This window comes from Haematobia irritans, chromosome 1 (assembly GCF_050003625.1).
Source record: "Haematobia irritans isolate KBUSLIRL chromosome 1, ASM5000362v1, whole genome shotgun sequence".
In the NCBI taxonomy this organism is placed as follows: Eukaryota; Metazoa; Arthropoda; class Insecta; order Diptera; family Muscidae; genus Haematobia; species Haematobia irritans.
In genome coordinates, this window is record NC_134397.1 from 208,750,385 (window position 1) to 209,303,541 (window position 553,157).

Below are 553,157 nucleotides of genomic sequence, written 5' to 3' on the forward strand. Positions count from 1 at the left end.
AGCAATGTAACCAAAGCACTGGTAAGTTGTGGTTAACAGAAAGACCCCTATCGAACCCAGCTACAGTCACTTTTGGCGATAAAGACCGAAGAAATGCGCGAGGTTTTTAAACCGAAGGATTTGGGAATATTGGGAGTCAAGTATTTGACCAGACTCCTCAATCCTTGTCCTATGAATCACTCATACCTGATGTCTGGAAACTTGGTTGGGAGTTTCCATTACTGAAACCAGTCAGAGACTCGAACAGGGCTGAATTGTAAAAAACGATCTCCTTTCTGTGGGTAGGAGACAATTGAGACACTACTCGTATCTAGCCTTGCGAAAAATTTCCAGCTGCCAACCATCAACATCGATTCTGTAAAGTTCACAAGAGAATGATAACTTTGCAGGTCATTACAGCGTACAAAATATGGGATTCCACCTGTCCAAGCCGTGTCACGGAACGGCCCTTCTGGGCTTTAACTTATCGGAGGCATTTAATAGGTCAAAAACCGGACTTGCCCGCAGAGGTATTTTAGAACCCAATGTTTGGTTCCTGCCGGGAAATGTTTTCGTGGAATTTAGAGATAAAACGTCAGTGTCTGGTAGATTTAAACATGTAGTTCTCCAAGTTGGGGTGGCATCTTCGGCACTGTAATTATCTTCTATTTCACTCCTTCCTGATGGCGTTGAGATTGTATCATATACGACGAATTATGACATCCGGACCCATAGTTGATGATATCTGCTATCGATTAAACATCTTTTTTACTGATATTATAGTGAAGATATTCGCCACCTAATCCTCAATGTGGCTGCGGATTCAGTTCATGGACAGCCGAAGCACGCAAGGCAGCTGTATGTATGGATGCCTCAGACAAGTGAAAGCCAGTGCCCATAGAATCCTGCATCATCTTTATGTGAATCCTGCATCATCTTTATGTGAAGGTAAAGATCCTCCCTGTGCATTGCAATCGCAGTAACCCTTTAAATGATCCAACTAAAATCAGACACCCTCAATTTCTACCTAGCAGTGAATGATTGCAGCGTAGGTCTCCTCTGTAATGAAGGTCCACATCACACGCGTACGTGTTTGCTTGTTCAGTCAAATCTACCCAACTCACCTCTTGATTACTCTGGGGGCATTCCATCGTAGTTGCAGTGTTCCTCGATCTGGACACAGAATATTTTGCAAAATCTACCAAAACAACAATAATTCTACCAATCTACAAAACAGTAGAAAATCTACCATTTTTGTTAGAATTCGAATTTGTGGCAACGTGCAACCAAGCCGTGGAGTAGGAATGCTTATCCAGGAAGGGTAAAAAATTGCGTAACAATGATATCAGTTTTTTTTAATACGAAGGCTGAAAATAAGTGAAATTCTACATTTCTAATTCACATAATAATAAGTAGTATTTATGGCACTTTATTGTTTTTAATTTCGTAAATCTTATTTGGACAAATCAATCACAATAAATAGCTATTGTGAATAAAAAAAACACATCTTCATTCAGTTGCATTTAATGTTTGTAATGGTGTCAAGTATATTGAACAGTCCTCTGCCCCAATATGGCTACACAAAAATATTTTAAATTCGATTTTTAATAAACAAATTTTTTTCAATGTACAAAGAATCCACTGTAATTTTTTTTTATTTATTTATAGTTGCCAATATAGACAAGAAAAACTAATGGCTAAAAATATATCTGTACTATTACTATGGGTCTCGGATCTTAATATTCCAAAGACAATTGCCGAGTGTAAGCTCTAAATAATATTTAAGAGATATAGTCAACACACAACTAAAAGAACTACGTCCTATATTTATCTGGAAATTATAGCAGAAACCTAAATATAGGACATATTCATGGTGGATATCTTATGGGGATATCTAAAACTAAATGCAGATCTACAATTTTGTGTAATCACCTAAATGCAATATTACACATTCTAAGACACTTTCAGCAAACAACTATAGAGTTGTGGTTGACGCATTCTCATGACTAGATATTATAGTCTTAATAGAATATAAATATATTGTAAGTATTAAGTTTGCATTTTGTATAGATATAAAAATATTTCTAAAAAAGAATTTAAGAAAATATAAGCTGACTTAAGAAAGATCTAAGAATGTTGTTGTGATTGTTATTGGGTGTAAATGTATAAAGATTATATACGGAATTACTATAGGCAACTTATTTCTAAAAAAAAAAATACTACACACACTTCCGATTTTCTCGTATTTACTCTCTTCAACAAAGTTGTCAGAATGTGTATAAATTTTCCTTTTGTATCTTTCGAAAATTTTATAGTATCTCACTATTGCTGTTGATATCTATTGCAATGGGTTTGTAACTATAAAATTATCCTATACGATACGATATACCTTTGAAGAATTAGAAGAATCTTATATAATAAAATTTGTATATAGTACTTCAAGTACATAACATACATATATATTTTCGTTATATGTTGACCAGGTTATATATAATTTTTTTGAGTGTATGTGTATATAATATTATTTGTTTTGTTTTTCCGACTATATGTAGACATTTTTGTATATATGTGTTTTTTTTCTTTGAATACATAAATACATATATATATATATAGTATATAATTAGTATATTAGAATATTCTAACGACTTATTTATGTCATTGATTTTTTGGGGGGTTGGAGTACATCTAACCATTGGTATTTGAAACACCACACTTTGAGCGTAAAATGGCTGCTAATCTTTGTGTTAGAGGTTCTGTTGGTGATTCAGAATCACTGCAGGATGTTGAGGGAATCTTGTTACCTATAAAAAAAAAAAAAACAAATTGATAAGTAATTATTTATAAGTCTGGAAAGTAAATGAATTAGTAGTTGCCTTAATCGAGATGAATAAGGCATCTCGATTAAGAGTTCAGAGTCAAGAGTTGGCGGGGAACAAAGGCACTGAGATTATGACGAACGATAAAAGACCGGAAGAGAAATATTGAAAGCCAAGTAATAATTATTCTGAATTAAGCCACATCAAGATCATCCATATGAAACTACACGGGGACGAACACATAAAATTTTAAATAAAAACAAGTATATACGGCCGTAAGTTCGGCTAGGCCGATTCTTATGTACCCTCCAACACGTAGAAACTTCTACTAAGACGGTCATCCACAATAAAATTACTTCGGTTGCGGCCGATGCCAAGGCATCTTAAAACTTTTTAACATCATCTTCTAAATTGTAAGTTAGTCCATGCGGGATATCGTATATAGTAGACAAAAGAAAGGTCGATTAAACACGTATATATTCAGTTCTTGACCGGTATAAATAGGGAAGAAATAATTACGAACCGATATGAATTTTTGTGCTGTAATTATAGAGCCAGAATTGAAGTCGCTTTATATGGGGGCTATATACAATTATGAACACGTGTCTAACAAAAATGGCAGATTTTTTACTGTTTGGTAGATTGGTAGAATTCTTGATGTTTTGGAAGATTTTGCAAAATAACAGGTTGGCTGATAAGTCCCCCGTCTGACACATAGATGGTGTCGCTAGTATTAAATGCATATTATTTTTATATAAAGGGTGATACAGTCAAAATTTGGTCAAGGGAAAACGCGTGTAAATCGGTGAAATCGTTTATTTAAAAAATCAAATTAAATTTCTTTTTCAAGTTCAATTAGTATAAAATTCAGGAAAAATATTCAGTTAGGCTTTCGCTTTTCCAAATCCGAATTGCCGGGCCTCACGCTTGACACCTGCCATCAGATTTTGTACAGCCACCTTGTCCACCTTCTTCGCCGCAGAAAGCCAGTTTGCCTTGAACTGCTGCTCGTCCTTAGCAGTTTTTTTGGTCTTCTTTAGGTTCCGCTTGACAATAGCCCAGTATTTCTCAATTGGACGGAGCTCTGGCGTGTTGGGAGGGTTCTTGTCCTTGGGAACCACCTGCACGTTGTTGGCGGCGTACCACTCCATGGCCTTTTTACCGTAATGGCAAGATGCCAAATCCGGCCAAAACAGTACGGAACAACCGTGTTTCTTCAGGAAAGGCAGCAGATGTTTATTCAAACACTCTTTCACGTAAATTTCTTGGTTGACAGTCCCGGAAGCTACGAAAATGCTGCTTTTCAAGCCACAGGTACAGATGGCTTGCCAAACCAGATATTTCTTTGCGAACTTTGACAGTTTTATGTGCTTGAAAATATCTGCTACCTTTCCCCTTCCTTTTGCCGTATAAAACTCCTGTCCCGGAAGCTGCTTGTAGTCGGCTTTGACGTAGGTTTCGTCGTCCATTACCACGCAGTCAAACTTCGTCAGCATCGTCGTGTACAGCCTCCGGGATCGCGCTTTGGCCGTCGTATTTTGTTTATCATCGCGATTTGAAGTCACTACCTCCTTGTAAGTCGATAGTCCGGCTCGTTTTTTGGCTCGATGCACGGTTGTAGACGATACACCCAGCTTATTTGCGGCATCTCGGAGAGAGAGGTTAGGGTTTCGCTTGAAACTACCGGCAACTCTCTTTGTCGTCTCAGCGGCTTCCGGTTTTCGATTTCCCCCCGATCCAGACTTCCTGGCTGTCGACAAACGTTCCCCAAACACTTTAATTACATTTGTAACGGTTGATTTGGTAACTTTTAGCGATTTTGCCAGCTTTGTGTGCGAGTAGCTCGGATTTTCGCGATGCGCAAGCAAAATTTTGATACGCTGCTGTTTTTGCTTGGACGGCATTTTGACAACTGAAGAGTGAATTCCAAAATCAAAATAGGAGCAACATTCTACACACACACACACCTTCAAAATGAGGGGTGTTCAGGTTTTTTAAATGCAAAATTGAAAGAAATACGTCAAGTTTATATTGACCAAATTTTGACCGTATCACCCTTTATCTTTCGCCCGATATGCACTAATATGGACCCAGCAGCCAGAGTTTTATACCGATTTGCTTGAAATTTTGTACAAACATAACACTTAGTCGTATAGTCAAGTGTGCAAAATGTGATTGAAATCGGTTCAGATTTAGATATAGCTCCCATATATATCTTTCGCCCGATATGGACTTATATGGCCCCAGGAAGCCCGATTTTTGGGCAATTTGGTTGAAATTTTGCACTAGGAGTACAATTGGTAGTATAGTCATGTGTGCCAAATTTGATTGAAATCGGTTCAGATTTAGATATAGCTTCCATATATATTTTTCGCCCGATGTGGACTTATATGGCCCCAGAAGCCAGAGTTTTGGCCCAATTTGGTTGAAATTTTGCACTAGGAATACAATTAGTAATATAGTCATATGTGCCAAATTTGATTGAAATCGGTTCAAATTTAGATATAGCTCCCATATATATGTTTTTCTGATTTCGACAAAAATGGTCAAAATACCAACATTTTCCTTGTTAAATCGCCACTGCTTAGTCGAAAAGTTGTAAAAACTACTCTAATTTTCCTAAACTTCTAATACATATATATCGAGCGATAAATCATAAATAAACTTTTGCGAAGTTTCCTTAAATTTGCTTCAGATTTAAATGTTTCCCATATTTTCTTACTAAAAATGTGTTCCACCCTAGTGCATTTTTTGATTTTGTAAAAGTCTATGAAATTCTGTCCAAATCGAGTGATATTTAAATGTATGTATTTGGGACAATATTTTATATGTAGCCCCCAACTCATTTGACGGATGTGATATTGTATCGAAAATTTAGATCTACAAAGTGGTGCAGGGTATAGTATAGTCGGCCCCGCCCGACTTTAGACTTTCCTTACTTGTTTTTTAATAAATTACAAGGTTAGGTTAGGTGGCAGACCGATGTATCTGGCTCACATCGACTATTCAGTCCATTGTGATACCACAGTGGTGAACTTCTCTCTTATCACTGAGTGCTGCCCGATCCCATGTTAAGCTCAATGATAAGGGACCTCCTTTTTATAGCCGAGTCCGAATGGCGTTCCACATTGCAGTGAAACCACTTAGAGAAGCTTTGAAACCCTCAGAAATGTCACCAGCATTACTGAGGTGGGATAATCCACCGCTGAAAAACTTTTTGGTGTTCGGTCGAAGCAGGAATCAAACCCACGACCTTGTGTATGCAAGGCGGCATGCTAACCATGCACCACGGTGGCTCCCTCAGAATAAATAAATTACAAACATTTTGCTACAAGCATACACATGTTTAGAAACTGGAATTAACAAATTGGTGAAACATAACATGTTTGCACAGTGCAAACATTTTTTTTTGTTTGAACAAATTCTGCACAGAAAATAATATTATAATTTTTGAGCTAACAATAAATTGTTGTTACAGAAAATTTTAAGTTCAACATTTTTTTTTTTTTGATATAATAAAATGTTTGTTGATATAACAAAATTGGTTGCCAAAGTGACTAAAATCGTAATTGAGACCAAATTTGGTTTCCTCAAATGAAAAGCCATTCCAGATTGTTACATCCCACACATATTCACCGAACATGGGGTCAAAATAAATGGCGAATATTAACGTAAAATTGGCGTAAAGACACCACTGAAGGCCTGTGAAGACAAACACTTTGGTCGCAAGCCACAGGACTCAGCACCATAGCATTCAACACACGTTTATCAAAAATGACTTAAAATTGATATTCCTGGCTTACTTTCTACCCCACTATGGTCTACAAAAATCTCCGAATATGCACACTTCCCTAAGGCCATAATTCGTGCCAAAGATAGCTAAGTCGAACAAATCTAAATTGATTCAAAAAAGTTTGTTCGCACCGAATCTTAAATATCCACCACCATCCTTAAATCACATATAACATTTTCCTCTGAAATCCTCTTGCATAGGGTGTTTCTTGAAAATACATAGAATTTCAAATGGACTATGATCATACTAACCCAAAAATATCGGTGTATGACCACTTCGCCTTCTATACCCTCAAGAAGTTAAATCGAACCGATAAAAACCTAAATTAGACACAAGTCTTTTTGGACCTAAAACACCTATAGATTTCCAAATTCAGGAAAATCGGATAAAAATTGCGGTTTATAGAAGCTCAAGAAGGCAAATCGTGAGATCGGTGTATATGAAGGCTATACCAAACCATGGACCGGTACACACCATTTTATGCACACTTCTTTGTGGTCCTAAAATACTTCTAGATCAATTTTCAGGTGAATCGGGTAAAAATTACGGTTTCCAGAAGCCTAAAAAGACAAAATCAATCCATACTTTGATAAACCCTATTTCGGGTTTACTTATTGACCATATAGAAGCAGCAACTTTTTCCGATTAGCATAATAATGTGGTTTTACTGAGAAATGGCCAAACAAACGATACACAATTTTACACAGAAAAAAAAGTGTCTTGTAAATTTAAGGACCATTTTGACTTCCACATAGTTCAACAAATTTACTGTAATATAGTTCATTTTTCGTAACCACAACGAAAATTAACTTAGCTAAAGCAAATCTTATAAAAATTCAGTAAATGTTTTTTAGTTCACTAACTACGATATGGGAAGGATTTTTCCTTAAATAAATTTCCAACACAGTAGTTAATGCATCGTTGATTCTATTATAAAAATACATGGGCAATATAAAAATCTTACTACGAAATGTGGACTAAATTTACTAAGAAAAAATTTTGTATGGAAAAAAATTTTTGTAGTAAAAATTAACTTAACGACATTACCGATTCGTACGATGGCTACCTACAGATTATTTCCCTTTTTATTATATGTTGAAGTGTTTTTACTCACATTGAAAATTTTAGATAAAGTAGAATAAAAAGTAGTTAATATAAACCTAGACGGGTGTATATAATTTTTTATAGATTCCTCATAGATTTGGTATATATTTTACCTTAACTTATAGATAGAATTCCAACTAATCAATAAACGCGCTACTGGAAAATGTGAGTGCATCATGCGAGGGAGTTTTTAGAGACATTTTGTGTATATCTCGTATGATTGTTTGTGTTTGTTATTGCGTCATTTATGCTGTTGTTGGTTGTTTTGATTCTAGAGACAATGGAATGTTCCTTGTGTGTTGTTGGTATCTTTTGTGGTGAGAGTTGTTTTTTTGCAATAGCAAGATCAGAAAGGGATCGTGTGTGTGTGTGGAGTTGTTTTTCTTTACGGCAGGTATGTATCCCTTATGACTATTTGTGTCTTTGAGTTTTATTGTTGCATTCAGTTATGTTGATGCATTTATGAAGTGCACACGTGGATTTAATTTTGCAAAATTGTACGTGCGGTATTGGTGTTTATTAGAGGTCTGCATCGAATAACTTTTCACTACATGTATGCAATTCGTTGTCGAATATAGTATATACACTGTCTTTCTCTCAGAGCGCAAGTAGTGAAGTGAAGAGAACACTTGCTTGTCAAATACCACCAAGTACTTATCCGAAACAATATGTGTTCCGAAAAAAAGGAACAATAAAAATGTAAGTACTTGAGAAAAAGTACAAGATGGATTCTCTTTACTTCACGTGGTACCACAAGTATTTCTCAGTGATGTGCGAAGCAAAACTTTCCATTATTATTAATCATAGATATGTATGTATATCACATATTTCATATATTTATGTATGTCACACACTTACCTTAACGTTTGCCGTTCTTTATAATAAACCAAAACATATATTATGGAGATTAACTGTTTTTTTTGTATTTCTGAAACTGCACTTGGTACATGGAGTACTCTATGAAGTTTTGTTCTCGCAACATACTCGAGGTGATCACTCTGAGTACACTTCAATAAGAGAGAAAGAGGAATATGTGTTTGTTGGTAGTGAAGACATCAGAGTAGCAACAAGAAGTTACTCGTGGCTTTTGGTGTTCATCAAAATGTGTACCAATAGTTTTGCGACTCTTTCAAATAGATGTACTCATGTAGCAAGTACACGTGTACTCTGCATTTACAACTGGAATTGTGCAGACCTCTAGTGTTTATTAATGAAAATACATTTATTTCGAAACATTTTAGAAACTGAGAAGTGAATCATGTGATGTTAGAGGAATCAAAAACGCTTTTTATTGATAAAAAACAAATAACAGATTAAGGAACTGTATATTTCTGTTAATATGTTAGTTTAAAATTAGTGCGGATTTTAAATTGATTTACATAAAAAATATACAACATGAGTGGTAATAGGATGATTTATATTTATTCTACATCTGGATCACAGGTTGAGAAGCAACCATTTTTTTGAATCTATATTTTTTATGTTACAGCAATTCCTACAGGTGAGTACTAAGTTCGAGTTTAGCCGCTAAAATTAAAAATAAATCACTAAGCAAAGTATAAAATTATACGTCTTCGATACAAATTTAAATATAACTTGATGGAGAATAGCCCAAATCAAGTTTTTTATAAAGATTATTTTTTATAATGGATTATTAAAGAAAACTTATCATGGAAATTGCAATTTTAGCCGCTAAACTCGAACTTAATATCCATCTTAAATACTAAATGCTATACTGACAAGTGGAAATTATGTCTAATTTTATAATATTTTTATTTCAAATATATTCTGAGAATAATTTCAATAACATCCCATTTGTCCATGGATATGATTCCAATAGTGTACCTACTGGATGGATTTTTCAATGTGGTAAGTTATTCTATAAACGGTATTTTGTCCGTTTTTAATAAAACCAAAATTTCAATTTATTAAAAATTATTTTTTTTCACTTGCAGGTAGACAGGTCTCGTAATGGTAATTTTTTGAATATTCTTACTGTTTAATACTAATTAAGCTGATATCCTTATTGGCTCTAGGAAATACTCTTGAAAACCGTAAGTTAAAGATCAATATGAACGATAGAATTAATTAATTAATAATATTTTTCTTATATTTTGTATAAATTTGCAATTTCAGATGCTTATAAGCCAGATCCGCCCAACAAAAGTTAGCCAAAATCGATGAAATTGGACAATTCAATTGAATATAGCAACTTATGCCACATATATCTTTCATATGGATAGAAAACATGGAAATTTAAATTAATTAGTTTAGTCCTAATAACATAGAATGTTACTCTTTTGAAGAAGCAATTACTAACTACCGACAAGTAAATGCGTCAAACGTACTAATAAAAATATTTCCTTTATTGTATATCATAAGCCATAGTTTTGTGTAATATAATAATAATTTTTTGAAATAAAATACTGGTGGTTATAGAAAATTGACTTGTTTTGTACGAAAAATTTCTTAGTTGTATACAGGCTTGTTGTACCTTTGATTCCTCAATTTCTCTACTTTTTTGAAAATTATACCGACAAACAGTTTATTTCAAACCAATTTCTTAATACAGGTTTCCCAAAAAATTGTTAATTTTTCCGGATAGCAGAAATATTTTGAATGAGTTTAACTATATTCTTCCCACAGCATAGTAATAATGAACTAAAATACGATGTAATACATGAACTAATTTATAAGAAAATCATGAACTTATCTAGATGAAAAAAATCTTTGGCGCCAAATCATGGTCATTCTTACTATGGGTTAGTTCATTTTTCATAAAAAATAGTAAACTTTTTTTTCGGTGTACATCCCATTATCGGGTTCGTGTGTAGTCCACAAGTACTAACTCATATTCATAGTTTAGTCTCAACTTACCATTGCTCACATCCAAATCAGTGGTATTGAAATCTTTGGGAAAATGTAGACTTGCAGGCACTATATCATCCTCCTCCTCCAGCAATAGACTCGAATACGAATGCGTTGTATTGTCACTGCGACTGCTGATTTTGCCACCACTCGAAGAGTTACGCGAAGAATTTGAACCATTTCGAATGGCACCATCACCACTGCCACCACAAGCATTACCTGAGGAATTATCTAAGTCTAAAACATCTCCCACTATAATTTGGTGTTCATCAACAGGCAAATCGTCGCCACTGCTGCTCATAATATCATCATCGTCATCATCATCATCTCTTTCATCGTCGTCAACATCATCTTCGCAATCTCCATCATCAGCATCCACAGAATCACTTAGACTTACACCCACAGAACCACTGCTAAAAACGCCACAAGCCGCTTCATCTTCCTCCTCTTCGTCGTCAACATCGACATCATCCTCTTCAATGCTATTGCTGTGACTGCTAATATTTGAATTGGGATCAGCTGACTCCTCGACAGCATCACCATCCAGGTGATAAACAGCATCTAAATCTCCCAAATGCGGTCTTCTCGCATGTTGACGTTGTCGATGTTGTTCATCACATGCTAAAGCCTCAAGTTCATCACTTTCTCCTGCCGATGGATCAGATGAAGGAGCTTCCAGTACTAATTCCGGCGAGGACGATGATTTATTATAGTTTTCATCACTGTCACTGGAGGCGGCATCTTTTGTGGCAAATGCAAGGAAGGAAGAGAAAGAAAATAAACAAAACCTCAAAATTATTTCGTGGCTTCCATTCAGTGTATTGTTATGAGGATGCCTAAATGCGGGTACGTTTGGCATCTTTGCCATTTAAAGGGTTATCATATTGATGGTAAACATCATCATCTCATTCTTAACCCTTTCACAGCCGAAATAAACCTAATGTTAAAAACTTTTATTTTTCTTATGTTTTTACTTGTACTAACAGCATGTAGAACAAAAATTGTCATTTTGAAAACCTACCTCAATTACTTGAAGAGCTTGTTCTGAAAACTTGATTCTTGAATTGTGACCAAATGGCCTTACGAAAATAAGCGCTATTTGGCCTATAATATCTTTCAAAGTGTGAGAGAAAATACAAAAAAGAACCCGAAAAAGTATCAGCTATAGTTTTTGTATAAATGTCCATGTATTAGAAACATACAGTAGAAAAATTTTCTCAAATTTTCGTATTTTTCGTTTATTGTTAAAGAAGTTAATAAAAATGTATTTTAGACCTCACCAATATGGACAATATTTATAGTTTATTTAGATTAAAGCCTCTGCTTTAAAATTATATCGAGAAATATATTGAAACTAGGTGGGAAAATATAATTTGGTGTCTTTTTTGAATGTCCTTCTAAGTGAACATCGATTGTGAAAGGGTTAATAGGTAAATATTTATTGAGCTGTTTAGCTAGAGGAATTTGCTGCTATCTATGGTAGTTTTCGAGTTGGAAGACAATGGGTCCAAAGTTCAAATGGAGACACATTTAAGGATATTTGAGCAAATGCACATTTAAGGATATTTGAGCAAAGCATTTTCAATATTTTAAAGATTTTCATTGAATTTTGGATTTTTCGGGATTGATATCGAATTAACATCTTTTTCGCTCTAGGACGCATATTAGAGAAGATATTAGCAAATTAAGCATTTCATATAAAATTTTCGATTTTATGAGGATGTTCTTCTAATTTTGGATTTTTTGAACATGATCATGAATTATTTTCCTTTTCACTCCAGGAATACAATATATGAACAAAATAAGTTGATCATATATTTTGTTAATTTTTTAAGGACTTTCTTTGAATTGGTTTTGACATTGATTCCGAGCCAAAGATGCGGCTTCATTACAATAACGACATACTGATCTCATTTATCGAATTTTCAGATTAAAAAAAAAATACTTTAAAGTAAAAAGTGTTTTCTTAATTTAAATTAAATTAAATAAAACAAGTATATACGGCCGTAAGTTAGGCCCTCCACCATGAATTGCGTAGAAACTTCTACGAAAGACTGTCATCCACAAATTTCAACTCACATGGTTGTTAAATATCATATACTACCACCACGTACTAAATTTCAACCAAATCGGATGAATTTTGCTTCTCCAAAAGGCACCGGAGGTCAAATCTGGGGATCGGTTTATATGGCAGCTATATATTATTATGGACTGATAGGAATCAATTCCTGCATGGTTGTTGGATACCCTATACTAACATCACGTACCAAATTTCAACCGAATGGGAAGAATTTTGCTCTTCCAAGGTGCTCCGGAGGTCAAATCTGGGGATCGGTTTATATGGGGCTATATATAATTATGGACCGATATCGACCAATTTTTGCATGGGTGTTTGAGGCCATATATTAACATCAAAATTTCAAATTTCAACTGAATCAGATGAATTTTGGTCTTCCAAGAGGCTCCGGAGGTCAAATCTGGTGATCGGTTTATATGGTGGCTACATATAATTATGGACCGATATGGACCAATTTTTGCATGGTTGTTAGAGACCATATAATAACACCATGTACCAAATTTCAGCCGGATCGGATGAAATTTGCTTCTCTTAGAGCAATCGCAAGCCATATTTGGTGATCCGTTTATACGGGGGCTATACGTAAAAGTGGACCGATATGGACCAATTTTTGCATGGTTGTTAGAGACCATATACTAACACCATGTACCAAATTTCAGTCGGATCGGATGAAATTTGCTTCTCTTAGAGGCCTCGCAAGCCAAATTTTGGGGTCCGTTTATATGGGGGCTATACGTAAAAGTGGACCGATATGGCCCATGTGCAATACCATCCGACCTACATCAATAACAACTACTTGTGCCAAGTTTCAAGTCCATATCTTGTTTCGTTCGGAAGTTAGCGTGATTTCAACAGACGGACGGACGGACGGGCGGACGGACATGCTCAGATCGACTCAGAATTTCACCACGACCCAGAATATATATACTTTATGGGGTCTTAGAGCAATATTTCGATGTGTTACAAACGGAATGGCAAAGTTAATATACCCCCCATCCTATGGTGGAGGGTATAAAAATGTTAAATCAAAGATGCTAAAGCATCAAAATAGACTTAGCCTATTATTTGTCTTTAATGGCCAATGTAATATTTAAGTTTTTAATTATTTGTGATGGGCTATTTTTGGTCAATTTTTTGAAGATGCAAATAAAACAAAATTCATTTCATCATTTCCTAGACGTTTCGTCTGCTTTTTTCTATATTTGAAGCGTTTTTATCGTAAATCTTCTGATTCAATATTTCAGTTAATATAAGGATGATGTCTTTAAATCAAAAATGTGTTTATTTACTTTAAGGAATATTTGCCTTAGTTCAAAGAATTGCTCATTTAACGGAGGGATGCAAATTTCCAAAATATATGTCCTAAATTTAATTTAAAAAAATTGAAGCAAAGATTATAACCTTTATTTTAATTAAAATTTCATTATTTAAAAAAATTGTCCTTAATATTTTAAATTTTAGGATGGGCAATTTATCCTAAAATTTAGGTTGCGTAATCTTTAATATAACGTAAATATTTTTCTCAGTGTATAAAAGAAGTTTTTCATATGAAATTCCAGATTCTTTCGCTCAAAGACGTCTATTTAAGAAGATATGAGTTTTTCTTAACAAAATGTTTGACTCTAAATTTTAGGACACACAATATTAAGGAAAATTTTTTTAACTAATTTCTAATGAAAAGAAAGCTCAAAATCGTTGCTTTAAAAATTGTTTTCTTTAAATTTAAAAATTGTTTTCTTTGATGGAAGGAAATTTGTCCTCTTTATCTTTTTGCCTTTTAAAACTGAAATTACTCTTACTTCGGCCACTACAATATAGCCCCAAAGTTACTCTGTATTCCAAGAGTATTTTGTTGCGCATCTTTTGGAAAAAAAAATCAAGCCGATCGGATCATTACTTTAGGATTTATTGAGGTTTGAGAATAGTACGCGGACGTGTGAATAGGTCCATATGGACCTTGTACTGAATTTCACTAATAAATGCATGTTTTTGGGCATCATTATAATTTTTACTTGTTCTGAACACAAAGACCTAAACTCAAAGACATTAGGTATGATGATAAAAACAAAAAATTCTAAAAACAAAAATACACATTCGAATTTCGAAGAACAAAAATACACACATATTTATTTTAGCCGTCATTGAGAGAGTAACAAACGTACATGTGCACCGAATGTATGTGTTTGTTGTTTTTTTTATGATTATTTATTCTCACACATACATTCTCAACTTTATTTCTGCGCATCAGTGAAGTAATCCCTAAATTGCTTTGAGTTCAGGTAGACGTATGAAAGAGTATAAAAGAAGTTGTAGTTTCGTAAACCAAATCAGTCAAAGTTTAGACAGCGAAGAGTAAAATCGTGTGTGATACAAACAAAAATAAAGGGTGATTTGTTAAGAGCTTGATAACTTTTTTAAAAAAAAAAAAACGCATAAAATTTGCAAAATCTCATCGGTTCTTTATTTGAAACGTTAGATTGGTCCATGACATTTACTTTTTGAAGATAATTTCATTTAAATGTTGACCGCGGCTGCGTTTTAGGTGGTCCATTCGGAAAGTCCAATTTTGGGCAACTTTTTCGAGCATTTCGGCCGGAATAGCCCGAATTTCTTCGGAAATGTTGTCTTCCAAAGCTGGAATAGTTGCTGGCTTATTTCTGTAGACTTTAGACTTGACGTAGCCCCACAAAAAATAGTCTAAAGGCGTCAAATCGCATGATCTTGGTGGCCAACTTACCGGTCCATTTCTTGAGATGAATTGTTCTCCGAAGTTTTCCCTCAAAATGGCCATAGAATCGCGAGCTGTGTGGCATGTAGCGCCATCTTGTTGAAACCACATGTCAACCAAGTTCAGTTCTTCCATTTTTGGCAACAAAAAGTTTGTTAGCATCGAACGATAGCGATCGCCATTCACCGTAACGTTGCGTCCAACAGCATCTTTGAAAAAATACGGTCCAATGATTCCACCAGCGTACAAACCACACCAAACAGTGCATTTTTCGGGATGCATGGGCAGTTCTTGAACGGCTTCTGGTTGCTCTTCACTCCAAATGCGGCAATTTTGCTTATTTACGTAGCCATTCAACCAGAAATGAGCCTCATCGCTGAACAAAATTTGTCGATAAACACATTTCGAACCGAACACTGATTTTGGTAATAAAATTCAATGATTTGCAAGCGTTGCTCGTTAGTAAGTCTATTCATGATGAAATGTCAAAGCATACTGAGCATCTTTCTCTTTGACACCATGTCTGAAATCCCACGTGATCTGTCAAATACTAATGCATGAAAATCCTAACCTCAAAAGAATCACCCCTTATATATAGCAAGTAATTTGGACGTTGCTGAAATTGTTGTACGCCGTAGCACACGTTACCAGCAAATGACTGCGGATGAAAGGCGTGCAGCTGATAGTAGATTTGCTGATTTTATGGATGAAGAAATTGATATTGCTGCAATTGATAATTATGAAGTTGAGGATGATGAAGATCGCACATACCAACATGCTGAAGAGTCAGATGCCGAAACTGAAGGATACGTCGAGCTAAATGAAGATACTGATGACGACGATGATCAAGAGGAAGAAAATAATGGACAGGAAACGAATGAAAGTTACTATATTGGTAAAGATGGCACCCAATGGAGTAAAAAAGCACCACCAACATCACGCACTCGTTATCATAACGTGGTCGACTTCAGAAGAAAGAAACCAGGACCAACAGGAAATATACACGACCCCTATACAATAATGCGTTCAATCATGACAGAGGAAATAATACACTTAGTGCTACGTGAAACAAATCGTAAAGGCAGGGAGGTTACAGCTGCATGGAATTTGGCGAATCCCACTAAGAAAAAGGAGTGGAAGCCAGTGACAGTGAAAGAGTTTGACGCCTTTGTAGCTATTATTTTGTATGCTGGACTAACAAGATCAAACCAAGAACCAGCTATGGAATTATGGGACCCGACGCGTTGCCCAATATACAAAGCTGCGTTGTCGTACGATCGCTTCATGTGTATAAAGCAATTTATTCGATTCGACAATGGAAACACTCGACAACAGTGACTCATCAACAGCAAAACTGCGGCTATTGACGACATTTGGGAAATGTTGCAACATAACTTGGCAGCAGCTTACACTCCTCATGAAGCACTAACAGTTGATGAGCAGTTGTTCCCTTACAGAGGCCGCACCCGCTTCACACAATATATTCCGCCAAAGCCAGCTAAATATGGTTTGAAAGTATGGTGGTTATGCGACTCACAGAGTTATTATCCTGTGAAGGGAATGATATATTCTGGAAAACTGCCAAACCCACAACGGGAGATAAACCAAAGGCAGAATGTAGTGCTGGATCTTGTGGAAAAATATTTAGATGCTGGCCGTACTATATACGCGGATAATTTCTTTATCACTCTTGACTTGGCGCGTATTTTGTTGAGGAGGAAGACCTCATATGTTGGTACAGTGCGCTACAACAAAACATTCATTCCACAGGAGTTCAAGAAGAACCCGAAGCGCACCATCAATAGTACATTATTTGGGTTCAACGAGGGGGATATATCGTTCTTGTTACTGCTAACGAAACAATTGGCCACACCAAATATCGAAGAACGTGTCCTGAACAACCATATAACCTCATATCCAAGGATACGCCAAGCGATGGAAGCATTCGATGTCAGGGTAAGAAAAACATCTTCAAATTCAAGAATAGAATATATATTTATTTGTTTTTTATTTTTCTTTTCACTTCAGGTATTACCAAGACCGATGGAAGACAATGTACCGTCGTTTGCGGCTAGGTCATGTAGACCGTCATGTAGGCTTTGCCGTTCTGACTACGGCCGGCAGCGGAAAACGCGGGCATACTGCTTCGGCTGCGGCAACGCTGTTTGCGGAGAGCATAGCACACTTTTACATCGCTGCAACACCATCGCACAGGGCAGGGGACAAGAAGTAAACGCTCAACAACAATAATTTTTAAATTTTTTTCTAATAGTCTAGAAAATTCAAGAAAAAAATTTTTAAAAAATATTTTTTTATGTAGAATTTAGTTATAAACAATAATAAAAAGAAAACAAAAAATCCAAAAAAATGTATATGAAAAAAAACAAGATTAAAAAAAGGTCCGTATGGCCTTTTCACATGGCCGTGAAGTGAAGTTCAGAACTGTCACTCATCGGTGGGTTAAATTAGATATTGAATCTTATAAAAGATATTGAATCTTTGGATTAAAGGTAAAAAAGTTTCAAATATAGGCTAATATTCATTTTGAGGATTTTGTAAATCTGTTTTAAAGCTAGTTTAACATTAAGAAACCATATTTTTTTTACATATCCCAATTTAAAGTGGCATTTATTTCTACATAAATAATTTTGTTAATATATCGCTAGAATGAAAATTTGGTAAATGAGACCTGTATCCTAATTTTAACTTTATAGAGCCTAGATTTATAGAGCTTTCTAAAAAATGCCTTTACTTTAAAGAAGATACATCTTTGGCTCGGAATCATAACCAAATTCTTTAAGGGGAGATAAACCTATTTTGAGTTCAAATAAACTTTCTTTGAGTGTATTTATGAGTAAAAAAATCATATGAAATTTTAGATTTTATTGAAAATTGTTATGAAATTTTGGATTTTCGAATTAACCTCATTTTCATGCCCGGTCGATAATTTACTAATAGAAATCCCGGTTTCTTATCCTACTAATAAGTATGCACTAATTTAATTTATTAGGACATTTTTTATCAATTCAATTCAGTGAATTGAAAACACAACATGGAAATATTGATTTCCATGTTGTGTTGATATCACAATATCTTTAATTATATAAAATTTTATGATTTTAATATAATTCTTTTGTTTATACTTACACGCAAAAAATAATTCTTTCCTCCCAAACGAAATTTTAGACAAAAAAAGTTCGTTTCTCATTTGCTTTTCGCTGTAAGGAAGTGTATTTGGAAGGAATGTATATACTTTTTGTGATAAACGTTTATTCCTTTCCAGGATGTAAAAACAATTTCATAAAGACAAACTCCAAAAAAAACATTGTTTTCTTGCTAATTGCATTTTCCCTCATATCCACCAGGTTTTTTTAGTTCTTAACATATTTTCCTGTAATACCAACAATGTAGAAGAAATTATACGATTTTATAAATTTTTAAAATTTGTTACCTTTCGCCTGGATGGAGAATCGAACCGCGGACCATGCACTTTGTAAGCCAACACACTAACCACTGACCTATGTACCTGTTATGGTCATCAATAGATAAATATCCAAATATCCATATCCACGAACCGAATAAACAAAGTTTATTTAACAGAAATAAACATTTAGTTTGGCACCGTGGAGCAGTGGTTGCTACGTCCGACTTGCATGCCAAGGGTCGTGGGTTCGATCCCTGCTTCGACCAAAGTTTTTTTTACATATATTCCAGATATGTTCGGAAGATTCCGAAAAAATGTTCAACATCACATTGTAGTATAGTAAATTTTGAACTGTAAAATGTGTCTTATTGAAGACCTAAAGTCAGAAAAGTTATTCAAAAATAACTTTTTTTATTGAAAAAATAAAAATTTTGTAACAAACGAATTTTTTTTGCGATAAAAGTTTAAAATTTTCGAAGCAATTCAAAAAACTCTAACAAAAGAAAAACGTTTTCGGTACACGTTTTCCAAACGTTTTTTTTTTCTTTGCGTGTAATTTTAATACTTTGGTACGATTTTGAAGCATGTATTACCCTAGAGTGTGACCTGGGAATTTTTTCCATTGGTTTCATGACTATGTTTTAAAAATATGGGATTATAGATATCCAAATAATATATAGACCTGGTTTTTATTTTTAATAATTTGGTCACAATAAATACCCATATCTGAAGTTCTATTTTAATAGCCCTCTCAATCGTACTTACCCCGTAGTTTGTCCAATATCAATGGGTAGAATTCTTTTGCTGTCGAATTATGTGGTTCATATTGCAAGACTTTTGCCATGACAGGAAAGAAGAGTATATAATTTTTTTTTTTTGCAAACATCATTAAGAAAGGAAAAAGGAAAAACGAAAGTAAAATATGATTTAATTAGAAATGTTGTTAATTTTGCCATCCCAAGTTCATATAATGGATTTGTTTTCCGTCCTTGTTTTGACATTTTTCACATTGAATAAGTGACACTTACTTAGTTTGCAATATTTTAAAGCTTTTTTGTAATCCTTGAGCATAACAGATGATAGAAACTATAAGCAGAAAAAGGAAGAGAAAAATAAATACTCTATGAGATTTAATATAAGTATCAGTTATAAAATAAACAAAGTCTTCCTTCATAGATTGTTAAATGCTGCAAGGAAAATCTTTAATACTTGGACCCAATATTGTAAAATTGAGTACAAGGGTCAAATGTCATTTTTTTTTTTGACTAGTAAACCTTTTGTAGAAAACGTTGACAGATTTTTGCATCTAATCGAATAATAGACTTTTGATGCCAAAAAATGGATATCGTGTAAGTATTGGACATTCATCACAGATCCATGAAACAATAAAAAAAAATTAAAATGGTGAAGTTGAATGTAATAATTGATCGCCTTATGTTAATTAAAACATTACAGGAAGGCTGGTACGTAATGCAATCACGGTTGCCACTCGGGCCAAAAATAATATACCACAGTTTGGAGAAAATTTTATTTCAATAGAAAATTTTGCCAAAATTTTATTTAAATAAAAAAATTTTTTAATTTTTTTCTATAGAAAATTTTCGAAAAATTTTATTTCAGTTGAAAATTTTGTCAAAATTTTGTCAAAATTTTTTTCTATAGAATATTTCCATAGAAAAATTTGTTAAAATTTTATTTCCATAAAAAATTTTGTCAAAATTGTATTTCAAGAGAAAATTTTATCAATATTTTATTTATATAGAAAATTTTGTCAAAATGTAATATTTCTTTAGAAAATTTTGTCAAAATTGTATTTCAAGAGAAAATTTTATCAAAATTTTATTTCTATAGACAATTTTGTCAACATTTTATTTCAACAGAAAACTTTCTCAGAGTTATAGTTTTACAGAGAATTTTATCAAAATTTTATTTCTATAGAAAATTTTGTCAAAATTTTATTTCTGTAGAAAATTTTGTTAAAATTTTATTTCTGTAGAAAATTTTGTTAAAATTTTATTTCTATAGAAAATGTTGTAAAAATTTTATTTCTATAGTAAAATTTTGTTTCTATAGGAGGTTCTGCCAAAATGTTATTTCTATAGAACATTTTGTCACTATTGTATATCTATAGAAAGTTTTATCAAAATTTTATTTCTTATAAAATGTTATTTTAAATAAAATTGTCAAATTTTTTTCTATAGAAAATGTTGTCAAAATTTTACTTCTATGGACAATTTTGTCAACATTTTATTGCAATAGAAAATTTTCTCAAAATTTTAATTCTATAGAAAATTTTCTCAAAATTTTAGTTCTATAGAAAATTTTCTCAAAATTTTAGTTCTTTTAAAAATTTTCTCAAAATTTTAGTTCTATAGAAAATTTTCTCAAAATTTTAGTTCTATAGAAAATTTTCTCAAAATTTTATTTGATTAAAAAAATTTGTCAATTTTTTTTTCTATAGAAAATTTTGTCAAAATTGTATTTTATAGAAAATTTTGTCAAAATTTTATTTCTATAGAAAATTTTGTTAAAATTTTATTTCTGTAGACAAATTTTGTTTTTATAGAAAATTTTATTTCTATTGAACATTTTGTCAAAGTTGTATTTCTATTGAAAATTTTGGCAAAATTTTATTTCCATTGAAAATTTTGGCAAAATTTTATTTCTAAAGAAAATTTGTCAAAAATTTATTTCTATAGGAAATTTTGTCAAAATTTTATTTCTATAGGAATTTTCGTCAAAATTTTATTTCTGTAGACAAGTTTGTCAATTTTTTTTTCTATAGAAAATTTTGTCAAAATTTTGTTTTTATAGAACATTTTATTTCTATTGAAAATTTTGTCAAAATTTTATTTCTATAGAAAATTTGTCAAAATTTTATTTCTATAGGAAATTTTGTCAAAATTTTACTTCTATAGGAAATTTTGTCAAAATTTTATTTCTATAGAAAATTTTGTCAAAATTTTATTTCTATACAAAATTTTGTCAAAATTTTATTTCTTTAGACAAGTTTGTCAAAATTTTATTTCTATAGGAATTTTTGTCAAAATTTTATTTCTATAGGGAATTTTGTTAAAATTTTTTTTCTATAGAAAATTTTGTCAAAATTGTGTTTTATAAAAAATTTTGTCAAAATTTTATTTCTATAGAAAATTTTGTCAAAATTTTATTTCTGTAGACAAGTTTGTCCAATTTTTTTTCTATAGAAAATTTTGTTTTTTATAGAAAATTTTATTTCTATTGAAAATTTTGTCAAAGTTGTATTTCTATTGATAATTTTGGCAAAATTTTATTTCTATAGAAAATTTTGTCAAAAATTTATTTTTATAGGAAATTTTGTCAAAATTTTATTTCTATAGGAAATTTTGTCAAAATTTTATTTCTGTAGACAAGTTCGTCAATTTTTTTCTATAGAAAATTTTGTCAACATTTTGTTTTTATAGAACATTTTATTTCTATTGAAAATTTTGTCAAAATTTTATTTCTATAGAAAATTTTGTCAAAATTTTATTTCTATAGAACATTTTGTTAAAATTTAATTTCTATAGGAAATTTTGTCAAAATTTTATTTCTATAGGAAATTTTGTCAAAATTTTATTTCTGTAGACAAGTTCGCCACTCGGGTCAAAAATAATATACCACAGTTTGGAGAAAATTTTATTTCAATAGAAAATTTTGCCAAAATTTTATTTAAATAAAAAAATTTTTTAATTTTTTTCTATAGAAAAATTTCGAAAAATTTTATTTCTATAGAATATTTCCGTAGAAAAATTTGGCAAAATTTTATTTCCATTGAAAATTTTGTCAAAAATTTATTTTTATAGGAAATTTTGACAAAATTTTATTTCTAAAGAAAATTTTGTTAAAATTTAATTTCGATAGGGAATTTTTGTCAAAATTTTATTTCTATAGGAAATTTTGTCAAAATTTGTCAAAATTTTATTTCTATAGAATATTTCCATAGAAAAATTTGTTAAAATTTTATTTCCATAAAAATTTTTGTCAAAATTGTATTTCAAGAGAAAATTTTATCAAAATTTTATTTATATAGAAAATTTTGTCAAAATTTAATATTTCTTTAGAAAATTTTGTCAAAATTTTATTTCAATAAAAATTTTTATCAATATTTTATTTCTATAGACAATTTTGTCAACATTTTATTTCAACAGAAAACTTTCTCAGAGTTATAGTTCTATAGAGAATTTTATCAAAATTTTATTTCTATAGAAAATTTTGTCAAAATTTTATTTCTGTAGAAAATTTTTTTAAAATTTTATTTCTGTAGAAAATTTTGTTAAAATTTTATTTCTATAGAAAATGTTGTAAAAATTTTATTTCTATAGTAAAAATTTGTTTCTATAGGAGGTTCGGCCAAAATGTTATTTCTATAGAACATTTTGTCACTATTGTATATCTATAGAAAGTTTTATCAAAATTTTATTTCTTATAAAATTTTATTTTAAATAAAATTGTCAAATTTTTTTCTATAGAAAATGTTGTCAAAATTTTACTCCTATGGACAATTTTGTCAACATTTTATTGTAATAGAAAATTTTCTCAAAATTTTAGTTCTATAGAAAATTTTCTCAAAAGTTTAGTTGTATAAAAAATTTTCTCAAAATTTTAGTTCTATAGAAAATTTTCTCAAAATTTTAGTTCTATAGAAAATTTTCTCAAAATTTTATTTGATTAAAAAAATTTGTCAAATTTTTTTTCTATGGAAAATTTTGTCAAAATTGTATTTTATAGAAAATTTTGTCAAAATTGTATTTTATAGAAAATTTTGTCAAAATTTTATTTCTATAGAAAATTTTGTTAAAATTTTATTTCTGTAGACAAGTTTGTTTTTTTTTCTATAGAAAATTTTGTCAAAATTTTGTTTTTATAGAAAATTTTATTTCTATTGAACATTTTGTCAAAGTTGTATTTCTATTGAAAATTTTGGCAAAATTTTATTTCTAAAGAAAATTTGTCAAAAATTTATTTCTATAGGAAATTTTGTCAAAATTTTTTTCTATAGGAATTTTTGTCAAAATTTTATTTCTGTAGACAAGTTTGTCAATTTTTTTTCTATAGAAAATTTTGTCAAAATTTTGTTTTTATAGAACATTTTATTTCTATTGAAATAAATTTTGTCACAATTTTATTTCTATAGAAAATTTTGTCAAAATTTTATTTCTATAGGAAATTTTGTCAAAATTTTATTTCTATAGAAAATTTTGTCAAAATTTTATTTCTATTCAAAATTTTGTCAAAATTTTATTTCTTTAGACAAATTTGTCAAAATTTTATTTCTATAGGAATTTTTGTCAAAATTTTATTTCTATAGGGAATTTTGTCAAATTTTTTTTTCTATAGAAAATTTTGTCAAAATTGTGTTTTATAGAAAATTTCGTCAAAATTTTATTTCTATAGAAAATTTTGTCAAAATTTTATTTCTGTAGACAAGTTTGTCCAATTTTTTTTCTATAGAAAATTTTGTTTTTTACAGAAAATTTTATTTCTATTGAAAATTTTGTCAAAGTTGTATTTCTATTGATAATTTTGGCAAAATTGTATTTCTAGAGAAAATTTTGTCAAAATTTTATTTCTAAAGAAAATTTTGTTAAAATTTAATTTCTATAGGAAATTTTGTCAAAATTTTATTTCTGTAGACAAGTTCGTCAGTTTTTTTTTTCTATAGAAAATTTAGTCAAAATTTTGTTTTTATAGAACATTTTATTTCTATTGAAAATTTTGTCAAAATTTTATTTCTATAGAAAATTTTCTCAAAATTTTATTTGTTGTTGTTTTTTATTTCAGCTTAAAACCATACATTGACTAAACTACAAGAGTAGCTTAACCAACAGAGGAAAATAATGTTTGTCAAATTTATTTGGGCAAAGCCCTATAGACTGCAAGATGGTTGGATGGACGCACGTTTCGGAATTACCACATTCCTCATCAGCATCCTCTACTTGCAGCAAAACTATCAACCAATTATCAGAATAAATTCAGGCAGTTTATTAAACCCAACAAAAACCACACTTGAACCCTCCGAAAAAAGGTTTTACATTGATAGCCGGCTTATGCCGAAATAAATTCGAAACAAACATATCTCTTTTCCTATGCCACTGTCAAATCATCGATTTGAATTCACATGGCTGGGTTTATTTTGAGCGTGCCTCCTCTTCTTTTTCCATTTGTTTTGTTTTGTTATTGTTGGTTTTGTTCTTTAAGCATTGTTGTTGTTTTTTATTTCAGCTTAAAACCATACATTGACTAAAATTTTATTTCTATAGAAAATTTTGTCAAAATTTTATTTCTATAGAAAATTTTGTCAAAATTTTATTTCTTTAGGAAATTTTGTCAAAATTTTATTTCTATAGAAAATTTTGTCAACATTTTATTTCTATACAAAATTTTGTCAAAATTTTATTTCTATAGACAAGTTTGTCAAATTTTTTTCTATAGAAAATTTTGTCAAAATTTTATTTCTTTAGAAAATTTTGTCAAAATTTTATTTCTTTAGGAAATTTTGTCAAAATTTTAGTTCTATAGAAAATCTGGTAAAATTAATTATGAAAGCCACAACGGTGAACAACTATCATTCAGATAAGGATATGATTATGTTTGGACGTACGATATTTTTGGACGTAGAACATGGAATATTTTTATGGCAAAACTGTTGTTTTCTCGCTAAACGTATACAGGGTTGCCGACTTCATATACATTATGGTAGCGATAAACATTTGACATGTCCTCCCGCCAATAATAAGACTTTGCTCTTGAAACATGTTTGAAGTGCACATATTACTTCTTTGGTTGAAATAATCACTATTTGCGCCCTATTGCAGACATTTCCTTAGAAGAGGTTTGTCAACATTTTGCTTCCCATCAGATCCATGATGGAGAGTATATTATTATAACCATAACCTTTTATCTCTCAAATATATATTGTATATATGCTTACCTCTGCTAAAAACTCTGTTGGGGCTGATATGCTTTCATCTGCATCTGTATATTCGGAGAGACTTTGACTTAGATCCTCATTTGACAAGGACTGTGGTAATCCGCTGGCACCACAAGCAGCTGTACCAGCTGCATTAGATGCTGCTGCCATTAAATTGTGGATATTTGTAGAGCTATTGGTGATATTGTTGTTGTTGTTATTATTGTTATTGAAATTATTAGTATTGTTGTTGTTATTTGAAGGTAAATTATTATTAATATTGGTATTATTTATTAAAATTGTTGTTGCAGTTGCCGCTGCTGCTACTTGCGTTGCATACACTCCATTGCCATTCGACTCATCCATAAAAAGTAACTTAAGTTGATTTGTTGAAAACAAGAACACAAGGAGAAGGATGTCGAAAAAAGAAATACAAAAAAATAATTAAAAATATTTTTTAATTAATTTTCCGGAAATAAAAATCCAATTATCTTCAGACAATATTCACTCAATATATTTTGTACTTACATTCGACATGTTTCCTATGATCTATTATATGCTGGACTCTTCTTGGGTTCTTCTCGTTATATTCGCCTTACAGTATGTGTGCGTTTGGGATGGTTAAATGTCCTGACGTTGAACACTTCAACGCTTGCCTTAAATTGATTATTTTATTTTTCCCAAAACCTTGATTGTTTTTTTCCCAAATAGCCGACAATACCTGCAATTGTGTAAAGATTTATTGGAAATTTAAATGTTGGGCTTTTGGCCTATTTAATATACTTTTTCATTGCCTTTCGGGTATTTACATTTCCACCTGAGAGATGTTTGGTGTATGGTGTTTAAAGCAGATACTTTTTTTGGTTTTTGGTATAATTTTGGGGCTTGTGTCCTATTTGTTTTCAAAGTCCTTCGTTTTGTTCTGCTGTGAGAATTTTGAAAATAATTTCAGTGCTTACGTCTGGACAGAAATAGGTTTTAGTAGATTGTCTGTAAAGAAAAAAAAAAAAGAATAAGATAATGTAAAGTTGGTTCAATTTCTAGACCACATAATCGAAAAAGATCGAATATTTCACTCAAAGAACAGTGAACCCACCAGGAAGGAAAATTAAGGATTTCACAAAAATAAGTAAAAACAGAAGAAAAACATGTATATACGGCCGTAAGTTCGGCCAGGCCGAATCTTATGTACCCTCCACCATGGATTGCGTAGAAACTTCTGCGAAAGACTGTTACCCACAATCGAATTACTTGCGTTGTGGTAATACTTACCGATGGCAAGGTATCTTAACACTTCTTAACATCGCTTTCTAAACTGTGAGTTAGTCCATACGTGGTATATATTAGACAAAAAAGTTATGAATAGGTAAGTCTACAAATAATTACGAATCGATATGGACTTTTGAGCGGTACGTGGGGAGCCAGAATTGAAATATGGGGGTCGCTTAAACTGATCCCCTGAATTGACCTCCGGAGCTCTTGGAGGAGCAAAATTCATCCGATCCGGTTGAAATTAGGTATGTGGTGAAATTTGGTACATTGCGCTAGTATATGGCCGCTAACAACCATGCCAAAATTGGTCCATATCGGTCTATAGAAAATTTTGTCTAAATTTTATTACTATAAACAATTTTGTCAAAATGTAATTATTATAGACAATTTTTTCAAGATTTTATTTTTATAGAAAATTTGGTCAAAATATTACTACTATACAAAATTTTGTCAATAGTTTATTTCTATAGAACATTTTGTCAAAATTTTATTTCTATAGAAAATTTTGTCAAGCTGAGTATATGCGTATCTAATCGGCCTTTTTATACCGTCCACCATAGGATGGGGGTCATTCCGTTTGTAACAAATCGAAATATTGCTCTAAGACCCCATAAAGTATATATATTCTGGGTCGTGGTGAAATGCTGAGTCGATCTGAACATGTCCGTCCGTCCCTCCGTCTGTTGAAATCACGCTAACTTCCGAACGAAACAAGCTACCGACATGAAACTTGGCACAAGTAGTTGTTATTGATGTAGGTCGGATGGTATTGCAAATGGGTCCATTTTTACGTATAGCCCCATATAAACGCACTTCCAAATTTGGCAATTGATCTGCAAGATCCTCTAAGAGAAGCAAATTTCATCCGATCCGGCTGAAATTTGGTACATGGTGTTAGTATAGGGTCTCTAATAACCACGGAAAAATTGGTCCACATCGGTCTATAATTATATATAGCCCCCATATAAACCGATCCCCCGATTTGGCGTGCGGAGCCTCTAAGAGAAGCAAATTTCATCTGATCCGGCTGAAATTTGGTACATGGTGTTAGTATATGGTCTCTAATAACCACGGAAAAATTGGTCCACATCGGTCTATAATTATATATAGCCCCCATATAAACCGATCACCAGATTTGACCTCCTGAGCCTCTTGGAAGACCAAAACTCATCTGATTCAGTTGAAATTTGGTACGTGGTGTTAATATATGGCCTCAAACACCCGTGCACAAATTGGTTGAAATCGGTCCATAATTATATATAGCCCCTATATAAACCGATTCCCAGATTTCACCTCCGGAGCCCCTTGGAAGAGCAAAATTCATCCGATTCGGTTGAAATTTGGTACCTGATGTCGGATAAAATTTGCTTCTCTTAGAGGGTCTGCAAGCTAAATTTGGGGGTCCATTTATATGGGGGCTATACGTAAAAGTGGACCGATATGGCCCATTTGCATCACCATCCGACCTACATCAATAACAACTACTTGTGCCAAGTTTCAATTCGATAGCTTGTTTCGTTCGGAAGTTAGCGTGATTTCAACTGACGGACGGACGGACGGACATGCTCAGATCGACTCAGAATTTCACCACGACCCAGAATATATATACTTTATGGGGTCTTAGTGAAATATTTCGATGTGTTAATAACGGAATGACAAAGTTAATATGCCCCCATCCTATGTTGGAGGGTGTAATAAAAGTTTTTATCATTAGGTTTATTTCGTAAGCGAAAGGGTTAATTTTTTTCAATTGATAAACAAAATTTTATGGTTTGAAGGAAAAAATTGGAGTTAAAAAATGCAAGAATGTCTTTAGTGACATACGAAGTTCATGATGGACGCATTTTTGTTAAAATTTACAAACTTAAAGATATTATGAACTATTTTATGAGAAATACGAACATAGTAAATCTTTTTGCTTAATTTGTGTATAATTTTTTCCCCGTTTTTTTTAGTTCATTTAAATAACGTACGCAAAAAATTATTAGAGTAGAGGAAACTTTCTCCAAACATAATAATTCCATGAACTAAAATAAAGTTAAATTGGCTTTAGTGAAATAGAGAGTTCACTTTTTTGTGAGTGTAGTTATTATAGTTTTAAAAATAGATCTCAGATTTAGATTCAGATCTCATTTATTGAATTTTCGATAATTTTTTTGCGAGGTATTCATGTAGAAATAAATGTCAGTTTAAAAAATCTTAAATTCAAAAAAACTGTTGTCGTTTTTTTATTTCAGCTTAAAACCATACATTGACTAAACTACAAGAGTAGCTTAACCAACAGAGGAAAAGAATGTTTGTCAAATTTATTTGGGCAAAGCCCTATAGACTGCAAGATGGTTGGATGGACGCACGTTTCGGAATTACCACATTCCTCATCAGCATCCTCTACTTGCAGCAAAACTATCAACCAATTATCAGAATAAATTCAGGCAGTTTATTAAACCCAACAAAAACAAAAACCACACTTGAACCCTCCGAAAAAAGGTTTTACATTGATAGCCGGCTTATGCCAAATGAATTCGAAACAAACATATCTCTTTTCCTATGCCACTGTCAAATCATCGATTTGAATTCACATGGCTGGGTTTATTTTGAGCGTGCCTCCTCTTCTTTTTCCATTTGTTTTGTTTTGTTATTGTTGGTTTTGTTCTTTAAGCATTGTTGTCGTTTTTTTATTTCAGCTTAAAACCATACATTGACTAAACTACAAGAGTAGCTTAACCAACAGAGGAAAAGAATGTTTGTCAAATTTATTTGGGCAAAGCCCTATAGACTGCAAGATGGTTGGATGGACGCACGTTTCGGAATTACCACATTCCTCATCAGCATCCTCTACTTGCAGCAAAACTATCAACCAATTATCAGAATAAATTCAGGCAGTTTATTAAACCCAACAAAAACAAAAACCACACTTGAACCCTCCGAAAAAAGGTTTTACATTGATAGCCGGCTTATGCCAAATGAATTCGAAACAAACATATCTCTTTTCCTATGCCACTGTCAAATCATCGATTTGAATTCACATGGCTGGGTTTATTTTGAGCGTGCCTCCTCTTCTTTTTCCATTTGTTTTGTTTTGTTATTGTTGGTTTTGTTCTTTAAGCATTGTTGTCGTTTTTTTATTTCAGCTTAAAACCATACATTGACTAAACTACAAGAGTAGCTTAACCAACAGAGGAAAAGAATGTTTGTCAAATTTATTTGGGCAAAGCCCTATAGACTGCAAGATGGTTGGATGGACGCACGTTTCGGAATTACCACATTCCTCATCAGCATCCTCTACTTGCAGCAAAACTATCAACCAATTATCAGAATAAATTCAGGCAGTTTATTAAACCCAACAAAAACAAAAACCACACTTGAACCCTCCGAAAAAAGGTTTTACATTGATAGCCGGCTTATGCCAAATGAATTCGAAACAAACATATCTCTTTTCCTATGCCACTGTCAAATCATCGATTTGAATTCACATGGCTGGGTTTATTTTGAGCGTGCCTCCTCTTCTTTTTCCATTTGTTTTGTTTTGTTATTGTTGGTTTTGTTCTTTAAGCATTGTTGTCGTTTTTTTATTTCAGCTTAAAACCATACATTGACTAAACTACAAGAGTAGCTTAACCAACAGAGGAAAAGAATGTTTGTCAAATTTATTTGGGCAAAGCCCTATAGACTGCAAGATGGTTGGATGGACGCACGTTTCGGAATTACCACATTCCTCATCAGCATCCTCTACTTGCAGCAAAACTATCAACCAATTATCAGAATAAATTCAGGCAGTTTATTAAACCCAACAAAAACAAAAACCACACTTGAACCCTCCGAAAAAAGGTTTTACATTGATAGCCGGCTTATGCCAAATGAATTCGAAACAAACATATCTCTTTTCCTATGCCACTGTCAAATCATCGATTTGAATTCACATGGCTGGGTTTATTTTGAGCGTGCCTCCTCTTCTTTTTCCATTTGTTTTGTTTTGTTATTGTTGGTTTTGTTCTTTAAGCATTGTTGTCGTTTTTTTATTTCAGCTTAAAACCATACATTGACTAAACTACAAGAGTAGCTTAACCAACAGAGGAAAAGAATGTTTGTCAAATTTATTTGGGCAAAGCCCTATAGACTGCAAGATGGTTGGATGGACGCACGTTTCTTTAAATTAACAATGCACAAGCCTCAAACTAACTATTAGCTTATTATACCCTCCATCATAGGATGGGGGTATATTAACTTTGTCATTCCGTTTGTAACACATCGAAATATTGCTCTAAGACCCCATAAAGTATATATATTCTGGGTCGTGGTGAAATTCTGAGTCGATCTAAGCATGTCCGTCCGTCCGTCTGTTGAAATCACGCTAACTTCCGAACGAAACAAGCTATCGACTTGAAACTTGGCACAAGTAGTTGTTATCGATGTAGGTCGGATGGTATTGAAAATGGACCATATCGGTCCTCTTTTACGTATAGCCCCCATATAAAGGGACCCTCAGATTTGGCTTGTGGAGCCACTAACAGAAGCATATTTCATCCGATCCGGCTGAATATTGGTACATGGTGTTGGCATATGGTCTCTAACAACCATGCAAAAATTGGCCCATATCGGTCCATAAGTATATATAGCCCCCATATAAACCGATCCCCAGATTTGGCTTGCGGAGCCTCAAAGAAAAGAAAATTTCATCCGATCCGGCTGAAATTTGGTACATGGTGTTGGTATATGGTCTCTAACAACCATGCAAAAATTGGTCCACATCGGTCCATAATTATATATAGCCCCCATATAAACCGATCCCCAGATTTGGCTTGCGGAGCCTAAAAGAGAAGCAAATTTCATCCGATCCGGCTGAAATTTGGTACATGGTGTTGGTATATGGTCTCTAACAATCATACAAAAATTGGTCCACATCGGTCCATAATTATATATAACCCCCATATAAACCGATCCCCAGATTTGGCTTGCGGAGCCTCAAAGAGAAGCAAATTTCATCCGATCCGGCTGAAATTTGATACATGATGTTGGTATATGGTCTCTAACAACCATGCAAAAATTGGTCCATATCGGTCCTTAATTATATATAGCCCCGATATAAACCGATCCCCAGATTTGGCTTCTGGAGCCTCTAAGAGAAGCATATTTCATCCGATCCGGCTGAAATTTGGTACATGGTGTTGGTATATGGTCTCTAACAATCATACAAAAATTGGTCCACATCGGTTCATAATTATATATAGCCCCCATATAAACCGATCCCCAGATTTGGCTTGCGAAGTCTCCAAGAGAAGCAAATTTCATCCAAGCCGGTTGTAATTTGGAACATGGTGTTAGTATATGATCTTTAACAACCGTGCCAGAATTGGTCCATATCGGTCCATAATTATATATAGCCCCCATATAAAACGTTCTCCAGATTTGACCTCCGGAGCCTCTTGGAAGAGCAAAATTCATCCGATCCGGTTCAAATTAGGAACGTGGTGTTAGTATATGGTCGCTAACAACCATACCAAAATTGGTCCAATCACACAAAAATTGGTCCATATCGGTTCATAATCATGGTTGCCACTAGAGCCAAAAATAATCTACCAAAATTTTATTTCTATAGAAAATTTTGTCAAAATTTTATTTCTATAGAAAACTTTGTCAAATGTTATTTCTAGAGGAAATTTTGTTAAAATTTTATTCGGTTCATAATCATGGTTGCCACTCGAGCCACAAATAATCTACCAAGATTTTATTTCTATAGAAAATTTTGTCAAAAGTTTATTTCTATAGAAAATTTTGTTAAAATTTTATTTCTGTAGAAATTTTTGTCAAAATTTTCTTTCTATAGAATATTTTGTCAAAATTTTTATTTCTATAGAAAATTTTGTGAAAATTTTATTTCTATAGAAAATTTTGTTAAAATTTTATTTCTGTAGAAAATTTTGTCAAAATTTTATGTCTACTTTGTCAAACTGAATTATATACGTATTGGATCGATCTTTTTTGATTTAATATATACCACGTATGGACTTACATACAATTTAGAAGATGGTGTTAGGAGGTTTTAAGATACCTTGCCATCGGCAAGCGTTACCGCAACTTAAGTAATTCGATTGTGGATGGCAGTGTTTAGAATAAGTTTCTACGCAATCCATGATGGAGGGTACATAAGCTTCGGCCTGGCCGAACTTACGGCCGTATATACTTGTTTTCTATTATATTTGTAAGCTTTATGTATAGATCAAAAATGTTTTTCGTTACTTTAAGGAAAATTTGTCTTACTTCAAAGACATACGACTTTCACAGAGGGACGCTAATTTCATAGATTCGTGTTCTAAATTTAAAGAAAAAATCTTAAAGCAAAGATTGTGAACCCTAAAGAAAAAATACGTTCCATAATTACGATTTCATGAACGGCTTGTTTTCCTTGGCCATGAAAAGTCTTCAAATATTCGTTAGACGTTCTTATGACAACTGCGTCAGTGGTGCTATGTGCTAAGGCATTTGTTAACGCGTATGGAGCAGACAATCCTGGTTGGAGTCATAGTAGCGTATTTTGTATTTATACCCTTCACCACTACTGTGGTACAGGGTATAATAAGTTTGTGCATCTGTATGTAACGCCAAGAAGGAAAAGTCTGAGACCCATCGTTTAGTATACCGATCGTCTTAGAATTAAATTCTGAGTCGATTTAGCGATGTCCGTCTGTCTGTCTGTCTGTTGATGTATTTGTGTGTGCAAAGTACAGCTCGCAGTTTTAGTCCGATTGTCCTAAAATTTGGTATAGGGTCCTGTTTCGGCTCAAAGACGATCCCTATTGATTTTGGAAAAAATCGGTTCAGATTTAGATATAGCTGCCATATATATTTTTCACCGATCTGGTCATAATTGGCGTGTATATCAACCGATCTTCCTCAAATTCCGTACATCCGAATATTTTATGAGTCTCGAAAAACTTGCAAAATATCAGCCAAATCGGTTCAGATTTAGATATAGCTCCCATATATAGCTTTCGCCCGATTTACACTCATTTGCCCACAGAGGCCAATTTTTTGCTCCGATTTAGTTGAAATTTTGCACAGGGAGTAGAATTAGCATTATAGCTATGCGTGTCAAACGGTTCAGATTTAGATATAGCTCCCATATATAGCTTTCGCCCGATTTACACTCAAATTACCACAGAGGCCAATTTTTTGCTCCGATTTAGTTGAAATTTTGCACAGGGAGTATAATTAGCATTGTAGCTATGCGTGCCAAATTTGGTTGAAATCGGTTCAGATTTAGATATAGCTCCCATATATATGTTTTTCTGATTTCGACAAAAATGGTCAAAATACCAACATTTTCCTTGTAAAATCGCCACTGCTTACTCGAAAAGTTGTAAAAATGACTCTAATTTTCCTAAACTTCTAATGCATATATATCGAGCAATAAATCATAAATAAACTTTTGCGAAGTTTTCTTAAAATTGCTCCAGATTTAAATGTTTCCCATATTTTTTTACTAACATTGTGTTCCACCCTAGTGCATTAGCCGACTTAAATTTTGAGTCTATAGATTTTGTAGAAGTCTATCAAATTCTGTCCAGGGGCCAAATAACCGCATTCGTCATCGAGTTCTGTTTCGTATAGAGAAACATTTCGATCGCATTAAATTTTTGGATCACCGCATTCGATCGTAATTTATTTTGTCTACTACTTTTTTTTACATTGCTGTAAACATATGGTAATAAGAAATTGAAAGAGAGTAGAATTTCAAAATAATGTTTTGTTATCAAATTATGTTATTTCTGAGATATTTATATTGTTTTTGTGTGTTAAAATATATGTGTAAAAATATATTATGAATCCAAGTGTTTTTTTCTCGTTTTCGGATTCAGACGATGAGTACAAAGTGGCAATTATAAGGAAAAATATTCGTGACAAAAGCAGTCCTTTAGCATTGCCTGAAGTAGAGTAAGAGTAAATTGTGTTTTTAACATCTATAGATTTAAAAGACGTTTTCATATGTCAAAAGATGCTTTTAAATATGTTCTTGAAAAAATAAGTTTTTTTGAAGCGGCTACTGAGCATTCATTTCTTTGATCCGATTCCTTAAATGCAAGTAATATTATATTTTCTTAAATGTATTTTTCCAAAATGGAATAATAATTACATTTTCACCAACTTTTTTCTTTTTGTTTACCTTTTTTCTGCTCAAAAATCACTACATACTTCGTTTTCGACAGCATGCTACCTATCGTGCTCAACTTCGAGTAGAAACAATTCGATAACGACTGCGATGATCCGCGTAAACTACATTACGAAGACGAAGTACTCGATTTCGACTGCGGTGATTTGGGCCCAGATCGAGTGATATTTAAATGTATGTATTTGGGACAAACCTTTATATATAGCCCCAACACATTTGACGGATGTGATATGGTATCGAAAATTTAGATCTACAAAGTGGTGCAGGGTATAATATAGTCGGTCCCGCCCGACTTTAGACTTTCCTTGAGCCTCCCTCCCTCTTCTGCGCATACGACAAAAAAAAACGCAGCCATGTATTGCCAGGCTCCCAGAATCCTTATTCGGCAATACCCAAATTCACCTAGCATGTCCGTTTGTCTAAATGTTAACACACAACTTCATCCTTAACAACCTGGACGCAAGTATCTAGCACCCCCAATACGATCTACATTTTAGCTAAACATTTTTCAGAATCCTCCAAAAGAAAAATCATCACAAAGTGTAAATTTCATAGATTACAAACATTCTTCATATATTTATTATTTTTCTCGTTGATCATAAATATGAATAAAAAAAAAAACTTAAATATAAAAGGAAAATAATATAAAATATTTGTAGTATTTGATATATATTCAAAAAAACTAGAAATCCAATGGTGATCACCCTTTTGGTAAATACAATACACCTCTATGTGCAACTTCTACATTATTATATTTTTGTTTTAACATTCATAGGTACATTTCTATAAGCAAAAGTAACTTTTCTCTTAAATTATCAACAATAAGAGTGAACATACATGCCACAAGTGATAATGAATTAAGAGAATTTGCTGCTCTTAACTAATTGTACTCACCCAATCACACAGTACTGGGCTATACTGTAAGACAAGAAAGATAAAAGAGTATTTGAAGGAATTGTCTCACCCTCTTTTTTTTGGCACTTGTCTGTGACATTTATGTTTCCTCTTCTAAATTACTTTTTGGTTACTTAAGCTTTGTTGTGTTTTTTTTTTTTCTTTCTATACAGCTTGTTATTTATTTTATTATTTTTTTTTAATTTATTGTTTTCTTTTGATTCCTTTTGTTTTATTCTTTAATTCTATACTTTTCTTTGAAATTACTTACATATATACATGAAATTAATAATTACGGAGTATAAATTGTGAAAAAATAAATATAAGATGAAAAGTATATATATTACAATTAGTTTTGTTTATCATGCAATTATAACAGCAATTCAATTCGGCAAAAAGTTAACCACTTGCAAAAGGAATAATAGCATCGGCATTAGATTAACAGCAGATCCACTGCCTACTTTCAAATTGAAGGTTTTGTTGTTGGGTACTTTAAATTGACATTTCATAAATGTAAAGGTTTGGGCTTATTTTCTGTTTTGGCAGTTTTTTTCCTCTATACATTTTTAATTTTCGATCTCACTTTGGTGATTTGGTAAAGAAATTATTTAGGCTCATAGCAATATCAAAGTTATATTTTACGAACAAAAAAAAAAAACAAATGAGGGATTATCATTTTGTTATTGCAAAAGTTTGACTTTTAGTTCGTACGTTTTTACAAAACAAATATTTTCTTTTCGCTCAGTTTAGTTATGATCTTTCGGCTTTTGTGTTTTTTTTTGTCACCACAATTTGGTTTTTAATATTCAAAAGAAAAAGATAGTTTTAGACTTCACAAGTTTTTTTGTAATCATTCACATTCAATTTATGATCTTTAAGTTTCTCAATTTGATAGAAATTGTTCCCATTTTTTTTCTTTAATTTCATTATTATTTCATTTAATTATTGAGTCCATTTAACAAACTTTATTTTATATATTTGGGCATTGAACTGAGTTTTTATTTTTCACTCTCGAGGTTAGGTTTTCTTTTCTTCTCAAAAAAAAATCAACCAAATCATCCCAAACCACCCAAAAAAACGTGTCTCCAAAAAAGTCTTCTTCTTCCCTTTTTTTTTTTCTTATCGAACTGTCTCTCCTGTAAAAATTTTTAGTACCAGCGTTGATCCCGTATCTTACAATTAGTGGTAGTAGATTATATGATTATGAAACCTAGGTATTCGTAAGTCCCAATTAGTCATACGATACGCAACAGGCTCGCACCCGTCGATACCGATATAAGGCATGGAACGAGTGCGTAAAACCATGGTCATCCTTAACGTGTGGCCTCGACCCATGAAAAGCCGGGCTTAATTTCGGATCACACAGCGAATAAATCCTTCCCGTGATAGACACCCATTAGTTTTCCGTCCATTCCTGCAACTTTATATAGTGAATTCCCAAGAGTTTCTAAAATCATGCACTTAATTCTAGTGGGGGCTAATTTGCTATTAAAATTATCAACTTTCTTACTGAGGGAAAAGTTTTTACGATACACAATTTGGCCTTTTCGGAATCTGATATCCTTAGAACGTAGGTTATAATTCCTTCTGCCCCGTTCATGGGTTAATTCCAAATTCGCAAAAATCTTGTTCCTTATAAGTTGTAGTCTGTCAGGAGTGTTATCAATGGTAAAATCAGCGTTCCTAAGTGATGTAATATTCCTTACTATGTCATAGGTCGAACCATGCTGTATCATTTGCAGGCCAAAAAGAGCATAATAGGGTGCAAGACCAATAGCGCTATGTTGAGTGCTTCTTAATGCGAACGCTACATCGCTTAAGTGCTGGTCCCAGGTTCGCTGGTCGTGACTTATGTAAGACCGAATCATTTGAAGTACTGATCGGTTTACCCTTTCAGCGGCATTAGCCTGAGGGGAATAAAGTCCGGTTCGAATATGCTTTACACCATATCTGGACAGTAATTCCAGAAACATCTCGGAAGTAAACTGTCTTCCATTGTCCGAATGGATATACTCAGGAACTCCAAATGTGTGGAAGATACGTTTCTCTAAAAAGGCAACAACGTTTGCAGTTGTAGCGGCCCTCATGGGTTCGAGATGAACAAATTTGCTGAAATGATCAAGACACACGAATATAAAAGAATTTCCGTCCTTACTTCGGGGATAAGGACCCATGAAGTCTATATACAGACGTTGATATGGACGCTCAGTTAAAAATTGTTGACCCATCAACGGTCTCTTAAGGGCATTTGTTGATTTGCAGGAATTACAAATATCACATCCCTTCACCATTTCTTGCACATCCTTTACCATATTTGGCCAATAATAGCGATCTCTAAGACGTGACAACGTCTTAGATATCCCTCCATGCCCCGAAGATGGTGAGTAATGCGCGGCGTCAGCTAAATCCCCTCTTACTTCTTCAGGAACCCACAACTTCCACGCCCTTTCCTCGTCAATGGCATCACCGGTCGCAAACTTGGTCCTCTTATATATGTAGCCATCAGATACGCATAAATCCGGCAAATTCCCTTTTTCCTCCAAGATCTGGGTCTTGAGTGTCTGATATGCTTCTGATTGAAAGTGTGGGCTACTCAAATCAATATCCAAACTGCGTCGTATCTGAATTTCAGCGACATCCATACGAGAGAGGCTATCCGCGACTACATTTAGTGATCCCTTTCGATGCTGGATATCGAACTCAAATGCTTGGAGCTTTAAGCTCCATCTGGCCAATCGTCCGGTTAACTCCGTCTGACCCATTAGCCATTTGAGGCTGGCATGATCAGTTACGATGGTGAATGGCAGTCCTTCAATATAGGGTCGAAATTTCTTCACACTGAGAACTGCAGCATAGCATTCCAGCTCAGTTACACTGTAATTGCGCTGAGCCTTGTTTAACTTTGCGGACATATATGCTATGGGATGCTCATGTCCATCATCGTCCATTTGGCATAATACACCGCCTACGCCCAAGGATGAAGCATCACATTGCACGAAAAATCGGCGCTTAAAATCAGGGTTGACAAGAACGGGAGCCGAAGTAAGGCTCACCTTGAGGGCCTCAAAGGAATCTATTGCTTCCTTTGTTAGTCCAAATGTCTTTACACGGACCTTAGTCAAGCACTCATGGAGAGGCGCAGCGATCGAAGCGTAGTTCCTTATGAAGCGGCGATACCATCCGCACATTCCCAAAAACCTTCGAAGTTGTTTAGCAGTTTTGGGAATAGGAAATGACCTAACTGCCTCAACCTTTGCCTCATCCGTTCGGATACAGCCCTCACCAACTACAAACCCTAAATAGCGTACTTCCCTATTGCAAAACTTACTTTTTTCTAGATTTATTGTAAGGCCGGCATCACTCAACCGACGTGCTACTTCTGCGAGCAACCCCATGTGAGATTCAAAATCGGCAGAAACCACTAGGAGATCGTCGAGGTATACGAACACATTCTCGCGCATTGCTGCGGGAATGACTTTGTCCATCAGCCTACACATTCGCTGGGCGGCGTTACATAGCCCAAAGGGCATAACCGTGAATTGATATAATGGCCGCCCAGGTACTGTGAAGGCTGTTTTCTCCCTCGACCTTCTCTCTAATGGAATCTGCCAGAACGCGTCTTTTAAATCTATCGCCGATATGAATCTAGTCTCTTGAAGCCTACTCAAAATTCCCTCTATGTGGGGTAGAGGATACGCATCTTTTACGGTCCTTGCGTTGACTTTACGGGCATCAAGACACAGGCGATTTTTGGACTCCTTTCTCACCAATGTGACTGGCGAGCTCCAGCTGCTGTTGCTCGGTTCAATGACACCAAGCGCCAGCATACGGTCTAACTCGTCATAGAGAAGTTTTTGTATCACAGGGGAAACAGGGTAATGCCTCTGTTTTATGGGAATATCGTCATTAGTCACTTCTATGGTATGTTGCTCCAGGGAAGTTCGACCTAGCCCAAGAACTGCAAAGGAAGGAAACTTCAGCTTAACACTGGAAAGTTTAGCCTCTTGGTCCTCCGACAAAACATGCCTCTTCGATTCCTCAATGCAATCTTTACCCTCTAGAATCTCTGATATGCCTATTGACTGAACAACGGGCTCTCCAACAACCGAAAGCCCAAATGCACGCCAAAAATTGATCCCAAAATATATTTCCTGCTCTAAATCGGGTACAATCAAAAAATCTATATTTTTCGATTCATCCTTCCATATGACCGGAAGAGTTACCATCCCTTTTACAGCCACAGCCCCTCCATTTGCTGTCCGTACGTTCTGATTATATAACCTAACCACACATTCTTCCATACCGTCCAGAAATTTCTCAGCATCTCTACCAATACAACTCGCTGCCGCCCCAGAGTCCAATAAAGCCATCACCATTTTTCCCCCAACTAAGGTATTCGCAAAGAATCGATTGTCACTACCTACGTTCACTATGGTCTCAATAGCCAGTCGTTTTGCCTTCCTAAATTTCGCACTTTTTTCCCTAAGTTTTGCAATTTTCTTATATTGCCTGCTCTGCATCCGTATCTCCTCATTAAAAATTCGTGCCCTTGCAATCTCATACTCTATTTTCCGTTGATGAAGTGACTTATGCTCCCGATTCACTATTTTTGCCCCCCTTTCATAATTCAATTCAGTTCTTGGTAATATTTTTACATCAGTGTATCCGGGCTTCCCACATTCTGGCAAGAGGACCCGGTCAGCTCCGCCACGACTCGGTTTTTTAGAACAAATTCGCAATATGATTCATCTTTACCGCAAGAAAAACATTTCATGTCATGGAATGTAGATTTACAAATATTGTCCTGTTTGATTTCCTGAATGTTCTTGCGATAAAAATCACCGGGCATTCCACAGGAAAAACATAAATTCATATGAAATGGAGAAGGACAAAACGATTCTCTAGAAGTTGAACAGATGTTCCTCATGGACTGTGTAGAATTTTCAACCACAGGTGGCTTATTCGAAATATTTCTCCCTGAATACCCACTTGATGGTTTGGTTGTATTCGCAGTGCGCACAGGCCCAGAGACCGCATCAATATGCAAACTATTCTCATCATATTCAGCAAAATTAGATACTGATATCTCACTTATCGGCTTAGTCCTTTGACTTTTAGTTCGTACGTTTTTACAAAACAAATATTTTCTTTTCGCTCAGTTTAGTTATGATCTTTCGGCTTTTGTGTTTTTTTTTTGTCACCACAATTTGGTTTTTAATATTCAAAAGAAAAAGATAGTTTTAGACTTCACAAGTTTTTTTGTAATCATTCACATTCAATTTATGATCTTTAAGTTTCTCAATTTGATAGAAATTGTTCCCATTTTTTTTCTTTAATTTCATTATTATTTCATTTAATTATTGAGTCCATTTAACAAACTTTATTTTATATATTTGGGCATTGAACTGAGTTTTTATTTTTCACTCTCGAGATTAGGTTTTCTTTTCTTCTCAAAAAAAAATCAACCAAATCATCCCAAACCACCCAAAAAAACGTGTCTCCAAAAAAGTCTTCTTCTTCCCTTTTTTTTTGTTTTTCTTATCGAACTGTCTCTCCTGTAAAAATTTTTAGTACCAGCGTTGATCCCGTATCTAACAATTAGTGGTAGTAGATTATATGATTATGAAACCTAGGTATTCGTAAGTCCCAATTAGTCATACGATACGCAACAAACACAATGTTAGTAAAAAAATATGGGAAACATTTAAATCTGAAGCAATTTTAATGAAACTTCGCAAAAGTTTATTTATGATTTATCGCTCGATATATATGTATTAGAAGTTTAGGAAAATTAGAGTCATTTTTACAACTTTTCGACTAAGCAGTGGCGATTTTACAATGAAAATGTTGGTATTTTGACCATTTTTGTCGAAATCAGAAAAACATATATATGGGAGCTATATCTAAATCTGAACCGATTTCAACCAAATTTGGCACGCATAGCAACAATGCTAATTGTACTCCCTGTGCAAAATTTCAACTAAATCGGAGTGAAAAATTGGCCTCTGTGGTCATATGGGTGTAAATCGGGCGAAAGCTATATATGGGAGCTATATCTAAATCTGAACCGATTTCAACCAAATTTGGGACGCATAGCTACAATGCTAATTCTACTCGCTGTGCAAAATTTCAACTAAATCGGAGTTAAAAATTGGCCTCTGTGGTCATATGAGTGTAAATCGGGCGAAAGCTATATATGGGAGCTATATCTAAATCTGAACCGATTTCAACCAAATTTGACACGCATAGCTACAATGCTAATTCTACTCCCTGTGCAAAATTTCAACTAAATCGGAGCAAAAAATTGGCCTCTGTGGGCAAATGAGTGTAAATCGGGCGAAAGCTATATATATGGGAGCTATATCTAAATCTGAACCGATTTGGCTGATATTTTGCAAGTTTTTCGAGACACATAAAATTTTCAGATGTACGGAATTTGAGGAAGATCGGTTGATAAACACGCCAATTATGACCAGATCGGTGAAAAATATATATGACAGCTATATCTAAATCTGAACCGATTTCAACCAAATTTGGCACGCATAGCAACAATGCTTATTCTACTCCCTGTGCAGAATTTCAACTAAATCGGATTTAAAAATTGGCGTCTGTGGTCATATGAGTGTAAATCGGGCGAAAGCTATATATGGGAGCTATATATAAATCTGAACCGATTTCAACCAAATTTGGCACGCATAGCAACAATCCTAATTCTACTTCCTGTGCAAAATTTCAACTAAATCGGAGCAAAAAATTAGCCTCTGTGGTCATATGAGTGTAAATCGGGCGAAAGCTATATATGGGAGCTATATCTAAATCTGAACCGATTTCAACCAAATTTGGCTCGCATAGCTATAATGCTAATTCTACTCCATGTGCAAAATTTCAACCAAATTGGGGTAAAACTCTGGCTTTTGGGACCGTATTAGTCCATATCGGGCGAAAGATATATATGGGCGCTATATCTAAATCTGAACCGATTTCAATAAAATTTGGCACACTTGACTATAGTACTAATTGTTCTTCTTGTGCAAAATTTTAAGCAAAGTAGGGTAAAACTCTGGCTTCTGGGGCCATATAAGTCCATATCGGGCGAAATATATATATGGGAGCTATATCTAAATCTGAACCGATTTCTTCCAAAATCAATAGGGATCTATTCTGAGCCAAAACACATACTTGTGCCAAATTTGAAGTCGTTTGGACTAAAACTGCGAACTAGACTTTGATTACAGAAATGTGTTCATGGACAGACGGACATACGGACATCGCTATATCGACTCACGAGCCCACCCTGAGCATTTTTGCCAAAGACACCATGTGTCTATCTCGTCTCCTTCTGGGTGTTGCAAACATATGCACTAACTTATAATACCCTGTTCCACAGTGTGGAGCAGGGTATAAAAAGGCCGATTAAATACGTATATAATTAAGTTTGAAAAAATATTCTAAAGATATAAAATTTCGACAAAATAAAATTTTGACAACATTTTCTATAGAAGTAAAATTTGGACAAAATTTTCTATAGAAATAAAATTTTGACAAAATTTTCTATAGAAATAAAATTTTGACAAAATTATCTATAGAAATAAAATTTTGACAAAATTTTCTATAGAAATAAAATTTTGACAAAATTTTCTAGAGAAATAAAATTTTGACAAAATTTTCTAGAGAAATAAAATTTTGACAAAATTTTCTATAGAAATACAATTTTGACAAAATTTTCAATAGAATAAAAATTTTGACAAAATTTTCAATAGAATAAAAATTTTGACAACATTCTCTATAGAATCAAAATTTTGACAATATTCTCTATAGAATTAAATTTTTGAAAATTTTCTATCGGAATAAAATTTTGGTAGCTCGAGTGGCAACCATGATTATGAACCGATATGGACCAATTTTTGTGTGATTGGGGATCGGCTATAAATAACTATAGACCGATATGGACCAATTTTGGTTATTAGCGGCCATATACTAATACTACGTTCCATATTTCAGCCTGATCGGATGAATTTTGCTCCTCCAAGAGGCTGCGGAGATCAAATCTGGGCAACGGTTTATATGGGGGCTATGTATAATTATGGACCAATTTTTGCATAGTTGTTAGAGACCATATACTAACACCACGTACCAAATTTCAACCGAATCGGATGAATTTTGCTCCTCCAAGAGGTTCCGGAGGTCAAATCTGGGGATCGGTTTATATGGGGGCTACATCTAATTATGTACCGATGTGGACCAATTTTTGCATAGTTGTTAGAGACCATATACCAACACCATGTACCAAATTTCAGCCGGATCGAATGAAATTTGCTTCTCTTAGAGGCTCCGCAAGCCAAATCGGAGGATCGGTTTATATGGGGGCTATATATAATTAAGGACCGATGTGGACCAATTTTTGCATGGTTGTTAGATACCATATACCAACACCATGTACCAAATTTCAGCCGGATCGGATGAACCAGATGACCCAGAAAATATAAATGCTTTATGGGGTCTTAGAGCAATATTTCGATGTGTTACAAACGGAATGATGGAGGGTATAAAAATGTATTAATTAAAAATTTACTAATTTCATATTTCCCACAAAATAGTTCAGAATTCCGTAAACTTTGTAAATTTTCTTACAAAATCGCCCATACTTAACTCCGTATAGCAAAATGTAACTTAAATTTTTCTTCAAAATACGAAATTTTTGAGTGTAATATTAATTGTACTCATACTTATAATATAGAGCCTAGATACTTATATTGTAGAGTCTATGGCACAGCTTTCTAACTAAATTAGCTTTAAGTGTAAAATTCTTAAAAGTGTTTGCATTGTCTTATTTGATACAGCTTTTGTATACCCAAATATTCGGATTCTACTTCTTAAGCATAGAAACAGCAATTTTTATTTATTTAACTTTTTTATTTATTTAAAGTCATTGTTATAATAAAAAAATATAAAAAAATTATTAAACAAAAATTGCATAAATAACTTTTATCCGAACTTGCAAAAGAAGAAGTCTGTCAATTGAAATCATGCAATGCAATAAGAGATAGCTACACCGAAAGAAGAGTTTTCTTTTCTGAGGAAATTTTACACAAATGAAGTTTTCTTTTAATGTTAAAAAATGTATTTCAAATATATCCCAGCCAAAAAATTGGAGGTTGTTCTACAAATATTTATTTTTAAGAGCATCCCGCGGTCCTCTATTAATGGTTTTCACTTCCGGTGAAGTTATTGGTGGAACGAATTGTTTTTTAGTTAAATTAAAATTAAATTAAATTTCTTAATTCAAATGAACTTCCAAGACATAACTTCTAACGCCAAAGGATCCAAAAGAAAAGTACTCCCGTCCTATGACAAGTCCATGTAAAATTCATTGGAGATGATCCAAATCTCCATTATTTCCGGACGACAAGTTGAGGATCCAAACAACTTTTTTGGAACTTCTTTTTTGCTGGGTAATTATTAAAATATAACAAACTAAAAAGTTATAAAATAAAATAAAAATTAGAAACAATCGTTGCATCGTTTATTTGTGTTTGTCTCAAATTTCGTTCTGGAGAACTTGGGTTTGACATCAATCAAGAAACAAGTAAGAACAAGTATATAGGGCCGTAAGTTCGGCCAGGCCGAAGCTTATGTACCCTCCACCATGGATTGCGTAGAAACTTCTACTGAAGCCGATGGCAAGGTATCTTAAAACTTCCTAATACCGTAATATATACAACATAGTCCATACGTGGTATATATTAAACTAGAAAAGGCCGATTAAATACGTATGTAATTAAGTTTAAAGTTTCTATAGAAATAAAATTTTGACAAAATAAAATTTTGACAACATTTTCTATAGAAGTAAAATTTGGAAAAAAATTCTATAGAAATAAATTTTCTATAGAAATAAAACTTTGATAAAATTTTCTATAGAAATAAAATTTTGGCAAAATTTTCTATAGAAATAAAATTTTGACAAAATTTTCTATACAAAAAAAAAATTTGACAACATTTTCTATAGAAGTAAAATTTTGACAAAATTTTCTATAGAAATAAAATTTGGAAAAATTTTCTATAGAAATAAAATTTTGACAAAATTTTCTATAGAAATAAAATTTTGACAAAATTTTCTATAGAAATAACCTTTTGACATTGTTTTCTAAAAAAATAAAATTTTGGTAGATTATTTTTGACTCGAGTGGCAACCATGATTATGAACCGATATGGACCAATTTTTGTGAGATTGGGGATCGGCTATATATAACTATAGACCGATATGGACCAATTTTGGCATGGTTATTAGCGGCCTTATACTAACACCACGTTGCAAATTTCAACCGGATCGGATGAATTTTGCTCCTCCAAGAGGCTCCGGAGATCAAATCTGGGGAACGGTTTATATGGGGGCTATATATAATTATGGACCGATATCGACCAATTCTTGCGTGTTTGTTAGAGACCACATTCTAACACCATGTTCCAAATTTCAGCCGGATCGGATGAATTTTGCTCCTCCAAGAGGCTCCGGAGGACAAATCTGGGGATCGATTTATATGGGGGCTATATATAATTATGGACCAATATGGACCAATTCTTGCATGGTTGTTAAAGACCATATACTAACACCACGTACCAAATTTCAACCGGATGGGATGAATTTTGCTCCTCTAAGAGGCTCCGGAGGTCAAATCTGGGGATCGGCTTATATGGGGGCTATATATATTTATGGGTCGATGTGGACCAATTTTTGCATGGTCATTTGAGAACATATACCAACACCATGTACCAAATTTCAGCCGGATCGGATGAAATTTGCTTCTCTTAAAGGCTCCGCAAGCCAAATCGGGGGATCGGTTTATATGGGGGCTATATATAATTATGGACCGATGTGAACCAATTTTTGCATGGTTGTTAGAAACCACATACTAACACCATGTACCAAATTTCAGCCGGATCGGATGCAATTTGCTTCTCTTAGAGCAATCGCAAGCCAAATTTGGGGGTCCGTTTATATGGGGGCTATACGTTAAAGTGGACCGATATGGACCAATTTTTGCATGATTGTTAGAGACCATATACTAACACCATGTGCCAAATTTTAGCCGGATTGGATGAAATTTGCTTCTCTTAGAGCAATCGCAAGCCAAATTTGGGGGTCCGTTTATATGGGGGCTATACGTAAAAGTTGACCGATATGGCCCGTTGCAATACCATCCGACCTACATCAATAACAACTACTTGTGCCAAGTTTCAAGTCGATAGCTTGTTTCGTTCGGAAGTTAGCGTGATTTCAACAGACGGACGGACGGACGGACGGACATGCTCAGATCGACTCAGAATTTCACCACGACCCAGAATATATATACTTTATGGGGTCTTAGAGCAATATTTCGATGTGTTACAAACGGAATGACAAAGTTAATATACCCCCATTCTATGGTGGAGGGTATAAAAATAAAATTACAATAATTTCCTAAATAGTTTGTATTTTATTCAAAATCAACATCGGCCCTTGTAATTTAACCACCCTTTACCAACACATTGAGAAACCAGCCCTTAGAAGAATATCACAACCACTGCGACACACACATCTGTACACCGATATTAGAGTTCGTACATTTGAAAACGAAAGATTGATAATTTTGGCAAAACACTGAGGCCAATATTGTTGTCCGTACAAAGATTACAACTACTTGCAAATGCTATTTCTTATACAGATTTTCTACTTGACCAAAAGTTGAAGGCGTTTGTTCTAAGAGTTAGGCGGTTCAACTTTAAAATGAGTATCTTTACATAAAATAACATTCTATTGAACTGAGGACAACTGTATAGGTAAGTTTTTTTTGCAGTGTATAGTTAAATGAAATAATCGATTTGCATGCCAACCAAATGTGTTAACACAGCTGTTGTATGTAAACATAACTGAGCATATTTATTTTCTAATCGAAATTATGATAATCGTAAAATCTCATTCAATAGAAAATGAAAATATAAAAGCTCATATGCTCTGAAGAAGAAGTAGTTCTATTAAACGCCTCAAATCAGCTTCAACATGAAAATTGTATCTATCGCTTCTTTGATTGCAATTTTGGTATCATCCACCACAGCTCAAGTGTCCCGTGGTGTCTTTTCTGATCCAGGTAATAGAAAACTATTTAAGGGATGAACTATTGGAGTGAATCCCAATCATGTCTTGTTTAATCATATGATAAAATTCGTTTTAAATTATTTCAAGCTCATCCTGGCAAATGTGTTATCGATAATCTGATTTTATCGCCTGGCCAAGAAGGCTCTGTTAGGGGACAATGTGAACTTATTATGTGCAATAACGAAAATGGATTGGCCACAATGCATGGGTTCGTATACGATTCTTGGTTATTTTTTACTTAGTACGTGTAAAATGTTCATTTTATAATGATTCCAAATTGTCAATGTTTTTCTCTTATAGATGTGGTGCAATGCATATACAAGGATGTGAATTGGGTGACTCTCTTTATCCAAATGAGCTCTATCCCAAGTGTTGTGAAAGACAAGTCATTTGCCCTGAAGGTTTATACTAAATTTTTATAAATGCAAATATATATTATCGGTGATGTTATTTTAATTCAGAAGAAATGGCCAAACTCAAACGGCGTTTATTATGAAAGCAAAGCAAAATTCATCTACTCCTTTTATTGAACAAATAATAAATATTAATGGGAATTTTGTATGCTAAACGTTAAAAATAGTTGTTAATTAATTTCATAAATAAATTCTTACACATAACAGGTTGGCTGATAAGTCATAATCAGAAAAAAGTCATAATCTGTAATATCAACTCAAAAGAATTTTCTTACACTTCTAATATATGTTACAATAGGTAGTTATGGGAGAAAGTCCATCCATCTTAACAAAAAACATCGTAGCCAAAAATGCAATGAAAATGATTCCTTTGGATACGGAAATAAATTTTTCCACGGGCTTATTATAGGGTGGAAGTCATATTTTTAAGCAACCGCTGTATTGATTTCGTATTAGTTCTTCAGATATGATTCTGTTTCAGTATTTTGGATTTCATTTAAATAATATAAGAAATTTTTTCTTAATTTGTTCCCTCTATATAAAGATGTTTTGTACACTGAAAAAATATTGTCGTGAGGTCAAAGATTTCATGTCTTTAAAATACATATGCAAATTTTTCTTAGCATAGAGGTCGATAAACTTTCCAATGAAGTCGTATTGTCCTTATAATTAAGTGATTTCACTTAAAAATGGGTATCATAACATGAAAGGAAAAATGTTTGGGCTTAGGTAAACATGACTTTAATAATTCAGAAAAATTCTTTAAATTTAATGAAATTGTCTTTAAATTTGTTGTCTTTTTGCATATTGACTATAAAGAAAAAAATCGTTCATATATAGGACATATTTTTCAACACTTTATTTTAACCCTTTAATGCCCAATAAGGATACTCACCATTTTTGGCACACCTCTTTATTGTTCTAAAATACCTCTAGATTTCCAATTTAAAGCAAATTGGATAAAAACTTCGGATTCTATAAGCCCAAGAAGTAAAATCGGGAAATCGGTCTATATGGGGGCTATACCTAAGCATCAACCGATAGTCACCATTTTTTGTACAGCTCTTTATGGTGCTAAAATACCTCTAGATTTCCAATTTCAGGCGAATTGGATAGAAACTATCGATTCTAGAAGTCCTAGAAATATAATCGGGAGATCGGTCTAAATTGGGGCTATACCAAAACATGGACCGATACTCACCATTTTTTGCTCACCTCTTTGTGGTCATAAAATACCTCTAGATTTCCAATTTCAGGCAAATTTACAGAGGACTGGGGAGAGGTTACGATATTAATAGTTGATACCTGATTTTGTGATTTTTGGACGGAAGAGAGGCCGCCCCTTTAGGCTTATAATTTGCTTGACATTTTCTGGGACGTTTACAAAAGATACGCTACATCACTTTTCGATATTTGGTCGGGGAGTAGGTCCTCCTCTAAAACTTCAAAAAAAAAAAAAAAAACAAAAATTCTTAAGTTTTCTTGAAATTTACAAAGGCAGTGGAGGAAGGTTATGTACGAAGAAAAGTTTCAAGAATTTTCAGGAAGGTTAGGGGTGCTATTCACTACGGTGTTTGTCGATATTGTATCGGGGAAAGTGACGTCCCTTTAAAACAATAAGCAAAATTTAAGCATCTCCGATCTACTTGAAATTTACAGGGAACATGGGAGGAGGTGATTAAATTTATACATGATTTTTAAATTAGTATATGATTTTTCGATATCTGGTTGGAGAAGGGGAAAATTGAAATAAACTTTGTCGATTTACTTCGATTGAATTTATAGGGACCATTGAGTAGTTATGAAATTATGTTAATATATTGTACGTGATAGTCCGATATCAGGTCAGAGTGGAGCGAAGGTGGGGAGAGGGTTCCCTTTTGTCCGTTTTTTTTTTTTTATATTGAAAGTAGAGGGTTGTCCGTAAATGGGAATTTTATGATTTTTGCACAGGCTTCTGCCAGACTTCTTTTTAGTAAAAAACTTAAATTTACATGAAATTTGCATCATTTTCCAAGATTTTAGCAAATGTTAATGTGGTAAAATTGTTTACTACTTTTGGTTTTTCCGATTTATTAGATGGGAAACAGTAATTCTTTGTATGTTATAATAATATAGTGCTTAATTTTCAGATATGTTGAGGAGAAGGATACCTTTCATTGACAAACCACACTTAAAATTCACAAGAAATGTAGAAGTTTGTCCAACTACTTGAATACAGAACATTTTTTAAGACGAACCATTTTACATATGCATATCCGCCGTATTTGTACCTATAAACGAAAGAGCAAGTAGTCCGATTTGTTTGAAAGAATTCAAATCTTTTCGAATTTGTTTTCAGCACGAAGAATATGGTTGACTAAGTTAACGCAAAATGTTCCTACAAATACGCTTCGGAAGGCGCAGCGAAGCGGGCCGGGTTACGCTAGTATATATATAAAAAAAAATGAAAAAGCGAAAAATTAAAATTTGCTTTCTAGAAGCAAGTACACAAGTATTACCACAACCCAAGTAATTCGATTGTGGATGACAGTCTTTAGTAGAAGTTTCTATACAATCCAAGTTGGAGGGTACATAGGATTCGGCCTGGCCGAACTTACATCAATATGTGGGTGAATCATTTTCATAATTTCTATATTTGAGGTTGCATCATAAAATACGGCACCATTTTGCATGTCGTGGAATAAATAGGAGCAAAGTTTGGTTAGGTTAGGTATAGTGGCAGCTCGATGCTTCTGGCTCTCTTAGACTATTCAGCCCATTGTGCTCGCACAGGGGTGAACTTCTTTCTTATCACTGAGTGCTGGCCGATTCTTTGTTAAGCTCAGTGACAAGAGACCTCCTTTTTATAGCTGAGTCCGAACAGCCTTTAACATTGCTGTGAAACCACTTAGAGAAGCTTTGACTTTTTGGTGTTTGGTCGAAACTGTGTTTACAAGGAATGCAGCACTTTATTTGTTTAATGTGTTTTTCTCAATTTTATTATTATATTTATATCTCGGAAAATTAAATGTGATGAAAATCATGTACTTTAATTATAACCCCTTGTCTTGTTGTGCAGGTAAACATTAAATAAATAAAACAAGCATACCCACCACCATAAATCAAATATAATATTTTCCCCTGTAAGCCCCTTTTTTAAGAAGCCTACTACCTCAAAAAGATAGGTTCAAATGATACGCTACCCGAAACTAAATTTAAAGTTTCTGCGTGTATAGTCGCCACTCGGGGATATTCAGATTCTGGATTTATAACAACTATTTTTGTTAGAGTTTTAGGGGAATCTTAAAATGATGCAGGAAAATGGGGAAATAACGCCTTGATTTGAAACCTAAAATCTGTATATTTTTACCTCCATTATTCGAATGAATATGAGAAGTAAAATCTCGGATTTTTTTCGAGCTATTTGAATGAAAACTTCTCCTTCTATCCCCTCAAGAAGAGTAATCGGGAGATCGTATTATATGGACGCCTTTCCAAAAAAATGGTCGAATAAAAACAAAATTAGATACAAGTCTTTGTGGACCAAAATTCCTCTAGATTTCTAGAATTTCAGGCAAATCGGACGAAAACTACACACAGAGAAGAGGTTGGTTGGAAATCGGTTGAAGTAATGAAAATTTTACATTTATAATTAAATATCAATTACCCCAATCTATGTACTATATTAGCAATCATACGTTGGTCTTTACTATAATGTTTCCACTATTTCAATGGATTTACGTTTGTGTTAGACGACAGACAGTTGTAGGAACTGAATATCTCTACTTTGAAAACTTATGCTTGAATTCGGATGACACGACCTGCCGTAATTAATTGTCGTAACTGTCACTTAGTTATCACCACTTACGGATGGTTTTCACAACCGAATGTCATTTGAATTATTTTACAAATGCCATTTCTATTAAAATATTAATTTCATATCTAAAGAAGACATATTTTTCGGACTTCAAATTAAAACGACAGCATTTTCAGCTGCAGTAATTTTTTAATTATCTAAATATGCACCAAATTATCTGGAGAATTCGGTATGTAACAGATAGGATGAGAAATACACTTTTTCAATGGTCAGTGAGTCAAATATGCAGGGAAACCAGGTTATATTATATGTCAGAATAACATCACAAATTGAAACAGCAGCTATGTAATGTATCTCCATGATTCTACAAAAACAACCTTAAAAGTTGGACACACCAGGTAGATCCAGATTACATTATGTGCTCCAGACCGGATTGGAAAACAACCCAATTTCTTATACTATATGTTTAATTTCTAAATTCCTTTGCATGATAAAACGGATGCGTTGCTACATTTCAACAGGTATTTATCCCTAGGATCGCCCAGTCCATGATTTGACCATTGAATCAAAATCGGTTTCTTTTAATTTATTATCATCATTTATTTGCATCATTTGATATCAAATACATTGTATTTAGATTTATATGCACCATTATACATTTTTTTAAATAAAATAAAATATTATATTTATTTGGGAAGGATTTGGTTTTTAATTTGGTCATGAGTATTATTAAGGTTGGGCAGCACAACCAAATAAAGAAGGTAGCCACAACCGGTGTCGTTGGCAGACCCAACCATTACCATATGAGGTATTAGTTGTGTCGACCGAATCAGTCGGGTGACACAACTGCCAACTAATAGTTGCTACAACTGCCAATAGGAGGTTGGCAATAAATTCGATTGTCACAACCAATCTGTATTCTCTGTGTACGATTTCTAGAAGCCCAGGAAGTAAAATTGTGACATCGGTCTATATGGTCGATACATACACATTATGCTGTATACCTATTTTCGGATCTAAAATACCCCTAGATATTCAGAATAAGGTAAATCAAATAGAAATAGCGTGTTTCTAGAAGCCCTAGAATTTGGGGGCTATACCAAAACATTGACCTATATTCGGCATCCCTATTTATGGTATTTCAATATCTCTAGATTTTAAATTTCTGTCAAATCACTTAAAAACTACGGTTTATTGAAACACTAATCTGGGGTTACGTTTATACACTAAAAAAAATACTTGGATGCAAAGATTTTGAACTTCCCTTAAGGATTTTGATATTGATTCCGAGCCAAAGATGCGGCTTCTTTAAAATAAAAAAAAATTGCGATCTTTCTGGCTTTAAATCTAGGACCAATAAAATGCAAATTAGGATATAGATCTCATTTATCAAATTTTCATTCTCTTTTCGCGGTTTATTAATAAAAGTACTCACGCACAAACAAATGCCAGTTTAAAAATCCAAATCCAAACGGATACTTCAAATAAAAAATGTTTTCTTAATTCCAAAATAATTTTAAACGCTAAATCCTCAAAATAATTCTTAGTCTAGGTTAGGTTAGGTGGTAGCCCGATTATCAGGCTCACTTACACTATTCAGTCCATTGTGATAACACATTGGTTAACTTCTCTCTTATCACTGAGAGCTGCCCGATTCCATGTTAAGCTTTGTCATTGAGCGTAAACCTCCTTTTTATAGCCGAGTACGAGCGGCGTTCCACATTGCAGTGAAACCACTTAGAGAAGCTTTGAAACTCTCAGAAATGTCACCAGCATTACTGAGGTGGGATAATCCACCGCTGAAAAACGTTTTGGTGTTCGGTCGAAGCAGGAATCGAACCCACGACCTTGTGTATGCAAGGCGGGCATGCTAACCATTGCACCACGGTGGTTAGCCTATATTTGAAGCGTTTATATCGTAAATCTAAAGTTTCATTATTTCAGTTAATTTAAGGACAATTTCTTTACATTAAAAATATGTTTATTTGCTTTAAGGAAAATTAGCCCTAGTTCAAAGACATGCTACTTTAACGGAGGCACGCAAATTTACAAAATGTGTGTCCTAAATATAATGAAAAAAATTTTTTGAAGCAAAGATTATAAACTTTATTTTAATTAAAATTTCATTATTTTAAAGAAATTTGTCCTTAATATTTTGTAAATTTCGCATCCTAAAATTTAGGTTGCCTAAACTTTAATATCACGTAAATATTTTTTTCAGTGTGTGGGGGTAGATGTAGCTCATCTTTGAACTTAACCTGCATGCAAATAAAAAATGAAACTGTGCCAAATTTCATGACGATAGATTCATTATTGAAGAATGAAGTGTTTAAACCCGGTGGATCGTTTTATCTTCTTACAATGATTGTCAATTTTCGTAAAATTCCCATTTTCGGTGAATCGGTAGGTCTTTTCAAACCTCAAATTTTTTTGTGAGCATAAAATCATATTTTATTGCATTCAAAATACGTCTATTTATGAAAAACCGGTTGAACCGATTATGGAAAAATTCTGGGATTTTAAAATCGACTTGTCCGACAGAGCATAATTCAAGAACTCAATCTCAATATTAACTAAAGGGTGATTTGTTAAGAGCTTGATAACTTTTTTTTAAAAAAAACGCATAAAATTTGCAAAATCTCATCGGTTCTTTATTTGAAACGTTAGATTGGTCCATGACATTTACTTTTTGAAGATAATTTCATTTAAATGTTGACCGCGGCTGCGTCTTAGGTGGTCCATTCGGAAAGTCCAATTTTGGGCAACTTTTTCGAGCATTTCGGCCGGAATAGCCCGAATTTCTTCGGAAATGTTGTCTTCCAAAGCTGGAATAGTTGCTGGCTTATTTCTGTAGACTTTAGACTTGACGTAGCCCCACAAAAAATAGTCTAAAGGCGTCAAATCGCATGATCTTGGTGGCCAACTTACCGGTCCATTTCTTGAGATGAATTGTTCTCCGAAGTTTTCCCTCAAAATGGCCATAGAATCGCGAGCTGTGTGGCATGTAGCGCCATCTTGTTGAAACCACATGTCAACCAAGTTCAGTTCTTCCATTTTTGGCAACAAAAAGTTTGTTAGCATCGAACGATAGCGATCGCCATTCACCGTAACGTTGCGTCCAACAGCATCTTTGAAAAAATACGGTCCAATGATTCCACCAGCGTACAAACCACACCAAACAGTGCATTTTTCGGGATACATGGGCAGTTCTTGAACGGCTTCTGGTTGCTCTTCACTCCAAATGCGGCAATTTTGCTTATTTACGTAGCCATTCAACCAGAAATGAGCCTCATCGCTGAACAAAATTTGTCGATAAAAAAGCGGATTTTCTGCCAACTTTTCTAGGGCCCATTCACTGAAAATTCGACGTTGTGGCAGATCGTAAGTCTATTCATGATGAAATGTCAAAGCATACTGAGCATCTTTCTCTTTGACACCATGTCTGAAATCCCACGTGATCTGTCAAATACTAATGCATGAAAATCCTAACCTCAAAAGAATCACCCTTTATTATAATAAATCACATTACGTATTTCCCTTCCACACATCAGCAAAATGGAATTTCGATTTCCTATACTTGGCTACGAAAGCTGTATGATTTAGAAACTAAAATAACCGCTTCGTATAGATCCAACCAGCTGAGTTAACAAAATTGTTATGCGCAAATATTGAAGCTATCATATTTCCTTGTTGTTTATGTTTTAACGTGAAAGTATATCTACAACACCATTCAATAGAAAGTGAAAGTATAAAAGTGAAAATGGTCTCAAGAGAAAGTAGTTCACTTAGACACTTCAAAACAGCTTCAACATGCACATTTTGCCGATTGTTTCCTTTGTTGTAGCCTTAGTATCATCCGTTGCAGGACAAGAGTCAGTAGGAATATTTTCTGATCCAGGTAATAAGAAAATATTCAAATATAGACAGACATTACTCCTCCAATAAATCTTTACAATTACAAATTCCTATTTAAATTGTACCCAATTCATTTAAGCTCATCCTGGCAAGTGTGTTCTCGGCGATGTGATTTTATCCCCTGGCCAAGAAGCTACTCTTAAAGGCCAATGCGAAATTTTCATGTGCGGCAACGCTGAAGGATGGGCCACAATTCAAGGGTTCGTATTTATACTTCTTTTTGTCTTTTTGTCTTTTTCTCATATTGACTTCTTTAAATGGTTATTTTGGTTATAGGTGTGGAGTGATGTCAGTGCAAGGATGTACAATGGGTGACTCGCTTTATCCTGAAGAGTCATATCCCAAATGTTGTGAGAAAGAAGTTATTTGCCCAGAAGGCTTATATTAAGCTGGCTTGCAAATTTCAATTGAAATGTAATACAATCTGCGATATTAAGTAATAAATTTAAAAAAAAATTATATCCTGATTAAATTTATAAAACTAACAAAAAATAAATGTTTAAAAATAATAACAAACCAAAAATTCTTGTTTCTATTTGAAATCACAAAAATACAACAAAACAATTCTTACCAGCGGACCATTTTCCAAGTTAATTTAATATTATTTACGGCCATTTTCATGTATCTCCGTTAGAGTTTTACTCCCAGTTAACAGAATGTAATTGCAAATATCTTATCTTCTGTTAGTTTTAACTGAACAATTTTCTGCAGGTAAGGTCCGAACGGACATATGGAATGTATAGGCAAGATGATAGATATTTTCATAGTGCGGTGTAAAAGTTCGTTAACTAACGTAGCACTAACGGAGCTTCATGAAAATGGGGGTTAAAAGTTAAAATTTATCCAAAATTTTACTTCCATAGAAAATTTTGTCAAAATTTTAATTCCAAAAGAAAATTTTGTAAAAAAATTTTTTCTTTAGAAAATTTTATCAAAATCTTATTTCTATAGAAAATTTTGTTAAATTTTTATTTTTATAAAAAATTTTGTCAAAATTTTATTTCTATAGAAAATTTTGTCAAAATTTTATTTTTATAGAAAATTTTGTCAAAATTTTATTTTTATAGACAATTTTGTCAAAATTTTTTATTTACATTGAACTCTGAGCGAGATTGTCGACGTCCGTCTTCGCATTCATTCGTTGTTTTGCTTGTGTGTTTTGTATGTATAGCATTTCTAGCATCAATCGTTTGTTGTGATCTCGCTCAGAGTTACAAGCAAAAACAATGGAAGATGAAGATGGGAAAATGGCAGCAGAGGGTATCAAACCATTGACGGCGTTCGATGCAAACGTGTCGTTTATGATTTTCTGTTCCACAAATTAAACTAAGAATAAAAAGAAATTTATATCAGGGAATGACGTAGAACAATCGGTCAAGAGTTTCTCATTATTTTTTACACAAAATTTAACATCATTTGTGAGTTTTTAACAAAAAATATTGCAAATTAAAAATGAACGAACGTGTATGTATCGAACACCGTAAATGCAACTTTTGGTATGACGTCGCCCATTTTCCCGTCTTCATCTTCCATTGTTTTTGGTTACAAGCTTATAATTGGAAGACAAACCAAACAAACAAGCCAGTAAAAGCAGTGTTGCCAATTTGGTGCTTTTAGCACCAAATGTAATGCTTTTTGATTTCTAAAAAGCACCAAATTGCCTTTTTGGTGCCTTTTCAAAAAAAGCACCAACTTGGTGCTTTCTGGCATTTTCATTTAGTGCTTTTGTTGCTTTTTTTTATTTTGAACAGTATTAAGTTTAATTGATACAAAAATTTTGATTAGACTTTCAAGAGCCGAAGAAACTCAAATTTATTGCCAAATATAGAATTTGATTGTTATGAAGTTGGTATTGATTATTTTTTAATTAATATTGTTATTTAGGGTATTCTGTAGGAAAGTCGAGCGATGAGCGTCGAATTTTTAAATTTGGTAAAGATGTCATTAAAAACGTTTGTATTAAATTCACAAAAGCACGCAAAACTGAAATAAGCAATAGATTCCTTTCATACATAAATATTTTGAAAGTTGAAAAACATCACTGATCAAAATGAATTGGACGAAAGCATTAAAAGTGATCAAAGTGTATACTTGAATAAAGGTTCATAATGGTGAGTACTAAGTTCGAGTTTTGCCGCTAAAGTGAAAACTATATCAGTAAAAAAGTCTTAAAATTATGCATATTTGCTGCAAATTTTATTATAACTTGATGGGGAATAGCCAAAAACAAATTTTCACAAAGTTTATATTCCTTAAAATGAATTATTAAAGAAATTGTAATTGTGAAAAAATGACTATTTTAGCAGCAATTCACAAAAATTCTATAAAACATCTTCGAAAGTTTTTTTTTTTTTTTTTTTTAGTAGAGCATTTAATTTTAGTAAATTTAGTAGAGCATTTAATTTTGTGGTGGAAGGTTGTATGTTAGAATTTATAATATGTTTTTGGTGCTTTTTGGCCTTGGGGAGTTGGCAACACTGAGTAAAAGAGGAAGATGGGAGATTGGCTACTGAGCACATCAAACCATTTACCACACTAGTTTAATACTCGAACCAAACGCGTATACGACAGGTATTGACATAGCAGTAAAATGCACATAAAAAGAAACTAAGAGCACGAAATAAATTTCCATAAAGGGGAAAATGTAATTTTTTTTGTTGTTGCCTAAAATTTATCATTGTTTCATTAAGAAAATTAAATTTTTCATTAAAAAAATAAAAACTAAAAACAACTAAAAGGTTACAAACATGTATTAAACTATTCTGGTAAATGCAACATTTGGTATGACGCAAGCCAATCTCCATGCCATCTTCCTCTTTTATTATCTTTGGTAACAGCAACAGAAATGAGAGGACAACACCAGAGATATAGGTTTTAATTTTATGTATTTCATTTGTAAGTCTGTAATGTTAAACGAAATCTTGTGTCATTATTACATATTTGATTTTAATACAATATAGATTCCCGTCGATGATTTCCGAAGGAGATCGAAATATCGAAGTATAAAAATAAAACAGAAAATAAAACTCTGACCTCGAGCTTGAATTTACAAAAAGAAAACAGAAGGTAATAAACAAAAAGGTCAAAAAAAAAAACAAAAACAACAAACGTTTATAAAATTGAATTTCTATAGAAAATTTTGTCAAAATTTTAAAAGTTACAGTTTTTCCAACATTTTAGTTCCAAAGAAAATTTTGTCAGAATTTTATTTCTGTAGAAAATTTTGTCAAAATTTTATTTCTAAAGAAAAATTTATGCAAATTATATTTCTATGGAAAATTTTGTCAAGATTTTATTTCTATAGAAAATTTTATTTTTTTTGGGGAATTTTGTCAAAGTTTTATTCTGTAGAAAAATTTGTGGAAATGCTATTTCTATAGAAAATTTTTTGAAAATGTTATTTCCATAGATTTTGTTTTTAAATTCTATTTCTATAGAAAATTTTGTTAAAATTTTATTTCTATAGAAAAATTTTTTCAATATTTTATTTACATAGAAAATTTTGTCAAAATTTTATTTCCATAGAAAATTTTTTCAATTTTTTTTCCATAGAAAATTTTTTCAAATTTTTTTTTCCATTAAAAATGTTGTCAGTCTATATCTACCAAAGTTTTATTTCTACAGAAAATGTTTGTCAAAATTTTATTACTATAGAAAATTTTGTCAAAATGTTATTTCTATAGACAATTTTGTAAAAATTTTATTTCTACAGAAAAATTTGTGCAAATTCTATTTCTATACAAATTTTATTTCTATAGAAAATTTTGTCAAAATTTTATTTCGTGTTTTGTTTTTTAATGGTGGTTATTATTCTGATAATTGGTTGATAGTTTTGCTGCAAGTAGAGGATGCTGATGAGGAATGTGGTAATTCCGAAACGTGCGTCCATCCAACCCTCTTGCAGTCTATAGGGTTATGCCCAAATAAATTTGACAATTATTTTTTTCCTCTGTTGGTTAAGCTACTCTTGTAGTTTAGTCAATACAATGGTTTTAAAGTTGAGATCAAAACAACAAATATAATTAAAATTTTATTTCTATAGAAAATGTTGTCAACATTTTTTTTTACAGAAAATTTTGTGAAAATTTTATTTCTATAGAAAATTTTGTCAAAATTTTATTTCTATAGATATTTTTTTCAAGATTTTATTTCTATTGAAAAATTCGTGAAAATTCTATTGCTATAGAAAATGTTATTTCTATAGAAAATTTTGTCAAATTTTTTTTCTATAGAAAATTTTGTAAAAATGCTATTTCTATAGAAAATTTTGTCAAAATTTTATTTCTATAGAAAATTTTGTCAAAATTTTATTTCTACAGAAAATTTTGTGAAAATTGTATTTCTATAGAAAATTTTGTGAAAATTTTATTTCTATTGCAAATCTTGGCAAAATTTTATTGCTATAGAAAAATTTGTCAAAATTTTATTTCTATAGAAAATTTTGTGAAAATTTTATTTCTATAGAAAATTTTGTCAACATTTTATTTCTATAGAAAATTTTTTCAAAATTCTATTTCTTTAGAAAATTTTATCAAAATTTTATTTCTATAGAAAATTTTATCAAAATCTTATTAATATAGAAAATTTTATCAAAATTTTATTTCTATAGAATATTTTATCAAAATCTTATTAATATAGAAAATTTCATCAAAATTTTATTTCTATAGAATATTTTGTCAAAATTCTATTTCTATAGAAAATTTTGTAAAAATTTTGAAAGTTACAGTTATTCCAACATTTTAGTTCCAAAGAAAATTTTATAGCTGTAGAAAATTTTGTTATTATATCATATCTAAAGAAAAATGTGTGCAAATTATATTTCTATGGAAAATTTTGTCATAATTTAATTTTTTGAGGAATTTTGTAAAAGTTTTATTTCTGTAGAAAATTTTGTCAATTTTAGTTTTTGTGATTTTATTTCTATAGAAAATTTTTTCATAATTTAATTTTTTGAGGAATTTTGTAAAAGTTTTATTTTTGTAGAAAATTTTGTGAAATTTTATAAAGGGTGATACGGTCAAAATTTGGTCAATATAAACTTGACGCATTTCTTTCAATTTTGCATTTAAAAACCTGAACACCCCTCATTTTGAAGGTGTGTGTGTGTGTAGAATGTTGCTCCTATTTTGATTTTGGAATTCACTCTTCAGTTGTCAAAATGCCGTCCAAGCAAGAAGAGCAGCGTATCAAAATTTTGCTCGCGCATCGCGAAAATCCGAGCTACTCGCAAGCAAAGCTGGCAAAATCGCTAAAAGTTGCCAAATCAACCGTTACAAATGTAATTAAAGTGTTTGGGGAACGTTTGTCGACAGCCAGGAAGTCTGGATCGGGGGGAAATCGAAAACCGGAAGCCGCTGAGACGACAAAGAGAGTTGCCGGTAGTTTCAAGCGAAATTCTAACCTCTCTCTCCGAGATGCCGCAAATAAGCTGGGTGTATCGTCTACAACCGTGCATCGAGCCAAAAAACGAGCCGGACTATCGACTTACAAGAAGGTAGTGACTCCAAAATCGCGATGATAAACAAAATACGACGGCCAAAGCGCGATCCCGGAGGCTGTACACGACGATGCTGACGAAGTTGGACTGCGTGGTAATGGACGACGAAACCTATGTCAAAGCCGACTACAAGCAGCTTCCGGGACAGGAGTTTTATACGGCAAAAGGAAGGGGAAAGGTAGCAGATATTTTCAAGCACATAAAACTGTCAAAGTTCGCAAAGAAATATCTGGTTTGGCAAGCCATCTGTACCTGTGGCTTGAAAAGCAGCATTTTCATAGCTTCCGGGACTGTCAACCAAGAAATTTACGTGAAAGAGTGTTTGAATAAACGTCTGGTGCCTTTCCTGAAGAAACACGGTTGTTCCGTACTGTTTTGGCCGGATTTGGCATCTTGCCATTACGGTAAAAAGGCCATGGAGTGGTACGCCGCCAACAACGTGCAGGTGGTTCCCAAGGACAAGAACCCTACCAACACGCCAGAGCTCCGCCCAATTGAGAAATACTGGGCTATTGTCAAGCGGAACCTAAAGAAGACCAAAAAAACTGCTAAGGACGAGCAGCAGTTCAAGGCAAACTGGCTTTCTACGGCGAAGAAGGTGGACAAGGTGGCTGTACAAAATCTGATGGCAAGTGTCAAGCGTGAGACCCGGCAATTCGGATTTGGAAAAGCGAAAGCCTAACTGAATATTTTTCCTGAATTTTATACTAATTGAACTTGAAAAAGAACTTTAATTTGATTTTTTAAATAAACGATTTCACCGATTTACACGCGTTTTCCCTTGACTAAATTTTGACCGTATCACCCTTTATCTATAGAAAATTTAGTCAAAATTCTATTTCTATAGAAAATTTTGTCAAAATTTTATAAGTTACAGTTTTTCCAACATTTTAGTTCCAAAGAAAATTTTATTTCTGTAGAAAATTTTGTTATAATTTTATATCTAAAGAAAAATGTGTGCAAATTATATTCCTATGGAAAATTTTGTCAAGATTTTATTTCTATGGAAAATTTTGTGATAATTTAATTTTTTTGAGGAATTTTGTAAAAGTTTTATTTCTGTAGAAAATTTTGTGAAAATTTTATACCTATAGAAAATTTGGTCAAAATTCTATTTCTATACAAAATTTTGTCAAGATATTATTTCTATAGATTTTTTTTTAAATATCATTTCTATAGAACATTTTGTGAAAATTTTATTTCTATAGAAAATTTTGGTCCGACCATCGAACCAAATTTGAAAAATTAATAATTCTTTGGCCTACACGCAAAGAAAAAAACGTTTGGAAAACGTGTACCGAAAACGTTTTTCTTTTGTTAGAGTTTTTTGAATTGCTTCGAAAAGTATACACTTTTATCACCAAAAAATTCGCTTGTTACAAAATTTTTATTTTTTCAATAAAAAAGTTATTTTTAAACCAACAACACAGTCCATTTCGTTTATATCAAACACTGCTCTTTTCTGACTTTAGGTCTTTAATAAGACACATTTTACAGTTCATAGTAAAAATTTAATATAGTAGAATGTAATGTTGAACATGTTTTCGGAATCTTCCGACCATATCTGGAATATATGTAAAAAAAAAAAACTTTGGTCGAAGCAGGGATCGAACCCACAACCCTTGGCATGCAAGTCGGACATAGCAACCATTGCTCCACGGTGCCCAACTAAATGTATTTTTCTGTTAAACAAACTTTGTTTAATCGGCTCGTGGGCGCCGCAAGCTATGCTATATAAATATAACTTATATGGGTAATTATCTATTGATGACAATAACGGCTACATAGCTCAGTGGATAGTGTGTTGGCTTACAAATTGTATGGTCCGCGGTTCGATTCTCCGTCCAGGCGAAAGGTAAAAAAAAATTTAAAATGTATAAAATCGTATAATTTCTTCTACATTGTTTGTATTACAGAAAAAGGTGCTAAGAACTAAAAACCTTCGTGGAAGTGAGAAAGATGTGAGGGAAAATGCAATTAACCAGAAAATTTTTTTTTGGAGTTTGTCTTTATGAAATTGTTTTTACATCCTGGAAAAGAATAAACGTTTATCACAAAAAGTATACACTTTTCTTCCAAATACACTTCCTTTCAACGAAAAGCAAATGAGAAACGAACTTTTTTTGTCTAAAATAATTTGTAATTTTGGTCCGATTGGACCAAAATGGCAACTCTGAAAGTGGAAAAATCGCATAGAGCCCTGTATGTCTTAAAATGAAAGGTTTGTGGAACATTTCTCTTTTTTGTGATATTATAAAATAAAATCCCAAAATGTATAATGAATTAAAAGTCCGCCAAAATTTTTAGTATATAAAAATCTTCTGCCAGTCGATATGAATTGCAAGCGTCCGGTCACCAAACCAAAAATTTTATTGGTTCTACTTCCTGTTTTGCAGTCTATCGTTGTAGTCAAACTACCAATGACTTGGTTATAACTAACCATCCTAGCGCTGTTCTCCGTTCCACACTTTAATACGTGCAACAAGCAATTTAATAAAAATTTTAATGAGGGCAATTACTGTTAATAACAGGAACTAACTATTAGTTAGCTCCTATGTGGCATGTGGGTAGGAATTAGTGCTACCGGCAAGGTTAGAAAATGCATTAGCAGAAGTTAACATATGGGTGATTTTACTCGTATGTTAAAATACTTGGATCCAAAGATTTTAAACTTCTATTAACGATTTTGCTATGGACATCGAGCCAAAGATGCAACTTCTCTAAACCAAAGGATGTTATCCACTCGTAGTTATCGGTCCCTAGGGTCTTATGTAGCTTGAAATTTTGGCTCTATAAAATCAAAACTAGGATACTAATCTCATTCGTCGAATTTTCATTCTCGGTTTGCGATATATTAATAAAAAAATAAGTGAAACACTGAAAGAGTTTGCCTTTACACTAATGATTTTGGTCTTTATTCTGGGCCAAAGAAGCGGAGAATTGAAATAAGGATAAATTTAAGACACAAGTCTTTTTTAAATTTGAGTTTTGCGTACTTGATCTTAAGAAACATATTTTAATTACTGGAAAGTTAATTTTATATCAGAGAAATGCGTCTTCTATACTAAGCAAAATTCGCATTCCTACTTGAAATCTTTGGACTCACGACAATAGTTTTTTTTTTCAGTGCAGACAGACGAACGGACTTGTATTCCCAATAATGCTAGTAAATCTTTTCTGTTCAAAACATGTCATAATATTATTCTGGATTGATCACCACATTTTCAAAGCGATAATTTTCGGCAAATAAAATAATGCAGAATAAAAATTTAATAATTGTTGGCTAAAATATTACAGAGGAAGAATTTTACTTGGATGTAAAGATTTTTACCTTTCTTCTTAAGGATTTTCGTATTGACTCCGAGCCAAAGTGTTACGGCTTCATAAAATGAAGGCACAACCTCAAAAAATCGCGTCTGTAACATATTCCCCAAACACATTCTGCTTCAAGCATATATATTTTCAGGATTGGTCCAAATAAAATATTGTTTGTATTGTTCAAACATTTTGTGTTTCACTTTAGGCATAAAGGGTGATACGGTCAAAATTTGGTCAAGGGAAAACGCGTGTAAATCGGTGAAATCGTTTATTTTAAAAAATCAAATTAAATTTCTTTTTCAAGTTCAATTAGTATAAAATTCAGGAAAAATATTCAGTTAGGCTTTCGCTTTTCCAAATCCGAATTGCCGGGTCTCACGCTTGACACTTGCCATCAGATTTTGTACAGCCACCTTGTCCACCTTGTCCACCTTCTTCGCCGTAGAAAGCCAGTTTGCCTTGAACTGCTGCTCGTCCTTAGCAGTTTTTTTGGTCTTCTTTAGGTTCCGCTTGACAATAACCCAGTATTTCTCAATTGGACAGAGCTCTGGCGTGTTGGTAGGGTTCTTGTCCTTGGGAACCACCTGCACGTTGTTGGCGGCATACCACTCCATGGCCTTTTTACCGTAATGGCAAGATGCCAAATCCGGCCAAAACAGTACGGAACAACCGTGTTTCTTCAGGAAAGGCAGCAGACGTTTATTCAAACACTCTTTCACGTAAATTTCTTGGTTGACAGTCCCGGAAGCTATGAAAATGCTGCTTTTCAAGCCACAGGTACAGATGGCTTGCCAAACCAGATATTTCTTTGCGAACTTTGACAGTTTTATGTGCTTGAAAATATCTGCTACCTTTCCCCTTCCTTTTGCCGTATAAAACTCCTGTCCCCGAAGCTTCTTGTAGTCGGCTTTGACGTAGGTTTCGTCGTCCATTACCACGCAGTCAAACTTCGTCAGCATCGCGCTTTGGCCATCGTATTTTGTTTATCATCGCGATTTGGAGTCACCACCTTCTTGTAAGTCGATAGTCCGGCTCGTTTTTTGGCTCGATGCACGGTTGTAGACGATACACCCAGCTTATTTGCGGCATCTCGGAGAGAGAGGTTAGGGTTTCGCTTGAAACTACCGGCAACTCTCTTTGTCGTCTCAGCGGCTTCCGGTTTTCGATTTCCCCCCGATCCAGACTTCCTGGCTGTCGACAAACGTTCCCCAAACACTTTAATTACATTTGTAACGGTTGATTTGGCAACTTGTAGCGAGTTTGCCAGTTTGCGTGCGAGTAGCTCGGATTTTCGCGATGCGCGAGCAAAATTTTGATACGCTGATCTTCTTGCTTGGACGGCATTTTGACAACTGAAGAGTGAATTCCAAAATCAAAATAGGAGCAACATTCTACACACACACACACCTTCAAAATGAGGGGTGTTCAGGTTTTTAAATGCAAGATTGAAAGAAATACGTCAAGTTTATATTGACCAAATTTTGACCGTATCACCCTTTACACTGGTAGAAGAAAAATTAATGAAATTTTCTTTGTGTATATAAGTTTTTAAGTCGCCAATTGGTTACTTCTGCATCTCTAGGTCTCTCTTTCTAAACACATATATGTCTATACGCTATTTCGAAATTAATATATATTTGCATCCAAGCATATTATATTTACAAAAATGTTATGTATCAAACATAATATGTTCTAACATATTAACATATATGTCGCAAACATGTTATCCTAGTTTATGAATATTATATGCTTGCACTTAAAAATATTTTGTTAAAAAAATTTGAATCGCAAACATATAATATTTACACACAAACATACGAAAACCAGTCAATCATGAGAAAGCCAACTTCTTAATTCCCACATGAAATTATTCATGCATTTCTAATAAAATATCCCATATGAATATGTCCTTGTAAGTATGCATGTACTACCATATCACTTAGAATGCAGGATAACAATTTCATAGTTTCAAGTTCGTGTAAAAAAAGAAACAAAATAAACTTTCTGCAATCAATAAACTGCAAAGTCCTACCAAAATCCAACCATGAATTGAGATGGATGGTAAATACAAACTCACACTTAACACTCTTATACTCTCGCTTGAAAGTGAGGTGGTATATTAAGCAAAAAACGATAGTAGACACCACTGAAGACGGCAAACTATTTCTTCTTAAGGGCTTACCAAATTGATTTAGACATGCAAGTCTTCCAGCATATCACGTCGACACTTTAAAACTCAATTGCATGCTAGATCGAAAAATATATTTAATTTGAGTAGATGGATTTTGCTACTTCAGAGTGTGATAGACGTCCTGAAAATGAAATTTTTTGTATTTACAGAAAGTAAATTTGCGTATGAAGTAGTGACTTTAGTTTCAGCAAGAATTCCATGACTCACATATGAGTCACATTAAAACTTAATCAAGTGAGTGTACATGATGGTGATTAAGAACACAGTAACGTGAGTAAGTTTTTAATTTTAATTTATTAAAGTTAATCTATTATTGAGCGATACACTCTAAAAAAAGTTTACTTGGATTCAAAGATTTTGACCTGTAGTATTTATTCCACGGATTATTTTAACCAAAGATATAACATATGGAGAAAAGATCCCATCATTTAAGTAAAATCATACAAATGTCTTTCAGGGATTTATTAAAAAAGCTACCAAATTGAAACAGATTCTTCAAAGTATACTAATGAACCGATATGGTCCAATTTTTCATGATTATAAGTGTGCTAATATTTCAAACGAATCGGATGCAATTTGCTCCTCCAAAAAGATTCTAAAGTCAAATCTGTGGATTGGCTTGTATGGGAGCTATATAAAATTATCGACCGATATCGACCATTTTCATGGGTGTTTGGAATCATATAGTGACATCACATGCCAAATTTCAACGGAATCGAATGAAATTTTCTCCTCCACGAGGCTCTCAAACTCATATCTCGGGATATAAATATGGACTGAGATGGAGGAGTTTTTGTATGGATAAAACTTTAAAGCTAAATTTTTTTCATCGTGGGTTCATCTAGTATCATAATGGGAGTTTCTTCTGCATGAAAAGCAGGCAAACTAACCACTGCATCCAAGTGCAGCATAATACACTGAAAAATATTGGATTAATATGAAAGATTATGCAACGAAAATTTTAGAACAAATTTATTTAAAACAAGTAGGGAAAGTCTAAAGTCGGGCGGGGCCGACTATATTATACTCTGCACTACTTTGTACATCTAAATTTTCGATACCATATCACATCCGTCCAATGTGTTGGGGGGCTATATATAGAAGTTTGTCCCAAATGCATACATGTAAATATCACTCGATTTGGACGGAATTTGATAGACTTCTACAAAACCTATAGACTCAAAATTTAAGTCGGCTAATGAACTAGGGTGGAACACAATGTTAGTAAACAAATATGGGAAACATTTAAATCTGAAGCAATTTTAAGGAAACTTCGCAAAAGTTTATTTATGATTTATCGCTCGATAAATATGTATTAGAAGTTTAGGAAAATTAGAGTCATTTTTACAACTTTTCGACTAAGCAGTGGCGATTTTACAAGGAAAATATTGGTATTTTGACCATTTTTGTCGAAATCAGAAAAACATATATATGGGAAAGCTATATCTAAATCTGAACCGATTTCAAACAAATTTGGCCCGCATAGCTAAAATGCTAATTCTACTCTCAGTGCAAAATTTCAACTAAATCGGAGCAAAAAAATTGGCCTCTGTGGTCATATGAGTGTAAATCGGGCGAATGGTATATATGGGAGATATATCTAAATCTGAACCGATTTCAACCAAATTTGGCACGCATAGCTACAATGCTAATTCTACTCCCTGTACAAAATTTCAATTAAATCGGAGTGAAAAATTGGCCACTGTGGTCATATGAGTGTAAATCGGGCGAACGATATATATGGGAGCTATATCTAAATCTGAAACGATTTCAATAAAATTTAGCACACTTGACTATAGTACTAATTGTTCTTCTTGTGCAAAATTTTAAGCAAATTAGGGAAAACTCTGGCTTCTGGGGCCATATAAGTCCATATCGGGCGAAATATATATATGGGAGCTATATCTAAATCTGAACCGAAATCAATAGGGATCTATTCTGGCCCAAAACACATACTTGTACCAAATTTGAAGTCGATTGGACTAAAACTGCGACCTAGACTTTGATTACAAAAATGTGTTCACGGACAGACGGACATGGCTATATCGACTCAGGAGCCCACCCTGAGCAGTTTTGCCAAAGACACCATTTGTCCATCTCGTCTCCTTCTGGGTGTTGCAAACATATGCACTAACTTATACCAAATGGACCGATAAAAACTAAATCCGATACAATTACAATTTTACAATTTCAGGCAAATTGGATAAAAACTACGGTTTCTATAAGCCCAAAAAGTAAAATCGGGAGATCGGTCTATACCAAAACATGGACCCATATTCATAATTTTTGGCACACTTCTTTGTGGTCCAAATATACCCCTAGATTTCCAATTTCAGGCAAATTGGATAAAAACTACGATTTCTATAATCCCAAGAAGTAAAATCGGTATATCGGTCTATATGGGGGCTATACCAAAACATGGACCCTAACTCATAATTTTTGGCACACCTTTTGTGGCCTTTGGAAATTGGAAATCTAGATACCTCTAGATAAAACTACAAATTAGATAAAAACTACGATTTCTATAAGCCCAAGGGTAAAATCGTGAGATCGGTTTATATGGGGGCTATAGCAAAACATGGACGGATACTCAAAATTTTGACACACCTCTTTATGGTTTTAAAATACCTCTAGATTTCAAATTTCAGGCAAATTAGATAAAAACTACGTATTCTAGAAGCCCAAGAGTAAAATCGGGAGATCAGTCTATATGGGGGCTATACCAAAACATGGACCGATACTCACCATTTTTGGTCGTAAAGTACCTGTAAATTTCCAATTTCAAACAAATTGGATAAAAACTACGGTTTCTATTAGCCCAAGAAGTAAAATCGGGAGATCGGTCTATATGGGGGCTATACCAAGACACTCCTCTTGATGGTCTTGAGATACCTCTCGATTTCCAATTTCAGGCGAATTGGATAAAAACTACGGTATCTATAAGTCCAAGACCCCAAATCGGGAAGTCGGTTTATATGGGGACTATATCAAAACCTGGACCGATATAGCCCACCTTCGAACGACCTGCCTGCATACAAAAGACGAGTTCGTATATCAGCTTGATTGCTTCATTATTGAAGACTGTAGCGTGATTACAACAGACAGACGGATATGGATATATCGTCTTAGAATTTCTCCCTGGTCAAGAATATATATATATATATATATATATATATAATATATATATATATATATATATATATATATATATATATATATATATATATATATATATATATATATATATATATATATATATATATATATATATATATATATATATATATATATATATATATATTTATAATATATATATATATATATATATATATATATATATATATATATATATATATATATATATATATATATATATATATATATATATATATATATATATATAGTATGACTTTGAAATTTCAGGACAAATTGATTTAAAATAATGAAATTTTAAGTAGGAGAAAGTTTATAATCTTTGTTTTAATTTTTATTTAATGAGGCACGAATCTTAGAAATACATATATTTTAAATCTTTCAATTAAAGATAGAAAACTCTTCAAATATAGGCTAAGACCTATTTTGGAGATTTATCTTCTTTGCGTTAAAGGCTGTTGTTGTAGAAAGTAGATTTAACATGGATTAGTACCTGTCTTTTCCCTTTAATTAAGAAATCATTATTTTATTTTGCTTTTATAATTTGAATTCTAAAATGCACTGAAAAAAATATTTACATGATATTAAAGATTACGCAACCTAAATTTTAGTATGCATATTTTTCAAAATATTAAGGACAAATTTCTTTAAAATAATGAAATGTTAATTAAGAGAAAATTTATAATCTTTGTTTCAAAAAAAAAAAAAAAAAACAACATAAGTTTTGGAATTTTGCAATCCTCCGTTAAAGCCGTATGTCTTAGAACTAAGGAAAATTTTCTTTAAAGTAAAGAACACATTTTTGATTTAAAGAAATCGCCCTTAAATTAACTGCAATGTAAGATAAAATGTTGGATAAAAACGCTTCAAAAATAGGCTATGACTTATTTTGAGGATTTAGGAACTTTGGTTTAAAGTTTTGGTTTTTGTTTTTTTTTTCTAATTAAGAAAACATTTGTTGCTTTGAAGTAGCCGTTATAATGTGGATTTTTAAATTGGCCTTTGTTTGTACATGAATATCTTCATTAATATACCGCAAAAAGAGAATGAAAATTCGATACATTGATACTACACTCAAAAAACTGTGGCCATACCGAAAGGAACATTTTGGTTAATTATTAGTTAATTATTAATTAGTTTAATTTTAGAAAATTTTAACTAAACTGTATTACATATATCAGATGTCACGTCGATATCACAAAAATAAGTAAACATTTTTCGACAAATTCCAGGAAATTTTTTAGACATATTTATTATTTTTTCACTTGTAAATGAAAATTTCATAGTGTGAATGAAAAAAGTGGATTTCGAATTTGCAAAAATGTCTTTAGTGCAATACGAAGTTCAAGATGGGCGCATTATTGGTAAAGTGTACGAATTTTAAGAAATTTTGAACTATTCTGTGGGAGACACGAATTTAGGAAATCTTTATACTTCATTTACGTATAATTTTTTCTTCCAGATTTTGTTAATTTAACTAACGTATGCAAAAAATGATTAAAGCCAAGGAAACATTCTCAAAACATAATAATTCCATGAACTAAAATAGAGTTAAATTGGATTCAGTGAAATATAGGGTTCACATCTTTTTGAATGTAGAAAATGCGATAAATGGTTTTAATTTCTTACAACATAGATTTAAAGCTTGATAGCTTCCACAAAAATTATTGTAAAAAACCTCATCTTGGATTGAAAACAATACCAAAATCCTTAAGGGGAGCTCAAAATCCATGGATCCAAAAAAAAAAACTTTTTCCATTCAAAACTGTATGACCAATTTTAATATTATTTTTAATATGTTAGTCCACTGTGCAACGTTTATAAATCCATGTTCTATGTTCTTTTGAATATGGAATTGATTGATATATACACAAACACACACGTAAATAAACACACCTACAATGTAAACACAACTTTATTATATGTCATGGGATTCCAAACTACACGTAACATTTGCGGTCATGTGGTAATGCCCAAGGTTAGCTACGTAACAAAATATACCCATTTATGTTGTTTCGTTTATGCACCACAAAAGCAAAAAATAAAACATCCCATTGTAATTTATGTTGAGTCATTTTATGGTCCAATTTATTAGAAATTTTTTAAACCGAAAAATGTGTAGATGTGCTTTGGTGTACCTAACTCATTTTCCTGAAGCACAATTTTCCGAAATGGATTGCTACTGCTACTGTTGTAAAAATGGATTCTCTTTGAAGGTTGCCACAAAACGGAAACAAAATGTATTTTTCATTTCATTTGTGCCAGAAAACATATTTGTAACACTTTTTCAATTTTCGATTAAGCAATATTTTATCGAAAAAAATGTTTGACAATCAGATAAATAAATTGTGAAAATGTAAAGTTGTTCAAAATTAACGCAGAAGCATTTCAACAACCGTTGCACTGATTTTACACCACTTAGTAATTTGTGAAACGAATACAATATTTTAGATGAAAATTTTGTGATATTTTATCAAATAAATAATTTTTGTGTAGAACGTTTGAGCTATAATATTTTCATAACATTTTAATTTTGCTAAAAGGGATTTAGCACGTTTTTCAACAACATATTAATAGTTTTTACCATATATCTAGATTTGGGGTAAACAATTTACAAAACAATATTGTACTTAAAATTTAATCAATTAAAAATTGGCATAATATTGCACAAAGGTGGCAGAGACAAGTACAAGGTTTATCTTTAGGTCTCATAAACCATTCGATCTGTTATGTACATAACTCATTAAGAATTCGGATAGGTTACGTTACAGTAGTGGGGCCAATTTTTATACCCTCCACCATAGGATGGGGGTATATTAAATTTGTCATTCCGTTTGTAACACATCGAAATATTGCTCTAAGACCCCATAAAGTATATATATTCTGAGTCGTGGTGTAATTCTGAGTCGATCTGATCACGCTAACTTCCGAACGAAACAAGCTATCGACTTGAAACTTGGTACAAGTAGTTGTTATTGATGTAGGTCGGATGGTATTGCAAATGGGCCATATCGGTCCACTTTTACGTATAGTCCCCACATAAACGGACCCCCAAAATTTGGCTTGCATGCACTCTAAGAGAAGCAAATTTCATCCGATCCGGCTGAAATTTGGTACATGGTGTTAGTATATGTTCTTTAACAACCATGCAAAAATTGATGTTAGTATATGGTATCCAATAGCTATGCAGAAATTGATTCATATCAGTCCATAATTATATATAACCCCCATATAAACCGATCCCCAGATTTGACCTCCGGAGCCCCTTGGAAGAGGAAAGTTCATCCGATTCGGTTGAAATTTGGTACGTGATGTTAGTATATGGTATCCAATAGCTATGCAGAAATTGATTCATATCAGTCCATAATTATATATAACCCCCATATAAACCGATCCCCAGATTTGACCTTCGGTGCCTTTTGGTTAAGCAAAATTCATCCGATCTGGTTGAAATTTGGTACGTGGTGGTAGTATATGATATATAACAACCATGCCAAAAGTGGTCCATATCAGTCCATAGTCATATATAGCCCCCATATAAAGCGATCCCGAGATTTGGTTTGGGAGCCTCTTGGTACATTGTGCTAGTATATGGCCGTTAACAACCATACCTAACTAGGTCCATATCGGTCTATAGTTATATATAGCCCTCAGATAAATCGATCCCCAATCGCACAAAAATTGGTCCATATCAAGTTCATAATTGTATACAGCCCTCATATAAGCGACTCCCATATTTCAATTCTGGCTCCCTACGTACCGTGCAAAAGTCCATATCGATTTGTAATTATTTGTAGACTTACCTACACATACCTATTTTGTCTAATATATACCACGTATGGACTAACTCACAATTTAGAAAACGATTTAAGATACGACAACCCAATTAATTCGATTCTGGATGACAGTCTTTCGTAGAAGTTTCTATGCTATCCATGGTGGAGGGTACATAAGATTCGGCCTGACCGAACTTACGGCCATATATACTTGTTTCATTTGGGTGAGGCATCGGTTCATAGTGAAGGCAGGAGGTATGAACCAGTATATTATGATGGCTGTAAGACCCCTGGTGGATTAGTTTTATCCAGGTTGATGATGCGAATTAGACCTCGCAGCAAAAAAAAAAAATGGAAGTTGTTCCACAAACATTTCTTTTAAAGCGCATCCCGGAATTCCCCATCTATTTTTTCCAGTTGCGATGCAGTCCTTTTGGACAAATGCACAAAAAATTTCTTTTGAAGTACATCCCGAAATCCCCCACTTCCGACGCAGTTCTTTTGGACAAGTGTTAGAAAAAGTACGCAATTAGCTTATTTTAAGAGAAAACAAGTAAGGAAAGTCTAAAGTCGGGCGGGGCCGACTATATTATACCCTGCACCACTTTGTAAAAAATCTAAATTTTCGATACCATCCGTCAAATGTGTTGGGGGCTATATATGTTATAAAGGCTTGTCCCAAATATATACATTTAAATATCACTCGATCTGGACAGAATTTTATAGACTTCTACAAAATCTATAGACTCAAAATTTAAGTCGGCTAATGCACTAGGGTGGAACACAATGTTAGTAAAAAACCAGTAAGGAAAGTCTAAAGTCGGGCGGGGCCGACTATATTATACCCTGCACCACTTTGTAGATCTAAATTTTCGATACCATATTACATCCGTCAAATGTGTTGGGGGCTATATATAAAGGTTTGTCCCAAATACATACATTTAAATATCACTCGATCTGGAAGAATTTGATAGACTTCTACAAAATCTATAGACTCAAAATTTAAGTCGGCTAATGCACTAGTGTGGAACACAATGTTAGTAAAAAAATATGGGAAACATTTAAATCTGGAGCAATTTTAAGAAAACTTCGCAAAAGTTTATTTATGATTTATCGCTCGATACATATGCATTAGATGTTTAGGAAAATTAGAGTCATTTTTACAACTTTTCGACTAAGCAGTGGCGATTTTACAAGGAAAATGTTGGTATTTTGACCATTTTTGTCGAAATCAGAAAAACATATATATGGGAGCTATATCTAAATCTGAACCGATTTCAACCAAATTTGGCACGCATAGCTACAATGCTAATTCTACTCCCTGTGTAAAATTTCAACTAAATCGGAGTTAAAAATTGGCCTCTACGGTCATATGAGTGTAAATCGGGCGAGAGCTATATATGGGAGATATATCTAAATCTGAACCGATTTCAACCAAATTTGGCACGCATAGCTACAATGCTAATTCTACTCCCTGTGCAAAATTTCAACTAAATCGGAGCAAAAAAATTGGCCTCTGTGGTCATATGAGTGTAAATCGGGCGAAAGCTATATATGGGAGCTATCACAATGGACTGAATAGTCTAAGTGAGCCTGAATCTTAATCGGGCTGCCACTTTAACCTTTAACTTTATATATGGGAGCTATATCTAAATCTGAACCGATTTCAACCAAATTTGGCACGCATAGCTACAATGCTAATTATACTCCCTGTGCAAAATTTCAACTAAATCGGAGCAAAAAATTGGCCTCTGTGGTCATTTGAGTGTAAATCGGGCGAAAGCTATATATGGGAGCTATATCTAAATCTGAACCGATTTGGCTGATATTTTGCAAGTTTTTCGAGGCTCATAAAATATTCGGATGTACGGAATTTGAGGAAGATCGGTTGATATACACGCCAATTATGACCAGATCGGTGAAAAATATATATGGCAGCTATATCTAAATCTGAACCGATTTTTTCCAAAATCAATAGGGATCGTCTTTGAGCCGAAACAGGACCCTGTACCAAATTTTAGGACAATCGGACTAAAACTGCGAGCTGTACTTTGCACACAAAAATACATCAACAGACAGACAGACGGACAGACAGACAGACAGACAGACAGACAGACAGACAGACAGACATCGCTAAATCGACTCAGAATTTAATTCTAAGACGATCGGTATACTAAACGATGGGTCTCAGACTTTTCCTTCTTGGCGTTACATACAAATGCACAAACTTATTATACCCTGTACCACAGTAGTGGTGAAGGGTATAAATATGGGAAACATTTAAATCTGAAGCAATTTTAAGGAAACTTTGCAAAAGTTTATTTATGATTTATCGCTCTATATATATGTATTAGAAGTTTAGGAAAATTAGAGTCATTTTAACAACTTTTCGAGTAAGCAGTGGCGATTTAACAAGGAATATGTTGGTATTTTGACCATTTTTGTCGAAATCGGAAAAACATATATATGGGAGCTATATCTAAATCTCAACCGATTTCAACCAAATTTGGCTCGCATAGCTTCAATGCTAATTCTACTCTCTGTGCAAAATTTCAACTAAATCGGAGCAAAAAATTTGCCTCTGTGGTCATATGAGTGTAAATCGGGCGAAAGCTATATATGGGAGCTAAATGTAAACCTGAACCGATTTCAACCAAATTTGGGACGCATAGCTACAATGCTAATTCTACTCCCTGTGCAAAATTTCAAATAAATCGGAGCAAAAAATTGGCCTCTGTGGCCATATGAATGTAAATCGGGCGAACGATATATATGGGAGCTATATCTAAATCTGAACCGATTTCAATAAAATTTGCACACTTGACTACACTACTAATAGTACTCCTAGTGCAAAATTTAAACAAAATTGGGGTAAAACTCTGGCTTCTGGGACCGTATTAGTCCATATCGGGCGAAAGATATATATGGGAGCTATATCTAAATCTGAACCGATTTCAATAAAATTTGGCACACTTGACTATAGTACTAATTGTTCTTCTTGTGCAAAATTTTAAGCAAATTAGGGTAAAACTCTGACTTCTGGGGCCATATAAGCCCAAATCGGGCGAAATATATATATGGGAGCTATATCTAAATCTGAACCGATTTCTTCCAAAATCAATAGGTATCTATCCTGAGCCAAAACACATACTTGTGCCAAATTTGAAGTCGATTGGACTAAAACTGCGACCTAGACTTTGATTACAAAAATGTGTTCACGGACAGACGGACAGACGAACATGGCTATATCGACTCAGTAGCCCACCCTGAGCATTTTTGCCAAAGACACCATGTGTCTATCTCGTCTCCTTTTGGGTGTTGCAAACATATGCACTAACTCATAATACCCTGTTCCACAGTGTGGAGCAGGGTATAAATATGGGAAACATTTAAATCTGAAGCAATTTTAAGGAAACTTCGCAAAAGTTTATTTATGATTTATCGCTCGATATATATGTATTAGAAGTTTAGGAAAATTAGAGTCATTTTAACAACTTTTCGAGTAAGCAGTGGCGATTTAACAAGGAAAATGTTGGTATTTTGACCATTTTTGTCGAAATCGGAAAAACATATATATGGGAGCTATATCTAAATCTCAACCGATTTCAACCAAATTTGGCTCGCATAGCTACAATGCTAATTCTACTCTCTGTGCAAAATTTCAACTAAATCGGAGCAAAAAATTTGCCTCTGTGGTCATATGAGTGTAAATCGGGCGAAAGCTATATATGGGAGCTAAATGTAAACCTGAACCGATTTCAACCAAATTTGGGACGCATAGCTACAATGCTAATTCTACTCCCTGTGCAAAATTTCAAATAAATCGGAGCAAAAAATTGGCCTCTGTGGCCATATGAATGTAAATCGGGCGAACGATATATATGGGAGCTATATCTAAATCTGAACCGATTTCAATAAAATTTGCACACTTGACTACACTACTAATAGTACTCCTAGTGCAAAATTTAAACAAAATTGGGGTAAAACTCTGGCTTCTGGGACCGTATTAGTCCATATCGGGCGAAAGATATATATGGGAGCTATATCTAAATCTGAACCGATTTCTTCCAAAATCAATAGGTATCTATTCTGAGCCAAAACACATACTTGTGCCAAATTTGAAGTCGATTGGACTAAAACTGCGACCTAGACTTTGATTACAAAAATGTGTTCACGGACAGACGGACAGACGGACATGGCTATATCGACTCAGGAGCCCACCCTGAGCATTTTTGCCAAAGACACCATGTGTCTATCTCGTCTCCTTCTGGGTGTTGCAAACATATGCACTAACTTTTAATACCCTGTTCTACAGTGTGGCGCAGGGTATAATTAGGACAAATGCGCAAAAAAGAATAGAAAATCAAAAAAAGTAAAATAATAATAAAATTAAAAATTTCATTTCAAAAATTTCATAATAAAATTAAAAATTTCATCCCCGCTGACATTTGAACCTTTGCCGTTTGACTTTTTCACTTCCATGCAAGTTTGTTTGAGAAGGTTTTGCAAATTATGATAATTTTTATTTTTTTTTTGTGGATTTTTAATGGAAAAAATATATTTTTAAAAAATTAAATGCCGAAAATAATAAAATAAATGTTTAAAATAAAAAATATTTTTTTAGAAAAATATTTAATACAAAAAATTACCGCTGGTGAGATTTGAACTAGCGTTATTTATTTTTTCATTCATAATAATAAGGAACATTTCAGGAAGTAGTTAGAATGACGTGCCCTGGTGTCATATCGCAAACATTTGAAAAGACATTTTGATACATCGTGTTCAATGGCGTTTGTGGCTGAGTGTGCTAAGGCGTTCTGTTAAGGTTCAACCCCCGGTGGAAGCGAAGAAGTTTTTCGAGTTGTTATAATTAGATAATAATAAAATAAAAGTGTAACAAAAAGTGCTGAAAAAATAAAAAGTAGAAAAAAATATTGTCTTTTTTAATTTCTTTATCCAAATGAACTTCCAAGGCACAGCTTCTAATGCAATGCAAACTATCTAAAAATGGAGTACTTCCGTCTTATGACACGCCCATGTAAAATTCATTGGATATGATCCAAGTTTGCACTATTTTCGGATCACAAATTGGGCATCGAAACTATTTTTTGGAATCTCTTTTTTTGCTGGGTATAAAATTGAAACAAAGTTGTATTCGTTATATCTCATTGCAGCCTGAAATTGTAATATTTTAAAATTATTCTGTATAGAATTCAATTACATTGGGATGAAATTTTATGTAAATTCATTTATGAACTCAAACTTCATAACTTTCTTGTCCCACTGTAGGCTCTGTTAGTTGCATAAATAAATTATAGCATGCTTTTAGGCACTTTTGATGGTTGTTCGTTTTTCGCCAATTGCTAGTCCGGCTTGATGTTTAAATTGCTTCTCATTTCGGTATGCCGGGGTTTTTGGGGTCATTCAATTTGGTTGCTGGCAATGGAACTTATCTTTGGGCGGCATCTAGCTGCATGTCTGCAATTGGTGTTATGATGGAAATTCTACAATTACTAAAGGAGACAAAAACTTTTAGATTTGTGTATGCTAAAACTGCATACACATGTATGTGATGTTTCCTTTTTACAAATTGAAATGCAAATATAATCTAATTCTAATGATTTTTCTATTTTATACAAATATTCCTTTAAAAAAAATCAATTTTATTACTTTCTACTTGGCCTTAGCATAGTTTTAATCTGTTTGTTTGTTTTATTACTGTTCGCCATGATATCCATTTAATCTAATAGTGTTGATGGCACATTGTGTAAAGGTCAGGGGGAATCCAATTAATGATAAACAATCTTGTTCGTTTCACCTTGGAGTCGATTTAACTTTTGCTGTCATGTTGACTTTGTCTTTCATCGCATTGGCAGTAGTACAGTATCATCTTTGGAAATGAAAACTGAGCTGAAGAATTTTAGAGCAAATTCTAATAATAGCAATAAATAGTAACAAGTATATACGGCCGTTAGTTCGGCTAGGCCGTAGCTTATGTACCCTCCGCCATGAATTGCGTAGAAACTTCTTCTAAACACTGCCATCCACAATCGAATTACTTGGGTAGAGGTAACGCTTGCCGATGGCAAGGTATCTTAAAACCTCCTAACACCGTCTTCTAAATTGTAAGTAAGTCCATACGTGGTATATTATTATAATTATAATTAAGTTTGACAAAATCTTTTATAGAACTAAAATTTTTACAAAATTTTCTATAGAAATAAAATTTTGATAAAATTTTCTATAGAAATAAAATTTTGACAAAATTTTCTATAGAAATAAAATTTTGAAAAAAAATTTAATAGAACTAAAATTTTTACAAAATTTTCCATAGAAATAAAATGTTGACAAAATTTTCTATAGAAATAAAATTTTAACAAAATTTTCTATAGAATAAAATTTTAACAAAATTTTCTATAGAAATAAAATTTTGACAAAATTTTCTATAGAAATAAATTTTGGTAGATTATTTTTGGCTCAAGTGGCAACCATGATTATTAACCGATATGGACCAATTTTTGTGTGATTGGGGATCGGCTATATATAACAATGGACTGAATAGTGTGAGTCTGAAACTTAATCTGGCTGCCACTTTAACCTAACCTATTTTGGTATGGTTGGTATGGTTGTTAGCGGCCATATACTAACACCACGTTCCAAATTTCAACCGGATCGGATGAAATTTGCTTCTCTTTGAGGCTCCGCAAGCCAAATCTGAATAGACGTTTTGATGCATCGTGTTCAATGGTGTTTGTGACTGAGTATGCTAAAGCATTCCGTTTTGGTATTAACAGACCCAGTTTAAACCCCCCGGTGGAAGCGAAAAGGAAAAAAAAAATAGATAATAAGAAAATAAAAGTCTTACAAAAAATACTGATAAAAATAAGAAGTGAAATTGGTGAATATATTTTTTTTTAAATTTCTTCATCCAAATGAACTTCTAAAGTAATGCAAACGATCCAAAAATGGAGTACTGTCGTTCTATAACAAGCCCATTTAAAATTTACTGGAGATGATCCAAGTTTGTTTTATTTCCAGATCACAAATTGGAGATGCAAACTACTGTTTTCACCACTACTGTGGTACAGGGTATAATAAGTTTGTGCATTTGTATGTAACGCCAAGAAATAGTGGTCATAGACCCATCTTTTAGTATGCTTAGAATTAAATTCTGAGTCGATTTAGCGATGTCCGTCTGTCTGTCTGTCCGTCCGTCTGTCTGTATATGTAATTTTGTGCACAAAGTACAGCTCGCAATTTAAGACCGATCGTCCTCAAATTTGGCATAGGGCCGTTTCTTGGGACAGAGACAATCGCTATTGTTTTTGGAAAAAATCGGTTCAGATTTAGATATAGCTGCCATATATATTTATCCCCGATTTGGTCATAGTTAGCATGTTTCACAACCAATTTTCTTGAAATACCGTACATCCAAATATTTTATGAATCTCGAAAATCTTGCAAAATATCAGCCAAATCGGTTCAGATTTAGATATAGCTCCCATATATATCTTTCGTCCGATTTAGACTCATATGACCACAGAGGCCAAAGTTTACTACCGATCTTCGTGAAATTTTGCACAAAGGGTAGAATTGACATTCTACCAATGCTTGGTAAATTTGATTGAAATCGGCTCAAATTTAGATATAGCTCCCATATATATCTTTCGTCCGATTTGAACTTATATGGCCACAAAAGCCAGCGTTTTGTCGTGATTTGCTTCAAATTTTGCACAAGGGGTACGTTTAATTGTATCGTTAAGTGTGTCAAATTTTGTTCAAATCGGTTCAGATTTAGATATAGCTCACATATATATCTTTCGCCCGATTTGGACTTATATGGTCTCAAAAGCCAGAGTTTTGCCCTGACTTACTTCAAATTTTGCACAAGCGGTACTTTTAACGATACTATTGTATGTGCCAAATATGGTCAAAATCGATTCAGATTTAGATATAGCTCCCATATATGTCTTTCGTCCGATTTGAACTTATATGGCCTCAAAATGCAGGGTTTTGCCGTGATTTGCTTCAAATTTCGCACAAGGAGTACGTTTAGTAGAATCGGTAAGTGTGCCAAATTTGGTTGAAATCGGTTCAGATTTAGATATGGCTCCCATATATATCTTCCGTCCGATTTGCACTCATATGACCAGGGGGGCCAAAGTTATACTCCAATTTACGTGAAATTTCGCATAGATAGCAGAATTATTATTCTAACTATACATGTCAAATTTTAGTCAAAATCGGTTCAGATTATATATAGCTCACATATATACGTACACCAGAGTTGGGGAAATATGGTAGACTTTACACATTTTAGACCCATTTTCAATGGAAGTTACCTCCAATTAACTGGATAGCGTTAGCCGATTTAAATTTTAATTCTAGAGATTTTGTAGAAGTAAAAAAACTGTCTCCTATAGCTATATAAATAGCTTCCAGCAAATGTGAAGTAGTTGAGATCGTAACACAAATTTTGGCCTACATAGGGGTGAAGGGTATAATATAGTCGGCCCCGCCCGTCTTTAGACTTTACTTACTTGTTTTTTGCTGGGTTAATATAAGAAATATTGAAAATAATAATAATAGTTCGAATTTTTTAACCAACAATGTTCCTTGCATTTTCACTCTTCGTGTCAACGTAAGGAAAAATGGTAATCCGGTTAAAAATGGATTGAAGGTTCTATATCTGTTTTTTTCCAGTGTGCAAATCAATGGTTTAGAATAGTATACCCTATGCCAGCAAAACCAAAGCTTTGTCAAAAAGTAGTGAAATTGTTCTTTTTGGATCTGGAAGTGGTGCTAATTTGGCGCAGAAGCGATGAATTTAACATGGGATTGTCATAAGACGGATGATCACCGTTTCAACAGCCGTTGCACTTAATTTGCATCACTTCTTAAGGTGTGATCCCAATTCAGTATTTTGGATGTGAATTTAAATATTTTATGATATTTTATTAAATAAATATTTTTTTGTATGATGTGCACTGAAAAAACAGTGAACCCACCAGGAAGAAAAATTTCGGTTAATTTTAGAAAATTTTGAATATTTTTAGAAAATTTTAAGTAAACAGTATAACAAACGCTGGCATCATGCCGATGTCATAAAAATAAGTAAATATTTTTCGACAAATTCAAAAAAATTTATTAGACATAATTAATTTTTTTCATTTGTTAAAGAAAATTTTGTAGTTTGAAGGAAAAAATTGGAGTTCAAAATTGCAAGAATGTCTTTAGTGACATACGAAGTTCATGATGAACGCATTTGTAGTAAAATTTACAAATTTAAAGAAATATTGAACTATTTTGTGGAAGACAGGAATTTAGTTAATCTTTATCCTTCATTTGTGTATATTTTTTCCTCGGTTTTAGTTAATTTAACTTACGTACACAACAAATTATTAGAGTAGAGGAAACTTTCTCCAAACATAATAATTCCATGAACTAAAATAAAGTTAAATTGGCTTTAGTGAAATAGAGAGTTCACTTTTTTTTTTGAGTGTGTAATGCATTTGCAAAAATTCGCAATTTTTCTAAATAGATTCAGCATTTCTTCGACAAAATTTGAATAAATTGTACCAATGCACATTGGGCCAAATGACCGAACTCTCACGCATAAAATCAATTTTTGAACTTGTGAAAATTAAATATTTGGTGGTACGAAAAAGTTGACAACACATTACGAAAAACAAATCCAAAATGGTAAAACAATATGGCAACCCGTTTGGCCGTCTCAGGCCGACGAAGTGGCAACTCTTTGCCATTGATTTTTTTCTTGAATTCATAGTTTAGCAAGGTGCTTTAGAGATTTTGCTGGTAAAAAAAGTGTTTAAAGTTATAAACTTAATTTAAAATGTAAAATTTAAGTCAAAGTATGTACTTTTAGTAAAAATTAACAGCGATGGTAAATATTGTTTGGTTGTTTAAGAAAAATGTGTGACAAAAAGCATATTTTTTCTTTGCTAAATATAATGTATGTCCCATGTTTTCTGGAGTAGAACTTACTATATTGGAACGTATTGGTTGAGTTTTATACTGCGTTAGAAAGGTTGAGATGTTGTCTTTCTTGCAAATATAAATTTGTCTGCTTATAAGTGCTAATAAAGCTACCCTGTTATAATTATGGTGTTACAATCAAAAGGCAGAAATTGTTAAATATTGGATAGAAAACAACTCCCAGTGCTGTAATAATAATGCAAAAACATTAAAAAGTGATAAGTCTACCATCAAGAAAAAAGTAAAATAATTGTGCAGGGAAATAGAACACTGAAAAAAATATTGTCGTGAGGTCAAAGATTTCATGTCTTTAAAATACGAATACAAATTTTGCTTAGCATAGAAGAAGCATTTCTCTAAAATAAATTTATTTTCCTTGTCCAAAAGTCGATAAACTTTTCAATGAAGTCGTATTGTCCTTATAATTATGTGATTTGACTAAATATGGGTATCTTAACAGGAAAGAAAAAATTTATAGGCTAAGGTCAACTTGACTTTAATAATTCAGAAAAATTCTTTAAATTTAATGAAATTGTCTTTAAATTTGTTGTCTTTTTACATCTTGACTACAAAGCAAAAAAATCGTTCAAATATAGGACATGTTTCTCAAAACTTTATTTTAAAGAAGTTTTTTACTTCAAACATAGCATAATTTCTACTGGAAGTCGAGTCCTAATTTGGAAAATAAAGTTGCCGTTAACTCGTTTTTAAAGAACTTTGATAGCATATGAAGAAAAAAAGCTGAGAAAGCGAAAAATTAAAATTTGCTTCCTAGCAGCAAGTACACAAAACCTAAATTTAAAAGAGAATTGTGTCTTAAAAGCATCCTTACTTGTATTCTCCGCTTCTTTGGCTCGGAATCAATACCAAATTTTTTAAAGTAAAGACAAAATCTTTGGAGCCGAGTATGTTTTTTTTTCAGTGAATGAAGTAGCGTTACTTTGTTTAGTAGAAACATCTGGACAAAACAATGGTAACGAATGAGAAATTTAGGTAAATCATTAATAATAGGTATATAAAATAAAATGTCGTCCTGGGTGTCTTACTGTAACTGATTCGTCGACACAAGTTCAGTTACAAAATATGCTTAATCATAAAGCTAATATTTACATATAGACTTACATATAGCAGAGTGTAAAGGTAGTGACACGTACAGAAGTAATATGATCACTTCAAACATGTTTCAAGAACAAAATGTTATTTTTGGACTGGGAACGCAAAAACGGTATCTGAACATTTTTTAACGAATATGTTCCCATTTCAACATAGTGTTGCAGAAATAATGGTATTTGAAATTTTTAGCTAAAATGAGCGATTGAATTAAACTAAAATTGCTGAAATCATATACACTTTAAGGCAGTGATCAAGATGGAGTAACAGTGAGCATCAGTTCTAATCTAGATTTTCAGTTTCCAATGTTACTACATATTGAAATATTTGATTTGGTGTATGATAAATGTGGTTGAGATACATCCTCCATTAGAAAGTGGGCGTGGCAGTGGCCGGATCGGTCTGAAATGTTGATCATACTTTATTCTCATCCCCAGTGGTACATGTACAAAAATTTAGAGCTCTAAGCGCTTCCTTTGGGTTGAAATACGCCCTTCATTTTAAAGTGGGCGTGGCAATGGACGGATCGGTCCAAATTTTTTATCATAATTTATTCTCATCCCCAGTGGTACATGTACAAAATTTCAGAGCTCTAGGCGCTTCCTTTGGGTTGAAATAGGCCTTCATTTTAAAGTGGGCGTGGCAGTGGGCGGATCGGTCCAAAATTTTAATCGTACTTTATTCTCATCCCCAGTGGTATATGTACAAAATTTCAGAGCTCTGGGTGCTTTCGTTGATTTAATGCGTCAAAAACCTGTCATTTGGCCCACTGTGCAATGAAAAAACAATCGAAACAAAAAAGTTTAAATTACCCATTAAAATATGAAAAAATCGAGTTATTAAAAATTGTATTAGAAGAATTCCCTTGTAGTTTAAATAACGAACATCTTTGGAAGGACATTTTTGGAAGTGCTTTTAAAGTGTAGCGTTTAGAAGAATATCCCAATTTTTTGCTGGGACGTTACCACTTCTCCGTCCATCGTGTATTTTATTCCGTGAACATGGGTGACGTTTTCTTTATTAGCTGCATATATATATTCACCAATCATATATAATATAATCTCATCTATTTCATGGGAGATTATTCCTTCTTATCTCCCTTCACTAAACAAAATTTCTTAATAAAAGAAATAATAGACAAAAAATAATCCAATATTATTTTTGGCTGCTTGAAATAATGTCACATTCACAGCAATGCTATTGTTGCAGGCTTTTATAATTGTTATTGTTTTTTTATGCTTTTGTATGGTCTCCATTTAAATCAATACTGGCCGACTGGTTGCTGTTATCATTCTACAGCAGTCTGCCAACAGATACGATAAATTTTGGCAAAAGTCTCTATGCATGGTCGTTGCGAATTTTTCTCCGATATCAATGACAATTTCATAATATAGGTTTATACAGAAATACAATGTACTCACACATACACTCACATCAACATATACTCGTATGAAGAGATATCAACATGCATACGATTACAAGTGGAAGCGTGAGTACAATGATACCAACAACTGCAGTATTTGTTAGGGCCTTTGTGTGTGGATTTCCGATTGTTCTCTTGTCCGTCTATATCCATCCGATTGTCCTCGAATGGGCTATGAATGCACCAGAACAAAAAAAAAATTAACACCATTACAAGCGCATAGTATTTGTGGTAAAGTCCATGTCTGTCGCAAAAAATAAACTAAAGCCACACGCATTAGAATGGACAATAAAGAAGAACAGCTCTGTCCAGACGGACTAGTGGTTTTACAAAAATGACTGCACTTAGTAGCCAACACTCTATATTATTTTGTATCTCAATGCACCATTTCACAAAATAATTTAATGTAATTTTCAATTGGCTTTTAATAGACTTTGGCAAATGAAATTTAAACAAGTTTGCTTATTGTAGTGATTTAACATAATTTTAGATATTTCCCCCATATGCAAAAAAGCTAAAGAAAACTTCAAGCCTACTTTTACCATATAAATTTATTCGATAAACTGTCAATAAATTGTTTTGCATATAAGAATTTTTATCTGCAAACTATTAAGAGTCTTATTTTTTGATATTTAATTAAACACAAATGTCTATTTGAGATGCGTAAATTATGGAATTTTACAAGTATTTGACTTGGCTGAGAGGAGAGATATTGCTATAAAATATCTCTCCTGAAAAAATTTTCTCGAGATGTTTAGAGATAATATACAGAGAGCACTCTGAAGGAGGAAACTATTTTATTTTTGTTTGGTGTAATTATAGTGTGCAAGAAACGTAAGACAGCCTTGTAGACCATAATTTGTGTTACCATCTCAACTCCTTGAAATTTGTTGCGAGTTATCATGAAGGCTTATATTCCCACCTATAAAAATGGATTTGGAGAGAATTTTTTGTACTTCTAAAAAATCTCTAGAATTAAAATTTAAATCGGCTAACGCCCTGTGATTAAACACAATGTTACTAAAAATAATATGTGAAATATTTTTAATGCTATTGTATATTTTTAATGCTATTGTATTTAAAACTCCACCGTTCTATGGAAAGTCTGACATTACATTAGTTTGTGTAAAATGTAGCTATTTTCTCCATATTTGTATAAACCGGAAGAACAAATATATGGAGCATGTTAAATATATTCTCTGTGGAAACTAATGAGCCAATTGGAGGAAACTCCCATTAAAAATGGGGCATAAATATAAAACATTCTACCCTATTTCCTCAACTTTGGAGTACATATATATGGGAGCTATATCTAAATCTGAACTGATTTCGACCGAATTTGACATGCATAGTTAGAATAATTCTGCTATCTCTGCAAAATATCACTTAATTAGAGAATAACTTTGGCCTCCGTGGTCATATGAGTGTAAATCGGGCGAGAGATATATATGGGCGCTACATCTAAATCTGAACCGATTTGGCTGATGTTTTGCATATTTTACGAAAGCCCCAAAACATGTGGCTGCCCGAAGTTTTAAGAACATACGAGTACGTTGATAAGTATGTCAATTATGATCAGATCGGTTATACAGTCGAATCTCAATAATTTGACATTCGTTAATTTGAATCTCTTTATTATTTGAACCCTTTTACCGGTCGCTTGAAAAAACTCGATAAATTGAAAAAAAACCAGTACGAGTTTGACACTTTGATAATTTGAAGCCGTAGGAATGGCATCTTTCTCGCCAACATTCTATAATTTGAATTTGTGTTATTTTACTCTTTCTCTCTCTATTTTGAAGTCGGTGATTCCTCAGTTGACGATGACATGAAAAAGGAAAAATGCAAAATCCTTAGATCACGTGAAATTGATATTTTTTCCACCCAGCACGAGATCAAAATTACAGCCATTAGACCCATAACTTTAAAACTCTCTACCAGAGAGAAATTGTTTCTCTTGTGCTGGATAGCACTAAAAGAGTGAAAAGGTGAATATAACTCTTTTAACTGCTGTAACGATGCTCGATAAGCCCTGGAAAATGAAGATGTCAACCCTACACTGTAAAAACAGTGAACCCACCAGGAAGAAAACTTTCGAATAATTTAAGAAAATTTTGAATATTTGTAGAAAATTTTAACTAAACAATATTACAAACGTTGGCATCACGCCGATGTCATAAAAATAAGTAAATATTTTTTGACAAATTCAAGAAAATTTATTAAACATAACTAAGTTTTTTCACTTGTTAAAGAAAATTTTGTAGTGTGAAGGAAAAACTTGGAGTTCAAAATTGCAAGAATGTCTTTAGTGACATACGAAGTTCATGATGGACATATTTTTGGTAAAATTTACAAATTTTAAGAAATTCTGAACTATTTGGTGGAAGACACGATTTTAGTTAAGCTTTATGTTTCATTTGAGTATATTTTTTTCCTCGGTTTTAGTTAATTTAATTAACGTACACAAAAAATTATTAGAGTAAAGGAAACTTTCTCTAAACATAATAATTCCATGAACTAAAATAAAGATAAATTGGCTTTAGTGAAATAGAGAGTTCACTTTTTTTGAGTGTAAGTCTCTTAAAAACTGTTTCACAAGATGCGGGTTTAAACAAACAGACAATGAGCCATAGTTATCAGAACTGTCAATATTTTCAAGTACGGACCCTGGGTGGGGACTTCTACCTAACTGTGGACATTTAACTTTTGAGGATTTTGTTCAAGTTGATACTGAGATCTGTGTTTATGGAGTTCTTACTGATGCTGAACTTTTAGATTTGGACAAAAGCAAAGAGGAAAATAAGTAAGTAAACTAGAAAGTCGGACGGACCGACTATATCATACCCTAAACCACCCTTACTGAATTAGTAATCATAAGCATTTTTGGGGTAACATTGATATACGTGTGGGAGATAAAGCGCGTTTGACTATTTAAGAAAATTAAGGGGCTTTGTCTCAATCTGACTATAGCCCATAGTCAGTGTTGCCAGAGAAAATGTTCGATTTACCCTACAAGGACAAAAAAGTTCCCTACTTTCCCATACATTCCAAAACAATTTCTCTACAATATTTTTCGTTAAATTTAAACAAATTTTACAAAACAAAACGGTTCTAAGTACTTTAATATCTTCAAACATGAAAATGCAACGTATATAACCTAGAAAATAAATTTGTATTTGTATTACCACCACGGTTGACACAGTTGGTAGAATTCTACCAAAATTGTATTTTTTTTGTTAAATCTCTATAGAAATAAAATTTTGGAAAAAGTTTCTATAAACAAATTTTTTTGAGAAATTTTTCTATAGAAATAAAATTTTAATAATAAATTCTTTAGAAATATTAGAAATTTTGAGAAAAAATTCCATAGAAATAACATTTTGAAAATGTTTTTATAGAAATATTTTGAAAAAAAAATCTATAGAAATACAATTTTGACAAAATTTTCTATCGAAATAAAATGTTGACAAAATTTTCTGAAGGAATAAAGTTTTGACAAAAATGTTTATAGAAATTTCTATAGATTTGTAGTAATTTGTGGTAATCTTAAAATTTTGTTAGATTGTTTTTTTGTGGCACGAGTGGTAACTGTTGTTACCACTAATTTCCTCCTCTAGAGCCACCAAAATGTAAAAATTATTACAAATTGTGTTGAGTGAAAATGTCCCTACATTGTGGCCCTTGCAGACTTAAAAGGTGATGCAGAAGATTATTTTGTGCTAAATTTGACGACGATCGGTTAAAAAAGTGCAATGTGACCCTATTTGTCGAAACCGGGCGATACATATATATATGGGAGCTATATCTTCAATAGAGTTCGTCCTTGTGCCCATAAAACTCCCTGTACCAAATTTCATCAAAATCGGTTAAAAATTGCGACCGGAATCTTGTGAACAACAAATACATGGACAGACGGGCGGACATCAAGCGCTAGATCGACTCAGGAGGTGATTCTGAGTCGATCGGTATATATTTTATGGGGGTCAAAAATCAATATTTCTGGTAGGCACATTTTTTGGCAGATCAAACTTATTATACCCTGACCACTATGTGGTTTAGGGTGTAATGAAGAAGACCAACCGCTGAATCCAGTCACATTGCGAGAGACAAGGAAATCTATTAACGCTCTAATGCTTCATTTAATAAGGAAGCTTTTAGTAAAACACACCTTAAGACAACAAAAATGGGCAAAATAAAAAGAAAACTTATTTGAAACTATTCAAGAGGCTTTGCAGTATATGCTGAATTTTACCGTATAAAATTTTCTTGCTTAGTTCTCTTGCGTTTGTGTCATTAACATTGAAAATTTAATCAGCTGGGAAAAAAAATTGGGGCATTAGAGGGTTAATAAACTACGCACCTACGCCCTTAGAACTGACACAAATGACGAATTCTTTTCAGCTCTCATCACAATAGAAAATTCATTAGATAATGATAGATTGAAGTCGCTAACTTATAAGAAAATAACACATATAACAAATTTCCTGATTTATTAATACTCTTGTTTATTTATACTTTTTCTCTGTTCTCTCTCGATAATTTGAACTCTTATTATTTTGAAACACTTGGTAATTTGAACTTTTTCTCTTGTCCCTTGAGTTTCAAATTATCGAGAGTCCACTGTAAATATATATGACAGTTATATCTAAATCTGAGCCGATTTTTTTTTCAAAATCAATAGCCATTGTCTATGAGCCAAAGTAAATCTCTTTGCCAAATTTGAGGACGATCGAACTTAAACTGCGAGTTTTACTTTGCACACAAAATTACATCGACTCAGAATTTAATTCTAAGACGATCGGTATACTAAACGATTGGTCTCGATTCCTTCTTGGCGTTACATACAAATGCACAAAATTATTATACCCTGTACCCGAGTAGTGGTGAAGGGTATAAATAAAATAGAAAATATTCGTTAATAGTACGAAACGTTACGTTAATTAACAGAAAATTCTTTATAATAACGAACAATTTCGTCGTCTTAACGAATTTGTTTCGTTGGCTGGCTTTTAATGAAACATTTCGTTAATATAACGAAACTTTTTCCATTAGTATGCTCAATATTAAAATTAATCTTTCATAGATACGTCATGGTCAGTCGAAATTCTTTGGCCTGTTGAAAACTCCTTACCCAAACCCCTTTGAACAGATATTCGTTGGATGAGTCCTTTTATAAGCATAACGACTGTCTTATCCTCACTATATTTTGAAATGAAATGGTGTAAATTCATCAGTCAAACAAACAGGATTTTAACATAAAAGCCACTGATGGATTTTATTTACACAACTGAATTATTTTTTTGTTTTTGCTTCGAAAGTTTTAGTTGGTGGATAATAGCTCGGACCGTTCGACCAGTTGAACACTACAAAAGACTGTTGGCAAAATCACATTAAAATGTAAAAAGGATATCGCATACGAAGAATGACAAAGGATAATGAAAACATTGTTTATAGCTTACCATTATCAATGTCCAAGGATTGACTATAACCCAAGGTTCATAGTGGTTCCAGTAAAAAAAAAATTAAATAACTATAATTAAATAAAGAATAAAAATAACCCAAATCATAATGTATGCTTATTATTCTTATTTTTTTGTGGAAACCCAAAAATTTAACGTATTAATAGTGTTGAGTTTTTGGGTTCGTCATTTTGAGATCGTTATTGTAGATCATTTCAAAGGGAGAAATATAGTACCCACACACACACATGTTAATCACAGCGTCGATTCTTTAGAGACTTCAGCAGGCATCCAAGCGTTTAAGTGGAAACATTTTTCGAGACCAAAGAACAACGTTGATACCAAAAATCCAAGAAGAGGCCAGAGATAAATGGCAGTAACTATGGGGGAACGATTTATACCCTATATACAATTATGGCGAGAGAAAGGGCATGGGGAAATGCTCTCTTATTGAACGCCGTTCGTATTTGGCTATAAGAAGAAGATCCCTTGCCATTGAGCTGAACATAGAATCGGACAGCACTCAGTGATAGAAGAGAAATTCACCACTGAAATATTGGACTGTCATTATACCTAATCTAACGGTTACTTTTGAAAATATATGGCAGGTATGGGAAAGTACAGCTCAGGTAACTGCATTTACGACGAGGAAGAGGTCCCCGACGATGCCGACCATACGTTCTTTAGATGTAGCCGGTAGGCAGGATTGCGGAGAGAACTTGAAGATGAAATTGGCCATGTCTCCCCTAGAAATATAATCCACATGACGGTACAAAGTAATCGGAGCTGGGAGGTTGCAAAGCAAAAAAAGGTTGACACGGATGCGACGACATGAGAAAATGAAGCTTTAGTGTGGATGCAGACTAAATGAAGACGGTCGCACGGACCATGTGAGTGTTCACCTCAAACTAAAGCGAATGCGGTACCGAAGTGAAAATCATGGGTCGATTGCGATGAAGTTAGGCACACGGGTGGATACATAGTACCCGTACCCACAAATTAAAAATGGTACACACCGGAGACCATGGACCACTAGAGACAGGGGACTGCTCCTAGATTGCCGCGTGAAGAAGAAAAATTGAAATCTTCACACACTCTCGATGTGAAAATGTTTAATTCCACACTCATGTAGGAACAGCTTTAAACGTATAATTCAGACACTAGTAATTAGTCTAATAATGTCTGACTAAAATTGAAAGCCATGAGTAGGACTAAGAGTATGGTCATACTGGGCAAATATTTGACCAAAAAGGGTGGTAAACTTTTTCCAGGGTCCTTTTCGAAATGTCATGATACCTCTTTTGGAAAACACTTCTACCATGATGTACCAAATACTAGAGGTGTGCGCGTGACACGAAATTGTAATGACACGCGTGATTCACACGTGAATCACGTGAGTCGTGAATAAAATCTGAAGCAACTCTCGTGAATGTGCGTGAATGGGACTAAACAAATATGTGGTGCGTGAACGTGCGTGAGTAATAAAAACGGTTCGTGAATGTGCGTGAATAAAATTTCTGAAAAATCGCGCTCACGAAAAAAAAATCAAAATTTAATTCTTACTCGTATGTTAACTGAAATTAATTTAGCTGTCAAACTACATTCTATTCATGAATTTTGTTACCTTTGCTCATTCCTGGTTGGAAAATGTCGTGTGTCTCGTGAATTTGTCGTGAGTCACGTGAATTGCCGTGAATCGTGCGTTAAAAGTAGTTCGAGCGTGAGTACTGGTTTTAATTTCGTGAATGTGCGTGAGTGGGACCGTCTACCACACATATCGTGCTTGAATAAATATTTGACTTCATGAATGTGCGTGAGTGTGAGTGAAATTTCACTCGCGCGTACACCTCTAGCAAATACTTCTAACAATATGAGCTAAAAATGTCAGCTAGTTGATTTCTGTCATATATTTCCCCAGTGCGACAACACCATAATCGTCATAAAACACGTTTTCCAAAAATTTCAGTAATCTACATTCACGAATTTTTGTTTTTTGTGTCTTTCACGCTTGAAATCTCTCAGTTGATAACACTAAAACTCTGTTATTGAAACAGATGGACTGAGATGACATGCTTGATTCGATGATCCTAAAGTAAACTAACGATTGAAATTAAAATAAACAAGTATGTACGGCCAGGCCGAATCTTATGTACCCCCCACCATGGATTGCGTAGAAACTTCTACGAAAGACTGTCATCCACAATCGAATTACTTTGGTTGTGGTATCTTAAAACTTCTTAACATCGTTTTCTAAATTGTGAGTTAGTCCATACGTGGTATATATCAGACAAAAAAGTTATGTATAGGTAAGTCTACAAATAATTACGAATCGATATGGACTTTTTGCACGATACGTAGAGAGCCAGAATTGAAATATGGGGTCTATATAAAATTATGAACTTGATATGGACCAATTTTTTGTGATTGGGGATCGATTTATCTGAGTGCTATATATAACTATAGACCGATATGGACCTAGTTAGTCATGGTTGTTAACGGCCATATACTAGCACAATGTACCAAATTTCAACTGACTCGGATGAAATTTGCTCCTCCAAGAGGCTCCAAAACCAAATCTCGGGATCTGTTTATATGGGGGCTATATATGATTATGGAATGATATGGACCACTGGCTGTTAAATATCATATACTACCACCACGTACCAAATTTCAACCAGATCGGATGAATTTTGCTTCTCCAAAAGGCACCAAAGGTCAAATCTGGGGATCGGTTTATATGGGGGCTATATATAATTATGAACTGATATGAAGCAATTCCTGCATGGTTATTGGATACCATATACTAAAATCACGTACCAAATTTCAACCGAATCGTATGAATTTTGCTCTTCCAAGGGGCTCCGGCGGTCAAATCTGGGGATCGGTTTATATGGTGCCTATATATAAGTATTGTCAGATTTCGACCAATTTTTGCATGGGTGTTTGAGGCCATATATTAACACCACGTACCAAATTTCAACTGAATCAGATGAATTTTGGTCTTCCAAGAGGCTCCGCAGGTCAAATCTGGTGATCGATTTATATGGGGGCTATATATAATTATGGACCGATGTGGACCAATTTTTCCATGGTTGTTAGAGATCATATGCTGACATCATGTACCAAATTTCAGCCGGATCGGATGAAATTTTGCTTCTCTTAGAAGCTCCGCAAGTCAAATCGGGGGATCTGTTTATATGGGGTCTATATATAATTATGGACCGATGTGGACCAATATTTACATGGTTGTTAGAGACCATATACTAAAGGGTGATACGGTCAAAATTTGGTCAATATAAACTTGACGTATTTCTTTCAATTTTGCATTTAAAAAAACCTGAACACCCCTCCTTTTGAAGGTGTGTGTGTGTAGAATGTTGCTCCTATTTTGATTTTGGAATTCACTCTTCAGTTGTCAAAATGCCGTCCAAGCAAGAAGATCAGCGTATCAAAATTTTGCTCGCGCATCGCGAAAATCCGAGCTACTCGCACGCAATGCTGGCAAAATCGCTAAAAGTTGCCAAATCAACCGTTACAAATGCAATTAAAGAGTTTGGGGAACGTTTGTCGACAGCCAGGAAGTCTGGGTCGGAGGGAAATCGAAAACCGGAAGCCGCTGAGACGACAAAGACAGTTGCCGGTAGTTTCAAGCGAAACCCTAACCTCTCTCTCCGAGATGCCGCAAATAAGCTGGGTGTATCGTCTACAACCGTGCACCGAGCCAAAAAACGAGCCGGACTATCGACTTACAAGAAGGTAGTGACTCCAAATCGCGATGATAAACAAAATACGACGGCCAAAGCGCGATTCCGGAGGCTGTACACGACGATGCTGACGAAGTTTGACTGCGTGGTAATGGACGACGAAACCTACGTCAAAGCCGACTACAAGCAGCTTCCGGGACAGGAGTTTTATACGGCAAAAGGAAGGGGAAAGGTAGCAGATATTTTCAAGCACATAAAACTGTCAAAGTTCGCAAAGAAATATCTGGTTTGGCAAGCCATCTGTACCTGTGGCTAGAAAAGCAGCATTTTCATAGCTACCGGGACTGTCAACCAAGAAATTTACGTGAAAGAGTGTTTGAATAAACGTCTGCTGCCTTTCCTGAAGAAACAAGGTTGTTCCGTACTGTTTTAGCCGGATTTGGCATCTTGCCATTACGGTAAAAAGGCCATGGAGTGGTACGGCGCCAACAACGTGCAGGTGGTTCCCAAGGACAAGAACCCTCCCAACATGCCAGAGCTCCGCCCAATTGAGAAATACTGGGCTATTGTCAAGCGGAACCTAAAGAAGACCAAAAAAATTGCTAAGGACGAACAGCAGTTCAAGGCAAACTGGCTTTCTGCTGCGAAGAAGGTGGACATGGTGGCTGTACAAAATCTGATGGCTGGTGTCAAGCGTGAGGCCCGGCAATACGGATTTGGAAAAGCGAAAGCCTAACTGAATATTTTTCCTGAATTTTATACTAATTGAACTTGAAAAAGAAATTTAATTTGACTTTTTAAATAAACCAAATTTTGACCGTATCACCCTTTAGCACCATGTACCAAATTTCAAACGGATCGGATGAAATTTGCTTCTCTTAGAGGCTCCGCAAGCCAAATGGGGGATCGGTTTATATGGGGGCTATATGTAATTATGGACCGATGTGGACCAATTTTTGCATGGTTATTAGAGACCGTGGTGCAATGGTTAGCATGCCCGCCTTGCATACACAAGGTCGTGGGTTCGATTCCTGCTTCGACCGAACACCAAAAAGTTTTTCAGCGGTGGATTATCCCACCTCAGTAATGCTGGTGACATTTCTGAGGGTTTCAAAACTTCTCTAAGGGGTTTCACCGCAATGTGAAACGCCGTTCGGACTCGCCTATAAAAAGGAGGTCCCTTGTCATTGAGCTTAACATGGAATCGGGCAGCACTCAGTGATAAGAGAGAAGTTCACCAACGTGGTATCACAATGGTCTGAATAGTCTAAGTGAGCCTGATACATCGGGCTACCACCTAACCTAACACCATGTACAAAATTTCAGCCGGATCGGATGAAATTTGCTTCTTTTAGAGCAATCACAAGCCAAATTTGAGGGTCCGTTTATATGGGGGCTATACGTAAAAGTGGACCGATATGGCCCATTTGCAATACCATCCGACCTACATCAATAGCAACTACTTGTGCCAAGTTTCAAGTCGATAGCTTGTTTCGTTCGGAAGTTAGCGTGATTTCAACAGACGGACGGACGGACGGACATTCTCAGATCGACTCAGAATTTCCCTACGACCCAGAATATATACTTTATGGGGTCTTAGAGCAATATTTCGATGTGTTACAAACGGAATGACAAAGTTAATATACCCCCATCCTATGGTGGAGGGTATAAAAAGTGAACTTTTAATCAACACACATGTGTTGTCAAACTGAGAACGGACGGCGTCAATCTGACAACGTAATGGCTACGAATTTATAAACAAAATAAAAAAAGATTTCCGCTACCGTGACTCGAACTTGTGTTGTCTGCACCATACCATTTAACAGTCGCCTTAGCACATTGGACCACCGGCGGAGTTGTCATAACAAAGTCTAGCGTTTATTTTAAGGCTTTTCAAGAATGCCGTTCATGAAATCGTGAACGCCCGTGGACGAAAACGTGAACATTGCGTTTTGATTTTTGTAAACGTTTCCGTTTCATTTTGTCACCGTTCGTTCACGATTGTGGAATGTAATTTTTTCTATTAATGTGGTCGTTATGGAAAGTGGTTTATTCGATTTTGAGCAATATCAAAGTTCGATTATTTGGTTGACTCTATTTTCAAAAAAAAAAATTTACCGAATCTAAAAATTAAAAAAGTCGACCTAATTTCTTTTTTCGAAGTTGAACGGCAGCCATATTTTTCCGGGATTAAAATGTAAGTTCATTCTTCGATAACATTCGCAACGAATACCAGCCCCCTCAGCAAGAAATATCTAGCAGATTGAATGACGTTGGGTATCCTATAACCAAGCTCACCAAACATTAACCTCCTATCTGACGATTGAAATCTAGTTTTTTTGATTCATTTTCGAGATATCCAAAGGTAAGAATTTGCCATAATAATTGAAATGCGCATTTAAATGGTGAAAGTCTGGGAGAACAAAATGAAATTTCGCCTTTAAAACACTGTCTGACATACGTGCTTGTGGCTAGTAATGCGAGGGCTCCAATGCGAACAGTGCATGAATGAGTGATACGTGGCATGGTTTTTGGTCGTTCTGTTTTGGTGTTTTTCACTCTGCATGCACCTCACTGATGTCTGTATTTGTTTTCAGCAGTTTTTTGTGACTTCCCTCTTTTCATGGTTTTTGGCATGGTACGCGGTCGGCATTGTGGCAGGTTTTTGTCTGGGTATCCTGTTTTTTTTCTTCCTTCACTTCTTGTATACCGGAAAGTGTGAGGATTTTCATTATTGGGTCTTTGTGTGTGTGTGTGTGCGGCAAAGACTAAATGTCTGTCAGACTGCATTTGAGGTTGGGTATTTGATTCATTGCCACCACTTGTGGGAAAATGGAATGCAGAAATCGAGCAAATCAAACAACCAACGAACCGAACTAAAGAAAGGAACCAAGTTTGCCATCATCATCATTCATTTATCTGTTTTTAAATGACATTACGTGTGCTGGTCCTGTCATGTCCAAGTTTCAGACATATGAACTTGTCCTTGCTAGCTCATGTTAGTATGTGGGTGTGTGTTTGTCGGCATATGAATATTTATGTTTGCATGTATTTTCACATCCGGCTTAGGGTCTGCTTGCATTTGAATGAATTGCCAAAAGAATTTCTTCGAATTTGTTTTCTAACTCACTTTCATAGACATATGCATATGTCTGAATTTAATAAATTTTATGGGGATTTAAACGAAGTGTTTTAATGCAATCCAATTGAAAATTTTATCTTACATTTCTAATGAAAATCATAATTGAAATCTTAATATGCATACCTTTCACATAAATATATCTTGCTTTCAGATCATATGAGGTATTTTATTATGTTCTGTTCTAAGAAAATTAATATTAGTCAGTTTAGATTGCCGGTGGGACTATCAGTCCTTCCAAACTTTCCATGATAATTTTCATGTTGATAACAAACCAATTTGATAAGATTAGAAAACGTTATTTACATATGAAACTGTAACAAATTAAACCATATCGGCATATTATTGATATATCTTCCTAAATGAGAATCGAAAAATATCAAAATCTAAACCGATATGGCCTAGGTTGTGGTCATTTTTTACAAATTTTTCTTTTACAAATTCTCTACAACCCCTGGGACGAAATACAATGTTAGTAAAAAATATGGAAATGATTAAACCTAAAGCCATTTTTTTTTTTTGCAATTTGGCAAAATTTCATTTATAATTTATCAAGCGATATATATGTATTAGAGGTATAGAACAATTTGAGGTATTTTTAAAATTTTTCCCACTTAGCAGTGGCGATTTTATAAGGATATTGGTTAAATTTCGCCAAGATAGGTAGTCAATTATGGGTTATGAGTAGAGGTGTGCGCGTGAGGGAGTTTTCACGCACGCTCACGCACGCTCACAAATTCAAAATGTCATTCACGCACGATCACGCACGCCTGTTTTAGAATTGCTCACACTCACGCACGCTCACGAATGAATTCGTAACATTCACGCACGATCACGCACGCCCGTTTTTGAATTGCTCACACTCACGCACGCTCACGAATGAATTCGTAACATTCACGCACGATCACGCACGCCCGTTTTGGAATTGCTCACACTCACGCACGCTCACGAATGAATTCGTAACATTCACGCACGAAGGTTTTTATTGATTCACGCTCACTCACGTTCACGAACCAAAATCCTGCAAAGATAAACACTCACGATTGCAGAATAGTGACTACCGCACGCTCACGACGGGATATATCAACTCACGCACGTTCACGAACAACAAACTTATTCACGCACACTCACGATTCGAAAAAAAACTACTCACGCACGTTCACGAACAATGAAACGTACTTCCACACACTCACGATTCATAAAAAAACTATTCACGCACGCTCACGATGTAAAATGCAACTCACGCACGTTCACGACTATTATACTTACAAAACAAACGAAAAAATGTAATTCACGAATGAGTACGAACTTAAAAACTTACTCACTCTCGCTCGTGATACAAATGAGCCACCCACACAAATTCGCCAAAATATTTCTAATTAAAAATCTGAAGTTGAAAACGTACTCAATTAAAAAGTTAACAGATACAATTAACATTTTAATCAAATCAAAATATAAATTCAATTAAAATTTGGATTGATTTTGGCCGAAAAACTTAATTAATTTTTAATTGAGGCAATCAATGATTTATAGTGTTATTGTTTACTTATTTTATTTTTTATTATATTATAATTACATATATTATAATTATACTATATAGAATTATTTTTTTTACATCTAAGCCAAAATTTAATGAACCAATGAAACCAATTATTTCCGAATATTATTAATTTTTTATTTGGAAGTATGTTTTCAATTTAAAAATGTAAAAATGTTCAATCATTATTATACCCTTCACCACTACTGTGGTACAGGGTATAATAAGTTTGTGTATTTGTATGTAACGCCAAGAAGGAAAAGTCTGAGACCCATCGTTTAGTATACCGATCGTCTTAGAATTAAATTCTGAGTCGATTTAGCGATGTCTGTCTGTCTGTCTGTCTGTTGGTGTATTTTTGTGTGCAAAGTACAGCTCGCAGTTTTAGTCCGATTGTCCTAAAATTTGGTATAGGGTTCTGTTTCGGCTCAAAGACGATCCCTATTGATTTTGGAAAAAATCGGTTCAGATTTAGATATAGCTGCCATATATATTTTTCACCCATCTGGTCATAATTGGCTTGTATATCAACCGATCTTCCTCAAATTCCGTACATCCGAATATTTTATGAGTCTCGAAAAACTTGCCAAATATCAGCCAAATCGGTTCAGATTTAGATATAGCTCCCATATATAGCTTTCGCCCGATTTACACTTATTTTCCCACAGAGGCCAATTTTTTGCTCCGATTTAGTTGAAATTTTGCATAGGGAGTAGAATTAGCATTGTAACTATGCGTGCCAAATTTGGTTGAAATCGGTTCAGATTTAGATATAGCTCCCATATATAGCTTTCGCCCGATATGAACTTATATGGCCCCAGAAGCCAGAGTTTTACCCCACTTTGCTTAACATTTTGCACAAGAAGAACGTGAATTTCATCGTGAGCGTGAATTTTTCGTGAATGTGAGTTTCTTCGTGAGCGTGAATTTTCTCGTGAGCGTGAATTTTTCGTGAACGTGAATTTTTTCGTGAACGTGAATGTGAGTGTGAAGTTTTCGTGAATGTGAATTTCTTCGTGAACGTGAATTTCTTCGTGAGCGTGAATTTTGTCGTGAGCGTGAATTGTTCGTGAATGTGAATTTTTTCCTGAACGTGAATTTTGTCGTGAGCGTGATTTTGAAAAAAATTTACTCACGCACATTCACGAACAGAATTTGATGTTCACGCACGATCACGCACGACACATTTTTGTTCAGTCCCATTCACGCACATTCACGTGATTTGGTCAAAATTTCATTCACGAATCACGTGACTCACGCGTGAATCACGCGTGTCACGAAAATTTCGTGTCACGCGCACACCTCTAGTTATGAGATATTATTTGGGCAAATCGGGCGACATTTACATTTTCCAAATATCAACCGTTCTTTAGAAAGTGTGTGGGATTTGACTACAATATGGGGAAATCAGCACAGAATTTTGTGTAAAATGTACCCACATTTTTGCCATATTTGCTTAAAACTGAAGGATAAATATATGGAGACTTTATCTAAACCTTAACCGAATTGGATATAATTCGATACACTTTTTTTATGTTGTACCCATTTTCCACACTTATGGATATTTCCCATAGCAAATTTTTATACCCTCCACCATAGGATGCGGGATATATTAACTTTGTCATACCGTTTGCAACACATCGAAATATTGCTCTAAGACCCCATAAAGTATATATATTCTGGATCGTGGTGAAATTCTGAGTCGATCTAAGCATGTCCGTCCGCCCGTCTCTCCGTCTGTTGAAATCACGCTAACTTCCGAATGAAACAAGCTATCGTATTGAAACTTGGCACAAGTAGTTGTTATTGATGTAGGTCGGATGGTATTGAAAATGGGCTATATCGGACCACTTTTACGTATAGCCCCCATATAAACCGACGCCCAGATTTGGCTTGCGGAGCCTCTTGGAGGAGCAAAATTCATCCGATCCGGTTGAAATTTGGTACATGATGTTAGTATATGGTCTCTCACAACCGTGCAGAAATTGGTCCAAATCGGTCCATAATTATATAGCCCCCATATAAACCGATCCCCAGATTTGGCTTGCGGAGCCTCTAAGAGAAGCAAATTTTATACGATCCGGCTGAAATTTGGTACATGGTGTTAGTATATGGTCTCCAATAACCATGCAAAAATTAGTTGACATCGGTCCATAATTATATATAGCCCCCATATAAACCGATTCCCAGATTTGACCTCCGGAGCCCCTTGGAAAAGCAAAATTCACCCGATCCGGTTGAAATTTGGTACGTGGTGTTAGTATATGGTCTCTCACAACCGTGGTCCAAATCGGTCCATAATTATATATAACCCCCATATAAACCGATCCCCAGATTTGGTTTGCGGAGCCTCTAAGAGAAGCAAATTTTATACAATCCGGCTGAAATTTGGTACATGGTGTAAGTATATGGTCTCTTACAACCATGCAAAAATTGTTTCACATCGGTCCATAATTATATATAGCCCCCATATAAACTGATCCCCAGATTTGACCTACGGAGCCCCTTGGAAAAGCAAAATTCACCCGATCCGGTTGAAATTTGGTACGTGGTGTTAGTATATGGTCTCTAACAACCATGCATAAATTGGTCCACACCGGTCTTAATTATATATAACCCCCATTTAAACCGATCCCCAGATTTGACCTCCGGAGCTATTGGAGGAGCAAAATTCGTCCGACCCGGTTGAAATTTGGTAGGTGGTGAAATTTGGTATATTGCGCTAGTATATGACCGCTAACACCCATGCCAAAATTGGTCCATATCGGTCTATAGTTATATATAGCCGATCCCCAAAAATAATCTACCAAAATCTTCCCGTGTAAAAATTGGGGTATCTTATTAGATATGATTAGATCTCAAAATTGGCCCCTTTAGATCTAAGCAGATTTACCCAGATATGATGAGACAAAATAAGATATAATTATATATAATTCCATATATGACGAGATTTTACATCAGATCCAACTATATGCAGGCATAGATATAATTATATCTAAGACATTAGATCTAGGCCAATATTGAGATCTGATCAGATCTAATTCCATAGTAATTAGATATGATTAGATCTTACCATTTTTCGGATCTAGTCATATCTAATCGTATCAAATTAGATCTCTCGATTTTTACTCGGGTTATTTCTATAGAAAATTTTGTCAAATTTTTTTTTTACTATATATATTTTATTATTATAGAAAATTTTGTCTACATACATTTTATTACTATACCCAACAAAACTTATGATTACTGGTGGTACCTTCAATTTTTGTGGAAGTGGAAAATCTTATTCATACTTCACATCATTGTTGTTGTTGCCATCAATCCCTGTAGTAGCTTTTTTCGCCGTTTAGTGGGTTGTTGAAACTTCGTTTGGCTTAATTTAAAATTGCTGCATTGTTGTTGTTGGGTGTAATTGGAATTCGGTTGTTGCTATTCTTTTTGGTACAAAAAGTAATAATTTATTTAACTGGGAAGAATTTCCAAGTATTTCATTGGATTTTATTTCTATAGAAAATTTTGTCAAAATTTTATTGCTAAAGAAAATTTTGTCAAAATTTTATTTCTATAGAAAAATTTGTCAAACTGAATTATTTACGTATTTAATCGGCCTTTTTTTGTTTAATATATACCCCGTATGGACTAACTTACAATTGAGAAGACTGTGTTTTAAGATACCTTGTTTTAAGATACCTTGCCATCGGCAAGTGTTAACGCAACCCAAGCAATTCGATTGTGGATGACAGTCTTTAGTACAAGTTTCTATGCAATCTATGGTGGAGGGTACGTAAGATTCGGCCTGGCCGAACTTACGGTCGTATATACTTGTTTATTGTGCAACATTTAACATTTTTGCCATTTGCTTTTGACTCAAAGTGCCATCTCCATCCAATTTGGCGTCTTCAAACTTTTTTTGGTGGTCTTCCACGTTCTTTATTTCTTATATCATCAAATCATTATTTCTGAACCGTTGAAACCATCTTTTGCATGTTGTTTCTGATAGAGCATGATCACTATATGCCTCGACAAGCATTCGATGCGACTCTGTAGCACTTTTTTTCAAATGAAAATAAAAAATCAATACTTGCCGCAATCAGTGCTGCGTACGAAACACTAAGGGAACTCTAACTTCTCTCTAATGCTTTTTTCTGGGCATTTAGAGTTAATCATACTCTAAAGATTCACAGGAAAAAGAGACCTATTTGTTATTAAACATTGCTTATATGTAATGTTATGCGATAATATATTTAATTTATGAAATAGGCAAGAGAACATATTGTATTTTGTAAATATATGCCTTTTATTGCAATTTTGGATGAGTATTTATTATAAAATAATATTGTCATTCTAATTGTTTTAATTATTTGTGTTTGCTCTAAAATATTTAGAGAAATTGTTCTCTAATTCGGATTGAGGAACTCCTTTACAATCGGAATGTTCTCTAAATGAGCTAAATCAAATAAATAAATATTTGGTTTCAGAATAAATACATTTCGTCGATCCAATGAAAATTACCGATATAAAAACGAAACGCTCCATTGCTTCAACCATACCATTTTACTACCATATTTCGATAATACTAACTACCAAACCGTTTTCTAGCAGCAATATTACTCTGGAGACTTTAAACAACAATTACAAAATTTCTATTTCAATTTTACATTTGAACTATGAAATAAATTCACTCTTATGAATAACAAGCAACTAGCATGAATAATAACGAAAATTTTAGAAACCACAATTTGAAAATACAAAAACGAAAAGCAATTAAAAATCATTTAATTTTAGTTTATGCTAATGCTCCAGAAACTTTGTAATTACTTATTCTCTGTCTTTGTTTCAACGAAGTTTTTGCATTTTGTCCTTGAACATATCCTTTTAACCCTCTCAGTGTGTCTCCACTTCTGATTTATGTATCATTTGTATGCAATTTCCACATTGCAATTTTGCATTTCAATTTTTCTGAAAATTGCGTGCAATTTCTACTCAGACATTCTTCGTATGTTAAAGAATGGGGCGGATGTGAGAGAAAGGATGCTGGCGAAAACCACAGGCTCTTGTCGGTAATGACAAAAATCGCAAAGAGGATTCTCTTTGAGACATTTAACATATTTGTTGAATTGTTGCTTTTGCTTTCTTCCCTCCCCCCGTTGTTGTAAAATGATCTGCTTAAAGCGGATTTAATTTCCTTTCATTTTCATTTTGCGAGTATGATGTTTAGCTAATGGCCACAAAGCTAATTGAAGAATTTAAATAGATTTCTTCGATTGCCTATGAGATATCTTAATGGGCTATTAAGGTTTATTCTCCAAATAATACAATTTTTCGCTATTATGCTACTTTCAAAAAGTGGTATAAAGTGAGTTCTTCATTAATCGATTTAGTTCATAGTTGAGAATGCGTATGTTCGTCCTTAGAATTATGATAAGCACATCTGCACGCAGAGAAGGAATATGATCACCTCAAACATGTTTCAAGAGCAAAATGTTATTTTTGTATGGTGACCATGTAACATGTTTGTCACTAAAATGTTATTTTCTCGTCAAATATAACCTGCTTGCCGAAATCAGATACATGATTTCCGAGAAAATAACATAGTTGCGAAAACCATGTTTTATGGTCACCTCCCAAAAATAGCATTTTGCTCTTAAAACATGTTTGAGGTGATCATATTCCTTCTCTGGGTGTGTGAAGTAAAAGAATTGTAAGAAACAAACTGTAAATCTCACAATCATAAAGTAGTTACAAGTAGTATTTAACATGTAGTATATGATATCATCCAGTGATGATTCAAATAATTTTTGCTTTATTTTTGACTTCGATAAGTGGTAAATGTCGAAAATCTCATATACCTGATTTTGACTTCAAACACGCAGAGAAGGAATATGATCACCTCAAACATGTTTCAAGAGCAAAATAATATTTTTGTGTGGTGACCATGTAACATGTTTGTCACTAAAATGTTATTTTTTCGTTAAATATAACCTGCTTGCCGAAATCAGATACATGATTTCCGAGAAAATAACATGGTTGCGAAAACCATGTTACATGGTCACCATCCAAAAATAACATTTTGCTCTTAAAACATGTTTGAGGTGATCATATTCCTTCTCTGGGTGAATGCTATTTTTATTTCATAAGATACAATTTTAACAATTTTGGTCAATTTTAGTATAGCTTTAACCTGGGATTAAAATGTAAATTAAAACTTGCGAACACAATCACATAATTTGAATCTTTTTCCAAATCGTTTTGCAAGGATGTAGCCACACATAAGGATTTATCATGACAGTATGAAATGTGTTCTTTACACGTTTGACAAAATTTTCTGTAGAAATAAAATTTTGACAAAAATTTTTATATAAATAAAATTAAAAAAAAATGTCCACAGAAATATAATTTTGACAAACTTCTCTAAAGAAATAGCATTTTGACAAAATTTTCTATAGAAATAAAATTCGGACAATGTTTTATATATAAATAAAATTTTGACAAAACTTACTATAGAAATAAAATTTTGACAACATTTTCTTAGAAATAAAATTACGACAAAATTTTCTATAGAAATAAAATTTCGAAAAAAATCCTATAGAAATAAAATTTTGACAAAATTATCTATAGAAATAAAATTTTGACAAAATTTTCTATAGAAATAAAATTTTGACAAAATATTCTATAGAAATAAAATTTTGGAAAAATTTTCTATAGAGAAAAATTTCGAAAAAAATTTCTATAGAAATAAAATTTTTAAAAAATTTTCAATAGAAATTAAATTTTGACAAATTTTTCTATAGAAATAAAATTCTGACAAAATTTTCTATAGAAATAAAATTTTGACAAAATTTTCTATAAAAATAAAATGTTGACTAAATAAAGTTTTACAAAATTTTCTATTGAAATAAAATTTTGGAAAAATTTTCTTTAGAAAAAAATTTCGAAAAAAAAATTTCTATAGAAATAAAATTTTTACAAAATTTTCAATAGAAATTAAATTTTGACAAATTTTTCTATAGAAATAAAATTCTGACAGAATTTTCTATAGAAATTAAAATTTTGACAAAATTTTCTATAAAAATAAAATTTTGACAAAATTTTCTATAGAAATAAAGTTTGGACAAAATGTTCTATAGAAATAAAATTTCGAAAATATCCTAAAGAAATAAAATTTTGACAAATTTTCTATACAAATTAAATTTGACAAAATATTCTATAGAAAAAAAAATTTCGGAAAAATTTTCTAAAAAAATAAAATTTTAACAAAAATTTGTATATAAAATTTTTTTTACAAAATTTTCTATAGAAATAAAATTTTGACAAAATTTTCTATAGAAATAAAATTTCGCAAAAATTTTCTATTGAAATAAAATTTCAAAAAAATGCCATAGACATAAAGTTTGGACAAAATATTCTATAGAAATAAAATTTTCTATAGAATTAAAATTTTGACAAAATATCCTATAGAAATAAAATTTCGAAAAATTTTCTATAGAAGTAAAATTTTGACAAAATTTTCTATAGAAATAAAATTTGGACAAAATATTCTATAGAAATAAAATTTTGCAAAAATTTTCTATAGAGATAAAATTTCGAAAAAAATTCTATAGAAATAAAATTTGGACAAAATTAACTATGGAAATAAAATTTCGAAAAAAAAATCTATAGAAATAAAATTTTGACAAATTTTTCTATACAAACAATAAAATTTTGACAAAATTTTCTATATAAGTAAAATTTTGACAAAATTTTCCATAGAAATAAAATTTCGACAAAATTTTCTATAGAAATAAAATTTCGACAAAATGTTCTATAGACAAAAATGCTGAAAACATTTTCTACAGAAAGAAAAGTTTGACAAAATGTTCTATAGAAATAAAATTTTGACTTGCTTCTCTTTAGAAATCAAACGAAACGACCTGCAGAAACCGTTCTATTGGTACTTGTTGTTGTTTTTTTATACCCTCCATCATACGATGGGGGTATATTAACTTTGTCATTCCTTTTGTAACACATCGAAATATTGCTCTAAGACCCCATAAAGTATATATATTCTGGGTCGTGGTGAAATTCTGAGTCGATCTAAGCATGTCCGTCCGTCCGTCCGTCTGTTGAAATCACGCTAACCTCCGAACGAAACAAGCTATCGACTTGAAACTTGGCACAAGTAGTTGCTATTGATGTAGGTCGGATGGTATTGAAAATGGGCCATATCGGTCCACTTTTACGTATAGCCCCCATATAAAGGGACCCTCAGAATTGGCTTGTGGAGCCTCTACCAGAAGCATATTTCATCCGATCCGGCTGAAATTTGGTATATGGTGTTTGCATATGGTCTCTAACAACCATGGAAAAATTGGTCCACATCGGTCCATAATTATATATAGCCCCCATATAAACCGATCCCCAGATTTGGCTTGCGGAGCCTAAAAGAGAAGCAAGTTTCATCCGATCAGGCTGAAATTTGGTACATGATGTTGGTATATGGTCTCTAATAACCATGCAAAAATTGGTCCACATCGGTCCATAATTATATATAGACCCCATATAAACCGTTCTCCAGATTTGGCTTGCGAAGCCTCAAAGAGAAGCAAATTGCATCCGATCCGGCTGAAATTTGGTACATGGTATTGGTATATGGTCTCTAACAATCGTGCAAAAATTGGTCCACATCGGTCCATTATTATATATAGCCCCCATATAAACCGATCCCCAGATTTGGCTTGCGGAGCTTCAAAGAGAAGCAAATTTCATCCGAACCGGCTGAAATTTGGTACATGATATTGGTATATGGTCTCTGACAACCATGCAAAAATTGGTCCACATCGGTCCATAATTATATATAGATCCCATATAAACCGATCCCCAGATTTGGGTTGCGAAGTCCCCAAGAGAAGCAAATTTCATCCAATCCGGTTGTAATTTGGAACATGGAACATGGAACATTATATATAGCCGCCATATAAAACGTTCTCCAGATTTGACCTCCGGAGCCTCTTGGAGGTGCAAAATTCATCCGATCCGGTTCAAATTAGGAACGTGGTGTTAGTATATGGTCGCTAACAACCATACCAAAATTGGTCCAATCACTCAAAAATTGGTCCATATCTGTTCATAATCATGGTAGCCACTAGAGCCAAAAATAATCTACAAAATTTTATTTCTATAGGAAATTTTGTCAAAATTTTATTTCTATAGAAAATTTTGTCAAAATTTTATTTCTAGAGAAAATTTTGTTAAAATTTTCTTTCTATAGAAAATTTTGTCAAAATTTTTATTTCTATAGAAAATTTTGTGAAAATTTTATTTCTATAGAAAATTTTGTTAAAATTTTATTTCTGTAGAAAATTTTGTCAAAATTTTATGTCTACTTTGTCAAACTGAATTATATACGTATTGGATCGATCTTTTTTGATTTAATATATACCACGTATGGACTTACATACAATTTAGAAGACGGTGTGAGGAGGTTTTAAGATACCTTGCCATCGGCAAACGTTACCGCAACTTAAGTAATTCGATTGTGGATGGCAGTGTTTAGAAGAAGTTTCTACGCAATCCATGATGGAGGGTACATAAGCTTCGGCCTGGCCGAACTTACGGCCGTATATACTTGTTTTTTTTTTTTTTGTTTTTAAGTGAGGATCTGTATATTTATTTGATGGACTTGAGCCATGAAAAATACCCTAAGTATCTACAATTCTCACTGACCGGATATTAACAGAATTTGCACAATTGTTTATTCGCAACGAAAGTCGTCATATTATATCCATTATGAGATGTTTTCAAAGAAAATTTTTGAATACGTTACATGGTGGCGGGTATTTAAAATTCGGTCTCGCCGAACTTTTGGCCATATATTGTTTTATTTTATTTTTTTAAGCGAAATAAATTCATAAATGATAACAAATTGTAGAATAAAAACGGAATCTAATAAAAATCTAAATTACATACCTCCAAGATCTATTTCCAAACTATCAGTTTTCGAAATCTGAAATAAATGAAATAAAAAAAAAAATAAAAAAAATATTTTTAGTATTTACACTATATAAGTAGTATACATTTTTGGATTTTAATATTATTGATATATTAGTATTAATTCCCAGCAAATTGGTGAAGCAATGATTTTTTATTGGAGATGATCTAAGTTTGCACTACTTCCTGATTACAAGTTAGGGATCTAAAATACTTTTTTGGAATCTCTCTTTTGTTGGGTTACTATTGTTGGAAAATGATATAAACCCCTTATACACAAGTTCTTTCATATACATTTTTGTAATCTTCAATGTTAATTGTCAATTTTCACCTCAATTACCTTGAAAACAAAAGGTCTCTTTAATGTTACCTCTCTTTAGAATTTTTTACATCTTTGCTGTACCTATTCGATCGCTTTGCTTAATGGGCCATTAATCTGTTGACTAACATCCAATAAAAGAGCGATATGCATTAAAAGCAAAAACAATGATACAATTTCTACACTCTAATGAGCAGGGTATACATTTAAATCTACATGCAAAGAAAAGTTTTAAAGGATTCAGTTCTTTTTAATTTAAATTAGCTTTGGGCAGTACCTGAAAACACTCGAAAAAATCACTATTAAAAAAAGTGTTATTTTCGATTTTCGAATAGGAAGCACGGTTGCGACAGTTGGCAGAATTCACCAAAACTCTTAGATTTTTTTTTATTGTTTGGTAGAATCCTTGACGTTTTGATAGATTTTAAAAAATAGTCGTTTCCAACTAAAAGTTATTTGACATAGAAATAAAATTTTGTCAAAATGTTCTATATTTCTATATATATTTTATAGTTTTTATATATTTTGACAAAATTTTCTATGGAAATAAAATGTTGCCAAAATTTTCTATAGAAATAAAATTATGACAAAATTTTCTATAGAAATAAAATGTTGGCAAAATTTTCTATAGAAATAAAATTATGACAAAATTTTCTACAGAAATAAAATTATGACACAATTTTCTACAGAAATAAAATTTTGGCAGAATTTTCTATAGAAATAAAATTATGACAAAATTTTCTATAGAAATAAAATTGTGACAAAATTTTCTATAGAAATACAATTTTCACAAAATTTTCTATACAAATAACATTTTGACAACATTTCCTATAGCAATAAAATTTTGACAAAATTTTCTACAGTAATAAAATTTTGACAAAATTTTCGAAAGAAATAAAATGATGGCAAAATTTTCAGTAGAAATACAATTTTGACAAAATTTTCTATAGAAATAAAATTTTGCCAAAACTTTTTATAGAAATAAAATTTTGACAAAATTTTCTATAGAAATACAATTTTGACAAGATGTTCTATAGAAATAAAGTTTTGAAAAAATTTTCTATATTAATTAAATTTTTAATAATTTTTTATAGAAAGAACATTTTGACAAAATTTTCTATAGCAATACAATTTTGACAAAATATTCTAAAGAACAAAATTTTTACAAAATGTTCTACAGAAAAAAAGTTTCGACAATATTTTCTATAGCAATAAAATTTTGACAAAATTTTCTATTGTAATAAAATTTTGACAAGATGTTCTATAGAAATAAAGTTTTGACTAAATTTTCTATAGAAATAAATTTTTGAAAAAAATGTATAGAAAGAAAATTTTGACTAAATCTGCTATAGAAATAAATTAAAAACAAGTATATACAGCAGTAAGTTCGGCCGGGCCGAATATTAAATACCCACCACCATGAACCAAATATTAGGGTTTCCTCTGAAATTTCAGGAGGGCTTGAGGACTTGAGGACACTTCCCGAAGATAAATTTAAAAATTTCACCTATGAGGACTATATCAGATTCTGGATTTATAAGAACCATTTTTGTTTGAGTTTTAGAGGAATCATTAACATCTCTTGTAAGTGTGCAAGAAAATTATAAAATAACGTCTTGATTTGAAATCGTAAATCTGTAGATTTTCACCCGAGAAGTAAAATCTGGAAATTTTACATTGAGTTTCAAGCAATTTTCATGATCAGTGCGCCTTCTATACCCTCAAGAAGTGCAGTCGGTCTATATGGAGGCGTTACCAAAAGGACTGATAAAAACTTAATCCGATACACGTTTTTGTGAGCCTAAAATACCAGAATATTTACAATTTCAAGAAAATCGGATAAAAAAATACGGTTTCTAGAAACCCAAGGAGTTAATTCGGGAGATCGTTCTTATGGGGGCTATACTAAAATATGGACCGATATTCACCGTTTTCCTCCTCTCTTTTTTCTTTCCTTTCCGCCTCTTTATGGCCCGAAAATACCCCTAGATTTCCAATTTCAGGCAAATTGGATAAAAACTCCGGATTCTAGAAGCCCAAGAAGTAAAATCGGGAGATCGGTCTATATGGGGGCTATACCAAAACATGAACCGATACACACCATTTTTGCACACCTCTTTATGGTCATAAAATACCTCTAGATTTAAAATTTCAGGCATATTGAAAAAAAAACTACGATTCCTATAAGCCCAAGACCCCAAATCGGGAGGTCGGTTTATATGGGGACTATATCAAAACCTGGACCGATATAGCCCATCTTCGAACTTGACCTGTCTGCAGACAAAAGACGAGTTTGTGCAAAATTTCAGCACGATTGCTTCATTATTGAAGACTGTAGCGTGATTACAACAGACAGACGGACAGACGGACATCGTTATATCGTCTTAGAATTTCTCCCTGATCAAGAATATATACACTTTATATAGTCGGAAATCGATATTTCGATGTGTTACAAACGGAATGACAAACTTATTATACCCCGTCACCATTCTATGGTGGTGGGTATAAAAATGGCAAAATTTTCCATACAAATTAAATTTTTACAAAATTTCCTATAGCAATAAAATTTTGACAAAATTTTCTATAGAAATGAAATTTTTACAAAATTTTCTATTGAAATAAAATTTTGACAAAATTTTCTATGGAAATAAAACTTTGCACAACAAGATTTTTTGTTTAGAAGTTTTTGGTAAAATTTTCTATAAAAAGAACATTATGACAAAATTTTCTATAGCAATAAAATTTTAACAAAATTTTCTATAGCAATAAAATTTTGACAAAATTTTCTATAGCAATAAAATTTTGACAAAATGGTCTAAAGAAATAAAGTTTTGACAAAATTTGCTATAGAAATAAATTTAAAAAAAAAATTATGACAACATTTTTTATAGAAAGAACATTTTTACAAACTTTTCTATAGAAATAAAATTTTGACAAAATTTTCTATAGAAATAAAATCTTGACAAATTTTCTATAGAAATAAAATTTTGGCAAAATTTTCTATAGAAATAAACTTTTGACAAAATTTCCTATAGCAATAGAATTTTGACAAGATTTTCTACAGAAATAAAAAAAGAAATGAAATTTTTCCAAAATTTTGTATAGAATACAATATTTTGACAAAATTTTCTATAGAAATAAAATTTTGATAAAATCTTCTATGGAAATAAAATGTTGCAAAAATTTTCTATAGAAATAAAGTTTTAACAAAATTTTCTATGGAAATTAACTTTTGCAAAATAAGATTTTTTGGTAGTTTTTAGTAAAATTTTCTAAAAATTTTGGTAAATTATTTTTGGCTCGAGTGCCAACCGTGATAGGGATTGCAATGAGAATTAGAAAATCGAAATTTTTCAAAATTTGGGAGAGGCCAAATATTTAAAGATGCCAAAAGATATTTCATATGAAGGTGGTTCAATAATGGATTCAAGAATAGATTTTTTTACAAAAAATTAAAGTCGATTTTATCTAACTTTCAAAATCTACCTTCGTTTTGCTAGTAGAGTCAAATCGATATATCGAATTTTGGTGTTGGTCATTATCGACAAATCGACTTTTGATTGTGACCAAAATTTACTAAACGAACTTTAAACAAATAATCGAAAACTCAAATTTCTATATTATCCAATATTATTGAACCTTCTTTTGAACTTACATTAAAATATTAAACAATATGGTAAGATTAAGAAAAAATTTGGGAAAATCATATAACTTATGCGTGCTTATATTCTTCCTTTATCGTTTTCTTTGTTGACCTGTGAAAACTTCTACGTAGATCTCCAATTCCATTTTGCATTTTATTTGTACAGTGTAGAAAATCTGGAATGCAATTGCTAGGATAGAAAAAGAAGAACGAGAGGTTTAACCAAAAGCTAAAGAATGAAAAAAAAAAAAAACAACAACAAAGATATTTGGAATGAGGAAATGAAGAGAATAATTTATGGTAAACAATTGCCATGTTTTTACCGCTATAGAAATTGGCACAGGATCCTTGTTATACTTTTTGTTTACCGTGTGTCTTACACAATACCCTATACTCAGATGTGTACGAATCTGATGAGAATGAGTTGGATGTACAAGTGTGTGCAACTAAACAAGTGGTACAATTGCCATTTGCAGGTTGTTTGGTGCAAGAGGCCGAGAGAGAGAGAGAGAAAGAGAGAGCGAGAGGAAGAGAGAACAAGATATAGACTGGGTTGCCTTTAATGTTTCTCTATGAAAATAAACCAATAGTTTCCCATACTCATAGCCTCTTTTGCATTCGACCCTCGTTATATGCGGCATATATCAAAGAATTCAACGAAGCATGATGAAACGATGGCGGTGGTGCAAGTTTCATAGGAAATCAAGAATGACTATAAACTACAGAGAATGAGGGTAAATTGACGAAGAAAAACTTTATGGGTGTTTTTGTTCACTTGCCTTAAGCTAAAAAATTGCTCCTATTCCACAATTTTCAACGCAGTCTTTAATATACATAATTCCTTTTGCCAACATTGGGGTAGGTTATTTACTACTATTATTTTATGATGTAATGTGTTGATAGGTATACTGCTAGTCACAGTGGAAGATGAAATATTGAATTGTAAAATAAACCCTCCTTAAAATATGAACTTTATTTTTATGATAGTGCCCAAAATCGAATAATTGAATTTAAAGGAAAAATGAAAAATGGTCGACTTTGTATTGAAAGAGATGTGCGTACACAGAGAAGATACATGATTGTCTCAATCATATTCGAAGAGGAAAATAATATGATAGAAGCTATTTTTACGGCGACCCTATAACATTTTTACCTGCAACCATGTTGGCTCAGTGAACACGGTTCTAAGAAAAATAAAATTGTCCTCATCTAAAATGTTATTATATTGATAAAAAAAGAATTTTGTTTCCATTAAAAGACAATGGTCACGATCTAAAATGTTATGGTAATCGTCAAAAATGTTTTTTCGTCGTCGAAAAAAGGACGCCACTTGAGAAAAGAAAACACAAATTTAACTTCATTTATTTGTTTTTATTTATTTATAAACTAATTCATTGTTTATTTGTATTTACTATGTCGTGCAAGCAAACATCACATATTTTTACACATTCTATTTTGGTTCAATTTCAATAATAACCCAGCAAAAAAAGAGCTTCCAAAAAAGTAGTTTGGATCCCCAATCTGTGATCCGGAAGTAGTGCAAACTTGGATAATCTCCAATGAATTTTACATGGGCTTGTCATAGGATGGAAGTACTCCCATTTTGGATCCTTTGCATTGCTTTAGAAGTTGTGCCCTGGAAGTTAATTTGAATGAAGGAATTTAAAAAGCGAAAAAAATTTTTTTTTCAACCAATTTCACTTTTTTTCATCCATATGTTTTATTAAACTATTATTTTCCTATTATCTAATTTTTACAATTTGAAAAACTTTTTCGCTCCGACCAGGGATTGAACCTGGGTTTACTGGCACCATAACAGAACGCCTTAGCACACTCAGCCACAAACGCCATTGAACATAATGCGTCGAAAGGTCAATTCCAATGTTTGTGATATGATCGTAATACGACACCATGGAATAACATTCTAATTGCTTCTCGAGATGTTCTTTATTAGTATGAACAAAAAAATAAGAAACGTAGGTTCAAATCTCACCAGCAGCAATTTGTTTATCAAATATTTTTCTAAAAAAATATTTTTTTATGTTATGTATCGTTTTTATTTTTTATCTTCGGCATATACTTTCGTATAAATATATTTTTTCCTATTAAAATCAATAAAAAAAATTAAAACTTCTCGTAATTTGCAAACCCTTCTCAAAAGAACTTCCATGGAAGCGAAAAAGTCAAACGGCACAGGTTCAAATCCCAGCGGGGATGAAATTAATTTTTTTATTATTATTTTTTTACTTTTTTATGGATTTTCTATTTTTTTTTAATTTTTTTATTAGTTTTCTATTATTTTGTCCAAAATTTGCACTTAAAATAGCCTGATTGCGTTCTTTCTAATACTTGTCCACAAGGACTGCACCGGAAGTAGAAAAAGATCATTGGGGGATCCCAAGATGCGCTTTAGAAGAAATGTTTGTGTACATGTCCAAAAGGACTGCATCGGAAGTGGAAAAAAATCATTGGGGGATCCCGCGTTGCTCTTTAGAAGAAATGTTTGTGGACTTGTCCAAAAGGACTGCATCGGAAGTTGGAAAAACTCGATGGGGGATTCTAGGATGGGCTTCAAAAGAAATGTTTGTGGAACAACTTCCACTTTTTTTGCTGGGAAGTAATCATTCCATATTTACTTCGTGCCCATCAAATGTACCAACGCAGACATCATGTGGACCGATATGGCCCATTTACTTTGTCATTCCGTTTGTAACACATCGAAATATTGCTCTAAGACCCCATAAAGTATATATATTCTGGGTCGTGGTGAAATTCTGAGTCGATCTGAGCATGTCCGTCCGTCTGTTGAAATCACGCTAACTTCCAAACGAAACAAGCTATCGACTTGAAACTTGGCACAAGTAGTTGTTATTGATGTAGGTATTGCAAATGGGCCATATCGGTCCACTTTTACGTATAGCCCCCATATAAACGGACCCCCAAATTTGGCTAGTGGAGCCTCTAACAGAAGCATATTTCATCCAATCCGGCTGAAATTTGGTACATGGTGTTGGTATATGGTCTCTAATAAACACGCAAAAATTGATCCACATCGGTCCATAATTATATATAGCCCCCATATAAACCGATCCCCAGATTTGGCTTGCGGATCTTCAAAGAAAAGCAAATTTTATCCGATCTTGCTGAAATTTGGTACATGGTGTTGGTATATGGTCTCTAATAACCATGCAAAAATTGGTCCACATCGGTCCATAATTATATATAGCCCCCATATTAACCGATCCCCAGATTTGGCTTGCGGAGCCTCAAAGAGCAGCAAATTTCATCAGATCCGGCTGAAATTTGGTACATGATAATGGTATATGGTATCTAACAACCATGCAGAAATTGGTCCACATCGGTCCATAATTATATATAGCCCCCATATAAAACGTTCTCCAGATGTGACCTCCGGAGCCTCCTGAAGCCCCCTATAGTTATATATAGACGATCTCCAATCACACAAAAATTGTTCCATATCGGTTCATAATCATGATCGCCACTCGAGCCAAAAATAATTTACCAAAATTTCGATTTCAAAAATTTTCAATCATTGACTTAATTAACTTAATGCTTCCTATCTTGATTAAAAAGTACTGTATCAATTAATTTATTAATTGAAAAAAATGTCAACTCCAATCAACTTTTTAATTGGAAATATTTTGGTGATATTTTTTTCTGTGTGCACACAAAAAAATTTTTTTTTTGATTCAATCACGAAATTAATTGATCCAATTAATTTTTTAACTGAAAAGTCTTCAATCACAGAAATGATAGTATCAATTAAAAAATTAATTGATCCAATTAAAAAATTAATGAATACTATTAATTTATGTGATTGGTTTTTATTTCAATTAAAACATTTTTTGATTCAATTAAATTTTTAATTGTATTTTTTTTAAACTCAATTAAGATTTTAATTGAAAAATTGTTCGTGAAATTTTTTAACCTCTCATTAACCTCTCATCACTAGACACTTCCCAAATGTGAACAAAATTTAGGCGACCGAGGGTGTCAACCTTTCAGAGGTTTCGCAGCATTTATAAACTAAGTGGGGATATAGGCGGTACTCAAAGGGTTAATAGAAACCAATTTGTAGAACTACTTCCAATTATATGAGCATTACATTTAAAACACCTTTATTATACATAACAGGCTTATTGCATTCCAAAGGGTTATGAAATGATAAAATGACATCTGTATTTCTTACCAGCAAACCATCTAACAACCAATTGGCACTTTGTCAAAACCAAATAATAATTCGATGACTATGAACCAAAAAAAAAAAAAAATGAAGCGAAAAAATCGAACAGCTTCCAAACTGATACCAACGAAAAATGAATGAATGAATGATTTTTGGCGGTAGATTCGAGGTAACTGAAATGCTTCCAAATTGGATCATTGATCAACAAAAACAAATTCGTAGCCAAGTGTGATGGTAATCATTTCATGGAATGGGATACCATGAAATGAAAATTCAGTTCTATATAATACCATAAAGACTAATGCACTCACAATGAACCGCCCAGTGGTAGGCTCCACATCATAAATTTGATGTTGCCGCATAAAAGCCCTGTGGTGCACAGCTGGAATATTTTCAAAATTCTTGAAATTTGTTCTTTCAATAGCAATGAATAGTGTCCAAATGAATCTTTAGAAAGTGCTGCAGTGAGTTAATATTTTTGGTATATTTTCAAAGCTATTGTGTTTTGTTAGATGATGATTTGATTTGAAACTTGCCAAGTTTTATATGTGCTGGGACATAATTGGAACCTAATATCTTTAGATACACTGAGGTATACTCATGAATAGAAAGTAAGTAAGCTTACAATAACAGAACAAAAAAAAGAGAAGATAGAAAAAATAGTTTCGGGCAAAACTTATTCATAAGGGCGAAGATAAAAAAATAGAATTTGAAAATTACAAAAAATGGACTTTTTCATTTTTTTCATTTATTTTTATAAAAACTATATAGTCGATAAAAGGATTTTCGATTTTTGTATTTTTTGGTTATTTTTTACGGTATAGGACAAAATATTTGATTGATTGAAATTTAAGAGGTATCTTACTTGGTATCTTATTAGCTTAGAATTATCAATTTCTGAATTTTGTTCAAATCGAATAAAATAAGTAATGTCGAGAGGACCTCAATTCCATGATCAGCTTATCAGAAAATGGGCACACATTTCAAGTTTTATGTGACTGCAAAAGAGACATTGAAGTTTCAGCATAAGAGTTGTCTGAGCTCATATTCTTTATAAATGGGTTTCCAATAAGAGGACTCGTAGTGCACGGAAAAAAATATTTTTTGTATCCAATACCGAAATTAATTAATCCAATTAATTTTTAATTGAAATGTCTTCAATCACAGAAATTATAGTACCATCTGCCAACGTCAATTAAAACAATTAATTGATACAATTAATGTTGTGTGTTTGATTTTTGTTTCAATTAAAATTAAATGTTTAATTGGATATTTTCTAAAATTAAATTTTAATAGTAAAAGTTTTGTGATATTATTTTTTTGTGCGGTATTCAAATAAAAATGATCCGATGTGCATTTCATAAAACTATCAGCCAAATGGCAACGACGACCATGTTTACAGGACCACATCTCTTCCATGATGTTTTGCATTTCAAAATCGCAAAGTGGCTGACAGAATTCTTTGGTAAAAAAAAAAAAAAAATATTGCCAAAATATTTTCAATTAAAAAATTGGTTGAAGTTTAAAACGTAATCAAGTAAAAAACCAACTGATACAGTTAAATTTTGAATAAAATTAAAAACAAGTAAGGAAAGTCTAAAGTCGGGCGGGACCGACTATATTATACCCTGCACCACTTTGTAGATCTAAATTTTCGATACCATATCACATCCGTCAAATATGTTGGGGGCTACATATAAAGGTTTGTCCCAAATACATATATTTAAATATCACTCAATCTTGACAGAATTTGATAGACTTCTGCAAAATCTATAGACTCAAAATTTAAGTTGGCTAAAGCCTTAGAGTGGAACACAATTTTAGTAAAAAATATGGGAAACATTTCAATATTAAGCAATTTTAAGGAACTTCGCAAAAGTTTATTTATGATTTATCGCTCGATATATATGTATTAGAAGTTTAGGAAAATTAGAGTCATTTTTACAACTTTTCGACTAAGCAGTGGCGATTTTATAAGGAAAATGTTGGTATTTTGACCATTTTTGTCGAAATCAGAAAAACATATATATATGGGAGTTATATCTAAATCTGAACCGATGTCAACCAAATTTGGCACGTATAGCTACAATGCTAATTCTACTCCCTGTGCAAAATTTCAACTTAATGGGAGTTAAAAATTGGCCTCTGTGGTCATATGAGTGCAAATCGAGCGAAAGCTATATATGGGAGATATATCCAAATCTGAACCGATTTCAACCAAATTTGGCACGCATTGTTATAATGCTAATTCTACTCCCTATGCAAAATTTCAACTAAATCGGAGCAAAAAATTGGCCTCTGTGGGCAATTGAGTGTAAATCGGGCGAAAGCTATAACTAAATCTGAACCGATTTGGCTGATATTTTGCAAGTTTTTCGAGACTCATAACATATTCGGATGTACGGAATTTGAGGAAGATCGGTTTATATACACGCCAATTATGACCAGATCGGTGAAAAATATATATGACAGCTATATCTAAATCTGAACCGATTTTTTCCAAAATCAATAGGGATCGTCTTTGAGCCGAAACAGAACCCTATACCAAATTGTAGGACAATCGGACTAAAACTGCGAGCTTTGCACACAACAATACACCAACAGACAGACAGATGGACAGACAGACAGACGGACATCGCTAAATCGACTCAGAATTTAATTCTAAGACTATCGGTATACTAAACGATGTGTCTCAGACTTTTCCTTCTTGGCGTTACATACAAATGCACAAACTTATTGTACCCTGTACCACAGTAGTGGTGAAGGGTATAACAAGTATATAAAGAGTGATACGGTCAAAATTTGGTCAAGGGAAAACGCGTGTAAATCGGTGAAATCGTTTATTTAAAAAATCAAATTAAATTTCTTTTTCAAGTTCAATTAGTATAAAATTCAGGAAAAATATTCAGTTAGGTTTTCGCTTTTCCAAATCCGAATTGCCGGGCCTCACGCTTGATACCTGCCATCAGATTTTGTACAGCCACCTTATCCACCTTCTTCGCCGCAGAAAGCCAGTTTGCCTTGAACTGCTCCTCGTCCTTAGCAGTTTTTTTGGTCTTCTTTAGGTTCCGCTTGACAATAGCCCAGTATTTCTCAATTGGGCGGAGCTCTTGCGTGTTGGGAGGGTTCTTGTCCTTGGGAACCAACTGCACGTTGTTGGTGGCGTACCACTCCATGGCCTTTTTACCGTAATGGCAAGATGCCAAATCCGGCCAAAACAGTACGGAACAACCGTGTTTCTTCAGGAAAGGCAGCAGACGTTTATTCAAACACTCTTTCACGTAAATTTCTTGGTTGACAGTCCCGGAAGCTATGAAATTCTGCTTTTCAAGCCACAGGTACATATGGCTTGCCAAACCAGATATTTCTTTGCGAACTTTGACAGTTTTATGTGCTTGAAAATATCTGCTACTTTTCAGCTTCCTTTTGCCGTATAAAACTCCTGTCCCGGAAGCTGCTTGTAGTCGGCTTTGACGTAGGTTTCGTCGTCCATTACCACGCAGTCAAACTTCGTCAGCATCGTCGTGTACAGCCTCCGGGATCGCGCTTTGGCCGTCGGAGCACAATTCATCAACCGAATCGGATGAATTGTGCTCCTCCAAGAAGTGCCGGAGGTCAAATCTGGGGTTCGGTTTATATGGGGGCTATATATAATTATGGACCAATATGGACCAATTTTTGCATGGTTGTTAGAGACCATATACTAACACCACGTACCAAATTTCAACCGAATCGGATGAATTTTGCTCCTCCAAGAGGTTCCGGAGGTCAACTCTGGAGATCGATTTATATGGGGGATATATATAATTATGGACCCATATGGACTAATTCTTGCATGTTTGTTAGAGATCACATACTAGCACCACGTTCCAAATTTCAACCGAATCGGATGAATTGTGCTCCTCCAAGAAGTGCCGGAGGTCAAATCTGGGGTTCGGTTTATATGGGGGCTATATATAATTATGGACCAATATGGACCAATTTTTGCATGGTTGTTAGAGACCATATACTAACACCACGTACCAAATTTCAACCGGATCGGATGAATTTTGCTTCTCTAAGAGGCTCCGGAGGTCAAATCTGGGGATCGGTTTATATGGGGGCTATATATAATTATGGACCTATATGGACCTATTTTTGCATGGTTGTTCGAGACCATATACTAACACCAAGTACCAAATTTCAACCGGATCGCATGAAATATGCTACTCTTAGAGACTCCAGAAGCCAAATCTGGTGGTCCGTTTATATGGGAGCTATACGTAAAAGTTGACCGATATGGCCCATTTGCAATAGCATCCGACCTACATCATTAACAACTACTTGTGCCAAGTTTGAAGTCGCTAGTTTGTTTCGTTCGGAAGTTAGCGTGATTTCAACAGACGGACGGACATGCTTAGATCCACTCAGAATTTTACCACGACCCAGAATATATACTTTATGGGGTCTTAGAGCAATATTTCGATGTGTTACAAACGGAATGACAAAGTTAATATACCCCCCATCCTATGGTGGAGGGTATAATTAATTGAAAGTGTCGAAAAAATTCACTAAACTTTTTTAAACAAATATATTTTATATATATAATATATATTCTTATTAGTTATGCGATTGCTACTGTAATTTTCGTGATTTAACAATTAATTAGACATTTTTCTTTAATTATTTAGGCCAGAAATAATTAGTCATTAAAATTTTACCGAAATGCAAATAATTGTCCGACTATAATTATAACCGTAGCATTTATGGTATAAAAAATTACATTAAAATTAAAATGCAATAAATAAGAGATTAATAAAAATAAAAATACTAATTAATTTTTGTGATAAAAATTAATTAAATTTTTAATTAAATAAATCAAAAAATTAATTGAAACTATCGAAAAAATCAATTAAGTTTATTAACCAAGTGTATATTTTATTTCTGTGATTAACACCTTAATTTTCGTGATTGAAGCAAATTCAATTAAATAGTCAGTTGGAAAAATTTATTTTGGGATTTAATTTAAACTATTTTTCTGTGCGTTTATTAATTAATCTGCTTTTTATACAAAAATATTTTGCAAAAAAAATTGTACAATGACCTTGGAATATTCATTTGCTGAATTAAGGTCAATTGTCGTTATTTTCAAAGGCAAAGCTTCTTCCAAAAATTTCAAGCAAAAGGAGCGATTTAAACTTATTCACTTCATATCACCCAGAAAGTGCATATAAAAGAACGTTCAACTTTTTCCAGTTGACGAAACTTTGAATCACTCTCTACACTTTAACATTTTCCGGCTCGATGTTTCTATCCTAGAAGTGTAATAGTTTATAAGCTTCATTCTGAATTTTATATCCCAACGGTTTTTTGCTGAATTTAAGCATTTTTCATTTATTTTTCCATTTATACTCGCCCATGCTATCGCGTCTTTTTTTCCTATTTTTCACTGGGTAATAAAGTGTTTTTCTAACGCGTTTCAAAGTGCATGGAAGCGAGCGAAACAAAACGAATGGTATACATGGATAAGGTATTGTACAATAGGGTATGCAAATCTAACATTGGATGCGTTAAATATGGCGGCGGGGGAGGCCGGTGAGGGGACACTTTTTCAGATTTGTTTAACCACAGTTCAGTGATTTTGAATGCTAATGACAGAAACGAGTTTTAAACACATCAATGCTCGTTTTCGCTTTCCTTTCTGTTTTCCTAATACCCCATTCCCCCCAACCATTGCAATGCATTCACCCCTCATCTTCTGTGTGAGATAACTATTTATTCTGCATTTGGAATTGTTGCAGTGTTTGAGATGTAAAATTTAAGTTCACTCAACAGTTCAGTGCTTAAGGATTCAAAGGTGGAGAATAACAATGGATATGCCATAAATTGTCCTTGATTTTTTTGTTATTGTCCATGTTATTCTCGGAGGCCTGGTTAAATAATTCCGTAGAGGTTTATTAAACAATCCGAATTATTCATATTGACCTTTAAAGGTTTTTGTTAGATAGTAGTGAGTGCGGTAGATTATTCTTGTTGCACTTTGATGTGAGAAAATTTTTCGAAACGATTTGTATTTGAACTTGGTTTGATAAGCAAAGTTCTGATGAAACCTTTAAAGGTTTTTTTTTAGATAATAGTGAGTGCGGTAGATTATTCTTGTTGCACTTTGATGTGAGAAAATTTTTCGAAATGATTTGTATTTGAACTTGTTTTGATATATATAGTAATGAACAAATTTATAATTCCCTACACAGAAAAAATTATTTGCCTGTTTCAATCACAAAATTAATTCATCCAATTAATTTCTTGATTGAAATTTTTTCAATCATGACAATGATAGTATCAATCACAAAATTAATTAGAAATAAAAATATAGATAAATTGACTTTTTCGGGCACTTTCAATTAATTTTGAATCAATAAAAAATTTTATGGATTTTGGTCGTAAGGTTTTGCTTGAGTCAATTCTTATTTTATAACGTACATCCCAGCATAAAAACCGATGCCAAAAAAAGTAGTGAAAATATTCTTTTTGTATCCGGAAGTGGTGCAATATTGGCGCAGAAGCGATGAATTTAACATGGACTTGTCTGTCATAGGACAGATGTACACCATTTCAATAGCCGGTAAAATGAATTTGCACCACTTCTTAAGGTGTGATCCAAATTCAGTGTTTTGGATGAGAATTAAGAAATTTTGTGCTATTTTGACAAATAAATAATTTTTAAAATTTTTTATGATTTTTAATGTTATAATGTGCCTTGAATGTTTAAAATCAAGTAATGTATTTAGGATTTTTTCGGTAAATGTTCAATACTTGGTACCATTTTATTAATTCTTAATCTGTTTTTAACGCATTTGAAACAAAAATAAAATTAAATTTCCTATTAACAATATGAAAAAACTGACTCAATTGAACTTCCTCTATACACACAAAAAAAAAATTTTGATTTCAATCACGAAAATCGCGGATTCAATCATTTTTTTAATTGAAATGTCTTCAATCACGAAAATGATAGTATCAATCACCCATTTTGATTGAAAACCAACACGATTTTCAATTAAAAATTTAATTGACTTTTGTCACGGAATCAATTAACTGTGTGATTGAATCAATTAAAAACGTGATTGATTTTTAACATAAAATTCAATCACAGTTTCAATTGAATCAATTAAAATTTTAATTAATTTCGCGACAAAAATCAATCAACTATTTGATTCATTCAATTAAATAATTAATTGAAATTGGCTATAAATTTCAATCAAAAAATTTATATATTGCGACCCCAAAATCGTATTTAATTTTATTTGAAATAAAAGAAAATATGTGTTTCTTATAAAACATATTTAATATTTTATTATTTTTTGAATTATGCAATAGACAAATAAATTTGGTTCCTGTCATTTGTGGTTTGTTCTAACATAACTTACAAATACAATTACATAAATTATATAAATCATTATCTTCCTTATAATAATAACCATGTTAGCATGGTCCTTCTAATATGTAGATGCGCCTAGATTTCCAATAAATCAGCAGCCTGTAAGCTAAATTAGTTTTTCTGAAAGTAAACAGAATAATTCGAATTTAATTTTGTTCAACTAAAAGTTAATTTTGTTAAACATTACCTGTATAGAATATCAAGTTCAATTCTTAGTTCCAGGTTGCAGATTTTTAATCTTCTTTTGCAGTTGTAGTCTTTTAGCATAAAAAGGTGTATTAAGGAGCTCGGTAATTTAATTTTAGTAACAATTCCTTTCCAAAATTTCCGCACATTGAAATCGTCCAATCATAGACAAAAATAATGGGAAACCAATATAATATTTGGTATTATATTGATGATACTTTGCAAATTCTAAAAATAGAAAAAATATACATACATATTTTTATTATTTTCGGATATTTTTCATATTTTTAAATCCAAAAGAAATAACTTTTTTACCATTACATAATTCAGCTCATTAGTTTATATATCAGATACACTGCTGTCTACTTGGGTTCAAACTGAAAAAGGCAGGTAAAACAAAAATACAATTTAATGCCAACGCCACTTCGCAACTTCAAGGCGAATCTTCCAACAAACCCATACCGCTCTTGGTTTTAAAAAACTAGGAGTGAAAAACAATTATAATTTTAAAAGATCAATACGGTACCCACTTTTTTGTTGCAAACATATTCTTACATATTTGATAAAATGATGGAGTTGATGGGATTGATTGGTCAATTTCACGAAATAAAATTGGTTACTAAAAGAAATGAATAAAAAATATATTATTTTAGTCCGTTTAATGTAAACAGGCTTCAATGGAAAACGGTATTCACATTTCACAATTTCTTACCTTCAATAAACGTAGATTGTTTTCTATTTTTACAATACCACAAAACACCAACACAGGTAATTTTAAATGCGTTCTCTCATATATTTTTTCAAACCTTTACCACGTGGCCATTTGTTGTTGCACACTTTATTTATTTCAACCCTTTGCTATGATTTGTTGTTGCGTTCAAAATATTTATGTACACATTTTCAATGCAGCAGACAGAATGTCGCCAATTATGTTTTTCAATTTACGCGAAAAACAAAAACCCAACCGTTCGTTACAAGTTACTTCTACAGATTGATCTCTCCATCATACATTGTTGAATAAATACCCATTCTCTTGTTCTCTTTTCGCTCTTTCCATTGCTCAAAATTATTCAATTTCAATCACAAAGGTGATTGGATCAATCACATGTGTAATTGGAAACGGAAAAAATTTCAATCACGTTTGTAATTGAAAATTATTTCCGAATTGATTAACACATTGATTGAATCAATTAATATTTTAATTGCAAACGTAACAAATGTCAATCATTTTTTTAATTGGGTTTTATTCGGATTTGATTAAATAATTAATTGAATCAATTAACATATTAATTGAATCCGTTTCCAAATTCAATTAAGTATTTAATTGGAAAAACGTTGGTGATAATTTTTTGTGTGTAGTTAAAATAAAGAACGTCTTTGGGAGGACATTTGTGGAAGTGCTTTTAAAGTTGTGCCTTTATCAGAACTTCCAATTTTTTTTGCTGGGATTTTTATTGTATTGTGTATAATATTTATAATGAAAAAAATTTATACAAAGCAAGTAAGTAAGGTCTAAAGTTGGGCGCGGTCGACTATATTATATCCTTCACCACTACCCAGCAAAAAAAGTAATGAAAATGTTCTTTTTGGATCTGGAAGTGGTGCAAAATTCACGCAAAAGCGATGAATTTAACATGGGCTTGTCATAGGATGGATGTTCTCCTTTTCAACAGCCGTTGCACTGAATTTGCATCACTTCTTTAGGTGTGATCCGAATTCAATGTTTTGGATGTAAATAAACAAATTCTGTTATATTTTGTCAAATAAATAATTTTTATAATTTTTTTTTTATACTTTTTAACGGATATTAACGCTTGTCTGAAACGTTTGACCTCAAATATTTTTAAAAATTCAAAATTTTTTCAGATTGGATATAGAATTTTTTTTCAACAAAATTTAAATGATTTGTACCATTTTATGAATTCTTACTCTGTTTTTAACCTACTTGAAACAAAAAAAGTTAAAATTAACCATTAAAAGTATGAAAAAAAACAAGTTATAAAAAATTGAATTAAACGAACTTCCTGGGTACTTAAAATAAAGAACATCATTGGGAGTGCATCTTCTGGAAGTGCTTTTAAAGTTGTGCCTTTGGAAGAACTTCCAAATTTTTTTGCTGGGTATGTATACCAAAATTTTTGGTACCATCTTAACTCCTTCAAATTTTTTGGGTGGTTAAATGTTTAAACTCCCAAAATCTCTAGACTCAAAATTTAAATCTGTTAATGACCGCAAAGGAGCACAATGTTAGTAAGAAATATTGGAAATATTTAAATATAAAACCATTGCATAAAATTTTGCAAATCTGCATTTATGATTTATCGGATAATACATACGAATTAGAGTTTAGATTTTACAAGGTAAATGTGGGTATTTTGGCCATACTTGCCCAAATCGGAAGAACATATATGCGGGGGCTTTGTCTATTTTTGACTAAATTTAGTACACATTGTTAAAATTTCAAAATTTTGGCCTACGTGTCATATGAATCTAAATCGGGCAAAAGATATATATGGAAGTTATATCTAAATCTGAACCGATTTTAACCAAATTTGGCATTCATAGCAAGAATGTTAATTTGACTATCTGTGCAAAATTTCAAGTAAATCAGAATGAAATTTTGACCTACGGTGGTTATGTGAATGTAAATCGGACGAAAAATATATACGGGAGCTAAATCTAAATCTGAACCGATTTCAATCAAATTCGGCATGGGTATTTATAATGTTAATTCTACTTAACTCGACGTAAAATTTTGGCATCTGAGGCCATAGGAGAGTAAATCGGGCGAAAGATATATACGAGAGCTATATCTTAATCTGAACCGATTTCAATCAAATTCGCTATTCGTATTTATAATGTTAATTCTACTCCCTGTGAAAAATTTCAACTAACTCTGAGTACAATTTTGGCGTTATATGAATGTAAATCGGGCGTAAGCTATATATGGGAGCTATATCTAAATCTGAACCGATTTCAATCAAACTTAGCATATATAGTAAGAATGCTAATTCTACTCTGTGCGCAAAATTTCACGTAAATCGAAGTAAAACTATGGCCTCTGTGGCCATATAAGTGCATATCGGACGAAATACACATATGGGAGCTATATCTAAATCTGAACCGATTTGACTGATATTTCGCAAGATTTACGAGATTTACCAAATATTTAAATATACGAAATTTTAAGAAGATTGGTTGATAAACACTCCAATTATCAGCAGATCGGTGAAAACTATATGTGTTAACTATATCTAAATCTGAGCCGATTTTTTCCAAAATCAATAGCGATTGTCTTTGAGCCAAAATAATAATAAACTATATCTAAATCTGAGCCGATTTTTTCCAAAATCAATAGCGATTGTCTTTGAGCCAAAATAATACCCTATGCTAAATTTGGGGATGATCGGACTAAAACTGTACTTTGCACACAAAAATACATGAACAGACAGACAGACAGACGGACATCGCTAAATCGACTCGACTCCTTCTAGGCGTTACATACAAATGCACAAACTTATTATACCTTGTACCACAGTTGTGGAGAAGGGTATAAACATTACTTGGGTATATTTTTATGTTAGTCTGATATCAATACATGCAGGTTCTTCATCCAAATTAATTACTTTACATATTATTATGAAGCTATTGAAAAAAGCCAGATACCAATTTAACAAGTCTAATTAGACATATGTTTTTATGCTGGCTAATGTAAGATTTCATAGTCTTTAGTGTAGATCTGGCGGGGTGAGATGATTCAATTTGGGTCTTTTATGGCGATTTCCTAAGGAAAGTACATTCCTCCCAATTAAGTGGAATAATTGATATTTTAATTAAATTATTGATCAATTAAAAAAGTTAATTTTTTAACTGAAATTAAGTTTTAATAAAAAAATAAACTGCCTGAATTTATTCTGATAATTGGTTGATAGTTTTGCTGCAAGTAGAGGATGCTGATGAGGAATGTGGTAATTCCGAAACGTGCGTCCATCCAACCATCTTGCAGTCTATAGGGCTTTGCCCAAATAAATTTGACAAACATTCTTTTCCTCTGTTGGTTAAGCTACTCTTGTAGTTTAGTCAATGTATGGTTTTAAGCTGAAATAAAAAAATAACAACAAAAATTAATTTTTTAATGGATTACGTTATCAACTTCAATCAACTTTTTAATTGGAAATATTTTGTTAATATTTTTCCTGTGTATAGGTGTTGTTTTGCATCCATAGTTAGTTTTAAAACAAACATATTTTGGGGTTTTGGTAAACCACTAACATTTTGGAATGCTGCAATGTACAAAAATTTAATTATCCTGTAGAAACCCCATAGAATATCCATTGATTCTCTCTCTCTATGTTTTTTTTAATTTTAGCATAAACATTTTTATTTTATGTTTTCAGCTAAAATATATTTTAATATCCAATAGAAAAATTAGCATATTTAGTGAATTTTATATGATATAATTAGGGCAAAACATGCACTTAAAATAAGAAAATATGCCAAAAAAAACAGGAAATATGCAAATAAAAATATTTTACAAATACTTTATTTTAAAAATAAATATTGCAAGTTATTTAACAAAAAGGCTATCAGCCTTTTTTCATTTAACATAAAAAAACAATTCATTTAATATACATAGTTTAATATGTTTACTAATACAAAAGGTACATAAAAAGAAAAACAATAAATTAAAAAAATGTGTAAATAAAACTAAAGCAATTAAGCCCATAATTGCTGTGCACAAAAATCAATTGAGATTTGAGAGATGGCAATTGTAGTAGTTCTTTTCGCGCTTAATCGATATTGAGTCGGAATCGTCAAGCTACTGTACTACTTCGGCAAATTTTTCGTGCTGGCTGTAATAATTGACAGCATTTAGCCACGTTCCCCATCTTGTTATAATTGGCTCTGGAGGGAGCGGAATGCCAGGAAATGTTTCATTAAAAATTTGTACACGCGAAGGTGTTTTTATAAATATTTTTTTCCATGTGATATAAGAGAATTCAGCTCACTAAAATAACTTCGAATTTCTTCAGCTATTCGATGGGCAGCATGAGCGATACAAGTAACATGCAATAGCTTCGGATAAAATATTTGCAACCCCTTTGCCGCTTTTACCATGTATGGCGCAGCATCGGTTATAAAGAGAAGAACTTTATTTTTGTCAAAATCGTCACCGAGCAAGGCAATGGAGTCATTGAAAGCACGAGCTATTGTCGCGTGATTAGTTTTATCCATTTCCACGACATTGAGTAAAAATTTTGTGTCGCACACATCTTAATTTTCATGTAAAATTCCCACAATAACATTTGCAACATACCTCCCTTGGATATCGGTGGTTTCATGTATGGAAATTCATAGGAAATGGCCAGTTAAAGCATTTTTGATTTTGTTTAATGAGAGAACATACATTTCGTCGATATACGTTTTGCGCACTGATGTTTCATGTGGAATAGCTCGTTGGTATATGTTTTCAAAAATTTTCTTAGTTTTGGGTTGTTGAGCTTATACAATGGGATATCTGCTGATATGAAAGCTTCGCATAAGTCCATGGAGAATTTGCTTAGCCCCGCTGCTACAGTGCTAGTTATCAAAGGCTATATTTTTTCGGAGCGTCGATCATGCAGTTCCTTATTTTTCATGCTTTTCAATTGCTGGTCGACTTGAAATTTTCTTTCACAGGCCACTGCCTTATTGCAAATTTTACAAAAAAGGACGACTCCATCCGTTTGAAATACACTTGGATGTTCAGACACGTATTTATTATGTTTTGACGATAAAGTTGCTTTGATTTTCGGCATTGAACTCTGAAAGTATTATCAAATGTCAACTTCAACAATTTTGGAGTAAATAATATTAAAACCGACTTACATTTCAATTCAATCTTGTTTTCTTGCCTAAAGTTGCAATCTTTCAACGAACTCAGTAAGAATGTTGTATGAATACATATGAAAATTGACCGATCAATTTGTAACGATCTTTTTCCAACTCTAACCAAAGATGTCGCACTAAATATTAGTGGGTTTTGCTTTTTCAAATAGATAATGCACAAAAAACCAAAATATGCAAAAAACATGCATTTATTGTAAAATGTGTTAAAATATGCGCAAAAATATGCAAAAACGGATATTTTTAACAAAATATGCAAAATATGCAAAAACAAATGAATGTCATTTAATAGCAAATTCCACGATTCGCAAAGATAACTTAACCGTGTCTGTTTTAAGATGACCAGTAAAAACATGCATTTGCATGAGATTCCTTGGCCTAGATATAATATTTCAACATTGGACACTGTTGCGTATGAATATTGTATATTTTGCATAATCCCACATACGCACACTAGGCCAGGAACATAAGTGTACGCTTGATACTTTGGAAATGTACATATTTTTAATCAATAGAGATTCGATGTTCTGTATAATTTCATATCAGGCAACTGGAAAACGGTATTAACACATCACTATTGAATTAAAATAGGATAATGAAACTAAACACGTCATAAAATCACAGGAATTTGGCGTTAAATTACAAAACAAAAAAATGGATCTAATTTAGATATACCCAGCAAAAAAAGCGTCGCCAAAAAAGTAGTGAAAAGTGGTGCAAAATTGGCGCAGAAGCGATGATTTTAACATGGGCTTGTCATAGGACGGATGTCCACCATTTCAACAGCCGTTGCACTGAATTTGTATCACTTCTTAAGGTGTGATGCGAATCCAATGATTTGGATGTGAATAAAGAAATTTTTTGATATTTTGACGAATAAATAATTTTTAAATTTTTTTATAATTTTTAATGCATTATAACGCTTGTCTGGAACGTTTGACATCAAATATTTTTAAAAATTCGCAATTTTTTTAGAAAGAATTTAGCATTGTTTTCGGCAAAATTTAAATAATTTGCACTATTTTATTAATTTTAAATCTGTTTTTAACCCATTTGAAACAATAAAATTTTAAATTTCTCATTAAAAATATGAAAAAAGCGAGTTATAAAAAAATGAACTTCCTGTGGAGTTAAAATAAAGAACATCTTTGGGAGGACATTTTTGGAAGTGCTTTTAAAGTTGTGCCTTAAGAAGAACTTCCAAATTTTTTTGCTGGGTAGCTATGTACTCTGGTAGAGTAAGTAAATATAGGTTGTAACTAAATACCTAGGCATTACATCCATGCTTACACAGTGTTTAATGAAGTGTTGCATGCGTTGCAAACTTTGTCCACCCGATAGCTGGACTTCTATTATGCTAGTATTTCATATTGATTTATTGAATTACTATCAATATTTGTACGCAAGAAGGAAGATTCAACGATGCAATTTTAATATTCTACGCTACAAATAAAATTAGGAACCACTTCAATTTTAAGAAGATAATATCGACAAAAAATTATACAAAATCCTATAAAGTGTTAGATCTTTAAAAAGAATTTTCTTAGTTTTATGATCTTAAAGTCAAGTACTTCAATTTCATCTACCCATATATACATATCACTTTCAAGATGTTGCCACAACTACATTTACATACTATAAGCAATTCGGTTATGGCATACAAACATGTTTTTGTTGGTTTAAACACCAAGAGAGAAACTTGTACTTTATTAAAAAAAGTATAGAACGCGTTACCCTTCAACCTAAATACATTCTTTCAAGATGCTAAGTGCGTTCACTACAATATGAAACATACACCAATACATACACCTTAAACAACGATGATATGTAGTCCTAAAGCTATTATGTGTATACAAAGTGTTGTTGTCGCTATCTTGTTATCTTGCATGAATATAAGAGTTTCACGAATTGTGCATGCTTAGCTTATACTTTTTAATTACCTCTTCAGCCACAACAACTCTATGTTGTAGAGAGAAGAGAGTGTGTTAGTACATTTGGTAGATACTTGGCTTTGTCTTTTACACTCAACAAATAATGTGGGTTTGAGTACTGGTATTCTACAGTGGGATAAGATGAAGAAATAACCAGTACACTATGTGTTATTTGTGAAAGGGTAAAGATAACTCATTTAAATTTTGAATTGTTAAAGCGTAGCAGAAGATGCCCATCATCCACCACCGTACTTAGAGCACCACAGATATGAATAATCGAAATAGCAAAGTAGTTTCTTTAACCATTCGCAATCTATTGAAATCCTCTTGGAAGAGCACATTTCATTCGATCCGGTTGAAATTTAGTATGCGAAGTAAGTTATGACCTCTAACAACTATGCGATATAGACATAGCCACTATATAAATCTAATCTCAGATTTACTCATTATAAACTAGATGATTAAGACAATAAGGATATCTGTTAATGAACGTGATATATCATGTTAAGAAAACGTTCAATTGCCACTACTTATCTATATTGAAAACCTATATTTTCAAATACCCTGAATCAAATTTAAATTTTCCACACATGTTAATATGATTTTCTTTCCAAAAGATTCATATTAAATCAATATATCAGAGTGCTATATATAAAAAATGAATAACAAGAACTGTGAAAATTTTCAAATTCAAATAAAATGGATTTTCTATAGTCATTTTCCGAATTAATTTATTTTCCCTATTAAACTACACAAATCTTCTGGGTGTATAGTATATAGCATCTCGTATCTTATCTTAATTATTTAACGGAGGTGGTGTTTCTCGAATGTGTAAACTAATTTCTTATTGCACAAACTGATGAAGCGTAGGCGATTGCAGCACGGTTTAATGATTTCTAAGATACTTTGTATTGAGAAGACTTCAGCAAATGGCTCAAGAGGAAAAAAGTTATAAAATACGCAGATGACGTGATGTATTTTAATCGATATTGAGATTTTCAATTTATATGCTATATTTTATTTTCATATAAATTTTGTCAAAATTTTATTTTTACAGACAATTTTATTTCCAAAAAAATTTCAAAATTTTATTTCTATAGAATTTTTTTTATGTTATTTCTATAGAAAATTTTGTCAAAATTTTATTTCTATAGATTTTTTTTAAATTTTATTTTGAAATTTTTTTGAAATTTTATTTTGAAATTTTTTTGAAATTTTATTTTGAAATTTTTTTGAAATTTTAAAATTTTGGCAAAATATTCTATAGAAAAAAATTTGTCAAAATTTTATTTCTATTCAAAGTTTTGTCAAAGTTTTATTTCTATTGGTAATTTTGTCAACATATTATTTCCATAGAAAATGTGGTCAAAATTTTATTTCTGTAAAAATTTTTGTCAAAATTTTGTTTCTATTGAAAATTTTGTAAACATATTATTTCTGTAGAAAATTTCGTCAAATTTTTATTTCTGTAGAAACTTTTGTCAAAATTTTGTTTCTATAGAAACTTTTGTCAAAATTTCTACGGAAAATGTTGTCAAATTTTTATTTCTATAAAATTTTTTTTTAAAATTTTATTTCTACAGAAAACTTTGTCAAAGTTTTATTTCCGTAGAAAATTCTGTCAACGTTTTATATCTAGAAACTTTCGTCAAATGTTTATTTCTATAGAAAATTTAGTCAAAATTTTATTCCAATAGAAACTTTTGTCTTAATTTTATTTCTATAGAAAATTTTGTCAAAATTTTATTTCTATAGAAAATTTCGTCAAAACTTTATTTCTACAGAAAATTTCGTCAAAATTTTATTTTTACAGAAAATTTCGTCAAATTGTTATTTCTATAGAAAATTTTGCAATTTTTCTATTTCAATAGAAAATTTTTCTATTTCTATAAACAATTTTGTTTCTATAGAATTTTTTATACCCACCACCATAGAATGGTGACGGGGGTATAATAAGTTTGTCATTCCGTTTGTAACACATCGAAATATCGATTTCCGACTATATAAAGTATATATATTCTTGATCAGGGAGAAATTCTAAGACCATGTTCGTCTGTCTGTCTGGCTGTCTGGCTGTCTGTTGTAATCACGCTACAGTCTTCAATAATGAAGCAATCGTGCTCAAATTTTGCACAAACTCGTCTTTTGTCAGCACGTAGGTCAAGTTCGAAGATGGGCTATATCGGTCCAGGTTTTGATATAGTCCCCATATAAACCGACCTCCCGATTTGGGGTCTTGGCCTTATAGAAACCGTAGTTTTTATCCACTTTGCCTGAAATTTGAAATCTAGAGGTATTTTATGACCATAAAGAGGTGTGCCAAAAATGGTGAGTATCGGTCCATGTTTTGGTATAGCCCCCATATAGACCGATCTCCCGATTTTACTTCTTGGGCTTATAGAAACCGTAGTTTTTATCCAATTTGCCTGAAATTGGAAATCTAGAGGTATTTTCGGATCATAGAGAGGTGTGCCGAAAACGATGAGTATCGGTCCGTATTTTAGTATAGTTCCCATAATAACGATTTCCCGATTTAACTCCTTAGGCTTCTAGAAACCGTAGTTTTTAACCGATTTGCCTGAAATTGTAAATATTCTGGTATTTAAGGCTCACAAAAACGTGTATCGGATTAAGTTTTTATCGGTCCATTTAGTAATGCCTCCATATAAACCGATTTCACTTCTTGAGAGTATAGAAGGCGCACTGATCATGAAAATTGCTTGAAACTCAATGTAAAATTTCCAGAATTTATTTCTCGGGTGAAAATCTACAGATTTAAGATTTCAAATCAAGACGTTATTTTATAATTTTCACAGTTCCAAGAGATGTTAATAATTCCTCTAAAACTCCAACAAAAATGGTTCTTATAAATCTAGAATCTGATATAGTCTTCATAGGTAAAATCTTTAAATTTAAAGTGTACTGTTTGAACTGCTCTGCTTGATCTGCCCTCAAACCCTCTGAAATTTCAAAGGAAACACTAATATTTGATACATGGTGGTCGGTGTTTAAGATTCGGCCCGGCCGAACTTACTATTGTATATACTTGTTTAAAAATTTCGTTTGTGTAGAAAATTTTGTCAAAATTTTATTTCTATAGAAAATTATGTCAACATTTTATTTCTATAGAAACTTTTGTCAAAATTTTATCGCTATAGAAAATTTCGTCAAAATTTTATTTCTGTAGAAATTTTTCAAAATTTTATTTCTGTAGAAAATTTTGTTAAAATTTTATTTCTGTAGAAACTTTAGGCAAAATTTTATTTTTATAGAAACTTTTGTCAAAATTTTATTACCATAAAAAATTTCGTCAAAATTTTATTTCTGGAGAAATTTTTATCAAAATGTTATTTCTGTAGAAAATTTTGTCAACATTTTATTTCTGTAGAAAATTTCGTCAAATTTTTATTTCTATAGAAACTTTTGTCAACATTTAATTTCTATTTAAATTTCGTCAAAATTTTATTTCTATGGAAAATTTTTTGAAAATTTTATTTCTATAGAAACTTTTGTCAAAATTTTATTTCTGTAGGAAATTTCGTCAAATTTTTATTTCTATAGAAACAAAATTTTGTTTCTATAGATTTTTTTTTCAAAATTGCGTTTGTGTAGAAAATTTTGTCAAAATTTTATTTCTATAGAAAATTATGTAAAAATTTTATTTCTATAGAAACTTTTGTCAAAATTTTATTACTATGGAAAATTTCGTCAAACTTTTATTTCTGGAAAAATTTTTATCAAAATTTTATTTCTACAGAAAATTTCGTCAAATATTTATTTCTATAGAATATTTAGTCAAAATTTTATTTCTGTAGAAAATTTTGTCAAAATTTATTTCAATAGAAACTTTTGTCTAAATTTTATTTCTATGGAAATTTTTGTTTCTGTAGAAAATTCTGTCAACATTTTATTTCTAGAAACTTTCGTCAAATTTTTATTTCTATAGAAACTTTTTGTCAAAATTTATTTCTATAGGAAATTTGCAATTTTTCTATTTCTATAGAAAATTTTGCAATTTTTCTATTTCTATAGGAAATTTTGCAATTTTTCTATTTCTATAGAAAATTTTGCAATTTTTCTATGTGTAAAAAAAATTTATTTCTGTAGACATTTTTATCAAAATTTTATTTCTGTAGAAAATTTTGTCAAAATTTTATTTCCATAGAAACGTTTGCCAAAAATTTTTTTATAGAAACTTTTGTCAAAATTGTATTACTATAGAAAATTTCGTCAAAGTTTTATTTCTGGAGAAGTGTTTATCAAAATTTTTATTTTTGTAGAATTTTTTTTCCAAATATTATTTCTGTAGAAAATTTTGTCAAAATTTTATTTCTATAGAAACGTTTGTCTACATTTTATTTCTATGGAAAATTTTGTCAAAATTTTATTTCTTGAGAAGTTTTGATCAAAATTTTATTGCTGTAGAAACTTTTGTCAAATTTTTTAGTTTTGTAGAAATTATTTTCAAAATTTTATTTCTGTAGAAAATTTTGTCAAAATTTTATTTCTATAGAAACGTTTGTCTCCATTTTATTTCTATCTAAAATTTAATCAAAATTTTATTTCTGTAGAAAATTCTGTCAACATTTTATTTCTAGAAAATCGTCAAATTTTTTTTTCTATAGAAAATTTTGTCAAAATTTATTTCTATAGAAAATTTTGTCAAAATTTTATTTCTATAGAAAATTTTGGCAAAATTTTATTTCTGCCAATCTATCGAACATTAAAAAATCTACAGTTTTTGGTAGAATTCTGCCAACTTACATTCTGTTGAAAACGTGGACGAAAAAACTGTAATAAAACCAGAATGATCCGAAAAGTGAAAACCAGAGTTGATCGAAACCATGCCTCAGTGGTAGAAAATTTGCTCTTAATCTGAAGATATCGCGGATTCAACGCATCTTGAAATATGAGCTTGGGCTAAAGCCATTCAAAAAAGTTAATCTGGAAAGGGCCAAGGAGCTGCTATGCTGGCACGAGAGTGACCAGTTGATTTTATCCTTTGAGAAACCTCTGTAATTTGAGCACTTTGTTCACAAACAAAATGAGATTAGCTGAAATTTTGCACCTTCGTATGGCCATCAGAATTCCAGCGTCTCCGATGGTAATAAGGTGGGTCTCGACAAGTTAAACTGTCAACTAGGAATACTATTTTAGTCTCATGCGCATCACTACAATAATGCGCAGTCGAATACTGCATTGGTTCTTCTTGAGGTTTATGCCTAAAATTCAAGCAATGTCATACCATAATCACCGTATTCGCCAGATTTGAATACGAATGACTTCTGGTTGTTTTTAGTCAAGTGCGGGTATTAAACGTTAGCTGCTATGCGAATTAAAGGATTTTCCTTAAATTGATTTCCACAACTTTTTTGGTTTTACGAAAAGGATTGCCCAGAATAAATAAAAAATCTAAAATTATGTCTAAAGTCTTATTATATTTTGTATATAGCTGTAACGCAGTTTTGAAATAAAGGTGCTTCAAAAGCTTGCTGCACTAAGGATGCATACTTTAGACCATCTACATCTCTTTTCAAAATAGTTGTCAAGCATTCTAAAAATATTTTGTCCTTTACAATTTCGTTTATGAATGCTAAGCTCTTGATGGTTTTTTGTACGACTACTTAGCTTTTTTTATTGTAGTGTGAATGTGCTCAAGTAGGTTTTGTTTTCTTGTCTTATTGTGTGTTTTTTGTTTGTTATGTAAACAATTGTTTTATTATTAAAACATTTTCATAAAAGCCTAGCATTTCCTAGAATTAGGCTGGTGTCCAAAATCGTATATTTTTAATGGTTGGCTTTGTGGATATTCCGTGGCGGTGTTAAATGGTAAACGCCACAAATCTTAGTAGTGGGTATAGTGGCTCTTCATGTTAAAAATAATAATAATAAAAAAATAATAATAAAATGACCAAATGGGCAAATAAAACTGAAATGAGCTATTATTGGAATACTAGCCGATATAAGGAAAAATTGTTTATCATAACGACAATATCTGTTATGGATATTTAGTTCATATCGTTTCCTTTGCCACCGAAGGAAAAAGTTTCGTCATTTGGGAGAAAAACGATATCGAACCTAAAAACAAATAGAGACAACGTGGCACAGAGCATCGAGAACGGCAACTGCAAGTCTTCAAAATTAGGACAAAAAAACAAAATTTCAAAAATTTGAAGTATTTAAAAAATAGATTAAAGTTAATTTTTCGTGGTTAGCAACGTTTTATATTTTTCCTTATTGAAAGTAAGAAACAAATCTATATCTATAAAATCCGGTAATCGTGTAATCTCGGAAACGGCAGAAGCGTTTCACTTGAAATTTTCAGAGAACGTAGAGGGTGGTCATGTGGTGAAAATAGGTTACAAAATTCTCACATTTGTTTGAAATTTTTAGGGGTGGCATCTAGACAAAAGATCCGGTGCTTTATTTTTCCATATTCCACTTCCTTATTTTTCAATATTTGATGGGAGAAGGAGCATCCCTCTTTATAAAAAATAGAGCTACAACTAAACATCTTGATGTACTTGAAGTTTACAGGGAACGTGAAGACGGTGATTAAATTAATACATGGTACATGATTTTTCGATATCTGGTCGGGGAAGGGGAATAGTGAAAAGTTTAGAGAAAATTTTAACAAAAATCTACCAAACAAAAAAATCTTATTTTGCAAAATTTATTTCAAATGAAGATTTCGTCAAAATTTTTTCTATAGAAAATTTCTATAGAAAATTTTGTCAAAATTTTATTTCTATAGAAAATTTTGTCAAAATTTTATTTCTATAGAAAATTTTGTCAAAATTTTATTTCAATAGAAAATTTTGTCAAAATTTTATTTCTATAGAAAATTTTGTCAACATTTTATTTCTCTAGAAATGTTTGTCAAAATTTTATTTCTATAGAAAATTTTGTCAACATTTTATTTCTCTAGAAATTTTTGTCAACATTTTATTTCTGTAGAGAATTTGGTCAAAATTTTATTTCTATAGAAAATTTTGTCAAAATTTTATTTACATAGAAAATTTTTTCTAAATATTATTCGTAAGAAAATTTTGTCAAAATTTTATTTCTGTAGAGAATTTGGTCAAAATTTTATTTCTCTAGAAATTTTTGTCAAAATTTTATTTCTGTAGAGAATTTTGTCAAAATTTTATTTCTATAGAAAATTTTGTCAAAATTTTATTTCCATAGAAAATTTTTTCAAAATATTATTTCTAAGAAAATTTTGTCAAAATTTTATTTCTATAGAAAATTTTGTCAAAATTTTATTTCTCTAGAAATTTTTGTCAAAATTTTATTTCTGTAGAGAATTTTGTCAAAATTTTATTTCTATAGAAAATTTTGTCAAAATTTTATTTCCATAGAAAATTTTTTCAAAATATTATTTCTAAGAAAATTTTGTCAAAATTTTATTTCTATAGAAAATTTAGTCAAAATTTTATTTCCATAGAAATTTTTGTTAACATTTTATTTCTATGAAAATTTTGTCAAAATTTATATTTCTATAGAAAATTTTGTCAAAAATTTTATTTCTCTAGAAACTTTTGTCAAAATTTTATTTCTATAGAAAATTTTGTCAAAATTTATATTTCTATAGAAAATTTTGTCAAAAATTTTATTTCTCTAGAAACTTTTGTCAAAATTTTATTTCGGTATAGAATTTTGTCAAAATTTTATTTATATAGAAAATTTTGTCAAAACTTTAAAAAAAGAGATATGTTTGTTGTGAATTTATTTCGGCTATCATACAAAACCTTTTTTTCGGGAGGTTCAAGTGTGGTTCATTGTTGGGTTTAATGAACTGCCTGAATTTATTCTGATAATTGGTTGATAGTTTTGCTGCAAGTAGAGGATGCTGATGAGGAATGTGGTAATTCCGAAACGTGCGTCCATCCAACCATCTTGCAGTCTATAGGGCTTTGCCCAAATAAATTTGACAAACATTCTTTTCCTCTGTTGGTTAAGCTACAATTGTAGTTTAGTCAATGTATGGTTTTAAGCTGCAATAAAAACAACAACAATGCTTAAAGAACAAAACCAACAATAACAAAACAAAAAGAATGGAAAATTTATTTTAATTTATTTTAATAATTTATTTTAATTTATATAATTTTGTCAACATTTTATTCCTATAGAAAATTTTGTCAAAATTTTATTTCAATAGAGTTTTTTTTTAATTTTATTTCCATAGAACATGTTTTGTTTAATTTTATTTCCGTAGAACATCTGAACTTCTTCGTGATTTGTCAATATCTGGTCGGGGAGGGGCGAAGGAAAAACGAAGGTTCTCCGATTTTTTGAAAATTGAAAGTTCCATTTTCTCGAAATTCGCAGGGAAGGTAGACACATAATTTTATACATAATATATAATTTTAATTTTATGACATTCCCACAGTCTTCTTGCCAGACTTTTTAATTAAAAAAAAATACAAAATTCAATTAAAAAGGTGGAGGGTGCAACGCTTTGAATTCAGTACATAATTTAAAAATAAGTACATAACTTTCAAACATTTAAAAACTTTACATCTTTATTAATTTTTGAAAAAAAAATATAATGTGTTTGTTTTTTAATTAGTAGAATTAATTTTTTACAGTAATTGAATGTAAGCAAATTTTCCAGAAACCCAAAAATTTAAAAACTTGAAATTTTATATTGATTAATTTTTAATTTTTTTTTTTTTGACCGATCTCCCGATTTTACTTCTTGGGCTTCTAGAATCCGTACTTTTAATCCAATTTGCCTGAAGTCTGAAATCTAGAGGTATTCTAGGAAAATAAAAGATGTGCCGAAAATGGTGATTATCGGACCATGTTTTCATATAGCCCCCATATAAACCGATCTCCCGATTTTACTTCTTGGGCTCCTAGAAACCGTAGTTGTTATCTAATTTGCTTGAAATTGGAAATGTAGAGGTATTCTAGGAAAATAAAGAGATGTGCCAAATATATATATATATATCGGTCAGCGTTGCCACTACGCAATTTTATTTTGGACCAAAATTTTTTCAAAATCGGACCAAAATTCCCTCCAGCGGACCAAATTTCCAACTTCGAAGAAAAATGCTTTAACAAGTTGTTTTATTGTTGTACATAGTGATTTTATTAAAAAAGTGAAGTAAATCAGAAGTACTGATATAATTTAGCGGTTGACATCAAAACGTCAACTTTTCAATTGAAATATTCGAAATATTCGATTTTCTGTGATTGAAATGGTATCTAATCCCACACTGGAAAAAAGCAAAGATTTTGTCTTTACACTAATGATTGTGGTATTGATTCCGATCCAAAGAAGCAGAGACTAGAAGTGAGGACAAATTTACGTCACAATTCTCTTTTAAATTTGAGTTTTGCGTAGTTGATTGTAGGAAACAAATTCTAATGTATTAATTTGTTTTTCTTCATGTGCTATCAAAGTCCATTGGAAACGTCTGAACGACTACTTAAATTTCCAAATTCAGACTCGACTACAACTGAAAATTATTATATGTTTGAAGTAAACACCGACTTTAAAATAAAGTGTTAAAAAATATCACCTATTTTTAAACGCTTTTTAGTTTCATAGTCGAGATCGAGCAAAAAGTGAACAATATTAAGGACGATTTCATTAATTTTGAAAAAATTTTCAGAAGTATTAAGGCCATTTTGACTTTAGAAAAACGAAATTTTCTTTCATGTTAGGATACCCAATTAAGTCCAGTTACTTAACTATAAGGACAAACCGACTTCATTGAAAAGTTTATAGTCGTTTGGACAAGGGAAAAACTTTATTTTAGAGAAATACGTCTTTTATGCTAAGCAAAATTCGCATTCGTATTTTAAGCACATGAAATCTTTGGCCTCACGTCAATATTTTTTTCACTGCACATATACTATTCTGATAGAAATTTTAAATTCTAGGAAAAATTATAAATTTTACCAAATTTATGAAAATGGACCAAAATGGGCCAAATTCCGTTTGGTCCGACCATCGGACAAATTTAAAAATTAGAAATCTTTTGGACCAAATTTGGTCCGATCGGACCAAAACGGCAACGCTGGTATCGGTACAGTTTTTGATATAGCCTCCCAGCAAAAAAATTTGGAAGTACTTCAAAAGGCACTAATTTAAAAGCACTTCCAAAAATGTCCATACAGAGATGTTCTTTATTTTAACTACTCAGGAAGTTCTTTTAATTCAATTTTTTATAACTCGCTTTTTTCATACTTTTAAAGGGCAATTTTAAAATTTTTTGTTTTAAATATGTTAAAAACATGGTAAGAATTAATAAAATGGTATAAATTATTTAAATTTTGTCCAAAAAATTTCTAAATTCATTCTAGAAAAATTGCGAAATTTTGAAAATATTTGAGGTCAGGGTTTCAGACAACTGTTAGATTGCATTAAAAATCATATATAATTATAAAAATTAATTATTTGTCAAAATACCAGAAAAATTTTTTATTCACATCCAAAACACTGAATTCGGATCACATTTAAAGAAGTGGTGCATATTCAGTGCAACGGCTGCTGATATGGTGCACATCCGTCCTATCACAAGCCCATGTTAAATTCATCGCTTCTGCGCCAATTTTGCATCACTTCCAGATCCAAAAAGAACATTTTCACTACTTTTTTGGCGACGCTTTTTTTGCTCGGCTTTTATAAACCGGCCCTCCGATTTGGGGTCTAGATTCTAGAACTACAATTAAATGTGCTGAATACTGTGTGTATCTTTCCATGTTTTGGTATAGCTCCCATTACACCGAACTCCCGATGTAACTCCTAGGGTTTCTAGGGTTTCACAAATTAGGCGTTATTTCATCATTTTCTTGCACACTTACAAGAGATGTTTATGATTCATCTCAAACTCAAACAGAAAATAGTTCTTATAAATTCAGAATCTGATCTAGTCTTCATAGGTAAAATCTTTACATTTATCTGTGGGAAGCGTACTGGTTGAACTGATCTGCTTGGGAAAATATCTGCCATCAAACCCCCCTGAAATTTTCAAAGGAAACTATTATATTTGATTCATGGTGGTGGGTATTTAAGATTCGGCCCGGCCGGACTTACTACTGTATATACTTGTTTTTTTTTTTTTTATCGGTTAGTAGCGATTTCCAAAACCAGTATGCAGATATTTCGAAATAGTTGGTGGAAAAAATGTGAAACTCATTGTGGCCAAACATGTCCCTAGTGTATGTGAATTTCCGTATTAGACGAACAAGATGATTTAGGTTAGAAAGGAATAATATATCTAATACCAATGAAAGGAATTTATATCTACATGACTAAAATTTCGAAGGTTACCTCTTATTTGAACCGGGTTTTTCCACTTGATTTACCTTTATTGGATTTGTGTGTGGGTGACAATTACATATATTTCCAATTAAATTTATTTCAATTTTTTTATATGTACTCAACAAATTGTATTTAGTCATCCCACATTGGACAATTTTCCCATGAAATGTATTCAATTCATCTATATCAATTTTGCGACCAAAAAATGTTTTGTTTGTACAATAATGTCACATCAATTATTTCGAAAACTTGACTATACATATTTATAAGCCCCTTGAAATAGCTTTAGTATTTCAGTAGGAAACCAATTTCGAGCATATATTGATACAGATTTCATTTTTATTTTTCAATTGCATTCAATTTTTATTCAGTGTTAAAAAAGATGAATATTTCTATTGACATTTAAGTAAAAAGTGAACTAATATTTTATATGAGGTTTGCTTCTGTATAGTGGCAGTCCGTTTTTATACCCACCACCATAGAATGGTGTTGGGGGTATAGTAAAATTGTCGTTTCGTTTGTAACACATCGAAATTTCGATTTCCAACTATATAACGTATATATATTTTTGATCAGGGAGAAATTCTAAGACGATATATGCATGTCCGTTTGTCTGTTGTAATCACGCTACAGCCTTCAATAATGGCGATATCGTCCTGAGATTTGGCACAGATTCGTTTTTTGTTTGCAGGCAGGTCAAGTTCGAAGATGGGCTATATCGGTCCAAGCTTTGATATAGTCCCCATATAAACCGACCTCCCGATTTGGTGTCTTGAGCTTATGAACAAGTATATACGGCCGTAAGTTCGGCCAGGCCGAAGCTTATGTACCCTCCATCATGGATTGCGTAGAAACTTCTTCTAAACACTGCCATCCAGAATCGAATTACTTAAGTTGCGATAACGCTTGCCGATGGCAAGGTATCTTAAAACCTCCTAACACCATCTTCTAAATTGTATGTAAGTCCATACGTGGTATATATCAAATCAAAAAAAAAAAAACAAGTATATACGGCCGTAAGTTCGGCCAGGCCGAAGCTTATGTACCCTCCATCATGGATTGCGTAGAAACTTCTTCTAAACACTGCCATCCAGAATCGAATTACTTAAGTATATATCAAATCAAAAAAAAAAACATCGATCCAATACGTATATAATTCAGTTTGACAAAGTAGACATAAAATTTTGACAAAATTTTCTATAGAAATAAAATTTTCACAAAATTTTCTATAGAAATAAAAATTTTGACAAAATTTTCTATAGAAAGAAAATTTTGACAAAAATTTCTACAGAAATAAAATTTTAACAAAATTTTCTATAGAAATAAACTTTTGACAAAATTTTCTATAGAAATAAAATCTTGGTAGATTATTTTTGGCTCGAGTGGCAACCATGATTATGAACCGAATAAAATTTGAACAAAATCTTCTATAGAAATACAATTTTGCAAAATTTTCTATAGAAATAAAATTTTGACAATGATGAAAATTTTATTATGAACCGAATAAAATTTTAACAAAATTTTCTCTAGAAATAAAATTTTGACAAAATTTTCTATAGAAATAAAATTTTGGTAGATTATTTTTGGCTCTAGTGGCAACCATGATTATGAACCGATATGGACCAATTTTTGTGTGATAGGACCAATTTTGGTATGGTTGTTAGCGACCATATACTAACACCACGTTCCTAATTTGAACCGGATCGGATGAATTTTGCTCCTCCAAGAGGCTCCGGAGGTCAAATCTGGAGAACGTTTTATATGGGGGCTATATATAATTATGGACCGATATGGACCAATTCTGCCACGGTTGTTAAATATCATATACTAACACCATGTTCCAAATTACAACCGGATTGGATGAAATTTGCTTCTCTTGGAGACTTCGCAATCCAAATCTGGGGATCGGTTTATATGGGGGCTATATATAATTATGAACCGATGTGGACCAATTTTTGCATGGTTGTTAGAGACCATATACCAATATCATGTACCAAATTTCAGGCGGATCGGATGAAATTTGCTTCTCTTTGAGGCTCCGCAACCCAAATCTTGGGAATGGTTTATATGGGCGCTATATATAATTATGGACCGATGTGGACCAATTTTTGTACGGTTGTTAGAGACCATATACCAATACCATGTACCAAATTTCAGCCGGATCGGATGAAATTTGCTTCTCTTTGAGGCTTCGCAAGCCAAATCTGGAGATCGGTTTATATGGGGTCTATATATAATTCTATATATAATGTGGACCAATTTTTGCATGGTTGTTAGAGACCATATACCAACATCATGTACCAAATTTCAGCCGGATCGGATGAAATTTGCTTCTCTTTGAGGCTCCGCAAGCCAAATGTGGGGATCGGTTTATATGGGGGCTATATATAATTATGAACCGATATGGACCAATTTTTGCATGATTGTTAGAGACCATATACCAACACCATGTACCAAATTTCAGCTGGATCGGATGAAATATGCTTCTCTTAGAGGCTCCACAAGCCAAATCTGGGGATCGGTTTATATGGGGGCTATATATAATTATGAACCGATGTGGACCAATTTTTGCACGGTTGTTAGAGACCATATACCAACACCATATACCAAATTTCAGCCGGATCGGATGAAATATGCTTCTGTTAGAGGCTCCACAAGCCAAATCTGAGGGTCCCTTTATATGGGGGCTATACGTAAAAGTGGACCGATATGGCCCATTTTCAATACCATCCGACCTACATCGATAACAACTACTTGTGCCAAGTTTCAAGTCGATAGCTTGTTTCGTTCGGAAGTTAGCGTGATTTCAACAGACGGACGGACGGACATGCTTAGATCGACTCAGAATTTCACCACGACCCAGAATATATATACTTTATGGGGTCTCAGAGCAATATTTCGATGTGTTACAAACGGAATGACAAAGTTAATATACCCCCATCCTATGATGGAGGCTATAAAAACCGTAGTTTTTATCCAATTTGCCTGAAATTGGAAATCTAGAGGTATTTTAGGACCACAAAGAGGTGTGCCAAAAATGGTGAGTATCGGTCCATGCTTTGGTATAGGCCCCATATAGACCGATCTCCCGATTTAACTTCTTGGCCTTCTACAATTTGTAGTTTTTACCCAATTTGTCTGAAATTGGAAATCTACAGGCATTTGAGGACCATTAAAAGCAGTGTTGCCAGAAGTGGGGGAATCCCCTACAAGTAGGTTTTTTCTATTATTTAGCGTCTTGTAGGGACGTAAGAGCACAATGTAGAGACTTTTTCACTCAACACAATTTTTAATAATTTTTACATTTTGGTGGGAGGAAATTAAAAGCCGGCAAGGCTTGATTTTTAACAATGTGTGGTAACCACGGTTGCCACTTACCAGAAATCTACCAAACAAATATTTCTATAGAAAATTTTGTAAAAATTTTATTTCTGTAGAAAAATTTGTCAAATAACATTTCTATAGAAAATTTTGTCAAAATTTATTTCTATAGAAAATTTTGTCAAAATTTTATTTCTATAGAAATTTTTGTCAAAATTTTATTTCGATCGAAAATTTTGTCAAAATTTTATTTCTATATAAAATGTTGTCAAAATTTTATTTCTATAGAACATTTTGTCAAAATTTCATTTCTATAGAAAATTTTGTCAAAATTTTATTTCTATAGAAATTTTTGTCAAAATGATATTTCTATAAAAAAATGTTGTCAAAATTTTTAATTTCTATAGAAAATTTTGTCAAAATTTTATTTCTATAGAAAATTTTGTCAAAATTTCATTTCTATAGAAAATTTTGTCAAAATTTTATGTCTGTAGAAAATTTTGTCAAAATGATATTTCTATAAAAAAAATGTTGTCAAAATTTGTAATTTCTATAGAAAATTTTGTCAAAATTTTATTTCTATAGAAAATTTTGTCAAAATTTTATTTCTGTAGAAAATTTTGTCAAAATTTTATTTCTGTAGAAAATTTTGTCAAAATGATATTTCTATAAAAAAATGTTGTCAAAATTTTTAATTTTTATAGAAAATTTTGTCAAAATTTTATTTCTATAGAAAATTTTGTCAAAATTTTATTTCTGTAGAAAATTTTGTCAAAATTTTATTTCTGTAGAAAATTTTGTTAAAATTTTAAAATGTTGTCAAACTGAATTATATACGTATTTAATCGGCCTTTTTTTCAGTTTAATATATACCACGTATCGACTAACTTACAATTTTGAAGGCGGTTTTGGGAAGTTTTAAGATACCTTGCCATCGGCTAGTGTTACCGCAACCCAAGTAATTCGATTGTGGATGACAGTCTTTAATAGAAGTTACTACGCAATCCATGATGGAGGGTACGTGAGATTCGGTCTGGCCGAACTTACGGCCGTATATACTTGTTTTCTCTTTGAAACTGCCTTATTTTCTCTAACATAGACTCCATACGGACTAGTTTTCCAGTTAGAAGACAAAAATGTTTTAAGATATATTGTCATCAGCAAGTATTACCACAACCCAAGTAATTCGATTGTGGATGACAGTCTTTAGTAGAACTACCATAAGATTCAGCCTTGCCAAAATTACGGTCGCATATAATTTGTTTTTTTTTTTTTTGTAAATATAGCAAAACCTAATCCCTCATTAATTTTCCAATTTAGACAAGAGATTGAAACCATCATAAAACTTAAACTTAAACGATGTCCCCATATAAAATCTTATTCCTATTAATGTTGCAGCAACCTTTGTGTCAGCAAGTTTTCAGAAAACTGTTGGATAAATTAGATTTTATTCTTGTCCTTTTTGGTTTTAACAATATCTAAGAAAATGGTGACATTGCACTCAATTGAAATTGAAAAACTACATAAAATGGTATGGAAAGCATTTAATATGTTATGATGGATATTGATCTGGGTAAAATGGATATCGAAAGTGCAAAGTGTGCAGATCAATGTCTAGTCAGGAGATTTGGCATAAATGTCCAGTTAAATAATATGGAAGTTGTATTAAAAAAATTACAAACCCGTGAACAAATTAGGGGATCTAGTTACACTGAAGAAAAGTCCGTACTACTAACGATAAATTTAACTTATTTACGTTATTGCAAAAAAAATATTTGTTTGTAGTTAATTTCCTTTATTTTTTTCCGAAATTTTTCACCACCCAATGAAATTTTCCTCTTTTGAAGCGTGCCCACATTTGAGGCATACTTAGCAAAAGGAAAATTTCATTTCAACCTTACCCCCTCTAAGGCATGAAATGGGGACATGCAAATTTGTTTCTATTTCAAGTGTCCAATTGTGATTTGTATTTAACAATGTGGTCAGCATGTTTTCTTAGAAGACTAAAATAGCAAAAAAGGTGAAACAAATAGTGATATGCTGGACAAGGCGATATGTTAATTGGATTTTTTGCTTTGCTTTTTGAAATGAATGAATGAATGAAATGAAAGAATCATAAAATATCCTAAAAGATTTATTAGTTCACAATTTTCAAATATTAAAAACATGAGATTGGTTTAAAGGGGACAGTATATAATTATGAGCGTAATTTCCACGTGCGGACGGATATAGCACTACTCAATGTGATAATCAATTTTATGAGATATCAGACGACTACTTCACTGTCTTACAAACTGTATGACGAAATTCGTTAACCTCATTCTATGTGAACGGTTATTAAAAAGGCAAAAAAAAAGACGATATCTACACTGAAAAAAGTTTGTCCTTTTGCAAAGGTTTTGTCTTTACCCCAAAGATTTCGGTATTGATTCCGAGCCAATGAAGCGGATAATTGAAGTAGGGATACCTTTTTGACACAATTATATTTTAAATGTGAGGTTTTCGTACTAGGAATTTATTCTTTTATTCTAATTTTTTCTTCATTTACTGTCAATGTCCTTTAAAAACTTGTTAATGACAACGTAAATTTCCAAGTTCAGACTCGACTTTAAGTAGAAATTATGCTAGGGTTTGAATAAAAACGTCTTTTAATAAATATCTCCATTTTTTTAATAAGAAACAAAAAATCAATAAATTTTAAAACGATATCATTAATTTTGAAAATTACTCCAAAGACACCAAATTCTATTTTCCCACTTAGTTTCGATTTATTTCTCAATGTTATTTTAAAGTGGAGGCTTTAATCTAAATAAGCTATACATATTTTCCATATTGGTGAGCACTAAAATACATTTTTATAAACTTCTTTAACAATAAACGAAAAATACGAAAATTTTAGGCAATTTTTCTACTGTATGTTTTTAGTAAATGGACATTTATACAAAAACTATAGCTGATACTCTTTCGGGTTCTTTTTTGTATTTTTTCTCACATTTTGCAAGATATTGTAGGCTAAAAAGCGCTCATTTTCGTAAGACCATTTGGTCGCAATTCTAGAATCAAGTTTTGAGAACAAGGTCATATAGCTTTTGAAGTAGTTGAGGTAGGTTCTCAAAATGACAATTTTTGTTCTACATGCTGGTAGTACAAGTAAAAACAGAAGAAAAATTAAAGCTTTTAACATAGGGTTTATTTCGGTAGTGAAAGGGTTAACAACTTTTGAAGTCAAGTTGACCTTACCCTAACAAAATGTTCTTTCATGTAAAGGTATCCATTTACTTAATAGAAAGACAAAACAACTTCATTGACAAGTTTACCGACTTTTGGACAAGGAAAACATTTTAGTGTAAGAGAAATGCGTCTTCTGTGCTAAGTAAAATTCGCCATCATATTTTAAGGACAAGAAATCTTTGGCCACTCGATGTTTTTCATTGTATTTAAACCTATTAGAACCAAATTCCCATAGGGCGAATTGTCACTAACGGACCGATCACGGGACTGGTATTGAAATTTTTTATATAATTTATTGATATCTTACAACTATCACTAAATCTCTACACACAAAAATGTTTTTCTGATTCTATCACGAAATTAATTGATTCAATTAATTTTTTAATTGAAATGTCTTCAATCACGAAACTGAGAGTATCAATCACAGTTTTAATTGCTATTTTGAAATTTTTTCCAACATTTTAGACTTTATGACAAAAAAAAAATTAACAAAATTTGTATCTTTGCTATAAAAAAAAACACATTTTTTTGTTCTAAAATCACAGTCCATTTTGTTTATATCAAGCACTGTTCTTTTATGACTTTAAGCCTTTAATCAGACACATTTTCAAGTTTCATAGCAAAACATTAATAAGCTAGTATGTAATGCCGAACATATTTTAAAAATCTTGAGAAAATTTGTGGAATATATGTACAATTAAATTATATCCGTTTCCAAAAGCTGTATTTTTAGGAAAGTGGCCAAATAGAGCTATGTTTCTCTTAAATAAATGTCCTTTACATCGGCTCGTTAGAGCCGAAAACTATGCTTTGTAAATATAACTGCTTAAATATATTGATTGCTATAGCGATAATTGTCTGTTGATGGTAATAACAGATACGTAGCTCAGTATTGGCTTACAAAGTGTATGGTCCGTGGTTCGATTTTCCGTCCAGGCGAAAGGAAAAATTTAAAAATTTATAAAAACGAATAATTTCTTCTACATTGTTTGTTTTACAGAAAATAAAAAAACAGATGTATTTACGACCATAAGTTCGGCCAGCCCGAATCTTATGTACCCTCCACCATGGATTGCGTAGTAACTTATACTAAAGACTATCATCCACAATCGAATTACTTGGGTTGCGGTAACACTTGCCGATGGCAAGGTATCTTAAAACTTCGTAAAACCGTCTTCCAAATTGTAAATTAGTCCATACATGGTATATATTAAACTAAAAAAGGCCGATTAAATATGAATATAATTCAGTTTGACAAAATTTTATATAGAAATAAAATTTATACAAAATTTTCTATAGAAGTAAAATTTTGACAAAATTTTCTATAGAAATAAAAGTATGACAAAATTTCCTATAGAAATAAAATTATGACAAAATTTCTTATAGAAATAAAAATTTGACAAAGTTTTCTATAGAAATAAAATATTGACAAAATTTTCTATAGAAATTGAATTTTGACAACATTTTCGGTAGAAATAAAATTTTGACAAAATTTTCTATAGAATTAAATTTTGACAAAATTTTCTATAGTAATAAAATTTTGACAAAAATTTCTCGAGTGGCAACAATGATTATGAACCGATATGGACCAATTTTTGAGTGATTGCGGATCGTCTATATATAACTATAGCCCGATATGGATCAATATTGGCATGGTTGTTAGCGGCCATATATTAGCGCAATGTACCAAATTTCAACCGAATCGGATGAATTTTGCTCCTCCAAGAGGTTCCATAAGTCAAATTTGGGGATCGGTTTATATGGGGGCTATATATAATTATGGACCAACTTTTGCATATTTAACACCACGTACCAAATTTCAACCGGATCGGATAAATATTGCTCCTCCAAGGGAATCCAGAGGTAAAATCTGGGGATGGGTTTATATGGGGGCTATATATAATTATGGTCCGATATGGACCAATTTTTGCATGGTTGTTAGAGATCATATACCTACACCATGTACCAAATTTCAGCCAGATTGGATGAAATATGCTTCTCTTAGAGGCTCCGCAAGCCAAATCTGGGTATCGGTTTATATGAGGGCTATATATAATTATGGACCGATGGGGACCAATTTTTGCATGGTTGTTAGAGACCATATACCAGATCTGAGGGTCCGTTTATATGGGGGCTATACGTAGAAGTAAACCGATATGGCCCATTTGCAATACCACCCGACCTACATCAATAAAAACTAATTGTGCCAAGTTTCAAGTCGATAGCTTGTTTCGTTCGGAAGATAGGGTGACCAATATTTCGATGTGTTACAAACGGAATGACAAAGTTAATATACCCCCTTCCTATGGTGGAGGGTATTAAAAACAATAGAGTTAATCTTTTTCATCAACGTTTATCACTTTTATTCCAAACTTTCTTACAGCGTGAATCAAATGGGAATCGATATTTATTTGTCTAAAATTTCGTTTGGGAGGAAAGAATTTTTTTCGTGTACTAAGTTGCCCCAGAACATGCCCTTTCGATTGAGTCGTGACCGTTCCCTTCCATACCTCTCTTCCATACATTTGGAACAGAACTGGGACTAGTCCATACATACCAGAGACTAGTCCTGTACCGGTCCTGGAGTTGATCCATTTCCCGTAGGGAACATACATAGAGGGTCACCTGCCATACAATCACATCATAAGTTTGAAATATTACTCCAATTACCAATTGCACTTTCGTATTTATTCTATGTATATGAAATTGGTGATTATAAATCAATTTTGTATATTCATCTACATAAAATCTTTCACTAATATCACATTTCTTTTATAACATTGACCCTAGATGATGAATGACATATGGGAATGGATAGATGAAACTAAATTGCAGATTCTTTTTGTTCCATAATTTTTTTTTTTTTAAATAACGAAAACTTTGATTGCCCCCTTTGGATAAAGTTGTTCTCCATCGTTGCAACAATGTCGGTGGTGGTAATAATAATTGGCGACTCTTTCAGAGTGGTTTGTTGTTTGAGTGGCATTGGTCATCAAATGTTGAATGTTTTGGCTGTGGGGGAAAAAAAAGTTTGCAAATATAATCATCTTCATCATCGTCGTAGGAAAATAAACAGCTTGCAGAAGGTCATTCAAATAGACCCACACATACTAAATGGACGAAAGAATTTCTCTTCTTTTATATTTCGCATCTTCGGTTGTATTTGCTTCTGTGGGGTTTCGAAACAACTACAAAGATTTTATTTCACCAAAGACGTTATAACAATTTACGATGACAAGAAAAAAATTTGTTATAAATGTCACATGAGGGAACAGTGGTTGAAACATGACAATCTATTTAAGACCAACACGCAAGCAAAAAAAATACTTTCCTACGAAACGAAATTTCTGGTTTTCTGTGTTTAATTCGTTCCTCATAAAAGAAAACTCTCTTTTAACCCTATTGCAAATTGGTGCAAATTACCACAGACGGACCTTTGATACGACTGCTACTGTTATTCCAGTTTCTCGGAATCTTTAAATTTTTATAAAATTTTATTGATTTCCATACTCTTTTGATATTAAAATTTTATTAAATCTGCACATGAGATTCGGTCCTTTGGAATGAGTCCAAAGAATGAGTCCTAAAGTGTAAATTTACCCCGTCAATAATAAACACATGTTAGTCCGTCCCTTCCATACGTTTTGACAAGAACTGTGTCTGCTCCATATAAACCAGGGATTAGTCCTGTGTCGGTCCTGGGTTTGAACTATTTCCCGTAGGGAGCGTATGTATAAAATACACCAGAATTCTTTTGTAACTACCTCCAAGGAACCAAGCAATTTCGATGTTGCACACGAATATCACTATGTACAGCATACCATCCAAGGCGCTGGACCTCGACATAATTTCTATGCTAATATTTAAGAACCTGAGAATGCTGGGAGTTTAGTATTCGACCAGCACCGTGGTGCAATGGTTAGCATTCCCGCCTTGCATACACAAGGTCGTGGGTTCGATTCCTGCTTCGACCGAACACCAAAAAAGTTTTTCAACGGTGGATTATCCCACCTCAGTAGTGCTGGTGACATTTCTGAGGGTTTTCAAAGCTTCTCTAAGTGGTTTCACTGCAATGTGGAAGCCGTTCGGACTCGGCTATAACAAAGAGGTCCTTGTCATTGAGCTTAGCATGGAATTGGGCAGCACTCAGTGATAAGAGACAAGTTCACCAATGTGGTATCACAATGGACTGAATAGTCTAAGTGAGCCTGATACATCGGGCTGCCATCTAACCTAACCTAACCTAGTATTCGACCAGACTTCTAAGTTTGTACTTGAAATCGCACATTATACCTGATTTTTAGAACAAAGCGTAGGGTGATTCCACTACAGAAGCCAGGCAAAGGCTGGAACAAGAGTGAATCGTACAGACTGATCTCACTTCTCTAGCCAATAGCCATGTGACACTAATCCTGATCAGCCTTATGGAAAATTTTACAGCTGCAAACAATTAGCATGGGTTCCGTAAAGTTCATAGCACAACAATAGTTTTACATTACACAACTTCGAAAACACTTCCAAAAATGTTCTCCCAACGATGTTCTTTATTTTAACTGCACAGGAAATTAATTTGAGTCAATGTTTTATAACTCGCCTTTTTCATATTTTTATTAAAAATGTAAAATTTTTTTGTTTCAAATAGGTTAAAAATAATCAAGAATTAATAAAATTGGTCAAATTATTTTAATTTTGCCGAAAAAAATGCTAAATCCTTTCTAGAAAAATAGCGAATTTTTGAAAATATTACGTGTCAAACGTTCCAGAGAAGCGTTTTAATGCATTAAAAATCATAAAAAAATTTAAAAACCATTTGTCAAAATATCACAAAATTTCTTAATTCCTATCCAAAACACTGAATTCGGACCACATATTAAGAAGTGATGCAAATTCAGTGCAACTGCTGTTGAAATGGTGGACATTCGTCCTATGTCAAGCCCACGTTAAATTCATCGCATCTGCGCCAATTTTGCACCACTTCCGGATCCCAAAAAAACAAACATTTTCAACACTTTTTGGGCGAAGCTTCTTTTGCTGGGATAATATCTCCGTCACTATTCAAGCTATTCATATGCGGACGACTGTACAAACATCCCTTGTTAATGACGTTTGAGATCGGTTTAACATCTACCTTGCTACCAGTTATTTCATTGCTAGAAATTTGAGCATATCCACTACCAAATCCTCAGAAACACTATTCGCTATAAGCACAGCAAAAGTAAGCAGGCTGTTGAATGTTAGAGTCGATGACGTAAAAATTCCCACAACAAACTCCCCCAAGATTCTCGAGATAACATTCGACAGCCTTTTTAAGTCGTTTGCCCCAGCCACAGCAATTTGTGATATGCTCCGCTATAGAAGCAAGTTAACTTTCCGGCAACACTTGAATTGCGGACCGGGAACCCTTGAACCTATAAAGCAATTGGCCTTATAGGTAGTCAAACTCAGACAAGTGTTACACAGTGGAATAGTATACAGACATGTCAGAATGCCGCCATTAAAACTGCAAAAAGGTGCCTCCGCAGTACCTCCCTGGATCATATTTATGTGGAGACCAGTGTTGCCAGTATTGGGGATTTTCTCCCAAATTTTTTCGAAAATGGGCACGAAATTTCTAAGTTGCGGACTTGGGGATTTAGTGGGGAATTTCCATAAATTTGGGGATTTTTTCGAGAAATCTGTTTAATCATTTTTAACAAAATTTTATTTCTATAGGAAATTTTGTCAAAATTATATTTCTATATACAATTTTGTCCAAATTATATTTCTATATACAATTTTGTCAAAATTTTATTTCTATAGAAATGTTTGTCAAAATTCTGTTGCTATAGAAAATTATGTCAAAATTCTTTTTCTATAGAAAATTTTGTCAACATTTTATTTCTATAGAAAATTTTGTCAAAATTTTATTTCTATAGAAAATTATGTCAAAATTTTATTTCTATAAAAAAATTTTGTCAACATTTTATTTCTATAGAAAATTTTGTCAAAATTTTATTTCTATATAGAAAATTTTGTTAAAATTTTCTTTCTATAGAAAATTATTTAATTTTTTTTTGTGTAAAATTATGCCAAATTTTATTTCTATAGAAAATGTTGTCAACATTTTATTTCTATAGAAAATTTTGTCAACATTTTATTACTATAGAAAATTTTGTCAAAATTCTATTTCTATAGAAAATTTTGTCAGAATTTTATTTCTCTAGAAAATTTTGTTACAATTTTATTTCTACGTAGTAAATTTTGTCAAAATTGTATTTCTATAGAAAATGTTTTCAAAATTTTATTTCTATAGAAAATATTGTCAAAATTTTATTTCTATAGAAAATTTTGTCAAAATTTTATTTCTATAGAAATTTTTGTAAAAGTTTTATTCTATAGAAAATTTTGTCAAAATTTTATTTCTATAGAAAATTTTGTCGAAATTTCATTTCTATAGAAAATTTTTGCGAAATTTTATTTCTATAGATTTTTTTCGAAATTTTATATTTTGTCAAATTTTTTTCTATTGAAAATTTTGTACAAATTTTTATTTCTATAGAAAATTTTGTCAAAATTTCATTTCTATAGAAAATTTTGTCAATATTTTATTTCTATAGAAAATTTTGTAAAAATTTTATTTCTGTAGAAAATTATGTCAAAATTTTATTTCTTTAGAAAATTTGCAAAAAATCTATAGCAATTTTTAATTTTTATGTGGAGACCAGTGTTGCCAGTATTGGGGATTTTCTCCCAAATTTTTTCGTGAATGGGCACGAAATTTCTAAGTTGGGGACTTAGGGATTTAGAGGGGAATTTCCATAAATTTGGGGATTTTTCGAGAAATCGGTTTAATCTTTTTTAACAAAATTTTATTTCTATAGAAAATTTTGTCAAAATTTTATTTCTATAGAAAATTTAGTTCAAATTTTATTTCTATAGAAAATTTTGTTAAAATTTTATTTCTATAGAAAATTTTGTCAAAATTTTATTTCTATAGAAAATTTTGTCAAAATTATATTTCTATAGACAATTTTGTCAAAATTTTATTTCTATAGAAAGTTTTGTCAAAATTCTATTTCTATAGAAAATTTTGTCAAAATTTTATTTCTATAGAAATTTTTGTCAAAATTGTATTTCTATAGAAAATTTTGTCAAAATTATATTTCTATATACAATTTTGTTAAAATTTTATTTCTATAGAAAATTTTGTCAAAATTTTATTTCTATAGAAATTTTTGTCAAAATTTTATTTCTATAGAAAATTTTGTCAACATTATATTTCTATATACAATTTTGTTAAAATTTTATTTCTATAGAAAATTTTGTCAAAATTCTATTTCTATAGAAAATTTTTTCAGAATTTTATTTCTATAGAAGGTTATTTATAGGAGGTTATTTCCATAGAAAATTTTGTCAAAATTATGGAGCCAAAGTTGTTCAGTGGTGGATTATCCCACCTCAGTAATGCTGGTGACATTTCCGAGGGTCTCAAAACTTCTCTAAGTGGTTTCACTGCAATGTGGAACGCCGTTCGGACTCGGCCATAAAAAGGAGGTCCCTTGTCATTGAGCTTAACATGGAATCGGGCAGCACTCAGTGATAAAAGAGAAGTTCACCAATGTGGTATCACAATGGACTGAATAGTCTAAGTGAGCCTGATACATCGGGCTGCCACCTAACCTAACCTAGTTGTTGTTGTTAAGTGCAATAGCACTCAGTGTATGTATGCGACCATACTCATTTTGTGTTAACCGAGCATTGCTTCGATGCCGATTGGTTTAATACTACTAAGCACCAATAACGAATATTAGTATATACTAGTGGTGTTTTTGTTCTTGCATTTGTGCTAATGTAAAACATCGCATATATCGCAATATAGTCAAACCTGCCAATTGCATTTCTTTCCAATATTTGTTTTGTATAAAACTGTCCATAACCTTGTTTAAAATTTATTTATGTTAATTTTAAAACACTGTCCTAACGCAGTGAAAAAAAAACACCAACGCATTAGTTTGCCTTTTCTTCAGCTGACACTGCTACTTCCACCAGCAGCAAAACTACTGAAGGAGAATGCTTCAAGCATTTTTCGTTGAATTTTCTTTTTGCCTCCTCCATTACATTTCCATTCACATTATTTATGAGAAATAAGCCTTAGGTTTCTAAAGGATCATTATGATGTCCTTTCAAAAGGATATCAAGAGAAGCGAATCATACAGCTCTGTAGCTACGCAATGCAAACGAAAAAAAGAAAGTTCATTTAGTATAGTACTTTGTATATACCATACCGACTTCTATTTCTAACATTTTAATAATTTACAACACGGCGGAAAGTTTTCATCTTTTCTACTCAGGGGTTTAAACTTTCGTGGCTCTTGACTTCGGCGTTAATGACAAAATACTGGTGTTAGCTGGTATTTTATATGGATGCTGATACTGCATTATAGTGCCTGATTGTTGTGTTGGGGGCAAACGGCCTACCAGGCTATCCTCCGTCCCTCAAGGGCCTAGAACTTCCCCACTATCTTAGTGCTCTATTCTGATGAATTTAAATTACGCACCATATATATGACCTTGGATACAAGATACATTAGGGACTGATGGTGGTCTTGTTATGCTTTTAGATTTTCTTTTTTTATGTTTTAGAGCTCTTATGTTTCCAGTATTCATACACAAGCATTTTTGTCATTACGGACAAATGTGCGAATTTTGAGTTTGTTTTTTGCATGCTGAACTTGTTAAACGAAAAAACGAGAAAAAAGCGACACATTTTTAATTAATATTTCACTAAATGGAAGTCCCCAACAAATTGTATACTCATGTTTTCATCAGAGATTCTGTGTGTAATAAGGATGCGTGAACAACCGTGAGTGGTTGATGGCAAGAGAATACCACCTACGGTGATTTTGTAATATAACGCACAGATTTTTTTTGCAATTAGTTCTCCATCGTTTGCACTATCAAAGTTCGTATGCAATGCAAAAAAAGTGAATGATAAGGGAATAAATGTGAGTGCTTTTGCTTGGAGTACTGGTGGTAGAGAATATATCCTAAAGATATGATACTCTCTTATGTTCGTAGGTTTCCTTTACATGTGTCTTCTACTCAAAGGATTTTGGGATAACATTTGGTTTACAAGATTGAAAATTCCAAGGGGCAAAACATTTCTCTATTCTAGTAGCCAATGCGAATTGGATAAAGTGGTAATAACTTGTGTCGCACATTTTGTAACAAGTACAGGTACAGAGTGGATGATATGTATTGCAACAAACGTCAGATTGCTATCATCTCTAAACCACTCGTCTGACAGACGACAGATTTTTTGCAGTGACATATAATTTTATTATCTGTCCCATGATTGTAAGTATAAAAATCTCAATAGATGGAATTCATTGCAGTAGTATGCTTCTTACATACCATGGTCAAATACATTCGACTTTGTTATTCTCTTTTACTTTTCGATGGCAAAATTCAATTTAAAATCATCTTCTACATTGTCTTGAAGTTAAAACGATTGCCTTGTCAACACTTCGTACAATTGAGTTAAGTGAAATTCTGACGACATTATCTTAGATTATGAGAAAGAAATGATACTGTCACGAAAAATATCCAATATGGTAATTTATTATTTTATATCTTGTCTTTCCATGTGAATGTCAACGCATTTACACTTCTTCTCACTGCAAGGCTCCTTAAGTATTACTCCTGCTGGTTAGATGGACAATATACCCTCATCATTAATCATGAGAAAAATTATAAAATATAAATTTTCACTTGATTTTATTTCATATGATTCGATTATTAATCCATTAATTATTAAGAATTTGTATCCTCTTCAAATTTCATCTCATTTTAAGGTCTTAGAAAAATTGACATCAATACACTTTCTCACACCCCGAAGGTATGATCATAAAATACAATAATGTTATAGTGGAAAAAAATAAACAATATGTGATGTCTTGATTGGAAATCCATTTTCTATTGAAAATTTTGTCAAAATTTTATTTCTATAGAAAATTTTGTCAACATTGTATTTCTATAGAAAATTTTGTCAAAACTTTATTCCTATAGAAAATTTTGTCAAAATTTTATTTCTATAGAAAATTTTGTCAAAAATTTTATTTCTATAGAAAATTTTGTCAAAATTTTATTCCTATAGAAAATTTTGTCAAAATTTTATTTAATAGAAAATTTTGTCAAAATTTTATTTAATAGAAAATTTTGTCAAAATTTTATTTGATAGAAAATTTTGTCAAAATTTTATTTCTAAAGAAAATTTTGTCAAAATTTTCTATATATAGAAAATTTTGTCAAAATTTTATTTCTATAGAAAATTTTGTCAAAATGTTATTTCTATAGAAAATTTTGTCAAAACTTTATTCCCATAGAGAATATTGTCAAAAAATTTTTTCTATAGAATATTTTGTCAAAATTTTATTTCTATAGAAAATGTTGTCAAAACTTTACTCCTATAGAGAATTTTGTCAAAATTTTATTTCTATAGAAAATTTTTTTAATTTTTGTTTCTATAGAATTTTTGTCAAAATTTTATTTCTATAGAAAATTTTTTCAAAAATTTATTTCTATAGAAAATTTTGTCAAAATTTTATTTCTATAGAAAATTTTGTCAAAATTTTATTTCTATAGAAAATTTTGTCAAAATTTTATTTCTATAGAAAATTTTCTCAAAATTTTATTTCTATAGAAAATTTTGTCAAAATTTTATTTCTATAGAAAATTTTGCCAAAATTTTATTTCTTTAGAAAATTTTGTCAACATTTTATTCTTATAGAAAATTTTGTCAAAACTTTATTTCTATAGAAAATTTTGTCAAAATTTTATTTCTATAGAAAATTTTGTCAAATTTTTATTTCCATAGAATATTTTGTCAAATATTTATTTCTATAGAAAATTTTGTCAAAATGTTATTTCTATAGAAAATTTTGTCAAAATTTTATTTCCGTAGAAAATTTTGTCAAAATTTTATTTCCATAGAAAATGTTGTCACAATTTTATTTCCATAGACTATTTTGTAAAAACTTTATTTCTATACAAAATTTAATCAACATTTTATTTCTATACAAAATTTAGTCACAATTTTATTTCTATATAAAATTTTGTAAAAATTTTATTTCTATAGAAAATTTTGCCAAAATTTTATTTCTATAGAAAATATGTCAAAATTTAATTTCTATAGAAAATTTTTCAAAATTTATTTCTATAGAAAATTTTGTCAAAATTTTATTCTTATAGAAAATTTTTTAAGTACCTCTTAGTTGAAGAGGAATGCCAAACAGTAAAAAAAACTTCAATTTTTGGTATAATTCTGCGAGTTTTCGCATAACAAAATGTTTTATATATCAAAATGAACAAATCTTAAATAAAATAAATTTTATTCCTATAGAAAATTTTGCCAAATTGTATTTTGTCAAAATTTTATTTCTATAGAAGATTTTGTCAGAATTTATTTCTATAGAAAATTTTGTCAACATTTTATTTCTATAGAAAATTTTGTCAACATTTTATTTCTATAGAAAATTTTGCCAAAATGTTATTTCTTAGAAAATTTTGTCAAAATTTTATTTCCGTAGACAATTTTGTCACAACTTTATTTCTATAGACAATTTTGTGAAAACTTTATTTCTATACAAAATGTAATAAACATTTTATTTCTATACAAAATTTAATCACAATATTATTTCTATACAAAATTTTGTCAAAATTTTATTTCTATAGAAAATTTTGTCAAAACTTTATTTCTATAGAGAATATTGTCAAAATTTTTTTTCTATAGAATATTTTGTAAATTTTTTTTTCTATAGAATATTTTTTATATAGTAAACGTTTAGTCTCAGACTGATTCCTCTAGGCGTCGGACAACCTTCACGAAATTTCTCTTAGAGTGAATTATGGACTCGTTTGAATTCATCATATCATCGATAAACATTGGCCCTAGACGGTGCTTCATCGCCAAAAATTTCATTAAGTTCATCGATGCACCGTTGTTGAGTTAAAACATGTCGAAAGTTGTTTATCACAATGGACTGAATAGTCTAAGTGAGCCTGAAATTTAATCGGGCTGCCACTTTTAACCCTCGTATCATCGAGAAAGTGTCCTAATGTCTATGCAGACAGATATTTAGGCCGCAGGCCATAGGCATTCCAATAGTACTTCGCATTATCGCACTCAGCACGCGTCTACCAAGAATCCATTCTAAGTTAGGTTAGGTATAGTGGCAGCCCGATATCCATTGCACTACCCCATGTGGTGAACTACAATCGGAAAGCATTAAATGACAATGACAAGGAATTTTCTCTCTATATCCGAGCCCGAACGGCGTTTCACATTACGGTGAAACCACTTAGGGACGCATTGATACACCCACAAATGTCACCAGCATTACTATTATTGCACATCAAGTTCACCACAGTGATATCACAATGGACTGAATAGTCTAAGTGAGCCTGATACATCGGGCTGCCACATAACCTAACCTAACCATTGCACCGCGATGGCTTGCAGAAGCTATTCTACATTAAACTGATTGTGAAAGGGGTTACTGAAAATTTACACCATCGATTCGCCACCAGAACTCAAGCGCCGCCGATGGTGATTATTGTTCGCTCCTCGTTCGTATTCATCGACCGTGGGGTCCACGAATAAGAACCCTGTCTTTAGGACATGGGCTGATAAACATTTCGGCCACAGTCCATAGGCATTCCGATAATATTTCACACGATCGCACTCAGCACGCGTCAACCAAGGAGGACTCAATGGCCAAAAAAAATCTGTGGATACGTTGGACTTTTGCACCTGGAGCATTTAGAAGATTAAGGTTGACACAAATCGAAAAACTTCAAACTGATTCTAAAATTTCATCAGATTTAAGATGTATTTTTGCTTTCAAACAATAAAATTACTAAAGATAAAATTAAATAAATTCACTGAAAAAACATTGAATGTACCAGGAAAGAAAATTTTACCTAATTTTAGAAAACAAAAATAATTTTAGAAAATTTTAACTAAACTGTATTAGAAACCCAGATGTCACGCCGATTACACAAAAATAAGTAAATAATTTTCGACAAATTCAAGAAAATGTTGTTAGACATTAGTATTATTTTTCACTCATTAAAGAAAATTTCGTAGGTTTAAGAAAAAATTGGGTTCAAAATTGCAAAAATGTCTTTAGTGCCATATGAAGTTCAAGATGGGCGCATTATTGGTAAAATGTACAATTTTTTAAGAATTTCTGAACTATTTTGTGGGAGACACGAATTTAGTTAATCTTTATGCCTCATTTGTGTATCATTTTATCCTTTGTTTTAGTTAATTTAACTTACGCACGCAAAAAATTATTAAAGTCATGGAAACTTTCTTGTAACGTAATAATTCCATGAACTACCCAGCAAAAACACCTATTACCAGATATGAGTACAAGTATGCCTGCGCCAAATTGGTAACAACTTCCTCGTACATATATCAGTAGTAATACTTTTACACGGGCATGACATTGGAGGAATGTACTTCCGTGCAAGCATACCAGCAGTCGAAAAATAAGTACTTCTTCGCAAGCATACCAGCTCTCCAAACATACCATAAATATACCTAAAAAGTGCAAACTCACCCCTGTTGCTTTGTAATCCAAAATACTATACAACGCTCCACGACATGGATCTATTCGATGATGTGATTTTGTAATATAAATTATGTACTATACCACTTTAGAAAACAAAAGTATATTTTATTGGCAATTTTTGATTAGTTGATTACCGGTATTACTGAATGAATCACTAGTGCTTACCCACGTGCTGGGTAAAATAGAATTAAATTGGATTTAGTGAAATATAGGGTTCACCTTTTTTGAGTGTGTAAAGCTTTAATTTGTTGGATTACATATCACCAATCTTATATACGGACGAAAAAGACTGGTTTTCATATGTTTGGGTGTAAAAATTATATGTTTGGAACTTACATTTTTTAATACAACATTTTTAAATGCAAGCATATATTGTTCATAAACTAGCATAACAGGTTTGGGACATATATGTTAATATGTTAGAAGATATTATGTTTGGGATATAAAATTTTTGAAAATATAATATATTTGGATTCAAACATATATTAATTTAGAAATACATATATAAACATATATGTATTTATAAAGGAAGTAACCAATTGGCGCCTTAAAATATATATACACAAATAAAAGTTCATTAAAGTTTTTTTTTACAAGTGTATGCCTAATGTGAAACATAATATATTTGAACAATACAAACAATATTTTGTTTGGACCAAATCTGAAAATATATATGCTTGAAGCAGAATGTGCTTCGGGTATATGTTACAGAAGCGACTTTTTTTAAATTGCAAAAATTTAATTTGTCACAACCAAACTGTTTTCTCTGTGTGTGTGTGTGCCGTCAGTTATTTCAATTATTATATTTCGCAACCGTAGAAGAGGGCACCCGAAATTAGCGCCATTTATTGTCTTTGCTATTAAATTCTATTTTATATTTATTTTTAATATTTTTATGCTCGTATAAAGAAGATAATGGTCTCGCTATGACGATAATAAAGATAAGGTCTTAAATGATCGCAAAGAAATTACCCTGCAGTATAGAAGCCTAACCATGGTAATTTATTATTCCATACTATTTTTGGTCATTCGGTCATTGGATGCTAAAGATAAATTAAAATTAAGATAAATCTCAAATAAAATTATAAAACACAATTTTCTACATGACTCGTGATCCCTTTGACACTATTAATAATTAATTAATTAATTAGGGCCTTTTCCTCTTCAAAATGTCATCTCATTTTGGATTTGTAGTAAAACGTATGTCAACATCCTTTATGCAAAGGCAAAGTCATAAAATACAAGGATATTGCGATGTGGCGAAAAGGTTAGGAGTTAGTGTTTCCTTCATGCATATGGCAATGTGTGCATGGAGTTGTGAGCATATCCTTGTGAGACCAAATACCTGATTTACTCCTCCAACTCATACGCATACATGAACAACGACAACTACGCCGAATTTGTGCAAGGATGCTGATTTTCGTTATGGCCTCCGTTATGATGCAAACGACACAGAAAACTTTTACTTTTAGAAGAAACAAAAGAAAGCCAAAAATTTTAAGATAGAGTCCCAAAGGACACTCACATACCCATGAGATATAAGTTGGGTTACTCGAAGAATTTTATTCACTATTTATTAGTTGGTAGTTTTATTCATGTCTTGGTATTGAGAGTCCTTATTGCGTATTGCCTTTCATTCCGTTTACTTTTGTTTTTCAAATGGTATACGAGTTTCTTTTTTTTTGTTCTACTATTTTCGTTTTACATTTTATTTGGAACTAAGGCTCCATTGAGATGTTGTTGCATTGGGTTTTGTCTGTATTCTCGGAGTGGCGCTGCCACTGTCACTGCTGCTCCTCCGGTTGCATTTGTAAGTTTGTATGTATTCGTTTTTTTCCCAGCCACACGGCTTTGCACTGAAATTACAAACATTTTTTTTAAAGGGGTAACAATTCAATGCACTTTTCAATGAATTTTATAAACACTTATTTTGTTATCTCCCACTTTGATGGTTTTATCATGTATATCTTTGAGGTTATGCCTAGAAAAAAACACTTCGCGTATTATATTTTTTTCTCGATATTTATTTGTGCGTTTTTTATTTCATTTTATGGTCAATTTTAATTAAGAAAAAAAACTTTATTCGGCTCGGTTCACTTCGGATTTTAATGCCCGTGGTCCGTTTCCGTTTTGTTGGTTGTTCTTCCTTTCATTTTATGTGCAAGACTAAAAATTGTTGTCCTGTCTACACACTTGTTCGCTTCGTTTTCTTCGGCATTGAAAGCTTTTCGGCTCTGCAATAACAAATCGCCACGAAAAGCTTATTTCATTGACTACAGTATAGAGAGGGTTTTGTTATTGTTCAACATGTTTGTTTTTGTTTTGATTCGTGTACAAGGGTTAGTGGTTCGGGGAGCAAATGGAGATATTAAGTCTACTTGTACGTTGCACTATAGATATAAATTTGTATTTTCCGAGTAACGAGTTGCCATATTTGCTTTGATGCATTACAAAAATGTAACTATGAAACAGGGTGATTAAGAGCAGAACAAATTTCTTTTATAAATACAGAAATGCCCCTATAAAATTTCAGAAGTTTTTAAGAAAATGCCATTTCGAGTAAATGTCTTATATTTATTTACTAATAATTTACTAAGTGGCTAATGCTAGATTTTACTCTATTATTCTTATATTTACTATAAGTTTAATAAATAAATAAATAAATAAATAAATAATCTACTACAATTGAAAAAAGTTCTTTACTAAAATCCAACAAATGATATTGACATATAATTATGTATAAAAATTTTAATTCCAATGAAATATTCTCTCAAAGTTCCAATTTAATCTTATTAGTTTTCTTTATATCATTTCATTATCCAAACCAATTTAATGACATTTTCTAAAAAATCAATTTAAAACAAGTATATACGGCCGTAAGTTCGGCCAGGCCGAAGCTTATGTACCCTCCACCATCGATTGCGTAGAAACTTAAAACTTCCTAACACCGTAATATATACCACATAGTCCATACGTGGTATATATTAAACTAAAAAAGGACGATTAAATACGTATATAATTAAGTTTAAAGTTTCTATAGAAATAAAATTTGGACAAAATAAATTTTGACAACATTTTCTATAGAAGAAAAATTTTGACAAAATTTTCTATAGAAATAAAATTTTGACAAAATTATCTATAGAAATAAAATTTTGTCAAAATTTTCTATAGAAATAAAATTTTGTCAAAAATTTCTATAGAAATAAAATTTTGACAAAATTTTCTATAGAAATAACATTTTGACAAAATTTTCTATAAAAATAACATTTTGGCAATGTTTTCTATAAAAAATAAAATTTTGGTAGATTATTTTTGGCTCGAGTGGCAACCATGATTATGAACCGATATGGACCAATTTTTGTGTGATTGGGGTTCGGCTATATATAACTATAGACCGATATGGACCAATTTTGGCATGGTTATTAGCGGACTTATACTAACACCACGTTGCAAATTTCAATCGGATCGGATGAATTTTGCTCCTCCAAGAGGCTCCGGAGATCAAATCTGGAGAACGGTTTATATGGGGGCTATATATAATTATGGACCGATATGGACAAATTCTTGCGTGTTCGTTAGAGACCACATTCTAACACCATGTTCCAAATTTCAGCCGGATCGGATGAAATTTTCTTCTCTTAGAAGCTCCGCATGCCAAATCGGGCGATCGGTTTATGTGGGGGCTATATATAATTATGGACCTATGTGGACCAATTTTTGCATGGTCATTAGAAAACATATACCAACACCATGTACCAAATTTCAGCCGGATCGGATGAAATTTGCTTCTCTTAGAGCAATCGCAGGCCAAATTTGGGGGTCCGTTTATATGGGGGCTATACGTAAAAGTGGACCGATATGGACCAATTTTTTCATGGTTGTTAGAGATCATGTACACACAAAAAAAATTTTTTCTGGTTCAATCACGAAATTAATTGATCCAATTAATTTTTTAATTGAAATGTCTTCAATCACAGAAATGATAGTATCAATTAAAAAATTAATTGAAGGTCAATTAAAAAATTAATTGATCCAATTAAAAAATTAATTGATACTATTAATTTTTGTGATTGATTTTTGTTTCAATTAAAAAATTTGTTGAATCAATTAAATTTTTAATTGAATATTATTTCAAACTCAATTAAAATTTTAATTGGAAAAATTTTCGTGAAATTTTTTTCTGTGTACTAACACCATGTACCAAATTTCAGCCGGATCGGATGCAATTTGCTTCTCTTAGAGCAATCGCAAGCCAAATTTGGGGGTCCGTTTATATGGGGGCCAAGGCCGTATTCAGGGGGGGATGAGGGGGATCAAACCCCCCCGAAATGAATGAATATTTTTATATAAATAAATATATATTTTTAGCTGCATAGAAAAATCTTTTCGAAGATGTTGAAGAAAAGCTGGATGTTTTATTTTGAAAAACGCTTACCTATAAAACTTGCACAAATCATAGAATACTAGTTGATAGCCGGCTTATGCCGAAATAAACTCGAAACAAACATATCTCTTTTCCTAGTTTTGCTGCAAGTAGAGGATGCTGATGAGGAATGTGGTAATTCCGAAACGTGCGTCCATCCAACCATCTTGCAGTCTATAGGGCTTTGCCCAAATAAATTTGACAAACATTCTTTTTCTCTGTTGGTTAAGCTACTCTTGTAGTTTAGTCAATGTATGGTTTTAAGCTGAAATACTTAAAGAACAAAACCAAAACCAAACCAACAATGCTTAAAGAACAAAACCAATAATAACAAAACAAAACAAATGGAAATAAAATTTTGCAAAAATTTTCTAAAGAAATAAAATTTTGAAAAAAAAATTCTATAGAAAAAAAATTTTTGCAAAATTTTTTCTATGGAAATAAAATTTTGCAAAAATTTCCTATAGAAATAAATCTTTTACAAAATTTTCAATTGAAATAAAATTTTGACAAAATTTTCTATAAAAATAAAATTTTGCAAAAATTCTATATAGAAATAAAATTTTGACAACATTTTCTACCGAAATAAAAAATCGATAATGTAGAATCGCATTCGTTTTTCGACTAAAACATTTTTGAAGTTCAATAAAATCCTGTTTTTGACTATGTCTTTTACGAAATAGATTTTTTCCCACATGGTCTGTTTTGCCATATTTGTAATTTGTAATTTCTCAAAATATTAAAATATTTTGTCAAAGCTATTGTACCATAAATCTGATATCGACTCAAAAATGTCTACACAAAAGGTACTAAATCATTCGCGGGGGTACTATGGTACTGACCGGGGTGAAAAAGGTTTGAAAAAAGTACTATAGAACTGCATTTTCCATCCCTGCAGTTACTACGTGATCATCCGAACGTTCATTTTCAACAATGAAGAGATTAAAGACGTATCTTAGAAATTCGACTAGCGAGAGTAGACTCAAAGGATTGGCATTAATGTCGGTTCATCGCCGAATAAATGTGCCGACTGAAGAAGTCATTCATTTATTTGCTGCCCAAAAAGCCCGTCGGCTCAATTTAATATTATAACAAGTATATACAGCAGTAAGTTCTGCCGGGCCGAATCTTAAATACCCACCACCATGAACCAAATATTAGGGTTTCCTTTGAAATTTCAGGAGGGCCTGAGGACTTGAGGACACTTCCCGAAGATAAATTTAAAGATTTCACCTATGAGGACTATACCAGATTCTGGATTTATAAGAACCATTTTTGTTTGAGTTTTAGAGGAATCATTAACATCTCTTGTAAGTGTGCAAGAAAATTATAAAATAACGTCTTGATTTGAAATCTTAAATCTGTAGAAGTAAAATCTGGAAATTTTACATTGAGTTTCAACCAATTTTCATGATCAGTGCGCCTTCTACACCCTGAAGAAGTGAATTCTGTTTATATGGAGGCATTACCAAATGGACCGATAAAAACTTAATCCGATACACGTTTTTGTGAGCCTAAAATACCATAATATTTACAATTTCAGGCAAATCAGATAAAAACTACGGTTTCTAGAAACCCAAGGAGTTAAATCGGGAGATCGTTCTTATGGGGGCTATACTTAAATATGGACCGATATTCACCGTTTTCGGCACACCTCTTTATGACCCGAAAATACCTCTAGATTTCCAATTTCAGACAAATTAGATAAAAACTACGGTTTCTATAAGCCCAAGACCCCAAATCGGGAGGTCGTTTAATATGGGGAACATACCAAAACATGGACCGATACTCACAATTTTTGGCACACGTATTTGTGGTCTTACAATACCTCTAGATTTCCAATTTCCGGTAAATTTAATAAAAACTGCGGTTTCTATAAGCCCAAGAAGTAAAATCGGGAGATCGGTCTATATGGGGGCTATACCAAAATATGGACCTATACTCACAATTTTTGGCACAAGTATTTGTGGTCCTACAATACCTCTAGATTTCCAATTTCAGGTAAATTGAATAAAAACTGCGGTTTCTATAAGCCCAAGAAGTAAAATCGGGAGATCGGTCTATATGGGGGCTATACCAAAACATGGACCTATACTCACCATATTTGGCACACCTCTTTATGGTCCTAAAATACCTCTAGATTTCCCATTTCAGACAAATTGGATAAAAACTACGGTTTCTATAAGCCCAAGACCCCAAATCGGGAGGTCGTTTTATATGGGGACCATACCAAAACATGGACCGATACTCACAATTTTTGGCACACGTATTTTTGGTCCTACAATACCTCTAGATTTCCAATTTCAGGTAAATTGAATAAAACTGCGGTTTCTATAAGCCCAAGAAGTAAAATCGGAAGATCGGTTGGCTATACCAAAACATGGACCGACTCACCATTTTTGGCAAACCTCTTTATGGTCATAAAATACCTCTAGATTTCAAATTTCAGGCAAATTGGATAAAAACTACGATTTCTATAAGCCCAAGACCCCAAATCGGGAGGTCGGTTTATATGGGGACTATATCAAAACCTGGACCGATATAGCCCATCTTCGAACTTGACCTGCCTGCAGACAAAAGACGAGTTTGTGCTAAATTTCAGCACGATTGCTTCATTAGTGAATACTGTAGCGTGATTACAACAGACAGACGGACATCGTTATATCGTCTTAGAAATTCTCCCTGATCAATAATATATATACTTTATATAGTCGGAAATCGATATTTCGATGTGTTAGAAACGGAATGACAAACTTATTATACCCCCGTCACCATTCTATGGTGGTGGGTATAAAAATATTGTATGCATACCTATGCATAAATAAAATTTTCTACACATGAGATTATATGAATATTTTTTTTTTAAGTTGAACCCCCCCCCCCCCCCCCAATTAAAATCCTGGCTACGGCCTTGATGGGGGCCATACGTAAAAGTGAACCGATATGGTCCATTTGCAATACCATCCGACCTACATCAATAACAACTACTTGTGCCAAGTTTCAAGTCAATAGCTTGTTTCGTTCGGAAGTTAGCGTGATTTCAACAGACGGACGGACGGACATGCTCAGATCGACTCAGAATTTCACCACGACCCAGAATATATATATACTTTATGGGGTCTTAGAGCAATATTTCGATGTGTTACAAACGGAATGACAAAGTTAATATACACCCATCCTATGGTGGAGGGTATAAAAATATAGAGTTTTTTTTCCATTTCTATTACATTTTTTACAAATTATATTTCAATAACAATTTTCTATAAAAAATCAACTTTAATGAAATTTTGTATAAAAATTTCATTCCAATTTTTCCATTTCAATCGAAATTTTCTATCATTTTAGCCAAGTTTTCTAAAAGGACTTGATTGCATTAAAATTTTGGATAAAAACCCATTTCAAATATTTTTTTTTTAAATGCCATTTTAATGAAATGTTCTATAAAATTACCAAATTGCAATTGATTTTTTTAAAATTCCTTTTCAATGAAATGTTCTATAAATTTTCATTTTAATGAAATTATTAATAATAATTTCTTTTAATTAATTTTGTTTTAATTTATATTCTATTTTATTTCTATAAAAAGTTTCTGTAAAATTCTATTTGCAAAAAAACTCTATTTCAATTTGGAAAACAATCACTTAAGAAAAAAAAATAGATATTAAAAATCAATTTTAATTAAATTTAATTCTTTAAAATTCAGTCTTTGATATCCTGTCAAAGTTACAATTTAATCTTATTAGTTTTCTTTTTATCATTTCATTATACACCCAGCAAAAAAAATGGAAGTTCTTCCAAAGGCACAACTTTAAAAGCACTTCCAGAAGATGCACTCCCAATGATGTTCTTTATATTAACTACTCAGGAAGTTCTATTCAAATTTTTATAACTTCGTTTTTTCATATTTTTAATGGGTAATTTTAACTTTTTTTGTTTCAAATAGGTTATAAACAGAGCACGAATTTATAAAATGGTACAAATCATTTAAATTTTGTCGAGAAAAATTCTAAATCCAATCTGAAAAATTGTGAATTTTTGAAAATATTTGAGGTCAAACGTTTCCGACAAGCGTTAGAATGCATTAAAAATTATAAAAAATTATAAAAATTATTTATTTGACAAAATATCACAGAATTTGTTAATTTACATCCAAAACATTGAATTCGGATCACACCTAAAGAAGTGATGTAAATTCAGTGCAACGGCTGTTGAAATGGAGGACTTCCGTCCTATGACAAGCCCATGTTGAATTCATCACTTCTGCGTCAATTTTGCACCACTTCCAGATCCAAAAAGATCATTTTCATTACTTTTATGGCGACGCTTTTTTTGCTGGGATGTTCCAATTGAATGATATTTTCTTTAAAAAAAAACCCTTTCAATAAAATTAAGGAATTTTTCCCATTTCAATTAATTTTTTTTATAAATTATATTTCATTACAATTTTCTATAAAAAAAATTCACTTTAGTGAAATTTTCTATAAAAATTTCATTCCAAGTAAAATTTTCTATAAAATTTCCATTTCAATCGAAATTTTCTATTAAAAATCATTGCAGCTAAATTTCCTATAAATACTTGATTGTATTAAAATTTTGGATGAACATTTTAAAATAATTTTTTTTATAAAAATTAAATTTTAATGAAATTTTCTATAAAATTTCCATTTGAATGAAATTTTTTATAACATTTCCGTTTGAATGAAGATTTCTATAACATTTCCGAACTTACGGCCGTATATACTTGTTTTGTTTCAAATAGGTTAAAAACAGAGCACGAATTCATAAAATGGCACAAATCATTTAAATTTTGTCGAGAAAAATTCTAAATCCAATCTGAAAATATTGTGAATTTTTGAAAATATTTGAGGTCAAACGTTTCCGACAAGCGTTAGAATCCATTAAAAATTATAAAAAAATTATAAAAATTATTTATTTGACAAAATATCACAGAATTTGTTAATTGACATCCAAAACATTGAATTCGGATCACACCTAAAGAAGTGATGCAAATTCAGTGCAACGGCTTTTTTTGCTGGGATGTTCCAATTGAATAATATTTTCTTTAAAAAAAAAACCCTTTCAATAAAATTATGGAATTTTTCCCATTTCAATTAAATTTTTTTATAAATTATATTTTATTACAATTTTCTATAAAAAATTCCACTTCAGTGAAATTTTCTATAAAAATTTCTTTCCAAGTAAAATTTTCTATAAAATTTCCATTTCAATCGAAATTTTCTATTAAAAATCATTGCAGCTAAATTTCCTATAAAAACTTGATTGCATTAAAATTTTGGATAAAAATTTCAAATAATTTTTTTTTTTTTATAAAAATTAAATTTTAATGAAATTTTCTATAGAATTTCCATTTGAATGAAATTTTCTATAAAATTTCCATTTGATTGAAGATTTATATAAAATTTCCGTTTTTTAAAGAAATTTTCTCTAAAATTACCACTCAATTAAAATTATTAATTCATTTTTCTAAAAATTCCTTTTCAATAAAATGTTCTATAAAAATTTCATTTCAATGAAAATTAAAAAAAAAAAATATTATTTTTTTAATTCTATTATATTCTATTTAAATAAAAAAGTTTCTATTTCAATTATGATTTCAAATTCGAAACAATCGCTTGTTACAAAATAGATATTAAAAGTCCGTTTCAATTATTTTTTCTTTTAATGCACTTCAATAACATTTTCTATAAAATTCCATACCAATGAAATTTTCTATTAAAAAAATCCATTTCAGTTACAAATTAATTTTACTTAATATTTTCTAAAGAAATCATTTCAATTAAATTGTTTGGTTAAAAATGTAATTTCAATTAAAATTGTCTATGAAAATTCCATTCCAATTAAAATTTTATACAAAAATTCCAGTTCACTCAAATTTTCTATAAAAATGCTAAAAATGTAATAAATATTAAACCACTAATATAGACATTAAGCAATAAATATAGTAACCATTAAAACAATAGTTAATAGCCTCGGTACTATTGACTCATAATTATCTATAAATATTTCCATCTCAATGAAATATTCTATCGCGTTCCATTTGAAAGCAATTTTCTAAAAATTTCCATTTCAATATAATTCTAAAAAAACTTTTATTTCAATTAGAATTTTCCATTTAAATTTTTCTTCAAACTATTTATTTCATTTTATTAAACTTTTAGATAAAAAAAAAAAACATTTCAATTAATTTTTTTATGAAAATTCCATTATAAAATAAAATAAATATTTCTATAATATTTCCATTCTATTAAATTTTGTTTTTAAAATTCTAATTCTATTGAATTTTTCAAAAAAATCCATTTCAGTTAAAATCCTATATAAATTTTAATTTTCTGTAAAGATTCCATTTCAAACAATTTTTTTATAAAAAATCCATTTCATTTTAAGTGTTCTGCAAAATTTTATTTCAAAGAAATTTTCTATAAAATTTCCATTTTTCATTTCAGTGAAAACTTTGATAAAAATTCCTTTTAATTTAAAATATTCATTCAAATATAAAGTTTCTGTACAATTCCCTTTTAATTATAATTTTCTATAAAAATTCTATTTTAATTATAATTTTCTAAAAAAATTACCTGATTTAAAATTTTTATTAAATTCCATTTCCCTTAAAATTTTTTATACAAATCCATTTCAATAAAATTTTCTATAAATATTCTACATCAGGCACAATCTTTTACAAATATTCCATTTCAATTAAATTTGTGAAAAAAATCGGTTTTTATTAAAATTTTCTATAATAGGTCCATTTCGACTTTTTTTATTTCAAATTTAATTTAACAAAAATTCAGTTTCTTTACAAAATTTTCTATAATAGTTCCATTTCAATTTTTTTTATTAAAATGTAATGTTCAGTTTGTTTTAAAATTGTCTATAAAAATAAATTTCCAATTAAAATTTTCTCTAAAAATTTAATTACAACTAAAATTTTCTATAAAAATTCCATTTCATTTAATTTTTATTTTCATAAAAATCCATTTCAATTAAACCAAAAAAAATTTATAATATGCAATCAAGTTTTTAGGTTAAAAATTCCATTTTTATTAAAATTTTCCATTAAAATTCCATTTCAATTAAATTGTTGAAAAATAATTCGATTTTAGTAAAATTTTCTATAAAACTTCCATTTCAAATTTGTTTATAAAATTCTAATTTCCATCAAATTTTCTATAAAAATTCAGTTTCTTGTACATTTTTTATAATAATGAAATTTAAAGTAAAATATATAATAAAAAATCTGTTTCAATAATGCTTTTAAATTAAAATTTTCTATAAAAATTACATTTCAAATAAAGTTTCTATAAAACTTTTTACAATTAAATTTTTATGAAAAATTAAATTATAATAAAATGTAAGAAAATTAAATTGTAATTTCTATAGCAATTCCCTTTCAATTATTATTATTTTTTTCATAAAAGTCCATTTCAATTCGCTTTAAAACAAAATAGTTTCAATTAAAATTTTCTACAAAATTCAATTAATAACTTTTGTTTAAAATTGTTTTTCAATAAAATGTTCTATGTTTAATTATTTGCTTTGTCAATACTTTCGGTTCCTTTTATGTTTTATTTAGTTAATTGGACCTAAATTCATTGATATAAAAATTCTACTTACAACGAATTTTCTATCAAACTATTTTTTAATTAAATTTTTCTAAAAAAATATCATATGTATGAAATTTTATATGATATTCGACCTATATCAATATATGATTTGTTTTTGTTTGTGATACCCTGTTATTTAATTATTTAATGTCTTCTCTCCCTAAATGACATTCCTTACCTCTCTTAATTTTCATGCGCACTGCACCCAAAGTAGAAAAAGTAAACAAAAAATTAAACACATGCCTCTTATACATAAATATATAGATGAGAATAAATCGTGAGTGGATACAATCACAAAAAAAAAACCATATCAGCTGTAATGCAACCGGAAACCAAATATGAGAGCAACGGTGTCCTTCCGCTATTTCGGGAGAATTTATCAAGAGCAATGCAGATGGTATTAAAAAATGAGTAGAAGATGTAAGCCCCGTAGGTGTCTGTCTGAAACGAACAAAAAAAAAACACCAAAATCCCCTTCAAGCGTTGGTGTTCACTCGTAAAACACGTTCATTAAAGAAATTTGCACAATAAACGAAAGGAAAAGCTTCTTAAACACTTAACATACATTACTCTCACTGCAAGTGAGCGTGTGGCTGTGTGTATGTGAGTTATATACGTATGAGGGGTAATTTGATATTTTTGTACGTGGTTTTTGGAAATGAGAGTAATCGTAAACATCTCCTTAAAGCCGGCTGTAATATTTGTATGTGTTTTTATGACTGGTCTTAGAGAAGTGTATGCACATTGACTTGAGTGTTAAAAAAGTAAATGCCGGTCACACCTTGTTTACGACTGTTCCAACACTGTACGATTGTATAGTACAAAGGTCTTATAAATAATAATACTAGGATTTAATAGTTCACCTAAACAAATGTGTGACAATAAAAAGTTTAGCATTTCCTTAGAGATTTTTTTTATACCCTCCACCATAGGATGGGGGTATATTAACTTTGTCATTCCGTTTGTAACACATCGAAATATTGCTCTAAGACCCCATAAAGTATATATATTCTGGGTCGTGGTGAAATTCTGAGTCGATCTAAGCATGTCCGTCCGTCCGTCTGTCCGGCTGTCCGTCCGTCTGTGGAAATCACGCTAACTTCCGAACGAAACAAGCTATCGACTTGAAACTTGGCACAAGTAGTTGTTACTGATGTAGGTCGGATGGTATTGAAAATCGGCCATATCGGACCACGTTTACGTATAGCCCCCATATAAACCGATCCCCAAATTTGGCTTGGGGAGCCTCCCGGAGCAGCAAAATTCATCCGATCCGGTTGAAATTTGGTACCTGATGTTAGTATACGGCCTCTAACAATAATGCAAAAATTGGTCCATATCGGTCCATAATTATATATAGCTCCCATATAAACCGATCCCCAGATTTGACCTCCGGAGCCTCTTGGAGGAGCAAAATTCATCCGATCCGGTTGAAATTTAGTACGTGGTCTTAGTATACGGTCTCTAACACCCATGCAAAAAATGGTCCATGTCGGTCCATAATTATATATAGCCCCCGTATAAACCGATCCCCAGATTTGACCTCCGGAGCCTCTTGGAGGGGAAAAATTCATCCGATCCGGTTGAAATGTGGTACCTGATGTTAGTATACGGTCTCTAACAACCATGCAAAAATTGGTCCATATCGGTCCATAATTATATATAGCCCCCATATAAACTGATCCCCAGATTTGACCTCCGGAGCCTCTTGGAGGGGCAAAATTCATCCGATCCTATTGAAATTTGGTACCTGATGTTAGTATACGGCCTCTAACAACCATGCAAAAATTGGTCCATATCGGTCCATAGTTATATATAGCCCCCATATAAACCGATCCCCAGATTTGAACTCCGGAGCCTCTTGGGGGAGCAAAATTCATCCGATCCAATTGAAATTTGGTACATGGTGTTAGTATATGGTATCTAACAACCATTCAAAAATTGGTCCATATAGGTCCATAATTATATATAGCAAAAGTCATCCGATGCGGTTGAAATTTGGTACATTTTGTCAATATATGCACGCAGAGAAGGAATATGATCACCTCAAACATGTTTCAAGAGCAAAATGTTATTTTTGTATGGTGACCATGTAACATGTGTGTCACTAAAATGTTATTTTCTCGTCAAATATAACCTGCTTGCCGAAATCAGATACATGATTTCCGAGAAAATAATATGGTTGCGAAAACCATTTTACATGGTCACCACCCAAAAAAAACATTTTGCTCTTAAAACATGTTTGAGGTGATCATATTCCTTCACTGGGTGTGGCCTCTAACAGCCATGTAAAAATTGGTCAATATCGGTCTTTAGTTATATATAACCGATGACTTATTACACAAAAATTGGTCCATATCGCCAAAAATAATCTACCAAAACTTTATTTCCATAGAAAGTTTTGTCAAAATTTTATTTTTATAGAACATTTTGTAAAAAATTTATTTCTGAAGAAAATGTTGTCAACATTTTATTTCTATACAAAATTTTGTCAACATTTTACTTAAATAGAAAATTTTGTCAAGTTTTTATTTCTATAGAAAATTTTGTCAAGTTTTCATTTCTATAGAAAATTTTGTCAAACTATATTATATACGTATTTAATCGGCCTTTTTTTGTTTAATATATACCCCGTATGGGCTAACTTACAATTTAGAAGACAGTGTTAAAAAGTTTTACGATACCTTGCCATCGGCAAGTGTTATCGCAACCCAAGTAATTCGATTGTGGATGACAGCCTTTAGTAGAAGTTCCTACGCAATCCATGGTGGAGGGTACATAAGATTCGGCCTGGCCGAACTTACGGCCGTATATACTTGTTATATAATAGCATGGTTTATTGTAGAAATTTGTCTTGTAGCATTGCAGAGTGTTGTTTTGATACATAATCAGGGAGTGTCAATGTTATCCTTTTTCGAAATTACCATAAAAGTTTCAAGTTCAAAACTAGCAGATAGGTTATATACATATTTATAAAATATTTTATACATTTTATAAAGTAGAGATCTGTAAACGCTTAAAATGATTTTGAAGCCGAGTAAAAGAGTTTAAAATAAGATAGGATTGACTGATTAGACAAATCTTCTTCCATAAAATTTCCGGAAAATTATAAAAAATACCCCAAATAAATTGTAGCCCAAAAAATATGAAAAATTCTACAAAAATCAAAATGAAAAATTCCTAAAATAACACAGTGGAACAAAATTGAACTTTTTTGTGTTGATTTGAAATTTATAGCAAATCTTTAATAATTCGAAGTCGTTGAATCAAAATCTGCACTTGGTTTTTTTCTATCAGCTCGACTTTTCGAGATATACCGTTATGTTCAAAATTAATGCACTTCCGCTACATATATTGGAATAAATTGAAAACGGTTCAACATATTAAATTAAAAAATATCAGAAAATCTCCAAAAATATTCTCTTTAAGCCGTCTTTACATTGTTTTTCAATTTCCAAGTAGTTTTAGAGATATCGTTCAAATTTGAAAAAAATTAAATTTTTAAATGTTTAATTTATGTACACCGAAAAAAAGGAAACTGTTTTATAGGAAGAATAAACTAACTCGTACGAAAATTTAACTAAATTTTGATACACATTTTGACATTTCCCCAAAGCGTTGTTAAAAACAGGAAAATTTAATGCCCTGCTGTACTTTTTAACTACATTTCACGAAATTACACCCTCTAATAGAAGAAAATATTAACTAAAAGTTAAGAAGAAAATCATTGGCGCCAAATCATGACCATTTTAACCTTACAGTAGTTCATTCTTACTATTTTTGGGAATCGTACGAAAATTTTCATTTGCTTTAGTTCATATTGAACTTATGTGTACGGTCATCGAACTTTATACCAACATTTAGTTCATAAAATATTTGAGACATACTTAAAAAAACGAACATTTCATTGGGCTGTGGAAAATTTCGCAAAAAGTAATAAAATTTAACTACTAACAAATAATTGTTTTACAATAAAAATAAGTTTAATTTAGCGTAACGGAAATTTATTTCTGTGTACACTGAAAAAACAGTGAACCCACCAGGAAGAAAACTTTCGGCTAATTTTAGAAAATTTTGAATATTTGTAGAAAATTTTAACTAAACAGTATTACAAACGTTGGCATCATGCCGATGTCATAAAAATAAGTAAATATTTTTCGACAAATACAAGAAAATTTATTAGACACAACTAAGTTTTTTCACTTGTTAAAGAAAATTTTGTAGTTTGAAGAAAAAACTTGGAGTTCAAAATTGCAAGAATGTCTTTAGTGACATACGAAGTTCACGATGGACGCATTTTTGGTAAAATTTACAAATTTAAAGAAATTCTGAACTATTTTGTGGAAGACACGAATTTAGTTAATCTTTATGCTTCATTTGAGTATATTTTTTTCCTCGGGTTTAGTTAATTTAACTAACGTACACAAAAAAGTATTAGAGTAAAGAAAACTTTCTCCAAACATAATATTTCTATGAACTAAAATAAAGTTAAATTGGCTTTAGTGAAATAGAGAGTTCACTTTTTTTTTGAGTGTAATAAGTTAGTTTTTTTATGGTTCTCTTAATTAAGAACTGAATATTGTTTTTAAGGTTATTTGGGACGCTGAATCCAAATCTGCACTTGTTTTTACACCCTTCACCGCTACTGTGGTACAGGGTATAAAAAGTTTGTGCATTTGTATGTAACGCCGATCGTCTTAGAATTAAATTCTGAGTCGATTTAGCGATGTCCGTCTGTCTGTCCGTCCGTCTGTCTGTATATGTAATTTTGTGTGCAAAGTACAACTCGCAGTTTAAGTCCGATCGTGCTCAAATTTGGCACAGAGTTCTACATTGGCCAAAAGACAATCGCTATTGATTTGAAAAAATCGGTTCAGATTTAGATATAGCTGCCATATATATTTATCACCGATCTGGTCATAATTGTATTGTATGACGTATTTATAAACGTATTTTCTCAAAATTTCGGGCAGCCAAATATTTTGGGGCTTTCGTAAGATATGCAAAATATCAGCCAAATCGGTTCAGATTTAGATATAGCTCCCATATATATATCTTTCATCCGATTTGAACTTATATGGCCAAAATAAGCCAGAGTTTTGTCCTGATTTGCTTAAAATTTTGCACAAGGAGCACGTTTAATAGTATTGTTAATTGTGCTAAATTTGGTTGAAATCGGTTCAGATTTAGATATAACTCACATATATATCTTTCGCCCGATTTAGACTCATATGGCCTCAAAAGCCAGAGGTTTGCCCTGGTTTGCTTCAAATTTTGCACAAGGAGTACGTTTAATAGTATCGTTAAGCGTGTCAAATATCTTCCGTCCGATTTGCACTTATATGGCTTCAAAATCTAGAGTTTTGCCCTTAGTTGCTTAAAATTCTGCATAAGGAGTACGTGTAATAGTATCGTTAAGTGTGCCAAATTTGGTTGAAATCGGTTCAGATTTAGATATAGCTCCCATATATATATATTTCGCCCGATTTACACCACGGAGGCCAAAATTATTCTCCCATTTACGTCTTTTGTTGATATAGCAGGATTATTATTCTAACTATGCATGTCAAATTTGTTCAAAATCGGTTCATACTAAGATATAGCTCCCATATATATATATATATATATATATATATATATATATATATATATATATATATATATATATATATATATATATATATATATATATATATATATATATATATATATATATATATATATATATATATATATATATATATATATATATATATATATATATATATATATATATATATATATATATATATATATATATATATATATATATATATATATTTATATATATATATATATATATATATATATATATATATATATATATATATATATATATATATATATATATATACACAAGAGTAGGGGAAATATGGTAGAATGTTTCATATTTTAGACCCATTTTCAATGGGAGTTTAATCCAATTGACTCGATAGTTTCCACAGAAAATACATTTAATATGCTATTTAAGTGTGTCATTTTGATCTAATATTGCCAAAATACCCACATTTTACACAAAATTCAGTGATGATTTCCCCATATCGTAGTCATATTCTACACACTGTAATGAAAAACTTTCCAAAGAATGGTAGAATTTTAAATAAAGCTCCGACTTGTGAAAATATCGCCCGAATTGGCCAAATAATACATCACAACCCACAATTGACCACATATCTTGGCGAGATTTAACCAATATCCTTGTAAAATCGCCACTGCTGAGTAGTAAAAATTGTATATTTATTTCTCAAATTGTCCCATATCTTGAATACATATGTATCGCCCGATAAATCATAAATGCTCTGTTGTACAATTGCATCAAAATTGCTCTAGCTTTATATTTCCCATATTTTTTTTACTAACATTGTGTTTCATCCCAGGGTGTTAGCCGATTTAATTTTTAATTCTAGCGATTTTGTAGAAGTACAAAAGATTTTCTCCAAATCGTTTCAGATATAAATATTTGTATATGGGAATATAAACCTTGATAATAACTCCCAACAAATTTGAAGGAGTTGAGATGGTAACACAAATTTTGGTCTACATAATGGTGAAGGGTATAAAATAGTCGGCCCCGCCCGACTTTAGACTTTACTTACTTGTTTTTTCTATCAGCTCGACTTTTCGAGACATACCGTTATCTTCAAAATTAACGAGCTTCCGCTACATATATTGGAGTAACTTGAAAACGGTTCACCATATTAAATTGAAAAAAAAAAAACAAATGAGACAGTTTTGGTTTAGGGACCAAAACTGTGACTTTTGTTCCATGTTGATTTTTTTTAGGAATTTTTAAAGAACAAAAAAAATTTTTTTTTTTTGTTAAAAAATTAAATTTTTTTTCAAAACTTGAACTATATCTGTAAAACTATTTGGAAAATTTAAAAACAATGTAAAGACGGCTTAAAGAGAATGTTGTTAGAGATTTTCTGATATTTTTTTAATTTAATATGTTGAACCGTTTTCAAATTATTCCAACATATGCAACGGAAGTGCCTTAATTTTGAACATAACGGTATATCTCGAAAAGTCGAGCTGATAGAAAAGAACCAAGTGCAGATTTGGATTCAGCGTCCCAAATAACCTTAAAAACGATGTTCATTTCTTAATCAACAGAACCACTGTTCAACTGTGTAATTTATGAAAAACCCCCCATGGAAAATTCCCAAAAAATATAATGCAAAATTGCCCAAAGAGAATATGTAATTGATAAATTAAAAAAAAAGTGAATATATGAAAAATACCCCAAATAAATAGTAGCCCAAAAAAATATAAAAAATTCTCCAAAAATAAAAATGAAAACTTTCCAAAATAATTTATAACAAAATCCCCAAGGAAATAATCCCCAAATATAATGCAAAATCGCTCAAAATTGTTAAATTTAAAAAAAAAGTAATTTTTTCGAACTAAAAGATGAGTTTTCTTTATTTTGGTCATTAAAACAAAAGTGAAAGAAAAACCTGACAAATAGTGAGTTATAAATTATATATATTACAATCAAAATTGGGAAGAGAAATCGCTCAGGAATTTGAGGACAAACTGAATGTGATGATATTGCAAAAACTATTTATTAGGGAATTTTTATTTTTTTGAAAACTGGGGAACCTCTCATATGAGAAAATGTTAACAGGTTGGCTGATATGTCCCCGGTCTAACAAAGAAAAACACATCTTTTGTCAAAATTCGTTTTTATTATTCAACATAGCTCCCTTCAAGAGCGATACAACGATTATAACGACCTTCCAATTTTTTGATACCATTTTGGTAGTACTCCTTCGGTTTTGCTTCAAAATAGGCCTCAGTTTCGTGCGATCACCTCTTCATTGCAGCCAAATTTTTTCCCTGCGTGCATCCTTTTGAGGTCTGAGAACAAGAAAAAGTCGCTGGGGGCCAGATCTGGAGAATACGGTGGGTGGGGAAGCAATTCGAAGCTCAATTCATGAATTTTTGCCATCGTTCTCAATGACTTGTGGCACGGTGCGTTGTCTTGGTGGAACAACACTTCTTTCTTCATCATATGGGGCCGTTTTGCCGCGATTTCGACCTTCAAACGCCCCAATAACGCCATATAATAGTCACAATTGATGGTTTTTCCCTTCTCAAGATAATCGATAAAAATTATTCCATGCGTATCCCAAAAAACAGAGGCCATTACTTTGTCAGCGGACTTTTGAATCTTTCCACGCTCTGGAGACGGTTCACCGGTCGCTGTCCACTCAGCCGACTGTCGATTGGACTCTGGAGTATAGTGATGGAGCCATGTTTCATCCATTGTCACCTATCGGCGGAAAAACTCGGGTGTATTACGAGTTAACAGCTGCAAACACCGCTCAGAATCATCAACACGTTGTTGTTTTTGGTCAAATGTGAGATCGCGCGGCACCCATTTTGCACAGACAAATACGTTCATTTTATATCTTTAAGGCCTCTGCTATCTCGATTTTACGGTCATTCAAAATCATTTTGTGGATTTTTTTGATGTTTTCGTCGGTAACCACCTCTTTCGGGCGTCCACTGCGTTCACCGTCCTCCGTGCTTCACCACGGTTGGATTTTTGCATACCAATCAATTATTGTTGATTTCCCTGGGAACTCATTATCAAGCCAAGTTTTTGCTTCCACCGTATTTTTTCCCTTCAGAAAACAGTATTTTATCAAAACACGAAATTCTTTTTTTTCATTTTTTTTTTTTCACAATAACAAAAGTTGCTTTACAAAAGACGCTCTATCTCACAAACTAATTTTGACACGAATCATTTGAAGGTTGGTACTATATAAAAATAATATGCATTTAACACTAGCGACGCCATCTATGTGTCAGACCGGGGACTTATCAGCCAACCTGTTATAGCCCCCAAAATTGTTGTTTTATAGTTCATAATGAAAACTCCCCCTATTTTGTATGATTTTTCAATGTTTTATTTTTTTGGGGCATTCTTCATTTTGGACATTTTTTTCAGGGAGCCCCTATTAGCTTAGCGATGACCTAACTTAACCTTTCTAATAATAGACGTTTGAAAAATTGAAAATATTAAATTGTAGATTTACGACGTTTTGGAAGATCGAATTTACCAACTTTATTTTATAGAAGCCACATTTTTGGCTCGGAATCAATGCCAAAATCCTTAAGGGAAGGTAAAAATCTTTGGATCTAAGTAATTTTTCTTTTGTGAGTGTACATATCATGGAGATAACCTTCATAAGGTTATAGTTTCACCTATGTTTTCAATATTCTTGATTGTCTGATTCAAAAATCATAAATAAAACACAGCATGATTGGAGGGGTTTTAAACATTATTTGTGTATGATTTATTTTAAAAAATCAATGATAAAATATGAGTATAATAATGAATTAATATTAAAAAGTAGATTTTTTTGTATGTTTGTTTTTGTTTTTTTGTTGGTTATCCTTTTAATGATACCATATATAATTTTTAATGTAATGTAATTATTTATTACAATTTTAGAATAGCTTGCCTATTGCTATAATACAAAAAAAATTTAATTGATATTATTCAATTAATACGATTTTGTTTTTCATTTAGATCGTTGGTTTGTTCGTTTGCCATGGATGAGAAAAATAAACATTTTTTCTTATGTTAAAATTAAATTTATAATTATTTGATATTACAATTTATTATAATAATCGTTTAAAATCTTTCTTATAACATTCAAATATTTATATATGTGTCTATACTAAACTTAATAATATAATAATGTTTGGTTCTTTGCCGTTTAACAAATGAAGATTTTTTTCTTGGAACAAAATATACATGCATTGTGCCGTAGAGCTTAAATGTTTTGTGAAGGCGTTATAACATTTTCACAGTCTTAAAACCAAATTATATGTTTTTATTTTTATTTTAGCAAAAATATGTGTATACATTACAAAAAATATATTTTAACTAGTTTATACTCATTGCTTGTTGTCACTTTTCTATAACTACTTATAAACAAAAATAATACAAAAAATTTTAAGAAAATAAAAACAAATAATAAAACAACAATAAAAGATCATTTTTGAATTTGTTTGGGAAAAAAGTTCTTTTAGAGCTTTTCTTAAATTGCAGCATTTTATATTATATATTTTTTATGTGTTGAAAGCTTTGAAGCATACCATAATGCTCTTATGTTACAAATTAAAATTAACGTTAAAAAAAATATTAAAAAAATTAAATTTTTTTTGAAAATATCATCGACAAATGCATTCAATCATCTGACCTTTGAAAAACATTTGAATTCTTATCGTTTTCTAATATAATTCATAGAACATTTTTGACAATTTTTTTTTTTTAAGAATTTAAATTTATGGATTGTATTTATCTGTACATAGCTTTTGTCTCCTTTGTTTTACCCTACGCTTAATTGTTTATTTTGATTGCTTGAATTTGATTAATTACTTTGTTTTGAAAGCTCATGGACTGATTATATTGCCTTTGTACTTATATCTGAATAGTATAAAAATTAATTATTACACTTTATTTCAATGTTCAATTATTTACGTATATTTAGACACTTGTATAGCCTTTTTGTCAAAATATAGCTGTTAAATACTTTATACTGAATATTTTTATATGGCAATTTACCCAACAAGGCTCTATTATTCAGTTGCTTGATTAAACTACCGAAAACACCCAAAAATTCACCCATTAAGATTTTTTTAAAACTAAATAGAAAGTGTTGAGATAGGACCTACTGTAACCCTACTAAATCAAAAGATTTTTAGTTAGTGCCTAATTTAAAAAAAAAAAAAAAATATATATATATATATATATATATATATATATATATATATATATATATATATATATATATATATATATATATATATATATATATATATATATATATATATATATATATATATATATATATATATATATATATATATATATATATATATATATATATATATATATATATATATATATATATATGGCCAGCTTCGTTTATCTAAAAGAACGAGAAGTAGTTGAGATAGACAGAACCTACGAAATCAAGAGATTTTTAGCTAATGCTAAATTAAAAAAATTATATATATGGACAGAATTATATTCATTTCTAAAACGACTCAGGAGGGTATGAACATTTTGGGTATTGATTTTCGACACACAGAAAAAAATTTCACAAAAATTTTTCCAATTAAAATCTTCATTGAATTTTAAAAAATATTCAATTAAAAATTTAATTGATTCAACAATTTTTTTTTAATTGAAACAAAAATCAATCACACAAATTAATAGTATCAATTATTTTTTTTATGTGGATCAATTAATTTTTTAATTGGCTGTTAATTAATTTTTTAATTGATACTATCATTTCTGTGATTGAAGACATTTCAATTAAAAAACAAATTGGATAAATTAATTTCGTGATTGAATCAGATGTTTTTGTGTGCAGTTGCAATATAGATATTTTTAAAATCCAATCTAAAAACCAGATAAGAATAGAAATCTGAACCAAAAAACAAATGGACAGACATATAACTACGGAAAATGTAGCTTTTTCATTCTTACAACACTAAAAGGCTTTTAAAGTAGTCTTTGGATCAAGTTTGAGAAGCAGCAAATGTCGATTAATAGACATCAAGAGTCCACTAATCGATAACCAACTCTTGTATCCGTAAGTCAGAGTCATTTTTATTGTGCACTTACTGATGTAAGATAACAAAACAAAAATAGTCTTCATAATTTACTATTCATCATTTTATGATTCATATTTCAAATCAAATATTAATACACGCAAAGAAAAAAAACGTTTGGAAAACGTGTGCCGAAAACGTTTTTCTTTTGTTAGAGTTTTTTGAATTGCTTCGAAAATTTTAAACTTTTATCACCAAAAAAATTCGTTTGTTACCAAATTTTTATTTTTTCAATAAAAAAAGTTATTTTTGAAATAACAACACAGTCCATTTCGTTTATATCAAACACTGTTCTTTTCTGACTTTAGGTCTTTAATAAGACACATTTTACAGTTCAAAATTTAATATACTACAATGTAATGTTGAACATTTTTTCGGAATCTTCCGAATATATCTGGAATATATGTAAAAAAACAAAAGCAAAAAAAAAAAAAACTTTGGCCGAAGCAGGGATCGAACCCACGACCCTTGGCATGAGAGTCGGACGTAGCTACCACTGCTCCACGGTGCCAAACTAAATGTTTGTTTCTGTTAAATAAACTTTGTTTATTCGGTTCGTGGGCGCCGCAAGCTATGCTATATAAATATAACTTATATGGATATTTATCTATTGATGACCATAATAGGTACATAGCTCAGTGGTTAGTGTGTTGGCTTACAATATGCATGGTCCGTGGTTCGATTCTCCGTCCAGGCGAAAGGTAAAAAAATTTTAAAAATTTATAAAAACAAGTAGAGCTTGGCATGAACAACAAAACAAGTTGGTTTGAGAACCTCACAAATAAAACCATACCAACTAATGTTAAATGGCTGCTTTCTCTAGGACCCAAGTTTTCTCTTCCGACAACAACAACTTCCTTTCCGTTGTTCAATGTTATAGCTGAAGGCGATGAGTGCATACAAACATTAGACAATAAAGAAGAACAAGAGAACGCGAGAGTACGTTTAGCTTCTCTTATAGATGACCACATACAAAAGACTAAACCAAATAAGAAAGAGAAATTTATACTTGACACAGTGGGGGAGACACGGAAATATCTAAAGGAAAACAAAGATTTACTTATTCTAACTGCTGATAAAGGGGGAAAAACCGTAGCGATGTATAAAGACGATTATGAAATAAAGATGAAAAATATTTTAAGAGATATTTGTACATATAGACGCTTAAAAAGAGATCCGACATCAACACTACAAACCAAAAATAACAAACTGGTGGAAAAATTATTCAGAATGAACATCATTGACACCAACGAAAAATTAAAATTGATATGTAAAACTGCTAACGCCCCTCGAATTTATGGACTTCCGAAGATACATAAGGAAGGAGTCCCTGTAAGACCGATATGTTCTTCAATAAATTCCCCCTCTTATGAACTATCAAAATATATTGTAAATATTTTGAAAAATTTGACGAAAGATTCTAAATATAATGTAAAGGACGCAATTGAATTTAAGAATAAAACCAGTAATATTAAGATTGAGGACAATGAAACAATGATCTCGTTTGACGTAGTATCTCTTTTTCCAAGCATTCCAGTAAATTTGGCGATTAAGATTATAAAAGAAAAATGGGACGAAATAAAGGACTATACGAAGATACCGATGGATATTTTTATAGAAATGTTAACTTTTTGTATAAAGGACTCAAGATATTTTGTATATGATGACAAGGTGTATGAGCAACGTAAAGGAATGCCAATGGGATCACCAGCTTCACCTATTATCGCCGATATTGTAATGGAAGTACTCTTGGACTCAGTATTGGAAAAATTGACTATTAAACCAAAAATAATGACAAAATATGTAGATGATCTGTTCTGTATTTTGAATAAAAATGACGTTCAGGCCACTTTATCAGCTTTAAACGCCTTCGATAGACAAATTCAATTTACGATGGAAACAGAAGAGGACAACAAGTTACCATACTTAGATACCATAATTCTAAGGCACAGAAATGGAATAAAAATTAACTGGTATCAAAAGCCAACAGCCACAGGACGATTGATAAATTTCAACTCCAAACATCCTAGACGAGTTATAATGAATACGGCTACAAATTTTATAAGAAGAGTACACGATATCAGCGACAAAATATTTCATAAGGACAACGAAGATAAGATAAGGACCATATTGCGATTAAATGATTTCCCGAATAAGACGATTGACGACCTAATACAACATGTAAAAGAACAACAACATATCAAACATGACGAAATTGAACCCAAAATTTATAAACCCTTGACATATGTCCCCCAATTCTCGGAAAGATTCAAATCATCTAACATGCTAAATAAGGACAAATTTCAAATTGCACAAAGGACTCATAATACAGTAAATCAATTCTTCAGCAAGACAAAATCCAAAATTAAGAAAGAAGACAAGTCAAACGTAGTATATAAGATCAAATGCAATGGAAATGACTCTGATACTTGCCAAAAAGTATATATTGGTACAACGAAAACCAAATTAAAAACTAGACTCTCAGGGCATAAATCTGATCAGAAAGCCACTGATAAGCCCTTGGAGCAAAAGACGGCACTTGCAGCACATTGCACTTTAACAGGACACAAACCAAACTTTAAGGACGTAGATATTTTGACGCAAGAAACCAATTATAAAAGGAGATTTACTCTGGAGATGCTACATATTATAAATGTACCTGCAGAAAGACGAATGAATTTTAAGACTGATACGGACCATTGTGCACATATTTATAGAAATATTGTACAAAAATATAGAAAGACAGATTAGCTTTTAGTTGTAAATATACTCCCTTGTAAAGAAGTTCACTGTTCTTTAAATTTAAATGTAATTATCTGTGTTTTTCATGTAATGATATATTTTTTTGTTAATGTGTTAAATGTTTTTTTCTTTTTGTTTAAAGTAATTTCCCTGAAGACGAGCATCGGAGATGTCTCGAAATATTGGAAAATTTTAAATATAAAAATACAACTCAAAAAACAACAACATCTGTTTTTATTCACATGACCTCAAGCCGAACTAAGAAAATATAATTAATTTATAAAATCGTATAATTTCTTCTGCATTGTTGGTATTACAGGAAAAGGTGTTAAGAACTAAAAATCCTCGTGGATGTGAGAAAGATGTGAGGGACAATGCAATTAGCAAGAAAATAATGTTTTTTTTTTGAGCTAGTCTTTATGAAATTGTTTTTACATCCTGGAAAAGAATAAACGTTTATCACAAAAAGTATATACTTTTCTTCCAAATACACTTCCTTACAGCGAAAAGCAAATGAGAAACGAACTTTGTTTGTCTAAGATTTCGTTTGGGAGGAAAGAATTATTTTTTTGCGTGTACGGATCGAAATAGACTAAAAAAATATGCATAGAACGACTGTGCAATGATCTCAAAAAGTTCACGTTTATCTTCTTCATGTCCTTCCACAAATCTGTCCGTCCGTATGCCCCTCTAACGAAAGCTGCTGTTTGGGAAGATAGCTTCCCAAAAAAATCCAATACAACTGTCTCTTGTCTCACCATTCTCTCGTTCTCCAAATATTTCTTTGAATTTAATTCTCAAACATATGTAAACTTAAATTTCCATACGATTTGCTTACAACTTTTTTGTAGATATCTTCCCTAATAACCCCATACAACTGTAATCGTCTCTTGTCTCAATACTCTGTCGTTCTACAAATCTGTCTTTGAATTTAAATTTCAAAAATGTGTTAACTTGCAGTTTTTATTTGGAGCTATCTTCCCTAAAAATCCAACACTCTTTTTTCAATATTCTCTCGTTCTCTAAATCTCTCTTGGAATCTCTCTTAACGTATATATTCTCGGCAGTTATTTTGGGTATCTATATAATCTACTCTCGCAAATACTGAAGATTTTACCACACATAAGGAATATAAATCTTTAAATTTTCTCTTGTTTCAACATTATCTCGTTCTTCAAATCTCTTTGGAAATTTCTCTTAGCATTGGTATTCTCGGCAGTTATTAAAGACTGAATATAGATTCTTCTCTCACAAATACTGAAGATTTTACCACATAAGCAATATAAATCATTGCAAAAACCTTTTCTCTCTTTCTCTCTCTCTCCCTTTTAACAATTCATATAATTATGATCATCTCCCGTTGCCCCAGCAGCATCTACCACATCTTCACTCTTTATCTGATTTTCTGATTCTTTCACCTGCTCTAAATTTGTTCCGACATTTTGATAGACCTCTGCTTGTATCTCTACACTGCCGACTTGAGGTATGGCCACTTGTTTCGGTTTAAACGACGAACAATTGGCATTAGTTTTGGTCAATTTGCCATAGATGATATTCGATCTCTCATTTAATTTAATCGGTTGTAAGGTAACACCATTCTGATAATTATGTTCTTGCTCTTGTTTAGCCTCCATTATGGTATTCAAATAATTATTACCCGATGATGATGAGGATAAATTTTGACTTGTATACACAGGTATATTTGAGGGAAACATTTGATAATGGTCAGAGCTGGTGGGACTAGTTGGAGTATTGAGTTTTGAGCAAGACGACATTGGAGAGGGAAAGACAATATGATGTCTTTCATCACCGGGTGTAGAGGTGGGGGTATACACCGGCCTGGGAGTGGGTGGTACTAGATAATTATCCATGGGCACTACTGGTGATGCCAAACGGCATCCAAATCTTCGATCATCATGATCGGAGTGTGTACCCGAATCACCCAAGGAAGTGCCACTACAATTACTTCCGGTACTCAAACGACCCGATGATGAGGACGAAGAGACCGATTGTAAACTCAATGAGCTAATGGGTCTGGCCGACGACTTAAAACTGGAAGAGGTGGTAATCGAAGATTTTGTCTCATCCAAGACACTATCAACACACAAGGACTTATCCTGATGCAAATTCGAGGTGGACTTATGACGTGAAAATAGTTTTTTGATTTTCTCAAAAGGTGTTTCGCGTTTTAAATGTGACCGTACTTGATCTTGAATACGTTCGTATTCTTTGCGTAACTGATCGATTTGATCCTGTTTCTCGCGGAAGCTTTGTTGCACATCATTACGATGTTTCCATTTCTCTACCAAGACCTCAACTTCACGTATTGAAAGGACATTATTCTTGAAATCATGCATAATCTCTGCCAATTCATCATCAACATTGGTTCTGGCCGAAGAGGAAGCATCCGATACAGATCGCTTTAGCGTACCATAGGTGGGTTGATGGGCCAAACGGCTGGAGCTGCCCATACGATTTAGACTTTGTCGCGATTGATGCAAGAATTCTTCTTCAACAGGCCTATTGGAGGGTTGGAATAGATAGTTACCATCATCCGTATTAGTGGGCGACGTAGGCTGTTGGCTGGGAACGGGAACATTGGAAGGCTGTAGCACATAGTCATTGTTGGCTGTTGTGGCAGAACAATTTTCCAAAAGCTGAGAACATTCTTGACTAAATTTATCCGTTTGATAGATGGGAGCATCTATAACATCTTTGGACACTTTATTCTGTTCCTTTGAAGCATAATAGGGTGGTTCACTAATATTCAATTCATTCGATGTAATCTCTGGTGTGGTCACAACTTTATTCGTATCGAAATTCTTGCATACATCTGCTGAAGATCCTTGGAGATTTTCCTCCTCAGTTTCCACACTGATATAATTCAAATTGGATATGGCCATAGTTTCACATTTTGGTTTAGTTTCAGGGGAATTCTCCCGGTCCGAACCACTTGACATTTCCATATACTCAGCTTGCTGGTCAGCGGGTAAATCTCTTACCTTAGGCGATTTGGGTGATTTTGGTTGTTTGGTCTTTGGCGAAGGCGGATGTGATTTGACAGCCTCAATTACTACTTTGGTGGCGGCACTACTCTTCACATTGGCAGCATTGCTATTAGCATTTTTGTTATCATTACTGATACCCTTGAAGTAGTGATACATAGTTGTGAGTTCATGGAATTCCGAAAAACTCATTATATTTCTTGCCAATTTGTGATGACCCTCCATATCGGCCAATTCAGCTGGTGTTTTGCCAGCACAATTTCTTATGCCACAGGCCGTATCGCCTCCGGGGCATTCCATCAATTGCATACACAAACGATTGAGACCCCATCGTGCAGCAAAATGTAATAGAGTGGGATATTCTTCTGGACTAGTTTCACGAATGGTAAGGAAATGATGTTGTTTCTCATAGGGTCCATTGAGTAAATGGAAATTTGGTGGCATATTTTTCTGGAAACTTTGTAGCAAATGAAGATCCAAATCATCCTTCTCGGTGGGCCCAATACCCAAAGCATGGCACATAAATTCAATGGGAGAATCTTCGGTTCGCAATAATTGTTCAAGTTCGCGTAAACGTGATTCGCATTTAATGGGACGTGCGCCAAGGCTTTTGTGATTTTTTTCGATGCGTATCTCAACCATGGTGGATATTTCCATACAGGATTCTGAAAAAAAAAACAAAACAAATGATACAAATTAAATCAAAAAAATTATACTTTTAGAATAATAAAAAAAAATTTTGGAATTTGAATACTATCATGAAGATTTGAAAATATTTCCTTTCCAATGAATATTTGTTTTAAAAATTTTATAAAAAAATAACTAAACTTTAACTACATAGAAATAATTTAACTACACTGAAAAAACAGTGAACCCACCAGGAAGAAAACTTTAGGTTAATTTGAGAACATTTTAAATATTTGTAGAAAATTTTAACTAAACAGTATTACAAACGTTGGCATCACGCCGATATCATAAAAATAAGTACATATTTATCGGTAAATTCAAGAAAATTTATTAGACATAACTAAGTTTTTTCACTAGTTAAAGAAATTTTGTAGTTTGAAGGAAAAACTTGGAGTTCAAAACTGCAAGAATGTCTTTAGTGACATACGAAGTTCATGATGGACGCATTTTTGGTAAAATTTACAAATTTAAAGAAATTCTGAACTATTTTGTGGAAGACACGAATTTAGTTCATCTTTATGCTTCATTGGAGTATATTTTTTCCTCGGGTTTAGTTAGTTTAACTAACGTACACAAAAAATTATTAAATTAAAGAAAACTTTCTCTAAACATAACAATTCCATGAACTAGAATAAAGTTAAATTGGCTTTAGTGAAATAGAGAGTTCACTTTTTTTTTTTGAGTGTACATAGATTTTTTTGTTCTGATACAATAATTCTTTATTGTAATTGTTTCATTGCATTATAGTATCAGTCACTGACAAACATTAAAAAATTAATTGATAAAATCAAGTTTTTCAATTTATTTCACCGAATTTTATTTTGATTAAAAAAATAATATGTTAATTAACAATTTTTCATCTTCAACTAAAATTTTACATTTAAAAAGACGAAATTTTACGCAATTAATACTATGGATATTTTCCATCTATAATTTGTTAAAAATTTAAATAACACCATAGGTATTTTTACACACTCAAATTTAGAATTTCACACTAAACTCTAAATTTAATTTGCTACTCTTTATTATGTGCTCCTCTAAAATTATATTCGGAAGCTGAGATTATTAACCTTATTATAATATATATATATAACCAACCATATATATTATATATATAATCAACTATTTTTTTCATCTACACTTAATTCAATATTATTGAAATTATTCCTTTGAATCAGTCTACGAGTATAGTTAAATTAACATTACCGCCTAGAAGTATGCAAGCCATTTTCAAAGCATTTCCCAGGTGAATTTTAATTATACGATCGAATAAATTATGATACCGCCTAAAGCTATGCCACATATTTGTAGAGAATAACCTATAAAGGTGGTGAATTCCAATATGAAGGCTATGTTGATTGGTGTATAGATGGCGCTTATTACCATATTTCATTGTAGAATAGTTCAATGACAACAAATTGTCGCAACTCGCTAAATATTTTTATCAGGTTCACAAATTAAATTATTAGATATAGATTTCAAATGATTTCTTGAGAGTGAGAACAAGCCATTATCGATGTTAAATACTAAGTTGATCTACAAATAGCCGTCTATTGAAATCACTTTAAATCCAGCAAAAATTTCATACATTTTATTGAAATTACAGTAAATCGGAAACGAGTCTACTGACCCACTATTAGGTCACGAGAAAACTTATCGAATCATTCTATGGATATCTACCCTGAAAGAAGAGTTTTTTTTTCTGAGGAAAGGAATTTTAGACGAACTAATTTTTTTTATTGATGGTAATGCGCTTTACAGACTATCAGTTATTCCGAACGACAGTGCTCGTATCGAACATATCCCATATATTGTGCACATCATAAGTTAAGTCCGATGGTATAATCGATACTGCTGCATGTTTATGGGATCGATAACACATTTACCGATTATTTAGTCATCGCCGACAAGTCGTATCGATCCGACACACTGTATGATTCTTTACAAACACCGACATTCCGTCCGGAATAACTGATAGTCTGTAAAGCTCATAACAAATTTGCTTTAAAAGCAAATAAACTAAATGAGAGAAAATTGTTGCAAAACCTGTTATAAAGTCGGGTTTATTCATTCCAAATGAGAATACGTTTATATACGTTAGTTAATCATGAGCTTTTTTAGGAGGAAGTCTACAGATTTGTAGAATATAATATATGGCCGAAAATGTTGTTGTGTCGAAGGTGTATCGAAATATCCGACGAAAAACAATTTTTCAAGAATTAAAGAATTCTTTTTCATTAGTTTATCCCAAAATTTAAAATACTTTATAAGAAAGTCGATTTTCGTTTGTCTACAATTTCGTTTCGGAGATAAGTATTTTTCCTTTGGATGTCTATGTCTATTACTTATTCACCAGATAACCACTGGCATATTGGTACCAGCTTTCATCAAACGCAATACAGAGGAATTGGCTTTTTCTCAAGGATGAATGATTACAATTACAATTGTTCGATTTTCAAAAATATGTTATTCATTATCATCCATTATACTACCTCACCCATACGTGTGTAGTTCTATAGTCTACCATCAATGGCATTAATTTTATAAATAAAATAATTCCGTAAACAAAATCTTCATTTTAAGTTAATTTCCGTAGATCCTGAAACTATGCAATGGTTTATAGAAAATATAAAATGAAACAGAGGTGAATTCAAATGGAGACGTTTGGTAGTGTGGGTGTACAGATTGTATATTGAGCTGGTTCCGGTTCCATTTCCGCAATTTAAATTCACTTTTGATAAAAAATCTATCTTTTAACAATTTTACAACGATTTTTTCTTTAAAATTTAAATTTATCCATTTTGTAGAATTGAATCGCACTGTTTCATTTCGTTTTTATCCTTTTCTTACACTCAAGACAAAGTGAACCCTAATGTCAATTTAATTCTAGTTTAGTTCATGGAATTATTTTGTTTTGAGAAAGTTTCCTTGACTTTAATACGTTAGCTAAATGAACTAAAGAATTTCAAAATTTTGAAAAACCCTTGTTTTTTTTGATAACACAGTGAGGTTAATTAATTTAGCAGAAAAAAAATTAATAACTATATACTCTTATAACTTACCAGGTATGGCAAACTGCACTGTGTAAGGATTACGACATTTGAAATTACGAATTTCAATTAATTCTCCAGATTTTTCCACAATTATCTTTAACATATCATCCTTTTCCAGACCCTCATTGAGCATGGCTACGACTTTATTTTGACCTATTTTCACTTTTTTGGGTAAAATGGTAAAACCATCGGAACAAGAAGATATACTGCGTGATATACTTGAGCCGGAATCATGACAAACTGGACGTTGGCACAATGCACGACCTAGAATATCAGTGGCAATACCCAGAATATTACTAATCTGAGCTTGATCATTATCGCGTATAACACAACGACGCCATCTTAGATAATTGGGGAGGGCTAAAAAGAAAACAATACAAAACAAAAAAGGGATTAGTAAAGTGTTATTCTGTGTTTTGGTTGGTTTATGATGCAAAAAAATCTGTAGGTTAATAAAATGAAAGAAAAGACTTCATTGTGTTTAGGATTCAAAACAAAAAATGAGCAATTTATTTTTTTATCACAGTGAGTCAGCTCTATTAGTTATAATGATTTTTTCAATTGCATTATGAAAATTTGAGCTTTATTGTTGGCTGGCTTCATAGCATTAATAAAAATGCCCTCGGAGCAAACATTTCCGAAAAGTAGCAAATTATATTTCAAAATGGATCCTTGCTAACTTGATATACGATTTTACTTAAGTCATTCAGGCCATTGCGATACCATAGTTATGAACTTCTCTCTAGTCACTGAGTTCTGCCCAATTCCGTGTTTAGCTAAATGACAAAGGAACTCCGTTTTATAGCCGAGTCCGAGCGCCCTTTCACCTTGTGTTAAAACCTCTTAGTGAAGCTTTCAAACACCCAGAAATGTCTTCAGCATTACTGAGAATATTTAATCGTGGATTTTTGTCACTTTATCCAAAGTGATAGAAGCTTTCGGGGCACTTGTATGCATTAAAAACCCGACGTGTGGAAATTCGAGTTTTCGATGGTAGCCATATGAAAAAGCAAAGTCACCGCCCAGACCATTCAAAAGCCCATTGATTTGCCTTTAAATCATATCCCAAAACATTACTCGAATCCCCAAACGGCGTAAATATTTGTCCATGCTACTCTTAAATTCACACACAGTGAAAACAAACTTTGAGTACGATCAGATTGAAATTTCGATACAAACGTTAACGAGAATGTATTACACCAAAGTAACTTGCTCTCGAGAATCTCATTATATATTCCATGAGTTTAGCTCTTCTAGCTCACTTGCTTGCGTTGATCACTGTTTTTTCTTTAATTTTCTCTTAGTTTACTATCTTGCTCTAAACTTACCAGCTTTATGAATTTCTTTAACTTTCTCCTCAGTAACATCCAAGAGAATACCCAAAACTTTCTCAACTCTCACTATACTCAAAAGCTGAGACATTAACAATGAATGGGAGAGGGCCAAAAGAGCAGGACACAAGATGATAATTTGTAAGGCAGTGTTTTGATATTTATAAGCAATTTCCTCACTGAAAGGTCCATCTTCGATTTTAATGTGCAAAAAACTAAAAATAAAAATAAAATAAACAAAATAAATAAATAACTAAAATAAAAAACATATATAATATTCTCTACTTACTTAAAAGGTTTGCGTCCACGCTGTTTGGTTATTTTATCGAAATGGTTTTTCAAAAAATTTGCTCGCAATATTGCCCGCTCACTATGTTTGGCTGTAACAATGAGTATATCGTCCATGTTGTATGAACCCGAAGAGCTGCTGCTCATGCTGCTGTTCATAGTTCCACAGTTGTCTGTAAAATAAGAAAATATCATATGTATGAGTAACCATAGACCCCAAAGAAAATGACTGCTGGGTGACAAAGACATTCTCAAAAAATATGTATGCAGAGAGTATATATGCAGAGGTAAATTTAGAAAAGAAAAACTAAAGAGCAACATAGTTGCCTTTAACCACAGACCACTAAGGATGAAAGACCGAAGGAACAAACGAATTGATTGGTGAAATCAAACTGATAACAACTTTATTTATTCCTGCCAGCCCTATTACATGTGGTTTCATAGCGTTTTCCATTTTTTGTATAATTTAGTTTAGTGTTGTTTTTTTTTGTTACCGGCAACTTGCTGGTGTATGATTGCATAGATACACTGTGAAAAAAATATATGTTTGATATATTTATTTAACTGAAATTTAATAGTATTAGTGTTTGTTTATATATTCTTAAGGTAGTGTGGATAATTTTAAATTTTCGAGCAACAAAAAAATAGTCAACATAGTGTAACTTTAACATGGAGAAAGTGTGCATTAAGAATTTAAGAATTTTTAAAAATTTTTTTGTTTTTCATTTTTTTAGATCAAAATAACCTTTTTGTATATAAAAAAATTAAAAAAATATATATTTTTAAAAAATTTTAAATACATTTTTTAAAACGGTAAAATAATATTTTTGGGACGTAGTAGATATGAAGGTTCACAGTAGAGATGTGCAAGTGACACGAAATTGTCGTGACTCACGCGTGAGTCGTGAGTCACGCTCATGTCAACGTCGTGAGTGTTCGTGAGCGTGGTTAAGAAAATAAAATGTCGTGAGTCACGAAAACAATATCATCGTGAGTGTGCGTGAGTAACGAATTAACACTTAAAAGTTAAACTCATGTGCAATTTTAGTGACACCTAGGACGTTAAGAGTATAATAACGCTCTCGATTTAATCGTGCTCATGATTTCAGACACATCCCTCAGGTAAAATACTTATAAAATTATTCGTGAGTCACGACATATTTCGGGAGTCACGGTATATTTCGTGAGTCACGGTATGTTTCGTGAGTCACGACATTTTCGTGAGTGAGTAAAAATTTTCTTTTCGTGAATGTGCGTGAGACCTATTAAAACAATATCGTGCGTGAGTGTGCGTGAGTAAGACATTTCCGTCGTGAGTGTGCGTGAGCGTGATTAAAATATTAATCACGTGCACACCTCTAGTACACAGAAGAAAATATCCCCAAAATATTTGCATATAATATTTTCAATTAAATTAATTGATACGATTAACTTTGTATTCAACTTGAAAATGTCAATTAGTTTATTGATTAAAAAATTTAAAATGTTTAATAATAAAAAATTATTGATACAATTAATTTTTTAATCAAACTTGATACAATCCATTTTTTAATCAAAATAAAAACCCAAAGTTATTTAATAAAATTAGTTAACCTTTTTCGCGGTTTTTATAAAACAATTAATTGTTTCAATTAACAATTTAATTAAAAAGTTTAAACGATGTCGATTGCAAAAGGCAATTAATTGTTTTAATTAAATGTCCTCAATATTTGACGAATTTCCGACAAATAGTTCCGAATTTCCTAAAATTTACCCAAAATATCTCCATGTTGAATTTCGTATCACATTTAAGATATCTTTGCATTTCCAATTACAATTTTTTTTAATTTTTAATTAAAAAATTAATTGATGCAATAGACTTTTTAATCAAATTTGGAAAACAAAGCCTTAAAAAAAAAATAAAATAATCAAACTAAGAACACAAAGTTAATTAAAAAATGAGTGAAAATTTTCTCGGGTTTTATTAAACAATTAATTGTTCTAGTTAACAATTTAATTTAACAATTTTTGTCAAATTGAGGAAAATTTATTAAAAATAATAATTTTTCCGTTACTTAGGAAAATTTCATATTAAAAAAAAACTGGAGTTAAAAATTGTTAAAATGTCTTTAGTTCTATATGAAGTTCAAGACGGAGACAATTTGAGATAAATTTACTCATAAGAGAAACTTATGAACTCAGTTCGAGTAAACTTAAACCCATTTTAGAAAAATATTAACTATTTTAAATTGTATTAAAATGAAGTACTTGATTTGTATAAAAGTTTTTTCTCATCTTTTCCATGCCCCATTAAAGTACGAAAAAAATAATTAAAATACGACATAAATTAACACACATTTAACAAAAATTAACAAAAATCAACAAAAATTTTTTGAACTAAAATAAAGATAAACCAGATATAAAAAATTTCGTTGGGTTTTATCTGATGGTGGTTTTACTTAATTATTTATATATTTACATTCATAATTAATTATGAAAATAAACAGGAAATATAGGTGCTAACAACATAGGTTTTTGACCGGAGTCTGGTGGTGGAATAGAGTATTAAAAACTTGTGTAATTTGATATTATATATTCTTTTTCTTCATTTGTATATTTGATAAATCGAGCTTGAAAAAACATGACTATAATAATTTTTTTTCTCCTAAATTAATATCTCATTATTTCTCTCTGTGTAAAAATGCAATGGTTGAACTACGTCTACCAATGATATGTATATTTATTTGTGTATTTACCTAGGAGGATTTCATTTATGGCCCTTGCTGCTGAATGGGAAAAATGTAGAAGCGATTATAGGCAAACATTTGTGTCACCATTTATATTAGGGGAAAAAAAGTCTCGAAAAAAAACAACGAAAAACAGCCACCTAACTAATCGACACTTTGTATTTGTTTTGATGATTTGTAAGCACATTCAATATCTCGCCCAAGATGTTGAAAGATATGTGTAAAAAACAATGATCCTCTGAGTGTCATTTATAGGGTTTTATTTTCAGAGATAAGTAAGACGGGAAATGAAGAGGGTGTTCCTTTTGCGATAAGAAATAGAAGGTGGGAAAAATGAATTAAGTAAAAAAGCAAATAGGTAAGATGGATAAGGTTTTTGCAGATTTTTTTTTATCAAAATTATATCAAGGTTATATTTCTCTTTAATGGAAAAATAAAATGGAGAAATATAACCAAGATAAAATTATGATTAAATTTTATGGTGTTTTATGTTCCATAAAAAATTATATGCCTTCATTTAGTCTGCACAGAGATTGCTGCCACCATCCTGACCAAATGCTATCATTTTAGTGGGCAGAAAAAAAATCAGGGAGACCATAACATGAATACAAGAATAAAAAGAATAATAATAAAATGTAAACATCATTTTTGTGGGTTCTTTTTTCTGTGTAATTATTTCATTGGTATTAAAGAGGGAAAAAGTTTTAAATTATATAAATTTTTAAAATTATATAAATTTTCATTAATTCATCGCAATACTCTCGTTTGGAGGCACTGCTGAAAATGTCCTCAATTTTCTATTGAGCGTGGCTTAATTTTCACAACTGAAACCTTTTCGAAATGCTGTAATTTTTTACAAAAGATTCTAAAAAGGTCTTCTTCCGGGCAAAAAAAAAAAACAAAAAATGTACATATTTGACAAGGAAAGAATATACCTTTAGATATCGGTAGATTTCTCTTAAATAAATTTTATCTCAACTAAATTTTTTTATCTTCAAATATACTTCTCTCTTTTATACACGGACGAAAGAGACTGTTTTTCATATGTTTGGGTGTAAAAATTATATGTTTGGAACTCAATTTTTTTAACACAATATTTTTAAGTGCAAGCATTTAATGTTGATAAACTAGCATACAGTGGATAACGGATATAAGAAACTCAGTAAAATACACAATTTTTGTTTCTTATATGCGTTTTTTTCTTATAGGCAATTATTTTTCAAAAGAAAAAGAGGGAATGGTGTTTTTAATGACTTTCTTATATGCATAATTTTCTTATAAGAGATGTGCTTATATCCGTTACCTAGTGTAACATGTTTGGGACATATATGTTAATATGTTAGAACATATTATGTTTGGGACATAAAATGTTTGTAAATATATTATGCTTGCATGCAAACATATATTAATTTAGAAATAGCCTATAAACATATATGTGTTTAGAAAGAGAGACCTAGAGAGTATGCTGCAAGTAAACTAATGGAAGTAACCAATTGAGGCCTTAAAAATATATATATATACATAAAGAAAATTTCATTAAAATTGTTTTCTACCAGTGTATGTCTGAGGTGAAACTTAATATGTTTTAACAGTACAAACAATATTTTTTTTGGACAAATCCTGAAAATATATATGCTTGAAGCAAAATGTGTTTGGGGCATATGTTATAGAAGCGATTTTTTTAGGGTGTAATATTTTATATAAAATAAAATTTCCTTTTTTATTTCTTTTTGTGTAGAAAAAGTAAAAGATAATCATCCTAGCTCTTTATCGTATTTTCTATTTATTTTAAAATAAATTTTTAATATGTAGAAAATTCCTTGGCTAAAACTAATTTCTAAGTCAATTTCTTTCCATTCAAATTTAATTTCATGGCTTATAAACATTAACTCAACTAGTTTTTTTTTCATCTGATAAAAAAAAAGTAATGTCTGCAATGTATGTTTTGCTATTTCTGGAATGTTTTTTTGCCTGCATCCCTCTTTGGCAATTTTTCGCAATTTGTCTACCCCAATTTTATGAAAAAAAACTAAAGATAAAAATCCATCAAAAAATATTATTTTGTCTGTCATATGTCTGGCATAGTAATCCTTCTGTGGTAGATATACAACATGTGTAAATATAAAGAATTCAGACAGTATATATACATGGAGTCTATAAAAATAGTCCCAACGCATAAAAAAAAAAAAACAGAAAAAGAAAAACAACAAACTCTAAAATGCATTTTTGCAACATACCATGCGACACAATTCCATCAAACATAAAACTCTACACCCTAACCATCATTAATGGTATTCAGAAGGCAAGTAAAAAAAAAGAATTCTTGATATCTCTTTGTTGTTATTATGAAAAACTTGTCAAAAACCGACCATAATAACATTAGCCAGAGTAGTCTGCTTCCAAACCCAACATACGGGTCTGAATTGTATGGTCTTGTAGGCAGACATGTCTCTTGATTATAAAAATAATCAGCAAAAAAAAATATTTTCACCAAACACATTTATAAAGGAGCGTGGTATAGAATGGAGGAGGAGGATAGAAGTTTAGAAACTTAAAAAAAATAGGAAAATAAAAATAAGCATAATGCACTAATATCGCAGTGAAAAAATGTAAGTAAATTGCTTTCCATCTCTTCTAGAAATCGACTTAATTTCCACTTCTCGAAAAGTTCTTGTGAGATGATGTATAAAACTCCTTTGTTTCAGGCAGTTTTACCAATAAATTCAATTTTCAGTATTTTACCAAGCATAAATAAATTAATAGAAATTTCAAAAAAAAAAATTTTTTAAAAGTGTAGCGATCCATTTCTCTGCAAACATACGTAAAATATTACGTAGAGATAAAAGTCGAGGTTTTGTAAGTTATTCGCTAATTTTTCCAATGAAATCACATATGAAATAATCCGAAATAAATAAATCTCTATTTCGCTATAGCCAATTTAACTTTGGTTTATTTCATGGAATTATTATATATGGAGAAAGTTTCGTTTACTCTAATAATTTTTTGCGTACGTTAGTTAAATAAACTAAAAAAGGGGGAAAAATATACACAAATGAAGTTTTACTAAATTCGTACTTCTCACCAAATGGTTCATTATTTCTTTAAATCTGTAAATTTTACTACAAATTCCATCATGAACTTCGTATGTCACTAAAGACATTCTTGCAATTTTGCACTCCAATTTTTTTTTTGAAACTACAAAATTTTCTTTAACAAGTGGAAAAAATAATTATGTCAAATAAATTTTTTTTTGTTATATCGGCGTGATGTCAGCGTTTGTAATACTGTTTAGTTAAAAATTTCTAAAAATATTAAAAATTTTCTAAAATAAACTAAATGTTTTCTTCCTGGTGGGTTCACTGTTTTTTCGGTGTGATCAAAAAGATTAAAAAGAATTCCACCCATTGACAAGCCCATAAAAAATTCATTGATTCTAACCCAATTTTGAACCACTTCCAAAAGGAACATTTTCATTAACCCTTTCACTACCGATGTTCACTTAGAAGGACATTCGGTAGTGAATGGGTTAAGACAACGTTTTTTGCTGGGAACCCGAGTAGGTTAGGTTAGGTTATGTGGCAGCCCGATGTATCAGGCTCACTTAGACTATTCAGTTCATTGTGATACCACAGTGGTGAACTTCTTTCTTATCACTGAGTGCTGCCCGATTCCATGTTAAGCTCAATGACAAGGGACCTCCTTTTTATAGCCGAGTCCGAACGGCGTTCCACATTCCAGTGAAACCATTTAGAGAAGCTTTGAAACCCTCAGAAATGTCACCAGCATTACTGAGGTGGGATAATCCACCGCTGAAAATCTTTTTGGTGTTCGGTTGTAGCAGGAATCGAACCCACGACGTTGTGTATGTAAGGCGGGCATGCTAACCATTACACCACGATGGCCAATATCATATCATATCATATCATATCATATCATATCATATCATATCATATCATATCATATCATATCATATCATATCATATCATATCATATCATATCATATCATATCATATCATATCATATCATATCATATCATATCATATCATATCATATCATATCATATCATATCATATCATATCATATCATATCATATCATATCATATCATATCATATCATATCATATCATATCATATCATATCATATCATATCATATCATATCATATCATATCATATCATATCATATCATATCATATCATATCATATCATATCATATCATATCATATCATATCATATCATATCATATCATATCATATCATATCATATCATATCATATCATATCATATCATATCATATCATATCATATCATATCATATCATATCATATCATATCATATCATATCATATCATATCATATCATATCATATCATATCATATCATATATCATATCATATCATATCATATCATATCATATCATCAAACAGCAAAAACATTTCAATTTAATTTAAATTTAAATTTTATTTTGACTACGATTTTTGAGCCCCACGTTGGGCGCCATCTACATATATTGAAATTTTATTCTTCTAGTTTAAATACATTAATTTAAATAAAAAAAAATGTTTTTCCATTTGCTTTACCATAATTCTCATAAACACAAATATTTCGTTTTATTTTTGCAGATGTCTCTTTGGCCATCACTTGCCGTAAATCATTCTTCAAAATTTTGGAATTATTTCACCTACTCGACTATAAATTATCCATGAAAATCCACTAAAGGTGGTCACACAATACATATATTGCAAGAATTTTTTTTTATGGTCACAGACGATTTGAATACGAAAGAAAATAAAACGTAAAAATAACAACAATAAATTACCATAGATTAGGAGACTGAAACAACAAAAGCAAATAATTTTTCACCCGGGTCCAAGGGGGCCAATCTTATAAAATCCAGCCACCAGTAGACCAATAATATTTACGATTCATCGTTGAACATTTTAGGCTAGAGCTTTTGTGTAAAGCTCTCAACTAAATCCTTTTTAGTACCGCATATTTATATGAAAACGTTTATAAAACACTTAATGCCGGCGAAAATAGTTTAAATAAATAACATCAATTCAGTCACGTTCGCAATGAATAGAAGCAAAAACACAATGTACAACACCAATGGATTTGGCTTTTCAAATAAACTTTTTGTTATGGTTTCTTTTGTTGTTATTCACATCACTATGAGAGAAGGAAAATATACAGCAACTGAATGTAACTGTTGTCACTGATTAAGGCAACATCATTTATTTGAGTAAATCAATGCATTTTATATTTTTTTTTAGTTTTATTGTAGGAGGAAGCGATTTTTTTGTGTTGGCTTTTTGCTTTTATTTAACTTTCGTTGAAGAAAATTTTTACAGTTGCTATTTGTCGTTCTTTCAGTTTGCTTGTGATGTTATCGGCAAGCGTGGCACCCAAATACTGCTGCACTCGTCTGCGTTAGTCTTCTACTAAAAAGAAGCATATATTGAACTTTGTGACACCCACCATAAGTTGCAAGACATGGATGACAGCACAGGCAACAGAAGCAGTTGAAATAAGAAAACGAAAGGATGGCAGCAACAGACATGAGGGAAAAAACATTTGGCAAAGCGCTGATCTTATTTGCATAGTGGCCCAAGAAAATGAAAACATTCGATGGATGATTTATAGAAAAATTTAAAGAATTTTGATTTTACGTTGGGCGCCTTTTATGTTATAGTATTAATTTTATATAGTTAAGCTATATATTTTTTTTTTTTAAATTAACATTTCTAAATATCTTTTTTTTATGAAAGAGAAAAGCCCTATTCAGTTAATTGCTAATTACAAAATTGCTGACATTGGGCTCCAGTGACATGAGGAAAAACAATAGACATGAGACTTTGATCTTATTTGCAAACTAGCCAAAGAAAATGAAGCATTTGATTGATGGTCTATTAAAAAAATCAAAGCAATTTTGATTCTACGTTGGGCGCCATTTACGTTCCAAATATATTCTTTATGAAAGAGAAAACCCTTATTCATTTAACTGCTAATTAAAAAATTGTTTACATTGGGCGCCAGTGAGACTTATAAATTCAAGTATTGTTAAATTTTGTGGTCCGAAAAACAAAATTAATGCTTGGAAGGAACGTGACAATCATAATCCTATAATATATGGTCTGCATATACCGTATTCAATCAATGCTAAAGAAATGGTCTACGTTGGGTGCCAGAGGGAATTTTATTGTTCCTGAATAATGGGAATAAATATTCCAGAAAGCTTCTCGAATAAGCATATCACAAATTGCTACCATGGAAGTCTTCTACATCTGAAGTAATCAGAAATATGACTAGCATAATATCCATTGTATGCATGGCGGGCATTGTAACCCCTGTGCTACAGCAGTGAACAAATTTAAAATGAGAAATATATTTTATTGTAAATATATGTTTATTGTATTGTTATCGCGAAAGTAATGTATCGCCATTAAAAATATTTTATCACAAAATTTCCGTTTGTGAACACTGTATTTCTTCCAATTTCTTATGATGACACTTTTTATTTGCATTTCCACGCTTATGCCATTTTGACTTGTATGCGAGACCAATGTGCTACTGTTTTAGAACAGTTCCATTGGGGAACTGTTGCATGTGCATATCTCGTAAGAGATTCTGAAGTCTTTTTTGTTTTTTTTTATTATTATTTTCCTTCCTGTTTATATACTGCTTCTGCATTTAAAATACCCTATTTCTTTGTGACAAGTAAAGACGTTCCCCCCAAAAGAATATTTAAAGTAATAATAAATTATTTTAAAGGATTTTTCTATATGATTGAGGCTCATACCATCAAATTAGAAAATGCTAAGGAAAATTCAGGTAAGGAATAAAAGGAAAATAACATACTTCGAGACTCCATTACTCGATTACTTATTTAAAATAAAATGTTCTATTCAAAGAATATTCGACAGATATTAAATAAATATATAATTCCTACGAATGGTTTATGCATCAAAACTCCCCAATCATGCCCTCACAGTTTTTGCCGAGTCATCAACGCACAGAAAAAAAATTTACGAAAATTTTTCCAATTAAAGTCTTTATTGAATTTTAAAAAATATTCAATTCAAAAATTTTATTGAGTCAATAGTTTTTTTAATTGAAACAAAAATCAATCACAAAAATTTATAGTATAAATTAATTTTTTTTATTGGATCAATTAATTATTTAATTAATACTATCATTGAAGACATTTCAATGAAAAAATTATTGGAGCAATTAATTTCAGAAAATCACAAAACATTTTTTTTTGTGTGCGGTGGGTATGGTCTAACGTTGGCCTAAGAGAAGACAATACGTTTCAGAAATAGTTTGATTTCATTTGCTTTCAGCAAAGATCCAGAGATGTTAATTTGTTTCATCAAGTTTTCATAGATACAAACATGTGGTATACTAACACCGAGTGTTTAGTTTCTTAGGCAAGTCAATGCTTCTTATGTGACCCTGGTTAATATTTTTATAATTCCATCCCCTTTTCAACGATAAATCGACCACAGTGAAATGCATCTAGAAATTTGCAGAACATCTTAGGAAAACTTTATATTGGGGACTTTCTTTTTTTTATACACAATTTTCAAATTGTAGCTCATTTCACAATTTGATTGGCACTACTGGAGATGGACGACTCCAACGACATTTATTGATAACGTACGAAAACCCATTTGCAATTACCCAATATTTACTTTTCTTGAAAGTGAAATTTAGGAGCCACCTTGTGTATTTGAAAATTTCTCTATTGTACCAAGACACAAATTGATATAGGAACCATTTTTAAACTGAATTATATTCGTCATACCAATATTGCTAAACATATCTAGTGTTACTATGTGTGCAAAGTTTTCTTTGCAGAAATGTGCCTTCAAGTTATTATACGCCTTTTCAAGGGATTCCAAAAGAAGTTACATTATTTCGAAATTCTGTACATAAGTCGCAATTGATTTCGAAAAACTGATTTTGTAGTATTCTTTTACATATGTCAGTTTACCTAAATATATCAAAAACTAGAATGGGTGCATTATTTTAAAGAAGAATACGCTAAAAGTAAAAATATATCTAGAATCAATAGGTGATCAAAAAAAATTGCAAATTTGTCTTTAAAGATTTTTCTATTGTAACACGAAACAAATTGATATTGCAACAATTTGTAAAAGACTTTATATTCGGCTTACCAATATAGCTCAATGTATTAAGTGTTACTATGTGTGCGAAATTTGGCCTACAAGTTATTATACACTTTTTCAATGGCTTCCAAATGAAGTTACATTATTTCAAAATTCTGTACCTAAGTCGCAATTGATTTCGAAACACTGATTTTGTAGTATTCTTTTACGTATGCCAATTTATCTAAATATATGAAAAACTAGTATGTGTGCATTACTTTAAACAAGATTAGACTAAAAGTAAAAATATATATACAATGAATATTTGATAAAAAAAACATTCCAATTTGTCTTAGGCTACAAGTGGATTTCGATACGTTAATAATGCAGTGGAAGTTAAACCTCCTTCTTTGTGTTAAGAATATATAGTTTATTTGTGTTAGTTTATCTTTGATTCATTGAATAGTTTTCTAGAAATAAAAATTGATATAATTAAATTTACAAAGAAAATTATTTCTGTAATCTCAGTACTTATATTATTACGTGTGCAAATTTTTCCATACACAAATGATTCTTTCAATTATTATAGTCTTTTATCAAGGTCTTCAAGAATTGATGTTAAAAATCTGATTTTACCATGTCGTCTCAACTACACTATAAGGTTCTAAAAATATGTGTGCATTACTTTAAGCAAGATCAGGCTATGATTAAAAAACTGCTTACTATGAATGTGTTATACTTGTAGATCATTAAAGGGAAGTTTTGCACTGAATGATCCATTTATCTTGTCTTGAAAAGAGAAATATTGCTTCCATACAAAAGTTTGATAAGATGTTGATGTTGAAAAATTGTCCTCACAAATGTACTACTTTATACTATTCACTAATAGTGAATTAATGTTGCAAAATTTTGCGGAGAAGTTGTTCAAAAGAGTTTTCCCATTTTTGTCTTCTGTATATTCATTGGAATTTATATTGAAAAACTAATATCACTGATAACTTTCAAATGTATCATTGTTTCTCGAAATATCAATAACATCTATATGTGCATTAATTTTTGGCAAGATCATCCGATGATTAAAAGACCACCTACTATGAAAATGTGTTCGATAAAATGTCAATTTGTCTTAAGCCTAAATATGTATGCATATTTTTTCAAACTTTAATCTCAACGAAAAATAAAATTCAATATCTACATGGCTTCATCATTGTTCCTCAACTCTTAAGATATTTTTTAAGTACATGACTTCCCAATTAACGTTGGCGTTTTTGGTTATTCAAATTAAAATGACATATTTCATTTACAATTTACAGACAATACAACTGACTACGGGCAGACAATGGAGACTTTATGAAAACCACAAAAAAAAAAAAAAAAACAACATAAGAATAATCAAAACAAAAGAAGAAATCAACTGGTAAAGGAAGAATAACTTAATAAGAATTGAAATTTAATTTCTATACAAAAATAAAAAACCATGAGATCTGCAAAAAACTGAAGCCTGCCGACATTCTTGGCGAAAACAACATCTGTTAAGTGTTACATGGCGTTTTCATTGTCTAGAGTTTAATGCAAAACAGAAAGTCGTCCTCCAAAAAGGGAAAGAGTTTTTTGTATGCTTTTCGTGATAGGGTATTTTTTTATCAAGACTCTATTTTTTTGTTTTAATTCAAATCATCAGTTTTGTTTTCTCATCACATCTCATGATTGAGTTGAAGGCTATTTGTCATTGGGCCAATTGAAATTGTTACCATCGATTTCCAAGTGTCAAAATTAAACAATTTCGATTTGCCAGCAAGAAAGTAAAAAAGCTTGATATTTTTCTTCTTCAAATGTTCACTTGATTTTAAATTCTGATGTTTTTCTATAATCTCACCACTTGGCAACATATCAATATATTGACCCTCGTTTTGATCACCATCAGTATCGAAATCATCCTCGTTCACTGTTCGATTGAAAACTCTACAATGTCGCAATAAACGAAATTTCGGTTTTCGAAAAGACATATTTTTTGTATATGTTTTTTTTTTTTAATTTTTCTCTTTTAAGTAAATATTAAAACAAAAAAAGATTCCATATATAATTCGTTTTATTTTCGTTTGCGCTTTTTCGATTAACAAATTCTTCGTTTAATTGTCCACTTTAAGTGCTAAATTATTACTGAAAATCTAAAATCTTTTCCCTTATATCTAGGCCTGTTAATTGTGTTTGTCGATTGTGGAATGACTTCCAGTTTCTATGCTTTACTCTGGATCACTGGCTGTCTTTAATTAGAGTTATTCTCTGTGTCATTGACAATGCGAATGATTCGGCTTAGCCTGCTGCCCATAACACAATGTTATTTTTTAAACAAGTGTTAGCTTCTCTTTGAGTTTTACAATTTTCCTTGTTTTTTTTATATAATTTATACTTAATTAGCAAATTTATTAATCTACTGGTTAAAGCTAGAAATACTAGATTGCAATTGCCTTAAGCATAGAAGATCATAAATTTATATGATTATTATGAATCTTTCAAAGGCTGGTTGCTAGACTATACTGGACCAATAACCTTTTCTAAATTTGAAAAATTTGTCAAAATTTTATTTTTATAAAAAATTTTGTCAAAATTTTATTTCTATCGAAAATTTTGTCAAAATTTTATTTCTATTAAAAAATTTAAAAAATTCTATTTCTATCGAAAATTTTGTCAAAATTTCCGCATAAGCCGGCTATCATGCAAAACCTTTTTTCGGAAAATTCAAGTGTGGTTCATTGTTGGGTTTAATGAACTGCCTGAATTTATCCTGATAATTGGTTGATAGTTTTGCTGCAAGTAGAGGATGCTGATGAGGAATGTGGTAATTCCGAAACGTGCGTCCATCCAACCATCTTGCAGTCTATAGGGCTTTACCCAAATAAATTTGACAAACATTCTTTTCCTCTGTTAGTTAAGCTACACTTGTAGTTTAGTCAATGCATAGTTTTAAGCTGCAATCAAAAAACAACAACAATGCTTAAAGAACAAAATCAGCAATAACAAAACAAAACGAATAGAAAAATTTTATTTCTACAGAAAATTTTTTCAAAATTTTAATTCTATAGAAAATATTGTCCAAATTTTATTTCTATATAAAATTTTATATCAATAGGATTTTTTTCATAATTTTATTTCTGTAGAAAGTTTTGTCAAAATTTTTGTGCTATAGAAAATTTTGTCAATATTTTGTTTCTATGGAAAATTTTGTCAACATTTTATTTCTATAGGAAATTTTGTCAAAATTCTATTTCAATAGAAAATTTTATTTCTGTAGAAAAATTTATTCTATGGAAAATTTTGCCAAAATTTTATTTCTATGAAAAATTTTGTAAAAATTTTATTTCTATCGAAAATTTTGTAAAAAATTTATTTCTATAGAAAATTCTGTCAAAATTTTATTTCTTTATAGAACTTTGTCAAAATTTTACTTCTATATAAAATTTTGTCAAAAATTTAGTTCTACAGAACATTTTTTCAAAATTTTATTTTTATAGAAAATTTTGTCAACATTTTATTTCTATAGAAAATTCTATCAAAATTTTATTTCTATAGAAAATTTTGTCAAAATTTTATTTCTATAAAAAAATTCTGTCAAAATTTTATTTCTATATAAAATTTTTTCAAAATTTTATTTTTATAAAAAATTTTGTCAAAATTTTATTTCTGTAGAAAATCTTGTCAAATTTTTATTTCTATAGAAAATATGTCAAAACTCTATTTCAATAGACAATTTTTTCAAAATTTTATTTCTGTAGAAAATCTTGTCAGTTTTTTTTTTTTTTGTTGATATAGAACATTTTTTCAAAGTTTTGTTTCTATATAAAATTTTGTAAAAATTTTATTTTTATAGAAATTTTGTAAAAATTTTGTTCACATTGAAAATTTTGTCAACATTTTATTTCTATAGAAAAATTTGTCACAATTTTATTTCTATAGAAAATTTTGTCAAAGTTTTGTTTTTGTAGAAAATTTTGTCAAAATTTTATTTCTATCGAAAATTTTGTCACAATTTTATTTTTCTAGAAGATTTTGTCAAAATTTTATTCCGTTAGAAAATTTTGTCAAAATTTTATTTCTTAGGAAATTATGTCAAAATTTTATTTATATAGAAATTTTGTCAACATTTAATTTCAAACGAAAATTTTGTAAAAATTTTATTTCTATAGAAAATTTCGTTAAAATTTTAATTTCTATAGAAAAACTTGTCAAAGTTTTATTTCTATATATAATTTTGAAAAATTTTATTTCCATAGAAAATTTTGTCAAAATTTTATTTCTATAGAAAATTTTGTCAAAATTTTATTTCTATAGAAAATTTTGTCAAAGTTTTATTTCTAAAGACAATTTTGCAAAAATTTTATTTCCAGCGAAATTTTTGTCAAAATTTTATTTCCATAGAAAGTTTTGTCAAAATTTTATTTCTAAAGACTTTTTTTTAATTTTTTTCTATAGAAAATTTTGTCAACATTTTATTTCTATAGAAAATTTTGTCAAAGTTTTATTTCTATAGACAATTTTACAAAAATTTTATATCTTGAAAATTTTGTCAAAATTTTATTTCTAAAGATTTTTTTTAACTTTATTTCTATAGAAAATTTTGTCAAAACTTTATTTCTGTAGAAAATTTGTCGAAATTTTTATTTCTGTAGAAAATTTTGTCAAAATTTTATTTCTATAGGAAATTTTGTCAAAATTCTATTTCAATAGACAATTTTTTTGAAAATTTTATTTAAGTAGAAAATTTTGTAATTTTTTTTTGTTATAGAAAATTTTGTAAAATTTTTTTTTTGATATAGAAAATTTTGTCAATATTTTGTGTCTATGGAAAATTTTGTCAAAATTCTATTTCTATTGAAGATTTTGTCAAAATTTTATTCCGTTAGAAAATTTTTTCAAAATTTAATTTCTATAGGAAATTTTGTCAAAATTTTATTTCTATAGACAATTTGGAAAAAATTTTATTTCCATAGAAAATTTTGTCAAAATTTTGTCAAAGTTTTATTTCTGTAGACAATTTTACAAAAATTTTATTTCCATAGAAAATTTTTTTCAAAATTGTAGTTTTAAAGATTTTTTTTTTCATTTTTATTTCTATAGAAAATTTTGTCAACATTTTATTTCTATACAAAATGTTTTCAAAACTTTATTTCTGTAGAAAATTTGTCAAAATGTTTATTTCTGTAGAAAATTTTGTCAAAATTTTATTTCTATAGGAAATTTTGTCAAAATTCTATTTCAATAGACAATTTTTTCAAAATTATATTTCTGTAGAAAATTTTGTAATTTTTGTTTTTTGTTATAGAAAATTTTGTCAATATTTTGTTTCTATGGAAAATTTTGTCAAAATTTTATTTCTATAGAAGATTTTGTCAAAAATTTATTTCTGTAGAAAATGTTGTCAAAATTTTATTCCGTTAGAAAATTTTGTCAAAATTTTATTTCTATAGGAAATTTTGACAAAACTCTATTTCAATAGACAATTTTTTCAAAATTTTATTTCTGTAGAAAATTTTGTCAATATTTTGTTTCTATGGAAAATTGTCAACATTCTACTTCTATAGAAGATTTGGTCAAAATTTTATTTTTATTCTTATTATTATTTTATTCTTTTATTTTATTTCTGTGGAAAATGTTGTCAGAATTTTATTTATTCTACATAAATAAAATTTTGACAACATTTTCTATAGAAATAAAAGTTTGAGAATGTTGTCAAAATTTTGTTTTATGGAAAATTTTGTCAAAATTTTATTTCAATAAAAAATGTTGTCAAAATTGTATTTCAATAGAAAATTTTGTCAAAATTGTATTTCAATAGAAAATTTTGTCAAAATTTTATTTCTATGCAAAATTTTGTCAAAATATTATTTCATGATTTTTATCTCATAATCTCGGCTGTAGGTCTATAAATTAAACTCGAAATGGTTGGTTTCTAGTTTTTTTGGAAAATAAAAAAACTAGAAACCACCAATTTCGAGTTTAATTTATAGACCTACAGCCGAGATTATGAGATAAAAATCATAAAAATTAAAATAAAAGGTCAACAATATCAACAAAAAACATAAAATATTATTTCAATAAAAAATTCTGTCAAAATTGTATTTCAATAGAAAATTTTGTAAAAATTTTATTTCTATAGATAATTTTGTCAAAAGTTTATTTCTATCAAAAATTTTGTCAAAACTTTATTTCTATAAAAAATTTTGTCAAAAGTTTATTTCTATAGAAAATTTTGTCAAAATTGTAATCGAGGATATTGTATTGGAATTGTTTTTTATAGCCGTTGTGTTTAGTTTATTGACCTATTGCTTGAATAAAGAAATAAAAGGAAATAATCAATAATCTTCTTCAATGCATTCCCGACTTCAATTAAGGTCGATTTTTTTTTATTTCTTTCCAAAAATGCGGGATAGAGATTTTACTTATACCGCAGACATAGGCATTTTTTCTTTGAAATTAAAAAAGCCGAAAATCAAAAAGAACTCAATGAACCCCCACATCCAAGGAATAAGATGTAGAAAATATTTCATTCTCTCATCTCTAGTTAAAAAAAAATCAACAATGATCAATGACAAATCAAGATGAGAACAAAATTCGTCAGTTACTATGTCGAATTTATATGACTTAATTAAAACCCCTTGAGAAGACGTTGACAATAAAAAAACCGAGAAAACTAACCAGATTTTTTTTCTCTGTATACTCCGAAACAAATAAAATTTATTTCAAGATTTTTATCTCATAACGACTTTGATGATTTTTTGTGATTTTTTTTTTTTTTTTTTTGATGTTTGTTAAACGTTTGATATAAATTTTCAAATTGCTACTATAAGTAACGATTTAAACAGAATCTATTCTAATTCTAGTGATGACCTCAAAAAGCCACGGGATATGCTTACATGCAAACACAACATAAAAACAATAGTGAAAAATTTGTTTAAGAACATTTATTTTATTTTATTTAAATTTATGATCATACAGCAAGCATATCATATTCACACTTTTGCTACATGTTTTTTTTTTGTAATATTTTTTTTTTAGTCTATGCTCTCGACACCAGTGTCACTCAGCAATCACTTAACATTATTAAGTTCTCAGGGTTATATAGAGATTTAAACTGATGTGCTCTCAATTGTTTGAAATAATTTAATAATGTAATGAAGCCATAATAGCTTGTGGCAAATAAGGGAAAATTCGTATGATTGGACTATGATTGTTGATAGATGAAGATTGAATTGGATTTGAAAAAAAAAATGTGAATCTTATGATTTCACACATGTTAATGAGTGTTCAATAAATGTATTCTTTTGTGGCAATATATTGGCCATATTTAAAAAAAATCAAATTAATGAAGAGGGTTCGACTTAGTCTCAAGAGTTTTGTTTTTCTCAAATAATACACAAAGATCAAGTAAGTCCTTAAGTCCTTTTTTCGAACATCCTTGACCCCATGCAGTGATAGATTGAAACTAAACAACAACAAAAAGAAACGATCTATAAGTTATTTAAAATAAAATAGGCCAGAGCCATAACAACATCATAAAAGTAGGTAGTTCTAAGAGAATATTCCATAAAAAACCCACATTCAAATGTTTAGCATATGTTGGGGTTTTTTCCGATAGAAATATTTTCAAAGTATATATACCAAACAAACATACCATCAACCACTCATAAAACACACAAAATATTCCTTATTCTCTCCCTGTCATCTTAAAAATCTCTCATAAATTTAAAAAAATTGTAAGAATACAAAAAAACGATCTCATAATTTTTATTAACCCCAATTTTTGTGTGTGGAATTTTTATATATGAAACTTCTAAACGAAGAGTAAATTAACGCTCGTCCATTTGCAGGAAATGGCAATTACTCATCTATGCATCAACGATTTACCAGAAGCTATCAAGTGATGCATTCAGAATATCGCGTACCCTAGAAATGGAAATATGCTCACGTTCTCAGGGAAATCACGAGATATGAGTGAATGACAAAAATCACAAAAAGACAAAAAAAAAAAACGAAAAACGACACGAAACTACTGAACAACATTTTTAGTTTTTAATAATAGAGGGTGGAGGTAAGAAAGGGAATTCCATAAAAGGGGAGAAAGATCTGATTCCTATAGAAAATACATATATAGAGGCTGCCACTAATAACCACCAGTGAAAGTGACAAAATATTTTCCGCTTCAAATGTAAGATTAATTTATAACCCAAAAAAAAATATTTTCTGGGTGTTTTTTTGGGTTTTCACTCACGACAACATTTCATCCGTCCATCAAATCTTCATGTCTTGTGAGTGGTGTCTCGGATGGAAAAGGAAATATTTTACATTTCCCTGAAAGTTCTATTTTTGATCTTAGCTCCATGGCAGGAAACAAGGGAAAGTTACGAATATAATCGTGTCTCATTTCATCTCAAATCAGGTGATAAAATCTATGCTTTGGGTGAGTTTTATATCTCATTAGTTTCCCCCTGCTCTTTCGTATACACTTAACAAAAACATAGAGAATTTTCTTATATTTTCTATGAACAGAGATCAAAATATCACCGAAATATTTCCAATAAAAGGTTGATTGAAGCTGAAAACTTTTTTAAATAACAAAAGTAATTAATGCAATTAACTTTTTAATCAAGCTAGAAACAGTAAATCAATCAAGTCAATAATTGACATTTTGTTTTTAATTTTAAGTACAAAATTTTCACATTTAACGTTTTAATCAAATTCGGAAGATAAACCTTTTTGATTTTTTTTTGTAATTTTTGTAATTTTTAATTAAAATTTTATTTGAAACAATCACTTATTTAATCAAACTAAAAACGCTTAGCCAGTTGTTACGTTTTTACGTTTTTATTAAAAAATTAATTTAATCTTACAATCAAAATCAACTAAATTTTTAATTGAATCAATTAAAAAATTAATTGAAATTTTTTGATCAAATATTTTTTGATGCTCAATCAAAACTGTGATTGATACCGTCATTTTCGTGATTGAAGACTTTTCAATTAAACAACTAATTGCATCAATTAATTTCGTGATTGAATCAGAAAATTTATTTGTGTGCGAATAGTCAATTTCATGGAATTTTTGCAAAAGACACTTTTTTAAGACACTTAAAAAAAATAAAAAATATTTTTTTTTTCACACACTTTAAAAAAAATAAAAATATATTTTTTTCGGTTTTCGCCAGCAAGTGTATAAATATTTTCTGTAATTTTTTTTTGTATTTCGTTAAAATTCACTACTTAAATTATTCAAATAAAAATTGTAATCGAAGTATATTCAAGCCAGTGTCATCAATATCACTTTAGTGGCATTTTTTTTCAATTTTATTGTAAAATAGTAACACGCAAAAGTGATCCCTTTTTTGCGAAGGAAAAATATTTTTTATATTTTTAAAATAGTTTTTCAATAGAAATAAATTACCCAAATAATATTTTCAGCATTTCATAAAAATCCAGGCATAAAAAATTTCAATTTTATTGTAAAATAGTGACATGCACAATTGATCCCTTTTTTGCGAAGGAAACATACTTTTTATATTTTTAAAATAGTTCTTCAATAGAAATAAATAATATTTAATAATAATATAATAATAATATTTTCAATATCATTATTTTCAATAATAATAATAATATTTTCAGCATTTCATAAAAATTCAGCCCTGAAGTTATGTCACTTTTTTTAGCCACCTTGTCCAGCTAAATCCTATATTTCGTCGCTAAATCCTATATTTCGTAAAATTTTGTGCCACTTTTTCCATGTTGTGCCACCATCTGTCGATTCCTTAATATATGCTCCAAATAAAGACAATGTGAAGAGGACATATATGCCGCACAGGAAAAAATTTCCACGAACATTTTTCCAATTAAAATCCTAATTGAGTTTTAAAAAATATTCAATTAAAAATTTAATTGATTCAACAAATTTTTTAATTGAAGCAAAAATCAATAACACAAATTAATGGTATCAATTAATTTTTTAATTGGATCAATTAATATTTTAATTGACGGTCAATTAATTTTTTAATTGATACTATCATTTCTTTGATTGACGACATTTCAATTAAACAATTAATTAGTTCAATTAATTTCGTGATTGAATCAGAAAAAAAAATTTTTTGTGTGCGCCTGAAAGTATGCATAAAATATTATTCTATTTTCTATGAATGGTAAATTTTAAGGGAATTTTGCGAATGACAACGTTTCCTCATATTTTTTTAATGAAACCCCGAATAAAAAGCGATTCATTTTTTACTAATATATAATATTCTGGTGATTCCCGCCTTTAAATAGGTTTACCTTACGTGTCCTGTAATTAATTTGCGAACATTTTGTATTGAGATATTTTCAGGTTTTTACTGAGTACGCCTAAAAATATGCAAATATTTAAAACTATTTTTTATTCATTACTCAGAATTACTCCCTTGAACTGACAATTTCAAGGAGTTGCCATTGACGAGCTACTTGGGAAATTAATGTTAGCTTCGCTTAAAACTAATTTATAAGAAAACTTATGTAAATTTTGCCAAAAAAACAGAAGACCTCCATTATTTTTCTTATAACGAAAAATTAATTTATTTTAGAGCTATTTGCCATTCCGAAAATATAGGATCATGGGAGAATAGTAATGAAGAAAGTGTGCCTCTTTTTATACCATTTTTTTTTAATGTCCCAAGATTTAGATCGAATCACATTTCCTGTGCTTCTTTGCCTAATCAGGAACGTTGATTATATTCTACTACAAATTTCTATATATCTAATTTTCCCAGTGTAATATGGTGATAACAAATTGCATCTCATTTTGTTTTTTTTTTTTTTTATAATGGTCTTCTCCATTTCATGTTTTGAATTTCCTTGAAACAAGCCAATTTTCTTTTTCCAGAATTTATGAAGTCCACAGCAAATTTGTTTGCGATACTTAAAACTCTAATGTTTTGTTTGTAATGCCTTCGAAATGCATTCTGAAAATGCGTTTAGTTGTCTAATAAATGTCTTCATAAATTTACACATTGTCAGCCGATGTTGTTCACATACCCATGATGGTCATATTTGTTTGTTGGAGATATGTGCGTGGTGGCTTTTATGTTTCACTTTTGTATTCTTTAAAAATATCATAAATTTTCTGGAAGGAATAAGAAGGAGCATAGTAAATATTTTTGTGTGCCAAATCAAGTTTTCCATAAATTCGTCTTGTTTGTTGTTGTTTTTTTTTCGGTTTGTGTTTCTTGTTATGGAAAATTTATGCAGTACATTTAAAGTAATATTTATGTTTACATTAGTTCTTTGTATTATAATACAATCGGTGGCTTTTGAAAATTTGTTCGAGGGTATATTTTCTTACAATGAAAGTGCCGGGAAAATGAATCTTAGTTATATGCAAAGATGGCGGGGGATATAATAGCAATTCCCTGCATGGAATTTTGAGATGCTTTAAGAACAACTCGAGGCTCTTTAAGCGGACCTTGATCGTGAAGATCAAGGTCTAGTCCAAATTTACTCTCAAGAAGGCTTCACATGTTTTTTTTAACTTTAATTAATGAGGTGAAATATATGAAGCGGTAGAGTTATGTTAAACTTTACTCCTTTAATTTTTGAAAATTTTTTATTTATTCGCTTTTACTTTAGCCATTTTTTTTAAATGACAAAATTAAGAAATCAAAACTATCAGACTTGTTAAACAAAACAAGTAACTCAGTAATTAAAAAACCAATAAGAGAGGGTAAAATTGACCACTACCACAGGACATAAAGGTTAATTAAATCATATCATTTAATTCCCTTGAATATAGAGAATAATAGTTCCCCATTTACATTTTATTGTTTAAGAAAATTAAATATTTAATCACAATCAGGCAAGCAACACAAAACATTACAATACCATTTACCTTTAACCAACAAAGATATCGTTTATGTCGTTTCCCCACACACGCATACGCATATTTCGAACAATAGCCCATATGTGTTGGTATTGCTTGCAACACGTTCCTTTGTGGTTCTTATTGAATCTCTGCTACTGCACCACTTTTGAATATAGATTATCAATTAAAAGTACTCAGAGCATACTCTATACAATGGGTGAGAATGTTTAATGGCAAGAAGGTGTGGGTAGGTATAGAACAGGCAATGTGCAACATACACTCAACTTATGTGGTGGAACTTGCGGTTTGTGTGTGATGTGGTTCTTATGTGCATTGTATTTTGATATCAATTAAATCGATTGCATTCATACTTGACATTCAATACTCGTTGTAAAGTGTAACAACATATTTATGTGGGTAGGTGGTATTTGAATGCATAATCTTTTACCTCTTTTTTCAAATAAATTTTCACAAAGAAAAAATGGGAACGAAAAAAAATAGGAATTTTGGTTTAATAGCAAAATTGTTTTAGTTGATAGTAAAAACGAATTTGTTTAAAATAAAAATATAAGTATTACATAAATAAATAATTAATTTTTGTTTCTTCGATAGAATAGAAATAGTAGTTCCAGCTTCAAATTGATTTTGTTAGATTTTTTTTATCTAGTGTCCAATCATAAAATGTTAATTATAACAAATATCACATGTTAATTATGTCAAAAAATTAACAAAATCTAATACAAAATAAAAGAAAAAAAAATATTTTCAAGCTGAAACAAAAATTTCTAGTACAACAAAAAGTAATAATAAAATATGTACTTTCAAGAAATAATAAAATATAAATAAATTTTATTAAATAAAAAGACAATTTTATGAAGTTACGGCATGGGATTTAGTATTTTATCCTGTTTTTTTTTATTCCTTAAAAAATAACCTCTCTAAGTTGATATCATTAATAACCATTGCAATAACAATTAATAATAAAACAAAACATTATTATATATTATTACAATTTCCACACGAACTTATTAGACATGAAGATTAAGGAATTGGTATTACTAAGTTATTGAAAATAAAATTCATATACGAATTTCCATAGGATTCATTATAGATCTGGTGGGAGGATAATTCAATTTGGGCCCTATATGCTATCTTCTAATGGGAAGTAAATATTCAAAATTATTTCAAGTTTCGAAAAAAAATTTTATATTTTTCTAAAGTACATTCTTCAATATTACGATATGATATTTAGTGTTTAGATTTTTTTTCTAGATTCTCAAAATTCTGCTTAACGAAGTTACAGTCATTCAAAAGTAATCTTATGATTTTAGATAGTAGAGTAAATGCTGAACAACATTAAAATTTGTGTGATATGAAATGATTTTTTTCATCTTGAGGTTGTTTTTTTATTTTTTGGAGATTTTATTTAGTCTAGTATTCAATCGTGAAAATGTTAATTATAACAATATTAGTACACCAAAGCTTATAGGATATAAAAACCTGTTACCAAGATGAAACAAATATTTCTAGTACCAAAAAAAAGTAAAAAAAAAATTAAATTAAAAAAAAATATATATTTAATAAAGTTAGACCATGATAATTAGTATTTTATTTTTTTTTTAATTTATTAAAATATTGCATCTCGAAGTTTATATCATTGAAAAGTATTCTTTTGACATAATATTAATAATTAATTTTTTTCGCAATGGTTATCGATAGACAAGTAAATGATGAGCAACATTAAAATTCACATTTACAACTTTTTATTATTTTTCGGTATAGTTTTGAAAGTCAATTAAGTATGTGTCAATGTCGAAACTTATACCATAACAGAGCAAGAAACGTGATTTATTTCCACCAGTTCAACATTATGATCACGAATATTATACCCCATTTTATTTGAGCAAAAGTCGTGTATATTCACTACTACAATGGTAAACATCTTGCCGTCGAATAAGTTTAAGTTCGATTAATTAGGTTAGTTATAAAAGCAGCCCGTTATTTTAGGTTCACTGAGAAAAATAATATCACCATAATTTTTCCAATTAAAATTTTAATTAAGTTTTAAAAATATTCAATTAAAAAATTAATTGGTTCAACAAGTTTTTAAATGAAACAAAAGTCAACCACAAAAATTAATTCTATCAATAATTTTTTAAATTTCTTTACTTTGACTTTGGTTATTGACTTTGATGTTTGATACTATCATATCTGTGATTTCAATTAAAAATTAATTGGATCAATTAATTTCGTTATTGAAGAGAAACAAATATAGTTTTCTGTGTGTGGTGAACTTCTCTGACCGATTTTATGTTTATGATTTCATCAATGACACTGGACCTCTTTTTTATAGCCGAGTCCAAATGGCGTTTCACATTACGATGAAGCCACATAGCGAAACCTTGAAACACTGATAATCCGGAAACCTCAATCAAAGTAAGCGAACAATCATCTTACGCAGGCCCACTTCTGTGACTATGTCAACAAGCGAAATTGTCCTATCGAGGGCTCAAAAACCCCAAAAGCTATTCTAGAGAGTAATCTCCATGCTCAAAGTATGACGGTTGGGTGTGGTTTATGGTCCGGCGGAGTCATTGAACCAAAGTTTTTGGAAAAAGGGATTGGATGAAGAGCTACCGTGATTGGATAGCGCTATATAGAGTAGATTAACTATTTTTTATTGTCGGAGTCATTTGATATTGATCTGGTCAACATTTATTTTCAGAAAGAGGGTACCACACCAGCAATCAACAAAGGAAAAAGTTTCCGGACCACATTATCTCTCGAAGAAGTGACCACAATTGGACGTGAAAGACAAATTCTACGCCAACAGTCCAGCTAGAAAGAAGCTAGAATTCTCGAAAACATATAGCATCCACTTTGCAACGTGGTTATGCAAAATTTCATGGAAAGGATACATTCCGGGCGTGATAGAAGTTTGGTTGCAATTACACTGGAAAATTAGTTTTCTTTTCTGAAGAACGCAATATTGGACAAAATTTTCTTTTGGCCCTGATAATTAGTTTTTTAAAACAAATAAAATATGGTCGAATTTATTTTCTCTTAATGAAAATACTTTACAACAAATGTGTATTTGGTCTGTCTAAAATGTTCTTCCGAAAGAAAGTATATTTCATTTTTCTTAACGGTACAGAAAAAAATCAGACCACGTTATCTCTCCAGGCGGTAATCAATTTGGCTGCCAAGATCAAGCGATTTAACTCGTTTAGATTTTTTTCTTTGACACCGTGTTAAAGATAATGAGCTCATAGATAAAAATCGTTAGACTATCGATGACATAGGACAACCTCTATGTGATTGGACTATGTTATAAATATAGTCGAGTAAGGGTGGTTTTGGCGATCCTTTGGTTGATTTTGTTATTTTCCTCTTTATTATGAAATCAGCAACCGATCTTTTTACAAAAAAAAAATTAAGTATTCTTTACATACCAAAATTTGCACCTCTTATTGAGAAACCCTTTAAATAAGCCTAATATTATATGTACATAAGATACGTTTCTCGTGTCTACATAGTCTTTGAGCTAATCATACATAAATGAAGCTTTGAAGACTATGTTTATAAATGAAGCTTTGAAGATTATTAGTTGCACTTCAAGATTTTACTTCAACTTTCCCACTTTGATTTGAGAAAAGGTCGATCTTTTGCTTTGGTATCCCTTACTCTATAACGGAGAGGGATAAACTTTTATTTATTTAATATTTAAATTCGAATATTATTCAACACAAATATTTGCCTTTGACATTCTCATAGATTTTCATACCTGCAGATTAACTCCTCATCATATTTTTATGCTTAAATATACAACCATGTTTATCTCTCATCTCTGTGTAAAGTCCCATTTTAAATGCCACAGGAAATAACTTATTTACAAATATAACAATTTTTCTCTGCTCTCTGCTCTTGTAATAAAAACAAAAACCTACACTCACACAGGCACACACACACACATATGCCTGTCTATCAACATTTTATGGAGGAATAATTTCATTTGTAGCAGAATTATAAGCAGTAACCACAACAGAATCAACAATATCAGCTGCAACAACATAATGGTCACATTACAATCATTATTATGATGCAGAATTGAATGTTTGATGATGCCATTAAAGTAGCAAAAGGAACATTCAACATTCCAACAGTATAAAAGTTTCTTTTTTATGGACTATATTTCTAGATTCCTAGAGAGAGATCTGGGCGGGAACGGGGGGCCATGGACAACTGACTACGAGTGTCAGCTACTGAATATTTTATGAAGTGAAGCTATCTATCTGTGTCTTCTACATAGAATCAGTGTGAGTGATTGTGGGATAAACTGTGTGTAGGCATTTTTATAAACTTTCAAAGGCAAAGAAGCATAAAAATGTAATGTAGCAATTATAATAAATCTAATATTAATGGTGGCTAAAAAAAAAACTACACAAGAATGATATATACAAATATCAACATCTGTAGATGATCCAAATGCATATTCTCGACATTATCGATGATGGATGCTGATTTTATGATCATTGTAATCATCATTGCAATTGACATTATCAATAATGTCTTACAAAACTGTTGATCGTATTTCTATGGAAAAAAAAGAAAAGTTTTTTTCATAAGATTTGTAGATGATACACCTACACATTTACTGAAACCATTTATTGGAAATTTTTTTACATTGTTCGTGCTAAAGAAATTGCTTCAAAAGCTTTTGATGATTGCTCTTCCTGACCACAACTACAATTTTATTGCTTCTAAACAACTCCTTTTATTATCTCTTATGGTGTTGTGTTTTTTCTTTTTCAGTCTTTGAGCATATTTTTCATTTGAATTTCTCAAGAATTTATAAATCTTTTGCAAGCAACCATAGATAAAGCATTTGAAAAGGAATTGCATTTTTATTGGCCCTCCGTTGCTGACAGCCAATTGTTTCTTAGGTTATGCTTGATCTAAGAGCTTCCCAGAATTCCGTTCCGTTTATTAAGATGTTTGGTCATTAAATGAAGTGTAAATTTTTAGTGAAACATAGAGTAAATAACAATAACAATATGAGTAGGATATCTTAGAGAGGCGCTTTTTCGACACAGGATGAATTCTATTGAATTTGGAAAAATGTATATGTATAATGTCCGTCCGTATAATGTTCGCCAACTTTTAATAATGCTCGATAACATCCCAAATGATTTATTGAGTAATATGTCTATTTTTATAAATGCATTTACAAAGCAAAAAATTTTCCAAAATGAGAATGCAGTAATACAGCATAAAATATTTCCAAATAGGAATGCAGTAAGGAAATTACAAACTATAAGCAATGTTAATTTATTCAAAAAGAAATATTTACTTAAAGAAAATAATATATATTGTTTTTAATTACAATTTTTATTTTTCACTATTTGCACTATGTTTTTTTTGTCATACGTTATTTATTATTTTAATATCTTCAAAATACAACTTATACTACGTTTATATTTTGTTACATATCGATGTCTACATTCCAAAGTACGCTATGATTAAAAACTGCATTTTATGGGAAATAAGTTGAGTTTTTTTCTTAATTTCTCAAAAACCGTATAAGATATAAATTAACTTTTTTCGGTCTTAAAATCATGTGTAAATTTTACAGGAAAGAAGTTCAAAGTTTTTTTTTTGGAATTTCTCAAAAACCATATAAGATATAAATTCACTTTTTTCGGTCTTAAAATCATGTGTAAATTTTACAGGAAACAAGTTCAAAGTTTTTTTTTCTTTTTTGGAATTTCTCAAAAACCGTATAAAATATAAATTCACTTTTTTCGGTCTTAAAATCATGTGTATTGTAGATTTTTTTAGTATGTACAAATTCAAAATAGTGATAATAGAACATGGCTAAAAATTACTTAGACCACGGTAAACAAAAAAAGCCTTTTGCCCTTTTTTGGATTGGAAATGTTTAAAACTGTAGTCGCAGGCTACGTACAATATTAAACATAACTTTTGATAGAAGTGTCCAATAAATTCGAATTTTTGACACGATGCAATTCACATCAATTCGAATAAAAAACAATGAACTCCATCACAAAATACTAAGTCGACTTAGCGTACTCTGGAATGAGGACTTCAATATAACATTTGGAATATAATAAGTTGGTACTTTAAATTATAAGATTTAAGATCTTGTTGTATTACCTTTACGAAATCAAAAAAAAAATAAATGAATAAAATAGAAAAATAAATTTATTATACCCTCCACCATAGGATGGGGGGTATATTAGCTTTGTCATTCCGTTTGTAACACGTCGAAATATTGATCTAAGACCCCATAAAGTATATATATTCTGGGTCGTGGTGAAATTCTGAGTCGATCTGAGCATGTCCGTCCGTCCGTCCGTCTGTTGAAATCACGCTAACTTCCGAACGAAACAAGCTATCGACTTGAAACTTGGAACAAGTAGTTGTTATTGATGTAGGTCGGATGGTATTGCAAATGGGCCATATCGGTCCACTTTTACGTATAGCCCCCATATAAACGGACCCCCAAATTTGGCTTGCGAGGCCTCTAAGAGAAGCAAATTTCATCCGATCCGGCTGAAATTTGGTACATGGTATTAGTATATGGTCTCTAACAACCAAGCACAACTTGGTCCACATCGGTCCATAATTATATATAGCGCCCATATAAACCGATCCCCCTATTTGGCTTGCGGAGCCTCTAAGAGAAGCAAATTTCATCCGATCCGGCTGAAATTTGGTACATGGTGTTAGTATATGGTCTCTAACAACCATGCAAAAATTGGTCCACATCGGTCCATAATTATATATAGCCCCCATATAAACCGATCCCCCGATTTGGCTTGCGGAGCCTCTAAGAGAAGCAAATTTCATTCGATATGGCTGACATTTGGTACATGGTGTTAGTATATGGTCTCTAAGAACCATGCAAAAATTGGTCCATATCGGTCCATAATTATATATAGCCCCCATATAAACCGATCACCAGATTTGACCTCCGGAGCCTCTTGGAAGACCAAAATTCATCTGATTCAGTTGAAATTTGGTACGTGATGTTAATACATGGCCTCAAACACCCATGCAAAAATTGGTCGATATCGGTTCATAATTATATATAGGCCCTATATAAACCGATCCCCAGATTTGACCTCCGGAGCATCTTGGAAGAGCAAAATTCTTCCCATTCGGTTGAAATTTGGTACGTGATGTTAGTATATGGTATCCAACAACCATGCAGGAATTGGTTCCTATCAGTCCAAAATTATATATAGCTCCCATATAAACCGATCGCCAGATTTGTCCTCCGGTGCCTTTTGGAGAAGCAAAATTCATCCGATCTGGTTGAAATTTGGTACGTGGTGGTAGTATATGATATTTAACAACCATGCCAAAAGTGGTCCATATCAGTCCATAATCATTTATAGACCCCATATAAACCGATCCCGAGATTTGGTTTTGGAGCCTCTTGGAGGAGCAAATTTCATCCCAGTGAGTTGAAATTTGTGGATGACAGTCTTTCGTAGAAGTTTCTACGCAATCCATGGTGGAGGGTACATAAGATTCGGCCTGGCCGAACTTACGGCCGTATATACTTGTTAAATATTGAAGTGCTGCTTCCGAATTCGGCTTCACCAATCGATTCTTTTCAAAAACTAAGTTCTCAATTTATAATTGAAAATAATCCAATCCAAAATGGATCACAATCTGATTTTTTATACCCCCCCACCATAGGATGGGGGTGTTCCGTTAGTAACACATCGAAATATTGCTCTAAGACCCCATAATGTATATATATTCTGGGTCGTGGTGAAATTCTGAGTCGATCTAAGCATGTCCGTCCGTCCGTCTGTTGAAATCATGCTAACTTCGGAACGAAACAAGCTATCGACTGCAAACTTGGCACAAGTAGTTGTTATTGATGTAGGTCAGATGGTATTGCAAATGGGCCATATGGGTCCACTTTTACGTATAGCCCCCATATAAACGGACCCCCAAATTTGGCTTGCGAGGCCTCTAAGAGAAGCAAATTTCATCCGATCCGGCTGAAATTTGGTACATGGTGTTAGTATATGGTCTCTAACAACCATGCAAAAATTGGTCCACATCGGTCCATAATTATATATAGCCCCCATATACACCGATCCCCCGATTTGGCTTGCGAGGCCTCTAAGAGAAGCAAATTTCATCCGATCCGGCTGAAATTTGGTACATGGTCTCTAACAACCATGCAAAAATTGGTCCACATCGGTCCATAACTATATATAGCCTCCATATAAACCGATCCCCCGATTTGGCTTGCGGAGCCTCTAAGAGAAGCAAATTTCATTCGATCTGGCTGACATTTGGTACATGGTGCTAGTATATGGTCTCTAACAACCATGCAAAAATTGGTCCATATCGGTCCATAATTATATATAGCCCCCATATAAATTGATCCCCAGATTTCGTCCATATCGGTTCATAATCATGGTTGCCACTCGAGCCAAAAATAATCTACCAACATTTTATTAAAATGTTGTCAACATTTTAATTCTATAGAGAATGTTGTCAAAAATTTAATTCTATCGAAAATTTTGTCAACATTTTATTTCTACAGAAAATTTTTTCAAAATGTTATTTCTATAGAAAATTTTGTCAAAATTTTATTTCTGTAGAAAGTTTTGTTAAAATTTTATTTCTATAGAGAATTTTGTCAAAATTTTATTTCTATAGAAAATGTTGTCGAAATTTTATTTCTATAGAACATGTTGTCAAAATTTTATTTCTATAGAGAATTTTGTCAACATTTTATTTCTATAGAAAATGTTGTCAAAATATTATTTCTATAGAACATTTTGTCAAAATATTATTTCTATAGAAAATTTTGTTAAAATTTTATTTTTGTAGAAAATTTTGTTCAAATTTTACTTCTATAGAAAATGTTGTCAAAATTTTATTTTGCCAAAATATTATTTCTATAGAAAATTTTGTCAAACTTAATTATTTACGTATGTAATCGACCTTTTTTAGTTTAATATATACCTCGTAAAGTTATAAGATACCTTGCCATCGGCAAGTGTTACGGCAACCCAAGTAATTCGACTATGGATGACAGTCTTCAGTAGAAGTTTCTACGCAATCCATGGTGGAGGGTACATAAGCTTCGACCTGACCGAACTTACGGCCGTATATACTTGTTGTTTTTGTCTTTGACAAACGAAAATATTAAAATTAGTTAAATTGCATACTACATTCTGAATAATTATTCCAAGCATAAAATCCAACTCCAAAGAAATTTGCTTTTTATATTTCGAGAAAAAAGAACAAAAATAAATATTGATAATCGTAATCGTTTAATTTTTTTTTTTTGTCAATATATTCCCTATTAAGATTTAAACACATTTGCATGCATTTGAACCAATTTTCCAAGCATTTCTGCCAATCTGATTGAGGTATCTTCAAAAGTTGCATTCTGAAAGCATTATCCGCTTCATCTAGGTGTCGAACTTTGGACTATTGTTTACTTTCGGGCTCATATACGTAAAACCCATTATTCATCACTTGTCACTTCCTCAAATGAGTAAATTTTACCTGTGTCTGTGTACGCCTAGAACTTTTTTTTTAGTTCCGATTTTTTTCTTTCAAAATATGAAATTATTTTTAAACAACAGAAAAACAAGATTTATTACTTTTAATAAATTTTCTTCAATTTTACAAAATTTTTTTAAATAATTTGGATCATGTTGCAATTACTAAAATATTTTTGTTAAAATTTTCTAGTACATTTTTTCCATGGTGGGTTAACTTTTTTCTGTGTGTAGAGAAGAATCAACTAAGCTCAGAAGTATTATCAGCATTACATAGGCAGAGCAAAACATTTGTAGTTTTATTTTGTTTTTTATCTTAATTTATATCAACTGAATTTTTTGATACAAATTAATTTTGTTTCATTTAAATCCATTTAATTTAACATATTTGAATTAACTATAAATGTTACTACTACAAATTCCCCAAACAATAAAAACCCCTAATAAAATAATAGTCTTTAAAACAACATGTACTATTTTTTATTATTAAGCATTAGTTTGTACGGAACATTTTCCTAGGCGAAATAAATAAATAATATTGCAATACTAAAAAAACTTTTTTAAATATTATCCGCTTCACAATACATTTATTTCCTATCATAAATTCATATTATTACATTAAATACATAGTGTTTCCATTATTGATTACTGATTAATCTTACAAAATCACAAAGTCATGTAAATGTATTCTATGCAAAGAAAAAGGATCAAAATATTTAATATTATTTTTCTTTTGAATTGAAAATTGCATATCCCTCGTCTAGACATTAAGCTACGCTTGAGAGTTTCTAATTACACATGGCCCAGTGGGGTTGATACATTGGAAACACCAAAGGTTTACTTGTTTGTGTGCATTCACAACTTATCTTCTTGAATATGTAGTTTCATTAATTTCCATTTTTTTTTTTGTTTGCTTTCCAACAGGACAACAAATAAATCGTTCAAAAGGGGAGCAAGCTAGCAGCCTTTATATTGACATGCATTAACAAAAGCCTATAAAATATCTGGGAGCTCTATATATTTAAAGGGGGGAAATCTACATACATCGCGTGCATTTATTCAAATGCAGTAGCACTAGCAAGAAATCCCTGCAACAGATGTTCAATTTTTTGTTTTCATTCTTTAGTTAGTGGATATGTTTGCTTGAGCAAACGTTTTGTGTGCGTGTGCTTCTTTCCAAGTTGTAAAAGGTGTATCAAAAATAGAAAAAGAACTCATGAAAAAATAGATAGCTCGTGATATTAGTTTTTGTTTTTTTTCTTCATCTTATTTGTATTCATTTTTTGTTTTGGCTTTGTGGTAGCTCATTTGTGTGTGCATTCTATGAAAATAGTTTTAAAAACAATTTCCTATAGGACGTGAATTTTCCTTAGTGATGTGTGTGGTATGATATGTTCGAAAGAAGGGAATATCTCACTAGAAAAAGAAAGAATAATGAAGATGTAGATGGTTTCAGACAGAAACGAGTCAATTTAGAAGAAAAAAATTCAGTCAATTTAGAAGAAAAAAAAATCTCAAAAATAGAAAAATTCAAAGGGTCAAGTTAACAAATTGACTACTACATTATTCGATTTATTTTTATTTATGACAATTTGATATTATTTACTTTTAATTTAGTTGTGTTTAATTAAATATAAATAAATTAAATTTATTTTTATTTTTTAATTGAAATTAGTTACATTTTGCAGTTAAATTATATTTGTATCTATAGGCTAAATATAATTTAAATCTATGGATTACAATCCTTACAGACGGGCAGAATTATAAGTACAAAAAATATATATTTTAGAATTAAAATTATGACGCAAACAAATGCAATCCAAAGCACTCTACAATACACTCAAAAAAAATGAACCCTATATGGCACTAAAGCCAATTTAATTCTATTTGAGTTCATGGAATTATTATGTTTTGTGAATGTTTCCTTGACTTTTATTTCTGTTTAACTAGGAAAAAAGTGAACCTGCCAGGAAGGAAAATATTGATTAATTTTAGAAAAATTTTACTAAACTGTATTGCAAACACAGATGTCACACTGATTTCACAAAACTAGGTAAATATTTTTCAACAAACTCAAGAACATTTTTTAGACATAATTATTTTTTTTTCACTTGTTAAAGAATATTTCGTAGATTGAAGGAAAAAATGGAGTTAAATGATAAGTAAACATTTTTGAACAAATCCAAGAAAATGTTATTAGTGATAATAAATTTTTGTTAAAGAAAATCTCGTAGTTTGATGGACAAAATTTTAATTAAAAATTAAAAAAAAAATCTTTAACGCCATACAAAGTTTACCATGGGCGCATTTGTGGTAAAATTTTAAGAAATACACGCAAAGAAAAAAACGTTTGGAAAACGTGTACCGAAAACGTTTTTCTTTTGTTAGAGTTTTTTGAATTGCTTCGAAAAGTATACACTTTTATCACCAAAAAAAATTCGTTTGTTACAAAAAGTTAATTTTTTTAATAAAAAATGTTATTTTTGAACCAACAACACAGTCCATTTCGTTTATATCAAACACAGTTCTTTTCTGACTTTAGGTTTTTAATAAGACACATTTTACAGTTCATAGTAAAAATTTAATGTAGTAGAATGTAAAGTTGAACATTTTTTCGGAATCTTCCGACCATATTTGGAATATATGTAAAAAAAACAACTTTTGTCGAAGCAGGGATCGAACCCACGACCCTTGGCATGCAACGGACGTAGCAACCACTGCTCCACGGTGCCAAACTAAATGTTTATTTCTGTTAAATAAACTTTTTTTTTCGGTTCGTGGGCGCCGCAAGCTATGCTATATAAATATAACTTATGTGGGTATTTGTCTATTGATGACAATAACGGCTACATAGCTCAGTGGATAGTGTGTTGGCTTAAAAATTGCATGGTCCGCGGTTCCATTCTCCGTCCGGGCGAAAGGTAAAAAAAATTTAAAAATTTATAAAATCGTATAATTTCTTCTTCATTGTTTGTATTACAGAAAAAGGTGCCAAGAACTAAAAAACTTCGTGGAAGTGAGAAAGATGTGAGGGAAAATGCAATTAGGCAGAAAAAATTTTTTTTTTGAGTTAGTCTTTATGAAATTGTTTTTACATCCTGGAAAAGAATAAACGTTTATCACAAAAAGTATATACTTTTCTTCCAAATACACTTCCTTTCAACGAAAAGCAAATGAGAAACGAACTTTGTTTGTCTAAAATTTCGTTTGGGAGGAAAGAATTATTTTTTTGCGTGTACTGAACTATTGGTTGAAAATATGAATTTAGCAAATCTTTACATTTCATTTGAGTATAATTTGTTTTTTTTTTTTTTTTTTAAATTCGTTTAGCTAAGGAAAACACAAAAATTATAAATGCCAAGGAAACTTTCTCATATTACAGAAATATTATATAATAGAATGTCATGGACTAAACTGGACTTCATTTGTATTTTTTTTTTTTTATTATTCAGGCTTTATGGACTAAAAAGATAAAAGAACTTGATCAATAGAAAAGAAAACGCCAGATACAAATCTAAACATGCTTGGATATATATGTTTCCGTTCTGATTAAGTCCCCTGGAGGGTTCACTTTTGTTGAGTGTACACAATTGAGAAAATGATTATGGAATCTTACGTTCTTAATTAAAATATTAATTATCGCAATTTACAATTTAATTTAAAAAAAATATATCTCCAAACCAAAAATACAATTAAAAATATTGCTTGAATAAATTTTTGTACAAATATATCGTTTTGAGTGCATTTGGCTAGGTTTATTTTGAGAGGGCTTCCTCTTTCTTCATTTATTTTTTTTTATTGTAGGTTTCTTTTTCACTCATTATCATGTTAATCCATATCCTACCCATAATTCAATAAAAAAAAATTATTTAAAAAGAAGGTGAAATTCGACTAAATAATTGATTGTTTCAATTGATAAATTGATGTTTTTTGAAATCAAAATCAATTAAATTTTGAATTGAATTGGATTAAAAAGCTAATTAAAAGTGCATAAGAAATTAATTTATAATTTTTTAACAGCTATATTTTTAATTCTCTAATTAATAACATCATTTTCGTGATTGTAACAAATTCAATTAAAAATTTCTTGGATCAATTAATTTAGCGATTGTATCGCTAAATTATCTGTGCACACAAATTATTTTAACAAAATACTAAAAATTACTATTACAATTTTAATACGAGTTTATTAGACATTAAATTCAAGGAATTAATTGATTGATTTAAAATATTCCCTATCATTTTTTTAACATTTTCCATTGTTTTCCCAACCTCATCATACCATCCTCTATTTTATGTTATTGTTTTTATTCCCTATTCGGTTTTACTTCATCAAATACCAAACAAAAAACAGTGTTTTTGATTTTAGTATGTGTGCTTGAGGTACTACATGTATGAGAAATGTTTTTAAAATTCACACATCTGTGTCTGTATCGATGTTCTACAGTGCAGTTTAAACTGCCCTCTCTCGCTCTGTCTGATGTTGGCGTTGTTATTGTAAATATACAAGGGGGTATAAAGATGAAAAAAAAAAAAACAAACGCACCGGAAATCGTTCATATACAACACGAACTAACTTAGTGAGTGAGTACTAAACGAGCACTAAGCATACGCAATTTATTCAAATTTATGTTGCGAGTAAGTGATGGATATTCATGGATGTTCGTTGTATTTCACCCACTCAAACACACACACATACACACAACGAGTGGGATTAAGCATAGCCTTTAAAATAAAGAGATATTTTAAAGCCACTACATTTATAAACCAATACATCAGTTATTTTAAAATAAAGTAACTGCTTTCAATGATTCGCTTGTTACATTGTTATGTGTATGAGTATGAGTAGTTTAATAAGCCTTGCATGTGTGTTTGAATTCTTAGTATACAAAAACATTAAATTTTGTATATACGTTTATGAAGTCCAACCATAAAAAATATGTAAATTTTGTATATTTTACGAGGAAATTACTACATGACTATATAACCTAAAAATCACACCCACATACAAACATGTCGATTTATATTGAAAGCCATGCTTTTACTAAAGGAAACGTTTCCTAAGCATTTTTGTTAATTCATTCTTTTTTTCACTTTTGTATGTCCTCCTCTTGGGCGGTCCTATTTTTGATGCTTGCTTTCAATCATTCATTTTCATGATTGTCTTCCATCTCAACTTTACTTAATGGGTTACTTGGGGTGAATTTCCTGATGCATGTGTGGCTTTTTCCGTTGCAGGCTGTCATATTTATTGTTGATGTTTTTCTGTTAGTTTTGACATTAATGCTTTGTAATGGTAAATGTTAAACAAATGTTTTTGTTTACAAATATAGACTGGAATATATTGTAAATATGGGATGAATGTAAATGTGCAGTGGGTTATATAGATCATGAATTAATTCCATTAAAATTTTTGTTTACATTTATTTTTGTTTTTTTGTAAAATTCACCAATAAACTTTATCACTATAGCTAAGCCTATTTCGACGATTTTTTTTATCTTCTAAATTGAGAATTGTATGTGCCAGATTTAGAGCTATTGTTTTTATTTTTACACCCTCAAAACAATCGCTTCTGTAACATATACTCCAAACACACTTTGCTTCAAGCATATATATTTTCAGGATTGGTTCAAACAAAATATTGTTTGTATTATTCGAACATATTATGTTTCACCTTAGGGCGTGCACTGGTAGAAAAAAATTTTAATGAAATTTCCTTTGTGTGGATATATTTTTAAGGCGCCAATTGGTTATTTCCATTATTTTACTTGCAGCATACTCTCTAGGTCTCTCTTTCTAAACACATATATGTTTATAGGCTATTTTTAAATTAATATATGTTTGATGTATCAGGCTCACTTAGACTATTCAGTCCATTGTGATATCACATTGGTGAACTTCTCTCTTATCACTGAGTGCTGCCCGATTCCATGATAAGCTCAATGACAAGGGACCTCCTTTTTATAGCCGAGTCCGAACGGCGTTCCACATTGCAGTGAAACCACCTAGAGAAGCTTTTTAAAACCCTCAGAAATGTCACCAGCATTACTTTGGTGGGATAATCCACCGCTGAAAAATTTTTGGTGTTCGGTCGAAGCAGGAATCGAACCCACGACCTTATGTATGCAAGGCGAGCATGCTAACCATTGCACCACGGTGGCTCCCTAAGCATATTATATTTACAAACATTTTATGTGCCAAACATAATATGTTCTAACATATGAACATATATGTTCCAAACATGTTATGCTAGTTTATGAACATTATATGTTATGCTTGCACTTAAAAATATTGTGTTAAAAAATTTGAGTTCCAAACATAGTCGTTTTTTTCAGTGTGTGGTAAGGTCGATACCATGGAGATACGAACACATCGATCATAATCAGTTCCATACTAACATACGCCTAATTTTAAGTACATACTCGTAGTTTTATAACATTTCCAAACATACCCCAGCAAAAAAATACTTCAGCAGTAAGAGTTTAATTGCGCTTTTTGGTATACAATAAAGTAGGCAGTGCATCCACACTGCATGAATCGGTGGCAATAACGTAAACGAGTAATCAAACAAGTTTATGATCATTCGTTTATGTTATGGCAACCCAGGGATGGAAAATACAATTTTTAAAAAAGTACAAAAAAGGTACTTTTTTGAGCGAAAAAGTATTTTTCACTAAATTTTAACAAAAATTCCATTGGAAGATTATTGTCAGGAGCTCCCTTAAATAGAATTTTAAAGAAAAGAAAATTTTGTTTGCCAACTCCTAAATTTTAAATATTTTCTTTCTTTAGTCTTATATTCGCTTACAAAGACTACCGTAGCATTGTAATCGCGGCTGCCACAGCTCTACTTTATGGTACTACATAAATTTTCTCTGGATAAATAAAAATAAAATTTTGACAAAATTTTCTATAGAAATAAAATTTTGACAAAATTTTCTATAAAAATAAAATTTTGACAAAATTGTCTATGGAAATAAAATTTTGACAAAAGTTTTCTATAGAAATAAAATTTTAATAAATTTTTTTATAAAAATAATATTTTAACAAAATTTTCTATAAAAATAAAATTTTGACAAAATTTTCTATAAAAAAAAATTTTGACAAAATTTTCTATAAAAATAAAATTTTGACAAAATTTTCTATAACAATAAAATTTTAACAAAATTTTCTATAAAATAAAATTTTAACAAAATTTTCTATAGAAATAAAATTTTGACAAAATTTTCTATAAAAATAAAATTTTGACAAAATTTTCTATAGAAATAAAATTTTGACAAAATTTTCTATAAAAATAAAATTTTGACAAAATTGTCTATGGAAATAAAATTTTGACAAAAATTTTCTATAGAAATAAAATTTTAATAAAATTTTTTATAAAAATAATATTTTAACAAAATTTTCTATAAAAATAAAATTTTGACAAAATTTTCTATAAAAAAATTTTTTGACAAAATTTTCTATAAAAATAAAATTTTGACAAAATTTTCTATAACAATAAAATTTTAACAAAATTTTCTATAAAATAAAATTTTAACAAAATTTTCTATAGAAATAAAATTTTGACAAAATTTTCTATAAAAATAAAATTTTGACAAAATTTTCTATAGAAATAAAATTTTGACAAAATTTTCTATAAAAATAAAATTTTGACAAAATTGTCTATGGAAATAAAATTTTGACAAAAATTTTCTATAGAAATAAAATTTTAATAAAATTTTTTATAAAAATAATATTTTAACAAAATTGTCTATAGAAATAAAATTTTGACAAAATTTTCTATAAAAATAAAATTTTGACAAAATTGTCTATAGAAATAAAATTTTGACAAAAATTTTCTATAGAAATAAAATTTTAATAAAATTTTTTAAAAAAATAAAATTTTAACAAAATTTTCTATAAAAATAAAATTTTAACAAAATTTTCTATAGAAATAAAATTTTTACAAAATTTTCTATAAAAATAAAACTTTGACAAAATTTTCTATAAAAATAAAATTTTGACAAAATTTCCTATAGAAATACAATTTTGACAAAATTTTCTATAAAAATAAAATTTTGACAAAATTGTCTATGGAAATAAAATTTTGACAAAAATTTTCTATAGAAATAAAATTTTAATAAAATTTTTTATAAAAATAATATTTTAACAAAATTTTCTATAAAAATAAAATTTTGACAAAATTTTCTATAGAAATAAAATTTTGACAAAATTTTCTATAAAAATAAAATTTTGACAAAATTGTCTATAGAAATAAAATTTTGACAAAAATTTTCCATAGAAATAAAATTTTAATAAAATTTTTTAAAAAAATAAAATTTTAACAAAATTTTCTATAAAAATAAAATTTTGACAAAATTTTCTATAGAAATAAAATTTTTACAAAATTTTCTATAGAAATAAAATTTTAATAAAATTTTTTAAAAAAATAAAATTTTAACAAAATTTTCTATAAAAATAAAATTTTGACAAAATTTTCTATAGAAATAAAATTTTTACAAAATTTTCTATAAAAATAAAACTTTGACAAAATTTTCTATAAAAATAAAATTTTGACAAAATTTCCTATAGAAATACAATTTTGATATAATTTCCTATAGAAATACAATTTTGACAATATTTTCTTATCTAGATAGTGTTCGTGTGGAAGCGTAATATAGAATCACGTGCTTTTTCGACTAAAACACTATTGAAATTCAAGCAAATCGTATTTGTGACTATGACTTTTACAATATCGAGATTTTCTTCCCGCATGAACTTGTCTGTTTTGCCAAATTTGTAAAATATTTTGTCAAAACTGTTGTACCATATATCTGATATCGGCTCAAAAATGACTACACAAAAGGTACCTAATCATTCGCGGGGGTACTACGGTATTGACCAGTGTGAAAAAGTATTCAAAAAAGTACTACAGTACTGCAATTTCCATCCCTGCTGGCAACCACTTCATGCAGTATAGATGCATGAAAGGTAGTGCTGTTTTCCTTCAAGCCAACAATGCTTTACTCAAGATTATATATCACTTCTGAGCAATATTGTTATTAAAATGGGCAATTATATCAGCGCTATATAGAAGCTGCTTTAAATCGGGACATCGCCCACAAAAATCAGCGTTGATTCGGTTGTTTTGGAAGCAGTTGCTACACGGATGAAAAAGACTGTTTTTCATATGTGTGGCTATAAACATTATATGTTTGGAACACAAATTTTTAAACACAATATTTGTGAGTGCAAGCATATAATGTTCATAAACTAGCATAACATGTTTGGGACAAATATGTTAATATGTTAGAACATATTATGTTTGGGACATAAAATATTTGTAAATATAATATGCTTGGATGCAAACATATATTAATTTAGAAATAGCCTATAAACATATATGTGTTTAGTAGCTTAAAGCGCTATTTAACAGGGAGCGATATTGAATTAAGTTGGTGGTTGTTGCTTGTTATTACAAAATTAACATTTTATTTTTCCTTGGGCAATTGATCAGCTACTTCTTTGATCCTTACAAACTGTGTGGTCCGCTGTTCGAATCCCCGTCCGGCAAAAGGTAAAATTAAGATAAAAAAATCATAAAATTGAATAATTTCTTCTACAATGTTTGTATTACAGAAAAAGGTGCTAAGAACTAAAAAATCTCGTGGAAGTGAGAAAGATGTCGGGGAATATACAATTAGGCAGAAACAAAATTTTGAGCATTCAGGTCGAAAACCTATGTTGTTAGCACCTATATTACCTGTTTATTTTCATAATTCATTATGATTGTAAATATATAAATAAATAAATAAAATTTTGAGCACAATATTGTTTGGGAGAATTTTTTTTAAGCATATAATATTTTTGGGTGCAAAATGCTTCCAAAAATATTATATGTTCACATAATAACATATTGTTTTTTGGAAGACAACATTATTGAATTTGGATGCAAAAATACAAAATGTTTGGAACTTAGACTACCCAAACATATATTGTTTAGACCAATATGCTTTCAAACATATTATATATTGGAAGAGATCAAACATATAAATGTTTGGGCAATACCCAAAAATGTATATGCATGAAGCAAAATATGTTTGGGAGTATATGTTACAGAAGCGATTTTTTGTGAGGGTGTACTCTCCCTTACAATCCTGCTGAAATAGTGCTCCATTTTTTGCTGGGTAGCAGTGTCCATCTTTGTGTCTAATTCAAGAAATATTTCAATCAGTGGTAACTTATGTATTGCGAGGAAAACAAAAATGGACGGACGGTCAACCTAGTCCTAATACGGCGATTCTATCAGACTTCCAACTATTCTAAATCTTTTAAATTTGTTATTTTTATTTTTTTTCACGTTTATTATATTAAATATTAATAGAAAATGGATATTAATAATGGAAAATAAAAATAAAATGTTTTTAATCATATTGGAAAATAGTTTTTTTTTTATAAAAATATAGGTTTTGACTTTACATGTTTCAGACTTTATAGTCCAAAGTACAATAAAATTTTTGATTTACATTTAACGTATTTATCATCCTGCCACTATTGAGTTTTTATGGTCCAGTTAAAATATACATACAAAGATTTTTAAATTGACATTTTAAAATTGCCTATATTTTTAACTTAACCATTTTCTAATATTAAAATAATAATAAACATATACAAAACAAATAATTATTTGCACATCGCATATCCATACTAAAAACTTACCACAACAAAATGTATCCATTTCAATTTCATCCATTTTCAAAACCATATTTAATCGCTAACTATTAGATAAGGCTTGAAGTAACGAAATAATAAACCACTACATAAAACAGTCAAAAACAAATAACGTTCACAAATCTTTTCACATATCTAGGTCACAGCATTTAAAAAGAGTCATTAGTGGATGTAGTAACACTACATTTTCCAATAACATAATATTGCATTATTCTTTTTTTCACACTAATGTATTCGTTATATTAATTTTCTTATTATTATTTTTCTTGCAAATTAAATTTTGTATGTCATAACTACTTTTCCGCGCAGGCGTAAACTTTGCGAGACCTTCAACTTTAACAAAACGCATACACATAACTACTGCTGCCATTCAATTAACAATCCTGCCTGGGTTCTGTGGTAGAAAAGCTCTAGAGTAAAAAAAAAACTTCTAACCAACAACGAATGAAGTGGCGAACCATCAATCGATTGAACGAAGTACAATAAACGATCAAGAAAAATACGAATACGGCTTAAAGTGTGTAATTGTATGTGATAGCTAGAAGAGAGAGATTGTTTTGTTATTGACAAATGGCTTAAGGAAAATTGAGTATAAATATCTAAGTACTCTCAACGAGCGGGAGAGAGAGAGTGAGAGTTAGGAAAAACGTTAAATTGAAATAAAGAGATAGAAATTAATAAAAACTTCAACAAAATGTGCATTGCCTATGTTAGCAGTTATAAACACAAACACACTCTATTACATTACTACAACAATATAAATGATTGCAGTAGGCAATACATCGCAAAGGCAAAAAATTGTTTTTGTTTTTTTTTCTCTCTAAAGAAATATACTAATTTCCATTTTGTTTGTCGCCCTATGTTCATTGAGGTACGTGCTTAGCTCGTAAAATAATCCACATCAGTTTGGATGGGAAGGGCGGGTAATGTAAGCCTCAATCGTACGTCGAAGAGCAAAGAAGCTTGCAAGTACCTAAATCCATATATAGACTTGAATGTCCAAGCTTTGCTTGAAAATCACATTAAAGTCTGCCTGCCTTGGTATTGACGCCATTTGTCATATAAATTTGGCGCATTAACTCTTTACAACTTAGCCAGTCTACTCGGGGCATAATTAATACCAAAATAAAATAATATTTAAAGAAAAATTATGGTAAAATAATTATTGGTATTGTGGCAGTTGTGTCCATTATATCTTTGTCTTAGTTGTTGCATTTCGTTTTGGACTAATTTATGCAAATTTTGTTTTTATTAAAGTTTGAAATAGCGGCAATTAATTTCTGAACATGGCTACACAATACCTTTAGGGGACTTTATTGTAAAAACTCTAACACAATCTGGGTTATTAGAAATGTCAATATTTTTTAGATAGATGATAGCCATGAAAGCAATTAATCGAAGAAGTTGGTCATACGACAATATTTTGTTTCTTAGAAATAGAAATATTTTTCATTTTATGTTAATGAAATTCTCGACATATAAAAGTTTTCTTTAAAAGCAAAAAAAATGATAATCACTAATATGCTCTTTGGTAAACACAAGAAAATGTTGTTAGTTTAAATATTATTTTAAAAAGAGAGATTTTAAACCCTTTATATCGGTATATATAAAATATACCTGTCTTAATAACATATTTCTTAAAATAATTTCACTATAACTAATATATAATACATATTTTAAACAGTTTTGTCCGTCTTGGGATCTATAATGAGCCATGTCAAAAATAGCATTTTTGGATGAACATTAGAAGAAATCACTTCCGTTTTTTTTTTTTTGTTTTGCTGGGAATTTAAATTTCTCTACCATAGTCGAAACTAGATTCGTGACCACTCTCCAAAGAAAAAACTAAAAATTCAATGGAAAACATAAATTAATGATATATTTTGCTCATATCTCCTTAAATGTGTGTCTAGAAACCAAAAGGACCTACAACTTTAGCTCATCCTCAAAAATGTCTAAAATTCAGAAAGACTCTTAAAAGATCAAAATTTAACAAAAAAAAAAATTCTCTGGTCTCCTTAAATATACGTCCTAAAGCCCAAAAAATCAAAAATTCTATTAAAAAAAAAACTAAAAATGGAAATTGTCCATAACAAACTTATTTGGTTCATATTTTCATAAACCTATGGCTACACGCAAAGAAAAAAAACGTTTGCAAAATGTGTACCGAAAACGTTTTTCTTTTATTTGAGTTTTTTGAATTGCTTCGAAAATTTTAAACTTTTATCACCAAAAAATTCGCTTGTTACAAAATTTTTATTTTTTCAATAAAAAAAAAGTTACTTTTGAAACAACAACACAGTCCATTTCGTTTATATCAAACACTGTTCTTTTCTGACTTTAATAAGACACATTTTACAGTTCAAAATTTAATATACTACAATGTAATTTTGAACATTTTTTCGGAATCTTCCGAACATATCTGGAATATATGTAAAAAAAAAAACTTTGGTCGAAGTAGGGATCGAACCCACGATCCTTGGCATGCAAGTCGGACGTAGCAGCCACAGCTCCACGGTGCCAAACTAAAATTTTGTTTGTTTCTGTTAAATAAACTTTGTTTATTCGGTTCGTGGGCGCCGCAAGCTATGCTATATAAATATAACTCATATGGATATTTATCTATTGATGACCATAACAGGTACATAGCTCAGTGATTAGTGTGTTGGCTTACAAAGTGCATGGTCCGCGGTTCGATTCTCCATCCAGGCGAAGGTAAACAAATTTTAAAAATTTATAAAATTGTATAATTTCTTCTACATTGTTGGTATTACGAACATTGTTGGTATTACGAACCTCGTGGATGTCAGAAAGATGTAAAGGAAAATGCAATTAGCAAGAAAACAATGTTTTTTTTTTTTTTTGAGTTTGTCTTTATGAAATTGTTTTTACATCCTGGAAAAGAATAAACGTTTATCACAAAAAGTATATACTTTTCTTCCAAATACACTTCCTTACAGCGAAAAGCAAATGAGAAACGAACTTTGGCTATATACAAATCTGTTATAAAATACAAAACTGTTAGAATTTCGGCATAAAACTAATAAGGATTTTCATCGAAATAACTTCAGGACATTTTCAATATGAGCAATCGTAAGTATATACGTATTCATGAATTCCTGGCAAACTGCCTCTCATGGTGCTTCCAAAAGTATTCGGTAAGCACTCCAGACTTGGAGATAAGAAACAAGTCCTTCATTATTGAGATAAAACTGAAATCGAGCTACACTTCTCGATATCACAAAAGACTTCCTAATAATATTTTCTAGTTTGAATTAATTTTTGCCCTTATCTAATGTGATGTGCTCCACACATATTAGAGACTTCAACCACAGCTAACGAAATCTAGTGGGCCTTGTTATATTTTGAAAAATGTCTAAACGCGATAGTTGCAATACACATTAAGAACATCTACATCTGTATAGGTCATTGCAACTTATGCGCATTACTCTATATGTTATAGTTTTTTATTGTAAAACTGCAAAATCATAATGTTTTACAATATTTGACATTAACCCATTTCGCTCCCACTCGAGGCATACATAATCTACCAACTTTTGGAGAAAAATGTTACCAAAATCTACCAAACAATAATTTTTTTTTGCAAAATTTTATTTCTATAGAAAATTTTGTTAAAATTTTATTTCTATAGAAAATTTTGTCAAAATTTTATTTCTATAGAAAATTTTGTTAAAATTTTATTTCTATAGGAAATTTTGTCAACATTTTATTTCTATAGAAAATTTTGTCAAAATTTTTTTCCATAGAAAATTTTGTCAAAATTTTATTTCTATAGAAAATTTTGTCAAAATTTATTTCTATAGAAAATTTTATCAAAATTGTATTCTTATAGAAAATTTTGTCAACTTTTTATTTCCGAAGAAAATTTTGTCAAATTTTTATTTCTGTAGAGGCATACATAATCTACGAACTTTTGGAGAACAATTTTTCCAAAATCTACCAAACAATAAAATTTTCTTTTGCAAAATTTTATTTCTATAGAAAATTTTGTCAAAATGTTATTTCTATAGAAAATTTCGTCAAAATTTTATTTCTGTAGAAAATTTTGTTAAAATTTATTTCTATAGAAAATTTTGTCAATATGCTATATCTATAGAAAACTTTGTCAAAATTTTATTTCCGTAGAAAATTTTGTCACAATTTTATTTCTATAGACAATTTTGTGAAAACTTTATTTCTATACAAAATGTAATCAACATTTTATTTCTATACAAAATTTAATCACAATTTTATTTCTATACAAAATTTTGTCAAAATTTTATTTCTATAAAAAATTTTGTCAAAATTTCTATAGAAAATTTTGCCAAAATTTTATTTCTATAGAAAATTTTGTCAAAATTTTATTTCTATAGAAAATTTTGTCAAAATTTTATTCTTATAGAAAATTTTGTCAAAACTTTATTTCTATAGAAAATTTTGTCAACATTTTATTTCTATAGAAAATTTTGTCAACATTTTATTTCTATAGAAAATTTTGTCAAAATTTTATTTCCATAGAAAATTTTGTCAAATATTTATTTCTATAGAAATTTTGTCAAAATGTTATTTCTATAGAAAATTTTGTCAAAATTTTATTTCTATAGAAAATTTTATTTCCGTAGAAAATTTTGTCAAAATTTTATTTCCATAGAAAATTTTGTCACAATTTTATTTCCATAGACTATTTTGTGAAAACTTTATTTCTATACAAAATTTAATCAACATTTTATTTCTATACAAAATTTAGTCACAATTTTATTTCTATATAAAATTTTGTCAACATTTTATTTCTATAGAAAATTTTGCCAAAATTTTATTTCTATAGAAAATGTGTCAAAATTTAATTTCTATAGAAAATTTGTCAAAATTTTATTTCCGTAGCAAATTTTGTCAAAATTTTATTCTTATAGAAAATTTGTGAAGTACCTCTTAGTTGAAGAGGAATACCAAACAGTAAAAAAAACTTCAATTTTTGGTAGAATTCTGCGAGTTTTCGCATAAAAAAATGTTTTATATATCAAAATGAACAAATCTTAAATAAAATAAATTTTATTCCTATAGAAAATTTTGCCAAATTGTATTTTGTCAAAATTTTATTTTTATTGAAAATTTTGTCAGAATTTATTTCTATAGAAAATTTTGTCAACCATTTATTTCTATAGAAAATTTTGTCAACATTTTATTTGCTATAGAAAATTTTGCCAAAATGTTATTTCTAAGAAAATTTTGTCAAAATTTTATTTCTTAAAAAATGTTGTCAAAATTTTATTTCTATAGAAAATTTTGTCAAAATTTTATTTCTATAGAAAATTTTGTCAAAATTTTATTCTTATAGAAAATTTTGTCAAAATTTTATTTCTATAGAAAATTTTGCCAAAATTTTATTTCTATAGAAAATTTTGTCAAAATTTTATTTCGATAGAAAAATTTGCCAAAATTTTATTTCTATAGAAAAATTTGCCAAAATTTTATTTCTATAGAAAATATATGGACTACCTTTTAGTTGGAGAGGAATATTCTGCAAAATCTACGAAAGCATCAATAATTCTACCACTCTACCAAACAGTAAAAAAATCTACAATTTTTGGTAGAATTCCACCAATTGTGGCAACCGTTTCCGCTGCTCGATTTTTCGCATCACTTTTTTCAAAAAAAAATATTTTTATAAACAAAATGGAAAAATTTTAAATAAATTTTTTATAGGTATTAAGTCAGTAAAAAAATCTTCTTTAATTCGGTATGTGCAATACCATCGAATGTGAGGGACTGAGGGTTTTTAAAGGAAATTTAAACCATATTTTTTTAAACTTTTTAATTTAATTTAAAAAAATGAAATTAAAACAGAAAATATTAACCAATTATATGTAACCGTTCCATAACAAACAAAAAATACAATTTATATGTACATGTGTGACTTTACTTGTGTGAAACTTGACTGTTCGAAATTTCGAGCATGAAAAATCTGAATATGGTTTGAGTCAAGATTTTTCAAAAAACGTATTTTTTATCAAAATGGTAAAATTTTAAATAAACTTTGTTATAGGTATTAAGTCTCTTTCAGCAAAAAACAAAACTCCTCTCTAATCCCATAAGCCCCTACAATCGAGTGTGAGGGAGTGAAGGTTTTTAAAGGAAATTTCTTAAACCATATTTTTTGAAACTTTTTAAATTAATTTAAAAAAATAAAACTAAAACAAAAACTATCACCCAATTATATGTATCCGTGCCTTAACAGAAAAAATACGTGACTTTAATTATGTGAAACTTGACTTTTCGAAATTTCGGACAAGAAAAAGCGGAAAATTGGTTTGGGTCAAGATTTCTAACATCAATGAGCCCTAATTACATTAAAAAACGTATTTTTTCTTAAAAAAAAAAGATCTCGGAGCGAAATGGGTTAAATCATCTCTTTGGTAAAGAGTATTAATTTTTTTTTACTTCCTGGAATAATTAAACAAAAATGCCAACTCAAGAATTTGCGTGAGACTATCTCCGATGAACTTGAATTCAAACAAACCTGACTGTATATTTTTATCCAACAATCAATTATAGATTCTAAGAATAGTAATAACAATAATAATAGCCATACATTTTTTGCTATGAGAAAATAATTCCCAGGAATTATAAAAACTATGGTTGACAATATCATGACATTTCGGCATTTTTTCTCATCAACAATATTCAAAGATAGAAAAAAGGAATTCTCTATATAAACACATATAAAGCCAAACAACAATGTTTGAGGATCGTAGTTTACCAAGATGAAGAATATTCCCCAATCCCCCTCTCAAAAAAAATACAGAAGCCATACCACAACAAAATCCAAAATGAATTCTGACACACGTAGAAATTTCTATGTTAATCCTTAAATCATTAAATCGTGACCAACATAACCAATATTTCCAGAAGCCACTCAAACAAATTAACATAACTAAATAATAAAAAAAAACGAAACAAAACACCATAGAAAAAAGCAAATGGGCAAAATATAAAATAAAAGAAAATATCAATAATCCTTAAAAGGTACTCGTATAGCTGTTACGCGCGCATGCGCATAAACATTTCAACACCTGATATGTGAGACAATACGTTAGAGAGCGCTGGCTTGTCACAGGTATATTTGTTGTTTGAATAAAACGGTGTCTTCTATTCGTATACAAGGAAGACGAAAATCTTGGTTAATTGAAAATTTAAATTTTTATTTGCCAAAGCCATATTAACAACATGACAATAAAACCAATGAAACATGCAAAAGGTACATGTGTTTTATGTTTTCCTGTAGTTTTTTCTTTTTTTTTTTTTTGTTATTTATACGAATTAGCTACTTTGCCCTAAGCCATATAAAACTTTAATCACGTTTTTGGCCTGTCGAAAAAAATGGTAATAAGCAAAAAGGTTCCTTGGCATTCGGTTGTGGAATATATATATATTTTTTTTAATTTTTGAATTATTGTGGGCATTTTGTCAATATTTTAGTAGTTTTGATGGTCATTATTATTTGGCGTCTTTATGGACATTAAACTTTGATATGAAATGCATTTATAAAATATAGTGAATTACTGGCAAACTCCATTCAACACATGGAAGTTGGAAAAAATATATACAAGAGGATGGTTCCAAAAGTACTTAGCATACAATAAAAAGGAAAAAATACTTTCTTCACACTGAAAAAAAAAAGCATACTCGGTTACAAAGATTTTGTCTTTACTTTAAAAAATTTGGTATTGATTCCGAGCCAAAGAAGCGGAGAATACAAGTAAGGATACTTTTAAGACACAATTCTCTTTTAAATTTAGGTTTTGTGTACTTGCTTCTAGGAAGCAAATTTTAATTTTTCGCTTTCTCAGCTTTTTTCTTCATATGCTATAAAAGTCCTTTAAAAACGAGTTAACGGCAACTTCATTTTCCAAATTAGGACTCGACTTCCAGTAGAAATTATGCTATGTTTGAAGTAAAAAACTTCTTTAAAATAAAGTTTTGAAAAACATGTCCTATATTTGAACGATTTTTTGCATTATAGACAATTTCATTAAATTTAAAGAATTTTTCTGAATTATTAAAGTCAAGTTGACCTTAGCCTATAAATTTTTTCTTTCATGTCAAATCACTTAATTATAAGGACAATACGACTTCATTGAAAAGTTTATCAACTTTTGGACAAGGAAAATAACTTTATATTAGAGAAATGCGTCTTCTATGCTAAGCAAAATTTGTATTCGTATTTTAAAGACATGAAATCTTTGACCTCACGACAATATTTTTTTCAGTGCAGGAACGAAAATTTAGACAAACGAAATTCTCCTTTCTTATAGAGTATTTTCTTTTAGTCCAAACAAACCTAAATTTATGATATGCGATTCAACGATTGTCTCCAATTCTTCTTATTTGCCTTTAAAGAAAATTCTTTAACGTGAAAAGAAAACTTTACTTGTCTAAAACTTCGTTCTTAAGAAAAGAAAACTCTTTTTTCATTGTATTTAATTGAATATTTTTTAAATTCAAATACGATTTTAACTACAAAATTGCCATATTTTCTGAGTATATTCTCTTTTCGATACACAGTTGGCAAAATTCTACCAAAAATTTTAGATTTTGTACCCTTTGGTAGATTGGTAGAATTCTTGATGTTTTGGTAGATTTTGCAAAATATTCCTTTACAACTAAAAGGTATTTCAATTTCCTATAGAAATAAAATTTGGACAAAATTTTCTGTAGAAATAAAATTTTTACAAGATATTCTAATATGAATAAAATATTCTTTGAAAATATAAATTTGATAAAAAATTGTATGAATATAAAATCTCGACAAAATTTTCTACAGACATAAAATTTTGACAAAATATTCTATAGAAATAAAATGTTGACAAAATTTTCTATAGAAATAACATTTTGACAAAATTTTTTATAACAATAAAATTTAAAAAAAAAAATTCAATAAAAATAAATTTTCAAATTTTCTACAGATAGGTTAGGTTAGGTTGGGTGGCAGCCCGATGTATCAGACTCACTTAGACCATTGTGATACCACATTGGTGAATTTTTCTCTTATCAATAAGTGCTGCCCGATTCCATGTTAAGCTCAATGACAAGGGACCTAAAACCACTTAGAGAAGCTTTGAAACCCTCAGAAATGTCACCAGCATTACTGAGGTGGGATAATCCACCGCTGACAAACTTTTTGGTGTTCGGTCGAAGCAGGAATCGAACCCACGACCTTGTGTATGCAAGGCGGGCATGCTAACCATTGCACCACGGTGGCTCCCTAATTTTCTATAGATATAAAATGTTGACAAAATTTTCTATAGAAATAAAATTTTTACAAGATTTTCTATAGAAATTAAATTTTGACAAAATTTTCGATAGAATTAAAGTTTTGACAAAAATTTTCGACAGAAATAAAATTTTGACAAAATTTCCTATAAAAATAAAATGTTGACTTAATTTTCTATAAAAATAAAACTTTGACAAAATTTCCTGTAGAAATAAAATTTTGACAAAATCTTCAATAGGAATAAAATTTTGACAAAATTCTCTAAAAAAATAAAATTTTGACAAAAATTGCTATGGAAATAAAATTTTGACACAACATGCTATGAAAATTAAATTTTTGACAACATTTTCGTTCGAAATAGAATTTTGACAAAATATTCTAAAGAAGTAACATTTGAAATAAAATTTTTCCATGGAAATAAATTTTGACAACATTTTCTATAGAAATAAAATTTTGACAAAATTTTTTATAACAATAAAAATTAGAAAAAATTTTCTATAAAAATAAATTTTCAAATTTTCTATAGATAGGTTAGGTTAGGTGGCAGCCCGATGTATCAGGCTCACTTAGACTATTCAGTCCATTGTGATACCACATTGGTGAACTTCTCTCTTTACACTATGTGCTGCCCGATTCCATGTTAAGCTCAATGACAAGGGACCTCCTTTTTATAGCCGAGTCCGAATGGTGTTCCACCTTGCAGTGAAACCACTTAGAGAAGCTTTTAAACCCTCAGAAATGTCACCAGCATTACTGAGGTGGGATAATCCACCGCTGAAAAACGTTTTGGTGTTCGGTCGAAGCAGGAATCGAACCCACGACCTTGTGTATGCAAGGCGGGCATTCAACCCTTGCACCACGGTGGCTCCCCCATTTTCTATCGATATAAAATGTTGACAACATTTTCTATAGAAATAAAATTTTGATAAAATTTTCGATATAAATAAAATTTTTACAAGGTTTTCTATAGAAATAAAATTTTGACAAAATTTTCGATAGAAATAAAATTTTGACAAAATTTTCTATAAAAATAAAATTTTGACTAAATTTTCTATAAAAATAAAATTTTGACAAAATCTTCTATAGAAATTCAATTTTAACAAAATTTTCAATATGAATAAAATTTTGACAAAAATAAAATTTTGACAAAAATTGCTATGGAAATAAAATTTTGACAAAACATGCTACGAAAATTAAATTTTGACAACATTTTCGTTAGAAATAGAATTTTGACAAAATATTCTAAGTAACATTTGAAATAAAATTTTTCCATGGAAATATTTTTTTGACAAAATTTTCAATAGAAATTAAATTTTCACAAAATTTTCTATAGAAATTCTATTTTGACAAAGTTGTCTATAAAAATAAAATTTTAACAAAATTTTCTTTAGAAATAAAATTTTAACAAAATTTTGTATAGAAATAAAATTTTGATAAATTTTCTATGGATATAAAATTTGGCAAAATTGTGAATAGAATAAATTGTTGCCAACGTATTCTATAAAAATAAAATTTTGACTAAATTTTCGATAAAAAAAGCGGAAAAAATGTTGACAAAATTTTATGTAGAAATGTTGTTAACAAAATGTTCTATAGAAATAAAATTTTGACAAAATTTTCTATAGAAATAAAATGTTTACAAAATGTTTTTTTGGAAGCACAAATTCGATAAAATATCCTATGGAAATACAAACTAGTTAAAATTTTCTATGGAGTTAAAATTTTGACAAAAATTTTCTATGGAAATAAAAATTTGACAAAATCTTCTATAGAATTAAAATGTTGACAAAATTTTCATAGAAATAAAAGTTTGAAAAAGTTGAATATAGAAATAAAATGACAAAATTTCCTATAGAAATAAAATGTTGACAAATTATTCTATAGAAATAAAATTTTTAAAAAATTTTCTAAGGAAATTAAATTGTGACAAAATATCCTCTAGAAATAAAATTTTGACAAAAGTTTTTATAGAAATAAAATTCGTCAACATTTTCTATGGAAATACAATTTTGACAAAATTATCTATAGAAATAAAATTATGATAAAATATTCTATAAAAATAAAATTTTGACAAAATTTTCTATAGAAATAAAATTTTGAAAAAAAATCTATAGAAATACAATTTTACAAAATTTTCTATAGAAATAAAATTTTTTGCAAAACGTTTTATACAGATAACATTTTGACTAAATTTGTATGCAAATTACATTTTGACAACATTTTCTAGGGACATAAAATTTTGACAAAATTTTCTATAGAAACAACATTTTGACAGAATTTTGTATAAGAATTTTATTTTGACAAAATTGTCTACACAAATAAAATTTTGACAAAACTTTCTATAGAAATACAATTTTCTATAGGAATTATATATTGACAAAATTTTCTACACAAATAAAATTCTGAAAAATTTTTTATACAAATAAAATGTTGACAAAATTTTTATACAAATTAAATTTTGACAACATTTTCTACACAAATAAAATTTTTACAAAAATTGCTATTTTTCGCTATTTTTATTTTGACAAAACTTGCTAAGAAATCAGATTTTGACAACATTTTCGATAGAAATAGAATTATGAAAAAATATTCTAAGGAAGTAACATTCTGATGAAATTTTCTATGGAAAAAAAAAATTCCATGGAAGTAAATTTTTGACAAAATTTTCTATAGAAATAAAATTTTCATAAAATTAAATTTTGATAAAGTTGTCTGTAAAAATAAAATTTTAACAAAATTTTGTATAGAAATAAAATTTTGTATAGAAATAAAATTTTGTATGGAAATAAAATTTTGTATAGAAATAAAATTTTGTATAGAAATAAAATTTTCTATGGAAATAAAATTTGGCAAAGTTTTGAATAGAAATAAAATGTTGCCAACGTTTTCTATAAAATTTGTTATAGAAAAAAATGGACTAAATTTCCTAGAGAAATCAAATTTTGACAAAATTTCCTTAAAAAAAATTGACAAAATTTTCAATCGAAATAAAATTTTGGCAAAATTTTCGATCGAAATAAAATGTTGACAAAATTTTCTATAGAAATAAAATTTTGACACAATTTTCTATAGAAATAAAATTTTGGCAAAATTTTCTACAGAAATAAAATTTTGATAAAATTTTCTATAGAAATAAAATTTTGACAAAATTACACTTGGACCATAGATGCTCCAACTTCCATCAGAAAAATATGTTTTCTCAAGCCCTATAAAATGGCCTCCTAGTCACGGTTGCCACAGTTGACAAAATTCTACCAAAAATTGTAGATTTTGTACCCTTTGGTAGATTGGTAGAATTCTTGATGATTTGGTAGATTTTGCGAAATGTTCCTTTATAACTAAAAGTTACCTCAATTTCCTATAGAAATAAAATTTTGGCAAAATTTTCTATAGAAATAAAATTTTGACAAAAAGTTCTATAGAAATAAAATTTTGACAAAATTTTCTATAGAAAAAAATTTGACAAAATTTTCTTAAGAAATAAAATTTTGACAAAATTTTTAAAATAGAAATAAAATTCTGACAAAATTTTTATAACTTCAATATCTTCAACAAAATTAATTTTATTGTTAGGCCATACTATCAAAGCCCATTGTGAGTAACTGTCTTTTTGCAGAGTTATTAACTTTCCAGTGTTGGGAAAACACAGTTAAAATGTTTTTAAAACATTTAAAATTCGACACATTTATACACCCAAAAAAGTGTTGCTAAACATTTCTTTTGAAGAAAAAAAATATTATTTTTTTAACTAACTACAAAAATTAAAAAAAAATTGCAAAATACGATTCTTATATATTTAGTAGATTTTTGGTAAAATTTTCTTTAAATTTGATAGATTATTTTTGGCACGAGTGGCAATCGTGATCTTAGCACCTGGTATCATTTTATCCTTTCCCACATAGAAAGAAAAATATTAATAAAATTAGTATTTAATTTAACACTAATATCCAATTTAATTCCACCGAGAGTTTGAAAAATTATGAAAAGTTTTCGTTTAGCTTAGTAGGGGATTTGCGATAAGAACTAAGCATTTCGTGGTTTGTCCACAAAAACACTTGAGACAAATATAGAAAACTTTTCAGTCAAATATGGAAACAGCTAATAATTGTCAAGTTGAATTGTCTTTTAAATGGTTTGTACTTCCATATTTTAAAAAGAGGAACTAAAAAAAACTTAGCAAAGAAGAAACTATATACCTATTAAAATAAAAACAGTATACAAATGCTTCCGTGCTAGTTGCTTAGATTTTCAAATTTTTTTCAATTACGAAAATATAGAAAAAACACTCTAGCATTTAGTTTAAAATTGGTTCCTATGTACATTTTAGTTTTCCTAATTGTGTTTATGTTACAACACCATTATTTTTTTTTTATATCGATTTGTCGTCTATGCTATACCATATTTGCAAAGTGTCGGTGTTATTACAGCTGCTTTGGAACTCTTTGATTGTTTGCTAAAGCAAAAAAATATGGTCAACGGAAATGTTGTCATTTTGGCCATATGCCCATGTATGTCAATAAATGTCAAGTCTTAGCCAGTTCCAAAAGAATGGGATGGGGCGAATTGTGTGAATGTGAAAGATAAAAAACATAGATTGCTATTTTGACCAAATCCCAAAATTGGATGGCACTATAGAAGGAGTATTGCTGATGGAAAACATTAAGGAATATAGATTTTGTGACCCATATTCATAAAAAGTAAAATATTCGATTTTTATCAATTTTTTAGCTTTTTCTTCTGTTATTTTTAAACCAATATTTTCATACTCATCACATGGTCTAAATTATGTAGTTCTTATTTGTTTTCCTTATGTCGTCTTAAACTTAAAATAAAAACATATTTTTTTTATCTTTTACTTCAATGGCCATTGACGGTGATTTTAAGATATTTTATTTGAGATAAGTTCAAGAAGAATTCTCATAGATTGTATGCATATTATTTAAAATTTTTTTATTTATCCATAATTTAAATTTTTGACATTTCTGTCAACACATATCAAGATTTTTCATTTCGTGCCTCATTTGGTTTTGAACAAATACGTGAGATTTTTATAAAAGTCGAACTACAAAAAAAAAACCAGAAGTAAACATATGGTTAAAAAAATATAAAAGGCAATGTTGAGTGGCCAGTTAAGGTAGCTAGATATCAACGAGGGCATATAAATAGAATTTAATATAGGAGAAGTTATTATCTGAGAACATATTTAGATTATTATCCTCTCACACATACAATAAAATATAGCTAATGAAAAATCCATTAAAAATCGGTATAGTAGCTCCTCATCCATATCTCCGAAATATAATTTGCTTATTTTCCAAAAATCATATATTTTACCTATCTGTCCAATCTATCAACTATATTGACTCAAAGTGATCTCAAAGTGAAAAAAAAAATAGGAAAAATTATTTCTCTTTCATATTTTCACTTGTGATAATTTAACACGGAAAGTTTCCAATGTACGAAGGGTGTTTAGTACTTTTCTTAGGAAAATCATTGAAACATCATGAAAACATCTGGTCAAGTTGAAAGGGAAGCTAAATGACTGGGCTAAAAATTATATAGACAAACTATTTGCTTCCCTTGATTTCCCTGATGAGTAAATTCACATCAATATTTTGTTATAGCAGGTGTAGATGATTTTCTTGGGGTGAATGAAGAACGCAGAGTTCATAAAACTCAAATATTTATGGGAGCGTCGGACAATTACAAAACTACATTGAAGAAACTTTGTACTTGTTATGAGTTGTTTCTTTTAACTTTATAGAAGCCTGGCATATGGGTCATTCTACATAGGAAATTGTTGGTGACTTGGATATGTTTTTTAAGTATCTCAAATATCCAACAATTTAATTCGTAAGCAGATATATATAATTTTTAATATTAAATTTTTAATTTTTTAATAAATTTTTAAAAAATTTCAAATAATTTTGAATCGGTTTCAGTATTTGATATTATCGATTCCGTGATTGAAATTTTAATTCAATTTTCCACAACATCCAATTAAAAATTTAACTGATTCAACAATTTTTTTAATCAAAACAAAAATTAAAAAAAGACAATAATTAATAGTATAAATTAATTTTTTAATTGGATCAATTATTTTTTTAATTAACTGCTGTGATTGAAGACATTTCAATTAAAAATTAATTGGATTAATCAATTTCGTGATTGAATCAAAAAAAAATTTTTTTGTGTTAACATTTTCCTCCAAATAATAGGTCATGTAATCTATTAGCAGAAGGAGTTTTCGAAGAAACTTCTTGTATTCGATTTATGGTTAAAATTCGGCGCCGTCGAACTCTCTGCCTTATATACTTGTTCATAATTAAATTTTTATACAAGACTTAAAGAACAAATATATTTTGATAAATTTTAATTTTAAGTTATTTTTATACCCTCCACCATAGGATGGGGGTATATTAACTTTGTCATTCCGTTTGTAACACATCGAAATATTGCTCTAAGACCCCATAAAGTATATATATTCTGGGTCGTGGTGAAATTCTGAGTCGATCTAAGCATGTCCGTCCGTCCGTCCGTCTGTCCGTCCGTCCGTCTGTCCGTCCGTCCGTCTGTCCTTCTGTCCGGCTGTCCGTCCGTCTGTGGAAATCACGCTAACTTCCGAACGAAACAAGCTATCGACTTGAAACTTGGCACAAGTAGTTGTTATTGATGTAGGTCGGATGGTATTGAAAATGGGCCATATCGGACCACGTTTACGTATAGCCCCCATATAAACCGATCCCCAAATTTGGCTTGGGGAGCCTCCCGGAGCAGCAAAATTCATCCGATCCGGTTGAAATTTGGTACGTGGTCTTAGTATACGGTCTCTAACAACCATGCAAAAATTGGTCCATATCGGTCCATAATTATATATAGCCCCCATATAAACCGATCCCCAGATTTGACCTCCGGAGCCTCTTGGAGGGGCAAAATTCATCCGATCCGATTGAAATTTGGTACCTGATGTAAGTATATGGTCTCTAACAACCATGCAAAAAGTGGTCCATATCGGTCCATAATTATATATAGCCCCCATATAAACCGATCCCCAGATTTGACCACCGGAGTTTCTTGGAGGAGCAAAATTCATCCGATCCGGTTGAAATTTAGTACATGGTCTTAGTATACGGTTTTTAACACCCATGCAAAAATTGGTCCATATCGGTCCATAATTATATATAGCCCCCATATAAACCGATCCCCAGATTTGACTTCCGGAGCCTCTTGGTGGGGCAAAATTCATCCGATCCGGTTGAAATTTGGTACCTGATGTTTGTTTACGGCCTCTAATAACCATGCAAAAATTGGTCCATATCGATCCATAATTATATATATCCTCCATATAAACCGATCCCCAGATTTGACCTCCGGAGCCTCTTGGAAGAGCAAAATTCATACGATCCAGTTGAAATTTGGTACATGGTGTTAGTATATGGTCTCTAACAACCATGCAAAAATTGGTCCATATCGGTTCAAATTTATATAGATCCCATATAAACCGTCCCCAGATTTGACGTCCGGAACCTCTTGGAGGAGCAAAAGTCATCCGATACGGTTGAAATTTGGTACATTTTGTCAATATATGGCCTCTAACAGCCATGTAAAAATTGGTCCATCTCGGTCTTTAGTTATATATAGCCGATGACTTATTACACAAAAATTGATCCATATCGCCAAAAATAATCTACCAAAACTTTATTTCCATAGAAAATTTTGTCAAATTTTATTACTATAGAAAGTTTTGTCAAAATTTCATTTCTATAGAAAGTTTTGTCAAAACTTTATTTATATACAAATGTTTGTCAAAATTTTATTTCCATAGAAAATTTTGTCAAAATTTTATTTCTATAGAAAATTTTGTAATCTACCAAAACTTTATTTCCATAGAAAATTTTGTCAAATTTTATTACTATAGAAAGTTTTGTTAAAATTTCATTTCTATAGAAAGTTTTGTCAAAAGTTTATTTCTATAGAAATGTTTGTCAAAATTTTATTTCTATAGAAAATTTTGTAAAAAATTTATTTCTGTAGAAAATTTTGTCAAAATTTTATTTCTATACAAAATTTTGTCAACATTTTATTTCTATACAAAATTTTGTCAACATTTTATTTCTATAGAAATTTTTGTTTGTAAATGTTGACAAAATTTTCCATAGAAAATTTTGTCAACATTTTATTTCTATAGAAAATTTTTATTTCTATAGAAAATTTTGTCAAATTTTTATTTCTATAAAAAATTTTGTCAAAATTTTATTTCTTTAGAAATTTTTGTCAAGGTTTCATTTCTATAGAAAATTTTGTCAAAATTTTATTTCTATAGAAAATTTTGTCAAACTAGATTATATACGTATTTAATCGGCCTTTTTTTGTTTAATATATACCCCGTATGGGCTAACTTACAATTTAGAAGACAGTGTTAAAAAGTTTTACGATACCATGCCATCGGCAAGTGTTATCGCAACCCAAGTAATTCGATTGTGGATGACAGCCTTTAGTAGAAGTTCCTACGCAATCCATGGTGGAGGGTACATAAGATTCGGCCTGGCCGAACTTACGGCCGTATATACTTGTTTAATTTATTTTAGTTTAACTACATGTTTTTTAAAATAACTTAATTTAATTTAGTTTAATTTTTATTAATTTAATTGAGTTTATTTTAAATTAATTTATCACCATTTTTTTGTCTGTGTTGTTCGTGGAGAGATTCTAAAACGATTTGCCTAAATAATGGAATCCCTCATATACTCAAAGTTTCTTATTATTCCCCTACCACCCTCAAAAAATTCAGTTAAATGTTTATGAGCTGTTTTAAGTTTGTTTGAAAAAAGTGAAATTTTTTTGTGAACTATTTTTGTAGAAGACCATAATTTGCCAGTACATTCATCATTATTCGATAGAATTGCTCCCTCTTTTATTATAGCACACACTTGCATTATCTGTTCATGTTTTTCGTAAAAAAAAAGAAACACATCTGGTCTTCAGATTGTTGGTATTGGCATATGAGAATGACTGGTGGCTATTTACGTTTTATTATTTTGAGTGTGATGGTGGTTTGTTTAACTTCTCGTAAATGTTAAAATTTAACATGAATGCAACGGAAAAGTTCATGAAATACCAGAAATTCTAAACAAAATGAGAAAAAGTGAGAGTTCGTAGTGAATTTATTATTGTTGATAATTCTATGAACTACATTTTCTCTTTTCTCATATAAACAATTTGAAAAGTTTTTAATAGACAAATTAAATATTTGTAAAAATTTCTAGGAAAATAATATATTTAAGAATTTCTAAACAATGCATAATCATTTATATGATACATTGAAGTAATGGCAATGTAAATTTATATCAGTATTATAATAGCTACCACACTCACAAAAAAAAGAAAACATTCCCAATTCCAAAAATTTTGTCTATACACTCAAAAAAAGTTTACTTAGATTCAAAGATTTTGATCTTCCTTTAAGGATTTTGGTATTGATTCCGAGCCAAAGATGCGATTGCTTTAAAATAAAGACATTTTTAAGCGACCTATCTGGCTTTAAATCTAGGATCAATAAAATTAAAATTAGGATACAGATCCCATTTATCAAAATTTCATTCTCTTTTCGCGGTTTATTAATAAAAGTGCTCACGAACAAACAAATGTCAGTTTAAAAATCTACATTATAATGGATACTTCAAAGTAAAAAATGTTTTCTTAATTCCAAAAAAACTTTAAACCAAAGACGCTAAATCCTCAAAATAAGTCTTAGCCTACATTTGAATCGTTTTTATCTTAAATCTAAAGTTTTAATATTTCAGTTAATTTAAGGACAATTTCTTTAAGGAAAATTACCCTTAGTACAAAGACATGCGACATTAACGGAGGGACGCAAACTTACAAAATGTGTGTCCTATATTTTATGAAAAATTTTTTTAAGTAAAGATTCTAAACTTTATTTTAATTAAAATTTCATTATTTTAAAGAAATTTGTCCATAATATTTTGTAAATTGCGCATCCCAAAATTAAGGTTGCGTAATCTTTAATATCACGTAAATATTTTTTTCAGTGTTCATGTAAGTCCATTTTTAGCTTTGTAGCCATAATGCAAAAAGTCAGTAAAATTAAAGACCATTTTTATTAATTTTAAAGATTATTAATTTTAAAGCTATTAACGCCAAATAGGACCTTAAACACAAAAAAAATATTTTCTGATTCAACCACGAAATTAATTGATACAATAAGTTTTTTAATTGAAATGTCTTCAATTACGAAAATGATAATATCATCACAGTTTTAGTTGGCCATAAAAAAATACTTGATTAAGAAAATTAATTGATTTCATTGCCAAAATTCAATTAATTTTTAAATTGATTCAATTAAAAATTTTAAAAAAATTGAAAATTCAATTAAAAGTTTGAAATAATTTTTTAATTGAAAATTAAAAAAAGTTCATCAGTTCATGAGGGGTATATTAACTTTGTCATTCCCTTTGTAACACATCGGAATATTGCTCTAAGACCCCATAAAGTATATATATATTCTGGGTCGTGGTGACTTTCTGAGTCGATCTGAGCATGTCCGTCCGTCCGTCCGTCTGTTGAAATCACGCTAACTTCCGAACGAAACAAGTTATCGACTTGAAACTTGACACAAGTAGTTGTTATTGATGTAGATCGGATGTTATTGCAAATGGGCCATATCGGTCCACTTTTACGTATAGCCCCCAAATTTGGCTTACGGACCCCTAAATTTGGCTTGCGCAACCTATAAGAGTAGCATATTTCATCCGATTCGGCAGAAATTTGGTACATGGCGTATGTATATGGTCTCTAAAAACCATGCAAGAATTGGTCCATATCGGTCCATAATTATATATAGCCCCCATATAAACCGATCCCCAGATTTGTCCTCCGGAGCCTCTTGGAGGAGCAAAATTCATCCGATCCGGTTGAAATTTGGAAAGTGGTGTTGGAATGTGGCCTCTAACAAACACGCAAGAATTGGTCTATATCGGTCCATAATTATATATAGCCCCCATATAAATCGATCCCCAGATTTGACCTCCGGAACCTCTTGGAGAATCAAAATTCATCAGATTCGGTTGAAATTTGGTACATGGTGTTATATGGTCTCTAACAACCCTGCAAAAATTGGTCCATATCGGTCCATAATTATATATGGCCCCCATATAAACCGATACCCAGATTTGGTTTGCGGATCCTCTAAGAGAAGCAAATTTCATCTGATCCGGATGAAATTTGCAACGTGGTGTTAGTATATGGCCGCTAATAACCATGCCAAAATTGATCCGTATCGGTCCATAAATATATATATAGGCTCCATATAAACCGATCCCCAGATTTGTCCTTCATAATCATGCCAAAAATAATATACCAAAATTTTATTAAAATGTTGTCGAAATATTATTTCTATAGAAAATTTTGTCAAAATTTCATTTATATAGAAAATTTTATTAAAATTTTATTTTTGTAGAAAATTTTGTCCAAATTTTACTTCTATAGAAAATTTTTTCAAAATGTTATTTCTATAGAAAATTTTGTCAAAATTTTATTTTTGTAGAAAATTTTGTCCAAATTTTACTTCTATAGAAAATTTTGTCAAAATGTTATTTCTATAGAAAATTTTGTCAAAATTTTATTTCTATAGAAAATTTTGTTAAAATTTTATTTCTATAGAAAATTTTGTTAAAATTTTATTTTTGTAGAAAATTTTGTCAAAATTTTATTTCTATAGAAAATGTTGTCAAAATTTTATTTCTATAGAAAATTTTGTCAAAATTTTATTTCTATAGAAAATTTTGTTAAAATTTTATTTTTGTAGAAAGTTTTGTCCAAATTTTACTTCTATAGAAAATGTTGTCAAAATTTTATTTCTATAGAAAATTTTGTTAAAATTTTATTTTTGTAGAAAATGTTGTCAAAATATTATTTCTATTCTTATTTTTGTAGAAAATTTTGTCCAAATTTTACTTCTATAGAAAATTTTTTCAAAATGTTATTTCTATAGAAAATTTTGTCAAAATTTTATTTTTGTAGAAAATTTTGTCCACATTTTACTTCTATAGAAAATTTTGTCAAAATGTTATTTCTATAGAAAATTTTGTCAAAATTTTATTTCTATAGAAAATTTTGTTAAAATTTTATTTCTATAGAAAATTTTGTTAAAATTTTATTTTTGTAGAAAATTTTGTCAAAATTTTACTTCTATAGAAAATGTTGTCAAAATTTTATTTCTATAGAAAATTTTGTCAAAATTTTATTTCTATAGAAAATTTTGTTAAAATTTTATTTTTGTAGAAAGTTTTGTCCAAATTTTACTTCTATAGAAAATGTTGTCAAAATTTTATTTCTATAGAAAATTTTGTTAAAATTTTATTTTTGTAGAAAATGCTGTCAAAATATTATTTATATAGAAAATTTTGTCAAAATGTTATTTCTATAGAAAATGTTGTCAAAATTTTATTTCTATAGAAAATTTTGTTAAAATTTTATTTCTATAGAACATTTTGTCAAAATTTTATTTCTATAGAAAATTTGGTTAAAATTTTATTTTTGTAGAAAATTTTGTCAAAATTTTATTTCAATAGAAAATTTTGTTAAAATTTTATTTTTGTAGAAAATTTTGTCCAAATTTTACTTCTATAGAAAATGTTGTCAAAATTTTATTTCTATAGAAATTTTTGTCAAAATTTTATTTCTATAGAAAATTTTGTCAAAATTTTATTTCTATAGAAAATTTTGTTAAAATTTTATTTTTGTAGAAAGTTTTGTCCAAATTTTACTTCTATAGAAAATGTTGTCAAAATTTTATTTCTATAGAAAATTTTGTTAAAATTTTATTTTTGTAGAAAATTTTGTCCAAATTTTACTTCTATAGAAAATGTTGTCAAAATTTTATTTCTATAGAAATTTTTGTCAAAATTTTATTTCTATAGAAAATTTTGTCAAACTTAATTATATACGTATTTAATCGGCCTTTTTTAGTTTAATATATCCCACGTAAAGTTTTAAGATACCTTGCCATAGGCAAGTGTTACCGCAACCCAAGTAATTCGATTGTGGATGACAGTCTTCTGTAGAAGTTTCTACGCAATCCATGGTGGAGGGTACATAAGCTTCGGCCTGGCGAACTTACGGCCGTATATACTTGTTTTAACTGACTTAGTTTTCCAAATTCGATTAAAAAATTAATAGTATTATTTTTTTTTTGTTAAAAATTTAAAAATTTTCGATCATTTACTTAATAAACTTAATGTTTGATTAAAAAGTTAATTGTATCAGTTAATTTCCCAGCAAAAAAAGCATCGCCAAAAAGGTAATGAAAATGTTCTTTTTGGATCCGGAAGTGGTGCAAAATTGACGCAGGAGCAATGAATTTAACATGGGCTTGTCATAGGACGGAAGTCCTCCTTTTCAACAGCCGTTGCACTGAATTTGCATCACTTCTTTAGGTGTGATCCGAATTCAATGTTTTGGATGTAAATAAACAAATTCTGTTATATTTTGTCAAGTAAATAATTTTTATAATTTTTTTATAATTCTAATGGATTGTAACGCTTGTCGGAAACGTTTGACTACAAATATTTTCAAAAATTTGCAATTTTTTCAGATTGGAATTAGGATTTTTTTTCTCGACAAAATTTAAATGATTTCTACCATTTTATGAATTCTTACTATGTTTTTAACCTACTTGAAACAAAAAAAAGTTAAAATTAACCATTAAAAGTATGAAAAAACCATGTTAAAATAAAGAACATCATTGGTAGTGCATCTTCTGGAAGTGCTTTTAAAGTTGTGCCTTTGGAAGAACTTCCAATTTTTTTTGCTGGGTTATTAATTGAAAAAAGTTTCAACTTCAATTAATTTTTTAATTGGAAATGTTTTGGTGATATTTTTAATAAAACGATTTTTCTTGTATCTTATATTAGAATACTCAAGTTTAAGTCGAATCACCTAACTAACTATAAGGACAAAATGACTTCATTGAAAAATTTCTCGTTTTTTGGACAAAATTCGCATTCATATTTTAAGGAATGAAATATTTGGTCTAACAACAATATATTTTTTTTCTGTGTACGTAAGTGTATTTGTAAAATTTAAACTTTTAACACAAAAATTGGTATTCAATTCATTCCACTATTAGCATTTATTATACCCTTCACCACTACTGTGGTACAGGGTATAATAAGTTTGTGCATTTGTATGTAACGCCAAGAAGGAGTAATCATAGACCAACCTTTTAGTATACGGATCGGCTTAGAATTAAATTCTGAGTCGATTTAGCGATGTCCGTCTGTCTGTCTGTCTGATGATGTATTTTTGTGTGCAAAGTACAGCTCGCAGTTTTAGTCCGATTGTCCTAAAATTTGGTATAGGGTCCTGTTTCGGACTTCTAATACATATATATCGAGCGATAAATCATAAATAAACTTTTGCGAAGTTTCCTTAAAATTGCTTCAGATTAAAATGTTTCACATATTTTTTTACTAATATTGTGTTCCACCCTAGTGCATTAGCCGACTTAAATTTTGAGTCTATAGATTTGTAGAAGTCTATCAAATTCTGTCCAGATCGAGTGATATTTAAATGTATGTATTTGGGACAAACCTTTATATATAGCCCCCAACACATTTGACGGATATAATATAGTCGGCCCCGCCCGACTTTAGACTTTCCTTACTTGTTTTTAAATAAAATCTTACTTTTCAAATTACTTATAAAGGAGAAATCACTAGAAACTCTAAATACAATCAAAGGAAATTTTTCAGTATTAACCATCTACCTAAACTTCGCACTATGTCAATTAAAATGCAATTGTATACAATGACAAATGACATACAAGTAAGGAAGCCAGCTCCATCAATATGGCGATGAAGAAAACTTATTAATTCTTGACCATTTTTAAATGTCATTTTTTATTAAATCAATATTGTCAATGTCAAAACTACGTTTAAATGTCACTTTTATTTACAATGCAATCGAAACAAAAACAAAAAACAACAAAAAAACATAGCCAGAGACAAACACATAAAAATGTGGCTAATACTTCAAGTACAATGATCATTTGTCTGGCTTTAAGAATGAGTGGTGGTGGTGGTGGTGGGATTTTAGTTCCCTACCCCAAGACGACAAAAAATTTCCATAACAAAATGTCTACATATGTAGACAAATAAAACCTAGGATTGTGGTTAAAATTATGCATAGAGCTCCTACTCATGCTGATTGCTGACTTTTGCCATTCCCAATGCTCCCATATGACAATGATAATAATTTCCTATCATTGTTGATGCCATAACACCCAATGTTGATGATTAGCAAAAGTGTTGTTGGTTGAAAGCCCGTGAAAACAAAAACATCAACAACAATAAAACACTTGTTTAAATAATATGTAATATTGATATTGCCCAGTAGTCTCTGAAATACCAAGAATATATATGGCGCCTATTGTATGCTATACAACTGCCTGCTTTACAATGACAATATGCTGGAGAGTGATATGGGATATGGGTGCGCATGACTACCGGCTATCAATATTTGCTGGTTTGCATTCTCATTGATGTTATTATTTAGAAATTGAACTCATCGTCTACAGGATGTCAAGATCGTTGTAGCCAATATTTTGATTAGAGTCTATTTGCTTGACTAGATGTCCGGCTGACTGAGTGATAAGTGTTAGAATCAAGGCAATCAATTTTAAGGTCATTTGACATTGATTATTATTGCTTTGTGCCTGCGCCAGTTTTCATTGGGAATAATGAAATGCGTTTTTCTTTTCGCATTTTGTGCGATATCTATTTGAAAATGTTTTGTTTTTTAAGTGAAGATCATCGTTTACCTGCCCGGGATTGTTATCGCTTCTAAACTGTCCTAATATATCACTAATGTTTCAATTGTTTGTCTTGTGAGTGAGGAATATTAAATTAGGCCAATGGAATAGAACTAAGACTAATGTATAAATAAAACAAGTAAGTTCGTCCGGGCCGAATCTTAAATACCCACCATCATGTATCAAATATAATAGTTTACTTTGAAAACTCTTCGTCGTAGTGGGTTTCTTGATAATCACCCATGTTCCGATATCCACTTCAATTCCACTTCCACTATTTACGTCAAATCCACGAACGTGAAAATTTGGTGTTCTTAATTCCACGTTCTTTTTTGAACTTTTCTGTAACCAGCTGGGTTGCACAAATAACCCAAAAATTCACTAAGGCGGAAATAAAAATAAGTGGAAGCAATAGACTTATTATAATTTATTATTATACCCTCCACCATAGGATGGGGGTATACTAACTTTGTCATTCCGTTTGTAACACATCGAAATATTGCTCTAAGACCCCATAAAGTATATATATTCTGGGTCGTGGTGAAATTCTGAGTCGATCTGAGCATGTCCGTCCGTCCGTCCGTCCGTCCGTCCGTCCGTCCGTCTGTTGAAATCACGTTAACTTCCGAACGAAACAAGCTATCGACTTGAAACTTGGCACAAGTAGTTGTTATTGATGTAGGTCGGATGGTATTGCAAATGGGCTATATCGGTATGGCATATAAACGGACCCCCAAATTTGGCTTGCGATTGCTCTAAGAGAAGCAAATTTCATCCGATCCGGCTAAAATTTGGTACATGGTGTTAGTATATGGTCTCTAACAACCACGAAAAAATTGGTCCACATCGGTCCATAACTACATATAGCCCCCATATAAACCGATCCACCGATTTGGCTTGCAGAGCCTCTAAGAGAAGCAAATTTCATCCGATGCCGCTGAAATTTGGTACATGGTGTTAGTATATGGTCTCTAACAACCATACAAAAATTGGTCCACATCGGTCCATAATTATATATAGTCCCCATATAAACCGATCCCCCGATTTGGCTTCCGGATCCTCTAAGAGAAGCAAATTTCATCCGATCCGGCTGAAATTTGGTATGCGGTGTTAGTATATGGTCTCTAATGAAAATGCGAAAATTGGTCCACATCGGTCCATAATTATATATAGCCCCCATATAAACCGATCACCAGATTTGACCTCCGAAGCCTCTTGGAAGACCAAGATTCATCTGATTCAGTTGATATTTGGTACGTGGTGTTAATATATTGCCTCAAATATCCATGCGAAAATTGGTCGAAATCGGTGATGTTAGTTTATGGTATCCACCAACCATGCAGGAATTGGTTCATATTAGTCCATAATTATATATAGCACCCATATAAACCGATCCCCAGATTTGACCTCCTGTGCCTTTTGGAGAAGCAAAATTCATCCGATCTGGTTGAAATATGGTACGTGGTGGTAGTATATGATATTTAACGACCATGCCAAAAGTGGTCCATATCAGTCCATAATCATATATAGCCCCCATATAAACCGATCCCGAGATTTGGTTTTGGAGCTTCTTGGAGGAGCAAATTTCATCCGAGTTGAAATTCGGTACATTGTGCTAGTATAACATATGGCCGTTAACAACCATGCCTAACTAGGTCCATATCGGTCTATAGTTATATATAGCCCTCAGATAAATCGAGGGCTTGTTTTTTTAATTAAAAATGACGCAGTTTTAATAAAACTCATTTATTAAATATAAAACATTTCAAATTTTTTACGCGAGTACTTTTTTTTAACCGGAAATACACCCACCTTGGACATAATTCAACTTTCACCAAGACTTTTGCAAGTGAATTGATTTCACGAAAATTCCGGTGAAAGTGGATTGTAGGACACGAAAATCGTGGAATTGATTCACATTCACCTGGAAATGGATTTGGGAACATGGGCAAATATGTAGAATTTCAGGGAATTTGATGACAAATTTTACTTTCAGTTTCAAGCAATTTTCATGATCAGTGCGCCTGTTATACCCTGAAAGAAGTGTTTTCTTTTCTGAGGAACGAAATTTTAGACAAGCAAAGTTTTCTTTTGACACAAATTTTAGAGACAATCGTTGAATCGCTTATCACAAATTCGGATTAGTTTGCTCTAAACAAAAATACGAAAGGCGAATTTCGTTTGTCTAAAATTTCATTCCGGAGGAAAATATTTTTTCTTTGTATGGACCCTCAAGAAGTCGGTCTATATCGTTGCTTTACCAAACTACGGTTTGTAGAAGCCCAAGGAGTTAAATCTGGAGATCTGTCTATGTGGAGGCTATACTAAAACATGGGTCGACACACATCATATTCGGCTGACCTATTTGTGGTCAGCCGGATTCCAGAAGTCTTGGAAATAAATTCGGGAGTTAGGTCTATATGGGGGCTATACCAAAACATGGACCAATACTCACCACCTCTTAATGTTCCTCAAATACCTCTAGAATTCCATTTTCAGACGAATTGGCTGAAAACTACAAATTCTAGAAGCCCAAGAAGTACAATCTTGGGCTTCTAGAGATCAGTTGGGAGATCAGTCTATATAGAGGCTATATCAAAACATGGACCAATACGGACCGTTTTCGACACACCTTTTTATGGTCATAAAATATCTCTAGATTTCTAATTTCCGGCAAATTTTAAAAAAACTAGGGATGCTAGTAAATACAGTTTCTAGAAGCCCAAGAAGTAAAATCGCAAGATCGATCTATATGGGGGATATACCAAAACATGGACCGATACGGACCATTTTCAACACACCTCTTTATGGTCCCAAAATACCTCTAGATTTCCAATTTCAGGCAAGTTGGATAGTAAAAACAGCTTCTAGAAGCCCAAGGAATAAAATCGGAAGATCGGTCTATATGGGGGATATAACAAAACAAGGACCGATACGGACAATTTTCAACACACCTCTTTATGTTCCTCAAATACCACTAGATTTTCAATTTCAGGCAAATTGGATAAAAACTACAGTTTTTATAAGCCCAAGACCCCAAATCGGTCGGAAGTCAGTTTATGGGGACTATATGAAAACTTGGACCGATATAGCCCACCTTGAAACTTGACCTGCCTGCAAACAAAAAAAGAATATGCGCCAAATTTCAGGACGATAGCGCCATTATTGAAGGCTGTATCGTGATTACAACAGACAGACAGACGGACGGACGGATATGCTTATATCGTCTTAGAATTTCTCCCTGATCAAGAATATATATACTTTATATAGTCGGAAACCGATATTTCGATGTGTTACAAACGGAATGACAAACTTATTATACCCCCATCACCATTCTATGGTGGTGGGTATAACAAGTGAGGACAGTAGAAAATTGGAGGGGAACCGACTATATCATAGTGAATTGTGAATTACTAAACCTAAGCATTGAAGCATACATATATACACTCAAAAAAATATTTACATGGTATTAAAGATTACACAACCTAAATTTTAGGATTAAGGACAAATTTCTTTAAAATAAGGACATTTTAATTAAAAGAAAGTTTACTCGTAAAATCATTGTTTTAAATTTAGGAAAAAAATTTGGAAGTTTCGGTCCCCCAGTTAAAGTCGTATGTCTTTTAAGTAAGTCCAATATTTCTTAATGTAATGAAACACATTTTTGATTCAAAGAAATCGTTCTTAAATTAACCGAAATATTGAATGTTTAGATTTAAGATAAAAATGCTTCAACTATAGGCTAAGACTCATTTTGAGCTATATCTAAATCTGAACTGATTTTTGCATGTATATCTATCTTTGAGAAAGATCGAAAGACGACCAAATTTGGGCAAATCTGGCGATACATATACTCGTATAGAGGAGCTATATCTTGGTTAGTAAATATGCGCAATACGACCCAATTTGTTGGTTGGTTAATAATTGCGACCGGAACAACAAATACATCGACAGACGGACGGACTATATCAACTCAGGAGGGGATTCTGATCCGACCACTATTAGGATATAAAAATAATACGTTTTGGCGAAAAATTTCTTTTTAATTTTCTTATCATCTAAATCCTCTTATATTGAATAATACAAAATATGAAATCACAAACTTACCTCGTCTTCTATGTGAACCACCTCCACGATATTTATTGGGCGATATGACCGGTGGACGTGGAGCCATCATTTGTGGTACTTCATCATTTGTTGTTAGGGTGGTAGCTCCAGTCTTATGATGGGACGACGATGAGCCATGACGCTCACTAGCTTGACGCCAATTGCTAAAGGAATGACGTCGTCCACCAACTGTTGGCAGAGTGTGATGATGATGATTGTGAATTTTGCTAAAACAAAAAACCACGACAAGGGAACATTTCAACAAAACATTTAAATCTTGATTTTGTTAAAAAGATATCTGCACTGCTCGTTTTTTTTTTTTTTTAAGAAACGAAAAATATCAAACAGCTGCATTAGTTTCCCTCCAAAAAAAATGTTCCAATTCTATTTTTACCAATTCTCCCTCGAATTAGGAAAATTTTTGTTTTGAAAAGGGTGAATTTTTTGTTTGGTGTTACTACTCACCTTGGCGATGTCGAGTCATTGAAAGCATCATCAAAACTATGATTGGCTTTTGACGATTCACTGCAGGATCCCAAACGTTCACGACAGGAATCTGAGTGCGAATTCGATGAGCGTTGACGTCTTTGGTGTAACGAAACAGTCTGTTGATGGGCATGATGATGGGGCAGATGATGGGACATCAATGGTTGTAGTTCAAACGATTGCTAAATTTATTATCAGAAAAAGGAGAAAGTAAAAAAACAACAAAAATGTTATTATGGCAAATTGGGGAGAAAAAAACATAGAAAGGAAGTTTGTAATACTTTATGATTTCCTCATTAATCTTACAATGCAGATGGTAAAGCAATTGCACTTGCTCCACATAAAAAACTAGCATAATTAATGGAAATTACATATGCATATCAATGTTGTCAATCAAATAGGAATGCCATTTGAGAAATTGTACACAGAAACAAGTATATACGGCCGTAAGTTCGGCCAGGCCGAATCTTATGTACCATCCACCATGGATTGCATAGAGACTTTTACTAAAGACTGTCATCCACAATCGAATTACTTGGGTTGCGGTAACACTTGCCGATGGCAAGGTATCTTAAAAAATCCTTAACACCGTCTTCTATATTGTAAGTTAGTCTATACGGGGGATATATTAAACAAAAAAAAAGGCCGATTAAATACGTATATAATTCAGTTCGGCAAAATTTTCAATAGAAATAAAATGTTGACTACATTTTCTATAGAAATAACATTTTGACAAAATTTTTTATAGAAATAAAATTTTGACAAAATTTTCTATTTTGATATTTTTTTTTTCTATTTTGATAAAATTTTCTATAGAAATAAAATTTTAACAAAATTTTCTACAGAAATAAAATTTTGACAAAACTTTCTATAGAAATAAAATTTTGACAAAATTTTCTATAGAAATAAAATTTTGATAAAATTCTCTATAGAAATAAAATTTTGACAAAATTTTCTATAGAAATAAAATTTTTATTGTTGTTTTTTTTTGATCTCAGCTTAAAGCCATGCATTGACTAAACTACAAGTGTAGCTTAACTACAAGTGTAGTTAAGCTACACTTGTAGTTCTATAGAAAGTTTTGACAAAACTTTCTATAGAAATAAAATTTTGACAAAATTTTCTATAGAAATAAAATTTTGGTTGATTAGTTTTGGCGATATGGACCAATTTTTGTGTGATTGGCCATTGGCTATATATAACAATAGACTGATATGGAATTTTTGCATGGCTATTAGCGGCCATATACTAGCGCAATGTACCAAATTTAAACCGAATCGGATAAATTTTGCTCCTCCAAGAGGTTCCGGAGGTCAAATCTGGGGATCGATTTATATGGGGGCTATATATAATTATGGACCGATATGGAACAATTTTTGCATGGTTGTTAGATATCATATACTAACACCACGTACCAAATTTTAACCGGATCGGATTGAATTTGCTCCTCTAAGAGGCTCCGGAGGTCAAATCTGGGGATCGGTTTATATGGGGGCTATATATAATTATGCACCGATATGGACCAATTCTGGCACGGTTGTTAGAGACAATATATTAACACCATGTTCCAAATTTCAACCGGATCGGATGAAATATGTTTCTCTTAGAGGCTCCGCAAGCCAACTCTGGGGATCGGTTTATATGGGGGCTATATATAATTATGGACCGATATGGAACAATTTTTGCATGGTTGTTAGAGACCTTATACTGACACAAGGTACAAAATTTCAACTGGATCGGATGAATTTTGCTCCTCCAAGAGGCTCCGGAGGTCAAATCTGGGGATCGGTTTATATGGAGGCTATATATAATTATTGGCCTATATGGACCAATTTTTGCTTGGTTGTTAGATACCATATACTAACACCATGTACCAAATTTCAGCCGGATCGGATGAATTTTGCTTCTCTAAGAGGCTCCGGAGATCAAATCTGGGGGGTCTGTTTATTTGGGGGCTATATATAATTATGGACCGATATAGACCAATTTTTGCATGGTTGCTAGAGACCGTATACTAACAGCATGTACCAATTTTCAACCGGATCGGATGAAATTTGCTTCTCTTAGAGGCTCCGTAAGCCAAATCTGGGGATCGGTTTATATGGGGGCTACATATAATTATGGACCGATGTGGACCAATTTTTGCATGGTTGTTAAAGACCATATACTAACACCATGTACAAAATTTCAACCGGATCGGATAAATTTTGCTCCTCCAAGAGGCTCCGCAAGCCAAATCTGAGCGTCGGTTTATATGGGGGCTATACGTAAAAGTGGCCCGATATAGCCAATTTTCAATACCATCCGACCTACATCAATAACAACTACTTAGGTTAGGTTAGGTTATGTGGCAGCCCAGTGTATCAGGCTCACTTAGACTATTCAGTCCATTGTGATACCACAGTGGTGAACTTCTCTCGTATCATTGAGTGCTGCCCGATTCCATGTTAAGCTCAATGACAAGGGACCTCCTTTTTATAGCCGAGTCCGAACGGCGTTCCACATTCCAGTGAAACCTGTTAGAGAAGCTTTGAAACCCTCAGAAATGTCACCAGCATTACTGAGGTGGGATAATCCACCGCTGAAAAACTTTTTGGTGTTCGGTCGTAGCAGGAATCGAACCCACGACCTTGTGTATGCAAGGCGGGCATGCTAACAGTGGCTCCCAACTACAACTACTCCACCATAGGATGGGGGTATATTGACTTTGTCATTCCGTTTGTAACACATCGAAATATTGCTCTAAGACCCCATAAAGTATATATATTCTGGGTCGTGGTGAAATTCTGAGTCGATCTGAGCATGTCCGCCCGTCCGTCCGTCCGTCTGTTGAAATCACGCTAACTTCCGAACGAAACAAGCTGTCGACTTGAAACTTGGCACATGTAGTTGTTATTGATGTAGGTCGGATGATATTGCAAATGGGCCATATCGGTCCACTTTTACGTATAGCCCCCATATAAACCGATCCCCCGATTTGGCTTGCAGAGCCTATAAGAGAAACAATTTTCATCCGATCCGGCTGAAATTTGGTACATGGTGTTAGTATATGGTCTCTAACAACCATGCAAAAATTGGTCCATAATTATATATAGCACCCATATAAAACGATCCCCCGATTTGGCTTGCGGAGCCTCTAAGAGAAGCAAATTTCATCCGATCCGGCTGAAATTTCGTACATGGTGTTAGTATATGGTATCTAACAACCATGCAAAAATTGATTCACATCGGTCCATTCTTATATATAGCCCCCATATAAACCGATCCCCAGATTTGACCTCCGGAGCCTCTTGGAAGACCAAAATTTATCTGATTCAGTTGAAATTTGGTACGTGATGTTAATATATGGCATCAAACACCCATGCAAAAATTGGTCGATATCGGTCCATAATTATATATAGGCCCCATATAAACCGATCCCCAAATTTGACCTCCGGAGCGCCTTGGAAAAGCAAAATTCTTCCCATTCGGTTGAAATTTGGTACGTGATGTTAGTATAGGGTATCCAACAACCATGCAGGAATTGGTTCCTATCAGTCCATTATAATATATAGCTCCTACATAAACCGATCCCCAGATTTGACCTCCGGTGCCTTTTGGAGAAGCAAAATTCATCCGATCTGGTTGAAATTTGGTACGTGGTGGTAGTATATGATATTTAACAACCCTGTGAGTTGAAATTTGTGGTTGACAGTCTTTCGTAGAAGTTTCTACGCAATCCATGGTGGAGGGTACATAAGATTCGGCCTGGCCGAACTTACGGCCGTATATACTTGTTTTTTTTTTTTTTTTAATTTTCAAATAAAAATTTATTTCAAATAAACAAATTTTATTTAAATTTATATATAGTTACGTTTTGCAAACAACATCAATTACATTTTTAACCAATTAAAAAATTAATTGAAATTTTCACATTAATTCAAATATTTTTTATGCCTAATTTAACATGTGATTGATACTATTATTTTCGTGATTGAAGACATTTCAATTAAAAAAACTTAATTGGATCAATTAATTTCGTGATTAAAAAGATTTTTTTGCTATGAATAAAGCGTATCTACTTTGGTTGCCTTAATTTTCGCATTCAAACAAAAACTCCCCATCTCAAATGACATCCCTAACCGCCCAAACTCCAATCTCTTACACTCATACTTACATGCATACCAAATCCACTACGCGGACTTCCTAGCGTTAATGTGGCTGATGTATCTAGATTTGCCGATGTAATTAATCGTGTTTGTTCCGGTATGCTAACTCGTGGACTATTTCCTTTAGAGTTGCGTCTTTTGAAGATGGAAAAACCTTTACTGGAACTCTGAGAGTCCGGAGTACATGGTGATTTGGGGTCATTGTAGAAATAATATGGATTATCTGAAAAAAAGACACAGAAAAAAACATATGATCAATTAAAATTGTAAGCATGGTTATTTACACATTTTAGTTAAGTACTTTAATAAATAGAAAAAAAGAAAATAAAAAACTGTTGTTTTTTTATTATAGGGTCTACTTTATTAATCTCTCGTTTGAACTTCCGTTTATGTGTTTTTTTTTATTATTGTGTCCCAACAGGCAATAAGCAAATCATAAAGCCTATAGTATAGTGTCCAAAAACGGAAATAACCATTTGAATTAACCATTGTCATGTTTTTTTGTTACATAGCAGCCTCTGCTCTGAGGGTATAGCTCAACTCTTAAATGACCGATGTCCCTGTGTTACAATAATTCTTCCAGTAAATCTCTATAGGGCTCTAAATCCCAATGTATAGCACCATAGTAGCTTCATTGATGGTGTTGCTGATGGATGACTACGATGTTAATTGAATGGTTAACAGTGATTGTTTTATGGTGGAGTCTTGTCAACTAAATCATAATTCATAAATGCATGAGAGATTTCCCCCAATGAGACTATGGAAGTTAGCTGCTTTTGTTTTCTTTTTCTGATAGTTAATTTTGATTTATTGACTTTCGCATTACAAAATGTTGATAATTTTCAAAAAAAGATTTTATCGTAATAGTTTTTTGGAACGATCATTATGTTTTTGATTTTGAAGTTTTAAGTAAAAAAAGTACGATGGGGTGGTACACCAAAAATTTCTCCCATCCTGCCTATCAGCTGGTAGAGAGTATTTGTGAGCGTTATATGTCGTTAGCTTTGTCTAAAAAGACCAGATTTATGGATCAAATATGGGGTTTTGCATAACAATAATGTACCGTCACACTGCCCACCAACCTTCGAGGCCATTTCGCCAAAACGGTGGTGGTAAAAATGATCCCCAGGAAAATAAAATCCACATTAACCGGCTACAAATGTGAGGCGACGTTTCGTAATGAATATGAAATTCAGTAAAAATAAGTAAGGAAAGTCTAAAGTCGGGCGGGCCGACTATATTATACCCTGCACCACTTTGTAGATCTGAATTTTCGATACCATATCACATCCGTCAAATGTGTTGGGGGCTATATATAAAGGTTTGTCCCAAATACATACATTTAAATATCACTCGATATGGACAGAATTTGATAGACTTCTACAAAATCTATAGACTCAAAATTTAAGACGGCTAATGCACAAGGGTGGAACACAATGTTAATAAAAAAATATGGGAAACATTTAAATCTGAAGCAATTTTAAGGAAACTTCGCAAAAGTTTATTTATGATTTATCGCTCGATATATATGTATTAGAAGTTTAGGAAAATTGGAGTCATTTTTACAACTTTTCGACTAAGCAGTGGCGATTTTACAAGGAAAATTTTGCTATTTTGACCATTTTTGTCGAAATAAGAAAAACATATATATGGGAGCTATATCTAAATCTGAACCGATTTCAACCAAATTTGGCACACATAGCTACAATGCTTATTCTACTCCCTGTGCAAAATTTCAACTAAATCGGAGTTAAAAATTGGCCTCTGTGGTCATATGAATGTAAATCGGGCGAAAGCTATATATGGGAGATATATCTAAATCTGAACCGATTTCAACCAAATTTGGCACGCATAGCTACAATGCTAATTCTACTCTCTGTGCTAAATTTCAACTAAATCGGAGCAAAAAATTGGCCTATGTGGTCATATGAGTGTAAATCGGCCGAAAGCTATATATTGGAGCTATATCTAAATCTGAACCGATTTCAACCAAGTTTGGCACGCATAGCTACAATGCTATTTTTACGCCCTGTGCAAAATTTCAACCAAATTGGGGGAAAACTCTGGCTTCTGGGACCGTATTAGTCAATTTGTAATATTTTGGTTTATTTTCATAATGCAAATGGGCCCCGAAAATATAATGAAGTTACTCCCCAAAAAACATTTGGCAAACAATTGGTGTGGTTGTTTTCCATATAAATTTTTGGGGCTCCACTTCATGTAGGTAATGGGGATAATTTTCATGGGACCCATATTCATAGACTGTGACTGTTCCCAAAATTCAAGAATCGTAGAAGGCGCTGATGATTACAACGGAAAGGGACATTGTTTTGAGGAAAGTTATTATAACTAGGTCATAATAACGTTATCTCCGCGAATAATATAAAGAGGAAAAAGCCCTAAAACTACAACAAATATATTTCTTTTTGTTTTGGGGTTAATTTTCGTAGGGCCCATATTCATAGCGCCCGCCAAAAATATTCCCCAGGTTTGGTTCCATATGACTGTGACTGGCTGTTCCCAAAATTCAAAAATCGAAGAAGGTGCTGATGGTTATAACGGAAAGGGACTTTGTTTTCAGGGAAAATTATTATAGCCAGAATATAATAATGTTGCCTCCCAGTAGACTACAAAACGAACATGAAATAAATCCCAAAAAAACTCCAAAGTATATACGGCCGTAAGTTCGGCCAGGCCGAATCGTATGTACCCTCCACCATGGATTCCGTAGAAACTTCTGCTAAAGACGGTCACCCACAATTGAATTACTTGGGTTGCGGTCGGTGGCAAGGTATCTTAAAATTTTTTAACATCAACTTCTAACTTGTAAGTTAGTCCATGCGGGATATATATTAGGCAAAAGAAAGGTCGATTAAATATGTATATATTCAGTTCTTCGCCGGTATATATAGGAAAGAAATAATTACGAACCGATATGAACTTTTGTGCGATAATTATAGAGCCAGAATTGAAATATGGCGGTCGCTTTATTTTGGGGCTATATACAATTATGAACACGAGTCTACCAGAAATGGCAGATTTTTTACTGTTTGGTAGATTGGTTCTCGATGTTTTGGAAGATTTTGCAAAATATTCCTCTCCAACTAAGAGGTGGTTCATAAATTTCTACAGAAATAAAGTTCTGACAAAATTTTCTATAGAAATAAAATTTTGAAAAAGTTTTCTATAGAAATAAAATGTTGCCAAAATGTTCTATAGAAATATAAAATTTTGACAAAATTTTCTATGCCAAAATTTTGGTAGATTATTTTTGGCTCGAGTGGCAATCGTGATTTTTCTGTGATTGGGTATCGGTTTATCCTAGGGCTATATATAACTATAGATTGATACGCACCAATTTTGGCATGGTTGTTATCGTCCATATACCAATGTACCAAATTTCAACCGTATCGGATGAATTTTGCTACTCCAAGAGGGTCCGGAGGTCAAATCTGGGGATTGGTTTATATGGGGGCTATATATAATTATGGACCAATTCTGGCATGGTTGTTAGATACCATATACTAACACCACGTACCAAATTTCAACCGGATCGGATAAGAGTATTATTGCCAAATATTACAAAATCGAGCGATGCATATATATGGGACCTATATCTAATTCTGAACCAATTTGTATAATATTTTGCAGGTATGACTGATACCACAGAAGGTTACCTTGTGTAAAATTTGAGTACGATCAGTTAATAAATGAGGCCCCTATGGTCAAAAATAAGGTTATTAGGGGAAATTTTTTCAAAATCGGGCGATACATATATATGGGAGCTATATTTAAATTTGAATCGATTTCGATGAAATTTTGCACATACAGTTAGTGCTATAGAAGATTACATTTAGCCAACCTTGGTTACGATCGATTGATAAAAAGGGTTTTACGGCCAAATTTGGCAAAATCGGGCGATACATATATATGGGAGTTATATCTAAATCTGAACCGATTTCGATGAAATTTCGCACATACAGTTAGAGCTATAGAAGATTACATTTAGCCAACTGTGAGTAAGATAGGTTGATAAATAAGGGCCAAATTTGACCAAATCGGGCGATACATATATATAGGAGCTATATCTAAATCTGAACCGATTTCGATGAAATTTCGCACATACAGCTAGAGCTATAGAAGATTACATTTAGCCAACTTTGAGTGCTATCGGTTGATAAATAAGGGTTTTATGGCCAAATTTGGGACAATCGGGCGATACAAATATATGGGAGCTATATCTAAATCTGAACCGATTTCGATGAAATTTTGCAGACTTAAAGGGTGATGAAAAAATTTACTATGCGCAAAATTTGATGACGATCGGCTTGTAAAACGGCGCAATGTGACTCCGTTTGTCGAAATCGGGCGATACATATATATGGGAGCTATATCTAAATTTGATCCGATTTCAATAGCGTCCAAATTCAATAGCGTTCTTTCTTGTGCCCAAAAAACACCCTGTACCAAATTTCATCCAAATCGGTTAATAATTGCGACCGGAATCCTGTGAACAACAAATACATGGACAGACGGACAGACGGACAGACGGACGGACGGACACCAAGCGCTAGATCGACTCAGGAGGTGATTCTGAGTCGATCGGTATATATTTTATGGGGTCTAAAATCAATATTTCTGCTAGGCACATTTTTTGGCCGATCAAATTTATTATACCCTGACCACTATGTGGTTTAGGGTATAAAAACCAAAAATCTGTAAATATAGACATTATCGACCCCAAAGAGTCAAATATTTACAATCGTCTGCCGTTGTAGTGTATAAATTGTAGGTGCTAAGGTCTAAGATATTTTTTACCCCCAAAAATCCTCCAAATAAATGTTACCCCTAAAAATACCCCTAAACGTGAGAAAACCCTAAATTTGGGGGGGGGGGGGGGGAAACGCTTAACCTGGCAATATTGCTACAATCAGGGCTGCCAATAAAATTTCAGGAAAAATCGTCACTTTTTTTTGAAAAAATCGTCATAATCGGCACATGCATTTAAAAAATCGGCAATATAAATAATATTAAAAAAATAAAAATATTTTTTGGGTAAACACAAAACAAAAGCATTTATTTCATATACAAAACAGAACTATGAATTTCAATAAAAAAAATGTTTAAAGAAATCTGTTTTGTATACAAATAACATTACAATAAAAGTCATTTTCTGGTAAAACAAAAATATTTCGAAATTTTTGTATAAAAACTCTATTTTTCTAAAATACTGTTATTAATTGAGTAACATTTTTATTTAAAAATTAAATATTTTGAAACCAAAACAGGTGATTTTTTATGGTGTTTCCGATAGATATCTATATGTGTGGTTATTATACCCTGCGCCACACTATGGAACAGGGTATTATAAGTTAGTGCATATGTTTGCAACACCCATAAGGAGACGGGATAGACACATGGTGTCTTTGGCAAAAATGCTCAGGGTGGGCTCCTGAGTCGATATACCCATGTCCGTCTGTCCGTGAACACATTTTTGTAATCAAAGTCTAGGTCGCAGTTTTAGTCCAATCGACTTCAAATTTGACACAAATATGTGTTTTGGCTCAGAATAAAACCCTATTGATTATGGAAGAAATCGGTTAAGATTTAGATATAGCTCCCATATATATTTCGCCCGATATGGACTTATATGGCACCAGAAGCCAGAGTTTTACCCTAATTTGCTTAAAATTTTGCACAAGAAGAACAATTAGTACTATAGTCAAGTGTGCCAAATTTTATTGAAATCGGTTCAGATTTAGATATAGCTCCCATATATATCTTTCGCCCGATATGGACTAATACGGTCCCAGAAGCCAGAGTTTTACCCCAATTTGGTTGAAATTTTGCACTAGAAGTTCAATTAGTAGTGTAGTCGAGAGTGCCAAATTTTATTAAAATCGATTCAGATTTAGATATAGCTCCCATATATATCGTTCGCCCGATTTACACTCATATGACCACAGTGGCCAATCTTTTACTCCGATTTAATTGAAATTTTGCACAGGGAGTAGAATTAGCATTATAGCTATGCATGCCAAATTTGGTTAAAATCGGTTCAGATTTACATATATCTCCCATATATAGCTTTCGCCCGATTTACACTCATATGACCACAGAGGCCAACTTTTTGCTCCGATTTAGTTGAAATTTTGCACAGGGAGTAGAATTAGCTTTGTAGCTATACGAGCCAAATTTGGTTGAAATCGGTTCAGCTTTAGATATAGCTCCCATATATATCGTTCGCCCGATTTACACTCATATGACCACAGTGGCCAATCTTTTACTCCGATTTAATTGAAATTTTGCACAGGGAGTAGAATTAGCATTGTAGCTATGCATGCCAAATTTGGTTGAAATCGGTTCAGATTTAGATATAGCTCCCAAATATATGTTTTTCTTATTTCGACAAAAATGGTCTAAATACCAACATTTTCCTTGTAAAATCGCCAATGCTTAGTCGAAAAGTTGTAAAAATTACTCTAATTTTCCTCAATTTCTAATACATATATATCGAGCGATAAATCATAAATAAACTTTTGCGAAGTTTCCTTAAAATTGCTTCAGATTTAAATGTTTCCCATATTTTTTTCTACCGACTTAAATTTTGGGCCTATAGATTTTGTAGAATTCTATCAAATTCTGTGCAGATCGAGTGATATTTAAATGTATGTATTTGGGACAAACCTTTATATATAGCCCCCAACACATTTGACGGATGTGAAAATTTATTAAATTTTATCGAAAATTTAGATCTACAAAATGGTGCAGGGTATAATATAGTCGCCCCCGCCCGACTTTAGACTTTCCTTACTTGTTTTTTATACTGTACTAGAATTTGATCAAAATTAGTAAAAGTTTCTATTGCACATTCTGAGTAAATCATTATCAATTTTGGTATTAAAACAACTTGAGTTATTTAATTTTAGGTTATTTTTTTAACAGAATATTCCATCCAATGAATTATTCTTCAGCTATGATCTAATTTTAAATTTTTGCTTAAAAAATTCTACGTTTGCTGTGGAGGTTGGAAGAATCATGATTATTTGTAAGAATTTTTACAAAACATCCAGAAAAGCCAAAACACACCACGTTTTGTTTCCGGATTTTGTCCCAAAACCTTTCAAATTTATTTTAATATTTTCAAAAATTTCTTTAACTCCCCAAACTATGTGTCTAAAGAACGTTGTTAATATCGTTAAAATCGGAAAAAATCGGAATTGTCCATTTTGTGAGTAAAAAATCGTCAAAATGCCGATGAATCGGCAAAATTGGCAGCTCTGGCTACTATTCTCCTTATAGAAAATGCCAATGAATTGAGAGAGAGAATTATTTCTTGTTGTTGGCCAATGATGCCATATTTGTCCATAACTCTTTGTTGTCCTCTAATAAGTAAATCCCTAGAAAATCCCTTAAAATTTCCCGAAACATATATTTACCTGAGAAGAAAGTATTTGTTGCATTATCCACAGTGACAAACATGATGTTGCTGATGGTCGTTATAATAATTATGAAAAATCCAATATCCAATACAATTTAAATTACGAAGACATCACTATTTGTGAATGTATGTATATGGCTTTATAATTACTTTCGTTTGTTTAGTCTTTATGAATTGTTTATGCACTTGTTATTGTTGTTATACAAATATTGACATTTTGGCATTTGACAATGAACGATGGAAGAGACATCGTTTAAATGTAAACTTTCACTAAACTTTCAATGGAAATGCTTGGCTTAAATGTCGATTACACTTTTACATACAAACATAAACACACACACACACACTCCCCTCATACATTCCAATCATACATGCATGTATGTATATCGATTGATTTAATTATTTATTATTACTGGGAATTGATTATTGTAATTATCGTATATATTTAAATGATATTTTGTAAACACAATGCACTCATATTAATGATTATGGTTATGACACTTGGGAATTTTATTAATTAATTGATTGTTTTCAACAATTATTTTCTTTTCGAAAATTATTGAAATTTGTATTGTATCTGTTTATAATGTGAGGGTGGTTGTATTAATAGGCTTTTATTCCTAGGTGGTTAATTGTTGTTGTTGTTTTATGAATGTAAACAAAGCACATGCGTTGTTGCTTTTGTATGGCTGATGCACATTTATTTCGTTAACAATTTTCTGTTTTTGGCGGATTTTTTTTTTGTTACTTTGTAAATTTGTTTATTCCACATACGTTAAGTGTTTTTGTTGTTTTCTTTTATTATTGTTCTCATTTTCTTTCAAATTTGTAAATAAAAACAAAATATTCTCTAAATATAAAATGCGTAAAGAATGCCGCTATGCGTCTGATTGCAATGACATCCCGAAACGGAATAAAAAAATCAACGTTCTAAATGATTCTACAAACCCACAACAACGTATGTGCAACATGCCTCGCTTACTTGCTTCTTCTTTTACTACATACAGCAACAACAACCACAATACACACGCACATATACACTCGAGTAATAAAAGACACTTCAATTTGCCCGGTATCCATCCGTGCATAAACGAAGAATGGTATAAGACTTCGATTCATGTTCGTATATGCGTGTGTAGCTGCCTCTATCTGACTCTTCGTATACGAGCACCACCACCAGTATTTGGTGAATCTTGTTGTTGTTTATTTGCCTGCCACCATTGAACGACCAGTTGCTTGGGTTCTCGGTGCGTAAAACATTCAAAACAACAATATGTGATCGTGTGCTGGATATCACAAGTACGCATGTGTTTGTGTGTGAGTATATTTATAATGTTGCCGCTGCTGTTTGTTGTGGCTGCTTCAATCAGTGTGTTGACTACAGTAGTTGTAGTTGATGTTGTTGATATTTAAATTTCCATTTCCAATTCTCATCTCAGCTTAGAGCTCATCTTCTCTTTATCCTCATTGCTATTGGTATTGTGTGTGTGTGCTCTGGCACACCGTCTCGTCTCATATTTACCGAATACAATTAATGCGTATTGTTTTAAGTGCGTAAGTGGGGATGAACATTAAATACAAGAACCATAAGAAAAACAACACAAGGCTCAATAATGCAACAACAATCACTGCATTCAGAGCAAATTTTTGGTCTTGCTCTTCTTTCATATGTTCACCCCTACACAATGGGGTTACACTTAAATACAATGCTTTGTTCAACTCAAGTATAGCCACTTGCCCATTGACGAGGGTAGTGTATAATTTTATCAGTGCAAATTTTTTTTAAAGAATCTTCAATCAATAAGTAGTCAAAGATAGTGATAATGAATGATGTTGTCTACAATATGTATTTCATTGTTTATGATAAATTTGTGTTGTAGCAAATTAAAATGAATCTGAGCAATTGTTATAAATTTGTTTTTATATAAATTTCTGCAAAATTTCAAAGTAATAAAAATCAATCTGACTTAAGTCGAACCGAAGGTCAAGCATCTATAAGTATGAAGTTTAAGACTCTCAAGGTCTGGTGTAAAAAATATCTTCAATACTGTAGAGGGCAAAAAAATCAAAATTTGCGTGTCAAATTAACAGGTTGGCTGATAAGTCCCCGTTCTGACTCATAGATGGCGTCGCTAGTATTAAATGCATATTATTTATTTTATATAGTACCAACCTTCAAATGATTCGTGTCAAAATTTAACGTCTGTAAGTCAATTAGTTTTGTGAGATAGAGCGTCTTTTGTGAATCAACTTTTGTTATTGTGAAAAAAATGGAAAAAAGGAATTTCGTGTTTTGATAAAATACTGTTTTCTGAAGGGAAAAATACGGTGGAAGCAAAAACTTGGCTTGATAATGAGTTTCCGGACTCTGCCCCAGGGAAATCAAGAATAATTGATGGGTATGCAAAATTCAAGCTTGGTGAAATGAGCACGGAGGACGGTGAATGCAGTGGACGCCCGAAAGAGTGGTTACCGACGAAAACATAAAACAAATCCACAAAATTATTTTGAATGACCGTAAAATGAAGCTGATTGAGATAGCAGAGGGCTTAAAGATATCAAAGGAATGTGTTGGTCATATCATTCATCAATTTTTGGATATGCGGAAGCTCTGTGCAAAATGGGTGCCGCGCGAGCTCACATTTGACCAAAAACAACAACGTGTTGATGATTCTGAGCGGTGTTTGCAGCTGTTAACTCGTAATACACCCGAGTTTTTCCGTCGATATGTGACAATGAATGAAACATGGCTCCATCACTACACTCCTGAGTCCAATCGACAGTCGGCTGAGTGGACAGCGACCGGTGAACAGTTTCCGAAGCGTGGAAATACTCAAAAGTCCGCTGGCCTCTGTTTTTTGTGATGCGCATGGAATAATTTTTATCGATTATCTTGAGAAGGGAAAAACCATCAACAGTGACTATTATATGGCATTATTGGAGCGTTTGAAGGTCGAAATCGCGGCAAAACGGCCCTATACGAAGAAAAACGTGTTGTTCCACCAAGACAACACACCGTGCCACAAGTCATTGAGAACGATGGCAAAAATTCATGAATTGGGCTTCGAATTGCTTCACCACCCACCGTATTCTCTAGATCTGGCCCCCAGCGCCTTTTTCTCGTTCTCAGACTTCAAAAGCATGCTCGCAGGGAAAAAATTGGCTGCAATGAAGAGGTGATCGCCGAAACTGAGGCCTATTTTGAGGCAAAACCAAAGGAGTACTACCAAAATGGTATCAAAAAATTGGAAGATCGTTATAATCGTTGTATCGCTCGCTGTATTAAATTCAAGTCGACCTTAGCCCAAACATTTTTTCTTTCATGTTATGATACCCATGAAATCACTTAATTATAAGGATAATACGACTTCATTGAAAAGTTTATCGACTTTTGGACAAGGACAAAAACTTTATATTGGAGAAATGCGTCTTCTATGCTAAGCAAAATTTGCATTCCTATTTTAAAGAGATGAAATCTTTGACCTCACGACAATATTTATTTCAGTGCACTTAATTTCTACAGCCACCAACAATCAGTTGGTGGCTGTAGAAATTACGAACCTCAATCAGTTGGACTTTTGCGCCAAGGTCATTTTAGAGAGTAAGATTGGCGCTAAAATGCAGAAGTGTCGATCATCTTAAGGCATGCTAGAGGTAACCAATTCGAACAAAGCTAAACTGATTCTAAAATTTGATGTTACATTTTTTGCTTTTAAAATTTATAACAATGTTTGGTCGAATCTTATATACCCTCTACAATGGATTGCCTAGAAAGTTCTACCAAAGACTGTCATCAACAATTGAAGGTACAAGGTATTTTAAAAGCATCTTAATATTGTCTTCTAAATTCTAAATTAGTTCATATGGAGCCTATGTAGGTCATATTAAATACCTATATAAGCAAATTCAGTTCTCGATTTGGTAATTAGAGAGCCATTTAACAGGATCGGATGGAATTTGCCTTCAACAGGCTCTGCAAGCCATACCTAAAAGTTATCCGATATAGGCCATTTGCAATACCATACGACCGATATCGATAACTAGTACTTGTGCTAAAGTCGAAAAATTGTTTCGTTCGAAAGTTATTAGCGTGATTTCAACAGACGGACGGACGGAATTTCACCACTACCTAAAATATATATATTTTATGAGGTCTGAGACCAATATTTTGATGTGCTACAAACGGAATGACAAAGTTAAAATACCTATGGTGGAGGGTATACAAATATAGCATTTTACTTTGTTGCATTACCTATCACCCCCCTTGTACATATACATAGCCCTTCGTAGGGAACATATATTCCAAATTTCAAGTATATGGAAATTGCGATAATGAGGCCATCACAAGGCAAATCAGGCCTTATATGGACTATCTTTAGTATATCGATTAGGAAATACAAGGAATGATGTTCGCAAAGTACTTCTATACCATTTGATATGAAAACAAGTATATACGGCCGTATGTTCGGCCAGGCCGAATCTTATGTACCCTCCACCATGGATTACGTAGAAACTTCTACGAAAGACTGTCATCCACAATCGAATTACTTGGATTGTTGTATCTTAAAACTTCTTAACATCGTTTTCTAAATTGTGAGTTAGTCCATACATGGTAGAGAGCAAGAATTGAAATATGGGCTATATATAATTATGGACCGATTTCGACCAAATTTTGCATGGGTGTTAGAGATCATATGCTGACACCACGTACCAAATTTCAGCCGGATCGGATGAAAATTGCTTCGTTTAGAGTCCCCACAAGCCAAATTTGGGGGTCCGTTTATATGGGGCTATACGTAAAAGTGGACCGATATGCCCCATTTGCAATACCATCCGACCTACATCAATAACAACTACTTGTGCCAAGTTTCAAGTCGATAGCTTGTTTCGTTCGTGATTTCAACAGACGGACGGACATGCTCAGATCGACTCAGAATTTCACCGCGACACAGAATATATATACTTTATGGGGTCTTAGAGTAATATTTCGATGTGTTACAAACGGAATGACAAAGTTAATATACCCCAATCCTATGGTGGAAGGTATAAAAATCCTTCGAAAATTTTGTTGAAGTTGATTTTTGCTGAAAAATAGGGTAGAACAATTTGATTTTAATCGAGGTTTCAAACCGAATTTTGTACAAGGAAAAAAAGGAAAAGTTTTCCCTTTTGCTATTTTTTTTTTTACACTAATGATTTTGGTACACTCAAAACAAAAGTGAACTCTCTATTTCACTAAAGCTAATTTAATTTTATTTTAGTTCAAGGAATTATTATGTTTGGAGAAAGTTTCCTTTACTTTACGGGAAAAAATTATGCACAAATTATGCACAAATTCGTATTTCTCACAAAATAGTTCATTATTTCTTTAAATTTGTAAATTTTACTACAAATGCGTTCATCATGAACTTCGTATGTCACTAAAGACATTCTTGCAATTTTTTCCTTCAATTTTTCTTTAACAAGTCAAACAAATTAGTTTTGTCTAATAAATTTTCTTGAATTTGTTGAAAAATATTTACTTATTTTTGTGTTATCGGCGTGATGCCAGCGTTTGTAATACTATTTAATTAAAATTTTCTAAAAATATTCAAAATTTTCTAAACGTAACCAAAAGTTTTCTTCCTTTTTCGGTGTCTTGATTTGCAACCAAATAAGCGGATAATTGTACTAACGATTTACTTAAGGCTTGATTCTATTTTAAATTAGAGTTTTACATACTTAATACAGTCATAAAAATATGAATCCTATCGGGATTCAAAATTTTTAGGACAAGAAATACAATATTTATTTCGGTGTATAGTTTAAAATCTACATGGAAAATGTTGTCCAAAATTTTATTTTGTAAAAAAAATCTAAAAATATTATTTTTCCAAATAATGTTATTATAATAATTATTAATAAAAAATTTAGAAAATATAAAAAAAAATATATTTTTTAATTTTTTTTTGTTGGTATTTTTATTAAGCATAATTCCACATATAATTCGATTCCACATATAATAATAATAAGATTTCTAATCTATGAATTTTATTCTTAATATAGACCTACGTATATTTATTTTCTCTTTTTTATCCCCTTGTATTTACTAAGGTATTTCCTATGACCTCCTAAACACATTTTACCCATACTTTGTTGCCAGTAATTTACGTGTCACTGTAGATCTTTGAATTTTCCAGTAGGAAAATTTTCAACTGGGTTTAACACCCAAGCATTCAAGCCTGGTTTGTTTAGTACAACTGCTATTTATTTCTACCTGGACATGGTCAATAAGGCATTCACGCTTAGAATGCATAACAAATTGTCCCTGTTTATCTTTTCTGGGGATAAACATTGACATTAACTAACCTGACCAATGGCTGGCCACAAGAATATTGGCCATATTGTTATTGTATAGTAAACTCCTTGGTATTCAACAAGACTTCTACCACTGGTGATCAATGAAAATTGATCGTCTTGAGATGCCTACTCTCGTCTCTGATACTCTCCATTTCAATGGTGTTGTTTTGTCAACAGCAACAACAACAAACTACGGCACATCAATGTCCGTCTGTCCTTTAGAATGTGTTTTGTATGCCACACGTTAACACCTACCCTATTACCTAGCACCTAGCACCAATACCAACTCAAACACCTGGGAACGAGAACTGAATGAGCTATGATTCTAAGAGAAGTAGACAGATAGATATGTTGTTGGAATTGCTAATAAGATAGAAAAAATTGTTTTATGTTTGGTTTTGGGAGGATTTTCTTGTAATCCTTACAAAATTCCCATTGGATTAGAATTTTTCCAATTTTCCACATATTACGGGATGGGGGGTTTCTCTCTCAAATCATTGTGTTATGAAAGCCGTTTTCTTTATATGAAAATGTGGGAATTTCATGATAGTTTCAGCGTTGTTGTTTTTCTTCTATTTTGGGTTTCTGATCTTATGCCGCCCGTCATTACAGCTTGTTGTGACGGTAATGAACTCATATCTAATCGCTTTCAGTTGACGGAGGTGTTTATTAGTGGCTTAATTCATTTTTAGCGATTTCTCATTGTATTTGTAATGCCGATGAGTTTTCATATTTCTCACGACGTCGCTGTATCTTATTCGTTTGCTTGTATTTTGGTTTATTGACAGTAATTCCTTTTCACAGCGGCATTTGTAATTTGTATAAAGCTCAATCCATAAGATTAGATAGACGAAAAATAATGAAATGTATGGGAAATTTTATTTTCAGAAAATCATAATACTCAAATCAACATGTCGCATAAGAAATCTTGAATGAGAAAGCGTAAATGGTATTTTTTTTTTGTATACACACATGGAACATGATAACGTATGGAACAAAAAATAGTTTTCTCGCCAAACATAATGTGGTTGTCGAAATCAGATACATAATGTCCGAGAAAATAACATAGCTGAGACAAACATGTTACATGTTTACCGTCCAAAATAAACATTTTGCTCAAACTTCTTCAACATATCAACATGAGATTTTTTTTTAGATTTTCTGTGAAAAAGTGAAAAAGTTGTCAAAGCCGAAAACACCATAAACCTGTATAAAGCGTAAAAGTATTGGTATTGTAATAAACCCTTATAACTTCTTTACGAGTATATTCTATTTAATTTTTTTTAATCTTAAGGCGCTTTCAAACATATCCAGGAAAAAAATTTACATTAATGCACGCACTAAAAGAAGAGTTTCCATTTCCGGGGAAGGGGCAAACAAAATTTTATTTTTATAGAAAAATTTTACAATTTCACATTTATTTGCTAAGACAAGTTTTAAATATTACTGCAGAGACTTTAGTTCCATAGTAAATTTTTGCAAAAGTTTATTTCTATAGAAAATTTTTGGCAAAAGTTTATTTCTATAAAAAATTTTTGGAAAAATTTATTTCTTAGACAATTTTCGTCAAAATTTTATTTCTATATAAAATTAGTTTCAAAATTTATTTTTACAGAAAATTTTTGCAATATTTTATTTTTATACAAAACTCTTGCAAAATTGGATTTCTATAGAATATTTCTAAAATCTTATTTAATTTTGTCAAAAAATTTTTTTTGACAAATTTTATTTTTATATAAAATTTTGCCAAATTTTATATCTATAGATTTTTTTCAAAACTTTATTTCCATCGATTTTTTTTTGTTAAATTGTTTTTTTTTTTTTTTTTTTTTTTTTTTTTGTAGAAAATTTGTCAAAACTTACTTTCTATAGAAAATTTGTGCAAAAATGTATTATTTTATTTTGCACAATTTTATTTCTATAGAATATTTTTCACAAATTTACTTCTATTGAAAATGTCCAAAATTTTATTTCTGTAAAAAATGTTTGTCACCATTCCAATTCTAGAGAAAATTTTTGATAAATTTTATTTCTATCGAAAAATGTTTTAAAGTTTTATTTATGTAGAATTTTTATCTAAATTTTATGTCTATAGAAAAATTTATCAAGATTTCATTTCTATGGAAATTTTTCACAAAATTTTAAGTCTATAGAAAACTTTGTAAATATTTTCTTTCTATAGAAAGTTTTGTCAAAGTTTTCTTTCTATAGACATTTTAGTCAAAATTTCATTTCTATAGAAAATTTTGTCAAAATTTTATTGCTATAGAAAATTTTGTCGAAATTTTATTTCTATAGAAAATGTTGTCAACATTTTATTTCTATAGAAAATTTTGTCAAAATTTTATCTATTTTGAAAATTTTGTCAAAATTTTATCTCTATTGAAAATTTTGTCAAAAATTTATCTCTATTGAAAATTTTGTCAAAAATTTATCTCTATTGAAAATTTTGTCAAAATTTTATCTCTATTGAAAATTTTATCAAAAGTGTATGTCAATAGAAAATTTTGTCAAAATTATATCTCTATAGAAAATTTTGTCAAAATTGTATCTCTACAGAAAATTTTGTCAAAATTTTATCTATATAGAAAATTTTGTCAAAATTGTATTTCTATAGAAAATTTTTGCCACAATTTTATTTCTAGTGAAAATTTTGTAAAAATTATATCTCAATAGAAATTTTTTTTTAAATTTTATCTCTACAAAAAATTTTGTAAAAATTTTATCTGTATAGAAAATTTTGTCAAAACTTTATCTCTATAGAAAATTTTGTCAAAATTTTATCTATATAGAACATTTTGTCAAAATTTTTTCTATATATAGAAAATTTTGTCAAAAATTTATGTCTATAGAAAATTTTGTCAAAATTGTATCTCTATAGAAAATTTTGTTAAAATTGTATCTATATAGAAAATTTTGTCAAAATTTTATTTCTATAGAAAATTTTGTCAAAATTTTATCTCTATAGAAAATTTTGTAAAAATTTTATCTCTATAGAAAATTTTGTCAAAATTTTATCTCTATAGAAACTTTTGTCAAAATTTTATGTCTGTACAAATTTTATGTCTTTTTCAAAATTGTATTTCTATAGAAAATTTTTGCCACAATTTTATTTTTAGTGAAAATTTTGTCAAAATTTTATCTCCATAGAAAATTTTGTCAACATTTTATTTATATATAGAAAATTTTGTAAAAATGTGATTTCTACAGAAAATGTTATCTTTATAAAAAATTTTTGCCACAATTTTATTTCTAGTGAAAATTTTGTCAAAATTTAATCTCTATAGAAAATTTTGTCAAATTTTTATCTCTGTATGATGTTATATCTATAGAAAATGTTATATCAATAGAAAATTTTGTCAAAATTTTATGTCTGTACAAATTTTATGTCTTTGTCAAAATTGTATTTCTATAGAAAATTTTTGCCACAATTTTATTTGTAGTGAAAATTGTGTAAAAATGTGATTTCTATAGAAAATGTTATCTCTATAGAAAATTTTGTCAAAATTGTAACTCTATAGAAAATTTTTGCCACAATTTTATTTCTAGTGAACATTTTATCAAAATTATATCTCTATAGAAAATCTAGTCAAAATTATATCTCAATAGAAAATTTTGTAAAAATTTTATGTGTATAGAAAATGTTGTCAAAATTTTATCTCTATAGAAAATTTTGTCAAAAATTTTTCTCTATAGAAAATTTTGTCAAAATTTTATCTCTATAGAAAATTTTGTCAAAATTTTAATCTCTATAGAAAATTTTGTCAAAATTGTATCTCTATAGAAAATTTTTGCCACAATTTTAGTTCTAGTGAAAATTTTGTCAAAATTTTATCTCTATAGAAAATGTTGTCAAAATTTTATCTCTATAGAAACTTTCGCCAAAATTTTATTACTATAAAAAATTTTGTCAAAATTGTATTTCTATAGAAAATTTTTGCCACAATTTTATTTCTAGTGAAAATTTTGTCGAAATTTTATTTCTATAGAAAATGTTGTCAAAATTTTATTTCTATAGAAAATTTTGTCAAAATTGTATCTCTATAGAAAATTTTTTCAAAAAATTTTCTCTATAGAAAATTTTGTCTAAATTTTATCTATATAGAAAATTTTGTCAAAAATTTTGTCAAAATTGTATCTCTATAGAAAATTTTTGCCACAATTTTATTTCTAGTGAAAATTTTGTCAAAATTGTGTTTCTATAGAAAATTTTGTCAAGATTATGTCTTAATAGAAATTTTTTTCAACATTTTAGCTCTATAGAAAATTTTTTAAAAATTTTATCTGTATAGAAAATTTTGTCAAAAATTTTTCTCTATAGAAAATATTGTCAAAATTGTATCTCTACAGAAAATTTTGTCAAAATTTTATCTCTAGAGAACATTTTGTCAAAATGTTATCTCTATAGAAAATTTTGTCAAAATTGTATCTCTATAGAAAATTTTTTCAAAATTTTATCTCTATAGAAAATTTTGTCAAAATTTTATCTCTATAGAAAATTTTGTCAAAATTTTATCTCAATAGAAAATTTTGTCAAAATTTTATCTCAATAGAAAATTTTGTCAAAATTTTATCTCTATAGAAAATTTTGTCAAAATTTTATCTCTATAGAAAATTTTGTCAAAATTGTATCTTTGTAGAAAATTTTTGCCACAATTTTATTTCTAGTGAAAATTTTGTCAAAATATTATCTCTATAGAAAATTTTGTCAAAATTTTATCTCTATAGAAAATTTTTTAAAAATGTGATCACTATAGACAATTTTGTAAAAATTTGATGTCTGTACAACATTTTGTCAAAATTTTATGTCTGTACAACATTTTGTCAAAATTGTATTTCTATAGAAAATTTTTGCCACAATTTTATTTCTAGTGAAAATTTTTATTTTTTAATTTTTATTTTATCTCCATAGAAAATTTTGTCAATATTTTATTTGTATAGAAAATTTTGTCAACATTTTATTTGTATAGAAAATTTTGTCAAATTGCATTTCTATAGAAAATTTTATCTCTATAGAAAATTTTGTCAAAATTTTGTCTCTATAGAAAGTTTTTCAAAATTGTATTTCTCTAGAAAATTTTGTCAAAATTTTATTCCAATAGAAAATTTTGTCAACATTTTATTTCTATAGAAAATTTTATCTTTACAGAAAAATTTGTCAAATTTGTATCTCTATTGAACATTTTGTTAAGATTGTATCTCTATAGAAAATTTTGTTAAAATGTTATTTCTATAGATTTTTTTAAAATTCTATTTTTTTAATTTTATCAAAATTTTATCTTTATAGAAAATTTTGTTAACATTTTATCTCTATAGAAAACTTTTGCAAAAGTTGATTTCTGTTAAAATTTTTCTCAGCATTTTATTTCTGTAGAAAATGTTTGCAAAATTTTAATGATATGCAAAATTTTTGCAAATTTTAATATTACAGACAATTTTGTAAAAAATAGGAAAAAATGGGAATAGGAAATTTTATCAAAATTTGATTTCTGTAAAAAAAAATTTTATCAAAATTTTATCTCAATACAAAATTTTGTAAAAATTTTATCTCTATAGAAGATTTTTGCAATATTTTATTTCTACGGAAAACTTTTTTTTACTTCTACAGACAATTTTTACAAAATTTTAATACTAAAAACATTTTTACAAATTTTAACTCTACAGAAATTTTTTTAAAAATTAAATTTCTACAGAAAAATTTTGCTAAATTTTATTTTTGTATAGAAAATGTGTGGCACAATTTTATTTCAATTGAAAATATTTGGCAAAATTTTATCTATAGAAAATTTTTCAAAATTTTATTCCATATAGGAAATTCTCGACGTCCATGATATAGCTCCAATGCAATATTCACGAATGACAATCTGATAACTGAAATTTTCTGTAAAATGAAAAATGTAAACAAATTCCTTTGAAATATGCAAATGTCAAGAAATTGACTTGACACACACTCTGATGAGAATTCTTCACGCCAATAATTCTAATTGAAAACATGCCTTTGACACTTTTACTTTACACTCGCGATTGTTCTCTTTTTCTGAATACTTAAAAGGCGAGCCAAAATGTTGATAACTCATTTAGACAAACCCATAGAAATTTGGCCATATAGTCCATATGGTTCGAATTACGAATATGGAAAGGTCACCGAAATGAATGAGGAAGACACAATGTTCCAACGCAAAACCATTTTCTTTTAAACAGCAAAGAAAATAAGGAAATTCTCCATTGTCTATATTCACTCGAACATATGGATGGTATAATGACAACAAGAAAGAAAATAAACGACAAATTGCAAATGGAACAATTAGAGAATAGAAAAGGACATACATACATAGGAATCGACAGTGTTACCTCCCAGGAGAACACAGCCAAGTTCACATCAATTTTATTCACATTTAGGAGGTATCCACTTAAGAGAGGAAAATTTGAATGTGGTAACGTAGCGAGGTACTGAAAAAATTGTCCACTTTTCAGAGTTTCCAAGTTTGAGAGGTTTCACTGTCTATGCAACCAGTGGAAAAAGTGTTTAAAATTCGGGTGTGTTTTTTAAGACATAAAGTAAAGGAGCCACCGTGGTAGTCACAAAGTATTATAGGTTTCGTTTCTAGTTTCGACCAAAAACCAAAATCTTTTTCAGTAATGCTACACTTACAGAAGGAATATGATCTCATCAAACATGTTTGAAGACCACATAATTATTTTTGTTTACACTCCGGAAAAATTACATAATCTGAAAAAGAGAGCTATGGAATGAGATTTTGACATGAATTTAGTTTCAGCATTGTAATCTGTTGTCAATCTCGCATTACTAATTTGCGCTTCCAATACAATATAATCTTAATTTCTAACTTAATAAGGCGAAATTCTAAAATTTTAGACAAATCATATAGAATATTTCTTTAAAAAGGAAGCATTTTTTTTTAATTTGAAGATCATGAGTGCATCATGCCCATAGACTACATCATTTGTACAGGTGCCAACTTTAAACCTTTATTTCGACGCTGGCCATATATTATCACAAATGACACATGCAACATACCCTTGAAGATTTCCAAGGTGAAAACTCAACAAAAACCCAAGCGGTCAATGGCGGAGCATAAGGTATTTCACAACAATTGACCACAAATGGCTCAAACTTTTATGGAGACAACTTCGAAAGAAATTAAGTCCAATGTTGCACTTTCCTCTTAGTTTATCTCGATTCATATGTAATAAAGTGCACTTGGCGAAATAGCCACAAAAAAACTAAGGCTGTAGTGAATAGTACGAAGTGGACACTTAAATTTTTTTGTACAAATTGGAAGCAAGGAAGCACTTGGCGTTTCCCCATACGAATGATTTTGATTCGAGTTAAATAAAGAATTCGAAGGCGGTTAAAAATACTAACAGCATCCATTATGTTACATATTAAGGAAAGGCGGCCCTACATTAGTTAGGTTGAAGAAGAAAACTCTTTCTGGGCTTAGATATGGACATATTTTGCTGTTTATATAAACATTGAAATAGTTTTCAACAACAACAACCTACATATATCCTTAGAATTGTGTCTGGTGTCCAGGACTATAATGGAGCAGATGATGTAAACTGATATAGAGTGAAATAAAACTGGCATGAGTAAACGGATATAATATGACACAAAGGTATCGTCGGCAGATCAGATTTTTTTTTGTCTGCAGGAAAGGTCAAGTCCGAAAATGTGCTATAACGGTCCAGATTTTGATATAGTCCCCATATAAACCGAAAAATCTGGAGGTATTTTAGGACTATAAATATGTAGGTGTGCAAGAAATGATTTTATTTTTTGGGATTCTAGAAACCGTAGTTGTTATCCAATTTGCCTGAAATTGGAAATTAAAAGGGGTTTTCGGACCATAAATAGGTGTGTCGAATACATTGTGTATCGGTAAAGTTTTTGACATAGTCCCATGTTAAACCGACCCTCTGATTTAGGGGGCTAGATTCTAGAAATACAATTAGATATGCTGAATATTGTGGATACGCACGTTTTTGGCATATCCCCCATAAAACCGATCACCCGATTTAACTCCTTGGGTTTCTACACGGATGAAAAAGACTGTTTTTCATATGTTTGGCTATAAACATTATATGTTTGGAACACAAATTTTTAAACACAATATTTTTGAGTGCAAGCATATAATGTTCATAAACTAGCATAACATGTTTGGGACATATATGTTAATATGTTAGAACATATTATGTTTGGGACATAAAATGTTTGTAAATATAATATGCTTGGATGCAAACATATATTAATTTAGAAATAGCCTATAAACATATATGTGTTTAGTAGCTTGGAGCGCTATTTAACAGGGAGCGATATTGAATTAAGTTGGTGGTTGTTGCTTGTTATTACAAAATTAACATTTTATTTTTCCTTGGGCAATTGATCAGCTACTTCTTTGATCCTTACAAACTGTGTGGTCCGCTGTTCGAATCCCCGTCCGGCAAAAGGTAAAATTAAAATAAAAAAATTCATACAATTGAATAATTTCTTCTACAATGTTTGTATTACAGAAAAAGGTGCTAAGAACTAAAAAATCTCGTGGAAGTGAGAAAGATGTGGGGGAATATACAATTGGGCAGAAACAAAATTTTGAGCATTCAGGTCGAAAACCTATGTTGTTAGCACCTATATTACCTGTTTATTTTCATAATTCATTATGATTGTAAATATATAAATAAATAAATAAAATTTTGAGCACAATATTGTTTGGGAGAATTTTTTTAAGCATATAATATTTTTGGGTGCAAAATGCTTCCAAACATATTATATGTTCACATAATAACATATTGTTTTTTGGAAGACAACATTATTGAATTTGGATGCAAAAATACAAAATGTTTGGAACTTAGACTACCCAAACATATATTGTTTAGACCAATATGCTTTCAAACATATTATATATTGGAAGAGATCAAACATATAAATGTTTGGGCAATACCCAAAAATGTATATGCTTGAAGCAAACTATGTTTGGGAGTATATGTTACAGAAGCGATTTTTTGTGAGCGTGTAGAAACCGTAGTTTTTATCCGATTTGCCTCAAACCGTAAATGTACCCACAAAAACGTGTATCGGATTTAGTTTTTATCGGTCCATTTGGTAATGCCTCAATATAGACCGGATTTGAGGGTACACTGAAAAAACAGTGAACCCACCAGGAAAGATAACTTTCGATTAATTTTAGAAAATTTGGAACTTTTTTAGAAAATTTTAACTAAACGGTATTACAAGCGCTGGCATCACTCCGATATGGCAAAAATAAGTAAATATTTTTCGACAAATTCAAGAAAATTTATTAGACATAACTAAATTTTTTCAGTAGTTAAAGAAAATTTTGTAGTTTTAAGAGAAATCTTGGAGTTCAAAATTGCAAGAATGTCTTTAGTGACATACGAAGTTCACGATGGACACATATTTGGTAAAATTTAAAAATTTAAAGAAATAATGAACTATTTTGTAAGAAATACGAAATTAGGAAATCTTTATGCTTTATTTGTGTATAACTTTTTCCCGTTTTTTAGTTCATTTAACTAACATACGCAAAAAATTATTTGACTAAAATAAACTTTTTCCAAACATAATGATTCTATGAACTAATATAAAGTTAATATGGCTTTAGTGAAATAGAGAGTTCACTTTTTTTTTGAGTGTATAGAGGGCGCATAGATTATGAAAATTGCTTGAAACTGAATGTAAAATTTCCAGATTTTACTTCTCGTAATCATTTAAATAATAGGGGTAAAGATCTACAGATTATAGATTTTAAATCAAGGCGTTATTTCATCATTTCCTTACACACTTACAAGAGATGTTTATGATTCCTCTAAAACTCAAACAAAAATGGTTCTTATAAATTCAGAATCTGATCTAGTTTTCATAGGCAAAATCTTTAAATTTATCTTTGGGAAGCGTACACAGAGAAAAATATCACCAAAATATTTCCAATTAAAAAGATAATTGAAATTAATTGAAGTTGAAAAATGTTTCAATTAATAAATTAATTGATAAAATTAACTTTTTAATCAAACTCGAAAGAATAAATCAGTTGAAAAATGCACTGGATTTTTGTTTTATTTTTGAATAAGAATTTATTTCATACATTAAATTTTTTAATTCTAATATTTTTTAAGTCATATAAGAAAGTAACTGAAATTAGTTACGTTTTTAATCCAAAACAAGTATATACGGCCGTAAGTTCGGTCATGCCGAATCTTATGTACCCTCCACCATGGATTGCCTAGAAACTTCTACGAAAGACTGTCATCCATAATCGAATTACTTGGGTTGTGATATCTTAAAACTTCTTAACATCGTTTTCTAAATTGTGAGTTAGTTCATACGTGGTATATATTAGACAAAAAAGTTATGTATAGTTAAGTCTACAAATTATTTCGAATCGACATGGAAATTTAAATATGAACATGAACATATGAACATGATATGGACCAATTTTTGTGTGATTGGGGATCGATTTATCTGACGGCTATATATAACTATAGACCGATATGGACCTAGTTAGGCGTGGTTGTTAACGTCCATATACTAGCACCATGTACCAAATTTCAACTCGGAAGAAATTTGCTCCTCCAAGAGGCTCCAAAACCAAATCTCGGGATCGGTTTATATGGGGGCTATATATGATTATGGACTGATATGGACCACTTTTGGCATGATTGTTAGATATCATATACTACCACCACGTACCAAATTTAAACCAGATCGGATGAATTTTGCTTCTCCAAAAGGTACAGGAGGTCAAATCTGGATCGGTTTATATGGGGGCTATATATAATTATGGGCTGATATGAACCAATTCCTGCATGGATACCATATAATAACATCACATACCAAATTTCAACCGAATCGGATGAAGTTTGCTCTTCCAAGGGGCCCCGGAGGTCAAATCTGGGGATCGGTTTATATGCACTGAAAAAAAGCATACCCGGTTCCAAAGATTTTGTCTTTACTTTAAAAAATTTGGTATTAATTCCGAGCCAAAGTAGCGGGTTTTGTGTACTTGCTTCTAGGAAGCAAATTTTAAGTTTTCGCTTTTTCAGCTTTTTTTTCTTCATATGCTATCAAAGTCCTTTAAAAACAAGTTAACGACGACTTTATTTTCCAAATTAAGACTCGACTTCTAGTAGAAATTATGCTGTGTTTCAAGTACAAAACGTCTTTAAAATAAAGTGTTGAAAAACATGTCCTATATTTGAACGATTTTTTGCTTTGTAGTCAAGATGCAAAAAGACAACAAATTTAAAGACAATTTCATTAAATTTAAAGATTTTTTTCTAAATTATTAAAGTCAAGATGACCTTAGCCCAAACATTTTTTCTTTCATGTTATGATATCCATTTTTAAATCAAATCACTTAATTATAAGGACAATACGACTTCATTGAAAAGTTTATTGACCTTTGGTCAAAGAAAAAAACTTTATACTAGAGAAATGCGTCTTCTATGCTAAGCAAAATTTGCATTCGTATTTTAAAGACATGAAATCTTTGACCTCACGACAATATTTTTGTCAGTGTGGGGCCTATATAATTATTGACCGATTTCGACCAATTTTTGCATGGGTGTTTGAGGCCATATATTAACACCAAAATGTTTTTCAGCGGTAGATTATCCCACCTCAGTAATGCTGGTGACATTTCTAAGGGTTTCAAAGCTCTAAGTGGTTTCACTGGAATGTGGAACGCCGTTCGGACTCGGCTATAAAAAGGAGGTCCCTTGTCATTGAGCTTAACATGGAATCGGGCAGCACTCAGTGATAAGAGAGAAGTTCACCACTGTGGTATCACAATGGACTGAATAGTCTAAGTGAGTCTGATACATCGGGCTGCCACATAACCTATCCTAACCTAACACCACGTACCAAATTTCAACTGAATCAGATGAATTTTGGTCTTCCAAGAGGCTCCGGAGGTCAAATCTGGTGATCGGTATATATGGGGGCTATATATAATTATGGGCCGATATAGACCAATTTTTGCATGGTCATTAGAGACCATATACTAACACCATATACCAAATTTCAGCCGGATCTGATGAAATTTGCTTCTCTTAGAGGCTCCGCAAGCCAAATCGGGGGATCGGTTTATATGGGGGCTATATGCAATTATGGACCGATGTGGACCAATTTTTGCAAGGTTGTTAGAGACCGTATACTAACACCATATACCAAATTTCAGCCGGATCGGATGAAATTTGCTTCTCTTAGAGAAACTGCAAGCCAAATTTGGGGGTCCGTTTATATGGGGGCTATATGTAAAAGTGGACCGATTTGGCCCATTTGCAATACCGTCCGACCTACATCAATAACAACTACTTGTGCCAAGTTTCAAGTCGATAGCTTGTTTCGTTCGGAAGTTAGCGTGATTTCAACAGACGGACGGACGGACATGCTCAGAATTTCACCACGACCCAGAATATATATACTTTATGGGGTCTTAGAGCAATATTTCGATGTGTTACAAACGGAATGACAAAGTTAATATACCCCCATCCTATGGTGGAGGGTATAAAAATAATTTAATTTTAGCGTTAGTTTTGTTGTGGTGTGTACTTGATTTTACTGCACTCAAAAAATCCAAAGATTTTAACCTTCTCTTAAAGATGTTGGTATTGATGCTAATGATTCTTAAAGAGTTTTTTAGCTTTAAACCTAAACTGATAGAAATATTATGCTCATATGAATGGATATTTATTTTTATTATCCTAATATGAAATTTAAACTAAAGAGTATGATAACATGCCGATATCACAAAAATAAGTAAATATCGGACAAATTCAAGAACATTTTTTAGGCATACTTAATTTCTATCCTTGTTAAAGAAAATTTTGTAGTTTGAAGCAGGGCTGTGGAGCCGGAGTCGGAGTCGGAGTCGGAGTCTGAAGATTTTGCTGGAGTCGGAGTCGTAAGAATTTTGCTCGACTCCGACTCCGGCTAAACCAAATTTTTTAAAACACTTCACATTTTTGTAACTAAGCAAGTTTTTACGCAAATTAGTTTCCATTGCGTTATTTATTCGATCAATGTACAGCATGATTGTAAATGAAAATCAACTTCCAATTACGGCTCTCTTTTTATGTTTCCTTGAATGTTAGACTAGCAGATGGGCTGGATCGATCCATTTTAATGCCCATATCAATTTATTTTAAATATTCCGAACAATCGAAATTATTTTTTGTAATTTTATTTTAAGGTCATATACATATGTGGAATATTGACAGAAAATTTTTTCAAAATAGTTTTTTATAGAAAATTTTGTCAAAATGTTATTTCTATAAAAAGTTTTCTCCAAATTTTATTTCTTTAGCAAATTTTGTCAAAATTTTATTTCTATAAAAATTTATTCATTTATTCATATTACTATAGAAATATTTTTTCTATAGAAAATTTAGTCAAAATTTTATTTCTATAGAAAATTGAGTCAAAATTTTGTTTCTATAGAATATTTTGCAAAATTTTATTTCTATAGAAAATTTTGCAGAATTTTGTTTGTTACACAAAAATTTGTTCAAAATTTTATTTCTATAAAAATTTAAGTCAACATTTTATTTCTATAGAAAATGTTGCCAAAATTTTATAGTAATAGAATTTTTTATTAGAAAATTTGGCCAAAATTTTATTTCTATAGAAAATTTTGCCAAAATTTTATAGTAATAGATTTTTTTATTAGAAAATTTGGTAAAAATTTTATTTCTATAGAAAATTTTGTCAAAATTTTATTTCTATAGAAAATTTTGTCAAAATTTTATTTCTATAGAAAATTTAGTCAAAATGTTGTTTCTGTAGAATATTTTGCAGAATTTTATTTACTATACAAAAATTTTTCTAAAATTGTATTTTTATTGATAATTTTTTCAAAATTTTATTTCTATAAGAAAAAATTGTCAAATTTTATTTCTATAGCAAATTTTCTCAATTTTTTTCTTACTGATGCTCACTGATACTCACTGCTACAAAAAATTTATTCAAAATGTTATTACTATAGAAATATTTTTTTCTATATAAAATTTAGTCAAAATTTTATTTTCATAGAAAATTTAGTCAAAAATTTTGTTTCTATAGAATATTTTGCAAAATTTTATTTCTATAGAAAATTTTGCAAAATTTTGTTTGCTACACAATTTTTGTTTAATTGTATTTCTATTGAAAATTTTTTCAAACTTTTATTTCTATAAAAAATTTAGTCAAAATTTTGTTTCTGTAGAAAATTTTGCAAAATTTTATTTACTAGACAAAAATTTTTCCAAAATTGTATGCTCACAGATACTCACTGCTAAGTCGAAAACTTGTAGAAATGACTCAAATTTTCAAATTTTTCAATGAATGAATCATAAATGCATTTTTGCGAAATTGTCTAAACAATTATAAATATTTCCCAAATATTGGCCGAGATTTTGTAGAAGTCTGATTTGAGATTTTATCAAAATGTAGATCTAAATACAAAGTTGTTCAGAGTATATTATAATCGGCCCGCCCGACTTTAGACTTTCCTTGCATTTTTATTGTTTGTTAAAATTGTGTTACGTCCCATAACGTTAAATTTAAATTTTAAGTACATAGATTTTGTAGAAGTATATACAATTTTGTCTAAATCGATTCAGATTCAAATTCATGCATATGGGAATATAAACCTTTATATAGCTCGCTACAAATTTAAAGGATTTGAGATAGTATCAATAATTTTGGTCCACAAATACATAACATATACTTTTGGTATCTTCTCATATTATGATGGGGATTTATATCATTATTTTATTTATTAAACATTGCCCTAAATTTGAAATATAGAGTTCAATTGGCATCTAATGTGAAATTAAAACCTTTTTTTTTGCACACACACGCAAAAAAATAATTCTTTCCTCCCAAACGAAATTTTAGACAAACAAAGTTCGTTTCTCATTTGCTTTTCGCTGTAAGGAAGTGTATTTGGAAGAAAAGTATATACTTTTTGTGATAAACGTTTATTCTTTTCCAGGATGTAAAAAATTTTCATAAAGACAAACTCAAAAAAAAAAAAAAAAAAAAAAAAAAAACATTGTTTTCTTGCTAATTGCATTTTCCCTCACATCTTTCTTACATCCACGAGGTTTTTAGTTCTTAACACTTCTTCCTGTAATACCAACAATGTAGAAGAAATTATACGATTTTATAAATTTTTAAAATTTTTTACCTTTCGCCTGGACGGAGAATCGAACCGCGGACCATGCACTTTGTAAGCCAACACACTAACCCTGAGCTAACAGGTACTGTTATGGTCATCAATAGATAAATATCCATATAAATTATATTTATATAGCATAGCTTGCGGCGCCCACGAACCGAATAAACAAAGTTTATTTAACAGAAACAAACATTTAGTTTGGCACCGTGGAGCAGTGGTTGCTCGTCCGACTTGCATGCCAAGGGTCGTGGGTTCGATCCCTGCTTCGACCAAAATTTTTTTATTTTATTTTTTTACATATATTCCAGATATGTTCGGAAGATTCAGAAAAAATGTTAAACATTACATTGTGGTATATTAAATTTTGAACTGTAAAATGTGTCTTATTAAAGACATAAAGTCAGAAAAGAACAGTGTTTGATATAAACGAAATGGACTGTGTTGTTGTTTCAAAAATAGCTTTTTTTATTGAAAAAATAAAAATTTTGTAACAAACGATTTTTTTTGGTGATAAAAGTTTAAAATTTTCGAAGCAATTCAAAAAGCTCTAACAAAAGAAAAACGTTTTCGGTACACGTTTTCCAAACGTTTTTTTTTCTTTGCGTGCATAAATAAATACGATACTTTATATCGATCCACTTACGGTATCCCTACAATAGAACTACAAATTAGTGGTATTAAAATGAGTTTTAGTTATATTACTCGGAGTCGACTCCGGAGTCGGAGTCGAGCTGATGAAAAATGCTGGAGTCGGAGTCGAGCAAAATTGGCTCGACTCCACAGCCCTGGTTTGAAGGAAAAAAATTGGACTTTAAAATTTTCTTAGTGCCATACGAAGTTCATAATGGGCGCATTTGTAGCAAAATGTACAAATTTAAAGAAATAATGAACTATGTTGAGAGAAGTACGAATTTAGTAAAACTTTATGCTGCGTTTGTGTATAATTATTCCCCGTTTTTTTAGTTCATTTAACTAACGTACGCAAAAAATTATTAGAATAAAGGAAACTTTCTCCAAATATAACAATTCCATGAACTAAAATAAAATTAAATTGACTTTAGTGAAATAGAGGGTTCAATTTTTTTTGTTTGTGTTCCATGTGTTGTGGATTTTGATTTCTTAATTCAAAAACTCCATTTTAAATGCCGTGAACCACTGTCTCAAATCGTTTGCAAGTACATTTCATAGCATCGTCCAACAAGAACATTGCAAATGGCACAACCACACAATGATCTTGAAAATACTTAGCCATCCACTCAATGTAGCAAAACATACATTTTGTAAATTTAAATGAAAACATTACAGAACAAAATTGCTAAAAAAATGTTGGAAAATAAAAAAAAAATAAAAAACACAACACAAAAAGGTAAAATTGAAAAGCCATAAAGAAAACAATGTTTTAAGAATATTAGATTTTTAAGTGGTGCTAGAGTGTTGCAAGCCCAGCAACTATTCATAGAAGTAGCAAGCAAATGTACAACAATTCCTCCGGCATAAAATATCTTCACACTGCAACAACATCTTAAACTCAGAGCCTCCGGGGAGCCTATAGTTTCATTACATTCCGGACATCAATGAGTGTCAGTTAAGTGGAGTCGATTTTATTGTTCCTGTGTCTCAGACACACACACACAGACTGCTGTTCCTGTCTGCTGCTATTGCTTCTGACACTCGTAAATCTGTAAACACTAAAGTACTTTAGAGAATACTGCAACTATATAGTCATAAACTCAAGGGAATCCTTATTGTCCAATTGAACTTCCTCCCCCTCCCCCTCACCAACACCACCACCACCACCCATCCCCCTGAAGACAATCTTGAGGTAAATGTTGAAAATACTTTTCGTAAAGAAATGACTATATTAGAATACGATTTTATGTAAATTGGAGAAAGGCGCGGGGTTGTTGTGTTGATATAGGGATGTTGCGTTTGCGCAACATCTCCCCCACTACCACCAACTTGGCATTTATAGTCTGCTTGACACTCATTGAGTGTGTTGGGTCGAATGGTTATGATTGTTGCCTGTTGACAGGTTCATTTCTAGGGAATTTCATTGAAGAGTTATGGAAATGTTATGATCAGCACGCGGTCTTCATGGAGTGTTAAGGAAATGAAACGCATTTTGTCACCAAATTTAAACTTTTCTACCTTTGGTGATGATTGACTAGGGATGTGAAGTGGCTGGAGACCATCTGTAAATCTTCAACCTAGTTTGAGAAGAAATATTTCTCGATAATAAAATCAAACATATTGTATACAATATATTGACATAATACAAATATCAAGATACAACAGATATTAGATACAAAATCAATAGTTACCTATTTCATAGGCTATGTGGAAAATGAACCCACCAAGAAAGAACATTTTAGTTAATTTTAGAAAAATTAGATTCACTTTAGAAAATTATAACTAAACTGTATTAGAAACACAGATGTCACACCCACACAAAAAATAGTTATTGTATTCAATCACGAAATTAATTGATCCAATTAATTTTTAATTGAAATATCTTCCAACACAGAGATGATAGTATCAATTAAAAAATTAATTGAAAGTCAATTAAAAAATTAATTGATCCAATCAAAAAATTAACTGATACTATTAATTTTTGTGATTTATTTTTGTTTCAATAAAAAAAATTTTTGAAACAATTAAATTTTTAATTGAATATTTTTTTTGTTTAACTCAATAAAGACTTTAATTGGAAAAATGTTCGTGAAATTTCTTTCTGTGCCGATTTTACAAAAATAATTTTCGACAAATTCAAGAAAATTTATTAGACAAAATTATTATTTTTCACTTATTAAATACAATTTCGTAGCTTGATGGAAAACAAGTAAGGAAAGTCTAAAGTCGGGCGGGCCGACTATATTATACCCTGCACCACTTTGTAGATCTAAATTTTTGATACCATATAACATCCGTCAAATGTGTTGGGGGCTATATATAAAGGTTTGTCCCAAATACATACATTTAAATATCACTCGATATGGACAGAATTTGATAGACTTCTACAAAATCTATAGACTCAAAATTTAAGACGGCTAATGCACAAGGGTGGAACACAATGTTAGTAAAAAAAATATGGGAAACATTTAAATCTGAAGCAATTTTAAGGAAACTTCGCAAAAGTTTATTTATGATTTATCGCTTGATATATATGTATTAGAAGTTTAGGAAAATTGGAGTCATTTTTACAACTTTTCGACTAAGCAGTGGCGATTTTACAAGGAAAATTTTGCTATTTTGACCATTTTTGTCGAAATAAGAAAAACATATATATGGGAGCTATATCTAAATCTGAACCGATTTCCACCAAATTTGGCTCACATAGCTACAATGCTAATTCTACTCCCTGTGCAAAATTTCAACTAAATCGGAGCAAAAAATTGGAGATTTAGGTTAGGTTAGGTTAGGTGGCAGCCCGATGTATCAGGCTCACTTAGACTATTCAGTCCATTGTGATACCACATTGGTGAACTTCTCTCTTATCACTGAGTGCTGCCCGATTCCATGTTAAGATCAATGACAAGGGACCTCCTTTTTATAGCCGAGTCCGAACGGCGTTCCAAATTGCACTGAAACCACTTAGAGAAGGTTTGAAACCCTCAGAAATGTCACCAGCATTACTGAGGTGAGATAATCCACCGCTGAAAAACTTTTAGGTGTTCGGTCGAAGCAGGAATCGAACCCACGACCTTGTGTATGCAAAGCGGGCATGCTAACCATTGCACCACGGTGGCTCCCTTCATTGGAGATGATCCAAGTTTGCACTACTTCCGGATCACAAATTGGGGATCCAAACTACTTTTTTGGAAGCTCTTTTTTTGCTGGATATATTTAGCCCCAGATTTGATTTCCGGAGCTTCCAGGAGTGTAAAATTTAAGAATTTTTAAGATATCGTGCCATCGGCAAGTTTTACCATAACCCGTGTCTCGTAAATTACAGTCTTTAGTAGAACATTCTACGCAATTCATGTTGGAGGCCTAGACGAACTTTCGTATGTACTTGTTTGTTTTTACACCCTCCACCATAGGATGGGGGTATATTAACTTTGTCATTCCGTTTGTAACACATCGAAATATTGCTCTAACACCACATAAAGAATATATATTCTGGGTCGTGGTGAAATTCCGATCCGGCTGAAATTTGGTACATGGTGTTAGTATATGGTATCTGACAACCATGCAAAAATTGGTCCATTTCGGTCCATAATTACATATAGCCCCCATATAAACCGATCCCCCGATTTGGCTTGCGGAGCCTCTAAGAGAACCAAATTTCATCCCATCCGACTGAAATTTGGTATATGGTGTTAGGATATAGTTTCTAACAACCGTGCAAAAATTGGTCCATATCGGTCCATAATTACATATATCCCCATATAAACCGATCCCCCGATCCGATCCGGCTGAAATTTGGTACATGGTGTTAGTATATGGTCTCTAACAACCATGCAAAAAGTTGTCCACATCGGCCCATAATTATATATAGCCCCCATATAAACCGATCCCCAGATTTGACCTCCGGAGCCTCTTAGAGGAGCAAAATTCATCCGATCCGGTGGAAATTTGGTACGTTGTGTTAGTTTATGGTCTCTAACAACCATGCAAGAATTGGTCCATATTGGTCCATAATTATATATAGCCCCCATATAAATCGATCCCCAGATTTGTCCTCCGGAGCCCATTGGAGGAGCAAAATTCATCCGATCCGGTTGAAATTTGGTACGTGGTGTTAGTTTATGGTCTCTAACAACCATGCAAGAATTAGTCCATATCGGTCCATAATTATTTATAGCCCCCATATAAATCGATCCCCAGATTTGTCCTCCGGAGCCTCTTGGAGGAGCAAAATTCATCCGATCCGGTTGAAATTTACAACATGGTATTAGTATAAGGCCGCTAATAATCATGCCAAAATTGGTCCATACCGGTCTATAGTTATATATAGCCGATCCCCAATCACACAAAAATTGGTCCATATCGGTTCATAATCATGGTTGCCACTCGAGCCAAAAATAATCTACTAAAATTTTATTTCTTTAGAAAATTTTTTCAAAATTTTATTTCTATAGAAAATTTTGTCAAAATGTTATTTCTATAGAAAAATTTTGTCAAAATTTTATTTCTATAGAAAATTTTGTTAAAATTTTATTCGGTTCATAATCATGGTTTTATTTCTATAGAAAATTTTGTCAAAATTTTATTTCTATAGAAAAATTTTTTTAAAATTTTATTTCTATAGAATTTTTTTTTTTTTTTTTAATTTTATTTCTATAGACAATTTTGTCAAAGTTTTATTTCTATAGAAAATTTTGTCAAAATTTTATTTCTATAGAAAATTTTGTCAAAATTTTATTTCTATAGAAAATTTTGTGAAAATTTTATTTCTATAGAAAATTTTGTTAAAATTTTATTTCTATAGAATTTTTTTTCCAAATTTTACTTCTATAGAAAATGTTGTCAAAATTTTATTTTGTTCTATAGAAACTTTAAACTTAATTATATACGTATTTATTCTGCCTTTTTAGTTTAATATATACCACGTATGGACTATGTGGTATATATTACGGTGTTAGGAAGTTTTAAGATACCTTGCCATCGGCAAGTGTTACCGCAACCCAAGTAATTCGATTGTGGATGACAGTCTTCAGTAGAAGTTTCTACGCAATCCATGGTGGAGGGTACATAAGCTTCGGCCTGGCCGAACTTACGGCCGTATATACTTGTTTTTCTTTGTGAAGCTTTTGAATGTGATATTTATGAATAAATATTTATATTTTAAATATTTATGAAACAAACAAAAAATTAAGTTTCTTGGTCTATTGATTTAGAGAAATAACGTCATCTTCTAACATTTTGTATGTAAATAAAAATTTCAAACGCATTAATGAAATAGTATATATATTTATGCCAACAGGATTTTTTATATTAATTTGGGAATTTTGAAAACAAATTTTTTCTCAAGATATATAGGCTCAAAGCATGCTATATTTCTTTGATAGTACATATTGCAAAAGTCACAGAATGTATTTTCTGATGTACATATTCTTAACTTTAAAAACAGATTTCTAACCTTAGAGAATATTAAATTCCAAAAATTCAACTTCATTTGCACAGAATCTATATTGTTTCTATGTAAAATTAATTCCAAAAAAAAAATTAAACTAATATTTGCATTAGACTAAAAACATATGTGTTTACGAAAAAAATATTAACATTTTCATAAAACATCTGGACAAAAAATAGGCTTAATTCTAAAATTGTTGAACTCCAATAGATATATAAATGGAAATAATTCCCTGGTACTTCATATTCATTAGCTTGTTTCAGTTGAAATTGAAAGATCTTTAGAAAATGAAATTCCTTGCTCTATTGGTTTTGGCTGTCTTGACTGTGGCAAATTCATATGAGGATTTGCCAATGGCTGTTGGTGGTCCCCAGGATACAGATGTTTTGTTCGCTAAGGATATTATTCTTAGAGCTTTGAACAAAGTTACTGCCTCAGGTGGACCATACTACTGGTATGTGGATATTATTGTATTTTTTTAATTTCTCTATATATTAAAATTTAAAATTTCTCTATATATTAAAATTTCAAATCGATTTTCGTATAGGTTGGCTAGAATTTATTCAGCAAAGAGTGCTCCAGTTGCTGGTCTAAATGCCGATGTTGTTGCCGATTTAATCAATGCTAAAGGTCAATCTGTACGTTGCGAAGTTTACTCGTATGAAGGATTTTCCAAAGATTTCAACATTTCCATCAAGTGTGCCGATGGTGAAACCTTCAATATGAGTGGTTAAGAATGTCATTATGTCAAAATCAGTTGATATAATGTTCTTCATATTAATACAATTGTTAAATTATTTGAAATTATTATTACACTGAAAAAAAATATTATGCATGATTATGCGACCTATCATTTGGAATACACAATTTACATAATAGCAAAGACAAGTTTCTTTAAAATAAAGACATTTAAATTAAAAGAAAATGCATAAGAATCGTCTTTGAAGTAAAGCAATTTTCCTTTAAACCCATTAACGTCCAAAATTAAATTACCGGACAAAAACTGATTTTTGTGGGTTCTTATTAATTCAGTAACGACTAATAAAAGACAGAAAATGTGTTATTCACTTTTTAGAAAAAGGGGTGTCTTCATGTGGGGACATTGGGCAGATTAAATCTGAAATTCTATAAATTATCCATTACCTGGTAGTAAAATTTTAAGCTTTTTTATTACAATAAACTTAACAGTTATTTACACTTTTTTGATTTAAAGAAATAGTCTTTATATTAACCGAAATATTGGATCTTTGGATTAGAGATAAGAAATCTTAAAAAATATTCTAATACTTATTTTGAGGATTTCACATTTTTGTAATTTGTAAAATCCAATATACTTGGATTTTTAATCTGACATTTATATTTACATGAATACTTTTGTTGATATAAAGGGTTATACGGTCAAAATTTGGTCAAGGGAAAACGGGTGTAAATCGGTGAAATCGTTTATTTAAAAAATCAAATTAAATTTCTTTTTCAAGTTCAATTAGTATAAAATTCAGGAAAAATATTCAGTTAGGCTTTCGCTTTTCCAAATCCGAATTGTCGGGCCTCACGCTTGACACCTGCCATCAGATTTTGTACAGCCACCTTGTCCACCTTCTTCGCCGCAGAAAGCCAGTTTGCCTTGAACTGCTGCTCGTCCTTAGTAGTTTTTTTGGTCTTCTTTAGGTTCCGCTTGACAATAGCCCAGTATTTCTCAATTGGGCAGAGCTCTGGCGTGTTGGGAGGGTTCTTGTCCTTGGGAACCACCTGCACGTTGTTGGCGTCGTACCACTCCATGGTCTTTTTACCGTAATGGCAAGATGCCAAATCCGGCCAAAACAGTACGGAACAACCGTGTTTCTTCAGGAAAGGCAGCAGACGTTTATTCAAACACTCTTTCACGTAAATTTCTTGGTTGACAGTCCCGGAAGCTATGAAAATGCTGCTTTTCAAGCCACAGGTACAGATGGCTTGCCAAACCCGATATTTCTTTGCGAACTTCGACAGTTTTATGTGCTTGAAAATATCTGCTACCTTTCCCCTTCCTTTTGCCGTATAAAACTCCTGTCCCGGAAGCTGCTTGTAATCGGCTTTGACGTAGGTTTCGTCGTCCGTTACCACACAGTCAAACTTCGTCAGCATCGTCGTGTACAGCCTCCGGGATCGCGCTTTGGCCGTCGTATTTTGTTTATCATCGCGATTTGGAGTCACTACCTTCTTGTAAGTCGATAGTCCGGCTCGTTTTTTGGCTCGATGCACGGTTGTAGACGATACACCCAGCTTATTTGCGGCATCTCGGAGAGAGAGGTTAGGGTTTCGCTTGAAACTACTGGCAACTCTCTTTGTCGTCTCAGCGGCTTCCGGTTTTCGATTTCCCCCCGATCCAGACTTCCTGGCTGTCGACAAACGTTCCCCAAACACTTTAATTACATTTGTAATGGTTGATTTGGCAAGTTTTAGCGATTTTGCCAGCTTTGCGTGCGAGTAGCTCGGATTTTCAAGATGCGCGAGCTAAATTTTGATACGCTGCTCTTCTTGCTTGGACGGCATCTGAAGAGTGAATTCCAAAATCAAAATAATAGCAACATTCTACACACACACACCTTCAAAATGAGGGGTTTTTAAATGCAAAATTGAAAGAAATACGTCAAGTTTATATTGACCAAATTTTGACCGTATCACCCTTTATAGCTCCCATATATATCTTTCGCCCGATATGGACTAATACGGTCCCAGAAGCCAAGTACTAGAGTACAATTATTTGTGTAGTCAAGTGTGCCAAATTTTATTGAAATCGGTTCAGATTTAGATATATCTCCCATATATAGCTTTCGCCCGATCTACACACATATGACCATAGAGGCTAATTTTTAACTCCGATATATTTGAAATTTTGCACAGGGAGTAGAATTAGCATTGTAGCTATGCTTGCCAAATTTGGTTGAAATCGGCTAAGATTTAGATATAGTTCCCATATATATGTTTTTCTGATTTCGACAAAAATGGTCAAAATACCAACATTTTCCTTGTAAAATCGCCACTGCTTAGTCGAAAAGTTGTAAAAATGACTCTAATTTTATTAAACTTATAATACATATATATCGAGCGATAAATAAACTTTTGCGAAGTTTCCTTAAAATTGCTTCAGATTTAAATGTTTCCCATATTTTTATACCCACCACCATAGAATGGTGACGGGGGTATAATAAGTTTGTCATTCCGTTTGTAACACATCGAAATATCGATTTCCGACTATATAAAGTATATATATTCTTGATCAGGCAGAAATTCTAAGACGATATAACGATGTCCGTCTGTCCGTCTGTCTGTCTGTCTGTCTGTCTGTCTGTCTGTTGTAATCATCCCACAGTCTTCAATAATGAAGCAATCGTGCTGAAATTTTGCACAAACTCGTCTTTTGTCTGCAGGCAGGTCAAGTTCGAAGATGGGCTATATCGGTCCAGGTTTCGATATAGTCCCCATATAAACCGACCTTCCGATTTGTGATCTTGGGCTTATAAAAACCGTAGTTTTTATCCATTTCGCCTGAAATTTTAAATCTAGAGGTATTTTAGGACTATAAAGAGGTGTGCCAAAAATGGTGAATATTGGTCCATGTTTTGGTATAGCCCCCATATAGACCGATCTCCCAATTTTACTTCTTGGGCTTATAGAAACCGCAGTTGTTATTCAATTTACCTGAAATTGGAAATCTAGAGGTATTGTAGGACCACAAATACGTGTGCCAAAAATTGTGAGTATCGGTCCATGTGTTGGTATGGTCCCCATATAAAACGACCTCCCGATTTGGGGTCTTGGGCTTATAGAAACCGTAGTTTTTATCAAATTTGTCTGAAATTGGAAATCTAGAGGTATTTTCGGGTCATAAAGAGGTGTGCCGAAAACGGTGAGTATCGGTCCATATTTTAGTATAGCCCCCATAAGAACGATCTCCCGATTTAACTCCTTGGGTTTCTAGAAACCGTAGTTTTTATCTGATTTGCCTGAAATTGTAAATATTTTGGTATTTTAGGCTCACAAAAACGTGTATCGGATTAAGTTTTTATCGGTCCATTTGGTAATGCCTCCATATAGACGGATTTCACTTCTTGAGGGTGTAGAAGGCGCACTGATCATGAAAACTGCTTGAAACTCAATGTAAAATTTTCAGATTTTACTTCTACAGATTTAAGATTTCAAATCAAGACGTTATTTTATAATTTTCTTGCACACTTACAAGAGATGTTAATGATTCCTCTAAAACTCAAACCAAAATGGTTCTTATAAATCCAGAATCTGATATAGTCCTCACAGGTGAAATCTTTAAATTTATCTTCGGGAAGTGTTCTCAAGTCCTCAAGCCCTCCTGAAATTTCAAAGGAAACCCTAATATTTGGTTCATGGTGGTGGGTATTTAAGATTCGGCCCGGCCGAACTTAGTGCTGTATATACTTGTTTTTACTAAAATTGTGTTCCACCCTAGTGCATTAGCCAACTTAAATTTTGAGTCTATAGATTTTGTAGAAGTCTATCAAATTCTGTCCAGATCGAGTGATATTTAAATGTATGTATTTGGGACAAACCTTTTATATATAGCCCGCAACACATTTGACGGATGTGATATGGTAACAAAAATTTAGATCTACAAAGTGGTGCAGGGTATAATATATTCGGCTCCGCCCGACTTTAGACTTTCTATACTTGTTATATATAAATTTTATTTCTCTAGAAGATTTTATCAGAGTTTTATTTCTTTATATAGAAAATTTTCAAAATTGTAAAAATCAAAATTGTATTTTCTATAGAAAATTTTGTCAAAATTTTATTTCTTTAGAAAATTTAGTTAAAATTTTGTCAAAATTTTATTTCTATAGAATATTTTGTCAAAATTTTATTTCTATAGAAAACTTTGTCAAAATTTTGTTTATATAGAAAATTTTATCAAAATTGTATTTCTATAAAAAGTTTTGTCAAAATTTTATTTCTATATAAAATTTTGTTAAAAAATAGAAAACTTTGTCAAAATTTTATTTCTATAGAATTTTTTGTCAAAATTTTATTTCTATTGAAAATGTTGTCAAAATTTTATTTCTATAGAAAAATTTGTCAAAATTTTATTTCTCTACAACATTTTGTTAACATTATATTTCTAAATAAAATTGTTTCAACATTATATTTTTATATAAAACTTTGTCAAAATTTTTATTTCTATAGAGCATTTGGTCAAAATGTTATTGCTATACCAAATTTATAATTTATATGTTTTTACACATACATTTTATTTCTCTAAAAGATTTTATCAAAGTTTTATTTCTTTATATAGAAAATTTTGTCACAATTTAATTTCTATAGAAAATTTTGTCAAAATTTAATTTCTATAGAAAATTTTGTTAAAATTGTATTTCTGTAGAAAATTCTGTTAAAATTGTATTTCTGTAGAAAATTTTATCAAAATTTTATAGCTACAGAAAATTTTGTCAAAATTTTATTTCTATAGAAAATTTTGTTAAAATTGTATTTCTATAGAAAACATTGTCAAAATTTTATTTCTATAGCAAAAGTTTCTATAGAAAATTTTGATAAAATTTTATTTCTACAGAAAACATTGTCAAAATTTTATTTCTATAGAAAATTTTGTCAAAATTTTATTTCTATAGAAAACTTTGTAAAAATTTAATTTCTATAGAAAGTTCTGCCAAATTTTATTTCTATAGAAAATTTGGTAAAAATTTTATTTTTATAGAAAAATTTGCCAAAATTTAATTTCTATAGAAAATTTTATCAACATTTTATTTCTATAGAAAATTTTGTCAAAATTTTATTTCTATAGAAAATTTTGTCAAAATTTTATTTCTATAGAAAATGTTGTCAAAATTTTATTTCTATAGAAAATTTTGTCAAAATTTTATTTCTATAGAAAATGTTGTCAAAATTTCTATAGAAAATTTTGACAAAATTTTATTTCTGTAGAAAATTTTGACAAAATTTTATTTCTATAGAAAATTTTGTCAAAATTTTATTTCTGTAGAAAATTTTGTCAAAATTTTATTTCTATAGAAAATTTTGTCAACATTTTATTTCTTTGGAAAATTTTGTCAAAATTTTATTTTTGTAGAAAATTGTTTTCAAAATTTTATTTCTATAGAAATTTTTGTCAAAATTTTATTTCTATAGAAAATTTTGTCAGCATTTTATTTCTACAGAAAATGTTGTTAAAATGTTATTTTGTCAAAATTGTATTTCTGTAGGAAATTTTGTCAACATTTTATTTCTATAGAAAATATTGTCAAAATTTTATTTCTATAGAGAATTTTGTCAAAATTTTAGTTTAAAAAAAAAATTTTGTTAAAATTTAAGTTTTATAGAAAACTTTTGCAAAATTTTATTTCTATGTAAAGTTTTGTCAAAATTTTATTTCTATACAAAATTTTGTTAAAAAATAGAAAATTTTTTCAAAATCTATTTATAAGTTTTTATATATAAATTTTATTTCTCTAGAAGATTTTATCAAAGTTTTTTTTTTATATACAAAATTTTGTCAACATTTTATTTCTTTAGAAAATTTTGTTAAAATTTTATTGCTATAGAAAATTTTGTCAAAATTTTATTTCTATAGAAAATTTTGTCACAATTTTATTTCTATAGAAAATTTTATTCCTATAAGACATATTGTCAGCATTTTATTTCTATAGAAAATGTTGTAAAAATTTTATTTCCATAGAAAATTTTGTCAAAATTTTAGTTCTAAAAAAAAATTTGTTTAAATTTAATTTTTATAGAAAACTTTGGCAAAATTTTATTTCTATGTAAAGTTTTGTCAAAATGTTATTTCTATACAAAATTTTGTTAAAAAATAGAAAATTTTGTCAAAATATATTTATAAGTTTTTATATATAAATTTTATTTCTCTTTATGCAATAGAATATAGCATTTCGTTTATGTTTTTTTTTACCCACAATAAATGAATTCAAACACAAAAATCGTTTAAGTTTTTATATTGTAACGACCGTTACTTTTTAAAAGGATTTTTTTTTTTGATAAATAATTTTCTTTGATTTGAAAACAAACCTATTACTGAAAGAAAACATTACAAAGAATTTAATCAGATTTTTTACTTGACACCTGCTGTGCAAAATTTTACAATACATAATATTTTTTTCCGAAATATGAAAACAGCACATTTATAAAGTAACGACCGTTACTTTTTTAATGGCCAAAAATAAAATTGAAATTAGATTTTTTATGAATGCTTTCGGCTGCTACCGAAACTTGAACTTTCGTCGGTCCAAAATTAAGCAATCCTCGTGACATATATTCTTAGGGTGGAATATTATTTAAAAAATCACAGAATATCGGTAACGACCGAAACACGCTTCTATAGACAATTTTGTCGACATTTTATTTCTATAGAAAATTTTTTCAACATTTTATTTCTATAGCAAATTTTTTCAACATTTTATTTCTATAGCAAATTTTGTCAAAATTTTTATTTCTATAGAAAAGTTTTTCAACATTTTATTTCTATAGAAAATTTTGTTAAAATTCTATTGCTATAGAAAATTTTGTCAAAATTTTATTTCTATAGAAAATTTTGTCAAAATGCGTTGACTAAACTACAAGAGTAGATACGGCTGGCTGTATTTACTTGTTTTATTATATGTTCCTAAAATATAAAGGCGAGAATCATATTGCTCTATTGGAATGATTTGCTTTCACAAATATGTCGAATATACCACCATAATATCAAACAAAAATTGTTGCATAATAGGTGTTCCAAAACTGCGAACAATAACGACCATAATAAAAAACATTGAACGACGCCAAAACAGCCATCGATAAAGGAATGGAATTGAATTGAATGACCGAAAGGCTATCACGTGAATATTCTTCCGACCACACCGGCAACATTAGGACAAAAGCAACAAAGCATTACATTTATGCCCACAATTTGTTTATGTTTTTTTTTTGTTTCGCATCCATTGAACGTTGCCTGAACATAAAACAAATAAGAAACTATTCCACCGATAAACAAACTAACAAACCAAGGAACGTGCGAGAAAGTGATGGAGGAGGGAGGGAAGTAGGTAGGGCGCAGCTAGAAGGGACAAACGATGGTTTTCAATTTTATAACTGACAAAGAGCCACCAGTGTATCCATCCATCCATCCATTTACCCATACCATTAGAGGTAGGCATATCTAGCCAAAGAGCCGACAATGAGGAGCATAAATGTCTACTCGATGTATTGGTAGCATTATGTGGCAACCAGTACACGTCCAGAGTTCACCATCAAACCCCATTCACTGCCAGGGTATTGCAACAAAATATCATATAAACAGGAAGAGGACGTTTTGAATATTTGATGATAATGACGAGCGTTCAATCGCAATTGAAATTTTAAAAAGGGGAGGAAGAGAGCTAAGGAGGGAGACATCTTTCAGTTTATAGTGGAAAACATGATGGAAGGTACTTACGTTACTTTAGAAATTTTGAAATTTTCATTTATCGATGGCTTTTGTTATTACAAGTGCATGCGTGCCTTTCTGGGGATAATTATATTATTCCCCTTTCCAACCAATAGACCAAAGATAGTTTTTTTAGAGAACTGTTTGTTGTTTAAGAAATTGTTAATGGGAGAAGAATAGATCAAATGAAAATAAAATTTTGCTATAATTGACTAAAACTATTTTTAAAAAATATTTGAATCTTTTTTGGTCGAAAAAAACTAAACTAAAATCCAAAAAATTAGCAACTTAAAATTTTGACATTTTTTTACGTTTTTGGATTTTTCTACCCTAAAAGCGTAATCTAGAAAGGATGTCAAAAAATTATATCTCACAATTTTGTTCAATTTACGACCTTTTTAAAACCCACTTTCAAGTTTTCGACTTTTTCAAGTGCGAGATGTGGAAGCACCAAATAAACTGTATTTGTTTTCTCCCAGATTTTTATTTCACGTTTTGACCGTTTACCTCTTTTCAAAATTTGGGAAATACGACTCTTCGATTTTTTATACCCTCCACCATAGGATGGGGGTATATTAACTTTGTCATTCCGTTTGTAACACATCGAAATATTGCTCTAAGACCCCATAAAGTATATATATTCTGGGTCGTGGTGAAATTCTGAGTCGATCTAAGCATGTCCGTCCGTCCGTCCGTCTGTCCGGCTGTCCGTCCGTCTGTGGAAATCACGCTAACTTCCGAACGAAACTAGCTATCGACTTGAAACTTGGCACAAGTAGTTGTTATTGATGTAGGTCGGATGGTATTGAAAATGGGCCATATCGGCCCACGTTTACGTATAGCCCCCATATAAACCGATCCCCAAATTTGGATTGCGGAGCCTTCCGGAGCAGCAAAATTCATCCGATCCGGTTGAAATTTGGTACGTGGTCTAAGTATACGGTCTCTAACAACCATGCAAAAATTGGTCCATATCGGTCCATAATTATATATAGCCCCCATATAAACCGATCCCCAGATTTGACCTCCGGAGCCTCTTGGAGGGGCAAAATTCATCCGATCCGGTTGAAATTTGGTACCTGATGTTAGTATACGGTCTCTAACAACCAGGCAAAAATTGGTCCATATCGGTCCATAAATATATATAGCTCCCATATAAACCGATCCCCAGATTTGACCTCCGGAGCCTCTTGGAGGAGCAAACTTCATCCTATCCGATTGAAATTTGGTACGTGGTATTAGTATATGGTCTTTAACAACCATACAAAAACTGGTCCATATCGGTCCATAATTATATATAGCTCCCATATAAACCGATCCCCAGATTTGACCTCCGGAGCCTCTTGGAGGGGCAAAATTCATCCGATCCGTTTGAAATTGGGTACCTGATGTTAGTATACGGTCTCTAACAACCATACAAAAACTGGTCCATATCGGTCCATAATTATATATAGCTCCCATATAAACCGATCCCCAGATTTGACCTCCGGAGCCTCTTGGAGGGGCAAAATTCATCCGATCCGTTTGAAATTGGGTACCTGATGTTAGTATACGGTCTCTAACAAGCATGCAAAAATTGGTCCATATCGGTCCATAATTATATATAGCTCCCATATAAACCGATCCCCAGATTTGAACTCTGGAGCCTCTTGGATGAGCAAAATTCTTCCGATCCAATTGAAATTTAGTACGTGGTGTTAGTATATGGTCTCTAACAACCATGCAAAAATTGGTCCATATCGGTCCATAATTATATATAGCTCCCATATAAACCGATCCCCAGATTTGACCTCCGGAGCCTCTTGGAGGAGCAAAAGTCATCCGATGCGGTTGAAATTTGGTACATTTCGTTAGTATATGGCCTCTAACAGCCATGTAAAAATTGTCAAATTTTATTACTATAGAAAGTTTTGTCAAAATTTCATTTCTATAGAAAGTTTTGTAAAAAGTTTATTTCTATAGCAATGTTTGTCAACATTTTATTTCCATAGAAAATTTTGTCAAAATTTTATTTCTACAGAAAATTTTGTAAAAAATTTATTTCTGTAGAAAATTTTGTCAACATTTTAGTTCTATAGACAATTTTGTCAACATTTTATTTCTATAGAACATTTTGTCAACATGTTATTTCTATAGAAAATTTTGTCAACATTTTATTTCTATAGAAAATTTTATCAAAATTTTATTGCTATAGAAAATTTTGTCAACATTTTACTTCCATAGAAAATTTTGTCAACATTGTATTTCTATAGAAAATTTTGTCAAGTTTTTATTTCTATAGAAAATTTTGTCAAAATTTTATTTCTATAGAAAATGGTGTCAAACTGAATTATATACGTATTTAATCGGCCTTTTTTTTGTTTAATATAAAGGGTGATACGGTCACAATTTGGTCAAGGGAAAACGCGTGTAAATCGGTGAAATCGTTTATTTAAAAAATCAAATTAAATTTCTTTTTCAAGTTCAATTAGTATAAAATTCAGGAAAAATATTCAGTTAGGCTTTCGCTTTTCCAAATCCGAATTACCGGACCTCACGCTTGACACCTGCCATCAGATTTTGTACAGCCACCTTGTCCACCTTCTTCGCCGCAGAAAACCAGTTTGCCTTGAGCTGCTGCTCGTCCTTAGCCGTTTTTTGTTGGGAGGGTTCTTGTCCTTGGGAACCACCAGCACGTTGTTGGCGGCGTACCACTCCATGGCCTTTTTACCGTAATGGCAAGATGCCAAATCCGGCCAAAAAAGTACGGAACAACCGTGTTTCTTCAGGAAAGGCGGCAGACGTTTATTCAAACACTCTTTCACGTAAATTTCTTGGTTGACAGTCCCGGAAGCTATGAAAATGCTGCTTTTCAAGCCACAGGTACAGATGGCTTGCCAAACCAGATATTTCTTTGCGAACTTTGACAGTTTTATGTGCTTGAAAATATCTGCTACCTTTCCCCTTCCTTTTGCCGTATAAAACTCCTGTCCCGGAAGCTGCTTGTAGTCGGCTTTGACGTAGGTTTCGTCGTCCATTACCACGCAGTCAAACTTCGACAGCATCGTCGTGTACAGCCTCCGGGATCGCGCTTGGCCGTCGTATTTTGTTTATCATCTCGATTTGGAGTCACTACCTTCTTGTAAGTCGATAGTCCGGCTCGTTTTTTGGCTCGATGCACGGTTGTAGACGATACACCCAACTTATTTGCGGCATCTCGGAGAGAGAGGTTAGGGTTTCGCTTGAAACTACCGGCAATTATCTTTGTCGGTTTTCGATTTCCCCCGATCCAGACTTCCTGGCTGTCGACAAACGTTCCCCAAACACTTTACTTACATTTGTAACGGTTGATTTGGCAACTTTTAGCGATTTTGTCAGCTTTGCGTGCGAGTAGCTCGGATTTTCGCGATACGCGAGCTACATTTCGATACGCTGCTCTTCTTGCTTGGACGACATTTTGACAACTGAAGAGTGAATTCCAAAATCAAAATAGGAGGAACATTCTACACACACACCTTCAAAATGAGGGGTGTTCAGGTTTTTTAAATGCAAAATTGAAAGAAATATATTGACCAAATTTTGACCCTATCACCCTTTATCATTAATAAACAGAATGAATAAAAAAGGATCTAGACTACTAGGTACTAGAATTTGTTTCATAATCTACTAGTATATGACAGCATGTCTCAATGATTTCTTCTTCTAAATATTTTCTTTTATGAATTTAGTAAGACAGCTCTTTAATGTCTTTTAATAAAAAAACCCAAGTGCATTATGTCTTTCATAAAAAAATTAATAATTTCTAGAGAAAATTATCCCCTTTTTAATGTTTGACACTTTATGCATATGTTTATTGAACAATAGAGACAAAAAGAAAAATTAATAAACAAAATCACCTGCAACATTAAATCCCGACAGATTGTAGCCATACTTCCGGAAATGGAATTAATGGAAATATCAAATGCGACTGCGTGGCATGGCATGGCATTCATATGTTAATCTAAGCACAATCATTTGAAAACACTTCCCAAAATTACTTTGGGAAAAGGTCACAGAGTTCTGATTGTATGCAACACATGTTTGAAACGTTTTTTTTTTATATTTTTTGTTTTTCTTCTCTGTTCAAATCAAAATAATGAAAGGGTTAGAAGAAATGAATACCCAAGAGAGAAAGATATGCAAAGCAGACATAACATTTTTCAAATGTTAAGTTTTCTGGTTGTACTTGAAGCAAATGTTGCTGTATCGAAAATCACCCGATTCATATTTGATTGTAAATTGGAGTATATCCTACACATCAATTTTTTTTTGATTCATTCACGAAATGAATTGATCCAATTAACTTTTAATTGAAATGTCTTCAATCCCAGATAGTATCTATCACCAAAGTCAATTAAAAATTTTATTGATATTGTTATTTTGTGATTGATTTTTATTTTAATTCAAAAATTTGTTGAATCATATAAATTTTTATTTGAATATTTTTGAAAATTCTATTAAAATGTTAAATGGAAATATTTTGGTGAACATTTTTTCTGCGTACCCCTAAGAAATTACCTCCTTGAAATACTCGTATAGTGAACATATTTTAAAATATTGATATACCAAAATTATTGACAATAGACCAATTTTTTCAAAATAAAATTTTGAAAAAAAATAAAAATAAATAAAATTTTGAAAAAAATGTCTATAAATATAAAATTTTGACAAAATTTTCAATACTTTATTTATATTAACAAAATTTTCTATAGAAATAAAATTTTGACAAAATTTTCTATAGAAATACAATTTTGACAAAATTTTCTATAGAAATAAAATTTTGACAAAATTTTCTATAGAAATAAAATTTTGACAAAATTTTCTATAGAAATAAAACTTTGACAAAATTTTCTACAGAAATAAAATTTTGACAAAATTTTCTATAGAAATTAAATTTTGACAAAATTTTCTATAGAAATAAAATTTTGACAAAATTTTCTATAGAAATAAAATTTTGTCAAAATTTTCTGTAGAAATAAAATTTTGACAAATTTTTCTTTAGAAATAAAATTTTGACCCAATTTTCTATCGAAATAGAATTTTGACAAAAATTTCGATAGAAATAAAATTTTGACAAAATTTTCTATAGAAAAACAAATTTTGACAAAATTTTCTATACAAATGAAATTTTGATAAAATTATCTATAGAAATAATATTTTGACAAAATTTTCAATAGAAATAAAATGTTGACCAAAATTTCTATAGAAATAAGATTTTGACCAAATTTTCTATCGAAATAAAATTTTGTCAAAATTTTCTTTAGAAATAAAATTTTGAAAAAAATTTTCTTTAGAAATAAAATTTTGAAAAAAATTTTCTTTAGAAATAAAATTTTGAAAAAAATTTTCTAGAAATAAAATTTTGAAAAAAATTGTATAGAAAAAGAACTTTGACAAACATTTCCATAGAAATAAAATTTTGACAAAATTTTGTCAACATTTTCTGTAGAAATAAAATTTTGACAAAATTTTCTATAGAAATAAAATTTTGAACAAATTTTCTAACGAAATAAAATTTTGTCAAAATTTTCTGTAGAAATAAAATTTTGTCAAAATTTTCTGTAGAAATAAAATTTTGACGAATTTTTCTTTTGAAATAAAATTTTGACCCAATTTTCTATCGAAATAGAGTTTGGACAAAAATTTCGATAGAAATAAAATTTTGACAAAATTTTCTATAGAAAAACAAATTTTGACTAAATTTTCTATAGAAATGAAATTTCGCAAAATTATCTATAGAACTAATATTTTGACAAAATTTTCTATAGAAATAAAATTTTGACAAAATTGTCTATATAGACATAAAATTTTGAACAAATTTTCTAACGAAATAAAATTTTGACAAAATTTTCTATCGAAAAACAAATTTTGACAAAATTTTCTATAGAAATGAAATTTTGATAAAATTATCTATAGAAATAATATTTTGACAAAATTTTCTTTAGAAATAAAATGTTGACCAAAATTTCTATAGAAATAAGATTTTGACCAAATTTTCTATCAAAATAAAATTTTGTCAAAATTTTCTTTAGAAATAAAATTTTGAAAAAAATTTTCTTTAGAAATAAAATTTTGAAAAAAATTTTCTTTAGAAATAAAATTTTGAAAAAAATTTTCTTTAGAAATAAAATTTTGAAAAAAAAATTCTTTAGAAATAAAATTTTGAATAAAAAATTCTTTAGAAATAAAATTTTGAAAAAAAAATTCTTTAGAAATAAAATTTTGAAAAAAAAAATTCTTTAGAAATAAAATTTTGAAAAAAAATTCTTTAGAAATAAAATTTTGAAAAAAAAATTGTATAGAAATAGAATTTTGACAAAATTTTCTATAGAAATAAAATTTTGTCAAAATTTTCTATAGACATACAAATTTTTAAAAATTCGTTTTATTTTGTTAGTGTTGGTTTTGTTGTTCTTTAAGCATTGTTTTTGTTTTTTTATTTCAGCTTAAAACCATGCATTGACTAAACTACAAGTGTAGTTTAACCAACAGAGGAAAATAATGTTTGTCAAATTTATTTGGGCAAAGCCCTATAGACTGCAAAATGGTTGGATGGACGCACGTTTCGGAATTACCACATTTCTCATTAGCATCCTCTACTTGCAGCAAAACTATCAACCAATTATCAGAATAAATTCAGGCAGTTCATTAAACCCAACAATGAACCATACTTGAACCTACCGAAAAAAGGTTTTGCATGCCGGCTATCATGCAAAACCTTTTTTATTTTAATTTTTAAAAATTTTCTACAAAAATAAAATTTTGATAAAATTTTCTATAGAAATAAAATATAGAATAGAAATAAAATTTTGACAGAGTTTTCAATAGAAATAAAATTTTTACAAAATTTTCTAAAGAAATAAAATTTTGACAAAAGGTTCTATTGAAATAAAATGTTGAAAAAATTTCCTATGGAAATAAAATTGTGACAAAATTTTCTATAGAAAAAAAAAATTGACAAAATTTTCTATAGAAGTAAAACTTTGAGCAAATTTTCTATAGAAATAAAATTTTAAGAAAATTTTCTATGCAAATTAAATTTTGAGAAAATTTTCTATTGAAATAAAATTTTGAGAAAATTTTCTATTGAAAAAAAATTTAAAAATCTTCAATAGAAATAAAATGTTAGTAAATAAATTTTTGGAAAATTATTTTTAGCTTGATTGGCATCCGTGTTATATGGTCGTGGTTTGGGAGCCATCGTGGTGCAATGGTTAGCATGTCCGTCTTGCATATACAAGGTCGTGGGTTCGATTCCTGCTTCGACCGAACACCAAAAAGTTTTTCAGCGGTGGATTATCCCACCTCAGTAATGCTGGTGACATTTCTGAGGGTTTCAAAGCTTCTCTTTATTTCATTTCATTTCCCTTTATTTATAATCATAATCAGAAGCTCAAATAAGGCCAATGTGCAATGTGGAACGCCGTTCGGACTCGGCTATAAAAAGGAGGTCCCTTGTCATTGAGCTTAACATGGAATCGAGCAGCACTCATTGATAAGAGAGAAGTTCACCAATGTGGTATCACAATGGACTGAATAGTCTAAGAGAGCCGGATATATCGGGCTGCCACCTAACCTAACCATATGGTCGTCAGAGGAAATCTTATTACTCTTATCTTCCACTACGATTGGTAGAACCATATCTTTTCTGCGAAGTTTGCTTAGCATAGAAAACCAATTTCTCTGCTACAAAATTTGTTTTCCTTGTCAAAAAGCCGATAAAGTTTTAAATGAAGTCGTTTTGTCCTTATAGTTAAGTGATTCAACTTAAAACTAGATATCTTTCCATGAAAGCGAATTTTGTTTGACCAAGGTCAACTTGACTTTAATAATTCAGAAAAGTTCTACAAAATCAATGAAATCGTCTTAAAATTTGTACACTTTTTGTATCTTTACTACAAGGAGAAAAAGCGTTCAAAAATAGGAGATGTTATTCAATAATTCATTTTAAGGACTTTTTTACTTGGAAAATATCATAATTTCTACTTGAGTCTAAAATAGGAAGTTTAATTTGTTTAATTTGGAACCTGATATGCTTTTTGCAGTGAATAATCTTACAAATGAAACTAAGGGTTATGATATTGGTCAGTCTTTACATCTGTCCGACTGGTGTGATTTTAATAGAAGTTCATCTCATCCATTCTAGAGAATTAACACTTTCAGTTGTTGCATCAAAAAAACCTAAAAACTCCACCTTCCAAAATTAATTTTTTATTAATTGCTTTAATCAAAAAAATATTCAAATAAAACCAAATTATCATATTTTTCTTCATATCGTGCCATTTTATAAGCGTATCATTGCGTGTAGGCATGCAACCCTCATTACATATCCATTTAATTTTAATGAAGATTTTCGTGATTATGTGGAACTTTAACTTCATCCTAAACTCAAAATTCATTTTCAAAATTTCTATACAACTCCGGAAAAACATGGAAAATTTTCCCTATTTGTTGTTCACATCCCACTCATGTTTCCATTTTCTTCTTCCATTCTCAAATTAAGAAACTTGCCTAGACACAAACTTACTTTGCGTAAAAAAAGGGAACACTTGGATTGATGGCTTCATTCTTCATCAGGCATCAAATCTCCTTTAACTTTCAAGTTACAACAGATGCATGCTGGCTGGCAGACAGCCATCATTTTAAAAATAAATTGAGATGTGTTTCAATTTCTAAAAACCAACAGACAAAAAAACGTTCATTTGAATTCGACAACCAATACTCCCCCCTTCCTCGGTTGTGGTGATGTTATAACCCCACAGTCGAAATTGAGAGCACGCGTCGTTAAATTTCATGAAATTTGATCAACAATTATGGATGAAAAAAAATGAACAATCGCCAGAACCACAACTCTCTGGTGAGATGAGAAACAAAAGAAAAACAATTTAATAGGAAACCTCAGTCGGCACGGGAGGAAAAAAGTAAAATTTTTTTCCTTAATTTAATTTGTATTATCATTTTGCATTTGCTACTCGAATACCATACATTTTTTGCCTGCAACAGTGTTCCTGCAACTACAGCAACAGACAGCATGAATATGAGGTGTGTAATTAAACGTGGTAGGCATCGCTGACATTGAGAATAATTAATTTGTACATTTCAGAAAAAAAAGAAAACATGTTTCGAAAGTTCAGCCAGACAAAATTGTATGTACCATCCATACGGATGGGATAAATGTGTTACTCCACGAGGCTCAAAAAGCCATATTTTGGAATAATTACCAAATTTCAAACAGATCGGATGAAGTTTGATATCACGTACAAATTTTAACTGGATCGGTTATAATGGGGCTATAGACAATTATGGATCGATATGGAAAACGGTTCTTTTTTTATTTTTATTTTTTCTTTTTGTACAGAATTCTCTCAAAAATTTATTTTAATAGAAAAATTTGTCACAAATTTATTTCTATAGAAATATTTGTCAAACTTTATTTCTATAGAAAATTTTCTCACAATGTTCTCAAAATTTTATTTCTGTAGAAAAATTGTATTTCTATAGAAAATTTTGACAAAACTCTACATCTATAGAAAATTTTGTCAATATTTTATTCCTATAAAAACTTTATCAAAATTTTCTTTTAAAGATTTTTTTTTGTAATTTTATTTCTATAGAAAATTTTGTCAAATTTTTAATTCTATAGAAAATTTTAAATTTTCTTTTTCTATACAAAATTTAGTCAAAATTTTATTTCCATACAAAACTTTCTCAAAATTTTATTTCTATAGAAAATTTCAGCAAAATTTTATTTCTAATGAAAATTTCAGCAAAATTTTATTTCTAAAGAAAATTTCAGCAAAATTTTATTTCTATAGAAAATTTTGTCAAAATTATATTTCAATAGAAAATTTTGTCAAAATTTTATTTCTATAGAAAATTTTAGCAAAATTTTATTTATACAGAAATTTCGACAAAATTTTTTTTTTATAGAAAATTTTGACAACATTTTATTTTTATAGAAAACGTTGATAAAATTTTATTTTTATAAAAAATCTTGACAATTTCTTTTATGTAGAAAATTTTCTCAAAAAATTTATTTTAATAGAAAAATTTGTCATAAATTTATTTCTATAGAAATATTTGTCAAACTTTATTTCTATAGAAAATTTTCTCAAAATTTTACTTCCATAGAAAATATTCTCAAAATTTTATTTCTGTTGAAAAATTTTATTTCTAAAGAAAATTTTGTCAAAACTTTACATCTATAGGAAATTTTGTCAATATTTTATTCCTATAGAAAACTTTATCAAAATTTTCTTTCTAAAGAAAAATTTTTTTTTTAATTTTATTTCTATAGAAAATTTTGTCAAAATTTTATTTCTATAGAAAATTTTCAATTTTCTTTTTCTATACAAAGTTTAGTCAAAATTTTATTTCCATACAAAACTTTCTCAAAATGTTATTTCTAGAGAAAATTTTATCAAAATCTTATTTCTATAGAAAATTTTGTCAACAAATTATTTCTATAGAAACTTTTGTCAAAGTTTTATTTCTGTAGAAACCTATGTAAAAATTTTATTTCTATAGTAAATTTTGTTAAATTTTATTAAATGAAATAGAAAATTTTATCAAAATTTTATTTATACAGAAAATTTTGTCAAAATTTTATTTATACAGAAAATTTTGTCAAAATTTAATTTCTATAGAAACATTTGTCAAAATTTTATTTTTATACAAAATTTTCTCAAAATTTTATTTCTATAGAAAATTTTGTCAAAATTTTATTTCCATTTGTTTTGTTTTGTTATTGTTGGTTTTGTTCTTTAAGCATTGTTGTTGTTTTTTTTTTTTTTTATTTCAGCTTAAAACCATACATTGACTAAACTACAAGAGTAGCTTAACCAACAGAGGAAAAGAATGTTTGTCAAATTTATTTGGGCAAAGCCCTATAGACTGCAAGATGGTTGGATGGACGCACGTTTCGGAATTACCACATTCCTCATCAGCATCCTCTACTTGCAGCAAAACTATCAACCAATTATCAGAATAAATTCAGGCAGTTTATTAAACCCAACAAAAACCACACTTGAACCCTCCGAAAAAAGGTTTTACATTGATAGCCGGCTTATGCCAAATAAATTCGAAACAACCATATCTCTTTTCCTATGCCACTGTCAAATCATCGATTTGAATTCACATGGCTGGGTTTATTTTGAGCGTGCCTCCTCTTCTTTTTCCATTTGTTTTGTTTTGTTATTGTTGGTTTTGTTCTTTAAGCATTGTTGTTGTTTTTTTTTTATTTCAGCTTAAAACCATACATTGACTAAACTACAAGAGTAGCTTAACCAACAGAGGAAAAGAATGTTTGTCAAATTTATTTGGGCAAAGCCCTATAGACTGCAAGATGGTTGGATGGACGCACGTTTCGGAATTACCACATTCCTCATCAGCATCCTCTACTTGCAGCAAAACTATCAACCAATTATCAGAATAAATTCAGGCAGTTTATTAAACCCAACAAAAACCACACTTGAACCCTCCGAAAAAAGGTTTTACATTGATAGCCGGCTTATGCCAAATAAATTCGAAACAACCATATCTCTTTTCCTATGCCACTGTCAAATCATCGATTTGAATTCACATGGCTGGGTTTATTTTGAGCGTGCCTCCTCTTCTTTTTCCATTTGTTTTGTTTTGTTATTGTTGGTTTTGTTCTTTAAGCATTGTTGTTGTTTTTTTTTTTATTTCAGCTTAAAACCATACATTGACTAAACTACAAGAGTAGCTTAACCAACAGAGGAAAAGAATGTTTGTCAAATTTATTTGGGCAAAGCCCTATAGACTGCAAGATGGTTGGATGGACGCACGTTTCGGAATTACCACATTCCTCATCAGCATCCTCTACTTGCAGCAAAACTATCAACCAATTATCAGAATAAATTCAGGCAGTTTATTAAACCCAACAAAAACCACACTTGAACCCTCCGAAAAAAGGTTTTACATTGATAGCCGGCTTATGCCAAATAAATTCGAAACAACCATATCTCTTTTCCTATGCCACTGTCAAATCATCGATTTGAATTCACATGGCTGGGTTTATTTTGAGCGTGCCTCCTCTTCTTTTTCCATTTGTTTTGTTTTGTTATTGTTGGTTTTGTTCTTTAAGCATTGTTGTTGTTTTTTTTTTTATTTTTTTTATTTCAGCTTAAAACCATACATTGACTAAACTACAAGAGTAGCTTAACCAACAGAGGAAAAGAATGTTTGTCAAATTTATTTGGGCAAAGCCCTATAGACTGCAAGATGGTTGGATGGACGCACGTTTCGGAATTACCACATTCCTCATCAGCATCCTCTACTTGCAGCAAAACTATCAACCAATTATCAGAATAAATTCAGGCAGTTTATTAAACCCAACAAAAACCACACTTGAACCCTCCGAAAAAAGGTTTTACATTGATAGCCGGCTTATGCCAAATAAATTCGAAACAACCATATCTCTTTTCCTATGCCACTGTCAAATCATCGATTTGAATTCACATGGCTGGGTTTATTTTGAGCGTGCCTCCTCTTCTTTTTCCATTTGTTTTGTTTTGTTATTGTTGGTTTTGTTCTTTAAGCATTGTTGTTGTTTTTTTTTATTTCAGCTTAAAACCATACATTGACTAAACTACAAGAGTAGCTTAACCAACAGAGGAAAAGAATGTTTGTCAAATTTATTTGGGCAAAGCCCTATAGACTGCAAGATGGTTGGATGGACGCACGTTTCGGAATTACCACATTCCTCATCAGCATCCTCTACTTGCAGCAAAACTATCAACCAATTATCAGAATAAATTCAGGCAGTTTATTAAACCCAACAAAAACCACACTTGAACCCTCCGAAAAAAGGTTTTACATTGATAGCCGGCTTATGCCAAATAAATTCGAAACAACCATATCTCTTTTCCTATGCCACTGTCAAATCATCGATTTGAATTCACATGGCTGGGTTTATTTTGAGCGTGCCTCCTCTTCTTTTTCCATTTGTTTTGTTTTGTTATTGTTGGTTTTGTTCTTTAAGCATTGTTGTTGTTTTTTTTTTATTTCAGCTTAAAACCATACATTGACTAAACTACAAGAGTAGCTTAACCAACAGAGGAAAAGAATGTTTGTCAAATTTATTTGGGCAAAGCCCTATAGACTGCAAGATGGTTGGATGGACGCACGTTTCGGAATTACCACATTCCTCATCAGCATCCTCTACTTGCAGCAAAACTATCAACCAATTATCAGAATAAATTCAGGCAGTTTATTAAACCCAACAAAAACCACACTTGAACCCTCCGAAAAAAGGTTTTACATTGATAGCCGGCTTATGCCAAATAAATTCGAAACAACCATATCTCTTTTCCTATGCCACTGTCAAATCATCGATTTGAATTCACATGGCTGGGTTTATTTTGAGCGTGCCTCCTCTTCTTTTTCCATTTGTTTTGTTTTGTTATTGTTGGTTTTGTTCTTTAAGCATTGTTGTTGTTTTTTTTTTTTTATTTCAGCTTAAAACCATACATTGACTAAACTACAAGAGTAGCTTAACCAACAGAGGAAAAGAATGTTTGTCAAATTTATTTGGGCAAAGCCCTATAGACTGCAAGATGGTTGGATGGACGCACGTTTCGGAATTACCACATTCCTCATCAGCATCCTCTACTTGCAGCAAAACTATCAACCAATTATCAGAATAAATTCAGGCAGTTTATTAAACCCAACAAAAACCACACTTGAACCCTCCGAAAAAAGGTTTTACATTGATAGCCGGCTTATGCCAAATAAATTCGAAACAACCATATCTCTTTTCCTATGCCACTGTCAAATCATCGATTTGAATTCACATGGCTGGGTTTATTTTGAGCGTGCCTCCTCTTCTTTTTCCATTTGTTTTGTTTTGTTATTGTTGGTTTTGTTCTTTAAGCATTGTTGTTGTTTTTTTTTATTTCAGCTTAAAACCATACATTGACTAAACTACAAGAGTAGCTTAACCAACAGAGGAAAAGAATGTTTGTCAAATTTATTTGGGCAAAGCCCTATAGACTGCAAGATGGTTGGATGGACGCACGTTTCGGAATTACCACATTCCTCATCAGCATCCTCTACTTGCAGCAAAACTATCAACCAATTATCAGAATAAATTCAGGCAGTTTATTAAACCCAACAAAAACCACACTTGAACCCTCCGAAAAAAGGTTTTACATTGATAGCCGGCTTATGCCAAATAAATTCGAAACAACCATATCTCTTTTCCTATGCCACTGTCAAATCATCGATTTGAATTCACATGGCTGGGTTTATTTTGAGCGTGCCTCCTCTTCTTTTTCCATTTGTTTTGTTTTGTTATTGTTGGTTTTGTTCTTTAAGCATTGTTGTTGTTTTTTTTTATTTCAGCTTAAAACCATACATTGACTAAACTACAAGAGTAGCTTAACCAACAGAGGAAAAGAATGTTTGTCAAATTTATTTGGGCAAAGCCCTATAGACTGCAAGATGGTTGGATGGACGCACGTTTCGGAATTACCACATTCCTCATCAGCATCCTCTACTTGCAGCAAAACTATCAACCAATTATCAGAATAAATTCAGGCAGTTTATTAAACCCAACAAAAACCACACTTGAACCCTCCGAAAAAAGGTTTTACATTGATAGCCGGCTTATGCCAAATAAATTCGAAACAACCATATCTCTTTTCCTATGCCACTGTCAAATCATCGATTTGAATTCACATGGCTGGGTTTATTTTGAGCGTGCCTCCTCTTCTTTTTCCATTTGTTTTGTTTTGTTATTGTTGGTTTTGTTCTTTAAGCATTGTTGTTGTTTTTTTTTTTATTTCAGCTTAAAACCATACATTGACTAAACTACAAGAGTAGCTTAACCAACAGAGGAAAAGAATGTTTGTCAAATTTATTTGGGCAAAGCCCTATAGACTGCAAGATGGTTGGATGGACGCACGTTTCGGAATTACCACATTCCTCATCAGCATCCTCTACTTGCAGCAAAACTATCAACCAATTATCAGAATAAATTCAGGCAGTTTATTAAACCCAACAAAAACCACACTTGAACCCTCCGAAAAAAGGTTTTACATTGATAGCCGGCTTATGCCAAATAAATTCGAAACAACCATATCTCTTTTCCTATGCCACTGTCAAATCATCGATTTGAATTCACATGGCTGGGTTTATTTTGAGCGTGCCTCCTCTTCTTTTTCCATTTGTTTTGTTTTGTTATTGTTGGTTTTGTTCTTTTAGCATTGTTGTTGTTTTTTTTTATTTCAGCTTAAAACCATACATTGACTAAACTACAAGAGTAGCTTAACCAACAGAGGAAAAGAATGTTTGTCAAATTTATTTGGGCAAAGCCCTATAGACTGCAAGATGGTTGGATGGACGCACGTTTCGGAATTACCACATTCCTCATCAGCATCCTCTACTTGCAGCAAAACTATCAACCAATTATCAGAATAAATTCAGGCAGTTTATTAAACCCAACAAAAACCACACTTGAACCCTCCGAAAAAAGGTTTTACATTGATAGCCGGCTTATGCCAAATAAATTCGAAACAACCATATCTCTTTTCCTATGCCACTGTCAAATCATCGATTTGAATTCACATGGCTGGGTTTATTTTGAGCGTGCCTCCTCTTCTTTTTCCATTTGTTTTGTTTTGTTATTGTTGGTTTTGTTCTTTAAGCATTGTTGTTGTTTTTTTTTTTTATTTCAGCTTAAAACCATACATTGACTAAACTACAAGAGTAGCTTAACCAACAGAGGAAAAGAATGTTTGTCAAATTTATTTGGGCAAAGCCCTATAGACTGCAAGATGGTTGGATGGACGCACGTTTCGGAATTACCACATTCCTCATCAGCATCCTCTACTTGCAGCAAAACTATCAACCAATTATCAGAATAAATTCAGGCAGTTTATTAAACCCAACAAAAACCACACTTGAACCCTCCGAAAAAAGGTTTTACATTGATAGCCGGCTTATGCCAAATAAATTCGAAACAACCATATCTCTTTTCCTATGCCACTGTCAAATCATCGATTTGAATTCACATGGCTGGGTTTATTTTGAGCGTGCCTCCTCTTCTTTTTCCATTTGTTTTGTTTTGTTATTGTTGGTTTTGTTCTTTAAGCATTGTTGTTGTTTTTTTTTATTTCAGCTTAAAACCATACATTGACTAAACTACAAGAGTAGCTTAACCAACAGAGGAAAAGAATGTTTGTCAAATTTATTTGGGCAAAGCCCTATAGACTGCAAGATGGTTGGATGGACGCACGTTTCGGAATTACCACATTCCTCATCAGCATCCTCTACTTGCAGCAAAACTATCAACCAATTATCAGAATAAATTCAGGCAGTTTATTAAACCCAACAAAAACCACACTTGAACCCTCCGAAAAAAGGTTTTACATTGATAGCCGGCTTATGCCAAATAAATTCGAAACAACCATATCTCTTTTCCTATGCCACTGTCAAATCATCGATTTGAATTCACATGGCTGGGTTTATTTTGAGCGTGTCTCCTCTTCTTTTTCCATTTGTTTTGTTTTGTTATTGTTGGTTTTGTTCTTTAAGCATTGTTGTTGTTTTTTTTTATTTCAGCTTAAAACCATACATTGACTAAACTACAAGAGTAGCTTAACCAACAGAGGAAAAGAATGTTTGTCAAATTTATTTGGGCAAAGCCCTATAGACTGCAAGATGGTTGGATGGACGCACGTTTCGGAATTACCACATTCCTCATCAGCATCCTCTACTTGCAGCAAAACTATCAACCAATTATCAGAATAAATTCAGGCAGTTTATTAAACCCAACAAAAACCACACTTGAACCCTCCGAAAAAAGGTTTTACATTGATAGCCGGCTTATGCCAAATAAATTCGAAACAACCATATCTCTTTTCCTATGCCACTGTCAAATCATCGATTTGAATTCACATGGCTGGGTTTATTTTGAGCGTGCCTCCTCTTCTTTTTCCATTTGTTTTGTTTTGTTATTGTTGGTTTTGTTCTTTAAGCATTGTTGTTGTTTTTTTTTTTATTTCAGCTTAAAACCATACATTGACTAAACTACAAGAGTAGCTTAACCAACAGAGGAAAAGAATGTTTGTCAAATTTATTTGGGCAAAGCCCTATAGACTGCAAGATGGTTGGATGGACGCACGTTTCGGAATTACCACATTCCTCATCAGCATCCTCTACTTGCAGCAAAACTATCAACCAATTATCAGAATAAATTCAGGCAGTTTATTAAACCCAACAAAAACCACACTTGAACCCTCCGAAAAAAGGTTTTACATTGATAGCCGGCTTATGCCAAATAAATTCGAAACAACCATATCTCTTTTCCTATGCCACTGTCAAATCATCGATTTGAATTCACATGGCTGGGTTTATTTTGAGCGTGCCTCCTCTTCTTTTTCCATTTGTTTTGTTTTGTTATTGTTGGTTTTGTTCTTTAAGCATTGTTGTTGTTTTTTTTTTATTTCAGCTTAAAACCATACATTGACTAAACTACAAGAGTAGCTTAACCAACAGAGGAAAAGAATGTTTGTCAAATTTATTTGGGCAAAGCCCTATAGACTGCAAGATGGTTGGATGGACGCACGTTTCGGAATTACCACATTCCTCATCAGCATCCTCTACTTGCAGCAAAACTATCAACCAATTATCAGAATAAATTCAGGCAGTTTATTAAACCCAACAAAAACCACACTTGAACCCTCCGAAAAAAGGTTTTACATTGATAGCCGGCTTATGCCAAATAAATTCGAAACAACCATATCTCTTTTCCTATGCCACTGTCAAATCATCGATTTGAATTCACATGGCTGGGTTTATTTTGAGCGTGCCTCCTCTTCTTTTTCCATTTGTTTTGTTTTGTTATTGTTGGTTTTGTTCTTTAAGCATTGTTGTTGTTTTTTTTTTTTTTTTTTTTTTTTTTTTTTTATTTCAGCTTAAAACCATACATTGACTAAACTATAAGAGTAGCTTAACCAACAGAGGAAAAAAATGTTTGTCAAATTTATTTGGGCAAAGCCCTATAGACTGCAAGATGGTTGGATGGACGCACGTTTCGGAATTACCACATTCCTCATCAGCATCCTCTACTTGCAGCAAAACTATCAACCAATTATCAGAATAAATTCAGGCAGTTTATTAAACCCAACAAAAACCACACTTGAACCCTCCGAAAAAAGGTTTTACATTGATAGCCGGCTTATGCCAAATAAATTCGAAACAACCATATCTCTTTTCCTATGCCACTGTCAAATCATCGATTTGAATTCACATGGCTGGGTTTATTTTGAGCGTGCCTCCTCTTCTTTTTCCATTTGTTTTGTTTTGTTATTGTTGGTTTTGTTCTTTAAGCATTGTTGTTGTTTTTTTTTATTTCAGCTTAAAACCATACATTGACTAAACTACAAGAGTAGCTTAACCAACAGAGGAAAAGAATGTTTGTCAAATTTATTTGGGCAAAGCCCTATAGACTGCAAGATGGTTGGATGGACGCACGTTTCGGAATTACCACATTCCTCATCAGCATCCTCTACTTGCAGCAAAACTATCAACCAATTATCAGAATAAATTCAGGCAGTTTATTAAACCCAACAAAAACCACACTTGAACCCTCCGAAAAAAGGTTTTACATTGATAGCCGGCTTATGCCAAATAAATTCGAAACAACCATATCTCTTTTCCTATGCCACTGTCAAATCATCGATTTGAATTCACATGGCTGGGTTTATTTTGAGCGTGCCTCCTCTTCTTTTTCCATTTGTTTTGTTTTGTTATTGTTGGTTTTGTTCTTTAAGCATTGTTGTTGTTTTTTTTTATTTCAGCTTAAAACCATACATTGACTAAACTACAAGAGTAGCTTAACCAACAGAGGAAAAGAATGTTTGTCAAATTTATTTGGGCAAAGCCCTATAGACTGCAAGATGGTTGGATGGACGCACGTTTCGGAATTACCACATTCCTCATCAGCATCCTCTACTTGCAGCAAAACTATCAACCAATTATCAGAATAAATTCAGGCAGTTTATTAAACCCAACAAAAACCACACTTGAACCCTCCGAAAAAAGGTTTTACATTGATAGCCGGCTTATGCCAAATAAATTCGAAACAACCATATCTCTTTTCCTATGCCACTGTCAAATCATCGATTTGAATTCACATGGCTGGGTTTATTTTGAGCGTGCCTCCTCTTCTTTTTCCATTTGTTTTGTTTTGTTATTGTTGGTTTTGTTCTTTAAGCATTGTTGTTGTTTTTTTTTATTTCAGCTTAAAACCATACATTGACTAAACTACAAGAGTAGCTTAACCAACAGAGGAAAAGAATGTTTGTCAAATTTATTTGGGCAAAGCCCTATAGAAAATTTTGCCAAAATTTTATATCTATAAACATTTTCTCATAATTCTATTTATATAGAAAATTTTCTCAAAATTTTATTTCTATAGAAAATTTTCTTATAATGTTATTTCTATTGAAAATGAAATAGAAATAGAAAATTTTATCAAATATTTATTTATACAGAAAATTTTGTAGAAATTTAATTTCTATAGAAATTTTTGTCAAAATTTTATTTCTATAGAAAATTTTGTCAAAACTTAATTTCAATAGCAAATTTTTTGAAATTTTTTTTCTACATAAAATTTTGTCCATATTTTATTTCTATATAAAATTTTGTCAACATTTTATTTCTATAAAAACCTTTGTCAAAATTTTATTTCTATAGAAAATTTTGTCAATTTAGTCAAAATTTTATTTCCGTACAAAACTTTCTCAAAATTTTATTTCTATAGAAAATTTTATCAAAATCTTATTTCTATAGAAAATTTTTTCAAAAATTTATTTCTATAGAAATTTTTGTCAAAATTTTATTTCTGTAGAAAACTATGTAAAAATTTTATTTCTATAGCAAATTTTGTTAAGAATTTACGAATGTAGAACATTTTGTCAAAATTTTATTTCTATAGAAAATTTTTTCAAATTTTTATTTCTATACAAAATTTTGTCAAAATTTTATTTTTATAGAAAATGTTCTCAAACTTTTATTTCGATAGCAAATTTTGTAAAAATTTTTATTTCTATAGAAAATTTTGTGAATTTTTTTTTCTATAAAAAATTTTGTCCAAATGGCGTTTTCTTTTCAATGGCTCTATTAACCATGTTCCTTAATCTATATCTGTCCATAAAGCTCGAAAAATAATTGTATAATTAGACAAATTTTATTTCTATAGAAAATTTTTTCAAGTTGCTTTGTCTATAAAAAATTTAGTCAAAATTTTATTTCCATACAAAACTTTCTATAAATGTTATTTCTATAGAAAATTTTGTCAAAATTTTATTTTTTTAGAATCTTTTGTCTAAATTTTATTTCTATAGAAAATTTTGTCAATTTTCTTTTTATATAAAAAATTTATATAATGTATTTGGCCAGGAATTCAATGATGTTCGGTTCAGTTTATTATTTCCATACAAAACTTGGTCAAAATTTTATTTCAATAGAAAATTTTATCAAAATCTTATTTCTATAGAAAATTTTGTCAAAATGTTATTTCTATAAAGGGTGATACGGTCAAAATTTGGTCAATGTAAACTTGACGTATTTCTTTCAATTTTGCATTTAAAAAACCTGCACATCCCTCATTTTGAAGGTGTGTGTGTAGAATGTTGCTAATATTTTGATTTTGGAATTCACTCTTCAGTTGTCAAAATGCCGTCCAAGCAAGAAAAGCAGCGTATCAAAATTTTGCTCGCGCATCGCAAAAATCCGAGCTACTCGCACGCAAAGCTGGCAGAATCGCTAAAAGTTGCCACATCAACCGTAACAAATGTAATTAAAGTGTTTGGGAAACGTTTGTCGACAGCCAGGAAGTCTGGATCGCTATTGTCAAGCGGAACCTAAAGAAGACCAAAAAAATTGCTAAGGACGAGCAGCAGTTCAAGGCAAACTGACTTTCTGCGGCGAAGAAGGTGGACAAGTTGCCTGTACAAAATCTGATGGCAGGTGTCAAGCGTGAGGCCCGGCAATTCGGTTGGAAAAAGCGAAATCCTAACTGAATATTTTTCCTGAATTTTATACTAATTGAACTTGAAAAAGAGATTTAATTTGATTTTTTAAATAAACGATTTCACCGATTTACACGCGTTTTCCCTTGACCAAATTTTGACCGTATCACCCTTTAGAAACTTTTGTCAAAATTTTATTTCTGTAGAAAACTATGTCATCATTTTATATATATAGAAAATTTTGTTAAAATTGTACGATTTTGTTAAAGTTTTATTTCTATAGATTTTTTCTCAAAATTTTATTTCTATAAAAAATTTTATCAAAATTTTATTTTTATAGAAATTTTTTTCAAAATTTTATTTCTATAGAAATTTTTTTCAAAATTTTATTTCTATAGCAAATGTTGTCAAAATTTTTTTTCTTTCGAAAATTTCCTCAAAAATTTATTTCTATAGGAAATTTTGTCAAAATTTTATTTCAATAGAAAATTTTGTCAAAATTTTTTTTCTATAGAAAATTTTGTCAAAATTTTATTTCTATAGAAAATTGTGTTAAAATTTTATTTCTATAGAAAATTTTGTCAAAATTTTATTTCTATAGGAAATTTTGTCAAAATTTTATTTCTATAGAAAATTTTGTCAAATTTTTATTATTTGATAAGACGATGTAGTTTTTGCTTCTCGATATCCAGATGTTAACAGAAAGGTGGGAGAAACTAGTTGCTAGTAATGGGCATAAAGTCGATTGCGCAGTCACTTACAATTTTATTTTTTCGGAATAAATTCTCAGAAATTAAAAAAAATCCGAAAGTTTGAATTTGCGCTCCAATAGATAAATATTTCTAAAATAAATCTGAACTTAAAAATCTCTATTGTATTGGTTACCATTAAAATTCCCACAAGGATCTCATTGGACAATTGCATACAAAAAAGTCATCAGACAAATTCCACTGAAATCATAACAAGTGGAAACGTGTTAATGATATCCACTCAGATTGTACATTCGATAAGCCGCCTAGGACATACTATTGTTCCGAACAATATAAGTGTGTCCTGCATTATTAATCCAAGTCTATTGTGCCATTGCCATTGTAATACAGGTAGGTGTACACCACAAAATCCAGATTGGCAACATCAATTGAATCCCAATTTTGTTTCTTATGAAACGGACGTTAGTATGTGTTTTGTTGGTAATTTTCTTAGCCATCACAAACCTAAAAACCATCAAAATCATTTATCAACAAATTCACTTTTATTGTTCTTCCGTTCTTCAGGCTGTAGAGTAGACCAAATAGAAATGTATGGAATTTTCTTTAGAGCATCTTTGTATTCGAATTTCTAATCGGAAGAGGGTGTATAAGTGTCAAATGGTTGGCAGGCTGTCTGAGTGTCTGACCCAGACAGGTAGTAAAATGCATTTTGTTCACACTTTCGCCAGAGCTGTCATTCCAGTATGCGGGCACTCACTCAGGGGGATGCATAACTGCAATGGCATTGTAAATTCCTCTATATAAGTGTTGTAGACAAATTTCGATCACAATGATAATGATCACTGACTCTATGGAAGCAAGGGATGAGTGCACAACGGCCCTGTCCACATACGTTGAGCATATTAAATTTTTTGTTCATAGCAATGTCATTTACTTTGGCATTGGTATTTCCGTATTTTATTGGTGGAATATTATCAGTTCGACGTGGTGCGAGAATGTGTCTTGGGCGTATATGTGTTTCAAGGAGGGTGGGCAGATCAGTGTAGAGAATGGGGAATAAAAAAGTCAATTTTTCTACATATTTATATTTGGACAGGCTAACTTTTCGGGTTTTCGAATTTTTCAAAAAATCTACATTTAAACATTTTTGCAGTTGCAGTTAAAATGGATAATTTTATACTTTGTTTCTAAAGAAAATTTTATAAAAAATTTATTTCTATAGAAAATTGTGTCAAAATTTTATTTCTATAGAAAAATTTGTCAAAATGTTATTTTTATAACTTTTATTTCTATAGAAAATTTTGTCAAAATTTTACATCTATGCAAAATTTTGTCAAAATGTTATTTCTAAAGAATTTTTTTTTTTTTTCAAAATTTTATTTATACAGAAAATTTTATCACATTTTTTTTTTCAATACACAGTTTTGTCAAAATTTTATTTATATAGAAAATTTTATCACAATTTTCTCGTATACACAGTTTTGTCAAAAGTTTATTTCCATAGAACATTTTTTCAAAATTTTATTTCTATAGAAAATTTTGTAAAAATTTTATATCTATAGAAAATTGTGTCAAAATTTTATATCTATAGAAAATTTTGTCAAATTTTTATTCCTATAGAAAATTTTGTAAAATTTTATTTCTATAGAAAATTTTGTCAAAATTTTATTTCTATAGAAAAATTTGTCAAAATTTTATTTCTATAGAAAATTTTGTCAAAATTTTAGTTCTATAGAAATTTTCTTCAAAATTTTATTTCTATAGAAAATTTTGTCAACATTTTATATCTATAAAAAATTTTGTCAACATTTTATTTCTATAGAAAATTTTGTCAACATTTTATATCTATAAAAAATTTTGTCAACATTTTATTTCTATAGAAAATTTGGTCAAATTTTTATATCTATAGAAAATTTTGTCAAAATTTTATTTCTCTAGAAATTTTTGTCTCTATAAAATTTTATCTCTATAAAACATTTTGTAAAAGTTTTATTTCTATAAAAATTTTGTCAAAATTTTATTTCTATAGACAATTTTGTCAAAATTTTATTTCTATAGAAAATTTTGTCAAAATTTATTTCTATACAAAATTTTGTCAACATTTTATTTCTATAGAAAATTTTGTCAAAATTTTATTTCTATAGAAAATTTTGTCAAAATTTTATTTCCATAGAAAATTTTGTCAAAATGTTATTTTTATAAATTTTATTTCTATAGAAAATTTTGTCAAAATTGTATATCTATGCAAAATTTTGTCAAAATTTTATTTCTATAGAAAATTTCTTCAAAAATTTATTGCTATAGAAAATTGTGTCAACATTTTATATCTATAGAAAATTTTTATTTTTATAGAAAATTTTGTCAAAATGTTATTTCCATAGAAAATTTTTCCAAATTTTATTTCTATAGAAATTTTCATCAAACTTTTATTTTTATAGAAAATTTTGTCAAAATTTTATTTCTATAAAACATTTCGTCAAAACTTTATTTCTATAGAAAATGTTGTCAAAATTTTATTTCTTTAGAAATTTCTTTCAAATTTGTAATTCTTATTTTGTCAAATTATTATTTCTATGTTTTCAAATTTTTATTTCTATAGAAAATTTTATCAACATTTTATTTATAAAAAATTTGGTCAAATTTTATATCTATAGAAATTTTCTTCAAAATTTTATTTTTATAGAAAATTTTGTCAAAATTTTATTTCTATAGAAAATTTTGTCAAAATTTTATTTCTATAGAAAATTTCGTCAAAATTTTATTTCTATAGAAATTTTCTTCAAAATTTTATTTCTATAGAAAATTTTGTCAAAATTTTATTCCTCTAGAAAATTTTGTCAAATTATTATTTCTATGTTTTCAAAATTTTTTTTCTATAGAAAATGTTGTCAACATTTTATTTCTATCGAAAATTTTGTAAAAATTTTATTTATAGAAAATTTGGTCACAATTTTATTACTATAGAATTTTTTTCAAAATTTTATTTCTATAGAAATTTTCTTCAAAATTTTATTTCTATAGAAAATTTTGTCAAAATTTGATTTCTATAGAAAATTTTTGCAAAATTTTATTTCTATAGAAAATTTTGCCAAAATTTTATTTCTATAGAAAATTTTGTCAGATTTTTACTTTTTATTTTGTCAAATTATTATTTCTATGTTTTCAAAATTTTATTTCTTGGAAAATTTTGTCAACATTTTATTTCTATAGAAAATTTGGTCCAAATGTTATATCTATAGAAAATTTTGTCAAAATTTTATATGTGTGGAAGATTTTCTCAAAATTTTATATCTATAGAAAATTTTGTCAAAATTGTATGTCTATAGAAAATTTTGTCAAAATTTTATTTCTCTAGAAAATTTTGTCCATAATTTCATTTCTATAAAACATTTTGCAAAAGTTTTATTTCTATAGAAAATTTTGACAAAATTTTATTTCTATAGAAAAGTTTGTCAACATTTTATTTATACTGAAAATTTTGTCAACATTTTATTTCTATAGAAAATTTTGTCGAAACTTATTTCTATACAAAATTTTGGCAACATTTTATTTCTATAGAAAATTTTGTAAAATTTTATTTCTATAGAAAAAAATTTATTTCTATAGAAAATGTTGTCAAAATTTTATATCTATAGAAAATTTTGTGAAATTTTTACTTTTTATTTTGTCAAATTATTATTTCTATGTTTTCAAAATTTTATTTCTATAGAAAATTTTGTCAACATTTCATTTCTAAAGAAATTTTTTTCAACATTTTATTTATAGAAAATTTGGTCAAAATTTTATATCTATAGAAAATTTTGTCAAAATTGTATATGTATAGAAAATTTTGTCCAAAATTTATTTCTATAGAAAATTTTGTCAAAATTTTATTTCTATAAAACATTTTGTAAAAGTCTTATTTCTATAGAAAATTTTGTCAAAATTTTATTTCTATACAAAATGTTGTCAACATTTTATTTCTATAAAAAATTTTGTAAAATTTTATTTCTATAGAAAATTTTGTAAAATTTTATTTCTATACAAAGTTTTGTCAATATTTTATTTCTATACTTTTTTCAACATTTTATTTCTAAAGAAAAATTTGTCACCATTTTAGAAATTTTTTTGGTAGAATTCTATTAACTGTGGTTACTTCACTTACACGAATGTAGCCATTTACGAAATTTGGTTTTACCGACTGAAAATCCATTGCCAAATTACTCCAGTAAAAACTAATTTTATTACTTTCCCTTAATTATCATATGCACCTCATTGTAAAATGTGAAAATAAAAACACTACAATGCTAGACAACATCCCTTCGAATAGCAAAAATATTCAAAAAATTTCTCCAATAACACCACCATATAGCAACGTCATCTGAAGCAACAGTTAATTGAAATTTATTTCACAGACTAACATCATGCAGAGGATTCAATGCACTTTACGTAGTGAATGAAATATTTAGCATCTCAAAAGTCGATAGAGGATATCGACATTTCCGTTTTATACACAAGTGGTCATCACATTGTTTCGTCGCTACGTGTAAAATGGGAAGAGAATAAATCCATAAAAACAATCCATTAAAGGAGATGTCTTAATTATATGCTAATTTTTTTTACAATCTATCTTGAGTTTTTTTACATTTCCGGTCTGATGGATTCTAATAACTCAATTTGTCAAGGAAAACCCCGTAAGGAATTCTATGAACTCCTTTGGGATTTTCATTGATGACTGCATAGCAGTAAAAAGGCTCTTCGAAAAAGGTCATTAAAATCGACATTTAACTACCATTTCTTTTATTCTAATCGGTATTGAGTATTTGATTTTTTCATTATTGTTTTTTTTTTGTGGGGTCCCGTCGTGCATTGTTAATGTGTCAAATGTGCTATACAAATGGACAAAGTCCTTAATACATATTAGCTATTTTAATGGGGTTTGATTTAAATGATTTTGTTCTTGCATTGAATTTATGTTCATCCTCCTAGGTTAGAGTGTCTGTCTGTTGCTACATACATACTGAGGTTAATCGGACTGAGCGTCTACAATTCCTAACGGAATTGTTGAATTGTCCATGCCTGGATGGGGATGGTGTGCTCCTGCACACCCAGTATCTCCCATACTGGCCCCCCACGTCACTGTTAATATTTCCATTGTGATGCCATATTTTGCCAATGAGTACTACCCGATTCTATATTAAATATAATTTAATCAGACCAATTAATTTCCTGATTGGAGACTAAGCAAAAACAATCCTAAATTGCAGGACATAATTTTTCCTTTAAATTTAGGACACGAATCTTAGGGCGTTTTCGATTCGCAAAAAATATGTTGCCTTGGTGTTACACTACTTTTTCCCTAATTGACATTTCGCCCAAATGATAGTGCAATTCTAAAATTATTGTTAATTTATAATATTGTGAGGTATAAAGGATTCAAAATCTATTACAGTGTCCTTGATATGTTGCAATCAATTTCGAGAATGTTGCACCTTTTTTCCCAATCGAAATCGCCATTAGTAATTTGTACAACTCCTTTCATCTTTTGAGAATTTTGAACCTTTGGTAAATTAGTTGTTTTTTTTTTTTTTGAGTGTAGTCGCACAATGAAGCACAAATGTTTATCAAACCAATGAAACAAACAAAATCATCAAACAAAATACAAAATAAGAAACGATGGGTCCCTCTATATTCCGTAAAATCATCAAGGATTCACGTGCACAATGCGGAGTAGCATTCTCGTTTTTATGTTTTTTTTTTTAATTCAAACCCCTCAACCTCATTTCAGTGCATCGTAGTACACATCTGTTCAACAGATTTCTCAGACAAATGGACATACGACTGGAGACAACGCCACAAGCAAATGTTTCCTTCACCTTCTTATGATGATCACTTAAAATAACAAATGTTAATTATTTTCACAAGATTTGATCTTCAAGTCGATTTGTATACCCTCCATCATAGAATAGGTGGGTATTCTGTTGTCCGTCCGTCTGTACAAAATCGTTGGCATAAATTAAGGCCTTCAAACTGCCGACAAAATCATCGCGCTCAGCACGAAAGTATCTCTGCGGTATTTTGACCCATTGCCGAAAAAGCAGCGTCTTGAGATGATCGACACTTTGAAAACACTCAGAAATGACACCACAATTACTGCTGAAAAACTTGTTGGTGTTTGGTTATTATGAATTAATTCTCTTTATTCATAATATATAAGCCAAAATGATCACACATTTTGACCCCTTGATCGATGAATACAAGTGAGGAGCGATTATCGTCCGTTACGGCGGTATTTAAATGCTGGCAAACGCTCTTTCCAGTCCACATTTTTTGGGCATCGGTGAGTTCTTGCATTTTTTAGTTCATTAATGACTTTAGTCCAAGTTAATTTCGCTCATTTGCGTCCGTTCCATGGTTGCCACGTTATTTCTATAGAAAATTTTGTTAAAATTTTATTTCTATAGAAAATTTTGTCAAAATTTTATTTCTATAGAAAATTTTGTCAAAATTTTATTTCTATAGAAAATTTTGTCAAAATTTTATTTCTATAGAAAACTTTGTCAAAATTTTATCTCTATAGAAAATATTGTCAAAATATTATTCTACCAATCTACCAACCAATAAAAAAAATTAAATTTGACAAATTTCCTATAGGAGTTATGACAAAATTTTCTATAAAAATAAAATTTTGACAAAATTTTCATGAGAAATTAAATTTTGACAAAATTTTCTATAGGAATAAAATTTTGAAAGAATTGTGTATACAAATAAAATTTCGACAAAATAAGATTTTTTGCTTGTTTACTTTTTAGCATAATTTTCTACAAATTTTTTATAGAAACAAAATTTTGACCAAATTTTTTATAGAAATAAAATTTAGACAACATTTTAATTTTATAGAAAATTTTGACAAAATTTTATTTCTATAGAAAATGTTGTCAAAATTTTATTTCTATAGAAAATTTTGTCAAAATTTTATTTATATATTTTGTCAAAATTTTATTTCTATAGAACATTTTGTCAAAATTTTATATCTATAGAAAATTTGTGAAGTACCTCTTAGTCGAAGAGGAAAATTTTGCACAATCTACTAAAACAACAAGAATTCTACCAATCTACTAACCAATAAAAAATCAGATTTGAAAATTTCCTATAGGAATTTTGACAAAATTTAATATAGAAATAAACTTTTAAAAAAATTTTCAAAAGAAATAAAATTTTGACAAAATTTCCTATAGGAATAAAATGTCAACAAAATTTTCTATAGAAATAAAATTTGACAAAAATTAGCAAAACTTTCAATATATTTTGACAAAATTTTCTATAGAAATTAAATTTTGCCAAAATTGTGCATAGAAATAAAATTTTGACAAAATTTTCTATAGAAAAAACTGTTGACAAAATTTTCTATAGAAATTAAAATTTGAGAAATATTTCTATAGAAATAAAATTTTGAAAAAAATTGTGTATAGAAATAAAATTTTGACAAAATAAGATTTTTTGTTGGTAACTTTTTGGCATAATTTTCTAAAAATTTTCTACAGAAACAAAATTTTTGATAGTAATAAAATTTAGTAACACAGAAACAAAATTTTGACAGCATTTTCTATAGAAAGAAAATTTAGACAACATTTTAATTTTATAGAAAATTTTGTCAAAAATTTATTTCTATAGAAAATTTTGTCAAAATTTTATTTCTATAGAAAATTTTGTCAAAATTTTATTTCTATCGAAAATTTTGTCAAAATTTTATTTCTATAGAAAATTTTGTCAAAATTTTATTTCTATAGAAAATTTGTGAAGTACCACTAAGTCGAAGAGGAAAATTTTGCACAATCTACTAAAACAACATGAATTCTACCAATCTACCAACCAATAAAAAATCAGATTTGAAAATTTCCTATAGGAATTTTGACAAAATTTAATATAGAAATAAACTTTTAAAAAAATTGTCAAAAGAAATAAAATTTTGACAAAATTTTCTATAGGAATAAAATGTCAACAAAATTTTTTATAGAAATAAAATTTGACAAAAATTAGCAAAACTTTCAATATATTTTGACAAAATTTTCTATAGAAATTAAATTTTGCCAAAATTGTGCATAGAAATAAAATTTTGACAAAATTTTCTATAGAAAAAACTGTTGACAAAATTTTCGATAGAAATTAAAATTTGAGAAATATTTCTATAGAAATAAAATTTTGAAAAAAATTGTGTATAGAAATAACATTTTGACAAAATAAGATTTTTTGTTGGTAACTTTTTGGCATAATTTTCTAAAAATTTTCTACAGAAACAAAATTTTTTATAGTAATAAAATTTAGTAACACAGAAACAAAATTTTGACAACATTTTCTATAGAAAGAAAATTTAGACAACATTTTAATTTTATAGAAAATTTTGTCAAAAATTTATTTCTATAGAAAATTTTGTCAAAATTTTATTTCTATAGAAATTTTTGTCAAAATGCTATCTCTATAGAAAATTTGTGAAGTACCTCTTAGTCGAAGAGGAAAATTTTACACAATCTACTAAAACAACAAGAATTATACCAATCTACCAACCAATAAAAAATCAAATTTGAAAAAGTTCCTATAGGAATTTTGACAAAATTTTCTATAGAAATAAAATTTTAACAAAATAAAAAAAAAATCAACAAAATTTTCTATAGAAATAAAATTTGGCAAAAATTAGCAAAACTTTCAATATATTTTGACAAAATTTTCTATAGAAATGAAATTTTGCCAAAATTGTGCATAGAAATAAAATTTTGACAAAATTTTCTATAGAAAAACCTATTGACAAAATTTTCGATAGAAATTAAAATTTGATAAAAATTTCTATAGAAATAAAATTTTGAAAAAAATTGTGTATAGAAATAAAATTTTGACAAAATAAAATTTTTTGTTTGGTAACTTGTTGGCATAATTTTCTAAAATTTTTCTACAGAAACAAAATTTTTTATAGAAATAAAACTTAGTAACATTGTTAAATACACGCAAAAAAATAATTCTTTCCTCCCAAACGAAATTTTAGACAAACAAAGTTCGTTTCTCATTTGCTTTTAGCTGTAAGGAAGTGTATTTGGAAGAAAAGTATATACTTTTTGTGATAAACGTTTATTCTTTTCCAGGATGTAAAAACAATTTCATAAAGACTAACTCAAAAAAAAATTTTTTCTGGCTAATTGCATTTTCCCTCACATCTTTCTCACTTCCACGAAGATTTTTAGTTCTTAGCACCTTTTTCTGTAATACAAACAATGTAGAAGAAATTATACGATTTTATAAATTTTTAAAATTTTTTTACCTTTCGCCTGGACGGAGAATCGAACCGCGGACCATGCACTTTGTAAGCCAACACACTAACCACTGAGCTATGTACCTGTTATGGTCATCAATAGATAAATATCCATATAAGTTATATTTATATAGCATAGCTTGCGGCGCCCACGAACCGAATAAACAAAGTTTATTTAACAGAAACAAACATTTAGTTTGGCACCGTGGAGCAGTGGTTGCTACGTCTGACTCTCATGCCAAGGGTCGTGGGTTCGATCCCTGCTTCGACCAAAGTTTTTTTTTTTTTTTTTACATACATGCTACATATGTTCGGAAGATTCCGAAAAAAATGTTCAACATTACGTTGTACTATATTAAATTTTGAACTGTAAAATGTGTTTTATTAAAGACCAAAAGTCAGAAAAGAACAGTGTTTGATATAAACGAAATGGACTCTGTTGTTGTTTCAAAAATAACTTTTTTTATTGAAAAAATAAAAAAATTGTAACAAACGAATTTTTTTGTTGATAAAAGTTTAAAATTTTCGAAGCAATTCAAAAAAATCTAACAAAAGAAAAACGTTTTCGGTACACGTTTTCCAAACGTTTTTTTTCTTTGCGTGTAGAAACAAAATTTGACAACATTTTCTGTAGAAATAAAATTTAGACAACATTTCAATTTTATAGAAAATGTTGACAAAATTTTATTTCTATAGAAAAATTTGTCAAAATTTTATTTCTACAGAAAATTTTGTCAAAATTTTATCTCTATAGAAAATTTTGTCAAAATTTTGTCTCTATAGAAAATTTGTGAAATACCTTTTAGTCGAAGAGGAAAATTTTGAACAATCTACTAAAACAACAAGAATTCTACCAATCTACCAACCAATAAAAAATCAAATTTGACAAATTTCCTATAGAAATGTTGACATAATTTAATATAGAAATAAAATTTTAACAAAATTAAAAAAATTTTCAATAGAAATACAATTTTTACAAAATTTTCTATAGGAATAAAAGTTCAACAAAATTTTCCATAGAAATAATAATAATAATTATTTGACAAAAATGAAAACTTTCATCAAATATTTTGAAAAATTTTCTAAAGAAAATAAATTTTCCCAAAATTGTGTATAGAAATAAAATGTTGACAAAATTTCCTGTAAAAAAATGTTAGCAAAATTTTCTATAGAAATAAAATTTTAGCAAAATTTTCTATAAAAATAAATTTTTGAAAACAGTGTGTATAGAAATAAAACTTTGACAAAATAAGATTTTTTGTTTGGTAACTTTTTGGCATAATTACACGCAAAAAATAATTCTTTCCTCCCAAACGAAATTTTAGACAAACAAAATTCGTTTCTCATTTGTTTTTCGCTGTAAGGAAGTGTATTTGGAAGAAAAGTATATACTTTTTGTGATAAACGTTTATCCTTTTCCAGGGTGTAAAAACAATTTCATAAAGACTAACTCAAAAAAAAAAACATTGTTTTCTTGCTAATTGCATTTTCCCTCACATCGTTCTCACATCCACGAGTTTTTTTTAGTTCTTAACACCTTTTCCTGTAATGCCAACAATGTAGAAGAAATTATACGATTTTATAAATTTTTAAATTTCTTTTTACCTTTCGCCTGGACGGAGAATCGAACTGCGGACCATGCACTTTGTAAGCCAACACACTAACCACTCAGCTATGTACCTGTTATGGTCATCAATAGATAAATATCCATATGAGTTATATTTATATAGCATAGCTTGCGGCGCCCACGAACCGAATAAACAAAGTTTATTTAACAGAAACAAACATTTAGTTTGGCACCGTGGAGGAGTGGTTGCTACGTCCGACTTGCATGCCAAGGGTCGTGGGTTCGATCCCTGCTTCGACCAAAGTTTTTTTTTTGTTTTTTTTTTACATATGTTCCAGATATGTTCAGAAGATTCCGCAAAAATGTTCAACATTACATTGTACTATATTAAATTTTGATCTGTAAAATGTGTCTTATTAAAGACCTAAAGTCAGAAAAGAACAGTGTTTGATATAAACGAAATGGACGGTGTTGTTGTTTCAAAAATAACTTTTTTTATTGAAAAAATAAAAATTTTGTAACAAACGAATTTTTTTGGCGATAAAAGTTTAAAATTTTGGAAGCAATTCAAAAAACTCTAACAAAAGAAAAACGTTTTCGGTACACGTTTTCCAAACGTTTTTTTTTTTCTTTGCGTGTATATGCAAATTTTGGTAGATTATTTTTGGCTCGAGGGATAACCGTGGTTACCAGAAATTATACTAAAAAGTGAAGGCCATATTGATCGAAAGTCACGCCCATGAGATGAACATATCACCGTTGCCAAAGTTGGTAGAATTCTACCGTTTTTTACTGTTTGGTAGATTAGAAGAATTCATGATGATTTGGTAGATATTGAGGAACACCGACTAAATTTTGACAAAATTTTTTTTTAGAAATAAAATTTAGTAACAATGTTCAATAGAAACAAAATTTTGACATTTTCTATGGAAATTGAATTCAGACAACATTTTCTACAGATATAAAATTAAGACAAAATTTTCTATAGAAATAAAATTAAAAAAAAAATCTTTAGAAATAAAATTTCGACAACATTTTGTATAAAAATAAAATTTCGACAAAAATTTCTATAGAAATAAAATTTTGACAAACTTTTCTATAGAAATAAAATTTTGCAAAAATTTCCTATTGAAATAAATTTTTGAAAAATTTTCTATCGAAATAAAATGTTAGCAAAATTTTTCTATAGAAATAAAATTTCAACACAATTTTCTATAGAAATAAAATTTTGACAAAATTTTCTATGGAAATAAACTTTTTGACACCATTTTCTATAGAAATAACATTTTCAATAAAAATTTTCTATAGGAATTTTGACTAAATTTTCTATAGAAATAAAAAACATTTTTTAAAATATTGTCAAAATTTTCTATAGAAATAAAATCGTTACAAAATTTACTACAGAAACAAAACTTTTGACAAAATTTTCTATAGAAACAAATATTTAAGCAAATTTTTCTGTAGATATAAAATTTTGACAAAAATTTATATAGAAATAAAATTTTGACAAAAATTTATATAGAAATAAAATTTTGAAAAAAATGTCCTATGGAAATAAAGTTTTTTACAAAATTTTCTATAGAAATAAAATTTTCGATACAATTTTATATAGGAATTTTGACTATGGAAATAAAAAACATTTTTTAAAATGATGACAAAATTTTCTATAGAAATAAAATCTTGACAAAATTTACTACAAAAACAAAATTTTCGACAAAATTTTTTATAGAAACAAACATTTTAGCAAAATTTTCTATAGATATAAAATTTTGACAAAAATGTCTATAGAAATAAAATTTTTGATAAAATTTTCTATAGAAATAACATTTTGACAAAATTTTCTATAGAAATAAAGTGCGAACAATTTTTTTTTTTTTAGAAAAAAAAATTATGACAAAATTTTCTATAGAAATAAAATTTTAGCAAAATTTTCTATAGAAATAAAATTTTGACAAAATTTTCTATAGAAATAACATTTTGACAACATTTTCTATAGAAATAACATTTTGACAATATTTTCTCCAAATTTTGGTAGATTATTTTTGGCTCGTGGGGCAATAGTGGTTACAAATGGGATGGCAAACTTATTATACCCTCATTTCATATGGCTGAGTACTATACACACATGTGAATATACTGCATGTATTTAAATTCTCCCCCTTGTAACACACACAATTACAAAATAAAATGAGAATACCATCACTCCCCATATGTGATATTCAAATGTGGGTATTGACGGTGAAGGTGGCGGTCGGTGGTCGTTGGTTGTTGGGATTTTGTTTAAAGCACGAGCGCATGTGCATTGTTATCATTTTCCCTTTGCGAAGTGAAGGGAAATTATAACACAAAAAACCGATCATCCTCATCTGGGATATTGGAGATGCTGTACGGTCTGCCAACCGTAGCAGCAGTTGTTCATCGAAAAGATTTTTTAACAACAACTGCGTTTCTTTTTTCAGTTTAATAATGAGGTGCGTTGTTTTTTTTTCTCTCTCTCTTCTTGTAAAAAGAATTCGCCTGGGATATTGGGTAAATTCATTGGAATTCTTTTCGTTTTTTCATTTTTTAGCTAAAAATAATACAATGCGAGCTGCCTACATCTTTGTGTATTTGCCAGGCAGCCTGTTGTTGTTTGTAGCTTTTCATATCCGAAAGGGAAATCCATTGGATGAGGAAAACTAAACTCAACCTGACAACGCATTTTGTTGGGCATTGTCAGATGTGTTAACATTACAGGTTGTGATGTTAGATGTCAATGGTTTATCATAGAAATCCCTTTGGGGGAAAAATTCATTCCATTTATGGTTATGCTATTTTTGTGAGATTATTTCGTTTTTTTGGAAACTCGACCATGTGTCATTACCGAGAAATTCTAAGGAAATGTCTTGCTTGTGTTTCGTAATGAAGTAATAATTATCACTAAATTTTCTTATATCAATTTGCTTTCGTTTAATTGACGTGTCAAGTGTATGTAATAGAAGATGAGATGGCGGAAGCTTTGGGGGAAACTAAATTAAAATATATATATTTTTCAAATAATAAGTAATCGAAAATTCAATGAACAGATTTTTTTTTTGCCTGCAAGTATGGAATTTATATGGTCTGGGTATAGAAACTTTGATCTTTAAGAAAGTTGTAATAGTTTTAGACCCCAAAAATTGATTCCTTAGAATCACCTCCAAAGTCACATAGACTATTCAGACCATTGCTATACCACATTGGTGAACTTCTCTTTTATCACTGAGTGCTGCCCGATTCTATGTTAAGCTCAATGACAAGGGACCTCCTTTTTATAGCCGATCCAAACGGCATTCCATATTGAGGTGAAACCACTTAGAGAAGCTTTGAAATAGTCTGAAATGTCACCACCATTACGGAGGGGGGATAATTCAACGCTGAGAAACTTTTTGGTGTTTGGTCGAAACTGGGTTTGAACACACGACCCTGTGTAGGCAAGACGTGCATTGTAATAATTGCACCATGGAGGCTGTCATGGCTCCCGTCTGCCCGTGAATTTCTTGTTCGCAAGATTCCTGCCGCAATTATTATCCAATTTTGATGCAATTTGGGTATTTTTTTTGACACAGGAACGAATACTAAAGAGCCAAATTTCCACAGGATGGGATTTCTAAAAGGCAAATCTAATACACGGATGGGCTTTAGTCTTCTTTTTCCATTAGATATATCCAATAAGCGTGTAGTGGAGTAGTTGCCATGATTGCTTAGCCTCTTAAGATATATTTCTTCGAATTTATTCGGCCACCGGGTTCATACTCAAATCCTTTTGTTTTGGATATACCAAGAAGCATTATTTAGAAATCGAAGAGTTTTAGACCGGTATCTTTCAATAATGTCGACATTTGATTTGGCAGAGCGCCAAAATTGTATACCATAGGTCCAAACTGGTTTAAGTATAGCTTTACCGAGTCTCAATTTGTTGTTAATATTAAGTTTAGATGTGGGTCCTACAAGCAAGTAAATGTTTCTGCTTTTGATTTTTTTTATGGTCCGATATGAACCAAACTTTGTTTGGCTTGTAAAGCAATTTACTTTTCCATGAAGCTCCGGAAGTCTAATTTCAACCGGATCAGATGACATTCGCTCTTCGAAAAGGCTCCGGAAGACATATTTGGGGGTTCGATTCATATGGGGGCTATACCGAAGAGTGGTTTGATTTGGCCGATTTGCAATACATGATACATATTATGGTGATATTATTCGCTTATGACCTATTTACCTATATTTTATATCCTCCACCATAGGATGGGGGGTATACTAACTCTGTCATTCCATTTGTCACATCGTCATATTGGTTTCAGACACACGGTGGCCACTCGTGCCAAAAATAACCTACCAAAATTTTAAGAAGATTTTGCCAAAAATCTACAAAATTAAACAAAATTATTTTGAAGTTTTTAATAACAATTTTGTCAACATTTTATTCCTCTAGAAACTTTTGTCAAAATTATATTTCTATTGTCAAAATTTACCTCTATAGAAAATTTTGATAAAATTTTGATAAAACTTTGATAAAATTTTATTTTTATAGAAAATTTTTTAAAAATTGTTATTCTATAGAAAATTTTCTCAATTTTTTTTTATTGAAAATTTGGTAAAATTGTTCTATGGAAAATTTTGTAAAATTTTATCTATAGAAAATTTTGTAAAAATTTTTATCATCACTGGTCAAATTTCTTTCTTATATTTTATCCAAAATTTTTTCCATATACTCGTATATTGTCAATTTTTATACCCTAAACCACATAGTGGTCAGGGTATAATAAGTTTGATCGGCCAAAAAATGTGCCTACCAGAAATATTGATTTTGGACCCCATAAAATATATACCGATCGACTCAGAATCAACTCCTGAGTCGATCTAGCGCTTGGTGTCCGTCCGTCCATCCGTCCATCCGTCCGTCCGTCCGTCCGTCTGTCCATGTATTTGTTGTTCACAGGATTCCGGTCGCAATTATTAACCGATTTTGGTGAAATTTGGTACAGGGAGCTTTTTGGGCACAAGGACGAACGCTATTGAATTTGGAAGAAATCGGATCAAATTTAGATATAGCTCCCATATATATGTATCGCCCGATTTCGACAAATGGGGTCACATTGCGCTTTTTTTCAAACGGATCGTCACCAAATTTGGCAAAAGGTAATCTATTCCATCGCCCTTCAAGTTTGCAAAATTTCATCCAAATCGGTTCAGATTTATATATAGCTCTCATATATATGTATCGCCCGATTTTTCTAAATTTGGCCATAAAACCCTTATTTATCAACCGATCTTACTCAAATTTGGCTAAATGTAGTCTTCTATAGCACTAACTATATGTGCAAAAAATCATTGAAATCGGTTCGGTTCAGATTTAGCTATAGCTCCCATATATATATATATATATATATATATATATATATATATATATATATATATATATATATATATATATATATATATATATATATATATATATATATATATATATATATATATATATATATGTAGCCCGATTTGTCTAAATTTGCCCGTAAAACCCTTATTTATCAACCGATCCTACTCAAATTTGGCTAAATGTAGTTTTCTATAGCACTAACTATATGTGCATAAAATCATCGAAATCGATTCAGATTTAGCTATAGCTCCCATATATATGTATAGCCCGATTTTCCCAAATTTGGCCATAGAACCCTTATTTATTAACCGATCTTACTAAAAGTTGGCTAGATGCAGTCCTCTATAGTACTAACTATATGTTCCATCGAAATCGGTTCAGATGTAGATATAGCTCCCATATATGTATCACCCGATTTTGAAAAATTCGCCCCTAATAACCTTATGTTTGACCATACAGGCCTCATTTCTTAACCGATCTTACTCAAATCTTGCACAAGGTAACCTTTTGGGGTATTAATCAAACCAGCAAAATATTATACAAATTGGTTCAGATTTAGATATAGCTTCCATATATATGCATCGCTCGATTTTCCCAAATTTGGCCATAGTACTCTTATTTATTAACCAATGTTACTCAAAAAGCACCCATAGACATGTACCCCTCAATTTTCTTAAATATGCAACTGCGGTTTATCTCCCAGACCTATATGTTACCCCACAAATGCTTATGATATCTAATTCTGTAATGGTGGTTTAGGGTATGATATAGTCGGCCCTGCCCGACTTTCTACTTTACTTGCTTGTTTTATATTATTGTCAATTTTTTTCTATAGAAAATTGTATTTCTCTAAAAATTTAAGTACATCTTAGTTGGAGATGAATATTTTGTAAAATATCAAAACTTCTAACAATCTACCAAACAGTAAAAAATCTATCATTTTGGTAAATTTGGTAAAATTTTATTTTATTTCTAAAATTTTGTCAAAATTTACATCTATAGAAAATTTTCACAAAATTTTATTTTTATAGAAAATTTTGTCAAAAAGTTTTTTCTATAGAAAATTTTGTCAAAAATTTTTGTCTATAGAAAATTTTCTCAAAATTTTTTTCTAAAGAAAATTTTGTAAAAATGTTTTTCTGTAGAATGTTTTTCTATAGAATTTTGTTCTATAGAAAATTTTGTAAAAATTTTTTTCTATAGAAAATTTTGTAAAAATGTTTTTTTCTATAGAAAATTTTGTAAAAATGTTTTATCATCCCTGATCACACCATCATCCATGATATGCAACATGATTGATGATTGATTCTATTGCTTGGTTATGAGAAGACACACATACATCACGTCCCAGCAAAAAAAAAAGCGTCGCCAAAAAATTAGGGAACATGTTCTCTTTGGATCCGGAAGTGGTGTAAAATTGGCACAGAAGCGATGAATTTAACATGGGCTTGTCATAGGACGGATGTCCAACAGCTGATGCACTGAATGTCCATCACTTCTTAAGGTGTGGTCCGAATTCAATGTTTCGGATGTGAATTATAAAATCGTGTCATATTTGGCCAAATAAAGAATTTTTAAAATTTGTTATGATTTTTAATGCATTCTAACGCTTGTCTAAAACGTTTGACCTCAAATATTTTCAAAAATTTTCAATTTTTCTAGAATGGATTTAGATTTTTTTTCCATATAAATAAAATAATTTGTACCATTTTATTAATTCTTACTCTCTTTTTAACCTTGTTAAAACAAAATAATTTACAATTGTTTATTAATAATATGAAACAAGTATATACAGCAGTAAGTTCGGCCGGGCCGAATCTTAAATACCCATCACCATGAACCAAATATTAGGGTTTCCTTTGAAAGTTCAGGAGGGCTTGAGGACTAGAGGACACTTCCTGAAGATAAATATAAAGATTTCACCTATGAGGACTATATCAGATTCTGGATTTATAAGAACCATTTTTGTTTTGAGTTTTAGAGGAATCATTAACATATCTTGTAAGTGTGCAAGAAAATTATAAAATAACGTCTTGATTTGAAATCTTAAATTTGTAGATTTTCACCCGAGGAAATTTTACATTGAGTTTCAAGCAATTTTCATCATCAGTGCGCCTTCTATACCCTCAAGAAGTCGGTCTATATGGAGGCATTACCAAATGGACCGATAAAGACTTAATCCGATACACGTTTTTGTGAGCCTAAATACCAGAATATTTACAATTCCAGAATATTTACAATCGGATAAAAACTACGGTTTCTAGAAACCCAAGGAGTTAAATCGGGAGATCGTTCTTATGGGGCCTATACTAAAATATGGACCGATACTCACCGTTTTCGGCACACCTCTTTATGGCCCGAAAATACCTCTAGATTTCCAATTTTAAGAAAATGGGTAAAAACTTCGGATTCTAGAAGCCCAAGAAGTAAAATCGGGATATCGGGATATCGGTCTATATGGGGGCTATACCAAAACATGGACCGATACTCACCATTTGTGGCACACTTCTTTATGGTCCTAAAATACCTATAAATTGAGATAGCATAAATAAATTCCCAATTTCAGGCAAATTGTATATAAACTACGGATTCTATAAACCCAAGATGTAAAATCGGGAGATATGGCACACCCTTTGATGGTCCTCAAGTACCTCTAGATTTTCAACTTCAGGTAAATTGGATAAAAACTACGGTTTCTATAAGCTGAATAACCCAAATCGGGAGGTCGGTTTATATGGGGACCATACCAAAACATGGACCGATGCTCAGCATTTTCGGCACACCTCTTTACGGTTCTAAAGTACCTCTCGATTTCCAATTTCAGGTAAATTGGATAAAAACTGCGGTTACTACAAGCCCAAGAAGTAAAATCAGGAGATCGGTCTATATGGGGGCTATACCAAAATATGGACCGATACTCACTATTTTTGGCACACCTCTTTATGGTCATAAAATACCGCTAGATTTCAAATTTCAGGCAAATTGGATAACAACTACGATTTCTATAAGCCCAAGACCCCAAATCCGGAGGTCGGTTTATATGGGGACCATACCAAAACATGGACCGATGCTCACCATTTTTGGCATACCTCTTTACGGTTCTAAAGTACCTCTCAATTTCCAATTTCAGGTAAATTAGATAAAAACTGCGGTTTCTATAAGTTCAAGAAATAAAATCAGGAGTTCGGTCTATATGGTGGCTATACCAAAACATGGACCGATACTCACCATTTTTGGCACACCTCTTTATGGTCATAAAATACCTCTAGATTTCAAATTTCAGGCAAATTGGATAAACACTTCGATTTCTATAAGCCCAAGACCCCAAATCGGGAGGTCGGTTTATATGGGGACTATATCAAAACCTGAACCGATATAGCCCATCTTCGAACTTGACCTGCCTGCAGATAAAAGACGTGTTTGTGCAAAATTTCAGCACGATTGCTTCATTATTGAAGACTGTAGCGTGATTACAACAGACAGACAGCCAGACAGACAGACGGACATCGTTATATCGTCTTAGAATTTCTCCCTGAACAAGAATATATATACTTTATATAGTCGGAAATCGAAATTTCGATGTGTTACAAACGGAATGACAAACTTATAATACCCCCGTCACCATTCTATTGTGGTGGGTATAAAAAGCGCGTTTTAAAAAATTGAATCAAAATAACTCCCTGTGTAGTTAAAATAAAGAACATCTTTGGGAGGGCATTTTTGGGAGTGCTTTTAAAGTTGTGCCTTTAGAAGAACTTCGAATTTTTTTCCTGGGTTACCATATTACAACCGGATCGAATAAAATTTGTTCTTGCAAGAGCCTCTGGCAGTCAACTTTTATATAAAGGCTATATCTAAGAGTGGTACGATGTGGCTCAAAACCCTCGGACCAACAACAACAACAGCAATTTGTGCCCTTAATCGCATACGTATATCAACAAAGGGGAATACTATATATAATGAGGTCAATACATATGTAAATCTGATCCGATATAGCTGATATTGTGAAGATTTAAGGCGTAATATTAGGAATTACCTTATGCGAAATTTGTAGAAATTCCTTTAGAAAAAGCGACTCAATTTACCTTCCAAAACATATAATCCTTTCCCAACCAATATCAATCTCTTTCCATTTTTATGTAAACCGCGAAAACTTCCATTTCCACAGGTGGCAGAAACAATCACGTTAATGCCAAGTTTTTACTGGACTACCTTTATAAAAAATTTTTGAAACTTCATCAAATCTTTAAAGCAAAAATCCATATTTTTCCATCATCAAAGGAATGTCTAGGGGAATATTGGGTAAAAATATTTAAAAGGGTTTTTTTATGAGTTATATTCTTAGATTTTTTAATTATAAGTAGCTTGATTTTATGGCACACTAAATCTTAGGCGACATTACAAGAATACTACATTTTATTGTTATACATCCTTTGTGTAATTTTCCTATGTTTTCCCCTTCTATTTTTATTATGCCCCAATTAAAGAACGAAAATGGATTATGACACAAGTTTATAGCCATAAGAGATGGTAAAAATGTCCATAATTGTTCTTTGTTCCTTATGAGTGCCGAAATGATTGAAACCACAACTAACATGCCGACATCCATTTTACATTTATGAAGAGTCGTCTATTAAATTAAAATGTCTTTAATAACGAAAAACCTGAGAGTTTGTAGTTATAAAGGTTGAAGAGACTATGAAGAGTACACGCAAAGAAAATAAAACACTTGGAAAACGTGTACTGAAATCGTTTTTTTTTTTTGTTAGATTGTTTTGAATTCCTACGAAAATTTTAAATTTTTATCACAAAAAAAAAAAAATTTTTTGTTACAAAATTTTTATTTTTTTCAATAAAAAAACAAGTATATACGGCCGTAAGTTCGGCCAGGCCGAAGCTTATGTACCTTCAACCATGAATTGCGTTGAAACTTCTACTGATGACTGCCATCCACAATCGAATTACTTGGGTTCCGGTAACACTTGCCGATGGCAAGGTATCTTAAAACTTTCTAACACCGTAATATATACCACATAGTCCATACGTGGTACATATTTAACGAAAAAACATCGATTAATTACGTATATAATTAAGTTTAAAGTTTCTATAGAAATAAAATTTTGACAAAATAATATTTTGACAACATATTCTATAGAAGTAAAATTTGGAAAAAAATTTCTACATAAATAAAATTTTAACAAAATTTTCTATAGAAATAAAATTTTAACAAAGTTTTCTATAGAAATAAAATTTTGACAAAATTTTCTATAGAAATAACATTTTCACAAAATTTTCTATAAAAATAAAATTTTGGTAGATTATTTTTGGCTCGAGTGGCAACCATGATTATGAACCGATATAGATCAATTTTTGTGTGATTGGGGATCGGCTATGTATAACTATAGACCGATATGGACCAATTTTGGCATGGTTATTAGCGACCTTATACTAACACCACGTTGCAAATTTCAACTGGATGGTTGTTAGAGACCATATACTAACACCACGTATGTAGCCCCCACATAAACCGATCCCCAGATTTGACCTCCGGAGCCTCTTGGAGGAGCAAAATTCATCCGATCCGATTGAAATTTGGTACGTGGTGTTAGTATATGGTCTCTAACAACCATGCAAGAATTGGTCCATATCGGTCCATATAATATACCCTATCATATGGTGGAGGGTATAAAAATATTTTATGAACTAAAAACACAGTCCATTTCGTGTATATCTACACACAAAAAAAATTTTTTTCTGATTCAATCACGAAATTAGTTGATCCAATTAATTTTTAATTGAAATGTCTTCAATCACAGAAATGATAGTATCAATTAAAAAATTAATTGAAGGTCAATTAAAAAGTTAATTGATCCAATTAAAAAATTAATTGATACTATTATTTTTGTGATTGATTTTTGTTTCAATTAAAAAATTTGTTGAATCAATAAAATTTTTAATTGAATATTTTTTAAAACTCAATTAAAATTTTAATTGGAAAATTTTTCGTGAAATTTTTTTGTGTGTAGCACTGTTTTTTTTTTTTTAAATACCCACACGCAAAAAAATAATTCTTTCCTCCCAAACGAAATTTTAGACAAACAAAGTTCGTTTCTCATTTGCTTTTCCTTGAAAGGAAGTGTATTTGGAAGAAAAGTATATACTTTTTGTGATAAACGTTTATTCTTTTCCAGGATGTAAAAACAATTTCATAAAGACTAACTCAAAATTTTTTTTTCTGGCTAATTGCATTTTCCCTCACATCTTTCTCACTTCCACTAAGTTTTTTAGTTCTTAGCACCTTTTTCTGTAACACAAACAATGTAGAAGAAATTATACGATTTTATAAATTTTTAAAATTTTTTTTACCTTTTGCCTGGACGGAGAATCGAACCGCGGACCATGCAATTTGTAAGCCAACACACTATCCACTGAGCCATGTAGCCGTTATTGTCATCAATAGACAATTACCCATATAAGTTATATTTATATAGCATAGCTTGCGGCGCCCACGAGCCGATTAAACAAAGTTTATTTAACAGAAAAATACATTTAGTTGGGCACCGTGGAGCAGTGGTTGCTACGTCCGACTTGCATGCCAACAAGGGTCGTGGGTTCGATCTCTGCTTCGACCAAAGTTTTTTTTTTACATATATTCCAGATATGATCGGAAGATTCCGAAAAAATGTTCAACATTACATTCTACTATATTAAATTTTTACCATGAGCTGTAAAATGTGTCTTATTAAAGACCTAAAGTCAGAAAAGAACAGTGTTTGATATAAACGAAATGGACTTTGTTGCTGGATCAATAATAACTTATTTTATTGAAAAAATAAAAATTGTGTAACAAACGAATTTTTTTGGTGATAAAAGTGTATACTTTTGGAAGCAATTGAAAAAACTCTAACAAAAGAAAAACGTTTTCAGTACACGTTTTCCAAACGTTTTTTTTCTTTGCGTGCACCACCATGAATCAAATATTATAGTTTCCTTTCAAATTTCAGGGGGGTTTGATGACAGATATTCTCCCAAGCAGAGCAGTACACTTTCCCTATATAAATTTAAAGATTTTACCTATGAAGACTATATCAGATTCTGGATTAATAACAACCATTTTTGTTTGAGTTTTAGAGGAATCATAAACATCTCTTGTAAGTGCGCAAGAAAATGATGAAAAAACGCCTTGATTTGAAATCTAAAATCTGTAGATTTTTACGCCCATTATTTAAATCATTACGAGAAGTAAAATCTGGAAATTTTACATTCAGTTTAAAGCAATTTTCATGATCAGTGCGTCTTCTATACCCTCAAGAAGTGAAATCGGTCTATATGGAGGCCTTACCAAATGGACCGATGAAAACTAAATCCAATACACGTTTTTGTGAGTCTAAAATTCCAGTATATTTACAATTTCAGACAAATCGGATAAAAACTACGGTTTCTAGAAACCCAAGGAGTAAAATCGGAAGATCGGTCTTATGGGGGCTATACTAAAATATGGACCGACACTCACCATTTTCGGCACACATCTTTATGGTCCTAAAATACTTCTAGATTTAAAATTTCAAGCAAATGGGATAAAAACTACAAACAATAAAATCATTTCTTGCACACCTTTTTATGGTCCTAAAATATCTCTAGATTTACAATTTCAGGCAATTTGGATAAACACTACGGTTTCTATAAGCCCAAAAAGTAAAATCGGGAGATCGGTCGATTGGGAGGCTATACATTGACCGATGCTCATCATTTTCGGCACACGTATTTGGGGTCCTACAATACCTCTAGATTTCCAATTTCAGGCAAATTGGATAAAAATTAAAAATTTCAGGCAAATTGGATAAAATAAACTCAGGAGATCGGTTTATATGGGTGCTATACCAAAACATGGACCGGTACTCACCATTTTTGGCACAACTTTTTGTGGTCCTAAAATACCTCTAGATTTCCAATTTCAGGCATATTGGATAAAAATTACGGTTTCTATAAACCCAAGACCTCAAATCGGGAAGCCGGTTGATATGGGGACTACATCAAAACTTGGACCGATGTAGCCCATCTTCGAACTTGACCTGTCGGAAATCGATATTTCGGTGTGTTACAAACGGAATGACAAACTTATTATACCCCCGTCACCATACCATGGTGGTGTGTATAAAAATGTGCTAAGAACAAAAAACCTCTTGGAAGTGAGAAAGATGTGAGGGAAAATGCAATTAGCCAGAAAAGATTGTGTTTTTTTCGGAGTTAGTCTTTATGAAAATGTTTTTACATCCTGGTATATGAAGGGTGGTTAAAATTTCGAGGGCCGATGTTGATTTTGAATAAAACACAAACTATTTAGGAAATTATTGTAATTTTATTTTATTATGATATATTGGTATTACTCAATTATGTATGGAACAAAATATCGGCCAAATGGGCGCCGCGACCTCGGTGGCACACCTTCATCCGATGGTCCAAATTTTCGATGACGCCAGCGTTGCCACTACGAATTTTTATTTTGGACCAAAATTTTTCCATAATCGGACCAAAATTCCCTCCAGCGGACCAAATTTCCAATTTCGAAGAAAACTGCTTTAAAAAATATTCTATTGTTGTACATAGTGATTTTATTAACAAAATAAAGTAAATCAGAAAGGATTGATATGAAAAAAAATTGACTTTTTGAAAATGTCTAATTTTAAAGTCAATTTTAGTTGACATCAACGCGAATTTGTCATTCGATTTGCTGTGATTGAAATGGTATCTAATCACACAATAAAAAAAAATATTCACAGCTCCAAAGATGTTGTCTTTACGCTAATGATTTTGATATTGATTCCCAACCAAAGAAGCAGAAAATTGAAGTGAGGACACATTGACGTCACAAATATCTTTTACTAAACTGTCAATAATATTAAAGACGATGTAATTAATTGGAAAATTTTTCAGAAATATTAAAGCCATTTTGACTTTAGGAAAAAGGAAATTTTCTTTCATGTTAAGATACCCAATTTTATGTCCAATAAGGACAAACCGACTTCATTGCAAAAATGTATAGACTTTAGTACAAGGTTAGGTAAGGTGGCAGCCCGATGTATCAGGCTCACTTAGGCTATTCAGTCCATTGTGATACCACATTGGTGAACTTCTCTCTTACCTCCTTTTTATAGCCGAGTGCGAACGGCGTTCCACATTGCAGTGTAACCACTTAGAGAAGCTTTGAAACTCTCAGGAAAGCCACCAGCATTACTGACAAGGAAAAAACTTTATTTTAGAGAAATATGTCTTCTATGCTAGTCAAACTTCGCATTAGTATTTTAAGCACATGAAATCTTTGGCCTCACAATATTTTTTCAGTGCACATATACTATTGAATATGTGATAGAAGTTTTAAATATGTACTAGAAATAAATTATAAATTTTATCAAATTTATTTCATAAATTTAAAAATTAAAAATCTTTTGGACCAAATTCCGTTTGGTCCGACCATCGGACCAAATTTAAAAATTAGAAATTTTTTGGACCAATTTTGGTCCGATCGGACCAAAACGGCAACGCTGGATGACGCTGAGGCATAATGGAGGTTCTATGCCGTTAATGTGCCGAATTATCTCATCCTTTAGCTCTTGAATTGTTGATGGCTTATCGACGTACACCTTTTCTTTCAAATAACCCCAAAGAAAAAAAGTCCAACGGTGTCAAATCACATGATCTTGGCGGCCAATTGACATCGCCATTACGCGAGATAACACGGCCTTTGAATTTGTTGCGCAAAAGAGTCATTGTTTCGTTAGCTGTGTGGCAAGTGGCACCGTCCTGCTGAAACCACATATCGTCCACATCCATATCTTCCAATTCGGGCCATAAAAAGTTCGTTATCATCTCACGATAGCGAACACCATTCACAGTAACTGCCTGACCGGCCCTTACAATTTAGCCACCCTTTACTTGTCTTCCAAATAAACTTCCTTACAGCGAAAAGCAAATGAGAAACGATCTTTTTTGTCTAAAATTTCATGGGAGGAAAGAATTATTTTTCTGCGTGTAGAGAAAAAATACTTTGGCACACACACGAATGTTACACGAAAGGCTAAACTACCTCCGGAATATATAAGCAAATATCGAGACGCCTGTGCGTGTTATCAAGTGTCCTCTATGGCAGAAATTAAACCTGCAAAATATATTCAACATCGGATCAGAATTTCCAATAGCTTATAGAAAGTTCAATATTTTTGGCCAATCTGGGCAATTGCTATTTGGTCTTTTCAGCGCCAAACTTTCCCTCCAAAGTTTCAGTGGTTATTGCGCGGTAAAAATTGGAGTTCAAAATTGCAAGAATGATGGGCATATTTGTGCTAAAATTTTCCAGTAGATAAAAGTTTAGCATTGAAGTAAATTCTGATTCAGCAGTAGTTTAAGTTTTCTTTTTAATTTTCTCTTTATTTTAAATAGTTTTTGTTTTTATGAAGAAATATAGAATTTAATGCTTTAACCATGTCTACAGCAATTAGGTCAGCTCACAGATGACACGTATTTATAAAAGCCAAAAAGTGTCCCTAGAAGTGCAAACTAAATTTACATCTGAATAGAGGACACTATGCGAATAGGCATTTTATATAAAAAAGAAGAACGATTCCAATGCATCGGAGCGTTCACGAGAAAACAAAAAATGGCACATTCTATGCGTTAATTGTTATGTAATTAATTAAAACCCCATTCACAACTTGTGCGTGCCGTTCTCTCTCATTCAGTATAGACTGGCTGACAGTCCAATTTAACACGGCATGGCAACATACTAAAAAACAAAAACGAGAAAATAAAAAATAATGACAAACAGCGTCTGATTTTGCTATTGAAATCATATGAATATAGGCAGACCGACATATGTTTCAAATGAGGTTCTGTAATTACACTTATGTTTGAAGCATACACTGAAAAAAATATTGTCGTGAGGCCAAAGATTTCATGTCCTTAAAATACGAATGCAAATTTTTGCTTAGCATAAAAGACGCACTTCTCTAATATAAAGTTTTTTTCCTTGTTCAAAAGTCGATAAACTTTTCAATGAAGTCGTTTTGTCCTTATAATTAAAAAACGAATAATTAAAACTTGCTTCCTAGAATCAAGTACACAAAACCCAAAATTTAAAAGAGAATTGTGTCTTAAAAGTATCCTTACTTGTATTCTTCGCTTCTTTGGCACGGAATCAATACCAAAATTGCTAAAGTAAAGACAAAATCTTTGGAACCGGGCATGCTTTTTTTCAGTGTGCAAACGTAGAAAATCGAATTTTGGACTAAAGGATTTGCTGTCAAAAACAAAGTCGAAAATGTCGAACTTTGTTTTCAAATTCGACTTTTGAAAAATTTCAAAATCGACTTTTGATGTTGGCCAAATTTGCAAGTGTGTTGCTCTCATTTCTATTTATAGATTTTATTCTCTCTTATAGTTTTTTGTATTATTTATTTCTTTTCCTATCTATGACGCCATGAGGAATCGAACCCAGACATTTTGTTTTGAAATCCACGCGGCTATCCTTAGATTGGTGTCAGAATTTTTCCAAACATGAAAAAATTCATGATTTCGATTTGTTGGTACATTAGTGTAGTAAAAAATCGAAATCTAAAAATAAGATTAAGGGATTGTAAAGTTATACGAAAAGATGATGTACAGTGCGGGTGAAAAATGGTTAAATTTGGGAAGAATAATTCTCGTATGTAAATTTCATAAGAAATTAACATAAAAGAACCAAATTGAATCATCTCACCCGGCCAGATCTCGCTAAAGACTATGGAAATATGTAGTGGCCAACACTGAAACATATATGTATAGTCAGGCTTGCGAGATGGGTATCTGGCATTTTCTTTTCAGTAACTTAATGATGTCAATTCCCTCAATCTTCCTGTCCAATAAGCTCGAATAAATATTGTAATAATTTCTAGTTTAAATGATTTGGACATTGAACCAGCCTGCATTGATATCAGGCTAACATAAAAATGGTTGAGAATTGTTCCACAATGTAAGGTATAAAATATTTTTTAACCCTAAAAATTCTCCCAAGCATAAAAGAAATCCCAAATTTGGGAGGAAACCATTAATCTGGCTTCACTGGTCGAAATCCAAACTACAGTGGTAGGAAACTCGGAAAGCTCGTAAGTGGAACATATCGCTAGGACAGATGCAACATATATTGAAAACTGAGCACGGGCTAAAGCCATTCACATTCTAAAAAATGCAAGAGCTCACCGATGCACCAAAAAAATTAGATTGGAAAGAGCCAAGGAGATGATTCAAAAAGAGTTCCAAAATCTCCGGATCTTAATGCGTTGGACTTTTGCTCCTGTAACATTTTGAAGAATAAGATTGACACTAAAAAATAGCGAAATTTAGATCATCTCAAGACGAAGCTTTGCAGAGCCACTTTCATGCCGCGTGTGATGGCTTTGTCGGCCGTTTGAAGGCCATATTTCTAAAATGTTTTATTTTTGATCAAGAAAGCTAAAAAAATTTCAAAGTATAACACCACCACAACAAAAGAGCTTCAATAAAGTACCTTGGATCCCCAGGTCCAAACCACACCAGCGGCGAATGTTTTTATACCCTCTAACATAGGATGGGGGGTATATTAACTTTGTCATTCCGTTTGTAACACATCGAAATATTGTTCTAAGACCCCATAAAGTATATATATTCTGGGTCGTGGTGAAATTCTGAGTCGATCTGAGCATGTCCGTCCGTCCTTCCGTGTGTTGAAATCACGCTAACTTCCGAACGAAACAAGCTATCGACTTGAAACTTGGCACAAGTAGTTGTTATTGATGTAGGTCAGATGGTATTGCACATGGGCCATATCGGTCCACTTTTACGTATAGCCCCCATATAAACGGACCCCAAAATTTGGATTGCGGATCCTCTAAGAGAAGCAAATATCATCCGATCCGGCTGAAATTTGGTACATGGTGTTGTATATGGTCCCTAACAACCATGCAAAAATTGGTCCACATCCGTCCATAATTATATATAGCCCCCACATAAACCGATCCCCAGATTTGACCTCCGGAACCTCTTGGAAGACCAAAATTCATATGATTCAGTTGAAATTTGGTACGTGGTTTTAATATATGGCCTCAAACACCCATGCAAAAATTGGTCCACATCCGTCCATAGCCCCTTGGAAGAGAAAAATTCATCCGATTCGATTGAAATTTGCTACGTGATGTTAGTATATGGTATCCAACAACCATGCAGGAATTGGTTCATATCAGTCCATAAGTATATATAGCTCACATATAAACCGATCCCCAGATTTGACCTCCGGTGCCTTTTGGAGAAGCAAAATTCTTCCGATCTGGTTGAAATTTGGTACGTGGTGGTAGTATATGATATTTAACAACCATGCCAAAAGTGGTCCATATCAGTCCATAATCATATATAGCCCCCATATAAACCAATCCCGAGATTTGGCTGAAATTTTGCACAAACTTTTTGTCTGCAGGCAGGTCAAGTTCGAAAATGGTCTATATCGGTCCAGCGTTTGATATTGTCCCCGACATCCCGATTTTACTTCTTGGGCTCCTATAGTTTTTATCCAATTTGCCTGAAATTGGAAATCTTGAGGTATTGTGGGACCATAAATATGTGTACCGAAAATGACGTGTATTGGTTCATGTTTTGGTATAGCCCCCTATATAGACCGATTTCTTGATTTTACTTCTTGGGCAGCGTTGCCAGAATGAATTTTTATTTTGGATCAACATTTTACCAAAATTGGACCAAAATTCGTACCAGCGGACCATTTCTCCAAATTACATTACTATAATTCAAAAGTTAAAATTTTTCCAAAATTTTTTTCTTCGATGGCAAATTTTGTTAAATTTTTATTTCTATTTATTTCTATATTTTGTCAAAATTTTATTTCTATAGAAAATTTTGTCAAAATTTTAGACGATTTTGTCTATAAATTTATAAAAAAAATTTGTCCTACTTTTAGTTCTAAATATAGAAGGGAGCCATAAAATTTATGGCTCCCTAAAAAAAATTTGTCCTACTTTTAGTTCTAAATATAGAAGGGAGCCACCGTGGTGCAATGGTTAGCATGGCCGCCTTGCATACACAAGGTCGTGGGTTCGATTCCTGCTTCGACCGAACACCAAAAAGCTTTTCAGCGGTGGATTATCCTACCTCAGTAATGCTGGTGATATTTCTGAGGTTTACAAAGCTTCTCTAAGTGGTTTCACTGCAATGTGGATATAAAAAGGAGGTCCCTTGTCATTGAGCTTAACATAAAATCGGGCAGCACTCAGTGATAAGAGAGATGTTCACCAATGTGTTATCACAATGGACTGAATAGTCTAAGTGAGCCTGATACATCGGGCTGCCACCTAACCTAACCTAACCTAGTTCTATAGAAAATTTTGCCCAAATTTTAGACGATTTTGTCAAAACCTTATTTCTATAGAAAATTTTGTCCAAATTTCATTTCTTTAGGAAATTTTTGACAAAATTTCATTTCTATAGAAAATTTTGTTAATATTTTATTTCTATCGAAATTTTTGTTTAAAGTTTATTTCATATTTGTTGTTTTTATCTCAGGTTTAAAACCATTGCGTTGACTAAACTACAAGAGTAGCTTAACCAACAGAGGAAAAGAATGTTTGTCAAATTTATTTGGACTGCAATATGGTTGGATGGTCGCACGTTTCGGAATTACCACATTCCTCATCAGCATCTTCTACTTGCAGCAAAACTATCAACCAATTATCAGAATAAATTCGGTTAGTTCACTAAACCCAAAGTGAACCACACTCGAACCTTCCCAAAAGAGGTTTATGATAGTTGGCCTCTGCCTAAATAAATCTTTCTACAAACATCTCTCTTCCTTTACCACTGTCAAATCATCGATTTGTGTGCAGTTGGATAGGTTTATTTTGAGCGTGCTTCCTCTAACTTCATTCGTTTTTTTTTATTGTTGGTTTGTACTTCAATCTTATTTGTTGATTGCAGTACAAACCAACAATAAAAAAACGAGAAAAGTTTATTTTATCAAAATTTTATTTCAATAGAAAATTTTGTCCAAATTTTATTTCTAAGAAAATGTTGTCAAAATTTTATTTCTAAGAAAATTTTGTCAATATTTTATTTCTATAGAAAATTTTGTCAAAATTTTATTTCTATAGAAAATTTTGTCAAAATTTTATTTCTATAGAAAATTTTGTCCAAATTTTATTTCTATAGAAAAGTTTGTCCAAATTTTATTTCTATAGAAAATTTTGTCCAAATTTTATTTCTATAGAAAATTTTGTCCAAATTTCATTTCTATAGAAAATGTTGTCCAAATTTTATTTCTATAGAAAATTCTGTCAAAATTTTATTTCTACAGAAAATTTTGTCCAAATTTTATTCCTATAGAAAATTTTGTCAAAATTTTATTTCTATAGAAAATTTAGCCCAAATTTTATTTCTATAGAAAATTTTGCCCAAATTTTATTTCTATGGAAAATTTTGTGCAAATTTTATTTCTAAGAAAATTTTGTCCAAATTTTATTTCTATAGAAAATTTTGTCCAAATTTTATTTCTATAGAAAATTTTTTCCAAAACTTATTTCTACAGAAATTTTTTCCCAAATTTTATTTCGATAGAAAATTTTGTCCAAATTTTATTTCTATAGAAAATTTTGTCCAAAGTTTATTTCTATAGAAAATTTTGTCAAAATTTTATTTCTAAGAAAATTTTGTCAAAATTTTATTTCTATAGAAAATTATGTCAAAATTTTATTTCTATAGAAAATTTTGTCAAAATTTTATTTCTATAGAAAATTTTGTCAAAATTTTATTTCTATAGAAAATTTTGTCAAAATTTTATTTCTATAGAAAATTTTCTCAAAATTTTATTTCTATAGAAAATTTTCTCAAAATTTTGTTTCTAAGAAAATTTTGTCAAAATTTTATTTCTACGAAAATTTTGTCAAAATTTTATTTCTATAGAAAATTACGTCAAAATTTTATTTCTATAGAAAATTTTGTCAAATTTTTATTTCTGTAAACAGTTTTGTCAAAATTTTATTTCTATAGACAATTTTGTTCACATTTTATTTCTATAGAAAATTTTGTCCAAATTTTATTTCTAAGAAAATTTAGCCCAAATTTTATTTCTATAGAAAATTTTGCCCAAATCTAATTTCTAAGAAAATTTTGTTCAAATTTTATTTCTATAGAAAATTTTGTCCAAATTTTATTTCTATAGAAAATTTTGTCCAAATTGTATTTCTAAAAGAATTTTGTCCAAATTGTATTTCTATACAAAATTTTGTTTTATTTTTATTTTATTTGTATAGAAAATTTAGTCAAAATTTTATTTCTATAGAAAATGTTTTCAAAATTTTATTTCTAAGAAAATTTTGTCCAAATTTTATTTCTATAGAAAATTTGGTCAAAATTTTATTTCTATAGAAAATTTTGTCCAAATTTTATTTTTATAGAAAATTTTGTCCAACTTTTATTTCTATAGAAAATTTTTTCCAAATTTTATTTCTATAGAAAATTTTGTCCAAATTTTATTTCTATAGAAAAATTCCTCAAAATTTTATTTCTATAAAAAATTTTGTACAAATTTTATTTCTAAGAAAATTTTGTCCAAATTTTATTTCTTTAGAAAATTTTGTCCAAATTTTATTTCTATAGAAAATTTTTGTCCAAATTTCATTTCTAAGAAAATTTTGTCAAAATTTTATTTGTAAAGAAATTTTTGTCCAAATTTTATTTCTATAGAAAATTTTGTCAAGATTTTATTTCTATAGAAAATTTTGTCCGAATTTTATTTCTATAGAAAATTTTGTTCAAATTTTATTTCCGTATAAAATTTTGTCAAAATTTTATTTCTATATAAAATTTTGTCCAAATTTTATTTCTATAGAAAATTTTATCCGAATTTTATTTCTATAGAACATTTTGTTTTATTTTTATTTTATTTGTATAGAAAATTTTGTCAAAATTTTTTTTCTATGGAAAAATTCCTCAAAATTTTATTTCTATAGAATATTTTGTCAAAATTTTATTTTTATTGAAAATTTGTGAAGAGGAATATTTTGCAAAATCTACGAATAAATCAAGAGTTCTACCAATCCACCAAACAGTAAAAAATCTACAATTTTTTGGTAGAATTCTACCAACGATGGCAACCGTGGTTGAAATGCACTGAAAAAAAACTGCATTGTGATACCTAAAGAAGTGATGCAAATTCAGTGCAACGGCTGTTGAAGTAGTTGACATCCATCCTATTACAAGCCCATGTAAAATTCATACCTTCTGCGCCAATTTTGCACCACTTCCGGATCCAAAAAGAAAATTTTCACTACTTTTTTTCTGAGATATATTTTTTTAAATAAAATATTAATAACGGCGGTTGGGTTTAAATTTTATTAATGACGTTGTGACATATTTCTATTACAACAATAATTACGAAACATGTAAATCTTCATTAATCCATGACCACCATATTCACGTAATGGGTGTAAGATTACACATGAAATCCTCCAAAAAAATACTAAATCTACCTTTTAAAACAAAAACAGGAGAATTAGACCACAAAACCTCCAATAAGGACAATCCATTTATCCTGCGTTTTTTTTTGTCCTAAGACCCCTGAACTAAAATAGGTACAATAGAGTACTCCAGAAATAAGTGTCTCCTCTTTTTTCTTCTTGAGCATTGGCAATTTCCCAGAACGCCAAACAATTTATCATTTTCCCAAGGAAAACAAGACAAAAATATTCCTTATAGCAAAATCCACTTCAAGTATGCGCCTAAGTACTCAAGATCTAAGTTCATGGATGTGTCGTGTGAGTATGGGCGTGTGTGTGCGATTCTTTTGGGCAGGGCATTGTGCCTGTGTCAGAGTGAAAACAATTAGTACAAATGGGTCGGTAATGATCGCTCCTACCCCAAAAGAAAATCTCACAGTCACACAAAGAGAAGAAAGTCCGATTAAGATACCAAAGAAGCTAAAATAGGAGTCTCCAAAATGTCCTCCTCCTAGTACATACTTATGTCGCAGCATCTCATTGCCATGCTACCAAGCATGGGAACTTTCATGTGAAAATGCCATTCCATTAGGAAGAGTGCAAAAATTTTCCAAAACCAATTTTACTGGGTCTGCATTCTTACTTTGCCTTCATTAGCAGACATAATTTTCGAAGATGAAAATAAGTATGTAATCGTATTTATTATTGTGGATAGATGCTTGGCACAATGGGATGAAAAATAAAAACGAAATCGTTTACAAAATTTTCTATAGAAATAAAATTTTTACAAAGTCAAATAGTAATAAAATTTTGACATAACTTTCTATGGAAATAAAATGTTGACAAAATTTTCTATAGAAATAAAATTTTGACAAAATTTTCTATAAAAATAAAATAAAAATAAATTAAATTTTGACAAAATTTTTATATATATAAAAAAATTTTGACAAGCTTTTCTATAGAAATTAAATTTTAGCAAATTTTTCTATAAAAATAAAATTTTGACCAAATTTTCTAAAATTTTTTATAGATATAAAATTTTGACAAAATTTTCAATAAAAATAAAATTTTGACAAAATTTTCTATAGAAATAAAATTATGATACAATTTTCAATAAAAATAAAATTTTGACACAATTTTCTATAGAAATTAAATTTTGACAATTTTTTCTATAAAAATAAAATGTTGACCAAATTTTCTATAGAAATAAAATTTTGACAAAATTTTCTATAGTTATGCAATTTTGACAAAATTTACTGTAGAAATATACTTTTGACAAAATTTTCAATAAAAATTTTGACAAAATATCTATAGAAAAAATGCTTGATAAAATGTTCCATAGAAATAAAATCTTGACAAAATTTTCTATAGAAATAACATTTTGACATAATTTTCTATGGAAATAAAATTGTCACAAAATTTTCTGTAAAAATAAAATTTTGACAAAATCTTCTATAGAAATAAAATGTTGACAAAATTTTATATAAAAATAAAATAAAATAAAAATAAATAAAATTTTGACAAAATTTTTGTATAAACAAATTTACAAACATTTCTATAGAAATTAAATTTTGGCAAATATTTCTATAAAAATAAAATTTTGACCTAATTTTCTATAGAAATACAATTTTGACAAAATTTTCTATAGATATAAAATTTTGACAAAATTTTCTATAGAAATAAAATTTTGACAAAATTTTTTATAGAAATACACTTTTGACAAAATTTTCTATAGAAATAAAATTTTGACAAAATTTTTTATAGAAATAAAATTTTGATAAAATTTCTTATAGAAATAAAATTTTGCAAATTTTCTATAGAAAAAAGATTTCAACAAAATTGTCTATAGAAATAAAATCTTGACAAAATTTTCTATAGAAAAAATTTTTGATAAAATTTCTATAGAAATAAAATTTTGACAAAAATTTCTATGGAAATAAAATTTTGAAAAAATTTTCTATAGAAATAAAATTTCGACAAAATTTTCTATAGAAATAAAATTTCAACAAAATTTTCTATAGAAATAAAATTTCGACAATATTTTCTATAGAAATAAAAGTTTGGAAAACATTTCTATAAAATTAAAATTTTGACAAAAATATCTATAGAAAAAATGCTTGATAAATAATATAGAAATAAAATCTTGACAAAATTTTCTATAGAAATAACATTTTGACATAATTTACTATGGAAATAAAATTGTCACAAAATTTTATGTAAAAATAAAATTTTGACAAAATCTTCTATAGAAATAAAATTTTGACAAAATTTTTTTATAAAAATAAAATAAAAATAAATAAATTGTTGACAAAATTTTTGTATAAACAAATTTACAAACATTCCTATAGAAATTAAATTTTGGCAAATATTTCTATAAAAATAAAATTTTGACCTAATTTTCTATAGAAATACAATTTTGACAAAATTTTCTATAGATATACAATTTTGACAAAATTTTCTATAGAAATAAAAATTTATAGAAATAAAATTTTGACAAAATTTTCAATGAAAATAAAATTTTGACAAAATTTTTTATAGAAATAAAATTTGGCAAAATTTTCTATAGAAACAAGATTTAAACAAAATTGTCTATTGAAATAAAATCTTAACAAAATTTTCTATAGAAAAAATTTTTGATAAAATTTTCTATAGAAATAAAATTTTGACAAAAAATTCTATGGAAATAAAACGGAAATTAAACCCACGACCCTTTGGATATAATTTCTTTTAATCCTTAAATGAATCGATTGGTTTTTCGATACTAATCAAACCAAATCTTTTTTTACATATACAAAATTATTATCGAAATAGGCAATTTCATCCCATTATGCACTCAAACGTCTGGAGAATGTTTTCCCATTCTTTTTTCTTTTCAATATTTCTATTTGAGACTATTGTGACTGTGGCTAATGGAGCATGCAATTTATTTGTGGACATGTGGATTTACCCACGTTATGGTTTTATGGGAAAGCGCCACTGTTACCAGAACCTCTACCAGCACCACCATAGTCCTCGCCACCCAAAACCATTTGCAATGCTCATCCCTCGGAACGCTTCACTTGTGATATATCAGAAAAAAAAAAAACAGAAATAAAAATCGGGAATATTTGAAATGATGCCAGAAGTTTATGATAATGAGAGACAGTGGAATGCTGTGATTTGAATTACTGCTAATAGAGAAAGTATAAATCACCATGTCTCCATTGTTCGTTCCCCTGCACAAAAGCAAAACCTCTTCACCACATCACACTGATAGCAGAGAGTGTTGGCTATTCGATTTTATTTTTCTTTGGTTCTTTTTTGCCATAATATTCGAATACTTGATCACAAATGAAGTGGTCTGTTCAAAGATGATTGCAATGGTGATCATGGTGATGCCCATATGATATGGACTTTTCTTTGTCTCGAAAGCATCATACAAAAGGAGGTAATTGCATAGATTCACACTTCACTGGATGACTGTGGTTGTAGTGTGGTTCAAGCTAGTTAAAGGTCATTCATCAATTTGTTTCACTTTATTTGGATAGAAGTGTGGGTTTATCCCGCATTAGCTAATGACGATCTAGAGTAGTAGTAGTGGTCACTTCTCACTTCTTGATTAGATTAGAACAGCATGGATTATGTGCATCTTTGATTATGGTATAAAAGAAGAAATTTGTCATGGTGAAGCATATTGAACTGCAGCTGCATTGTTTCTATGGGCGCCCCAAAAATTCATAAATAAAGTAAATTTTTCATTAAATATGGTGATTTAATTTATCATGATTTAATAAAGAGATTTTTAGACTTATTCAAAATGTTTGAAAATACGATTTTTACAAAGGCGACCTTCGATTTGGAAAAATCGATTTTTTCTACTTTTGAAAATCTTCTATAGAAATAAAATTTTGAGAAAATTTTCTATAGAAATAAAATGTTGACAAAAATTTCCATAAAAATAAAATGTTGACAACATTTTCAATAGAAATAAAATTTTGACAAAATCTTCTATAGAAATAAAATTTTGACAAAAATTCTACAGTATAAATTCGACGTTCTATTTTTAAAACCCGATTAGTCGATTTCGTTTTCTATCCAAATGCGATTAGTTAGGTTAGGATAGGTTTAATGGCAGCCCGTTATTGCAGGTCCACTTAGACTATTCCGTCCATTGTGATACCACAAATCGTGAACTTCTCTCTTATACAATGAGTGCTGCCGGATTCTGTGTTTAGCTCAATGACAAGGATCTCCTTTTTATAGCTCAGTCCGAACAGCATTTCACCTTAAGGCCAGTATGAAGCTGACATTATCGCGCTAAATTGCACATTTTTTCACACTTACCTTTTTATACCCTAAACCACATAGTGGTCAGGGTATAATAAGTTTGATCTGCCAAAAAAATGTGCCTACCAGAAATATTGATTTTAGACCCCATAAAATATATACCGATCGACTCAGAATCACCTCCTGAGTCGATATAGCGCTTGGTGTCCGTCTGCCCATGTATTTGTTGTTCACAGGATTTCGGTCGCAATTATTAACCGATTTTGATGAATTGTGGTACAGGGAGTTTTTTCGGCACAAATACAAACTCTATTGAATTTGGAAGAAATCGGATCAAATTTAGATATAGCTCCCATATATAGTTATGTATAGCTCTCATATATATGTATCGCCCGATTTTCCAAAATTTGGCCACAAAACTCTTATTTATCAACCGATCTTACTCAAAGTTGGCTAAATGTAATCCTCTCAGCACTAAATATATGTGCAAAAAATCATCGAAATCGGTTCAGATGTAGCTATAGCTCCCATATATATGTACCGCCCGATTTTTCTGAATTTGGTCGTAAAACCCTTATTTATCAACCGATCTTACTCACAGTTGGCTAAATGTAATCTTCTATAACATTAACTAATGTGCAAAAAATCATCGAAATCGGTTCAGATTTAGATATAGCTCCCATATATATGTATAGTCCGATTTTCCCAAATTTGGCCATAGAACCCTTATTTATTAACCGATCTTACTCAAACTTGGCTAGATCCAGTCCTCTATAGTACTAACTATATGTGCAAAATTTCATCGAAATCGGTTTAGATGTAGATATAGCTCCCATCGCCCTATTTCGAAAAATTCGCCCCTAATAACTTTATGTTTGATCATACAGGCCTCATTTCTTAACTGATTTTACTCAAATTTTGCACAAGGTAACCTTTTGTGGTATTAATCAAACCCGCAAAATATTATGCAAATTGGTTCATATTTAGATATAGCTTCCATATACATGCATCGCTCGATTTTCCCAAATTTGGCCATAGCACTCTTATTTATTAACCAATCAAATTTTGATGTACTAGTCGATCGTATACGTACTTGTAGCGCTTACATAAGAATATTGCTCGATTTTTACAAATTTGGATTTATTACCCACACTAATTGAACGATTTTCTCTTTTTTTTAATAATGGGCTCAATATTAGTGGCATACTAACTCCGTAGGTGCAATATCAACTACAGCCAGTGCTGCTAGAAATAGGGGAAATTCCCTATATGTAGGTTTTTTCTAATATTTAGTATCTTGTAGGGACGTAGGGCCACAATGTAGGGACATTTTCACTCAACACAATTTGTAATAATTTTTACATTTTGGCGGCTCTAGAGTAGGAAATTAGAAGCCGGCAAGGCTTGATCTTTAACAATGTGTGCTAACAACAGTTATCACTCGTGCCAAAAAAAAAATCTAACAAAATTTGAAGATTACCACAAATTATCACAAATGTACCAAAAAAATATTTCGATAGAAATTTTTTGTTAAAACTTTATTCCTGTAGAAAATTTTGTCAGCATTTTATTTCTATAGAAAATTTTGTCAAAATTTTATTTCTATAGATTTTTTTTCTTTTCAAAATATTATTTCTGTAAAAAATTTTCTTAAAATTTTATTTCTATGGAATTTTTTCTCAACATTTTATTTCTATAGAATTTATTGTCAAAATTTTATTTCTATAGAAAAATTTCTCACAAAAATTTGTTTATAGAAACTTTTTCCAAAATTTTATTTTATAGGGATTTAACAAAAAAAAGTACTTTTTTGGGTAGAATTCTACTAACTGTGGCAACCGTGGTGGTAATACAAATTTATATTCTAAGCTACCCAGCAAAAACTCTCATTACCCGGTAATCTTGTAGGTAAGCCTGTTTAAAAATTAATAACCACTTATTAATTGGCATCGCTTCGGATTACATTTACATACGCATGTCCTAGGAGGAAAGTACTTCTCCCCAGGCATACCTTCAGCCATAAAATAAGTAGTGCTTTTAAAGCATATAATCACCTAATATGTAATGACTTATTCGTAGATACACCAAAGCTTGAAAAATAGCCACTTATTGTTTCAGGCAACCAACTCTCTAAAATATTGATTTCTATTGCCGATTACAATGGATCAAAATATGGCGAGTGATGCTGTAATAGGAGCACTACTTGAATCGACACGAATATTGTATAAATAAACAAAAATCCAATAAATAATCTAAATAAGATTACACACAAATTAATATAACACTTAAAATAGAAATACATGTAGGTTGTTTAAGGGAGTTGGATTCGTGAATTACGTTATAATATATCCAATAGCCAATTCACATTAGGTTCGAAATCTACTAAAAGTGGATTTTAAGTCCCTTTTTATAAGGCAAATGGCATTTAAAATTTAGTTTGAGTTTTGGAATTTTAATGTAAATGAGGTATAAGAAAGCATTTATTTAAAACATAATATGATAATGTAATTAATTTAAACACAATTTTATGAAGTATTTGTGATAAAAATTTCTTAACGGTAAAATCTTCAGAATTATCGTTACAATCAATATTCTTTTTGATTTTTTATGTAAATGCTCAATTATGTGAATAATTATACCTAATGGTACCATCATTTATTAACAGCCAACTGCCTAAAAATTTTAGAATAACAATTCGAAAATTACCGAGAAGTATTTATTTTTGTCATTACAAGTTAGTCATTATAACTCACCGCAATGTAATGCAACGTGTAATGACAGCTTTACTTTTGGTAATGTAATTTGTAATGAGATGTGGTTACCTAGTTTTTGCTGGGTATATACGTAGAATATTCATGTATTAAGATAATAAAGAACTTAGTACAATTTTTGTTTTGTAACATTTGTTTAAATTAAACGAAAAATATAGTAGCAGTGAAACAACTTAGAGAAGCTTTGAAACCCTCAGAAATGTCACCACCATTACTGAGGTGGGATAATGCACCGCTTAAAAACTTTATCGTGTTCGGTCGAAGCAGCAATCGAACCCATGACCTTGTGTATGCAAGGCGGGCATGCTAACCATTGCACCACGGTGGCTCCCATAACAAGCCTTAGTACGAAAACCATACGATTTTTCATATTTAAATGATGAAGGGCGTGGACTCGGATGTCCCCATGAGGTTTTCCAGCCAAATATAAAGCTAGCACGCTTGAATTCTATCACGAACGATTTTATTTCTGAATTCAAGAGATCAAAATGCTTTTGTAAGCTGACTAACAATAAAATTAGCTGTCTCTCGAATAAATCTGACTGTTGTCATATGAGCTATTTTGAAATTATAGCAACATGATGTTGTATATTGGTGACACTCCAGGCAAATGACACACACACAAACTTTTTTTTCATATTTAAATGATGAAGGGCGTGGACTCGGATGTCCCCATGAGGTTTTCCAGCCAAATATAAAGCTAGCACGCTTGAATTCTATCACGAACGATTTTATTTCTGAATTCAAGAGATCAAAATGCTTTTGTAAGCTGACTAACAATAAAATTAGCTGTCTCTCGAATAAATCTGACTGATGTCATATGAGCTATTTTGAAATTATAGCAACATGATGTTGTATATTGGTGACACTCCAGGCAAATGACACACACACAAACTTTTTTCTGGTTCAATCACGAAATTAATTGATCCAATTAATTTTTTAATTGAAATGACTTCAATCACAGAAATGATAGTATCAATTAAAAACTTAATTGAATGTCAATTAAAAACTTAATTGAATGTCAATTAAAAAATTAATTGATCCAATTAAAAAATTAATTGATACTATTAATTTTTGTGATTGATTTTTGTTTCAATTAAAAAATTTGTTGAATCAATTAAATTTTTAATTGAATATTTTTTAAAACTCAATTAAAATTTTAATTGGAAAAAATTTCGTGAAATTTTTTTCTGTGGCATAGAGACATATATCCTGAACTATGTCATCTTTTGCCAATTCTGTCATTCCTAACTTATACTTCCAATATTATTGACATATTATGCTTATTGCCATTAGGTTATTATTTCGCTGTCAACACATCTCCGCGAATAAAATGCCCCTAGTAATTCACGGTATGGTACCATAGGAAGAAGTTAATGATTCTACGATTTTCTTAAATGTCATTGAACTTCAATTGATATTTGTAGTAAAGACACTGCGTCTCGATTATTATACAATGTTTCAGTTCTTTATAAGATTTCGGTTTAATCCCACCATCAAAAGAAAGTGAATTAAGTCTTCTTTTGCCGACGATATTCGTAATGTATTTATGGGAATTGAAGCAATTAAAATGATGTCGTCTTTTATCCGTTCCCCTTTGAACGTCATCATTTCGATTCGTTTTTATTTAAATGTCATTTTTTATTCTTTCAAATAAGCAGCATAAGCAGCATCAGTGAATGAAAATATGGGTGATTATGAATGAAAGCAACAATTTCGAAGACTTTAGTAGGATGGGTAATAATTACAAACCAATTATTGCATTTCAAATTAAACAAGCAAATAAGTAGGAATTTTAAGAATAACCAACTATAGCGTACCCTTAATCAAACCTACTTAATAAGATTATTATACCCTCCACCATAGGATGGGGGTATATTAACTTTGCCATTCCGTTTGTAACACATCGAAATATTGCTCTTAGACCCCATAAAGTATATATATTCTGGGTCGTGGTGAAATTCTGAGTCGATCTGAGCATGTCCGTCCGCCCGTCCGTCTGTTGAAATCACGCTAACTTCCGAACGAAAAAAGCTATCGACTTGAAACTTGGCACAAGTAGTTATAATTGATGTAGGTCGGATGGTATTGCAAATGGGCCATATCGGTCCACTTTTACGTATAGCCCCCATATAAACGGACCCCCAAATTTGGCTTGCGATTGCTCTAAGTGAAGCAAATTTCATCCGATCCGGCTGAAATTTGGTACATGGTGTTAGTATATGGTCTCTAACAACCATGCAAAAATTGGTCCATATCGGTCCATAATTATATATAGCCCCCATATAAACCGATCCCCCGATTTGGCTTGCGATTGCTCTAAGAGAAGCGAATTTCATCCGATCCGGCTGAAATTTGGTACATGGTGTTAGTATATGGTCTCTAACAACCATGCAAAAATTGGTCCACATCGGTCCATAATTATATATAGCCCCCATATAAACCGATCCCCCGATTTGGCTTGCGAGGCCTCTAAGAGAAGCAAATTTCATCCGATCCGGCTGAAATTTGGTACATGGTCTCTAACAACCATGCAAAAATTGGTCCACATCGGTCCATAATTATATATAGCCCCATATAAACCGATCCCCCGATTTGGCTTGCGAGGCGTCTAAGAGAAGCAAATTTCATCCGATCCGGCTGAAATTTGGTACATGGTGTTAGTATATGGTATCTAACAACCATGCAAAAATTGGTCCACATCGGTCCATAATTATATATAGCCCCCATATACACCGATCCCCCGATTTGGCTTGCGAGGCCTCTAAGAGAAGCAAATTTCATCCGATCCGGCTGAAATTTGGTACATGGTCTCTAACAACCATGCAAAAATTGGTCCACATCGGTCCATAATTATATATAGCCTCCATATAAACCGATCACCAGATTTGACCTCCGGAGCCTCTTGGAAGACCAAAATTCATCTGATTCGGTTGAAATTTGGTACGTGGTGTTAATATATGGCCTCAAACTCCCATGCAAAAATTGGTCGAAATCGGTCCATAATTATATATAGGCCCCATATAAACCGATCCCCAGATTTGACCTCCGGTGCCTTTTGGAGAAACAAAATTCATCCGATCTGCTTGAAATTTGGTACGTGGTGATCGTATATGATATTTAACAACCATGCCAAAAGTGGTACATATCAGTCCATAATCATATATAACCCCATATAAACCGATCCCAAGATTTGGTTTTGGAGCCTCTAGGAGGAGCAAATTTCATCCGAGTGAGTTGAAATTTGGTACATTGTGCTAGTATATGGTCGTTAACAACCATGCCTAACTAGGTCCATATCGGTCTATAGTTATATATATATCCCTCAGATAAATCGATTTCCAATCACACAAAAAGTGGACCATATCAAGTTCATAATTGTATATAGCCCCCATATAAGCGACCCCCATATTTCAATTCTGGCTCTCTACGTACCGTGCAAAAAGTCCATATCGATTCGTAATTATGTGTAGACTTAACTATACATAACTTTTTTGTCTAATATATACCACGTATGGACTAACTCACAATTTAGAAAACGATGTTAAGAAGTTTTAAGATACCACAACCCAAGTAATTCGATTGTGGATGACAGTCTTTCGTAGATGTTTCTACGCAATCCATGGTTTAGGGTACATAAGATTCGTATACACTTGTTGTTTGTCACATTTTGAAACAATGAAAGTCGTTTGTCATTTCTTCATTACCGCATTTCTGGACGAAAGTCCATTAATCAACTTTTGGTCTGATATTTGAGATAAAACAAAATCAATTAATAGATTTTTTGTCTCAAATATCATAAAGATTGATTTTGTTAATTACTAAAAGTTTATTAATTGCAAGGGGCGTTTTTCAAATTTGGGTCTCCTAGTATTCATAATGGGGATCCATTTCGTAAAGTAATTCGGTGTAAAGATAGATCAGATCTTTAAAATACTTTAATATTATTTGTTCCTATAGCAAGTTCAGATCGCGTATGAAAATTCAATTGATTGGTATTCGAATATTACACTGACCCACTCTATTATCTATGTACTCATAAGTGAGCATATAAACACATGAACATAATTCATTCATAGTTGTCATTTGTATTCATTGATAATTTCGTTGTTTGATTTGTTTATGATTCAATATTAGAATGTAAACAAAATGTAAAGATTACAAGTACACATATTCCGACCAGATGCATGAAGCATGATGGGGTCATTAACCAATCGAACAATATAAGAAAAACAATACAATTGACATAACTCAAATATTGGAACAAATTTTCAATGATTTATATACATACCATCATCAGATGGAATTGATCCAAAGAATGCGGATTAGATTTTCAGAGAAAATTTGGAAATTTTTTTTGTGTATTACTATGACTGTCGAACAGCGATTCAATGGAGAACAAGTAGACTATAGGGGAACCCCGAACTAGACGAGGAATAGAAAACTAGTCCGGATTATCAATCCACTCTATACTCGATGGGAGCCACCGTGGTGCAATGGTTAGCATGCCCGCCTTGCATACGCAAGGTCGTGAGTTCGATTTCTGCTTCGACCGAACACCAAAAGTTTTTCAGCGGTGGATTATCCTACCTCAGTAATGCTGGTGACATTTCTGAGCGTTTCATAGCTTCTCTAAGTGGTTTCACTGGAATGTGGAACGTCGTTCGGACTCGGCTATAAAAAGGAGGTCCCTTGTCATTGAGCTTAACATGGAATCCGGCAGCACTCAGTGATAAGAGAGAAGTTCACCACTGTGGTATCACAATTCACTGAATAGTCTAAGTGAGCCTGATACATCGGGCTGCCACCTAACCTAACCTAACCATGCAAAAATTGGTCCATATCGGTCCATAATTATTTGGCTTGCGAGGCCTCTAAGAGAAGCAAATTTCATCCGATCCGGCTGAAATTTGGTACATGGTGTTAGTATATGGTCTCTAACAACCATGCAAAAATTGGTCCACATCGGTCCATAATTATATATAGCCCCCATATAAGCCGATCCCCAGATTTGACCTCCGGAGCCTCTTAGAGGAGCAAAATTCATCCGATCCGGCTAAAATTTGTACATGGTGTAAGTATATGGTTTCTAACAACTACGCAAAAATTGGTCCACATCGGTTCATAATTATATATAGCCCCCATATAAACCGATCCCCAGATTTGACCTCCGCAGCCTCATGGATGAGCAAAATTCATCCGATTCGGTTGAAATTTGGTACGTGGTGTTAGTATGTGGTCTCCCACAACCGTGCAAAAATTGGTCCATATCGGTCTATAGTTATATATAGGCGATCCCCAATCACACAAAAATTGGTCCTTATCGGTTGATAATCATGGTTGCCACTCGAGCCGAAAATAATCTACCAAAATTTTATTTTTATAGAAAACATTGTCAAAATGTTATTTCTATAGAACATTTTGTCAAAATTTTATTTCTATTGAACATTTTGTCAAAATTTTATTTCTATAGAACATTTTGTCAAAATTGTATTTCTATAGAAAATTTTGTCAAAATTTTTTTCTATAGAAAATTTTGTCAGAATTTTATTTCTATAGAAAATTTTATCCAAATTTTATTTCTATAGAAAATTTTTTCCAAATTTTACTTCTATAGAAAATGTTGTCAAAATTTTATTTCTATAGAAACTTTAAACTTAATTATATACGTATTTAATCGGCCTTTTTTAGTTTAATATATACCACGTATGGACTATGTGGTATATATTACGGTGTTAGGAAGTTTTAAGATACCTTGCCATAGGCAAGTGTTACCGCAAAGTAATTCGATTGTGGATGACAGTCTTCAGTAGAAGTTTCTACGCAATCCATGGTGGAGGGTACATAAGACTTACACGCAAAAAAATAATTCTTTCCTCCCAAACGAAATTTTAGACAAACAAAGTTCTTTTCTCATTTGCTTTTCGCTGTAAGAAAGTGTTTTTGGAAGAAAAGTATATACTTTTTGTGATAAACATTTATTCTTTTCCAGGATGTAACAACAATTTCATAAAGACTAACTAAAAAAATTTTTTCTTGCTAATTGCATTTTCCCTCACATCTTTCTCACATCCACAAGTTTTTTTAGTTCTTAACACCTTTTCCTGTAATACCAACAATGTAGAAGAAATTATACGAATTTATAAATTTTTAAAATTTTTTTACCTGTCGCCTGGACGGAGAATCGAACCGCGGACTATGCACTTTGTAAGCCAACCCACTAACCACTGAGCTATGTACCTGTTATGGTCATCAATAGATAATTACCCATATAAGTTATATTTATATAGCATAGCTTGCGGCGCCCACGAACCGAATAAACAAAGTTTATTTAACAGAAACAAACATTTAGTTTGGCACCGTGGAGCAGTGGTTGCTATGTCCGAATCTTATGCCAAGGGTCGTGGGTTCGATCCCTGCTTCGACCAAAGTTTTTTTTTTTTTTACATATATTTCACATATGTTCGGATGATTCCGAAAAAATGTTCAACATTACATTGTACTATATTAAATTTTGAACAGTAAAATGTGTCCTTTTAAAGACCTAAAGTCTGAAAAGAACAGTTTTTGATAAAAAGGAAATGGACTCTGTTGTTGTTTCAAAAATAACTTTTTTTATTGAAAAAATAAAAATTTTGTAACAAACGAATTTTTTTGGTGATAAAAGTTTAAAATTTTCGAAGCAATTCAAAAAACTCTAACAAAAGAAAAACGTTTTCGGCACACGTTTTCCAAACGTTTTTTTTTTTCTTTGCGTGTACGGCCGTATATACTTGTTTTATTTATGATTTCAATTCCAGAAGAGTAACGTTTCGAAACTTTTTTTATTTAAAAATTGCACATTATTTATTCCAAAATATAAACTAATAATCTATTGTAAAATATTTCTTCAAAGAAATTTCTCACATCATATATGGTATACAACATTACATCTAGTAAAAATTAGCAAACTATTTGTACTTACCCACAGACATTTTGAATAGATTTCGTATTTTTATTTAGCTCCAATCAGACAATGTGAATACTGGAATTTGAACTTCCTTTAAATGGTCAATAACACCCGTTTTTGGGCGGATGTACTTTTCAATTGCTTGTACACATCAAAACAAACGTATAAACAAATTTTAAGTTCAACATAAGCGAAGGCATACGTTGGTTAACTAGGCAGAGTTCATGTTAAATTACTTTGAACACCACTAAAAAATAATATTTTTTTATGATTTTGGCGGTATACACTTGTTGTGTGGCAATCTCTGCTGCAGCCACAAAAATTATATTCATAAACACCTTTTGTATTTGGTTTCTGTTTTATTAAAGTCTTAATTATTCGTCTTCATTCGTTTCCCCAAAAACAGAATTTCTATATCCGGCGGAAACGTTATGTTTTTTTTGGGGGGGGGAATACATCGGCTTTATTCGGCTATATGCAAATGATATTGATTCTCATAGCCTATGTTTGCTTATGAGAGTACGTGTGTGTGTACTCTTTTTATTTGAAATCAAATTAAATGCAAATAAATCTCAGGCTTTCTGTTTATGATTATTTTATAATGTTGTTGTTGTTCATTTGCTTGTTGCTTCCACACCCACAACAGATGGAGTGAGAGAGAGCAAGAGAAAACATTCGCAAGAGAACATTGACCTGCAAAATAAAAAGAAACAAACTGCATTAATATTATCTTAGATGTGTGTGCGTGTGTGTGTGTTCTTGGTTTCTTTACAATGCTTAGCATATATAAAAATAAAATAAAAGTTTTTTTTTAAATATCAACCATAAAAATAAAATAAACTTATAATAAAATTTTCAAAGGCCTATGGAAATTATAAGGGACAGACTGTTAAGGAATAATTATAGACTCGCTATAAAAATATTACCAAAGCTAATCATGGCTATGTAATGGAAAGATAATCAGCTGAACATGCAGCTAGGCTTGTTTAGACTGAATACAATTGCTTGGGAAAGCTTAAGGCTACAAACTTCACTAAAATGGGTGGAGTTATCAGGATTGACCATCCAGACATAATATATCCATAACAAATTGACATAATATTAACCAAGAGGACAAAACTGATAGGATATTTAAATATCTATTGAGGCATTAAGACAGACCAGAGAAGGACAACTTTAAACCATTTTCATGAAATATAAAATAAATGAAATGCTAAATTAAATTTAATTTATAGCAAAGAAATATATTTTGTTTTATTTTTAAATTTTTTTTAAGAAACTTTCTCCCATACTAATGAAATCTTCTTTAATCCAAGTACTTCGCAAAAATGGGGGTATACATTTTAATGACCATACAAATACACGGTGGCATATATGTAATGCAAGAAAGTAAATCGGTATAGGTGTTCAGTTCTTTTTAATCTCATTGTTCAAAAATCAAATTTTAGAATCAGTTTATTTATCAGTTAATTAAAAAATTTTAAACCAAACAACTATATACGGCCGTAAGTTCGGCCAGGCCGAATCTTATGTACCCTAAACCATGGATTGCGTAGAAACTTCTACGAAAGACTGCCATACACAATCGAATTACTTGGGTTGTGGTATCTTAAAACTTCTTAACATCGTTTTCTAAATTGTGAGTTAATCCCTACGTGGTATATATTAGACAAAAAAAGATATGTATAGTTAAGTCTACAAATAATTACGAATCGATATGGACTTTTTGCACGGTACGTAGAGAGCCAGAATTGAAATATGGGGGGTCGCTTATATGGGGGCTATATACAATTATGAACTTGATGTGGACCAATTTTTGTGTGATTGGGGGCCGATTTATGTGAGGGATATATATAACTATAGACCGATATGGACCTACACGGACGAAAAAGACTGTTTTTCATATGTTTGGGTGTAAAAATTATATGTTTGGAACTCAAGTTTTTTAACACAATATTTTTAAGTGCAAGCATATAATGTTCATAAACTAGCATAACATGTTTGGGACATATATGTTAATATGTTAGAACATATTATGTTTCGGACATAAAATGTTTGTAAATATAATATGCTTAGATGCAAACATATATTAATTTGGAAATATCCTATAAACATATATGTGTTTAGAAAGAGAGACCTATGCTAGAATGCTGCAAGTAAAATAATGGAAGTATCCAAGTGGCGCCTTAAAAATATATCTACACAAAGATAATTTCATTAAAATTTTTTACTACCAGAGTATGCTCTAAGGTGAAACATAATATGTTTGAACAATACAAACAATCTTTTGTGTGCACCAATTCTGAAAATATATATGCTTGAAGCAAAATGTTTTTGGGGTATATGCTACAGAAACAATTTTTGATTTTTGAGGGTGTAGTTAGGCATGGTTATTAACGGCCATATACCAACACAATGTACCGAATTTCAACTCACTCGGATGATATTTGCTCCCCCAAGAGGCTCCAAAACCAAATCTCGGGATCGGTTTATATGGGGCTATATATGATTATGGACTGATATGGACCACTTTTGGCATGGTTGTTAAATATCATATACGATCACCACGTACCAAATTTCAAGCAGATCGGATGAATTTTGCTTCTCCAAAAGGCACCGGAGGTCAAATCTGGGGATCGGTTTATATGGGAGCTATATATAATTATGGGCTGATAGGAACCAATTCCCGCATGGTTGTTGGATACCATATACTAACATCACGTACCAAATTTCAACCGAATGGGAAGAATTCTGCTCTTCCAAGGGGCTCTGGAGGTCAAATCCGGGGATCGGTTTATATGGGGCCTATATATAATTATGGACCGATACCGACCAATTTTTGAGGCCATATATTAACACCACGTACCAAATTTCAACTGAATCAGATGAATTTTGGTCTTCCAAGAAGCTCCGGAGGTAAAATCTGGTGATCGGTTTATATGGGGGCTATATATAATTATGGACCGATGTGGACCAATTTTTGCATGGTTGTTAGAGACCATATACTAACACCGTGTACCAAATTTCAGCCGGATCTGATGAAATTTGCTTCTCTTAGAGGCCTCGCAAGCCAAATCGGGGGATCGGTTTATATGGGGGCTATATATAAAAATTGACCGATGAGGACCAATTTTTGCATGGTTGTTAGAGACCATATACTAACACCATGTACCAAATTTCAGCCGGATCGGATGAAATTTGCTTCTCTTAGAGCTATCGCAAGCCAAATTTGGGGGTCCGTTTATATGGGGGCTATACGTAAAAGTGGACCGATATGGCCCATTTGCAATACCATCCGACCTACATCAATAACAACTACTTGTGCCAAGTTTCAAGTCGATAGCTTGTTTCGTTCGGAAGTTAGCGTGATTTCAACAGACGGACGGACGGACGGACATGCTCAGATCGACTCAGAATTTCACCACGACCCAGAATATATATATACTTTATGGGGTCTTAGAGCAATATTTCGATGTGTTACAAACGGAATGACAAAGTTAATATACCCCCCATCCTATGGTGGAGGGTATAAAAATGTAAGCTATAATAAATTATGATACTAAATGTGGAAGGTACTAACAGCAAAGGTTTTCGACCTAAGAATCAATTTAGATTTGTTCGAATTTGCTACATTTGCACGAATTATGGTCTTCAACCGGCCGAGAAAGCCATCACACGCTGCACGAAAGTGGATATGCGGTATTTTAGCCAATTCCCGGAGAAGCGCCGTCTTGAGATGATCGACTCTTTACTAGTTTTTAGTGCCAACCTTACTCTTCTTCTTATGAAAATGCCCCAAGGGCAAAAGTTAAACAGATTGACATTCGCCAATTTGGTGGCCATTGTCCGGTAGAAATGAAAAGCATGGAACTTCCTATTCAAGCCATTCGATGTTTATTCATCCTGAGTGAAATATCTGGCCAAAATTTTTGTCTGCTCAGGGCTTCAATATCGTTTTTATGGCATTCTCCAGATAGTATTTGGCATTTATTTTGACTCCAAGGTCGATGAATTCCAGCGGACAGGGAACATCGTTCTTTACGGCCCACCCCATTACCATCGGCGGCCCTTGAGTTCTGGTGGTCAATCGGCACTTTTCGATTGGTCGAAAGAAATGATCGAAAAATACGATGTCTGTGTTTCGAACACGTCAATGACAACGTATGAGCCGAAAGTGAACAGCAGTCGACTGTATGGGTGTTTCAGGATGAACCAAATCCAACGAAAGTTGTTCGAAGCACTCCCAAACAAAGGTTAGGTTAGGTTAGGTTAGGTGGCAGCCCGATGTATCAGGCTCACTTAGACTATTCAATCCATTGTGATACCACAGTAGTGAACTTCTCCCTTATCACTGAGCGATTTCAGGTTAAGCTCAATGACAAGGGACTTCCTTTTTATAGCCGAGTCCGAACGGCGTTCCACATTCCAATGAAACCACTTAGAGAAGCTTTGAAACCCTCAGAAATGTCACCAGCATTACTGAGGTGGGATAATCCACCGCTGAAAAACTTTTTGGTGTTCGGTCGTAGCAGGAATCGAACACACGACATTGTTTATGCAAGGCGGGCATGCTAACCATTGCACCACGGTGATTAGGTTAGGTTAGCTACAGTAGCAGCCCGATATTTCAGGCTCATCTAGATTATTCAGTCCATTGTGATACCACAGTGGTGAACTTCTCTCTTATCACTGAGTGCTACCCAATTCTATGTTAAGCTCAATAACAAAGGACCACATTTTTATAGCCGACTCCGAACGGCGTTCCACATTACAGTGGAACACTCAGAAATGTCATCAGCATTACTGGAAATGCCATCAGCATTACCGCTTGAAAACTTTTTGGTGTTTTGTCGAAATTCGGTTTGAATCCTCAACCCTGTATATGCAAGGCGGACACCATTGCACAACGGTGGCTCCCAACCAAAATATCGCCTGTTTTTTCGGAAAAACTAGACGCAAACAGATGTCGTAATCGTACCACTAGGTCAACGCAGAACAGTCAATTCTGAGTGGTACATAACCATTTTTGCCAGCCGCCGAAGACGGATCACTCTTCACCACGACTATGCGGCTCAACAACTGCATTTTCAGCATTCATGGATTGGCATGACCTTCTTGGCTTCTCTTCAATTGTATTCCGGTCGCCATTTGTATTGTGATTGGTTTTTGGGTTGAAGAAGATCAACACGCTGGATTTCCTTATAAATTTTTTCTAATATACGAATGGATTGGTAAATGCAACTTAAGAGACTATAGATATAACAGATTGGCTGATAAGTCCCCGGTCTAACAAAGAAAAACACATTTTTTTGTCGTTCGTTCGTTTTTATTATTCAACATAGTTCCCTTCAAGAGCGATACAACGATTATAACGACCTTCCAATTTTTTGATACCATTTTGGTAGTACTCCTTCGGGTTTGCCTCAAAATAGGCCTCAGTTTCGGCGATCACCTCTTCATTGCAGCCAAATTTTTCCCTGCGAGTATCCTTTTGAGGTCTGAGAACAAGAAAAGGTCGCTGGGGGCCAGATCTGGAGAATACGGTGGGTGGCAATTCGAAGACCAATTCATGAATTTTTGCCATCGTTCTCAATGACTTGTGGCACGGTGCGTTGTCTTGTTGGAACAACACTTTTTTCTTCTTTATATGGGGCCGCGATTTCGACCTTTAAACGCTCCAATAACGCCATATAATAGTCACTGTTGATGGTTTTTCCCTTCTCAAGATAATCGATAAAAATTATTCCATGCGCATCCCAAAAAACAGAGGCCATTACTTTGCCAGCTGACTTTTGAGTCTTTCCACGCTTCGGAGACGGTTCACCGGTCGCTGTTCACTCAGCCAACTGTCGATTGGACTCAGGAGTGTAGTGATGGACCCATGTTTTATCCATTGTCACATATCGATGGAAAAACTCGGGTGTATTACGAGTTAACAGCTGCAAACACCGCTCAGAATCATCGACACGTTGTTGTTTTTGGTCAAATGTGAGCTCGCGCGGAACCCATTTTGCACAGAGCTTCCGCATATCCAAATACTGATGAATGATATGACCAACACGTTCCTTAGATATCTTTAAGGCCTCTGCTATCTCGATCAACTTCATTTTACGGTCATACAAAATCATTTTGTGGATTTTTTGATGTTTTCGTCGGTAACAACTCTTTCGGGCGTCCACTGCGTTCACCGTCCTCCGTGCTCATTTCACCACGCTTGAATTTTACATACCAATCAATTATTGTTCATTTCCCTGGGACAGAGTCCGGAAACTCATTATCAAGCCAAATTTTTGCTTCCACCGTATTTGTTCCCTTCAGAAAACAGTATTTTATCAAAACACGAAATTCCTTGTCATTTTTTCCACAATAACAAAAGTTGCTTCACAAAAGACGCTCTATCTCACAAACTAATTGACTTATAGACGTCAAATTTTGACACGAATCATTTGAAGGTTAGTACTATATAAAAATAATATGTATTTAATACTAGCGACGCCATCTATGTGTCAGACCGGAGACTTATCAGCCATCCTGTTAATATCAATTGAGCATTCGGATGAAAGAAAGTTGAAAGGATTATGGATGTGTTCATGCTCGGTCGCCCATAAAGGGTGATACGGTTAAAATTTGGTCAAGGGAAAACGCGTGTAACTCGGTGAAATCGTTTATTTAAAAAACCAAATTAAATTTCTTTTTCAAGTTCAATTAGTATAAAATTCAGGAAAAATATTCAGTTAGGCTTTCGCTTTTCCAAATCCGAATTGCCGGGCCTCACGCTTGACACCTGCTATCAGATTTTTTACAGCCATCTTGTCCACCTTCTTCGCCGCAGAAAGCCAGTTTGCCTTGAATGGCGCTCGTCCTTAGCAGTTTTTTTGGTCTTCTTTAGGTTCCGCTTGACAATAGCCCAGTATTTCTCAATTGGGCGGAGCTCTGGCGTGTTGGGAGGGTTCTTGTCCTTGGGAACCACCTGCACGTTGTTGGCGGCGTACCACTCCATGGCCTTTTTACCGTAATGGCAAGATGCCAAATCCGGCCAAAACAGTACGGAACAACCGTGTTTCTTCAGGAAAGGCAGCAGACGTTTATTCAAACACTCTTTCACGTAAATTTCTTGGTTGACAGTCCCGGAAGCTATGAAAATGCTGCTTTTCAAGCCACAGGTACAGATGGCTTGCCAAACCAGATATTTCTTTGCGAACTTTGACAGTTTTATGTGCTTGAAAATATCTGCTACCTTTCCCTTCCTTTTGCCGTATAAAACTCCTGTCGCGGAAGCTGCTTGTAGTCGGCTTTGACGTAGGTTTCGTCGTCCATTACCACGCAGTCAAACTTCGTCAGCATCGTCGTGTACAGCCTCCGGGATCGCGCTTTGGCCGTCGTATTTTGTTTATCATCGCGATTTGGAGTCACTACCTTCTTGTAAGTCGATAGTACGGCTCGTTTTTTGGCTCGGTGCACGGTTGTAGACGATACACCCAGCTTATTTACGGCATCTCGGAGAGAGAGGTTAGGGTTTCGCTTGAAACTACCGGCAACTCTCTTTTTGGTCTAAGCGGCTTCCGGTTTTCGATTTCCCCCCGATCCAGACTTCCTGGCTGTCGACAAACGTTCCCCAAACACTTTAATTACATTTGTAACGGTTGATTTGGCAACTTTTAGCGATTTTGCCAGCTTTGCGTGCGAGTAGCTCGGATTTTCAAGATGCGCGAGCAAAATTTTGATACTTGCTTGGACGACATTTTGACAACTGAAAAGTGAATTCCAAAATCAAAATAGGAGCAACATTCTACACACACACACCTTCAAAATGAGGGGTGTTCAGGGTTTTTAAATGCAAAATTGAAAGAAATACGTCAAGTTTATATTGACCAAATTTTGACCGTATCACCCTTTATGTTCGTATTTTTCACCAAAACATTAAATTAAAAGTACAAAAGTCTACATGAAGACGATTCTATTTTTATAAAGTCTTGTGAAATAATGCATGGAAAAGATCTAAGGAATTGATTGTGAACCATTTTATATTTATAATTTAATTAATGTAAAAAAGTAACCGTGAAACCAAGCTGGTTTTCAGCTTGAGAACTGAACATAGTACTCAGCTTTAGGTTAAAAGGGCAGCCAGATTTAATTCAGGCTCACTTAGACTATTTAGACCATTGTGTCGGTAGCCCATATGTTAATAATTGTCTTTCGAGTATTGACGTAGAAAGATGTTTCTCTTGGTGTCTGTGGGAAACAAACGCACCAACAGCTTTTTCTTGAATTTCAGCCGGTGGTCTGCCAATATGTGAACGATTATTATTGTTACTTTGTCCTACGTGGTAGCCGTTTTCGCAAAAGCCCGGAAGCTCGAGGATAGTCACTTGCTGCTCAATTTTCTTACCAAAAACATCAACCGAATCTCTCTCTCTAGTTTACTTTTTTTCTTTTTGTAAATTACACGAAAACTCCCACTTGTTACGAGAAAAGTTCCGCCGAATTTCCCATAACATATTAAAAGAAAACTTTATATTTGGTTTCTAAATTCTCTAGAAAATCATTCTCTTCATGTATATAACGGAGGGCCTTAGATGACCCATTCTTATTTCAATTGTAAACATAAATTGCATACATAATAACATTTGCTTAAGGCTTTTCTTCATAGCGGAAGCAAATAATTTTCCAATAGAAACGATGAAAATGCTCTCCACTACACACCCATCGCACACACATACACACGAATATTCACCATTCCTTAATGTAAAAACCCACTTTTGGTTTAATATACTAAATTAGCAGAAATTTTGAATCTTTGGACTAAAGATAAAAAAGGTTCATATATAGGTTAGGACTAAGACTGATTTTAAAGTTTTTTTCTTTTAACTAAGCAAACATTTTTCACTTTGAAGTATCTACATGAATATCATAGATGAATAACAATGTCTATAGAAATAAAATTTTGAAAAAATTTTCTTAGAAATAAAATTTTGACAAAATTTGTATAGAAATAAAATTTTGACAAAATTTTCTATACAAATAAAATTTTGACAAAACTTTCTATAGAAATAAAATTTTGGCAAAATTTTCTACAGAAATAAAATTTTGACAAAATTTTCTATAAAAAAATGGACAAAATGTTTTACAAAAATACAATTTTAACAAAATTTTCTATAAAAATAAAATTTTGACAAAATTTTCTATAGAAAAAAAAATTTTTACAAAATTTTCTATAAAATAAAATTTTTACAAAATTTTCTATAGAAATAAAATGTTGCCAACATTTTTTATAGAAATAAAATTTTGACAAAATTTTCTATAGAAATAAAATGTTAACAAAAATTTTCTTAGAAATAAAATTTTGACAAAATTTTCTATAGAAATAAAATTTTGACAAAATTTTCTATACAAATAAAATTTTGACAAAATTTTCTATACAAATAAAATTTTGACAAAATTTTCTATACAAATAAAATTTTGACAAAATTTTCTATAGAAATAAAATTTTGACAAAATTTTCTATAGAAAGAAAAGTTGCCTAAAGTTCCTATAAACAAAAAACTTTTGTCTGAATTTCCTATAGAAATCATATTTTGACAAAATTTTCTATAGAAATAAATTTTTGACAAATAAATTTTTTGTCTAAATTTTGTTTCTATAAAATGTCTCAAAATTTTTGTATTTTATGATTGATTCGTATTACAAGTGTGTGCGGGATTCGAACCAAATTTTCTATAAAAGTAAAATTTTGATAAAATTTGACAAAATTTTCTATAAAAAAATTTAGATTTTCTATAGAAATAAAATTTTTACAAAATTTTCTATAGAAATAAAATTTTTACAAAATTTTCTATAGAAATAAAATTTTTACAAAATTTTCCATAGAAATAAAATGTTTAAAAAAATAAAAAAAAAATAAAATTTTTACAACATTTTCTATTGAAATAAAATTTTGACAACATTTTCTATAGAAATAAAATTTTGACAAAATTTTTTATAGAAATAAAATTTTGACAAGAGATTTTTGCTGAAATAAAATGTTGACAAATGTTTCCATAGAAATAAAATTTCACAAAATGTTCTATAGAAATAAAATGTTGACAAAAATTTCTATAGAAATAAAATTTTGACAAAATTTTCTATAGAAATAAAATTTTGACAAAATTTTCTATAGAAATACAATTTTGACAAAATTTTCTATAGAAATAAAATTTTGACAAAATTGTCTATAGAAATAAAATTTTGACAAAATTTTCTATAGAAATAAAAATTTTGACAAAATTTTCTATAGAAATAAAATGTTGACAAAATTTTCTATAGAAATAACATTTTGATAAAATTTTCTATAGAAATAACATTTTGACAAAATTTTCTATAGAAATAAAATTTTTACAAAATTTTCTATAGAAATAAAATTTTGACAAAAATTTCTATAGAAATACAAACTTTACTAAAGAAATAAAATTTTGACAAAATTTTCTATAGAAATAAAATTTTGACAAACTTTTCTACAGAAATAAAATTTTGCAAAATATTTATTTTCTTTGGTAAAATTTTCTCCAAATTTTGGTAGATTATTTTTGGTTCGTATAGCAAGCGGGTGCAGGATTCGAACCTAGGTACCCATAGCTCCCGTTTAGCATTATAAGTTAAATCGTACATGCCTGATTAAAACGTGGTAACCCATATGTTTTCAGATCATGAACGACATTTGTTGTTGTCATCTTTTGAAACGCCATTTATGATTTTTTATTTGAGTGTATTGAGATCAGGTGGAGTACTGAGTTATGCATGAATAAAAGTTCATAGGGACTTTATTACCCATCGGAGGGTTAAATGGATAGACCTTAATTAAAGGTGTGCACGCGTGAGTCATGCCGATGGCAGAGGCGTGAGCGTAATTAATCAACCAAATTTACTCGAGCACCTATATTAAAAGGATTTCCACAATTTTGTATCTACAGCAAAGGCCGTAATATTATATATGACAATGCATTACAAGTACAGGGTGTTTAAGATTCGGCCCGGCCGAAATTTTTTGCCTTACATACTTGTTTTCATTTCTCGTTTTATCAAATGTTTTACTCTTTTTTCGTGTAGAGAGTACATGTAATTCGGCCCAACTGATCGATTTAACTGAATTCACCTGTTTAATATTTTTTTCGAAAATTTTATTCCTAATATGACTAGTATTGGGAAATTGTTTGATGTGTATGGAGACAGTTTTAATTAGTCTGTGATTGAAAGGGGTGTCGCCGGTCTGTAGACATTATACATTTTAATGGTCAACGTATTATAATATCTACTTCCTGCACTTGGAGACATTAAAAATTATTGAGTGGGAAAATCCCAAAATTTATTTTCCAATATCAATATCATGTCCCGGGTGACCATTTCCCTTTTACCAAGTATGCGGCCAATTATAACTAGACTTGATTTTATAATGATTTCCCAATGCTTCAGTGAGGCTTCAGTGCACCACAGCGTTTGCTAAAAAGGGTTAGTTGCGACAACTTAGTTGATTTGGTAGGTGAATTATTTATTGTACATACGTATTGATTGTCATTTCGAAATCACAATGCTCTTTGATATTTTTGTTTTAATTTCCAAATGTTTTTGACATAAATTGCCCCACCATTTAAGGAAACTTGTGATTATGGTAATTATCGAATAGGTAGTTGAGAAATTTTGACATTTAAGTACTTTGTTGAAAGAACCAATGTTGCACAGTGGATGGATGTAACTTTTGCAAAAATAAAAGTAAATCTTCCATTAGAAAAATATGTATTTTGGGATATACAGGGTGGCTGATATGTTTTGCAAACAACATTGGTTGCTATCATTTCTAAACCGCTCGTTTGACAGCGGACAGATTTATTAAAGTTTCCGAAATTTTATTTCTTTAGACAATTTTGTTAAAATTTTATGTCTTTAGAAAAATTTATCAAAATTTTATTTCTATAGAAAGTGTTGTCAAAAATTTTATTTCTATAGAAAATTTTGTTAAAATTGTATTCCGTCAGAAAATTTTGTCAGAAATTTATTTCTATAGAAAATGTTGTCAAATTTTATTTCTTTAGAAAAGTTTGTTAAAATTTCTTTCTATAGAAAATTTTGTCGAAATTTTGATAATATTTTCTATAGAAATAACATTTTGGCAAAATTTTCTATAGAATATTTTTATTTCTAATTAATTAATGAAATTAAGACCATTACATGGTGAGGAAAATCATGTACCTGACCATTCAATTTTTCGACTTTTTGCAGGGAAAAAAACATTTTTATAGGTTAGGTATAGACATGTCTAGAACCATTACATGGCCATAATGACCATGTAAATTTTTTTCGTGACCATTTAATTTTGTAACTTTTTTGCAGCGAAAAGAATTTTCTACAAATAATGAGTAGGTACACACGATTTCAATTTTGCGCGTCAGTCGTGTGTTGATTGTTTCTTGGAATGGACGGAGAATACGGATTTACTGTGTTTTGTGTTAATTTATTTATTCAGAAGTGGCACGTGGTTTTATGTGAACACAAAAAAGGAAAGTGTAATTGAAAAAATGTACCTGTTTTTTGTTCTGCATTTTGCTATATGGTACCATTTACTTTTATTTGCAGTTATATTAATTTTGTGTTCTCTTTTCTCAAATGGCGTCCTTTTTCGACGATGAAAAAAGATTTTTCATAAAGATCAAAACATCTTAAATCGTGACCATTGTCTTTTCATTCAAACAAAATTATTTTTATCAATATAATAACATTTCAGATGAGGACAATTATATTTTTCTTAGACCCATGTTCACTGAGCCAACATGGTTGCAGGTGCAAATGTTACATGGTCGCCGCAAAAAAAGCTCCTATCATATTATTTTGCTCTTCAAATATGATTGTGACAATCATGTTTCTTCTCTGCGTGTACTTAGCTTAACAAACAGAGGATAAGAATGTTTGTCAAATTTATTTGGGCAAAGCCCTATAGACTGCAAGATGGTTGGATGGACGCACGTTTCAGCATCCCTACTTGCATCAAAACTATCAACCAATTATCAGAATAAATTCAGGCAGTTCACTAAACCCAAAACTAAACCACACTTGAACCTTCCGAAAAAAGGTTTTGCATGATAGCCGGCTTATGCCGAAATAAATTCTGACAAACATATCTCTTTTCCTTTGCCACCGTCAAAAATAAACCCAGCCAACTGCACTCAAATCGATGATTTGACGGTGACAAAGGAAAAGAGATATGTTTGTACGAATTTATTTCGGCATAAGCCGGCTATCGTGGAAACCTTTTTTCGGAAGGTTTAAGTGTGGTTTACTTTTGGGTTTAGTGAACTGCCTGAATTTATTCTGATAATTGGTTGATAGTTATGCTGCAAGTAGAGGTTGCATAACTATTACATGGTCACCATACAAAAACAACATTTTGCTCTTGAAACATGTTTGAGGTGATCATATTCCTTCTCTGCGTATACATTGCCATCGGCAAGCGTTACCGCAATTCAAGTAATTCGATTGTGGATATCAGTGTTTAGAAGAAGTTTCTACGCAATCCATGGTACATAAGCTTCGGCCGGCCGAACTTACGGCCATATATACTTGTTTCAATTAGACTTCCTTTTTTTGTGTTCACAACCACGTGCCACTTCTGAATAAATAAATTAACACAAAACACAGTAATTCCGTATTCTCCGTCCATTCCAAGACACAATCAACAAACGTTTGACGCGCAAAATGAAAATCGTGCGTACCTGTTCAAAGTTTTTATAAAATTCTTTTCGTTGCAAAAATAATAAAAAATTAAATGGTCACGAAAACAATGTACAGGGTCTTTATGGCCATGTAATGGTTCTAGTCATGTCTATACGTAAGCTATAAAAATACTTTTTTCCCTGCAAAAAAGTCAAAAAATATTGAATGATCAGGTACATGATTTTCCCGACCATGTAATGATCTCAAATTCTATCATTTAAATAATAGAACATGTTTGCGGCATTTGAGAACCATTTAATCGCTTATTGCCAACATATATATTTCGCCACTCGAAAATTATTTTTACAAAGACAAAATACATGGTTGTCACAACAATTACATATTCTAGAAAGGCATTAAATGGATGCGGCAACCATGTCATCCTTAAATTAACTGGAATATTGAACCTTTAGATTTAAGATAAAAACGCATCAAATATTATCTAAGACATATTTTGAAGATGTTGCATATTTGGTTTAAGTTTTTTTGGGAATTAAGAAAATATTTAATTTGAAGTATATATCTGTTAAAACTTAGATTTTTAAACTGTAATTTTTTTACGTGAATAGTTTTTTAATCTTTGGCAAAAAAATAATGTAAATTAGACAAATGATATATCCTTCATAAAATGTCCCTTGATAAAGAAGCCCCAAAATTGGCTCGGAATCAATACCAAAATCCTTTAGGGAAGGTCGAAATCTTTGAATAGAAGTTAACTTTATGTAGTGTACTTAACTCCTTAGTCCGCCTTAGTGGGCAATTTTTCCACTTATATTGTCTCTATTTCGTTCTCGGTTATACGAAGGAAATCCCTTATCATTAAACTGACCATAGAATACTCCATGGTATTGTAAATTTAAATTTAAGTAAATAATGAATACCGTAACTGAGTTGAAAACATCATTGGCAAAATTTGTTATTTCACTTATTTGCATATAAAAATCCCTTTTATTCCTTATTACATTTGTCATTGTTCCACTTCTTTTGTTGTACGCAACTCCTATAGAAAATTAAACATTAAAATAAATTGAGAAACAAATACCCCTCCTTTTCATCACTAGACGCTAAACAGATGGACTACTTGAACTTGTGGTTTGAATTTGGAACCCTTATGGGACTGGCAACAATAACTAACGTCAACCGCCAACTGAAACATTCAAATAGCAGTGAATGTCACCACTTAAAATTCTCGTTCTTGTTTTTCTTCAACTAAATTCTTAAAATCCTCTACTTGTACTTGAACCCAGAAAAAAATAAGAGTTCAAGTAAATTTTTCAAATGAGGAGACTACACTGAAAAGAATATTGAGTGAAACATTGAAATATAATAGTGGATGTCACAACTTCTTCAACTGACTTCGCTGATAAAAATATTGACCTAATGTTAAAGATAATACAATCAAAATTTTAGGACACTAAATTTACACAATATTAAACACAAAATTTGCGATTTTGTGGAAATATTTGATGTCAAATGATTCAGGCAAGAGTTAGAATGCATTAAAAATCATAAGAAATTATAAAACATTATTTATTTGGCAAAATATCACAAATTTTTCTAATTCACACACAAAACACTTAATTCCAATCACACCCTAAAAAGTGATGCAAATTCAGTGCAACAGCTGTGGAAATGGTGGACATCCGCCCTTTGACAAGCCCATCGCTTCTGCGCCAATTTTGCACCACTTCCGTATCCAAAAAGCACATTTTCACTACTTTTCTGGCTACGCTTTTTTTGTTGGGTAGTTTTTCTTTTAAATTACGACACGAATTCTTAACCCTTTGACTACCGATGTCCACTACACAGGACATTCGAAAATGACACCAAACTCTCACTAGCCATTCACCTCAAACATGTTTCAAGAGCAAATTGTTATTTTTGTATGGTGACCATGTAACATGTTTGTCACTAACATGTTATTTTCTCGTCACATATAACCTGCTTGCCGAAATCAGATACATGATTTCCGAGAAAATAACATGGTTTCGAAAACCATGTTACATGGTCACCACCCAAAAATAACATTTTGCTCTTAAAACATGTATGAGCTGATCATATTCCTTCTCTGGGTGTAGAAATAAAATTTTAACAAAATTTTCTATAGAAATAAAATATTGACAAAAATTTCTATAGAAATAAAATTAAAAAAAAAATGTAGAAATAAAATTTTAGCAAAATTTTCTATAGAAATAACATTGAAATAGAAATTTTGACAAAATTTTCTATAGAAATAAAAATTTTGACAAAAATTTATATAGAAATAAAATTTTGACTAGGTTAGATTAGGTTAGGTAGCAGCCCGATGTATCAGGCTCACTTAGACTATTCAGTCCATTATGATACCACATTGGTGAACTTTTCTCTTATCACTGAGTGCTGCCCGATTCCATGTTAAGCTCAATGAGATCCTTTTAATAGCCGAGTCTGAAAGGCGTTCCACATTGCAGTGACAGCACTTAGAGAAGTTTTGAAACCCTCAGAAATGTCAACAGTATTACTGAGATCGAAGCGGGAATTGAACCCACGACCTTGTGTATGCAAGGCGGGCATGCTAACCATTGCACCACGGTGGCTCTATATAAATTTTGACTAAAATTTATATAGAAATAAAATTTTGACAAAATTTTCTATAGGAAAATAAAATTTTAACAAAATTTCCAATAGAAATAACATTTTGACAAAATTTTCTATACAAATAAAATGTTGAAAAAAATTTCTATAGAAATAAAATTTTGACAAAATTTTCTATAGAAATAGAATTTTTACAAAATTTTCTTTTGGAATAGAATTTTTATTGAAATAGAATTTTGACAAAATTTTCTAAAGAAATAGAAATTTTGACAAAATTTTCTAAAGAAATAGAAATTTTGACAAAATTTTCTATAGAAACAGAAATTTTGACATAATAAAAATTTTGACAAAAAATTATATAGGAATAAAATTTTGACTCAAATGTATATAGAAATAAAATTTTGACAAAATTTTCTATAGAAATAAAATTTTGACAAAATTTTTCAATAAAAATAAATTTTAACAAAATTCCCAATAGAAATAACATTTTGACAAAATTTTCTATCGAAATAAAATGTTGAAAAAATTTTCTATAGAAATAAAATTTTGACAAAATTTTCTATTGAAATAGAATTTTAACAAAATTTTCTATTGAAATAGAATTTTATTAAGGAAGATTAAACCGATTTCTCAAGAAATCCCCAAATAAACGGAAATTCCCCACCAAATCCCCAAGTCCCCAACTCGCCCCCATTCACGAAAAAATATCCCCAATTTGGGGGGAAATCCACAATACTGGCAAAAGTGATTGCTGTTAGTACAAGTAAAACAAGAAGATAAATTTAAAATGTCAACAATAGTTTTAATTCGGTAGTGAAAGGGTTAAAGTAGAGAAACAATCCTCAATATAAATAATAAATTAAATTAAGTTTTTTTTTTAATTATATTTTTTTTTTTTGATTGCGAAAGTGTTAAAGTAAAGAAACCCATTTTTTATCTAATGAAATAATCTTAAACCAATTAAGTAATTGATTGTTAAACTTAGTGATTCAGTTTTGTTTTGATTAAAAAACGGTTAAATAAATTATGTTTTTTCTCATAATTTTTTTTTTTAATTATATTGATTTTTTTCGTTAACGAAAGAGTTAAAGCAAAAAGCATTTTTGATTTAAAAAAATAATCTTGAATCTATTAAATAATTAATAGATAATTTTAGTGATTGATTTTTGTTTTGATTAGAACAATAATTGAATAAACTGAATTAATTTTTTTTTTACGATTTGTTTTAATTATATTGATTTTTTCGGTAGCGAAAGGATTAATGTAAAGAAAACCATTTTGGATTTAAAAAAATAATATTGAACTAATTAAATAATTAATAACTATAGATGGATTAAAAGCAATCTATAAAGTTTTGATTAAAACCAACTTTAGAGTTAAAGAAATAATCTTGCACTAATTAAATAAATAATTGGTAATTTTAGCGATTGATTTTAGTTTTAATGAAAACAACATTTTGAATAAATTAAATTAGTTTATTCAAAATGTTGTTAAAGAAACGATATCCGTTTTTTTTAACTAATCTTGGGCCAATTAAATTATTAATTGATAATTTTATTGATTGATTTTTGTTTTGATTAAAAAAATGTTTAGCAAAATATAGTTAATTTATTTGGATTAAAATTTGGTTTGAACATTATATTAAAGTATGGGATTTTTACTTTAACCTTTTCGCTACCAAAAAAAAATCAAAATAATTAACAAAATTTAATTAATAAAAAAGTAATTTAATTTATTCAACATTTTGTTTTTATCAAAACAAAACTCAATAACAAAAGATTAAAATAAATCATTTTAGTGATTGTTTTTTTTTTTTTTGATTATTGAATAAATTAAATTAATTTTTTTAATTATTTTGGTTTTTTCGGCTAAAAAATAAAAACCTTTTTGCTTTAAATAAATAATCTTGCCTTAATTCAATAATTACTTCACAATATTAGTGATTGATTTTTGTTTTGTTTAAAAAAATTGTTGAATTAAATTAAAATTTGGAAATTAAATATTTTTAAATCATATTGATTTTTTGGCTCAGAATCAATGCTAAAATCCTTAAGGAAAGATCCAAATCTGTGGATCCAAGTAAACTTTTTTTTTTTTTTTTTTTGTTTTTTTTAGTGTATCGGTCATATCGAACCAGTGGCATTTGCTATACCGTCCTATCACCATCACCGCCATCCATGCACCGGTACAAGCACAATCGTTGCCGAACAAGTAAACGGCGCATTTACCTAAATTGGAATTTCCGGTAGAAAAAAAAGATGAAAAATAAATTCTCAGCCGTACTCATTTCATTTACTACATTGGAACAAATGGAACACAGAAGAAGAGCAATAAAAAAGCAAACACAGAATAAAAAAAAAATTGTCAACATGTTTGCAATGAAGCAAAAAAACTATATAATGAAATAATTTAACTTATATAGAGAATAAAAAAAATAATGATAATAACGGTGTAAACAGCTCAACGAAGGTCGTGTAATAATGTGGTTTAAATATATAATTTATTATAATACAGTGAGCTTGGGTATATCTGACAGATAAAGCAGTTCATCGGTAAAGTGGTTTCTAGATAGCATTTACACTGAAATTGTTTGGAATGTTCATCCGTCCGTACGTTTGTTAAAATCACGCTAACTTCCAAACCAAACAAACTATCGACTTGAAACTTGGCATTAGTCTTTTCTTTTGATGTAGGTGGATTTCATTGTAAATGAGCCATATCGGGTAACTTTTAGGTACAGCCCCCATATAAACTGACCCCCAGATTTAACTTCCGGGGACTCTTGAAGAGCAAATTTCTTCCGAAGGGGTTGAAATTTGGTACGTGACGGACCTCATGAAACTCAAAAAATTATATGCTGAAGAACAACTCAATCTCTTTTGTCCTTTTGGGGCCTCTTGCTCTATGAAAATAAACCCAAATATTTCAAATGGAAATGAACCCCAATTTTCTTTCTGGGATTGTGCTTGGTTTTCAAGTGGGGCATATTTTCGCATTCTGGTATTTCGCAACGATGTCAAATATATTCTCAAAATTTATACCCTAAACCACATAGTGGTTAGGGTATAATAACTTTGATCTGCCAAAAAATGTGCCTACCAGAAATATTAATTTTAGACCCCATAAAATATATACCGATCGACTCAGAATCACCTCCTGAGTCGATCTAGCGCTTGGTGTCCGCCCGTCCGTCTGTCCATGTATTTGTTGTTCGCAGGATTCCGGTTGCTATTATTAACCGATTTTGATGAAATTTGGTACAGAGTGTTTTTTGGGCACAAGGACGAACGCTATTAAATTTGGAAGAAATCGGATCAAATTTAGATATAGCTCCCATATATATGTATCGCCCAATTTCGACAAATGGGGTCAGATTTCGTTCATTTACTAACCGATCGGCGTCAAAATTGCCACAAAGTAATCCGATGGATCACCCTTTAAGCGTGCTAAATTTCATCGAAATCGGTTCAGGTTTAGATATAGCTCCCATATATATGCATCGCCCTATTTTCACAAATTTTACCATAAAAACCTTTTTTATAAACCGATCTTACTCAAATTTAGCTTACTCTAATGTTCTACAGTACTGACTATATGTGCAAAATATCATCCATATCGGTTCAGATTTAGATATAGCTCCCATATATATGTATCGCCCGATTTTCAAAAATTTGCCTGTTATAACCATATTTGTTACCATAGTGGTCTCATTTATTGACCGATCTTACTCAAATTTAGGGAGCCACCGTGGTGCAATGGTTAGCATGCCCGCCTTGCATAGACAAGGTCGACCGAACACCAAAAAGTTTTTTAGCGGTGGATTATCCCACCTCAGAAATGCTGGTGACATTTCTGAGGGTTTCAAAACTTTTCTAAGTGGTTTCACTGCAATGTGGAACGTCGTTCGGACTCGGCTATAAAAAGGAGGTCCCTTGTCATTGAGTTTAACATGGAATCGGGCAGCACTCAGTGATAAGATAGAAGATCACCAATGTGGTATCCCAATGGACTGAATAGTCTAAGTGAGCCTGATACATCGGGCTGCCACCTAACCTAACCTACATTTTGTTTGGGCTCATTTTCATTAAAAATGAAATTAAAAAAATAAAAAAGGTGCCAAATTTTATTTTGGGGTCTGTTTTCATGTTTCAGTTACATTTACTTGGGGCTCCTATCCATTATGAAGCATCGCCTCACTTGTTTAATTTGGGGCCTATTTTCCTGGGGTACATTTTCATAGCGCCGATCAATGGTGGAGGATGCATAAGATTCGGCTTTATTTACTTGTTTTTTTTTTTTTTCATTTTTTCCATAAGTGAAAATGAGCATCAATTTTATTTTGGGATCGATTTTCACGCTTGAGTTACATTTCATTGGGGCTCATTTTTAATATGAAGCATCTCCTTACTTTTGGGGTCCTGTATAATTTGGCTTTTGGGCTCATCTTTCTGGTACTGATACATACGATTGGGTCTGGCCGAATTTTCGGTCCTATATTGTTCTTTTTATACCCACCATCATAGAATGGTGACGGGGGTATAATAAGTTTGTCATTCCGTTTGTAACACATCGAAATATCGATTTCCGACTATATAAAGTATATATATTCTTGATCAGGGAGAAATTCTAACTATAATGAAGCAATCGTGCTGAAATTTTTGCACAAACTCGTCTTTTGTCTGCAGGCAGGTCAAGTTCGAAGATGGGCTATATCGGTCCAGATTTTGATATAGTCCCCATATAAACCGACCACCCGATTTGGGGTTTTGGGCTTATAGAAATCGCAGGTTTTATCCAATTTGCCTGAAATTTGAAATCTAGAGGTATTTTATGATCATAAAGAGGTGTGCCAAAAATGGTGAGTATCGGTCCATGTTTTGGTATAGCCCCCATATAGACCGATCTCCCGATTTTTATTCTTGGGCTTCTATAAACTGTATTTTCTATCCGATTTGCCTGAAGTTGAAAATCTAGAGGTATTTTACAACCATAAAGTGGTGTGTCGAAAATGGTCCGTATCGTTCCATGTTTTGGTATAGCCGCCATATAGACCGATCTCCCGATTTTTATTCTTGGGCTGTATTTATTTATTTATTTATTTGCCTGAAATTGGAAATCTAGAGGTATTTTGGGATCACAAATAGGTGTGCCGAAATTGATGTGTATCGGCCCAGTTTTTGGTATAACCCCCATATAGACCGATCTCCCGATTTTACTTCTTGGGCGTCTAGAGACTATATTTTTTAGCCGATTTGCTTAAAATTGAAAATCTAGAGGTATTTTAAGATCACAAATAGGTGTGCCAAATAGTGCCTATCGGTTCATGTTTTGGTATAGCTTCCATATAGACCTATATCCCGACTTTACTACTGGGGCTTCTAGAATCCGTAGTTTTTATACAATTTGCCGGAAATTAGAAATCTAGAGGTATTTTAGAAACATAAAGTGGTGTGTTGAAAATGGTCCGTATCCGTCCATGTTTTGGTATATCCCCCATATAGACAGATCTCCCGATTTTACTTTTTGGGCTTCTAGAATTTGTGAAAGTGGAATTCTAGAGGTATTTGATAAATATTAAGAGGTGGTGAGTATTGGTCCATGTTTTGGTATAGCCCCCATATAGATCTAACTCCCGAATTTTTTTCTAGGACTTCTGGAATCCGGCTGACCACAAATAGGTCAGCCGAATATGGCGTATGTCGACCTATGTTTTAGTATAGCTTCCACATAGACCGATCTCCAGATTTAACTCGTTGGGCTTCTAGAAACAGTAGTTCTTATCCAATTTGCACAAAAATGTAAATATACTGGAATTTTAGACCCTCAAAAATCTGTATCGCATTTATTTTTACCGGTCTGTTTGGTAAGGCATCGATATAGACCGATTTAACTTCTTGAGGGTACACTCAAAGAAAAAAATATTTTCCTCCGGAATGAAATTTTAGACAAACGAAATTTCCCTTTCGTATGAAGTATTTTCGTTTAGAGCAAACTAATCCGAATTTTTGATAAGCGATTCAACGTTTGTCTCTAAAATTGTGTCAAAAGAAAACTATGCTTGTCTAAAATTTCGTTCCTCAGAAAAGAAAACACTTCTTTCGGGGTAAAGTAAAATTTCCAGATTTTACTCATTGTATTCATTTAAATAATGGCGGAAAAAATCTACAGATTTAAGATTTCAAATCAAGGCGTTATTTCATCATATACACGATATATATATGATTTCTCTAAAACTCTAACAAAATTGGTTCTCATAAATCCAGAATCTGATATAGTCTTCATAGGTAGAATCTGGTTGAACTGATTTGCTTTGGAGAAAATTTGTCATCGAACCTCCTAAAATTCAATATATTATCAAGAAATCCACTACGACAAAGAGTTTTCAAAGTAAAATATTATATTTGATTCATGGTGGTGTGTATTTTAGATTCGGCCAAGCCGAACTTACTGCTGTATATACTTTTTTAAATTAAAATTGAAAAAAAATTATTTTGGGGTCTGTTTTCATGCTTCAGTTACATTTATTTGGACCTCCTATTTATTATGAAGCATCGCCTCACTTGTTTAATTTGGGGCTTATTTTCCTGGGGCACATTTTCGTAGCGCCAATCAATGGTGGAGGATGCATAAGATTCGGCTTTATTTACTTGGTTTTTTCATTTTTTCCATAAGTGAAAATGAGCATCAATTTTATTTTGGGGTCGATTTTCACGCTTGAGTTACATTTCATTGGGGCTCAGTTTTAATATGTAGCGTCTCCCTACGTTTGGGGCTTGTTTAATTTGGGCTTTGGGGCTCATTTTTCTGCTACTGATACATACGATTCGTTCTGGCCGAATTTTCGGCCCTATATTGTTGTTTTTTTTTTTTTTGTAAAATTTTTCTCATACATTTTTACTAACTACAATTTTTCCCATTCTGATTATACTTGCATCGAATATCTTCACTATAAACATTCTCATTTAATGCATAGCATTTTTTCACTACAAATAACATCAATTTATTTTCGTAAAATTTTGCGTAAGAAAAATAAAAAGTTTCTCTATTTGTCATCCTTATTATCATTGTCGATATTGATGCTGTCATCAATATGATTATCATCATCAGTTGTTTATGGATTTTTTTTTTAGGAAAGGAACTTTTCTTTAATTTATCAATTTTGGATTCATTGGAGAATAACAGTACAGTGGGAAAAATGAATAATGATGAATATTATTAGGAATATTGAATTTATCATTAAAATTTATTACCATAGGAACTTTATTTAATTTGAAACATTATTAGAAGAACGTACAGAGAAGTGATAGATTTGAGTACAAAAGAAGAAAATTTATTGATCCAATTACCCTCCAACATAGGATGGTGGCTATACTAACATTATCATTGCGTTTGCAATGATAATCGAAATATTGATCTCAGATTCCATAAAGTATATATACGAGGGTTGCCTTTTATATTTCGCTGAGAGAACAAAAACAAAATTGAAAATCGTTTTATTGTTTTTCAATATATTCCCCATTATGATTTTATACACTTTTGCATGCGTTTGAAGCAGTTTTTTTAAGGTATCTCCAAAACAGACATTCTGAACGTATCAACCGTTGACGTCTCATTTTATTTTTTACGTACGGGAATAAAAAGAAGTCAATCGGTGCCAGCTTAGGACTATACGGCGGATGAGCCATAAAATCGATGTTTTAGATACTGGAAAATGCAATTGTTTGAGCCGATGTGTGAGAGCTCGGATTGTTGGGGTGAAGAGTGATCCATCTTCGGCATTTAGATTAGGTTAATGTGACAGCCCAATTTTATTCAGGCTCACTTAGACTATTCAGTCCATTGTGATACCACATTGACTAAAAGTACCTATTACATATAGGCGTTGAACCGACCCGATTATTTACTCTAACACAAACGATGTTTAATTGATTCCTTTACCAACGCATCATGACAGCTCATACAGAAGTCATTATACTTCGCACCAATAGTTTTTGCAAAATCGCCTATCAGGCAGCGACCCGTTATAGCAGATATCAGGAGTGATATCTGGCGTCTCGGGAACACTAGCATATCTAGTGTGCGGTTTAAGTTTAAATGGGGCCATATTTGCTGGGTGTCGTTACAACCCTTACAATTCTCCCATCGAACATTTGCCATTATAATAGCCTTCTCACGCAGTAAGAACTTGCAGGTAGTCAGAGGCATACCAACAGATTCTAGTTTCTTTGGAATGTGTAAAGTAGTTCCCAGCCTTGCTAACTTATCCGCTTCGCAGTTTCCCGATATATTCCAATGGCCAGGCACACATATTAGGTGAACATTGTACTGTTTGCCATCTCGTTGAGAGATTTGCCGTTTTCGAGTTAAGGAACACAGAGTCCAAGGATTTTATTGCAGCTTGGCTGCCTGAGTATATATTAATGCCAACATTTATTGGAACATTACTTCTCAGCCAATTCGCTACCTCTATTATTGCTAATATTTCAGCCTGAAAACAAGTAAGGAAAGTCTAAAATCGGGCGGGGCCGACTATATTATACCCTGCACCACTTTGTAGATCTAAATTGTCGATACCATATCATATCCGTCAAATGTGTTGGGGGCTATATATAAAGGTTTGTCCCAAATACATAAATTTAAATATCACTCGATCTGGACAGAATTTGATAGACTTCTACAAAATCTATAGACGCAATGTTAGAAAAAAAGGGAAACATTTAAATCTGAAGCAATTTTAAGGAAACTTTGCAAAACTTTATTTATGATTTATCGCTCGATATATATGTATTAGAAGTTTAGGAAAATTAGAGTCATTTTTACAACTTTTCGACTAAGCAGTGGCGATTTTACAAGGAAAATGTTGGTATTTTAACATTTTTGTCGAAATCAGAAAAACATATATATGGGAGCTATATCTAAATCGGAACCGATTTCAACCAAATTTGGCACACATAGCCATAATGCTAATTCTACTCCCTGTGCAAAATGTCAACTAAATCGGAGCAAAAATTGGCCTCTGTGGTCATATGAGTGTAAATCGGGCGAAAACTATATATGGGAGCTATATCTAAATCTGAACCGAATTCAATCAAATTTGGCACGCATAGCTACAATGCTAATTCTACTTCCTGTGCAAAATTTCAACTAAATCGGACTTAAAAATTGGCCTCTGTGGTCATATGAGTGTAAATCGAGCGAAAGCTATATATGGGAGCTATATCTAAATCTGAACCGATTTCAATAAAATTTGGCACACTTGACTACACTACTAATTGTACTCCTAGTGCAAAATTCCAACCGAATTGGGGTAAAACTCTGGCTTCTGCGACCGTATTAGTCCATATCGGGCGAAAGATATATATGGGAGCTATATCTAAATCTGAACCGATTTCAACCAAATTTGACACACTTGACTATAGTACTAATTGTTCTTCTTGTGCAAAATTTTAAGCAAATTAGGGTAAAACTCTGGCTTCTGGGACCATATAAGTCCATATCGGGCGAAATATATATGGGAGCTATATCTAAATCTGAACCGATTTCTTCCAAAATCAATAGGGTTCTATTCTGACCCAAAACACATACTTATGCCAAATTTGAAGTCGCTTGGACTAAAACTGCGACCAAGACTTTGATTACAAAAATGTGTTCACGGACAGACGGACATGGCTCAGGAGCCCACCCTGAGCATTTTTGCCAAAGACACCATGTGTCTATATCGTCTCCTTCTGGGTGTTGCAAACATATGCACTAACTTATAATACCCTGTTCCACAGTGTGGCGCAGGGTATAAACACTACAGTGATTAGGTAATCGTTTCGCTATTTTAAGTTCCAGGTCTTTAGAATATACTCGGAAACCCACTTGTCCATCCAATTTGGAGCCATCCTTTTGTTCCCTAAAGGTAATAGATGCAGCACGATATTAAAGGCATCTGTTCCTGCCTGTACCGAATTCGCCTGAGATACACGAGAACACCATATGCTGTACATTATCTACACTTATCGGCTGCTGAAGTACCGGACACTAGACCACACCACGATATAGCATTAAAGGACCAACCACTGCCGTGTATAGCCATGCACAATTTTCGATTTACTGTGGCGCCCGAGCAGGGACTGTAGGAAGAGAATTGTGTAAATAAGCTTGTCTGTGTAAGGAGCTTGGCGGCAGAATGACGAGCACACCGGGCATACTACCTCCGGAAAGAGGATCTACCCTCCTACCTAGCCGAATTCGAACTTGATGCCGAAGGGACAGTGGATGAGCTGCGGTGGCGTTTTGATACATTCTTGGGAAAGACGCGTACAGAGAAGATCCCGACGCGACTGCTAGCATGACACTGTCAGATCCCCCGCAATATTACCACCATCCATAACAGTTCGCCCGTCAGCTACTCCCATCTGCTCGGCACACCACCTCCCGTGTTCCACTCACGTCCCCACGAGTTATGTCCGAACGCGGTCACAACCAGGTTTTCCGTTTTTTTCGAAGCCCTCTTTGCGTTGGCTAGTGCTCGGAACGCGGTCTCAGCCAAATCTCCCCGTCAAGCACATCGTCACCGTTCCAGCACACGACCAGTGTTAGCCATGATTAACTCGTGTTCTCACCTTCGCTTCACACGGCATTAACCTCGGGCGCCAAATAATTTTTTGTGCTCTGTGTTCCGAACTCGGTCACCGTTCCGATTCTGCCTACTCAGAGCATCGTAGGTCAAGGTCACCGTTTCCTCTTCAACATTCTCTAGCCGGGCACTACCCACTACTGTGTTCCGAACACGGTCACAGCCGCGGGTCTTCAACACTCACATCAACGTCCTCATACCCTTGTGTTCCGACCCCGGTCACGGGTAGGGTACCAACGCCATCGTCGTCACCCCGAGCTCGGTCACGGCCACCGCCTGTCTTTTTTCCTGCCATCGCTTTTATAGATTTCGTGGTGTTTCGACCGAGTATCTAGTTTCTATCAGACGGCTCCGCACCCTTCTAACATCGGCTCCGCACCCTTGTCTTCCGAAGCCACAGGATTTCCCGCCGAAATGTTGCCCACCCCTCCATCAACCAGCAAGCAGTCCAGCAACACATCTCTATTCCATTGTTCTCCCCACACAGATAAACCAATAAAGAATACAATCAAACCGAACGTCGCCTTCTTCTTCCTCTGTCACTTCCCCTATAAATTTATGTGACGAACCCTTTCCCCCGTGATCTAACCACAGCAGACGGAGGAAACTCGTCGTTACAGTGGCGCTCGTCCATCCAACCATCTTGCGCCCGTCCAGGGACGTGCGTCCATCCAACCATCTTGCTGTCTCCACATTTTCTTATTGCCTTTTTACACGAATACAAAGCTACCGTGGCTTTTCTCGCCCTTTAATCAATATCAAGCCTAAAGTTCAGCTTGCTTTTCAGAATAGCACAAAGGTATTTTGCCCACTCAACAAAGGGAATTTCAATATCCCTTAAAGAGATGGGCTCAACCGTGGGAATTTTGCGTTCTTTTCAGGAGTTACCCCAAGACCATTCACTTTCGCCCATTTCTCAGTCATCCGGAGGACTCTTTGTAACATATAATATCTCTAATTGTAGATGGGAATTTTTCCCTGACTGCTGAAGCAACATCGCCTGCGTATGCCACCACTTTTATCCTCTCTTTGTCTAGGGAAACCAGAAGGTTGTTTATAGCAACATTCCAAAGCAGAGGTGATATAACTCCTCCTTGGGGAGTGACTCTGTTCACATACCTTCGGGATTTAGTTTTTCTGATTTGTTGGAAGACAAGTGGCAAATAAATGGTCGTTAATCACTCGGAATTGACTTTTCTGTGTTGTTTTAGTGGTTTTTTCGATCATTTGTGTGAACACTTTTTGTTGGATATGGCTCATCTTGAAACACACATACAGTCTACTGCTGTTTACATTCGGGTTCATACGCGTAAATCCACGATTCGTCACCTGTCACGAGGTCATAGACGTGTTTCGAAGCACCATGATCGCATTTTTGGGAGCATTTCTTTCGACCAATCGACGCGAACTTCTTTTGAGCTATTTTGTATTGGATCCAAGGTTAGGTTAGATTAGGTTAAAGTGGCAGCCCGATTAAGATTCAGGCTCACTTAGACTATTCAGTGATACCACACTAACTAAAAGTACCTATTACATATGGGCACTTCTAGTTTTAACCGTTGAGCCTTCTCGATTATTTTCTTCTGTTGAACCAACCAGATTGTTCCAAAACAATTAGCAGACTGCTTAAGCTAACGTTTTCCAGGTCCGCCAGTAATCTGAAGCTATATGCCCCTAAAATTTGCTTACGCCTTACACAAAATGCAGGACACTCACACAAGAGGTGTTTTATTGATTCCTTTTCCTCCGCATCATGACAGCTCATACAATAGTCATTATACTTCGCACCAATAGTTTTTGCAAAATCGCCTATCAGGCAGCGACCCGTTATAGCAGATATCAGGAGTGATATCTGGCGTCTCGGGAACACTAGCATATCTAGTGTGCGGTTTAAGTTTAAATGGGGCCATATTTGCTGGGTGTCGTTACAACCCTTACAATTCTCCCATCGAACATTTGCCATCATAACAGCCTTCTCTCGCAGTAAGAGCTTGCAGGTAGCCAGAGGCATACCAACAGATTCTAGTTCCCCTGGAATACGTAAGGTAGTTCCTAGCCTTGCTAGCTCATCTGCTTTGCAGTTCCCCGGTATGTTCCTATGGCCAGGCACCCATATTAGGTGAATATTGTGCTGCTCAGCCATCTCATTGAGAGATTTGCGGCTGTCGATGGCCGTTTTCGAGTTGAGGAACACAGAGTCCAAGGATTTTATTGCAGGCTGACTGTCTGAGTATATATTAATGCCAATATTGCTTGGAGCATTACTTCTCAGCCAATTCACCACTTCTCTTATTGCTAATATTTCAGCCTGAAAAACACTACAGTGATCAGGTAATCTTTTCGCTATTGGAATGTTGCTGACTGTTTGGCCAAAATGTCTAAAGGCAGTATGACATTAAGGGAGTTTGTTCCTGTCTTGATGAATGCACCTGAGATACACAAGCACGCCATACGCTGAACTTTGTCTAAACTCGTCGGCTGGTGAAGTGCCGGCCACCGGACTACAACACTATATAGCATTATAGGTCTAACCACTGCCGTGTATAGCCAATGTACAATTTTTGGTTTTAGTCCCCACTTTTTCCCTATTATCTTTTTGCACGAGTATAAAGCTACCGTTGCTTTCCTCGCCCTTTCTTCAATATTAAGCTTAAAGTTCAGCTTCCTGTCCAAAATAACGCCAAGGTATTTTGCACACTCCCTAAAGGGAATTTCAATACACCCTAAGGAAATGGGTCTAACCGTGGGAGTTTTGCGATCTCTGCAGTACATGACTAGTTCTGTCTTTGAAGGATTTACCCCAAGACCATTATCTTTCGCCCATTTCTCAGTCATCCGGAGGCTCTCTGTATAATATCTCTAACTGTTGATGGGAATTTTCCCCTGACTGCTAGCGCCACATCATCTGCGTATGCCACCACTTGTATCTTTTCTTTTTCTAGGGAAACCAGAAGGTCGTTTATAGCAACATTCCAAAGAAGAGGTGATAGAACTCCTCCTTGAGGAGTGCCTCTGTTCACATACCTTTGTATGTTTGCTTGTCCTAGTGTGGCTGAAATGCGTCTCTTCCTTAGAAGTTCGTCTAACAGCCTAAGTATACCTGGATCAACAATCAGAGTTGTCAGTCAATTGGATCCAATACGAACAACTTTTTTGAATGTCCATGCAATATTGAGTGTACACTGAAAAAAGCATGTCCGGTTCCAAAGATTATGTCTTTGCCCTAATGATTTTGGTATTGATTCCGAGCCATAGCAGCGGAGAATTGGAGTAAGGATACATTTAAAATACGATTCTCCTTGAAATTCGAGTTCTGCGTACATGATGCTAGAAAACAACGTTTTATTTATTCGTTTTCAGCTTTTTTCTTCATGTACGATCAAAATCCTTTACAAATGTGTTAACAGCAACTTAAATTTCCAAATTCAGACTCGACGCGTTTTTGCTTAGTAATCAAGATACAAAATATAATCGAATTTAAAGCGCGATTTCATTAATTTTGAAGAATTTATCTGAATTGTTAAAGCCAAGTAGATTATCAATATTTTATCGGCTTTTGGACAAGGAAAAATGCTTTAGAGAGGAGAGAAGTGTTTCTTCTATGCAAAGCAAAATTCGCATTCGTATTTTATGGATATGAATTCTTTGGTCTCACGTTAATATTTTTTTCAGTGTATGCTGGTCCCACTAATGCCTAAGGTGGTCTCAATCTCATGAAAGGTCACATGGCGATCTTGCAATATCAGTTGACACATAGCTTCAATGGTTTCCGGGACAACAACTGATTTTGGATGACCTTCACGAAATTCGTCTTGGAGTGAACAACGACCTCGGTTGAATTCATCATGCCATCGATAAATACTGGTCCTTGATAGAGCTTCATCGCCAAAAATTTAATTAAGTTCATCGATGCACTGTTGTTGAATTAATCCACGTAGAAAGTTGTAAAAAATCATCGTACAAAAATATTCACGAGATGTATCTTTTAAGTTGCAATAAACAAGTGAAATAAATTAAGTGAATATGACCATTTTGTTATAGAATTTCTTTGAAAAAATCTATTTAATGTAAATATTTTCTTTTCCATTTTTTTGTGTTTATGGAATAAATTTCACTTGTGATTAATCACTTGTTTGTTTAAAAATGTTTTTTCCAATAAAAGCTAAATATAGCCACATCAATATACCCACATATGCATATATTTCACACGACCTAAAATAAACTTTAATCGAATGGGGAAATGCTTCCATTTATTTTCAAAATCTCATCAAACTAAATAGCAAGAGAGAATGATGAGTAATTTTTCGTTTTAATTTCAAAAATAACATAAAAAATAACTAAGCTCATATTGAGCGACAAACGAATACATTTCATTGAAGGCCCAATAAAAATCACGTAAATTATTTTAGCGAAACAACAAGAAAAAAGTCAAATAACTGGCTAAAGGAAATTATAACAAATCAACTTGCAACAATTTACAATACTTAAACAAATAATTTACAAAAATTTAAATGAGCAAATAAATTTTCACAAAAACAAAAAGTACGAAAGCAGCTGAGTAGATGTCCGTCCATCCATCTCGATTGGAGACATCGTCGCAACATCCAATTGTATCATTATCTTAAGTCTGATGCATAATGATGATATGATAAAGCTGCTGGCTAGTTGTTCCTTTCTTATCACCATCATGATCATCATGACCTACGTCATTATCATTGATTGTCGTCATGATCACAATCTCAAAGTGAAAACAAACAAAACAATTTTGTTTTCTACGCCACAATTATTTTTATTTTTAATTATGATGTGAAACCACTTTGCACGATATTCCTTTTATTCTTCTATTGGCATTATTATGTTTGGTCTGGTCTGGTGTGGCATTGTATTTTTCTAAATTCATAAATCATAAATGTTCGGGGATATGTCAAGAATTGAGACAACATATGTATGCAAATTTTTATTTTTATTAATTTTTGACTACAGAAATTCAAACGAAAATTATCACGTGAAAAGCAAAAAGCCATAAGTGAGTTTTTTTTGTTATGTGTTAAGGCAATAAAATATCTAGGTAAACGTATACTCAAAAACTCTATATGACACTAAAGCTAATTTTATTCTATTTTAGTTCATGGAATTAGTTTGGACAAAATTTGCTTTATTTAAAAAAAATTACAAAAATCAAGTACACAGATTAACTAAATTCGTGTCTCCGACAATATAGTTCAGAATTTCTTAAAATTTTTAATTTTTACCAACAATCTTCGACCAACATTTTTTTACCAACATTTTTCCAATTTTGAATTCCAAATTTTTCCTTTAAACTATGAAATTTTCTTTAACAAGGAATAAATATGTCTAATAAATTTTTTTCAATTTGTCGACAAATATTAACTTATATTTGTGAAATTTTCTACAATTTGTTTGTATAGAAATAAAATTTGACAAAAATCTCTCTAGAAATAAAATTTTTACAAAATTTTCTCTAGAAATAAAATTTTGACAAAATTTTTTATCAAAACAAAATTTTCCAAAATTTTCTAAAGCAATAAAATTTTGACAAAATTTTCTATAGAAATGAAATTTTGACAAAATTCCCTATAGAAAAAAAAATTTGACAAAATTTCCTATAGAAATGAAATTTTGACAAAATTCCTATAGATATAAAATGTTTAAAAATTTCATATAGAATTTAAATTTTGACAAAATTTTCTATAGAAATAAAGTGTTGACAAAATTTCTATAGAAATGACATTTTGACAAAATGTTCTATAGAAATAAAAATTTCCTATAGAAATGACATTTTCGGCCAAATTTTCTATAGAAATACAATTTTTACAAAAATTTTTATAGTAATAAAAATTAAAAAATAAAATGTTCTGTAGAAATAAATCTTTGACAACAATTTCTATATAAAATAAATGTTTAAACAATTTTCTATAAAATAAAATTTTAAAAACAATTTCTCTAGAAATACAATTTTGACAAAATTTTCTCTAGAAATAAAATGTTGACAAAATTTTTTATCGAAACAAAATTTTCCAAAATTTTCTATAGCAATAAAATTTTGACAAAATTTTCTATAGAAATGAAATTTTGACAAAATTCCCTATAGAAATAAAATTTTGACAAAATTTTCTATAGAAATGAAATTTTATCAAAATATCCTATAGCAATGAAATTTTGACAAAATTCCTATAGATATAAAATGTTTAAAAATTTCATATAGAATTTAAATTTTGACAAAATTTTCTATAGAAATAAAGTGTTGACAAAATTTCTATAGAAATGAAATTTTGACACAATTTCCTATAGAAATGAAATTTTGTCAATCTTTCCTATATAAATAAAAGTTTGACAAAATTTCCTATAGAAATGAAATTTTGTCAAACTTTCCTATAGAAATGAAATCTTGTCAAACTTTCCTATAGAAATGAAATTTTGACAAAATTTCCTATAGAAATAAAATTTTGACAAAATTTCCTATAGAAATGAAATTATGACAAAATTTCCTATAGAAATAAAATTTTGACAAAATTTTCTATAGAAATGAAATTTTGACACAATTTCCTATAGAAATGAAATTTTGACAAAATTTTCTATAGAAATGAAATTTTGTCAAACTTTCCTATAGAAATGAAATTTTGTCAAACTTTCCTATAGAAATGAAATTTTGTCAAACTTTCCTATAGAAACGACATTTTGACAAACTTTCCTATAGAAAGGAAATGTTGACAAAATTTCCTATAGAAATGAAATTTTGACAAAATTTCCTATAGAAATGAAATTTTGACTAACTTTCCTATAGAAATGAAATTTTGTCAAAATTTCCTATAGAAATGACATTTTGTCAAAATTTCCCATAGAAATGAAATTTTGACAAAATTTTCTATAGAAATAAAATGGTGACAAAATTTCTATAGAAATAAATTTCGACAAAATTTCCTATAGAAATGACATTTTCGGCAAAAGTTTCTATAGAAATACAATTTTTACAAAATTTTTTTATAGAAATAAAAATTTGAAAAAAATATGGTCTGTAGAACAAAATATTTGACAACAATTTCGATATAAAATAAATGTTTAAACAATTTTCTAAAAAAAATTTGAAAACAATTTCTATAGAAATAAAATTTTGACAAAATTTTCATTGTGGGTTCACTGTTTGTAAGAGTAGTAATAAGTTTATTAAAATTAAGCTGGGCCGAGTATAAAAGAGTTGCTGTTTATATTTCGGGATTAGGTAACCCTAGTTTTTCAATGTACCAAATGACGAACATTTTCGTGTGATTATTTTTACAACCTTCTAAATGGATTAATTCAACAACAATGCATCGATGAACTTAATTCAATTTTGGTGATGAAACCCCGTAAAGGACCAGTGTTTATCGCTGGTATGGTGGATTCAACCAAGGTCTTAGTTCACTCCAAGATGAATTTCGTTAACGTCGTCCAAAATCAGTTGTTGTTTCGGAAACTATCGATGCTGTGCGCCAACTGGTATTGCGATATCGTCATGTGACCTATAGTGAGATTGAGACAACCTTAGAAATTAGTGGGACCAGCATACACTGAAACCAAAATTGTCGCGAGGCCAAAGATTTCATGTCCTTAAAATACGAATGCATTTTTTTTTTTGCTTAGCATAAAAGAGGCACTTCTCTGATAAAAAGCCTTTTTCCTTGTCCGAAACTCGATAAACTGTTCAATGAAGTCGTTTTGTCCTTATAATAAATGATTCAACTTAAAACAACGATTCAACTTACATAACAGAAAATTTTCTTTGACTACAGTCAACTGAGCTTTAATAATTCCAAAAAATTCTTCAAAATTAATGATATCGTCTTTAAATTCGTTGCCTTATTGTATTTTGATTACAAAGCAAAAAAGGCGTTCAAAAATAAGTGATGTTTTTCAATACTTTATTTGAAAGAATTTTTTACTTCGGTTGAAGTCGAGTTTGGTTTGGAAAATTTAAGTTGTCGTTAACACGTTTGATATGAAAAAAAAAATGCGATAAAAACTAACAAATTACAATTTGATTCCTAGAATAAAATACGCAAAACTCAAATTTAAAAGAGAATTTAATCTTAAATGTATCCTTAATTCAATTCTCCGCTTCTTTGGCTCAGAATCAATACCAAAATTATTATTGTAAAGATAAAATCTTTGGAACCAGACAGGTTTTTTTAGAGTACATTCAATATTGCATGAACAATTGACCGTCAGAAAAATCTACCTTGTGAAAAAATTTCGTGAGCTATAAAGTTTTCTTCTGCACCCAGAGCAAAATGTTATTGTTGGACCGTGAAAATAAAACATGTTTGCCGCAACCATGTTATATTCTCGAAAATTATGTATCTGATCTCACGACCATGTTTATGTTTACCAAGAAAATAACATTTTTGTTACAACATTTTGCTCGTGAATCATGTTTGGGGTGATCATGTTTCTTCTCTGCATGTGGTTGTAATTCCTAATTGAGGGCTTCATATAGCCGCCACAGACCGAATAATTAGAAGATTTCATTAAAAAAATTAATTTACTGCATGTTGTTTTTACAATTCATAAATGCACTTTACTTTAATATTCTTTCTACTATCGAGAAGCTCACTCCAAAGTGAATTCTCTAAACATCGCGGTTGATTTAATTTGATTTGCTAATAAATTTCCTGATTATTTCAACATTTGATTTTGACCATAACCAAGAATTGAAATGATCCATAAAAGTCAACACCTCAATGGAGCCTCAACAGGCTAGACAGGCGTGTGTATTCACCATCATCCGTTTTTAAATTCATGGAATGCCAAACGGCATCAAATCAAACACGTAAAAATTCAAAATACCATCACCATATAATATACGAGCGATTTCTTGTTATGGCAAAAAAATGTTTTTTTTATTAAAATGCACGTATTCGTAATAAAAATATATTCAAATTATTTTTACATTTTTTTATTTTACATTATTTATACAACAAGAATAAAAATCATCATAAAACAAGGAGTAAAATCAAATTTAACCATAAAGAGTTTTTTGTGTATCTGGATAATAAGTGAACGAAAAAAACTTAACATTTCAATGTACCATTATGGATGAATAAAATTTAATTGAATTCATAAATTTGTTAGGATGGCCAATTTGTCAATGTGCCATTAAACCAATTTAATTTGATTAAATTGAAAAAAACGTTGAAATATATGTACAGCAAATTTGAGAGAGTGATACAATGGTATTTATACTCTTTAAAAATATGGGACACATGTCCATTATTTTGACATCTATTACAACGGTGTACGAAAACAATAAATAAGAAATTAACTTTTCTAAAAATTGTGTAATATTGGAAATCCCTATAGTACTGAAATCCTATAGTACTAAATCCAATAAAACTTTTTTCAAAGCAAAATGAATCCTTTGTCAATCACACGAAAGCTATTTCAAATCATATGAAACCTTTTTCAAATCAACTGAAAGGGTTTTCAAATTAAAATTAATCTTTTTTTCTAATCATATAGAATATTTTTCAAATTAAATGAAATTTTTTCAAATCAAATGAATTCAATTAAAATGAAAACTTTTTCTGATATGAAACTTTTTTCAAATCAAATGAAATATTTTTGATTTCAAGTGGAACCTTTTTCATATCATTTGAAACAATTAAATTTAAACTCTTTTCAAATCAAATGAATCGTTTTCCAAAGCAAATGAATCCGTTTTGAACTGATATAAAACTTTTTTCAAATTAAATGGAATATTTTTCATTTCAAATGAAAACTTTTTCTCTTCGAATGAAACATCTTACAATTAGATTTAAACTCCTTTCTAATCTAATAAATCCTTTTCCAGATCTAATTATTCCTTTTCCAGACCAAATGAAACTTTTTGCAAATCAAATGAAACCTATTGCAAATCAAATGAGACACCTCACAATTAAAATGAAACTTTTTCAAGTCATATGGAACCTTTTCATTTCAAATTAAACATTTTACACTTAAATTTAAACTTTTTATACCCTAAACCACATGATATAAAATATGCGTCTATACTGATTGACTCAGTATCGCCTCCTGAGTCGATCTAGCCCAGGCTGTCCGTCCATCTGTCCCTGTTATTGTTATTCGCAATATTCCGGTCGCAATTATTAACCAATTTTAATGAAATTTGGTACGGGAAAAATGGAAAAATCGGATCAACCGGTTAGCATGCCCACCTTGCATACACAAGGTCGTGGGTTCGATTCCTGCTTCGACCGATCACCAAAATGTTTTTCAGCGGTGGATTATCCCACCTCAGTATGCTGATGACATTTCTAAGTGGTTTCACTGCAATGTGGAACGCCGTTCGGACTCGGCTATAAAAAGGAGGTCCCTTGTCATTGAGCTTAACATGGAATCGGGCAGCACTCAGTGATAAGAGAGAAGTTCACCAATGTGGTATCACAATGGACTGAATAGTCTAAGTGAGCCTGATACATCGAGCTGCCACCTAACCTAACCTAACCTACAAATCGGATCAAATTTAAAAATAGCTCACATATATTTTTATCGCCCGATTTCGCAAATGGGGTCACATTCACTGTTGCCACAGTTGGTAGAATTCTACCAATAAAGGTAGATTTTTTTACTGTTTGGTAGATTGGTAGAATTCTTGATGTTTTGGAAGATTTTGCAAGATATTCATCTCCAACTAAGATAAAAATAAAATTTTGACACAATTTTTTATAGAAATCAAATTTTGACAAAATTTCCTATACAAATAAAATTTTGGCAAAATTTGCTATAGTAAAACAATTTTGACAAAAATTGCTATAGAAATAAATTTTTGACAAAATCTCCTATACAAATAAAATTTTGACAAAATTTTCTATAAAATTAAAATTTTGACAAAATTTTTTTATAGAAATAATATTTTGACAAAATTATCTATAGAAATATCATTTTGACAAAATTTTCTATAGAAGCAAAATTTTGAAAAATTTTCTTTAGAAATAAAATTTTGAAGAATTTTCTTTAGAAATAAAATGTTGACAAAATTTTCTATGGAAATAATTTTTTTAGGAATTATTTTTCATAGTTTCGGCTATAGGTCGATTAAAAAACATAGATATGATGTTTTTCTTTTATTTTTATTTCCAATATTTCGGTTGACTTCGTCAAAACCGTTTTCAAGGCTGAAGTGAAACAAAAAACATATATTTTTTTTAATTTAATTACAAAAATCATTAACAAACAAAACAATAAATTATTAACAATAAATTATTAAACTATTATAATTTACATTTTTACACTGTTTTACACTGTATTTAACTTTCTATTGTGTTTTTGTATTGTATGTCTATATATTCGAGCGCAATTCTCAATGTCTTTCTTGTAATTCATTCTCTCGTCAGGTGGAGTGTTGATAATGTGTAGCATCTCAAGAGTAAATCTGCGTGTGTAAAATTTTGAAAAAAAATTCTATAGAAATAACATTTTGGCAAAATTTTCTATAGAAATAAAATTTTGACAACATTTTCTATAGAAATAAAATTTTGACAAAATTTTCTATAGAAATAAGATTTTAGGAAAATTTTCTATTGAAAAAAAAATTTTGACAAAATTTTCTATAGAATTAAAATTTTGACAAAATTTGCTATAGAAATAAAATTTTGACAAAATTTTCTATAGAAATAAAATGTTGACAAAATTTTCTATAGAAATAAAATATTAAAAAAAATTTTCTATAGAAATAAAATATTGAAAAAAAATTCTATAGTTATAAAATTTGGCAAAATTGTCTATAGAAATAAAATTTTGACAAAATTTTCTATAGAAATAAAATTTTGACAAAATTTTCTATAGAAATAAAATTTTGACAAAATTTTCTATAGAAATAAAATTTTGACAAAATTTTCTATAGAACTAAAATGTTGACAAAATTTTCTATAGAAATAAAATTTTGACAACATTTTCTATAGAAATAAAATTTTGAAAAAATTGTCTATAGAAATAAATTTTTTACAAAATTGTTTAACGAAATAAAATTTTTACAAATTTATAATAGAGATAAAATTTTGACAAAATTTCCTTTAGAAATAAAATGTTGACAAAATTTTCTATAGAAATAAAATATTGAAAAAATTTTCTATAGTTATAATATTTGACAAAATTTTCTATAGAAATTAAATTTTGAAAGCATTTTCTATAGAAATAAAATTTTGAAAAACTTTTCTATAGAAAAACAAGTATGTAAAGTCTAAAGTCGGGCGGGGCCGACTATATTATACCCTTCACCCCTATGTAGGCCAAAATTTGTGTTACCATCTCAACTACTTCACATTTGCTGGAAGTTATATAAAGGAGACAATTTTTTACTTCTACAAAATCTCTAGAATTAAAATTTAAATCGGCTAACGCTATCCAGTTAATTGGAGGAAACTTCCATTGAAAATGGGTCTAAAATGTGTAACAGTCTACCATATTACCCCAACTCTGGACCGATTTTGACTAAATTTGACATGTATAGTTAGAAGAATAAGTTTGCTATCTATGCGAAATTTCACGTAAATGGGAGTATAACCTTGGCCCCCCTGGTCATATGAGTGCAAATCGGACGGAAGATATATATGGGAGTCATATCTAAATCTGAACCGATTTCAACAAATACTACTAAACGTACTCCTTGTGCGAAATTTGAAGCAAATCACGGCAAAACCCTGGATTTTGAGTAAGTTCAAATCGGACGAAATATATATATGGGAGCTATATCTAAATCTGAATCGCTTTTGAGCATATTTGGCACATACAATAGTATCGTTAAAAGTACCGCTTGTGCAAATTTTGAAGTAAGTCAGGGCAAAACTCTGGCTTTTGAGGACATATAAGTCCAAATCTGGCGAAAGATATATATGTGAGCTATATCTAAATCTGAATCGATTTTAACAAAATTTGACACACTTAACGATACTATTAAACGTACCTCTTGTGCAAAATTTGAAGCAAATCACGGCAAAACTCTGGCTTTTGTGGCCATATAAGTTAAATCGGACGAAAGATATATATGGGAGCTTTATCTAAATTTGAACCGATTTCAATCAAATTTACCAAGCATTGGTAGAATGTCCATTCTACCCTCTGTGCAAAATTTCACGAAGATCGGTAGTAAACTTTGGCCTCTGTGGTCATATGAGTCTAAATCGGACGAAAGATATATATGGGAGCTATATCTAAATCTGAACCGATTTGGCTGATATTTTGCAAGATTTCCGAGATTCATAAAATATTTGGATGTACCGTATTTCAAGAAAATCGGTTGATAAACACGCTAACTATGACCAAATCGGGGATAAATATATATGGCAGCTATATCTAAATCTGAACCGATTTTTTCCAAAACGAATAGCGAATGTCTCTGTCCCAAGAAACGGCCCAATGCCAAATTTGAGGACAATCGGACTTAAATTGCGAGCTGTACTTTGTGCACAAAATTACATATACAGGCAGACGGACGGACAGACAGACAGGCGGACATCGCTAAATCGACTCAGAATTTAATTCTAAGCCGATAGGTATACTAAAAGATGGGTCTATGACCACTCTTTCTTGGCGTTACATACAAATGCACAAGCTTATTATACCCTGTACCACAGTAGTGGTGAAGGGTATAAAAATTTTGAAAAAAATTTCTATAGAAATAAAATTTTGAAAAAATTTTCTATAGAAATAAAATGTTGACAAAATTTTCTATAGAAATAAAATATTGAAAAAATGTTGTATAGTTATAAAATTTGACAAAATTTTTACAAAATTTAATATAGAAATAAAATGTTGGCAAACTTTTCTATTTTCTAATGTTGGCAAACTATTCAATTTTTTTTTTGAAATAAAATTTTGTCAACATTTTCTATAGAAATAAGATTTTGGCAAAATTTTCTATAGAAATAAAATTTTGACAAAATTTTCTATAGAAATAAGATTTTGGCAAAATTTTCTATAGAAATAAAATTTTGACAAAATTTTCTATAGAATTAAAATTTTGCAAAATACCAATTTTTTCTCCAAACTTTTGTAGATTATTTTGGGCTCAAGTGGCAACCGTGGACACATTGCGCATTTTTTCAGATATAGATATAGATATAGCCTCTACATAGGTATCGCCCGATTTTCCCAAATTTAGCCATAACACTCTTATATATAAACCAATGTTACTCAAATTTAAATTTTAAATGTATTAGCCTACCTTATTCAGATTTACACAAAGCTCTTATATAAATATATTGCCCGATTTTTACAAATTTGGCTACATTACCCACACTAATTGAGCGATTTCCTCTTACTGGCATATTGACTCTATAGGTTTAAAATCAAGTATAGTTCCTAATATCAGGCGTTTATGTTCAGATTGAGAAAAACATGTGTCCCTTAATTTTCTTTCTATGCAATCCTTTGAAATCGATGCGTCGCAAAAACCATTCCTTTGTCACCTTTGAAGAAGCTGTTTGCAAGTGAAAATCGTCTTTTAATGACTCTCGGCTCTAACCCGTACGATACCCAATTTCCTTGCCTTTTAAGGATTCACTTCAAGTGAAAGCGTTACATTTTCCCAACCACTTGTATAGAGTCACCCACTAACTCACATTATAATGTTTGGATGCTTTTAGAAAATGTGTGTACACAAAAATCTAAACATATGTATGGGTAAATGATGAAAGAACACTAATTTATTTATAACATCAAATGATTTCAATTGTTTAACTTGGCCCAACGAGAACTAGATGAAGAAGTAGGGAAACAATCAACTCTCATCATCGCATGCATGCTAAAGAATTAAAATAACCAACCAACACCCAAAAACAAATAACAATAAACTACAACTACACAAACAAAAAAAAAACATATTGGCACATATTCTGGCGGTATGCATGCCATCAGTGCCCTCCCATACCGATACCACCCCACCCCCACCCATTATGGCATTACTTGATTGACTAAATATTCTGAAGGACAGACAGGGTGACAGACATGCCATGATGGGGTAGACCAACAAACCCAACGCAGGCAATGAGAGATAAATAGAGAAGTAAGTGAGTGAGAGAGAGGGAGAAAAAGCAGCAACGCAATTCTATTTTCAATTCAAACAAATATGAGAGCTCAAGAGAAAGAGAATCGCTTTGCATCATGCAAATTATTACCCCTTCCCCCAACAGTCAAAACAAAAGAAATTCTATTTGTTTGGGGTGATCATTTGTTGTGTTTGTTTTGAAAATTGGAACAAATTAATTGCCTGTATTCAATGACAATGTAGCGGCATTTTTATAAATACTTTATTTTATTATCAAACAAATGAAATACACTAGTAGCAATAACAACAACATTGGCAAAAAACCAACTAAAACAAATAAACTAAACCACCAAACACTCGCACTATAACACAGCAAAATCATTATTTGCGTACATTTGTGTCGTATGTGAGAGCTAAAGAATTCCACATGACGTTAAATCCAGGCCATGATCAGCTGTTTTATTTAAATCAACTAAATAAACAAATCATATGATCGCAAAATCTATCATACACTGTACAAAAATTATGAAACAAAAGCAAAAACTGAATGTGTATAGAACTTTTATTTGGCGGGATTGGTCAACCCTATTGTTGCAATCTTCCAACTAATAACTCTACCGTAAAGCTTGATATTTTTTGAGTTTATACACACAAAGAAACAAAAACGTTTGAAAAACATGTATCGAAAACGTTGTTCTTTTGTTAGAGTTTTTCGAATTTCTTCGAAAATTTCAAACTTTTATCACCGAAAGAATTGTTTTTACAAAAATATTTATTTTTGTAATAAAAAAAATTATTTTTGTTTCAAAATCGCTGTCCATTTCGTTTATATCAAATGTTATTTTCTGACTTCAAGTCTATAATAAGACACATTTTAAAGTTTCATAGTAAAAATTTAATAGAGTAATATGATGCCGATCATCTTTTCGTAAGCTCGCGAAATTTTTTGGAATATATGTAAAATTATTTCCGTTTCCAAAAGTTATATTTTTAAGAAAGTGGGCAACTAAAGCTATGTTTCTGTTAAATAAAGTTTCTTTACATCAGTTCATGGGCACCCACAATTATTGTGCGTTGATAGTTATAGTGATAATTTGCTGCTGATGACAATAACAGCTACGTGGCCCAGTGGATAGTGTGTTGGCTTACGCACTGTATATCCGCAGTTCGATCCAGACGAACGGTAACATTTAAAAAATGTCTAAAATCAAATAATCGATCGATAGAGCTCGATCGACATACAGAAACAGGCTGTTAAGTTGTCTATAAAGGTCCAGTCCACATTTCTGTTTTTTTTTTAAGTGTCTCTCTTATTAACATCTATTCATAGAGATCTATTTGCACGCATTTCCATTGTTTTTGTTTTACTTAAGTGATTATGTGCCAAAGTTGTCCATGGACAATTAAGTAACAAATTCAGATCCATCTCTGAAGTTCATTTGTATTAATCAACGCACGCATTTCACAAGAAACCATAAATAAATCCTCCTTTGAAGAGGGAAATCGTTGTCCGCCGGAATTTATGATCTTCCACAAAAGATGAATGGTCTATCAATTTGAGAATGATGGCAGAGTCATTATGTTTATTATGTTCTTACGTATCGAATCTTGTAGATGAGTTTTTTGAGTATCTTTAGAGTCGAAAATTAAAAAAAAAACACAAATATTTTCATTTGTGAATACTTTTAGAACAGAGAGAAGGTAAAATTCATATATCAAAGAAATTAGATTAGACAGTTAATATGAATAAATTCATCGTTTGCAAGGAAGTAGTAAATCACTAATTCTTATTCTGCGTGCAAATTTGGCACAAGGTAATTCACTTAAGAAGACTTTTTTTCATTTTTACGACTTTTTGAAAAATTTTGAAAACTTAGACTTTTATGGGAATTTAAAATTTTAAATAGTTGGCTCCTGATTTTAAGACTTTGGCAACTTTCTCCATATTGGGAAGAGGAGATTTCGATCTTTTAAGAATTTAAAATTAAAGTTTTGACGTTACGATTTCTTGACGAATATTCACTATAAAAATGACAAAATGATATTCCTTTTTAAATTAAACAAGTAAGTAAAGTAGAAAGTCTGGCGGGGCCGACTATATCATACCCTAAACAACCATTACAGAATTAGTAATCATAAGCATTTGTGGGGTAACAAATAGGTCTGGGAGATAAACCGCAGTTGCATATTTAAGAAAATTAAGTGGTACATGTCTATGGGTGCTTTGTGTCAATCTGACTATAGCTCATAGTCAATGGTGCCACGGAAAATGTTCGGTTTACCCTACAAGGACAAAAAAAGTTCCCTACTTTCCCATACATTCCCAAACAATTTTCCCTACTATATTTTTCGTTAAATTTAAAAAATTTTACAAAACAAAAATGGTTCTAAGTACTTTATTATCTTAAAACATGAATATGCAACGTATATAACTTAGAATATAAATTTGTATTACCACCACGGTTGCCACCCAAATTAGTAATCTTTTTTGTTAAATCTCTATAAGAATAAAATTTTGGAAAAAGTTTCTATAAACAAATTTTTGTGATAAATTTTTCTATAGGTACGAAAGCAGTTGGATGTGGAAAATCCTACTAAACGAAGTCAGGTACATAATGTCCGAGAAAATAAGAGGGTTGCGGCAACCATGCTACACCATCAAAAATTTTTTTTTGGTCTAAGAATCTGGGTGTGGATACATTTTGATGCAATAAGTAGAGATTCTAGGCAAAAATTTGTATCTACTAATTACATACATTTAGCGGATTTGTACCACTATTCATATATGTAAATAAAATAAAATATAATATTTCAATGTGAAGTAAATGTGATTTTAAATATGTTTTTAATTCGGTCATGAGTATTATTTAGGTTGGACAACACAACCGAATGATGAAGGTAGTCACCACAACCAATATCGTCGGCAAACCCAACCAACACCATGTGTGGTATTAGTTGTGTCGACCGAATCAGTCGGGTGACACAACCGCAAACTGGTAGTTGCTACAACTGCCACAAGGAGGTTGGCAATAAATTCGATTGTTACAACCAATTTGTATTCTCTGTGTATATGGGAGCTATATCTAAATTTGATCCGATTTCTTCCAAATTCAATAGCGTTCGTCCTTGTGCCCAAAAAACTCCTTGTACCAAATTTCATCAAAATCGGTTAATAATTGCGACCGGAATCCTGTGAACAACAAATACATTGACAGACGGACGGACGGACGGACACCAAGCGCTAGATCGACTCAGTAGGTGATTCTGAGTCGATCGGTATATATTTTATGGGGTCTAAAATCAATATTTCTGGTAGGCACATTTTTTGGCCGATCAAACTTATTATACCCTGACCACTATGTGGTTTAGGGTATAAAAACGAAATTTTTATACCCTCCATCATAGGATGGGGGGAATATTAACTTTGTGATTCGAAATATTGCTCTAAGACCCCATAAAGTATAAATATTCTGGGTCGTGGTGAAATTCTGAGTCGATCTAAGCCTGTCCGTCCATTCGTCTATTGAAATCACGCTAACTTCAGAACGAAACAAGCTATCTACTTGAAACTTGGCACAAGTAGTTGTTATTGATGTAGATCGGACGGTATTGCAAATGGGCCATATCGGTCCACTTTTACGTATAGCCCCCATATAAACCGATCTCCAGATTTGGCTTGCGGAGCCTCTAAGACAAGCAAATTTCATCCGATCCGACTGAAATTTGGTATATGATGTAAGTATGTAGTCTCTAACAACTACGCAAAAATTGGTCCTCATCGGTCAGTAATTATATATAGGCCCCATGTAAACCGATCTCTAGATTTGGCTTGCGGAGCCTCTAAGAGAAGCAAATTTCATCTGATCCGGCTAAAATTTGGTACATGGTGTAAGTATGTGGTCTCTAACAACAATGCAAAAATTGGTCCACATCTGTCCATAATTATATATAGCCCCCATATAAACCGATCCCCAGATTTGACCTCCGGACCCTCATGGATGAGCAAAATTCATCCGATTCGGTTGACATTTGGTACGTGGTGTTAGTTTATGGTCTCTAACAACCATGCTGGAATTGGTCCATATCGGTCCATAATTATATGTAGCCCCCATATAAACCGATCCCCAGATTTGACCTCCCAGCAAAAAATGGAGCACTATTTCAGCAGGATTGTAAGGGAGAGAGGGGCAGTACCAACTGCTTACAAAACAACCGAATCAGCGCTGATTTTAGTGGGCGATGTCCCGATTTAGTTTTCTATAAAAATAAAATTTTTACAAAATTTTCTATAAAAGTAAAATTATGGCTGATAAAAAAATAACCCCCATATAAACCGATCCCCAGATTTAACCTCATAGCAAAAAATGGAGCACTATTTCAGCAGGATTGTAAGGGAGAGAGGCAGTACCAATGCTTACAAAACAACCAAATCAGCGCTGATTTTTGTGGGCGATGTCCCGATTTAGTTTTCTATAAAAATAAAATTTTGACAAAATTTTCTATAAAAGTAAAATTATGGCTGACAAAATTTTAATATAAATAAAAGATTTTTTTGTTTGGTAGTTTTTTGGTAAAATTTGCTCCAAATTTTTGGTACATTATTTTTGGCTCGAGTGGCAGCCGTGTATGTTATTTCCGATATTTTTTGGCTTTTATACAATAAAATAAAAAAAAAATATTAATAATTAAAAAATATACTACTTTACTTTGTTACATTACATATTGATCTCTATATCCTTATTGACTAACGAAGCTTTTCGAATATGTTCATTTTCGTAATGAAAACTTTTCGTTATGTAAATGAAATAATTTCGATGTCTCAATTTTAATGAAATTTTCTTTGTGTATTCCATTGTGAAGGTCATTTAAGATTCGCAGTATTCGAACTTTTGACCGTATATAAAATACTTTTCATTATTTCAAATGCTATGGAATATGAATCATTTTTCTCAGAAACTTTACACATGTAACGAAAAAACGATAATCATCGATTATCGAGAAGTAATGAAATTATTTTGACGAAATTACTAAATTTTATTCATTTATTTTTCTCAGAAATAGAAATTATTTCTAAGAAGAAATATGTGGGAGAATGGACACAAAATGTTAGCATTTATTTTGAAATTCACCCATTTTAACTAGGCATTTGTTTATCTATTTATTAATCACTCCTATTATTCTGCTTGTTGTTGGGTGGTATTTTTTTCCAAATGTGTGGTGGATATTTGCATTATGTTTGCATTTGTTCGCATTCATGGCGTCATCTACGCACATACCTCGCCATTGCTATCTCACCGTCGTCGCCATTAAAGTAACGATCACAATTGTCCGATTTGGAGCGGTTTATAATTTGTGTCAATTTGTGTTTTTGTTTTTTTTTCACTTTTTATACAAAAACAAAAAACACAAAACTATGATATATGTAGTAGGTGCTGTTTGCATTTGTGGACGATGAGACATAATACAGTGTTTACATTACTACCATCGAAATTGAAAATTGTTGAGGTAGAACAAATTTAATGGGAAGGTCAACATTTGTCGTAGAACAACAGTACGAATCGTGCCCATAATAGAATGGGAAATCACCGCGGTGCAATGGTTAGCATACACGCCTTATATACAAAGTGTCGTGGGTTCGATTCCTGCTTCGACCGAAAACCAAAAAGTTTTCCAGCGGTGGATTATCTCTCTCAGTAATGCTGGTGCCATTTCTGGGTGTTTCAAAGCTTCTAAGTGGTTTCACAGGAATGTGTAACGCCGTTCGGACTCGGCTGTAAAAAGGAGGTGCCTTGATAAGAGGAAGTTCACAACTGTGGTATCACAATGGACTGAATGGTATAAGTGAGCCTCAAATATCAGGCTGCCACCTAACATAACCTAGATGGGGACGAAATGTTTGAGTTAGGGTCTTGGGGATTTGGTGGGAAATTTTTATAAAGTTGGCGATTTGTTCGAAATCACTTCAGTATAATAAATCAGGTTTACATGAAAATTTTATTTCTACATTAAAAAAGAAGGACAAAGATTCGTGACAATTAAAAAAAAAAACGTTGCTCCTCTTTATACTACGACATACAAAAGGATGGAAGTGCAGCATTTGGACTAGAACCGGACACAGTGTTTTATTATAGGGGGTCAATGGCTAATATATAATTTTACACAGCTTGACTATGACATTTTTCTACAATTGTGAAGTTATTTCGTGAGGACTCGGGCCTAAATGTTAACCCCACATTAATGTATTTGTATTTATTTCTCACATTCTTTGGACAATATATCAAAAATATATAGAAATAATGAAGATGGTTCACATTCATATTGATCTAGCACCCAGTTTTATTACTCAAGAATATAGACCAAACTGCTATTGGAAGACGATTACCGCTGGTGTTGGTCTTCGAAATCTTGATCTTATTTGAACTGACAAGCTGGTATGACAAAAAAATTTTTGTTTTTAATTTTTCAATTATTGCTGATGTTTTCAGAGTCTATTTCTTATTTTTTTTTTTCATTAAAACTTGCTAAACATTTATTGGGGATTTTTGTGAGTATTATACCCTCCATCATAGGATGGGGGTATATTAACTTTGTCATTCCGTTTGTAACACATCGAAATATTGCTCGAAGACCCCATAAAGTATATATATTCTGGGTCGTGGTGAAATTCTATCTAAGCATGTCCGTCCGTCCGTCCGTCCGTCCGTCTGTTGAAATCACGCTAACTTCCGAACGAAACAAGCTATCGACTTGAAACTTGGCACAAGTAGTTGTTATCGATGTAGGTCGGATTTGAAAATGGGCCATATCGGTCCACTTTTACGTATAGCCCCCATATAAAGGGACCCTCAGATTTGGCTTGTGGAGCCTCTAACAGAAGCATATTTCATCCGATCCGGCTGAAATTTGGTACATGGTGTTGGTATATGGTCTCTAACAACCATGCAAAAATTGGTCCACATCAGTCCATAATTATATATAGCCCCCATATAAACCGATCCCCAGATTTGGCTTGCGGAGCCTAAAAGAGAAACAAATTTCATCCGATCCGGCTGAAATTTGGTACATGGTGTTAGTATATGGTCTCTAACAATCATGCAAAAATTGGTTCACATCGGTCCATAATTATATATAGACCCCATATAAACCGATCTCCAGATTTGGCTTGCGAAGCCTCAAAGAAAAGCAAATTGCATCCGATCCGGCTGAAATTTGGTACATAGTGTTGGTATATATAGCGCCCATATAAACCGATCCCCAGATTTGGGTTCCGGAGCCTCAAAGAGTAGCAAATTTCATCCGATCCGTCTGAAATTTGGTACATGAAATTGGTATATGGTCTCTAACTACCATGCAAAAATTGGTCCACATTGGTTCATAATTAAAGGGTGATTCTTTTGAGGTTAGGATTTTCATGCATTAGTATTTGACAGATCACGTGGGATTTCAGACATGGTGTCAAAGAGAAAGATGCTCAGTATGCTTTGACATTTCATCATGAATAGACTTACTAACGAGCCACAACGTCGAATTTTCAGTGAATGGGCCCTAGAAAAGTTGGCAGAAAATCCGCTTTTTTATCGACAAATTTTGTTCAGCGATGAGGCTCATTTCTGGTTGAATGGCTACGTAAATAAGCAAAATTGCCGCATTTGGAGTGAAGAGCAACCAGAAGCCGTTCAAGAACTGCCCATGCATCCCGAAAAATGCACTGTTTGGTGTGGTTTGTACGCTGGTGGAATCATTGGACCGTATTTTTTCAAAGATGCTGTTGGACGCAACGTTACGGTGAATGGCGATCGCTATCGTTCGATGCTAACAAACTTTTTGTTGCCAAAAATGGAAGAACTGAACTTGGTTGACATGTGGTTTCAACAAGATGGCGCTACATGCCACACAGCTCGCGATTCTATGGCCATTTTGAGGGAAAACTTCGGAGAACAATTCATCCCAAGAAATGGACCGGTAAGTTGGCCACCAAGATCATGCGATTTGACGCCTTTAGACTATTTTTTGTGGGGCTACGTCAAGTCTAAAGTCTACAGAAATAAGCCAGCAACTATTCCAGCTTTGGAAGACAACATTTCCGAAGAAATTCGGGCTATTCCGGCCGAAATGCTCGAAAAAGTTGCCCAAAATTGGACTTTCCGAATGGACCACCTAAGACGCAGCCGCGGTCAACATTTAAATGAAATTATCTTCAAAAAGTAAATGTCATGGACCAATCTAACGTTTCAAATAAAGAACCGATGAGATTTTGCAAATTTTATGCGTTTTTTTTAAAAAAAAGTTATCAAGCTCTTAACAAATCACCCTTTATATATAGCCCCCATATAAACCGATCCCCAGATTTGGCTTGCGAAGTCTCCAAGAGAAGCAAATTTCATCCAATCCGGTTGTAATTTGGAACATGGTGTTAGTATATGATCTTTAACAAGCGTGCCAGAATTGGTCCATATCGGTCCATAATTATATATAGCCCCCATATAAAACGTTCTCCAGATTTGACCTCCGGAGCCTCTTGGAGGAGCAAAATTCATCCGATCCGGTTCAAATTAGAACGTGGTGTTAGTATATGGTCGCTAACAACCATACCAAAACTGGTCCAATCACACAAAAAGCGGTCCATATCGGTTCATAGTCATGGTTGCCACTAGAGCCAAAAATAGTCTACCAAAATTTTATTTCTATAGAAAATTTTGTCAAAATTTTATTTCTAGAGAACATTTTGTTAAAATTTTATTCGGTTCATAATAAAATTTTCATCATTGTCAAAATTTTATTTCTATAGAAAACTTTTTGTTCAAATTTTATTCGGTTCATAATCATGGTTGCTACTTGAGCCAAAAATAATCTACCAAGATTTTTTTTCTATAGAAAATTTTGTCAAAAGTTTATTTCTATAGAAAATTTTGTGAAAATTTTATTTCTATAGAAAATTTTGTTTAAATTTTATTTCTGTATAAAATTTTGTCAAAATTTTATGTCTACTTTGTCAAACTGAATTATATACGTATTGGATCGATCTTTTTTTTTGATTTAATATATACCACGTATGGAGTTACATACAATTTAGAAGATGGTGTTAGGAGGTTTTAAGATACCTTGCCATCGGCAAGCGTTACCGCAACTTAAGTAATTCGATTGTGGATGGCAGTGTTTAGAAGAAGTTTCTACGCAATCCATGATGGAGGGTACATAAGCTTCGGCCTGGCCGAACTTACGGCCGTATATACTTGTTTTCATTAAAACTTGCTAAACATTTATTGGGGATTTTTGTGAGTATTATACCCTCCACCATAGGAGGGGGGTATATTAACTTTGTCATTCCGTTTGTAACACATCGAAATATTGCTCTAAGATCCCATAATTTCCATATATTCTGGGTCGTGGTGAAATTCTGAGTCGATCTGAGCATGTCCGTCCGTCCGTCTGTTGAAATCACGCTAACTTCCGAACGAAACATGCTATCGACTTGAAACTTTGCACAAGTAGTTGTTATTGATGTAGGTCGGATGGTATTGCAAATGGGCCATATCGGTCCACTTTTACGTATAGCCCCCATATAAACGGACCCCCAAATTTGGCTTGCGAATCCTCTAAGAGAAGCAAATTTCATCCGATCCGGCTGAAATTTGGTACATGGTGTTAGTATATGCTCTCTAACAACCATGCAAAAATTGGTCCATATCGGTCCACTTTTACGTATAGCCCCCATATAAACGGACCCCCAAATTTGGCTTGCGAATTCTATAAGAGAAGCAAATTTCATCCGATCCGGCTGAAATTTGGTACATTGTGTTAGTATATGGTCTCTAACCACCATGCAAAAATTGGTCCACATCGGTTTATAATTATATATAGCCCCCATATAAACCGATCCCCCGATTTGGCTTGCGGAGCCTCTAAGAGAAGCAAATTTCATCCGATCCGGCTAAAATTTGGTACATGGTGTTAATATATGGTCTCTAATGACCATGCAAAAATTGGTCCACATCGGTCCATAATTATATATAGCCCCCATATAAACCGATCACCAGATTTGACCTCCGGAGCCTCTTGGAAGACCAAAATTCTTCTGATTCAGTTGAAATTTGGTACGTGGCTTTAATATATGGCCTCAAACACCCATGCAAAAATTGGTAAATCGATCCCCAATCACACAAAAATTGGTCCATATCAAGTTCATAATTTTATATAGCCCCCATATTTCAATTCTGGCTCTCTACGTATTGTCTAATACATACAGCGTTGCCAATTTAGCTTTTTTCCCGCTAGATTTGGCTTTTTTTGAAGACGTTTAGCGGGAAAAAAATGCATTTAGCTTTTAGCTTTTTTTCTGGCTTTTTTTCATGATCCTTTTAGCTATTTTTGGCTTTTTTTATTTTCGACATGTTCCTATTGAAATATGGATAAAACTTCGTTTTTATCTAAGCCTTGCTGCCAGAATAAGCTTTTCCACATATTTCAAAGCTCAATTGAAACATTAATAATTATTCCGGGCATTTTTGAACCAAATACACCTTGTTGTAAAGTTTTTTTCCTCGTATTCATAAAAGTTATCGTAAACTTTAAATCTACTATTACCATCCAAATTCCTTATATAAACTGTCAGTAAATTATTAGGGTCAATTCTAAAAATTCTTAAAATTAATGAAATAGTCTTTAAATTTGTGGAGTTTTTGTATCATGACCACAAACCAAAATAGCGTTCAAAAATAGAGGAGGTTTTTCAACATTTTATTTTAAAAACGTATACATAGAATAATTTCTACTTAAAGTCGAGTCTGAATTTGGAAATTTAAGTTGTCGTTAGCACGTTTTTAAAGCACTGTGATAGCTCATGAAGAAAAAAGTGAAAAAACGAATAAATTCAAATTTGACTCGGAATCAATACCAAAATCATTAGTGTACAAAATCTTTGGAACCGAACATAGAAATAATTAAGGAAATAAAGTTTTGAATGTGGTATTATTTTTTTTAACATCAAAACAACTCAATAAAAAATTGGTAGTGATAGGATCAAAACAAATCTGCTATATATTAATGGAATGGATTTACATTTACGAATAAAAGTTATTCAATATAAACTTGCAAGACAGTAAGAATGGGTTTTATTCTCTTGGGTAATATTAGGAGAAGTGTACACGTTCACGAATTTATCATTAATTCAGTTAAAACGAAATATATTGATATTTTCTAATGCAGTTCTATGTGACATTCTGCAATATATCGCACATTGGACTTGTTGATGATTAACCAGCTGACAATTGCAAGTTTACTGGGAAAAATGTTTTTACTAGGAAATATAAACGAAGGACTTCCAGTAAAAACTTGTGATAGTAATCGAATACGCAAACAGAGCTAATATGACTTAGATTTTTTTACAGTCTCACAGAATTTGAATTAAAATGAATACAATTAAAATGATATGCATTATAAGTGAAATAAAGCCTTTAAGTTTGTTAAATTTCAATCAAAAATGTGACTTTTGATACAAAAATTTTTAGCTTTTTTTTCTAGCTATTTTTTAAAATTTTTTAGCTTTTTTTGGCTAGTTTTTTGGACAAATCTAGCGGTTTTTTGTGAAACAATTCTGGCAACGCTGAATACATACTACGTATGGACTAACTCACAATTTAGAAAACCATGTTAAGAAGCTTTAAGATACCACAACCCAAGTAATTCGATTGTCGATGACAGTCTTTCGTAGAAATTTCTACGCAATCCATGGTGGAGGGTACATAAGATTCGGCCTGGTCGAACTTACGGCCGTATATACCTGTTTTTTTTTTTTTTTGTTTTTTATTTTGGTATTCTTGGTGGAAGCGTCTTAATGTCAAAAACCCAGTTTTAATACCCTCTTTTGATGAAAATGATTTGCAAATTATGAAAAAGTAAATATTTTAAAATTTTGAAAATTCCCAAAATGGAAACAAGCGTAAGAGTTTCCTCTCTGATTTTCATTACAAACTACCGATGCTAGGTGCTTTTCTTATTTGTTATTCATTAGGTGATTCCCAGGTGACGTATGAGTATGCTATAACAATGTAGAGTTAATACCAATCATACGCACAGGTGTTCAAACCTGACAGGAATTAAAAGTAAAAACCGACTTACAAATCCTTATATAAATAAAACTTGAGTCCTCATGCTTTTGTCTTGATTCTTCACTATAGAATACTCGTAGTGATCTATTGATTACAGAAGGTCTGTATATCGGTCTATTTTAATCAAGCACATGGTTCAAAAATGGAGCTATCATCATCAAATTTGGCATTAAGGACTTCCATTTCCTTCATTTATACCAACCTCAGAATTTATTTTTCTATTTTTAATCCAAATTGGCTAAAAGTCGTTATACAGCGTTTTTAAAATCTCAAAAAAAAAATTACCATAGTTGGTTCATATATTTTTATACAATTTACGGCTATTTTCATGTAGCTCCGTTAGGCTTTAACTGTCAGTTAACAGAAAGTAAATTGCAAATATCTTTTCTCCAGTTAACTTTAACTAAAAATTATTTAGCAGTTAAGCTCCTAACTGGGATATAGAATGTTTGGGCAAGATGACAGATATGTCCATAGATCGGTTTAAAATTTAGTTAGCTAACGTAGCACTAACGGAGCTTCATGAAAATGGGGGTTAGTGTACATTTTTTGTCAAAAAAAAAAAAAATTTTATAGATCCATATATAGTCTCCAAATTTTTGTGAATTTCCGATTTAATTTCTGAAACCAACATTTTTGAGAGAGTTTTTTTTTCATATTTATTGATATTCGGTTCATGAGGTATCATAGACCTCCTGTACCGAGTGGGCACAATTTAAATGATACCTAATTGGAACCAAAAAGTCTACTTAATTTTTATGTTTGAATTTTAATTTAATTTTTTTTATTTTTAATTCTTCATTTTTGAAAAAGTAAATAAATGTTTCGATTTTATATAATTATAGAAATGTCTTTGTTTGCAATCAAAGCCTAAGGATTATATCGACTGCTTCATTCCAAAGTACGCTAAGTCTAAAAAGTTCAAAGTTTTGTTTTTGAAATTTCTCAAAACCAGTATAAGATAGAAATTCCATTATTTTCGGTCTTAAAATCATATTTATTATAGTTTTTTTTAGTATTTACGATCTCAAAATGGTGATAATATAACATGGCTAAAAATTACTTAGACCACTTTAACCGAACAAAGCCTTTTGACCTTTTTACATTGGATTTTTTTTTTTTTAACTTTTGTCACAGGCTAAGTACAATATTAATCATAACTTTTGATAGAAGTGTCAAAAAAATTCGAAATTTTGACAGGATGTAATTCACAAAAATCCGAATAAAAAACTACGAACTCCATCAAAACACGCCAAGTCGACTTAGCGTACTCTGGAATGAGGGCATCGATATAAAACCCTTACCCTTATAAAACCCTTACCGATATAAACCAAAATTGACATATCTTTTATGGTTCCAAAATACCTCCAGATTTACAATTTCAGAACAATGGGATAAAAATTTCGGTGTCTAGATACCCAAGAATTGAAAACAGGGGAGATCGGTCAGTCGGGGGGGACTTATCAAAATATGGACCGATGTAAACAAATTCGAATTTTATGAGAAAAATTGCGGTGTCTTGAAGCCCAGGAGGTCAAATCGAGAGTTCGGTCTATATGAATGCTTTATCAAAACGTTGATCGAAAAAAAACAAATTCAGCACAGATCTGGGTACACTTAAAGTAGCACCATATTTCCAATTTCAGTCAAATCTGATAAAAAAAAGCGGAGTCTAGAAGCCCAAGAAATCAAATCGGGTAATCGGTCATATGGGGGCTATACCAAAACATGGACCGATACACATAATATCCAACAAACCTATTTGTGGTACTAAAATTGCTCTACATTTTGAATTTCAGAGAAATCAAATAAAAATTGGGTGTCAAATCGGGAGTTCTGTCTATATGGGAGTTATACACAGATAAAAATATGTTTGAGAACCAATAACTTTTGTTGGAAAACCAATAACAAAATTTGTTAATTTTCCTGCAACAAACTAATTTGTTCTTTTAATAACCATTACTACAAAAAAGTTGTTAGCAATCGTTACCATCAGAAGGCAACAAATAATATGTGTTCTCAATAACATAATTTGTGAGTAATTTGTTGAGCATCCAACAGTACAAAATATTTGTTGTTAAACGTTACGTTTAATCCCCAACAAATATTTTTGAATTTAAACGAAAAAATTTGTATGTGGTTTGTTGAAGTTGAAGAATTGACAAAAAATTTAAATAAAAATTGACAGAATTATGCTATGAATTGCACCAAACTTGCCAGAACAATTTTGGAGATATTTTGTAAAGTACACACAGAGAAGGAATATGACCAAAATGTTATTTTTGGACGGGGAACATGTAACATTTTTGTGTCGAAAATCCTATACTCAGTTTTGTAAATGTATGACGATTTTATAATTGAGTAGACCAGGGTTTAAGAAACTACAAAATTGAAAAATATACATTTTACACAGACATTTATAATTTTTTTCTGTATTCTCTGATGAGTGAGCTCTTTGCTTGCTATCATACGCGTGCATGTGCTCATTCTCATTTTGTTCTAACGGTATTGTTGGAAATTCAGAATGTTTCTATTGGTTTCTCTGTCAAGCATCTACAAACACAATTCAACAACAAATGCCTCATATTCAATAGACAAATTTGTTGAGCATCACCAGATTTTACATGGTTAGGTGCAAATTATGAAATTGGGGGGAGAATATGATGACAAAAATCAAAATGTTTAGATTTTGTAGAATGGTGTTCTAGTGGCCTGCACTTTAGAAGTCGCGAACAACGTTTAAAGCCTCAAGCTCTCGCAGGATTGACGACAATTTTCGTGACTCGAATGAATGGATTTGCGTGATTCAAGAAAATTTTCGTAACACGACAATTCTTGAGCATAATTGAAATCGGGCCCCCATATAAATCGATCTCCAAATTTTGCTTTCGGAGCCTTTGGATTTGATCCGTCCGTTGGAAATTTAGTACGTAACGTCAACATATGGCATCAAACCACCATGCAAAAATTGGTTAGGTTAGGTGGCAGCCCGATGTATCAGGCTCACTTAGACTATTCAGTCCATTGTGATACCACATTGGTGAATTTCTCTCTTATCACTGAGTGCTGCCCGATTCCATGATAAGCTCAATGACATGGGACCTCCTTTTTATAGCCGAGTCCGAACGGCGTTGCACATTGCAGTGAAACCACTTAGAGAAGCTTTGAAACCCTCAGAAATGTCACCAGCATTACTGAGGTGTGATAATCCATCGCTGAAAAACTTTTTGGAATCATATGAAAATTACAGTGTCTAGATGCTTAGATGACAAACACACCTATTTCAGGCCATTCCAATAAAAATTGGAGGTTTAGACACCCACGACGTCAAATCGGTCTATGTGGAAGCTATACCAAACCATGGACCTATACATACAGTATGTCAAGAAAGTCTTTTGACATTGCCAAATATTTCAAATTCCAGAAATAATTGAAGTAAAAATCGAGTTGTTAATTCGTTTTGAGAAAAATAAAATATGTATAGTTTGCAAAATACATAATAAAATATTTTTTAAAATTAAATTATATTTAATTTTGGAACAAAACATAATTTTTGTCGTATTGTCAAAACACTTTCTTGACATACTGTACCTATTTGTGGTCCTACAATACATAGGCCAAATTTCAGGATACGTTGAATCTTATTATTCTCCCTTCAAAATTATATGGTGGCGGTTAAAAAATATAACTCATTATACCCTTCACCACTACTGTGGTACAGGGTATAATAAGTTTGTGCATTTGTATGTAACGCCAAGAAGGAAAAGTCTGAGACCCATTGTTTAGTATACCGATCGTCTTAGAATTAAATTCTGAGTCGATTTAGCGATGTCCGTCTGTCTGTCTGTCTGTTGATGTATTTTTGTGTGCAAAGTACAGCTCGCAGTTTTAGTCCGATTGTCGTAAAATTTGGTTTCGACTCAAAGACGATCCCTATTGATTTTGGAAAAAATCGGTTCAGATTTAGATATAGCTGCCATATATATTTTTCACCGATCTGGTCATAATTGGCGTGTATATCAACCGATCTTCCTCAAATTCCGTACATCCGAATATTTTATGAGTCTCGAAAAACTTGCAAAATATCATCCAAATCGGTTCAGATTTAGATATAGCTCCCATATATAGCTTTCGCCCGATTTACACTCAAATGACCACAGAGGCCAATTTTTTGCTCCGATTTAGTTGAAATTTTGCACAGGGAGTAGAATTAGCATTATAGCTATGCGTGTCAAATTTGGTGGAAATCGGTTCAGATTTAGATATAGCTTCTATATATAGCTTTCGCCCGATTTACACTCATATGACCACAGAGGCCAATCTTTTACTCCGATTTAATTGAAATTTTGCACAGGGAGTACAATAAGCATTGTAGCCATGCGTGCCAAATTTGGTTGAAATCGGTTCAGATTTAGATATAGCTCCCATATATAGCTTTCGCCCGATTTACACTCATATGACCACAGAGGCTAATTTTTTGCTCCGATTTAGTTGAAATTTTGCACAGGGAGTAGAATTGGCATTGTTGCTATGCGTGCCAAATGAGGTTGAGATCGGTTCAGATTTAGATATAGCTCCCATATATATGTTTTTCTGATTTCGACAAAAATGGTCAAAATACCAACATTGTCCTTGTAAAATCGCCACTGCTTAGTCGAAAAGTTGAAGAAATTACTCTAATTTTTTAAACTTCTAATACATATATATATCGAGCGATAAATCATAAATAAACTTTTGCGAAGTTTCCTTAAAATTGCTTCAGATTTAAATGTTTCCCATATTTTATACCCTCCATCATAGGATGGGGGTATATTAACTTTGTCATTCCGTTTGTAACACATCGAAATATTGCTCTAAGACCCCATAAAGTATATATATTCTGGGTCGTGTTGAAATTCTGAGTCGATCTAAGCATGTCCGTCCGTCCGTCCGTCCGTCCGTCTGTTGAAATCACGCTAACTTCCGAACGAAACAAGCTATCGACTTGAAACTTGGCACAAGTAGTTGTTATCGATGTAGGTCGGATGTTATTGAAAATGGGACATATCGGTCCACTTTTACGTATAGCCCCCATATAAAGGAACCCTCAGATTTGGCTTGTGGAGCCTCTAACAGAACCATATTTCATCCGATCCGGCTGAAATTTGGTATATGGTGTTGGTATATGGTCTCTAACAACCATGCAAAAATTGGTCCACATCGGTCCATAATTATATAAAGCCCCCATATAAACCGATCCCCAGATTTGGCTTGCGGATCCTCAAAGGGAAGCAAATTTCATCCGATCCGGCTGAAATTTGGTACATGATGTTGGTATATGGTCTCTAACAACCATGCAAAAATTGGTCCACATCGGTCCATAATTATATATAGACCCCATATAAAGCGATCTCCAGATTTGGCTTGCGAAGCCTCAAAGAGAAGCAAATTGCATCCGATCCGGCTGAAATTTAGTACATGTTATTGGTATATGGTCTCTAACAACCGTGCAAAAATTGGTCCACATCGGTCCATAATTATATATAGCGCCCATATAACCGATCCCCAGATTTGGGTTGCGGAGCCTCAAAGAGAAGCAAATTTCATCCGATCCGTCTGAAATTTGGTACATGATATTGTTATATGGTCTCTAACAACCATGCAAAAATTGGTCCACATCGGTTCATAATTATATATAGCCCCCATATAAGCCGATCCCCAGATTTGGCTTGCGAAGTCTCCAAGAGAAGCAAATTTCATCCAATCCGGTTGTAATTTTGAACATGGTGTTAGTATATGATCTTTAACAACCGTGCCAGAATTGGTCCATATCGGTCCATAATTATATATAGCCCCCATATAAAACGTTCTCCAGATTTGACCTCCGGAGCCTCTTGGAGGAGCAAAATTCATCCGATCCGGTTCAAATTAGGAACGTGGTGTTAGTATATGGTCGCTAACAACCATACCAAAATTGGTCCAATCACACAAAAATTGGTCCATATCGGTTCATAATCATGGTTGCCACTAGAGCCAAAAATAATCTACCAAAATTTTATTTATATAGAAAATTTTGTCAAAATTTTATTTCTATAGAAAATTTTGTCAAAATTTTGAGAAAAATTTTCAAAATTTTATTTCTATAGAAAATTTTGTTCAAATTTTATTCGGTTCATAATCATGGTTGCCACTCGAGTCAAAAATAATCTACCAAGATTTTATTTCTATAGAATATTTTGTCCAAAGTTTATTTCTATAGAAAAGTTTGTCAAAATTTTTATTTCTATAGAAAATTTTGTGAAAATTTTATTTCTATAGAAAATTTTGTTAAAATTTTATTTCTGTAGAAAATTTTGTCAAAATTTTATGTCTACTTTGTCAAACTGAATTATATACGTATTGGATCGATCTTTTTTGATTTAATATATACCACGTATGGACTTACATACAATTTAGAAGATGGTGTTAGGAGGTTTTAAGATACCTTGCCATCGGCAAGCGTTACCGCAACTTAAGTAATTCGATTGTGGATGGCAGTGTTTAGAAGAAGTTTCTACGCAATCCATGATGGAGGGTACATAAGCTTCGGCCTGGCCGAACTTACGGCCGTATATACTTGTTTTTACTAACATTGTGTTCCACCCCAGTCCATCTTAAATTTTGAGTCTATAGATTTTGTAAAAGTCTATCAAATTCTGTCCAAATCGAGTGCTATTTAAATGTATGTATTTGCGACAAACCTTTATATACATAGCATCCAACACATTTGACAGATGTGATATGGTATCGAAAATTTAGATCTACAAAGTGGTGCAGGGTATAATATAGTCGGCCCCGCCCGACTTTAGACTTTCCTTACTTGTTTTTTAATGGAAAAATTGTTTCCGGCTTCAATCAATTTTTAAATGAAAATATTTTGGTGATATTTTTTTCTGTGCACTTTTTCAATTTGCATTTCAGATTTTTTGGCCCACGGTAGATTCGAAGCCAGTGTAGGCTTTATCATAAATATTCCACTCCAATATTCAGCATTTGTAAATTCCTCCAACGATCACTTTTATAGATATTACCGCCGTACTCTCTTTTTTCCAAACTAATTTATATGCGGATTTTTATCAAAATTCTGCGGAAAATAAAACAAAAACACAAACTCGCCATAAGAACTTATGGACAAAATATCGAAAACAATTCAACATAAATTTATGGATTTTATGTCACCGACCAAATGAGCCCACAATCAATTTATGCCACGAACCAGAATAAAAACGCAAGTATGGAATTATTTCTACATTTAATAGAACATCAACCGCAAAACAATTTTGCCTTTTTTGTTTGCAGAAAACATAATTTCTCATTTTTTTGTCTTACTTTTTTTTTGCAATTCTTGTAAACTTGAAACTAACATTCTTCGAAGAAGGTTCTTTTGAAGGAAAGCGCAAAGAAATAGATATGCGTACGCGCATGCGCTTTGTCACGAATAAAGAAAACAAAATTAAAACGCCCGCGCCCGATGTATTTGTATAAGAAAGTGCTTGCGAACATTTAACGATCGATGTATAACAAAATGCGTTTACTACCCAAAGAGAGCAAGAAAACAAATTCTAACATCAATAATATTCACATCAAAACATCATCCAAGGCACCAGCCCCAGCAGTAGCAACAATAGGCAGCAGCTCCATTACCAGCAATGGCACACAGAGCCACCATCACCACTATCCATATCCAACAAAAGATTGTTATAAACAAAATAGCAAATGATTGGAATATTAATGACCAATGGGGCCCTCGAACTGACAGACGACATTGGTGGCGAGGAACTGGAGGAGTTGAAGCATGGAAATGTTTCTGATGTTAATCGTCATTATCGCTGTTTGTTTGTTTGGTTGTTTTTTTATTGTTGTTAACTTGTAATCACACTATCGCCAATAGTTGCATATGTAAATCGTCATCCACACCACAATGCTGCAGGAATATAAAGAATTTTATCCATTATAGGAGTACTGTGGCCACACAGAGATACATATTTACAGCATTACATGCCTATGAAATACATACGTTTCGCAGCAACAAATTGAGAATAATTTCTTGAAAGCAAAAGTACCAAAAACAATGCGGTGCCTTAACCGACGAAACTATAACGAAAATACAATGTAATCAAAATTTTTATACCCTAAACCACATAGTGGTCAGGGTATAATAACCCAGCAAAAAATGGAGCACTATTTCAGCAGGATTGTAAGGGAGAGATGCAGTACCAACTGCCTCTACAAAACAACCGAATCAGCGCTGATTTTTGTGGGCGATGTCCCGATTTAGAGCAGCTTCTATATAGCGCTGATATAATTGATCATTTTAATAGAAATATTGTTCAGATGTGAGCAATATTGTTATTGGTATGAAGGAAAACAGCACTACCTTTCGCGCATCTATACTGCATGAATTGGTTGCAATAACGTAAACGTTATTGCCGCCGATACATGCAGTGTGGATGCATTGCCTACTTTATTGTATACCAAAAAGCGCAACTAAATTTTACTGCTGAAATATTTTTTGCTGGGAAGTTTGATCGGCCAAAAAATGTGCCTACCAAACGCAGAGAAGGAATATGATCACCTCAAACATGTTTCAAGAACAAAATGTTATTTTTGTATGGTGACCATGTAACATGTTTGTCACTAAAATGTTATTTTTTCATGATTCAGATACATGATTTCCGAGAAAATAACATGGTTGCGAAAACCATGTTACATGGTCACCACCCAAAAATAACATTTTGCTCTTAAAACATGTTTGAGGTGATCATATTCCTCTCTGGGTGCAGAAATATTGATTTTAGACCCCATAAAATATATACCGATCGACTCAGAATCACCTCCTGAGTCGATCTAGCGTCCGTCTGTCCATGTATTTGTTGTTCACAGGATTCCGGTCGCAATTATTAACCGATTTTGATGAAATTTTGTACAGGGAGTTTTTTTGGGAACAAGGACGAACGCTATTGAATTTGGAAGAAATCGGATCAAATTTAGATATAGCTCCCATATATATGTATCGCCCGATTTCGACAAATGGGGTCACGTTGCGTTTGTTTTCAAACGGATCGTCAACAAATTTGGCAAAAAGTAATCTTTTTCATCGTTCTTCAAGTCTGCAAAATTTCATCTAAATCGGTTCAGATTTAGATATAGCTCCCAAATATATGTATCGCCCGATTTTCCCAAATTTGGCCATAAAAACCTTATTTATTAAGCGATCTTACTCAAACTTGGCTTAATCGAATATTTTATGGTACTGACAATATGTGCCAAAAATAATCGAAATCGGTTGAGATTTAGATATAGCTCCCATATATATGTATCGCCCGATTTTGCCAAATTTGGCCATAAAACACTTATTTATCAACCGATAGTGCTCAAAGTTGGCTAAATATAATCTTCTATACCTCTAACTGTATGTGCGCAATTTCATCGAAATCGGTTCAGATTTAGATATAGCTCCCATATATATGTATCGCCCGATTTGGTCAAATTTGGCCGTAAAACCCTTATTTATCAACCGATCGTACTCAAAGTTGGCTAAATGTAATCTTCTATAGCTCTAACTGTATGTGCGCAATTTCATCGAAATCGGTTCAGATTTAGATATAGCTCCCATATATATGTATCGCCCAATTTGGTCAAATTTGGCCGTAAAACCCTTATTTATCAACCGATCGTACTCAAAGTTGGCTAAATGTAATCTTCTATAGCACCAACTGTATGTGCAAAATTTCATCGAAATCGGTTAAAATTTAGATATAGCTCCCATATATATGTATCGCTCGATTTTGAAAATTTTGCCCCTAATAACCTTATTTTTGACCATAGGGGCCTCATTTATTAACTGATCGTACTCAAATTTTACACAAAGTGACCTTCTGTGGTATCAATCATACCTGCAAAATATTATACAAATTGGTTCAGATTTAGATGTAGGTCCCATATATATGCATCGCTCGATTTTGTCATATTTGGCCATAATACTCATTTTTATTAAGCTATGTTATTCAAATTTCAAATTTTGATGTACTAGCTGATCGTATTTAGACTTACATGTAGCTCTTACATAAATCTATTGCTCTATTTGCAGAAATTTGGATTTATTACCCACAACTAATTGACCGATTTCCTCTTTTTTTTAATAATGGACTCAATATTAGTGGCATACTAACTCTTTTGGTGCAAAATAAACTATAGCTCCTAATATTAGACATTTCTGCTCAGATTGTGACAAGACACCCATAATCATGTACCCCCCTTTATGTTCTCCAAAACCTATACCAATGATACCCCACAATTCCCCGCTAAGCGCCGTCTTGAGATAATCGACACATTGGTATTTTTTAATGCCAACCGCCAACCTTACTCTTCAAAATGCCTGAGATGCAAAAGTCCTATGGATTGTGATCCGGGGATTTTGGTGGTCATTGTGCGGTAGAAAAGAAACGAAGGACCTCATTTTTAAACCATTCTTGGTTGGCGCGGGTTGAGTGCTGAAACCTTTTGGAATGTCCATGGACTTTGGCCGAAATATTTCTCTGGCCAGGACTGCAATACTGTCATACTGTCATTTTCCCGACAACATTTGACTTTTGTTTTGAGTTCACGGTGAATCCGAGCGGGGACCACACTCCACCATTTCGGCGGACCACACTATTACCATTGGCGACGCTTGAGTTTTGGTGGCCAATGGAAGGTGTAAATTTTCAACTGACCTCTTTGGCAAGTAAACCCGATTGTATTGTTTATTCACAAACTGCTCAATTTGGAATGACTTTTTATCGGAGAAAACCAGAAGCGGTATCTAGCCCCTTTCGTGCAAACGAAGCAGCTTCTTGGATCTTTCCAATCGAACTTTTTTGTGCGTCGGTGAGCTCATGCGCTTTTTGAATCTTCAATGACTTTAGGTTAGGTTAGGTTAAAGTGCACTGAAACAAAAGCATACTCGGTTCCAAAGATTTTGTCTTTACTTTAAAAAATTTGGTATTGATTCCGAGCCAAAGAAGCGGAGAATACAAGTAAGCATACTTTTAAGACACAATTCTCTTTTAAATTTAGGTTTTGTGCACTTGCTTCTAGGAAGCAAATTTTAATTTTTCGCTTTCTCAGCTTTTTTCTTCATATGCTATCAAAGTCCTTTAAAAACGAGTTAACGGCAACTTTATTTTCCAAATTAGGACTCGAATTCCAGTAGAAATTTTGCTATGTTTGAAGTAAAAAACTTCTTTAAAATAAAGTTTTGAAAAACATGTCCTATATTTGAACGATTTTTTGCTTTGTAGTCAAGATGCAAAAAGACAACAAATTTAAAGACAATTTTATTAAATTTAAAGAATTTTTCTGAATTATTAAAGTCAAGTTGGCCTTAGCCTATAAATTTTTTCTTTCATGTTAAGAAACCCATTTTTAAGTCAAATCACTTAATTATAAGGACAATACGACTTCATTGAAAAGTTTATCGACTTTTGGACAAGGAAAATAACTTTATTTTAGAGAAATGCGTCTTCTATGCTAAGCAAAATTTGTATTCGTATTTTAAAGACATGAAATCTTTGACCTCACGACAATATTTTTTTCAGTGTGGCAGCCCGATTAAATTTCAGGCTCACTTAGACTATTCAGTCTATTGTGATACCACATTTAACTAAAAGTACCTATTACATATGGGCACTTGTAGTCTTAACCACTGAACCTTCTCTATTATTTACTTTTGTGGAACCAACCAGATTGCTCCAAAAACATTAACAAACTGCTTAAGTTAACGTTTTCCAGGTCCGCCAGTAATCTAAGTAAAATTCGCTTACGCCTTACACAAAAAGCAGGACACTCACACAAGAGGTGTTTAATTGATTCCTTTTCCTCCACATCATGACAGTCTATACAATAGTCATTATACTTCGCACCTATAGTTTTTTGCAAATTCGCCTAACAGGCAGCGACCCGTTATAGCAGGAGTGCTATCTGACGCCTTGAGAACACTAGCATATCTAGTGTGCGGTTTAAGTTTAAATGGGGCCATATTGGCTTGGTGTCGTTACAACCCTTGCAATTCTCCCATCGAATATTGGCCATCATAACAGCCTTCTCACGCAGTAAGAGCTTGCAGGTGACCAGAGGCATACCAACAGATTCTAGTTCCCCTGGAATATGTAAGGTAGTTCGTATCCTTGCAAACACATCTGCTTCGCAGTTCCCCGGTATGTTCCTATGGCCAGGCACCCATATTAGGTGAATGTTGTACTGCTCAGCCATCTCGTTGAGGGATTTGCGGCAGTCTATGGCCGTTTTCGAGTTAAGGAACACAGAGTCCAAGGATTTTATTGCAGGTTGACTGTCTGAGTATATATTAATGCCAATATTTGTTGGAACATTACTTCTCAGCCAATTCACCACCTCTCTTATTGCCAATATTTCAGCCTGAAAAACACTACAGTGATTAGGTAATCTTTTCGCTATACGAATTTCCAGATCTTTAGAATATACTCCGAACCCCACTTGTCCATTCAATTTGGAGCCATCAGTATAGAAATCTATATATCTTTTATTCCCCGGGGTCTGTGTACACCACGCCTCAGACTTTAGTCCAAGCTCATTTTTCAATATGTTGCATCCGTTCTCGCTATGTACTTAGATCACGATTATTTGGGGTGTGCATTTCGATCAAATCTTCACATTTCGAATTTTTTCTGGTGCTGTTAATGTTTTTTCGCCCAATTTTTGGATGCGATGCAACACCGCCAGTATCACGGTAACGATTTATGATTCGATAAACAAAAGATTTATTCCCACTTAAATACGGGAGAGCTCTAACTATTGCTATTTGTGGTTATATGGGGGGGCTACAGTGGTGCAATCTTTAGCATGCCCGCCTTGCATACAAAGGGTCATGGGTTCAAAATCCCAGTTTCCATCAAACAACAAAACATTTTTCAGCAGTGGATTATCCCCTCTCAGTAATGATGGTGCAATTTTTTAGTGTTTTAAAGCTTATCTAAGTGCTTCACTTCCTAAAAAGGAGGCCCCTAGAGTTAAACATAGAATTGGGAGCACCTATTGATAAGAGAGAAATTCACCACCTGTGTTATCACAATGGACTGAATAGTGTAAGTGAGGCCAAAATAACGGGCTGTCACAATAACGGGCTAATCTACACCCAGAGAAGGAATTAAAACTAGAGGTGTGCACATGACACGAAATTGTCGTGACTTACGAAAATTTTCGTGACTCACGCATGAGTTGGGAGTCACGCTGATGGCAACGGCGTGAGTGAGCGTGATTAACCAACCAAATGTCGAGCGTGAGTGTGCGTGAGTAACGAATTTCGGAAAAACACACTCACGAAAACAATTTCGCTTACGAACATAATATTCTTACGAGTTGAATTTATTTATAATTTTAGTGACATCCTAAGTGTTAAGAGTTTTATAACGATCTCGATTTGAATCATACTCATGTTTTCAGTCAGGTTATATAGGTAAATTACTCCTAAAATTATTCGTGAGTCACGACATTTTTCGTGAGATACGACATTTAAATAATTTTCGTGCATGAGTGTGCGTGAGTACAAATTTTCTTTTCGTGAGCGTGAGTCCTATTAAAATATATATGTGCGTGAGCGCGAGTAAAATATTACTCACGTGCACACCTCTAATTTATACACCTTCTATAGCAGCGTTTGTCATTTGGGGGGGGGGGGGGGGGGGGGGCTGGTCGCAAATCAAATTGGGTTGGGAAGATCTGTCCTATAGCAAAATATTATTTTTGGACGGTGAACATGTAACATATTTGTCGCAACCATGCTATTTTCTTCGACATTATGTATCTGATTTCGAGAACTCAGCAAAAAAGTTTTCATGTTCCCCAGTCAAAAGAAGGTGATAATATTCCTTCTCTGTGTTTATCCAGCCAAATAAAAAACAATAACACACTAAAACAAGTATATACGGCCGTAAGTTCGGCCAGGCCGAATCTTATGTACCCTCCACTATGGATTGTGAGTTAGTAGATACGTGGTATATATTAGACAAACAAGTTATATATAGGTATGTTAAGTCTACAAATAATTACGAATCGATGTGGACTTTTGCACGGTACGTGGAGAGCCAGAATTGAAATATGGGGGTCGCTTTTATGGGGGCAACAATTATGAACTTGATATGGACCAATTGTTGTGTGATTGGGGATCGATTTATCTGAGGGCTATATATAACTATAGACCGATATGGACTTAGTTACGAATGGTTGTTAACGGCCATATACTAGCACAATGTACCAAATTTCAACCGAATCGGATCAATTTTGCTCTTCCTAGGGGCTTCGGAGGACAAATCTGGGGTTCGGCTTATATGGGGGCTATATATAATTATGGGCCGATTTCGACCAATTTTTTGCATGGGTGTTTGAGGCCATATATTAACACCACGTACCAAACTTCAACTGCATCAGATGAATCTTGGTCTTTCAAGAGGCTCCGGAGGTCAAATCTGGGGCTCGGTTTATATGGGGGCTATATATAATTATGGACCGATGTGGACCAATTTTTGCATGGTTATTAGAGACCATATACTGACATCATGTACCAAATTTCAGCCGGATCGGATGAAATTTGCTTCCCTTAGAAGCTCCGCAAGCCAAATCTGGGGATCGGTTTATATTGGAGCTATATATAATAATGGACCGATGTGGACCAATTTTTGCATGATTGTTAGAGAACATATACCAACACCACGTACCAAATTTCAGCCGGATCGGATGAAATTTGCTTCTCTTAGAGGCTCCGCAAGCCAAATCTGGGGATCGGTTTATATGGGGGCTATATATAATTATGGGCCGATGTGGACCAATTTTTGCATGGTCATTAGAGAACATATACCAACACCACGAACCAAATTTCAGCCGGATCGGAAGAAATTTGCTTCTCTTAGAGGCTCCGCAAGCCAAATCGGGGGATCGGTTTATATGGGGGCTATATATAATTATGGGCCGATGTGGACCAATTTTTGCATGGTCATTAGAGAACCACGAACCAAATGTCAATTAAAAAATTAATTGATCCAATTAAAACATTAATTATCAATTATAAAGTTTTGTGATTGATTTTTGTTTCAATTAAAAAATTTGTTGAATCAATTAAATTTTTAATTAATAATTTTTAAAGATCAATTAAAATTTTAATTGGAAAATTTTTCGTGAAATTTTCTTCTGTGAATATTTTATCTTTACATTAAAGATTTTGTTATTCATTCTGAGCCGAAGAAGCTGAGAGTAATAATTTTTTTCTGAATGTAATATATCAAAAAAAGTTGATCACATATCAGTCACACTGTATACCTATTCCCCGATTTCTTAAACATAAATAAGTCGCAGTTTTAAATCGACATGCATGAAATTTTAATTGAGTGTCTTGAAGTTACGACCATATTATGATTTGCCATTTATGCGTAAATAGTTGATTCAGATTTTTGTTCTTGATCGGTATGACCCAATTTTTTTTTAGTTTTTATACCCTTCACCACTACTGTGATGCAGGGTATATTTGTATATAACGCCTAGGAAGATAAAGGCAAGACCCACGTAATACCAATGATCTTAGAATTCAATTCTGAGTTGAGTTAGCTATGTCCATATGTCTGGTAAGTAAAGGGTGATTTGTTAAGAGCTTGATAACTTTTTTTTTTTAAAAAAACGCATAAAATTTGCAAAATCTCATCGGTTCTTTATTTGAAACGTTAGATTGGTCCATGACATTTACTTTTTGAAGATAATTTCATTTAAATGTTGACCGCGGCTGCGTCTTAGGTGGTCCATTCGGAAAGTCCAATTTTGGGCAACTTTTTCGAGCATTTCGGCCGGAATAGCCCGAATTTCTTCGGAAATGTTGTCTTCCAAAGCTGGAATAGTTGCTGGCTTATTTCTGTAGACTTTAGACTTGACGTAGCCCCACAAAAAATAGTCTAAAGGCGTCAAATCGCATGATCTTGGTGGCCAACTTACCGGTCCATTTCTTGGGATGAATTGTTCTCCGAAGTTTTCCCTCAAAATGGCCATAGAATCGCGAGCTGTGTGGCATGTAGCGCCATCTTGTTGAAACCACATGTCAACCAAGTTCAGTTCTTCCATTTTTGGCAACAAAAAGTTTGTTAGCATCGAACGATAGCGATCGCCATTCACCGTAACGTTGCGTCCAACAGCATCTTTGAAAAAATACGGTCCAATGATTCCACCAGCGTACAAACCACACCAAACAGTGCATTTTTCGGGATGCATGGGCAGTTCTTGAACGGCTTCTGGTTGCTCTTCACTCCAAATGCGGCAATTTTGCTTATTTACGTAGCCATTCAACCAGAAATGAGCGTCATCGCTGAACAAAATTTGTCGATAAAAAAGCGGATTTTCTGCCACTGATTTTGGTAATAAAATTCAATGATTTGCAAGCGTTGCTCGTTAGTAAGTCTATTCATGATGAAATGTCAAAGCATACTGAGCATCTTTCTCTTTGACACCATGTCTGAAATCCCACGTGATCTGTCAAATACTAATGCATGAAAATCCTAACCTCAAAAGAATCACCCTTTATTTTGTGTGCAGTGTTCAACTCGCAGTTTAAGTCCAAGTGTCCTCAAATTCACATTTTGTTCAAATAGGTTAAAATTTGTATATAGCTCCCTGATTTAGGAAAATATGGTAGAATATTTCATATTTTACCCCCATTTCCAATGGGATTTTACTTCAACTGATTTGATAATTTACACATATTTAACGTTATTGTGATCATCCTACACACATTTAATGCCAGACTTTCTACAGAACGGTTGAGATTTAGATAAGGTTATGACTTGTGTAAATATCCCCCGGTTTGGCCAAATATTGACCACATATATTGGCAAGATCTAGCCCAAATCAAATAAATTTGATGGATTTTGTCTTTTTCACATTTGACATAGAAATTTTGACTTCGACGTACATATTATGATTTAATTTGTCCTTTATCTTTCCTACTCTCTTCGATTTCAGTCTCCATACGTTTTAAAATACTTTCCCAATTTCCCTACATTGTTATGTGGAGAATAGAGTATAATTAAAGAAATTAATTAGTAACATATGTTTAGTATGAAACTTAGTCGACCAAACAGACATTACTCTTCGAACTCAAACTAATTTCCATAATGCACTTCTCCCAGCAAATGATCATTATATTTTTTCATATGATTTTTGATTTCTTCAATTATGCATGACTGACTGACTGACTTGATGGTTGATGTTGATCGACAGCTGACGCAGAATGTCTTCGCTTTCCAAATCAATATTGAAAGCAAAACCTTAAATGGAGACTAAGAAACCGAATGATATTCTATGGTGGGTGGGGTATACTTTTGACCGTTAAAACTTAAATTTCCCCCACTTGGATAACCACAAAATGAGAAATACAAATATATGCAGTTGCTTTGCACTGCAAATCAAAGGATATTCAAAGTTCATATGCATGGAAATGTAAACAAAAGGGGTAAACACAAACACTATACAACATTAGCATACATACATACATATATTAACTTACATATCCTCATTTGTTTTTGTTTTTTTTTTTTTTTCATACACTCCAACATAAATGCCTAGCACACACTACTATGGCATGGAATGCAGATTTTGTGGCGCCTCTCTTTCACACAGAACATACAACTTCAACTTTTTCCAAATATGGATATTCTCACTGTATATATTTCTTTTAGGGATTTTTCTTGACACCTCTTCTCGTAATCATATCATAGAGGGGTTTCCCATACATTTTGCAAAAACAAAAAATTCCACAAATTATTTTCTATTTATTTTCGCATTTGTTGGCCTTAGCGTCTTTCCCGTTATTTTGCATATTCCCGGTTTTCCTTGCCGAGTTGTATATGTATACTAACAACAACAAGAACACTGCCACCAATATACGGGCACGCTTTAGGAAAATAAATAAACGATTGATGTCGAAAAAAAAAATAAACGCAATATACAATCGATCGGTTGTCTATCGGTCGATGGGTAAAAGACGCGCCTCGTCGCATCGCACACTATCCGGACAACGTAACGCGTTGATCAACTGCTTGCACGTACACACAAAACTTCGAAATGTAAAACGAATTCAGCACAGTGGCGCATACCATCACACCACCATCAGAGCAATACAATTCACTCTCAATCTAAAATCCCCCAACACTAGTCTACTCACACACAAATCGCAACCATACTTAGTTTGAAAGAAATGCGAATAGCAAAAACAATTGGCGCGTGCACCGTACTCCGAACCAAATCCAACTATGAACGAGAAAGTACGAAACACCAAAACACACAGCACAGCAGCGAGCTGTTCAAAGGCATAGCAACCATACAAATAAAATCGCGAGCAAATGTTGTTACAAAATGTGGATAAAAACAAATACTGCTCGCTCTGCTCACATCAGTAAAATCGAAATTCCTTTCAAATATTTGTGTTTTTTTGGCGAGAACGAGGATCGTATTATAATGATAGGATTTTTTTCAGCACCACAATAGATTGAATGAAAACATCGAAAAGAAGGTTATTAATGATTTTCGGATGAAGCAACTAATAAGTGTGTAAAACCATAGCGTTAGGCGGTAGGCGAACACCTGTTTACGTTTCCATAGACCAAGGAAGGTATAGACAACGAAAGTGAATTCACAGCGCTGTAGTTTGTCTGCACACCGTAGAGGGCTCTTTATACCCTGCTTTTGGTCTGCAATTGAGTGATTTTTTAATTTGGCTTCATTTTTATACCCTTCACCACTACTGTGGTACATGGTATAATAAGTTTGTGCATTTGTATGTAACGCCAAGGAGTAATCATAGACCAACCTTTTAGTATACGGATCGGCTTAGAATTAAATTCTGATGATTCCGATTTAGTGATGTCCGTCTGCCTGTCTGTCTGTTGATGTATTTTGTGTGCAAAGTACAGCTCGCAGTTTTAGTCCGATTGTCCTAAAATTTGGTATAGGGTCCTGCTTCGGCTCAAAGACGATCCCTATTGATTTTGGAAAAAATCGGTTCAGATTTACATATAGCTGCCATATATATATTTTTCACCGATCTGGTCATAATTGGCGTGTATTTCAACCGATCTTCCTCAAATTCCGTACATCCGAATATTTTATGGGTCTCAAAAAACTTGCCAGATATCAGCCAAATCAGTTCAGATTTAGATATAGCTCCCATATATAGCTTTCGCCCGATTTACACTCATTTTCCCACAGAGGCCAATTTTTTGCTCCGATTTAGTTGAAATTTTGCATAGGGAGTAGAATTAGCATTGTTGCTATGCGTTCCAAATTTGGATGACATCGATTCAGATTTAGATATAGCTCCCATATATAGCTTTCGCCCGATTTACACTCATATGACCACAGAGGCCAATTTTTAATTCCGATTTAGTTGACATTTTGCATAGGGAGTAGAATTAGCATTGTAACTATGCGTGCCAAATTTGGTTGAAATCGGTTCAGAGTTGGATATATCTCCCATATATATCGTTCGCCCGATTTACACTCATATGACCACAGAGGCCATTTTTTAACTCCGATTTAGTTGACATTTTGCACAGGGAGTAGAATTAGCATTGTAGCTATGCGTGCCAAATTTGGTTGACATCAGTTCAGATGCGCAATTGAGTGGAATGACTGCGCTCTGCAAATAAACAAAACCATGGTGAACTATCAAGGTATGACTCTATTTTAATTGGTCTATGGTATTTCTTATGGGAAGACCAAAATCAATGTTTAATATTGAAAAAGTATGCTGTACGGAGAGCAAAAACACTCGGAAACATCCAAAAAAGAAATATTTGCCGACTAGCTTATTGTATTTGTCGTCGCGTTAAAAATGTTTCGCTTACCGCCTATCGCTATGGTTATATTTACACACTAAGGTGTGCATACCTAGTACCATAGACCAAGGAAGGTATAGACATCTCAAGTGAATTCACAGCGCTGTAGTTTGTCTGCACACCGTAGATGACTCTTTTTCGTCTGCATTTGAGTGATTTTTTTAATTTGGCTTTAATTTGTTTTCATTCCTTTGTTCTCTCGTTGAAACACCAAATATTGTGAAAGTTTATAAAATACTATTCATCCACACCTTTTTTGTAATGCAAATTGACTAATTTATACGGTTATTCTCGTTTTCCAAAAAGAAATTGAGTCACTTGACTGCGCAATTGAGTGGAATGACTGCGCACTGCAAACAAACAAAACCATGGTGAATTATCAAGGTATGTCTCTATATTTTCTTGGTCTATGCTAGTACTGTTATCTATAGCGATACGTCATTATCGATATTTTACATTTTAGGCCTGGCTCTTGCGAAAATTTTGACAAACGAAATTTCGGCTGGAGTGTCAAACCGGTATGTAACTCTAGAAAATCTTGTCGATCTGGTTGTATATATTCGCGATGCAAAGCGTTTGGTTTAGTTGAATTATATGATTTCGGAACATGATGTGTTGTCTTAGGTGAATTTAACCTGTTGAAGATTTCATGGAATATACCCACTGAAAGTGGGACTTCTTATCAATATCAATGGGATCGATTTGATACTTTTGTTGATATGCTTTATATGCCTTGCAGACTATAAGTTTATCCGGACGACAGTGGTCCTTACTGACCCACATATTTACTGCCTACGACTGTGGAGTCCCCTATGACTCGCCGTGGTACGTACTAGAGGTGTGCACGTGACACGAAATTATTGTGAATCACGAAAAAGTTCGTGACTCAAACCAAAAGTCGCGCATGAACGAGAGTCACGAAAATAAATTCTTCGTGAGTGTGCGTGAGTAACGAAATTCGGAAAAATACGCTCACGAAAAAAATCCCGCCCACGGACACAAAACTCTTACAAGATGAATTCATTTACAATTTTATTGACACCTGGGATGTTAAGAATTTAATAATGTTTTCAAATACGTCTCTAAGAAAAATTAGTCATAAAATTTTTCGTGAGTCACGGCATTTCGTGTGTGAATACAAATTTTGTTTTCGTGAGTGTGCGTGAGACCTACCAAACAATATCGTGCGTGAGTAAGATGTTTCCGTCGTGAATTTGCGTGAGTAAAATATTACTCACGTGCACACCTCTAGTCCGTACTGGCTCAAGAGGTCCCTACTGGCCCAGGGGTCCTTTCTGGACCATTTTAACGATATAATGATAAATGATTACATAACTTTAAGTTATAATTTTTAACTAACGGCTGCTATTAGCTGAGTAAATATGTAAATAAATAAAACATGTTCGACAGTAAGCTATTTTTTTACTAGCGGAAATTACGTGAGGTGCTTAAATTGATTTGTTTCCATATGAAACATACGTCTGACATGCAAATGGAATTTGTAATACCAAATTATCATACCATCTTCGTACCTTGCAAGCCAACATATGATCGCAAGATTATACGTACACAATGAGAATCGTTATTCGCCCTCCTTCTCCGTACACCTATATTTTCTGCAAGAGCTATTCTCAAAACAAAAAATGTAAACACATAGAAATTTCTCTCAACATTCCACATGAAGCGAGAAAAACAAAATAAAAGCAATTTGTTTGTTTTGCATAGTGCTGTTGATGTGGAGGGATATAAATTATTTTAGTGGGTGGTATGTAATGGCAAATTTCCTTTGTGAGGAGATCACAGATCGGTTGTGTTGTGGTGTTAAGATTTATTTTTTATTTTATTATTACTAGAAATTATTAAAAATATTTTTTATAACAAAATGAACTATCGGTATGGTCACACTATCGGCTAACGGTATTTGACAGAAATCAAAATAGAATTCGTCGCTACAGCCAAACCACCAAACATTTTTAGCTCATATTGGATAATTAACATCATGGTAGAATTATTTTCCAAAACCGATATCCACATAATTTGAAAATGGTTCTGGAAAAATGTTTGACACTCATTTTGGTCAAATTTTTGCCTAGTGCGACCATAGCCTAAGGCTATAGGCTTATGCGCTTTACAGACTATCAGTTAATCCGGAATGTCGGTGTTTGTAAAGAATCTTACAGTGTGTCGGATCGATACGACTTGTCGGCGGTGACTAAATAATCGGTAAATGTGTTATCGATCCCATAAACATGCAGCAGTATCGATTATGCCTTCGTAGTTAACTTATAATGTGCACAATATATGGGATATGTTCGACACGAGCACTGTCGTCCGGTATAACTGATAGTCTGTAAAGCGCATTAAAGATTGACGGCCACATTCTCATATCCGAAACGAATGCTTTTAATTAACTGCCTGTTTCTGTATGTCGAAGAAGCTCTATCGATCGACTGAAATGCGTAGAAACAGCTGATTTTTGGGTATAAATTCAGCTGTTTGTTTCCATTTCAGTCGATCGATAGAGCTCGTTCGACATACAGAAATAGGCAATAAATCTAACACCGATTTGGTAATGTCTGTTTTATTTTGTTTGAAATCGTCTTGAATGTAAGCTTTTCTCTACATATTGTGTTTATTTGGTAAGCTTAGTTATTGACATGTTTAAAATAACCATTTTTAAAATGGTATTGCAATGCAGTAATGCCGGAAGTATTTTTAAAAATTCCCTAAGAAACTTCCCTTCTTCCCGCCGCCCAAAAAAATAATAAAATTCGAACAAAGAAATTAAGAAAGTTTTAGTTCCAAATCGGCTTAAATCTACTTTAGTACAAGTGGTCCGATTGGTCCAATTTTTGGCCAGCGTGTAGACTTTTGGATTCTAAACACAAAATGTAATATATATCAATTTTTGTCGGAAAGACCTATTTTCGGAGTTATGGCAGTGATGCCAGGAAGTTTTTTGAAAATTCCCTACGCGGCTCGAATGTAATTTGCCCAAAGGTAAACAGCGTAAAACAGTTATTTAAAGATAATCCGGAATAAATATTCTACATTTATATAAGCGAACCGCAAATGCACTGCTGAAGTGATCTTTGTATTAGAAAGTATTGGGAAGCACCAAGTTGGGGAAGCCATCACATGTTTATGTACCTAAATGGAAGCGTTTCTTCCTGCAAAAGTAAATCTATTTCATATTATTAAATTCCAAAGCAAAAAAATCTTTTAAAGATACCGCTGACCTTTTCTAAATAATATCATTACAATAACATCATTGACGGGGAATTACGTATTCAATTAGTTGATGCCTTGACTACCATATATTTTGGATCTTATAATATTTGAAATGTTTAGCAAAAGTACTCTTCTTGTTGCAAAATATAGTAAAATCTGAAAATTGTAAAAATTCCTTACATTTGTAGCAAAAATGAAAAATCTGTCCTTTTTTCCCTACAGTTATAACTTTAAGGCCGGTATGCACCTCTAGCGAAATTTTCGGTAGCAAAAATTTATTTAAAGGCCGGTATGCACCTCTAGCGAAAAATTTCATTCCCATAAGAAATGCATTGCTATTTATGCTAACGAAATTTTCGGTAGCGTTCAATTTCGTAAGCTGGTACGCACCTCTAATGAAAATAACAGGGTTGTCAAAAGCATATTTTGGCAGCAAACATTTAATTTATTACAATCATTGTGTGCGTAAGAGTTTTAAAAGGTCTGTAAATAATAAACAATTTATTTGAGGAATATTTGGAACATACATTAACAATTTTTAAAAGCGATTAGCTGCTTTACAATTTGTGTACACAGCCCTGTTTTTTTGTTGTAGACTTAAATAAATTTTTGCTACCGAAAATTTCGCTGGAGGTGCATACCGGCCTTAAGTCTACAACAAAAAAACAGGGCTGTGTACACAAATTTTAAACCAGCTAATCGCTTTTAAAAATTGTTAATATATGTTGTAAATATTCCTCAAATAAATTGTTTATTATTTACAGACCTTTTAAAATTTTTACGCACACAATGATTGTAATAAATTAAATGTTTGCTGCCAAAATATTGTTACGAATTTGATAATTATAGATATAAGTTTATTTAAATTGGTTTCCGTTAATTTGAAATTTCAAATTGTAACGATAAAATTTTGCTATCACTTGTTGGAATCATCTATTCATTTTCTAGTGTTTTCCTGAATTTCTTTTATGTTCTTTTGTTTGCTTACCGAAATGTTAGTTCTTACTCTCTCATAGAATAGCAACCCCTTTGCTTTGTTATTCTGCATTCTCATTTCATCTCATTGTCTATTGTCATTATTGTTGTTGGTGTAGTAATGCGAGCATATATCTATGTGAGTGTGTATGTGTTTGGCAGCCACCAGGTAAACAACTTAATGGTCGTAGATCCTTCTAGCATTGTCTAAGAATGTTCTGGCGTTGCCAGAATATTGAAGTGCTACCAGAATGTTCTCGTATCGCCACACCGTCATATATAAAAGCGTTCGCATGCTGCTAACGAGTCAGTCTTAATTAAAGCGTCAAACGAATAACTTCAGTGTGAACGAATTGTAAAGTGTGAAGTCATAGTAAATAAATTGTAGATTGCCGTTATTTAAAAGAACTGTGTTTTAATTGTCGGGTAATTAAAAACGCCTAAATATAAAAACGTAACAATTGGTGTCGGAAGTGAAATAACGGAAAAAAAAAATCTACAATGAAGTTTAATGAGCTTCGAGTGGAAGACTTAAAAAAGGAATTGAGCAAACTGGAGCTGCCGACAACAGGCAATAAGGCCCAGCTTCAAAAGCGTCTACTGGAAGAGTTTGAACGGCGTAATATGGACATTGCGACGCATGAGTTTGATTATAAGGAAGACATTGATGAATCAATACTCGTCAATACCAGCAGTGTAGAAACTCCGTCTGTGGCTTCGAGTGTTGTAGATTACACATCAATGCTCAGTGTTTTGAGTAAAATGATGGAGGAAAACTCTAGAAAAATCATGGATGAGAATTCTAGAAAAATGGAAGAAAATTCTAGAAAACTGGAAGCAAATTCTCTAAAAATGGAAGAAAATTCTAGAAAATTGCTGGAAGAAAACGCTCTAAAAATGCAAGAAAATTCTAGAAAAATGATGGAAGAAAATTCTCTTCTTTTGGTGGAGAAATTTGACGAAAATTCTAGAATTCTTAATGAAAAGTTACAACAACTTTCTGAAGGTATGGAGAAACGCGTAGACCACATTGAAAGTCAAATTGTGGAATTGGATAAGAAATTTGTGGTTCACGATGAAAAATTTCTACACCTTGAGAAAAAAATGTCAGAACTAGAAATGAAAGGTGGTCCAGTGCGCGTAATCGAGGGCCCAAAAACCAAAACTCCTGTTTTTGATGGCTCATCTTCATTTGATGTTTTCAAATTCCAATTTGAGACGGTGGCATCCAGAAACATGTGGAATGACAACGACAGAGCAATTGAACTTCTGTTGGCATTGAAGGGTAATGCTGCCGATGTAATACAAAGTATCCCAACTTCTTCCAGAAATAACTATAAGGAAGTAATAGCTGCGCTACAACGCAAGTACGGTGGAGAACATAAGCAAGACATCTTCAGAATGGAATTAAGAGGAAGAGTCCAGAAATCAAATGAGACTCTACAAGATTTTGCAACAGAAGTTGAGCGGTTGGTGCTATTGGCATACCCAGGTGAGAGTCACCCACTTGTGGACCGCATCAAAATTGAGACCTTTGTGAATGGCATTCGAGACCCAGACATAAAATGTGCAACATATGCGTCACAAAAAGCTACATTCACAGAAACAGTAACATTTGCACTTGTACAAGAGACTGCGAGATTGCTGGCACGGCCTCAAATTCACAAAGTACGCAGAGTAGAGACCGAGTGTGAAGAATCGAAATCGGTCATTGAATTTGTAAAAGAGGCTCTAAAGCAGATAATGCAAGAAATGAAGCAGCAAGCAAATAAATCTAGAATGAAATGCTATAACTGTGATAAGGCTGGACATCTTTCCCGGGAATGTAAAACGTGGCGTAAAACGTCGGGGTCAATCTCGCCATCTCCATTAAACAATAATCAGAAGAAGGCGACCACAAAGCCAAGCGACTCAAATTCAAATTTTGCGGATAATAGAAAAGGTGGCAAACAAGTTATTGAGCCAGCCTTGACACGACGACATAGCAATGTAGAAAGCAGACGCTACTCGAAGGCTGAACCAAAGGAGACAGTTGTAAATGTCAGGCAGTTACACATCGAATCTGGCACAGACTGGTCAACAGAGCAACGTAAAGATCCCATTCTGAGAAAAATTATTTCGGCAAAACAAGAAAATAAGAAACCCAGCAAGAAAGACATCGCAGCCGAAAGTCCACTTATGAAAGCATACTGGGCTCAATGGGATAGTTTAGTTCTAGTCAATGGATCCCTGCAACGTAAATGGGAAAGCGAAGATGGCAAGAGCAGCCGAAATTTGATCATCGTTCCAGATTCCAAAATAAGAGACGTTTTGGCGGAGTTCCATAATGGTCCCAGTGGAGGTCATCTGGGAATAACCAAAACCGCCGAGAAAGTGAAGCAACGATTCTACTGGGTTGGATGCCAGAAATCAATTGCTGAATGGGTAGCCAATTGCGAGAAGTGCATGAAGGCGAAAGGTCCAACAAGGAAAAGTCGAGGTCCTATGCAAGAGTATAGACCTGGAGCCCCGTTTGAAAGAATAGCAATGGACGTGGCAGGCCCTTTCCCAGTAAGTGATTCTGGAAACCGTTATGTCCTTGTGGTCATGGATTACTTCAGCAAATGGCCGGAGGTGTATGCAATTCCAAACCAAGAGGCAAAAACGATTGTGGATGTGGTCAACAAAAACTGGATATGTCGCTACGGTGTGCCGTCCGAGATTCACTCAGACCAGGGAAGAAATTTTGAATCGGCCATATTCAAAGAGATGTGTGAATCCCTTGGTATCAAGAAAACGAGGACTACGCCATTACATCCACAATCCGATGGCATGGTAGAAAGGTTTAATCGCACCCTGGAGGAACATCTTCGAAAAGTGGTGGACAACGGCCAGAGGGACTGGGACGAGCATATACCAAAGTTTTTGCTGTCCTATAGATCTGCCATTCATGATTCCACCTCTCGAACACCGGCCAATGTTCTATTCGGAACTGAGTTGAAGTTGCCTGGTGATCTGATATTCGGTGCTAAACCTAATGAGCTCGCCATGGAAGAAAACAGAAACGACATCCCAAACACTTTCGGTGAAGTTCACGAATCAGTGCGCAACAAAATAAAAATGGTCAGCAACAGAATGAAGGCGAGATACGATCGTGCTGTAAATACTGAAGGCTTCCAAGAAGCAGAATTGGTTCTGCTATTTAACCCGCAACGAAAGAAAGGATTGTGTCCTAAACTGCAAACACAGTGGGAAGGCCCATACAAGGTCATCAAGAAGATCAATGATGTTGTATACCGGATTCAGAAGGACGACAGCCCTAGATCAAAGATGAAAGTTGTACATCTGGAACGATTGGCTCCTTACGGAACAGGTTCTGTGCCTGTTCGGGACGAACAGGCTTAAGCGGGAGGCAGTGTTACGAATTTGATAATTATAGATATAAGTTTATTTAAATTGGTTTCCGTTAATTTGAAATTTCAAATTGTAACGATAAAATTTTGCTATCACTTGTTGGAATCATCTATTCATTTTCTAGTGTTTTCCTGAATTTCTTTTATGTTCTTTTGTTTGCTTACCGAAATGTTAGTTCTTACTCTCTCATAGAATAGCAACCCCTTTGCTTTGTTATTCTGCATTCTCATTTCATCTCATTGTCTATTGTCATTATTGTTGTTGGTGTAGTAATGCGAGCATATATCTATGTGAGTGTGTATGTGTTTGGCAGCCACCAGGTAAACAACTTAATGGTCGTAGATCCTTCTAGCATTGTCTAAGAATGTTCTGGCGTTGCCAGAATATTGAAGTGCTACCAGAATGTTCTCGTATCGCCACACCGTCATATATAAAAGCGTTCGCATGCTGCTAACGAGTCAGTCTTAATTAAAGCGTCAAACGAATAACTTCAGTGTGAACGAATTGTAAAGTGTGAAGTCATAGTAAATAAATTGTAGATTGCCGTTATTTAAAAGAACTGTGTTTTAATTGTCGGGTAATTAAAAACGCCTAAATATAAAAACGTAACAATATGCTTTTGACAACCCTGTTATTTTCATTAGAGGTGCGTACCAGCTTAAGGCTGGTATGCACCTCTAGCGAAAAATTTCATTCCCATAAGAAATGCATTGCTATTTATGCTAACGAAATTTTCGGTAGCGTTCAATTTCATAAGCTGGTACGCACCTCTAATGAAAATAACAGGGTTGTCAAAAGCATATTTTGGCAGCAAACATTTAATTTATTACAATTACTGTGTGCGTAAAAGTTTTAAATGGTCTGTAAATAATAAACAATTTATTTGAGGAATATTTGGAACATATATTAACAATTTTTAAAAGCGATTAGCTTGTTTAAAATTTGTGTACACATCCCTGTTCTTTTGTTGTAGACTTAGATAAGTTTTTGCTATCGAAAATTTCGCTAGAGGTGCATACCGGCCTTTACGTGATTGAACGCTACCGAAAATTTCGTTAGCATAAATAGCAATGCATTTCTTATGGGAATGAAATTTTTCGCTAGAGGTGCATACCGGCCTTTAGGAAAAAATCCCTACAAAAAAGTATTTTTCCCTACGCATGGCATCACTGAGTTATGGGTCCCTAAAGTCTTCATTATCACGTATATTCGATTTAGTATCCATCGCACATAATCATCCTAAAAGTAATACCCGGAGACGTCCTGGGTACGCGTTAGCCCACTTTGGACTCTGTCCATGGGAGAAAGTTTCAATCCCCGACGACCTATCCACTTTGGGTTCGCGTTAGCCTACAGGACCCTGTCCATAGGAGAAAGTCTCAAGCCCCGGCCGAAGGCTACGCTCCTCCGACAAAATTTTTGCTTAAAGGCCGGTACTCTGTTCGGTTTTCGCGTTGAAACTCCATACAAAACCAAAAAATGCGAAAAATTTGCGAAATTTTTTCCATTTGTGATACTTTGTTTTTTAGTGTTGAAAAACTGACGTTTATAGCACGGCGCCATTTGCAATGTGATAGGTAGGTTAGGTTATGTGGCAGCCCGATGTATCAGGCTCACTTAGACTATTCAGTCCATTGTGATACCACAGTGGTGAACTTCTCCAATGCTTGTGTTTATTGCAATGTGAATTAAGAAATAATTTATTTATTAAAAACTATTTGTGCAGGTTTATAAATCAAACACGGACCATATTGTTGTTCCGAAACTATACAAAGGATCAAATGAATAGCAGATCAATTGCCCAAGGAAAAATAAAATGTTATTTTGTAAAAACAAGCAACACCACCAACTTAATCCAATATCGCTTCCTGTAAAATAGCGCTCCAAGCTACCTAAAAAAACGCCGCTTTCTATGTGCGAAATAATGGTTTCCATAAAAATTTTTCGCAAGAATGAACATGTACCGGCCTTAAGATTTTGTCTTTAAAATGTACTATTTTTACCAAGAACGCAATTTCAATGCAATTTCATTTATTTCATGAAAAATTGCTGCCAGAATTAACAAAAATATATATGGAAATACCGATTTTCAGATCTCGAAAATTAGGCTTTTCCGGCAAATTTTTTTCTTAACATTTTCGCTTTAAAATCTCTTCTCCTGCTGTTGCTAAAGTGGTAATTCCGAAACAGCTGTCCATCCAACCATCTTGGAATCTGGGGGCTTTGCCCAAATAAATTTGACAAGCATGCCTTTCGTCTGTTGGTTAAGCTACACTTGTAATTTATTCAATGCTTGGTTTTAAACCGAAATCAAAAACAAATGTTAGGCCAAATCAAAAACTTGAATGTTAGGCCAAATCTTTGACAAAATATTTGGAAGCGTGTTGAATATAAGCATTTCTCCAATGCTTGTGTTTATTGGGAGGCAGCGTTGTCATGGGTCTTATATTAATACACCGAAAAATAATTCAAATAGATATGAGAATGAAGTAGAAGTTGAGGGCTGAACCGACCCAAATATGTCTACTCGGCGTCCGCCAATTATCCATTAAATGATTAAATAAAAAGTATTCAAACCAATCGGACAATCAATCTTACAATCAAAGTTAATTTATGTTTTATTAGTTTGGGTGAATGATTAATTTTTTGTCAGATAGTGGGACAATTTTAAGCTTTTTTCAGATTTTAGCGAATATACATTGAGATGAAACATGTAATGCTAACGGCCAGAGAATGAAGCCGACCCATTTTTGTCGGCGGCGGCTAATACTAATTTTTTGCCTCCGGCGGCGGCGGCTTGATGGCTAAGCCGATATAAATTTGTCTTATCGACGGCGGACAATTATCCATAATAAAATCAATTTTATGTTATCCGAACGGTAGTGAGATTAGTTGTACAACTTATCTTACAATCACATTTACACATAATTAAAATGTTCTGAGCCAAATTTTTGTAAAATTATTATAGCAACTTGATACTGACGGATTTTGGGTGGAATGTTAAACATTTTGACAAAAAATGCAACCATTATTAATAATTTTTTCTGATTCAAATTAATATTTTTGATTAATTGGCGGCTAACTTTGAGTCGCGATGAGTCGACAAATTCGGCGACGGCTTCGACTGGTAAAAACTAGTCGGCGGCGGCTAAAATCGGCGGCGCGACTCGGCGGCTTCATTCTCTGCTAACGGCCCATAGAACGGTGTCTGCAGTGGTAATGTATTGCATGTGAGCCACCCAAATACAATAATTGAAATCAACTCTGCCGTGTTTAACATCTCTGGATTAGAAGATAACCAGTATATGGCATCACTGCGAAGAAACACTAACACATTAAGTGAGATGTGGCAACATAACATATTCGTTTGTTTATAAATCGTTTTATATGGGCATTTTGCCATTTTTCTACGTTAAATCTAGATAAAAAAAAACTTCTGCAATTAATGTCATGTCTAAATAACAAATATGAAGTTTATCAGCAATAGTGATAGTGTATCATTTAGTTTTTTTAAAAAGTAACCGCCAATACTTAAAAAACGGCCTTATCTACTATTTTTGAGTGGTGCAAACGAACAATAATGCAAATCTATTATGTGCAAAATGGAACAGGCACAATCTAAGAAAAGTAATATGAGCATTAATATGAAACAATGTTATAGTTAGGAGTATATTTTTAAATCGTTATATATTACATTGTTTCACGGTATTATCAACTGTTAATATGTTGCTTTGCTAGCTACCCCCCCAAACACTACCCTCCACCCACCCGCAACCAATAATGAACTATCCAATAAGATTAGTCTTCGGTTGTTTGTGCTCATCAGACGGCTAGTATGTTCGTGTCAGTTGGCGTAAGAAACCTAAAGAGTTTGCTACATTTTCTAAAAAAATTCTTGAAAATACCATTGTATTGTGCTGTGAAATGATATAAAATTTGTAAGTTTCATCGAAATGCAAGCGTAAAAAGTGTACAAAATGTTTCTAATGAAAATAACCTCAAATTTGCCTTTGGGTGTCCATAACCAAAACAAATTAATATAATATTCTTTGTCGTTGAAAATTCTATTCGACTTTTTGGTGAAAATAAAAACGTGCTCCGCTAAATGAATATGGTGACATGTGATGTAATCAAGATATCTGACCTGTTTTTTAATAGAAATGCAAAATTCAATTGGGATTAGTGTAAGGGCAGCGGCTCAATTGCAATGTAAATATGTAAATAAATAAATGGTCATAACCTCATTTGGCCATAACCTTAAAGCAAATAATAAAAGATGGGAAAAATTCCAAGTTATAACTTGGAATTTTTTTGGTGGTGGTTGGTTGGTCGGGCCAATCGGCTTTTTGAGATGTTTATGTGTGTGTGTCCGAGAGACTCAGTGTTGCCAATGCTCATGGATATTGTCGATAATACAGTGTCTTCAAAGCAATAAAAAGAAAGAGATGGCACGATTGTGTCTAGCTTATAAAAGTTGCCAACTGTGAATTGCCAAAAAATAAAGCAACGGCGTTAAGTGCATAAATGGGCGGCTTAGGGCCGGTTCACACTGTTGATATATACCTTTTTCGCTTTGGGTAAACATTAGGAATTCAGGGATCTATTTGAAATAGAGACAACGTGTTTTTTGTTTTGGGAATTAGTAGGGCGGGGGGTCCTTTTTGCCAAATTAGCTAAAACGAATTTGTGTTCTCACATTCTAGTGCCTGCCTTTTTGGAAATCTGTAACTCTGCGAAACTTTTGCCAAAAAAATGGATAGTCAATATGGTGGAATACAATGGATACAACACCACAGTTCCATCAATCATCAAGTGGGTGGACGTCGCACTGTCGGCTCCTCTGGCCGAGGTGATATGAAAACTACAAATGAATTGATTATAGATCATGCTCCTCCTTGTGATGAGGATCTAATGGCCAGTGCCAATTCATCTTCTGACTATATAGCCAACGATGATGATGTTGATGGTGCTACAAACATCGATCAAATTGCTGCTGAAAATTTAATATTTATGGCTCGAGATGGTCAAATGGTTGCTGAAATTATAACGACCAATGGAACTGATAAAAATGGTGCTGTTGTTATGACTACCAGTGATGGTGAACAGATTGATTGTGATGCCATAATGGAACAGGCTGCTTTAATACAACAACATGAGGATACTGGAGGCGGAGGAGAAGTGTATACAGTTGATCCTTATGGAGATACAACGCCCCAAATGGTAACAGAAGAGGTGATAACCGATGATTGGGTTCAACATCAAGGAGAAGAGAGGTAAGACGGCTTTTTGTTTGCTATCAATTCAAAAGAAATTCATTTATTGGGATGGGTCACGTGGTAATTACTTGTTGCTTCTCCTGTGTTATGTGATATTGCAAATAGCTTTTGCAATCAAGAGATTGTAAAGTAATCATCCAGCAAAAACTGGGTAAGTAGTTGAGCTCAAAAAAGCTAAACAAGAGCATTTGTGCCATACCTACAGCAATACCTTAGGCTTGGAAATAATGAGTTCTATAATGTAAACACTACATTGTGTACGCATAACATGTCCATGCCTTCAATTTAGTTCTTGGAAATTCTGAAGAAAAGTACCGACTTCCTAGGATATGTCCTTGCGAAAATTTAATTGAAAGTTACTTGCCAATTTTGAACAAACTTACCTCCAAGGTTATTTGGGAAGTGAGTTTTTGTTGGGCAACTTAATTCAAGTTGGTGCTGCAATTCATATAGCACAAAAACGAGTTCAGAAGGTCGGTATTACATTTCTTTCGATACCTTTTAGATTTTATTATTTCTCGTTAAATATTTAAGAAAAAATCAAAGAATGGCCTATTGTTATATTCTTATTGGTAGCAGAATGTTGTAAAGTCGATATTTTTCAACATAGGTTTCATATTCCGTTTGTACCACATCGAGATATCGATTTCAGACAATATATATTCTTGATCAGGGAGAAATTATAAGACTATAAAGGATGTCCGATGGTAAAAAATTAGAGACGTATTTGTTTTTTTTTCGGTGATTGGCTATATTGGGCAGTTCGGAGATGGGCTATATTGGGCAGTTCTTGACCATCTACATACCTCAAATTTTTATCCGTTTTGCTTGAAATTGGAAATCCAGACGTATTTTACATCAACAAATACGTGTCGAATACGCTTTGGTATACCACCCATATATACAAATATGGAGAAGTTATATTACCTCCACTTTGAAACATTGTTGTGGAGATGTGGGCGCGACCCAAAATTGTCGTGAATGACCAAAGTCATCAAATCATATATTAACGCCTTCGCAAATATTCTCGTTAACGACCGATTTCTTAAAGTATTATTCCCTTTTACGCAATTTAAAAGGAATTGTAATTGTAAGCACGGTTGCCAGTTTGTTTTTTGTTCAAGTGAGAAAGAGGAAATATGACCCCAAAAAACTAAAAAAATGTTCTCATGAAAGATCACCAAAGAAAATTTGTTATAAATATTTTATGTACACTGACTCACAAAAGTATAGTATTGGTTTTTTTTTGCTTGAAATTAAATGTATTTTTTGTTAAACGTTTAACATTTTTATTAAATAGTTTTATTGAAATAAAGCAAGGTTTCCCCATACAGCAAAATATATCACCAAAATATTTCCAATTAAAAAGTTAATTGAAGTTTAATTGCTACAATTAACTTTTTAATCATGATGGAAACATTAAGTTAATTAAGTCAATGATTAAAAATTTAAAAATTTTTAATTAAAAAATTAATTGATACAACTAAATTTTTAATCAAATTCGGAAGACTAATTCAGTTAAAAAAAGTGCTAATTTTTTAAATTTTTAATTAAAAATGTATTTCAAACAATCATTTGTTAATCGAAATAAAAACTCCGAGCCAATTCAGAACATAGTTAAGAATAGTTACCTTTTTAATTAATAAATTAATTGAGTTGTGCAATCAACATCAATTAAATTTTTAATTGAATCAATTAAAAAATTAACTGAAATTTGCTGAAAAAAATCAATTAATTTTTTAATCAAGAATTTTTCTTTGCCCAATTAAAAATGTGATTGATACTATCATTTTCGTGATTGAAGACATTTCAATTAAAAAATTAATTGGATCAATTAATTTGATGATTGAATTAGAAAAAAAATTTTTGTGTGCAGGCTTCCGCCTTGAAAATAAAATATGTAAAAGCAAGTAAATAATGGTAGTTGTAAGTCAGCACGTGGAGTTGGATAGCTAATTAATAATAATAATACTTCTTGTCCCAACAAGACAACGACCCCAAACAAACACCCGGCCTGGGATGTGAAAATGTAACTCCTTCACAACACCAAATATCTCAAAACGCAACCGCAAAGCCCAGATACCAACGCCATTGAAAACTAGGGTCTCATTTGGAATCGTGGATCAGATAAAGTCAAATTTCATTCAAGACAACCCTTAAAAAAGTGTTAGAGGAATAATGGGGCAAAATCTCTCAAGAAACATTAGTAGAGTCGATGCCAAGACGACTGGAAGCCATTTGCGCTAACAAAGGACTCCATACCAAATACTGAGTGGACCAAAATACTGTCTCATACAATGTGATTACTGATGCGACGAATACTTTTGTGAGCATTTGTTTTTGTTTTTTGATTTTTTTGATTGGATTTGTTTTAGTTTTTTGATTTAATGTTCAGAATTAATACAATAAAGCTAATTTCTTGATTTTTAATTTACGTTTTGCTTTTATGTTTGTCCATGGAAACATAACATAAAAATGTTAAACGGTTTACAAAACAATACATGTTATTTCACGAAAGCAAAAAAAAATGAAAAATTTTGTCAGTCACTGTATATGGATTTTATTATAGAAACAACCAAAAACTATCTCATATTATTGAATTCTTTGAATTGGTAAAGACTCCAATAAGACTTACAGGTCGCAAACAAATAAAAAAAATTGTCAGATTTATGTCGAGAATCTTCCAGAAAATAACTTGTAATAAAAATGTAAACAAAGATATACCATACCTTTCATTGTTGTTTACGAATTCGCCAAACGCAATATTTTCAGGCCTCCATATAATTAAAATTCAAATTTTTAACGTGCAAATCAAAAATTGCAATTAGAACAAGTATATACGGCCGTAAGTTCGGCCAGGCCGAAGCTTATGTACCCTCCACCATGGATTGCGTGGAAACTTCTATTGAAGACTGTCATCCACAATCGAATTACTTGGGTTGCGGTAACCCTTGCCGATGGCAAGGTATCTTAAAACATCCTCACATCGTCTTCTAAATTACAAGGTAGCCCATACGTAGTATATATTAAACTAAAAAACGCCGATTAAATACGTATATAATTAAGTTTAAAGTTTCTATAGAAATAAAATTTTTACAAAATAAAATTTTGACAACACTTTCTATAGAAGTAAAATTTGGAAAACATTTTCTATAGAAATAAAATTTGGAAAAAAAATTTTTATAGAAATAAAATTTAAAAAAAAATTTCTATAGAATTTTGACAAAATTTTCTATAGTAATAACATTTTGACAATGTTTTCCATAAAAATAAAATTTTGGTAGATTTTTGGCTCGAATGGCAACCATGAATATGAACCGATATGGACCAATTTTTGTGTGACTGGGGATCGGCTATATATATCTATAGACCGATATGGACCAATTTTGGCATGGATATTAGCGGCCTTATACTAACACCACGTTGCAAATTTCAACCGGATCGGATGAATTTTGCTCCTCCAAGGAGATCAAATCTGGGCAACGGTTTATATGGGGGCTATATATAATTATGGACCGATATGGACCAATTCTTGCGTGTTTTTTAGATACAACATTCTAACACCATGTTCCAAATTTCAATCGGATCGGATGAATTTTGATCCTCCAAGAGGCTCCGGAGGACGAATCTGGGAATCGATTTATATTGGGGCTATATATAATTATGGACCGATATGGACCAATTTTTGCTTGGTTGTTAGATACCATATACTAACACCATGTACCAAATTTCAGCCGGATCGGATGAAATTTGGTTCTCTTAGAGGATCCCCAAGCCAAATCGGGGGATCGGTTTATATGGGGGCTTTATATAATTATGGACCGATGTGGACCAATTTTTGCATGGTTGTTAGAGCCCATATACTTACACCATGTACCAAATTTCAGCCGGATCGGATGAAATTTGGTTCTCTTAGAGGCTCCGCAAGCCAAATCGGGAGATCGGTTTATATGGGGCCTATATGTAATTATGGACCGATATAGACCAATTTTTGCATGGTTGTTAGAGACCATATACTAACACCATGTACCAAATTTCAGCCGGATCGGATGAAATTTGCTTCTCTTAGAGCGATCGCAAGCCAAATTTGGGGGTCCGTTTATATGGGGGCTATACGTAAAAGTGGACCGATATGGACCAATTTTTGCATGATTGTTAGAGACCATATACTAACACCATGTACCAAATTTCAGCCGGATCGGATGAAATTTGCTTCTCTTAGAGCAATCGCAAGCCAAATTTGGGGGTCCGTTTATATGGGGGCTATACGTAAAAGTGGACCGATATGGCCCATTTGCAATACAATCCGACCTACATCAATAACAACTACTTGTGCCAAGTTTCAAGTCGATAGCTTGTTTCGTTCGGAAGTTAGCGTGATTTCAACAGACGGACGGACAGACGGACATGCTCAGATCAACTCAGAATTTCACCACGACCCACAATATATATACTTTATGGGGTCTTAGAGCAATATTTCGATGTGTTACAAACGGAATGACAAAGTTGATATACCCCCATCCTATGGTGGAGGGTATTAAAAAGTTTCGACAAACATTTTTAATGGTTTTCTATGTGGTGGGATAATATTTACTATCAGGCCTGTTCCGATTTTCTCTGAGATTTGCGAATTCAATCGCAAATTAAATCGTACTTTTTATTTTTGTGTGTTCTTAGTATCGCACGAAATAATAGTGAAATTGAAATCGCAAGATTTCATTTCCATTAAGTTTCATGCACCTATCAGCTGTGAAATAGATCAGCTGATTGAAAAGACAAATTGGAGCCAGAAAGTATTTTTGAATATACAAAATGCCTTTTTTATATGAAATTGCGCGTGCTGAAATTAAGCGAATATTATATTATATAAAGGTTGGTACAGTGTTCGGGTTTTCCACCAAAACTTTAAATTAATAATGTAAAAATAAATATGACGACGTTTATGTTTTTTATCCAATTTAGATGGTATAATTTAAAAATGCTTCAAGGGAACAAATCTACTTTAACACAAGTCGATAAAATTTTTTTGGGATAGGAGAGTGTATTTTAAAGAGAAAATGTGGAATCTTAAAGTGAAAATATTAAGTAACAACTAGCGTAACCCGGCCCGCTTCGCTGCGCCTTGCGCCTTGAACCATATCCTTCGTGCTAAAAAAATCGAAAAGTGGCTTGTCAAGGAAAGGTATCCTTCTCCTCAACATATCTGAAAGTTAAGCACTATATTATAATAACATACAAAGAATTACTGTTTCTCATCCAATTGGAAAAAGTAAAAGTAGTAAACAATTTTACCACTTTAACATTTGCTAAAATGTTGGAAAATTATGCACCCTCTACGTTGGCTGCCAATTTCATGTAAATTTAAGTTCTTTACTAAAAAGAAGTCTGGCAGAAGCCTGTGCAAAATACATAAAATTATGTACCGAGTTCCCATTCATGGACAACCCTCTACTTTCAATTTAAGAAAAAAAAAACGAACAAAAGGGAACCCTCTGCCCACCTTTGCTCCACTCCGACCTGATATCGGACTATCACGTACCCTATATTAATTTCACAACTACTCAATGGTCCCTATAAATGCTATCGAAGTAAATCGACAAAGTTTATTTCAATTTTCCCCTTCCCCAACCAGATATCGAAAAATCAATGACTAATTTAAAAATCATGTATAAATTTAATCACCTCCTCCCACGTTCCCTGTAAATTTCAAGTAGATCGGAGATGTTTAAATTTTGCTCTATTTTTTTAAAGGTACGTCACTTTCCCCGATACAATACTGACAAACACCGTAGTGAATAGCACCCCTAACCTTCCCTGAAAATTCTTGAAACTTTCCTTCAAGTGTGGGGCAAGGAAGGTTGCCTCTTCGTTCATAACTTTCCCCCATTGCCTTTGTAAATTTCAAGAAAACTTAAATTTTTTTTTGCAGTTTTAGAGGAGTACCTCCGACCAAATATCGAAAAGTGATGTAGCGTATCTCAGAAAATGTCAAGCAAATTATAAGCCTAAAGGGGGCGGCCTCTCTTCCGTCCAAATATCGCAAAATCAGGTATCAACTATTAATATCGTAACCTCTCCCCAGTCCTCTGTAAATTTCAAGTAACTCGGTAAAGTTTAATTGTTTCTCTGTATGAAGCGGATGTCTCCCTATGCCCTTTTATTTTTATTAAAAAATCAGGAACCTGATATAAATTTCATATTCTCACCCATTTTTTCCGTAAAATTTCAGTCGGGGGAGTTTAGTTTTGTTGTCACTGTACCTTAAAAAAAGTCGGGCAAAGGGGTGGTCCCCCTCCCCGACCAAATATCGAAAAATAATGTAGCGGATTTTTGCCTAGATGCCAACCCCAACATTCAATGAAAATTTCAAGCAAGTCGCATAATTTTTTTTCCAAGTTTCAAAAAGTAGGGCAAGGGGGAGGTCCCCTCCCCGTCCATATATGAAATCATCAAGTACCCCATATTAATTCCATAACCTCACTGCATGTTCTCTGTAAATCTCAGATAATTTAGAGAATTTTAGTTTTTTCACTGTACTTAAAAAAAAAGTCGAACAAAGGGGAGGTCCCCCTCCGCCACAAAATATCGAAATATAAAGTAGCGGATCTTTGTGTAGATGCCAACCCCAACCTTCAATGAAAATTTCAAGCAAATTGGTCAACTTTGGTCCAATTTTCAAAAAGTCCGACAAAGGGGAGGTCCCCCTCCGCGACCAGGTGTCAAAAAATGAGGTACCCTATTTTCACCACATGGACGCCCCCTACGATCTCTGAAAGTTTCAAGTAAATCGGTTCAGCCGTTTCGGAGCCAACTCGGAACATACAAACAAACAAACAAACAAATAAACAAACATAGATTGAATTTTATATATATAGATTTTGTCGGACGAGTCTAGTTTTCTGAATCTAGTAGCTTTATTCCAGGTGCTGAAGTTCCTGTTGTGTGAAACCATGTTGGGAGCAATAATAAATAAACAAAATTGAGCATATTCATCTGCGTTATATACTAGATCTTAACTAAAGGCGAGTTTAGCATCTACAATCGAATAAAAGCATAACATTTGTTTATCCAATTTTATTATAACTTGGTGGAGTACGATCCAAAGCAATAATTGAAAAATTATTAAAGAAAAGTAACCGTGAAAAAATGACTTTTAGCGCCATAATGCGATTTTAATACAGACCTTAAGCCCATTGCCTTGACTTGGTAGTTTTCGAAAATTTTCCTTAAAAAATTTTAAAAATTGAAAAATGAGTTTATAATTTTTCGCCGCATTTTATAGCTTTAAAATTTAAATTCCTGCAGACAACCATTGCCATCACAAATCTTATCATGTCCCCCAATTTAATACAGAACTTAAGCCCATTGCCTTGACTTGGTAGTTTTCGAAAATTTTCCTTAAAATTCTCGATAGTTGAAAAATGAGTTTATAATTTTTCACCGCATTTTATAGCTTTAAAATTTAAATTCCTGTAGAGAACCATTGCCATCAGAAATCTTATCATGTCCCACAACTTTTCTGTACCTTGCTTTGCTTTTTTAAGATCCAATGAACTATGACAACACCCAAATTGATATTCCTCCTCCCTTACTTTTTATTAATATTATTTTAATTTCTAAATAAACCATAAAATAACGAACAATTGCTGCGATACAAGCAAACAAAATTTACTATCCGGATTACATAGGAAAATTTTAAAAAAGTATCCGAAAAATTAGGTGTTTGTGCTACTGGATAGTCTGGACTAGCAAGTGTAAGGATAAGAGAGATCATACTGTATGGTGGTTTATAATCAAAAAATATTATGAAAAAATTGCTATTTTGAAATTAGTTTTCGAGTTATAGGCTATGTAAATATTTCGATTATGGATTTTTTTAATTAAATAAAAAAAGTTTGTAAGTTTATGTTTTGCTTAGGTGTTATTGTTCCTTTATTATACCCACCACCATAGAATGGTGATGGGGGTATAATAAGTTAGTCATTCCGTGTGTAACACATCGAAATATCGACTTCCGACTATATAAAGTATATATATTCTTGATCAGGGAGAAATTCTAAGACGATACATGTCCGTCGATAGCATGCCCGTCTGTCCGTCTGTCTGTCTGTCTGTTGTAATCACGCTACAGCCTTCAATAATTGCGCTATCGTCCTGAAATTTGGCACAGATTCGTTTTTTGGTTGCAGGCAGGTCAAGTTCGAAGATGGGCTATATCGGTCCAAGTTTTGATACAGTTCCCATATAAACCGATTTCTCGATTTGGGGTCTTGGGCTTATAAAAAAAGTAGTTTTTGTCCAATTAGCCTGAAATTGAAAATCTAGAGGTACTTGAGGACCATAAAGAGGTGTGCCGAAAATGGTGCCCATCGGACCATGTTTTGGTATAGACCGATCTCCCGATTTTGTTTCTTGGGCGTCTAGAAACTGTATTTTCTATCCGATTTGCCCGAAATTTAAAATCTAGAGGTATTTTAGGACCATATCACAATGGACTGAATAGTCTAAGTGAGCCTGAATCTTAATCGGGCTGCCACTTTAACCTAACCTAGGACCATACAGAGGTGTGCCGAAAATGGTGCCCATCGGACCATGTTTTGGTATAGTCCCCATATAGACCGATCTCCCGATTTCGTTTCTTGGGCGTTTAGAAACTGTATTTGCTATCCGATTTGCCTGAAATTGAAAATCTAGAGGTATTTTAGGACTATAAAGAGGTGTGTTGAAAATGGTCCGTATCGGTCCATGTTTTGGTATAATCCCCATATAGACCGATCTCCCGATTTTGTTTCTTGGGATTCTAGAAAATGTATTTACTATCCGATTTGCCTGAAATTGGAAATTTAGAGGTATTTGGGGACCTTAAAGAGATGAATCGAACATGGTCCGGGAGCCACCGTGGCGCAATGGTTAGCATGCCCGCCTTGCATACACAAGGTCGCGGGTTCGATTCCTGCTTCGACCGAACACCAACAAGTTTTTCAGCGGTGGATTATCCCACCTCAGTAATGCTGGTGACATTTCTGAGGGTTTCAAAGCTTCTCTAAGTGGTTTCACTGCAATGTGGAACGCCGTTCGGACTCGGCTATAAAAGGAGGTCCCTTGTCATTGAGCTTAACATGGAATCGGGCAGCACTCAGTGATAAGAGAGAAGTTCACCAATGTGGTATCACAATGGACTGAATAGTCTAAGTGAGCTTGCCACCTAACCTAACCTAACCAATGGTCCGTATCGGTCCATGTTTTGGTATAGCCCCCATATAGACCGATCTCCCGATTTTGGTTCTTTGGCTTCTATAAACTGTATTTATTACCCGATTTGCCTGAAATTGAAAATCTAGAGGTATTTTAGGACCATAAAGAGGTGTGTCGAAAATGGTCCGTATCGGTCCATGTTTTGGTATAGACCCCATATAGACCGATCTCCCGATTTTGGTTTTTGGGCGTCTAGAAACTGTATTTTCTATCCGATTTTCCTCAAATTGAAAATCTAGAGGTATTTTAGGACCATAAAGATGTGTGTCGAAAATGGTCCGTATCGGTCCATGTTTTGGTATAGTCATATAGACCTAACTCCCGAATTTATTTCTAGGACTTCAAATCAATGCGATATGTTTATGATTTCTCTAAAACTCTAACAAAATTGGTTCTCATAAATCCAGAATCTGAGCTGGTCTTCATAGGTAGAATCTTTAATTTTTTTCTTCGAGAAGCGTACTGGTTGAAATTAGTTCAGGAGAAGATTTGTCATCAAACCCCCTAAAATGCTATATATTATCAAGTAACCCGCTACGACGATGAGTTTTCAAAGTAAACTATTATATTTGATTCATGGTGGTGGGTATTTAAGATTCAGCCCGGCCGAACTTACTGCTGTATATAAAGGGTGATTTGTTAAGAGCTTGATAACTTTTAAAAAAAAAAAAAGCATAAAATTTGCACAATCTCATCGGTTCTTTATTTGAAACGTTAGATTGGTCCATGACATTTACTTTTTGAAGATAATTTCATTTAAATGTTGACCGCGGCTGCGTCTTAGGTGGTCCATTCGGAAAGTCCAATTTTGGGCAACTTTTTCGAGCATTTCGGCCGGAATAGCCCGAATTTCTTCGGAAATGTTGTCTTCCAAAGCTGGAATAGTTGCTGGCTTATTTCTGTAGACTTTAGACTTGACGTAGCCCCACAAAAAATAGTCTAAAGGCGTCAAATCGCATGATCTTGGTGGACAACTTACCGGTCCATTTCTTGAGATGAATTGTTCTCCGAAGTTTTCCCTCAAAATGGCCATAGAATCGCGAGCTGTGTGGCATGTAGCGCCATCTTGTTGAAACCACATGTCAACCAAGTTCAGTTCTTCCATTTTTGGCAACAAAAAGTTTGTTAGCATCGAACGATAGCGATCGCCATTCACCGTAACGTTGCGTCCAACAGCATCTTTGAAAAAATACGGTCCAATGATTCCACCAGCGTACAAACCACACCAAACAGTGCATTTTTCGGGATGCATGGGCAGTTCTTGAACGGCTTCTGGTTGCTCTTCACTCCAAATGCGGCAATTTTGCTTATTTACGTAGCCATTCAACCAGAAATGAGCCTCATCGCTGAACAAAATTTGTCGATAAAAAAGCGGATTTTCTGCCAACTTTTCTAGGGCCCATTCACTGAAAATTCGACGTTGTGGCTCGTTAGTAAGTCTATTCATGATGAAATGTCAAAGCATACTGAGCATCTTTCTCTTTGACACCATGTCTGAAATCCCACGTGATCTGTCAAATACTAATGCATGAAAATCCTAACAATGTACACCAAATTAGCTTTAATATGAATACCATATTGCTTTTTCATCTTTCGGGGGTCCGAAAATAGGCCTTTCCTTTCCTTAAGCCAAACAAAATTCAAATGTTTGAATATAATATACTCAACACTGATGTTATGACTTTTTTTATACGATCTTTAAATTCATCGGATTCTAATGTCTATATATTTCCGAAATATTATCTATGCCAGTTTATATAACCTCAATTATTTTCTATTTTCAGAGTTGAAATATCAGCCGAACAAATCATTTCCAATTCTCAAGTATTAATGGATATCGAAGTACCTCTACCAACGGTACAAGACGAATATACTGCTTTACGGCCATATCCTTGTGATTTTTGCAGTCGTCGTTTTCGTAAGAAGGCTAGTCTGATGAATCACATGGTGGCCCATCAAAACGATCGGCCACATTTGTGCAAACTTTGTGGTTCAAGATTTTTACGACGGCAAGATTTAATCAATCATTTAAAAGCTCATGCGGAAGAATCAGCTCCAGATCCTCAAATGGATGATAGTGATTGTAAGTTACAGAGCTATATTTCTCAATACCATGCAATAACTTTTCTATTTTTTTAGTTATACATTTTGTAACCGATCCAACCTCATCATCTCAGCGTACATCAAATGATCACTATTACGAGCAAGATTGGTCTGTTCCGGAAGATTCCGTTACAATACCCATTAAAACTAGTCGTAAACAATATCAGCAACAGAAACCAGATACCTCCTCTATACAAGATGGTACCAGCTATCATCAAACTATGTTGTCAACTAATTCTGCTCCGTCAATAACATCAAACGTTTCAGTTTCAACGACAACAATTGCACCTCCTCGTGGACGTATAAGTCGCCTAAAACCCAAGGAAGATGCTTATGCGGTAGATGCTTCCAATGCGAGTACATCAAATGCATCGGCCTCGTTAGCTTCATCCTATAGCATTGTACAGTGTGATGCCTTACCCAATGCCCCAATTCAATTTACCCAGGAAACAACACCCGCCTTACCAGCAACACATCAACAGCAACAACAATTTCATGGACATATACCTCAACAGCCACAAAAACAAGTTATAAATTTCCCCGTAATCGATGATAACAAACCGTTTGTGTGTCAACAGTGTGGATTGGCATTTTCGAGGGAAAAAGCTTTGCTTTCACATACAAAGGTACGTAAATTGCATATATGAAGAAGGATGAAAATTCCTATTCCTATGCACTTAATTCTAGTGACGCTATCACGGGGATTTAACAATTCACTTGTGGGAAATATTTTTTTATTCCCCCCACATAAAATGGGGAAATGATGATTGAGTTTATTTCTAGTACACAATACTAGAGGAATGTGTGCTCAACATTAGAATGTTACGACTCTAACACATTCTTGAAATTATCTGATCCCTTTAACAATGTTGCCATTTGGAAAATTTCATATTTCTGTAGATATTTGTTAACCAGCATTTTTTTTTTACTCCTATAGACCCATCGCAATGATTCTCCATTTGAATGTCCACAATGTAATGAAATATTTTGGGATCAAAATAGCTTGTCAGAACATCAACGGACACATCAATTTGAGGAAAGCAATTCCGAATATGATCCCAATGAAGGAGAAGATGATACACAAAGTGAATCCGAGTCCGACCAACAATTGTATGGAGAATTTTATTGCAGTGAATGTGGAATGTCATTCCATCGACAAGATTTGCTACGTAGACATGCTAAAAGTCATGCAAAGTCAAATACTCAAGTGGGAGTAAATAACAATGGGCCCGATAATACGAAAGATCAACACTGTTGCAATACATGTGGAGAGACATTTGCCGAAGCTTTGGATCTATTGGCTCATGCTGAAATTCATGCTCGTTATCCGCCATTCAAGTAATGTGGAAATTGTGATATCAATTACCGTCCAATACTATTTTGTCCTCTTTTTAATTTCAGATGTGTTTTATGTGGTGAGTCGTTCTTTGAAGAACCTACCATAAAGAAACATTTACAATCTCAACATGCTCACGAAATGTCGGAAAATTCTTGTATACTATGTGGCAAAGAATGTAGAGATCGTAAAGCTTTAATCAAACATGCTTGGGATCATTCACGTGAGAAATGTCATTCTTGTTCCAAATGTGGAAAGAACTTTCATAATAAGGCCCGCCTTAAACGCCACATGGCCTCGCATCGTGACAAATCGGTACAGTGTGATGTTTGCCATGAAGAATTTCCCGATGGACGAACTCTATCAAATCATCGACATTCACATAGTACCACATCGGCTGGGAAACTATTTCCTTGCAATGAATGTGGTAAAACGTTTGGTTCACGAAGTTCCCAACAGATTCATGTCCGTATACATACAGGCGAAAGACCATATGGTTGTCGTTTTTGTTGGAAGGCTTTTGCTGATGGTGGTACCTTGCGGAAGCATGAACGTATACATACCGGAGAGAAGCCATATGCATGTTCGGTATGTCCAAGAGCTTTCAATCAACGTGTAGTTCTCCGAGAGCATATACGATCGCATCATTCAGGTGTAGACACCAAACGTGGTACCTATTATTGTACAGTTTGTGGTGCTGATTTGGAATCATCGGAAGATCTAATACAACACTTGATACAACATAGTGATATGAATACGGCAATGCAGCGACAACCTGTGGTAAGTGAAGAAGGGGTTTTTTGGTTGGTTTTTCAATTAATTCGATACAATGGGATATGATGATTGAGTATTTCAGCAGGCATTCTATGCTTGAGAGTTGTGTTCTCAACCCAAAATGTTACGACTATAAACACAACATTGAAATTCATCTGATCCCTTGTGTATAAAAAATGTTAAATAAAGTATTGATCGAGTGATTAAGACGTAATGGTAACAACTAACAAATGTCCCTTTAATATACTTTGGGAATAGGGAAACCTAATAAAAGTTTATGCAGATAAATATAGAAAATAGAGAGCTTTTGTAGCAACTTGGAGAAAATTGATTTTTCGGGATATCGAAGAAGTCGAAGTCTTATAAAAGTTGATAGGCGATGTGAGGGAAAATAAATCCGTACAAGAATTTTCGTTTAAACGAAAAATGGGTTCTATAGGAATATAAACAAATTTATATTAGGGGTGTTTTCTTATAGCACTGGATACCCTAAGCCGTGAAGGACTAAAAGAAAACAGAGTACACGTTTATCCAGTAAATCTCCAAAATATGCAACACTGTCATCAGCTGTTTAAAAACAATCACAGAAAAGAAGTGAAATCTTCCATTTTTAATGTATGAAATGCCCCAACTAGTAATAAATTATTACTGGTACGATTATTTATGACATTGTATCACTTTGAATTTCATGTTTTTCGATAAATAGTCACAATAAATTGCTATTGTGAATCGAAGAAGCGTCACTTTATCAAAATACAATCTGGCAACATCGGCGCGACTTGCACTGATGTGTTGTTCTGGATAGCCCATACAAATATTGCATCCAGTGCTAAAAGAAAACAGTCATATTGATGCGTTTTGATCTATATGTTTATACCCTTCACCACTACTGTGTTACAGGGTATAATAAGTTTGTGCATTTGTATGTAACGCCAAGAAGGAGTAATCATAGACCAACTTTTTAGTATACGGATCGGCTTAGAATTAAATTCTGAGTCGATTTAGCGATGTCCGTCTGTCTGTCTGTTGATGTATTTTTGTGTGCAAAGTACAACTCGCAGTTTTAGTCTGATTGTCCTAAAATTTGGTATAGGGTCCTGTTTCGGCTCAAAGACGGTCCCTATTGATTTTGGAAAAAAAATCGGTTCAGATTTGGATATAGCTGCCATATATATTTTTCACCGATCTGGTCATAATTGGCGTGTATATCAACCGATCTTCCTCAAATTCCGTACATCCGAATATTGTATGAGTCTCGAAAAACTTGCAAAATATCAGCCAAATCGGTTCAGATTTGGATATATCTCCCATATATAGCTTTCGCCCATTTACACTCCTATGACCACAGAGGCCAATTTTTAACTCCGATTTAGTTGAAATTTTGCACAGAGAGTAGAATTAGCATTGTAGCTATGCGTGCCAAATTTGGTTGAAATCGGTTCAGATTTAGATATATTTCCCATATATAGCTTTCGGCCGATTTACACTCATATGACCACAGAGGCCAATTTTTAACTCCGATTTAGTTGAAATTTTGTACAGGGAGTAGAATTAGCATTGTAGCTATGCGTGCCAAATTTGGTTGAAATCGGTTCAGTTTTAGATATAGCTCCCATATATAGCTTTCGCCCGATTTACACTCATATGACCACAGAGGCCAATTTTTTTGCTCCGATTTAGTTGAAATTTTGCACAGGAGTAGAAATAGCATTGTGGCTATGCGTGCCAAATTTGGTTCAGATTTCGATATAGCTTCCATATATATGTTTTTCTGATTTCGACAAAAATTGTAAAAATATCAACATTTTCCTTGTTAAATCGCCACTGCTTAGTCGAAAAGTTGTAAAAATGACTCTAATTTTCCTAAACTTCTAATACATATATATCGAGCGATAAATCATAAATAAACTTTTGTGAAGTTTCCTTAAAATTGCTTCAGATTTAAATGTTTCCCATATTTTTTACTAAAATTGTGTTCCAACCTAGTGCATTAGCCAACTTAAATTTTGAGTCTATAGATTTTGTAAAAGTCTATCAAATTCTGTCCAGATCGAGTGATATTTAAATGTATGTATTTGGGACAAACCTTTATATATAGCACCCAACACATTTGACGGATGTGATATGGTATCGAAAATTTAGATCTACAAAGTGGTGCAGGGTATAATATAGACGGCCCCACCCCCGACTTTAGACTTTCCTTACTTGTTTTACCATCGAATGGAGGACTTAAATACCTATCTTTCACATATAAATCTGTACTCCCATTTTCTTTCATTTGGCCACAGTGGACGCATTCCTCCCGAGAAGCTGTAACTCCACTTTTTTGTAGGCTATATTCCGGGAATCTTTAACACAGTTTTGCTATATCAATTTTTTCCATCAGACAGAGGACTAAAAGATATATATTTTTCATATACATAAGGACGACTAATTTTCCATTTAACCACAGTGAACATATTTCTCTCGAGGAGAGCGTCTACCACACATTTTTGTCGGCCATATATTGGATCTACCAAACACTTTTTATAATATCCATTTTTTTTCATCGGATAAAGGTCTAAAAGGTCTATCTCTTACATATAAATGCACATCTTTTTCCACAGTGAATGTAGTTTTGTTGTTGACAATGTCCGGTTTTACCATTGGTTGGAAGACTTACCCCCATTTTCATGAAGCTCCGTTAGTGTTACGTTAGCCAACGAACTTTTATACCTTACCATAGGTTAGGTTATGTTAGGTTAGGTTAGGTGGCAGCCCGATGTTTCAGGCTCACTTAGACTATTCAGTCCATTGTGATACCACAGTGGTGAACATTTCTCTTATCACTGGGTGCTGCCCGATTCCATGTTAAGCTCAATGACAAGGGACCTCCTTTTTATAGCCGAGTCCGAACGGCGTTCCACATTGCAGTGAAACCACTTAGAGAAGCTTTGAAAGCCTCAGAAATGTCACCAGCATTACTGAGGTGGGATAATTCACCGCTGAAAAACTTTTTGGTGTTCGGTCGAAGCAGGAATCGAACCCACGACCTTGTGTGTGCAAGGCGGGCATGCTAACCATTGCACCACGGTGGCTCCTTACCATGGACATATCTGTCATCTTGCTTATATATTTCATATGTCAGGATCTTAACTGCTGAAAATTTTTCAGTTAAAGTTTACCGGAGAGAAGATATTTGCAATTTTCTTTCTGTTAACTGGCAGTTAAAGCCTAACGGAGCTTCATGTAGCTGGCCGTTAAAGGTCTATTTTTAATATATAAATTTGGAAATAAATTTTTCCATTTGTCCTCAGTGGGCGCATTTTTGGTAGGCCATATAATGGGTATCCCAAAACACATTTTGCTTTATACGTTTTTACCATCGGATAGAAGACTAAAATAGCTAACTTTCACACATAAATCTGAATGCCCATCTTTTTCCATTTGGTCACAGTGAGCGCATTTCTCGAGGAGCAGTATCTTCATTCTTTTTGTGGGCCACGTATTGGGGAATCCGAAGCACATTTTGCAATAGCGGTTTTACCATCGGATAGAGGACTAAAAGATTTATCTTTTACATATTAATCTGAAAGACATCATTTTTCCATTTGGCCACAGTGGACACCTTTCTCTCAAGAAGCACCACCCACACACTTGTTGGTCACTCCCAAACATTTTTGAATATCCGTGTTTTTCCATCGGAATGGGGATTAAAATTAATCTCTCATAAGTGGAAACCTCCCAATTGTGGACAAAATTTAGGTGACCGAAGGTATCCTCTTCTAACAGGTTTCACTCATACGGATTTACTTTTCCACCCATTAACCATAAAAAGTCAACATCACAAAGCCATAATTAATTTTTCTCTGATCACACCCTTCCGTGGTGTGATCTGAGGGCAGAATTCCGTCAGCTCTGTATATTATTCTATAGCGCAGTTCTATGCTAATTTCTCTTGAGATTACAAAAGTAAAAAATTGACTTTAATAAAAAAAAAGCTTGGAATTTTTGAGAATCGGACAAAATCGATTAATCGACTTTTGAAGATTCTTGAATTTGACTTATCGGCTTTTTATAGTGATCCAAATTGAATAATAGAACAGAAAAAAATAGAATTTAGAACTTCAATTGAAAATTCTCTAAAAAAGTCGAATGTCGGCACTTGAAAAATCGATGTTCAATAATAGCAGAATTATGACGTGAACTTTTTCAAAATTGAAAAGACGACAGACGATAGTAACAGCTTTTAACGATGCTGAGGGTTTCACCCATACTGTGAAGCGTTTTTGGACCACCAAGTGACCGCCTAGATTGAAAGCAAAATAACGTAAGATATATTGGATAAGCGAAAAAGCCTTTTCGTAATCCTAATAAAGCTTCAACTTATTTGTTTATGTTTTAAATCAACTAAACTGAACTAAACCGTTATGGTCGACCACTATACCATTTTTCCGCTAGAGCCATGATTACATTGGTCTACAACCTTTGTTGTTTCTCTGCAAAAACATACTTCTTTAAGGGATTTCTGCATTGGCCGTCATCTGGTGCAACCTTATGATGGATATTCTATGCATCGAAAAGTCTGAAGCATCTCATAGTTCATGATTCCTTCGCAATCTCACAAAACACTTTCCATAACCTTTCGAGCCGTTTCAGAAGCGAGCAAACCATTGTCTTTTTTTGGCAAGATCGGATACAGCATCCTCTCAGTTAACTTTAAACGTTTCAATCGATTTTAAAATTCGTCCCTTTTTTATATAAAATTTCAAAATATTCCGAATTTCTCTCTCACTTTTCAATTGTTTTGCTTAAATGACGATCACGTTTCCAACAAGCTTTCGTTTCAAACGATGTGAAGCAATGGAGATAGACGACATCTATTGACAAAATACGAAAAGACTTCTACTACTCAATATTTGCTGAAAAATCTCCAATTATGCCATGAACTCATTCTTTGGGATTTGGTATCGAATACCGAAATCATCCGAGAGTTAACAATGAGGGATTCGTTCGAATCATGAACAGGCAAATACAGTCGATACAATACGACATTAGGGGCATCAGTACTTGTTTTACTAGACAATCAGTGAAAAGAATAAAATTGAAGAATATATTAATGATTTTACTACCACCATACTACTCGATTTTCAATGCGTCGTTTTTCACTCGATTTATTTGTTATTAGTACTAAATTAATTTTTTGCTTATACTACGAAATAAAAAGAAGATAATCAGGAAAACTATTTCCCCTTTCTATTATTTTCCACAGACTGGACCCAGAAAATATAAACGACGACGTAAATTAAAACCACATGAAATTGCACGATTGAAACGTGAATCGAAACAGAATGGTGGTAATAGCAGCGATATTGATTTATCAGATTTCGATGATTTGCTGGCAATGACTGAAACGAACACATCGGCGGAGAATACAACCAGTAATCATGAATCGAATGCATTAATTGAGAAATCTATGACACAAAAAAATTCATCACACAATAATAATGCAACAGAATCTATCCACAATCGAAAGAAATCAACAACTGGATCATCGTCGAAAAAGAAATCCCATGTTCTATTGGATACGGATGATTTTGATTTGGATGTGGGAAATTCTTCGAAAAAGCCTCGATTTAATTCGACGAGTAGTGATAAAATTTGGTCAACCAAACCTTCCAATGAGGAAACATATAAATCATTATTATCCAATTTGGAAACAACACTACAGAGTATAGACACATTAGTGGTGGGACCATCGTCGAATGTTGATGAAATTACAAGTTCATCAAGTGGAAGGCGAAAAATTACTAAACCTGAATCTACTTCTACTGCCCAAAGAACCCAACAGGTTCAAATATTAAAAAGTGAAAAAGACAGCTCCAATGTTCCAAGTAGTTCGACAAAAGGTCGTAAAAGTAAAGGGGACAAGTCAACGATGCCAAAAACCAAGGGACCTCAAATGATACGAACTGAAAAATGTACCGTTGCATCGATGGAAGGTGGCCGAAAGAAATCGAAATCGGTAGTGACGCGTACACAAACCACAAGCGTTGAAGTAATACCCAAATCTGTGGCAATAGTAGATGATTATGATATAATTTCGCCTGCCCTGCAACCACCAAAACAAATTAGCTGTAGTCCCCTGCATATAAAGCAAGAACAGGATCACCATCAAATGATGAAAAATCATCATCACCATCACAATGTTATGCCCAGCACCATGTCCGCAGTAAACAGCCGCAATCAGTCATCAAATACCCGCCATAATAATGACATCTACGATGCTCATTTACTTCTAGAAGCTTCTGGTCTTCGAAATGATCTGGATGAAATTCTTAGATCACCCTTAAAATCGGATAAACATGCTAGTTCGAGACAACGATTCACTAGTGAATCTTCAACACAATTTCTAAACGAACAATCTGAAGAGGAACAACATTTGATTAAAATAGAACCAACATCACCGGATCTTCGGGAAATTGTGAATGGTGTGGGGTCAGTTAACACCTCGGAGGTGGTGACTTCAAGTGGCATGGATCTCAATAGCGCCGGCTCTAATTTACAATCTCGTAAAAGCTCCAAATCTTCAAGATCTCAGAAAATTTCAAATAGAAAATATCTGGAATTTAATCAGGACCATTTACACAATAGCAAGACGACTGCCACAAATCAGTCGTTAAACAAACGAAGAACATCTTCCAATAATTTATCAATTAGCTCCTCGACAACGAAATCCTCAAAATCAGCCAGAACCGAACCTGCCAAACCCTCAAAAACAATACAGAATTCCAGTTCATTCTTTAGCTATGGAATAGTGGAAAATTTCCAACCGGTAACCTCCAGTTCCTCACCGAATCACCATAACACCAATTCGTTTGCTTCTATATCGGCAGTGGTTTCAGCAGCAGATGCCACTGCAGCGGCAGCTGCTCAGCAAAATCCACCGACGACACGTAAACCTCAGCGTTATTTCGAATGCGAAATGTGTTCGGCTGTATTTTCAGATCGTGCCCAACTTTTGTATCATGTACCCATACATATTTAAGGGAACTCTACTCTTCGAAGACTCCTCTTCACATGGTCATTTCTCTCTGCCGCCGCCACATCGCTCATGATTACCACAGTGCCAATAATGGATTAATGGGAATTAATTCTTTCCTACAAAATAAGAAGGACTCTATTGAATTTCATTTTTCTGCGTAGCATTAAATGGAAATTCATTTTTCTTTTTTTTTGTGAAATTTATCTCGATAAATATCCTTGTATATTATTTAGGTATTTTTAATTTTAATAATTTTTTTAGATAATTAACATTTGTTCTAAGTTATTTTTTTTAATCATCTAAATAACCTAATGGTATGAGTATTTGCTTGGCTTGTTAGTCTAAAACTAAACTGGAAGCTAAACAGAAATACTAAACAAAGTACTTTCGGTACAAATGCAAATTTGTGTATAATTACAATTTAGAAATTATAACAAAAAAAAAATTGAATTTCGTTGCGAAATTCAATCTGTTAAACAGTTATTTTCATGTTGTTTCTTTTCATTTATTTTTCGATACGATACAATTAACAAATGGAAATAAAAATATTGTATTTTTTTTAATAATTATGTTTTGATTGTTTTCATAATTGGCATGAAAGTAGAAATTGTTTCATTGCAAAATAACAAAAATATGTGAAAATCTCCATTTTTGTAAAAATTTTATTTCTATCGAAAATTTGGTCAAAATTTTATTTCTATCGAAAATTTTGTCAAAATTTTATTTCTATAGAAAATTTTGTCAAAATTTTATTTCTATAGGAAATTTTGTCAAAATTTTATTTCTATAGGAAATTTTGTCAAAATTTTATTTCTATAGGAAATTTTGTCAAAATTTTATTTCTATAAAAAATTTTGTCAAAATTTTATTTCTACAGAAAATTTGTGAAAATTTTATTTCTATAGAAAATTTTTTCAAAATTTTATTTTTATAGAAAATTTTGTCCAAAATTTTATTTCTATAGAAATTTTTTTTCAAAACTTTATTTCTATAGAAAATTTTGTCAAAATTTTATTTCTAGAGAAAATTTTGTCAAAATTTTATTTCTATAGAAAATTTGGTCAAAATTTTTTTGTAGACAATTTTGTCAAAATTTTATTTCTATAGAAAATTTTGTCAAAATTTTATTTCTATAGAAAATTTTGTCAAAATTTTATTTTTATAAAAAATTTTGTCCAAAATTTTATTTTTATAGAAAATTTTGTCCAAAATTTTATTTTTATAGAAAATTTTGTCCAAAATTTTATTTCTGTAGAAAATTTTGTCAAAATTTTATTTCTATAGAAAATTTTGTCCAAAATTTTATTTCTATAGACAATTTTGTCCAAAATTTTATTTCTGTAGAAATTTTTGTCCAAAATTTTATTTCTATAGAAATTTTTGTCCAAAATTTTATTTTTATAGAAAATTTTGTCCAAAATTTTATTTCTATAGAAAATTTTGTCAAAATTTTATTTCTATAGAAAATTTTGTCCAAAATTTTATTTCTATAGAAAATTTTGTCCAAAATTTTATTTCTGTAGAAATTTTTGTCCAAAATTTTATTTCTATAGAAATTTTTGTCCAAAATTTTATTTTTATAGAAAATTTTGTCCAAAATTTTATTTCTATAGAAAATTTTGTCCAAAATGTTATTTCTATAGAAAATTTTGTCAATTTTATTTCTATAGAAAATTTTGTCCAAAATTTTATTTCTAAGAAAATTTTGTCCAAAATTTTATTTCTATAGAAAATTTTGTCCAAAATTTTATTTCTATAGAAAATTTTGTCCAAAATTTTATTTCTATAGAAAATTTTGTCCAAAATTTTATTTCTATAGAAAATTTTGTCCAAAATTTTATTTTTATAGAAAATTTTGTCCAAAATTTTATTTCTGTAGAAAATTTTGTCAAAATTTTATTTCTATAGAAAATTTTGTCCAAAATTTTATTTCTATAGACAATTTTGTCAAAATTGTATTTCTATAGATAATTTTGTCAAAACTTTATTTCTATAGATAATTTTGTCCAAAATTTATTTCTATAGAAAATTTTGTCCAAAATTTTATTTCTATAGAAAATTTTGTCAAAATTGTATTTCTATAGATAATTTTGTCAAAATGTTATTTCTATAGAAAATTTTGTCCAAAGTTTTATTTCTATAGAAAATTTTGTCCAAAATTTTATTTCTATAGACAATTTTGTCAAAATTGTATTTCTATAGATAATTTTGTCAAAACTTTATTTCTATAGAAAATTTTGTCAAAAATTCTGTTTCTATAGAAAATTTTTTTTAAATTTTTATTTCTATTGGAAATTTTTTCAAAATTTTATTTCTTTAGAAAATTTTGTCAAAATGTTATTTCTATAGAAAATTTTGTCCAAAATTTTATTTCTATAGACAATTTTGTCAAAATTGTATATCTATAGATAATTTTGTCAAAATTGTATTTCTATAGAAAATTGTGTCAAAATTTTATTTCTATCGAAAATTTTGTCCAAATGTTATTTCTATAGAAAATTTTGTCCAAAGTTTTATTTCTATAGAAAATTTTGTCCAAAATGTTATTTGCTATAGAAAATTTTGTCCAAAATTTTATTTCTATAGAAAATTTTGTCCAAAATTTTATTTCTATAGAAAATTTTGTCAAAATTTTATTTCTATAGAAAATTTTGTCAAAATTTTATTTCTATAGAAAATTTTGTCAAAATTTTATTTCTATAGAAAATTTTGTCAAAATTTTATTTCTATAGAAAATTTTGGTAAAATTTTATTTCTATAGAAAATTTTGTCAAAATTTTATTTCTATAGAAAATTTTGTCAAAATTTTATTTCTATAGAAAATTTTGTCAAAAATGAATTTCTTTAGAAAACTTTGTCAAAATTTTAGTTCTATAGAAAATGTTGGCAAAATTTTATTTCAAAAAATTTGTCAAAATTTTTTTTTCTATAGAAAATTTTGTCAAAATTTCGTCAAAAACATCAAGAATTATATCAATTTACAATAACAGTAGAAAATCTAACTTTTTTGGTAGATTGTGGGTTATGCCAAGTAAACAATTCATTGGAGCGTCTAGGCTTCTTGGATAAAAAAATCTGCTTGTTCCAAATTGAGGTATACCATTAATTATGTTGCTACTTTTCCCCCATTAATTCAATTTTTTTATTTTCAGATGCTATGTCTAATTCGATTATTATTTAAGCACTTTCAACGTGCGTGGTGTTACGTTGGAGAGAGAGTGATATTCACACGTCACTGAAATTTGTGATAAGGTCCGTGCTAGAACCAACGTTAAACAAATCAATAAAAATACATTTCTTTTTAGAAAAAGATAAAAAATCAATAAATGTTTTTTAGATGTCAAGTTTTAAATATAATACCCTTCGACACCATCATATGGTCTCGAAGATTATGACTCCATTTACTGCGTGTTCTTTTTTATTGGTTTTTTAATATTTTATTAGAAACAAACAAAATATATGGACTATTTTATATGAACATTATATGCGTATGTGTGTTTGTGCTTATTGATGGTACAATAAGGAATCAATATTTATTTATTTATGTTTTTGAAAGTAAACTTAAATATACGTGTCTTTAGTTTGTCTCCCGTCGCCCACTATACACTACACGTCTCCATTCACGTCATGTCTCACATGCACTACACGCCATCCACACTCACCTCAAAAAAACTATTTTTTCGCGTGAGATTTTGTTTGGGACCTTTTGAAGGAAAATTTGATATTTTCTTCAAGATAAATAAAATTTGAATTTAATACAACAAATCAAATAAGAGTAAGGTATACTACAATCACCTTAACTCTCATGGTCATGGAGAAGTTTTTCCTATAAAACATAAAACACTACGTGTAAGTGACTCTTTTTCCAAGTTTATGTGATGCCTCTTCATTTCAGCTATTTCTTCCTTTTTCAAACCAATTAATTCATCCATTTTACTCTCAATCTTATCTAATTTGTTATCTATAATTCGAAGTCGTTTTTTATATTTTTCTTTGGATTCACGAAGGCTTTTAATTTCTCTTGACATAGTTTTGAAATTTCGGGACCATTCAGACATCATATAGTTCACATCGGGTTTCTTTCGTTGCTTGCGTTTTGGAGTAACAGTTTCTTTGGGTGTTGTATCATCAGAACTGGATGCTGATGATTCTGTTGCTGGTGGTGGTGTGTCTGCGCCTACAGTAAACATGGAGTCACTGTGACCGTCGGTTGTGTTTTCTTCTACTATTGTCTTGGAACTTGTGGCAACATTCCCATTTTTATTGGTTTCACCGTTCTTTTCATCATCCACCATGGCATACAATCCACATAAGATGGCAACTCGCTCTTCCAAAGTGGACAACATACATTTGTTAACTTGTCCTGCCTCTATGCTTTGGGATTCTCTTTGGTTATGGCCTATCTTGTGTTTTATATGGCGTTTCCAATCCGTCCATGTCTATAAAATAATAAATGAAGTAAATTCTTAGAAAATAATTTTTGCCATATACATTGAAACAAGTCAGAAGTGGATTATCACGGTCACCTAAAATTTGGTCCACATTTGGTGGAGACCAACCAAACTTACGAGAGGATACTTTTAATAATAATAAAAGTCTCATGAAAATTGTCCACTTTAGAGGCTTTCATAGTTTACACGCTTCACAGTACTTACTTTTCTCCACTCGGCTATACTTCTATCAATTGGTCCGCATGCATTTAACTTTTCCGCCAACTCACTCCACAACTTGTTTTGTGTATATTTATCCCTTTTGCAGAAACCCATTGCTAGTTCTCTGTTCTTTTCCATAAAATCAATAAAGATTTCATCGTGAACCGTTGTCTTGCGTGAGAATTTATGTAAACTACTCATTACAAAACTTGTTTTGTTTTTTCTCAAACTTGAAGAAATAAACATCAAGCGGCGGCGGTGTTGTTTAACACTTTCCCAAAACAAATGCTAGTGTAAATTTCTCGCTTTTGGTGAGGTGTAAAGGGACTTCTTAAGCAGCTGATGTGAAACGCCGCACATGAATACAATAATCGGTCTGTTCCCGTATTTTCTTTACAATGTGTCCAATCGATACGACAATTCGTTGATGACTAAATAATCGGTAAATGTGTTATCGATCCCATAAACATGCAGCAGTATCGATTATGCCTTCGGACTTAACTTATAATGCGGTCAATATATGGGATATGTTCGACACGACCACTGTCGTCTGGATAAACTTATAGTCTGCAAGGCGCATTAAAAACAAGATTGAAAAATATATTAATAAGATTAAAAAAAATTTTCTCCCAGCTGTGAGGCAAAAATTATGCAAAGTCATTTGTTTTTATTTATTAAACGGAGTATTATCATTCGGATAAACTTATAATTGAACGGCGCAATAAAAATACATTTCCACTTGATTTTAGAATGAACGTGTTTTTTTACCGGCGTTAAATATTTGTATACCGTCTTGATTCCGCAAAATTGGGGCTCGGCTCTGAACTCTTATAATAGCGGCTTGACGGCTAAGCCGATAAAAAATTGTCTGTTCGGCGGCGCAAAATTATCTATTAAAAAATCAATTTGAAGTTTTCCGAATTGTAATGAGATTAGATGTACAACCAATCTTACAATCAAATTTACATTTAATTCAAATTTTTTGAGCTAAATTTTTGTAAAACTATTATAGCAACTTGGTACTAATTGATTGAAAGTGGAAAGTTCAAAATTTTGGCAAAAACTATAACAAATATTATTAAATTTTGCTGCTATAAATCAATATTTTAGATTAATATGCGGCTAAATTTGAGTCGACTGCTAAAAACGGGTCGGCGACGGCTAAAATCGGCGGAGCGACTCGGCGGCTTCATTCTCTGCATCAGCTGAGTACATCCAACCGTCAAAAATATGTCTTGTTACTACCCTGCCAACATTTTCTGAATTTGACGGCACTTCTGTGAATCCCCACCACGTCAAAAACAGTCGTAGAGGAAATTTGTTTCTCTTAGAGGCTCTGCAAGCCAAATCGGGGGATCGGTTTATATGGGGGCTATATATAATTATGGACCGATATGGACCAAATTTTGCATGGTCTTTAGAGACCATATACTAACATCATGTACCAAATTTCAGCCGGATCGAATGAAATTTGCTTCTCTTAAATAGAGGCCTCGCAAACCAAATTTGGGGGTCCGTTTATATGGGGGCTATACGTAAAAGTGGACCGATATGGCCCATTTGCAATACCATCCGACCTACATCAATAACAACTACTTGTGCCAAGTTTCAAGTCGATAGCTTGTTTCGTTCGGAAGTTAGCGTTTATTTCAACAGACAGACGGACGGACATGCTCAGATCGACTCAGAATTTCACCACGACCCAGATTATATATACTTTATGGGGTCTTAAAGCAATATTTCGATGTGTTACAAACGGAATGACAAAGTTAATATACCCCCCATCCTATGGTGGAGGGTATAAAAATGTTGGCAGGGGATATGGCGAAAATTTTATTGGATGTACATCAGCTGTGAGAATATGTTTGTGATGCGCCGTCCACACTAGAAATGTGCACGTGACACAATATTGTCGTAATGCACAAACATTTTCGTGACTCACGCGTGATTAACCAACCAAATGTCGTGCGTAAGCGTGAGCCACGAAAATAATATCTTCGTGGGTGTGTGTGAGTAACGAATTCCGGAAAAATACACTCACGACCTAGAATGCTAATAGTTTAATAATGCTATCGATTCTAATCATACTCATGTTTTTGTCAGGTTCTACAGGTAAATTACTCATAAAATTATTCGTCACGAGAACTTCGCGAGTTGCACGAACGCGTTGGCATAAAATCAAACGAACTTTGATTTTGCCATGTTGGGACACCCAAATCTGTAAGTGTAAGGGGATGTTCGCCCACCATTATCAAAAACAATTTAATTTTCATTATCAAAACAAGCTTTTATGCAATAGAATCAACGACAATCGTTCATTTTGGTTGGAATTATTTGAAATATGTAAATATAAACCGAATAACCGGTTACGACGCCAGGAAAAACAATTGTTGCCTAGTCTAAGATAGATAGTATGCACGTGAGTGAAATTTCACTTTCATTCACGAAACAAAATGTTTATTTACGCACGATACGTGTGGTAGCTAACCACACTCACGCACATTCACGAAATGAAAACCGGTATTCACGCAAGAACTACTTTTAAGGACTCACGCTCACGCACGATTCACAAATTCACGAGACTCACGACATTTTCCAACCGAGAATGGGCAACAAAATTCAAAAATAGAATATGGTTCAACAGCTAAATTAATTTCATTTAACATACGAGTAAGAATTAAATCTAAATTTTTGATTTTAAATTTTGATTTTTTTGGTTGATTTTTTTCTGTTTGCGGCAAACTATTCTAGTTTTTGATTTCAAAGAGAAATTTCAACTCTTCAATCATCGTACGCATTGTAACAGGTTGGCTGATAAGTCCCCGGTCTGACGCATAGATGGCGTCGCTAGTATTAAATGCATATTATTTTTATATAGTATCAACCTTCAAATGATTCGTGTCAAAATTTGACGTTTGTAAGTCAATTAGTTTGTGAGATAGAGCGTGAAGCAACTTTTGTTATTGTGAAAAAGTGGAAAAAAGGAATTTCGGTTTTGATAAAATACTGTTTTCTGAAGGGAAAAAGTACGATGGAAGAAAAAACTTGGCTTGATAATGAGTTTCCGGACTCTGCCCCAGGGAAATCAAAAATAATTGATTGGTATGCAAAATTCAAGCGTGGTGAAATGAGCACGGGGGACGGTGAACGCAGTGGACGCCCGAAAGAGGTGGTTACCGACGAAAACATCAAAAAATCCACAAAATGATTTTGAATGACCGTAAAGTGAAGTTGATCGAGATAGCAGAGGCCTTAAACGTGTTTGTCATATCATTCATCAATATTGGGATATGCGGAAGCTCTGTGCAAAATGGGTGCCGCGCGTGCTCACATTTGACCAAAAACAACAACGTGTTGATGATTCTGAGCGGTGTTTGCAGCTGTTAACTCGTAATACACCCGAGTTTTTCCGTCGATATGTGACAATGGATGAAACATGGCTCCATCACTACACTCCTGAGTCCAATCGACAGTCGGCTGAGTGGACAGCGACCGGTGAACCGTCTCCGAAGCGTGGAAAGACTCAAAAGTCCGCTGGCAAAGTAATGGCCTCTGTTTTTTGGGATGCGCATGAACTAATTTGTATGGATTATCTTGAGAAGGGAAAAACCATCAACAATGACTATTAGGTCAACAATGACTATTAGGTCATGGCTGGATCCCATAAATTCACCTTCGAGCAATTTTCTACTACATTAACTCGTATTGAAGGTGTTTTAAATTCGCGTCCCATATCCGCGATCTCGGAGGATCCCACCGAATTAACAGCTCTAACCCCAGGCCATTTTTTAAGAGGTGCCCCTTTAATGGCATTGCCAGAAACACTTTCACCAAATATATCTCTCACAAATCGGTGGTTGAAACTTAAGGCTCTTCATCATCAGCTCGCTGTTAAATGGAAACAGGATTACCTAAAGGCACTGCAAAAACGTTACAAATGGAAAAATGCTGTGCCAAACCTTAAACACGGAGATTTAGTGGTTGTTACGACGATTTACTGCCATCCAACGATTGGAGGTTGGGTAGAATCGATAAGATATATCAAGGATCAGATAATCACATTCGTGTGGTGGATATTAGAACTGCCACCGGCATCATTAAGAGACCCATTGCGAACCTATGGTATCTTCCATTTGCAGATTCTCCTGGTGAAAATTCTGTATCTTAATAATGGTCTATGATACACGTAGCTCACTTTATTCAATATTTTCGAAATTGTTTCCCATAACTGTTATTGTTTTTCTTCCAGAACCTCAACAACACCAGGTATATATAGATGTAAACTCTGTAAAAAAGTCCATCCATTAAAAGTGTGCCCACAATTCTTGTGGATGACGCCCAAAGAAAGGAAGAACATGGTACTCAAAGAAGTCTATTGCATAAATTGTTTGGCACGAAGCCACAGATTCCGGGACTGTAGATCTCCAAACATGTGCCGCAAGTGTGGAAGACCACACCATACTCTTCTGCATGCCAGCTACCTCCAGGATGGAAGCCGCCAACGGAATATAAATCCACCCACAAATTTGCAACGCAATCGCAATGTACGCAGAAGTACACAACCAGCAAGCCGTCCACAGCAGCACCAATAACTCCGAATCAGCAACTTTACAATCGACTACAAATCAACAACTATTGTCAGAAGCGATTCGAGCACTCGCTTCAGTCTTATGTTGCAATCCGATATAAATTTATCTGGCCCGGCGATATGTCTAAACTTACAAGTTTAGACTTACATGTTTTATATTACATCTTGTATATTAATTATTACGTTTGAATAATCAAAGATACAATGAATTACTCTAGTTTTAAGACCACAGTGCGTTATTGTGAATAGTCAATTATTATTGGAATATTTCTTGGCAAGTGAAAGAAGAAAACTTAGCCACTTACATTTACATATTAAAACGGTGAGCACATACAAGAATCCCAAATATACACGAACCTAAACCTAACATACCCTCCTTTTTTTACTTCTCTATCCATTGCCCATGATATCTCTTTCCGAGAGATATTATGTCTGGCTCAGTATTCAAATATTGAATTCCTCGGAAGTCGACTTCAGCGACCTGCTCCTCATACAGTCCACTCGAACATCGGTAAAGAGGTATACGTCTCCACAGCGCAAGTGTGGAAGACCACACCATACTCTTCTGCATGCCATCTACCTCCAGGATGGAAGCCGCCAACGGAATATAAATCCACCCACAAATTTGCAACGCAATCGCAATGTACGCAGAAGTACACAACCAGCAAGCCGTCCACAGCAGCACCAATAACTCCGAATCAGCAACTTTACAATCGACTACAAATCAACAACTATTGTCAGAAGCGATTCGAGCACTCGCTTCAGTCTTATGTTGCAATCCGATATAAATTTATCTGGCCCGGCGATATGTCTAAACTTACAAGTTTAGACTTACATGTTTTATATTACATCTTGTATATCAATTATTACGTTTGAATAATCAAAGATACCATGAATTACTCTAGTTTTAAGATCACAGTGCGTTATTGTGAATAGTCAATTATTATTGGAATATTTCTTGGCAAGTGAAAGAAGAAAACTTAGCCACTTACATTTACATATTAAAACGGCGAGCACATACAAGAATCCCAAATATACACGAACCTAAACCTAACATACACTCCTTTTTTTACTTCTCTATCCATTGCCCATGATATCTCTTTCCGAGAGATATTATGTCTGGCTCAGTATTCAAATATTGAATTCCTCTTTATTAATGAAGCCCCTTGCGTCTCGGAAGTCGACTTCAGCGACCTGCTCCTCATACAGTCCACTCGAACATCGGTAAAGAGGTATACGTCTCCACAGCGCATCACAGCTCTTGTCCCGATTGCCCCTCTTACATATTTAAACAATAGCTAAATTAGACTTTAGCTTTAAGGTAAGTACTATGTTCGCTTTTCGCGTTGAAATTTTCGTGGTTACTTCGTGGTTATTTTATTCGTGGTTAAATTAACTCAATTGATGCGCAGTTTCTTGTTCCTCTAGATTTTGACAAGACTTTACAGATTTTCATTTATAATTTTGATTATTTAAGGAAAAGTAATCGCGAAAATGAAGTGGTTTTCAACTCGAAAACCGAACATAGTACGCACCTTTATCTATTAAAAGAAGCATATAGCACAAATGATTCGGCCAATTTGAATTTGTAAGTTGATATAAATTCATAAATAATCTCATTCGAATTTCTTTGAGTGTATATTTATTATTTTTTTTTTATGATAAAGAGATCAAAAGTTCTTTTGGCTTTCGATTAAGAGATCGAAAGTTCCAATATAATCTCCGACATTTCTTACTGACTAAAATCAGAACATCGATACTATGTAAGGTTCATTCATCTTGTCTTGTTTATTATGTCGTTGCATTATTAATTATATGCTCTTTTTGTTTATTTATATAGACTTTTGTTTAATTTAGTAATTTTCTTTTTCTTTTTTTATGCGAAATAAAAAATTCCATTGGATTTTGTAATTTACATATCTATAAATATATGAAATTTCTTGGAGTATTACATTAGTTGACCATTCATTGTGTCCGATAAGACACCGATTTCAATTCTACCACCTTCCATTGTGAAAGAGCCTGAATGTGAATAAAAAAAGCTTTACGCTCTTTTAATAAAGTATAAATAATGTTGGCGACAAAACTTTTAATTCTGTTGAGTTTTTATCTGACCATTGCTATGGCTGAACAACAAGTAAGTCGTCATCATCATCATTGCCGGTTGATTGAATCGCTTTTTTGTTTTTGTTTGTTTGATATGTTGACGCCTATCGGAATAAATGTTAAAACTTTTGATTACAAACGAAACGACAGAATACTATACGGATAGTAAAATAAAAAAAAAGTTTTGAATGAAAAATTGAGGTTGTGATAAACACTTGTTTATCAGCTTGAAATTGAATTTTTACAACCATCTGTTAACGAATGTGAATCAGTGAAATTTGTTTATAGTTAAATATTCTTTCATATTGGGTGTTGCGGCCAATAATAAATGTCAAAAAATATATGTGATATATAAGAAAAGACATCACTTTCAAATTGAAGAGGATTGATTTTGGTTCGCTAAATTGTTTTTATCTAAACCCAAGAGAAAATTCTTTCCTCCGCAACGAAATTTTTGGCAAACAAAATTGCCCTTCAGATTAAATCTACACAAATTTCACCATCCAACGGATATATGTATCTGTTACCTTGCATACACTTAAAAAAAAGTATACTTGGATCCAAAAATTTTGACCTTCCCTTAAGGATTTTGGTATTGATTCCGAGGCAAAGATACGGCTTCCTTAAAATAAAGATATTTTTTAGCGATCTATCTAGCTTTACATCTAGAATCAATAAAATTTAAATTAGAATACAGATCTCATCGAATTTTCATTGGCTTTTTCCGGTTTAAGGTGAGTACTAAGTTCGAGTTTAGCCGCTAAAGTGAAAACTAAATCTGAGAAAAAAAGCATAAAAGTATATATATCTGTTGCAAATTTTATTATAACTTGATGGGGAATAGCCCAAAGCAAATTTTCACAAAGTTTGTATTCCTTAAAATGGATTATTAAAGAAAAGTAATCGTGAAAAAATTACGATTTTAGCGGCTAAAGTCATTTTTTCACGATTACTTCTCTTTAATAATCCATTTTAAAGAATACAAACTTTGTGAAAATTTGCTTTGGGATACTCCCCATCAAGTTATAATGAAATCTGCAACAAATATGTATAACTTTATGACTTCTTTTACTGATTTAGTTTTCACTTTAGTGAAAATTAGCGGCTAAACTCGAACTTAGTACTCACCTTAAACTCGAACTTAGTACTCACCGTAAACTCGAACTTAATACAAACCTTTATTAACAAAGCTATTCACGTTCAAACAAATATCAGTTTAAAAATCCAAATTATAACGGATATTTCAAAGTAAAAAATGTTTTCTTATTCCAAAAAAAAAAAAAAAAAAAAAAAAAAAAAAAAAAAAACTTTAAACCAAAGATGCCAAATCCTCAAAATATGTTTTAGCCTGTATTTGAAGCGCTTTTATCTTAAATCTAAAGATTCAGTATTTCAGTTACTTTTTAGGACGATTTCTTTTAATCAAACCCTGCCATTTTTGAATTTGACGGCGCTTCTACGAATTCTCACCACGTCGAAAACAGTCGTATTCGATATCCAAAACTGGTTGCAAAAGTGCCGTCACTATTGACAAGTTGTACCACGCCAAGTTACTAGATAAAAGCAACGCATGAGTGCAATTATTAGGTGCCCTTTTAGATACATTTAGGACGACGCCAATAACAGCGCTTTCAAGCTGTTAGTGCATTTTAAGATAGTTGTAAAAGGATTGTTGTGGTCAAGTGAAATACGATTATTTAGATGTTTATTAATTTGAATAAAAATTTATAAATTGTCAGGTTGGCTGATAAGTCCCCGGTTTAAAAAAGAAAAATACATTTTTTTGTTAAAATTCGTTTTTATTATTCAACATAGTTCCCTTCAAGAGCGATACAACGATTATAACGACCTTCCAATTTTTTGCTGCCATTTTGGTAGTACTCCTTCGGTTTTGCCTCAAAATAGGCCTCAGTTTCGGCGATCAACTCTTCATTGCAGCCAAATTATTTCCCTGCGAGCATCCTTTTGAGGTCTGAGAACAAGAAAAAGTCGCTGGGGGCCAGATCTGGAGAATACGGTGGGTGGGGAAGGAATTCGAAGCCCAATTCATGAATTTTTGCCATCGTTCTCAATGACTTGTGGAACGGTGCGTTGTCTAGGTGGAACAACACTTTTTTCTTCTTCATATGGGGCTGTTTTGCCGCGATTTCGACCTTCAAATGCTCCAATAACACCATATAATAGTCGCTGTTGATGGTTTTTCCCTTCTCAAGATAATCGATAAAAATTATTCCATGCGTATCCCAAAAAACAGAGGCCATTACTTTGCCAGCGGACTTTTGAGTCTTTCCACGCTTCGGAGACGGTTCACCGGTCGCTGTCCACTCAGCCGACTGTCGATTGGACTCAGGAGTGTAGTGATGGAACCATGTTTCATCGATTGTCACATATCGACGGAAAAACTCGGGTGTATTACGAGTTAACAGCGGCAAACACCGATCAGAATCATCAATACGTTGTTGTTTTTGGTCAAATGTGAGCTCACGCGGCACCCATTTTGCACAGAGCCAAATATTGATGAATGACAACCCGTTCCTTTGATATCTTTAAGGCCTCTGCTATCTCGATCAACTTCATTTTACGGTCATTCAAAATCATTTTGTGGATTTTTTTGATGTTTTCATCGGTAACCACCTCTTTCGGGCGTCCACTGCGTTCACCGTCCTCCGTGCTCATTTCACCACGCTTGAATTTTGCATACCAATCAATTATTGTTGATTTCCCTGGGGCAGAGTCCGGAAACTCATTATCAAGTCAAGTTTTTTGCTTCCAACGTATTTTTTCCCTTCAGAAAACAGTATTTTATCAAAACCGAAATTACTTTTTTTCCATTTTTTTCACAATAACAAAAGTTGCTTCACAAAAGACGCTCTATCTCACAAACTAATTGACTTACAGACGTCAAATTTTGACACGAATCATTTGAAGGTTAAACTCACCACTCGATTTGTGGCCTAAGAATCTAGACACTGCAATTTATATCCGTTATGACTTAAATTCAAATCTTCATGCAATTCAAAATCTAGAGGTATTATAGGTCCATAAATAGGTGTGCAGAATATGGTGTGTATCGGTCAATGTTTTGGTATAGTGCCCAAATACATCGATGTGACTTCTTTGGTTTCTAGGGACCGTAATTTGTATACGATTTGTCTGAAATTCGAAATCTGGAGGTAAGGGTCTCCCGATTTATCTTTAGGGGATAGAAGATGCGAGAAACCAAAAACAAAATTTTTTTAGGGGAAAGTAAATCGGAATTTGACATCTGTTTTTCCCCAAATAGTGGAGCAGAGGATAAATTTATAAATTATAATGTTGATTCATAATAATTTAACTCTTTTTTTCCGTAAAAAAAAAATCACACTTAATTTAATTATCTTTGCCAGGTAGTAGGAGGTGCTACACCTGTCCGCGATCTGAAGAAAGTTGAAGATGACTTAAACAAATCATTATCTAAATTGGCTACAGGAGATGGTCCACATTACACGTAAGCCTATTTCTGGAAATAATGTCATATTGCAAGAAAGCATCATTAATTATTTATTTATTACTCATTTCTATTTTATCTTCATCAGATTGGGAAAAGTTTATTCAGCTACCAGACAAGTTGTTGCCGGAACGAAAACCAAAATGGTTGCTGATCTCATTGACAAAGATGGCAATACAAAGAAATGTAATGTGACCATTTGGGCACGTCCTTGGTTACCCAATGGTATTCAAGTAACTTTTGATTGTGATGGTGAACCACAAGTAATTAGGAGTCATGATCCTTAAGAAGAAGAATGGTGTTATATCTATCAAAGATTTTGTATTTTATGAAATTAAAAAAAAAGCAAAAGCACTTTTGTTATTGTTGTAAAAAAATTATTTTCAAATAAATAAAAAATTAAATAATTTAAATACCAGCAAAAAAAATTGGAAATTCTTTCAAAGGCACAACTTTAAAAGCACTTCCTGAAGATGCACTCCCAACTATGTTCTTTATTTTAACTGCCCAGGAAGTTCTTTTAATTCAATTTTTTATAACTTGGTTTTTTCGTACTTTTAATGGATAATTTTAACTTTTTTTGTTTCAAGTATGTTAAAAACAGAGTAAGAATTCATAAAATAGTACAAATCATTTAAATTTTGCCGACAAAAATGCGAAATCCAATCTGTAAAAATTGTGTATTTTTGAAAATATTTGAGGTCAAATGTTTCCGATAAGCGTTAGAACCCATTAAAAATTATACAAAATTATATAATTTTTATATTTGACAAAATATCACAGAATATTTTAATTTACATCCAAAACATTGAATTCGGATCACACCTAAAGTAGTGATGCAAATTCATTGCAGCGGCTGTTGAAATGGGGAACTTACGTCCTATGACAATCCCATTTTAAATTCATCGCTTCTGCGTCAATTTTGCATCACTTCCGTCTCCAAAAAGAACATTTTCATTACTTTTTTGGCGACGCTTTTTTTGCTGGGTAAATAATATGTCTTATCTAGTTAATAATAAAGGCAAAAATAAATATACATTTAGGTTGAATATCGCTATATATGATATAAATGTTTGGACCTCACAAAGAAAAAAAGTCCATTTGCTAAACTGATGCTAAAATGAATTGATTTTTATTAAAAACAAGTAAGGAAAGTCTAAAGTCGGGCGGGGCCGACTATATTATACCCTGCACCACTTTGTAAATCCACATTTTCGATACTTTATCAAATCCGTCAAATGTATTGGGTGCTATATATATAAAGGTTTTTGTCCTAAATATATACATTTAAATCTGACTCCATCTGAACAAAATTTATAATCTATAGACTTAAAATTTAAGTCGGCTAATGCTCTGGGATGGTACACTATGTTAGTAAAAAAATATGGGAAACATTTTAATCTGAACCAATTTTGAGGCAACTTCGTAAAAGTGTATTTATGATTTATCGGTCGATAAATATGTATTGGAAATAAAGAAAAATTTGAGTCACTTTTACAAGTTTTCGATTTAGCAGTGGCGATTTTATAAGAAAAATGTGGGTATTTTGGTCATTTTTGCCCAAATCGGAAAAGCATATATATGGAAGCTATTGAAATCTGAACCGATTTCAACCAAATTTGACATGCATACTTAGTATTTTAATTCTACTCAAATTTTCACGTAAATCGGACTACAACTTTGAACTCTGTGGTCATATGATGGAAAATCGGGCGAAAGATATATATGGAAGCTATATCTAAATCTGAACCGATTTCAATAAAATTTAGCACACTTGACTACACAACTAATTGTACTCCTAGTTCAAAATTTCAATCAAATTAGTCTAAAACTCTGGCTTCTGGAGCCATATAAGTCTATATCTATATCTCAATCTGAACCGATTTCAATCAAATTTGGCATACCTGACTATAGTACTTATTGTTCTCCTGGTGCAAAATTTCAAGCAAATTAGGGTAAAACTCTGGCTTCTGGGTCCATGTAAGTGCATATCGGGCGAAAGATATATATGGGAGTTATATCTAAATCTGAACCGATTTCTTCCAAAATCAACAGGGTTCTATTCTGACCCAAAACAGGAACTTGTGCCAAATTTGAAGGCGATTGGACTTAAACTACGACCTAGACTTTGATCACAAAAGTGTGTTCACTGACAGATGGACGGACGGACAGACGGACATAGTTATATCGGCTCAGTGTTTTTATGATTTGGCAATAATGTCCATCCTGAGCATTATTGCCAAAGACACCATGTGTCAATCTCGTCTCCTTCTGGGTGTTACAAACATATTCACTAACTTATAATACCCTGTTCCACAGTGTGGCGCAGGGCATAAAAACCAGTATATACGACCGTAAGTTCGGCCAGGCCGAACCATGGATTGCGTAGAAACTTCTGCTAAAGACTCTCATCCACAATCGAATTACTTGGGTTGTGATAACACTTGTCGATGGCAAGGTATCTTAAAACTTCTCAACATCGTATTCTAAACTGTAAGTTAGTCCATACGGGGTATATATTAGACCAAAAAAAATGCAAATTCAATACCTATATAAATTAGTTCGTGATTGGTATATATAGGGGAGTCTGTAAATAATTACGAACCGATATCAACTTTTGGGCGGTAATTAGAGAGCCAGAAGTGAAATATGGAGTTCGCTTTACATGGGGGCTATATACAATTATGAACTGATATGGACAAATTTTTGTGTGATTTGGGATTGGTTTATCTGGAGGGCTATAAATAACTGTAAAACGATATGGAACAATTTTGCCATGGTTCTTAGCGGCCATATACTATCACAACGTACCAAATTTCAACCGAATTGGATGAAATTTGCTCCTCGAAGAGGCTCCGGAAGTCAAATCTGGGGATCGGTTTATGTGGGGACTATATATATAATTATGGACAAATATGAACCAATTTTGCATGGATGCTAGATACCATATATGTTACTTACACCACGTACCAAATTTCAATCGGATCGGATGAAATTTCCTCCTCCAAGAGGCTCCACAAGCAAAATCTGAAGATCGGTTTATATAGGGGCTATATATAATTATGGGCCGATATGGATACATTTTTGCATGGTTATTAGACACCATATACTAACACCACGTTCCAAATTTCAACCGGATCGGATGAATTTAGCTCCTCCAGGAGGCTCCGGAGTTCAAAGCTGGCGATCGGTTTATATGGGAGCTATATATAATTATGGACCTATAGGGACCAATTTTTGCATGATTGTTAGAGAGCATATACTAACTCCACATACCAATTTTCAGCCGGATCTGATGAAATTTGCTTCTTTAAGAGGCTACGCAAGCCAAATATGGGGGTCGGTTTATATGGGGGCTATACGTAAAAGTGGTCCGATATGGCCCATTTTCAATACCATCCGACCTACATCAATAGCAACTACTTGTGGCAAGTTTCAAGTCGATAGCTTGTTTCGTTCGGAAGTTAGCGTGATTTCAACAGACGGACGGACATGCTTAGATCGACTCAGAATTTCACCACGACCCAGAATATATATATATTATATGGGGTATTTTATACCCTCCACCATCCTATGGTGCATGTTATAACAATTTAATGTACACTGAAAAAAATATTGACCTTATATGGAAGAGTATGCAACTTAAATTTTAGGACTCAAAATTTAAGCAATGCTAAGGACAAAATTCTTTAAAATAATGACATTTTAATTAAAAGAAAGTTTATAATCCTTGCTTCAAAAAAATTTTTTTTTTTCACTAAATTTAGGACACAAATCTTAAAATTTTGCGTCCCTCTGTTGAAGTTGTAGATCTTTGAAGTAAGGCAAATGTTCCTTAAAGTAAAGAAAAACATTTTTAATTTAAAGACATCGTCTTTAACTCAACTGACATATTGAATTTTTAAATTTAACATAAAAATGCTTCAAATATAGGCTAAGACTTATTTTAAGGATTTGCATCTTTAGTTTAAAGTTTTTTTAGCATTATGAAAACAGTTTTTACTTTGAAGTACTTGGCATAATTTGGATTTTGAAACTGGAATTTGTTTGTACATGAATACTTTTATAAATATATCACAAACAGAGAATAAAAATTCGATGAATGAGATCTGTATCCAATTTTAATTTATCGATCCTAGATTTAAAGCCAGGGGGGTCCCTAAAAATGTCTCTATTTTAAAGAAGCCGCGTCTTTGGCTCGGAATCAATACCAAAATCCTTAAAGGAAGGTCAAAATCTTTGGATCCAAGTAAACTTTTTTTGAGTGTAGTTAACTTAAAGAACATCTTTAGGAGGATATTTTTGGAAGTGCTTTTATAGTTGTGACTATAGAACGATATCCAATATTGTTATGGGAATTACTCAAAGTTAGATCTAAATCTATTGTATAAAGTTAAAGTATTGCTAAGTTAAATTTAACATTTATCTTCACGCACATGCCTACCGAGACAATGCTTGATACTCTTTTTAAATAATAATTGAAATTTTCCATTATTTTATTTGTCCTTACTATGCTTTATATATAATAAAATTCAGAAAATTTAAATTTATTGCGATAACTTTTTATATATCTGAACTGAAAAGAACTTCTTGTAAAGTGAAAATAAGCCCATCTTTAAAAGAGTGATTTTTGATGTACTTTAAAAGTAATGATTTAGTAAGAACTTTAAAATTTTTGTTGGTCTTTTTTTGTTGGGTTTTGTTGTTGGCCTACGATTAATATTGACGAGTTCAACCTTCTCGTTGAGAGATTTGTGACAGTCATTGTCGATTTTCCAGTTGAGGAACACATAAAAATTTGATTACATTCAATTAAAATTGATATTAAATAGATAATATCGAAAAAATTCAATTTATTTATTTATTTTTTCTTTATATTTTATTTGGTCAACAATTTGTCATAATTAAAAAATTCTTAGGCACTATGAGTTCTAACTAACTCAGCTTCTTCACCACACTTGAATGTAACTTTAATACCGTTTGGTAACCATGGGCGAGACCAGATGACTACATTGCAATTTTTAGTTTTACCATCCTTGTCAACGAGATCAGCAACCATTGTAGTTCTAATGCCTTCTACAACTTGTCTACTGGCTGTATACACTTTGCCGACTCTAAATAAGGGAGTATTATGTAGCGTATTAAGATATTCAATTTGGATTGTGAACATTATAGAGCTTACTTGTAGTGTGGACCCTCATCACCAGCAGCCAATTTAGTGAGTGATTTATTTAATTCATCTTCCACCTCCTTAAGATTTTCCACAGATGATACACCTCCGGGAACCTGAAAAAGAAAGTTTTTTTTTATTACAATTGTAATATTAAATTAAAAGAAAGTTTTCTATAGAAATAAAATTTGGACAAAGAATTCCATAGAAATAAAATTTTGTCAAAATTTCCTATTGAAATGAAATTTTGACAAAATTTGCTTTGGAAATAGACTTTTGACAAAATTTTCTATAGAAATAAAAATTTGGCAACATTTTCTATGGAAATAAAAATTTGACATAATTTTCTATCGAACTACAATTTTAACAAAATTTTTATAGAAAAAAATTTTGACAAAATTTTCTATAAAAAGTAAATTTTGACCAAATTTTCTATAAAAATTAAATTTTGATAAAATTTTCTTTAGAAATAAAATTTTGACAAAATTTTTTATACAACTAAAATTTTGACAAAATTTTTTATAGAACTAAAATTTTGACAAAATTTTCAATAGAACTAAAATTTTGACAAAATTTTCTATAGAAATAAAATTTTGAAAAAAAAAATTATAGAAATAAAATTTGGACAAAACTTTCTATAGAAATAAAATTTTACCAAAATTTTATGTAGAAAAAAAAAAATTGACATAATTTTCTATAGAAATAAAAATTTGACACAACTATCTATAGAAGTAAAATTTTGACAAAATATAGAAATAAAATTTTAGCAAAAAAGTAGAAATATTTATAGAAATACAATTTTGACAAAATTTTCTATAGAAATAAAATTTTGATAACTTTTTCTATAGAAATAGAATTTTGACAAAATTTCCTAAAGAAATGAAGTTTTGACAAAATTTTCTATCGAAATACAATTTTAACAAAATTTTTATAGAAATAAAATTTTCTATATAAATTAAATTTTGACAAAATTTTCTATAAAAATTAAATTTTGATAAAATTTTCTATAGAAATAAAATTTTGACAAAATTTTTTATAGAACTAAAATTTTGACAAAATTTTCTATAGAAATAAAATTTGGACAAAATTTTCCATAGAAATAAAATTTGGACAAAACTTTCTATAGAAATAAAATTTTAACAAAATTTTATGTAGAAAAAAAATACATAATTTTCTATAGAAATAGAATTTTGACACAACTATCTATAGAAGTAAAATGTTGACAAAATATAGAAATAAAATTTTAGCAAAAAGTAGAAATATTTATAGAAATACAATTTTGACAAAATTTTCTATAGAAATAAAATTTTGATAAATTTTTCTATAGAAATAGAATTTTGACAAAATTTCCTAAGACATGAAGTTTTGACAAAATTTTCTTTAGAAATTAAATTTTTATTTACTCCATATTCTAAATATATACACACAAAATTTTCTATAAAATTAAAATGTTGACCAAATTTTCTATAGAAATAAAATTTTGACAAAATTTTCTATAGAAATAAAATTTTGAACATTTTTTCTACAGAAATAAAATTTGGACAAAATTTTCCATAGAACTAAAATTTGGACAAAACTTTCTATAGAAATAAAATTTTGACAAAATTTTATATAGAAAAAAAAAATTGACATAATTTTCTATAGAAATAAAATTTTGACAAAATATAGAAATAAAATTTTAGCAAAAAAGTAGAAATATTTTTAGAAATATTATTTTTACAAAAGTTTCTATAGAAATATAATTTTTACAAAATTTCCTAAAAAATGAAGTTTTACAAAATTTTCTTTAGAAATGAAATTTTTACAAAATTTTCTTTAGAAGTGAAATTTTGACAACTTTTTCTTTAGAAATGAAATTTTGACAAAATCTTCTACAAAAATGAAGTTTTGTCAAAATTTCCTATAGACATAAAATTTTCTATAGAAATAAAATTTTGACAAAATATAGAAATAAAATTTTAGCAAAAAAGTAGAAATATTTTTAGAAATAATATTTTTACAAAAGTTTCTATAGAAATATAATTTTTACAAAATTTCCTAAAAAATGAAGTTTTACAAAATTTTCTTTAGAAATAAAATTTTTACAAAATTTTCTTTAGAAGTGAAATTTTGACAACTTTTTCTTTAGAAATGAAATTTTTACAAAATCTTCTACAAAAATGAAGTTTTGTCAAAATTTCCTATAGACATAAAATTTTCTATAGAAATAAAATTTTGACAAAATATAGAAATAAAATTTTAGCAAAAAAGTAGAAATATTTTTAGAAATAGAAATAGAAATAAAATTTTATATAGAAAAAAAATTGACATAATTTTCTATAGAAATAAAATTTTGACACAACTATCTACAGAAGTAAAATTTTGACAAAATATAGAAATAAAATTTTAGAAAAAAAGTAGAAAATTTTTATAAATAATATTTTGACAAAATTTTCTATAGAAATATAATTTTTACAAAATTTCCTAAAAAATGAAGAATTTTTTTTCTTTAGAAATTAAATTTTTACAACATTTTCTTTAGAAATGAAATTTTGACAAAATCTTCTACAGAAATGAAGTTTTGTCAAAATTTCCTATAGACATAAAAATTTCTATAGAAATAAAATTTTGACAAAATATAGAAATAAAATTTTAGCAAAAAAGTAGAAATATTTTTAGAAATAATATTTTGATAAAATTTTCTATAGAAATATAATTTTTACAAAATTTCCTAAAAAATTAAGTTTTGACAAAATTTTCTTTAAAAATGAAATTTTGACAAAATTTTCTATAGAAATAAAATTTTTAAATTTGACAAGCATATGTTACTTTTCTTCGGTTGGTTAAGCTACACTTGTAGTTTAGTCAATGCATGGTGTTAAGCTGAAATCCAAAAAAACAACAATAATGATTGAAGAGAAACCAACAATAACAAACTGTTGGTTTCTCTTCAATAATTGTTGTTGTTTTTTTGAAAACGAAATTTTCTATAGAAATAAAATTTTGGCAAAAAAGTAGAAATAACATTTTTGACAATATTTTTTATGGAAATAAAAATTTTACAAGATTTTCTTTAGAAATGAAATTTTGACAAAATTTCCTTTAGAAATGAAGTTTTGACAAAATAAAATTTTGAAGACATATTCTTTAAAAAAAAAATTACAAAATTTATACAAAATTGAAAATTCAAACAATACACATATCAAAATATTTCTCTAAAATTTTCTATGAAAATACTATTCTCTGAAAGATTTTTTATAAAACAAATATATGTTCGTTAAAAAAATCTATAATAAAGAAAATGATGGGAGAAATATGATTAAAATATTTTGTTTAACAAAATGTCTTCAAAAACATAACACTATTCTAAACTGAATAACCGCATAATTTATATTATATTATTATTATATTTTTCACTTACTTGTGGTGTAGCCACAGCTATGGCCAATAATAAACTCAAGAAAACAAAAACTTTTGTGGCTATCATTTTGTTCACAGATTTCTACGACTCAAGATGATGTTGTCTCGGCAAGAGTGTTTAATCAACTAATTATCTGTTCCATGCACTCAAGCCTATTTATATCTCCATTGGATTATGATGGGAGATTTGTCTAACAATTCACAATCATTCAGTAGCCAATGCATATTAATATATAGGGGCGTGTAAGAATGAAAATGGTGTAACTCCATTTGAATACTCTAGACAATTTGAGTTGTCTGGAAGTGAGCTAATAAATATTGGTTTTAGAACTATTCATACAGATCGAATCATAACCGCCTTACCAGCTGAAGCCCTGAAAGTCCGTCCGTCTGTTCATCTATTTACTGTTCGCATTACTAATATCACATTTATTATTCGAAATTTGTTAAATAAGATACATTTTTTGCTACTAGCATAATATCTACTTGAATATCGAGCTTGAATTCGGAAAATTAAGTTGTCTTTAACAACAGACTAGGTTAGGTTAGGTTAGGTGGCAGCCTGATGTATCAGGCTCACTTAGACTATTCAGTCAATTGTGATACCACATTGGTGAAAACAAATATATACGGCCGTAAGTTCGGCCAGGCCGAATCTCATGTACCCTCCACCATGGATTTCGTAGAAACTTCTACTAAAGACTGTCATCCACAATCGAATTACTTGGGTTGTGGTAATACTTACCGATGGCAAGGTATCTTAAAACTTCTTAACATCGTTTTCTAAATTGTGAGTTAGTCCATACGTGGTATATATTAGACAAAAACGTTATGTATAGGTAAGTCTACAAATAATTACGAATCGATATGGACTTTTGCACGGTGCGTGGAGAGTCAGAATTGAAATATGGGGGTCGCTTATATGGGGACTACAATTATGAACTTAATATGGACCAATTTTTGTGTGATTGGGGATCGATTTATCTGAGGGCTATATATAACCATCGACCGATATGGACCTAGTTAGGCATGGTTGTTAGCGGCCATATACTACACTGAAAAAAAGCGTACTCGGTTCCAAAGATTTTGTCTTTACTTTAAAAAAATTGGTATTAATTCCGAGCCAAAGAAGCGGAGAATACAAGTAAGGATACTTTTAAGACACAATTGTCTTTTAAATTTAGGTTTTGTGTACTTGCTTCTAGGAAGCAAATTTTAATTTTTCGCTTTCTCAGCTTTTTTACTTCATATGCTATCAAAGTCCTTTAAAAACGAGTTAACGGCAACTTTATTTTCTAAATTAGGACTCGACTTCCAGTAGAAATTATGCTATGTTTGAAGTAAAAAACTTCTTTAAAATAAAGTTTTGAAAAACATGTCCTATATTTGAACTATTTTTTGCTTTGTAGTCAAGATGCAAAAAGACAACAAATTTAAAGACAATTTCATTAAATTTTAAGAATTTTTCTGAATTATTAAAGTCAAGTTGACCTTAGCCTATAAATTTTTTTCTTTCATGTTAAGATACCCATTTTTAAGTCAAATCACTTAATTATAAGGACAATACGACTTCATTGAAAAGTTTATCGACTTTTGGACAAGGAAAATAACTTTATTTTAGAGAAATGCGTATTCTATGCTAAGCAAAATTTGTATTCGTATTTTAAAGACATGAAATCTTTGACCTCACGACAATATTTTTTCAGTGTAGCACAATGTATCAAATTTCAACTGACTCGGATGAAATTTGCTCCTCCAAGAAGCTCCAACACCAAATCTCGGGATCGGTTTGTATGGGGGCTATATATGATTATGGACTGATATGGACCACTTTTGGTATGGTTGTTAAATATCATATACTAACACCACGTACCAAATTTCAACCAGATCGGATGAATTTTGCTTCTCCAAGAGGCTCCAAAACCAAATCTCGGGATGGGTTTATATGGAGCTATATATAATTATGGAATGATATGAACCAATTCATGCATGGTTGTTGAACACCATATACTAACATCACGTGTTTGAGGCTGTTCAAAGTTTCTTTGAACCCGTTTTGAAACACTGTGCGTAGCGGCACAAATAATTTTTAATCGTCGTGTCCTTTTGTTTTTCTATTTGTTTACCTGGAAAGTTGCCCTTTGATCGATGCTTGTAGTTTTGTCGCTAAGCTTTGCATCGGCTACTAAGCATCACTCAAGAGGGCAACGAACCAGTCTTGAACCGACCATCAACTCGCGTGCGCGCTGCCGATCTCCCCCCGTGATAAACAAGTGTAGTGAAACATTCGTTATTGAAAAAATAAAACAAACTTTGAAACATATAAACATTGAAGTGAACATTTAAAAATAAAGAACATTTACAGGTAAACTATTAGTGAAGACGATTAATACACAGTGATACATAAAGACACATCAACACCATAACAACCCATTCCCCACTCATAAACCCAAAAAGAAAAGTGCCGGCCACTAACAACAATCATCATCAACAAAAAATCATCAGAACAAAATCACAACACAAAAATACATTAATTTGCCTTAATACTATATTGCACAAAAATTCCATGTAATTGCACATAATATTTTCACTTAAAACTATATTGCACAATTCCCTATTGTCAAATGAATTTAAATTGAAACAACCCTTAATTACACCCTTTCCAAAAGTTGAACTAAAATTGAATTTCTTTTGTAAATAATTTCTAAATCTAATTGTAAACCTTAAAATCTAATTTAAAACTTAAATCTAATAATAAATAATGAATTTAGATTAAAATTACACCATAAACCAATTGTAAATAAATATTCCTGAATTTTAAAATTTAAAACTAAAATTTCTTCACGTGTAATTATTTCGGAAGGCAAAATTAGTTTTACTTTCCAGCTCTTCTTCAGTTCAACCCCGAACATTTTGGTCCATTGCGAACCGGATTAGTGTTTTTTAAATTATTAAAAACAATAAAATTGAAAAAAAAATATAATTTTTTTCTCCAAGTGTATTGTGATTTTGTTCTAAGTGTACAAGTTAAAAAACCCAGTGACCCATTAGTGCGTTTTATCAAGTGAAGAAAAAACTGTAGTAGTATATTACAAAATATAAAAGTATTAAGTGATTATAACCCAGTGTAATATTAATGTCAAATACCCTAGTGTAATACAACAACAAAAAAAACCAAATAGTCAAATAATATTCAAATTGCCCATGCCCTTCAAATGTAACTATCACTATGCAAAACAAAATAAACAACAACAACAACATACATTGACCACACAGCTGGTGATGCATTGACTGACCAACAAGCGGACAGCCAAAAAATAGTCAAACACACACACGTACATACAAACATATAAAGCATAGAGAGAAAACAAAATAAAAGGGTAATGACATTAATACTACACTGTAAAAATAAAAGGTTATGACATTTAAGTAAAATGTTTGAAAAATAGTGAAAAATTGTGGACAATAATAATTTTGAAGTGTTTTTCGGAAAAATTATGTACTTTTTTGGAAAACTAGTGTATTTTAAAGAAAAAAGTGGTTTTTTCGAAATTTTCAAAATTTAGTGACCCAGTATACAAAAGTGTTTTTCCGTAATTTTTTGATCAATTAATCAAAGAAAAACTGATTTACACTGTAAAAAACAATGAAAAAGTGAATTTCTGTATTTTTTGGCATAAGTAAAATTTTCTATTTGTGATATTTTAAAAAATCAGTTTTTTGCAAAATTGGTCAAAAAATTACATACAAGTGACCCATACAAAATTAACCCAAGTTTTTGTGCATTTTTATAACAATCAATTCTCGGTTCGGTCGTGTAAAATAAAACAACAACAAAAAATAAATATTGAACTTTGGACATTTTCGGTGAATTTGGACAAAACCGTAACAACGGTTTTTTAAAAACTACATTTTGTCCAACAATAACTATTTACAGTTTTCACGACACAAACAGTCCCTAGCGACACAACACAATCTTCAACAGCACTACAAAGCGACACAACAACACAGCGGCAGAAAGCAGACGCCATTTTTATACATCCAATTACACACATACATACATATTTACAAAGCTTCAAAGTGAGTACCTATTTTTTGATTTTTTTTGGGGATTTTTGGTATAGTTTTTGCTGAGCTCATAGTTGAGAGCTTGTTGTTGCAAAGACTCTGTATAACCCGTAGGAAAAAAAAACAACTCCGAATTTGTGATATGCTCATGACACAGAACTTTGGACACATATTTTATTACGTAATTTGAGAAAAAATTGGAAAACGAATGATTTTGGAAAAAAAAGCGGCTACACTAAAAGAAATTTTTTCCTCAATTCTTGTTGGAAAAAATTACGAAAACGAATGATTTTGGAAAAAAAGCGGCTACACCAAAAGAAATTTTTTCCTCAATTCTTGTTGGAAAAAATTACAAACATTTTTAAATTTTATTTTTGCTCAAAAAATTTAATTTATTTTGTTTTCTTCAATCATAAAAAACATCAAATTGGAAAATTCATAAAAATTTTGGATTTTTTTTTCATCAAATCGATTTTTGATTTTTTTTTGGATTTTGGAAATATTTAATTGGGAATTTATCATTTTATTTCCCGTACACCGTAAAAAAAGAGACCCTGGAAAAAATTTATCATTGAATCAATCGGCAACAATTGAAACTTTTTTTGAAGAAAACAATTTATTTTATATTTATATTTTTTATCAACCTTTATTTCAAAGCCAATCTATCTATTCGACCCTCTGACCCACAAAAAGGTAGGAGATAGTTGGTTTTTGAAATTTTTTGACACATTTTTGTTAACAAATTTTTTTTCAGCTTTTTTTTTAATTTCGTTTATTTGTATTGCAAAATTGCTAAAATCCATATATTTTTGAGCATCGTGCTTTAACAAAATATTGCTTTTCTGTTTTTTGATTTTTTGGGTGTTTGGGTGTTTGGGAAATTTTTCGTAAAATTTTTTTTCGAGATTTTTTTTGGAAATTTTTTGGAAATTTTTTGGAACATTTGTTGTAAACGTAAATTTGTGGGATTTTTTTTGTTGTTTTTACGTAATTTTGGCCCAATTTGTCTACTGACCCAATTTTTTTGTTAAATTTGACTCGTTTTTTAATTTTTCTTGATTAGTAAATATTTTCGACACTACAAATTTTGTCCCGTTTGAAAGGATATCTTGATTTTGAAATAGTTTATTGTAGAAAATTCGTGTTTTTTCTGAATAAAACTAGTTTTTTGATTCTTTCGCGAGTTATAATATATTTTAATTTTTGACCGGTGCAAAAAAGTTTAAAATACATTATGGATAGAATTTTGAAAGAAAAATTTGCCAATTGTTTGAATGATCTCGTGGATGTTGAAAGCGTTTTATCTGTCAAGGCGGCCACCGAAGATTTACACGCGTTGGAAGCGGCTCGAGTAGAGCTAAATACGTTATGGGACCAAGTTAGGCGGGCTTATATAAACTGTCGAGATAGGGTTCCAGTTGAGGGAGAGACTCCAATAGATAAGGATAAGCTTCGCGGTCATTATAAAAACGGTATGGACGTCTATAAGACAGGTTTAAGTACGATTAACTCACAGATCTCGGCGCGGCAGGAACGGGAGAATCAGGAAAAATTAGCTAGGGAATCATTAATGACACAAAATATGGCAGTAGACCCAAATTCGACCCCAAATTTACGATTACCACCATGCGACACCGACATTTTTAAGGGCGGGTATAGCGAATGGCCTACATTCAGAGATTTATTTGCTGCAATTTACATAAATAACCCAAGATTGAGTAAAGTCGAGAAGTTATTCCATTTGACCCAAAAAACTTCGGGAGAAGCGCGGGAAATCATTACAAATGTACCCCTAACTAATGAGGGTTTCGATATAGCTTGGAGAAATTTAGAAAATAGATACGAAAATAAACGGATGCAAGTTAACGAACAGCTTAGGATTCTCTTTAATTTGCCTACAGTATCAGTTGAAAACGCGTCAACGATACAAAAATTACAACGCACGATTAACACTTGTACACCAACTTTGGAAACTTTACTAGTAGACACGGGAGAATGGGACCCAATATTAGTATACCTTGTTTCAACAAAATTACCTCGTACATTCTTGGAAGAATTTGAGAACAGTTTAGAGGATTGTTCGACACTTCCAAGTTGGCAGAAATTAGACGATTTTCTGTCACACAAGTTTAAAACATTGGAATCGGTGGGGAATATTAAAATTCAAAATTCGAAACATAATCAATCAAGATCGGATAATGATAGAAGGGGGAATCGTGTTAATAGTTTTCATACAAATGTCACTCAGAAACATAATCCTTCGGGTTCAAGACTCAATAATAATAATAACAATTCACAAGCCAACCATAATTCGAAAAATATTAATAATCCTAGTCGCAAACAAAGTGAAAGCGTTTGTCCAATTTGTCGGACAAATCATTTGTTGCGAAACTGTCCCAAATTTTTGGAAAAGTCACCCAATGACAGAATACAAATAACGAAACAAAATCATCTTTGCTACAATTGTTTATTGGCCGATCATGGAGTTCGGGAATGCAAAAGTCGTTATAGTTGTAGGGAATGTAATCAGCGACACCACAGTCTGTTACATAAGGGCAATGTTGGCTCTGCCCCTACAAACACAACACATACACGAGACGCAGCACAATCTAGTGCAAGTGCTGTTGCTCTCAACACTTTAATTCATCGAGTACGAGACGGAGCACAACCTAGCACAAGTGCTGCCGCTCTCAACACTTTTGTTAATCAGGTTCAAGGTGGAGCACAATCTAGTGCAAGTGCTGCCACTTGTTCCACTCTAGTTCAATCATCGATTTCATCTAGTATACAGTCCACTTCTACTAACGAAAGGCCTAGTATAACGACTCTCACGTTGCAAGAAGATAGACCCACTCCACGACCCGAAACTACACTTTTGTTTACCGCAATCGTTCAAATCGAATCAAAGGGACAGAGATATGACGCCAGGGCAATCATTGATCCTGGGTCACAATCGACATTTATTTCTGAAAGAATCAAAAACAGATTACAACTTCCTACAGTCAGGAATTTAGTTCACGTCACAGGTTTGAGTGACACAGTTGCTGAGACATCTACAAAGGCTTGTGTTTTTAATCTTTGTTCACGCATAGACCCTACTTTTGAATTAGAGGTTTGGGCACCCGTGTTAAAGACTCTTCCGTCTAATTTACCAACGCATACTCTTGATCGAACATTGTTTGATGAGTTCCGGCATCTTAGATTAGCCGATCCGCAGTTCTTTGATAGTCGACCCGTTGATATGCTCATCGGACTTGATATAGGACCGTTCATATACACTCATGATGTTCCTATGAAATCTTTTGGCTCAATATTGGCACAAGACACTGTATTTGGATGGATAGTTGGCGGACCCATTCAACAAAATATTGAGACAACTAGGAAAATTGCTCTTCACAGTGCCTCATCTTTGGAAAAAATAATCACACGTTTTTGGGAGGTGGAAGAAACCCCAAAAAAGATTTTGAGGTCAGCTGAAGATATTTATTGTGAAACAAATTACACGTCTACGACGAAACGTAATGAAGCGGGAAGATACATAGTGACTCTACCATTCAAAAGTTGCGCAGAAATTGGTGCATCTCGAAACATCGCACTTGCACAATTTCACAGAATGGAGAGAAATTGGCCAGGACCCCTGATATAACGGCGGAATACGACGCTGCTATTAGGGAATATCTTCAATTGGGACACATGCGAAAAGTTGATCCACAAAATATTTACAAGACCCCTCATTACTATTTACCGCACCACGCAGTTATTAAACCAGATAGAACGACCACCAAACTTAGAGTGGTATTTAATGCATCAAGCCCTACTTCAAATAAAAAGAGTCTTAATGATATTTTACATACAGGGCCTATTCTTCAACAGGATTTGGTGTTACAAATTTTAAAATGGCGTTTTTTCAAATATGTTTTCAACGCCGATGTTACAAAAATGTATCGGCAGATATTAATAGACCCAAATCAAGCTTCGTTTCAAAGAATACTTTTCCGATTCTCCGAAAATGGCCCAGTGGAAGATTTTGAATTGTTAACCGTCACTTTTGGCGTAAATTGCGCACCGTTTTTGGCAATAAGAACCCTGCTTCAATTAGCTGAAGATGTACAAGACTCATACCCTTTGGGCTCAAAAATAATCAAAGAAAATTTATACGTTGATGATGTATTAGCGGGGGGACACACGATTGAAGACACCATCGCCGCTAGAAAACAATTAACATCTGTTTTAGACTCTGTTGGTTTCGAGTTGAGGAAATGGACCTCTAACGACCCACGTCTATTAAATGATCTACATCCTGATTTATTGTTGCCTGTCAATTGGTTAGATCTTTCTGAAGGATCGTCAACCAAGACCCTTGGCATTCGGTGGAATGTAGCGACCGATGCTTTCTCATTTAAAGCGCCAAATGTTGAAGAAAGAGAACTTTTCACTAAACGCGAAGTTTTATCGACAATTGCTAAATTTTTCGACCCTTGCGGCTGGCTTGCTCCGATCATTATAGTTGCCAAATTAGTGATGCAGCAAGTCTGGTTAGATAAAATAGGGTGGGATGACACATTAAGACCCGTAACCACTATGAATTGGAGAAATTTTGTGAAAAATAGCCCGATTATTAATACTATATCTGTACCAAGATGGATTCGATTTTCACCCTCAAGCGCGGTCGAAATACACGGTTTCTGTGACGCGTCGGAAAGCGCGTACGCTGCTACGCTTTATATTCGAGTAGAAATCGGAAACCAAGTAGACACTTTTCTTTTAGCAGCCAAAACTCGTGTGGCTCCAATAAAGAAAATGTCTCTACCGAGATTAGAGTTATGCGGAGCGGTTATGTTATCAAAGTTAGCAAATGCAATCATTCCAAATCTACAAATAGCGCAATTTACGACACATTTCTGGACTGACTCCACCATAGTTTTAGCGTGGCTTCGTAAACCACCGTGTTCTTGGAGCACTTTTGTTGGAAATCGGGTTTCCGAAATTTTAGAAAGCGTCGGTAATGAAAACTGGAATCACGTGGACTCTGAATCGAACCCAGCCGATATCGCGAGTCGTGGTTGTTCACCAGATGAGTTAAAAGAACATCATTTGTGGTGGACGGGGCCGGAATGGTTGAAATTGCCCAGAGATCGGTGGCCCAAAACTCAACTCAACGCAGATACGAATCTTGAAGCTAAACAAGTTAAAGTTTTCGCGACAACTGTTTTCGAAGACCCTTTGACCCGTTTCTCATCTTTATCACGCGCTTATCGAGTGCTATCGTATGTAATGCGTTTTTGGCGGAATACAGGTTCAAATCGGTCTCGAATTGCGTCGGAGGACATATCCTCATCTGAACTCAATGATATAAAAACTCGTCTAATCATCGTTACTCAAAAACATTATTTTGCTGAAGAATATTTAGCTTTGACTCAAAAGAAGCGACTCTCGCCAAGCAGTAGTATTTTATCGTTTAACCCATTTATCGACTCAAAAGGAGTGCTTAGATCAAACGGTCGTTTAGTTCAATCTCAGGCTCTTACATATAGCGAACGCCATCCTATCTTAATTCCATACGACTCTCGGTTTGCTCTTTTATTTGTAGAATTTGTTCATAAGGTCACAATGCACGGTGGCAATCAACTAATGGTTCGTGTCATTCGATCGGAATTTTGGATTTTTCGTGTGAAACAATTAGTAAAAAAGGTTATTCACAATTGTCGGATATGTTCTATACATCGACACCGGACCCAAACTCAAATTATGGCATCCCTGCCACCAGAACGCACTATGTTATCTAGACCCTTTCAAAATACGGGCGTAGATTTTGCTGGACCCTTTGGGATAAAAAGTTTGACTGCTCGAGCTTGTCTTATTACAAAGGGTTATGTCTGTATATTTGTTTGTTTTTCGACTCGCGCAATCCACTTAGAAGCTACTAATGATTTGTCGACCCAATCCTTCATAGCTGCTTTAGATCGCTTTATAGGCAGAAGAGGGTGTCCAGAAAAAATATTCTCGGATAATGGGAAAAACTTTATAGGTGCCGCGGAACTTATTAAAAAAGATAGGATCGCATTTATGAAATCAATTCAAGACACTACTATTCAAAGACACGCGCATCAAAATTTAGAATGGAAATTTATTCCTCCAGGGGCTCCCCATATGGGAGGTCTGTGGGAGGCGGGTGTTAAATCGTTCAAGACCCACCTTCGTAAAACAATGCCAAAAATGAATTTTACGTTTGAAGAATTATCAACTATTTTAGCCCGCATAGAGGCTTGTCTTAATTCACGTCCGATTAGTCCAACTAGTGATGACCTTTCAGACTTAGAGCCTTTGACCCCAGGACATTTTCTGATAGGTTCTCCATTGTTGACCCCGGCAGAACCCGATATTTCTGGTGGGGATGTGACATTAATAAATCGGTGGACACGATTAAAAGTTATTTCTCAGAATTTTTGTCAAAGATGGAAATCGGAATATTTGAATGAATTACACCGTAGATACAAATGGAAATACCCACAACAAAACCTTGCCATAAATGATTTAGTTATTATAAAAGATGATCACTTACCTTCAAATGAATGGAAACTAGGGAGGGTTGTCAAAACCTACGAAGGCGCTGACAAAAATATTCGAGTAGTAGACATTAAAACCGCTAGCGGTATGCTCAGCCGACCCATAACGAAGATAGTAAAACTATTTGCGGACTGACTAGCATATCACAAATTCATCAAAAAACACGGTACTCACAAAACTTTTGTTACAGAAATGGCCGGAGTATTACCAGTTCGCGACCCATCACCAAATGGACCCTCTCGCCCCAATCGCCGACACCGACCTGCGCACTGGCAGTATGCATGTGGGCTGTGCCAAGACGACCACCCAATCAGGTCATGTGCCTTCTTCCGCCGCCAGACCCCATATCAGCGGTATGAAACAGTAGAGAGGCGCAGCTACTGCCGTAACTGCCTGGCGCGCAGTCATTTGGCTCCGGACTGCCCAGTCCTCACCGCGTGTCGGGAATGCAACCTCCGTCACCATACGATGTTGCATGGGGCTCCTCAGCTGCGAGAAACCTTTGGACGTTATACGCCACCACCGGTAGAGTTGCCATACCACCGATCTTCGGTTTTTATTCCTACAGCCCAGGTGGATATGATGGCTGAGGAGTCTGAGGACTGGGCCAGTGTAAGAGTGCTTTTATGCCAAGCTGCCACACACACACGAGTTGCTGCATCGACCGTTAACCGGCTCCGAATCCCAACAAGGGAAAAGGATGGTCGTACGTTCGCCACAATCCGACTTAGGGCACGACGCTATGGAAGTCGCCTGGTGTATAAGCTCAGAGCTTTGGTGACCCGCGACCTACCCAGACGCCCATACTCCGACCCCATCCTTGAGGACCCTGCTGCAAATATGGAGGCTCATGAGTTGGCCGATATCGATCCTAGAGGCAATGAGTCCATCGACGTCGAAGTGAGCGCAAGTGCTTATGCCTACTTGCGGCGAGATGGCGTCGTACAGACGGGCCTTGGAAGAGTTTTTGCCCAACTCACCGATTGGGGCTATGTTTTCGTGGGACCAGTCAGTAGTCCAACCGAGGTCAGCAACCAGTAAGGTAAGGTAAACTACACTCTTTCGCGGGGGGCAGAATGTTCAAAGTTTCTTTGAACCCGTTTTGAAACACTGTGCGTAGCGGCACAAATAATTTTTAATCGTCGTGTCCTTTTGTTTTTCTATTTGTTTACCTGGAAAGTTGCCCTTTGATCGATGCTTGTAGTTTTGTCGCTAAGCTTTGCATCGGCTACTAAGCATCACTCAAGAGGGCAACGAACCAGTCTTGAACCGACCATCAACTCGCGTGCGCGCTGCCGATCTCCCCCCGTGATAAACAAGTGTAGTGAAACATTCGTTATTGAAAAAATAAAACAAACTTTGAAACATATAAACATTGAAGTGAACATTTAAAAATAAAGAACATTTACAGGTAAACTATTAGTGAAGACGATTAATACACAGTGATACATAAAGACACATCAACACCATAACAACCCATTCCCCACTCATAAACCCAAAAAGAAAAGTGCCGGCCACTAACAACAATCATCATCAACAAAAAATCATCAGAACAAAATCACAACACAAAAATACATTAATTTGCCTTAATACTATATTGCACAAAAATTCCATGTAATTGCACATAATATTTTCACTTAAAACTATATTGCACAATTCCCTATTGTCAAATGAATTTAAATTGAAACAACCCTTAATTACACCCTTTCCAAAAGTTGAACTAAAATTGAATTTCTTTTGTAAATAATTTCTAAATCTAATTGTAAACCTTAAAATCTAATTTAAAACTTAAATCTAATAATAAATAATGAATTTAGATTAAAATTACACCATAAACCAATTGTAAATAAATATTCCTGAATTTTAAAATTTAAAACTAAAATTTCTTCACGTGTAATTATTTCGGAAGGCAAAATTAGTTTTACTTTCCAGCTCTTCTTCAGTTCAACCCCGAACAGAGGCCATATATTAACACCACGTACCAAATTTGAACTGAATCAGATGAATTTTGGTCTTCCAAGAGGCTCCGCAAGCCAAATCTGTGTATTGGTTTATATCGGGTCTATATATAATTATAGACCGATGTGGACCAATTTTTGCATGATTGTTAGAGATCATATGCTCACACCATGCACCAAATTTCAGCAAGATCGGATGAATTTTGCTTCTCCAAACGGCTCCGGAGGTCAAATCTGGGGCCCGTTTTATATGGGGGCTATTTATAACTATGGACCGATACGGATAAATTTTTGCTTGGTTGTTAGAGACCGTATACAAACACCAAGTACCAAATTTCAACCGGATCTGATGAAATTTGCTTCTCTTAGAGGCTCCGCAAGCCAAATCGGGGGATCGGTTTATATGGGGGCTATATATAATTATGGACCGATGTGGACCAATTTTTGCATGTTTATTAGAGACCATATACTAACACCATGTACTAAATTTCAGCCGGATCGGATGAAATTTGCTTCTCTTAGACGATTCGCAAGCCAAATTTAGGGGTCCGTTTATATGGGGGCTATACGTAAAAGTGGACCGATATGGCTCATTTGCAATATCATCTGACCTACATCAATAACAACTACTTGTGCCAAGTTTCAAGTCGATAGCTGGTGTCGTTCGGAAGTTAGCGTGATTTCAACAGACGGACGGACGGACGGACATGCTCAGATCGACTCAGAATTTCACCACGACCCAGAATATATATACTTTTAATTACATCATCTCATACACACAAAAAAAAATTTTCAGATTCAATCACCAAATTAATTGATCCAATTAATTTTTTAATTGAAATGTCTTCAATCACGAAAATTATAGTATCAATCATAGTTTTAATTGGTCATAGAAAAAATTCTTGATTAAAAAATTAATTGATTTTCAAATTAATTTCAATTAATTTTTTAATTGATTCAATTAAAAATTTAATTGATGTTGATTGCAAAACTCAATTAATTTATTAATTACAGGTAACTATTTTTAATTACTTTCTGAATTGGCTTAGAGTTTTTATTTGGATTAACAAATGGTTGTTTGAAATACATTTTTAATTAAAAATTACAAAAAAATCAGCACTTTTTTTAACTGAATTAGTCTTCCGAATTTGATTAAAAAGTAAATTGTATCAATTAATTTTTTAATTAAAAATTTAAAAATTTTCAATCATTGACTTAATTAACTTAATGCTTCTATCATGATTAAAAAGTTAATTGTATCAATTAATTTATTAATTGAAAAAATTTTCAACTTCAATTAACTTTTTAATTGGAAATATTTTGGTGATATTTTTTTCTGTGTAGAAGAAAAAATTAACTAAAAGTAAAGAAGAAAATCATTGGCGCCAAATCATGACCATTTTAACCATACAGTAGTTCATTCTTACTATTTTTGGGAATCGTACGAAAATCTTCTTTTGCTTTAGTTGATATTGAACTTATGTGTACGGTCATTGAACTTTATACTCACGTTTAGTTCATAAAATTTTTGAGACATACTTAAAAAATTAAGATTTCATTAAGCTGTGGAAATTTTCGATAAAAGTAATAAAATTTAACTACACACAAAAATTTTTTTCTGATTCAATCACGAAATTAATTGATCCAATTAATTTTTAATTGAAATGTCTTCAATCACAGAAATGATAGTATGAATTAAAAAATTAATTGAAGGTCAATTAAAAGTTAATTGATCCAATTAAAAAATTAATTGATACTATTATTTTTGTGATTGATTTTTGTTTCAATTAAAAAAATTGTTGAATCAATTAAATTTTTAATTGAATATTTTTTAAAACTCAATTAAAATTTTAATTGGAAAAATTTTCGTGAAATTTTTTTTTGTGTGTACAAAAAAATTTAAACCAAAGATACCAAATCCTCAAAATAAATTTTAGCTTATAGGTGAAGCTTATTTATCTTTAATATCTTAGTGATTATTTCTTGAATTAAAAAAAATATTTTCGTAACTATAAGGCCTCACTTCGATGACATACAATTTTAACTAAGAAATCACATTTTAAAAATTCATGTTCTAAATTTAATAAAAAAGATTTTTTAAAGCAATGGCTATGAATTTTCTTTTAATAAATAAATTAATTAATTGATTTTAAATAATAAGTTAATTAATTGATTTTAAAGAAACTTTGTGTAAAAAGTTTCCTAGAATTTAAGATGCTTAATTTTTCATATTAAGACATTTCTCTTATCAAAGAGTGCTGCCTAATTCTATATGTAGTTCAATGGCAAGGAATTTGTTTGTGATTGAACTAATTCCTAAAATTAATGAAAAGGATGCCTAAAGCAATTATCATGAACTTCCATTGAATATCAATTTTATTCATTTTAAAGAAACTTGTCCTTAGTTTTTTTTTGTAAATTGTGTGTCTTAAAATTTAGGTTAAAACGTTTCATATTAGTTGAGTTTTGTTTTCAGTGTTGTATTTAAAATTCAAATAGGTTTCGAATAAATTAATTTTATTTATTTAGTCCTTTTTAATGCTTAGCGATAAATATATAAATGAATGCCTATCGATACGATTCTATATTTACTCCATATTCTAAATATATACACACAACTCGTTGGTGATTCTTGTTGAAGTAAATATGGTAAAACTTGTTCGATTTTTGTAGTGTTTATTTCAATTTACAATCTTTTATATTGATTGTATCAATACTTCAAAGAAACGCCTATTTAGCATAAATAGATAATTTAAAGAAATAAAAAAATATATAATTTTGTTGTTAATGCAATAAATTAGTTTTGTTTTTGAGGTTATTTTTTATACTCTTTCAGTATTGCATAACAAATGAGAAAATTCTGGTTGGATTATCCAGAAAAAATAGCGTAAAGAACCCTCATAAAAAAAGTCAACGAGAATTTCTAAAGCCGAATTAATTGTACTATTTTTATGTTAGCCTGCACTGAAAAAACAGTGAACCCTTTTCCATTACAAAATGAACTAAACTGTAGTAATATTGACCATGATTTAGCCCTTAAGATTTTTTTCAACTTGTCTAGTTTATAATTCTCTTAAATTTTAGTTAATCTATAACATTGTATTTTAGTTCATTTTTACAACACCATAAGATTTATATACCCCTACCAAGTTAAAAAGTCAGTATTATTTTGGTTTACCTGCTTATTTTTTGGGAAACCCGATAATAAAAAGTGGTTAACAGTCTCCTTAAAATGCCGACGACTAAACTATTTTTAAATCAATCATTCCACAGTACAGAGAAATTAAATAATTAAAGGAACAACAACCCGTTTTACTAATATGAAAATTTTCATACATTAAAATTCAACTTTCTTTAAGCAAAAGTACTTTATTATAAAAACTTATGATGACAGTTTTTAATACAATGTTTTTGTGAATAAAAATTATGACCACGTGCACGCTCACAAAAAATCGCTTCTGTAACATATATTCCCAAACATATTTTGCTTCAAGCATATACATTTTTGGGTATTGCCCAAACATTTATATGTTTGATCTCTTCCAATATATAATATGTTTGAAAGCATATTGGTCTAAACAATATATGTTTGGGTAGTCTAAGTTCCAAACATTTTGTATTTTTGCATCCAAATTCAATAATGTTGTCTTCCAAAAAACAATATTTTATTATGTGAACATATAATATGTTTGGAAGCATTTTGCACCCAAAAATATTATATGCTTAAAAAAAATTCTCCCAAACAATATTGTGCTCAAAATTTTATTTATTTATTTATATATTTACAATCACAATGAATTATGAAAATAAACAGGTAATATAGGTGCTAACAACATAGGTTTTCGACCTGAATGCTCAAAATTTTGTTTCTGCTCAATTGTATATTCCCCCACATCTTTCTCAATTCCACGAGATTTTTTAGTTCTTAGCACCTTTTTCTGTAATACAAACATTGTAGAAGAAATTATTCAATTGTATGATTTTTTTTATTTTAATTTTACCTTTTGCCGGACGGGGATTCGAACAGCGGACCACACAGTTTGTAAGGATCAAAGAAGTAGCTGATCAATTGCCCAAGGAAAAATAAAATGTTAATTTTGTAATAACAAGCATCAACCACCAACTTAATTCAATATCGCTCCCTGTTAAATAGCGCTCCAAGCTACTAAACACATATATGTTTATAGGCTATTTCTAAATTAATATATGTTTGCATCCAAGCATATTATATTTACAAACATTTTATGTCCCAAACATAATATGTTCTAACATATTAACATATATGTCCCAAACATGTTATGCTAGTTTATGAACATTATATGCCTGCACTCAAAAGTATTGTGTTTAAAAATTTGTGTTCCAAACATATAATGTTTATAGCCAAACATATGAAAAACAGTCTTTTTCATCCGTGTGGAACAAGAAAGTAGTTTATTTTAACTCGCTATTTGGACATTTTGACTTTTCATTAGTTTTTTATTCATCGTTAGTATATTCACATAACTTGCTGAAAAAAATGGAAGGAATAATGAAAATTGTTAAAAATTAACATGTAATAAAATATAATTTTTAATCTCTTTAAATTAGCTTGTAACTTACCATATTTGGGGGTATTATATTAAATGGTGTAAGGAATTCAACTTTTCTTAGATAAACGTACCTCATAAAGTTTGTACCTGAAACAATTAGAGAAATAATGAATTAAGTAATATATTAACTCATAAAACTGTGTTGTTATCGATGTGAAGAACATAATACAATAAATATTCTTGTCAAAAGAAAGCCAAAGTTTTAATATAAAACTTACCAATTCTCTATTAAATTGTACGCTGAGGTTAAAAAGTTATCGAAATTCATTTGGGATACTCTGAAATTAAATATTTATTTTTTACATTAAATAGAAAACATTAAATTGGTTTCCAAAAAATCTAATTAAAGAAATAATATGTATAAAAAACTAAATATTCTGGTTAAAGAAAGCTTACCAATTCATAAAAATGTTTCCAAATTGTTATTCTGAAATTAAATATTTGTTTTTTACAATAAAAATATTAAATTTGTTTCCAAAAATATTTGATTATTGTAATACTAAAAGAAGGTATTAAAAACATGTAATTTTGATAATAAAAAGGTCATAAAAATTTAAATATTCTAGTGAAAAGAAAGCCAAATTTTAAAAGAAAACTTACCACTTCTCTATTAAATTATACGCTGAGTAGGAATATAAAAATATGCCCGAATCCATCTTGGGGTTGCTCTGAAATTAAATATTTTTTTTTTACAACAAAGAAAAACATTAAACAAGTTTCAAAAAAAAAAAAAAAACAAGTATATACGGCCGCAAGTTCGGCCAGGCCGAATCTTATGTACCCACCACCATGGATTGCGTAGAAACTTCTACGAAAGACTATCATCGACAATCGAATTACTTGGGTTGTGGTATCTTAAAACTTCTTAACATCGTTTTCTAAATTGTGATTTAGTCCATACATGGTATATATTAGACAAAAAAAGTTATGTATAGTTAAGTCTACAAATAATTACGAATCGATATGGACTTTTTGTACGTAGAGAGCCAGAATTGAAATATGGGGATCGCTTATATGGAGGCTATATACAATTATGAGCTTGATATGGACTAATTTTTGTGTGATTGGGGATCGATTTATCTGAGGGCCATATATAACTATAGACCGATATGGACCTAGTTAGGCATGGTTGTTAACGACCATATACTAGCACAAGGTACCAAATTTCAACTCACTCGGATGCAATTTGCTCCTCCAAGAGGTTCCAAAACCAAATCTCGGGATCGGTTTATATGGGGCTATGTACGATTATGGACTGATATGGACCACTTTTGGCATGGTTGTTAAATATCATATATTACCACCACGTACCAAATTTCAAGCAGATCGGATGAATTTTGCTTCTCCAAAAGGCACCGGAGGTCAAATCTGGGGATCGGTTTATATGGGAGCTATATATAATTATGGACTGATAGGAACCAATTCCTGCATGGTTGTTGGATACCATATACTAACATCACGTACCAAATTCCAACCGAATGGGAAGAATTTTGCTCTTCTCTGGAGGTCAAATCTGGTGATCGGTTTATATGGGGGCTATATATAATTATGGACCGATATCGACCAATTTTTGCATGGGAGTTTGAGGCCATATATTAACACCACGTACCAAATTTCAACTGAATCAAATGAATTTTGGTCTTCCAAGAGGTTCCGGAGGTCAAATCTGGTGATCGGTTTATATGGGGGCTATATATAATTATGAACCGATGTGGACCAATTTTTGCATGGTTGTTAGAGACCAAATACTAACATCACGTACCAAATTTCAGAAGGATCGGATGAAATTTGCTTCTCTTAGAGGCCTCGCAAGCCAAATCGGGGGATCGGTTTATATGGGGGCTATATATAATTATGGACCGATGTGGACCAGTTTTTGCATGGTTGTTAGAGACCATATACAAACACCATGTACCAAATTTCAGCCGGATCGGATAAAATTTGCTTCTCTTAGAGGCCTCGCAAGCCAAATTTTGGGGTCCGTTTATATGGGGGCTATACGTAAAAGTGGACCGATATGGCCCATTTGCAATACCATCCGACCTACATCAATAACAATTACTTGTGCCAAGTTTCAAGTCGATAGCTTGTCTCGTTCAGAAGTTAGCGTGATTTCAACAGACGGACGGACATGCTCAGATCGACTCAGAATTTCACCACGACCCAGAATATATATACTTTATGGGGTCTTAGAGCAATATTTCGATGTGTTACAAACGGAATGACAAAGTTAATCCTATGGTGGTGGGTATAGAAATAATAATAATTAGCAAATAATGATATAAATAAAATATATCCTTTTTAAAAGAAAACCACATTTTAAAAAGAATACTTACCAATTTATGATTAAACTATATGCTGAGGTGTAACAAAAATTTTCCAAAAATATTTGATTAAAGTATACTAAAATAAGGTATTAAAACCTGTAATTTTTGACAATAAAAATGTCATTAAAACGTAAATATTCTAGTGAGAAGAAAGCCAATTTTTAAAAGAAAACTTACCACTTCTCCATTAAATTATACGCTGAGGAGAAATATAAAAATTTGCCCGAATCCAACAAAGAAAACAACAACAAAGAAAAACATGAAACTTGTTAAAAAAAAAATATTAATAATAATAATAATTAGCAAATAATGATATACATAAAGAATATTATTTTTTAAAAGAAAACCTCATTGAAAAAGAACTCTTATCTCTTTATCATTAAACTATACGCTGAGGTGAAACAAACAATTTTCCAAATTCATCTGGAGTTACTCTGAAATTGAATATTTATTTTTTACATTGAATAATAAAAATTAAATTAGTTAAAACAATTTCAATATACTTTCCATTTCAGCATTTTTTCCTAAATATTGAACATTCTTAATAACTTTTTTCTAAGCTACCGATCATCACTTCGCCATCGTACATCTCATCGCTAAAATATTAATAACTTTCATTTCATTCATTTAATAAACAAACACCAATATATGTCAAAAAAAAAAAAAAACAAAATATTCCATACCATTATATTCCCTTGTTACATACTTGCTAAAAAGATGCAACAGCCCACGCCAACGCCAACTATATAACTGAAGCATGCCAAACAAAACCAAGCAAAACCAAAACATTCCTACAACAACAAAAACACATGTGCCTTCATTGAAAACAACACCTCATCCCCTGCCAACATTTGGGTGATAGTTTTATCGCCTTTCGCTAAGATGTCACTATTTCGGATCGCTAGGAAGTTTTCTGGTAGTAAAATCGCAAGCACAGCAACAATAAAAACAACTATCGCGTGGGGTGTTTCCGTTTCGAAACAAATTCGACTCTAACAGCGATCAAAAATCTAAATATAGACTCCATACATCGACATAGCTAATTTTTCAATAGCACCTCTCTGAGAGTACATGTGTGTAAAAAGCCACTATCAACCAACGAGCGTGGGTGGCACAGAGGGAGAGCCTCTGACTTGAAAACGAGAGGTTCCGAGTTCAAAGCTCGGTGCGGCCGATCATCATTTTTATTTTTTAAAAAATAACTATCGCTTTTTTGACTTCTTTTGGTCACTGGTTTGATTCCCCGAGAACACTATCGCGTAGTGGGACATTTGTTCCCGAACGGGGACACTTACTCGATAAGAAAATGATATCGCCTATGAAAGTTTTATCTTCCAGGGGGAATCTACTTCGATACACTTTCGATAGAAAATGTTTGCAGGGTCCAGACAAATAAACCATTCACCAATAATAAACACACACACAAACCACTGAAAGAACAAAAACAACCCCACGCTCAGATATACACAACATCCCCATCACTCGCTACCATTTCTCATTATTGCATTGCATGCTCTCACTCTCAAAAAAAATTCAAGTAACATCATCTTTACATTAAACATATTCCACTTTGACGAGAAAGATCTCTGATCTCTTTTTCATCGTCGAAAAAAGGACTCCACTTGAGAAAAGAAAACACAAAATTAATTTTATTTGTTGGTTCTTATTTATTTATAAATTAAATCATTATTTATTTGTATTTACAATGTCGTGCAAGCAAACATCACATATTTTTACACACTCTATTTTGGTTCAATTTCAACAATAAGTAATCATTCCATATTTACTTCGTGCCCAACAAATGTACCAACGCAGACATCATGTAACTGCAAATAAAAATAAATTATACCATATATCAAAATGCAGAACAAAAAAAACAGGTACATTTTTATACCCTCCACCATAGAATGGGGGTATATTAACTTTGTCATTCCGTTTGTAACACATCGAAATACTGCTCTAAGACCCCATAAAGTATATATATTCTGGGTCTTGGTGAAATTCTGAGTCGATCTGAGCATGTCCGTCCGTTCGTCTGTTGAAATCACGCTAACTTCCGAACGAAACAAGCTATCGACTTGAAACTTTGCACAAGTAGTTGTTATTGATGTAGGTCGAATGGTATTGCAAATGGGCCATATCGGTCCACTTTTACGTATAGCCCCCATATAAACGGACCCCCAAATTTGGATTGCGATTGCTCTAAGAGAAGCAAATTTCATCCGATCCGGCTGAAATTTGGTATATCGTGTTAGTATATGGTCCCTAACAACCATGCAAAAATTGGTCCATATCGGTCCACTTTTACGTATAGCCCCCATATAAACGGACGCCCAAATTTGGCTTGCGATTGCTCTAAAAGAAGCAAATTTCATCCGATCAGGCTGAAATTTGGTACATGGTGTTATTATATGTACTCTAACAACCATGCAGAAATTGGTCCATATCGGTCCACTTTTACGTATAGCCCCCATATAAACGGACCCCCAAATTTGGCTTGTGATTGCTCTAAGAGAAGCAAATTTCATCCGATCCGGCTGAAATTTGGTACATGATGTTAGTATATGGTCTCTAACAACCATGCAAAAATTGGTCCACATCGGTCCATAATTATTATATGTAGACCTCATATAAACCGATCCCCCGATTTGGCTTGCGGAGCCTCTAAGAGAAGCAAATTTCATCCGATCCAGCTGAAATTTGGTGCATGGTGTTGGTATATGTTCTCTAATGACCATGGTCATTAGAGAATTGGTCCACATCGACCCATAATTATATATAGCCCCCATGTAAGCCGATCCCCAGATTTGACGTCCGAAGCCTCTTAGAGGAGCAAAATTCATCCGATCCGGTTGAAATTTGGTACGTGGTGTTAGTATATGGTCTCTAATAACCATGCAAGAATTGGTCCATATCGGTTCATAATTATATATAGCCCCCATATAAATCGATCCCCAGATTTGATCTCCGGAGCCTCTTGGAGGAGCAAAATTCATCCGATCGGGTTGAAATTTGCAACGTGGTGTTAGTATAACGCCGTTAATAACCATGCCAAAATTGGTCCATATCGGTCTATAGTTATATATAGCCGATCCCCAATCACACAAAAATTGGTCCAAATCGGTTCATAATCATGGTTGCCACTCGAGCCAAAGATAATCTACCAAAATTTTATTTGTATAGAAAACATTGTCAAAATGTTATTTCTATAGAAAATTTTGTCAAAATTTTATTTCTATAGAAAATTTTTTTCAAATTTTATTTCTATAGAAAATTTTGTCAAAATTGTACTTCTATAGAAAATGTTGTCAACATTTTATTTTTTTTTTATAGAAACTTTAAACTTAATTATATACGTATTTAATCGGCCCTTTTATGGGTTAATATATACCACGTATGGATTATGTGGTATATATTACGTTGTTAGAAAGTTTTATGATACCTTGTCAACGGCTTCAGCAGACGTTTCTACGAAGCTTATGGAGGGTACATAAGCTTCGGCCTGGCCTAACTTACGGCCGTATATACTTGTTTTCAATTACACTTTCCTTTTTTGTGGTCATATAAAACCACGTGCCACTTCTGAATAAATAAATTAACACAAAACACAGTAATTCCGTATTCTCCGTCCATTCCAGAAGAAACAATCAACACACGACTGACGCGAAAAATTAAAATCGTGTATACCTGCTCAATGTTTTTATAAAATTCTTTTCGCTGCAAAAAAAATTAAAAAAGTAAATGGTCACGAAAACAATGTACATGATCTTTATGGCCATGTAATGGTTCTAGACATGTCTATACGTAACCTATAAAAATACTTTTTTCTCTGCAAAAAAGTAAAAAAATTGAATGGTCAGTTACATGATATTCCCGACCATGTAATGGTCTCAAATTCTATCATTTAAATAATATAACATGTTTGCGGTATTTGAGCACCATTTAAATGCTTATTTCCAACATATATTTTTCTCCGCTCAAAAATTATTTTTACAAAGACAAAATACATGGTTTTCGCGACAATTACATACTCTAGCTAAGCATTAAATAGATGCGGCAACATGTTTTTTCTGTACGTGTAGACCAATTATTATTTTTAGGAAGTTGTCAAATATGCAACTAATCAATTTGGTTATTGTATGCTAAAATTTCACATATACTAAAATATAGAACCACTGTGCCACTTCGATACTTGGATTCTTATCCAATTGCAATTTGTTTACTATGAAATTATCTATTGATCTGATGATTCTTTCACAAGAACTAAGTATCAATTGATCACTGTGTTGGAACTGTTCCATATTTCTACATGGCAAACATTTAATGAAGATATGAACGAATTCCCACCTTAGAGTTTTTGAAATGATGCATTCCAATTAAGAATCACTTGAAATGTTTTATGATATCTTGTAATATCTTATCTTTCTTCATATAGGAATGAAAATTTCCTATAAAGTTTATAATGCAATGTTTTAAAATGTTAGTCTTGTTTGAAGTTTTACCAAAGAAGAATCATAGCAAATATGAAATTTTATATTCTCTTCGCCGTGTTGGCTTTTATTGTGGGAGCCATTGCCTCAGAAAAGTGTCCTGGTTGTGCTGAACCTATGGATAAACCGGAAGCAAAACGAATCCTCGATGAAACTTTAATGCACTTGGATTCCCTAGAAGGTCCTCATTATAGGTAAGTGTACAAGTGTGAGTATGTGTTTGTGTTGCACACAAAAGGAGGGAAAATAAATTCAATTCTCCTTAACGACTTAGGAAATATCCTTAATATAATATTTCCTAATATTTCTTTAAGGTCAAACGAAATTCGTTGAGCACGAACGTAACCATAGTTTCCTACACCCAGAGAAGGAATATAATCACACCAAACATGTTTCAAGAGCACCATGGTACTTTTCTACAGGAAACACTAACATTTTTGGCATAAAAATATTATTTTCTCGTCAAACATAACATGGTCGCGACTAACATGTTATATGTTCCCCGCAAAAAATAATATGGTGCTCGTGAAACATGTTTGGGGTGATCATATTCCTTCTTTGTGTGTATTATTTTTTTTTTTTTTGCTTAAGGAATTTAATTATATCTCTCTGATCTGAAATTTCGTCTGGGGAGAAAAATACGATATTTTTTTAGTTAATTTATTTATGATTTATCTTATAGATCTGGATTCATTCACGAAGCCTCCAAACAAGTTGTCGCTGGACTTTTATATAAAATTCGTTGTGATCTGATTATTGATGAAGCAAAATTGAAAACATGCAATGTGGAAATCCTAAAGCAATCCTGGACCGGAAATACGAAAGTTGAATTCAAGTGTCCAAATGAGAAGGATAGAATTGTAAGTTATCATGAATAAAATTAAGGAAAAATGAAAATGTTTAAGATAATTTTGAATAAATGAAAAACAATGTTTTTGAATTTGATCATGTTCCATGAGAACATTCCAATGGTAAGCGTTTTATGTTATAGAAAAATTCGTCTTTTTGCCAATAAGTCTAAAGAAAATATTTCATTAAATGTTTGGTCTTGGATAAGTACTGAGAACCTTAGTCCTTAGAAGCCCAAGAAGTCAAATCGGGATATCGGTCTATATTGGGTCTATACCAAGACGTTAACCTATACACCTATTTATGGACCTAAAATACCCATTTCAAAAAAAAAATGGCAGATATTGCGGTGTCTAAACTGCAAAGACATCAAATCGGAAGATCGGTCTATATGGGTAAATGCCAACCAATGGACTGATTCACATCTATTTGTGGGTCTAAAGCACCTCTAGGTTTTCAATATCAGCCACATCGCATACACATTGCGGTGTCTAGATGATCAAGATCCAAAATCGGGGGGTTCGTTTATATGGACTTGCTTGCACGGTTGTCAAAGTTGGTATAATTCTACCAAAAGTGGTAGATTTTTTTTTACGGTTTGGTCGATTGGTAGGATTATTTATGTTTTCGTAGATTTTGCAAAATATATGTGGTAATTCCGAAACGTGCGTCCATCCAACCATTTTGCAGTCTATAGGGCTTTGCCCAAATAAATTTGACAAACATTCTTTTCCTCTGTTGTTTAAGCTACACGTGTATTTTAGTCAATGCATGGTTTAAAGCTGAAATCAAAAAACAACAACAATGCTTAAAGAACAAAACCAACAATAACAAAACAAAACGAAGGAGAAAAAAACAAATAACATTTTGACTAAATTTTCTATAGGAATAAAATTGTGACAAAATTTTCTATAGCAATACAATTTTCAAAAAAATTCTGTAGGAATAATGTGTTGAATAAATTTTCTATAAGAATAAAATTTTGACAAAATTTTTCATAGGCATAAAGATTTGACCAAATTTTCTATAAGAATAAAACTTTTACAATATTTTCTATAGGAATAGAATATTGACAAAATTTAGAAATAACAAGTACGGAAAGTCTAAAGTCGGGCGCGGCCGACTATATTATACCCTGCACCACTTTGTAGATCTAAATTTTCGATACCATATCACATCCGTCAAATCTGTTGGGGGCTATATATAAAGGTTTGTCCCAAATACACACATTTAAATATCACTCGATCTGGACAGAATTTGATAGACTTCTACAAAATCTATAGACTCAAAATTTAAGTCGGCTAATGCCCTAGGGTGGAACACAATGTTAGTAAAAAATATGGGAAACATTTAAATCTGAAGCAATTTTAAGGAAACTTCGCAAAAGTTTATTTATGATTTATCGCTCGATATATATGTATTAGAAGTTTAGGAAAATTAGAGTCATTTTTACAACTTTGCGACTAAACAGTGGCGATTTTACAAGGAAATTGTTGGTATTTTGACCATTTTTGTCGAAATCAGAAAAACATATATATGGGAGCTATATCTAAATCTGCACCAAAATCAATAGGGCTCTATTCTGACCCAAATTAGGAACATGTGCCAAATTTGAAGGCGATTGGACTTAAATTGCGACCTAGACTTTGATCACAAAAATGTGTTCACAAACAGACGGATGGACGGACGGACATGGTTATATCGACTCAGGGACCCACCCTGAGCATTATTGCCAAAGACACCATGTGTCTATCTCGTCTCCTTCTGGGTGGTACAAACATATGCACTAACTTATAATACCCTGTTCCACAGTGTGACGCAGGGTATAAAAATTTGACAAATTTTTCTATAGAAATAAAATTTTGGCAAAATTGTTCATAGAAATAAAATGTTGACAAAATTTTCCATAGAAATAAAATTTTGACAAAATTTTCTTTAGAAATAAAGTTTTGACAAAATTTTCTATAGAAATAAAATTTTGACAAAATTGTCTATAGAAATAAAATTTTGACAAAATTTTCTATAGAAATAAAATTTTGACAAAATTTTCTATAGAACTAAAATTTTGACAAAATTTTCTATAGAAATAAAATTTTGACAAAATTTTCTATAGGAATAAAATTTTGACAAAATTTTCTACTGAAATAAAATATTGACAACATTTTCTATAGAAATAAAATTTTGACAAAATTTTCTACTGAAATAAAATATTAACAAATTTTTTATAGAAATAAAATGTTGCCACAATTTTCTATAGGAATACAATTGACAAAATTTTCTATAGAAATAACATTGTGACAAAGGTTTCTATAGTATTAAAATTTTGATAAAATCTTCTATAGAACTAAAATTTTGACTAAATTTTCGATAGGAATACATTTTTGACAAAATTTTCTGTAGAACAAAAGTTTTGACAAAATAATCTATATATAGTTTTGGCAAAATTTTCTATAGGAATAAAATTTTGACAAAATTTTCGCTAGAAATAAAATTTTGCCAACATTTTCTATAGGAATAATATTTGCCAACATTTTCTAAATTTGACAAAATTGTCTATAGAAAATTTCTATAGAAATTTTGACAAAATTTTCTATCGAAATAAAATGTTGGCAAAATTTCCTATAGAAATAAAATTTTGACAAAATTTTCTATAGAAAGTTAAAACTGCAAATTATTATTTTTTATTTGGTAGTTTTTTTTTTTTTGTAAAATTGTCGTCAAATTATTTGCAGATTATTTTTGGATCGAGTGGCAACCGTGCTTGCTTGTCGACAGATAACAAATCTGTGCCAATTTTTAGCACGATTGCCATTACTGAAGGATGTAGCGAAATTATAACAGACAGACAGACGAACAACAAAATTTAATTTAATTAACCTTTAAGCTTTTTTCCCTATAAAAACGTATTAACGACAACTCGACTTTAAGTAGAATTTATGATGTGTTTCAAGTAAAAAACGTCTTAAAATACAGTTTTGAAAAACATGTTCTAATTTTGAAGGGTTTTTTCCATTGTAGTTAAGATGCAAAACATCAACAAATTTAAATACTATTTCAATAATTTTAAAGAATTTTTCTGAATTATTAAAGTCAAGTTGACTTGGTCAAACAAAATTTTCCTTTATGTTAAGATACCCATTTTAAAGTCGAATCATATAATTATAAGTACAAAACGAGTTCATTGAAAAGTTTATCGACTTTTGGACAGGGAAAAAAATGATATTAGAGAAATACGTCTTCCATGCTCAGTAAAATTCGCACTCGTAATTTAAGGACATGAAGTCTTTTGCCACACGACAACATTTTTTTTCAGTGTGGTGTCATCCTCTGCAATTTAACCTACTTCCCTCGTATTCAGTACCATAGAGTGGTGTCGGCTATAATCAGCTGTATAAAACGGTTTTGTTTTTCTTTGTCTTCTATTGTCCAAATAAATTTTTGTTACCACTTACAATGGCAGATGACAATGGCGGTTATTATTCATCGTTTAAATGAAATCCATTCTTAATTTGACCACATTTTGTATTCTCCAAAAATTACAACGATATGGTCATTTAGTATTCTTTGGATATTCAAATATTCAACAACTGTGACAACTACGCAAAAATCTGTGTGTAATACTCGTAGCTCGGAGGAAAATGTTTGCGCCATTAACTCTAACCATTTTAGTAGTTTTGGCCAACACCTGTTGTGGCCAGTATTTGGACAATTGTGAGTTGGTAAGTTCCAAATGAATGATTTCACAGTCGGTATTTATGGCTTTTGCTTTTGGCCTCTGGATTCTTTACAGAGTGGTTATAGGATGAGTGTGAAAAAAGATTTGATGGGAATGGCTTTAATGTCTGCAGAACATCAATTACGAACCGTTTTAATGAAATTGGCAGAAAGTGATGAGGGCCCGGTTTATAGGTAATATTAAAAGTTTTGACAAATATTTAAAGTTTATTGAAAATTTTGAAATAAATTACATTGAAATAAATTTTTATTTTTGTTTTAGGGTTGGTGGATTTTTTGGCGGCACTGAACAATTGGTCGGCGGTTCCCTTAAAACTTTAGTCGTCACATTGATAGATCTGAATAATTTGAAGCACAATTGTGAAGTGGATCTTTGGACTCGACCTTGGCTGTCAGATGGAACAGAAATTACTATACGATGCGAATGTATGAGAACTTTGTTCAAACATGTTGATTTTTGAAAGAATAGCAATTGTTTAAGTAAATTGTTTTTTTTTTGGTTTAATCTTGGAAGTATATGCGGATGAAAACTGGCGGAAATTTTTAACATCTATAGTAAAATGATATACTTATATATACTTACACCCAAAGAAAAAAACACTTTCCTATAGGTTAGGTGGTCCGATGTATCAAGCTCACTTAGACTATTCAGTCCATTGTGATACCACAGTGGTGAACTTCTCTCTTATCACTGAGTGCTGCCCGATTCCATGTTAATCGCTCAATGACAAGGGACCTCCTTTTTATAGCCGAGTCCGAACGGCGTTCCACATTGCAGTGAAACCACTTTGAGAAGCTTTGAAACCCTCAGAAATGTCACCAGTATTACTGAGGTGGGATAATACACTGCTGAAAAACTTTTTGGTGTTCGGTCGAAGCAGTAATCGAACCCACGACCTTGTGTATGCAAGGCGGGCATGCTAACCATTGCACCACGATGGCTCCCTTTCCTATGGAAGACATTGTAGAGAAACGAGATTAAGGGATTATAGCTATATGAGAAGGTGATGCACAGTGTTGGTGAAAAAATGGTTCAAATTGGGAGAAATGATTATCGTATGTAATATTCATAGGAAATTAGCATATAAGACCCAAATTGAATCATCTCACCCAGCCAGATCTTACTAGAGACTATGGAAATGTGGATTGGCCGACACTGAAACATATGTATAGTCAGGCTTGTAAGATGCGTATCTGGCATTTTCTTTTCAATAGCATAGTAATACCAATTCCTTAATCTTCATGTCCAATTAGCTCGTATTAAAATTGTAATAATATGTAAAGTAATTGATTTGGACGAGAAACCAGCCTGCGTTGATATCAGGCTAACATAAAAATAGAAATTCAACTTTGTTGAAAAGTATTTTCTTGAAGAGCAAATAAGCCTGAATTTATATAAATCGTTGTAACGATTGTCTCCAATCTTTTTTAGTTGTCTTGACATAAACATCCCAGCAGAAAAAGCGTCGCCAAAAAAGTAATGAAAATGTTTCTTTTGGATCCGGAAGTGGCGCAAAATTGACGCAGAAGCGATGAACTTAACATGGGCTTGTCATAGGACGGAAGTCCTCCATTTCAACAGCCGTTGCACTGACTTTGCATCACTTCTTTAGGTGTGATCCGAATTCAATGTTTTGGATGTAAATTAAAAAATTCTGTGATATTTTGTGAAATAAATAATTTTTATAATTTTTATACCCTCCACCATAGGATGGGGGTATATTAACTTTGTCGTTCCGTTTGTAACACATCGAAATATTGCTCTAAGACCCCATAAAGTATATATATTGTGGGTCGTGGTGAAATTCTGAGTCGATCTGAGCATGTCCGTCCATCCGTCTGTTGAAATCACGCTAACTTCCGAACGAAACAAGCTATCGACTTGAAATTTGGTACGTGATGTTAGTATATGGTCTCTAACAACCATGCAAAAATTGGTCCACATCGGTTCATAATTATATATAGCCCCCATATAAACCGATCACCAGATTTGACCTCCGGAACCTCTTGGAAGACCAAAATTCATCTGATTCAGTTGAAATTTGGTACGTGGTGTTAATATATAGCCTCTAACTCCCATGCAAACATTGGTCGATATCGGTCCATAATTATATATAGGCCCCATATAAACCGATCCCCAGATTTGACCTCCAGAGCCCCTTGGAAGAGCAAAATTCTTCCCATTCGGTTGAAATTTGGTACGTGATGTTAGTATATGGTATCCAACAACCATGCAGGAATTGGTTGCTATCAGCCCATAATTATATATAGCTCCCATATAAACCGGTCCCCAGATTTGACCTCCGGTGCCTTTTGGAGAAGCTAAATTCATCCGATCTGCTTGAAATTTGGTACGTGGTGATCGTATATGATATTTAACAGCCATGCCAAAAGTGGTCCATATCAGTCCATAATCATATATAGCCCCCATATAAACCGATCCCGAGATTTGGTTTTGGAGCCTCTTGGAGGAGCAAATTTCATCCGAGTCAGTTGAAATTTGGTACATTGTGCTAGTATATGGTCGTTAACAACCATGCCTAACTAGGTCCATTACTGGCTGACCTGGAAAACGTTAACTTAAGCAGTTTGTTAATGTTTTTGGAGCAATCTGGTTGGTTCCACAAAAGTAAATAATAGAGAAGGTTCAGTGGTTAAGACTAGAAGTGCCCATATGTAATAGGTACTTTTAGTTAAATGTGGTATCACAATGGACTGAATAGTCTAAGTGAGCCTGAAATTTAATCGAGCTTCCACTTTAACCTAACCTAACCTAACTAGGTCCATATCGGTCTATAGTTATATATATCCCTCAGATAAATCGATTTCCAATCACACAAAAATTGGTCCATATCAAGTTCATAATTGTATATAGCCCCCATATAAGCGACCCCCATATTTCAATTCTGGCTCTCCACGTACCGTGCAAAAAGTCCATATCGATTCGTAATTATTTGGAGACTAAACTATACATAATTGTTTTGTCTAATATGTACCACGTATGGACTATCTCACAATTTATAAAACGATGTTAAGAAGTTTTAAGATACCACAACCCAAGTGTTTCGATTTTGGATGACAGTCTTTCGTAGAAGTTTCTACGGAATCCATGGTGGAGGGTACATAAGATTCGGTCTGGCAGAACTTACGTACCCTCCTTGGTAAAGAACTTCTCCGGTACGATGTATCGTTTTTATGACTTAGTGTGGTAAGGTTAAGTTTCCAACATCCTCAGATTCCACCTCCGGTTGGAAAGAAAAATATTAAAGAAACCCTAACCTCTCAAAGTGACATCACATTGTGCTATCCAATTGCATTTTGGTTATTTGTAGAGAAATTTTGTTTGGAGATTTATTTAAAATATGTTTTAATTCATGTGGAACATGTTATTACGTATTCAAAACTCAGATTTTGTTGTTAAATTTAATGGATGTATGACACAATAAAAATCAGAAGTAGTCAAAAGCTTGATATTTCGAAATGAATGAATTGCAAAATGCCTTATGTCAAAAATTAAATGAGATATATATAATTCATATACCTCAATTATTAATATACCCTAAATTCATGTAGATCGATTCAGTTATATAGATTGTAA

At 31.8% G+C, this 553,157-nt stretch overlaps 12 protein-coding genes and 1 long non-coding RNA gene across 17 annotated transcripts; 9 read left to right on the plus strand and 4 right to left on the minus strand.

Annotated features, from left to right (window-relative positions):
• Window positions 1–2,626: 2,626 nt before the first annotated feature.
• LOC142222516 (uncharacterized) lies at window positions 2,627–167,755 on the minus strand. Its single transcript, XM_075292687.1, has 9 exons — window positions 167,147–167,755; window positions 110,562–110,598; window positions 26,504–26,710; window positions 26,249–26,441; window positions 25,742–26,095; window positions 19,818–19,875; window positions 19,555–19,623; window positions 10,570–11,301; window positions 2,627–2,780 (listed from the first exon to the last, which is right to left on the minus strand). The coding sequence occupies exons 4-9, from the start codon at window positions 26,255–26,257 to the stop codon at window positions 2,665–2,667; spliced, it is 1,338 nt and encodes a 445-aa protein (XP_075148802.1). The 5' UTR covers window positions 26,258–26,441; window positions 26,504–26,710; window positions 110,562–110,598; window positions 167,147–167,755; the 3' UTR covers window positions 2,627–2,664.
• On the plus strand, window positions 9,503–9,985 carry LOC142222517 (uncharacterized). The gene is made up of 3 exons (XR_012718321.1): window positions 9,503–9,561; window positions 9,648–9,746; window positions 9,829–9,985. It is a non-coding gene; the product is annotated as an uncharacterized LOC142222517 (long non-coding RNA).
• Window positions 48,046–48,617, plus strand: LOC142219426 (uncharacterized). The gene is made up of 3 exons (XM_075288415.1): window positions 48,046–48,178; window positions 48,274–48,394; window positions 48,487–48,617. Exons 1-3 carry the CDS (start codon window positions 48,091–48,093, stop codon window positions 48,596–48,598), a joined length of 321 nt encoding a protein of 106 aa, XP_075144530.1. The 5' UTR covers window positions 48,046–48,090; the 3' UTR covers window positions 48,599–48,617.
• On the plus strand, window positions 56,209–64,283 carry LOC142234579 (uncharacterized). The gene is made up of 5 exons (XM_075305747.1): window positions 56,209–56,296; window positions 56,393–56,513; window positions 56,590–56,663; window positions 57,001–57,024; window positions 64,207–64,283. The coding sequence occupies exons 1-5, from the start codon at window positions 56,209–56,211 to the stop codon at window positions 64,281–64,283; spliced, it is 384 nt and encodes a 127-aa protein (XP_075161862.1).
• A 22,327-nt stretch (window positions 167,756–190,082) lies between the features above and the next one.
• LOC142234590 (uncharacterized) lies at window positions 190,083–190,773 on the plus strand. Its single transcript, XM_075305757.1, has 2 exons — window positions 190,083–190,670; window positions 190,756–190,773. The coding sequence occupies exons 1-2, from the start codon at window positions 190,083–190,085 to the stop codon at window positions 190,771–190,773; spliced, it is 606 nt and encodes a 201-aa protein (XP_075161872.1).
• Window positions 190,767–192,513, plus strand: LOC142222519 (uncharacterized). The gene is made up of 2 exons (XM_075292692.1): window positions 190,767–192,146; window positions 192,223–192,513. Exon 1 carries the CDS (start codon window positions 190,833–190,835, stop codon window positions 192,087–192,089), a length of 1,257 nt encoding a protein of 418 aa, XP_075148807.1. The 5' UTR covers window positions 190,767–190,832; the 3' UTR covers window positions 192,090–192,146; window positions 192,223–192,513.
• Window positions 192,514–193,400: 887 nt separating this feature from the next.
• stumps (DBB domain-containing protein stumps) lies at window positions 193,401–462,656 on the minus strand. 3 transcript variants are annotated; one of them, XM_075292690.1, is made up of 9 exons: window positions 461,879–462,656; window positions 390,237–390,914; window positions 277,269–277,483; window positions 273,092–273,294; window positions 272,627–272,853; window positions 200,446–200,617; window positions 200,154–200,371; window positions 198,835–199,185; window positions 193,401–195,750 (listed from the first exon to the last, which is right to left on the minus strand). In XM_075292690.1, the coding sequence occupies exons 2-9, from the start codon at window positions 390,244–390,246 to the stop codon at window positions 193,409–193,411; spliced, it is 3,738 nt and encodes a 1,245-aa protein (XP_075148805.1). In that variant the 5' UTR covers window positions 390,247–390,914; window positions 461,879–462,656; the 3' UTR covers window positions 193,401–193,408. The 3 variants fall into 3 exon arrangements, with proteins under 3 accessions (XP_075148805.1, XP_075148804.1, XP_075148806.1); XM_075292689.1 differs by lacking the exons at window positions 390,237–390,914; window positions 461,879–462,656 and adding an exon at window positions 284,700–285,580; XM_075292691.1 differs by lacking the exons at window positions 272,627–272,853; window positions 273,092–273,294; window positions 277,269–277,483; window positions 390,237–390,914; window positions 461,879–462,656 and adding an exon at window positions 243,405–243,753.
• Window positions 462,657–475,203: 12,547 nt separating this feature from the next.
• Window positions 475,204–498,140, plus strand: LOC142222520 (uncharacterized). 2 transcript variants are annotated; one of them, XM_075292694.1, is made up of 7 exons: window positions 475,204–475,433; window positions 476,510–477,079; window positions 488,122–488,420; window positions 488,477–489,066; window positions 489,378–489,778; window positions 489,842–490,556; window positions 495,802–498,140. In XM_075292694.1, exons 2-7 carry the CDS (start codon window positions 476,559–476,561, stop codon window positions 497,575–497,577), a joined length of 4,302 nt encoding a protein of 1,433 aa, XP_075148809.1. In that variant the 5' UTR covers window positions 475,204–475,433; window positions 476,510–476,558; the 3' UTR covers window positions 497,578–498,140. The 2 variants fall into 2 exon arrangements, with proteins under 2 accessions (XP_075148809.1, XP_075148808.1); XM_075292693.1 differs by lacking the exon at window positions 475,204–475,433 and adding an exon at window positions 475,591–475,744.
• A 2,834-nt stretch (window positions 498,141–500,974) lies between these two features.
• Window positions 500,975–502,788, minus strand: LOC142222521 (uncharacterized). Of its 2 annotated transcripts, XM_075292696.1 has the most exons (3): window positions 502,230–502,788; window positions 501,370–502,013; window positions 500,975–501,302 (listed from the first exon to the last, which is right to left on the minus strand). In XM_075292696.1, exons 1-2 carry the CDS (start codon window positions 502,470–502,472, stop codon window positions 501,384–501,386), a joined length of 873 nt encoding a protein of 290 aa, XP_075148811.1. In that variant the 5' UTR covers window positions 502,473–502,788; the 3' UTR covers window positions 500,975–501,302; window positions 501,370–501,383. The 2 variants fall into 2 exon arrangements, with proteins under 2 accessions (XP_075148811.1, XP_075148810.1); XM_075292695.1 differs by having other exon boundaries at window positions 500,975–502,013; window positions 502,230–502,787.
• Window positions 502,789–508,753: 5,965 nt separating this feature from the next.
• Window positions 508,754–512,835, plus strand: LOC142219427 (sarcocystatin-A-like). The gene is made up of 3 exons (XM_075288416.1): window positions 508,754–508,951; window positions 512,307–512,407; window positions 512,496–512,835. Exons 1-3 carry the CDS (start codon window positions 508,886–508,888, stop codon window positions 512,692–512,694), a joined length of 366 nt encoding a protein of 121 aa, XP_075144531.1. The 5' UTR covers window positions 508,754–508,885; the 3' UTR covers window positions 512,695–512,835.
• A 4,384-nt stretch (window positions 512,836–517,219) lies between these two features.
• Window positions 517,220–521,128, minus strand: LOC142219428 (sarcocystatin-A-like). The gene is made up of 3 exons (XM_075288417.1): window positions 520,978–521,128; window positions 517,590–517,693; window positions 517,220–517,521 (listed from the first exon to the last, which is right to left on the minus strand). The coding sequence occupies exons 1-3, from the start codon at window positions 521,041–521,043 to the stop codon at window positions 517,323–517,325; spliced, it is 369 nt and encodes a 122-aa protein (XP_075144532.1). The 5' UTR covers window positions 521,044–521,128; the 3' UTR covers window positions 517,220–517,322.
• A 3,052-nt stretch (window positions 521,129–524,180) lies between these two features.
• On the plus strand, window positions 524,181–531,746 carry LOC142234602 (uncharacterized). Its single transcript, XM_075305763.1, has 4 exons — window positions 524,181–524,255; window positions 524,914–525,056; window positions 526,341–528,372; window positions 528,657–531,746. Exons 1-4 carry the CDS (start codon window positions 524,181–524,183, stop codon window positions 531,744–531,746), a joined length of 5,340 nt encoding a protein of 1,779 aa, XP_075161878.1.
• A 13,224-nt stretch (window positions 531,747–544,970) lies between these two features.
• On the plus strand, window positions 544,971–545,938 carry LOC142219429 (cathepsin F-like). Its single transcript, XM_075288418.1, has 2 exons — window positions 544,971–545,169; window positions 545,658–545,938. Exons 1-2 carry the CDS (start codon window positions 545,009–545,011, stop codon window positions 545,851–545,853), a joined length of 357 nt encoding a protein of 118 aa, XP_075144533.1. The 5' UTR covers window positions 544,971–545,008; the 3' UTR covers window positions 545,854–545,938.
• Window positions 545,939–553,157: the final 7,219 nt, after the last annotated feature.

Excerpts from the sequence above, each read along its gene's own strand:
- LOC142234590 (XM_075305757.1), top strand. The coding sequence starts at position 190,083 with ATGAACAACAAAACAAGTTGGTTTGAGAACCTCACAAATAAAACCATA.
- LOC142234602 (XM_075305763.1), top strand. The coding sequence starts at position 524,181 with ATGCCCTTCAAATGTAACTATCACTATGCAAAACAAAATAAACAACAA. Across the intron at positions 524,256-524,913 it reads ATACATTGACCACACAGCTG|TTTTCACGACACAAACAGTC; the intron begins GTGATGCATTGA and ends AACTATTTACAG. Across the intron at positions 525,057-526,340 it reads CATATTTACAAAGCTTCAAA|CGTTTTATCTGTCAAGGCGG; the intron begins GTGAGTACCTAT and ends GGATGTTGAAAG.
- LOC142234579 (XM_075305747.1), top strand. The coding sequence starts at position 56,209 with ATGCACATTTTGCCGATTGTTTCCTTTGTTGTAGCCTTAGTATCATCC. Across the intron at positions 56,514-56,589 it reads GGATGGGCCACAATTCAAGG|GTGTGGAGTGATGTCAGTGC; the intron begins GTTCGTATTTAT and ends TTTTGGTTATAG. Across the intron at positions 57,025-64,206 it reads AACTGAACAATTTTCTGCAG|TCTATCGTTGTAGTCAAACT; the intron begins GTAAGGTCCGAA and ends CCTGTTTTGCAG.
- LOC142222521 (XM_075292696.1), bottom strand. The coding sequence starts at position 502,472 with ATGTTTATTTCTTCAAGTTTGAGAAAAAACAAAACAAGTTTTGTAATG. Across the intron at positions 502,014-502,229 it reads GTATAGCCGAGTGGAGAAAA|ACATGGACGGATTGGAAACG; the intron begins GTAAGTACTGTG and ends ATTATTTTATAG.
- LOC142222516 (XM_075292687.1), bottom strand. Across the intron at positions 19,624-19,817 it reads TTTAAAATATTGCAAACTAA|TCTTGCAATATGAACCACAT; the intron begins GTAAGTGTCACT and ends TCATGGCAAAAG. Across the intron at positions 2,781-10,569 it reads TGATTTGGATGTGAGCAATG|GTAACAAGATTCCCTCAACA; the intron begins GTAAGTTGAGAC and ends TTTTTTTTATAG.
- LOC142219427 (XM_075288416.1), top strand. The coding sequence starts at position 508,886 with ATGTTGGCGACAAAACTTTTAATTCTGTTGAGTTTTTATCTGACCATT. Across the intron at positions 508,952-512,306 it reads TTGCTATGGCTGAACAACAA|GTAGTAGGAGGTGCTACACC; the intron begins GTAAGTCGTCAT and ends TATCTTTGCCAG. Across the intron at positions 512,408-512,495 it reads GGAGATGGTCCACATTACAC|ATTGGGAAAAGTTTATTCAG; the intron begins GTAAGCCTATTT and ends TATCTTCATCAG.
- stumps (XM_075292689.1), bottom strand. The coding sequence starts at position 284,742 with ATGTTTGTCACTGTGGATAATGCAACAAATACTTTCTTCTCAG. Across the intron at positions 200,372-200,445 it reads CGTGGACGCAAACCTTTTAA|TTTTTTGCACATTAAAATCG; the intron begins GTAAGTAGAGAA and ends TTTTATTTTTAG. Across the intron at positions 195,751-198,834 it reads AGTGCAGTTTGCCATACCTG|AATCCTGTATGGAAATATCC; the intron begins GTAAGTTATAAG and ends TTTTTTTTTCAG.
- LOC142219428 (XM_075288417.1), bottom strand. The coding sequence starts at position 521,043 with ATGATAGCCACAAAAGTTTTTGTTTTCTTGAGTTTATTATTGGCCATA. Across the intron at positions 517,694-520,977 it reads TAGCTGTGGCTACACCACAA|GTTCCCGGAGGTGTATCATC; the intron begins GTAAGTGAAAAA and ends TTTCTTTTTCAG. Across the intron at positions 517,522-517,589 it reads GATGAGGGTCCACACTACAA|AGTCGGCAAAGTGTATACAG; the intron begins GTAAGCTCTATA and ends TCCCTTATTTAG.
- LOC142219429 (XM_075288418.1), top strand. The coding sequence starts at position 545,009 with ATGAAATTTTATATTCTCTTCGCCGTGTTGGCTTTTATTGTGGGAGCC. Across the intron at positions 545,170-545,657 it reads CTAGAAGGTCCTCATTATAG|ATCTGGATTCATTCACGAAG; the intron begins GTAAGTGTACAA and ends TTTATCTTATAG.
- LOC142222519 (XM_075292692.1), top strand. The coding sequence starts at position 190,833 with ATGATCTCGTTTGACGTAGTATCTCTTTTTCCAAGCATTCCAGTAAAT.
- LOC142219426 (XM_075288415.1), top strand. The coding sequence starts at position 48,091 with ATGAAAATTGTATCTATCGCTTCTTTGATTGCAATTTTGGTATCATCC. Across the intron at positions 48,179-48,273 it reads TGGTGTCTTTTCTGATCCAG|CTCATCCTGGCAAATGTGTT; the intron begins GTAATAGAAAAC and ends AATTATTTCAAG. Across the intron at positions 48,395-48,486 it reads GGATTGGCCACAATGCATGG|ATGTGGTGCAATGCATATAC; the intron begins GTTCGTATACGA and ends TTTCTCTTATAG.
- LOC142222520 (XM_075292694.1), top strand. The coding sequence starts at position 476,559 with ATGGATAGTCAATATGGTGGAATACAATGGATACAACACCACAGTTCC. Across the intron at positions 477,080-488,121 it reads CAACATCAAGGAGAAGAGAG|AGTTGAAATATCAGCCGAAC; the intron begins GTAAGACGGCTT and ends TTCTATTTTCAG. Across the intron at positions 489,779-489,841 it reads GCTCGTTATCCGCCATTCAA|ATGTGTTTTATGTGGTGAGT; the intron begins GTAATGTGGAAA and ends TTTTAATTTCAG.